Here is a 569,559-nt window from a genome sequence, read left to right as displayed (position 1 = left end):
AACGCACCGCCGCAGCACAGCAAATGGAAGCTATTAAGGAACTACCCAAATTCTTCCCCTGTTACATATAGCTGGTCATATGTGGGTATATTACACTCCCTGCCCCGAAAAAAGAGGAAAGAAAAAGATGAAACACCATACATGTGCTTGGTATTACACTTGGTATTTCACTGTGTATATTTGTTAGTAGAAACGCGAACCTACTCCTTTTAATTCATTTGAAAGAAATGTAGCTCATAGATGGACTATGCAACAAATATAGCTAACTAGCAATTTTAATTAGGCGCCGACTCTAAAATTGGTATCCAATATATAACTGTTATGTAAAATTATTTTTTGGTTTTGAGTGGTTTTTGAAGGCGGTTTAATTTTTTGTTAAAATTATTTTTATTATATAAAATAACAGCTCCAGCTTTGAGAGAACACTGGAAAATTTGCTGAGTATTATGTGACTGGCCCTAGATGTTATGTTTTTTTTCACTGCATCTGATGGAGTGGAGCGAATAGCGATAGTCTTATGTTCAGCCTTCCACTATAAAGATACCAGATAGGTTCTCCGCTTATGCATAGAAGGCAGCTATTTTAAAGTTTGTAACGCGCTGAAGTCATTGCTAATTTAAAATTCAAGGCGCAACTATAAGTATTCTTGAATTTTTCATAGTGTTAAGTACCAATTGGTATACCTAATCACCGCGGATAGTAATAGCCGAAATAACTCGATCTTTAAATATAAATAATAATTCTATACGCTGCGCCGTGTGGAGCCTCCGAATGCATCAGTCGCAACTACATTTGTTCCGTACGGTTTGGATGACGGTGAACGTAAGGGACAGTGTAATTTTCATAAGGATTTCATATGATACTGGCCAGTTCATCTATATATATAAATGACTCCCTATTTCCCTTGGTCCCGCCATCACGCGTGAACGGCTGGACCGATTTCACTATTTTTTGTTGTTGTTGTGTTTATTGTCAGGAGAAGGTTCTTATGAAAGAAAAAAATCAAAAATTTGCGCGGAAAATTAGAAACTTTAAGAAAACTTAACGAAAATATTAATTTTATATAACTGTTAATTATTTGAAATAACTGCCAGCGATTGACAGAATACGCGCTGCAAATTCATAGTTAAAACGGGACGTCTGTCGGGTCAGCTAGTTTAATATAAATTTATGAAATGATTGATTAGTACCTATCAACAGAATGTTTTATAGCGGAATTGAGGCGGTGAACTGTATTGTGTACGTATGCTGCAATACTTGCAAATCGGTCAGAAATGTTTTTGTTTTTTATTTCTTACTGGTGCTAAGGTTATTTATAAATTGAATACCAATCAATTTAATAATGAAGGCAGATTATAATAAGGTAATTACGGTAGGATACGTTTTTTTTTATTTGACCTCTTATCGAGTCTGAAATGATTACTCTTTATGTCAAATTAATGAATTGGTGGAGTACTTATGCCATCAACATATATATTTTAAATTAATGTTATTTTATAAAATCATAAATAATACATATTTATATCGATGGTATGCTTATATATATACTTATATATATTATTTGACTTTTTATACTCATTAGAAATTGTATTAAAAATATGTAATTGAATCCGATTTTTTGACTCCCCTAATACAGTGCACGAGTTTTTCACTCATGTCCTTTATAGTGGTATACCCGGAGTATAATTTAGAGAGAAGGAAAAATATTCGTTTCTGTGTTTTTTATTTCACAAATAATAAAAACGAGGTGTTATTAATTTCATTAAATTTTTGCGTATCATTTACAGAGCTGTACTTATCTTTTGAGAATTAAACAGTCGATACGAGATATTACTTATATTTTTTCTGTTTTTTTTTTTATTACGTGAATCGTACGAAAATTTTACTGCGGTGGCTCAAATTAAAAATATAAGCAATAGCTACTTATGAATAATATTGTTTTCTAATGGTTAGTAAAATAATTGATAAAATAGGTTCCCTGGTTTCTTTTTATTAGAAACAATCTTTTATATGATTTGATTTTGAATAATTCCTCTTTAGGTATAATAACCCGAAACCCTACAAAAGAAATTAATGATTGAACTATATCTGTATTACGGCAAATTTGAATTGTCTACATATATGTATATACTTGAAGACACAATTTTTTTTTTGGTTTATATATAGTAAACGCATTCTTCAACAGAACACGGAATTACGTACAACGTATTCCCGAAATTATGTTGGGAGCCAAATTTTTGCACTGAATTAGAGACAAATTTGAGGTGCCATAAAATAAGAACTACTTCTATAAACAACGAAAAGTAGTGTTCTAAATTCATCTCATAATAATAGTCTATCGAATAAAACAGTTTCCATTCTTATCACCTTTCTACTTTTTCTGAAAATCATCCTCAAAGTAAAATATGCCTTAATATATCGTAATATGGTACTACTTGTTGTCGAGTAAGTAAGTATAGTCATCGTATGTGTCGAGATTTTCCCGCGCCGACGCACCTTACGGCTAGGGTTGCCAACGTTTTTTGCCAAAAAAAAAGTTTTTGAAAGAAAAAAAAAATATTTTACAAATTTAGGTTTTTATTGTCCTAAACTCATATTTATGTGTGCTTTTAGCACACGCTAACAATTTTTTGTTACGCTTTAAAACTCCCAAAGCTAGTTTTACATCTAAAATTAGATTTAAATAAATAAATAGCTTGTATTTTATTTAATTGTTATCAACATAATATCTACTACGATCTATTAAACCTAATAGTATGGATAAATAGTTCAGTACTTACTTATCCAATTATGAGGTATAAATATAGCACATATTCACTCTAAATGATTCGTTTTACATATCACAGTAAAGATTAGAAATAAAGTATTTCCGCATACTTTATTTTTATACAAAAGTATAAAGTATAATTATTATCGAAAATAAAATAGGATACGTTATTTAGAAAGTATGGTTGGCAACCCTACTTACGGCCAATGTCATTGAACCTTAGAGTTAGTGTCATGTGATTAAAACAACCAATGGGATACTGTCTCTACAGAAAACAAAAATATAAGAAATAAACAAATTTTCTAAATGAAGCTATAATTAAATTTACTCATATTATTTTTATACCGTAATATGCACAAGACATAAACAAAATAAAAAAGGTAAATAATACAGCATTAGAGTTATAACGCAAAACCCTGCATCGCGCTATTGACATTTTTCTTGCGCGCAGTATATATACAGAACGCGAAGTAAGTGCGTCGTCCTCCTCTGGGTTTTCATCATCTACTGACCCTTGCCGCGGACTACCCGTGACCTGTGTTCCTGTTGGTCTCGGACGCCTTATCTTACATTATTCATAAAACACCTATTTACTCTCTTGGATAATCAGTTCGGCGTCCGTGACGCTTCAGCGATCACCCGTCATCGGGAGGTTGTTGTCGTGGCGAGTATAGAGTGGCCCCGTTCCCGCTGGAGCGCGGGCCCGCTGCAGTCCTGTGTCGAGAAGGCGTGTTTGTTAGTACCAGGCGGATGCATCATCATCGCGTTGGTCTACAGTCGCACTCGCGACTTACAGGCTTGCAAGCGCGTTGGGAGACGAAGAAACCCAGGGGAGGCAGGCCACACTAATAAATCCAAAAAGCGCCACCCCATTCCCTGTGAAAAAGGGACACAATGATATTCCTAGCTTCTTCAAGTTAGGAGTATCATTGTTTTTGTTGGAAATATTTTTTTGATATACTTACTTAGTAAGTAACAGGGAATTCCGAATAGTAAACCCAATAACATTAAATAGATTGGAAATAGTTTTATTATCAATATTTAGCCAAGAGCTCTTAATGTTATGCATTTTAAATTTAAGGCTTTACTATCCACAAAACGATGTGCTTCCCGTGTATTTCGAAGCTATCTTAAATTTAATACATATAGAGTAAAATTCAACATCGTATTTCTACAATATCTTATCTTTACTTGGGTTGTTTAAATTTTTCGTAATGTGGATATTGTTTCATTAATATGTGTTAAATGCACATATTTTAATTGTAACCAACGCTATTAGATTGACAATTCAATGAGGAATATTTTGCTTTATAAAATTTTCAAAAGGATCAAACATTTTGTTAATCTATGCATATTCTCGCAACTTATATACGCTGAAAACGTATGAAACGAATGCTTAAAGTCATTTGCTCGGGGCCTTAATGCCAGTGTAATTAAACTTTTTAAATTGTCCTAATTCGATGTTATGCATTTTGTATTACAAAGTCGCTAGTACCGTCTAAGAAGTAGTGAAAGGGGCATATCTTCTCTTCTGCCAGCTTGCCCGCGCAGCCGAATACTTAACGCCCGATGTCATCGGCTAGGATAGCGGCGCGTAACATGTAATCAGTCAGTTCAAGATGGTATTCTGGCTGTTTATTCTCCTGACCGACGCGCAAGTTCCATAATAATATATTTTTTTGTTTTTGTTTAGAGGCTATGAGTCCCTTAGGAGACTATGCTAACCCCATAGTTAAAATAGTACAAATCATTTTCACATAATTTACAAGTTTGTATATCAAAGAACAGCTGCATCATATTGAGGCTTTGAGAGAACACTTGGGAAAATTTGCTTGAAAATTATGAAACTGGCTCTAAATGTCATGTTTTTTTTTCACTGCACCTGATGGTACCTGTAGAACGAATAGAATGGCGACTGACGAGAGATGATTACCTCGCGACAGTCGACACAATTATGCCGGCTTGTTGGAACCGGATATATACAGGCTGATCCCTCACTATGGCGGGTTCTAACACCTTGTGTACGGTAGTCGCTATCCAGGCGGGTATAAAATATCTCCTACTACCAACAAATAGGTACCTTGTTAATTGCGATCCTAGTATTATTTCGTTTGGGATGGACACGCTTGACACATGGCATTGTTGCATTCGTTTAAACCTGCAAGTTGGATTTAAATATACCAACGAACCGGCGGAATCCGGATGGAGCCGTGGTTTGCGAGTTAGAGCTATTCGCTCGTGCGTACATTTTGAGCACGACTGACAACCGGTTGCTAACAATATTTGTAAATATGCATTGTAATTCACGGCTTTGAATATGCGCGTTAAATTCAGAAAAAGTAAATGCTTGAAAAAGTCTATTGCGCCGACCCTATATCGGAGTGGAAGGGACAAATGATCGGGCCAAAATAATTGTAACTGGGTTGTGCATCTTAAAAAATATTCAGTTACAGCTCGGAGTCAGGAAGCTGGCGGTGTGATACCCCTGTGCCTCCGAGAGCACGCAAAGCCGTTGGTCCATTGCCTGATCTCTCTCCAGTCATGTCGGATTGCCGTCTCACCGAACTATGAGTGTAAAGGAACAGGGGAGTGCACCTGTGTATTGCGCACACACTTGTGGATTATAATGTTTCCTGCGTACCTGGCTGATGATGCGTGGCCGAAATTCGGCTAGGGAGGAATAATGAATCATTGTTTCTTAAGTTTATATTCTGGGCATTTGAACTGTGGCGTAACTGACATGGCGGATGAATTTGTGGTGTAATCTTTTTTTTATATGTGGGCCTACTAAGGTTATTAACATTAGTACCTTTTTATGTCTTCGATGCTGTTGACGATAAAAAAAATTTCCATCCTCAAGAGATGAGAATAAAGAAAGAGACTTACCTATTTGCGACTTATCTAAGGTCGCAAATGGTAATTATACAAGTTGGGCCCCCATTTTCTTATGCAAGAGTCAGGATTGATAGAAACCGGCACAGTTTCGTCCTGTCGTGTTCCACGGTGTTATACTTAGTAGGTTTCTTATGTCTACGCGAATGTTAGATATTGAAATTAAACAATTTTACAGATTTCATCGCGGTTGCTTATATTATAATTTTCTCCTGAGGTTTCGAGAGTTTACAGTCTTCATGGTCACGGGGCGGACTGATATAATTATCACAAGGATTATTCATTGTGAAGCAAAAATCATACATATGAGACAGTCGCACACAGACACTGGTGGTAGGCCTCTCATATTATCCCGCCTTGTGGATTAGGGGCGTTTGGAGAATTCCACCACGGTATCCCCTGCCTGTAGTAAGACGTGACTAATAGGGGCCATCGGGCGGTTTTCGGCTGGCGGCTGGGGGCCGTCCGCCCTTAGTGTACGTTGAGCACATCTCGCACATTGTGATGACCCCCGAGATGGACGGCAGCGTGGAAGGCCACATGCTGCCGTTGACGCCGAGAGCGTCCTTCGGCTACGCGGGGGCTTCTGTGTGTAGTCACTGATGTGTTCCGATTATCCCGGGAAAAAATAAAGCGAAACTTTTATTCCCGAAACCCTTTTTAACGCGGGCAGAGCCGCGAGCATGAGCTTTGGAACACACTTTATTTTTTATACGCGTGTTTAGACCAATAAACTACACTCCAGGTATTGAGTAATGCAACCTAATTATAAAACACTGCTTCGGTGGTATAATTGTTTTCCGTGCGCGGTACGACTACCGCTTTGATGTTTCTCGTTCGAATCAGGTAGTGGTATTGTTTTTTCGATCAGTATTAGTCTGAAATTTGTGCCTGATATGGCGATAGGCTCACCTCTCACATCATTGGACTAGGGCCGTAGCTAGACTTGAATTTAAGGTAGGGCAGCTATGGTTATAGCTAGGGCGGAAGTAAAAATGTTACTAGATCTGATCTGGTCAGTCGATTTTTAATTTTCTTGACTTGTGAACATGAATGCGTCAGGGTAATACTTACGTAATTGTTAGGGTAATATTCAGAGTGTAACAAAATTCCCTTAAATCTCGGAAGGGGGTTATTCCACCCATCAATACAAACAGATCTTACTATGAGACCAAGTTCCAAATCGTGAAATAAAAAACCCACTGCTCCATATATTTTTAATTGAGGAGTTATGTCAACTAATCCCTCCTAGCCGAATTTCGGCCACGGCGGCCAATCTCAACGGCGATTAGCCAGGTACGCAGGAGATATTATAGTGCACAAGTGTGTGCATAATACACAGGTGCACTCTCTGTTCCTTCACTCTCATAGTTCGGTGAGACGGCAATCCGACATGACCGGAGAGAGATCAGGCGCAGGACCAACGGCTTTACGTGGCACGGGGGTATCACACCGCCAACTTCCTAACTCCGAGCTGTGACTGAGTAATTTTTAAGATGGAAAAACTCAGTCACAATTATTTTGGTCTGACCCGGGATTCGAACCCAGGACCTCAGCGCGGCAGTCATACTTGTACCGTGTACACTTACAACTACGCCACCGAGGCAATAGTCAATAATAAGAAGTTATGTATAATTTAGTTGATTATTAAGGTAGGTCCCCCTGCATGGGACGGAACACAGATGGGTAAAAGTAGGTGCATGGTTGCTCCTCCGCCTACCCGTTCGAGATTAAAGGCGTGATGTGTGTTGTTGAATCACAATGGTTACAATGTTCAGCGAACTGAGTAAAAAAATGCTTGCTTATTAGTCAGTTGTACAAATAGGCAATAAGAGGCCTTTAAGTTTCTTAAATAAAGTAAAAAATAATCATGGCCCATGAGGGGATCGAACCCGCGACCTTCGCGTTATTAGCACGACGCTCTAACCAACTGAGCTAATGGGCCGGTTGTTTGCCGTATCGAAATTATACTACCAATTATATTATAATTAAAATGTTTAATATTAAAAGTATTTAAATAAATTATAATAATATTGATGGAACATACATATTTTGTGAATCGTAGTTTATTTCACTTAAGTTATTGTTAGTTAATAAGACTTAACAGCAAATAATTTTGACATTTCATAATAGATGGCGCTAGTGGGAATGATGTTGATTTATAGGAAGATATAAATTATGGATAATAATATTTTCTTAATCAAAGGTAATTATAAAATGATGTATTTGTTAGGTATTGCACAGCATATATGGTTAAAAAATAACCACATTTATGTTCCACCATAATTCTTTATACTTTTAAATATGGAAGTCATCGCAAATTTTTACTTTTTAATACAACTACGAAAAATGTGTTTGGCACTGTCAGGTGTAGCTGATACACGTAATAAAGATCTTTTAACACTGTTGCTTGGCGGTAGAAATAGACGAACCATTGGTATTTGGTAGAAACAAAGGGCGTAACTACCACATCAGCAGTATCTGTGTTACGAGACCCCTGAAATTTAGAGTCCTCTCGGCCTTAAATAAGCGGGCGCCCAAACGTTGGGATTGCTCTGAAGGGCCATAAAAATGACATCGGGCCCCAGTATGGCAAGCTATGTTAATGGTAGATACACCGTACAATCCACTATCTAGATACTAGATTAGCTCTCGCGCTCTATCGTAGTAACACGCTGAGGTCATTGCTAATGTAAAAACTCAAGGCGCAACTATAATTACTCTTGAATCTATATCTTTACTATTATATAAAGCTGAAGAGTTTGTTTGTTTGTTTGTTTGAACGCGCTAATCTCAGGAACTACCAGTCCAAACTGAAAAATTCTTTTTGCGTTGGATAGCCCTTTGTTCGTGGAGTGCTATAGGCTATATATCATCACGCTATACCCAATAGGAGCGGAGCAGTAATGGCTAATCTCAGGAACTACCGGTCTAAACTGAATTTTTTTTTTTTCGTTGGATACCCCTTTGTTCGTGGAGTGCTATAGGCAATATATCATCACGCTATACCCAATAGGAGCGGAGCAGTAATGGCTAATCTCAGGAACTACCGATTCGAAGTGAAAAAATATTTTTGTGTTGAATAGCCCTTTATTTGTGGAGTGCTCAAAGTTATATATCATCACGCTATGACCAATAGGAGCGAAGCAGTAATGGCTAATCTCAGGAACTACCGGTTTGAACTAAAAAAATATTTTTGTGTTGGATAGCCCTTTGTTCCTGGAGTGCTATAGGCTATATATCATCACGCTATGACCAATAGGAGCGGAGCAGTAATGAAACATGTTGCAAAAACGGGGAAAAATTATTAGTTTTGAGAGCTTCCGTTGCGTGCGCTGCGTAAACGGTTAAAGTTATGCAACAATGATGTATGACGGAATGTTCCTCTTAAAAAGTTCTAAAAAATATATTATAAAACAAAATCCCCCGCTGCATCTGTCTGCCTGAACGTGTTAAACTCAAAAACTACCCAACGTATTAAGATGAAATTTGGTATGGAGACAGTTTGAGACCCTGGGAAGAACATAAGCTCCCGGGAAACTACTACTTTTATAACGGAAAACTTTAGCCTGAAAAACATTATAACGCGGGCGGAGCCGCACGCAAAAGCTAGTTTTTTATATTGGTGGTATGTCTGATCACCGCGGATAGTAATGGTTGCTTATTATGACAGTTTTTGTACATATGCATCGTTACTCGATATACCTTTCTTTTAATAACTACATTTGTTTTGCTTAGGAGGGACAGGTTTTACATACATAAAAGTCTCATTAGAACTGTAAAATTACACAGGGATTGAATTAGTCTATGTGTTTACCAAACACATGATCTATGTGCCATATTTTATCAATATCTCTTCTATATTTTTAGGTGGACTGCCTCGATGGCGTAGTTGTACTGCATGCGCGGTACGGCAGTGCTCTCAGGTCCTGGGTTTTTACTTCCGCCTTAGCTGTAACCACAGCTGCCCTACCTTAAATTCAAGTCTAGCTACAGCCTTGTGTGTGTGTTTTAGGTGATTGGGTAACATACATCTTATAATCTTTTTATATTATTCGGTCCGAATTGTATACGGTACAGCTGTTCCAGGAGGCAAGTTTCGGAGTTCTGTCTAAACATGACCTATGACAATGACTATTTTTGTAACCAAGCAAAAATGGATAAGCACTCTTGATTTCCAGATTGAGGGGCATTATAGCCAGTTTTACGCGACAAAGGATTTATTTAGTCTTAAATTTTTGATATTCGTGACCATTTATACACGGATTGATTGCTGATCTACCAATGGTAAGTGATCTACTTTGTATAATACACTATTTACAATTCCTGCTCATAAATAGTAAGTCTGATCCCACAAATGCGAACTTCATTTATTAGTGTATAATACATGATTATATGGCTGTGTACTACTTTGCGAAACCGGCTCACATTCCAGCAGAGGAAACAACCATGACTCACTCTGTATACAAATAATATTAAATACCACACATTGTTCGCGCCTTTGTCGATGACCACATTTGTTTTGAAGTCCTAATACGGCTTATTGAACGAAATTAAACCAAGTTAATTTAGCTCGCTAGCCTTTTATTGTATGCATTACCTCGTAACGATAGCATCTACTATTTTGTTTCTATATAGTTGTCGAGTGTCCTGTCAACGCATTTATCGGGGCTTCCCCGCACCTCAGAACAAGCCCCGCACCGACGCGTCTTCCGGCCTCTGAAATAACCCGCTAGAGTGCGTCATGTGATTAAAACAACCAATGGGATACTGTTTCTACAGAAAACGAAAATGTAAGAAATTAACCAATTTTCTAAATGAAACTATAATTAAATTTACTTATATTATTTCTATACCATGATAAGCATAGTATATAAACAAAATTAAAGAGTTAAATCATAAAGCATTCGAGTTATAACGCAAAACCCTGCATCGCGCTATTGACATTTTTCTTGCGCGCAGTATATATACAGAACGCGAAGTAAGTGTATCGTCCTCCTCTGGGTTTCCTTCAGCTACTGACCCCTCGTCGCGGACTGCCCGTGACCTGTGATCCTGATGGTCTCGGACGCCTTCAAACATTATTTGTATAACACCTATTTACTCTCTCTTGGGTAAACAGTTCGGCGTCCGTGACGCTTCAGCGATCGCCCGTCACCGGGAGGTTGTTGTCGTGGCGAGTAATGGCCCCGCTCCTGGTGGAGCACGGGCCAGCTGGCAGCCCTGTGTCGAGACGCATGTAGCAGTATACCACGCTGCATCACCGCGTTGGGGCACAGTCGCACTCGACCTACAGGACTACAGCGCGTTGGGAGACGAAGAAACCCAGGGGAGGCGCCACACAAACAAACAAAACAAACAAAGCGCCTCCCTATAAAATTCTCTGCATAAGAGAGAACAATGATATTCCTAGCTTCTTCAAGTTAGGAGTATCATTGTTTTTATTGGTAATTATTTGATGAAATATTGAAGTGACAGCGATTTCCGAATAGTAAACTGAATAACATTAAAAAATGTTTATCGTTCTAAGATTAGAAAATAGCTTTTATATTTAGCAAACAGTTCTTAATGTTTTATCTTTTAAATAAAGTTTTGTGCGCTATGGTAAAAATCGACCTTTATACCCTTATTCTTTACAGAATGAATTGTATAATACAATAAATTGTACAAAGGATAATATTAGTAATATTGGTCTTAATCTTTATCTTTGAAACATCTTAATTATTGTAATTGGCAATCACTTGTATAGTAAAAACCGCTGTTTTACTACATCTGAATAAATGCTAGGCTTCAAATATTTTACGCCTTGATACTTTTACGACCAAATACATAGGATATAAAGTAGTAACGCTGATGTCTAACGTCTGATATTATAACTAGCAGTGGGGAAGACAGAAATTTTTCGAAAGGTAACCCGACACAATATACTAATATATATAAATGTAATACGCAAATCGTTGTAATGATAATTAGATTTTACATAAATTACGAAAGGGAAGCCGGCAGGAATCGATTATATGGACCCTTAGCCACTGATAACTATGGCGTAAAAGACTGAAACATCTCAAAATTAAAATCAAATGTTAAATATATCAAACGTATTTGAATTGTCGATGTCTTGCAATGAGACTTGGAAGTAGTACGTTGTGATCTCCATTATTATGTTGTTTGACGCTATCAGATCTTAGCGTGACTCCAGCATTGTGGCCAAACGGCTGTGCTCCGAGACAAATTATTACAATCTAATGAGCACTGAGCATTGCTGTCCAAAAATATAGCAACTGGATTATATTGAAACAGATCTTTAGATTTTTAAAAGTGTAAGTCAGATAACAAATCAATGAATATATCTAAGCTACATTGTATGTCAGAAAACTCTTTACGCCGCTGAAGCCGCGACTAAAGCTGGTTTGTCGTAAAACAAATTACACTTAAATACAGAGAATATTAGATAGCATTTCCTTCATACTCTTAGGGGATAATGTGAAAAAGTGGGTAATTGTAAGATACCGTTCTATATTATGAAACACGTTGAATTCATTCACAACTTGCGAAATGTAAACAGCTCTGGCCTCGGCATTGCGGCGGTCCGCGGGATCGATACAGCCTCGCGAATGTCAAGTTGAACTGCGGGACGTGGGCCGGGAGGGGGCCGGGGAGGTTACTGGCGCAGGGGGACGCCGCTGACGTCATCACTCCCACGCGCCACCCTGTACCACCCGCTGCACGTCGCTTCACTGGCTATTTATAAAGTTTAAAACCTGCTGGTTATTACTACATCGTGGCTCTCTGGTGAAAGTCAATGTGTGTGGACGCATTGTCCATATCTACCACCGAAAGCTAAGAAGGCCTTGTTCTGTTCAGGTTTGAACTTTGTAGTTAGTTTAACAGTGACGAAGAATGAAATTTTTCGAAAAGTAACCAGTCACTACATAAGTATAAGTAACATAAATGCAGTCTGTAAATCGTTCTAATGATAATTCGATTTTACATAAATACCAAAGGGAAGCCGGTAGGTATCGGGTTATGAACCCTTGACCACTGCAGTATAATCAATGAGTATAAAAGTTTGACAAGTATAATGTTGCAGGATGCCGAGCGTTCATGTCATGCAATATAATTCGAAGTATCCGGCTGTATTGTTACTGTAGGACGCTATGGAATTTTCTATCAAGCGAGTTTGCCACTCTAGGTATAAGAAATTTGCTGCCTGATCGAGACAGTTTCCAATAATTTCCAGAATATAACGAGGGAATAATAATACTAGTATTTCGACATTGCGTTAATAAATGAAACCGCATACTCGTCTTACCATCTTTCAATGTACCAAATATCATACATGAATAAAGAATATTTCCAATTATACTTTTCTGATTTTTTGATCAATTTGTAGCTTAGTATACGTCTTGTTCGTCAGTGTATTTGTGATTGAAATTGTTTAGGATGTTAATTACAAGAAGATAAGTATGTGGTGTGGAATGGTTTTGGTGTGTTCGGTACGCGGTCTAGGAGTCATTCTAAAGTGCTGATGAAGACCACCGTGCAGTTGTTAGTGGGTAAAGGTCCGACATAACCCGCCTGCCTGGCATGTGCACGCTGGGGATCCAAGAGGATTTTCCCCATGAAATAAAAAGGCTGAGTGCATATGCACTAGTCTGCCAATACTGGCAGACTTCACTTGCCTTATGTAGAATTCTTAGAATGTAGGTCAGAAAATTGACTAAGAATATATTAACGAAGTATTGCACATCTGATGGTAAGCGAAGTCCAGATAGAGTGTCGACTGACGATAGATGATTATCCCTCGCCAGTCGATACAATTATGCCGGCCTGTTTGAAACCGATTGTACACAGGCTAAAGATTCAATGTGAGTGGACGAGGGTATTGTAGCACCTTAGAAAACAAAACGCCACACACCGGGAATGAACCCAGAACTATAATTTCACAGCATGCTTCTACGAGAACAATGAGACGGCAGGCCGTGTCATCCGTAAATATCCCTTTGTTTCATTTTAGCATCAGCTTCCTCTAGTCTAGAAATTTCGCGCATTTTCATTTCATCCTAGGGTTTTGGTGCAAGTGACGGGATTTGTTCTATGTTTTAATATTTACTACAAGGTCAACGGCGAGGGAGATTTTAAGGGAGAAGTCAATGATCTATGCTCATCGATATATTGCGGGCTTCATTTGGGTTATAATTAGGTGCAGTAAACAAACGAGTGAACAGGGTGTTTTACTTAATTACTATACCTAACTTATAAGTATCTATATTAAACGTTATACCTTTAGCTGCTTTGGTCTACCCACCTGAAACTACCATGCTATCAATCTTGTTACTTTATATGATGATCTTTCTTTTGTTTGCTTTTCTACTCCTTGAGTCCATTATTAAAAGATTTTAGTACCAAATCGTGAATATCTCGTGACATGGTACATGGTTATCGACCAAGGGAGGCATGAATGGCGCGCTGACGTCACGCGCCGGGCCGGCGGGGGTGACTGCGTGGGCGTGGGGGTGTGCGGGGATGGAGAGGGCGGTAGAGGGTGCGGTGCGCGGGCGCGAGGGTGCGGAGCGTGCAGCCTTGAACTTCATTGATTGATCCGTGCACTTGAACTGCAGTATGGCGCAGTTCAAGTTTATGAAGCTGGAAATATCCATGCGCGTGTATTCCAGATATTTTGGTGATATTTAGATTAAAAGGAGGGTTGGGGGATGGTTTTTATAGCTCGGTGGGTGTCTGAATGTTTCGAGACGATGTCTTTAGATCTTTGTTGATCTAGTAACATTGATTCTTGAACACAATTCCAGTGTGATTGTGGGTGGCATTGTTGGCACGGATTACAGCGTCAAGAGAGTGACTTCTCGGTTTGACAATCCATTGAAATAGTTGCTAAGCTGATATGATTTTTTATGCCTAAGAAAATACGGCGGTCTTATCCGCCCATTCATAACCAATTATTATCTATGCGGGGATGCTTAATCGTCTGCGTGACGTCATTAGGCCTTTACTCTTATAACCAAACAACTGCCTATTAGCTTTAATCATGGCTAGAAATCGAAAGAAAACAATTTGTGCTATCATACTAGCTGCTACTGTAATAGTGTTGAACGACTAGTGTCTCTAAATAGGCGCGGCAAAAGCCTGATTGACCTGATGGTAAGTGGTAAGTGTAGTAATGTCTTGACAGTGTTGCCTGACGAGATATAGTTTTCTGGCAGAAGCTGGCCTGTAAGACCAATATAGAAGTTGAGCCCGGAACGCGACACACCTACGTGAGCTACTGTGGGGGTTTTCCACCATAACGGTGGTTGCTGGATACGAATATTCTACCACCAGCAAGTTGCCACCCTTGAACTTAGTTTATAATATGAAGGTTACGATTGCTTATAATTGACACATTATCTATAATCTATAGTAATATTATGAAGAGGAAAAGTGAGTTAGTTTGTAAGTTTGTACGGCCTAACTACTAAATCGACTTTTGAATTTTTTTCATTAATAGGATGCTCCATTAGTCCTGAGTGCTAAAAGCTCCTTTTATCCCGGGAAAATGTAAAACGGAAGTTTTATCGCACGCGGGCAGAGCCGCAGGCGAAAGCTTGTTTCTTATATTTATAGATTATAATGTCTAATGTCCAAATTAAATACTTTCCGTTCAAGATATTGATTTTGTCCGTAACTCCGTCGCGTCAATTGGCGATCCCGCGGGAACTCTTCATGTTTAGGAAGGGTCTCTTACGTCAGTAGCCGGTGTAATATCTAACACCGCTGGTACAAATTAGATTAATTACTAAAGGCCTTACTAATAAGGATTGTATATGTCTGTGATAGTTATACTGTTTTAGTTTTGGTTATAATGTTTTGTCTCGTTTCCTCTGACATTAAATGTCATTCGAGAAAGCGGGACGAAACACTATATACTAGAACAGACGTATAGGGAATTAGTGAGGCAGTTATGATCTTTACAGCAAATGTGATATCCATGAATCTAAATCCTTGAATTTTGTAGTTTGAAATTTTTTTATACAGAAAATATTTCTTTTTAATTACCTTAACGGCAACCCAAACAATTTTAACATAACCTAATTTAAGCTAAAGTAACACAGTTTAGTTTTTGATCTATAACTCGCATTATACGCTTGTCTGCAATTGACGTCACGGCGTTAATAAAGCAAAATATTAGGATATCGGTCGGTTAAATCCAGGTCGGAGTCAACCACCACAGTGTAGGGCGAGTGTTTTTATGGGTCTCGATCAGCTGACCTCCTTTGTTATAAATGGAGGCAGCCATTCTTCATTCCATGACTTCTAAGACCAATTGCTATAGATTCGAATCTCATAAGCACACACCTTTGACTTTTGTGTATTCTTTGTGAATTATCGCTTGAACGGTGAAGGAAAACATTGTGAGGAATCCTGCATACCTGAGAAGTTCTCAATTGAAATTTTGAGGGTATGTGAAGTCTACCAATCCGCACTAGGTCAGCGAAGTGGACTAAGGCCTTATCCCTCTTAGTAATAGAGGCTCGTGCCCAGCAGTAGGACAGTATATAAAACAGGGCTGATATTATTATTATGTAATTAATTCTTAATAAAATTATGTTTAGGGAATGAAAAAATTGAATATATATAATCTTTTGTATTTATGAAACTGAATAAATATATTTTTTTATCTATACGGCTATGAAAGCTGTCCTTCGATTAGAACGCCTGTAATTGCAAAGAGACGGATTTGCCTCCGTAGACGGAATAGGGCCCTCTGCCTTAGTTAAGTTTCAATTGTGTTCAGGGACGGAAAGGTTACCCTTAAAGATATAATCCAGGTTTTTATTGGGTTAAGTTAAAACTGTTATTAATTTGTTAGGTTTTATTTATGTAATAAGAAGTTATTTCATTGACATTATTATAAGATGGTATTTATTTTGTTTTTCTACGCCATCTGGCAGAATGTATTAGAACTTATAAATTATACCTATGTGTATACAGGTATATTTAATGTAAATAAAATATTCTGTTTTCAACAAACACTGATGTTAGCTAGTTTACACTAGAGTCCTTAAGGTCGATATTTGCCTCAAAAATGTACTCTTCAAATCATTTGGATTGATCAACAATATTAAATGATTAATTATTACTAGTATAAAAGTTAATATGTAAAGAGGTAAATAATTGAAGAGATTATTAAAGAAATCGGTTAACACTTAAAATTTTATTTATGAATACATATTCGATTGTATTAGTTGGTACTCCTAACGTATTTGTTTACGCAAAGTTGTAGAGACATCGCTGTAGGATATTTTTCTGGAGTAGGAATGTGTTGTGAGCTCTCGCTCTGGTGTGCAGTCTTATAGAAAGTTGGCGTAAAATAACAACTATTATTTTGTTTTTTTTATGCAATGTTGAGTGATATCCTCAGAAGCCAAACACATTCTGAAACCCCATTACTTTTAAGCTGATATTTATGATTATTCTTGTATAGTGGATGCTTTTACGTAACATCAGTGTTGCGTGATCAGATGTAATATTTAAATAGTATGAAGACTGTAATTTGTATGTGCTTTGACTGTTCCTTTTCCCTCTCCTGTTGCGGTCATCCACTGTCTAACCTGTCTTGTCCATTGTCCATAACACTAATAATTATAATAAATACAACGCTATTTAAAAGGTTTTTGATTACCAAGTCCAATAACCTTATGCATATTTACTAGCCTATATAATTAATTAGGTAACATGTGGTTATTTGTAATAAAACACTGGCAGCTCGATCAAATATGTATTGTGTCACATATGCGTACGCGCCGCTCCTTATGATTTTGGTAAATTATTGATAACTTGTTACTGGTGAAAACAGTTTGTCATACGGAATTACTATTAGCAAGGTACTAGGAAAACTGTAACAAACAAGATGACGATAGGCACACCTGACGTGAAAATCATTTTCCATTCACAGCCGGTCACTCGCGCCACGCTGTCTACCCATTTATCACTCAAAAATACGAGTTTAACGTCATGACACGTTTATTAATAACGCCTGTATTTTTACCCTTCACCGACGTCTTATGACGCCGCGCCGTCATCCGTGTCGCGCTACGTCAGTCGCGTCACACGACGTCATGAGGAAATAGAACAGTTTTTGTCATATTTTTTTTTTATTATGTGGTTTCTGTGCTGTCAATTCACGAAAATACGAGAAACTTCTTTTCGTTTGCAATTCTATAAATACTTATCGTAGTTAAGATATATTTTATTTCTGTTTGAACGCGTTTCTGGTGATGCCAATACTATTCTGTAAATTCTTTCACTAATAAGGAAGCTACATGATCCTTGAGAAGTTTAAGCTATTTATTCAAGAAAAATGTATTCGTCGACGATATCTCAAACAGAATTTTGTATTAAGTGTAGTCTAGGTTTTAGTATTAGGCAGTAATGATATAATCTATTAGAGCAGTTTCAATGTATTAATTTAACTCTGGTGGTAGGATATATTTTATATCCGCCCGGATAGCAACCACTGTACCCAAGGTGTTTAAACCCGCCATAGTGGCCCACGTGTGTCGCGTTCCGGGATCAGCCTGTGTATATCCGGTTGCATCAGGCCGGCATAATTATGTCGACTGTAGATATTCTATTGGAGTGAGGGATTTTCTTGATAAAATTGACTACGAAAAACAGTAACATGATTCGAACTTTGAATCATACAGCGTTCCTCACCTTGACATTAATGTTATGTTTATTTATAAAAAAAAAAAGTATTATTGACTAATAAACCTCATAATAAACAGCTAAAACAGTGACGGTAGAAAATAAATTGCACCCTAATGTAATCTTAAGTAGTATTAGGAAAAGACTGAAATTCAACTAAGAGGAATAAATCAATCAATACCTACCTATGTTAAAACTGTGTTCATTGCCTTTGTTTGCCTACGGAAAGTTCCAGCGTAGATTACATACAAATATCTAGTCATTTTTATTGCTTTTCCTTCGACTCAAATATTTTACGAGATAAGATAGGTTATTTTAGAACAACATTGTGCTCGTGTTTGTTTAAATTGTTGTTTCAGAGATATTATGAAATTATGCATGCAATATCAGCCCTGTATACATACTTATTTATTAAATAAATATACTCAATGTTGAGGACTGGCTTCTATTATTAAGAGTTTATGGGTTAGTTTGTCATGCTTAGTGCGGGTTGCATACTTCATATACGTTACTTACTTCGGAAAGTCAGAGATCTTAGATTTGAACCTGTGTCATTCTGCTCAGAAATATGTCACACCTCCAATAGACTGTTATTGGTGTATGCATATGAATTCTGTTTTGCAATAGGTGGGCAGAGGCATTACTAAATTATTCTAAATGTTTAATGTCATTTTATATGATAAGCATGAACTTATTGACTATCAGTAAATAAATACTGTATCAAAAAAACCATATTTCTACAATGGCTAGTCCATAACTGGTTTTCCGTCACCTCGCATTTATAATTTACAGTAAAACCACATTAAATTCGATAGAGAAGTTTGTTCCGGGAACTTTTTGTTGTTATAATTTGCATCAATGAATTCTGGGGGTCGAATGCCGGAAATGTATCAGATACAATAATATTTTTATTTATCAAATTTGCAGGTCTATGCAAAATTACAACGTATTTACAATATATAGTATGCTGAGCCATGATAAGTCAATAGGTATGTATGTACAAAGTAATTTAGTCCGTTTATCGAAGGCTACGGAAGGAAAATAACCAAGATAATGTGCAGTGGCGCATGCGCACGGCCGCCGCGTCACGTAGCACGCACCCACACCCTGACACGGCAGCCCTTCATTAGCTAATTACTTAGTAGTCACGGAGCTGTTAACAATAGTGTCGACGCTATATGTCCCTTATCTGAATGATGAAATCATCTAGTGTAATAAGTATGTTTTTTTTTTAATAGTAATACTATTTTGTTTATGGAATGCTTCGGTGGCGTATACGACCACTGCTCTGAGATGCCGGGTAGAATGTCGGTTTTTTCGTTAAATATCAGTTCTGGAGTTTAAAATATGTGCTCGATATGGCGATAGTCTTCCCTCCTATTACATTGTAAGACAGAGAATACATACCGCGATATTATATGCTAAAACCTTCCCTGAAAAATATACATTTCAATAGCGAAAACCCGATCCAAATCGGATTTGTACTTATTGAGAAAATCGCGGACATACATACGTATTTACATGATCTAATACAGGTCTCCTTTTTTGAAATTTGGTTAAAAAAGGACTACTTTTAATGGCAGGCTTGACATTCAGACATAACACGCGTAAGACAATGACGCCCAATCGCCGCGTCGGCGTCACCGTCGCTGTCACTGACGTGGCGTTGACGCGTAAGAGTGACGCTACAAAAATATGTCTGACTAAATAGGAATATGGGTAAATAATTTATTCGTCCGGGAATATCGGCGCGACGGTATTTTATAAGGCATTGACCGTTAGCATGTTATGTAGGAGATCTAGTTCATTTAACACACGCTTAATGTATGGATGGAAGTTAGTAACCTTTTTTTTTAATGGCAATAAGTCTTGATATTGTCTATCAGTGGCGGCCCTAAACGACGCATGACTCCGAGCGGAGCAAAAAAAAATTTTACACGAGAGTCAATAATTATTATAACTAATATCTTCGATACAAATTTTGGGCCTGTAGGCACTATTTGACAAGGACTTGTTCTTTAAAAAAAAAATCTAGGTAGATATTGTAACTTTGAATTTTCGGACCAAAACCTCAGTTCACCTCATGACCATGAAGGCTGAAAAGTCTTCGAAACGTCGGGAGAAAATTATAATATAAAAACCGCAATAAAATCCGAAAAATAGTTTTATTGTAATGTCTAACATTCGCGTATACATAAGATATTTTTTTAATAAGCTTGCATTATAATTATATGCAAAATGGTCAACGGTAGAATGTATTACAATAAAAAATATGTTATGAAAATTCGCCTTACATCGTTAAATTATGACTTATGACTCAATAAGTACAGTCTAGACTAGAAAAAAAAGTAGGGTTGCAAATTGTTATTCCATACAGTGCCTTTTGACCCCAAGGGTAAGAGTACAAACATGATATCACTAAAAACAATGTTCCTTATCGCATGACAAAGACGCTCCCACAGTAAATGTTATCAGCTATAAAGATTATCGTTTATTATCGGGATTTTGTGCTAGGTTCGATTTCTAGGTCAAGCAAAACTTCATGTGAACTTTTCTGCTCGTAATCATGACTTTTTCGGATTTTTTTTTTATACGTCCACGATAAGTGTCCCTACTACACCTGATGGTAAGTGGAATGGGGTCCAATAGAATGTCGACTGGCGAGAGATGATTACTCCTCGGCAGTTGACACAGTTATGCCGGCGTCTACCTGGTAGACTTCAGTTACAAATAGATAAAAAAATACAATGCGTGCGATTATAATGAGGTGAAAAGAAGCGAAAAATTAAAAAAGAAGGTAAAAGAACTTGAAAATATTTAAGAAATAATAAAATCTTTATTGGTCATTGTCTCTGGACCAGATGGCTGAAAGTAACAGGTACACACAGCAGTACAGGGATTGATGGTATATTTAATTAGTAAGTATACATAAAATTAAAGAAAATATACTTAAAATAGGATCTTGGCGGCATTATATAACTAGTGTACTGAGGGTTTCAAGTCTCAGGTAATAAGTATTGAGGTTTTCTGTTTAGTATCAACTTAGGATAGGCTTCCCGACAATGGGCTTCATCATGGGACGGAAACGACATGCCGAAATGTGGCTGCATTAAGATTACGTAAACACTAAAGGAGATGGGGGTCCATAGTTTGCTTATTTTCGATGACATGACTGGATTCTGGACAGTGATTACGTCAACAATATTTATTTAATAAAAAAAAATAAAGTACAGTTTTTTTAAACATTATACCTATTTATGCTTATGTAAGCGTGGGAGAGGGAGTAAGACTTTTAGGAAGGAAGGATTAGTTTAGACAAGAGTACGAAGGGGGGGGGGGGGTTGAGGTTAAAAATAGAAAAAATACGCTTACGTAATACTTCAACGACCGATACTTTAACGACTTTGCGTACCTCTTGGAAGAGAAGTTAGGAGTGTGTTTTTGAAAGATATGGAATGACGGCTGATCTTAAACCAAAAGCAAGACCAGCATCGACCTGAAATAATTGTGAACCAGGGCACGAGAATAACAAACGATATCGCATAGATTAATCATCATGGCGGCATAATCCATCTGTCATTACGTCACAACGGATGTGAAGATATCACGCGAGCAGGGCGTGGTGTGCCTCAATATTTGTTTGCTTTAAAATCAGCTGTTTTTATCTAAAGCCATTAATTGGTGTTCTAGAGAATTCGACGCAATGATCAGTTCAGAATTATATTGTTAAGTCATTCAAAATTTTATTAAAAATTACTTGATTATTTTAATATTTAATTTTGAATGAAATGTTTTTAGTTTACATTTCAGCTTTGAGAAGATCTCTATAAGAATTTTGAGGGTATCTGAAGTCTACCAATCCGAGCTAGGCCAGCGTGGTGGACTAAGGCTTAATCCCTCTCAGTAGTAGGAGGCCTGTGCCCAGCAGTGGGACAGTGCATAATCCAGGGCTTATATTATTATTATATATATGTTCCCTAACATTATAGTCACATCCTTTCAATACAAAAAATATATTTTTGTCGGACACGTTCCAAGCACGGTCATAACATGTAATGGTGTAATTGAAAGATTCCTTTAAACTTTGACGTCGGTTTAAAGGAATGGTTGGGTTTTCTTGAAAATCACCTTGTTTTAAGCTGCACAGCAATATAATTAGTCATTCGTATTTTAAATATTTGTGTATGATAATTTAAATGCCATCTGATTAGAAGCATGCATTTGTTTCGTGATTCAAGCAACATAGTAGCGATAAAATGTTGGCGCGTCATATAATCTTGAGTACATTGCACAGTACAGCAAAACATTGCGCTTTGAATATCGTAAAAACGAAAGTAGTAAATATTGCAATATCATTTTCTTAGTCGTAATCTAACTGTAAGCGACTTGGGTATGACATACTCTGTTACCTGCGGCGGCGTCGTGTGACGGGTCGGCCACTTCCCTGCGGCATGGTTGGAGAGGCCGATGGCTGGCACATGCGTCATACTCGTGAATGGGTGCTGCAAATGTGGATTGTTCTGCCGATTTCGTTTACTATTTCTAAGTACTAAGGGTATGATAAGTATTATATTTTATGATTCCTGCGAGGATTCTGCACTCGTAAGGAAAAAATATTTTTTTTCCCTGTATCATGTACTGTATTTTAAAATGATTTTGGGAAAGATCAACATCAGAGTTTCTTGTCCGTTCTTCTCTGGTGAGAATTGCTTTCCGAACTGGCAATAGAGTTAATATTGACGGAATCTAAGTAATGTATAACTTTTCACAGGTTTAAATAAATTATTTCATTTCATTACACTGCCAATAGTTAATGTTATCAAAATGTTATAAGTTCGTATTTACTTTTCCCAAACTATCAAGCTGTCAGCATACGTGCGCTCCCGTCTTATGACATGACGTCCTTCAAGAAGAGCATGAAGAAGCAATTAGTAGACCGAAATAATTGTGATGACCGTCAAGAGATACTTTCGCCTCTTGCTCTCTTAGGATCCCCCGGCTAAGCAACTGCAGGGACCTGGTGGAAAGTTAGGAGGGATATCTGGGGAAAGAAATTTGGGGGAAGGAGAAGGACCCCGCTTATAATGGGAAGAGGAGAGAAGGCTAGGAAATTCGCGAGGCCTCATGGGCGTCAATGTGAATGGGTGACTATGAGGTATATACACTTAACTGTGTGAAAGTCTATTGCCGGTTGACAACCTTGGGCTTCACTTGATTTATCATCAGGTACAGTGAAGTCATTTTACTAACTGCCTCATAAAAAATAAACTTTGGTACCTCTGTTTTAAGCTGTGGTGTTCTACAATTTGCGTGTTTCTCGAAGAATATAGCAGCCAAGGGACATTAAAACAAGATCTCTCTTTGACGGGCAAACGCAGTATAGAGTCGAAGTGTAAATGGGTGTGGTACATAGCATTAAGCGAGCGACGTCCCCTTATCATTTTTTACGTTCGTCACTAACTATTACCAGCTATTTCAGTTCTACGACTTCCTCTAGAATGTGGCCTAACATATTATTGCCTTCTGTTTCAGGACTACGGCCTCCTTTAAAATGTGGGATAATAAACGCGACACGATCGTCTCTGTCGTGTTTTATGTGGCGTTCATGGAGGACTAGTCCTTTATAAATATCATTGACAGAATTGTAACATGCTGCTTCCTTTTTTTAATTTCGTTTTATAGCTGAAGTGTGTCTAGGCAAGTATTTGACTGCGTCTGCGCAATTAGCAGCCTTAGGCTTTACAGCATTATGGCGAGTTGATGGCGTGCAATGTTTTTTTATAAGGGTTTTATTTTACAACCTATATTTGATATTGTTTACGACCTGATATTGACATTGGAAAATAAACCTTTTTTCTTTTTTCGAAAGCTGGTATTTATCCGTACCCTTCTAACATTACGGTGTCTTACGGAATGTACTGACGGTTTAGTTATATCTAAAGGTGTAGGCAGTGGTGTTATTCCTACACCTACCTTTGACTGAGATTACTTTCCATCTTAAGATGTGATTGGGGTGACCTTATCGTCATATCGAGCATATATGATCATTAAAATGCAATAAGCAAATAGAATTTTAACTTGTTAAAAATATGTTTGTCTCTGAATAACATTGAGAAAAATAGCGGATAAATTTAATACGTTATCGATAGCAAAGTGGGACACAGTTTATAAATAATTCAATGCCGCTAATGATCTTAAATATCCAAATTGTCGCACGTGACATCAGTGCGTACTTTGAAGTTAGATATTATGTTATTCCCATAAATAATAACATAACTATTAATATTAGCTCTGTATTATATACTGTCCACTGCTAGCTACAGTCTTCCTCTACTACTGAGAAGGGTTTACGCTTTTAGTCTACCATGCTGGCCTAGTGCGGATTGACTTCACATACTCTCAAAATTATTATAGAGAACTTCTCAGGTATGTAGGTTAGTTTAGGGTGTTTTCCTTCACCGTTAAAGCAAGCGATAATTCACAAAGAATACACATAACTTTAGAGAAGTCAGAGGTGTGTGCCTTTGGATTTTGGACCTGCGTCTTCGTCTCGGCAGTCCGTTCTACTTCCAGTACTATCGCCACTTTTATTCACGTGCTTTCATCCAACACTAATCTGGAGAGATTTTTTTTTAATGGCACTGTACTGCGGTCTTCGCCCTGGGACGTAAGATGTGTCATAATGCCCAGGAAGCTGGCCACAATTCTTCAAACGCGAACACAACAGTGCGTGCAATATGTATGTCGTTCCGGATCAAAATGCATATCAGTATAATTACTAAGCATTGAGATAGTTGTATTGTTCACAAATAATGACGCACCGTTTAGCGAGCGAATTGTTATCTTTTAAAAGCTTTTTACCAAAAAATTAAACCAGTAAAAAATATAATTTACAAAATATAATTTAACATTAATTTCTTGACCCATAGCCGGCATACCACGCACAGCGGCCCGACCTATTACGGACTAAGTGCGAAAAAGAAACCCCTCAATATAGAACATTCATTTCTTCCTTCGAATTTCTACCACGGTGGCCAATATCAACGGAGATTAGCCTGCGCAGGAGATATTATAGTGCGCAAGTGTGCGCAATACACAGGTGCACTCTCTGTTCCTTCACTCTCACAGACCAGTGGGACAGACACAGTGAGACGGGAACTGGCATGAACAGGCGCAGGAGCAACGGTTTACGTGCTTAATTTAAAATTACTTACATATATACTGCTTATCAATTTTGGTGTCAGTGACTAATTGAAATCACACATTGTTTTCGTATTTGGTCATGCATTTATCTAACTTAGGTACTCATTTTAATTATAGACTGTATTAAATGATATCAGCCCGGCGACTGAAGTTATGCACAATTAATGACAGAAGGCACACCGTTATTACATAGGTCCTAAAACAAACAATGCTTTATTCCCGAAGGGGTAGGCAGAGGTGCAACCAACACAACCACTTTTTGCCATGATGTGCAAGAGAGCGAGCCTACAGCTGTAGTGTGTGTACTTAGTATATAAGTTATGTAATGTATAGTATTAAGTTTGTATTATAAGGGCAGTCAAATAGAGCCTAAAACCATCAACACGTCTCAACAATATATTCATCCTCCATTATACTACCGCCACATCAGCCACAAATTCCAGATTCCAGACCCAATATCGCTTTACTAAACCGAGGTTTCGAACGGGACCTCAGAGCGAGTTTGTGGCGCTGTATACCACCTAATATGAACGAAATTAAGAAAAAGGGAAAAATATAAACCATATTTATTTAACGCTAAAACATAATTTCTAATTATAAAATACGAATTCCATTTTTCCTGCTATCGGCCGACCTTCACAACACAATAGGAATGAACCTATAGATTGTCCAGTGTTAGTCACTATTTCACAATGGTTTGGCATTATTCAGCATTCTTTGTTCACACAGGGAACTTTGTTGACATCATTATAGATGTGATTGTGGAATGCATGTTTTGTAATGTATTTCGATAGTAATCGGGTAAAATTTAAATTGAGTGAGCCGCGTGAATAAGCCCGGCTGGTCACAGGTTGAGTATAGTTGCTCTAGACAAATCTTGGGAAGACCAGAAAGTGTATAAAGAATGCTGAGTACTATCCTTCATTAACACCCACAGTGCTAAGTCTTGGGCTACCAGTCTTACTCATTTTATTATTATAATAATATTAGCACTGTTATATACTGTCCCACTGTAGGGCACGGGCCTCCTACTACTGAGAGGGATTAGGCCTTAGTCCACCATGCTGGCCTAGTACGGATTGGTAGACTTCACACACCCTCGAAATTCCTATAGAGAACTTCTCAGGTATGCAGGTTTTCTCACGATGTTTTCCTTCGTTAAAGAAAGTGATAATTCACGAAGAATACACACATAATTTTAGAAAAATCAGAGTTGTGTGCCTTTGCGTTTTGAACCTGCGGACGTTCGTCTTGGCAGTCCGTTCCACAACCAACTAGGCAATCACTGCTTTTATTATTATATTTACATAAATATTTTCATACACATTGAAACTCACTTAACACACAAACAGAGGTCTTGTATACATCTGTGTTTTATATTTATTTTAATAAAAGACGTTAGTCCATCACGCTGTCCTAATGCGGATTAGCAGAATCTGCTGATATTCGTCTCGGCAGTCCATTCCACTTCCAACTAGGCTATCGCCGCTTATCCGAAGCGGTAGAATTTTTCTTATTTTCCGTGAAATTCATGAATGACGTAGGCACGGCTGTTACCCTTTGGATTTCGGCGCGACCCCCGACCCCAATACGTCTGATGTATCCATTTATATCCTTCGTGACTTTATTTATATACTCCTGTGCTAGATTCTGAGGGATATTGAATATTATCTTATTGATGACCCAATGTATATGGGTTAATGGATGTTATTTCGAAACTATATTGCAAAAAACTCGTGCGAGTTAAGTAATACTATATTATTATTTAAGGAGATCGAGGTATAGAATAAAATATAAAGTATTTTGCATTGATTTTTGATATTCCACGTTGGATTGAGTAACCATCGCATGAGCACAAAATGTTTGTATGACAATCTTAATGTCCGCTCTATAGTCAGAACTCTTTGTAGAAACAGAAGCAGAAACGGATGTGAAGTAATGTGCAGAACTTCCGCGGTTTCGTGAACAGAGATCTGTGCATTACTAATAAGTAGATATCACAGCATGAGATGATTCACCATCTCGTTTGGTGATCTATATTATAGTGGCGAAGGGTGTTTTCTGAAAGAGAATCCTTCACAACATATAAGAACTAATATGCAAATGTGCGTCTGCAGATCGTATTAATGATAATTAGATTTAATATAAATTACGAGAGGAAGCCTGAAGGAAGCTAATGGACCCTTCGCAACTAATACTTTAAAACAATATAAGGCAACTTTGTTCTAGAAAAACAATCTTATTTGCATGAATGTAGGTGAACTGGTGAATTCCATAATTCGATACATAAAGTGGGTATTTCAAGCGCCACTCAGATATCTCCTTGAGCTCATTACATAAGGATACTGCAATAACATATCGAAATTATGATAAACGGATACTCAAACGCCCCCACGTTATGCTAACAAGGATTTGTAGCGCTAAATGGTTATATTTGGTTAGAGCGCTTAAAATCTGGGTAAGTACGTTTTCGCACAAGGATTTTCTACTCCGGTATTTTTAAATTGTTGATTTATTAATTTGTTTTTGCATTATAGAATGATAATATGTGTTAATATTAAAATTAAACAAAATCCGGTGAACCTTCTAAATAAACAGTCATTGACGTTCGCGGTACAGGTCTTCAGCCTAGTGTAAATATTGCGAGTAAATAATTCACGAATGGTATAATAATATATATTTAGTTTTAGTCATATTATTCATGTAATTGTTTTTGTAATATTTGTGGCAAAAAAAAATATGATTAACATAGAGATGAAACAAAAGTTATTGAAACGAAAACTCTAAAATACAACTTAATTTAAAAATATCCACCATTGTAAATTTATGAATAAAATTTTTCGTGGAAAATTCGTGTAAAATCGAGACTGGATCGGCAGCATAAGTTTTATTCGATGCCCAGAATAAACCAATTAAAGTAAATCATTTGTAAGCATATCAAGAAAACTTTGTTCTGATTGGTCAATTTTCGAAAAGGATTGGAAAAATGGTTGGGATCATTCATTCAAATACGGTTTGGAATAAGTTTGCATGGTTATTGTATTTTAATATAGTAGGAATTATATATTTGCTGTTCGGTTCCAAAAATCTTTCTTACCACACTCGGGAAGGAACTTCCCCTATGATATTCCGCAGGCGCATCTCATACTTTCTTCGAATGAGGCTTACCTAAAGTGGTTTACTGTAGGCAGCGGCTTGGTAGTGTCCACGGTGTTACAGAAACTCGTAAGCAATGGTGACCACTTACCATCAGGTGGTTGGATAAATATATTGAAATACACAATTGTTTTTAAAAAATAATAATAATAAGCGCTATCGGAAGTGAAATTAAGTTGATATTTAAAATTATCTTGTCCACATTGGGTTAGTGGGGTCTCGGGTCTTGACGCGCGACCTCTGATACCAGACACTATAAATATTATGTTTGCTTTTTACTAATCGCGTTATACGGGAAAAACTAGCACGCAATGCGAATACAAAATATGTTTGGAACTATTTAGGAGAAATGATGAAAAAATTTTTTTTTCAAATGTAATTTTTGTTGGAAAAAATGTTGACAAACATTTTGTCCTTGTAAAGGCGGAAAGAAAATAATATGCTGAGCTGACTGGCGATCTTCACTAGTTGGAGAGGCACTACAAGCAGAAGAAGAAAAAAATGTAAGAAATATAATAAAAGTGGAGGTCGCTGACCGTCAATGCGTTTTTACATACTTTCGAAAAATTTGTAGGATGTTTTGAGATATGCAGATTTTAGCGTTGTTTTCCTTCACTATTAAAACAAGCAACAGTTAAGAAACATTTCAAAAACTTAGAAGTCAGGAAGGCGGGTTTTTGGGAGTTTGGGTACAATAACGATGCTGTTGGTAAGATATATTTATTTTCGCCAGTATAGCGCCTACCGTACACAAGGTGTTGAAACCCGCCATAGTGGCCCACGTAAATTTGTCGCGTTTCGGGATCAGCCTGTGTATATCCGGTTCTAACAGGCCGACATAATTATGTCGATTGTCGAGGGGAATCATCTCTCGTCAGTCGACAGTCTATAGGAGTCCACTTCACTTACCATCAAGTGCAGAAGGATTATTTTGTCCTGTCCGTATAGAAAAAAATAGCAACAGATAACACAATCGATTTGCCTATATTTCCTTCAGCATAATCCATGGTATATACTTATATGCTCAGCACAATGTTTTGTTACATCATTACCGTGCAACACTTGATGTAACATTGTATTATATCCCTTATCTCGCATTTCTTAGGTATCTTTTTGTCCATAGCTTTGTTCTATCTTATCTAAGTCCGCATGAGAAATAATTGATAAATGTGCAAGTGACAATGTGTTGTTCAAAACATGTAATAACATTTGAGATTAAACAGCTTTGATGAAACGTTTGATGAAAAAAAATAGGACGTTACCGATAACTTTTATAAGTTCACGTAATATGTCTTTGAGTTTCAAATTATTTTCCTTCGTGGGAGATTCTGATTTCGATTTTTCGATCGAACAGTATTTAGTCTAGGTTTTGTCACTGCCCGGTGTTATAAAGTGCGTGCCACTGCTGATCCTGGCTTACAGGAGTTGTAGTGGTGGGTGTGAGGGCGGAAAAGTCTTTTATATCTAAATTTGTTGAGGGCCCTTCAGAGCAGTACGAAATTTTGGGCGCCTGCTTAATTTAATGAAGTTATGGGCCAAGTGGGGCCCCTTGGGAGTCCCATATCACTGATACGGCAACGGCGACAAAAAACGGCGGCTTCATCGGGTAGTCATCGCTTAGGTAGTTAGTGAAAGGCTGGTAGGTTAGCTAGGTTAGGGCTTTTATTGTCTTCACCGGTGAGGATCGCGACACGTTTCTCCCTTATTGTTTATTTAAAATTAAATATATACATAATTTTATTTCTTCATTCCTGCCAGCCCGAACTGGCTTCTTAGTTTACTATATTTTTCATTTATTCTATTTTCGATATAAATAGTCTTTGTTTATATAAGCTAATTTAATTAAGTAATAATTAATTTTTTTCATGTACCTTGACTTATCATAAGTGCAACTATGTTTGCCTACGTGATGAATAAAGCATTTTATTTATTTATTTATTTTACGGCTGTTATAGCGGTAGCTCCTGGTGCGAGTGCAAGATAATCAAAGGATTTTAAACCTTACGGATATCTTAAGATTGGCCCCCTGATGTCCCCTTGGAGCAATATTTTAGTATCGTTTACGTTAGCGAGGTCGCCGGGGAGCGTAGGGGCACGAACCCTGATATCGAACTAGTCTGATCTAGAGTTTAAATGCGTTTGCATGGGCGTGGTGTATTTTGCTATTGATGCGATTTACGATTTTCTTGCTTTGACGTTTAAATTGTTTAGTAGTTTGCCATTCATTATTGTAATTCATGGTGGGAAGGCAGTTGCGATATAGACGATGTAGAGCTGGTATGGTAAATTTGTGTAGTCTTGCTGGTGTTTTTATGGTTAATCGGTGTACTTTTATTAGGGACGTATTAATATGGCAGTGTATAATAAAATATTCATAGAATTTGGTTTTGTTTAGGTTATTGTTGTTTAATAATGTAGGTCAACCGTACATACTAGAGAGAGATAATTTATATTTTTATCCATCTTTTACTCATTTAATGCTTATAAATGGTTTAGAACATATTTTACCATAATTTGTGGCAGTGATTTCGTGCGTCATTGCTTTGAATATTTTTGTGGAAATAGTCAAGTAACAGTTTAAAAAAAAAACATATTAAGATGTATATAAAGTGTATTTTTTTTATGAAAAAAAATAAAAAGAAAAAGACGTAGTGGCCCATGAGGGGATCGAACCCGCGACCTTCGCGTTATTAGCACGACGCTCTAACCAACTGAGCTAATGGGCCGATATCTGCTCACTCAAAATTGGTGTCTAGCTCCTTTAAATTACATTGTTTTTATTATTTACTTAAAAAAAAGTTCCTATAAACTATAAAATATAGACTCAGAAAATTCCATTGATATGCATTCTTAGTCATTATAACTTGTAGGTATTTCTGAACATTTTTCTACGATAAGTAGCACGTGGGACAAGTCACGTATACAATATTCGTAATATTCAGAAGGGCTGATACCAGGAGACATTTCTTTGTATGCCAGGCTCTTCATCTAACTGTTTTATTTGCAATATTTTTTTAAAAACGAAGTACATAATATTAGTAAGTATTTGAGTTAAAATTCCGCTGGTTCCGTCTCTCAATCCCTATGATAATTTGGTCTTGTCTCTCGACTGGGAGCGTGGCGTCTCCTGTAATCCGGCTGCTCGGAGGTCAGGTTCGGAGGATGGTTTGAGGTCGAGACCCACTGGTGTTGCATGACCCATGTAGACTGGACGTCCACACTAAGTCTATATTAATATGGACTTCCCGGAGGAGTCTGGGAAGTACAGGTTTAGTAAAGAGGGGCACAGCGGGCCAGGGGGGAGACCCAGCAGCCAAAAGTCCCCGTATCGGGCAGTAGTGGGATAGCGGCCGGTAGTGGGCTTGTAGCATCAGCCCGACCGATAGAATCAGAACCGTTCCTTTTGCTGTTTTCATCTACTAATTTTCAACGTTTTTTTAAATATAATATGGATTGCTAGTTTCTTACAAGTTTAGACAAAGCCGTTCTGTACCTTTTGCTCCTACAGTTGTCAGCGGATTTTCTATTTATGAGATTTAAGCTTAAAAAAAAAATTAAACAGTATCACATCTTCGACGTTCAGAATTTAAATAATTATGATCGAATTGACCAATGTAATAAAAAATGTTTTTTTTTTTTTTTTTTTTCATAAATCGAGGTATTTCGTAATGAAGATAAACTGAGTCAGTTACTGTTAAATCAGTGTATCTAAGCATATTGAACCTGGATCCGATTAGATATGGCAGTCTCGGGAGCATTGATGGGGACATTCCCCTTATTTCTATTCTTCTTAGATTTTTAAGCTGCAAATAAGTTTTCGGACAGTAATGGGCAGTAATTGGTTTCTTAAATAATTGGCTATACATAATTTAAATATAAGAATTGTCTTAAAATTATCCATAAGGTCATAATTTGATGATAGTTTCTTCATAAAGAGGGACTTCTAGGAAGGTATTGTTTATGTGTGACGTAACACAAGTATATTATAGCTCATAATTACTATGAATCACAAGTACCCAACGCTAGGCTAATGGCCGCAGTACTTAAACCTTTCATTATCATCATTACAGCCGGGAATCGTCCACTGCTGGACATAGGCCTCCACCATTGAGCGCCACAGAGACCAGTTCTGGGCCGCCCTCATCCGTCGGACTCCGGCGACCCTCACCAGGTCGTCGGTCCATAGACTTAAACCTTTACAATCATAGAAATCCTACATTGTATAGATATACCATCACATACCAATCATATACCAAGCCTGCAACATTAAAAAGAAAGACTCATGTTATGGCTACAATCACGCGCTGACGGCGAGGTGCGCGCGTGCTAGGTTATCAGATAGGGGATTAATTCGTTTATACGTCACCAATGTTTAGGGTTGGCTTATCTTGTTCACACGTGGTGAGTATCACGCGATAGATCCGGGCTATTGAGTTTTCGGCAGAGGTTATGTTATTATAGTGGTTGAAAGTTCGGCAATTTTCTCTAACGGTTTCTTTGGTAGGCGATAGATGTCATTTTGTGTGATTTATTTATGAAAGATGTCTCTTTATACGATTTGCTTGTAAGTTAGAAAGTTTTTGTTGCATTTGACTACAATGCTACCAAGGTTTCAGTCAAGAACAATGCCAAAAGCTGAAGCAATTAAATAGCAATGAAGCTAATTGCGAAGAAAGCTAATTTCCAATTATCACTGTACTATATTATTTTTATGCCGATTTATTTATGAAAGATAGTAGTACATTGTTCGGCAATACGGTTATAAAGCGAAGAACTGACGTATCATTTAATTACACGTATTTTACACGCAGTAGGTATGAAGTCTTTTTGTTTGTATCACACTGTATCCGGGAGTACGCACGTAAACAAAATAAAACTTATCGAGAATTATTGAGTGCCAGAAATCCGAAATACGTAGATGTTTTTGTAGAAATACCTTATTTAAAACGTGAAAAATAAATATAAACATGTATTTATTCAATTACCTTTATTAGAATTGAACAAGTTTTATGAATAATGAGGCGTTGTTGGCGGTTTTGCCCGCGTGAACTTCCCGCCGCAATAATCGCCGAGTTAACAGTGACTTGACGATCGAATGGAGTGATGTAACGATCCATTGCACCATGTACAAGATGAGAGCGCCATCTATGTGAAAAATCTAAATACGAATTCAATTAACTCCCGAAGAAGTGAAATATCGGGATAAAAAGTAGCCTATGTGTTAATCCAACGCATAGTTCATCCGTGTGTCAAATTTCATTCAGATTCGTTCTTCTTCTTCATTTACATTTATAAAAACATTTTGCACAAGCTTTCGCATTTACAATATTGTAAGATTCATACACATTGTTCTTGTTTCTTGATTATGACACATTGGTTTTATATCTAAAGGAAAAAAATATACGGAATCAAATCTGCGACTCTACATTTTCTTAGAAAGCTCTTCCGACATTCATACTTGTGTATACAGTGTAATAAATAAATACTTAATATATTTTCAATTACCAAATAAGAGGTATATTTGGCTAATTAACGTCTATTACATATATCATTGATTCGCAGACTTACATTACAACTAGAACCTCCGGAATTCATTAATTTTATTTTGTAACTTGCCGCAGAAAAACTATAAAGTACCTTTACTTTATAGAAAAATAAAATCTCATAAATCTTTATTTAAAAATATTACTATATTTTATATACTCTCAAAACAAACTCCGTTAGTGTGAACGTTTCCCACGCTTAGACTTTGCGTTCCATACAAATAACATGTAAAGAAAACTGATAATATTTCATAAGATTGCACGAATTGTACCGAACGAGTTAGGTAAGTGATAACAATATACATATACAAATATGGCTCCGTGACCCCCGGCGCAGGCGCAGACGTGTTATCTACGTTGACACTTGCCGTCTTACACCGGGTGGCATTTGCGTAAGCGCTTTATCAATAACCACTGTAGCATGAGCTCTACGTTTACGAATAAAGCGTAGAAGACTAGTTCTCCAGTGTTTGGTAGTTTTATCAGTGAAATAGGTAACGTGGGGGCTCAGCGGTTCCCCCGCGATCAGTCGACGGCGGATCGTCGTCGACTACGGACCTCTCTAGGGAGGATTTTTAAATTTTCTATATAATTTTAATATGAAAAATTTGAAATTATATTCGTACAGTCGATACATAGTACAACTATCTTGTTTATTTGATTGATCTTTTCTTTGTAGTAAAAATCACTCATTCATTCCTTACCTAGTAGAGGTGGGAGGGGTATACATAAACATTCATTCATAAAGTCATTCAAAACCTACAATTGTTTTGAAAATAAATAATAATAAATCTTTGCTAGACATTCCGCGCCACATTTCGTAAACAAACCAAATGGTAATCAGTGTTAATTATTTGCGATATAACAAACAACGCAATATGTACAATCTAAATATTCCTACAGTTTGTCGGAAAGGCATTTAGACATGAAAATTGCAGAGATGCAGTCACTCCCCAGGCAATACACTTTGAGTAAATTTTACTTGCTTGAGTACCGCTCCATTAAAATTTTAGATTGCATATTATATTATATCTAATCCCTCTCAGTAGTAGAGGAGGCCTGTGCCCAGCAGTGGGACAGTATATAATACAATACAGGGCTGATGATGATTATATTATGAATATTTCCACACATTTTTAAGAAAATCTCTAGTTCCTAAATTAGTATAAAGCAGCTCTACTTGACTGGGATAGAGTCTCAATTAAAACAACATTTTTTGAACACGTATGATTATTTATGATATAATACTATACTGGGTGTATCTCAACCATCATTCCTTGGACCCAAGCTAGCCCCTACTTGCAAGTAGTATATAGTTAGTCAACATATAGTGTAGCTAGTCGTGGTTCAATTCCAAGTTATGCGAAATTTGGGGAAGCCTTTCTTCATTATTGTGTTGTTTATAAGTTATTAAACTAATGAAATTTCAAATATATATTTAGTAATATGTCATTTTTATATGTAGATAGTAGATGTATTATGAATTTAGAATAGATAGTTTCAAAAAATTCAGTTGCCGCGCCGTTTGGTTAAAAGCACCATTTTAAACTAGAGAAAATTATTCTTGAACTATACCAGGATCGTTCCATCACTAATATCGTGGTCAAGTTTTACTTTGACATCAGACTTTTCTAAAAGCAAAGCTATGTAAACATAAGTTAGGTATGCTTACCTTACACGTATGAATATGCAAAGATATAATAATCCACTGACTAAATGTTGCATATTTATCACATTCTGCATAAAACAGAAAAATATATTCGTCATTATTTCCAGAAAATTCTACATATCATTACCATTTATCGTTAATTCCCTCCTGTTTGCTTTTAATCATGCAACCATGTAATCTCTCATATTGTTGCCTAGGTTATTGTAACCGTAGTTCATTACTCATAATTGGCGATAAAACAAATTTACCAAAACCAAAATACGGCATTGCCACCGGTGCTCAAGACGCCATTGCAAATTAAACCGCATTCCATTTGCACAATGCATCAGTTTCGCGGGAAATGGCGCTGGCAAGAAATTTTGATAGCGAAAAAAGTTTATTTTCGTCGCTTTATCACGCTGTACTCTAATTAACGTTTACTACTTACAGATAAAAACGGAAAGCGCTCTCAACTCACTGTACACATAGTTACAATTCTGATAACTGATTAATAACAGAAAACAATAAAATGAACACGACGTAAATATGTGGGAACATTGTAATTCAACATGGCCGTTATCTGAGCAAAACAAAGCCACGCTGTGAGCGCGTGGCGGTCGCACGACTCCATTTTAAATATAGCACTCGCGCTGAAATGTACAACCACTACAAGATGAACTACTGCGTCCTTCTCACTACTTACTTTGTAGGTAGTTAAGGCGATTTTGTGTTAAAACAGAGGTTCAAATGTATATTGGTCGATTTAAAGTTCTTTAGCGCCTCGCCTTCGTTGAAGGAGTACCACGCCCTGCTGATGTGTCCGATGCGTCTTGCGTTCCAAATTTGAAATTCTTGGCAATGTTTTTAAGGTTTTAATGTTTTTTTTCTTTATCTCTGTCTTTTTGTTTCATTTAGCCAGTGTTAATATAAATGTAAACAAAAGGTTTTTTTATCTTCTAACGAACCGTAGATATTAAATGTATATTAATGGCGTAGGCTTTGTAAATAAATAAATTACATGTCTAATCAAAGAACATAGGTTTAGTCGTCGGTATTTGTAAAGTTATTTAATATTACCTTTGGATTTATTAAATGTTATTCATTTTAAACAACCATAATTTTACTGCGCATTAAACAGTTTCTAGAATTAAAATAAATGAGTTAGTCATACACGCATGTATAAAATTTGATACTGTTGCGGAGCGAGATTAATAAAACATGAACTTACCGATATTCTACATAATATTAAAATGAGTTTCCATTTAAGTATTTTTTTTGATACAATATAAGTACGTTGGGAGTTGAGACATACTATGCACCATTTCGTCTTAAAATTTTATTTTTGAGTTCGATAAATTTTGATATAGGAGTCAATTTTCATGTTTTTTTGTGATGTATGCATAGATTACCGGGCTGATATTATATGCATATTTTTTAAAAGTATTACAAATTTGAAACTACACAGACATAATCAAACAAACGTTAACAAAATACAGATTTTGTTTGTTTTTTTCGTAATTAAACCTTTTTTTCCGGTGTGGGCGTGGCATCAAATCAAGTTCGCGTGTCTGCGTAGGTGATTTGATTATTTGTTAAAATTGAAGAATGTGATAGGTCAATTGAATTTAAATTTCGTATTTTATGATGATTTTGTAAAATTCCTTTTTAGATTTTTTACAGATTTGAATTCTTTTTGTTATAATTACGATGTCTGTTATGAAAATTATCTGCAATTTTTTTCGTGTATTCTACAAGAATGTAACTTTAATATAATCAGTTTCGTGCACTTATTATGTTTTTGTCTTTGTATTTCAGGTTAACTGGTAGAGATTGCATTTGGAACTGAGTTTGCCTTTGAACAAAGGTCGATATATGGATATATAAATTTTATATCTAAGTATGACATAGTGTATGGTATCAATACAACGAGTAAGTAGATAGTTTTCCCAAAGAGGGTCGTCAGCAATGATTGTCATTTATATTATTTTACGCGATAGGCTGTTTATCGGGGATGATCTAAGACGATTCCGCCAGTAATCGAAGTTGTTTTACTGCCTAAAATCATAACTAAAAGTATTTATCATTCTCTTTTAATAGTTACGTATCACCGGATCGGAACGTGTTAACTTTGGACGTTGTGAGGAAATGGCGCGAGAATCTCATTAGCAACGAGTCAACACATAAAAAAATCTTGCAGGAATAAGACCTTGAAAAGGACTACTTAGATTTCATTTTTGGCCTTGGAGAAAGCCAGGAACTGTGGTATAAATGCACCCTATGTTTAATACGCCATTTTGCGGAGTTTCCCGCGAAAAAATAAAAATGGCGGCAAAACTTATTGCGTCTAATCTTAAGCAAGGTCGAGGTCAGGTTATGACGTCGTAATATTTAATAAAGACATACATATATCGATACTATTTAAATTAAAAGCAAGATATATACTTGTCAAAATCTTTAGACTTTTATGTAACGACAAAAAAATCGTATTAACAATTTATATTAGTTCAGAAAATTTCCCTCTAATTTAATGAGATATAATTTTTTTATTAAAACATTCATAGACACATAATAATATTTTCGTAGTGAGATTTTGAGTTTTTGAACATTTAAAAAAGATCTCAGACCCGTTGTGCCAAGAAATCCTGTAAAGAACAACACGGTCTAGCCAGTGAAAGTTTTGTATGAAAAAGTTCTAGTTCGAAAATTACCCTCAAATTTAAGCTTTATGAGATTTTAAATATAAAGTATTGCAGTTGTTGATAGTGTTACATAGCAGCACTATTACTGATCTGAAATGTAAATGATTTTTTATTTACTCCAAAAGGTACAGCATAACCTTGAGCAAGTTAACATGATCGATCGCAATGAATCACGATATTTATCCTGCAAATTGATCCGCTAACGCAAACCAGAAAAAACCGGTTCTCTCTCCATTCAATGCGAAGTACAATTATCATATTTTACACCATAATGTAATAATTAGATAGGTAATGTTTTCACTATACGGCCTACATTTATAATTAAAATTCATAATCATATCACCAACTTAAAGTGGACACTAATCTACTTCAGGTGAAAAGGAATGAGCGTGTCAAAATAAAAAAAAGAATACAGGAAAGTGACAGTATTATAAATCCGACATAACCAAAGGCATAACAATGGTTCAGTGAATTATCCGTTTTATTGAAAATGCGCAGTTGATTTGTAAATGTTTACCGCGGCGCAGTTGCTAGTTAGATGGTAGGTCATTAACAAAAGAGCAGGGGTGTAGTTGCGGCTGTATTAGCGGTATCAATGATACAGGGCTCCTAAGCTTTAGGTACTTAGACTATAGCCACGTTTAACTCAAGCGGGTGTCTAAAAGTGCGCACTGTCTTGAAGGGCTCTCAAATTTTTATTTGGGATTCCTGTGTGCCAAACTACCCCAATGCAAATGAGGTGGATTGATTAATGGTTATAGGCGAACCCCGTGTGAATTAGCTTTATTTAATTTATTATTTGGATTACCGGTGATCTAATAGAAACTTTTAAACTCCATTGAAACTCTTAACAATTTTAATACTAAAGTATAGTGTCTGTGTTCTGTAAACGAAATTTTTGCGTTAAACTTAAGGTTTTTTTAAATATTCGATTCAATACACAGGTTATGTTGAGTTGGTTGCGGAATAAAAGTTTCATAGTTTCAATAGTTAATAGTAAAGAGGAAAATTGGCTAGAGCTACAATGTTATTGTCTCGACAATCTGGAAACACGATTCTGAGAATTCTTTGTTCTTAATGTAAGGAGGAAATTATCCGATCTATGCTAATTTTTACTCACTACCAATTGTTCCACGAAATTGGGAACTTATTAGGATGCAATGAAAACAAAAATCCTTGTTTATTAATATTAACGTAATGTTTTTTTTATGATAAATATGGTTATGTGCGATTTTTTTGTCATTGTTATAAATATTTACGCTAAAATATTGACTCATACAAATATTTGCACACATATTTGTGGCCATTAAACCACAAATTAAGTAGAGTCAATACCGATGCGCCAATGTGTCGTGAAACTCGGCAGTTGATTTCTTAAAAGTACAGTCAAGGCCGCAGTTGCTAAACCAAAAACGTTATTGCATCAATTTGTTACCACGGGCGTGGATGGTAGCGGTGAGCACGCGAGCGGGCTCGATCGGTGGGCGCGCCGCCGCCATACCACCATCACGCAGCAGTCGCGTGCGCGTGACGTCAGCGCGCGTCATCGCACTCACCGCACGCCGTCAACAACAAACCCAACACTAACCAAAAAACAACTCTAACACCAAAACATAGCGTTTAGTTACAAACGCACGCGCACAGTGCACCGTACTGTAGTTTTCCGTTCACTTTGCGTAATGCGAGAAACGTTTAGGACCGTGTTTTCGGCCAGCATTCGAACACGGTTACGTCACACGAAAAAGTTTAGAATCACTTTTGCGAAACGTGCAAAGCTGATGAGTAATCCCACGCGTAAATAAGGCATTGTTTATACAGGAACAAAAACTCGTGTGTAAACGACGTTCTATTATTATCATAATGTAAACAGTGCGCGCTATCTTGTTAAGCGGAGGGTATAAAATCGGTGTGCACGATCGCTCCACGCCCAGTGCGGATCGCGCGGGCACAGACGCAACAACACTACCAATTAGCATGACTCGAATGACAAATTTATTGCAAAAAACTGACTCAGCCGTGAATCACTCGGCAATAGAATCACGGGATACCCCTGTTCGGTGATCGATCAAATTAATTACAACGTAAACACGTTTGACGAATTACCTTTGCTATTTGATGTATATGATGTCTGATTGTCTAGGTTTCCTGTAGACAAACAACAGACATGAAAGGCCGCGCTTTCTATGTAGGTCAGGGATGTACTTATGTAAATTATTTAATTGTTATTGCATTGTTATGGTGATGGCTGACGTCCAACGCGGCGCGTGCGCAACGCATCCCTGTCGTTAACAATTCTACAAATAAAAATACCGTCTACGGATACCTTATCAAGGGATGTTGGTGCATGCCGCAGAATTGATTCATTTACGTCAAATGGTCTTGCAATTTAAATGGTCCGGACAGCGTAAAGTCAAGGCTGAAACTGCTATAAAAGCCTATAGTAAGATTTGTGTAGTCTAGCAAAATATAAAAACAATACGAGGTTTCTCATGACCTCACTTACACATATAACTTACTTTGTTACAGGAACAATGTCGCTGTTTACACTATCACCTGATGTCCACCTCCTTTCCGGGTATAAACATCCGCACTATCTATGGTACCGAGAAGTAAGTAGTACCGAGAACACTGCTGGACATAATAAGACTTAACACCCCATGCCTCATGATGGCGAGCGCAGTGGAATACAATACTTTGTAATTCAAGGTGTTGAATGGTGTTTCTAATGTTTATGGGCGGTCGTATCGCTTACCATCAGGCGAAAGGCAAGCTCGTCTCGTCATTCAAAGCAATAAAAAAAAAGAGCTGATCGTGATATCACTATCACCATCTGAAAACCAACGTAAAACTTGCCATGTTGCAGCCTTTTAAGTTGAGATGAGCCACTGCGGACTCACATAACTGATCAATACCTACAATACATACTGCCATACATTATAGGTTAGACATTACATATATGCCAGACATTATGTTAGGCTTTTAATGGTTAATTACTAGAATAAGGTAGGTATAATATTTATGTTTAGCGTGAATTATGGTAATAAAAGTATTTCTTTCATCACTGCTACTCTCATACTCGCTCACAATGCAATAGTTTAGGGGGATGAATATGCTTCCTAATTCCAAAGTCAGCGAACTCAGGTTTGTTCAAATGGACAAAGACATTTATAATTAATCAGCTTTATAATTAAATCCACGTACATTATTCATTATAACCGAAATAATTCAAGAGGTCAATTCAAAGTGAACACAATTAGCTATTAGAATATTAATTAACTAAGTAAGACGTAGTATAGCTATTCCGTCTCGAATCGCTGTTTAAATTCTTTGCGCGTCGAAATTAATAAAACATGATTGTATATACATTGTTTTTCCATCATTACCCTGGACACAAGTAGGTATAATTATAAGGTATATTTTTAGCGTAGTGGAACGGAATAAAAGTAAACACATCATGCCTTAGGTAAGCAGAGATGCAACAAGGCGGTGACTTTTCGTTATGTTTTCCGTCCCATGATGCTTTAGCGAATTTATTGATATATCGGGCACAAGTTCCTGACTGTGGAGTAATATTGAGCAGAAAAATCCAATATCAGAAGCCGGGATGTAAACCCGGGACCTCATTCTTGTATTGCGCACGTAATAAGACTACACCACCAAGCCAGGTAGCGGATACACATATACACACACGCCTTTCATTCCTGAAGGGATGGGTAGGAAATTAATTGATACATCCACTTTTCGCCGTGCGTATTCCATCCTATAATGTGATAGATGGCGAGTCTATCGCCATATCGGGCATAAATCCCAGAAACTAAACTATTCCTTTCGTTTAAAACCGTCAACTGTCAAACACATCCTATAGCGACGTGTAGCTATGATATATGAAGTTTTTGTTTTTTTCGTCACCGGTTTGCAGGGTCACTAGATGCTAAGTGTACATTGTAATCATGCACAAATTCAAAATGTTTATAAAGAAATAGCTATCAAAAAAGGAAGGAGGATGTTTGGGCCTTACTTAACCTAACAAAATTTCTTGTTAAATACAGTATTAATGTACATCGGATGTTTACCATCAATAATGTTTAGTAAAGTATGTAACACGCGCGCTACAGCTCGCCTTGAATCGAAGGTCTCGAGTTCGGTTCTCGTGTTGTCACGAATAAACGCTAGTTTTATAGCTTCTTCCGCATCAAATTTACACTTTATTATTACAAAAATAACAGTATTAACTAATGATCAATGTTTTTCTATCTAAGACAGGTTTCGAGTTCAATTCCAGATAAATTTTTTTTAAGGTCATCGGCCAAAATTAAAACCTAGCTCTAAATGCCATTGACCTATCTCTAAAACCTGTTGACTTGTCACCTTGATGTCCTCGTTATAACAAGTGCAATAGGAATTGACTTCAAAGGCAGATGTTGGAATATTAACTACAAGAATTTCCTGTATAGGCATTTGATTGAGATCTGCTTGAGCTACTCATGAAATGGTAGAGTTGTGCCGATTTATAACGGCCGGCAAAATTATATCGACTGGTGAGAGACAGTCTCTCGTCAGTTGACACTATCTGGTGCATAGTTACTCAGCCCTGCTCGTGTAAATAACATGAAGAGTCTGGATCAGCCGGGGAGGTAACTTTGTATTACCAAAAACCAATTTTAAATGGACTAAATTTAGGTTCAATTTTTTATGCAACTTGAATGTATGACCCTCCTAACCGAATTTCGGACACGGTGGACACACCAACGGAGATCAGACAGGTACGCAGGAGATATTATAGTGCACCAGTGTGTGTGAAATACACAGGTGCACTCTCTCTTCCTTCACTCTCATAGTCCGGTGAGACGGCAATCCGACATGACCGGAGAGAGATCAGGCGTAGGACCAACGGCTTTCCGAGGCACGGAGGTATCACACTGCCAACTTCCTGCGTGCTACTATCTATCCCTGAAAAGCTTTTTCAAGCGGGCGGAACCGAAGGTATAAGCTAGTTTAGTGTAAACATGAATAACTACTATTTTAATACATAGATAGTGATGCATTCGCCACAACTACTGAATGTAATCTACGTGGGTATAAAGTGCAACCTTATCACCTACATAATTAAGATTGTTTTAACAAGGTAAAAAAATATTCCACGTTGTTTGTGATTATCTTGTTTGTATATTACGCAATACTATGCTTCATCATTTATGTATTGAATGATTTGCGTGATGTCAACCTGTGAAATGGTAACGCAATAAACATGTAAAAAGGCATTTTGAATCTTTTATATAGGACAGTAAACAACAAAGTTAAATAACAAGGTCGAGCCATCTCGATAACTAGAAAACCATATTCCTCCCTATTAACCCCACATCTACACTATTATATAAAGCTCAGAGTTTGTTTATACGCGCTAATTTCAGGAAGTAATGGTTCGAATTGAAAAAATCTTTTAGTGTTGGATAGTACATTTATCGAGGAAGGCTATAGGTTATGTAACATCACGCTTTGATCAACAGGAGCGGTGCATCAGTGAAAAATGTTGCAAAAACGGGGAAGTTTTAGTCCTTTCAGAGCATCCTTTGCGTGCGCTGCCTAAACGGCTAAAGTTATGCAACAAAAATGTATAACGGAATTGTTCTAAGAAAAAAGTAAAAAAAAAAATATATTATAAACAAAGTCCACCGCCGCATCTGTTTGCCTGTCTGAACGTGATAAACTCAAAAACTACCCAACGAATTTTGATAGAAGATAGTATAGAAATAGTTTGACACCCTGCGAAGGATAGAGACTACTGTATATCCCGGGACTTTAATTCCGAAAAACTGCTTCACATGGGCGAAGCCGCGAGCAAAAGCTAGTTACATACTATATATACAATATATTATCTTGTATACCACGATTAATAACGGTTATACATCTATTACTTTGATAATATAAATGCCTGTGCAGGTGTCTAAACAAAACGAACACCTGTTAATGTGAACGCACTTTATTGAGAATGCAATTTGAGAATAAACAACGAAAGAAAATTTCAAAATGTTAACGTATAAGCATGGTTTTGACTTAAATTTCGCAAAATAGGTCAGAAGAATATCACAAGGAATGAATCTGATGACTTGAAGGACGTAAAATATTTAATGGTCTATATAATATGTTGTTGATAGTTCTTTCTACTGATGGCAGTCTTGATAGGTGTTATGGCTTTTCCTTAAATTAACCATAGATTTGTTGTTACCTTTCCCATGGTCTAGGAATTTGCCATATGACCTAAAACCTCCTCTTTCACAGGAGTAAGCGTATTCTGGAGTGGAGACCGCGTCTTGGCAAACGTAGCGTGGGACACCCTCTTGCCACTTGGCAGAATGACTTACACAAGAGGGCTGGTATCGACTGGATGCAAAAAGCATACCGGGCTCTATGGCTTACCTTCGGAGAGGCCTTTGTCCAGCAGTGAACTGCAACGGGATGTTGATGATAGTGACCTAAAACCTTTTAGAATTCCTAAGTATTTCTTCGCTTTAATTGTAATAGTATATTTATTAGGTCAAAAGACGTAAGACGTATGGCAGACTCGTTAGTTCCTTTGCCTGCTTTCTGATATAAAAATAGATTGTAATAAACCGTTGCACTCGGATTAACAAGCATTCAAAGGCACGCCATAATTATATAATTAATATTCATAGTTAATTAGCTTAATCAGTCGCATAGCTTTACATGGAGATTTTCTATAAATATTTATTTTTAACGGTACTAATTAATAAATTACCGCTATGCATAACAATTTTTGTTGCATAAAAACAAATAAATATTTATCGTAAATAACATTGTGTAAAGTTTAAACAACATACTTCATACGTCAATAGTTTGTTTTTTAATTTTCCACTGACTATCAAAACACGTTATACGGCTACAAATCCTACCTAAAGTTCCAATCAACAAAGTTCGGTTGAAAGGTAAGAACCCTGTAAATTTACCCAGTCTTGACGTCATTCATGGACAGTCTTATCATTTGTGTCCTTGATATCAGAAAAAGGTTGTCGGCTCCACAACATCTAGACCTGAGAAAATTTACAAACATTTTTGTCGGTGCGATGAATATGAGTGCCTTGAGGTTCAACTATACGGCTGATATTTTGGCATTTCTATACCATGGTAGCACACATTTTTTTTTCTAGTGTCTTCCGTGAAATAAACTAGTCGTCAAGAGATCACAGACACCAGGACTATAGGAAATATTGATTGAGCGCCTTGAGATTCAACTATACGGCTGATATTTTGGCATTTCTATACCATGGTAGCACACATTTTTTTTTCTAGTGTCTTCCGTGAAATAAACTAGTCGTCAAGAGATCACAGACACCAGGACTATAGGAAATATTGATTGAGCGCCTTGAGGTTCAACTATACGGCTGATATTTTGGAATTTCTATACCATGGTAGCACTAGTTATTTCTTTTCTAGTGTTTTCCGTGAAATAAACTAGTCGTCGAGAGACACAGACACCAGGACTATAGGAAATATTGATCTGCAAATATTTCTTTCGGATATAAGTATTGCATGAAGAAGGTTTATTTTCTTGATACCTAGGTTATAAGAATTCTCTTTAACTTGTTTCACAATGAGTAAGTTTTTATCGTCGAATATAGTGCGACAAAATACAACAGTCAAGTTCCCAAATAAAAGGCAAAGAAAGAACGCGTTCATCATTGACTGTCTTATATGTTAAGGTCCTAAATCAGAGGTACCCAATTTTTTTTTTTTCATAAACCACTTTCAAAATTTTACTGGCTCCCGTGGACCCGTTGCAGCTAAATTTGTACCATTTTACCCAGAATATTTTTTTACATGTAACAGTCCCTAAGCTTTTCAAAATATTATCTGCCTACATTGATTGGTGAAGTTAAGCCAACATTTTAGTTCCTCTCTATCAAAACCAGATAATTATTCGTGGACCCCCGCTTACGAATTGTTAACCCCTATTTTTGGTTACGCCAACGTAGACCTTTCGAGTCTCCCTCGAATCCCTGGAGGTCTACCTGGACCACTTTGGGATTTAATGCCCTAAATCATAGCAAATGCTGATCCACTAATGTTTCGGTTGTATTATACAATACTTTGTTTGAAGCTGTGGATTAGATCTATCTGTAGACTTATCGAATAGTAGAGGTATAGTTGACGTAACGATGGTATAAGCTAGCTCATTAACTGTGGGTGCGCAGCGACGCGTGGTGAATGCACAAACCGGTTTCTACTTTTGATGCTCCGACTCACGTGTCCCTTGTTCTGCGCGTTTTTATTATTACTAGCGGTTTTTCTGCATATAGGAATACAAGAATACAGTGTGTATTTAAAAATTGACAGAATCCAATGGTAGAGTCCCTCTGTGGACTTATAAAATGCCTTCAATATGAGAGGGGTGTTATGCAAACTGGTAGTACAGAAAACTGACTTAAATTGAGAAAAAAAAGTGTGATATGGAGCTCAGAAATCTCTATTCCTTTTTCGAGGCATGATATTTCCATTGTAATTTTGATTGTTTAGATGATTTAACAAGCGTCTACTCTTTTATTTATGCAAAAAAAACAGTATTTTTTAAGTGCAGTTCTACAAAACAGATTACTTAGATTGCCTTTGTAGCGTAGTTGTACCGTAGAGCGGTACTATCGCACTGAGGTTTGGGTTCGAATCCCGGATCGAGCAAAGTTATATTGTGTTTTTGTATTCAGTATTAGCCCGGAGTCTGGAATTGTGTCTATAAATCGTAATAGGCATTCCCTCTAATATATGCGTGTTTCACCTCTGCCTACCTCTAAAAGTGGAATACGGCATGATGCTATGTATGTGACTGCCTAGGTGGCGTAGTTATACTGCATGCGCGGTACGGCAGCGCTCTGAGGTCCTGGGTTCGAATCCCGGGGCGGGCAAAGTGATATTAGGGTTTTTCTGCTCAGTATCAGCCCGGAGTCTGGAATTTGTGCCCGATATGGCGATAGGCTCGCCCCCTATCACATCATGGGACGGAACACACTTGGCGAATAGTGGGAGCCCTGGTTGCGCCTCTGCATACCCCTTCGGGGATAAAATGCGTGATGTTGTGTGTGTGTGTGTGTGTTATGTATTTACTTATAAGCCGTATCAGTAAATGTATTTACAAAACTGTGTAAGGCGTATAAATTCACAGGGTAATCGAATATCTTGACAACACCTAACCGGATCGGAGTATTTATCAGTTCATTCTTATCACTGTATCTCGCAAATATCACCAAATTGACATATCGATAATAAAATTGGATTATGTTAAACCAGCCTTCTGTCCACGTTTGCATTACATTGTATTTTGCTTGTGAAGTCATATAATATATCATAGTTATGGTCTCAGCTCTGCCTGGCTTAACATCCATATAATAATATCAATCATTATATACGGGCCTCCTCTACTACCGAGAGGGATTAGGCCTCAGTCAACCACCAGACCTATTGCAGATTTGTAGACTTCACACACTCTCAAAATTCTTATAGAGAACGTCTCAGGTATGCAGGTTTCCAAACGATGTTTTCCTTCACCGTTAAAGCAAGCCATAATTCACAAAGAACACATATCATTGTGTACCCTTGGGCTTTGAACCTGTAGATATTCGTCTCGGCCCTCTGTTCCACACCTAACTAAGCTATCGTCGCTTATTACTTTTCCGGATTAACAACTGTGATCGGGTTAAAAAATTATACTATATGCGAAAGATCTTTATGTAAAATTACCTTTATGATGGCCTTATGTATGCCATATAGTCGTCGAAACAAAGAGATTACGTTTAGATAGTTTAAACATTATGAAAATTAATAGGGTACACTTCTGTTCGATTACGCACATTATTTCATGTCACACCAGAATACGAAGTAGCTGGATTTCAGAAAAATATCACCATAAATGGTTGATAATAAGTAATTCTGTTAAAAATGTGAAAAAATAGCTAGAATGGTGGCAACGCGCTGTCAATTTCAAGATTCCTCTAACACTGGCATTTTACAGCGATAGCACTGTATCCACTCATCATACCACCACACTGGTTAGTTAACTTAGTTTTAATAACAGTCATTTCATATACGGCCACTTTGATTAATATTTCTACGCATTATGTAGAGTCGAAACGTATCGTGGTGGTAAACATCTTCGTAACGCAATTAAATATAATTACCATCAGGTGCAGTTCGTGCCTTTATTCAAATGCTGTAAACTAGTCAGTAAACAAGAATATCTCATAGTAATGAGTGCGTAGTGTATGCGCGCGCGCACCGCTGACGACAGCTGCGCACGCATCGACCGCGTGGCGACTGCGGCTAGGGCTGCTACATATTATTAGTACCTACAGCGGGTTGCCAGGCCGAAGTCGGCTTGTCAAGGTGATTAAATTGTTCTTAATTTAAATTATCTGGTTATCAAAACAGCCAGTGTTTCGTAAAGTGATTTACAGCTATGTAATACAAGAAAGAAGGAATGATGCGGCATTTTTTATTTTTAAAATCTTGGCTTAAATTTAAGATGATATTTACAAGTATAGTCTAGAAAGTTCTATCGATGAATATAACGTATGGCTTAGAGCTTAACAGTACAAACGCCTTTCGATACGGATTCTCACGAACTCTTTTGAAACAAGGCCGTCGACCTACCGCAAAATTCACTACACGCGTGTACGGGTGTGGCACTCGGCAAATTCGCTAACACCCCGGCCAAGGTGAAAGAACTTCGTTGGGTTTTGGTTCATGCAAATCGTAGTGTCGATTTTATATACAGCGAAACGAATGCTTGTTATTTTTGTTAGCATATAAATATTAGTTACATTTTCGCGCTTTGTAGTTAAATTTTAATATTAAATATGTAAGTAGTCGTGGCTAATCGGCAGATTTGATAGCTAGTTAGCTCGTGGGTGCAAAAAAGCTCGCGGAATTCCCTGCAAACGCCAGCCTTATTCTAGGTTGGACTAAGATGTTCTTCCTCTAGCCTCTATCTACGCTCATGGCAGTCTAATGAGGAGTAGAGATCGAGGTATAATTCGCGTTTTAATTGACATCAACTTCAGTGTTTATAACTGTTACGTACATACATATCCTAACTATAGTATGAAATATACAAAGGAATTCAGCAGCAAAACCCATCTCGTCCTATTTTCGCCGTCGCTCATAATTGCCCCTGCCATCAGGGCATCCGCATTTCCCGGCGTCTGCTAACATTGTGTGTCGGCGGGCGCGGCGGTGACGACAGCGTAGCACGCGCCGACCGCGTGGCGGCTTCACACCCACCGACCGCCGACATCGGCCGCCGACATTCATTGCCGACACACCGACCAACGTCCGACAGACGGGTTGCCAACTGCGCTTCTAATAATAATTAAGCCGGATCGCAGTTTCTAGAGCAGTGTTGTCAGCATTATTATTGGACTTTTTTTAAATACACGTACACACTAATTGCTGATTTTCATAAGAATTTCGAAGGTATGTGAAGTCTTTCAACCTCTAAAATCCTAAGTCTAAATTTAATTGTATGGCCCGTGCCTAATTTAATACAGGGCTGAATTTGTTTAGAAGGTGCTAAAAAATACATAACTGTTGACCGCAGAGCATTGTTTGCAACCATCGTCCGTAAAGAAGAGGTATTCGGTTCAAGTTTAAAGTTTGAATCTCTGGTGTTACCTTTATCATTAATTTAACAAAAGACGGAGCGGTAAAGATGCTAAATCATTAAGTATATTGTTGGCGCGCTAACGGTATTTTTAGAACTTATTCAAAATTTATAAAACACAAAGAAAAATTTAAACATAGTATTTCTACAATGTGTTAGCGTCTTTTTTGGTGGTTTAAAACATTTTTATAATGTAAAAAATGAAAATGCCACAAATTTTTCCATTCTGTGCATGTTCTTCTTAAGTACGCATAATTTTACTTTACAACCAAAATTATTCGATAAACAATTTAATAAGGATTATTTAGGAGTTTAAAATGTTTTAATTTTCAAAATTTCGCGCCAAAATTAAACAGCTAACGCCATAACTTTAGCTGTATAGAGATAGTTAGTAAGGGAGAGAGGGATTGATTACATATGTTCAGTACTTTATAGCAGCGTTTCGAAAGTCAAAACCTAATTTGACTATTAAAATTGCCAGTGAAAAGGCTAACCCCCTTATTCATAGACGTTTTTTTATCTAAGGACGGAGTAAAGCTGTGATAACATGTCTGTTTCTCAGTGCTGACGGCATGGCTGCTTTCGCAGTGCGTAGACATAGAGCCGTTGTGATTGGCTAATATTAAGATACAACAATATTAGCCTATGAATAAGGGGATAAGTCTAATAGTCACCCTTACAGCGGAACCTTAGTAGGCTTCCATTAATATCCTCGAGTATTGAACTCGAAAAAAAAATTACAAATACTCATTTACATTGCAAATAGAATATGAAAATAGGTGTAATAGATAAATAGGTGTGGCTCTACCAGTCGCAAACTTGTTCATGCAGCGCAGAACACAAATGAACAACACGGTGAATCATCGGCCGCACTCACTTGCCTATTGAGTGGCTAGATAAGAGTTCGATCTTAAAAACTGTTTAATATGCCTATGAAGCAGCGATAGCCTAGTTGGGTGTGAAACGGACTGCCGAGACGAATGTGCGTAGGTTCAAATCCCAAGGGCTCACACCTATGACTTTTCTAAAATTATGTGTGTATTCTTTGTGAATTATCGCTTGCTTTAACGGTGAAGGTAAACATTGTGAGGATATCTGCATATAAGAAATTCTCTATAGGAATTTTTGAGGGTGTGTGAAGTCTACCAATCCGCACCAGGCCAGCGTGGTGGTCTAAGGCCTAATCCCACTCAGTAGTAGAGGAGGCCCGTGCCCGGCAGTGGGACAGTGTATTATATAGGGCTGATATTATTATGCATATGAGTTTCCATAAAAATCTGGTTTATCATTGGTCTAGCGGCAACGACGGGCATCTGTAGACTGTCGGCTGGTAGGTCCTGAGTTCCAATCTTAGATCAAATTATGTTGGGCTTTTAATGCTATTTGCCTCACCTTGGATTTTTCAGAGTTGATGTCATGCAAATAACTGATTGTAAATTTAAACGTGCAGATTGTGATCTCGGTCTTTGTTATTGGTCTTATCTTCTCTCTTTGTTGTGGCTCGAATCGCCAGCTTTGGAGAATCAAGAACAATCTTTCCAAGATCAAGTGCATATAATATTTCAACTCACAAATTCCAGTTGGCAACATTCCCGGAGGCACGTGGCGATTCGATTTATATCCACGTGTCTTCCTTTGTTGCGAAGCCAAAATGTCATCTGGTTTATGTAATAATTGCAAAGATATTGCATTTATTTTCACCAACTGTTCTTTAATTTAAGGCGAATTCTGACAATCCACACAAGAGACATTCCATCCAGATCATGAACCCAGGGCAGTACTTTTCCAAAATATTTGGCTCTGGAGCGGCGTAATATTTTAGGTCTAACCTTGTGCACTTGATGGTAAGATATTTGCAAAAATATAGGTCCTTCGGTCTATACCGTGAATGCTGCAGGTTGGCTGGACAGAATTACAATGAGATTAATTTCGCAAGTCATAGGGTGAATAAACATATAACCTAACAGTTTAGAATCACTCACAGGAACACGTAAATACTCCGCAAATTCCTGCAAAATGTAGAACAAACGTGTCTACCCATCCCATGGCGACAGGAAAATGATTCAACCATGAGTCATTTACGATTGCACGGGTAAGCGAGTGCACGTTTAAACGAGAATCAACCCCTGCCCACTGCGTAAGCGATAAATTCACGTCATTATATTTGCAATCGCTATAATGTAGTCATTTGAAAATAATAGTCAGTCGGAGTAATAGAGAACAATCGTATATAGACAAATTGCTGTCGCGTTTGCTATATTAAGTGAGATTTTTAAAGATTTTATTCCTTTTCTTATGCCAACTAGTGCACTTTTCACCGTATGTACTCCCATGATGTGATAGTTGGCGACTCTAAACGCCTTCTGACTAAAAATCCCTTAGACTACAAAATTACATTTTGCCCCGAAAAAGGGACAAATCCCTCAAAATGAAATTGCTTCTAAGGCTAGTAGAGCGTCTGTTCTGGTTTCTTCTTTGTTTATTGGTGACGATATCTTTACAACAGGTGTCTCCTTGTTTCTCCGTCTGTGCAAAGATAATAAGTAAGTTAAATATTACTCATAAAGTGACAATATATTAGTCAAAATATGGTAAAGATATGACTGTACCAAATGAGCATTAATTAACCGATAACATCATAATTTGCATTTGCCCTTGTAGAAATTTGCATGTTTTGCATTGTCGTAATGGTGCATCATTCATTTATTCTCGGAATAGCTAGAGTTGCTATACAGTTTTTATTGTGTGGCTTCATCACGTTGGCTAAGTGAAGTTTTTGAAGGACATTTGGTATTTCTAGGCATGAGACTTAAGATCTAATTTAGAAGGATGAGGTTAGTGTAGTGCTTTGCCGTACTTGATAATTCAATACTGAATAGATTACATATTATCATACCCACACACTCACGCCTTTTGTCACCGAAGAGGTACGCAGAGGCGTAACTGGTGGATATTCCGTCCTATGATAAGGGGAAAGCCAATCGTTAAAAAACAAATTCCAGTTTGGATACTGAGTAAAAAAACCCAATATTTGCCCGACCCGGAGATCGAACCCGAGACCTGAGCATTGCAGTAGTACTGTAACAACTACGCTACCTACGTAGTAAGTATCCTAAAACCCTTCAAATGGAACACGAAGCTTCCACATTGATATTTAGTGACAAAATAGTTATTGCAGTCTACCCAGAGTACTCTCAAGAGATCTATCTAGTGCCTATTATACCATCAACGTGGCTAGTAGATCATGATGCCAGCACGAGCTTCAGCCCACGTACATTCATTTGCACCTAAACTGACGTCATCGTTGTAATAAATTATGCAAGGATTGATTTACCGCTTGTTTTGAGGAGTGTTTCCTGCTCGGTAACTCTGGATTAGACGTGGTTTTCGTCCGCTTCTTTAGTGTGGAGTGGAAGGTAGTGGGTTCGATTTCCATGATAGATTGCGTTGGTCTTTTTTCTAAGTTTAATTACTGACATCGGAAGTATCACAGATGCTTCTTATTATAAGGCGTCAAATCGACTCCATTGCACCTGATGGTAGGTATGGTGCTGTCTACATAACGTATGGAATGACAAGGATGATTATCCTTTGCCAGTCGACATAATTATGCCGGCCTGTTTGTTTGCGGATATACACAGGCTGATCCCTGAACGCGACACTAACGAGGGATAACTATGACGGATTTTACACCTTTTGTTCGGTGATGAACACAAATATCCTATCACAAAAATCATGTGAGACATCTGGTCGTAAAACAGCTCCTAAGCTCTGACCCATAAGACCTGGTTTACCTATTTATATATAAATGATTGCTGAATTTATTTATAACTCATAAATCGAACGTCGACAAGCTATGGCTTTGCCGTTGCGGACACTGAAAAATTTCGATAACGAGATATCTGTTACAAACGAAAATAAATATGACATACACTCCAGTATTAATACTCCGTCGTGTTTGCATGACGTTAGTATCCAGTAGATGAGTCGAATCTATGTTTATAAGGCGCAGCGCAAACGATCAGTTGTTTCGGACAATAAAAATGCTATATCGGCTTTATTTTGTTTTCATATAAAATATGGTGATCTATTGACTTTGTTAAATTGTATTCGTAATCTCAGCAGCTTGTTACCGCCATTTTGTGTCGTCTGCGCGGCATCTTATTTTTATAAATAGAGATGACTGATATATACATAGAGCGCAATACCGGTGTCTGTTATATCGTTCGTTCAAGACAAAACGGCTAATCCGATTTTAATGCTGCTTTCACCATTTTTAATTTGAATGAATCTTTAGTAAAGAATATAATATAGGTTCTTGGAATAAGATCCGTCCGGATAATGACCATCGTACACAATGTGTATAGCCCTGCATAATGGCATTGTTATAGATTAAAATTACGTAAATCATAGGCAAAATAGATCTATGTGTTAATAGACATAAACTATTATTTAGGTCCGATTGAAGCTATATTTATTTTCTGATGGTAAGTGGAGTGCGGTCCCATAGAATATCGACTGACGAGAGATGATTACCCCTCGACAGTCGATACAATTATGCCGGCCTGTTGGAACCGAATATACACAGGCGGCTCCTGGAACGTAACACTTGTGTGAGCCACTATGGCGGGTTTTAATACCTTGGGTACGGTGGTTGCTATCCGGGCGAATATAAAATATATCCTACCATCAGCAAAAATACTTAATATTAATTACTTAATTACATTGTAATTAAGTTATTACGGTGTGATTAAGTTATTAACTTAGCGTTAATAAATGTTGATTACATTAAACACTTATCACTCAGCGATGATACGCGTTCGAGATTTAATCCGAATCACCAATATTATTGTAAGATTAAAAATTATAAACCTCAATCTTTAATACCTTAAATAAATAATCCGCAAGCGACATTATTTATTGTAATTATTTATTTTATTTCGATGTTTATTTAAATAAATAATTGCGAATCTTTATTAGTTATTGGACAGATTGATTCTATCCTGAGTACATTTGTTTACATTTGACGTATTTTCAAGCCTTTGTTCTAACGTTGGTTAGTATGATAATTTATCGCATCCTGGCATTGCAATTGTTGCCTCGCGCTGCCTGACCGGTGTTTTATTTTTGTTGAAACATGTGGCATGCGCCACTTGCTTGATAATTTTAAATAAACTTCTGTATGTGGCATTGTTTTGATCACGGTTTCCACAATTTTGGCCATTTTAGTGCATAAATACACGGATATATAAGAAAAACAGGTCATGGATATGATTATCATATTTTAACAAATTACGGTCGATAAATATTGTATGTAAATTATTTGAGGTGTCAAATCCTTTGGAATTGTGTGTTTGATTTGTTTATTTATTTAAAATATTATGACAATCGTTGCCATGTTTGGAGTGGTTTTTGGATGATCTTCCTTCCACGGAAAAACCCTAAATGTTACATTGTTATGAATATTTATTTAAAGGTTTAGTGTAACGAACGCTGAATAGAAATCTATTACAAGTTGAGTAAATGGAAAATTCTTACTTCTCATTGACTCACGACCGTTTGTAAATATTTTGCAATTGCTTCTATTACGGGATTGTTACCAATCAAAACAGATCGTTGGCTTAGTAATTCTTAATTGAAATCGGCAAGGTCGTGAGATAAATTTACACGAATGCAATCAGAGCACCCAATTTTCACCTAGTGTGCTTCGTCCACACCGTTGGACTTCCACCTGCAAGGTTGACAGACGACTCGATAAAAGTAGCAGGAACACGTTGGATGCAGGCCGCTTCCGACAGGTCCGTCTGGAAATCTTTGGGAGGCCTATGTTCAGCAGTGGACTTTATGTGGCTGATGATGATGATGATTTGCTTCGTACCATAAAATGATATCTATCAACATATCGAGCACAAAAAATACCGGGCTGATGTTATTATAAAAAAAAAATATATCACTTTACCCGGTATTCGAACCCAGGAGCTCAAAGCGATGGTCGCACCTCGAACACAACACAACTACGCTATCAAGGCAGTGCAGCACGTCATCCCACTATTCTTATTACCTGAAGTTCAGCAAATGACCGGTGACGCCACTCGCCACGCGGGAGGCGTATGCTCGGGAATATGACGTGGCAGTTTTTATCCTCCTTCCTCTGACGGTGAATCACTTGTGGTTTTGGGATTTAGTAAGGCGACCCCGATTTTTCATATTGTAACTATTGGACATAATGAGATTTAACATTTCATATCTCAGGACATCGAGCACAGTGGAATACCAAATAATACTTTGTAATTCAAGGTGTTGGATGGTGTTTCTACTATTTATGGTCGGTCGTATCGCTTACCATCAGGCGAACGGCAAGCTGGTCTCGTCATTCAAAACAATAAATAATAATAATAACATTAATTATGCTAGTGAGTCTTTTCTCGAAATAAAAGTACTTATCATACAAATTTTACGTATAATTGAGGCAATATCTTATTCAGTTAGTCTATTTTTTGTACAAATTTCATTAAAATTCATTCTGTTCATGCGTCATTGACAATATTACCAAGCATCTCTTTTACAATGTTAGTTAAGTAGGATATTATGTCGAGAAATGGCAAGTTTATTTTCTATATATAATAATAATATCAGCCCTGTGTTATATACTTGCCCACTGCTGCGCACGGGCCTCCTCTACTACTGAGTAGGCCTTAGTTCACCACGCTGGCCTAGTGCGGGTTGGTAGACATCACACACCTTCGAAATTCCTATAGAGAACTTCTCATAATGTGCAGGTTTCCTTACGTTGTTTTCCTTCATCGTTAAAGCGAACGATAAATTCACAAAGAATAGACACATGATTTTTAGAAAAGTCAGAGGTGTGTGCCCTTGGGATTTGAACCTGTGGACATTCGTCTTGGCAGTCCGTTCCACACCCAAATAGGCTATGAAGAGAGTTTGCATGTAATATTTTACTACAGCTTCCAGTAAACTATAACAACCGCTAATTACGCATTGGTATTAACAATAAACAAATCAAAATAACTCATCTGTGAAATAAACTTTATCCTGGATCCATTTTCCCTATGGATTTCACAGTAGCGATTACGTTCGTTTATTGGATTCGGCGATTAATCGATTCTAATCGATCATAATCAATAGCGATTTATCGATTTCCCCGTTTAATTGGAATCATTTGCATATTATTTGATTTTGTAGGTATTCCATTATAATTATCGCAACGGAAATGTTCAAATCAGGCTCATTAGTAAAGATAAGATAGATATTGGAGTTACTTTTTTTATAATAGACACGATCAGTCTTACTTATAAACTTGTTTTAGCGTTAAGAGGTGGTTAAGAATTGCTTAATTAAATAATTGTCAAAAACATCACCGGTTCCTAGTTTAAACCTTATTAAGAGGCAAGATGGCGGGTGACTTACAGCTGATCGAGTAAATTTGTGTCTTAACTAAGCATAGCTTTGTGAATTTTTTATAAGTAAGACTGATTATCTTGCAGCCAATTTTAATAACCGATCTCAATCGTTGCCTTTAAATCGATTTATAAATTGGACCAATCAGAATCGAAATATTAATATATTATTATATTTTTACCCTTCTTTAAGCATATTGTCCGTGCGGAGGAGTTCGACATTTGTGATAATTTAAGTTCATACAGAGAAGAGGTGCAGGAATCTAAAACTAGACGACAACTAGAAAAATTAGTTCCACTAGCTTAGATTTCTTATTTTAATTGGTTAATTCATAGAATCTCTGATTATCGATTGGGATCTTCACTTGCAATGGGATTTGGTTATTTTGTTAAATATTAACAAGCATTATTGTATACGACACTACGTCTAAGGTTCCTATTGCTTTATCTATTTCTTAATACTTTCTACCAGGGATCCAGCAATGTATGGAGTTTGTATCTTTCACTTCTTCGGTAACTAAATCATTTCCTTCCATAATTATTAATATTGTTGAAAGCGTACGTACTTGATTGATGTAGTCAGTACTTCTCTTTCTATTAATATGTTATTTGCAAGCGTCATTGTGAGCAAGAGTTTCCTTTAAAGGTAACGAGGATTTTCCGTTTGTTATGTAATGACATAACAGACGGAAAATCCAATTAACCAATGGGTCAACAAACGTCAAAGTACAGGTGAATCTTTTTGGTTATTTGCTTATTCTAATATGTACACGTGTATATACTGTCAAGGGAATAAGAAATGCCGCAACAAGGGAATCTGCCGTACACAGGACTTATTGCTGTCCATAATATAATTTGGGATCATATGTATATCGTCATTATATTAGAATAATAAAAGCCTCACTACTGAGGGTCCAGGCCTTAGTTTACGATGCCGGCCTAGCGCGGGTTGACGCACTTTTCATATCTTCGAAATTCTAAAATAATTTTTATATAGGCGCAGTTCAAGTATTACATAAGCACTAAGGGGGTTGTGGTTGTGGTGGGGGGTGGTTGAGGGGGGGATTATGGTTTTGACATTTTTTTTTAATTATTAAATGAATTGGTTATTTCATTCTTTTACCTGCCTATGCTAACGAAAGCCTTAACTATACTTACGTAAAAATGGTAAAAAATTTTTACGTACTTGAACGGTCCGGTACGTTGGGTCCTTGATGATGTTTTCTTTCAACGAGGAAGCAATAATTAATTATCCATAGACATGTAACTTCGAAACGTCAGATGTGTGCCTTGGGTTTTGAAGCTGTGGACATGAAACCGTAGGTTGCTCTTTGACGGCCGAAACTTCCAGTCTACGCGGCAGTAGCGAAGGCCCCATAGAACTCGATTTCTGCCGACTTCGCTTTTATAATGTTAAGCAACCTATCAAAATAAATTAAATTTTAATAAATAAATTATTCATATACCATAGAGCGGCGATAGCCTAGTTGGGTGTGGAACGGACTGCCGAGACGAATGTCCGCAGGTTCAAATCCCAAGGGCACACACCTCCGACTTTTCTAAAAAAATCATGTGTGTATTCTTTGTGAATTTATCGTTCGCTTTAACGGTGAAGGAAAACATCGTCAGGAAACCTGCACATCCGAGAAGTTCTCTATAGGAATTTCGAAAGTGTGTGAAGTCTACCAATCCGCACTAGGCCAGCGTGGTGGACTAAGGCCTAATCCCTCTCAGTAGTAGAGGAGGCCCGTGCTCAGCAGTGGGCAAGTATATAATACAGGGCTGATATAATTATTATTATTATTATACCATAGTGGGTAAAAATCTAAAAATATATAGTATCAGTTTCTTTTTTCATGTCGGCTTCCCGGAAAATTTCAACCATCGCCACTGCTACACGGTATCTAAAGAGACTTTTAAATGTGATAGACCTAACACTTATTTCCTTGGTATCTTCATCATTTTCATTATCATTATTTTGTGTGTACAAACAAAATCCTACTCTATATTATACTGATTAAATAAGTCAAACAAAAACTTTTCGTACAAGATTGTTACCTAAATCTCTTCAATCAGATTGAATTTCAATTACAATAGTTTGTAAGAATCGTTTGCGGAAAATAGTAATGCCATTAAATAGAATTTGTTTTGGACAACAGCTTGAATATCTAGACTATTGTAACGGACAAAAAAACAACTTGACTGACAAAAAGTAATGGAGTTGTCTTTCTTTACAAATTGAAATAGACGTGTTTGTCAGTTTGAAACACAGGAATTTTCCTAAGCTCATTTTATTGCGTAAATTTTAAAAAATATTTGTCGACGAATCACACAAACTGCTGAACCGATTTTAACGAAATTTTTGTTAAGGGGAGAGCTTTTTATGGAATAATTTGGATTTGAATGTGGATTTTAGAATAATTTATTTTGTCTTAGAAGACTGTCATATATGGAAGATAATTTAACGCCTAAGAGCCAAAGTTAGTGGAGTATATTTTTGAAATTAGCCCTTAGCTTTAGACCAGTAGGCCCTGGGTTCGAATCCCTTGATGCTCGATGTATTCTTATTATAAGTGTCGATTTGAGTAGAATCGAAATGATTTAACTTTGTGGTCGATGCTTAAGCTTGGGGTGCTACGTCGCGATGACACTGACTCGACATTCAATGAGGCGCGTCTAGTGTACATTAAGGGCGCCTTGATATTAGCTGCGCTGCAGCCGCACTGCATCCACGCGGCTAATTTGAAGGCGCCCTAAGATTCTACGGCAGCGAATGCAAACTTATATTAGTTCATCCGACTAAATGAATAATGGGTAGGTATTTTTTAGGTCCCAACTATATTTTTGTTGGTATACATTCTTAATTACTATTAATAATAATAAATAATAATATCAGCCCTGTATTATATACTTGCCTACTGCTGAGCACGGGCCTCCTCTACTACTGAGAGGGATTAGGCCTTAGTCCACCACGCTGGCCTAGTCCGGATTGGTAGACTTCACACACCCTCGAAATTCCTATAGAGAACTTCTCAGGTATGAAGGTTTCCTCACGATGTTTTCCTTCACCGTTAAAGCAAGCGATAATTCACAAAGAATACACACATATTTTTTTAGAATAATCAGAGTTGTGTGCCCTTGGGATTTGAACCTGCGGACATTCGTCTCGGCAGACCGTTCCACAACCAACTAGGCTATCGCCGCTTTTTTTTAAATTACTATTGGCGTGCCCAAATAATATTATTTCGTGCCAACAACAGCACGCGTGCCAATACTTCACCATCTCTGGTAAACGGCAAGGCGCCACACAGACGCTGCCAACTTATTTCACGAGAGACACAAAGCACGAGAACAAGCTGTCCACATGTTATTTTTATGCTATTATGAAACTGACAGTTACTTTAACTAATGACTAAACTAATCAGGGCTGATTAGACGTCTGCGTGGCGCCTACGACTACAGCCAGGGTTCATCAAGTAAGGTTTTATTAGTTCTTTCGTTCTAGATTATTAAGTGCCTATTATTTCATAATATACTAAATATAGTTTTGCTGTCGATAGGTGTGTTGTCCGCAACAATGTAATTGTAATTTGGGTTGCGTAGTGCGTACGGACTGCGATCGCCGGCAGTCTCGGGTTCGATGAAGTGACATTGAGTTCTGCTCAGCCATACTGATCAGCCCGTAGTTTGGTAAGTGGCAATAAGCCTCCTAGTTTCATTAGCAGTAGCGAAGGGAAAATCTTCCGTAAGGGGTCCCGCCACATCATAAAGGCATAAATGCAATTTGCAAATCGTTCTTATAATAATTAGATTATCCATAAACTCCGATAGCAAGCCTTTGTAATTCAAGGTGTTGGATGGTTTTTACTGTTTATGGGCGGTCGTATCGCTCACCATCAGGCGAACGGCAAGCTTGTCTCGTCATTCAAAGCTATAAAAAACCTCGTTCAATAATACACATACTACTGTCCTAAAGAACCACACCTACGTTACATGTAGGGTACGTATTTGTTTTGCTAGTTCCAAAGTCTACACGTGACCGTTCTATATCTGCGCTCCCTATATATAAACCGGCTCGTACTAAACGTGTTTGTTTTGATATCAGAGTTCATCGGTTTGTGGGAAATAACTAAAAATAGATTTCAGGTGGAGATCTATACGGCTGTGAGCAGATTTACTAGGATAGATAAATTTTGAAATAAAATTACTTAAATGATAGTTAAATAATTGTATATATATATATATATATATATCAATCTAGGTAGTATGGCAAAACAAGTGGGATGTATACACAAGTGTTTTATCCCGTAGGAGTAGGCAGAGGCGCAACTGGTGCACCTATCCGCCGCGTGTATTCTGTCCATCATAAGATGCCTATCACAATATCGGGCACTAATTCCAGACTCCAAGCTGGTACTGAGTAAAATAACCCAATATCACTGACCGACCCGGAGATCCGACCCGAGACCCCGTCAGTCGTACCATAACAACTACGCCTACGCAACTATGACGCAGTATGTGGGAACGTGTTTTTAATATAATGGACGACAAGACGAACAGGAGCTCGTCTGATAGTTAATTTCATTCCCATCAGTATATAATATAAACAGGACTTAGAAGATAAAGAACTGCATTCAGTACACTGAGACAGTAAAAATCTATATCCAAAAAACATGACCTACAAAGTATTTTACCAATGAAATACGTCACACAAGTCACAGTCAAATTACATTTCAAGGGTCTACCGTAAAAACCATTATAAAATGAGCTATGTTTACAAGAAATAACTTAAACTTCCAATGTCTTCGGATACTCACGACTGTGTCACCATTACTCATGCGCAGTGTCACGTTCACCTGCGACTTCCTTTTGAGGATCCATCGCGTCATGCGTGATTCATTTTTTTTTAAATTGCAGGCAACTCATGTGCATACTGACCTCACAAAACATGTCATGTGTCATGTAACAAATGATTATAACATAGTTTAAAACTTCTCAATGACGAGACGAAGATATTCATTTGACAGTAAGCGGCGACTGCCCATAAACAGGAAACATAAAAAATTACAAAAAACGAATAAAAACATATATATAATTGTAAAATGTAGATATGGTAACTTTGACTTTTCGGACGATCAACACCTCAGTCCGTCCCGTGATAATCAAGGCTCCGAATCCGAAAATTAGTGTTTGATATCAACCTAAGCTAGTTTAATTTAGTTACAAAATTACGAGTAAATAGATATCTTTACATAGTTCGCGGCCCGTTCACAAGTATGAAAAGATAGCTATGCGAGCTAAGGTAAAGTAACTTACCATAGCTTTTAGTCTGCAACCGGTGAAGGTTCTTCAAACTGGAACCCAACAATGCTTCGACGTTGCTTGTCAACTGAAACATGTGGTACTCTCAAAACTCATATACAAGATGCCTGAAATATTGTAGACATATTTTACACTGTAACTTTACAACATCCCTCATATATCCCGAATACAATTCAGGAATGCATCACATCCTACCGAGATTAATTTATTCCCGAAACCAGGTAAGATTTCTGTGTTGTGAGACCGTGAGTGTGAGGAGACACGTGTCTTCTATCACGTGGTCTTCCACTGAGTAGCGTGATATGCAATAAAAAGTAAGTTACAGATCAAAGGGCACCTATGCAGCGTATGCTACGCGTGATTAGAGGTGGAGACCACGGCACGACCTCGTATTATGTTGCACGTGTGGGAAGGTGACTTCCCACCCCCCTAGGGTAGCGTAGGGATGGTCGCACAGCAAATGGAAAATATAGGTATATATATTTACATACTGATTAATTATATTTTTTGTTTAAAGCGGATATACACAGGCTGATCCCGGAACGCGACACACTTTCGTCGGCCACTATGGCGTGTTTATCACCTTATGTATGTCGCTATTACGGATACAAAATATATCCTACCACCAGCAAATATCACCCTTGACGTCAAACATCACGGAACATAATAGACGACTTCTAAACCGCTTCAACATTTAGACAGTAAATAACATAGCCAGTCTTATAAACTTAGCCAAATCCATTCTGGAAAGCGTAATCACGCCGAGACAATTCAGCTATTTTTGCAACATGCGATCCCGAAGGCCTCGAAGAAGCCCAAGACGTTTCATTTAGTATCTCGATACAGTGTGTAGAGTTAGGAAATTAACCGATGCCCGCCCGGATGATGCTAAAATCCTGAGACTGCAATGGACAGAAACACCAACATAACCGTTCCATTCCTTACCTTTGTAAGCTGTAGGTTTAATGCATTAGGTAAAAATTATAAGCATAATGTAACATTTCATGATTTTTGAGAGTGTTTTGCGAGCATATCAATGAACTGCTCTAAACAACAATAAAAAAACTAATTGATTTTTTTTTCTTCTTTGTATCAAGTACTGTATGTATACCTTAAACAGATTTTGAAAAGAGCAATACCGGTTACTTGCCCGTCTCCAGAGAACTGTTTTCCGTACTGGTTGTAGAGTTAATATTGACGGAATCTAAATAATGTATAACATTTTACGGGTTCAAATAAATTATATAATTTAATCGAAAAAAATCATAAATATATTTCTAACCTTAAATATATTGACGAAAATCGCATCCATATAGACACAAGCTGACGTAAGGAATTTTCTCAATTCCACGTCACCTGACGCCGGCGATACCAAACCATATAAAGACAATAGATGAATTGTGTTTCTTGCGTAAAACGTCACATGCGTGTTCTATACCTGCCAAATATGCGTGTCACTTGACCGCGAAGGTAACGTCACCGATCACGCACTGAGGATTGGCACTCCACTAGAACAGCGAGTGACTAAATCTTGCTCATTCGCTAGTGGGAAAGTTTTACACAGACACAGAGACAGAGAGGGAGTAAGAGAGTGAGTTGGAAACACTTTTCGGCATTGTATCCCATGACGTGATTGAAGGCTGTTTTATAATAACTTGACTTATCAAGACAGTTGTCAACTGAACCTTAGTTCAGTTGACAACTGTCTTATTTATAAATTATTCTAATTTACTGTAAACTTTCTTTCTTTCCCTTTTTAAAACTTAAATGAGATATTAATATTTCAAGTCTTTTTACCTATTCCTTTTTTAATAATATTTCAGATAGTCTATAATATAAAATCATTACCTTAAATACTACATCTATGCAGTCAGACGATGAGGATAAGTAAGAGATGAGTAGGGAGGAAAAGATGTCCTGTTGAAATAATATACAAATGAACAGACAGAATATTTATTAAATTAAAATGCCTCGGCTGTCTTCGTTTGTTTTTTTATTTATACCATGCTGTGTAATGACAAGGTTCAGTTGATAATTTATTTAATTATAATTTATTGTAATCTACCATAAACTAAATACTAAAGACGCGAGTTTATATATATTTGTATTATTTAAGAAGTTAATGCATACTCAATGGATTTGAATGTTTCGCACACATTTAGATAAAGTTCCGTGTTGTTATTATTTATTTATTTATTACGGGAAACGAAATTACTTTGGCTAATCTCTATTTCTTTCCTTCAGGACCGCAATGGTCATTCTCCTGGTATACTTAGTTCTTTAAATATTTTTTGACCACATAACATCAAGTGACCCATATATCCGTTCCCGGTTTGTGCTGTAAAAAGCCTTGAACAATATATTTTTCAAAAATACGCGAATTTTGTGAATGAGTATTACAAAGCTGCAAACGATGTTTGTTCAAACATTGGATAGAATGGTTTGTTTCAGTGTTTGAAACCGAGGTACTGAGGCCACTGAACTTTGCTTCGACAACGTTTCTAATGAGTTTTTATTTTCGTTTTGTTATTTTAGTTGTACTCCTATTGCTATTTATTACTGAGTAATATTTTTTTAAGTTGTAAAAATAATTGTACATTTCCTAAATAGTGAGTAATGTACGGCAAAATTTCAATATATCCTGTTTTACGTCATTTTACAAGCATATGACGTAATACAACTTCTAATGTAAACAATAACATTTTCAAATCGTTTCATTTAATCAGTATCGTGTTTTGCTTTGTGAAATCCAAATATGACGTTACGAATACAGCTGAATAGTTATTTGCTGATTAATAAAGTTAATGAGGCAATTAAATATGAGTAAGCTTTGATGAATAAGTTTAAATTAATTGTATATACCAAAATTGAAGTGTTCGGATATTCTGCAGAACGTATTTTTGTAAAGAGGTTTTCCTCCTAAACAAATGCGGACAAGTTTTTTCTAACACCTTGTCTTTGACAATGAACTTGAGTTAACTTTTGAATTCTTACACTGAGAGTTACATTGTAAAGTTTAGAAAAATGTACCATACTGGTAATACGAACATGGTTGTCCGTAAAATGTTCAGCAAACCAGTTTTTGGAATTTAATTTCTATTCAGTTCAAAGGACACCATTAATAGTTAATAATTATTACATTATTAAGTTTAATTATAATAATAAATTTATCATGTTGGTAGCAAGCGCGGTCATGCAGTATATTTCAGACATTTTGATGTTTTATTTATAAAGTATGGTTTTCATTTTATTTTTGCATAATTTTTTAGTACTAGCGACTTTAAAAATAAATAAAAAGAGTGCGGATATTATAGAGGCAAAAGTCTGGTTCAACCATCAAACCATCAGTCTATTAACTAGATTGGATAAGATAGCTCTGGTCATACTGGGACCATATTTTGACAAGCTAGTAGTGACAAGGCAGGTAAAACTGGTCTTGCGCCTGATCTCTCTCCGGTCATGTCGGATTGCCGTCTCACCGGATTATGAGAGTGAAGGAACAGAGAGTGCACCTGTGTATTGCACACACACTTGTGCACTATAACGCTCTTTTCATAAAATAATGACCTAAGTATTCCAAAATTGTTAATTAGTGGCAATCGTCACAGAAACAAATTTGTGTTTGCGCCCTTTTTTTAAGTTGCTATAAAATTTAACTTATTAAAGATAGGTCAAAAATGAAACATATAGCATGAAAAAAAGAAAAAAAAGGTAGTTTTTAGACGATTCCCACAAATTAACAATTTTGAAATAGGTCATTATTTCATTAAGAGAGTGATAATATCTCCTGCGTACCTGGCTGATCTCCATTGAGATTGGCTGAAATCCGGCTAGGAGGGTTTCTTCATTCAGTGACAAGGCTTATGTTGTATTATTATGTATTTTATTTATTTAATTATTTATAAACCCACACTCCAACTTCTCTGTAGAAATAATTTCACTCTATGCTTGTCTGGAGGAGATCGCTGTTAGCGATAAGACCGCCTATTGTTGCACCAGTTGTAGTTAATTTGTTTATAGGTTTTTTTTCTTTTATTATCTATCTATTTAGAATTATCTATCTATTTAACGATCAGGCGACAGGCACGACCCTAGCGAGTTACGAAGATCTAAAATAATACCTACGTAAAACACGTTAGTCTGATGTAATAAAGCCAAACGTTTATCAATGTTCGAATTCGGCCGCGTCACGTCACTAACCACGAATGCGCGGCGTGCCCGCGTCGTGCCGCTCACGTGGGCTAGTGATGTGTTTCGCGTACGTTTCGTTTTCGCAACCCGCATTGTCGTATTTCGGTCTAAGGGTCGTTGGTTTATGTAAGGTTAGGTAATGTTTCGGTTACGTTTGAATTTCGAATTACCGTTAGTAAGAACTTAAGGCGTTTTTTTCTAACGGTTTCACTGCTTTTAATCGTTTACAAGTATTGGCAGCTATATGTGTAGTTTTTTTTTCTTCATGTCTTAATATAAGTAGTTGAACGAATTCGAAATTTTAAAAGACTTCTACACAACTTTCTTATTTTTTTTTTATCTAAAATAAAGTAAACCTTTTGAAGTTGTTTTTTGTAAAGAAAGAACAATTGTTAATAGGGACACAAAAGTTTAAATGCAATTTTAAATTGTGCAGCTACGTTTGCGGTTAATTATATAAAGGGCTTAAAAAAGCCCACACTTTCGGTTTGCAATACGACATTTTCAATAATTCCATCACTAAGTTCACTTTAAAATTGCATTCACTTGCAAGTTATGCCTGTTTTATCTGATTGCACTAACGAAGGCGAGCTATGTTTAAAATGGAAGGATTTTATTGTTATAGAAAGAAAAGAAAGAAAAAAAAATGTGTTTTAATTACACTGAGACTTGAATGAATACAAGATTTATTTAGAACATTCACGCCTTTTATCCCCGAAAGGTAGGCAGAGGAACTGGTGCACCCACTTTCAGCCCAGCGTATTCTGTCCCATGATGTGAAAGGGGCGAGTCTATTGTTACATAGCTTTTTTTCAATTCGTTTCGAAATCTAAATATTATGGTTACATAAAAGTCTACTTTGTCAGAATTGTGGCGGTCAAATGTATGACCGTAGTCACGAGGAATTCATTTCATCGCATATTTTACCAATTTATTAGTAAGTGTAAGTGAAAGATTTGTCAGTTGGCAACAATCGAATTCGAGTTGATACTGTCATATACGAAACAGTGCATTAGGATCTCTTTGATATGCTTATGAGACTGGCTGGCACAGATATTCAAATATAGAATACGTGTAAAAACATTAAAAAACAATAAAACCTTCATTAACCATGTTGGACTGACGCGCTCGCAGATATAAAAAAATAGATTCATTATTTGAAATAAATTAGATTTTATAAAAACTTACTGGTAGGTGTAGGGACACGGTCAGCAGGTTTGAATATAGAACACGAAAAAAATATATCCGAAAGACAGGCACAATGTAGTCCACCTGGCTGGGTTTTACGGGAGCATTTATTTCTGGTGCCAACTAATTCTACTTAAAGTAAAGAAAAAACTAGGGCTTAGAGGTTTAGACACTACCTTGTGATGTGTTATGTTTTTGATATATATTATAACTATTATGTAGAGTAAATGTAGTTTTCACAATAACTTACATAGTGAAAAAAGGAATAAATTACCGTTTAGGGATTTTACACTCTCGAAAGTTAAATATTCTAGTCGAGTTTCAACTTATTGTTTTTCAATTTATGATTGCAGTGATGTATTTCTCTTTGGTTATTTTTTATTATGCATGACGTCATTTTCGTACATAATAAAAATCCCACACTCATCGATTTTAGGTTATTTAAAACTTTAATTTTCTAGAATTGGAAATTACATGTTCCTCAACCGCAGAATAATTTGCATAAAGACTGCAAAATGCAAAAATTCGAATGTCGTTTAATGCACACAAGGACTGTGTTTTCATTTTGTAGAGAACAAACGTGTTAATTTATTCTTTTGTTTCGGAAAATACGCTATTCAGTTTGAATTTACTTTAAGATAGAGGTCTAATTTGGCAAAGATGTTATTTAATATTTTAGTGGAGCGGTGGTGCGGCGCGCTATCAGTGATACCCGCGGCAGTCGTTATCAGCGCGGGCGGCGCGGCGGCGCGGAGGCTCGCTGCCGCGGTCAGCCAGTCGCGCCTCGCCTCCGCCGCCGGCCTCGCAGCCCGGCCCGCCCGCTTCTCACCCTCGCGCCGGCTCGACAGCCACCACTCATCATTCACCAGCGCACCACACGCCGGAGACAGAGCCAGTGCAGTGACGTGACAGTGATAGTGACAGTGAAACAAGCGTGTTGTAAAAAACAAATTTATTTTGTGGAAGCTTAACATTACGATAACATAAGTCTTAAAACTATACTACTTAAGTAGTTTGATAGGACAGTCTTAACAATGAGTGAGTTTACATCTAAACGATCTGAGATCAGGATCACAGTTAGTGCGCCGGCTGAGCGGCCTGGGTGAGCTGCGCGACGTGCGCGGCCTGGTGCGGCAGCGGCAGCGGCGAGGGCAGCAGCCGCAGCACCGGCGGCGGCGCGCTGCGCTCCTTCGCGTGGCGTTTCACGTGCTTGGCGAGGTGGTCGGAGCGCATGAATCGTCTGTTGCACACGCGGCACCCGAACTTCTTCTCGCCGGTGTGCGTGCGCTTGTGTCGCGACAGCTCGTCCGAGCGCGAGAATCGCCGCTCGCAGCCGGGCCAAGCGCATTTGAATGGACGCTCGCCTGTGTGGGTGCGCGCGTGCGCCTTCAGGTGTGATGACTTGAAGTAGTTCTTGCCACAGCCCGGATACGAGCACTCGTAGAGCCGACGGCGCGCCGCGGGCGCCGGCGCCACCAGCCACAGCGCTGTTGTCGGGAGCAGCGTACCGGGGACTATGACGGCCGAGGGAGGCCGCGGCGCCAGAGGCACCCAGCCGGGCGTCGTCGCTGGGGAGCACGACTGAGGCACCCTCTGTTCTTCCCGGACGTCAGGTTTTGGTTGACACTCAGGGTGCGGTGAGGGCACCCGAGCCTCTTCCACTTTAGGAGGAGGACTAGGGGGTTCAGGTGCCAGCACAGGTGTTACCACCTGCTGCGTTTGTGCCAGCGACTGGTTCGCCATGTACTTGGCTTGTGAGTAACTGTGGCCGCGGTTCATTTTAAACTTGAGGGTCTTGAGAATGTTCATGGAATCAGCGGGCGGCGGTGGTAAAGGTTCTGGACTGCAGGTGCCGTCCTTGTGCGCGCGCATGATCACCGAGGGCCGGCAGCAGGGCTCGGGCGGCGGCGTGGTGAGCAGCAGCCGCGCCAGCTCACAGCGCGATCGCTTGCACATCTCTTCCTCGCCCTCGGAGTCGCTCGGCTGCGGTGTGAGCGGCGCCACGAGCGCCACCGGGACCATGGGCGGCGCCAGCGACGAGTCGCGCGCCCGCTTCACCGCGGCCTTCTTCAACGGCAACTCCACCTGCGAGACAATGACAAAACACATCTTAGTGAACGCTCGGTAAGCTGAGCGGCGGAGCGGCGCCCCGGAGCGGCGAGCACGCGCGCGCTGCGTGATCGCGCCGGCCGGGGCCGTGCCGCGCCCGACGCGGCTGTCTCATACTTTCGATTGCACAAATGGCACTGAAACCATTTTAGTCGGGCCCGGACGGGCTCCGGGACTTCAGAAAAAAAATTTGGACAAGAATAAGCTTTCGGAAAAATGGTTAATTTTCCAAAACACTCACTTTGTTCTCCATCAACGGAGGCGTTGACGGCGGCGAGAGGGGTCCGCAAACTTCGAGTAGAGTGGACATTCTGATCAGATTGAGAACATACAACGCTATAAAACTTTCTTTTTTAATTCACAAAACTTGCGTGCGTCGGCCGAGTCGTTCCGGTTCCGCGAGCCGTGCGGTTCGGTCTACGAGCGGCGGACGAATAAACCGCTCCGCGGTGTTTCGAGGTACGAGGCACGGACGGTTGCGGCGGGCGCGAGACGCGCGCGGGACGGGTCGCCAATGGGAGCGGGCGGCGCGGCCGCGACGGCCAATGGGCGTGCAGTGATCACGCAACGCGCGCGTGCCGCCGCGTGCTCTTCACGTGCACGCCGAGTGACGGCGTGCGGCGCGGCTGTGCGCGGGCGAGGTCGCGCGCGTGACGTCACCGGCGCGCCCCCGCGTGACGTGGCGCGGAGCGGGCGCGGGCGCGACAAGGTCGCCGCTTGCCGCTTGCACCTCGCCACACCGCGCCGCACCGCCGGCCGCTAGCGCCGCAATCAATGACATTCGTCTGCATCTAGCTTTACTATTTTGACAGTTGGCGGTCGTCGACCTGATGGCCGGTGTGGGCGCGGTGGCCGCGTGGTGGCGAAAGTCGGGGCTCCATGCACCGAGTCGACGAGTCACGGCACTCGGTTGCGACCAGTGACCGCTAAACACTACGTCGGTTGTATGTTGTGTTGTTCGGTTGCGGAACATCTGCTATTGTTTTGCAAATTTTCGCGTCTTCTTTATAGGTATCACATAAATGCAATACGCAATTACACACTGATTCTATTTAACATAATACATAACTGATGCATCATACAACATGTATAATACAATATGATGATCACTGTCGATTGACCCCAGCCTCAAGTACGCACATACAGGAAACCGCTTGATATCAATACACATTAGTCAACAAGCCGGATTGCGCCGGACTGCGCGCAGAGCATGCTAATTACAGAAGTACATAATCTAATTATAGGCGAGGTCATTTAATTTCACAAGCCGATTGTTCAGAAAGATTACTAATTCTTCCGTATTATGATATAGTTTTATATAGGAAATTACCTACAAATGAACATCTTCTATGAATGACAATCATCTAGCGACATTTGTCTGTCATTTGCAGGTAAGTGGTCACCATCATCTATAAACTCCTATATAAAGGGATCGTGAAAGCTCACAGGAGGCGCAAGAAACCCAAGGAGAAGGAGTCTACATGACTTACAATATACTAAACATGACTAATATCGAAAAATAATGAACATAACACTGTTTACTCTTAACTTAAAACGAATTTATTGCTTGTTATAGATATTGCTAATAAAAAAAACTTGTTTTTCTTCCGACTTACAGCGAACCTGGGACTACGTGATCGACATTCTACAACGAAGCGACCATTACAACAAAAGTAACGGTAGCCTCGAGCAAAAAACTTTGTAGTAGACTTTGTGTGTTTTGTATGAGAATGTGTGTGTGCCTGCGCAGACGCATCGAGTGTGGCGTTGTGAAAGTGATTCACGCGCCCGCTGCGTGATCAGGGATTAAGATATAAAAGATGGCGGGGACACGATCGGTAGCAGGGTCAGTGCTTACTGCGTATTATGGATGACCCACTTTAACGTTTTCGCCACCTGTTGACCTTCAGAAACGATTTAGGTCTACAAGGGGAAGTTTAATTGAGTCTTGTACAGTGTTCTTGTGTGAGACGTTATCCACCAACTGCATTTTATGGGTATTATAATTGATAGAGGCTATAATGCTTAAAAAAAATTTTTTTTCAGGTGGTGTATTTTTAACGTAAAACTTGTTTTTTGTATGTCGTTCCAAGATGGCTGACCTTCTCTTCGTTACTTTATTTTTATAATAAAAAAATGCAAAACGTAATTCAGTTATTTGTTATTGTAAAAATGTAACCCAAACAAACCTATTTGCGGATGCAAAATATTATTTATGTAACATGATAAGTCATAGAGTTTTATGTTAATTACTAATGATAATAATATACAAAAGTATTTTATGTAGATTAACTTTATCTTCCGTATGTGGAGTGAAATATAATTATAACAAAAATATACATTTTTATGTATTGACAGTTAAATAAAATTTTAGCTATTATTAATATAAAATAAAGAGGAGAATTATTTGTATAAAATATGATAAAAACAGCTTAATTTATGTAAATAAACAAAAGTTGGAATTTGTTTAACTATAAAGTTGACTGTACAGTGTACACCAGTTAGATATCTGCATATCACAATTTTACTTTTTATATCAGAAAAATAAAAACTATTTTACGGATTTTATCGCGATTTTCATAATATAATTTCTCCCGACGTTTTGAAGACTGCAGCTTCATGGTCACGGGGTGGACTGAGGTGTCGGTCATCCTAAAAGTCAAAGTTACAATATCTACCTAGATTTTACAATTATACATTTTTTTTTATTTTAGCTGTTGGTGGCCATACGCAGAACGAGCTCACGGTGTCTTGAAGTCCGTAAAATAGTTTTATTTTAACATCTAACATTCGCGTAAACAAAAGAAATAATTTCGTATATCAGTTATTAAATAGGAAACTAGACGCCAGTATCTTATCGCTTGGACCGTGCCGGCCCGCGTGCGCGCGTGTGTGCGTGTTGTTTGGGAAACACGCGTGTAAACGAAAATCCTTGACGCGATGACGTCACCGAGATTAGCTGCCCACCGCCGTGAGTCAGATTCCCACGTTGATAACTCGTTTCAGTTTGTTTAGAAAATCAAGTTTTGAGGATTCCCCGCGATTTTGTTATGTCGTTTGTCACTCCTGGGTGACGTCAGAGTAGTCAGATGGCTGTAGTCATTTCCTAACTCACACACATACCTTTTATTTCCAAAGAGAAAGATAGAGTTCCTAACAGTGCACCCAATTTTCTTTCTATTATAGACTATCGGAGACAAATACTAAATTGGTTGACGGAAAACCTACTACTCCACTCCACTACTAAACCCGTAACATCAGCTCAGCAGTCGTACACCACTGAAGCAGACATATTGCATAGTAAGTTAACATTGGTGTGGAATTATGACGTCACTTGTTACCTTTGCGTACGTGCGTGGTCGCAGCGTTTTTCCACGTTATTCTAGATTCCAATGTTTTATTCGCCAGTTACCAGATTTTTCCAGAATAACAAAAATAGTAATGCGAGTGTTAATTGTACAATAATATTATTGCATGTTACAGTCAGACATAACAATTAACAAATTCACTTATTAACATTGCGTCAAAATGACAGTTATAAGTGAGTAAGTACAAACACACACACACACACATCATGAATTTATCCCCGAAGAGGTACTTATGCAGAGGTGCAACCAAGGCACCCACTTTTCGCCAAGTGTGGTCCATGCCACGATGTGATAGGTGGCGAGCCTATCGCCATATCGGGCACAAATTCCAGACACCGGGCTGTTACAGAGCAGCAAAATCCAAATATTACTGCCCGACACGGGATTCGAACCCAGGACCTGAGAGCAATGCCGTACCGTGCATGCAATACAACTACGCCACCGACGCAGTAGTGAGTAAATAAATAGAGGATTTTTTGACTTTTTTACCTATACGATATACGAAATAGAGCCACGTGACTGGCCCTTATTTGTAGCCCGCGGCAAATTAACATTTCTCGAACAATACGGTTAATAATAAAAGATAATCAGAAGTTAGTGGAAATACCCCAATTCGATAATAAATGGAATCGATTGGACGATAGTCCGTAAGTTCAAACCGAAGGCATAAATCACACATTTCTAAGATTTTCGATATACGGGCGTTTTCTTTGTAAATGATCGCTTGTTTTAACGGTGAATAAAAATGTGGCGAAGAAATATCTATACCTAAGTATTTTGCATATAGGACCAGAATTTCGGGAAAACACACCTAATTTTCATGTAAGCAACAATTATTCTGCAAGACCTCTTGGTCGATACCAAAAGTTGGATTTGAAAAATAATTTGATTTGATAATTTTTATTTATTATGGACAATCAAAAAGCTACTATACCTGCATAATGATTACTATTAGGAGTGCGAGGTCGTAGGCGATGGCCCACATTGCCCACGCTTTACGCCGCTTCTGTTGCAGAAAAAGGTAATAATAAGTCTGCTAACAATGCTAATACTAACTATAACAATCTAAAGTCTGCTAACCCGCATAGAGCAGCGTGATCGACTGCTTTTATTATAGACCAAGGCCCGTGGCCAGCAATCGGACATCATTACAGGAATGGTAATATTATAAATAACGCAACGTATGTACCTATTAGAAATAAATTTAGCAATATTATTGGTAAGAAATTCTGTTTATATTATCTTAGTGCAGATGAATAGGTATGGTATCGCCATCTATTATATTTTTTTGGTATTATTCGGATATTATTATGATCAACCATGCGCTGCGTTTGGCGGCTAGGTTATTTTATTATACCCAAATTCTACCTAAAGTGCATAATATTTATTATAATTTACGAATATTTCTTTTTACTGATAGTTAAAAAACTGCTTTAATAATATAAACTTTTTCCTTTATTAATTTCCTACCAAAATAATAAGATGTTAATCTAAATAAGAGGGTGAAAATTATTAATGTCAATCTCGATTATTAAATAGTGGTTTATTACTTTGAAATCCTGGGTAGTATTATTAATTTATTTACATTTTAACTTTTTTCGTAAAATAAGCAATACACGTTTTAGCGCCCTCTATCGATATAAGTAAGTAGTGATACCTACATAGTGATGTTACATACTTACGTGTTACTAATGCCATCTATTTTTAAATTATAGAAACTAAATTGTTTGGTAGAATCGCATTTACTTGGTAAATAAAATAAAAAGATGGCGCTAAAAGTTCTCATTTTGTCAAGAAGCTTGCGTTTTGTAGTACATCCACCAGTCCTCTTGTACGAGGAATATTCTGTGGGTCATGCATTTGGATGGTTAGTTTTTCTAGAGGAAACTAGGAATAAAAGCTTCATATATGTGATTAGTGAGCTTGTTTAATGACATAAATGGTTGCCCAAGGGCTCAATGAAATAAATTAATTTATAGGACAGAATTTAAGCAAAGTAGGAATTTTGTTGATATAAAATTAGGATGATCGGTTTTGATTTTTCTATTTACTCAAATTATCTAACAATAAAAAATCAGCCCTAAGCATGGACGTAGCTAGAGTCATTTTCTGGAGCGGGTCAATGTGCTAAACTAAAAGTATGAAATAACTTCTGTGCTCGAGCAGATTTTAAAATTTCTTTCATTTTAAAATTTGTAGTTATAGCAGGCTGCTTCAAAATCGCCCTCCCTCTATTTATTTTTAGCGAAATAATTGGGAATTTATACAAGTTATAATTTACGCTTAGGGAAATGCGTCAAAAATTAGCTACTCTTGGAAGTAAATAATTACGAGCTCACTAGATGTCGCATGAAGTAGAGTGGGCAGATCATAAACCGTTACTACGATTTTATCCGTCATAGTAAAGTTCTATTCAACTAAGAAATTTGAAGTATTAATTTGTCTATACTTATATATACCTTGGGGCCAAACCGGCGGCAAAAATAATTATTATTTATTGTACACAATCAAAAGATAAAACAAAAAAGTACCTTTCATTGCCCTACCCTTAGAGGGCGTTAATGCGTTTGATTTTTATAACATAGTGTATATCAATATTTTATACCATTTAATAACTTTGTTCATCAGTCGGTTCACTATTATATATGATAGATTTTGCACGCGGCCTGCGTGGAAAATTTTTCCCGGAATGTAAAGTAGCCTATAGCAATCACGATTAATGTAGCTTCTTATGAGTGAAAGATTTTTTTTATGTATGTTCAGTAGATCCAGAGATTAGTCTCTACAAACTTTTCCTTTTTATAGTATACATTAAGCTGTCGACTTTATTGCTGAGGGCTAGGTAGAGTCATCAGTAGAGTATCCAAACTCCACACTCATATCCACTGATTATTATATTATTACTCTCCATCTTATGGCGCGATAACATGGGCCTATCGCTAATGGTTATATCGCCCAAAAATACTAATCCTGGCCAAAGATTTCTCGGACCAGAAACCTTTTAAATTATATTTAGTTGAATGGAAAGGAACCTGTGCCTCACAAGTGTCTATGTATCGTTCCAACGACACAAAAGGGGTAAATAAAACTCACTTGTATGTTTTAAAATACTGTTCTATCAGCTGTTTCTCAGATCTATTTTGTGTTAGTGGGTCCAGCAGACATGAGCTCACGACAGACCGATCTTAGGTAAATTACCTTTTATCTTTTAGGTCTCTACAACAGCGCCACCTATTCGGTCTTAAATTATCCTACGTTTCAAGCTGGAACTAACTAAACTCTCAAATTGACAACTCTTAGCTAAATTATCGTATGTGGAAAAATAACTATATTCAATTTTTTAGCGTTTTGTTGTTAGGTATTGTTTACTACCAAATCCATTTAAGTCAAAAGATAAACGAAAAAAAACTTTAATTGATAATCTTTATTTACTATTTTTTTAACGGGTTTGGTAGTAAACAGTATCTAGATAATGAAACGGTAAAAGAGGGAATATCGCTTTTTAGCAGATACGATACTTTACTTAGGAGCCATCGAAATATTTTTTATTGAAATGGGAGGTGATTTTGGAGAGCGTGTACGAAAAATATTATCATACAAAAATATCACCCAAATTGAGTTGTCAAAATTATTCTTTGGTACAAATCTTGTGCTGATAATTAAGAACATAATAAAAACAGTTTAGTCTAATAGGTCGAGTTGTTCTCAAGTGACGCACTTACATACATGTGGCAACTGACTTTTATAGAGGGAGCTAGCTACGTATCAAATAGCGGAAACTCGCCCCCTCCAACACCCAATTTGTTAAAAATTATTTTACTTAAGATATTCTCGATTGTGACACATATATTGTAAACTAGCGACCCGCCCCGGCTTCGCACGGGTGCAATGCTGATACTAAATGCACTACAGAATAACTGTGAACGTTGTATATAAAAACATAACGGCCCGCTCTGGCTTCGCACGGGTATAACATAACAAAATAACAGTATTTCTCCAATATTTAATGGATGTTATTATACATATAAACCTTCCTCTTGAATCATTCTATCTACTAAAAAAAAACCGCATCAAAATCCGTTGCGTAGTTTTAAAGATTTAAGCATACAAAGGGACATAGGGACAGAGAAAGCGACTTTGTTTTACAGTATGTAGTGATTAATAAATATATATATAAAAAAACAGATTTTTATTTATATTAAAAGGCGATTAATAATTATAATTGGTTTGCAACTTGTTTTATCGATAAACAACATCGATATCGACACCAAAATATTGTACGCGGGGTTGTCGATGGCCGTGGCATTTGCATCACTAGTTTTGCATTGAGTAAGGTTAGTGCAAGGCCTTGTGTAAATAAATTAAGTAATAAAAGTCTAGCTTCAACATTTACAATTATAATTTATAAATAAAGGCTACGCCATTTTGATTTCGTAATGTTTTTTATTGAACCTCTGCACGTTATCCATCATTGTATTTAAATCATTTCTTTAATCGATATTACTCTATTTTGTTAACTTTATTTATTGCCTCGGAGAATATTTTTGTTAATTAGCATTTTTATTTTTCGACTCTACCATTTAATAGTACAAAACAGGCATTGTATTTTTCTCTGACATTAGTGCATACTAGATATTAAAGATATATTACCCTCCGCGTTAGAAGGAAGATAATGATTTTCAAAAGTATTTATACAGTCAAAAGTTTAAAAGCGATTTGAATTTTGAATTTGTTCAGCTCTTTTTGTGACTGACTACATATTATGTTTTTGGCGCTCGATATTAATTACTCGGTGTGATGGGTTTATAATATAAATATATATATATTGAGATTTCATTTTGTCCTATTTATGGAGGTAATGTCATCTTTAGCCACACTAATTCAATATAACATCTTTAACTAAACTGCACCCGATCTTGAACTTTTTCGTAGCGGGGCAAAATCTGGAAAATGTGTTTCATTTTTAGTACTAATTTTCAGTTTTTTCGCTGCTCCACCCTGAAAAGCCTCACTCGGGATAAAAGGCAGGGTACGTCCTTATGTTTCAAGCTTACTCAGCACTAAAAAAAGAAAAAAAAATTCAACCCACCTATGTTTTTACCTTTGTCATCATTAGCATTTCCCGCCCTGCGGAAAATAATTCATGTGTTTACTGAACGTCTCAGAAGTCAAAGTCGCGTTAATGATAAGTTGTGTATTCGGCTGCCAAGTTTGAATTTGCTGCCCGGGGCAAGGGCCCCGAATAGCCCCCCCTTCTCTAAATCCAGGGCTGTAAATAAAAAAGAGAAAGTAGTAGCATGTTCCCTTGCTCTATTCTCTACCCTATTCATAATAAACAAAATATAAAGTCTTCGATAGTCCTGTAATAGCTATAATGCCCTTAACCAAACAACATTGGTTGCACTCCACTGATCACAAATTGACGAAGCACTGACAGTTGTGAAGTTTGTTTCTAGACGGACTCGAGCACGCAAGAGAACAATTTATTTTTTTATTCTGACTTACTGACGTTATTGCTAATTATAATCGGAAGGAACTTTTTCTAAATGTTGTAGATCAGTATCTCCGAAACAATGAGTCGCGAGGGAATATTGGGTAGGTCCTGAGAAATAGGACTAGGTTAAAAATCGGCTACTGGTAGATGAATAAACAATTAAAATTCTCAATGAAACATCACTCCTTGTTATTAAGTATTAATTACTTTAAGACAAGCAAGAGATGTATTCAGAATTGGGAAGTTTTATGTGTGTCGCAGTCCAGTCATATATATAGTCCAGGAACCACTGTTATATATATAGAGCGTTGGCACCGAAATTTATTACTAGGTTTCGCTCGCAACTTCGCCCTGAAAAACCTCACCTGGGATAAAAGTTCCAATATGTTTTTTTATTGCTTTGAATGATGAGACGCGCTTCCGTTCGTCTGATGGCAAGCAATGCGACCGCCCATAAAAAGTATATACTTACCATCAATACCTAGAATTACAAAGTATTGTTTAGTTTTCCACTGTGCTCGACATCCTGAGAAATGGGGTGTTAAGTCTTATTGTGTCCAGTAGTTACACTGGCTACAATTTCTTTTAAATCGGAACACAGCAGTGACTACACACTGTTTGGCGGCAGCAATAGACATTGCAATGGTACCTACCCAAACGGACTCTCACATATGAGAGACTACCACCAGTATAGTACTTAGGATAAAGTGCAGCGTATATCGTTATGTGTCAAGCTTACTTAGTATTCAATTTCATCAGAATCAGTTGGATGGTTTGGACTAAATGCAGCACGCCAACAAAGTTTTAGAAAACTTTTTGTAATGATTTTAGCAGCCTATGTATATATGATGCTTCGATAGTGTATTTGTATTACAGTACGATTGCAATGCTGAGGTCTTGGGTTCGATCCCCGGGTCGGGCAGTGATAATTACTAGTCAGTATCAGCCTGGAGTCTATTATGACCGATATGCCGACAGGGTTTCCCCCTATCACATCATGGGATGGAATACACAAGACGTAAAGAGGGTGCTCCAGTTGCGCCTCTCTCCACCCCTTCGGGGATAAAAGGCGTGAGTGTGTATGTATTTCATGTCTAACTCTATCGTCTCTACTAGAGGTTGATTTTTTTTATACGAGCGCGGCTATATGACTTCATTGCACCTGACGGTAAATGGAGTAGGGTCTAACAGGATATCGACTGACGAGAGATGATTACCCATTGGCAGTCGATACAATTATGCCGGATTGTGTTTCGCATTTGACGTTTTGGCGCCCCATAGCACCTAGAGCGACTGATGCAATTACTCTTCATGGATTAGCTCTACATGTTCCTTGGGTTTAGTGGCCGTCAGTGGCGAAGAGTGAAATTTCCCGAAAGAAAACCCAACACAACATATAGGTACTAATATGCATAAATTCAGCTTGATTCTAATGATAATTAGATTTAACATAAATTACGAAATAGAAGCCGGCATAAATTGGGTTATATAGTCCCTTCGTCAAAGGTGTCCGTCACGCTTCAGCGATCAGTGTCGCTTCGTTGGGTCCTCGCAATGAGAAGGAAGCTACTGGCCTACACCAGGACCCACCAAGATCACAATTCTCAATATTGTTGTTGCTCGAGTGGACCCTGGTGTTGGCCAACAGATTCTCATGTCGAGCCGTGGCTGTAGTGAGGGGACAGCGCTCGGAAACAGAACTGCAGCGCTGTTTCTTCATGGCATTTGTATTCTTATGTAATACAGACTCGTCTTGTCCTAACTACGCGATGATTGTTATAACAACGCGATAAATTCAATATTTTTTGGTACATAAAGTAATTTTCGATAATTATAATTATATTATTAAAATTTTGAACAGTTTGTGGGTTAGATCTTTCTCGTATAACGGTGTTCGATTGGAATAAAAATGTTTATAACCTGTACTAGATTTTGTTTGCATTTTCGTCCGTGTGATAAAGATTTTCCGGGATAAAGTTTTCCGGAATAATAAGTCCGATATATATTTGCTCAGCCAATTGTAAATATATATTGGGGACCAAAGGCGTGATCATATTATTTTATCATTGTATGTGAAGTGTTTAAATCACAACACAACTGCACATTCATGTCATTTATCCCCGAAGGAATAGGCAGAGACATAATTGGTCTACCTATTTTCCGTCGTGTGTATTCCGTCCCATAACATGATAGAGGCGAGACTATCGCCATATCGGGCATTAAATTTCAAACTCCGGGCTGATACTTCGTAGAAAAAACCAATATCAATTTTCCCGAATCGGATCGAACCCAAGATTTTAGCACTGCAGTCATAACGTAACACTACGCAACCAAGGCACTCTACAACACGACTGCGTTAGCGACTATTGACTAAACCCATAACTATTTTTCATTTAAAAACGCACTTTCTCTCAGAACTCTTCTTGAAATCACTTTTCATATGTGTTGTCATCATTGTCGGAATATGATTCTTTCCTTATAGTATTAGTGTACTTGTCAAATAGTTACTATAATGATTTCTTATGTTTACGCGAATGTTAGACATTGAAATAAAAAAAAAAAATCCGGATTTCATCGCTGTTTTTTGTAATTTTTTCCCGTAATTTCGAAGACTGCAACCTTCATGATGACGGGCGGCCTGAGGTGTTAGTCGTCCGAAAAGTCAAAGTTACAATATTTACCTATATTACAATTATTAGACTGCCTCGGTGGCGTAGTTGTATTGCACGTCCGGTACAATAGCGCTCTGAGGTCCAGGGTTCGAATCCCGGGTCGGGCAAAGTGATATTTGGGTTTTTCTGCTCAGTATCAGCCCGGAGTCAGGAATTTGTGCCCGATATGGCGATAGGCTCGCCCCCTATCACATCATGGGACGGAACATACTTGGCGAAAAGTGGGTGCCCTAGTTGCGCCTCTGCATACCCCTTCGGGGATAAAATGCGTGATGTTATGTATGTATGTATGTATGTACAATTATAAAATGTATAAATAATATTTAAATATATAATAAAATATGGAGGCGTTGGTAATATTAATTGTCCACTTCCCTTCACAGAACAGCGGAAGACAAAATAATGAACTAAGGAGACGTTTTAATCTCAATAGAGACATTTAGAACAACAAAAGCCAGATGTAAAGCACTACGGATAAAAATTAAAAACATTATCAGAAGAGATATTATTTGATTCCAATAGTAAGCTAGGCAGAACGCCGGAAAGCACGGAAATTCCGTCTAGTCTCTACAAGGTTCATGTAGTATACAACCCCAGATGTTATTTGCATACTGTTTAACATGACGTTGCGGTCATCATGCCAAGCAGTGGCGAAGAGTGAAAATTTTAAAAAGGTAACCCGACGCAAAAAAAATGTCATAGTTTTTATTTTATTTTAGTTAACATATCGCGGCCAATTTGACAGAAACAAAAACTAAGACAATCATAAATAAACCTCAAAGTGAAGCCGGTAGGAATCGAGTTGTATGGATGCTTCGTCACTGATGCCGAGACTCCACTCCTAAAAGACGTGATAAGTAGATTGTTCATATTCGTAACTAGGTGCATACATGGGAGTAAGATAGGTAGAGGCAGGAAGAAAAATACAACCAAAATAGTTAATTATAAGGAAGATTGTGAACTTGGTCAGTAGTAGGGTATACCCTATCCCACCACGGAATACAAGGCTTGTTTTCACAGACTTGTTATCACAGCATTACTCCGTCCTTAGATAAAAACGTAAGGGGGTTGGAATAAGGCTTTTATTGAATGCTATTGACGAAGGGTGAAATCTCCGAAAGGGAACACGTCACAACATATAAGTACCATTGATATGCATAAAAGTGGTCTGCATATCGTTCAAAGATAATTAGATTTTATATAAATTATGAAAGGGAAGCCGGTAGGAATCTGGTTCCCTACTATAAATACTGAAAGACGTTATTAAATACTTTTAATAGTTAATTTTCGCAGAATCAATAGGAATTGCATTTAGGGCGCCTGACCCTACGCTAATGTACAGTTGGATTATAATCGTTCTCAAAATCTTCTGTTTATTATTTCATATAATATTATAATTATAAATAGCTAAAAATATATAAATTTATATACATATTACTTATTCTGTTTACATTTGAATTTTAAATTTGGAATACTCATAAATACATAAATAAAATCACCCAACACCTTATATACTAAAAGACGATAAAGCAGAAGCTACGACAACTCTTACTACGGCTACGCGCTACGGCGAGGGGGCGTTGCCAGGCCGGCCCTCGGCGGCGGCGACTGGCACCGCACCGCCTCCGTGCCAACTGGCAGGCCAGCGCGCCAGTCTTGTCTCGGACGTCGAGCGCGTCGGATGCCGCCCGCTGCCCGCCGCTCGGCACATTCGCGAACAACTTTGGTATCACGTGTTTATTGTGTGTGTGTGACATGGTGCGCACAGGTGCCGTCTAGGACATGTCGCGAAGGAAGCAGAGCAATCCTAAACCATTGAAACGTGAGTTGTTATATGTAATGTTTACCGCCGGTTTCTAATGTTTGGTTGTAAACAATTTTTGACGAAGTTTGCAATAGATTAATGATAAGTTAACATCTTAATGTTTTTAAATTGTTATCTTGTCATTTGCAATGTTCTGTTTGGATTTATGTAGGAATTGGCTTATAAGTACTGTAGTTGTAATTACGGTCTCAATTAAGATAAATATGTGATATTGTTATTGATAAATAATTGTCATATTTGACAATTGTTATTTACTTGACTTATACCTAATATAACAGAGTGAATTATTGTAAATTGTATTACTATAAAATTGTTGTAGGATTAACTTTCAAATACTTAAATGTAATAAACTGTCATTATTTTGTTTCTATCAAACTATTTTACCTTATAAAAAGACTTACAAAATAATGATTAGTTTAACGCTGTTTAATATAATTTATTACTAAGGCTAAAACGGTTAAACCGATGAATCATCATTAAAACAAACAACAAATTAAACGCTGATTTCAAACATTATAACTTTGTTTGCAAATATTTTGTTCTGAAGTTATATTATTAGAAAACTATTTTTAATGCGTACAACGGAAATCTATAATGATTATAATATTGTACATAAAATATTCGTAAAAATAAAAGTTATATCTAGTCGCATTACATAAAAAACAAAATCTTGGGACTCTTCCGAAGCGTAGAGCGATAAAGTTTTCCAGAGTCGAAAAATCAGGTGATAACAACCATTCGAATATATAGATCCGAGCTATAAACGTATTATGTCTGCAAGAATGATTCGGCTTGATTACCTGGATTCTTAAGCAAGCAGTATAACTTCAATCTTTTCAATTATGAAGTTAGAGTCTACTGCGTTCTAGTGGCTAAAGGTGAAATTTTCCGAAAGGCAAACCTAACACAACATATAGATACTTATGCATAAATGCTGCAAATCGTTTTGAGAATAATTGGGTTCTACATAAAGTGAAGCCGGTAGTAATCGGGTCATATTGCACCCTTCACCACTCCTGCTCGTCATCCTGAGACATGATATGTTAAGCCTCATTGAACAATTATTACGTTAGCAATAATGCCCCTAAACTAGTACACAACAGCCCATGACAGGGAAGGGTCCATATTACACGATTCCTATCGGCTTCTCTTTCTTAATTCATGTAAAATGTAATTTATTAGAACGATTTGTAAACTGCCTTTATGCATATTAGTACCTATATTATTTTGTCAGGTTCTCTTTCAGAAACCTTTATCCTTCATCAATAAACTTTTTTAAATTTAATTATGATGTGTTAATGCAATATTGGCATCAGTTTTATAAGCTTTACATACAATAAAAATATAACAGGCCGATGATACATTATAGGTATTAAGGAAAACCTAACATGGTCGGTCTTTATTTGAGCAACAGATTACGGAAGTAAAACATGTTTTCAGAATTTTTGTCTGTCTGTGTTTGTACACGCATCACGCAAAAACTATAGCATGGAATTGAATGCAGTTATCACTGATGTATTGCTGGAGTTCTAACTTAAAATATAGGCTCCATTTTATTCCAGACAAATATAAAGCAGGATTTTTATCCCGGAAAAACATTTCCACGCGGTCTAGGCTTGAGCCAAGCTTAGTATACAAGTAGAACAATACAAGTAGAATTTAAGCGTATATATCTGTGAATTATTCTTACGAAACATAAACGTGGAGATACGTTTAATTTTTCTCTGTTCCGGTTAATCAAAACGGTTGAACTAGTTTGAACATGACTTTTACAAGCAAATGTCTCATAAAGTCATTTCGAATAGATGTGATCCCGCAAAATGTTAAGAGCCTTTAGAATCTAATTGGAATCATGTTGTTTTGTATAATAAATTATTTAATAGTTAGTAAGGAAACAAATTAAATACTTGGATTCAAGCTGGTATTATCCTTAAAGGCAAAATTTTATTTTAGGCCATTTGTTGTATTCCTAGACTTTTTTTTTAATCTTATTTTATATAATTATATGTTAGAAAGTATTCCATAGGTTATTTGTTATTATTTCAAGTCGTATTTTGTATAATGAAACTATCTAAAAATATAGAGTTGAAAACCTGATTTGCTACAAGATTTTTTACAATAGGCCCATTTAGCAAAATTACTTCACACAAGATTTAATTATTTTAAATTAAATTTAGTACGCACTTTCGTCCGCGTGTAAGGTTTTCCGGTATATATATATTTCCGGTATCAAGTTATACATATTGTTTTAATTACCTTCATTTAATACAAACATATTAAAACATGCGCGGAGAATCGACTACCTGCATATAGATAAATTCTTATTTCGAAGCGTTCTTGTATTTATAGAATCACAGTATATTTAATTGAAATAATTTATTAAACCCAATATTTATCATCATCAGCCCGTTGGAGTCCACTGAGACATAGACTCTACCAAAGTACGCCACAGAGTCCGGTCTGCCGCTTTATGCATCCAGCCACTGCCAGCTCTCTTGTGTAAGTAGTCCCGCCATCTGGCCAAAGGGCGTCACACGCAACGTGTTCCAGTACGCGGTCTCCACTCCAGTACAGGTTTACTCGAGCGAAGAAGGTTTATTTATTAGGTTTTCCAGCAAACTTAACACTACGATTACAATAAGTTAAATATAATAACTTATAGCTATAATGTAAGCAAGTTAGGAAAACTCAACATGTATATAATTTAATCTAAGTTACTTAAAAGCAGCAAATTAAACACAATATAATTTGGAGACGTTCTCGCAATAAGTTAACCTGTGCCGGACTATATAAATCTTGCAGTGAAGTTTAGTAGATCTTATGGCAAATTCCTAACCCATGGGAAACGTAACAGAAAATCTATGGTTAATTTAAGGTAGTGTTGAACCAATCGAGACTTTTTTTGGGGACAAAAACTCTATCTCTACCACTACTTGGGGATGAGTGGAACGGTTATGTTGATGTCACCGGTCTTACGACCCAATGTCTCAAAAACTACATTTGCCAAGACGTGGTCTCCACTTCAGAACACGCTTATCATTATTTATTCAACTAAAAATATTATGTGTAATTTATTTAGGTTCTGAATTGTTCTAAACTTGACAATTTGAACAGCGATTACTAAATATCGAAAGTACATTCATCAGCCCTGTCACAAAACTGTAACATTTTCCTTAAGTAGTTTTTGGGACACATTAATCCTTTCTCTCTAAGGCAACCGAACCATCGGTGGCAAAATGTGAAATTTTCCCAAAGTGAACCCGACATAAAATATAGGTACTAATACTAATTTTACTAAGTTTAGCCCACTGTGCTATAAACACTAATAATTTATTTGTAAATAATATATATTTTAATAGTTTGCTTACATATATTATAAAAGAGAAGCCGGTAGGAATTTGGTTATATGGACCTTTCGCCACTGCTATACATAGTTTTGAATTATGGAAGGAATTACATATACATTTGACATTATTTATTTATTAAGCACTTCATATACAAATATATACAGGCGGACTTAATGCCATATGTATTTTCTACCAGCCAACCTTAGGGTGGATAAATATTTATTTATATTTATCTAAATCTCGTTAACCTTACTTCTTACTAATCTTCCTTTTACTAATATAATGCGAAACTTTATGAAAATATTTGTATGTTTGTTAACGCCGAAACAACTGAGCAGATTTGGATAAAATTTTGCGTACGGATAGCTCACTTCCTGGATTAACATAAAATGTTCATAGTTGTATAAGTAATTTTAATTATTATTTAGAAATAATAATAATTATTCTTATACATTGTTTTGACGTATCATAAGTGCAACTTTGTTCGCCTACATGATAAATAAAGTATTTTATTTTAACAGAGACCAATTTTTATCCCGGTAATTACTTCCATAGGAAAAAGAGGATATATTCAATCACATTATTAAATAGATGGCTCTGTTGTTAGTGTTTTAGGGACTTTTGTAGCGGGAGAGGCGTTTCCCGCGGGCACAGCCGCCATTAACACTTAGTACTTATATCATTTATATATGTATAAACTGATGGGAATTTATATCTTAAACTTTTAAAAATAGTAATAAAATCCGGATTACAGACTTCAATATCGTTTTGCCGTCGGATAATATTTCTCTTAAACTATATAAATCTAGCAAAATACCAGCGTTATTTATATATTATATATTTATTATTACATTCTATATATATAAAGAGTATATAGCATACTTAATACTATATGCAGGTTTACTTTCCCAGTCAACATAAGGGTGAAACAAAGATAAAAATAGTAGTTGCATATTATCACTTGAAAAAGAAAAACACATTATTATAGATATACTATTATATGAATATTATTTTTTGTAATATAACATAGATATTGGAGCCTAGGTATATTGAATAAATAAAATACGATTTGTAATAATTGCTAGTTATAGTGAAAGCGACAGTTACAAGAGAAGAAGTAATTTTGACAGACCATAGTGTAGCATGTTATTTGGTTTCACAAGATTTATGTCTACATTCTAATATATGTATTCTAGTTTCTAGCTAATGGTGTTATATGCCTATAAATAAATGCAGGCCTTTTTGCCACTTCTTTTTTAGGCGTACGCTAATTCTTGAAAGTGTAAGTCTATAATCACCCCCCTCCCCCCTCTTTTCCTATAACTTTTAATGGAAATTTTTCCGATATTTTCGAAACTGCCTTTGGGGAAACTGCGTGCACAAAAAAAAGTCCTGTATATATGTAATAACAGGAGTGCTTTGCTTATAACTTTTGAGCATATGACAGTTTCGGAAAGACCTGAAGAAAATTTATGTGTTATAATAATTGTTTGTATATGAGAGACCCTGAGAGGTTGGGCAGTCTGATTGCAGCTCGTACTGTCCCTTCTCAACTTTATTTTTAACATTATGTTTGTACTCTTTGCATTCTGCCTTTGCTTGTAATTGTATGTGCAACGTATACTAGTGTGTATGTTATATTATAATATTTTCTAAAATATTTAAAGAAGAAACAATGATTTTTATTGGTACAATAAAAGTATAACATGTACTATGAACGGAGAGAAAGACAAAATATATAAAGAAATGTAACACAATTATGTGCCATTGTGCCAATAATGGGAACAGCTCCTTGCTGCAGTCCCAGCTTGACTGATTCTGCAGCGCTGATTTTCAATAAGTAGAGGTGACGTACGGACACTCAGTTAATGTTTGAAAATTATGCTGCCGTGCTAAGCTCAAAAGCGGTATTTCAAAAAATCAAAATCTTGATTTTTATGTCGTCAGATAGCTTAAAGAAATACAATGAACCTAAATAACGGTATCTTGTTTAGAACTTGTTCAAAAAAACCTTAAAAGAGTTTCTTTATCTCAGTTTAACATACAAAACTATATTTACAAACCATGGATTATCACGAAATAAGGTTTCCCCGACATACCGCTTTAGCGCTTAGCAGTATAAGCAATACTAAATAAAGGAAATCGAAGTGTTTCGTTTAGGACCCGACTTGTCATCCGTTGCGCTGGAAAGGCTGTGAAATGATTGTTATTTTAGTATTTTTGAATGTTTTAAAGAAAGCATTTTGAGCTATTTATAATAGCCCTTGTATAGTGGCGAAGGGTGAAATTTGCCGTACGGGAATCTGACACAAGATAATATAGGTACTTATATGCATAAATGCGGTGTTCAAATCATTCTAATGATAATTAGATTTTACAGAAATTACGAAAGAAAAGTCGACTGAAATCGGGTTTGGACTCTTCGACAATAGAGCTGTATATATTGACTCATTGGACACGAGCCTTTACTACTGAGAGAATTGAACTAGTAACCAAATTACATTAATAAAGTCAGAAACAACAATTTATAGGTATTTTTACGTGTTAGAAATAATGTTTGACGTCCGAAATAAGGCTTTTAACTTAGACATTTTAAATTTAATTAAGCAACTTAACTTCTTATTTATAACCTCTTTCAAATCCGTTTCTTTTCTATAAAGTCAAAATTCTGTAGGTATAATTAATCTTTTTTAACATGTGCAAATTAATGCTAGTTGATTTTAGGAAACCATTTAAATTTTAAACCTGTAGGCCGTTTTATTTTTTATAAATAAGCTGAGAAAACAGGTATGGTAATAGGAAAGTTATTATACAAAAGCCTACCCGTGTCAAATAGTTATTTCCATGTATATATGTAGGTAGGTACTACCCTTTGTTTGTGACTATGCTAGATGATAATTAAGCATAATGTATTCACATGAATAATTATTGAAAAGTGTGTTCTCGAGTGTAGACCTCGTCTTGGCAAAATAGTTTTTTCTACAGAGGCAGGCTTGATAGGTATGACGACCTTAAATTGACCATAGATTTTCTGTTGCGTTTCCCATGGGTTACGAATTTGCCATAAGATCTTCTAAACTTCACTGCAAGATTTATATAGTCCGGCACAGGTTAACTTATTGCGAGAACGTCTCCAAATTGTATTGCGTTTAATTTGCTGCTCTAAAGTTGAGTTTTCCTAACTTGAGCTTACATTATAGCTATAAGTTATAATATTTAAATGATTGTAATCGTAGTATTAAGTCTGCTGGAAAACCTAATAAATAAATAAATAAACCTCCTCCTCCGCTGGAGTAAGCATGATCGGGATTGGAGACCGCGTCTTGGCAAACGTAGCGTGGGACACCCTCTGGCTAGATGGCGGGAAGAATTAACCAAGAGGGTCGGCAGCCACTGCATGCATAAAGCAGCAGAGCGAATCTGTGGCGTATCTTTGGAGATTCCTATGTTCAGCAGTGGACTGAAACGGGTTAATGATGATGATGTTAAATGATTACTTCTGACTTAAAGTGTAGTCTGTAGTCATCAATGTGTCTTAGAACTATCTCTTGCTAAAGTCGTTTAGAACGCCTTGAAAATTAGAGGAGATATACAGACGGACCAGCGTTTGTATTAATTATTATCGTGGCCTCATAGATTTCAGAAGTATTATTAAAAAACAAATTATAACCATTGTATTTGACATTCTCTACAAATCACTTCATTTGTTTATGATACAGCTGAGAGTCATACATATGTATTTAATTAGAACTTAGAATCTTTATCGATTAAATTCAAATAAAATTTATAGGCATTTTGACCGGTTCCAATTTTTTAATATAATTAATTATTACCTTCTAATCATGACAAAAGTAGTGTCCCTCGTTGAATAAACAGAGACTCTAACTTAAGTAGGAAACCTACATACTTACTTCAAATTTTTGTGAATAAAAAAAATACGTAAAAAATTCACCCAAAAAAATGTCCCACGGGTGAAAGACAAACTCCTAAATAGTTTCAATAGCAGTTGCCCAGCTGTGGGATAGTATTTAATACGAGGCTAAAATAACCTCTAAAACCTGAAGGTAACGATAATTATATTTACAATTTTTTATGTTTATAAAATGGAATCAAAGTGCACACGGGTTCATTAAACTCGTATCTTCTTAATGTATTCTGATTGTTTACTTATCAACGAGCGTGATAATTGTGAAGAATGTCCAATCAACTATTACTAAATGTATTTATTCAGTTGTTTTAAATGTGATTTTTTAGCAATCTTTTTGGTTTGAAGGTTTATGATTTGTAGAGTTGTGTATAGTTGGAAAAAAACATGAGAATAGGCGAGGTAAGGTAGGAAGAAAGGTCGACGGTTATTCAAATTATGATGATAATTAATGTTAAATTTTATATTATTTGCCTCGCATTAATATTTTACACCAATTAATCAAATCTGTGACATTCTCAAAATAATGATTTGACGCGTGTTGGACCATTAACCGATTGACAGAAAACCTACTTCTCGACCAGTCCTAACTTCTCAGCAGGAGTGGATCTCATACTTTAGGTATCAGAGGATTTGAATAGTGTGTTATCGGCGCTTGCGTAACTGGGGCTAGGGTTATGATTAAAAAACATTTTAAAAGTATGAGGGTAAATGTGTAGGGATAGATTCAAATGGACATATGAGACGATGAATTCTTTTAACAAGGATAAAAAAAAATTCAAGCCTATTTACCCATATTTAAACTACGTCAACTTTGGCTTCCTAGATCTCATTTTTTTAACCTGACGTTAAACCACATCGCCATCTTATCAATGAGTCAGCTGCCGTTTTTAATTAAAATGACAATTATAAAATTTCGAGAACTGGGAGGAAAACCAGCATCCATGATAATTGGCCGGCTGCGTCAATAGACCACGAGTGATAAGATTCCTGTTATTTTTATGTTCTTTTTCCTGGCAACCGCACCTGATGTTAATTGCAGGAAGCGAGAAGACCACGTCATATCCCTCTACGGCATATGTCGGCTTGAAGACTAATTATAGCGTATTTTGCCTGCGGATCCGGTGACGGGAAAGTATTTCCGGAATAAGTAGCCTGTAGCACTCAGAAATAATGTAGCTTCCTATTAATAATAATATAATAATATCAGCCCTGTATTAAATACTGTCCGACTGTTGGGCACGGGCCTCCTCTACTACTGAGAGAGATTAGGCCTTAGTCCACCACGCTGGCCTAGTGCAGGTAGACTTCACACATCTTCGAAAATTCCTATAGAGAATTTCTCAGATTTGCAGGTTTCCTCACGATGTTTTCCTTCACCGTTAAAGCAAGCTATAATTCACAAAGAATACACACATAATTATTTTTTTGAGGTGTGTGCCCTTGGGATTTGAACCGGCGGACATTCGTCTCGGCAGTCCAATCCACAACCAACTAGGCTGTCGCCGCTTCTGGCTTTCTATTCTTCCTATTAGTGGAAAAAAATCAAAATCGGTTATGTAGTTCCTGAGATTATCGCGTTCAAACAAATAAACTCTTCAGCTTTATATATTAGTACAGAAAAGGATAAAATTTGATATTGTAGACAGCAGTGGTGAAAGATGAAATTTTCAAAGGGAACTCGACACAACAAATAGATACTACTATGCATGAATATGCATGAGGTCTGCAAATCGTTCTGATGATAATTATATAGATTCTATATGAAGGGAAGCCGGTAGGAATGGGACTTTATTGACCCTACGCTTCTGGTAGACAGAGACGAGATTTGAAGAAAGAAGAAAGAAAGAAAAGAAATTTATTTTGCAACAACAAGTTACATACACATAACAAACAAGCAAAACAGACAAAAAAACTTAAATCTATGTTGTCACAAGAAAAGCAATAAAAATATGCTGACAGTGAAGCCAGCGCTGATCTAAGTAAGAATTTTAAATTCTTTCTGAAAATATGTATGTATCAAGACGTTCTTTATTTAGTAACTAAGTAGATATGTCGGAGAATAACGATGATCAAACTCATGTTTACCTTTGCGTGTGATATCGGGTCACTCGATAACATTCAAACAACGCGATATAACTTTCCATTGTTATAATTAGTTTATTTCTTTCTTCTGACGTCAGCCCGTATCTTGTACCTGGGAATCTATTCTGTTTGGAACTGAATATATACAAGAGAACGCGTCATACTATTGATTTTATAATTTGCGTACGGTGGTCGTTATCCGGTCGGATTTAAATGGTTCCTTCCTAGCCGAGTCTTGGTCACAACGGCCAATCTTAATGGAGCAAGTATGCAGGAGATATTATAGTTCATAAATGTGTACGCAATACACAGGTGCACTCTCTGTTCCTTCATTCTCATAATCCGGTTAGACGGCAGTTCTACCGGAGAGAGATCAGGCGCAGGACCAACAGCTTTAGGTTCTTTCCGAGGGAGTATCACTTCAACTTCCTGACTCCGAGTTGCGACTGAGTAATTTTTAAGATGAAAAAACCCAGTCAATTATTTTTGTCCAGGATTTAACCCCAGAATCTAAGTGCAATAGTCACACTCGTATTATATACAATTATATCTACGCCACCGAAGCAGTTGTACAAATATGTTACTAACAATAATTCTGCATGCGTAACGTGTTGCGTCGACCTGCCGTTAAGTGTTTTTCGAATACACATTGCGTATATTTAGTAATACGATAAGCATTAGTTATTCAATATAACATTGAGTGCTGACCGGGCTCTGGCCAGCGGTAATGGAGTGATAGCGAGCTTGTGTAGAATCCGTATCTGATACAATAGAGTATTTTGTGTTTCTTATTATATTAAGGTGTTATTGAGCGAAATTTGGGTTTAGAGAATTTATTTACTCATTAAAGATCATGTTTATTTACAATGGATGTTAGTAAATTAAAGTTACTTGAAAACTATGGTTAGTTCAATCAATCTTTAAATACGTTTAAAATATTTCTTCCGTCACAAATATTCTTAACCTTGTGTTAAATATGTATTGATTTATTTCCTTTATATTCTTTATAAGACTATTGTACAGTTACGCACCGTCAAACATTATATTTTTCGTAATATTTACGGTAGTTAATTATATTTTTCTATTAGATTTCCCTTGAAAATTTTTATTGGAATTATAATAAAAGCAAATAAGTATAGATTACCCAATAAGCATCTTAACCGTAGCCACACCATTCAAAATTAAAAATTACAATTCTAGAGTTCTCGCATCTTTTCCATTATTAAACAAATCATAATCGGATCCATTAAACAATTTAATACTATAATCAGATTAAAATAAAGTTGAAATCTTAAAACAATTTTTACTTCATCCTTTAAATAATACGCATAAACAATCAAATCGGGGAACTGACAAAACGCCCAATAATTCTCAATGACAGGTGAATCCATTCAGAGTCATATAAAGTATTCAAAAGCGTGCACCTGATCTAGAGTTATGCTAGCGGCGAGATCAAAGCATTGTGTGTACGCAAATTGTGCGTACAGATGTAAGGAGAGACAGTATGACACTGTCGGGTATGAATGGAAAAAACTTTAACAGTAAATAAGGTTCAGCCTTGATTTTGCAATTTGAATATTAATGCTATTTGGTGAAATGGTTTATCAAAAAGTATAGACAGATAAGTTTTCAGTACGCACATTCGCATAATAATAATATTAGCCGTATATATACTGTATAACTTTGGTGGAGGCCCATGTTCAGCAGTGGGCACCCTACAGCTGATGATGATGATATACTGTCTCATTGCTGGGCACAGGCCTCCTCTTATACTGAGAGGGGACAGGCCTTATTCCACGCTGGTTTAGTGCGGATTGGCAGACTTTAAATACCCTCAAAAATATTAAAAAGAACTTCTCAGGTATGCATGTTAACTGACGATTTTATGCTGGTTCAACTTATTATAGTTAACTTCTCAGGTATGCTGATTTTGTGTGATGTTATGCTGGTTTCACACGGCTGATATTATATATCATATTATTACGGTCAAGACTGTTATAGGTAGGTGACCATTTAGCATAATGTGATGTAGTGTAAATCATGAAGTTTTAAGAGCCTTTTCCTTAATCTTTTCTTGCATAAACACGTCTTTACTGGAATGTTGGAACATGTTTGTAAAGCCATCGGGAATAATAAGGAAAATAATTGTTTTCTTCTAAGAGGAACATTGTTGTACCTTTCGCTGTATTCAAGCGTTTATATTTAGGAAACTTCTAGAAAGTGCAAACGTTAAATGCTGGTTACGTATAGAAGATTCCTTTGGTGTTGTGTATTTTTTTAATCACCTAACTGGCTATGTTTTTGGGACAATTTGCCAACGTCAAGTAAAGCGGATACACAATAACTTCTTGGCATACACATATAGAAAAAAAATCAGGTGTTGTGTATGATAATGTCCCATTCACATCCGGTGACAGTCGGTCGAAAAATTTGCATGACTCACACCACACACACGCATACGTTATAGTTATTTGATTCTAATTGCCATGTGCTAAACAAGACGAGTTAAAAGTATGGTATTTAACAAACACATTCACGCCTAGTATCCTTGAAAGGATGGGCAGTGGCGCAACTACCCACTTTTTCTCTATATATTCCAACCTATGCTACGAAGCAAGATTATTTAATGGTATTAGGTAAAAAAATAAAATATTTTATTATATCTGTACGTTCAATACTGTGCACGTTGTATCTGCGCCGGCGCATCTCGGACGCGGCCATTGTCGGCAAATTATGCTTTCCGCAGCATTCGCCCTTCCGTAACATTGTTCAAGCAAAGATGATTAGTTAACGTCTAGTATCAGCCGTATTGCGAATGGCTTATTAAAATACCATATCTACGATAAAGCCTTGGGAACCACGTTTTAATGGCAAAAGATCATCCGATGGAATGTGAGTGCCTAGCAACTGTGATTTAGCCGCTTGCGTCATCAGTCATCATTCATTGGTATTACAAATGATTGACGAGACGAGCTAGTGGCTGTTTAAACACTTTTTTTTTAAACTTGCATAACAATGTGACTCCACTGGATTTGATGGTGTTGAGTGGGGTCCAATAGAATGTCGACTGACGAGAGATGATTACCCGTCGTCAGTCGATACAATTATGCCGGCCTGTAGGAACCGGGTATACACAGCCTGATCCCGGAACGTGACACATTTACGTGGGCCACTATGGCGAGTTTTAACACCTTGTTTACGGTGGTCGCTATCTGGGCGGATATAAAATATAACCTACCACCAGCAATCCATAACATCTCCATAAGATCGACAATCTATTTTGACCCTAATCCACCTACCATCGGCAGTGGGGTCACATTGTAGTGTCAGTATAACAAAAAAGGGAGTCCGTAGGTCAGGGATAATGTCAAGAAGTAATCTCACGGGACTTACCTGCGTATCCCGAACTCAACCACAACGATGTATCACGGCTGCGTATGTAATGACGCACGAATTCTACTGAGTTTTAATTACCGAGAAATCTATCAAAAGCGAACAATCAAGGAAAACTTTATTTCCATGAAATGTCTTATGGTGACCCAAATTTTAGCTACACTCGATCACTTCGTTTGAGACTTTCCGGAAATGAAAATGATGACATTGAATCATGGATTTTAATTATTTTGTTTCCTATGACAAGCAAAATGATTGGCGAAAATATATTGTTTCTTAATAATTGGTGTAAAAAGATATTGTCTTTATAAGTTATTTTGTTTTTTTATCATGCTATAGTACGTCTCTGCTTACCCCTTTGCACCTAAAATCATGTGTACGCATGTTTAAATTCCATTTCAATAATTAATAAAACTAATGACCTTATTACTACGTCTCAATTTGCATGTCATGTGCAACCTCAAACGGGCGGTTAAATAATCTGTTGAATTGTTATTAAATTTTTCCATGGGAACTTTGGTGAGGACATTAGCGCTTGCGCTCTTAATCTATTTTTTCACTAGCAAGATCTTGCAGCAATATATTGCGCAATACATGCGTTTACTAGTAATGATATTACAATAATTCTATACACATGTGACTCACCGCAATTCCTGTAAGCACGTCATGATTCCTAAGAAGGTTGTACACTCGTATTGAAATTAAAAATTTATTTATAAGCTATATTGCGAACTGCTCTAAATAGCAATAAAAAACTTTTTTTTTTCCTGTGAACATGTACTGTATACATTAAACTGATTTTGAAAAGTGCAACGCTAGAGTTTCTTGCCCGTTTTTCTCTGGCGAGAACTGCTTTCCGAACTGTTGGTAGAGTTAGTATTGACGGAATCTAAATAATGTATATTGTACAGGTTCAAATAAAATATTTAATTTAGAAGCAGAAATCACGCTTATACGATAAAAAAGGCTTGCAGAAAGTAACTTCTGCAAACAGTGTCTCCATGTAGGCACAAGTGTGACCGTCCGTTTTTTCCGTTTTCTTGTTAAGTTGGTTTTTGGAAGTGTGGGGGAACAGAAAGGAACCTTCTTAGGATGGGCGGAGGGGAGATGGCCAGGAAATGATCGCCAGCCCTGATAGACCTCAATGTGTAGTTACAAACATGAGGTATACACACTGGACTGTGTGATTAAAGCCACGGCAAATGTCCAAGTATTGGCGTGCATTCGTTGTGGAGACAGAGAGCACAAAAACTGCATCGGTAGGGCAATGCAGAACATTGAAGCGGTTTGTTTTCCAAACTGTTAAACGCCCGTGCGCGCGTACTCTAAATTTACAATGACTCTAACTAGTCTGGTTATGCGCAATATTTCTCACTATCATAATTCATAAGCAACTCGTTTATTTCAGATCAAATGCTGATAAACATATCGTTAGTGCGTTCTAAAAATTACTGCATATTTATCAATTAATTATCAATGGTTTTGTAACCGCGTTTCTACAATCGTATTGATATATCAGTGAGTATTAGGCGCCGCGCAGATGTTGAGTCCTGATGCCTAAAAAACACGACCAAATTAAAAAGTACACAAATTGGACAATGGCTATAGGACTTCATAATCCACCCTTCATGGATATTGGGGTTCACCCCACACAGAACCCTCCATTCCCACGGTGGACGCGTGTCTCGAGTTTCGAAGGGTCGTAGAATGGGATGGTTCGGTGTCAGCAGGGTCACTTAAGGGTATAAATATTTTATTCCCTTTAAGTGTTTTACGTTTGTGGGAACAATATTCTTTGGAGGTCTAAACTCGATAGGTCACCACAATTTTGCTTTTTTTTGTAGAGGAGTTTTTTTGTCTTATAATTACAAATGTTTACTAAGTACTCTTGGTAGGGACCAGGGAATATAAAAATATAATATTATTGTGTCATAACCTCATACAGTTTCAACTTATTTATAAATTAATATTAAAATTACTACAGTTTTACTAGTAGTCAGCTACAAAAATAGTTGAACAAATACAGAATTTCAAATCGACATTAAACTTTTGTGTAATTATCAACGATTCATTTTTCTTAACTAAATGAAACTAATAAAGGTTTACGGTATTTAAGATAAAGAAAAATAAATATTTCAATTAAAGTCAATTTGTGCAAGTGTTTTGCAGTTTTGAATTCTTTCAACTATTTTTATGGTCGACTGTATAACTGAAGTTTGAATACAACATAATATATCATCTTTGTCACCATTACACTCAATCTCTATAGAGAATTTCTCAGGTATGTAGGTTTCTTCAAGATGTTTTCCTTAACCGTTAAATCACGCGATAATTCACAAAAAATACACACATAATTTTAGAAAAGTCACAGAAGTATGTCCTTGATTTGAACCTGCGGTCATCTCGGCAGTCCGCTCCACACCCAACTAAGCTATCGCCGCTCTTTATTTGTATCCTTGTATTATTCCCGTCAAGTTTAAAGGAAGTTCATATTGACCGGTTCAATGGCTTGTTTGTCAGATGGACTGATTATTGAGTGTATTAATAGTATGGTTTGAGGAAATATAGCGTTAATTGGACGGATCGAATGTTTTTGTTAGCGATTATTATCGAATTGAAGCATTTGTACGTGTTTGTACGATCATGTATCCCTGGTAGAGGACTTCACAGATCACATTTGGTTTTTATGTATGTTACTGAGGTTTATTTGAACACACTAATCTAAGGAACTACTGAACATATTTTGAATATTTTTCACTAATAGGAAGCTACATTAGTTCTGAGTGTTATAGAGTACTTTTTATCCCGGAAAAAACTTTCTCACGCGGGCGGAGCCGAACGAAAATGATAGTTAATTATAAGATAAAATGATAAGTTTGATGGCAAGACGCGCTCCTTTTCAGTAGTATTCTAACTTCAGTTATAAAGTGTTATAATTGTATATATTATACTATATATTCTAATTGAATTTACGTAATTAATTTCACGTTTAATGAGACCATATTACTTCATAGAGAAATACATCCCTCAGATTTGTTGATGTTATATTTATATTTACATATATTCGCCTGGATAGCGACCACTGTACACAAGGTGTTAAAACCCGTCATAGTGGCCCACGCAATTGTGTTGCGTTCCGGGATCAGCTTTTGTATATCGAGTTCTAACAGGCCGGCATAATTATGTCGACTGCCGAAGAGTAATCATCTTCCTTCAGTCGACATTCATTGGACCCTATAAAAAAGATTTGATTTTAATACATTTTAATTAGCTTGTATTTTACAAAATTTTGTACTTTTAGTACTTACACTCTAATCAAGATCTTAAGTACTAAATATTCTGTTAATTTGTCTCCATTATTAGTCACCTTCGGTTGTATTCGTCCTATTATTTATGGATGTTTGTTGGTAACGGTGACCACCTCCAACAATAAATACATACAACAAATAACATAGTGTTATAATAGTTATATTTAATAACGTTTATCGTGCATTACACGCAGTTTGAGATAACATCAAGATTGGTAACTCAACTATAAATAAGCTCTCAAACACTGAGATACCGATCGGATGTTTTTATAATAGCTTCAAGTGTTTTGGAGTTCCTTGGGTGTAAGATTTGTTGGATACCAAATTTTACAAGCTAGCCAGATGGATGATCTTTAAATATTGGAACTATGATGATATATGAATCCGTCTTATACATCTTAGCAGTGGCGAAAAGTGAAATTTTCCCAAAGGGAATCCGACAACATATAGGTACTTATATGCATGAATACTGTCTGCAAATCGTTCTAATGATAATTAAATTCTACATAAATTCTTTATAAAGGGAAGGCGACAGGTATCGAGTTATATGGACCCATGGCAACTGCATCTTAGTTATTATAATATGTACAGACACTCACGCCTTTTCTCCTCAGGGGTAGGCAAAGGCGCAACTAGTGTATCGACTTTGTGCCGTGCGTATTCTAAATATGTGATACAGAGCGAGTTTTCTGTCATATCGGGCACAAATTCCAGACTCCGCGCTGATACTGAGTAGTCAAACTCAATGCTAGTTTGTCCGACTTGAGGATCGAACCTGAGACAGTACTGCAGTCGTGTCGTGCGTTTTGAATATTAACACTATTGTAGCCAGTGTAACTATTTGACATAATAAGACTTAACATCTCATGCCTCAAGATGGCGAGCGCAGTAAAATACCAAACAATTCTGTAATTCAAGGTGTTGAATGGAGTATCTACTGTTTATGAGGCGTATATACAGTAGATCAGGCGAACGGCAAGCTCGCCTAATCCTAAGCGTCATTCAAAGCAATAAAAAAATCACATAATTTTGATGTTAGTTTCCTTATCTTTACTTACATCCTTACTATACATAAGTTTAATTTAGTTTCAGTAATCCTTACTTAGTGTAAGATACATTCGTTTAATTTTTTAAGGGGGGAACGGGGAGAGTAGGGAGGGGGCGAGTGGCGCTTACATCCTGGTGTACAATACATAATCATTAAATTATAAACGTGGTTTTAAAATGTAATCGCCTAACGAAATTCCTTATCAGATATGCATTTTAAGCAAGTCAGTGATAGCGTTATCGATGGATTAAAATCGCTGGCCATGCGATGCCGATAGCGATCTAGAGATAGCGTTCGATAACTGTACGAAACAAGTGTAGTGACTACTGGCTACTGAGCGTACGCGCGACAAAATAGATTTTTATTTATCATGTTGGTCATTATAATTCGTTTTTTAGTTAAGGTTATAGCTTAAGGTCCATTTTTCATACATTTTGTTTCACCTTTAATCTGGGTAACTAAACAAGTATTGACAAGTAAAGAATTTAAATTCACGTCTAGTTAGTGATTAGTTCTCGCATGGATATTTCGGCCTTTAAAATTTAATACGACGAAATTTTAAAGGCCGAAATATCCATGCATATTAATTATTTTTACGTTTTTCTTTCAACTGCGAGAACTAATCACTAACTAGACGTGAATTTAAATTCTTTACTTGTCAATACTTGTTTAGTTACCCAGATTAAAGGTGAAACAAAATGTATGAAAAATGGACCTTAAGCTATAACCTTAAGGTGAAGATATATATGTTTTTTTTTGCTTTGAATGACGATAAGAGTTGGTTAGTTTCTTGTTAAAACACAATTTAAGATAATAAAATGTCTTTTTCTTATACAATGTTACTTTTTGCAAAATCTGTTCTGTTTTTTTTTTTATTTTATAAAAAAATGGTGTATTTAGATAATATACTTAATATTAATGGGTTTAATTTTTCGTCTAAAGCAAACATTTTTTTTTTTCGAAAACCCAGAGAAGTCGTATCGCCCTGATACAAAAACTATGACTAACTTAGCCAGCGGGTGTACACCGCGTAATCCATACAAAACAACATACATCCATGTAATTTGATCTATATCGAGTCCATAATCGCAGGTGAGCCGGGGATTTGTCGATAACCGCTTGATCGATCGAGCCTAGATAAAGATTTTTATCGATATAAGATTTATAATTTGTCAGCGGACTAGTCTAGGAATGTTTTACGATCGAGATGAAGGAATTGTTTCGTTTTAAATTTAGAAGATAATGATTTGGGGCGATTGTTAATAGTATTTATTACTAAAACCGTTACAATTTTGAATTTCGAACACTTGAACTTTTCGCGTTTTATTCCTGATTTAGATACTTGCCGAAAACAGACAAATTCTCACGAACATGATTGAGTAGGTAAACATCTTATTCGGGTGTATTCGTTACTCGTAATTGATCATAATATATTCGTACACGAATTATTCGCCGATAGTCTAAATGAGGCATTACGCATTCACAAAATTGTACTGTGCAAAATTCTTTCCTTAATTTGTTACCTGAATAAAATAGGAGTGTCTAAGAATCTCAATACTTATCTTGATACCTATGGATGTAGACGCAATTTTGCAAACCCAGTCCTCAAATCAACACTTATGGTATTTTTTTACCAAAATCATAATGACATTTTAGGTTAAACACACAACACGCATTTATCCCTGAAGCGGTATGCAAAGGCGCAACCAGTGGCACTTTTCACCAAGCTTGTCCCGTCCCATGATAAGGGGCGAGTCTATCGCCACATCGGGCACAAATCCTCCGTACAAATACTGATCAATAAATCCAAATATCACTTTACCCAGGATTCGAACCCATGACCTCAGAGCGCTGCCGCACCACGCAGTACTAAGCCACCGAGGCAGTCATTTTAGGTTAAAAATCTGTAAATAACTCAAACCCAAGATCAGGTGGTGTTTCTCATTCTAAAAAGTGGAAAAAGTCCAGCGTACATGTTCATCCCACGTCACAAGCGGTAGTCGCAGCACATAAATCCTCAAATGATAACATCGCACTGTTTATCAATACGTACATATAAATAACCATATCAAGACGATCTGGTTACACAATACCGGGATCGATTTAATTGGAAAGGAAAATGATATTTTTTGAGGATATCAAGCGTAGGAATATCTATTTGATCACGAATGTTTTTTAAGTATTACCATGCACTTTAAGGTTTAGTATTGCCTAGATTTAAAAAGAACTCTTGTCAGGGTAAAATGTATCTTGAATTTGAAGCCTTAAAAGGACTTGAAAGGACGCCAAATTACATTACAAATTAATAATAATACAAGTGGCGAAGAGTTACATTTTTAAAAAGGAAACCAAAGCATCAAATTTTTGGCTCAGATCGCGGTCAATTTGAAAACAAAAATTAAGACAGCGTATTACTCTTATACTATTATTATTGTTATAGCCCAGTATTTTCTTAATTTATAATTGACTTATTAAATATTTTGTATCACCCTAAACCTAAAAGGGAAGCGGAAAGGAATCGGATTAATAGACGCTTCGCCATTGATACATACTTACACACTCACGCTCTTATCCTATAGGGGTAGGTAGAGGCTATTAAGCACTACATACTATATATCATGTTATATCTGTACTACTCCCTTGTATTTAATCATGGCTGCATAAACAGTTGTAACCTATTCTTCATCTATAGTTTTATTTATCTCATTGGACTATATTCATAATTAAAAGTAATCATAATTTAACACTAAATATAGCAAACAAGCCGAAATTTTCCCAAAACAAATTAAAGTAACACAAAAATGTTGTAGATATGCTAACATCGGTAGCGATTTGCGTTCGATAGCCGATAGCTATCGTTATCACGATTGGCCTGACATAAATCGTGCAAATATACACATTACATATGTCTTGTTGATAGCGCATATCACTTTTACAATGGCGCCCACTTCAAATTATCGAAATTACCTCAAATATTATCTGTTGATACTGATCTACGATACTTTGGTTTGCGTCGTGTTACTTTAGTGTATAATTGAAATCAGCGATTGCGAGGGAAGACTGCAATGTTTCGATTCTCACTATGATTTTTTTGAATTGTACATTTTATCATCAATTCAAGAATTTCAAAAATTGCGCGACTAGTAATCTGTTTCTTACTAAATGCAATCATTGGAGCCATAATGCACGATCATTATCAATACAATTATAAGATATAGAAACAGAAAACATTGCACTGTAGTCTATTGCTTAAGATATTAATATACCATTGGTATGGCCTAGTATTATAGTATGGGCATGTGCTCGCGGCCTCTTCTGCAAAAAAAAAATCCCACTGCATTTTTTTTAAAAACATGTACGACATCTCTTAAAAATACAGATTAAATTATTGCTATTTGTTTTCCTTTTTTTTCAACCTTGAGGCTTCGAACTAGTGTCCGACTAATTTATTTTCTGTAACGGTATGTAATGGATACGATGCAAGTTCTAAACGTAGTGCGCTTCCTAACTCAGTTGTATTAACCGATATTGTGTAAGTGCTATGGTTTGTAAATAAATAATAAAAATCATTTTTTCTTATGGGGGTAAATAACTGGGATAGAAACCTATGTATTAATCCAGGACATGGTTGTTTAACGAATAAATTATCATTATAAATTATTCTAATCAAACGTGCAAATATACAAAAAAAATCACCAACTTTCCTACTACCAATATTAGATAGATAAGAAGTAAGATTATTTGAACACATCATTATATTGACAATATCCTCTTCAACCTGAAAATAGAGATTAGATACTGCTGGACAGCAGAAATAAGCAAGCCACCGGCACCCAGACAATTTGAGGATTCTAAACTCTACCATATAAACAAAAGCTACAAATCAGAAGCTATGACGTTGTTTCCAATTTCTAACCAAATTACTAATAACAATCAATTTAAAATTATCTTTAACAGACTGATAACGATGTAAACTGCATCTAGATCCATTTGGCAACAAAGCCACCAGATTCTACGATCATCTAGCCGTGAGAAATTTATTATCTATGCCGTTCATCCTACCCGCCATTACTCCAGATACAGCACGAGAATTAGTTTAACGGAGTCTGATCACGCTGCTAATAGTTCTTTTGTTTATCTGCTAAATACATGGTGTAGTTGATTGTATGGAAAAAGTAGTCGTAATTGATTCCGTATTTAGGCAAATATTTGTGAATATTGGCTTCTCTGATGGGGCAAAGTTGCATTACTTTCGCATATCAACTAAAAGAGAAAATAGTTTATGTATTTATTGGCTATCCTTTGATCTTTAACAATATTAGTTATGGTATGCTACATTATTGTTAACCGACTTCTATAAAAGGAGAAGGTTTTCAAATCATGTGATTGTTGTATATAGTTTTAGGTTTTAATTCACACGCTAGTTGCGGGTTAGAGTTCCCCAGAAACTATCATTTACCCTCTAATGGGTTTGGGCCCTTACCAAGCCCCTCTGCCTTGTGTAAACTAAGCAATCTTTAAGTCTTATTTTATGTATTTTGGGTTAATCGGGAAGCTTCCAGCTAATTTTACAAAACAAGACCGTTAAATAACTCCGTCCGTTAAATTATATGTCAATAAAGCTTCCACACGTAGAGTTATTAAAACAATGTAAATAAAACGCACACAATATCTCAATAAACACAAATATTTTAAACATAAGAAATAACAGATTCATTAGGTTTTATCTTATCAATGGACAACAGGATCCATTACGAGAAATATCAGCCGCTTATCAACCAGAGATGAGAGTCGACTAACGAATCGGCACGACGTTTAAATGACGTAAATTATAAATTTATGTTTAATTGTGGCGGACGATAAATTTGTAACACTTAGTGGTCACGTGATACGGGTTGATGCAAGTATGTGTGGTATCGATTTTAAAGATTTGGTTTAGTTAAGGTGTATCACGGTTATTTTGATAAATAACAGTCTTATTATGTTTTAAGTTTATATTTAATAAAATCAACCACGGACACCAATGGTCCAATCCAAAAAGGGCCTCCAGGGGCAAAGGGGAGGGGAGAGCTGCCTCTTTTTAAAACGTCAGCCGTCACACTTGACAGCTGACACTTCTGTCAATTGCAGGACCACAGACTCAACAATGCTACAAAAGGAACTGTTTGGAAGGTGGAAAAGTATTGGACCAGTTTAGGCGAGAATTTGCTACCTTTGCCACATAATCTATTGACAATTATATGGTAAAGGTCACTACTACCTGACACTTTTTTTGCTTAATGATTTTATGATATTCGATTTTATTTTCACACAGTAAGATTGTTTTTACAAAGATTGTGTTTACCCGTTGGGGTGTTGGAGGGGGGCGAGGTTCTACTATTTGATACGTAGCTCCCTTACTACATGAGATTCATAGAGAGACTTACAAGAACATTGAAATTAAACTAATTTTCCGGATTCTATCGCGGTAAGTATTTTATTTTTCTCCCGACGTTTCGAAGACTTCGCAGTCAGTTCAATGTCTAACATTCGCGTAAACATAAGAAGACTTACAAGAAATTTTCATTTATTTATGTGTATTAAATAATTCATATATAATAGGTTAGAGTTTAAAGTATATTGGTAAACCTAAATCTTTCGACTAAGTATGGTACTGCTGCTTTGTAAGAAGGCATCGGAGACCTGATAACCAGTGTGTTATCAACCCAGCCTGCTCTATCGATTCTTGCTTACTTAACCAAGTTGCGATGGGATTACAACTTTACCTATCATTATTTCATAAGTGTGAAACATGTCCCGGAGTTGTTAGTCATCCTGTTTAAAGTCAAAACAAACATCACGCGTTCATCCCTTACGGGGTAGGAAGAGGTGCAACTAGGGTAGTGACTTTTCGCCATGTATGTTCCTTCCCATTATAGGGGGTGAGCCTACTACCATATAGGTAACAAAAAAACGAATATGCCTTTGCTCCAACCGGGATTCGAACCCTATCTAAATCATAACATTTTCTTAATAATAATATTATAAGATGTTTAATAAATATACTAATATTTTTGATGAGTTCATGTCTCGCGCCCAATGATTAATTGATTCAACAAAGTAATCGTTATTTACTTCAACACAGATAAAAATGGCAGTTAATGACTCCTGTGTTTATTGATTGTAATTTCTAGAAATAGATTTCAAAATGGAACTGCATAAATAGTTTCAAAATAAATATATCGATTATAAAAACAAAGACATTTAAACGAAGAATGTCGTTGACAAAAAAAAAACAAAATAAAAAGTAAACACTCATATCAAAAATGTCCGTTATACCCTACGATTTATCTTACGCCGATAATTTTTACTTTTACAGGTGGTTTTAAACTACCCGCACTTAGTCAATAGATAGGTTTTAAATAAAACCCTTAAGAAACCTAACCAAATATTGCACCACCCGTAGCGTGTAATAACTAATAATGAGATAAGGTTGATAACAATTGTGCAAAGTTAATGCAACACATTGCTTTGTCTCGACACTGAGCGATACTGCGGCCCGCGATACGACACGCACTCGCTTTTGCATGATTTGAGTAGCTTTGTTACTTTACCAATGGGAAGGTTTTACCATTAATATTTCGGTGAAAATAAGTTTGAGACGGGACTTTGGTGAATATATTTATGTCAAAAGATCTTAATCATTAAGTAATATAGAAAGCAATACGTAACATAAAAAGAAATAAAAAAAATAAATACAGATAAAAAAGAGTCACAAATTCAAATTAATAAAAAGAAAAAATCAGTGTTTTAAATAAGAACTTCAACGAAGTGATAAATTTTTAATTTAGAATACATATAAAAATAAATGTCATTTTTATTTTTTGTTTAACGTTAATAGGAGGCGCTGTATAGTATAAGCATTGACTCTGTATTCGAAGCTTGATAATGATAACTTACTTGGTTTATATTAAAACAGCTTAATATAAATAGTAATAATATCACCTATAATTTCCAATTATAACCGACTACTATTAGAGGTATAATGATACGATTTTTCTAATGTCTCCACATCTTAAGGAGACTTAGCGGTATTATATTTTATAAATAATCCTAAATTTATTAATAATAGGTAATTTATTTACCTTTGAACACACTGAGTACGATTTCATCACAATACAACATTAAGTAGATATCATCTGATCTATTTATCAGAGTTCAAACATTATCGCTCGGTTATGAAAACTGTGATAGTAATATGAATTTGCTACAAGTTATGTGACATGCCCTTAATGGATGGTGACCATTACGAGGTTATCGATGGTAATCAGCTGGCCATCATAGTATTAGTTTATATCTCATTGCTTGTCCGCAAGCGTATTTGAATTTGATGAAATTCTTTATTCAAAATTCAAAAGCGTTCGAATTAGTTTTGAACGTTAATAAGTCCAGCGTCCACTAGGCTTGTCGAGTCGAATAGAATCGTCTTGTTAGTCTTAATTTATTGTCAAACTGCATTAAGAATGCACTGTGGCATGCAAAATTTGCTGGTGGTAGGATATATTGTATATCCGCCCCGATAGCGACCATCGTACACAAAGTGTTTAAACCCGCCATAGTGGCCCACGTAAGTGTGTCGCGCTCCGAGATCAACCTGTGTATATCCGGTTCCAACAGGCCGGCATAATTGTGTCGACTAACGAAGAGTAATCATCTCACGTCAGTGGATATTCTACTGGACAGAACTTCACTTACCATCAGATGCATAGGGGCCACTTTGTCTTGCTCGTATAAAAAATATAGAAACAGCGCATATAAGATAATTGCGGCTTCGATTCTAGTCCAGTCGACGCAACACCTTATAACAATTGTGTGAGACTGACGATCTAAACCTGTATAAATAAAAAAAAAAAAATTCTACATTAAAACCGTTGTCATAGACAGTTTTTTATGCACATATTTATATTATGTACTTATAAGTTAACGTCAATCGTTAAATATAAAGTGTTTATTATCACGTTTGTGATAATGCTCAGAAGCAACGAGAAAGTTGATAATTAGGTTTGCAAGAGTATCATTGTCGCTGTTTTGTTACCGGGGGTAAAAATTTACACGTAATCTTGAGAATACGAAGAATTATCGCTAGATCATAATTCTAATAATTATGAATCAGATTGATTTATCTTTATATATTCTTTGTGACATCATAGAGATGTTTTTAATATTTTTATTAAGGTCATATTGAGACCTCAAGCTAACTGCTATTTGTGTTTCAATCCGATCCAAAAACCGGCAGCTTTTCAGCTTTTTATTAACATTGTTTTCGTTTTATTATTTCAAAAGGTGAAAAAAAGTTTCTTATTAAAAAATAATTCAAAAGGTGATAGCAAAAAGCTGTTTCATTTTTGAAAAAAAAATATCAATGTTTAATTTAGATTTCAGTAAAAAAAATATCTCTAGCTTCCTCTCATTTTGAATATTTTAGTCGTATTTGCCACTTATTAGACCGTCATGCCAGCTCATTACAGTATTAGAGAATTTAAATTAATTACTTTTCAATTTGGGTTCCGTTGACAATATTTGGGATAAGTATTTGCGGATATGATACAAGTGATCTGATTTCCACGGTTCTGAACTCATGTCACGGATAGAAAACTTATCAAAGCATTGGAATATCCAAGATTAGTAAATCCTTGCCAAATATTTGATAATTGAGTGGGTTTTACAATTAAAAATATTTTTCCGTAACATTAATATCAGGTCCAGTTATACAGATTACACAAATAGAACGTTACAATTGGACGAGCGTTGACACAGCAGATGGTATGTTATCGCGGACCGATAAGGTCGCGGATGCTGCGCGATAAAACTACCCGATACGGAGCGAGGGGGACGGAGTTGGGCGGACTACAGGTGGGCTGGACTCTCGGATAAACTAAAGTTGCAGAAGCTAATGAATAACATTTAGAGTTGTTAAAAGGATGTGTCGTAACCTTGGTGGATTATTTGCAATTTATTATTGAAATCTGTAAAATGCTGAATATTATTCAGATTCAGCAAAAAATGTATTCTATTACCAGTTCAGAAGTTCCACCAAAACGATTATAATAATCTAGAATTAGATTAGTATAATCAGAATGTTTTATATTGATGTAACGCAACATAGTTTTAACGAAACATCATGATTTAACTTTACCATATAACATAGTGATCATGTGTAAATTAACATTTATTTAAATATTCATACCAGAATATATTTAGACCCTTTTAAAAATTTTAAGTTAAACTTTAAAGCGACATTCCTAAATATTTTTTATTATGACTACTAATATTCTAATTTGTGATGTGATTTTGAACCCCTACCGACTGTCTGGGCACGCGCCTGCGCGCAACAAACTCATTATTTTATATTTTTTAATTCGTTACTAGTTGATAAGAGACGGAGATAGCGTTATCAACGAGGCAGAGGGAGAAAGGTAGAGCGTGATGGCCGCATGCTATCAACGCTACAGATTATCAGCGTATGAAAGTTGTTGACTTGACCCTTTATACTTAGAATTGTCTAATAATACATTGATAGGTTAGTTTGTAAATAACTCGTTGCTGTCAGGTGGATTTTAGTTAACGTTATCAAGTACTTGTTTGAATTATTCTTCATGGTACAAACCTTTAGGTTTATATAGATTTGACCTATTGATTACTAAATATATACTATAAATCGACAGTGTTCTTTAAGCCTAAAGTTTTTATTATATTTTTGTGTAACATATTTTCGACTTAGATATTCCGCACTCTTATAAAATAATGACCTATTCCAAAATTGTTAATTTGTGGGAATTGTCAAAAAAACTCATTTCTGTTTTGCAACCTTTTTTAAAGTTGTTATAAAATTGAACTTGTTAAAGATAAGTCAAAAATGGAAAATAAAAAAGGAGGCAGATAGAAATTAGTTTTTTGACGATTCCCACAAATTATCAATATTGGAAGAAGTCATTATTTAAGAGAGCGATTTACTGACCACACATGGCCTTCTCTGTTAATAATAAAAAACATTGTCTTAATCTCATATTGCAGTATGTACTAAATCGTGTTGTGATACGGGAGGTTATGCCTTGTTCTTGTAAAGGAATTAGCGTGTCTAGTTCCAAAGGTTAGCAACGCATCCTCAGCTCTTTTAGACTCAATCAGTTTATCTATAACTAGCTTTTGCCCGCGGCTCCGCCCGCGTTATAAAGTTTTTCAGGCTAAAGTTTTCCATTATAAAAGTAGTAGTTTCCCGGGAGCCTATGTTCTTCCCAGGGTCTCAAATTGTCTCCATACCAAATTTCATCTTAATGCGTTGGGTAGTTTTTGAGTTTAACACGTTTAGGCAGACGGATGCAGCGGGGGACTTTGTTTTATAATATATTTTTTAGAACTTTTTAACAGGAACAATCCCGTCATACATCATTGTTGCATAACTTTAACCGTTTACGCAGCGCACGCAACGGACGCTCTCAAAACTAATAAATTGTCCCCTTTTTTGCAACATGTTTCATTACTGCTCCGCTCCTATTGATCATAGCGTGATGACATATAACTAAGAGCACTCCACATACAAAGGGCTATCCAACGCAAAAATATTTGTTCAATTTGGACCGGTAGTTCCTGAGATTAGCTTTTACTGCTCCGCTCTTATTGGGTATAGCGTGATGATATATAACCTATAGCGCTCCACGAACAAAGGGCTATCCAACGCAAAAATATTTGTTCAATTTGGACCGGTAGTTCCTGAGATTAGCTTTTACTGCTCCGCTCTTATTAGGTATAGCGTGATGATATATAACCTATAGCGCTCCACGAACAAAGGGCTATCCAACGCAAAAATATTTTTTCAATTTGGACCGGTAGTTCCTGAGATTAGCTTTTACTGCTCCACTCCTATTGGGTATAGCGTGATGATATATAGCCCATAGCGCTCCACGAACAAAGGGCTATCCAACGCAAAAAGATTTTTTCAGTTTGGGCCGGTAGTTCCTTAGATTAGCCATTACTGCTCCGCTCCTAATGGGTATAGCGTGATGATATATAGCCTATAGTACTCCACGAACAAAGGGCTATCCAACGTAAAAAGAATTTTTCAGTTTGGACCGGTAGTTCCTGAGATTAGCGCGTTCAAACAAACAAACAAACAAACTCTTCAGCTTTATATAATAGTATAGATTTGACAGGAAAACTGTCATCAACATCCAAGATGGCGCTTGTATTTTATTTATTTTAGGAAACTTACAATTAGCACAGCAAAAAATGGTAAATAAATAATACAACATTTTAGAAGCATAATCGGGAAAATAAGTTAAGTTAATATAACTTAGTTTAATTTACATCAAAAAATACATTGCACAGTTATTTTTTCAATTTAGCATTTGTATTTAAAATAATTTCAAAATGGCGTTGAATAAACAATATTGTTCGGATAACATCATGTTGTTACTTTTCGAGATCATTTTTAGTTGTCTTATGTAATTCGAAGACACAACTATTTATAAACGTAAATAAGGAGTTAACCGCCATACTGTTGATAATTAACTCTAATAAATCTACGTAAAATTCTCGGATTTGTGGACGACGGCGTGGGTGCGTATTTCCGTTGAACCACGGTTATACGTCATGTTTCAAAGCGATTCTCTGTTAACTATAATCTGTCATATTTTTTTTATTGTTTTGAATGACGAAACGACCTTCCCGTTTGCCTGATTGTAAGCTATAGGACTGTCCATAAACAGTAAACACTTTCCAACACCTTGAATTACAAAGTATTGTTTGGTATTCCACTGCGCTGGTCATCCTGAGACATGAGATGTTAAGTCTTAGTATGTCCAGTAGATACACTGACTACAATGTTCTTTAAACCGGAACACAACAGTGACTACACACTGCAGATTGGCGGCAGAGACATTGCTGTAGTACCTATCCAAGCGGACTCTCACATATGAGAGGCATACCATCAGTAATTGATTGCTTGGCTCTCTTTAAAGAAGACGAGGTTTATTGTATACTACCGTCATTATTTAACCGTTTTTAAGCTATTCAAATTCTATAATTAATTCCTGTATCAAACCAAAGCTGCGTAAACGTCTAGTTATTTGAGCATATATAAAAATATTTTTCAATTTTTCCTACCAAGAATAACCAAGAATATCATTCAATTTTGATAGAATCCACAAACTTATACAAAATTTAACGTAACAGTCAAAAATCTTTTTACGAAATAAAACGAAACTTACCCATGGACACGGGCCCAGACTCTCAACTCGATGCTATCAGCTCTCCCATTACCGACCGTGATTAAACAATGGCGTTGCAATCGAAAAAATAATTCGGCCAATTTGTCCGCCGGTCGCAGCGGACGGTTGACTGATGCGCGCCCAATTTATCTGCCAGATAGAGATGGCCGATTGTTAACTGCTCCTCTAACGTAATTAGTGGCTATTTGTTTTGGCAGGGTTATCGCTTTATCGAACTTCGGACAATGGGGAAAGGCGTTTTGAATTCGATTACGTTTTTGGTGATTTTTCTTATGTAAATTAGTTTAATGTGGTTATTGTGCACTTTGGTTTGAATGTTTGTTAGTTTAAAAGGTATTTACATTCTTAGGACAATTTTAAATTCAACAATTCTACACAATCAGTTTGATACAATGCTGCGCGAAGTAAGCATTCGATGCTCATTTAAAATAAGAACATTCAAGATGGCGGTTATATTTCAAAATAATTTCAAAATGGCGTTTGAAATTAATATTGCACAAAGGATTAAGTATTGCAAAGTAATCAGTACTTTGGTACCCGTTGCAGGGACCACCCGTGTGTTACTGAGAAAGAGTGAAGTTGCATACCTTTGAACGAACCAATAATAATAACACGTTATCAGATTACACTCCGATTGATAACCATTATGAAACGTATAACAATGTTTGTAAAGAGAATAGAACGATTTAATTTTTTTATTCCATTTGAATTCTTTAAATTCGATTCGATTTTTAGTTTTAATGCATGAATACTAGATGGCGCTAATTGATGTGTACTTCATAAACTTTATGTTGAAAATTCCTTTTTAATTGCTATAATAGTATTTTTTTTAAAGGAAACGAGCCAAATGTATATTTTCTTACTGTAAATATAAACAAGTCACAAAATAACACGCACTTAATACAAGTCCTAGCGTTGTGACGAGCCGTTTGCTGGTACTTCACACGTCCAAAATAAATAAGCATATCATTTTTGTTGCAACAACTTGTTCCTTGCCTTGTAACCTAATCACCTGTTCCATCTTAAACCCTACCATTGTTTCTTAACTCTTTCCGTTGGAAAATAAACCGTATCCCCATAAAACAGAGTGGTTTATGGCTATTAAAGTGTTTTCTTCTCTCGACCTGTGGCCCGCGATCCATTTCATCTCCTCGGAGCATAAACTACGAACAGTCGTCAATTGTTAACAACCTCTCGATTCCCGCGAAACCTTATCGATTGTGTCGTTTATTTTGTACTAGTCTAGACGCGGTTTGTACTGCGCTGGCGCAGGATTAGCGATTGTTTTGAAACATTCCTTCTAATTATACGTTTTTATTTTATTAATTAACGTTTATTTCTGTTTATTAATATGGTAGTTTGATATTTGAAAATCCATTAAAAATTCAAATTAGGAGCGATTTGTCACTACGAGATGGCAATTTTTTTTTAATAAAGTTCGTAAAAATAATTGTACCTACTTTGCATATTTTTCTTCCTATCTACCTATTCACGTGGTCGCCATGATTATAATAATTGTAACAACTGGCTTAGACTCCTGAGATTGTGGTTTCATTCCTACCAAAATTGAAATAACTAAAGAACAATTTTTTATACCAATGTTTTAACTTTCGACATAGCTTTAAATTAATCTAGACAAAATCAGTTTTGTATTTGATTGCGTTATTGTCAAATGCAATTGATTCGACGCGTTGCGCTAAGATAGATAAATAAAGTTTATTATATTTTATATTTGACTGCCTCGGTGGCGTAGTTGTATTGCACGTCCGGTACAATAGCGCTCTGAGGTCCTGGGTTCGAATCCCGGGTCGGGCAAAGTGATATTTGGGTTTTTCTGCTCAGTATCAGCCCGGAGTCTGGAATTTGTGCCCGATATGGCGATAGGCTCGCCCCCTATCACATCATGGGACGGAACATACTTGGCGAAAAGCGGGTGCCCTAGTTGCGACTCTGCATACCCCTTCGGGGATAAAATGCGTGATGTTATGTATTATGTTATGTATTATATTTATTATATAAAACAATTAAAAAATCTTTATCTTCGCGGCCGTGAACTATCTATCGACTTATAAATTGATATTTTATTCTTTTAGATATTATACTTTGATTGATTACGAAATTAATTTTCGATAGAGAATATTTAAGTTTTATTTTTAGACGAAATGTAATAGCTTACTTATTGTTAATCCTTTGTCGAATGAGAGTTAATCTAGAAATCTGCCAAATATCATTAAAATACGTTCAGTAATTTTTACTTTAATTTTAACAGACATTCTACACACATTTTTTTAATATAAGTCGTCCCCAATCTCCGCGTCAGCGACTTCTGCCAATGTTGGAGTGTACAAAAAAAAATACTGCAAAAAATGCAAGACAAGCGAAGGAGAGATGTAAATTTTTGCTCAAACACCTTTGGACAATACAACAGTTAATAAAGTTAATATCGAATGGTATTTATTATACGTCAAACAGCAGCAGTAACTCTTAATTCAGTATTGTAGATCCACGGTACTCCAGCGGGATTGTCAGTGACAATATTAGATAGGTCTTCGAACGTCCATTAGTTATTGGGCGTAGTGTCACACATGTTTTTTTTTTCGCGGAGAAAGTGTCTTATTGCTTCCGCTAGCTTACGTAGGGGGTTACTTTGGGTCCAACGTGACGTACCCGACGTTGAGCATTAAAACGTTTGCAAACTGCTACTACCCATCGTGATGTCCCCGAAGAAAATATAGTGTGGTGTGTATACTTAGTATACAAGTCATGGAATGTATAGTATTATGAGTGCAGTCTAAAGAACCTGAAACCATCAACAAATATATAATCCTTCCATTACATAACGACCCTGCTAAAGTGATTTACTATATCGACTTCAATACCATTTTAAACTATAGTTTGATTAGGTACATTATTCAAGATAAGATTGGTATTTCCTTTGTTTGTTCTTTAAATTGGGAATATCTTATCCCTGTTTGTTACTTTATAAACAAATTGATAAACTCTATGTTAGATGATATAGTGATGAAATTCGATTGTAGTCAGGGTATTTATACGTGAAATAAGGAATTACGTTTAGATTTAGTTGTCCGAATGTTATACCTACTTTCCTATTATTGAAGTAATTAGAAGGTATTCTAAGAGATGGTGTTTATCCGAATGACTATACAGATGGTGGAAAATCTGTTATAGTTACTTATCTTGTCGCGTTACTGGAGCAGTTAATAAACTAATAGAAGTCAGAAATAATTCTTAATACTTTCCAAAGGCGAGGGTCACATTGTAATGGACTACATTGCATTTAAAAAGGACATAATCTTGTCAACTGCCAATGAGCAATGCATCAATAATTTCGACTTAATATTTTTTATACGGCCATGCTAAAATAAACCCACTGCATCTCATGGTAAGTAGAATGGCATATAAGCTAGTCACATAAATACACAAGTCTTCTTACAAAATGTTCTATCTATTCTTCTTATTCTTCTAATTATACAACTCCTGCCTATCCTTCCATTAGAATGATTTCATTGCGAGTTAAGACTAGTGCTTCTAAAGACTACAAAAGTTTCTATCTACGTAAATACATAATATACAACTCTTCCCTATTCTTTAAATTGATTAATTTCATTGCCGGTTAAGACTAATTAGTGCTTCCCTTCCTTGTTGAGCTTCACCACTCAGTGTCAAAAAATGCGTGCCACTGCTGATCCTGGCTTACAGGAGTTCCAGCAGTGAGTGTGAGGATGGCATAGTCCCGTAATAGATTTTAAAGTTAGGAACTGAAGGATCATTTTTACCTACACGCATGGTGTTTTGTTTTGACAGCCGCGGTTGCCGGCTGTGATTACGATACTATGTAGAGCGGTTAGATCCAGAGATAGGGCAAGTTCAGGGCTGTCGCGTTCAGACAGCAAAGGAGCAAAGGGAATGTTGGTTTTTTTTACAAGAATAAATTAAGGCTGTAGAATTTGCTTCCCTTAGTTTATAGAAGAGCGTGTGAGGTGTTAAGACAGGTTTAATTGTTTTGTATGGTTAAAGAGTTAAAGTGTGCGCAATTATTTTGTTTTGCTTAGATGTTTATATGTCGGGTTAAGCTATTTTTTATAATGTATGTAGTTTAATTATCTTTATATTATAAAATGATCTAATATCAAAATAATCAGACACAACAAAATTCAGTCCATGACAAAAAATCTGTCTATAATTCTAATTTCAAATTCTCTATTCAAACACATTCATTGGCGGTCCTTAAGGCCCGTGTGTCACGCCATCACAACGTCCAAGCATGTAGAGGTTTTTTGTGTGTCTCCGTTAATGTTCCGATCTGTAGATAAGATAAGCACAATGTTTTAGTTTAATTGTACGCTGGCCCGTGTTATACAACCTATTATGCATTATTTACAAACTGACAGTACGTAATTGTTGGCTACTTGTGTGTATTGGTGATGTAAGAGATTACGAACCGTTTTAGGATCTCGTTTAGATAGCGTTAGGATCTTGTTAATGTTAAATAGTTCTTGTTTTGGTCTAAGCGAGTTGAACGCATTTTATATTTGTTGCGTGGAGGAGTGACGTTTGGAAACGTTTTGGGAATTCGTTTACTTGAAATATGTTGCGTGTTAAATAAAAAATTGGGAATGTTCGGTTTAAAATACTAAATTTATGTGTTAATTATTTATATATTTTGAGAATACTTAAGCGATTGCAATTGCTTGTTACGTCTTTAGTCAATTTTGTCCTTAGATCAAGTTTATCAAATATGTTTGCAATAATACTTTGGTCAAAGTCAATAGTTTTATATATCTACGTTGTATGCATGGGCATTGGCATTACATACATTGGATGACCCACTTGTTACTAACCTTCGGCTGCAGAAATAGACAAACAACTCTACATTTATTCTAAAAATGGTAAATGTTTCTAAAGCGCCGGCAAAAACTAAACGAGTTATTTGAAGTTAAGTAAAATACGCCTAGAAACACACATAAAATAAAATCATATGTTGCAAGCCTTAGAGGGAAGAAATAGGAATTGGGAAAAAAGCTTGAGTCTCAGAAACTTCATACTAATGTACACTAATGTTTAACTCATGTCTCAAGATGGCAAGCGCTGTGGAATACCAAACAATACTTTGTAATTCAAGGTGTTAAATGTTTCTACTGATTATGGGCGGTCGTATCGCTTACCATAACGTGAACGGCAAGCTCGTCTCGTCATTCATAGCGATTAAAAAAAAAACTTTAACCATATGGATGAGTTAACTCTGCAAAACTATTTTCTTTTTAAATTAATTTTAAAAATAGTAATTTCTAATAAGTAATAAAATCCCAAACTAAGGAGATAAAGCTAAAACAATTGCAAATGAAATCAACCGTCGACACAGCTAACCTCGCCCGTGTGTGGATCTAAACGCGATTGTTAACGTTAATCTGCGCCTACGCACCATTGTTCTCGTTCGCTCGCCGTTTTGTACAGATAACGCATCTCGCTTGTAAACTAATACGATAAGGTACTTTATATGGTAGGGGATATTGTGAGCTGATTTTGGTTAATCTTAGTATATGCTAGTTTATACTAGGTATGACGGTTTTGTAAAGTTTCGATTGGGTAATGCTTCATTTAGTTCTGACTAAGAGCCTGTTGAAAAGATTTAGCGTTGTATATTTTAAACCAAGAAGTGTATTGCATTGTCACGGATTGTTGAGTTGTATAAAAAATATATATTTTGGGATGTTTTATAACTTTATCAAGAAAAAAAGGAAAGAAAAGAAAAATTGTTTATTTGTGACAATAAAGTAAAAACAATAAAAAAAAAATGAATACTTTAATTTAAAGTTGTCACAAAACGTCTCTAATCATTACATGCTGGCATTAGAAGCAACACTGATCTCAAATAATGATGTAAGTTGAATAAACTAAAAGCTTCTATCAAAGAATCGATTTGCATACAACAATATCACTAACAAAATAAATCCAACTGAGTCGTTCGTCATTTTTTGTTCTAAGCAATACGTCTTGCTAATCAACGCCATCTATCGGTGCGGGTAGTCACTGCGAATGAATGACCTTTTGTATAACTTTTGACACCCCGCGTATAGATAACAATCTTCATTGTCAGACATTATAAATAAATGTATCTTTTATCGTACATTATATCCATCAACTGCCACAATTTACTTCTGCAATGTTCGTAACACGTCACGCCATTTCCGAACGTTGTCAAAATTCGATTTTAATCTGTGAAAATTATCGAATAATCGACGCTACGGTTGCGCGAGCGGCGGATGCCGTGACAAACTTATATTTAAAAATGGAATCTGTATTCTAGATTCAATTTAGCTCTTATGTCTCTGGCATAGAGTAGCACATAATTTTGACAGTAGAAAAATGGCATCATTCAGTCTGTTTGTCATAATAACAGTGACCTGTCATAATGTGACATTTTTAGAGATGTTATCACACCATTAAATGGCCGTTCGATTGTACCGGTGATAGCGATGTTTTATTTATACAGTGAATAGTTTTTAGTGGACAATAGCTAAGTGGTTTTTAATCTATGGTCTTGTGTCTATCGTTTTTATAGTCTGTGGCTGTAAGAGATGGCTCGAAACCTTATGTGAGATTAAATTTTTATCATGGTTTTTCGAATGTACCTACATTAGAATTTTATCTGTTACAAATAAATATTATTTGAATAAAACACGTATAATGATACGTGTTTTACATAATTTTCAATCTCTGAATTTACATTTATACGATATCATTTAATTACGAATAACATCAGATGTTAAGTAGTACATGGATTTATGTAACCTCTTATGTTATCGATATTAAATAACTAGTCTGTCTCTTTCTTTTCACATCATGTAACTTGAGAGTGAAAGAGGAAACACTAGGTTACTCAAGAAATACAAATATTTGAAAATATATATTTGTAAAAACTATAGTTCTCTTAGAACTATTAATTCTTAAACTTGATCAACTATTCTTTATAAAATTGAGTATTGGGAGCATGTTACAATTGATTATGAAAAAAATATCGATTATAAACTTGTTTCGGTTGATAATTACAAGAATCAAACTAATAATATTACAAAGAAATTAACCAGCAGTAATACGTTGATTTTTTATATGTTAGGTGTTTTAAGGCTACATACATTATTTTTATTTAAAATAATTATTTCAATTCGAATTATTTTATTTATTAAATTGATAACTTATATAGAGCCTCACTATTTTAGCATTAATATTCAAGACAGTCTTTTGTTACGGGAACCAAAAAACCAAGCCGTCCAAATCACCCAATGATTTACTTCTAAGAATAATCTATCGATATGTTTGATCTTGCCGGCCTATAATTAATATTTTACGATATCAATATATCGTAAAATGGTCGAAAGTTGTTCGAATTGTTACTCTATGTAAAAATAACTACCGCCTTACTTAGAAATTATATGAATGTTATGTAACTAATATTGTAAATGAGAAAGTTTTTGAAAGTGTTTGGATGTTTGTTAGAAGTAAACGCTGAAACAACTGAATAGATTTGAATGAAATTTGGTACACATATAGATACTATCTTGAATTAACACATAGTATTTATCCCGCTCCTATGAAAAATAGCGGAAGTTTTAATCTGAATTTTAAATAGATGGCGCTAGCGTTGTAGTGTTTTATGGATTTTGTAACAGGAAAGGGTTTTCACACGAGCGTAGCCGCAAGCAAAATCTAGTATAATATTATTTTTTATAGGGTTTTCGTACAATATAGAGCAAAGGCGAAGCGTCCATATAAGCCGATTACTACCATCTTCCCTTTTAGGTTTATTTCCGTTTTTCTTAGTTTTTGTTTTCTGTATAATTGGCCCTGATATGTTGAATAATTTTACTTTCCTCGGGTTACCTTTTAAACATATCATCGTTCGCTACTGATAGTACCATTTAATTCAAGAGCTAAGAAGAGAAAAACTTATGCAATAATTAAATTTAGATGAAGATGTATGATTAAGAAGCTGTTACGGGAAATTTCTTGTATGCTTGCCTACATCTGTGTAGATCTGTTTATCCTTTTATGCCGTCATTAAGAGCGAATAGAGAGGGCTAGGATCCCCTTGGGCTAGGTCCAGGACCCAGGTGGATGACTAATTAAAATTGTTAAACATAATGTTTTGATTTATTTTTTGTCACATTATAAACAGTTTTATTTCATTAATTTCATATAATGCTTTAATTGACAGCAAACGCATTATTCGGGAACGAACATCGAGAATTTTTAATCACGTCTATGTGACCCCCCCCTCTCCCTCTAGCGCCAAAGCTAGATCTACCTTTAGCTGTCATACAGTGACAATAACATCATATTAAGGTTTGAAGGGTATAGGCATTGTAAATAGGTACTGGCCAAAGACATAATATATTGGGTTATATCACTCAAAAGAACTACAGTATAAACTATTTTTAAAGCGTTGTGTACATTGTCCACGAGAAACATTTGCGTTTACGTGACGCCTTAATATGACTATTAAAATGGCGAGTATAGGACAAATTCGTTCCTCGCGACATCAATATGAAAAATTACACCCGCACGCACACACACTTACACACACATATTAAAACACTAAAATTTACATAAGCAATACAAAATCTAGTAGTTGTATAAAATAAAGTAAAAAGTAATAATAATATGTACATGCATATAACAAACACCTATTATAACTAATTAATTATATAGTTTCTCCCTCTCTTGAAACTTTGCCCGACAGGGTCCACTATTATGTCACGTGTATTAAAATATAATGTCTATTGTATAAAATGATTGTGGAGTGCAATAAACTTTGAATTTGAATTTGAAATGAAATTCAAAATTTCAAAATAAGGAAAACGCACTATTGCCACCATAAATTAAAATCCCAATCATCACATAACGTTACAAAATAGGTTTAATTGAATTCCTCTGCGGCTTTCCTTCCTTGTTCATCAATGGAATTCTGAACTTTTGGAAAATTTACAATAACATGCATTCATTCATTAATGTGTCATGCGTAACGCATTGGTCTAGAGTGGTTCCTAACTTTTTCAATATTGATACCCCTGTGATGTGTGATGATGTATGTGTGATCTATGTGGAAAACTAAATTTACCCTTCAAAATGTTATCAAAACCAAACAAATACAATCTTTATAAATCATAAATTGCACAGCTGCCTTTCAATTCGTCAACTCTGTTACTTTTTTTTAAAATCCTATGATTATGTTCTGCACAATTGAATACAATTCGTCAGCTGTTTTACTTCTTTTTTTTAAAGATCCTATGGTTATGTTCTTTGTTACCTCTGTGAAATAGCTGATTTACTCCCGAGTGGATAATTACCCAGGTTAGGAACCTAGTGTATAGAGCCTTCTACAGATTGGATTGACATCATATTAACGATCCTGAGCCAGTAAAATCCTTGTTGCAATATTAAAAAGGTAGAAGTGACCCTGAGACAGTCAAATGAGAGAAAAAAGACAGAGAAATATTAGGAATAACCACTTCTAAAAATCTTTAACTAGAAATTGTTTAATACCGCAACGGGAAGGATGAAAACAAAACTCAATTTCGCGTCTAACTGTACGTCCGTAATGATTGTATCTCGCCGCAAACATTCGATGAGGCAGGTATGTTCGAGAACAAAAGTGTTGGAATGCCAACAAAATGAGTATTAAGACAATTACCTGTTGGCAAATGTGGCCGATACCGACCGTCCGCAATCTGCCCATCGGTAATTTGGTAATAAAATGAAAATACGCTGCCACCTTATCTACAATCCGCTCTATATAAATATCCTTTACTATATAAACATTCAGGCACCGACGACGAAAAGGCGCAACGGACAGAGAAAGCTCCAAGGGAATGTATTTCTTAAAGGCATTTCTATAAACTGCGTGCGCGTCAGCAAACTCCTCAAGCAGCAACAAACATGCATACACAATAAAGTTTATATTTCTTTGATTTATCATTACACGCGTCTGCGAGGTTTCGCGGATTCGTGCCGATTTCGCGTGGCTGCAAATTTAATTTTGTATTAATAAGTTTCTATATTTATTACACCGTAATGTGGACTTTATATGCGTTGTATTAAAGGGTATAATTGGGTGGTGTGTGCTTGGTGTTGCAAGGCATGTATCTTGATAAGTGCGCTTGTTTCATCGCTGATGATGCGAGTGCCGATACAGCGCCCCGCCCATGCTTTTTTCGTGGTTTCTTCTAAGTAACAATGGGGTGATCTGCTGACTAAATAACAAGAGATGCATCGCAACATGTGCTGGGAACAATGTTCGATACTTTATTTTGTTGCTGACGGCTCGTCTTGATATCCTCACGTGGATTATGGCTGATAACATGAATTGAGTTTTTCAATATATTGTTTGTAAGGCGTTTTGATTTTTGAGAGTTTATCATCATTGCGTTAATACAGTTTAGAATATTGGTTTCTACTAAATATAACTTTGCTTATTGTGTTCATTTTATTCTTATTGGGATTCCTTTTGAGTTTATTAAACTTAGATGAAGTTAATAATGCATTTTGTTAACTTTTATAAAAAAATAAATTAACGTTTTTTACGAAATTAATCGTGGTTTATTATTTTATAATTTTCTTCCGACATTTCGAAGACTTTGCAGCCTTTGTGGTCACGGGGGGACTTTTATAAAAAATCAGACTTATTGTGGTTTAGGAAACATAGGTAGTATTTAACTACCTTCTAGATTCTTAACAGTTGTGGATTTCCGCAGAAGCCTACCCATTCTCTTACGTCTTTAGACATTGTATTTATACTACAACTTATTACCATCAGGTGCAGTAGACACGATAAAGAAATAAATTATATGTACTATGAAACGGCCAATTAATTCCATTTTTCCTCATGATTAATTAAAAATAACGCCATCTGTTATTCATTTCGCAAACGTTCCGTTTAAAATAAGAACTGAACCGTATCAATAAGGAAACATACCGATTTATTTATCGATATTTGTAATATTGTACAGAATTTTCCTCTAAATTTGTTTTATTATACTTTGCAAATTAATGACATCCCAGTTTTCCTGTATGAGAGGTGTTGTTTGTAGGGAATCTTGATTCATTCGTTATAGGAAAATGTATATATTCTGAGCGGAGTATGTAACGGAGTTTACCATTTCAGTGTCATTTTTCTGAAGGTTTTCCTTGAGTTATGAACTGGTGATGTGTGTCATATACTTCGTAGGATTGCCTGCAACTTATTTTATCTCTAAAAATGCAATTTTACAGGAGAGCGATTTAAAAATACATTTTATTTAAAATTTCTCTCTTTTTTATTCGAATAATAATAATATCACCCTTGTTTATATCGGAGGAACTATGTAGCAACTGATGTATAAAGCATTCCTTAATTGTTCAATTTGTGCGGTTTCATTCGCAAAAATCGACGTGAAGTTTTTAAGTTTAGTAAATTCAAAGATTAGGTAATTTTTTATATTGTTTTCTAAATGCTTTCAATATAATTTAGTTTCTTCTTGCGGTTATATAGAAGCTTCTCTCTTAATTTTCAAAATTGAAATATTTTTGCTTCAAATTATGTTTTTATTTGGAAAAAAGCATAATGTTTTATATTTCTAACTACAAGACACGGTTAGAGAAATAATTAACATTAAAGCCAGGCATCACATCAGGCATAAAGTCTTGAATTAAAATGAAAAAAAAAAAAAAATTGATGGAAAAATAAACCACTATGATTTATTCTCACAAGGTCTTGTTTTTTTAATTAAATTTTGTTCGATTAATAGAGTTAAATAAAGTAGAGTTAGATAGTTAAATAGAGTTAGCATATTATTTGATATATAATTAATTTTAACCTCCAACCCCAAGTACCTATACCTTACAATATTTTCCTTTTTGTTTTAATTTCCAAAGTATGTTCGCGTGTTTAGATCACATAACGACCTGAGATTTCCACCGAAGCGATAATTAAACCGCGTGCGCCTGCGCAGATCCTTGTTTAAATTTAAGCATGATATCTTAGATCTTTAGGTCTGGGATGATTTTTTTCTGACCTTTGCGACGCAACTTGCCCGATTTCCTGGAGGAGTATTATGTTAGTTTATATTTATAGTTAATATTGCTTTCAAAGTAAATGAAATGATTATAATTTTGTATAATTATACTATTGGTTTTAAAAAAGAAGCATCTATAAATCATACACAATTATGACTCATTATTTGGTTTGTAGTTGTTGAAACTATGTAGAACTTGAAATCCATCGCACCCAGAATTGAAAAAAAATCATATCATCTATTTGTGTGTACACGGAACCAGCGGCCCTACATTCCACAACCGGCTCTTTGTGTTGTGCTATGGATTCTGTCTCGACTGAAACATCAAATGAGGATTATTATGTCACCCAAAATGTTTTTTGAACTAAAACTCAGTACATACCGCTGCTTGATAGTAGATGACTTTATAAAAGTTATTTAAAGTCAATATACCTGTTAGTAGTTAATACCTGACTGCCTCGGTGGCGTAGTTGTACTGCATGCGCGGTACGGCAGCGCTCTGAGGTCCTGGGTTCGAATCCCGGGTCGGGCAAAGTGATAATTGAGTTTTTCTGCTCAGTATCAGCCCGGAGTCTGGATTTGTGCCGATATGGCGATAGGCTCGCCCCCTATCACATCATGGGACGGAACACACTTGGCAAAAAGTGGGTGCCCTGGTTGCATCTCTGCATACCCCTTCGGGGATAAAATGCGTGATGGTGTGTGTGTGTGTGTAGTTAATACATAAACAGATCCTTCTACAGTAAGGCTATTTGAAAGCTGATGTGTCTTATTTTAGACATGTGAAATAAGTTGTATCAGGCAGATTTGTATGCTATCCAATTTTGTACCTTGAAAATCCGGCTCAGCCAGAACGAACTACCTATATTATAAAACAAATTGGATAACAATATAGCTTTACTAGTTTTGGATAGTGAGGTAAATGAAGGTTTACTAATCCTACACGCTTTAACATCATGGACGACAAAAGCTTTCTAGGTATAATAGTAACGACAAATTATATGAAAAAAAAGTGTTAAGAAAAAGTGTTTACGGCAGTACGCTAGCCGGTCTGATGTCAGACATCATATGCTACAGGGTCACAGGCGTGGAGGCGTGGCGAGACCCCACCTACAACGATCTCCTCACAACTGGTTTTGAAGTATGGCGAACTTGATTTCTTGATACAGCGCCATCTGTTATCGATTTCGGGAATAGGAGTTGTGGTTTTGCTGATACTTTGGTTTTTGTTGGTTAGATTAGAGGTGTGTTATTGTTTTTTTTTTTAATGACGGCCGTAGGGACACGGTGCATTTAATTATATTGACGTCATCAAAATATTATAAATAATATATTTCTATTACGTTTCTGTTAATAAAATTGGTAAAGGCGCACAAATAACGTTTGCTGGTTCTAATTAAAAACCATGGAGGTTAATTATATGAATTCAAATTAGAAAAGATTTCCTACCAGCAATACCTAATAACTTTTATATTTACACTTAATGTATTGTATATTATTAAAATCTCTTTGAAAACTTATCTTTAATTTGTGTACTAAATTAAAAGTTTAAAAAATATAGAACTTGAATTACTTTTCAACTATGTAAACAAAAAACTGAAGAATCAATCAATGTTAAAGCAGCCTCAAAAACTTTAACAAATGTTTCTCCTTACATACATAGATACATAATATCACGCCTCTATTCCATAGGGGTAGGCAGAGACTATGGAATGCCACTTTGCACGATTCTGGCATACTTCTCGCGCTTCCTCTTTTATCAATCTCTACATGCATTCCCGCTGGTAAAGGGTACCTTTGACCTGGCCTTTACTAAGAATGTCAGATATCTGACATTCGAAGGTTCGGTGCTGTCGACCCCTACCGGCTCTTCCATCCACATTCACCTTATAAATTTGTCAGTCTCCTATCATCCATCCTCTACAAATGCCTAAACCTCCTTAGCATACCCTTCTCAATTCCCTTTGTCTGTTCCGCCTTAACCTAACATTTATTGCATAAAAAAGAATAAAAAAAAAATTACCCACATTCAACCCTAAAATACAAAATCAATTTCCGCTATTAAAATTGTTAAGTTGATCGTCGTGATCCGTATTACCATTGATCAACGCCGGTTTCCATTTGTAAGACAAACAAATTAACGCCCGCCGACGGGTTGTCGCGTCGCGGAGACCTTATTAAGAAATAAATTGGGCGGGAACTGTAGGGTTGGCACGAACATTTTTACGTTATGCAGAATTCGTTGCATTTTATGAATATTTTTGAGTGTTGTGTTTCACTTAACGTTTTTTAAGTATGTTGTGTTTTAAGTAATTTTATTATAAGTAGAGTTTAAGTCAGAAACCATGAGAAACCTCTAAGCTTCGTTAATAGGTTATGTATTTTTCTAACTCTATAACTTATTACTACTAATATCAATTTCTTAGGTATTATCTTATTACAAGTGTAAAAGGCGAAGGTTTTCATCGAATCTGGCCTATCATTCATGGCCTACTTCTGTTTGGACCTACTTTAGTTTGTACTTAGTAGAAAGTATGACATATATCTACGAAATACTTGAAACCTCTGTCTTTAAATCTATATTAATAATAGCCGATCTAAATCCTCCATCCTTATCCCAATAATTTAATTCGCGACTAAACATTTTTATTTGCGGAGGCATCCTTGCGCGGCGCGTGGCACGGGCGTTCCCGGACCCGCGGCATCGCATATAAATTACGGATTTACAGCATAATGTTTCATTTTTCAGTCGGCTAATGCTCCCGATTGACGCTCTGTCAACTAAAGAGCTGATGGAATCGATTTTATTTTTAAATTGCTTTACATCGACTAACCTTGCTGTCGGATTGATTAATCGTTTTGAATGTCTTACAAATTCTTATTTATCTACGGTTTATTTTTTGACATCTGAGGCAGTGTCATACTTTTAAGGTGTTTCTGTCTGTGGTATCATAGTTCGCTTCAGTGTGGAATAAAATGATTTTTCGGAGTTCTGGAAAAAATTGGTTAAGACTTTAAGACTCATTCTGAGTACATCGGACCAACAGCTAAAAAAATATGTATAACTGTAAATTGTGCGTAGATATATTGTAGATATTGTAACTTTGACTTTTCGGTCGACCAACCTCAGCCCCCCCCGTGACTATGAAGGCTGTAATCTTGGAAACGTCGGGAAAGAATTATAATAAAAACCGCGTTAAAATACGAAATGTAGTTTCATTTCAATGTCTATACGCGTGAACATACGAAATCATTACCGGCTCCGTTTTTTTAAGGTATTTATACGTTTTTTTTTATAGCAAAAAGACCTTCCCTATCGTGTTTTAAAAGACAGTGGCTGCAGTGCTGGCTCATTCGCTGCATTTCAATAAACTGGGCCTACCTTAAGATACATTCGTTTGTTAATAATCATGGTTTGAACATACGTTTTCGACTGCAATTTAGATACTAACTATAATTATATGCTTTGAAAATGTCCTATATAAATAATACATTTCTTTTAAAAGATATATACCTCCATTGACGCATATTCTATTACCTCTGATTATAGGTGGTTTTGATTGTCTTTATGTCTTATATAAGTAAATAATATATTTTTGAATAAAATTTGTTAAAACCAGATTTATAACATATAACAAATGTAATCATACGAGTTATTATATAAACCATTATCGTATATTCTCGAATGTTATCTAAAGTGATAATTAATGTAAATTACCAATCCATTTTAGTTTCATTTAATTTATTTAATGAAATATCTCAAGGTAAAATGTACTGTGGCACGATTTTTATATCACTTCTGTTAAGTCATCGTCTTCTGTTTAAAATTCGTCGATGACGTTTGGCGCGCGATTTGTAAACATGGCGTCACATCCGGTGAGGCCGCGGCGGAAATTCGACCTCCTCCCTCCTGAGAGGGCTCGAGGCACACGTCCTCACAAGTCGAATTCGCTTTCAAATATTGTTTGGGATGTTTCATTATAAGGGATGTTTTGTGATTCATTTTTTTATTGGTTGAGTTTTATTTTTAAAGTTTACTTGTAACCTAACTGTTGTAACGTAACTAACGTAGCTATTGCGAAACTACATAATATTACATTTCGTATCTGACTGGATCTGAGCATTAATTATATGGCGGGATGAGCCGGTACTCTTGCAATAACATAGGCCAGCATTATTCTGGCGATCATCGAGAGACAGAAGTCTCCTGTCAGTATTACCTATATTTGGACATAACATAATAAGGAGCAATGTAGTAATAATTTTGCCTTTCCATAATTTAAAAACTTACAAAATGTTCTAGAATTATTTCGCATGAAGGTTTTACTACAAATTTTATTATTTTAAATCCCTTCATCCTAATTTCGTGAAGCGAGTACATTCCCCGAAAACAGCGTAATAAGAATAAAAAAATATAATTAAGTTAATTGGAAAGAGCGCGTCTATAATTCTTACCTTAATGTTCTCGCAATTTTTGTTAATGTCCCACTCAAGGGCAGGAATAAAAACTCTGTAATTAAAAATAGATTTTTTTGCTAACGACTTGGATTTTTTACAGGAAATGATCTTGAGAATTATTTCTTCCCGACTGTACATTTTTTGACTATGGCATTACATTTGTTTTTTATAGTAGGTACAAATTGTTATCACAAATTCGATTTTATTTAAAAAAATGAATTTAGAATTGTTATGATTCCTTTTGTTAATACAAATATTTTATTTTTTACAGGTAAGTTCACCGATTTCTATTATTCTCAAACTGTCTCTGTAAGTATATTCTAAATTTAAATGTATTAATTCTTATAAATACAGTAAGTCAAATTTAATTTAATTCGATTTGACAAGTTTTTCTTCGTTATTCTAAATAATTAAATGCTAATGTTTTATTTATTTTTATTTTGGCACTCTTAAAGACGTCGGTAATAAATAAAAAGCGAAGTTTTATTGGTTAGAAATCATTTTTATTACCGAATAATAGAGCATATTATTGTATAACATGCATATCTAGAACATAAATAATCGAACACTATGATATTAAATAAATTAAATAATACTTATATGAATAATAAAAAATAATGTTTCTCTTACTATTCTTATACTTAAGAATAATATAAATACGGAAGTTATTTATGTTTGGATGTTGGTTAGACGTAAAAGCAGAAACAACTAAATGGATTTGAATGAAATTTGTCATAGACCAAGACGAATGTCCGCAGGTTGAAAACCTTTTCTAAAATGATGTGTGTATGTTGTAAATTATCGCTTGTTTTGACAACGGAGGAAACATCATCACAAAACCTGCGTACCTTGGAATTCTATAAGAATTTTGAGCGGATGTGAAGTCTACCAATCCGCACTAGGCCAGCGTGGTGGACTAAGGCCTATTCCCTCTCAGTAGTAGAGGAGGCCCGTGCCTAGCGACAGTATATAATACAGGGCTGATATTATTATACTTCTCAGTAGTAGAGGAGGTCCTAACAATGAGACATATAAAACAGAGCTTATATATTAATATAATAATTTAATTTAATTAAAACAATGCTTACTAAGAACTCGCAAGCCGAACTCCACAACACAAGAACATAAAACACTAACAGAAGGTATTCAATATTACCAATGAGCGAATCGCAAACTTTTTAATCTATACACAATTGAAATGCACCACATTATGTACTGTGCGGCGAGTCGAACAATTGTTAAGCTTGTTTAGTCGCGTTTACGTACAAATGGGGTATCTGTTGCATTGTTGTATTGTGCACGCGTGGAACTTTCAGGAATATGCTTTTTCTGTTACTTTTTGACTTTTTAATTATTTGTGTTTTGTGTGGTGTCTCGTAGTCGTATTGGTTTTTATTTGTTGACTAGCTGACAGACGTTGTGCCGTCTTAATTATGAATTTGCAGCGCGCATTCTGTCAATCGCTGACAGTTATTTCAAACAACAGACAGTTACGTAAAAATGATATTTTCGTTGTTTTTTTAAATTTTCTAATTTTCCGCGCAATGTTTTGATTTTTTTCTTTCATAAGAACCTTCTGACAATAACAAACACAACAAAAATAAAATAGTGAAATCGGTCCAGCCGATAGGGATTCTTTTTTTTATATAGATAATTTTTCCATGTATCTCACGCTCTGCCGAGCTGTCCACACGTCGCTAATCGTTTTAGTATGCCGCGCGCGTCCTTGTTAATTTCCGAAACGCGGGTACAAGAGGGGAGGGTGCGGGGCGGCGGGAGGCTATGATGAGATGAATGGTACACTCTGACAGGCGGATTTTGTTTTGTGATTTATACTGTCTTGAGTTTGGCTGAAAAATAGTGATGTATTTCGACATAAGAAAATTTAAGATAACTTGACGAAAATATTATTTTTATATAACTGTCAATTGTTTGAAATAACTGTCAGCGATTGACAGAATGCGCGCTGCAAATTCTTAGTTAAGACGGGACAACGTCTGTCGGGTCAACCAGTAGAAAATAAAAGGCATCTATCTCGCATGTACGCTGGTTGAATGTTGTTCCTTTTTCAAATGTGACTCGTTTTCGTTTCATGGAATTTCAAAACACTATTCTAAAAAAGTTTCAATGCAAAAATGAATATTAAAAATTAAACTAGGTTTATTAGCTATAATTTTCAGGACAGTGTTCGGACTACTCCCGGTAGGCAACGGCTTGGCTGTGCCTCTGGCATTGCTTTAGTCCATGGGTAGCGGGCCGATTGCTCATTTGCCTACAACAATAAAAAAAACACTGACCCGAATCCTGCGCACCAGGGATGTACACTTTTCGCATAATCGCGTAAAAGCAATCAGTGCGCAGCAAACATGTTCATTGTTCAAGGCGCTGCAGTATCCGATATCATCATTATATGTATAAAAATAACAATAAAGTGATAATATTAAAGACAAAAAAGTTATATCTTATCGCAGCGTAAAACCCATTTTGAAGTCTAATTAAGGAAAAAAATTACATATTAAGAATCAATTTTAGAAATCATAATGTGAAAAAAAAGCAAAAAAGGGTAAGATCAATTAAATCTCTCATTTGTATGAGGGGAAACGTCAATGCTTCAAAAGTTTTGCGTGGAAATAAAACACTATTGGGATTTCCATCCGATATCTAATCGGAAGCTCATCACCTGAGACGCGAAACTAGTGGTTTAGTCTCCCTGTTTCATTGTCAAGGAGGAAGTTCACAATTAGAAATGTATTTTTATAACAATACAAATATTATTTCTTTGATATGTAATTTTCAATTCCTAAACGGCGATAGCCTAGTGGAACGTACTACCGAGACGAATGTCCGTAGGTTCAAAACCCAAGGATACGCACTGACTTATCTAAAGTTATGTGTGTATACTTTGTGAATTATCGCTTGCTTTAATGGTGACAGAAAACATCGTGAGGAAACCTTCATACCTGAAATTCTCCAAGATTTTTTTTGAGTAGGTATGTGAAGTCTGCCAATCCGCACTAGGCCAGCGTAGTGGGCTAAGGTCTAATCCCTCTCTATAGTGGAGGCCGGTTCCCACCAGAGGGACAGTATATAATACAGAGCTGATATTATTGGACCGACGATCTTGTGAGGGTCTCCGGAGTCCGATGGATGAGGGCGGCCCAGAACTGGTCCCTGTGGCGCTCAATGAGGGAGGCCTATGTGCAGCAGTGGACGATTCCCGGCTGAAATGATGATATTATTACATTTATTACATTATTATATACGTAATTTCCATAAACTTTCACCAAGAAGGTGTTGTTAAAAAGCCGGTGGTGTGTCGATAGCGTCCCGATCGCGGTGCCTTATCGGCCGTGTCACATTGTTCGGTATCGCCGCGCACTTTCGCCTGATACGCAGGGCTGTCGGACCTCACAAGTCCTGGAAAACCAATCCATAAATATTAGATACGACTGCATCGGTAGCGTAGTTGTACTGCATGCGTAATACGGCAGCACTGAGGTCCTGGGTTCGAATCCCGGATCGGCCAAAGTAATATTTGAGTTTTTTCTGCTTAGTGACAATCCGGAGTCTGGCAGTCCCGATATGGCAATAGGCTTGCCTCCTATCACATCATGGGATGGAACACACTTGGAGAAAAGTGAGTGAAAACACACTTGGTGCCCTGGTTGGGCTCTGCTTACCCCTTAGGTGATAAATACGTAATGTGTGTTTATGTATTGGATATTTTTTATAAGAAAAGCCATTGTCTTTTTGTTAATGATAATTATATTTGGCTAGGTAAGCCAAATAGTTTAAATAGTGGGTATATTGCATTGACTTTAAATTAGTTAGCGATGTAAGACGATATGCAGATGGAAGAAGATTTAGAGAGAATATTGTAATTATATTAGGAAAATTAAAACACTTTAGCATAAAATTAATGGACGCTATTTAGTCTACGAAGGCATATCCGTCTTTTTGCAATAACGAGCTTTCTAATCGACGGACAGCTTTGATATCCGTATAGGTAAATAGGGGATATGTGACTCTCTTATCTACATGGCTATTGGAGCTATCCTCCAAACAAAACGCCAGCAATTGCAAAAGACAAATTCGCCCCTACAGACGTAATAGGGCCCTTGACCTTAACAAATATTATATTGCGTTATAAGTTGTTGAAAACATAAAAGAATTTTCTGGAAACAAGATCGTTACTTCTACCTTTCCCGCACCATTAAGTTGTACAACAACTTGTTAGTACAGTCCATCCTCTTTGCAATATAATCTTTAAGACAAGATAAAGAATCCTTTAACGAGCATGACATTACTATGACAACCTCTATCTTGCAGTATAATGAATGCAAGCCAGGGTTCACCTTCCTATTCAGATGCTTGCAGTTCGCCATATTTAACGCCTTTAACCAAATCCGAAATAAAAATCCGAAAAATAGTTTAATTTTAATGTCCTTAACCAGTTCAAACCAGCCTTTGTCGGATTGTTCCGGAACGTATCCTAAGTTCAGTTTAGTTTTGTCTAATACACATTTGCAACCGACAATTCTATCGATAAGTCCCTGGCGCGGTGTTGACAGCGTCAAATGGTCAAATTACTCTTCAGGCTTCAGTCACTTTTTCACCTTTTCTATACTAAAGAGTTTTTTATTAGTTTGAACGCACTAATCTCAGTAATTATTAAACCGATCTTAGTTTTTTCCCTAATTGGAAGCTATGTTATTTCTGAGTGCTATAGGCTACTTATTTATTATCTTGAGAAAATATTGATAGTGCAAAACACAGGCAGAGCCGCAGCAAAAGCTAGTGGTATAGAACTATGCAAGACAGCTGACTCACAAACCGCCTAATTGATTAGCTCTATGCACAAAGAACTGCGGTCTGGATACATAACTATAGCACTTTAAATGTATTGTTTACTCCGACGTGGCTGTACTGGTAGGTAAAAAACCCGCTCGCCCTTTATATTTATTTAACACTTTATGCTTTACCTTGTGCCCGCGGCGCTGTTCGAGTGAAAAAGTTTTGCCTGAATAAATAGGTACCTAAGACAAACAGTAGCTTCTATTAGTGAAAGAATTAAAAAAATCTGTTCAATAGTTTCAGTGTTGGTTTAGTTTTTGCTCGTGGTGTGTCCGAGTGAAAACGTTTTGGCAGGATAATTAATTACCCGAGACAATAAGAAGCTTTCCAGTAGTGAAAGAATTTTGAAAATCGGTTCAGTAGTTTCAGATATTAGACATTACAAACTAACAAACAAATTTAAAAACTTTTCCTCTTTATAATTTTAGTAAGGATATTATGTACAGGTGGATTTAATAGAGTTTTCTCTGCCAATCTACAATTGGATTCAGAGATGATACATTATAAAGTCATAAAGAATCTTATCCCCTTTCTTAGACGTGCACGACAAAGTCACCCCACTACACCTGATGGTAAGTGGAGTGGGGTCCAAAAGAACGTCGACTGACGAGAGATGATTACCCCTCGACAGTCGACACTATTATGCCGGCCTGTTAAAACCGGATACACAGGCTGATCTCGGAACGCGACACACAATAGGCCACTATGGTGGGTTTTAACACCTTTGTACGGTGGTCGCTATCCGGGCCGGATATAAAATATATCCTATGAGCAAAAGCATGGACTTAGTACCAAAGACCTACCTTCAGCCATTGACGTATATTCTAAAGACACGAACGTCCATATAAACTATTAGTTCTGAACTAAAATGGCAACCAAAACGCCACTGTTAATACCTATTTATTCACTTGAACAACAAATAATTTAACTAATATTTAATCAGCCAGGTTTCCACTTAAACTCGAGTTCTTATATTATGAGCGCCACTTTGTACATAACCACACGACAATGTTGAAATCAAACTAAAGTCAGGTGTACGGATTGCAGTACAGCTGAGTCGATTGTTCGGAACGTAAGATCTAGTACGTACTACAAACATATCGATGCCTTCAGCCAATTTTTTTTCTCTCTTTGGCAAGGCGCTTCAGCCAATATTATCTAGTCGGTTAAATCATCCCCACAGCCCTGCAGCGATGCAACTTGCAGCCGATAGTACATTGTCCTCGATAAACTTGTTGTTCGTTGATAAAGTGAAAGTAGTTATCGCCAGTCGCACTTATTTGTAAATATAAGACGTTAATTAAACCGAGATACGGCGGGGTGACCTTTATCTGATGCGCTTTTGAGTTCATTTTGTGCAACTGTGACAGGTTGTTATCGACGGTTGTTAACAGCCATTTTTCAATAGACGATCCCAATCTCAATCTTCGATCCGATTCGGGTTCAATCAATCAAAATGACTTATTGTAAACGTCAAAAATAAGTTTGATTGGTCCGTTTTTGAGATAGATTGAGAAAAGATCGGGTTCGTTTATTGAAAATTGTGGTAACAGGAGTAATAATGACAATCATAATTAACTGCAAAATGCATTGTAAGGTCAATTTAAGAATCCGGTTCCTAATAAGGCTCATTATTCATGCCTTGAGTATTGTTTTATGTTGTAATAAAAAACGTTGTTTTATTATTAGATTTGATAATATGCAATTACATTGTAATTTAATCAAAGGCATATATTTATTTATATTTTTCATGAAAATATTTTATTAAGATTTTAAAATTAGGCGGTCCGTCAAAGGTACCGTTACCTTACTTTACTGTCATGTGTCATTATGACGTCCATTCAATTAAAAGTTCATTAAGTCCTTTAATTGTGACTATTATAGCCTTTACTTACTGCTTGACATCAGCAATAGACAAAGCTTTGGTAATTACCCAAACCGACTTTGATACACATATGTCACATTAATTATTCATAAAACATTGAAACTGAAATGAAAAACACTTATAAGGACCCTATCCGTTACTAAAAAAAATATTCATAAATAATTTAATAATAAATATATTCTATTCTGCCTACACCTCAAGCATGCGTGAGCTTATGCAAATGTATGAATATAATCGGTGACACAACACAGACGAATATCAACATACAATTCTCGGAATCATACAGATAGCGACCACCACATTAATCAATCTGTATCGGCTTTTTGCTCGAAGGCATTTTTTATTGCTAGATCGTATTCATGTTTGTTTCTTGATATTAACAATGGACTGGCTGATATAACTATGCTTTAATAATACTATATTGTACTATGAGACGTAACGAGCAGGGTCGATTGGATATTGTGTTACTAAATGAATTCATCTTTATATATAAAAATGAATCCCTGTTTCCCTTGGTCACGACATCACGCGTGAACGGTTGGACCGATTTCACTAATTTTTTTTTGTTGTATTTGTTTTTGTCAGAAGAAGGTTCTTATGAAAGAAAAAAATCAAAAAATTGCGCGGAAAATTAGAAAATTTAAGAAAACTTAGTAAAAATATTAATTTTATATAACTGTCAATTATTTGAAATAACTGTCAGCAATTGACAGAAACTAGTAAAATATAAATTACAAGGCTTTGTGATATTTTTACACAAATTCAATTCTATAAAATCACATGATTCTAAAACTTTTTCAGTATAAATAAATAATCTCGAGAGAAATAAAGGAGTCCAAAGTGATTTGATTCATCTCTGTCTACTATATAAGATGATCGCGAGCTTATTTAAGCATGTTAAGGCTTTTATGCATGTGATAAGTGTAGTATGAATAAATAAAGCTGTGGGTTAAGGTCAGATATCCGTGTTTATACCGAAACATGCTTTTAAAATAAATCTTGATAACTAACTTAACACATAAAAAGTTATCTACGATAAGTAAATTACAACTTAAAAGCTTATTTCTAAATTAAGTGTTTCTATAGGTCAAAATTAAAATATACCTAGGTCATTCAATAATTCTGAATCTAGTTTTAGTGTATAGATTAATTAATATTAAAAAATTGGGTTCGTTGTTTGTCAATTTAGGTTGTATGTTAATATGCGTACTTATGTCCGCTTTAACGAAGACCTTATTAACCGTTTATTGGCACTTATAAAATATCCCGCTAAAAGACATAAGTGCGTATTTACAAAATAATCACTCAACGAAAGTAGGCCGAAACGATTACTGACAAACAAATTAATAATAAAAAAGCGTTACCTCAATAATTATTTAAAAATCGAACGCCGACAAAATTAAAAATCGAATCCACAGCCGATAAATTACCGAAATAATAATCTTCCGACGAGAGGTGGTCGTTACTGAGTGTAAAAATTGTTAATCTACCGTCGCCATCAGTTAAGGCGGGGAATGAGTGTAATGGCGAATAAATCAGGCCCTATCAATGTAACGCCGAGTGTCAATAGCTTTGAGGTGGGCCACCGAGATAGCATAGGGGAGATATGACCTTTTTTTACGAAATCTCGAATTTCCGTGTCCGAACCAAGACCGATGAATTCTGTTTTGACATATTAAGGAATTAAGGAGAGATAAGTATTTGGATTAAAAATTATCAATATTATTTTAGCAATAAGATGTAGATACAGCATTTTTATTGCAGGCGGCTTTCAAAAACGCCGCATTTCGCACACATCGATAACTTGTTATTATAACATAATACAATATATGCGTGAAAGTAGTAGAGCATGTCATCATTTTCATTTACATCATATATGGAACATTCGTTAGATGACAAACTTCAATAGATGCCAACACTGTACTAAAGCCGATTGTCCTTATAGCGTGCCACTAGAAGACTGTTTATAACGCATCTAAAATTAATGAGAATTACTGTAGTTGCATTACCCCTCTCAGTAGTAGAGGAGGGCCGAGCCCAGCAGTGGGACAGAATATAATTCAAGGTTGATATTATTATTATATTATATATTATCATATATGAAATTCGTGTGCAGTTTTTTTTAAATAAATTTTACTGATTACGAAATTGTCTTGTCGAATTTATTGTCATTTTACCAATCAAATGTTAAATTAGAAATAAATTCTATTTTTCTTAACCGAAGTAGGCATAATGCCTGTAAAACTATTTTTGATTTCATTGACATTTGCTTAGTATAATTTAACAGATAGAATCATTATAAATGCAAAATTAAAGCCTAAATCCAATTAACGTATAATGTCTTGCTTAAGTTAACATGTTTCGACTTAATTCCATACTTGAAACCTTACATAACATGTTTTTGATAGTTATTGATTTAAAATTGCAAATTATAAAAAACACCTCAATGTATCATTTACATTAAACATGAACATACGTGTAACCGTCATAATTTAACCGAAATGTTAATTTCGTAGGACACGTTTAGGCGTATCTACGTTACTCTAATGGTGTGAGTCCATTATCGAGTGCCGATGGATCGGATAAAGATCATAATTTGCAATAAATATGAGGTGTCAGCGGGCGGCGAACGGTTGCTGTAACAGTTGCGCTGTTGCAGACTGTGATTTAAATTTATTTGAAGATTTTTGATTTCATTTTATCATAAGGTAAAAAGAGCGACGGTAGCCTAGTTGGGTGTGGAGCGGATTGCCGCCGGTCAAATCTCAAGGCACACACCTCTAAAGTTTTCTAAATTATGTGTGTATTCTTTGTGAATTATCGCTTGCTTTAACGGTCAAGGAAATCATCGCGTGCAACCTAAAAAGTTCTCTATAAGAATTTTGAGGGTCTGTGTAGAATACAAATCCGTAATAGGCCAGCGTGGCCTATTACGGATACGGTCTAATCCCTCTTAAAAGTAGTGGAGGCCCGTGCTCAATGGAGAGATGGTATATAATACTGGACTGGTATTATTATTATAATCGTAAGATATTGTTTGTCTATTAGATTTTCGGAACTGCCATTTCATTTAATATACTTGAGTTCAAAGTAGAAAAGATAGTTGCTAATTGACTGTCCGTACTGGAACACAACAGCGCATACGCACTGCAGCTTGGCGGTAGAAATAGACATTGCGGTGGTACCTACCAGATCGCCACTCGCATACGAAAGGCTTAACACCTATTAAGACACACGTGAAAATGTTAATATTCTATAAATAATTATAATATTTTTTACATTATCTAGCGCCTCCCTATCCATATACTTGTTTAATATAGTCTAATGTTATTTTAATTAATATTATGTACCATATATTTAGGTGTTTGTATGTATTAAATTTATTTTATATTAAATTTAGTTTTTATTTTAAGCTTGCGTAAGCGCTAGAGAATCCACCAAAGATATCACAACCGCTCAACAACATAGCCGTAGGAAATTGGTCCGAATATTTTAGATGATAAGAAAGCAGAGTATTGCCGCCTGTCGAGAAAGCCGAAGGTTTGGTAAAATCATATGTACTTGCATACTGACTCCTGATAAGTTGTCCACCCCACACATAAATTCTCAATCAGCCTGGATTATTAAAGAAAGCCTCCAGCACCCCTAAAAGAGGGAGTTATCAATCATTTTGAGACACTGATCTAGCAAATATCGATGTCAAACATTATCTTAGCACGAAAGTTTACAGTATGCCTTTGTGTTCTGTTGAAGAATCGAATCCACTAGAATATTAAGTATTGCATACTTAAATTCCATACGAGGCGGTAATTCGAATTTTGAATGGTGTTCCATTAGGCGAGTGATGGGACTAACTTCACTCACTAACGATTTGCACGTCTCGTTGCTAAGTTCATAAAATATTCCATTTTTAAATATCGAAACACTTTGATCTTACATGTTAGTTTTATCTATAATGTTTCGGTGAGATAAAACACTAGATAAATACAAATTAATTCGAATTTTAAAATAGTAATAAATAACGTGCAGAAATCACTTAGCACATTTCAAATCAGACAAGATTACGAAATGAAACGAGATATGGGAACCATTATTTATAATTATAATTTTAAATGTACAATCTAGATTTTTATTACTTAATTTATTTACACGAGGCCTTGCACTAACCTTACCCAATGCAAAACTAGTGATGCAAATGTCGCAGCCATCGACAACCGCGCACACAACATTGTGGTGTCGATATCGATGTGCGTACTTTATCGATAAAACGATTTGCGCACCGAGATAAATGGTTATCGGCTTTTAGAGAATGTTGGGTCAAGGAATGCATAGCGTAAAGATAGGATACTTCTTTGAAGTTTATATACGTATCCATTTTAAATACTATACCGTTTTATAAAGCATCAAAAAGTTTCGCGTAAAAAGGAAAGTTATTTAAACTTTTTTGAACGCGATAATATTGAGAATATCTGTTTCAGTTTTGGAAGTTATTTTATTAATATAAATCTACTTTGTGATTTTTATTTAGAAAGGTTGAGCTTTTACGCGGTGGAGATACAAGATGTTATAACTATTATCGTGCTGTTAAATTCATTATGCTATTTTAAATCATGATCTGTTTTAAGGAAGGAAATAAACTAAATCAGTGTTAGATACAAAACATATACACAATGTCCATTATACATTTTTATATATGTATTATTATTCCTTATGTTATTAGGTATATACAGTTATTTATACAATGGGATGTTTGTGCATTGTTGTGCTGAAATACTCTGAATAACGATTATCACGCGCTCCTAAAAAAGTAAATTAATTAAATTATGTTATTATTAAGCATTTTAATATTATAAAGGCGAAAGGAAATTTATTATATCGTGCTTGGGCAGTATTTCCGAGCAGGCTTTCGGCCTCCTAACTCCCTAAGGTGTTATGCGAATAGTTGATGCATTTTAGAATATTTTTTTTACGGTGGTCGTGACTTTAAGCCAATTAGACGAAGCGCAGACGCAGTCAACTTATCAGTTATCGCTGTGAGACACTAACTCTATTACGGATCTATGAGACTTAAAATTTTTGCTTCGCCTAATATTGGTTTCATACAAGTGTAGTTTCTTATCTACTAGTTGACAGTCGCACAATGCTTAGTAATTACATGGCTATAATCGTTTAAACTCCTTGAGCAGCTTATGTAGACACGTGTTTCACTTAATAATGTTCTGATACAAAAATATTAAATGTCACCCATTTCGCCAACTACAAGCAGATGTAACCCGTTATCATCTATACGCGTCTGGGACATCAATAATAATAAAATTTGTCCCTTCCCGCAGTTACTAATAGTTCGCCCATCGTACAAGACTATTTGCAATTCCACCTGTAAGACCGGTCCAACGTTTTCCAATCAACGTCGTATTCTATAGATATTTATTGTAAAATGGAAATATTATCGATAACATCGCGCGTCACTATTTCTTTTTTTCATACAAGTGTTTCTGGTGTTTTACATTTGTACTGACTGTACGTTAACTTGTATTATTTTAATTTAATCGTGTTCCTAGAATGTTTGTCAGTGAGTTAACTTGCTTTTTCTCGTGGCTACGGTGGCGTGCAAGTGCTATTCCGGGAGAAAATTTAGCTTAAATTATTCCCTAAAAGATAATACTTAAAATTCGCGTTAAAATTTGTTCGGATTTTAAATTTGCAATGACACATTGTAATTTTAGATAGAGATATGATTTTTAGATCTTATTAGTTATTATCCTTATTAATTCCAATAATATACAGCCAGCACCACACATCTTTTGAAGAATTTTGCAGTTAGAACTGTAATTAGGAGAGAGTTCTTCGCGACAAGTTTCGCGGAGCAAGTCTTGTCTGTCGACGTTGAAGAAAATTTCCATTGTATTTACACGCGGCATTTTATATGTCCTTTCAAAAAAGCAAGTCAAAAAACTTGCCCGCCGAATATTCGTCGTTCGGGGTGTGACCGAACGTTCGTTACAACTCTAGAAGTTTAATTAGCAACTACCTAATTCTTGGATATTTTTTTGCACACGACCCAAGAATACAACTCCATTAATGATTTGTCACTAAAACTAGTCTTATCAGCATTAAGCCATAAAAAGGCCTATTGCTAAGAAAACTAAGATAAACCGATTTTCAAATGATTTACCGTGTTTAATATTTATAAAAATTCGTTAGTTTTACATAATAATCTTGTTGTGATGTTATACACTGTGTCCAATTTGTATTGGAAATCAATTAGTAGATACATCTGTAATTTGATGAGTTACGTGATTGTTAAAAACATTTATAAATAGATTAAAAAATCAAATATATTCATTATGGATCCAGACTTTGTTATTCACGATACCTATACATATTATTTTTATAAGTTATACGAAAAAAAAATCTCTTAATATATGATTTACTGGTGGTACGTCGCTCATATGTGAAAGTCCGCCTAGGTAGGTAGGTCTATTTCTGCCATCAGGCAGTAGTGTGTAGTCACTGTTGTGTTCCGGTTTGAAGGATATTGTAGCCAGTGTAACTATTGGTCATAATAAGACTTAACATCTCACGTCTCAGGATGGCGCAGTGGAATACCAAACAATACTATGTAATTCAAGGTGTTGAGTGTTTCTACTGTTTATGGGCGGTCGTATCGCTTACCATCAGGCGAACGGAAAGCTCGTCTCGTCATTCAAAGCAATAAACAAATCCGACTATCGAAGCTTTCCTTCGAATAGAAACCCCGTTATTGCAAACAGATTTGTCCCTATAGATGGAATAGGGCATGGCCCTTTAAAATATAAAGCATTTTTTTACATACAATACAATAATAGTATTACAAAAAGCGGAAATAGCCTAGTTGGTTGTGAAACGGACTGCCGAGACGAATGTCCGCAGGTTCAAATACCCAAGGCACACCTTCTGACTTTTCTAAAAAAATATGTCTGTATTCTTTGTAAATTATCGCTTGCTTTAACGGTGAAGGAAAACATCGCGAGGAAACCTGCATACCTGAGAAGTTCTCATAGGAATTTCGAAGGTGTGTGAAGTCTACCAACCCGCACTGGGCCAGCGTGGTGGACTAAGGTCTAATCAGTAGTAGAGGAGGCCCGTGCTCCACAGTAAGACAGTATATAATACAGGGCTGTTATTATTATTACCAAAATGTAACTTTAAACTATAGTAACTGAACGAGAGTTGTGTAAAATTTTCAACACGTCACAAATCTAATCTGCATGTGTTAACGATGCAACTAGCAAGTGTTACAATAGTTATGGCAACTTTGTAATCTGCGATGCCGCCAAGATAAGTCACGTGGCGTTGCTAAAACTACGCACCGCACATTACTGATTCAGATAAGGCTTGCTTGGCTCGGGTTATGTGTAATTCCGCGCGGATTTTTGTCACAAAATGTCAATAAGTAAGGATAGAAATCATTTTGTAAAAAGTATGATGTAGTCAACAGCTTAAGTACTTTTCTGAAAAATCTTTTGTTTTTTCTTACGTTTCAAATAACATATTCTCTATTAGATTTTGTAAGAAATTAAAAGTTTACATGTTCTTACTGAAATGAAATAATTTATTTGAACCTGTAAAATATTAATACATTATTTAGATTCCGTCAATATAAACTCTACCACCAGTTCAGAAAGCAGTTCTCACTAGAGAAGAACAGGCAAGAAACTCTGGTGTTGTTCAAAATCAGTTTAAAGTATAAACTACAGTACATGATACACAGAAAAAAGAAAAATTACAATTGTTTTCTTTTTATTGCTGTTTAGAGCAGTTCATTTATATGATCGTAAAATAGGTAATAAACGAACTATAACTAAATAAGAATTAATGTTATATCGTGGCCGTTAATTAGTAATTCCTTGTTTAAAAACGTGGAGAATTACAATCAATCGTAATTAAAGTACTGGTCAGTTTTCTATTATTTGAAAATGGAACACTTTTATTATTTGAACTGTCGAAGACTCACGTCGTGTCTATGCCTTTTTCTGGATGATATAAAAATGGAAGGTCGATATAAAACAAAGTAAACCAATATAATAAACTATCATACTCTATTTAGCATCGATTGACTGACCACGTATGGCTTAATTCGGTGTCTGGAAAGCGGAAAATTCTGTACACCAGTGACGAAGAATGATTTTTAAAAAAGGAACCCGACATATTAGTACTAAAATGCTATGCAGTGTGCGAATCGTTCTATTGATATATTCTACATAGTTTTATAAAAAGGAAAGACGGTAGGAATCGAGTTATATGGACCCTTTGCCACTGCTGTACACGATTTCTTTATACATGGTCATTTTGACTGCGTTATTGAATCGAAACCCGTACTTATCTTGTAAATAAAAAAAATTAAGTAAGTTTGTAATAAAATATCAATAAAAAGGATTTTTATTTTACGCGATCTAGTGTTACTATTATCACTTTAAGAACATTGCGTTACTAAATTGAGCCCCGTACTTATCTAGAAGATGTAAAATAAAAAAAATGTAAATAAGTTTAAAATAAATAATTCAATAAGAAGGATTTCTATTTTACACGCTCTAGTGTTACTACTATCTCTCTAAGAGAATACGTCACAGCGGCAACATCACAATCAAAAATACAATCATGCACACCATATGTCAAATTACTAAATCTTAAAAATATTAGGCTTGGCGGCAGAAACAGACATTGCGGGTACCTACCCAGGCGGACTGTCAAATATGAGAGACCTACCACCAGTAAGTTAATAGTAGTAGTTTCCTTAAACTATCATAACTAATAAGTATTGCTATAGCATTTATTTTCAATAAAATCCAAACGACGCGCAAAACACATCCGAAAATTCCGTAAAACGATCACAACTCCATTATCTATTACCAGACAATTACACCGATCGCAGATCTCCAACTCTGTGATACACTAGCCCCAGTGTGACCCCCCACGACCCCCGGCCCGACCCCCCGCCGGCCCCCCGGCCCCCGGCGTTATCAACGATTCGCGCGCCATTAACCCCCGCGATACAGTCCACACTTCATGTAGAGTACGCACTAACTTTGATGTTATTGATAAAACAGGTGGGATTCAGGTGGTTGTAGGTATTGGGGGGTTTGGATTGAGTGAAATGGTTTTGGAAGGTTTGGAATTGGAAATTTAAGGTTAATGGCGATGTAATTATTGTAAGTTTTAAATTGTAAAATTATAACAAAGGTCTTCATTTATTTGAGCTTTTTATTGTGCATATAAACGGTAGAGGAAAAATAAATAAAATACTAATATATAAAGCCCAAGAGATTGTTTGTTTGAACGCACTAATTTAAGGAACTACTGAACCGATTTTAGAAATTTGTATGTAAATAGGGAGAGCCTTAACATGATTTCTCAAATTGTTTTCCACAGCTATAAATTATTTTTATACAAACAGTCTTATCTAATTAATATTAGTACGTATTTTGAAATTTAGATTTCATGAGCCAAGTGATAAAAACTCACCGCGCATATGTGGTTAAGTTTAACTTTATGCAATACTTCCCCATAACAATAAGACAGCTACGAAACACCTTAGTATTTCTCTAGCTAAAATTACAACACTATTTTGATGTTCAATTAGCTTCGCGTACACAAAAACATACAAGTCCAATAACACTTTACAATACATTTAAGTAGGTATGCGAGTGGTCCGTTCCATCAATGCTTATCCGCTATCAGCTATCCACGGTACATTGTATCACATTTTCATAAGATATTCATTTAGCGAGCGTTTTGCTCGACCCCTCTGCACGGCGCGTTTCCATTGCATATCCGCGATTGACGGATGGCGGATATTTTTTCGGATATTCGGATATAGTCACTTTATCTATTGATAGTGTTGACATTTTTAATAATTTATTGGAGGTAATTCGAATATCAGTCGGAACGTGCTTTTTTATTTAGAATTATTGGAAGAAGTTATAATGACTAATGGGTTGAGATGGTGTGGCCAGCGCTGGTGGTCGCCAGGTGCGAGTTTCCATAGTTTTTATATTATGTTCGGATATTGCAATAACTTTATACAATATGCTAGTCCACTCGACATTTTATATATTTAATAAGTAGATAATGTTATCCAAAGTGGTAAAGTAGAATTATCAAACCTGTTTAAAATGAATACTTCAATAATATCTTGAACAAAGAAACTTCGGGATTTTTAAGCAATTTCAACGCATATCCAAAGGGCACAATACCCTTTAATGCTGACACACTTTTTTTAATTTTTGAAACAATTTGGCTTAATTTTTTTTTATTCGAGCATGTCAATTTGACCCACTGCACCTGATGATATGTGGAGTGGGGTCCCATAGCATGTCGACTGATGAGGGATGATTATTGATTACCCCTCGGCAGTCGACACAATAGGGTAACCGGACTCATTTTTGTTTTTTACTATTATCAAATATTTACATAATATAAATTATATCTCAGAAGGAATTATTAAAATCCGGTAAAAAATCAACAAGTTATAGGTCTTTGAATTTCGGTGGAAGGGGTAATTAACAAGAAACAGAAAAGAGACGAAATACCCACATGTGACGTCATCGGGAATTAAGACGCGTGCGAAAGAAAGAGATGAAGCGATATCCCCACATCGCGCCCACTTCTGCATATTACAATATTTTAAATATGAATTACTCGCTCATTTTTTAACCAATTTTTATGCAGTTTTCGCAGGAGTGCTTCTTTTTCGTATTATTAACCATTACATATAGAATAATGTACAAAATCAAGCATAGACCGGTCCCCTATTATGCCGGCCTGTTGGACCCGGATATACACAGAGGAAATGAATATAATATATCTAAGGATTTTACAACGATTTTAAAACTACAAAGTATTAAGTGCAAAGATCTTTTGCCGTGAGTTTAGGTAAGGTGGACGCGCTGGCTAAAAGCGATAGCCGCCATTGTTCCGCCGGGATCCGAGCCGGATCGCGCTAAATTATTTATCCTTTTTCTCGCGGGACCCACGGGCCCCGGGTGACGCGATCGCTTTCGTGTCACACAGGCCCGGATTGTCTAAGGTTTTTCATTTATTGAAATGTGTTTTATTTGTGTAGTCGTATTAGGAAATTCTTATCATTTTTAATATAAATATAATATTATATTATCAAAGGCAAATATATACCTACTCAATGATAGCGTTTATAACATCGCGTTTTGGGTTGAACAACATTCTTTCACCAACCATAATTTTTTGCAAGCTGACATTTAATTAACCTGTAGTGACTGACGCTACAATATGGCTATCATGAATCATTAAATCAATCATCTAAAGTAAATAATTAATGAAAACATAAATCCTCTACTCACTGAATCCGTGTCTCATCCCTCTATCACATTACCTGGTACAAGAAATATTTTATCCGAGATTACGTGTGAAAAGGGCCGCAGATTGATCATGTGCGCGCGTGACGTTATCGCGCGGCTGATGGGCGGGCGACCGGCGGGAAAATACACGCGCGGTTTTAAACACGCTGTGTGTGTACTGTTAATAAAGTTGAACGAGAAGGGTATTGGTTTAATGAATACGAAATTTAAGGGTGTTATTTGTTAGAAACAATCCGCCTTATGTTTTAAAATTTTAAAAACAATTTATTCATGTCCCGCTTTGTGGAATTAAATATTTCTATCGTAGAGAAAAACAAAACGGTCTTTGCTCACGTCCTTACGCCAAACAGCGTATTAAAACAAGACGATAAAGCCAACCTTCCACACAAGCCCAATCATCCAACATAGAAATGAGTTGTTCGAAAGACGTTCAGTTTAGAACGGTATCAGCGATGTAGATGGCGGTCGTTAGTCGAACGAGCGCGGCCGAGTGCCCGCCAAATTGCGCGTGACGATAACAGCCGCCGGTATATCGCACCTCCGAACACGGAACTTTTTAAATTCGCTCAAAGGCTTTGAATTTCGAACTGTATGCCGTATGGTTTCAATCTCACTGTTTTAAAATTGGAATCATAATAATAATTTAAAAAATCAAATAGAGGTTTGAATTTCGAACTGAGTAGTTTCAACGGTTATGTTTTAAAATTGGAATTCGAATTAGTTATAAAATATTTTTTTATTGTTATCGTTTTTAAGTATGTCATAATAGAAGCGTATAAACTAATTGGCGAGAAGACAGGTCTGTTCTATTTTGTGTTCCAATTGCTAGTATCTCTGCATTGTCTTTTTCTAAACATGTTTGTAAGCCCTATTCTTAGTCAGTGTTAATTCGGCATTTAAAGCCAGTCGTGGCGATTTCCATCTGTCCTGACAGATATGGTTCTTTATTACATAAATCGTTATACATATCTTCTAATGCGACAAAATGATTAAAATCATTTTATTCTCAAATAAGATCTGGAGGTGTATGAAAGAAAATATTGGACGAGTCTAGCACTATGACTCAAACCAAACTCCAACCAATACCAACATTTGGTCAAACAATCAAACTCTCGAACGCGTGAACAAGAAAAAGTGAACAATTACCAGATAAAGTGTAGTCGTAAACCGAGGAAGGTACGGCTTAGGTGTTTCATTTTGTGGCCAATTGACTGTGAGTGAGGATAAGCCGGCACTTTGGCTTTTAACTGGCACTTTCGCTCTTTGTGAATCTGTTTAAATAGAATATATTGTACGTTCTGTTAGTACGTCTTGGTTTTACGAAGATGTTGTGTGACTTCGATAGCTAAATGCTATAAATTATTCATCACGAAGGCAACTCAAAAATATGTGTACCAATGTATGTATGTATGTATGTATGTTCTATATAGGAATTTTAAAGGTTAACTCTACCATTAGGCCAGCGTGGTGGACTAAGGCCTAATCCCTCTCAGTAATAGAGGCCCGTGCCCAGCAGTGGGACAGTAAATAAAGGGCTGATATTATTATTTACACAAGTGTGCACAGGCACACTATAACAGTATAGAGATAGACTCACTTATCATACCATGGGACGGAAAACACAGATGAAAAATGGCATGGTTGCACCTCTGCCTACCCACTCGGTAGTAAAGGCGTGATGTGGGAGTGAAATCTGATGTCCTATTTCAGGTATTGTATTCACAACTTCCACTATCACTCGTAAGCCTAAAAGCCTACATTATTCCACAAATTTTCTTAAAAGTACACAATGCATACATATATCAAATTTTCGTATCTACAGTTATCGCGCGGTGACAATCAAGGAAAAGGGGTGTCGGGCGGCGGGTGGGGGGTCGACCCCCCTCTTGCAGCGCGTAGATAAGGGGCAAAAGTGAGAATGATCTGTCGAGGGGCCGTTTATAATGTACTGTTTGTTTGTGAACGATGTGAGCGAATTTGTAAAGAAATGTATGTTATTTTATTAACATAGACTGAGTTTCATATTCAAGTCAGAAACCAAGTTTATTTTAATGAATAAAACATATTGATTATATGGAAAATCATAAACGAGTGATAGAAGGCGACCGTCTACCGCCAACTAAAATGTATGTTATTTTATTAATATAGGTTGAGTTTCATATTGAAGTGAGAAACCAAGTTCATTTTAATGACAAAAATATATTATATGGCATATCATAGAGTGATACAAGCCGATCCATCTAAACTAAGCAAATTCAGCTTAGCTCGCATTGAGCCAGTTCATCATACATGTGCGTCTACCGCAAACTATGCCACTTGTATAAAAATGCTCAACTATGCGAGCTAAGCTAACTTAGTTTAGTTGGCGGTGGACGATCTTCATGATAGCACTGACTCTCGTGACAGATTTATTTATTTAGTTATTTACACTTTATATACCTACAGAGAATCATTTAGGCTGACTTAATGCCAAAGGTATTTTCTATCAGTAGACCTTAAGGTGGTGCAGAGATAAACAAGGTAGGTATTATATAACATATTCGAAAATAACATTTCAAATCATCAATGAGTAATATTTTTGATTAATTGTGTTCAATCCAAAAACACACAACATTTTATCCCTTTTATATGAAAGGAAGTATTTAATGCAACCGAAGTCACATCTCCGCTTCCATAACAGGAATACAGCTGAGCTAGTATAAATATCGTAATTTAAAAAATATACACTCATTAAGAGCCAAGGCAATAAAAGCATAATGCCACAATTAAAACCTTCAACACAAAAACACATGTAAACGGAATTGAAATATCTTTTAAAGATCATTTACAATTTCGTTAATTAAAAATATCCATTGTCATAAAAGGAATGCAAGATAATTTTGCGGAAGATTAACAAATGTCGAAGTAATGAAATGATCTTACAACTGTAAGATAAGAAATATGGTGTAGCTATAATTAAGTAGCTATAGTAATGTAGCTTTAATGCGAGCAATATGCGATAAGGTACATAGTTACATTTTATAAAAATGTTGTGGTTCTGCACTTTATGTAAAACAAAATCCTTGCAGATTGAAATTGATTTCGTAATTCGAATAATTACAAATTTTAAACTTCGAACAAGAAACACCGTTTTCAATAAACAAAAAAAAATCACGTTTTTTTATCGCAAATTAAAACTATCCCTGTATTTCTTATGTCGTTCGTGATAGTTTAAGACATTGCGGTGTAAAACGGAACGTTTAATATAGCGTTGTAAATCTATAAAACCTTTAATACCTTTCCCTTTTTTCCTTCACAACGTAACGTAACACATGTAAACGTTAAACCAATCGAGAAAAAAAAATTAAAATCAACTGATATTTATCCACAAATTGCTCCGTAACTTCTCTTTAACCGCTGACGAACGATTTCAGACACTACATCTCTCGTATAAGGTCGAATATCGCCCGTTGTAGCGCTCCAGCCTGTTGCTTTGGCGGATATTGCCCGCTCTATCACCTCCCAAGCGCCCTGTGCCGGGAATTACCTTGTAATTCGGCAAATTACCCACCAGTTCTTTGTGTAATTAAATACTTTTCTTTCGTGAATTTCGGTGTTTAATGTTATCGATTGTGGAGTTGTGTAGAGAGCGGTTTTAATAATTTAAATATAAATTGACTCGATTTTTAAAACCTTTGGCAAGCAAGTAGCTGATAGTAGAATAAAAATTTAAAAAAATAAAAAGACAGGAGTAGGTGATACAGCTTAATCAAAACTAATACTCCTTGTTCAGAGGATCACGAGCCTCAGCAATGAGGAAAACGAGGAAGAGGAGCTGATAGTAGGCTAGTGCCTGCCTTGCACTTGGCTAAATCATAACACTTACTCCAAGCCCAATAATTGTTAAGAAGATCATATCTGTGATTTTACTACTGCTTGATAAAAATAGTAATTTCTGGTATAAATATTTCTTATGTTAACGCGAATGACACTAAAATAAACCTATTTTCCAAATTTTATCACGGTTTTTATATTATTATTTTCTCCCGACGTTTCGAAGACTTTGCAGCCTTCATGGTCACGAGGACTGGCATCTTTCACAGAGATCAAAAACTGGTGATTGCGACAGAAATATACCAAGAAGCATACAGATTCCTATCACCTAACAAACACATGTTCAAAACATCCTCGCACTTAAGTCCTCGTAAAATGATAGTAATTTTATTGCTTCTGTATTATCATCAGCTCTCAGACGCATGATACTATCTTTTTAATTAATATCCTGGACAAACAAAATGGCGGCAAAAATATCGCGTTCCCGCAACCCTTGTCACTGTGACACACCTGGAAATTAGCATAAACATATCTGGGAAGGCGTGTTTCCTGAATCAACATTGGAGATTGATTCTAAATATTTTTTAAATCTAGTAGGAATATGTTTTAGATTATGGTAGGTTGTAGTGGCGAAGGATCTATATAACTCGATTTCTGTCGAATTCCCTTTATGTAGGATTTATGTAGAATCTAATTATCATTAGAACAATTTGCAGACCGCATTTATATTAGTGCATATGGTCTTTCGGAAAATTTCACCTTTTGCCACTGATACGCTGGCTTCATGTTTGCGTATCTAAAAGTGTATAGATCTCACACCCGCGGAAGAAATGCCTCTGCATTCTGGAAATAATGTAGGAAATCTTGATGATACGGGCAGGCTTATATAACTATAGAAGTCAAATTCATATAACTTCTATAATCTACCGAGTACGTTCAGCGTTGAGAGAACATTGTTCTTCAAAATTCGGTAATGTGGAATCGGAATAACAATGGCGAAAACAAACGATGCAATGGTTCTTGATGATCTGTTGTTTAGATCGATTTTCCAGTAGGTGCACTGTAATCACTGCAGCACCAGAACAAAAAAAAAATTAGAAAGAAATATTAAGTTGAACCAGATTTTGTAAATGCTAATCGCGACACATTGTCACCACAAAGACTTGATAATCATGCAGGAAGCGATACCCAAGGGCGAACTATCAGAACACCACAAAGACATAGGGGCGAACATTTTAGCACACTTCCTTGTTTACCTCGATAAGTAATGAAGTTTCCGAACGATATGGGCGGTTTGCACTGCATACCTGGTTTTAAAAAATAAAATAATTTTGAATTTCGAACATAACTGCGTTGACTAGCGAGGGAAAATTTATCGTCAGTTGTTACTTTACGTACCTTTAGTGCAGCTATTTCCCAGAGTCCGTAAAAATCGAATTAATAACTCATACAGGAGGGCCCTAAATCATTTTACCACATGCATGATTAGAGTGATAGTGTCAATTCCATACGCAAATAACTTTAAGACTGGAGGATGACAACGGTAATTTGAATTATATTTTTCTAAACCAAATATTCCGTAACTTTGAACAGCTTAGCTTAGTCTAGACATTAAGTTGTCTTAGATTTGAATTTGGCTAGACGACAGTTACCGCTGGGATTCAGACCTGTTATCATTGCGGGTTTGTTGAAGTTATTATCTATTGTATCCAATATGATGTAAATTAACAGTCTTATAAACTTATTTTAGCGTTAAGAATAGCTTAAATAGCTGCCAAACATCACCGGTTCCAAGTTTAAACCTAATTAAGGTGGTAGCTCAAGGTCCATTTTCATACATTTTGTTTCGGCTTTAATCTGGGTAACTAAACAAGTATTGGATATTTCTGCCTTTAAAATTTCGTCATATTAAATTTTAAAGGCCGAAATATCCATGATTATTAATTATTTTTACATTTTTCTTTCAACTGCGAGAACTAATCACTAACTAGACGTGAATTTAAATTCTTTACTTGCCAATACTTGTTTAGTTACCCAGATTAAAGCCGAAACAAAATGTATGAAAATGGACCTTGAGCTACCACCTTAAGAGGCAAGATGGTGGTTTTGACTTACAGCTGATCGAGTAAATTTGTATCTAAGCATAGTTTTGCGAAATTTTTATAAGTAAGCCTGATTGAGTCCAAATTTACATACAAATGAAATCCGACCCTCTCTTATTTTTACATTACAGTATGAGGTAATGCAATTTGCAACCTACTCAGGTCGACCAGGTTATTGACAAATTTGTAAACTATCAGTTAAAGAGAGGAGCATCCTCGTATAGCAGCTGTGAGAACTACTTTTCTATACTGACTTGGCAAACTCCACTGCACCTCATGGTAAGTAGACTGGCATCTAAATAGAGCATGGACTGCCGAAATATGAGTATCCTTGCCTCATCTCTACAATTATACTGACCTCTTTGAAACTTTAATAAAAACTGACTGAAATATGCTTTACATACATTACGTGGTTATGCTATCAATTCCAAATAATCCATTACAAATCTAACACAAAACAACTCTTTTCGACACTAAAAGACAATTAAAAACCTTCACGAAAGGTCCTTCGAGCGCGATCTTTATGTTTTTGTGTGTGTGAGACGCTAGTGTGGGTGCGGCGGGCGTCGCGCCCCGATAACGATGTATTAGCACATTCCGCCAGGGAGAGCCACTGTATTCGTTCTTATCCGGTACGTCAGGTTACACCCCTAGTGATGGCCTACATATCGATACTTTCGTGTAAACATCGACTCGTTTAATCAGCTAGATAATGTGTTTTGCGCAATTATGGTGTTTTGAGAAAGTTTTAAAGTTGATCGAAATATATTATTAAGCTCATAATGTGATAATGTATGATACTTTGAATACGCGGTATCGTGTTTGATTTGCAGAACCTTGGTATAAAATTATTTAAACAGAGATTTATTTTCCTTTTAATATAATTTCCTTCAAAATGGGCAAATCAATTTGACTTGATAATTTAATTTATGATTTCCGCGTAGAGAAATATTAACAAAAAATCTTTGAATATTTTCGCTGTTTTCAATATTGATTGTGACATTTATGGACGAACTGACACGTGTAATATATAGTTTTAAATGTCATGTCATCGAAAAACCGACGCTTTTATTCACATTTAATTAATAAGTTCCATAAAATAACAATAAAAACATTATTATGCTTTTATTGATCACAATTTATGTGTTTTATATACAATATTTTATCTGACTGTAATGTTGCTAACCTGATGCGAAATTTTGTCGAAGTAAAATGGCATCTAGCGAGTGACGTATATCTCTCAATGTTTGCCATATTTACGCCGGTCAGAGTGATATAAAAATAGTTAAAATCTATTTAATACATTTCTTATCCTGGACTAACAAGCAAATAAAGCTATCACTCTTGTCTGTCATGATGTGATCATCATGACAGACAGACAGACAGACAGTCATCGGGTAAGTAGTAGTAATTTTAAATCAATCAAACCTCAACCTGCTATGACACACATTCGTCAAACCAACTACCATCTTTTCTAATCATAAGATTATTATCGATAACTCCGTTAATGTCGCATCCCTATCACAGAAGGGGTGGGACGCTTGGCGCTGCGAGATAGCGCCGATAACATCTCCGTTTGCCGCTGCTGATAGCACGAATAATAATCATTTTATTATCGCAACCACCTAGCTCCACGAGGCTGCCATTAATCATATATTTATACATAGATGTTTTAGTAAAAGGATTATTCGGAGAAATATAGTACTAGCTTTTGCTCGCGGCTTCGTCAGTGAAGTAGTTTTCCGGGATACATTTTTTTCGACTTACTTGATATGTATAGTTATATTATGACCTTACACAAAATCATTATAAATTGTAGCCTATGTGTTATTCTGATGCATAACCAATATTACTGTAAAGTTTTATCCGAATCCGTTCAGTACTTTTTCGTGAAAGAGGAACAAACATACATACATACTTACATACGTACATACATCCATCCTCACAAACTTTCGCATTTATAATATTAGTAGGATGTAACAGTAGCGAAAGTTGAAATTTTCCGAAGGAGAATTCGACACAACATAAATAGGTACTAATATGCACAAAAGCGATCAGCAAATCGTTGAAATAATAATTAGATTCTACATAAAGGAAAGCCGGCAGGAATTGGGTTATATGGACACTTCACCACTGGTATGTAAAATTGTCATGTCACGTTTTATTTTTTTGTACTAATGTGTGAAGCAAGTCGCTTGACTGATGGAAAGTGACACGATCGCCCTTTAATAGTAATACTAACCGATACTAAAAATAAGTTAATAAGTGTGATAAAGTTGCATATAAAATTCTGTGATGTATATTAAATTATGAATACCTCTGTAGGTTCTTATATTTACGTGAATGTTAGACATTCTGCGTAGAAGGGACCGTTAACAGTTTTTTTTTTAAATTGCGTATAATGTAGATATTATAACTTTGACTTTTCGCATAACCAACACCACAGTCCGCCCTGCGACTGTGAAGGCTGCAGTGTTTAAAACGTTAGGAAACTTTATATTAAAAAAAAACCGCGATAAAATCCGAAAAATGGTTAATATCTCTGTAGGTATAAAATGCATAGTATATTATCTATTTAGATAATTGAATATTTTATAAATAACGCTATATCCATTATATTAATAATATAAAGTATGTTTTATAATCATTTCTGTTTAGTCACTTGTGTATTCATCTATCCTCACATAACCAATAGAAGAATTTAAATCGCATTCTTTTTTCAAATAAAAAAAAATATTCCAAGCAACAGAATATTTATTTTGTGAAACATAATTCAACTAAAGACGTAGGTTACTTAATACAAAAAAGATACCAACAATAAAAATGCTTCTATTCTAAAATCATACAAAATACAAACAAAGTGACCGTCAAAAATGATTCCCGCGCGGCTTACCGCCTGGGGTGGCCGGGCGGGAGGGGCCACCTTATCTCCTACTCGCAGATTGAATATATTCCATGTACGAGCTCGTGCGAGATCGGGGAGTTCTTGTGATTTTAAACAAGTGTTTTCCTAGATGTGTTTTGTTTGTTACTTATATTATAGCTAATTCAGAAGCTAATGGACGTCATACCTATCTACTTAACTCTTCTAAAAAGTAACTATAATTCTTACCGAACGAAACGAAAATCAAAAGATTCGGAATATTTTAATTGATCGTTTTACTGGTAGTAGGTGCCTTATATGTGAGAGTCCACCTGGGTAGGTACCACCGCAATGTTTATTTCTGCCGTAAAGCAGCAGTGTATAGTCACTGTTGTGTTCCGGTTTGAAGGACATGGTAGCCATTGTACTATCAGGCGAAAGGCAAGCTCGTCTCGTCATTCAAAGAAATAAAATTGGCTTTACGCTTGTCAGTCGCCGCTTGAGTCTGAAAGTTGGCGGTGTGATACCGCCGTGCCACGGAAAGCACGTAAAGCCGTTGGTCCTGCGCCTGATCTCTCTCCGGTCATGTCGGATTGCCGTCTCACCGAACTATGAGGGTCAAGGAACAGAGAGTGCACCTGTGTATTGCACACACTTGTGCACTATAATATCTCCTGCGTACCTGGCTGATCTCCGTTGAAATTGGCCGCTGTGGCCGTATTACTATGAGGGATTCATATTCTTTTGCATCACTCCAGTATATGTCCCCTAAATAATCCAGTTCCTGGAGAATCATATTAGAAGAACAAATAATGCTAAGATTCACGAGGACCATTCCAAACCACCTTATTTGTGCCTCAAGTTTACCTAAAACGTAATTAAAACAAGAACTGAAGTCAATTAACACGGCTTATCACCGCAGCGCAGTCAGTTCGATGCCGGCACGGTATCACTCACTGATAGCTATTCAAAACAGCTCTACAACCGCGATAATGTATACGCTAATTATTAGACGATAAAGTTGTTTTAAATGAGTAACTAATGTTATAGTTTGCCGAAGATATTGAAGTATGGTTAGTTATAGATCGGACATGACCAAATTTGTGCGGTATTATTAAATCTGGTAATCGTTGTCTTATGTGAAATTGTAGTCTCACAGCGTCCTTAGACATGAATGTAAATATATATACAGAAAGTATGCTAATATGCCCATTAAAAGCGTTGACATAACGATATGGAAAAACGAAGTATTATACATTGGTGTTTTGCTATTTCCCGGTTGATTTTGTAACTATGCCTCTGAGGCCCTGAGTTCGACCCAAAGTGGGTCCTAATTTCTCGATTTTAAAACAAAATAATTGCGTCTTTTAACTGCAGCACAGAGCTAGTTACGACATCTTTTGATACATTACTTTAAATTGTAGCTTACGAAATGATTTAGTTATAAAGTATTTGGACAAAACACATTACCCTTTAAAACTTCAATAAAGCCGGTATCAGGTCGTATCTGGCCGCCGTCCTATTCTGGCCTGCACTGGGATAGGGGAAACCGGGTAGGGTTGGCTATCATATATTTTTCCATGGGTTATTTTTGTTTACTGCCTCGGTGGCGTAGTTGTACTGCATGCGCGGTACGACAGCGCTCTGAGGTCCTGGGTTCGAATCCCGGGTCGGGCAAAGTGATATTTGGGTTTTTCTGCTTAGTATCAGCCCGGAGTCTGAAATTTGTGCCCGATATGGCGATAGGCTCGCCCCCTATCACATCATGGGACGGAACACACTTGGCGAAAAGTGGGTGCCATGGTTGCGCCTCTGCATACCCCTTCGGGGATAAAATGCGTGATGTTGTATGTTATTTTTGTTTAATGTTCGTTTTTTTATTAGAAGATTGGGTTTTTGTCAAAAGTTACTGACAGAAATTTAGTAAATACTATTATACTATTTAGTAAATAAATTACTATTCTTAGTATAAGTTACATAAATAAACAGTAATATGAGAGCGCAGCAAAGGCCACAAGCAAGACTAGAGAGTACCCAGTCTTCGAGTTAAATATGCTTGTCCAGTTTTTACAGTGCCCGAAATCAGCTAGGAAGGCATCATCATTAATTTTTATATCAAATACTTAATAAAAATATTTAAAGTTTCTGATGTATTAAAGACGTAAATTATAACATTACAATTGCAAGTTTTTAAATTAAGTGCACAAACTTTTATCACATTACGAATATTTTCTAGAAACTTTACATGTTTTGAATCTTATAAGTTTTAGCGAGAACGTTGACTTTTAATTTTGATTACATACCTAATATATTTAAATAAATGGCAGTGTATTCTACAATAAACGAAGTTATTTGCTTTCTGTTTTATATTTTGTTACTTGCGATAACAAAAGTGTGAAGAATATATTATAAGATTCAGTATAATTAGTGACGTCACACTCTATACTTAATAGTGCACACACCGCTTTTACAAGAAAGAGACCGAATATATACTCTATCTTTCTTTAATGATTAGATTTTCCTTATTATATATCGGAAGTAACTTACAAAAAATCATACATAATGAACTAACATCTTAACATCTATCATGCTTATTTTGAACAATATACTAATAACATAAAATATTCACCATCTGGTGGTAGGTCTTTCATATGTGAAAGTCCCCCTAGGTAAATACCATCGCAATGTCTATTCCTGCCGCCTAGCAGCAGTGAATAGTCAATGTTGTGTTCCGGTTTGAAGGACATTGTAGCTAGTGTAACTGGACATAATAAGACTTAACATCTCATGTCTCAGGATGGCGAGCGCAGTGAAACAATATTTTGTAATTCAAATTGTTGGATGGTAAATCTATTGTTTATGGTCGGTCGTATAGCCATCAGGCAAACGGCAAGCTCCTCCCGTCCTTCAAAGAAATATAAAAAAAATACAGTACCATGATAAAAATGATATAAAAACACAGCAGCGACAACCCTAGACCGCGGGTAGATTGGTGAAAAACGTGAAAAGTGACCAAGATAAGCGGAGTTTTGGCGCGGCCGCGGCGATAGCGGCGCCTGAGGCCCGCCTGGTCTTGTTTCACAAACTGCACTGCACTGCATGCGTGTATTTATCACTGCGTCTCTTATCTATATTTATACGGCTTATCTGGAAGTTAGTGCGAAGTTATTGGCTGTTTAGAGGTAGTTTTTATATGGGCACAGCCTGATGGTAAGTTGAGTGGTGTCTAATAGAACAGACTGACGAGAGATGATTACCCCTCGGCAGTCGATATTATTATGCCGGCCTGTTGGATATACATAAGTTGATCCCGGAACGCGGCACACGTGGGCTATTGTGGTGGGTTTTAACACCTTGTGTTGGGACCGGATATACACAGGCTGCTCCCAGAATGCGACACACGTGGGCCACTATGGCGGGTTTTGACATTTGGGTACGGTGGTCGCTATCCAGGCGGATATATAATATATCCTACCACCAGTAAAGTGACGGCATAAATTGAAAATATATAGAAAACAAGAAAAATGTATGGAAATGACATATCGTAGCGATAAGTCACATACTAAAAGCCAATGAATAGATAAGAAAAACTAATAAAATAGAATAAAAACGTTTGGAAATTGTTTAAGGTATGAACAAATATACAGTATTTGTTCACGCGTAGTGTATGTAATTATCTTAATTGGGACAATTTCCAGTATTCAGATTGGGCGTTCTATTGACATTTGAAACTAGTATAATAGCTTTAGCAACTCTGCTCGTGTGAAAGGTTATTCCCGTAATAAAAATAGCCTATAGCACTCAAGAGTAATGTATCTTCCTATTAGTAAAATAATCAAATAGGTTCAGAAGTTCCTGAGATTAGCGCGTTCAAACAAAATTATTTAGCTTTATATATTAGTATAGATATAATATTGATAGAGACGCTATTGCTTTCACGTCAAAAAACAAATTTCACAGTTTGTGTTTTTGACACAAGCATCTGCTAGATCGTAGCCACAACTTGAAATATGATTTAAACAAATACTGTTTCAAAGCGGAAATACAAAATATTTAGTATCTGGTTGTGACTTCTAAGAATCTTAAGCTCCCGTATTTTATTATTTCTCATTCAAAACAATTTCATAAACATTTAGCCGGGAAAACCGATCTTACTCTTCGGCAGCTCCAAAGTAAACTGTCGTATCTAAAAAAATAGTGATACTCCCTTATTTACCGTTTCGTTATGTAACAGTGGTGAAGGGTCCATATAACCCGATTCTTGCCGGCTTCCCTTTCGTAATTTATGTAAAATTTAATTATCATTAGAACGATTTCTAGACCGCATTTATGCATATTATTAGTACTTATTAGTTGTGTCGGGTTTCCTTTCGGAACAATTCTCCCTTCGCCACTGTTATGTAGGTACTGTTTACTACCAAAACCCAATAAAAAAAAGTTAGTAAATGCTTGTTAATAAAGTGTTTTTTCATTTATTATCTTTGGAATATAATGGGTTTGGCAGTAAACCGTACCTCGATAACGCAACGCTATAATATGAATGTCGCAATTTCCAGATACGATAGTTTACTTGGGATCCATCGTCTTTTATAATAAAAGCTATTAAATCAAATAAGCATAATTAATCAGCAGTTCATAAGTTCATGTGAGAAGTAGAAATTTCCAAGGGTCGGCAGGCTCCGGAACATGCGACAGAGCGTGTGTGCACGTCGCCTTAGATCCTTCGATAACTGTTATTTTGCATAATACTGCAGATTTTTTCAACAAACCACACGTATAAAGGCTTTGGTATACGCTAATGTGGTTATTGTTGGGCGTAAAGCGTGGGATGAGAGCGATTGTGTTGCTATAATTAATTTCTTTTTTTATTGAATTATATTGAATAATTATATATAAGCAATATTAAGAAACATAAATAAGTACTTATTTATATAGACGTTTGTATTGTTTTGTTTTGTGTTTTAACGCCAGTAATAAATACATCTTTCTAATATTTTATTGGATTAGAATAATGTAATGGAGGGTATTGTTCGTTTGATAGTAATTGCTACGAATACCTTTATAGTTACACCACTTAGAATTTTGACACACACACTTACGTCTTTTATCCCTGGGTAGCCAGAGGTGCACTCACAACCAACCATCCGCCGTATATATTTCGTCCAATGTGAAAGAGAGCGAGCATCACCATATCGTACTTAAATTCCAGACTCCGGATTGATACTGAATAGAAATAACTAATATAACTGCCCGACCCGGTGATCAAACCCGAGACCACCACTGCAATCATACCATAATACAAATACGATACAGTCAGAATTTCGAATTTAAAATAAATGTAAGCAGTTATGCTTTTTATTTCAACAATTTAGTCGCATTGTGACCTTAGTAATCGAATTTCATTGATTGGAATTTCCAAAAAATCGAAGAAATATTGTACTTTTACGTAGCTTTCTGCTAGCAGAAAAAGACCAACCTACCTATCTAAATCTTCGTAGAAAATACCCACCGTATAATAAAATATATTATTAATGGAATATGCAATTTCAAAAAGGGCACATGTCCGAAAATGTAAAAAATCCAGAAAATGGAAATATTCTAAAGTAGTGTAAAAAAAATATTTTTGGGTTAGAAATTGGGTTCAATTAGTAATAAAAAATTACGGAAATTTTGTTGTTATTTGCTATTATACACATTTCTCGAAAGATCTAGATATTATATTTATGAGCTGTGCCAATTTCGAAATTGCATATTCAATTAGTTATGAGGTTCCATGTTAATAAAAAAACAATTAAAATATCTCACTCTATTATACACTTTGTTAAAAATATTATTTTTCTAGTATAATTACAATAACCGCCCCATAAAAACCGTAGGGCATTATCATCCCTTAAATTTGACAGCACAGGGTGGTACTAATTACTTAATATGATTTTATGTAATGATAACATTATTATTTATGGCGTGATAGTTAATGGCGTTGATAATGTATTTTTTAATTTGATTGTCATTTTTGCCTTTTATATAAGCTACATTGTTTAAATATATGATATATAATTGTGATGCATTGCGTACCTCGAGAACTATGCCGGCCTAACTTAGTCCGTGACAATGCCAACTTCAGAAAGAAGATATTATCACTAGGACTTTTTATAGTCTCAATTCGGCCTAAGAAACAATATTAATATACAAATAATAATCCATAATATGTTTGTTCTAGTTCTATCGCTTCGATTTCAATAATATAACATGAAACCTAAAAAATATTATTTGCTGGGCAACCAACGTGTACCAATGTGGTTTCATCAAACATTTTAAATTTTCGCAAAGCACCTATTTTGACTTTATGACGATGACAATTAACCATCAAACGACTTTCTATTTACTAAAATCATTAACTAATAAGTACAATAAAATGAACAAAAAAATAACGTTGAAATAAAACTATTTTTGGAATTATATCGCGGTTTTTTACATTATAATTTTCTTCCGACGTTTCGAAGACTGCAGTCGCCATGGTCACAAGGGGGGACTGAGTTGTAGGTAGTACGAAATGTCAACGTTACTAATCCATCAAAATTATACAATTAAACAATTTTTTTATAATTATTTAGTGATGGTCCGATTAACGCAAAATCTCGCTCTGTGTCTCGAATATAAAAAAGCGCAACAGAATTCAAATTTTATTTTTTACATTCGTGTAAACATAAGTAAATATAAAAACTACCATGAACGCTTCAGCTTATCGCGTGTACCACACTATTAGGTCAATTGCAGGTCATGACCCACCATAATGATCGTAATGATATTATAATGTAATTTAATTTCGCTTTTTTTTTGTTTTTTGCAGGTAAGTAGGCCATTTGAAGTGATTATGCTTGAGGACATAAATGTAAGTTGTTTCATACTTAACATACATAACATCACACATTTTATCCCCGAAGGGGTATGCAGAGGCGCAACTAGGGCACCCACTTTTCGCCAAGTATGTTCCGTCCCATGATGTGATAGGGCGCGAGCCTATCGCCATATCGGGCACAAATTCCAGACTCCGGGCTGATACTGAGCAGAAAAACCCAAATATCACTTTGCCCGACCCGGGATTCGAACCCAGGACCTCAGAGCGCTATTGTACCGGACGTGCAATACAACTACGCCACCTAGGCAGTAGAGTGTAAGTTGTTATATGTAAATATTTGTAAAATGAATTTATTTTGCCGATTGAAAAACTCAAAAACATTGCCATATCGCTTGCTCATTACAAGGTCCTATGTTAATTATTAATTATGTCGGAAAATTTAGATTGGAATTTTTTATATTGGTAAAAATTCGAAGACGTTTCATTTTTCTTTAATTGTTTTGCGAAATTGTTGGAAATTTTCACTTAAAAGACTATTATATGTACATACAAATCAATTTGCATATCTATACTAATATATAAAGCTGAAGAGTTTGTTTGAACGTGCTAATCTCAGGAACTACTAAACAGATTTCTTTACTAATACGAAGCTACATTACTCATGGGTGCTACAGGCTGTTTTATGCGGGAATGACTTTGTCACGCGGCCCAAGCCGCAGGCAAAACTAGTCAAATATAGTATAGAAACTTGTAATAGAGTGCCTGCAATATTAAGCATGAAGTTTTCCAATTAAATGCTATTTTCCTGCATCTATTTCATTGTTCCAAACTCCCTAATGCTCTAAAATCTATAAGAAAAAAGGATTTTTTGTTTTTTCTTTAATTTCTTTGTTTGACGAGATGAGTTTGCCGTTCGCCTGATGGTAAGCAATACGACCGAAATAAACAGTAGAAACCTTCCAACACCTTGAACTAAGTATTGTTTGGTATTCCACTGCGCTCGCCATCCTAAGACATGAGATGTTAACTCTCATTATGCCCAGTAGTTACACTGGCTACAATGTCCTTTAAACCGGAACACAACAGTGACTATACACTGTAGCTTGGCGGCAGAAATAGACATTGCGGTGATACCTACCCAGGCGGGTTCTCGCATATAACCTACCACCAGTCGTATAGTGTTTTAGTAATTAACCAATCCGATTTTCCGTACAAGTTGTCTAAACTTTTCTTATGTCCTAAACTTAGTACTCAAATGGTCTAGGCCTAATATGACTAAACGTCTCCATGCTCTAAAGTCCCTAGTTATAGGATATGTGAGCACGATTGTGGAGGGCTGGGTGGGCAGGAGGGGGGCGGGGAAAGTTCACGTCCGCCTTTATCTCATCGGTTTGACGGATTCGTACCGAATGCGCCACGTATTCATATCTACGCAGATTACAGACGGGCAGAGACTGCCCGGATATATTATGAAGATTTAAAAAGAACAGATATTTTATGGCAGTATGTCATCAGACACATGAGAAGCGGTGATAGCCTAGTTGGTAGTGGAACGGATTGCCGAGACGAATGCCCGCAGGTTCAAAACCCAAGGGCACACTTTTGACTTTTCTGAAGTTGTGTGTATTCTTTGTGAATTATCGCTTGCTTTAATAGTGAAGAAAGGCATCGTGCGGAAACCTACATACATGAGCTCTGCATAATAATTTCGATGGTGTGTTAAATCTACCAACCCGCACTAGGCCAGCGTGGTAGACTACGGCCTACATCCTCTCAGTAGTAAGAAGTCCCGGGCCCAGCAGTTGAACAGTATAATACAGCACTAATATAAAATTAGAACATAACACTAGGAAATCTAAATCAAATATTTATACAGAAATATATTTTCATAGAAACCTCTATGTTAAACTAATCTGCGCTACCAAGATCCTGTCGGCTGGTTGCTGATAAGGCGGGCTATTTAATCACAGATAGCATCTGGGCGGGCGGTTATCGCCGCCGCCCGCCTTATCGCGCCCTTTATAAATTCTTATCCGCCTCAGACTGTTTCAAGGGCGCTTTTGATAAAATACATTATTCGGACGTTGAACTTATAAAAAATATTGAGTGGTTATTGTGTGTGGTTTTGGAAATGGTAGAGACGTTTTAGGCTAGTTATGTGAATGCTGTCCTAGCGGAATTCCAGCCAAGACAGCCAATCTCAAAGAAGATCAACCAGGTACGCAGTAGATGTTATAGTGCACAAGTTTGTGCAATACATAGGTGCACTCTCTGTTCCGTCACTCTCATAGTTCGGTGAGACGGCAATCCGACATGACCGGAGAGAGATCAGGCGCAGGACCAACGGCTTTACGTGCTTTCACGGCGCGGGGGTGTCATACCGCCATTTTCCTGACTTGAGCGACTACGTAATATTTAAGATGGATAAAGTCACTATTTTTTTTAGTCCGTTCCATAGGTCCTTGATTCGATTCTGGGTAAAGTAATTGAGTCCAGCGACTGAATATTGTCGTCCCTAACTTAGAACTTAGCTGAGGAAATGTAAATGTTATATCACTGTCTACCCTTGGAATGGGACAAGATATTGTGCTAAACAGAGCAGTGCTATTACACCCAGAGGAATTACCTTGCCAGTGTACAATAGTGAGGTGTATGTTGCTTAGTACAAAACAGGTCAGGTACTGGCTCCAGGGGAATTACCTTGCCAGTGTACAATAGTGAGGTGTATGTTGCTTAGTACAAAACAGGTCAGGTACTGGCTCCAGGGGAATTACCTTGCCAGTGTACAATAGTGAGGTGTATGTTGCTTAGTACAAAACAGGTCAGGTACTGGCTCCAGGGGAATTACCTTGCCAGTGTACAATAGTGAGGTGTATGTTGCTTAGTACAAAACAGGTCAGGTACTGGCTCCAGGGGGAATTACCTTGCCAGTGTACAATAGTGAGGTGTATGTTGCTTAGTACAAAACAGGTCAGGTACTGGCTCCAGGGGAATTACCTTGCCAGTGTACAATAGTGAGGTGTATGTTGCTTAGTACAAAACAGGTCAGGTACTGGCTCCAGGGGAATTACCTTGCCAGTGTACAATAGTGAGGTGTATGTTGCTTAGTACAAATCAGGTCAGGTACTGGCTCCAGGGGAATTACCTTGCCAGTGTACAATAGTGAGGTGTATGTTGCTTAGTACAAAACAGGTCAGGTACTGGCTCCAGGGGAATTACCTTGCCAGTGTACAATAGTGAGGTGTATGTTGCTTAGTACAAAACAGGTCAGGTACTGGCTCCAGGGGAATTACCTTGCCAGTGTACAATAGTGAGGTGTATGTTGCTTAGTACAAAACAGGTCAGGTACTGGCTCCAGGGGAATTACCTTGCCAGTGTACAATAGTGAGGTGTATGTTGCTTAGTACAAAACAGGTCAGGTACTGGCTCCAGGGGAATTACCTTGCCAGTGTACAATAGTGAGGTGTATGTTGCTTAGTACAAAACAGGTCAGGTACTGGCTCCAGGGGAATTACCTTGCCAGTGTACAATAGTGAGGTGTATGTTGCTTAGTACAAAACAGGTCAGGTACTGGCTCCAGGGGAATTACCTTGCCAGTGTACAATAGTGAGGTGTATGTTGCTTAGTACAAAACAGGTCAGGTACTGGCTCCAGGGGAATTACCTTGCCAGTGTACAATAGTGAGGTGTATGTTGCTTAGTACAAAACAGGTCAGGTACTGGCTCCAGGGGAATTACCTTGCCAGTGTACAATAGTGAGGTGTATGTTGCTTAGTACAAAACAGGTCAGGTACTGGCTCCAGGGGAATTACCTTGCCAGTGTACAATAGTGAGGTGTATGTTGCTTAGTACAAAACAGGTCAGGTACTGGCTCCAGGGGAATTACCTTGCCAGTGTACAATAGTGAGGTGTATGTTGCTTAGTACTAAAACAGGTCAGGTACTGGCTCCAGGGGAATTACCTTGCCAGTGTACAATAGTGAGGTGTATGATGCTAAGTACAAAACGAGTCAGGTATTAGGTCCAGGGGAATCACCATGCCAGGTTAAAATATATTGAAGTGTATGATGCTAAGTACAAAACAGGTCAGGTACTGGCTCCAGGGGAATTACCTTGCCAGTGTACAATAGTGAGGTGTATGTTGCTTAGTACAAAACAGGTCAGGTACTGGCTCCAGGGGAATTACCTTGCCAGTGTACAATAGTGAGGTGTATGATGCTAAGTACAAAACGAGTCAGGTATTAGGTCCAGGGGAATCACCATGCCAGGTTAAAATATATTGAAGTGTATGATGCTAAGTACAAAACAGGTCAAGTATTAGATTCAGGGGAAGTACTTTGCCAGAGTAAAATGTATTGGGATGCAGAGGCGTTCTAGTTTTATCTCCCGCAAGTATCTTATCGCAGTTTGACGTTCGCATTCACAACGCGGTTTAAATTATATTTAGATAAATTTTGAACTGAAATAGCTTACAAAATTGTAGCGAGTAATACATACAAGAATTAACCTGTGTATATCCAGTTCCAACAGGCCGGCATAATTGTATCAACTGTCAAGGGTAATCATCTCTCGTCAGTCGACATGTATTGGACCCCACTCCGCTTCTCATCAAGTAGGGTCACTTTAACGTGATCGCATGAAAAAAGATCGTGTTTCTATAATATTCGTATACATAGCCCTTAAAAACGTACATTTATGAGGTTTTTAAAATCTACCAGTTATAGAGACAAAACTAGGAGGAAAGCTTTTTGCTTTAAAGCCGTAAATATCTTAGTCTGGCTTATATTTTCCTTTAAATAAATATATAGGGCTCAAAACTTCGTCTGCAATATTAGTTATCATATCCATACTCTGAATCAGTGGGAATACATGAAAAGATTGATGAAGGTGGAGGAAGCGAGAGAAGTATGCCAGAATCGTGCAAAGTGGAAATCTATAGTCTCTGCCTACACCTGTGGGATAGAGGCGTGATACTATATATGCATGTATCATATTCATTTTAGTATCCTGTATTTTAAAACCTATATAATTTCCTGGAATATCCCTTAACACTGTCCAACCAACACAGACTCTGTCAAACACACATAGTCCTACAACTTAATTTTAAACGCAATATCAGTATAATAATAAATAATACGGTATCGGCCCCGCTAGGGCGGGCGGCGCGGCGGAGGGGAGGAGAGGGGGTGCGCTATCTCCGCCCGCCCTGCACTTTATCAGAGTCGTACAACTTCGCTGAGATCCTTATCATATCTTTTCATTTGACTTTGATGTATGCGCGCACCAGCGTCACGTGGCCCCCGGCACTCATTGTGTTTCGTTTAAATGAGATTTTTTAGGTGATGATGAGTACGGTACTTAGTCGAAGGAATTGTGAGACATGTGCTAGTTTAATGAAAAACTCACTTTTTTCTATTTAAAGTTTGTTTTAGACAATTTTTGATTGCTGAAATGAAGCTGCACGTTTAAATTTGAACTAGGTTGTATTTGTATAATTTTACCTGAGCTGGGAATCGAACCCGTTTACTGACGTTACTACTAGCCCGACAAGGCAATAATTTAATGGTAAGACTCTTGTATGCATGAAACATAAAGTGTATTGTATGATTACAAGCTTGATAATTTAGGCAGTATTTGAATAACTTTTAATTAAAATACGAATACATATTTGGTATTTTTATTTCAATTACTTCCATAATGTTTTTGTATTTGGTATTTCAAATAACAGACGGTAAGATATTTTGTAGTTAGTATTTCAAATACTTATGACTTCAAAATACTTTTAGCGATTTGTCTGTTCTTAGCATTCTGCAGAAAATAATTATTCATACCTCAGCAGGAGGCTGTTTAACAGATATTTAAATCTAGTGTTCATGAAAGGAAATCCTTATAATACTAATTAATAAGCCAGGTTAGACTAGTTCTACTCTAATTACATTATCTAACACCTGATGTGTTTTGTAATTTGTATTTTGTATTTTAAATAAAAATAATTAAATCATAGTATTTTGTAATTTAAATTTCAAATACAGGACTTAAAAATATTTTATACTTCGAATTTTAAATTCATACGAGATATTATTTTGTATTTTTTTATTCTGCATTTTAAATAATACACGAATAAAAACATTTCGTATTTCGTATTTTAAATACATGCGAAATAGTATTTTGTTATGTGTATTTTAATTACAGTTTAATTATTGTTACATTATTGGACAATCATACGACAATCAGACTAGCCCATCATATCCAGTAAGTATATAATACTAGATGTATGATTTTATCTCATATAACGCTGAGAAGTTTACCATGAGTTGTTGTTCGACCTTCGCGCTATCTGTCTGTTTGTCCGTCCTGAGCTATAAAACTGGATCTGGCGGTAACTCAGTGATACTGTGGCTATAACTTAGTATGAGGAGATTCTTGACCGATTTTATATCTGAGTCAATATAATTAATAATAATAATATAAGCCCTGTAATATATGCTGTCTCACTGTTGGGCACGGGCCTCCTCTACTCTCGGAGGAGAGAGAGGAGAGGAGAGTTATATATAAATAATTAATAATTACTAATAATGTTATCGAATCTATAATATTACATTGAAATATTACGAATTATACCTCTAAATAGACAACGCTTTGGGAAGATACACTAGACAGAGGAAAACCCATGACACGATGGGAAGACTGCCAGTCCAAATTACGTGCAAATATCACAAGACCGAAAAAAAATGAGACCGAGGTCTTTATCCAATAAAGGAGTGGTCTTCCAGAAAAGAAACCTAACAAAACTAACAATTAATTTAAGTTTTATAAGATAATCCTGTAATAATACAAGGAATAATAAGGTTTCTTTATTTTATATTTATTTATACCCCTAAACAGCTTTTTGTTGCTTCTTTGCTTCTGTTTGAAAAGCTTTAGAAATGTACAGTAGATTCGTCCTGAAAACTTTAGCAAGTCTCGAAAAGCTTCGCGTCGTCTGAACGTCTGAGGACTTCGAAATCACACTTACTGCGCAGTGACACACGAGCGCTTAGGTCAACAAGCTTTGTTCAATAAAAATTAATTACTGCCGAGCATATCAGCCAGTTTCCTGTTGATCCCGTCTGGCGATACCGAACACGTTAATTAGAATTATCGTAGACCAATTATTTATAAGTAGTTATCGCGACGCCATTGTTTTGTGTTGTGGTCGGTGACGTATCAGTGGGAGGACTAAGAATATGCGTTTAATATAATGAAAATGTACCTTATTTGATCGACGCCTACTTATCCCGGTACCAAATTGCTTTAAAACAACTTGAAAATTGTACTTAATTAACGTGGGATACGGTTTGTTTTATATTGATGTAAATAAGCGTTCGAAATTCAAATCTTGAAACAATGTATATTTTTATAAAATGTACTATATGACGCGTAGATTAAGAACATTTTTGAATAACTATTTTAAGGAATCTATTACAGGAAATACGGCTGCGTTAACTTCAAAATATGCTGTAGGTTTCTAGCTAATCAGTTGTTCCTTAACCACAATGATTGATAATTGTTTTCAAATATCAGTTTTAATACCAAATCGACTCATCCAGAATGTTCTTTGTTCTTAAACGTTATATTTTATTTTGGGTCAGTTAAAAATAACAACTGCATTAATGTAACAAAATTAATTTGCACAAAACGTACCGCATTAACAACCTGCAGTACAATCCAGTATAATATTATAATGAAATTACAGTCTTTACTGTAAACTCCTGATTAACATGGAAGCCTGTTAACGTCACGTGAGTTGCATTTTCATAATCAAATTATAAATCTAAGGCACGCGATTTGATGTTTCGAGTGGCCGTGTGTGACATAGTAAAATATTTTATTTGGGTAGCTTATGCATAAAATTGGGAAATAATTCGCGATAATTAGCACAAATTAATATGAATTTTAATAGAGAGAGGTGGCGTAGTTGTAATGCGTGTGCGGTATCGCTGAGGCTCGGATTCGAATCCCGGGTCAAAGTGGTCAGTTTTTCTGCTCAATATAATGTCTGGAATTTAAGCCACATATTATGGTGATATGTTTTGAGTGATGTGTGTACAAACGTAGAAATAGACAGAAAATAATATTAAAAACTGTTTTCCTCTAATGACCCCCATTGTTAGTGTTCTTCAATATCTATAATGTACAGACATCGGCTTGTTACATTATTATATGTAAATAGATTGCGTTCACCCTAACAAAAAATAATATAAGCCTTCCTTGCGATCCAGTGGTCGAAATTCGCCCCTATTAAATACATTTATAATACATATGCATAAATATTATTTTTCTACACTCTATATGAACTTTAGTCTAGCTAAAACTCACTGCGCGCGCAATATACTAAAAAAGAGTAAAAAATTTCTTCACGTTAGATTACTGCTTATTCCGTATTAGGAATACGAAGTTTTGGTAGAAGTGACGTTTACTCATTGACATGTAAACATGCAATGTCTAATTTAGTAATATGAAAAAGTGTTATTAAAAAAAAATCACGGTTCGTGCTATAGTTAACAATTAACACACTCTCAGAGGTGCTATGGCGGATCGACACGCGATCTCAATGTCTCGTTACGCTATTTCTGCCATATCCTACATAAATCAGCAAAAGAATAAAAACGCGCATATTCATATCTGTAATCAAAATCAAGACTCCGCAGATTCCATTAATGATACAGAGACAATTACTGAACAGTTTAAGTTTATATGCACGGACAAAAAGCGGTAGTGACGTCAGACGGTGCATGGCGAGATAAGCTGTGAAGGTTTCTAGATACCAAACATTTAAGATTACAGTGTAAATTTGCTGGTGGTAGGATATGTTTTACATCCACTAGGATAGCGAACACCGTACACAAGGTGTTAAAACCCGCCATAGTGGCCCACGTGAGTGTCGCGTTCAGCCTGTGTATATCAGGTTCCAACAGGCCGGCATAATTGTGTCGACTGTCAAGGGGTAATCATCTATCAGTCGACATTTTATTGAAGCCCACTCCACTTACCATTAGGTGTAGTAGGGACACGTTCGTACTCGTATATAAATTAAAATTCATTCATCAATAACGTTATACTTGTATACCTATATTTATACTTGTATATTAGTTAATCTTAATATTAAGGCAGGTATAACTGTGTCGACTGTCCACAAGTAATCATCTATCAGTCTAAATTTATTATTATTATTGGACCCTACTCTACTAATCATTAGGTGCAGAAATCACTCGTGCAATATCGTTCGACATCGCAGTTAGGTATATACAACTCGCCCTTACAAGTTGTACATAACGCGTATATAATTATTATTTATCCTTTTCAATAGATTAGTTATCTGCGGTTAACTGCGCATTGTTGTGTTCGTTATATCAATACAATGTCTGTACATTTATATAGATTATTTTTAATGTAGGTTTTGTTTTGCGAAGTAGTAAGACGAATCAGCCTTTGGAAATCCACTGCAATTGGCACTCCACTTACCATCAGGAGCGGTGGAGGCACTTTGCCATGCATAAAAAAATATAATACAATAAAATTACCCAATATTTACTGGTAGGTCTCTCATTTGAGAGTCCGCCTGGGTAAGTGCCACCGTAATGTCTATATCTATCGCCAAACAACAGTGTTTAATCACTGTTGTGTTCCGGTTTGAAAGGCATTGTAGCCAGTGTAATAACGTAATAAGACTTAACATATAATGTCTCAGAATGGCGAGCGCAGTGGAATACCAAACAATTCTTATAATTTAAGATGTTGGATGGTGTTTACTGTTTATGGGCGGTCATATTTCTCACCATCAGGCGAACGGCAAGCTCGTGTCGTCATTCAAAGCAACAAAAAAAAACTAAATTTTCTGCTACAAAATACCATAGTGTAACTGGCTGTTGTCACAAATTACACTCATAGTTTAACTGATATTTTCTAATACATCTATTTCATACAAAAAATAGCTGTCTAACAATGCCGAAGACTTCGTTTAACCCGTTTCCTGCCCTTCCCTTCCGTAACTTATTTAAAATATAATTACCATTAGAACGATTTTTAGACTACATTTATGCATATTATTTATCATTTATGCACTTTATATACATATGTATATCGGCGTACTTAATACCAAAGGCATTCTGTCTCAGTCAACCTAAGGGTGGTGTAGAGATAAATAAGATAGGTGCATCAAGGTTACTTGATATTTAAAGATACGAATAAACATACAGAAAGTAAATATAGTGAATACCTATATTAAATACGAACATATTGTTTTATTAGTATAACTATAAGGTGTGTCGGATTCCCTTGCGGAAACTTTCATAATGATTACTTATGTTTATACGAATGTTAGACATTAAAATTCAACTATTTCTCGGATTTTATCTCGGTTTTAATATTTTATTTTTTCTTCCGACGTTTCGAAGACTGCAGTCTTCATGGTCACAAGGGACTGAGGTGTTGTTCATCCACAAAGTCAGTTACAATATCTACATTTTATAATTATACAACTTTTTAGCTGTTGGTCTCATCTACGCAGAATGAGCTCACAGTGGAAATTTTTATACTTCGGCACTGCTAATCACAACTCTATCCAAAATATACGTTCGCATTCAACCCATCAATTGTGCGAGGCAGCGTTTTAACAAAATATATAGCCCATAAAAATGTTAATACCGTAATGCAACTGCACATTTCTTATGTATATGTGTAATTTGCCGCCGCTAAATCTAAAAATACGTTGTACTGTGTACGCCGCGAGTTGCGAGCGGAAGCGGTTATAATTGTGTTCAAAGCAGTGTTTGTGTACCTATTTTAAGTATCTTTAATTTTATGTATACTAATTATTTTATGAATTATCGCTTGCTTTAACGGTGAAGTAAAACTAAAAAATCGTGAGGAATCCTGTAAGTTCTCTATAATAATTTCGAGGGTATGCGAAGTCTACCAATCCGCACTAGGCCATTGTGGTAGACTAAGGCCTAATCCCTCTCATTGGTAGAGGAGGCCCGTGCTCACCAGTAGGACAGTATATAATACAGGGCTGATATTATATTATTATAATTATGTCCTCTATCACTGTGCTGCTGTGTGTACTTATTACTTTCTGCCATCTGGTCCAGAGACAATGGCTAAATAAAGATTTTTTCTTTCTTTCTTTAAGCATGTATGCAGCGAATCTGTCATCTATTATACATGGAAAGGAAAAAGCTTAAAATAAATAAGTCCGTTTAAACAATCAGTATTGTTTGGTATCTTTGATTGCTGTTATATGAATAGGTATTGTTTGTTCAAATTTTTCCTTCCTTGATTATTTAGAGTCGCATTGTGGCGCAGCATCAGTGACTTCAGCGCTTGAGTATTAAATTCCTACGTAGTTAACAATAAATATATTTACAAAAATGATCCTTTGTTAAATGATTTTTTGTTTCTAATTTTGTAGAAAAAATACCGCCGTAAAGAACTCGAAAGCCTTATAATTATATAGTAGAAAAATATTACTCATAAGTTTTTCAACGACAGCCAATAAGGTCTAAAGAATCATACATTATAAACATCAAAAAATCCAATATATATACTAACTCTGCTTGCCCTACATTGATTTGAAATTGGCAAAAACGCGATCTCCCCTAACTTGCACTGTACACTGTCCAGTCGAATGCAGTGTTCTCGAAAAAGGCCGTTAAGGAAATGGGACATGTAAATGAAGGTATTGGCGCGTAAACGATGCGATTTGGGAAAATTGCCTAATTACGATAATAATATTATAGAACGGAAATATTTCATTGAACACGAGTTGAAAGCAATCCAATTATTGTTTATATTATCAATTTAATTTAAGGCGATACCTCAAGGTCCATTTTCATACATTTTGTTTCGGCTTTAATCTGGGTAACTAAACAAGTATTGGCAAGTAAAGAATTTAAATTCACGTCTAGTTAGTGATTAGTTCTCGCAGTTGAAAGAAAAATGTAAAAATAATTAATAATCATGGATATTTCTGCCTTTAAAATTTCGTCATATTAAATTTTAAAGGCCGAAATATCCATGATTATTAATTATTTTACGTTTTCTTCAACTGCGAACTACCAACTAGACGTGAATTTAAATTCTTTACTTGCCAATACTTGTTTAGTTACCCAGATTAAAGCCGAAACAAAATGTATGAAAATGGACCTTGAGGTATCGCCTTAAAAATGGAACATTAAGAAGACTACTATATTACAATGTGTACTACTTTCCGCCGTACATATTCTGTCCCATGATATGATAGGGGCGAGTCTATCGCCATATCGGGCAAAAATTGAGCAGAAAAATCCAATATCATTTTTCCTTACCCGGGGTTCGAACCCAACACCTCAGCATCACAGTCGTACCTTAATACAACTACACCACCATAATCAGTAAAGTGTAGCTTTAATTCGTCAATATCTGTCCGAATTCAAAATTATTTATAACTCACAAAATACTTCAAACGTCATCAATATACAACTGAAACGCGAAATAATACCAGATATCGACATTTTCCTTCATATTCCTGCCATTTTTACGATAATCGCAACCGTAAATACTGTCCGTAATAAAATAGTTTTGAAGTTTAACATTTTAAAAACGGGTGAGCCATCGAAGGACCGTTGCCAAAACAGCGTGCGCTTTTGTTTATATGCCAAAAAAATGAGAAATGCATTTTTATGGTAATTTTAAAATCGTTTTATAGATGGCGATGGCGAAGCAGTGTAATGTTAAATTTAAAGTTGTTTATATAAGGCAATAGCCTAGTTGGTTGTGGAACGGACTGCTGAGACCAATGTCAGCAGGTTCAAAACCCAAGGGCACGCACCTCTGACTTTTCCAAAGTTATTCTTTGTGAATTATCGCTTGCTTTTAACGGTGAAGGATAGTATCGTGAGGAAACCTGCATTCCTGAGAAGTTCTCTATAGGAATTTTGAGGGTGTGTGAACTTTGCTAATCCACATTAGCCCAATGTGGTGGACTAAGGCCTTATCCCTCTCGATAGTAGAGGCGGCCCGTACCCAGCAGTATTCAAATTGAATAGCTATTGGTCTTATAGTATATATTTTGCGTCAATCTATGAGGCAATCAAGACTACAAATTCAAAAATGTTTTACCATAAAAAATATACTTACTGATCAACTATACATTTTCTTAACAACTTAATCCACCTCTAGAATGACGGGTCATTAACCACTATTATCACTCACCATCATGACCACCTAACAAAAACACAATCTCACAAACCCATCCCCAAACTAAAAACTTTTATGCCATCCGTACATTCCTCAGTAGATTTCCGCTATCACGTGCCATCGAGCGCGTAAAATACGAGCGCATTAATCTGCTGACTGTACAGTATCACTGCATCTGCTATCTTCACTCAGTTATCAGCCTAACGACCAGCAGCCTTATCAAACACGTGCTTCCAACCTTTTTCGTGCATTAAAAATGTTTAAGCTTTAAACTTGAGTGTTTTTCTGTTTTAGTTGCAATTATGTTGGATAGATGGCGTTAGTGCATGTATATGTTATGATTATGTATTTATTTTTGCTTATATGAGGTTGGTATTAATTTGTTTTGGGTCAGATACTGGAGTTGAGATTGTCGCTCACCAACATAATAGGCTTTAAATTATATTTACATACTGCCTTTGAAATTGTTAGGAGAAAGTTCGAAATATTATAGCCAGCTTTATAAGGCCTTTTTTAACCTTTAACTTAAGTAATTAAGAAGTAATAAACATACAATTTTGAAAAGATCAAGGTTTTCCTAGGATCTTGGTCTACGGCCATCGAGATATGCCCATTGTTTTCAGTTATATTTGACAGAAGTGGAAGTCGCTCGTATTTATTACCTATAAATTTTCGATTAAAACATTTTTCAAACCAAAACATACTACGATTACTTAGGGACAAAAATAGACACACCCGAAAAGACTCTCACAAACTACTCAACAAAACTATACAATTCGAGAAAAATATCTGGAAACCGGAATTTCGTGTACATTCAATTTGTACATATACAGGGTAATTTTGATATTGCATTAATAAATAAAACAAACTTATCATTTTGAAAATAACACTTTACCATAAGTTACTCGAACCGTATATATGAAAAATAAAAGAAAAATAGTTTTAAATAATATAATTACCAATAAAAAATTACACGCCCAAATGCCACTCCACTACTTTTAAGAAAATTTGTCGCAGCGTCATCACACTCAATCAGAAATACTCATTACGCACGCATTAACAAACACTTACGTTATATTTGCACAAAACTACAAAATAATCATAAAATTGTAATTTTGGAGAAAATATTTATAAATGATTTTTGGCATAATGTTAGCAGAACTGAATACTATTATATTCTATTTATTAACGCAATGTCTAATGACCCTGTATAGTATATAGAGCGTTAAAAGTTAGCACACCTTTAAAAGCACTTTATCTTATCTCAAGGAAAAGGAAATAAAGAACTACTTATGATATCAAAACGAAGCCTGTCGTATGCATTACACGTAACTTGTTTTAGCTAATCTACAAACGATATTGTCTGATACGGCGGCGCCGGCGCGTTGCCGAAAACTGCCGAGCGAAGGGTGACATTGTGTTCCTTTTTTGAATGGTGCTCAGGGGTTGGTTGAGTCATTTGGCGGTTATTTCTACGTTCGTATTTTTTTTTAAATTCTAAAATAATTTTAAGAATTGTTTTTATGTAATATCGATGTTTTTGTAATATAAATATTACATTGTAACAAACGATCAGAACGCACGAACAAATACCATTCATAAGTGTAAAAAATAATACGAACATCACCCGATACAGTCTGTTGAGATAAAGCCAATTTTGTATGTAATTCAAAGAAACGAGACAGAAAATTTTAATAAGATGACATGGTGTAACAGCATCCGATCACAATCGAACCACACTGCCCGGAGAACAATATTATCGTTGGAAAATAAAAAAGGTTATAACACAACTGTGAGTGTTTTACAATGGGCCAACAAATGAGCGCTACGAAGGTGGGCTCAGGGACGTAGCGAGGGGGAATGGGAGCGAACGGCACGGGGGATACGGGTCTTGTTCCATTGCCGTGATGTACTACGAGGTTCGTTATTATTTATTTAATGTTTGTGCTGCGTAATACATTGGCGTTATAAAATGATATTTTCTCTTAAAGACTGTATTTCTCAAAAATATCTTATTACACTTTATAATTATTAGATGACAAAGTTTACGTTTTTTTTTCATATAGATACATTATATCACTTTTAAATATAAATAGGCCGCGGGTTACCTTTAATTCCCATGGCTATCACTGGTTTCTGAAGTGAATTTTCTCACCAATATCCTTTCTAAATACGGCCCTATAAGAAGGCGTATATGAAAAAACTGGACTACCGGCGCAAGCGCAGACGGCCAGCGCACACGGGGGCGCATTTTTAACGAAAATATGTGTTGTACGAACATTTATTCCATGTATGAAACGATAACGAACTGTGAGAAAAATCATTTGGTAAAATGGCAGCCAATTTAGCAGTTTGTGAGCAGCTATGTGATTCAGTGATACGCATTTGTAATTTAATGTTTAGACCCTTCACAATGTAAAAAACCACGACACGTGAGTTCGTGTCGACTTATTGTGATTGGTCGAGAGACAAACATGTGACTCAAGCGTTGATCTTTCCACCAATAATAGTCATCATAATCCAACGACGCGCTACTTCGTGTCGTGTTTTTTATGCCACATTCTAAAGGAACTTAGTAGTTTTGATATTGTTTATGGGCAGTTGTGTAGCTAATCATGATATGACAGGTTTGCCGGTCTCATTATTGGTAAAAAAATATCTGATCTCTCTCCGGTCATGTCGGATTGCAGTCTCGCTGAATATTTCCATCTTAAAAATTACGTAGATGCCGCTCGAGTCAAAAGTTGCCGGTAAGATATTCCGTGCCTCGGAAAGCACGTAAAGCTGTTGGTCCTGCGCCTGATCGCTCTCCCATCATGTATTGCTGTCCCACCGGGTTATGAGAGTGGAGGAGCAAAGAGTGTACCTGTGTTTTGCGCGCACACATGTGCACTATCATATCTCCTGAGTACTTAACTGATCTTCGTTGAGATGGGCCGTCATGGCCGCATTTTGGCTAAGAAGGATTCATAAAAAAACTTAAAATATCAAATGTCCAGGAATCAAACATGAAACTGTCACCTCGCGTTTTTCTTTACATCAATTACCGTACAAAATATAGATCGTGAAATTTTACTTTAAATATAAACCTTGACAGTCCAATTTTTTATCCGCACCAAGGCTATTTTAATTGACCGTACATTGCTTCGCGTGTACGCTGCGTATTTATAACAGCAATAAACTGCAGTACACGCCGTTCAGTGGACACAAAACACATCGATAATACCGACCATTGTGCAGTAAACGCGATAACAAATAGCTCATTGTCTCAATTTTGTTACGTTAAACGGAAAATTCTATCGCACTTAGGATCTGAGTTAATTGTGTGGGTGTTTAAGGAAACTAATGTTTTCAATTCGGTTTAGTTCTAACTGTATCACGCGATGTAAAATATATCATTTTATGATTTACTACACTTTTCTCGAAGCATCGTTTGTGTGAAAGACGTTTCCGGAAATAAATCATTTTTTTACTAATATATAAAGCTGAAGAGTTTGTATGTTTATCGTAGAACGTTCTTCAGAAAGTGTGCACTAGTTTAGACTACAGCATTACTGACCAACTCGACGAAAATGATACTATTATTAGAATGAGAATATTCTTGTGAGAGTATTTGTGACACCTTTCGCTATAAAAACTGAGCGTTTAACAGACCGTGGCATTCATATAAGTCGGTTGGTTTGTATAATATTTGTGATAGTATTTCTGTAGTCATATATACATAGTATCACGTCTCTATCCCAGGGGTAGGTAGAGACTATCAATTGCCAATAGCACGATTCTGGCATCTCGCTTTCTCCTCCTTTATCAATATTTTCATGTATTCCCGCCGGTGCAGGATACTTTTGACCTGGCCTAAGAATGTTAGATATCTGACATTCGAATTACGGTGCGGTCGACCCGGTAGTCAGTGATATTTCTTTTTATTTTAACCCAAACCTCGTCAGTTCCTAATACTATAAAATAAACATGGGAGACTTGCTATTAAGTTTCAAATGATTACATTTCATAAAGGCTTGAATTCCCACAACATTTAACAAAACCAAATCTTAGATTCCCAAAATCGAACCCGGGACAATGCATCTGTAACACGATACACGAAACAAATGTGTTAAACAATTTTAACTTATAAACACGGGGCTCCATTGTTCTCTAGATTTGTATCGCGTCGTAGCGTGGTAGCTGTGACAAATGAACACTGCCAGCCCACCCAAATGCAGTGGACTGTGGTGAGAAGTGACTTGGTGTATTGCGCACGTGGTACTGCTCCTATGCGCTCCTGAGACTAAGGGTTTATATTCAATTCCTACCGGCTTTCCATGTAGACTTTAATTATCATTAGAACGATTTACAGGCTGCATTTATGTATTAGTGTCTTTATGTTGTGTCGGATTCCCTTTCAGGAAACTTTAGCTTTCGTCATTATTGCGCTCTCCAGTTTTATTTTTTATAACGAGCATGTTAAAATGATTGCACCTGATGGTACCCCCAATGCCAGATATATTGTCGAATGGCAACAGATGCCTATCTCATGCCATTCGACAATATCTATTGAAATGTTTCTTCCTACAGACTATAGAGAATTCTCTCTGGATTTTGGAAGGGCGCTCCGTGGTGATCCTTCTTAGTACGGACTATGAAGACATCTCTCAGTATTCTGGTTCCTGGACGGGCGCTTCGTAGTCTGCTCATTATTTAAAAAAAACTTGAAGATATACATATAAATTTACAAAGGTGACGTTATTGTTTAATGTTTTATTTTTGATACGACTGCGGCTAAGTGACTCCACTGCACCTGAAGGTAAGTGGAGTGGGGTTTAATAAAGTGTCGTCTGACGAGAGATGATTACTCCTCGGCAGTCGAAACAATTATGCCGGCCTGTTGGATATACACAGGCTGATCCCGGAACGAGACACACGTGGGCTACTGTGATGGGTTTTAACACCTTGTATACAGTGGGAGGATATAAAATATATCATACCACCAGCATTAATATATTTTGCAGTATACTGTAGCGTCATTTGAAAATGTTTGTGGTATTCTGATTGAAGCATAAGGCCGATTGACTGAGATTGTACCACTGTCTCTAAGACCATTTTATTGTTGCATTTTGTGTAAACCGTTAGAAGTAAAATTGGAAGTCTTCCTCCTAAACAATACTACAATCGCATCCTATAAAAGTAGGCAGTGGAACAAAAAAACAACTTTTCCTACTGTGTTCCACTCCATGCTTGCATAGGCGAGCTTATTGCTACATCGAGCATAAATTCCAGTTCATAATCTTATACTGAAAATAAAAACCCAACGTCACTTCCCGAACCAGAATTCGAACCTTCCCTTTTCTTCCTAGTTAAGGATATTTCATTTCCCTTACATGCTACGACATCTTTCCATTAATATAATCGTGCCAGTTCTGACAGAGGCGCACGCGCCGTTGTTGGTATCACTTTACTTCGGTATCAACGGTCACGCATCTACCGAGTATCGTCTGATACTTACACCATTTTTCTTCGCCGTAACAAAAGGTTTAATCGGCCGTATGTGTTCAGCTTTGATGTGGTTCAAGTTATGGGAAGAAGCGGTTTAGTTTATAATGTGATTGTGAATTAATTAAGTGGTATAATGTGTTGTGTTTGATGCTGTCTAAAAAATATGTCATTTTTCGGTTGTAAAAGGTGGTTATAACATTATGAAATAACTGCAGTTCTGCTTTTAAGTTTGTTTTTTAATATTTGCGCCACTACCCAGTTCCTTGGGGATAGAAGAGCTTACATATTTTTTTTACGTTTTTAAATTTACTTTATTACCATAATGTAATATAAGGACCACTTGAGTACACACTAAGATTTTATAGTTTACAAAGGAGGGTAGTAGTTTACAAACTTAATTGAAGTGCATTTTTTTTTTATTTCCTCACTTAAAATCAACCTCTACCGCCTATCACTAGAGCGTCGCGTAATCGCGTCACGGGCGGTAGCGGGCGACACGTCACCTACGCCCTCTATCGGGTGTTTAATGATTCACCCCGAGCGATTGCACCGCCCCTGATCCGCTACTGGAACTCCAATAACAATAATGCCAGCTTATAAAACCGCTTAAATAGTTCCGTCCTACGTTTGGTTCAATTTCAGTAAAATCAGTTTCATAGTTTTGTGTTTTGGTAACTAATTGACAGCGTTTGCGCGGTGCCTAAAGAGAGCTCACTGTGTTTTTTCTACAGTAGAGATAAAATAACGAACAGTCAAAAATATTATGTCATGTAATTAATTATCATCGGCAATAAACACTGCTATGAAATTATGAGGTATCTATTGCTTACCTTTAAAGCATGAATGACGTTCAAAAAGGATTCTATGAATGACAAAATGGATTAATTAAGTATTTAGTAAATGTCAGTAAAAAGTAATATTAATATTATCAAGTCTGTATAATATACTGTCCCAATGCTGGACACGGGTCTCTTTTAATACTGAGAAGAATAAGCCTAAGTCCACGTTGGCCTAGTGCCGGTTGGCAAACTTCACATACCCTCAAAATTCTTATACAGATCTTCTCAGGTCTGCAGGTTTCCTCACGATGTTTTCCCTCACTGTTAAGCAAGCGATAATTCACAAAGAATACACATGTTTTTAGAAAATTCAGAGGTGTGTGCCCTTGGGTTTTGAACCAGCGGACATTTGTCTCGGCAGTCTGTTCCAATTTCAAGTAGGCTATTGCCATTAATACCTATAAGAAGTAAATATCTGAAATTAAGTATTTAGCTGAGTTCAATAGAAGAAGCCGATAGCTTAATTCTTTCTTAAATTCTCTATGGACTCGAAAAGGAGAGGGGATACGCGAAGTAAGGTACGGTCCACTTCTGTTGATAGTAATCGAAGATCCCTAATACATCATTGTACCGGAAGCCGGAAGCGATGTTTCTTCGGTTTCGACGGTGGGTTCACTGTCGAATATGTTGGCTGTATCTACCTTATGTTGTTGGAATATAAGCCGTTATATTTTAAAACTTAACTACATCTATGACGTAGCTGTATTGTGTGCCCTACGACTAACGCTTTGAGGTCTAGGGTTCGAATCCTGAGTCGGACAAAGTGATATAATATCAGCTTGAAGTCTTGAATTTATATGGGTAAACGGGTGCACTATGGCACCTCCTCTTTCTGTGGGGATAAATGGCGTGAGTGTGTATTTGTAAATTATGTTAAAATAATTATAAATTAATTACTGGTAATATTGAACATTAAGTTAACTTGGCATCTTATGTTGAGACATCGTTCTAAGGACGAGAGCAACAAGTACCCCGCTCTGCTTTGTAATCCAAACTTCAGGTGGAATTAAATCTTAAGATACCCCGGGATCGTCCCGTACGCGCTGAAGAAAGCCATTGCTGGTTTTCCGTTGGTATTCCGGTATGGCGTGTACAGGGGTTTGGGACTTGATCCAATGCTCGCTCAGATGAAGCTATACTGCCGAGTGTCGACATTAGGTCGTAAGACTGGTGAAACCACCATAACTGTTTCATTCACCTTCCAAGTGACGGTAGCGATAACGCGTTTATTGCTCGCGAAAAAAGGTGGAATTAAGTTTATAGACAATCTCAATTGATCAGGAAACCAGCTCGGGAGTACTGCTATTCAGTTAAATTCATTTTAATATCAATGTATACTAGCCACAAACTGCATGAGTCAACTATAACACCAATTGAATAAAGATAGGGATAAATGCGAATTACAATAAACTTCAAACTTGATCGTTCAGGAAATAAAATAATTCAAAATAATCAAGTGAAAGTACAAGCTTATTGTCTTTATTTGCTTTGTTCGAACGAGTGATTCATAAACACCATTTTTAACCAAATTGTTTATGACTAATAGATTATTAGAATTCTACAGTTGGAACGTCTGTCGTATTTAGGTTCATATTAATGCCTAACTCGTGATCTGCCCCGACTTCTCATCATTCAGGACCTATGTCCTCTAGATGAGGCAGAGGACATACACATTGATAGTCCATTCTGCACGGCCTTGAGCTGCAAGCTTGATTTCGCTCCGAGACTTCCCAACATTTTTCGCTTCATCGATCACAATGCGTCGCCAGGTTTGTTTAGGACGGCCTAACTAACGCTTTTCTAGGAGATTCAACTCCATAGCCTATTTAGGAATATGGACTGCACATTTTCGGAGAGTGTGGGCAATCCATTTCCACTTGCAGCGCCTGATCTGCTGGTTGATAGGAGATTCATAGCAGAGTTCTTATTGTTGGTCGTTCAAGATTTTCTCAGGCCAGTGAATACCTAGGACTTGACGAAGGCGACGGTTTACAAATACCTGGGGCTGGTGTGATATGGCTTTGGTTACCTTCCACGTGTCAGCTTCGCATGGGCAGCACTATCTATAGCCAGTTTCCCACTGACTTCTGATGGTCTGATCGTTACAAAACTATATAGGAACACCCGCTGGGCTAATCTGAAGATTATCTAATATACAAGTATAAATATAGGTATACAAGTATAACGTTATTGATGAATGAATTTTAATTTTTATACGAGCGCGGAATCGTGTCCCTACTGCACCTGATTGTAAGTAGAGTAGGGTCCGATAGAATGTCGACTGATAAATGATTACCCCTTGACAGTCGACACAATTATGCCGGCCTGTTGGAACCTGATATACACAGGCTGATCCCGAAACGCGACACTCACGTGGGCCACTATGGCGGGTTTTAACACCTTGTGTACGGTGTTCGCTATCCTAGTGGATATAAAACATATCCTACCACCAGCAAATTTACACTGTAATCTTAAATGTTTGGTATCTAGAAACCTTCACAGCTTATCTCGCCATGCACCGTCTGACGTCACTACCGCTTTTGTCCGTGCATATAAACTTAAACTGTTCAGTAATTGTCTCTGTATCATTAATGGAATCTGCGGAGTCTTGATTTTGATTACAGATATGAATATGCGCGTTTTTATTCTTTTGCTGATTTATGTAGGATATGGCAGAAATAGCGTAACGGGAGATTGAGATCGCGTGTCGATCCGCCATAGCACCTCTGAGAATGTGTTAATTGTTAACTATAGCGCTAACCGTGAATTGTTTTATTGTTTTGTATGACGAGATGAGCTTGCCTTTCGCATAGTAGAGACGTGAAGATGAAAAACCTTACTAGAAACTACTGTCGTAGTGAGGAAATAACTAAGTAAAGACGTTTTTTGTTGAAATATTTCCAGTATTTGGCACACAGATAGACTAAATCCTGAATGACATAGTCGGCCTTTTATTTAGTTGGAATTCTGGAGAGGTCCTTTTTCCATAAGAAACCTTATTCCACTGATATTAAAATCCATTTCGCATTTAGGATATGGAACTGCTTGTAGAAGGTCCATGGTATTTTTTTAATAATGGACCCTGCAGTCTACCTGGGAAATCTGCGAATGAGATACTAAAATCCCATGGGTTAGCGACTGCAGGGACCTAGACGGTTGGGAATATGTGGGGAAGAGTAGTATAGCGGAAGGAAAAGTTCGTATGAACGAAGGGGAGAAGGAAGTAAACTGTTCGCAGGGCCCTTTTAGGCCTCAACGTGAATTTAGCAATCATGAGGAGGCGGAATTAATACTTTATTGTGTGCCTAGGGCCGCGACAATTGTCCTTCAGTGCATTCTGGGTGAAGACCAAGTGCAAAACAATTTCCTTGGAAGAGGAGGGGGGGGGGGTAGGTCCAAAGTTGACATAGTTGCAGTTTCATGGAATCCTCATCCAGTGAATAAAACTCGATCGGTTCGAGCAATTTCGCAAAAACTACACAAGGCGATCCGTTGTACTGATCGCTGATAGGGTTGTACCGACAGCAAAACAGAGATTGGACGAAATGGGCTATTGTCCCAATAAAATCAAAATCCCTTGAAATAAATGTACTTGATTTTGTTATAATGTTGATTTATAAAATATGTTATTGTTCTTTTTTGTTTTCCATATTTTAATTAAGATGATTTAATTAATATAAATTAACTTCAAATACCAACTACAAACAATACTCAAATAGTTCGCATAATAATTTAGTATCAAAAGAACGTTAATAATTAATCTCAAACACATCAACAGTATAATTTAAAATTAATTAAAAATACCACAACAACGAACATTAATCCACACATCCAAAAATCCATTCAAAAAACCCATACATTTTTTGTGCAAACGCTGACACACGAGCGTCCGTATCGCGCCATCTAATATTATTCTGGGAACGGCCTTAATAAGTCACTACAGAATGTTATCTATTCCATTTTATCAGAGCGTACGATAAAGATCTCAATCCAATTAGCTCCACAATGCAATATGGCCTGTCTGAGACGCAGTTATGACGGCCCGCACTACGTTTTCAGTTTTATATCGCTAGTGATGTGTTGGCCGAATTTGGGTTATGTGTGTTTTGAGGATATTTCGTTTGTATCGAATTTTGAACGAAACATTTCAAATGAAGGAGGAATCTCTATATTATTTAGTGAATAACTTTTATGCCCAGGAAGAGAGGATATTTCGTTTCTATCGAATTTTGAACGAAATATTTCAAATGAAGGAACAATCTCTATATGTATAATACCTGATGAAGTAATGAAGCTATGCTTTGTAATAAAAATGATCAGTGCAATGGTGCATGCATTCTGGATCAATTCCAATTAAAATGGGTGATCATTCCACCTGCACGCGGGATCAGAACTTGCGACCTCGGTCACTCCCGCGCATGCCAGCTCGCGTTTCACCGCACCCACAACGGCCACCGGCGCGCGGTAATTTGATCGGACGATTATCACGCTGCCGATCACACTTCGCCCAAATGTAGTAGAGATAGCAAAAAAATTGGACGAGTCAAAATGATAGAGATTATTGTATAGGAATTTAGTTCCTGTAATGTATTAAATGAAGAGAATAATTATATAAAATATTTTTTGTGGTTCAACAGTCCATAAAATCAGTGACACTGGGATAGAATATTAGCATAATCACTTTTGATACGACTACCTCGGTGGCATGATTGTAATTGTACACGTTACGAGTGCTACTACCTCGCCGAGGTTCTCGGTTCGAATCCCGGGCCGGGCGAATACTAATTGTGACTAGGTTTTCCATCTTAAAAGTTAGTCAGTTGTAGCCAGGAGTCAAGAAGTTGGTGTGTGAAGAGCCCGTGCCTCGTAAAGCATGTAAGCCGTTGGTCCTACGCCTGATCTCTCTCCGGTCGTGTCAGATAGCCGCCTCACAAGACTATGAGAGTGAAGGAATAGAGAGTGCACCTGTGTATTGCGCACACACTTATGCACTATAATATTGACTGCGTACTTGGCTGGCCTCCGTTCAGATTGGCCGCCGTCGCCAAAATTCCCGAGTCGAGACCGAGTACACCGCTCGCCAATTCACGCTGCATCTTAGCTAAAAACTTCACAACTAAGATCTACAAAGACTGTATGACATTACTCATGACGCCTTGAGACATTACCAGTCTTAGTTACCAAAAATTCGCAAGGCTATGCTTAGTTAAAACACAAATTTAGTCTATCAGCTGTAAGTCAAAAACCGCCATCTTGCCTCTCAGTTTTAAAATAAGAACCGGTGATGTTTTTGACAGCTATTTAAGCAATTTTTAACCACCTCTTAACACTAAAACAAGTTTATAAGTAAGACTGATTATGTCCTCTAATAAGTAATATGTTCATATAATGTAATAAAAATGCTTGCGCACTGCTCGGTGTATAGACAAAGCGATGTGACATATTGTGTTTATAGTCCCATACAAAAGTTTTACAAAGCATTTATAAAATCCGAGACATCCGCAAATACACACGGCAAATACAATTTTAATTACAAAGTTAATGACATCGATTTCCATATGCTGACTGTACCGACCCACCTGGTGGGGGTCGTGGGGGGTCGCGGGGGGTCCGCGGGCTCACCGATCCACTGATAACGTATCGATTGACCGGCTATCGCGGCGATCGCTTCGATGAAATGACGCCACCAACTATGCCAGTGTTATTAGATTTATTTTGCTTTGCATCAAAATATTATCGTTAGGTATCTTTGCGCACTGCGTACTTGTATTGTAGGTAAGTGATGAATTCAGAAATCTATAAAAAAGGGCTATGATTGCGATCTTTGTGGATCCAAAACGTATAATCATAATGTAATCTTGATCATTATGCTATATATGTATTTATTGTTATCCGTAGCTATATTTTAACTCTAATTGCCCTGTTGAAACAGAAATGAAGTCCTTAAAAATTCAAGATACCTTAGTAAAACTTCCTATAATATTTATTGCAGCTTTAAGAGAGTTGGGAAGAGCAAAGGTAACTTTACTCTTCCCAAACTATAACTTGTATTGTCTACACTTATGGCTTTCATTTTATCTACTAACTGAAATAAATGATTGAAAATCTTTTCCAACTAGATCAAAAATTTTCGCGAATGTTAGACATCGAAAATAAAACAAAATTTGTATAACTGTAACATGTAGGTAGATAACTTTGACTTTTCGGATGACCAACACCTCAGTTCGCCCCGTGACCACGAAGGCTGCAGTCTTCGCAACATCGGGAGAAAAATAAAATATAAAAAAAAACCACAAAAACGAATTTTAAAGCTACAATTATAAAAAAACACCGCAAAAAATATCAATTTCAAAGCTAAAATTAACAGCTTTAAGGATACAGAGAACTTGATTTTAACTTTTACCTTAAGAATACGGCTTTTCTGTCTCGCAGCACCTTTCCAAAGATAACACTAGAGCAGGAGTAATTTTTTCAAAATCCATTAAGACTATGTGAGGAATGTTGCTGATTAATTCTTTTATCAGTCCGGCGACGCGTTATCAATGCACGGTACGCGCTCGTCTGATTTATACATGTTGTTATCAGCGCGGATGGGATGCGGCGCCAGCGTGTGACCATATCGACGGCCAGTGAGTGATAGATAGACAGGACAGGCGGGTTACGCACTGTATTATACCTACGAGAATCTTTAATGGCTCCGTTTATGCCTAGTCTCAAACATCTAAATAAACGTGAGATTTTTTCCAACACGACAAAATGACTACCCCTCGACAGTCGACTAAATTATGCCGCGAGCACGGCAAGCTGATTACCACTCGGCAGTCGACACATGTCGGCCTGTTGGAACCGGATATACAAAAGCTGATTTCGGAACGCGACACATTTACTTAGGTAACTATGGCGGGTTTTAAAACCTTCTGCATAACTTGCGATAAACCTTTCTTTTTAAGAATGATTCAAGAAGCTACAAAACCATATTTAAACCAAATTGGCACGTTCTGATAGTAACAAACAAGATTTGAGAATATTTGCCGTCCTGGCGATATACCGGCTTGATAAATTCACTCCTAAAATGCTACTAACTCTATCCTAAGCATGCTGTATTTATATAATTCCTTAATACCCTTTGTGAATTAAGTAAAACAATTAAAAACATTAAGGTTCTCTAAGATGTTTCCTCAATAGAATGTGTAAACAGGAAATAAGTAAAATATTCGTCTCGATGTCGTAGGTAGCTATGTGGTCCAACAATGATGTGGACCACATAAAATTCATGACTGAAATCAAGTGCAAAGCATGGTGTTTAGCAACAAGAAGGAGAGGACAATGACTTCTTTGAAATGAATTCATTGCTTCTTCTTCAAAGACTTTATGGGTAAGAAAATAAGATATGTTGTTACTTACCTCGTATACTGTACTGAACTTATGTGTATTGGCAAGACACGAGATTTTGCATACTTTTTATTTCTAGCAAAAGTGTATGAACAACAAAAATTTATTGTAACTCCTTTTTAATACTATTTTTGTGAAACCTGCTTATTATTATAATAAAAAATAATAACAAAAAATCTACGGCTTATTAATTACATAGGTAATTAATAAACGAATAGTCATGACAACAGAAAAAGGTCTGAAATGAAGCATTTCATTTTATGCTTAATTTTGAAGTCGAGGAATAGAATCTACTAAACGACGGTTAATATTTATCGTTTTCAAGGATATAAAAGAGATATTTGGAACGACTTTTGATACTAAAAGGATTAAATAACCTCGAGGAATAGTGAACGCATTGGTTTTGTCAACACCTTCAGAAATACAGCTTTTACCCAAATCTAGCGTACTTTAGAATTTATTATAAACATTTGTTAAAATTCTAAAAACCTTTATATATACCACGAAGTACCTGCCATTACGAGTAATACAATCCGCCGGCGATCTGATAACAAAATAGAAATAATAAATAACTCCCAAATTACTAAACCACGATAAACAGATAACTGAGGTTACAAGGCCAGTTTTAATTATTAATTAAGTATTAAACCGTGTTACTTACATCCTTATGATCCTTCTAGATAATATAATTAAAATATTTAATTTTGTTAGTAGTTATATCATTCTATCAGGTGGATAGACATTGGCGGGGTAGGACAATTCTGCAAAATAGCTTTAATAAATGAATGCATCCTAGCGGAATTTCCAAGAAAAATCTAGTCATAATTTTTGCCCAACCCGAGATTCGAACTCATGATCTCAGCGCGTTAGTAGTACTCGTACCGCATATGCTTAACAAGTACGCCACCGAGTTAGTCAGGATTGGTAAAGTTTAATATAACCTATCATAAGTTTAGTATCATTCCTACTTTCGCTTTTTTCCTCGCTTACGTAGTATTTACTAATGTTAGTTACGCGATATTGCACCTTCCCCAACGATACGTCCGTGAAGGTATTTAATGCCTTCAGTTCAGTATTCAAAGTTACAAAAATAATATTGCTGAAATAGCAACTCGCCTTAAGATAAGTCACATGATCACCAATATAATAACACCGTCTTGAATTTTGAATTACAAATCACTGCGTGGGTATGCACTGGATTCAATGACCAATTACACTGATAATAATGTTGCTTAGTGACGGATATAGACGTTGTACCTAGGCATATACCTTTATCCAGACTGATGCTCGCGAAAAATGTACATAGTATTAAAAAAAAATACTTTATTTATCACGTAGGCGAACAAAGTTGCACTTATGATACGTCTAAACAATAATTATTATTTTTAAACAACTATTAAAATTAATTTTATAACTATGGACATTTTAAATTAGCGATAAAATTTATAGTAAAAACATGGTATCAAACCGAAGTAACCATTAAAAATTAAGATACATCCAAGTGTTCCAACAGAGAACAGCCCCATCTGCCCTGCACACTCTATGGCGTCCACAAAACAGGGATTTCTTTTATGAAACTGAAGTACTCATATCGGTAAGTGGCTAGATAGTATGGCGGACTGTTCCGACCGGCTCCCGTTTGTCGGCCCCAGAGTGTTTCAAATGATAACTAACTTAAAATCATCTTGAATATCATATGGAGGTTATAGTGTTAATCTGTTAATGTGCCCTATATAAATAAGAATGGTTTTACTATGTAATGGAACGTCATTAACATGTACTACAATAATCCATTGCTGCCTCGGTGGCGTAGTTGTATTGCATGTCCGGTACAATAGCGTGATGTTATGTATGTATGTATCTATGTATGTACAATAATCCATGGGCGCCATGAGGGAGGTACAAGGGGATGCAACTTTCCGGAACAAATCACAATAAAAATAACTGAATTACAATGGGAAATGTCGACCACAAAGGTTTTTTTATGGTTTAGCATAATATACAAATACCCGTGCGATTTTCATTTGAACAAAAAATAATTTTATTGATGTTATTTATGTACCTACTATAGTGTGTTTGCGGATGCACCTCCCTAATAATAAACTTGGCGGCGGCCATGCAATAATCTTTTCTAACTAAATTTCGGCCATGGTGGCCAATCTTAACAAAGTTCAGCCACGTACACCGGAGAAATAGTGCATAAGTGTGTGCGCAATACACAGGTGCACTCTCAGTTCCTTTACTCTCATAGTTCGGTGAGACGGCAATTCGACATGACCGAAGAGAGATCAGGCGCAAGACCAACGGCTTTACGTGCTTTCCGCAGCACTAGGGTATCACACCGCCAATTTCCCGTCTCTTAGCTGCGACTGAGTAACTTTAAGATGGGAAAACCCAGCCATAATTATTTTTGGCTCATCCGGGATTCGAAGTCAAGACCCAAGCGCGATAATCGTACTTGTACCACGTAGGACTAAGCCACCGAAGCAGTCAACCAATATACTACGATATACTATCTTTTACCCGCGGCTAGGTCTGTAAGTTAAAATCCAATTGCTTTAATATAAGGCCACTACAATACAAGCAAGCATGTTTCAAAAACAGTTTGATTTAATTTAAAATCTGGCTGTTTGTTTGACGTCAACCCCACTAATCCAATCCGCATTAATTTATAAAATATCTTATCATTATACGCATCATAAATCAAACACATTTAATTGATAAAGCATCAAGACTGAAATGAGTTATTTGCTAATAGGCTCATTGACTATGCATAATCAAAGAATAAAAATATTTTGTTCGCAAAAAACTCAATTGCTCATCACGCGAAATATCTCTGCAAAACGCAATACAAAAGTTATTAAGCGGAATGTACACTTAGTAGCGAAAAAAAGTTAATCGATGATAAAAGATAAGCAAACGTACGAAAAAATAATAGTTTTTATGTAAATGAGTGTTGCACACTGGCGATGCGGCCGAGATTGCCGGCAATCACGGCGGAGATCGCGCAGGGCTGCCAACGTACCGGGATATTCTAGAAATAACAAAAAAAAAACATTCTTAGTAATTTTCAACTCTATGTAACATTTATTCTTCTTCGTGTGCATGCCGTGGTGGCCTATAAATTGTAACAACATTTAAATTAAGACTATTATTAACTGATACACTCATTGCAAATTTTATTGTATGTCATGTTGGCGATCCTTAAATAAAAAAAATATACTAAATACTTGTGTCCGTCCGAGGTAATGTTTTGTCTATCTTTGCCTGATTTATTGTATTCGGCATTGATCGTTGTGGCTTACACAAATAACTACGATTATGCGATATACTTTATTATTCAGTTAGATTAAATAGTGTATATGGGCATAAGACTGTAATACTAGGTGACTAACTTGCCCAATAATTATTAGTCTTTAGTTAGTAAAAACGTTGAAACTCATAATTTTATCAATGCTTTTTAAATTTACGCACTTCGCACGCTTTCCGGATTATTTAAAAAGGTTGAATTGTTTTTATATTTGTACAGGGACATTTCGACATTGAGTTATTAAAGAAAGCACATACTGGTTTGTAACTTTGATAACAGTGTGTCAAAAATTATCCATAAATAAAGAATATTGTCACCAAAAGTCTCAGTTTTAATTTACTGTTTTTTATTATTTTGGAATATGAATATGTAGAGTGCGTGAGTTTATTTTTGAATGAAAGTGTGATGTAACGGCTGCAATTAATTCTCTTAGAGTAGGGCGGCATTGGAGCGTGTACAATATTTTTTTTTGTTATTGATATTAATTTTGTTCAAAACACACTTTTTATTTTACATCCACGGTTAGAGTTACTTATTGTAAATTGTTATTTTGCAGAAGATTAGTTTGCGGTTTCATTTATAAACGCGATGTCCAAATGCCACATCATAGAAAAGACATGCATAGTTTTACTATAATTAGGTAATTATTATTTCGATGTAATTTTTTAGATAATAATAACAGATTTAATCAATTAAGATACTCATCTAAGCATATAATTTATACCTATATAAGTTAATAATTTAGTTTGAATGCTATATTATATAACTATCCTACCTTTGGGCAAATATTATGCTTGTGAATAAAGAATTAACATTTATTAATATTGATAATCCTTAGGTATGTAGTTTACTTGTTATTAGTCTGACGAAATAGAGTAAGTAGATTCGGTTTTCGCAAATAGAATTGGCAAAAAGAGTATTGTGGTGTATTGAGATCATAAATGTTACCTTCTTTGGGTCACTATAAAGATTCTTTATTAGTACAAGATCTCTTAGAAAGTATAGTGTATTCCGACATTTTCATATTACTTCGGAATTTTATAATACCAGTCAATATTATAGAGTCCCACTGCTGGGATCAAGCTTCCTTCACTATTTAGGAAGTATCACCCTTACTCCAGCCTTATAAGAAATGAATTCCAGACATTCCATTTTTAAATCCCGTAAATGACAACCCTAATTTCTCGAGCCCTGTACAAGCACCTGCCCGGTATCTCGTGGATCACAACCTTGGCTGCTATCAGACGATCACCACCGAATCTCAACCGTTGTTAAGTGCGCACTTGCGCTCACTCACTTTGTTTCGTCTACACCCCTGGAGTTCAGTGTTTGTTATTGTTTTAGGTCCTTTTTGTAACTTAAAAGGAGAGGTTTTGTATGTATGTACCGTCATATATTTTTTATAACTAGAAATTTTGTCGAAGAAGAAAAATACCTCTTAAGAGTAACGATGTCAAAAATGTTTTCGTTTTTCTATAAATCTTTCAACGTCAGACATTTAGGTACTCCAGAGATATTAAGAGAAATTATCCTTAAGCAGAAGTCTGCCGATTAAAACAAAATACAATATGTAATAACACATATATTCACGCCTTTAAACCCCGAAGGGATAGGCTGAGGTGCAGCTTGCGCACCCACTTTCCGCAGTGTGTATTCTGTCCCATGATATGGGGCAATCAATCTAGATAATCGGACTTCGCCTCCCTCTGACATTATTTAAAGTCACTTAGACCATTACAATTGTTTTAAGTGAGTAATTTAAATACCTATTGTGAACTCATTCGAAAAAATAAAACCCATATCGGGCACAAATTCCAAACTCCGGGCTGATGCTGAAGAAAAACACAATATCACTCGCAATGTGAAACTGTAAGCGAATAACTGGTTACTTTAGATAAATGCTGAATATATCTAATGAGATATAAAATATATTTCGATCCACAACAAAGATACCTGGCACAAAGATATAGAACTAAGAACAAGTTTCATGCCCTTCGTGTTTCAAAGGTTATACAACAAGTTTAAATAATCTAAACAAAATATGAATAATATTTAATATGTCTGGAATTTTTGTACTTTTTATAATAAGTTGTGTTATTGTAAGTAGTTTTGAATGTATTCGTTTTATTTTTGCTAGTAGAGCAGAGATAAGTGTATAATAGTTTATAATATTTAAAACAGATAACGTTTTTGTCTATCACTGATTTTATGTCTAATTTTTACCTCAATCCTAGCGTCGATTAGCTCAATAGGCATGTAAGATTTTCGACTGGCTTTTTCTCTAAATGTGAACAAATGCAAACAGATACACGTCTTTCTTCGAAGGGGTAAGCCTGCGCAACAGGTGCAATCACTTTCCATGTGTATTCCGTCTAATGCTATGATAGGGTGCGAGTCTGTCGCTATATCGGGCACGAATTACAAACTCCGGACTGATACTTAGTAGAAAAAATCAAAATTACTGCTGAACCCGGGAATCGAACACGACACCTCAGCACTGCAATCGTGTCGTAAACGTCACCGAAGCGGTCGGAGTAACAAATTCCCAGATTTAAAATGGAGCCTTATGGCCTTTTAAATTTACCCTCATAACCAAGATAAACGTACTTCAGATAAATGTTAAAATATACTTAAATTTCTAAGAGAAGCTATAACGATGATGTTGACCATCATGCTGTGATAGAATATCTCTTATAGCAATTAAAGGTTTTCAAATCCAAGAGAAGTTGCATACTACCATGATAGCAGAAGTGAGAACACAATGGTATCGACTTCTTTAACGATTAACGAAGACGTGCTAGATCACATCGAATCAAAATCATAGACTGGAATTATATGCATAAAACATGTTAATTTATGTTTGTTTTCTGATTGCAGGTAAGTGCATATCTCAGATACATCTGCAGACGCAACAGCCAAGAACGGTTTGTGTACACAATTGTTAGAATTTGTATTTCGTTTTTGAACATCATCCAGTTTACATTATTTTGCATTATTCAAGTTATCATTGGCTGATGTTTCTTTGCTAATTATTGTAACGAAGCATCTAGAACTTTTTTTTATTTGAATGAAAAGACGAGGTTGTCGTTCGCCTGATGGTAAGCGATACGACCGCCCATCAACCGTAGAAACACCATCCAACACCTTGAATTACAAAGTATTGTTTGGTATTCCACTGCGCTCGTCATCGTAAGACATGAGATGGTACGTATGGACTAAATTTAAGCTATAAAGCTAGTGTACCCGTATTGATTTCAAATTGCATACTTCATTCCCTTCCTATGATACTTCTCTTTTAGAACATGAAATTCTACCTTAATAACAAAAGCATGAAGATTCAAAACAAGTTTAATTTAAAAAGAAATGTTATTAGTGGTTATAGCTCTGATAGCGATATGGTTAGTGTCGCTTATCATAAAATTGACAACTGCATCGAAATGTGTTCAGCCGCTTTGACGTAATCCGCGAGAGCATTAACAGCCTGTTTTGTAATTTAGATAAAAGCTTCAATGAATTTATATTTGTCGCATGTTTTCCAAAGGTTTTGCATTTCTTTAGTAAAATCTAGCCCCCTATTCATAGACGTTATTTATCTAAGGACGGAGCATTGCTGTGATAACAAGTCTGTTTCTCAGGCTTGCTTATCAGACAGTCAAATAGATTCAAGTTGTATCACAATATTAGCCAATCACAAAGGCCCTATGTCTACGCACTGCAAAGGTTACCATGCCATCAGCACTGAGAAACAGACTTGTTATCACAGCAATGCTCCGTCCTTAGATAAAAAACGTCTATGAATAAGGGGATAGATCTTTAACTAAACCATTTAAAATTCAAAGGCACTACTAGAGCTATTTTTTTCATTATAACGATAATCATGATCAGATGGAGAATGCTGGTCATACGAGGACCTCTTTCACTCAACATTTCATTACTTCCAGCCTTTGACTAATCGTATCATCGTTTTTATTGGGATCTGTGACCTCTTCCTCAATGCTAATTTGTAGGATTCGTCTGTTATCACTTCAATTATCCTTGTATGTTTTTGCTATTAAATTGTTTCTAGGCGGTTTTATTTACATCTACGTAAGGTCTTTTGTTGCTAAGCAGTTCTCTAACTCTGCAATATACATCCATCATATATAATTTATGATTCGTGACACTGACTCTCACTTTCCATAGGGTTTCAAAAGAAGTTAAGTGTTTCAGTCAGGAAAGAATAAATGCTGCTATTTAAAATTAAAGGTAAGTAAGTATTGTGAGCCTGCGTCTTTAGAGAGAAGGTAACGCGTTCTGCAACGATGCACCGGAAACGGAAAGGAGATTTGTTACCCTGATTGGTGAAAGATCTTATCATATCGACTTAATATAAATATTTAAATATACGCAGGGATTTCTTTAGTTGGACGCAATTATAGTAAACTAATTTATGTTACTTGTACTTACTTTATAAATATATGAATATACTGTCTGATCATAAGAATGTAAATTTAATTTAAAAATAAAATAATATTACAAAATTACGGTGCCACGGAGCATACAATCCAAATTTTCCTCTCAACCATAAATAAAAAAACTCTAAAAATATAAATTCGAAACGACCTTCCGCACAACAAACTCAAACGGGGTCACTATCAAAAATCGCCCGGCCAAAGATACCACGTTTTATGGCGTGCAGCTTTTTTTATTTGACATTTTATACAAGTTTATTCAAACAACGATATGATCTGCGACGCTATCTTTCAATGCAACGTTACCGCGAGCTCCGCTGATACCATCAGGGCAGCCATTGCTAGTTAAACCAAGTTGATAAGGGATCGGCGGGTGGCTGTGTGCGCAGCGGAGTCGTGTACTCTGTAGTAGTGGGGCGCCCGTCGGCCGGCCCAGTCACTTACTTTGCTCGGCAAAAGAATGACGGTTGGATTGAACGTTCGTGTTGTATAATACGCTTGTGTTCATGGAAGTGATGTTATTGTGGCTGAAGTACCTTAAGGAGTTGGAGACGGCGTGCGGCAGTGCGGTGCGCATGCCGCCAGGCGGCGCTGCCGGCGTCAAAACAATCGGTGAGTTGTTTATCTGCTGTTTGGATTACTTATGTCTACACCCGCGAAAGTGAAAAATTCAAATATGTTGACGTTTATAAAATCTGTTTTGGTTACAAAATATAGCGTTATTTATGATGCAATTGTTTGTAGAAAATAAGCAATAAAACGATTTTAAAATGAATGATATTGGACTACAGACTTTGGTGAAAATTTGTTATTATTTTACACAATGTAAACCTTGTTAAGACATAAAAAAATGAATTGGGTTAATTTGCTTCGTCTACTTATAATACCTTTTTCTGATAAACAAACAATACACTTAAAATTATTCTAATTACAATATAATTACTTGCTTTATATTTGTAGTGGAAAACATAATTTTTGTATTTTTTTTAAACATACTTATTAACATAAAGTTAAGTTTAGATTTAAGAAGCAATAAAGAAGTTAATTTTAGTGTAAAAATTGTTTTATTCATGGCAATGCTGTGTGTTACATTTCCGGAGAGACGAGAGGAAGATGGGGGAATTATGTCAGAAGGAAAACAATTTATATATTTTTACTTATTATCATATATTTTTATAAAATAACCAATAGTTATGTATTATTTGGAATCACGATCTTCTACGCAAATGTTGTACTAATTAATTTTTATTAAGGAAAGTTGGGGAGAAGGGGGTAATATATTTTAGGTCTATCTAGTCAACCAATATATTGCATCTATCGTTTATTGATTGGAATAAGGTTTAAAGTCGTATGTATTTTTATTTATTGTAGGTGGGGATGTGTGCATACATCTACATCAAAATGTTCCTTATGTCTGAGTGTTAAGGCTGAATTTTCTATACATCTTGAAATTGTTAAGTAAACAAACTACTTTAGATTCTATGTTACTAGGGGTCGTCCTGTAATGGAAATTCGACCATAAGTATAATTTAATATATCTGTAACATGTGTTATACATGGGTATCATTTTTCTGCACCTTTCTATACGAACTTTTATCATGCCAATTCTGACATTGCACGCGCATGCGCAATGTGCTTAAAAAATAATACAAAGTTTTTTCTTTACTTATTTATGATACCTACCTATATTATATTTTTATTTTCAATCAATACTACTTAAAACCATTACATACTTTTGTTACAATAGACTTGTATATAATATTATAATTTTCATAATTCACTTACTTTGATCTCAATATGAAGATATACATCTAAGATTTGAAGCCAGGACCAACCAGTCACAACGTTCTACCACTAAACCAAATGCACTTGAAATTAATCCTGATAAGAAATATTTATAAATGTTCAATAAGTATAATATGTTTAATGATTTCTTATATTTACGCGAATGTTACACATTAAAATTAAACTACTTTTCGGATTCTATCGCGGTTTTAATAATTTTAGTTTTCTCCCGACGTTTCGAAGACTTTGCAGCCTTCATGGTCACGGGGGGGACTGAGGTGTTGTTCATCCGCAAAGTCAAAGTTACAATAACTACCTACATTTTACAATTATACAACTTTTTAATTTTTTTAGCTGTTGGTGGTCCGATCTACGCAGAATGAGCTCACCGTATCTTGAAGTCATAACCGCGATAAAATCTGAAAAAATAGTGTAATTTTAATATAATATGGTTTTCGCAAGATCAAAATACTGTTACATCCTGTCAATGCAAATTCCATGACACACATCGCATTTCCTGATTTCATTTAACGGAATTATGTAGATGAATACTTATCTAAGAGAAATACGTGGAAAAGTAATTAAATGTTTGAGTTAGCAAATGCGGATAAGTAGCAAAGGGGTCATGACCCTAAAGATGTCCGTATGTAATTATTTTTATTTAAAACAATAATCTTTGGTTAAAACATATTTTTCACTTGAAAATAAGTGATTGTTAGATAGTAATTTCCGTTTAACAATAAAAACGCCTTCTTCAATCGTGGTTTTATTAGCCATGTTCAAAGATTATTGTTTTTAAGCAGTATTCAGATAGACCTCCACTTAAAATCAATCAAACAACTATTTTAGGTAGCTGACGTAGGCATCTTTGAGAAGAAAGGTGATTGTGAGAAGAGAAGTGATTTCTCTTGTGTCTAAATTTCTAAGTAGAGTTTATTTCTTCTGCTTCCAGCACTATTACAGATTACTACACCAGCAAAACTTTTACTTTATGTAGATAAATTTCTTTCTTATTCGACATTACGACTCATTAGAAACCAGTCTAAACAAGACAGTATACCTGTTATACAGGACTACAGTATATTGCATAACCTCAGCCAGAGCCGAACTGAAGGGAGACTGTGCTTTTCCAGAGAAAAGCCCAGTCTCCTTCTACAATTGAAAAAGGTAGCTTTGCATCAGCGCTGACCCGAACCACTCATATTTTCTTCCTTCAAAATTCTTCCTTCGTGAAGTTTTCTTTTAGGTATTAGGTAATAATTAACTATCAATAGACAACCTTAGAAATGTTTAAAGAAACCTCCAACTTAGCGCTCCGTCTTAGCGTCGCTTTTCCAGTAACAGTTAACATTGGAAATACCCCTCTTTACCGCCTCATCGGTACCAACCGGTAAATGTAATTATCAATAAATAAATAAGAATTCTCAGTATTCGCGATAAGAGCATCGTTAAGTATCCCCGGTTATATCTGAGACTGATGTAAATACAGGGCTTTTATTATCATCTAGATATTTTATCTTGGACAGTAAATAAATCAACGATTTGCTATCTGGAATTATCTAGATAAAATACGTAGGTATTTGTATATCTCTATAAGGGCTCTTTATTGATAAGAGTTGGTATATCTCTAATTTACCTAATGCTGATTCAGCGGATTCCAGGGCCATTTGAGGCAGAAGTATCCGTCAATGTCCTGCGCCGAATTGCTGGCATAAAGTTGATGAAAATCTTCGATCTAATTTTCTAGACATACCTCAGCATTTTGCATTTCTGCATTATGGTTGAAAATAGAGAAAATTTGTCTGCAGCATAGGTTCTTCCGTGCTATGATATGAAATGGAGCTTTATTGGTGAGTTTTGAGTAATTAACATTGACAATGATAATGACCGACATTTTATTGCCGCTTTCGTCTTGATTAAACAGGTGTAGACCACTAAATACTTTTTTCTATTAACATCTCAGTTTTTAACGTCTGAATGATACGTTGCGCATGCGCGTCTCATTCGATCACGTAATGTGATACGGGCATGGCAGCCTACAGAGCCCGCTATACTGCGTTTGACATTGACAGCTGCTGTCAAAATACCAACGGCGTTCGGTATTCAAATGTGACTTTCATTTGATATTCAAACTTTTTAATATGGATCATAATGTTTGTCCTACTGTATAAATTCTGAAATGAAAATGAGAATATTTACCCGACTTCCACAAAAGTGGTAGGTTTACAATTCCTATAATAATTACTACAAATTCAATCTATGTTATGTCAAAATAACGGCATGTGTAAAAACAGTATTATTTTCCCGCTAACACTGTATCAAAGTTCTATCGTGTTGGGTTGCGAGAAAACAGGTATTTAATAAAGGTCTAGGTAACCTAAGCCTGATTTGAACTGTGCCTTTATAAGATAACAAGGTCTTCATCGTTTATAAAACGAATTGTAACTTTATCCTCTATCCGTATTGGGGATAATGTTGTAAATTTAACTACGATTATCATGGAATATAATCTATCTTTCCTGGAATTTGTTCGTGAAAATGTTGACCATGATCCAGTAACTATGAATTTTCAAATCTACGTTCCACGCTACAGATCACATTTTTAATTGACAGCTTGATTAGTTTAAGGACTTATAGATCAAATTGCAGGTGGTATGGCATTCGTTGTTATGGTTATAATCCGCTTATGAAGTTCAATCTGGTTTGAAGGACCAATTTTTTACATTTGTTTTTACATATATGTACTAATATCGCTTTTTTATTGCTTTGAATGACGAGACGAGCTTGCCATTCGCCTGGTGATAAGTGATACGATCGCCTATAAACAGTAGAAATACGATCCAACCCCTTGAATTACAAAGTATTTTTTGGTATTTTACTGCGCTTGCCATCCTGAGACATGAGATGTTAAGTCTTATTATATCCAGTAATTACACTGGCTACAAAATGACGATAACATCATTTTGTAGCCAGTGTATTTTAGTATGTAGCCCCCATTACAGTTCTTGCTCGGGATTTCTCGGGAGGGAATATTCCCTCGTCAAAGAAATCCCGTATGCATATGCATAAAACTGTATTTTACAGTTTACGTATACGAACGTAGGCCAAAGTTTATATTGATTGCATGTTAAAGAAAGCCCAGAAGATTTTATCATGATAACGGTCGATAACAGTGTCGTTCGTAGAGATTCAATATTTGTGTTGATAACGTACAAAAATATGTAACATGAAACGGTAAACTAAGTGATATGTTATCTGTTATATCACTTTACAGTTATACAGATGTATTTACGATTCATTTCGAGTATTTACAATCATTTGCCGCGCAAATTGACAGCGGGTTTTTTTAAGTATTTTTGTTGTTATGTTTTTTAGAAAATATACATTTAAAACTTCTTATCGTAATGAATATGTATATGTTAATTTCAATCAGGTGTTTTTTTGTGTTTTTTACCATAACACGATTGTCTACTTCGTACAATGTTGTCAGTAAAAAATACTCAATTATATATGATAAACGTGACGCGAGCCCGAGTGAATGGGGACGGCCGACCGGCTCCCGATCCGACTGATAACGTGGGGGGCAGCGGCGTGGAGGGGGGAGGGTACGTTATCTCCGCCGAGATTTCACGTTCATTATCAACTGCTGTTTACTTGTGTGTGTTTGCGTTTGTGTCAACGCGGGGGGAGGTTTGACATTTGTATTCTCTTTTCAAAGTTGATTTCCAGCCAGTTTTAAATTTGACAAGTGGAAAGTGTTTTTTTTTTTTATACAGCCATGTTTTAGGCATTCAGTGTGCACCGGACTATGTTTCCATGTTAAGGATGTAGCCAGTGTTGTAACTAGGCATTTTAAGGTAGATTGCATAAAAAATTACAAAATTCAAATATAGAATTAAATTAATTTAGTAATAAAAAGCATTATATTTTACGCTGAGTTGGCAGTATAGGGTAAGATATTGTGATAGTACAATTAAAACCTTCACACAAAGTGAAGATGAATGTCAGATTTTTCTCACATTCCAGATACGAACAAAAGATGGAAGTATTACGCCTTAGAATGACTTACATAAATGTTCTAGGTTGGGTTAAGTTTAGACCTCTTAAATAATTATTTAATATTGTCCAATGATTCTTAGGTTTCATTCTGGAGTCTTTAAAAGTTATCTTAAGTAAATTATCAATAAGACGTAATTTTTGTGCTTTAATTTTTATAGAAAACAAAAACAATATGTGTATCATAAAATTACTAAAAGATATTCAGATTTAATAATAGAACCAAGATGGAGGCTACCAGAAAATTCTAACAGCATTTTATATTACAATTATATGTCAACCGATATAAAACCAATCTCCTTATCATTTCGGTGGATGTACGTTATACTTCCTTTGCGATAATTTCCGCCTGACGCCATTTTATTTTTAATTAACAATATACCTACTTATTTTATCGTTTTTAAAAGCCCGCCTTTTTACGCTTTTTTTATGTTAAGGTTGTTTGATTTCAACTTGAAGATAAAATCGGTTGAATTAAAATATAATGTGTATTTAATTATAACATTAATTGGGTCTCGATGTTATGTTTATCCTTAAAAGGAATGATTGGTGGAATTTGGGTTGACGACACTTCGTAAGGTACATGATGATTGGAATAATAAAAAATATTTCGCCACTGACGGACACAATAATGCTTGAGTTCACTGCTCGTACAAAAATCAGAAACATATTATTAGCATCTTACATTTCGCCTGGCTTTCTTAAATTGAGAATCCAATGGCGCAAATACGTTAGTTTATAAACATAAATACTTCTATTTAATAAACAACTTCCTTTATTAAGAAATAACATATTCCCCTATTGTCTAACAAACTAACATTTTAGTGAAATATTGTTATCGGAGCTGTGGATCGCGGCCGGGATCGAACCTCTTATCTCTGGATCTCCGCGCGCCGCGCTATCGCGATCTGCCGGATTTTTTGTGCGCGCCGTGCCGTGAAGTATGACGACCTGTGTAGTATAACTATAACAAACATTATGTATACATATTATAAAACAAAGTACCCAAAACCTGTTTGTCTGTATGTCATCGATTTTCTCAAAATTTACTGAACGGATTTTTACAAAAAGATAGAGCAATTCTTGAAGGTTTAGGTTAATAGTGCATTACGGTTTTATGTAAATTGATTGCAATATAAAGATTCCTGTTGATTAAGTGGCGTGGTTGTAAAAAATCTCGTGCGTCGGGATTTACGCGGGAAACTTAGTGACACATTGATTTCTACACGGGAAAAGCAGCGGGCATAGCTAGTAAGCAATATAAAAGGTAAATATGGCAAACAGCGAAAACCTAGCGACACGCCTCAGCTTCACATGAGTAGCAGAGTATATTTGCCAAACTTTTTTTCCATGGTACATAACATTGATCAATTATACTTATTCTTTCCTTCTGAATAACTCCGTCCATTGGCGAAAACTGTATGAAAGTCCGTTCGATGGTGTTTGAGTTTAACGCGTTGAAAAAGACAGACACAGCGAGGGGACATTGTTTTATAATATAAACAACATGGCTGAAGTGTTAAAAAGGTAAATAGATGTTTTTATATAAGTCTGACGAATGCACATAATGAAATGAAAGAAAAAGACAATAACCCGTGACGTCAACGCAATTAACGGTCGAGCGTGCGAGGAAGACAGCGATATTATGCGTATTATGCGTTCACTCTTCTGCTGCCAGTATTTGAATTTTTTTTCAGCGACTTATACAAATAAAATCAGAAATGAAACACGAAGAATCCCCTATTGTAGTTACGGAATAAAATAAATTGATTACAACCTATTTATAAAGTAAGTGCGTCAATCATTATCAAATTTGAGTCATTTGTTTGTTAAAAATGAAACAAATTATTTCATTGAATATGTATGAGCACGGGGAAATATCAAAACACAAATTATATCATGAAGAGGTAATTAACAGTAGGTAATATATTAATGAATAATTGTAATATAAATAATAATACTAAGTATGTACATGACGCAAATATATTTTGCTGCAATTAATGCAGGGCTGGCAGCAAGTTCAAAAAGCTAAGAACTGTAGAATAAAAAGTCTTATTTGATGACAAAATTAAAAAAAATACCTCTGCTAGCGTCATCCCTAGCTCTAAACAATCCCAATATTACCACACCTTCTGAAAACCAAACAAATGCTCCTCAGTCTAAACCATTACAAGGTAATTCTCCTATTCTGATTGATAATTCCACTACAATATCAAGCGACAAAAATACATTCATATCCAATAGAAATAGAGATTACCCACACAAACATCTAGATCTAATATGAGATCTAATACATGTAGTCATCACTTTGGTAGCTAGTGAAAGGCTGGTAGGTTAGCTAGGTTAGGGCTCATGTTCTCGCCGGTGAGGATCGCGACGCGTTATCCTTTTATTTCCCTCTATTTGCCAGCCCGAGCTGGTTACTTTGTTTTAAATATAAATTATATCCCTAATTTAACATGTTGTTTAGAAATAATTATTCCTATACATTGTTTAGACGTATCATAAGTGCAACTTACGCCTACGTGATGAATAAAGCATTGTTAATACTAATAATCCTTAGTAGTTTTATAACTGAAGCAGAAATAAAACCTTAGACAAGTCAGATACTTAGATCTAAACTGACCCACAAATACCGCATACTTGTACATCTCATTTGCCTGTCTAAACCTCGGATATGTTACGAAGTGTCGAAATACGGTACGCGGTGCGGTTATCATTCATCTGCCTGATAGCACTCGTCCGTATGATACTCGCTAAACATGCGTGCGGGTTTTTATCTTAAGCAAGTGTAGAAGTCTTGTCCAGCAGTGGGTCATTTTGATATTGCGTTACTAAATGAAACTACTTGTCTTTACCTCTGCTATGTGACAATATTCTTTAATGATTTTTTTTTCGAAAAAAAATCCAGTTTTTGTTTTCTGTTTTTTTTTTATAATTTTGTTTAGTTTAGTGCGAATATAGTGTGTTTCTGAGAATATTATAAAAACATGTTATAGTAGTGGCCTTAAAATTAATTATAATTAATTCATATGAATATTTATTTAGTTCTAAATTTATACTTTTTTATTTTACATCTACGGTTAGAATAACTTGTATAGTGTTTTCAAAAAGATATGTGTATGCTTTCATTGATAACGCAATGTCAAAATAAACTTGTATAAAATATTTTAATGGAATTTATTACTTAGTATATTTGTATCCGCCCGGATAATGACTACTGTACACAAAGTTTAAAATCCGCTAAAGTGACCCATATACGTAGCATTCCGATATCAGTCTCTGTACATTCGGTTTCGAGTAGGCCGGCATAATTATGTCGACTGGCGAGGGATAATTGTCTCTCATCAGTCGACACTCTATTCGGGCCCCATGTCACTTATCATCGGGTGAAGTGGGGTCACTTTGGCGTGACCATAAAAAGAAAAATATTAGCTACTAACAAATCTTGTGCTGCTGGCATGAGGAAATTACTTTATAGCCTTGATTTCTAAAACTTTTGTGTATTAGACTACTGACTACTTCATTTTATGGGGAATTTGGACCTGTAGCATCTTGCTTCATAGCTGACTCAAAACCCAATGCAGAGGTTATCACCTCAATGAGGATATTACAGAAGTGAGTGCTTCAGTCCCTCGGAAAAATCCCCATGAAGTCCTGTGCAAAATGATAACGACTTTAGTCACCATGAGAGATACCATCAACAGGGAATTACCATAACGTGTTGACATCATCAAATACTTCATAATACAATAAGTAAAACTGAGAAATACGTTAAGGTTATGTTACCTAAACTCCCTCCTAGTTTTGAACACTAAATCTAAAATATTAAATGTAATATGATTATATGCTACATTAAATCTATAAATATGTCTTTATTGACCCATGAAAAGTCAGGCTTAATTAGGGAATAGTCTGGTGCTTCCCATTGTCTTGCCAAAAACCAGGGAAGTTTGCCAGGCTGTTTTTGTGTGGTGTTTGACATTTCAAGATTTCAACCACCCCTTCTTCTCTCATTCCTATTCTTTTCCTTTATAATCCTTTCATTTGGCCAGCATTTACTACTTACTAAAACCTATTTCTAAATTATTATCGCACCCACGCTAGTCGTATGTCGTATTGTGGCGCGGTTCGCGTCGATTCACGCGCGGTGGGACGGTCCACTCACGCGCACTCTAATTGATTCGAGATCGGCGCGGGGCGGGGCTGCGAAAGGTCGCCGGTTCGATGCCTGCGCCGTCACGGATCAAGTGATGATATGGCTTTCAAAATACGCGTAGAGGTACGGCACCAGATAATGTTTCGATCTTGTTAGAGTTTTAATGCTATAATTAGATTTTCCTTGTATATTATAGGACAAGTTATTGACAATAATGAAAAATATGTACCTAATATATTATAGTATGTACAGTCAGCTACTAATGTATCTTTGTTTTAACATTTTGTAGAAAGTAAAAAGTAATTGCTTATTACAAAATATTCTATAAAGCAACATAGATTACATTAGCAACTTTACTTTCATCCAAACATACCTCACCAATTCCCGAAAACATTAAAATTGTCCAAACCAAAAATCAAGCCCAAATTCTCGCAACACACCGAACTAAAAATTCCACGAACATATTTTCATACAACGAAATCATTCCTCCCATCACACCGTCACGCTCGGGCCAACATTCCACTTCAGGATCGTAATCTGAGATGGAGAGCGGGCGCGCGATAAGAAATGCGGCGGCCGCATCGCGATAGCTAGAACCGAACGCTCGCTTCGGTGTGATAGGTGTTAATAATTACCGGCCAGTCTAAATTATCGCATTATCTAAGATTTAACGAGAATAGTTTATACTGGCTTGGGTTAGCTTGTTAGTGGTAACTGCTTCTAATTTTTAAATTATGCTGAAAAATAATTGTATAACTGCGTTATACCAGTGGTGGTAAGGTCTCTTCTCTTATAGGTTAGATTCCGCCTGGGTCTGCAATGTCTATTATTGCCGCCAAGCAGCAGTGTGTAGTCACTTCTCTCATAGGTAAGAGTCCTGGGTAGGTACCACCGCAATGTCTATTTCTGTCAAGCAGTAGTGTGTAGTCACTTGTATTCCTGTTTTAAGGACATTGTAGCCAGTGTAACTACAAGACATAATAAGACTTAACATCTCATATCTCAAAATGGCGAGCGCAGTGAAATAAGAAGCAATACTTTGTAATTCAAGGTGTTGGATGGAGTTTCTACTGTTTATGGGCGGCCGTATCGCTTACCATCAGGCAAGCTCGTCTCGTCATTCAACAAAAAATAAAACAATTCGTAATATAACAAAATATTTTTATTGATTTTTTTACAATACTTTTTGTGACATTTTTAGCCGTTATTCGTCATTTTCCATTCAAAAAACGAACTCATGCACCATCTCAAACATCAAACTCGACGGTCCAAGAGCATTCAAACCCCGTAGAGGGTGGGGGGGTGTTATCGGCCAATGTCGGATCGCGATGCGGCCCGCGATACGATCGGTGTGATAACCGCCCCGGCTGCACGCCTGTATCTTTTCAAAAAGGCTTTTTTGTCCGTAATCGGCTGCAAGGATCTAATTTTAATGACTTTTATAATAGATTTACGTGGGGTGAATGTTTATTTGTAGATTTTATGATGGATACGTGCTTTTGAAGGGTAGATAGGGGTAAAAAATTTAATTGTAGCGAGAGCGGAAAGTCGGATTTTTAAGACAGGCCGGCATAATTTTTGCGACCGCCGTAGGAGATATTATGGACTACATGTACATAATAAATGGTTCAATGAAATGTGGAAAATAAAAACATACACAATTATAAAATAAAACCAACATCATATCTATTTGCAAAAAAATCTTATAAAATTCTGGCGAAAATCGAACCCATACCGGTTTTAAAAACCACCAATTCATCAACGCATGATTTTTTAACAACCAACAATTCAGCTAACCTACATACAATAATGGTTTTTATCTAAGCACCGCATACGGGCGCTATCGGCCGATGTCGCGATAACGCTGGCCCCTATGTGCCCTGAAACATTAAAATTTAAGGGATGTATACAATATTATATAGGTAGACTACAATTATAAGAATTCTTCTGATTATGGTGACTGTAATACTTAAAATAATCTATGCTTAGGTTACTTAATTTCAGATTTGAAAAAGAATGTAGTGTTAAGGGAGATGTAGCCAAAGAAAGTGCCGGCCATAAACGACGCAAGACCCCGAGCGGAGTTGTTGAAAAAAAAGTTGGCTTTTAACAGTTTCGTCGGTAAGATCGTAAGACAAAGGTCCGTCAAGGTAACCATGCAAGGCCCCGAGCGGTTTCCCAGTTCGCCTCCAACTAAGGCCGCCTCTGCAGACTTTTCATATCATGGTCTCTCGTATGCTCTCAGTTTTGGTTACCACTACAATATTTTTAACTGCCAAGTATTGTGTAAGCTGTGTATTCTCGTTTGAAAGACAGTGTCTATGTATTGACTGGACATTTTTATACTTGACGTAATGGCATAGGATAGAAGTGTTTTATAATTCAAATAGATTGAAAATATTTCTGTGTATATTTAACAGTCTTGACTTACTCTCCATGAGTACAGTAAATTTTTGATTACGTTTTTTCTGCACTATGACGTCACAGTGATCTGATAATATCCTTTGGCAGCATGCTTTTTAATTTATCTTGATAATAACTCATGCTAAAATATCTTATTATACATCGATGAAATATTCTCAACGAAACATGTATTTCATGTCAATATCTATCTAGATATAAATTATTTAAAAATAATAATTATGTATTATTAATATAACTAGCTGACCCGACAGACGTTGTCCCGTCTTAAGTATGAATTTGCAGCGCGCATTCTGTCAATCGCTGAGTTATTTCAAACAATTTACAGTTATATAAAATTAATATTTTCGTCAAGTTTTCTTAAAACTTTTAATTTTCCGCGCAATTTTTTTATTTTTTTCTTTCATAAGAACCTTCTCCTGACAATAACAAACACAACAACAAAAAAATTGCGAAATCGGTCCATCCATTCACGCGTGATGGCGTGACCAAGGGATATATATATATATGGATATATTAAAACTAAAACTTACAATAGCGTCAAACGACAACCCCACAGAATTCGAATACTAACCGACCTTTAAAACAGATAGTGGAATGTTGCATTTTTATCGCTGGCTGATAATTTAGTTTTAATTAAGGGCACACGATACATTCGCGTACGTTATCAGTCGCCACGGAAGCGCCGCGCGACCTTATCGTTTGCAAACGGTTGTTAAATGGGGAATCAGTCTGTCAGGCTGGATTGGACGTTATTTTTTGACGGTTAGGGCGTAGAGTTGATATAGTGTTTGTCTATTTAAGTTTAACAAAGAATACATATAATGCACCCATCATATCTCCGAGGTTGTGATTAAATTAGAGAATTTATACATTAGTGTCATAACAGCCAGCTGGCTGTTACAAAGCGCTGGTAATTCTTTTGTCACCGGGTATACAGTTCTTAATAAATATTTACTCTTATAATAATAATGCTGTATTATATACTGCCCCACTGCTGGGCACGGGCCTCCTCTACTACTGAGAGGGATTAGGCCTTAGTCCACCACGCTGGCCCAGTGCGGATTGATAGACTTCACACACCTTCGAAATTCCTGTAGAGAACTTCTCAGATGTGCAGGTTTCCTCACGTTGTTTTCCTTCACCGTTAAAGCAAGGCATAGTTCACAAAGAATACAGACATAATTTTATATAATTCAGAGGTGTGTGCCCTTGGGATTTGAACCTGCAGACAATCGTCTCGGCAGTCCCTTTCAAACCCAACTAATCTATCTGTGCTTTTTTACTCTAGGCATGCTTAACATGCTATGTTTTCTTCAATAATGTTAGAATTGTTAAACATTCCACGCTGACACCAAACAAACAAAAGTCGAACATAAAAACGAAGAACATTCGCTCTTCAACGAAATAAATCTAGTGGAACATTTCTATTTTAACAAACAGAGCCATGACTGTACCCGAAAACGCACGTGGGCTGTGTACATTGGAATCTGCGATCTCTCAAAAGCGTTAACAAGCGAGAGACGCAGACAACGAGAGGCACTTTGTTCAGATTTCATCTAGCGCCAATTTGTACGCAAGTCCAGAGTGGATTTATTGGGCACGCGAGCGTCTAGGAAGTGCGGGGATGCGATGGTTTCTTGCCCATGGTTTATGGGTGTGGATTTTATTTAGGGTGTGTGTTTGTGATAAAATTGAGTAAGAAAAAATCGCATGATTTGCATTTTATCAATATTTTTTTAATGCGTATAATTTTTAAAATAATTAATTGTTGATAAGCTGTGTTTTAAATGATATAAAACGTTTTTAATTATCAATACTAATAATAAAAATAAGGTATATGTACAGTGTGTATGAATTTATATTTTGCGTAAAAAAAATTCCGCAAATACCAAACCCACCCCAATTTAAACCAACAAAACTCAAAAACTGTAAAATGATTCAATAATTCCCTTATTTTCTAAACCACGACCATTTGCCAATTAAAAGTGCCAAGTTTACACGCGGCACACTCACGCCTACCACGCTGAAATATAAACGTTAAGGCTGCGCAAGAGTCGATGTGTCTGCAGCGAGCTATCGCGCAACCGATCTCGGCGCAATATCATTATTGTGTTCCTATCCACCCACCAGTGTCGTCAATTCATCAGGTTTAATAACCATTGCTGGCTGCTGTCAGTGTGACAGGCGATGACATTAGCTGACGAGTTGATCGAATTATTTAAAACCTGTCATATGATTATTTGACTAAAGTTCAGTTTAGATCGTTTTTGGATATAGTACATACTTGAGCTTATCTACTAATAAATTTAATTTATAACTCAGTCAAAATCATTTAGGCTTTAGTCTTTTTTTTTAATTAACAGCATAAAAACTCCATAAAACCAATAATCATGGATGACTGGAAACTGCGAATTATCCAATAAAATACCCTTACAACATCAAGATAAAGTTTAAAATGTAAATGAGACATGTCCAAAAGAAATAAGATTATCTCACTATTAGGTATAAATTAAGGGAGGAGGAATGAAGCCCGTACAATTATATTGTCACGAAAGCTATGGTCGAATCCGAGACGCCGCGCAATCTGCCAGCCGATCGGCAGCGCGCACGCTCACGTGACAACTTCGTCTTTTTTCGTACAGCAATCGATAATGCAGTTTCTAATGAAGTAATTCCCAGCTCATTGGGCTATCTTGTTGCACGCGGTCTTTTAATTGGATATTTTATTGATTTATTATTTTTGACGTGTTGACATGAATTGTTTCATTGAAGTTTTCTTAAACTGCGTGGTTTTATTATGGATACTAACTGTTTAGCTTTACTTGTATATTTAAAGACATACCTCAAATCATTTTTTGATCTTTATACTTAATTACTAAGTTATGAAATTACATACACACCCGCATTTTATCCCTAGGTAGGCAGAGGAACTAATGCAAACTTTTCGCCGTGTGTATTCCGTCTGATGATGTGATGGAGGGCGAGCCTATCCCTATATCGGGCATAAATTTCATACTCCGAGGTTAATACTGAGTAAAAATCCTAATAACACTGTCCGACCCGGGAATCGAACTTGAGACCTCAGTAATAAGTTATACCGTAATACAACGCCACAACAGCAGTCATTGAAATTACATAAACGGAACGAATAAGTCTATGTTACTTCACATCAGTTTCGAAACACTTATATTAATATGAACATAAAATTGATATATTTCGAATGATTTTATGTAACTTGTTATGAATCTTAAATAATGTGTAATAAGTTATTTGTAAGATTTATGTTCAATTAATTTGTATAGTTACAATTTAAATGACCCATAAATTGCATTACAAAACAATTGGCGTCGCAGTACACAGCATAAGGTTTATTTGATCGTGTGAGTGCAGCCTAAGTATCAAGTATTTAAATGAAGTTAGAAATAGTGTGAAGTATTTTTTTTTTAATTTAAACATTTTCAGTCTTAGTTATAAAATTTTCGCAAAGCTATGGTTAGTTAAAACACAAATTTACTCGATCAGCTGTAAGTCAAAACCCGCCATCTTGCCTCTTAATAAACTAGAAAACCGGTTATGTTTTTGTCAGCTAATAAAGCAATTCTCAAACACCTTTTAACGCTAAAATAAGTTTAAAAGTAAAAAATAAATAAATTATGCTTTAATTTGTTCACGTGTTTTATTAAGAGTGCAATAAATAAACTAACATTTTTTTTTTCTTTAAGGAAAAGGACCTTAATGTGGGTAGGCATAAGTTGGGGAAATAATAGTTCGCTATCGCTCCCGGGCGTTCCCGGAATACAGACTTGCGTAGAATCAGTTAGTACTCAATATGTATGGTTTACCTACTATTTGTAATTAGGTAGTCTGATCGATGTAAGGTTAAAAGGGCCATTTTTTTGTTGTAGTGCAATAACATACTACGATTTTTTGTTAGTTCTATTAATATTCAATGTTATAATATGTAGTGATGATCTAACAGGATTTTCTTACCTGTAACAATTGGAACATTTAATTTGATATTTTATCCTAGAAGGCTGCCGTTATAATTAATTAAATATTATAATGTATAGTTTCATTGCTTACAATTACCCTGTCTCGCTCTAATTTGGGATCTGTGCTATACTTGCAAGCATGTTGCAAATAGGATTTGACTTAATTTTTACGATCGCCAGTTAGCATAATTTCAACCCCATCTAAAGGACCTAGTCTGAGTATAGCCTTATAAAAACCCACACAATATTGCCTGTCCTGGAATTCGAACAAGGGATCTTCCGATTCCCAACACATAGAAGCAACCACTAAGCTAAAAAGTTAAAATATTAATAAACACTATAAAAAAGATAATACATACAAATTAATCACTCAAACATTCAACAGTCCATTAATCGATATTAGCCCAACACTAACAATCGAATAAGCCCCGCACTAGCGTCGTGTAATCGATACGGCGCGCTCAACGGACGTGCTAACAACAATATTTTATTGTGTGCCAATTAAAATTATTCCCTTCCTATTTGATTGTGAGAAGTTTCATACTGAACCGTTCTGTCGATTCCGGCTTATTGAAAGATCTATGTGTTAACTGTTTCAAACTGTTTATTAAGTTTTGGGAAATTTAAACAGGCCTGGATAAAATATATTCTTCGAAATGATCGATTAACAGTTTAAAACAAATGTTTTAAATAATTTTGTACAGTTTTCGTGAAGCCAGTTTATCCCTGCTGTGTTTTTAAGCCGAAATGTAATAAAAACGAATTACTCCAAGAATAGAACCTGGTCCTACCTTAAAAGCTTTATGTGTATGATTCCTATAGTACCGTAGATGTTTGCGGGCGCTTTGTCTAAAGCTAAATGTTGCAAACAATTTTGATACTAATTAACACTACGCTAAGTGGATTTTTGTCAATTTCTGTTTCGACGCATTTTTTTTTCAAATCATAATAAAAATCACCTGATGGTTAATGATGTGGGGTCCAATAAAATGCCGACTCATTAGAGATGATTACGCTGCAACAGTCGACACAATTATGCCGGTCTGTTGGAACTGGATTTACACAGGCTGATCCCGGAACGCGGCATAAAATTATTAGCATCTATTTTGTTAATAAAACAATCAAGTGTTGTACTTTGGAAACCTTTTCCAAACTACCTTCAGATCACCACATCTAGGAAAGACTATATTTTCCTAAAGCATTAACTAACCAAAGGATAAAGATATTTCTAAAGACTATTTGTAACTTTACTACCAAAGGACCTTTCTAGTGCTCTTACTTAATATACTAATTATAACAAAAATTAACTTAAAATGGGTTTTTAATGTTGATTGACTTCGATTTAACGCTCGCTGCTCGTCGACTAACGACTGCATGCTGATAAAGGACCGATAATGCACCGATAACGCGCTGATAAGAGAGCTGATAAGACTCCAGATAAGGCAGTTCACGGGTAGCTTTGGTAAATGTAGCTTTTTGTACTTACAAGTGTGTTTATGTTAATAAAGACGGTATTGAAATTAAGTAAAACATTGCATTATTTAATTTGTAATCCATGTGAATGTGAAATTTGTGCAAAAAAGTGTCATTAAGTTGTATGATTTTCATGTAGTTACGTCAATTTATTTTACAGAAGTTTTATCCCTGATCCTGCTCAGAATGAAAACAGACAATGCAAAAAGCTTGAAGCATTGACATTGATAATGACCGTTGTGCCGACACACATACCCGACGTGGTGCAAAATTAAAACGGCATGAATCACGGGCCCTTTAATGAGTCCGCTCACACGGCCGGGTTCCGTTACCGATCCCAGATCGCATCGATCGTACGAATTGGCCAGTCGATGCGCGTGCGCACTGCCTTTTGCTGCGCCAACATTCGCGCGCACAAGAGTGCATACAACCAGCTACTGTTACACCGAATTGAATTTTAAACTTGTCTTTTAAGGTGCGTATTCCTTTGTTTAGAATAAGGTTGGTAGGTGGTTCGAAATTTAAATTCTAATTCCAACGGAATAGACTGTGGAGTCGGTTACAAATGCAGTTTGTTACGTCAGTCGATTCTGAACTTTATTTTTGAGTTCGAAGATTGCCAATTGATTGCTAACGCGTAAGACATGGCTACGTGTGTAAGGGTGTTTGTTGGCGCGAAAGCAGTCTGTATCGGGCATCCGTGTAGGCCCGGCTAGACGCGGTACAGACGGTCATGCCGCGGAATGCCAACTTTCTTTGCCTAATGTTATTCCATTGATGATGCAAGTACCATTCGGTATGTCTGTCTTTCCAACATTCAGTATTGATCTGTAGAAAATGTGGCCTTTGCATTACGTCTTAATGAGCACAAACACATTAATCATTTCTCACAGATGGAAAGTCCGCTATATCAGTACATTATTATCAATGTTTCCTCGTGCAAGTTGTTAAACTGTTTATTATAAACGAATAAGTAAGTTGTAATTTTTTCTAATCTTCGTGCAAGTTGTGCAACTCTTTCTTATAGACCAAGTATTTGTAAATTTTACTAAATAGTTATATAACGATATTTTATATTTGGCGATAAGTGACTGTAACTGAAATAAAAATAATGCCAAGAAATCCCGAATCCCTCAAAGCGTGACAAACAGTTCCCACGCGAATGCGAATCATATATTCACGCCCCTCGCCCCTCAGGGAGGGTTAGTGAGGGGATAGGTCAGATATTTCAATTCTCCGTCGGATATTGGCGAGTTTCGTGACGACGCATACATCTAGTGATCGTCTGTGTCCCGCCTTATCATTATATTGAAATCTGTGCAGCGAGCGGACCGTTTACGCGCGGATGTTGTGGTGTCCAAATATTAGATTTTATTGATTTATGGACGGTTTTGATATGGTTTTTAGGGAATTCAGCAGTTGGGAATTGAGGTCAAAGTACGCAATATCTTTTAGAAATATTCTTGGAGATATTAAAGGCACTTTTAAACTCTTGAATTTGTCTTTTTTTACTTTAAACAGATAGGTAAACTCTACTTTTAAAGAACAAGCCGAGGACGCTTCAATGGAGGAAAGGGACTCCGACAAATTAAACACCATTACACTCCAGATAATTAGTAACAAGTAAGAACAAACACATCCTTCAGCAGTACAAACACCTCCACTACATAAAACAGCGCTTATTCAATAACCTTACACAACGAACAAAGATAAACAGCAAATCTCCATATATGATAACGTAACGCATCGCTATGAATCACCGGTGATTCATCGATATCGATAACCCACACATCATTATGCACAATGTGCGAGGCTCGAACAATGATGCAATGTGAAAAAATGTTTCCGCATTAAAATCGAACTTATTGAATTGTAAGAATAAACAATCTTAGTCATGTAGATAAAGTAATGCCTGATGGTCACACACGTTACTTCTGTCCAGAAACGGCTAGAGGTTAAAGAGTAGAATTCTAAGAAACGTGGAAATAATATTCGGAGTTTGTTCTTTTGAATCCATTTATTTACAAACTGACATTTCTTTAAAACAAAAATGATATCAAGAAAAACGTACACCAGTACACTACATAAAGGTTTACTGATTACGAGCGATTATGGATCAGAGAAAAAATTCTTATTACTCGAAGATACGATACCTAGTTTTTAGAAGACATATCTCCAATAACACCACGGAAGTTGTATCCTCTAGCTACATTGTGATGATTCCAGGCCTTCTGGAATACGACTGCACTACAGATGTTAATATTGTAACAATAAAAGGGCAAGCCCTCTAGAATGCAACTGCGCTACAGTTGTTTATAAGAATGCTATTAAATTTAGAGAAGTCAATGAGAATGCAGAACTAAACAATGCACCATTTTCTTAAGATGTCTCCTTTAAATCAGCAACATTTATCGACTTCAATTATTGAAATGTGGAATAAGTATCTATAATCTTATTTTTTACATATATTTGGTTAAAATTTGCAAAACAAAAATGAAGAAGATATTACTAAAGATTTGTTACCTCAGAAATAAGTTAGAAATTAGTTACCTTAATAACTCAAAAACACTCCTAATGTAAAGCAAACCGTTCCACCTCCTATAACTTAGTCAATCTACATCGATATTCAAAACATTTTAAAAACTAACAGTCCAAACGATACAAATATCGCACGCAATCTCCCGTTTCATTTGAAATCTACATAAAAAGCAACGCAAAAATTCAATAACAGGCATCAAGTGAGTTGACAAGACGCGACGACATGGCCGCTCGCGCAATTTCCTATTCCGACCGGCCGTCCGTCACCCATATCGATATTTATTTTTCTAACCTCACACATAAATACTAGAACATGCTGTTTGATTCCTCATTTTGGTGTTTTAGCAATGATTAAGGTATTTGGAAAAAGGATTTCGGATGTTATTGGAATGTTAGTAAGTTTTATGTAACGCAAATATCTTAAGATAATGTTGAAGGAAATATATTACCTTTTAGGCTTATATCTACAAATAAATATGCACTTTGAGTATCAAATGAATTAATATCAGAATGAATTATAAAGTCGCAGATTCTGTTTTTAAAAATTCAGCCAATGCCATTGCGAAGACGGTAATTTCAAAGAATAAGAATGTAATGTTTCAAGTAAATATAACAAGATACGAATAATGAACTACAAAAGTAGTTTCCATTGAACGTATCCGTAAGAATATCAAAACCTTTCATACTACAATAAACACATGCAAACAAAAGATAAACAAGCAAATTGAATGAACAAATGAACTATCTAAGCGGATCTCCGCGTCACGCTCCGTGTAACTCCAAATTTCGCGCCAACAAACAAAGGAACGGTTCAAACGAATGAAAATGAACGAATGAACGAATAGATTGAAGTGAACAATATCTTATTTCGCAATAATCCCAGTGTGGATGCTGTACTAATTTCCTGAAACAGATGGGCACCCGTTGGCGCGTCCTTGTTATTTTCAACTTCAGTTTATACTGAACGATTGTTTTGAATATAAAATAGCTCGTGTTTATTTGTATTCGAAAGGGTTTTCGTTTTAATGGGATTTGTGAACTATGATGTCGGATAATGTATTATGATATTAACACTCTGTTAGCGGTTCATCTGTTTTATTTCAATGTTTGGTCGCGTTTGTAATGTTTCTGTCAATAACGTATTACTGATTATCCAAATGTCTCTCTGCTTTGAATTCTACTCTTTCCTATATTTTTCAAATGTTTAGTCTATTTCTTCCAAAAAATGACGGCTTTTCTAACCTATCGATGTAAACAATACATTTAATTTGCAATACACTTAACCTTAAAAACTGCAGCCATAGGCATATTCAACACAGACTGAGGCAGGATAAATGTAGTTCTTCTGGTCTTATTCTTGTATGTTATGAACCCAATTTTATTTATGAAAGTGCGAGCGCATTTTGAGCACACAACCCCGTCGAAATAATTGAAATTAATGGCAATTTTCATAACCTACCCACCTAATTAGTCCAGAAATATAATAGCTACATCTTGGCAAAAAGTGTCACCTGAACGATGTTACGTTTATTGGTTTTAGTTATCATATCACTGAACACCTGCATTACTATTACGTTTTGCTACATATTTCACAAGTCCATTGAATGCTGAAAATTAGATGCAGTGTTAACCTCCGCGGCAATCATTCATAATAATTCTGCTGTGCTGGCAGAATCAGCTGTTAAATTCCTAAGTGCAGAGAGCATACAGCTTTCAATCCTAAACCGATAAACAACAGTGGTTACTCTCTATTCCTTGGTTCCAGAAAATCACAAAGAAATAGTACATACTTCCCAAAATGGCCTATCGTATACAAAATAACAGGTACCTAGTAAGTTTTATATCGGATTCATAATTAACGAATGTAATAGATGATGGAATTAAAATATCCAGTACAAGTATAATTAATAATATATTTCGCATTAATTAATGTCATGTATGAAATTAATGAGCAAATTATGACAGGAAAATAAAACAAAGTCGATGACTGATGATTTCATTGCAGTATTCCGTGAAAACGATATTGTTTGCGTGTTAATGATGTAGTTTGAATTATATTTATTACACCATAGACTGGTAGACTAAAGTTTACTTAACCTTCTGGACCAAATTAGCTATTGCATTTATCTAAGAGTTGTGATTTCCTAAATTATGATTTAATTTCAATACTGTATAATTTAGGTTAGATTATCGATTTTGGTTTTACGGATGTCGTATGTGCGTCAATAATATATAGTTTACTAAGTACAATAGTCTTATAAATAAATTTATAATTAACCATGGTGCATAACACTCTACAGTATCATAACTTCACAATCTCATAACAAATACCTACTTATTCGCCGATGTACACCAAATTCGATTATAATCAATATAATTTAATAGATTTTTTAGAATGTAAAGAGAAGTCATCTATCGCTGATTATAAGCACAATAAATCCTGTACAAATTTAATTCTGATGGAATGCGATAGTTAATCACAAGATAAACATTAACAGTCTTATTTATAAACTTATTTAAGCGTTAAGAGGCGATTAAGAATTGCTTAAATGGCTGTCAAAAACATCAACGCTTTCCTAGTTTACTTAAACCTTATTAGAAGACAAGATGGCGTTGACTTACAGCTGATCGAGTAAATTTGTATTATAACTAAGCATAGATTGGCGAAATAATTTTGACAGTACTTGGCTGATTCCTTGATCGTAATCTATTACAAATTAAAAACCACGACATTGTTAATATCAGGTTGCGTAGAGGCATTATTTCTTGATCACAGGAACTTAAAGAGCATATCTTGGTTAGGTAAAAATAAGAATTCGTGTGGACTTCCTTTCAATTCCTTGATCGCAAGACAGTCGCGGGTCAATTTGTCGCGAACATTCGCAGCTAATAAAGAGGTGCAAGAAGTGGCAAGTTCTTTGTGCGAGCGGTGGATTTATCGCAGCCTCCTCCGGGCCGTTTCATTTCCTGCGCTCGCCTCTTGTCGAACTCCGGGCGTATGTGGGAAGAAGTAGCGTTTATAGAAAGGTTTGTAATATCTTGTGTTTGTTGTTTAAGTTTTAATTAAAAAGTAATAATTTTTCAATCACATGTTTTAAAGGAAAATAGTGATTTTTCACACTGCTAGGCGGCGGTCATTGACATGGCTGTGGTGACATGTCTGAGGCAGACGGACCTGCGTCTAATAACATCATCATCATTTTTATATTTTTCCTGTTTCTATACATTCCCTTCCCTTCCCCAGCTGATTACAGGCGGTAGAACCCAGCATCCCCCCTAGACTGTTGACAAGAATTAACAAAGGTGCGAAGAGTTGTGTCCCTGGGATCGCCAACCCGCTTGTTCAGCCTATGGATTAACCGTCCAATGAACACCTACTAACAGTAACATTTTAATATTATTTTTAAAATACTATTTAAGTCAGTTTCCAAAAACTTACATTACTTCAATCACCGAAGATCATTCACGTGCTCTTAAAAATATTTTTTTATATTACTTTGAGGCCATAAGATCGTATCGAATTGTATCGAAATAATTGTGTAGTGCGTTTTCGATATTTTCTTTTTGAATCTCACGTTCATACTCCCAAAAATAGATGGACAATTTAAAAATCTATAATAACAATTGTGGCACGCATTGTGAGGAGATTCCACACTTTGAATCCCTAACCACTAATAGCTTGGATTTTGAGCTTCGTCACTGGACGATATTTTTTTTTTTTTTTCGTATTTTATGCGCTTTGATATTTTTAGATATATTATACAAAAACGTTAAAACATTACTTTGAAAATAATGATTTCATACCATTGATGTTACAATACATTTTTTTTAACCGCTGTTCTCTTATAACTCGCACCACCCCCTCAACACTAGAACGCAAGAGGATAATCACATTGTTTCGCTTTTGATTCATTGCACTTTGGTGTCGTAAACTTTATATTTTATAATGCTTCTTGACTCAATAGGATATTTGTATTATTTACATTTATCATCTAGAATGGCGCGGCTTGTTATCCTAACGGCTTTAACTTAGCGCGATTGCTAAATGTCAATTAATTTAGTAGGCATTACGTTTTCACTTCCTTGGTCATTTTGGATTAGATAATTTAAAATTAGCGCGAAAGTTGTGAGTGTGCCTACTTATTGCCTTTTTTGTGTAATATAAATCTATTTGATTTGTTCAATAACAGCTGTATTGCATGTGTGGTATAATTTAATCTCTCGGGTCCCGGCTTCGAATGCCGGGTTGAGCGAAGAAATAATGGGTTTGTCTACTTTATATCACACGGAATTTGAAAATCGTAACCAAAATGGCATAGGCTCGCCCACTATGGACGGAAGACTCAAGACACATAACCAAAAGTGGGTGCTTGGGTTACACCTCTGCCTAGTCAGTCCAAGATATAGGCGTGATGTCCGTTTATTTGTTTTTATTATTTTAGGTTTTTAATTTTCTAAATATTTCCCCTGGTAAATAAAAGGTAAAATTAAGAATCGGTTGTTATAATGAAATTATAGAACATAAATAGATACTTTTGGAAAATTCGTAGAGTAACGTATTTCTATGGCAAAAGATTTATGTAGAGCACAATTGGAGCTGTCTTATAGACATATTGCTCTACAGCATGATGAGCCATGTCGGCTGGGGTAGGACAACTTACAAGAAAACGTGAAACATGTAAGATAAATAAGGTTTCTTAAAATATAAATGACCCCTTAACTCACCCTATATCTTATATCTTTCCTCAAAATCAATAAATATAATATGATTTTCTATCATTATGAGCTTTATTTAGTGTTCGAGATATTCAATCATCACATCATAAAAAATACTTCAATTTGATGCCTACTACATGAGGTGTCGTATAATAGTTATAATAAAAGTAATTACATATTTTGTATGAGATAGATAAATTGTATTAAACTATTTTTTTCTTTTCAGGTAAGTACGATTTACTTCTGTCATCATTTCCCTTCGTAGAATTATTGTGTGTAAGTGTTATTTGCGATTTTATTCCTTAGTCGATAACGCTTTAGGTTGTTATTAATTACAATCGTAATCAAACATCGATAAATATAACAAGGTATCGATTAGCCAACTTAATCGATTGCGTAACATTGAAAGTTCGATATTAGAGTTGAGCTCTCGCAATCGATTGTCGATAAACATTAAATGCTAGGATATTCCCACGGTGTTTCGGCATTAGTCTACAACCTAATTATTATCCTAGTTAACGAATAGAAAAATGAGAAATAAAATGTTGGTAAAGCAGTTTGTGTAACTAACGCTCTCAGTTAACACAAAATAGTTATTTTTAGCTATGTAATGTATTTTTGTACGCAATAAATACTATACAGAAAATCGACATTGTGATGTTTTATACAATATTTGAATCAATGGGCTATCGCTTTCAAGTGGATTATGAAAATGAAAAAGACCTTAGATAAAACCGTTATCATAAAATGTCATTAAATTTATAAAATATAGGCTGTACGCATCGAGTTCCTTAGCCATGACAACTTTAAAATTACATTCAAGTTCCGCTTACGGTACCGAATTGGAGTCAATAATTGTTCAATAAGCCTTTGAAGTGGCATTGGCGATCGGTCCGCGAAGGCAGATTAGCCGCGCTCAGCCCCTCAGCGCACCGCGTGATGATGCTTCATAGATGATATCGCCGCTTGCTCTTTCCACGGCGAGGCCCGCCCTTTCACGAGTGGTTATTGATACGGCGCCAAGTGGATGAAATCTTTCTGTGAAAGGAATTTTCGCTGACTTGAGCTGAGCAAGAATTGAAACGTTATTTACTTGATTTAGTTCCCGTTGCCGACGGTAGATGGCGCTGTTTGTAATTTATGAATTTTGTGATTCGAAATTCGAATGTTTCGTAGAGTCGTTAAACATTTTTAACTATCAATAATCTATAGCAAATTGTGATATAATTTGCAAGACAGCCAATATGTGGCTAATAATTTCGTGCACTAGCAGCAAGTCGTAACTTTATAGATATCTCCAGACTTCGAACCCTGTCCACCTCGCTAGATTAAACTCATGAAGCAACAGATTATGACAGTGTACCCATTATCTGTGTCAGAGAGTAGTTGAGTAAGTGCTGTACGTGGTATTGGCGGCCATTACTGGCGGTGATTCATGCCGACCCCCCGTGCGACCCCCGCGACCCCCCGGCGACCCCCCACCGCCTCGAACCGCAAGCTTTCTGAGATAAACGCACGTTAGCCGATATTGTCTCGGTAGATATATACGTAAATAAATTACTTGTATTTGCATAAATGTTTAGTTGTAATATTTACGATACGGTATAGGGTTAAGAAAAGTGCTTTAAAGCAATGCACCAATGTTTACGGACGGTTAGATACAGCCAGTGACCGGTTTCCCTTTTCTATTAAAAACTGAATTAACACATTTTCTGTGAGAGATCTTAACATTTACTATCAAATTACATGTAAATGTTGCCTTATTGAAATAGAATGTTAGGGATTCAGCAGCATGGCGGTGTTAACAAAATTGTTGATTAACAGTCGGATTACACTACACAGCAACAATAATTATTCAACGATTAATATTATTTGACATTTTAGTTTCAATATTTCTTTAGAGAAAACTTATATTATTGTATAACACTCATATCGTGTCTTTATCTGTCTAAGATACAATGAAAATATAACCATATTTCCCTACATATTAATGTTATTTTTAAATTTAATCTACGTTTATGGTCCTAAATAAATAAATCAGCCTTAAAATATAACTTTAACTCTACCAATTAAAGAAGAGGTTATTATCCAAAGCACGCTATCAAAAAACAATTTTAATTATTTAAAAAAAAAATTAATTATTATTTAACAATTTAAATCCAAACTTATGTAAATTAAATGTTTATGTATAACTTGATTTTTTTCTATTTGCCCTCACATCTAGAGTTGAATCAATGCAATTTTCCCGCACACTACAGAAGCAATTTAACTCAGTTTTTGTGAGCCTACTTAACATTAACTTCCTTTGGCATATTAAATCTAACTAGACAGTGTTTTAAGTAATTTTAGCTTGGAATGTTTGTTGACAATTTAATACAAAGATGGGCTTGTTCAGTGTCTTGCTGCTTGTGAGTGGAGATCTTTACATATCTGCTACAGTTATCTTGGACTTAGTCTAAGTCAACAGTTACAATTACATATACAAACAGATATAGAAAATCATGTATTTCACGCGGATTTTATTTAAAAAAATTGACATTAATTTAGTAGTATTTTTACAATGTTTATGATCTTAGTAGAAAGTTTAGGGTTAAGAACTTATGTGCATGGCGTGGTAATCTAAACCGATAATAATAAATTAGTTGGCAAGCGCCATATTACATCATGAGATGAAAATAAATTCCGATAACTGGTATCTATATCTAATTTGCAAATTTACCTTTTCGGAATACAAACGTAAGGTTATGTTGTTTGCGTCATTTAACGTTCAATCGATTTAGAAAAGGTGTTGAGAAGTGTCATACATCTGAGTACTGTGGGCGGGGGCAATTGCGGCCGTCGACTGCCCGAGGGCTTTTGTCTGCCGCATCTCAAACTATTCCCACTTTTGTACTACATCCTATTAAGATTTCAGCTTTAATTTCGTGCTGATTCTCTATTTAAAAGAGATTTCTATAAGTTAGTTTCAGAGACTGAATAAAAATTAATAATAAATAATGTGTTTAGTAAAAAAAAACAATACGTGAAAATTTATTTAACTGAAAAAATCAGACCCCAATCTTGATCGTTCATTAAGCATGAACGGAACGTGCTTAAAACAAAACGTCAAAGTGACAGCTCAAAACTACCGGTAAAAAAAATGTCGCCCGAAACAATCGACAAATTCTCGACCAAAACGGATCGGACATTTATTGTTCGCTATCGTAACATTCCACCTCTGTTGTTTATAACAGAAACGGCCAATTTGCTGGCGGAGACTTTTTATCGCCATTTTTGCCTATTTTTTCCTGCGGTACACGTCGGACAAAGGCGATATGACGGGACGTCGGTATCGGGCAGGCCACGACGAAAAACGAGGAGCTAGTAATCGAGCAATCGACTAAAAACAAGGAGCTCCCGCCGGCTCGGCCCGCCGGCCCGTCGGCCCACCGGCCCGTGACAATTGCATCTGCAATCAAACCCGACCGCCATGTTGGATTATTGCGCGCCGCCATATTTTGATTAAAATGTCTGTTTTATTTTATTCTCTGCCAATACAGAATACTCTTGTGCAATTTCTGTTTTTTTTTATAATGTTTATGTATTAATGCATATTTTATAACCATACAGTGTAGGTACTACAGAAGATCTGTTGTATTACACGCGATTACTGGATGACATCGGTTACCCGTTTGGAAAGAGTCAGGGACATTTAAAATAACGTAGTACAGCTTCCTTAGGATGTAGAGTCATAGTTGTCTAAAAGAAAAAAAAAAACTTCATGTTTGATAGCATATTTCCATATCGCAGAACCCTAAAACTTCTAATAGTTTTCTAAGCAAATACCTACACAACATTAAAAAGTAACCAATACATTTCTTGACGATATCATGTGTTTCTCGGAAGGTCCGCCGCACAATAGTGTTGCGCCTCGAAATATTCTTATTTTATCGAGTATCGCGCGCGCCCGTGTGGAAACCAGATAGTGATGGACCGTGGCTACACTCGATACGCGCCGTGTGCAAATCTATTCATATTTTTCAATTTTTCTCAAAGCTCACAGACAGGTGGGTTTTCTGAAGGTTTAGCCCGCTATTATGTTTTGGGTCGCGTTTGTACATTGGATAAAAGGGTTACAATATTGTGGAAGGCCAAGAATTCTTTCATTTTAAGGTTTACATTGAAAGCATTGTGGTAATATAAAGTTAAGAGATGAAATAAAACTAAGGAATACTTCTTGTACGTTGATACATCTAGATTATTTCAACAAAGCTACAATAAAAGCCAACAAATAAAGTAATTACGTTCAATCGCTCATAAAACTGAGAAGCAAGCGAGACACCGAACTGTCGTAAAGTTGGATTGAAATTCGCGAGCGCACGATCACCGCACGTCAATCATTGTGACAGTTTTTAAAAAAATCCATAATTCCGGAGGAGGCAATCGGGACGGGCACAAAGCGCTGCGAGTCGGCGACATGGATTCGTAAATTAAAATCTCGCGGCACACGCGTCTGTCTGGTGTCGCCGCGCGCCGGCGTTGCCACTCGATTTCAGGCTTGTTCTAAATATGTCAACAGTTCTTTGTTATCTGTTGGCTCGCGTGCGGAAATGAAACCCATCGGTATACGTGTGCATTATCGCATACCATATTATATTGGACGGGTTGAATTACCTGCCAATTTTATGCGAGGGCGCCTGTTGACGCGAGTTTTGACTGCTGATTTGCTTAGCTCGTTCAATTAATTAATTTTAATTGATTTGTAAATAATTATCTTTAGATAGCTCTCTGTCTACACCATATCCTTGCATCTAAATACATTCGATAGACGACTAGCAGTTCAATTACAAGCCTTCTGTTGCTTTGCAACCATGGCCTTTGAATTTGAAGATCCCGCTACCGGAAATTAACGAAGGCTAAATTGAATGTAATTGTAAACACACGCTCTTTGATTCTAAACTAATTCATGGAATTCTTGTCGTCCTTTGCGGTTTACCTGTTAGTAACTTACTATCTAACATTTTTTTTACGTTTGAAGGCCATTCACTTTGAATATGACAAGTAGAGAAAACAATTTATATGATTTGTTTCGTAAATTCCAAAGTATTTTTTATATCTAATTGAATGAACAAACGGTAGGTTTTTGGGTTGAAGAAAACCTTTTCATCTGGTCATTAAAATACTCATAGCTTTGATCAGTAACTCTAAATTTGCAGTATGCATCAGACGCTGAGATATGTCAAAAAAAACAGTCTTACAAATTATTTTGATTAGGAACTGATGTTACAGGTCATTTCAAAAGTTCACGTGTTCAGGTGTTTTCCGTTATTAAATAAGTGTATTAATCTTTGATCGATTCTATATTTGATTCCAAAGATATTATGTTAATGAAAGTAACATTTCTAATACCGGCACACATAATCTGATGTATAAAATCATTGATCATGATTAAGAGATATGATAATGTAAGTATTTGAGCATTAATGCATACTAATTGGGATAAGGAAAATCTTATGAAATATTACGGTATGTAGTCGCGACGGTCCATTATTCTAATTTTATGTTTTTACATACAACGGGACGAGGAACATTGGTGGTAGGATATATTTTGTATCCGCCCGGATAGCGACCACCGTACACAAGGTATTAAAACCCGCCATAGTGGCCCACGTAAGTGTCGCGTCTGGGATCAGCCTGTGTATATTCCAACAGACATAATTGTGTCGACTGTCGAGGGGTAATCATCTCTCGTCAGTTGACATTCTATTGGACCTCACTCCACTTACAATCAGGTGTAGGGGGGTCACTTAGCCGTGTATGTATGAAAGAAAATACACGCGATATTTAGCGTCTGGGCTAGACTTAATCGTTTAGGATACAATCTACAACTTTAAGTTATAAAACTCTGCACGGCACTGACATAAGTCTAAGTTACTAGCCGTTTAATGTTCTTATAACGCTTAATAATTAAAGCTATTAGATTGTCCTTTAAACTGAAACGCAATAGTGCACATTGCTATTTGGCGGGAGAAATAAATCATGTGGAAGACTAAAGAAGGACTCGTGGAAACGACAAACTTACCACCGAGTAACTAACATGAACATATCTGTAAAAATATTGAACTTTTCAAAACCATCAACTCAAAGACAATGTTAAACACCCGAACCGCACAATGCGGCAACATTAAAAAAAGTCGGACAAGGGAAGCTATTCAAAAACCGCTTCAATTTGAACTTTCACACGATAATTCACAGGCGAGTAAGAAAATTTCCATGAGTGACGTATCAGGGGGCGGCAGACATGTGATACCAGCTCAGGTGCCGCTCGTCAGCTAAGCCATTCTCATTCCGTGCAATGTTGAAAAAGTTTACGTCTGTCGTGCACGATAGCGGTGTTTGCGCGTCGACACTCGTTCGCTTCCTTGGGAGTTAATGGATTTGTGATATGTTTTTTTGAGTTCGTATGAGGGATTATTCAGGCTTTGTTTTGTTTTAAGCGTATTTAATATTGACTTAGAGGAATCTTCTAGAATACACAGCAATATAAAATAAATCGTTTAATAAAAGTATAACATGAGCAATGCCTACAAACAGAGTAATTTTAGTACCGTAAATCTGCCAACATTCGCATCCATATACAATAATATTGTGACATTAGTTTAAAAAAGTCTCCCGCGATGAGTAGTGAGCGCCAGTGGTTCGCCGCTTATCTGCAGCGGACAAAAGAATTTTTGACGGCTGAGCAAACATAATGGAGGCGCGCGGATCGCGATCAAAATCTCACGGCGGACAGGTGACGTGTTACGTACGATACATCGCTGTGAATAACGTCAACACAGTTTTTTGTGAATATATTTTGGAGGGGTACGTTGATGTGCCCACTGTGCGGTTCGTATCTTTGCCAATCACGGTGATGTCGCGGGAATTTATTGTTGAAATGGTTTCGTGAAGAGCTCGTTCGCTATGAATATTTTGAAAATATAGCAGTCTTATTTATTATATTTTGTTAAGTAATTGTATAACCTGTAGATTAACTTTATAATTTTAATAAATACTTTTAAATTTCCATATGTGCTATTTGCCATTATATATTCAGCTTGATATACCAACACCTTGTAAACGTGAGGAAGCACTGTAATGGGTTGTAAGATAAGGAATTCTGTAGGCACTACAGACATACAACATTTCAATTAATTTCTTATCAAATTAGTCCTAGTTCAGTCAGAATAAACTTTATCGCTATGTTAAACATTTTACTTTAAATTTGAAGTATATTAAAAAAATGTTATCACAAACTCGATTGGAAAGCGAATGAATTATTTACTCGACGTTTACATTTATTACTGTATCGAGGAACTAACGTCTACCCGTGAATTGGTTTGAGTTAGCAAATAGTTTTACATTTTTCTTGCTATTGACAATACAAATATATAATAATATATAGTAGGTATCTAATGTATCTGATCAAAATTTTATTGTTTTTGTGTAAAGCATTTAAAAAACGTAAAAATTAATGAAATATGTACAGGTAAGATACAAAAATGGGTTCAATAGTAGTGACAAATAGTAATTTCGAAGCCTATATTTTACTGCCCGTTTTCTTTTTTTATACGTGCACAATAAAGTTACCTATTAAATGTCGACAGACAATAGATGATTACCCCTCGGCAGTCGACACAATTATGACTGATTCCGGAACGCGAAACACTTACTTGGGCCGCTATGGTTCTTTTCTTAATTTAGTAATCGCGTGCATGGCAGATACTAAACATGTCCCGAAAGAATATTAAGTTGAATGCAGATATAATCGTCTAAAATTCTGAGCAGAGACAAATTTAATCGAAAAAACACAACGTTTTTGAAATAAATTAAACTATTTTGGGCCAACCGCCACAGTTTTGCAATATATTTGTACGTTCAGCGATAAAGCTTACGATATTAGGCATTATATCTATTAGTTTGACTTGTAACACCCGTTTTACACAGCTCTCGTTAGATAAGTGAACGCAACCTAATTGCAAATATCTGAATTATCTATGACGGGCAACAAATTTAGACTTAATCTAGTAATTTGAAAGTTTAAAGAGAAAAATTCTATATCTGTAGCTCATTTAGTTGATTATTTTTTGTGCCACGAACTCCGTTCGTTGGTTTTATTGTGTAATAATTATTTCAGCACATGTAACAAATGAGATAAATATACTATCACTGACTACATAAATACATACTATTTGGCTTCTATCTATAACATGGGAAAACAATGTTTATTTTTATAATTTTACTAGTTACTTGCTTATCAATGATTGAAATATCGAAATGATATCGCCACATTTAGGAAGTACAGAAATATATTTTGTTAGCTATCTTGAAAAATCCGAAAACTAAATCCTGACCTTGCTAACCATATCATCAAATCAGATATGCGATAAAGTTGATTTTTTTTTCCTATCCGTGATAATATCCGCATGTACAGATGTGTATCTTAATAAAATGTACACATACGTATAATAATTTTGATCGTTATCACGTTGTGTAATCCGCCGTGTCGGCCGATACAGGGGAATCGTAAAAATCGCGCTTGATTAAGTGTTTATCAGCGTCGTGATAAAGGCGCCGGTCGGACGCCAGTCAGTGCTCAACCACTTGCCGACACCACGCGGCTCTCGTGTTGTTTGGAAATGATTTTATTTGTAGGTAAATAAATAAATAAATAATTTTAATTTTTGTATAAAATATCTTTTCGAAACACTGTGCGCCGTGTTTATTTTTAAAGTGAATGCAAATAAATATTAGTTAATTTAAAGACATATTTGGTACTACAAAGTTTCTGCCGTAGGGTTGGTTTTCTTATCAAAGATGAAGACACGGCCGTAAGCTATGTATGTATGTTTATTATTTTTTTTAAATGTAGTAAGTATTACGACAGTAATATTGAACATTCGACTGTCAAATTGACAGTTTGGCTGCAGACGTGGCTATTTCTTTGCCTCCAATACGTTTTTCTTTGGATTTAATTGCGTCTCAGTAACTAGTCGGGAAATTAATTTTGTCCGAAATATTGATTATTGTGTCACTGTGCGTGCAAAATTGAAAAGTAGATTACAAAATGATTTAATCAAACCTATTTTAGTTATTAGAATACCTTATTTTTATATAAATAAGTTCAATATTTTTATTGTAATTCATATTATTTAGCTTAATGGATGTTTTTAAATTTTACATTATTTTTTAAATAAAGTAATTGTTTAAAGTAGCAGTATATTCGGTTTGCACCAGCGAATAAATGTGACAATGGAATTCCACCCTAAATCGCATCAACCCCAACATTACATAGTAAAATTCATGATCTCCAACAAATATATTATCTACTATTTACATTTTGACTTTTCTAATGGTTGCTATAGAGTACTAATATAAAATTCGGAGTCTATTCTCTCCTCCCATACCTAACTACCAACCCCTTAAAAAGTTATAACGTTGGATATTAAAAACACAATTCCAATCAACATAGGAATTTCGGCGCGAAAATTTTATATAGTGGTTTAATAAATATTTTATCCATTCTCACAGAAGGATCTACTCAAACCGACTTCCTTCTAACTCTATCCCATTCCAAAGTGGAGGTCGCAGTAACATGCTTTTAACTTATTTTTGACTTAGTTTTTATGGCACTGGCAAACGACTTTTACTGCTAAAAAGTTAAGATTAAAAAAATCATGGTCTGAGATGTATTATATGCGGTAACATATATTAAAAAATAAGTAACTAAGCCGTTTCTTGTTACCAAAAGGCAATTTGGCGTAATATTTTTTTATTGATCCATAATTTACGTTATTATTTACATAGAGTAAGTTGATTTATAACTAATGCTCTTACAGGTCAACAAGAGACTTAACGGCTCTCAATTGCCAGAACTATGCCGGTTATGGCTTATTGAACGTAGGTATCAATGTAATTTCGGAAATAGTCATCGAAGAACCTTCTTAAGCAGTATTTTCCCATGTTTACACTTTACAATGGTCACTTTATTAGGTACCTACCATATTAGGAACCTTCCCACTCCAACTTTAAATTCGATGTTTGGCTGAATGAATAATTCCTATTTACGAATTCTAATACTCGACGTAGAAAACATTATTTTTGGTTACAATTAATCTGAATGAGTACAAGCTAACGAAACTGGTAAGTCCGTATGTAATACATTTCAACATATGTTTGCTATCGATTATAAGTAATATTTATCGCTATCGGCCACTGTTAAATTGTTATTGTTATCTATTTGTAAAATACTACGGTAGCAATAGACACCCGTGTACGCTTATCAATGTGACATGCTTGTACAACGGTTTGACCCAATACGCCAATGTTGGTGTGTCAAGTTTGAAAATAGAACGTCAATTTTGGCCAGTGTTTTATAGTATATTTATGGTTATAAATTATTGATGAAGTGACGTCACTGTCCATGATGACGCACTATGAAGATAATATTATGTATCACTTTTTGATTATCGTTAGGATGACTGCCTGTTTTTCTGCATTTAGCAATTGACCTTAAAATAACTGGATTGAGTTAATGTTGCTATCCAGTTTTTATTCTGTGATCAAAATTATCTAATACAAGACAGTTTTCTTATAGCTGTTCATTGGCTTTTGGAAAAGATTAATTTTAGATTACATTTAATTACTTCGTACGTCGTTGTAGTTATCTAATATTCATAATTTCCTTTGTTTTACTATGTCCAACAAAATAAGCACAGATGATACTTAAAACTAAAAACAATTGTTCTTATGATATGGTCATAGACTCGCTCCCTATCACATAATTGGATGAAATACACATGGCGAAGAGTGTGAACTGGTTGGACCTCTCCCTACCCTTTCCGGAATACAAGGCGTGTTTCTTTATTCTTCTAACTCTATACCATTCCGAGGTAAAAAATAAATAAACTTAGTATTTTGAGCAGAACTTAAAATCTACTAATTCAAATGGTTTTAAAAAATTGTTTTTGAGTCAAAACGATTAATTGATATGTAAAACCTAATGACACCTACATTAACGTTACTTATACACTAAATAAAACGACTAACTCGATAAGTTAAAACTTAGATATTTAAAAAATTCGGAACCACTTCCATGCTACTTACGTCGTAACTTTATGTGAGTAATGTGTACCATCTTATGTTGTACTTAATTTTTAAAGGTGTAAATACGATCAACTTAACGTTAAATTATTATTAATAAACTACATCTGTTCTGTCTGTCTCGAACTCCCAACGCGACCTACCCGCCAACACGCAAACGTTGGCTCCAACCACCCGCAGCGCTGCAACTCGTCGATTTTCGCGTGTTGCGCGGCGATAAGGCGCGATTTCTTTCTTATCACACACACTCCCCTCCTCCACACGAGGCACTACCCCGTGCGTTATCAGCTCTGCGTAACGGCGTGTTTTGTTTTTCGATCGGCAAATAGTTGGCTGTGCAGATGGCGTTTTGCGAGCGCTGTTGATTTTTAAAAAGAAATTTTGAAGAATTTCTATTTGAAATAAGAATACATCGAATATTTAAGTCATTAATAAATTTAAAAATGTTTGATTAAAGACATCCAACCATGGCTGTATACACCTTAGTTCCATTGCCTACAAGAGCTAAAAAGACGACCTCGGTTCCTTTGCCCAATTGTAACTGATAAACCAAACAATTGATAATGGTAATGAACGATAAATGTTATCTTAATTAATTGCACGCAGTATCTTGTAATCTGATAACGTCTGTAATATAAATGTAATTTTAATAATCAAAGTACAATTATCATTTTGTCATTGCTTATGTAAGTGATATAGTGATAACTTGCTTTTTGTGTGTAACAGACTGATTTGAAGATACGGGTACGTTGAGTTTATTAATTTAGTCAAAAATAGTAGGTATATTTTTGAATATTTAAAAAGTTTTAATCTATTGTCTACTTAATATTGTAACAGTATTATGGACATTGGTCCGAATATCTTTCTTTAATAGATGGAAAGCCTTCTCCGTACATTGGAACACAACAGATGCGAAAGATTTTTTTTTTGTTTGATTGCTCGCGCTAATTTCTGAAATTACTGCTCAGATTCTGTTAAAATTTGTTGCCGCGCACATAGTTACTAAGCGTTACCCATCAACAAAAGTTCTAACAACAAATACAGTAGTTTTACGTAGAAATAAACCTTAAACTTTCAATATTTATGACATTAAGTCTTAAAACATGAAGGTGTCATATCTCAGCAATAACCAGACGCCCACAGAACATTGATGACCACAAAATTACCGTTAACGATCGAACCGCGATCCTCGATACGAATTTATTAATCGCTGTACACAAGATATTTGAAGATTGTTATGCGATAACCATATTTTATTAGATGTCGGATGATGGGAATTATACTCGATCTTTTAAAAGTTTGTAACAGAGCATTATTTGAATTTCGAACACTGGATATAAACTGCGCTGATGCAAACTACCATTTTCTTGTAATGCCATAGACAATCCAGTTTTGGACATTTTTGTTTTTACATTTATTTTGCGCCAATCGCTTTTTAGTCTTTCTTGGAACGGATTCACAGCGTATTTTTTTTTATTGATGATGAGACGATCTTGCTATTCGCCTGATGGTATGCCATACGACCACCCATAAACAGCAGAAATACCATGGCCAACACCTTGAATTACAAAGTATTGTTTGGTATTCTACTGCGCTCGCCATCCTGAAACATGAGATATTAGTCTTATTGTCCAGTAGTTACACTGGTTACAAAGTCCATCAAATCGGAACACAACAGTTATTACACCCTGCTGCTTGGCGGCAGAAATAGACATTGCGGTGGTACCTACCCAGGCGGACTCTCACATATGAGAGACCGACCACCAGTAACAACTGTTCTGCCAACAACTCGACTTACCTCACACACGTCTACTTGTCTATGGCTCGAAAATTAAAATCAAGAAGTAATCCAAAATGTTGATAAGAATCTTGACATCGAAGCAGAAACTATTAACAGTCAAGATCACCATATCAACGCTTCCGAACTATCAGCTTACTGAGATACAATCTTAATTCTCTATGGGCGACTACTTGAATATCAAATTTTTGATAATTATCAATTTCAATAACAAAATATACATTTTGACACATAAAACCGCGGGGAGTATGTCGTAAATTGAAATATGATTGATTTATTCTTTAGTATTTTAAATGCTATAGCATTAAGTATAGTATTTGGATGTATTTATTATTTTTATGTATTACTAGCCTTTGCTCGCGGCTTCGCCCGTGTGATGGAGTTTTCCGAGATTTTTTATTCCGACTTACTTGATATGTATCGTTATATTATGACCAAATTACATAAAAACATTATAAATTGTAGCCTATGTGTTATTCTGATGTATAACCAATATTACTGTAAAGTTTTATCCAAATCCGTTCAGTAGTTTTTTCGTGAACGAGGAACAAACATACATCCATACATCCATCCTCACAAACTTTAGCATTTATAATATTACTAGTCGGATAATAAATTATGATACTGAGTCTTCTAGTACACTATTACACTGCTAGCAACAAATCCCTTCTAATGACAGAGAATATCTTTCACAATTGTTAAATAATTCATCGTTTCAACTCAATGTTTCGTTAAATCAAAAGACAACTATCAATTATTAAAACATATAACTCAAAAGAATCAGAGCTGAGGATTTTATGAGATTGAAACATCGACCGGCGACCTCTGACTTGGAAGTCGCTTTCAACATCTACTAAGCTATTGCTGCTTACTATATTGCTTATTTAAAATTCCGAAGCATGTAAAATTTATAGTTATAACCTTTTATTTATATTTAAAGCACGATCACAAGAAAGATTTGAAAAATATGATAAGTAACAGGTAGCAAATTTCATAGGAATAAGACATTTGCATAATTAAATATGTTTCATTGGATGTCTATTTATAATCAAAATATTATATTTCTGGCAAAACTACAATATTTGGTTACATTTAGCTCCTGCAGAATTAATTACGTAACTTATTACTAATCAACGTCTTAATAATATCATATTTAAAAATTCTATCTGTATAAATTAATGTAATCAAGTGAAGTATGTTAATTTAACAATTATAACCATGTTTAGACAAAGAACACATACCGACGCAATAAATTATGGTATTTATAAATTGATACCGACGACATATTATAAATAATTATCGATTCGAAACATTTGTAACAAAGAGTACAGGCCACCCTAATTATATCTGTAATAATGTAATAAAATATACGATAACTAATCTAACTACTCGAATGAAATGCAAATGGCATTTGTAAGAGGCTTTCTAAACACAATCTGTCGGCCATCTTGTTTTGCCGCCATTACGAACTCGGATTCTTCAATATCGATTAGAAAAATCGATTTCCGAATAAGAAATTCGAAAAATACTTTCAATTATCGATTTGATCTACTCTCGTTAAACATCATTAGAGTCAACACTCCGATTTATTGTCGATCGATAACGCGTGTTGAATTATATTTGTTTTCCAAATCGAATTTGTAAACATTCGATAACACTTTTGTTCCTTTAAGCTATACATTTCATTGCTGCATCCTTATTACTTATTTTTCTTTTTTTATCAAAAGACAAAGTACCAAATTTTAATATGGTCATTAATTCTTCGTTATTCAAACTTTATGTACGATCTTTATTAAAAAGTATCAAATTCTGAATATCCATCTGTACAAGTTGCTATCTACATCATCTTCTAAAAAAAATTTGATCGTCTAAAGTATCACATTTCTTGTCACAAGTAGGATGCTGTGAAGTGGCGACGCGTGCGGCAACCCTAAACTATAGATAATTAATATCCTGGATATGCGGATAAAGTGTCCGACGCGTGGCGCTGTTGGTGTTTGGTTTATCGCGATAATGCAGACTTCAACCTTCCTATCTTCCGTGTACATTGTTCTAGTAAATTTTTCTATTCAATAGTTTATCATTCTGTCCATATTGCATCATGTAGTAGCGATAATAATAATATCAGCCCTGTATTATATACTTGCCCACTGCTGAGCACGAGCCTCCTCTACTACTGAGAGGGATTAGGCCTTAGTACACCACGCTGGCCTAGTGCGGATTGGTAGACTTCACACACCTTCAAAATTCCTATAGAGAACTTCTCAGATGTGAAATAGAAAAGTCAGAGGTGTGTGCCCTTGGGATTTGAACCTGCGGACATTCGTCTAGGCAGTCCGTTCCACACCCAACTAGGCTATCGCCGCTTTTTTCATGTAGCGATATATAGTACCAAATGTAGTTTATAGGTTCACTAATCTCCATTTCTAACTTCATATAATAATTTTTAAACATATGGATGAAAAAAAAACTTCATTTATACAAAATACATTATGCTTCACAACGCATTCTAATACATTTCTTTAAAGTAACATTAATGTATTGACACAACAAAATTTATTCGCACATTAATTCTTAATATTTCTTTTCAGGTAAGTGATACATGTTCCGATGTACGCCACATTAGTACGTAAGTACATCATTACGCGTAGGGCTGTCACAAATAATGTATTAAAGGAAACATTAGTCGAGTATAACTTCATCGAAACTCCACAAATATTCTTTCCGATTACCTGTCTATTGCGAAAAACATGGCCCTATTGTTTGGCTCTATATATAAGGAAATTTTAGAATAACTTCTCCAACCTTTTAGAAATTAAGGTATTCAGTTAAAGTACATTAGTACAATGTTAGTGAGGCACTCAGTCTTATGACAGACTCTGATCTCACAAGGCCAACCCACATCTTGTCGTCAGATAAAGCCCCCCATTCCCAGTCAGACAAATCTGCGCAATTACTTCCAGAGCTAATGACGCACCGATACCGCTGCGATGTCGGTACGATTTATAGTCGTCCCCCCGCGCGCGGCTTTACATATATTTTCATATTTTTCAGATAGCGAGTGAAAGGATTTCTCGCCTTTTCTGAAAGTTTTTTTCGTTGCTTAATTGGGTTTCTATGGTTAAGAATTGCAGGCGTGTGAAGGGTTAAATTGATACAGGGATTTTGCTGCATTTAATTAATTAATTCATCTTTTCTTTCGCATTTTTTTTCATGGTACTGAGAATTATTATAATAGAAATTCATAAAATAAATATCTATACTTAAAAAAAAAAAACTTTAATATTTAAGTTTGAGTAAATTTGGACTGCGTTTTTCAGACAGCGCTAATCTCCAATTATTTAAAAAACTTATAGTTCAGAATTAGCTATTTTTATGACGAAATTTACTGGACTAAGTTTGATTACACTTGTGACGAAGGATCCATACAATTCGATTTCTACCAGCTTCCCTTTCGTAATTTATATAGAATTTAATTATCATTACAACAATTTGCAAATCGCATTTAAGCATATTAGTACTTATATGTTGTGCCGAGTTCCCTTTTATAAAATATCACCCTTCACCACTACACAATAGGTACACAAATATATTTAAACATTAATTCCGACTTAGCGCAGCATATCCTCGGTCTACATTTCAAACCGTCCACATTCCAAAAAAACCTAATCTACAAAATCTAGAAAAAAATACGCGATGTCAGTCAAGCGAGCCAAACGCCGGGAGGCACAGGCAAGTTACTAAACTCCCGTTTAATGTATTAACCTCGTTTAAAACCCGGTGAGTTATCGCCGCACAATTTATCCGCGCCGCTCTACTCGGAACTCGAAAAAGCTAATGCAAAAAAGTTTAATAAAGTCACTTTGTCGAGACATACGCTCACTCTGATATGGCGATGGTTTTAAACTTACAAAGGTTTCGAAGGGCGTAATCTCAGCGTTGTTATATTTCAGAGGGATTTGAGAAGATACTTAATGCATACTTTAATAATATATTTAGTTTATTGATGGTAGATGGCAGCAAAAAGTTGCTGTGGTAATGGAATTTAGAGTCTTTAGCGAATGTCAATAAAGACAAAACAATTAAGCTAATCTGTTTTTAATTGAATCCAAATGTGTATTAAATTAAGGTGTAACTTATAACAAAGTTGCCGAGACTTACATGATAACACTAGTGTAGCCATAAATCATACGTAGATAAATCATAAATAGATTTAAGACCTGTAAAATCTAGGTCAAATCACTACCATTAGATTAACACATAAGTATTTACTAAGAAACATAATATAGATAGTTTAAAGATTGTAATCAACAAACTCAACAAAGAGCCCGCAGTCAATCCACAATCAAGTTCCCAGAGAGCAATTACCGAAGTTGTCGCACAGCGGCCGTGACAAATATTTAGTCTACTTTTACAAATACGTCGCCCGCGATTTTTTCGCTTTATCGCCCCGCCCCAGGGCCTGGCCCGAGTGCGGTTGATACACAATTTTTCAGTGCGATATAACCGCTATACCAAGTTGAGTCTTTAAAAGTTTATCGTTGAAAAGTTCGCGCACCTCGTCGTGTCGGATGATATATCGGACGGCATTAATCTTCGTTGCGTTGTTAAGCGTTAGTTAAACGTTGGGGTGACCCGACCTTTTTATGATTTGCGTATCTTTATGTAAGAGATTTTTAACCGTTGTGGGATTTTGTTTTTTTTTTTTGACGAAGGAAGAATTATAAACAGTCGTCTATATGAGCTTCTGAAGGAAATTATGTTAAAAAAATGTTTATAAATGAATGACGAAACTAAACGCTTCCTTGCCTTATAGTTTTTATTAACATAGAGTTGGATGATACTATACTGCATTCATCACTCTTAAACCTCAAACGTTAAACATAATTTTCATTACCCCCTTAATAGTACCCGTGCTTAGCAATGGGACTGTATAGGTATCTAACACAACAGCCCATTTTCTCAATACTCTTCCATATTTAAATTATAATCCACATCCTTAAAATTACAGTAAATCGATTGTTAAAACTACAGGGGGGTGATCGGACCCTGTCGATCATCGATAAATTCACAATATCCGCCGTCGAATCGGCCGTGGGTGTATCGCGACTCGATCTTAATTTACTACTTTGTTTTTAATTTTTATTACCAGATGACAGATGTGTTCGGTTGGAACTTCCTTTGCCTGTTTCGATGTTTAAAAAAAATCGAAAGGTCAACAATAAGTAAATAAAGTTCTATTGTAGAATCATTAATGAGAGAGTTGTTGAGTAACACAACATTAAAACAAACTAAGGACGAGTGCACACGACTGGCGATCGAAATACCCGACGAATTTCGGCATTCAAAGATAAGTATCGGTCTTGGTTTTTATTTATGGATGCTGTTAGATATTCGCTATCTAGCCGAATATAAATAAAGCGAATCTATAGTTTTATCTCGCGTATCTAGAGATTGGACGATACTGTTTTATTTATTCGACGACTGAGCCCGTACTCAACGCCCACATGACAGTAGTCGGGCATTGTCGAAAGAATATTCGTTGGTTAGAATTTATTATTAGCTAGCGACGGATGGCAGGCTAGTATTATTGATATGTTTTTGTCATTTGTTTTGCCATAACATATGAATTGGACGTAGATACGCAAAAAGAATTCAACCCAAAATATGGTCGAAAATAAGCCGAGTATGCCAAATTCAATAAGGTATATTGACTAAAACTAATTTGGCATGACATGCCATTGGCCATATTTTCGATTAGTAAAAACATTTTAGTCCAAATATAAAATACAATATCAATGAGCAAGAATACGATTTAAACTTCAATCTTCATTATCTCAAAAGTCTTATTTTGTGGGTTGGATCCATTTTGCACATCTACGTCCAATTGTAAAACTATAAAGTTATAGTTAAAAATATAAGGAAAACCGATGTAACTGCAAAAATTCCAACATAAAACGTATCAATAAAGTAGGTAAGGATTTTATATTATTTTCAGTTGTATGGACGTCGTAAATAAGTCCAGAATGTACCAGTATCTTACGGCTTGTACCAGAAACAAAGTTATTTACAGATAGGGATCTTAAATTAAATGATGCATAAATGGCAACATCAAGGTTATTGTGCAAAAGAATCACGACCATACGGCGAATAAGTACAACGTTTAAAGTGAAAAAACAACACACAAAATTAAAACAAGATATTAATCTCGAATGAAATCAAATTATTAATTAACAGTTAACACAAATGGCTAATAAAATCGCATTACGACGGACTAAAAAAGGAAACGTTCATTGAATGACCCATACAACTGGGCATAATGACGGAACGTCGCATTCTTGTGACCAGAGCTCGAACAAGAAAGTATCAAATATTACCCATCGGACACACCTGAAGCCAGACCGCTTGGCATGCATATGAAAAGGACAGATACTGCATCACAAAAATAATTCTATACACATTAAAAACGACACAAACTCTATGCCGAAACGAGAAGGCCGAAAGTCGCATCTACACCGCACTTAAAACGGCACATATTAAATTTGCAAAGATGTACAAGATAGCATCAATCCTTACGTTAGCAAGAAACACATTTCAAGGGAACATGGACGATGTTGGGGCCCGAAACGAAACAAAGCGTTGTGACAACCAGATAAGGATCGATTGGCTCGCGAAACGTCGCGCCAAAACGTACCGAACAAATTATCGATTCATAAAAACATCGATTTTAAAATATTGCCGCGCTTTTATCGCGTCATTGTTCCGTTGGCGGTAGGGTGGCCAGCTTCGTTAACATAAACTCGATACCGCTGATCCCATTTTAATTCGATCTTTTCGATCTCCCGCGTTCCTGTTTTGTGAACGGCAAAAATTATAATAAAACACGCTAACGCATCATATGTATTTGGGCATGGCCACGAGATATCGAATTAATTTCATATTTTTTGCTTGTGTGCATGTGAGTTTTACTTATGTTCGACTGGTCAATAACTCCGTCACTTGTCATGTTCTAATTGCATTATGAAATGATTTGATCCAATCACGCTATAGTTTCGAAGTGTTAAAAAGTTATTTTCATTTTGAAACAACAACAGTTTCCAAGTAAGCAAGTTTACATATGATTCTAATGTTAGAGACTAATAAATTTATGAAAATCATCAATTCGTTCCTTAAAGGACTCAACATACACAATTACTTTTGCGCAGTAAACGTTCATACTATGTAGATCACTACACACCGATGGATGGCCATACATATAATCAACATGTTTTATGCTATTTATAAAGCTTTTTTGACATAAATACGTCTTTCATTTCCGAATGTTGGCGCTGAACGCTTGGACACTTACTTAATCATAAAAGCTGGAAGGTACTATTGCCGTTCTACATAGCAAATGGGTCGCCCCCATAAATAGACGAAACTAATTAAATCAGATCCCATCTCAACAAATTATTAATCTAAATACAACACCAATTATTATGAAATAACTGTACAAATATCAGATCAGGTTTTAAACCTACACGCGTCAAAGAAACAAATATGATTGTATTACTAAAATTCGTTGTAACCTATCTTGAAGATTTAAAATATCTTGTAGTAGATATTCACGACACAGACGTGTGGAAGTCAGGAGTTACAGAATGACAGTGTAACTGCTGGGTGACAAATGCAAGTTTAGGGGTTGTTGTTTATAAATCTTGTTAACTAGTATAATTATTTAAACCAGTGGTTGTTCAATAGACGAAGTTTGGCCGTAGAATTTTATTTATTTGTAACACATATTACAACATACAATTTTTTTTCTCCACCCCTCTATATGACCTTTAATTATGCCAAATCATACTTCTCCGTGAAATGTGCTTAAAAGATGTACAAAGATTTTCTTTATATATTAACATAGAGATCGAATGTCCATGCGTTAATGCGAAAAAAAGTCGTACGGCAGCTCCTTTGACAAGCTCTTATAGTCAGGGCAGATAATGTAACATTGTTTTGGGTTGTATATTTTTATTAACAAGAACCTATTTAATACTGTATAACAGACATAAGTTACCAATATTTCATAAATAAAAATAACTTTTACCTCTACACAAAATAATCTCCCAAAATTATTTCTTATAGCTACAAGGATTTTCAGCCATGTGGGTACCCTGGCGTGCGCGCGCGCATCCCCTATCGCGCTCGTTCGTCATGCGATATCGCGACATCGCGTCCCCGGCGAGTCGAAACGCACCTTTATGTTGATCAGTGCTTACATACGCAAAAAAGTGATTTTATATTTGTTTTATTGCTTTATAAATGTTTTTATACGAATAAATAGGTAGTAAACGCTTTGATTTCTGTAGAAAACATGGCATTATGAAGAAATCATTGTCTGACTCTATTAGGGATGTTTGATTAGTCTTTGACTACCAAATCAATCAGATAATTTTATGTTGAAATTCAACCCAGGAAGCCCTTCTGCCCATGTTTTCGCTGCCACAAGATCAAGTAGACGACAAAGAAACACAATCTCAAGCCTCTAACTAATAAAATATTATACTATTAATTTTTTTAATATGTAGCCATTGCTATTAAAATTTATTATTGCTTTTAAGATTATTTACAATAGTAGGTAAGTTACAGTTTCCGCATAAACAGGGTTCTACGAATAGGTTTGGTATATTGACATTTTTATTGTTACTTTCCCAATATTGAGTTCCCGTCTTCCTGCATTAATTCTTCCAAAAAGTCACCATCACACTTACAAGTTACACACTTTTTTTACGTGAACGACGAAGTGACCCCACTACACCTGATGGTAAGTGGTGTATCCAATAGAAGGTCTACTGACAAGAGATGTTACCCTTCGACAGTCGATACTGTAGCGGTTGTATGCGACTGTACCGGTGTAGTTTACCAGTATGTGTAGAATATAAGTCAGTTGCGCTAGACTAAGGACACTCTTTGTACAACCGTTGAGTACAATAAACAAGTTATGTAACTCCGTGTTTCATTGAATGGTCACCTCCGCGTACTCCTTACAGTTTTTTATTATGCCGGATATACTCAGGCTGATCCCGGAACGCAACACACTTACGTAGGCCACTATGGTGGGTTTTAACACCTTGTGTACGGTGGTCGCTATCCGGACGCATATAAAATATATCCTACCACCAGCAAACCTCGTGAACCCATGCTCAAAGAAAGTGCTAATATAATAAATTTCTAGTCATTTTTCAGTAGTAAAGTATCACTTTCTCTTTTCCTTTATCATTACTTAGTTATATCACTCGCACTTGTATGTATTTATTGTGAAACACAAGATTTAGGTTATAATTGTGTTAAGAAACCTCATTTGTAGCATTAAGTTTGTATTATGATTGTAACCTGCTTTGTGTGTAAAAATAAAATAATAAAAAAAAAACAATAAAATAATACTAAAATGACGTCACGAAACATAAACATTGCCAATACCTGTTGCTCATTACACCAGCGTTCCTAATATACTCGCTATCTCCGCTCATTATATTTCAGTATTTTCCTACACTAAATTGTAACCTAGATTTTTCTAGGCCGGTAATGATACGTGGTTAGTTCACTAGGATTTCATTAACCAAAAACGTTCTTTGGTTTGTAGTGTGTGTACTTAGTATATAAGTCATGTAATGTATAGTATTAAGTAATAATGAGTGCAGTCTAATAAATAATCTAAAACCAACGCGTCTCAAGATATATTCCTCGTCTTTACAGGTTACTAGGCTCCAATTAGCGACAAACTGTATGATATTTGAATTTTCCATTAGATTAAATAGTGATTATGTTAGTCATAACAGTTTGACTGCCTCGGTGGCGTAGTTGTGTTATGGTGCGTGTGCAGTGAGGTCTCAGGTTCGACCTCCGGGTTAGGAAAGTGGATTTTTCTACTCACTTTCAACCCGAGGTATGGACTTTGTGCTCGGTATGGCGGAAGGCTCGCCCGCTATCACATCATGGGACGGAATACACATGGCGGAAAGTGGATGCACCAGTTGCGCCTCTGCCTACCACTTCGGGGATATATGGCGTGTGTATCAAAATAATTCATTTTGGTGCGACGAGTTTAGTAGAGTCCAGTGCCTTATATCAATTTCTGGAGACTCAATGTAAGAAGTGCACGATTTAGGAATCATACTTAAGACCTATCAATAAAACTACCAGTAAACCAAGAAGACAACATGTTGGCTATTATCAACAAAAAAAATAAAGACTACATGGTATTTTAGGTTCGTTCATATCTGAACACCTACGCTCAAGTAATTTCTCTATGCATTAAAACAGTGCCCTATTCAATGCACGCTAAACGACATCTTTTGATTGTACTCGGTTGTTGAACAAAGGGTCACTTCTAAGAAAGACAAATCAGCTGCGTCCAAAACTTGTGACAGTTGCACATACAATAACAGACCTTATTGTAATGTTGTACAGTTTAAAGTTGATTTTATGTGTTACAAATGGAAGGCTGTTACACAGTAGTGTAATTTGAAGCCGATAAATAAGTATTTAATTGATTCGGGCGTGTGTTTTTATGTTTGATGACTTATAGATTTGATAATAAAATACATTTTACAGTTATTTAATATCATAATGCTTTCTAAATAACTTGTTTATAACTTAATTTTTTTTTAGCGTAAAAAAATTTTGTTGCGTAAAGGTTTATAAAGTTTAATATCTTTTAACGTGCCTCTTGTTTAATAAAGAATCTTTTAATACGTGTATTTAGCATAATAATATTTAGTGTTGCTTCATTAATGTAGAATATTGTAAGGAATCGTGGCTTTATAGAGAAATAAATATATCAATATTAATTAAGTAGACACTCGTAGACTTTATAAATTATATTGTATAATAAAGCATATTTTTTTACATCTACCTTTATAATCAATACGACTAAGTCATATATGCTTGTTATACGATCATAACCTATAAATATTTATGAATTATCAACATGTTCCTGTAGAAGAATAAACACAAAAAACTTTTAACATTATTTTTTTATATTATTATTATATCTCTATAATTTACAACAATAACTTTAGAGATGTAGATATAATGATTTCTTATGTTTACGCAAATGTTAGACATTAAAATTAAACTACTTTTCGGATTTTATATTTTAGTTTTCTTCCGACGTTTCGAAGACTTTGTAGCCTTTATGGTGCTGATGAAGGCTGCAAAGTTCATAAATTTCCAAATACATAAAATCAAATAAAATAATGTATAATTATAGTTTCCACCCTTGCTCATGCCGATGTAACAGTCAGCCGTTATCATGGTATCACCGCGCGGGGTGGCCGAGCGTCGCGCGATCCTCAGCCGCGATTAAACGCGAGACGCGCGCGATATTTCGCGAAATGACACGACAATGTCGCGTCGTGGGTAGCTGTTTATTGTGCCGTGAATGGGACGCTTTATGTGCATGCAAATATCGAAATGTTTTAACTGTACCCTAGATGGTTTTAGTGTGCTTTCGATATTTCCTAGTTGTGAGTATTTTAATGCACTTTCTTAATTATAATATATCTAAATTTCATATAAATTTTCGGTTTTTATCGGCGTTATGACGGGCAGACATTAAGTAAACCCAAACATCAGATTTATATCGGTCTAATATGACATTATAGGCCTAGCAAAAATAAAACAACTAGGCACTCCATGTGTAAGCATCGTATATATTTTTCCGACCAAAATTTTACAGCCCAACTTAGGCTTCAAACCCTGACCTTATCATCTCGAGATAAACAGCACACGACCTAAATCGATCCCACACAAGGTCCACAAACGGAAGCCACCTGGCCAGTATTAGCTAATTCCCGATAGCGCAGTGGAGCGCGGCTAGATACCACGTCTCATTAGGCGCAGGTTCGGCTCCTGCGCTTAATTGTCGACGCCATGTCATCGGATTATGTTATCTAGATGCTTTGATCATTGGCTTGCTGTGCGGATTATTATTGGGATAAAGCCTGTGCAGGGCAGAGTCCGAGCAGTGGTGACTCCGTGTCAGAACGTATTGGGGACTGACAAGTTGTCAGTGACGCTGGAGTCATTGTGCGTCAGAAATTACACGGAGTTTAGGCTAGTAGTGATATAGGTTAGCTAATGGTTTAAAAGTGTAGATGACTATCAAAATTAATACAATTGTGCTTTATAATATGTCATGCCTTTTAGGGCTATCGCCTATAGGCAATTATTATCTAAATTGGTTGCCATTACCGAAATTATAACATAGATAAATTACAAAAATACTGTCATAATTGTTGCAAAGTATTCTAACCAAACTCGCTAGATGGCGCTGTTCGGCGGCGCGGCTGCGGGCGGTATCGCGGGCGCCCAGCGCGCGATACAGCGGCGTGTTCGCGCCAGATAACCGCATCTCTGCTCTGCGAATAAATCATATTTTAAAACGCTATTTTTAGTACATTTTTAACCTACATATCACACGCGCCTTTTAGTCAAGAGGTAGGCAGAGGAGCAACCTCTTTTTACCATGTGTTTCAGCCATTATTTTCGCCACTAGGCCAGCCTATCACGAAATCAGATCAACAATCAGATTTCATCTAAACTGGGCACGAATCTGTCACTTTATCCAACGCAAAATCGAACCAGAGACCTCATAAGTACATAACACGTGTTAAAAATGCCGTAGTTGTTAAAAACAATGTAATGGCGCTCGCAAGGCGGTATCTCGTCCGCCCAGCGCGAGATAGGGCGGCGTGCTCGCGAGAGATAACCGCATCTCCGCGAGGCTGCGAATAAATCATGTTTAAAACAATCTTTACTATATTTTTTACATAGTTTTTGATGTGTAACTAAACTTAAGAAGACTAAAATTGACAATTTATCATTGCTGAAGTGGAAATACGTGTCTACACGAATATATAAAACTGAAGAGTTTGTTTGTTTGCACGCGCTAATTTAAGGAACTATTGAATCGAATTTGATTTTTTTTCTAATAGGAAGCTATATTCCTTCTGAGAGCATACGCTACTTTTTAATCCGACATAACAACGTGAAGAGACACAGGCAAAAGGTAGTTTATAACAAAATTAAGACTCAAATACCCTTCAAACCTAAAGACAACTGTTTGTATAACCTAACAGCACAAAATATGATACTGTAACTTCACTTTTCATACAGACTCAACTGTGAAGAAATTATACACCAGCTGTCAAATAAGGAATCAACTGTCAAAGAAATCATACCTCAGCTCACCGAAATTGACAAAATTCTTAGCAAACCCAATATACTTGCCCCATCATGTACCTCCCAGTGGTCTCAGTCCAGAACCGGCGTCAGTGGGGGGCACGTCCGACGTCTGCACGTTATCAGCGACGATACGAGAGTGTGCGCCACTGATAACACCACTCTCCTGTATTTCAACCAGCTTGGCCCGCGGTCGAAGTTGGGAGAGACTGTTGACAATATAAGTTGAAAGTAATAGGGTAGTTGACGATTTTTTTAAATACATTTATCAAAAATGGATATCGAAAAATAAAAAGAATTTTCAAAATTCACACAATAGTAAATAAGTTATAAAGCTTTGAAATTTGGTTGAAAAAGAAGCTGTCAAATTACAATAATAGTGTAATGTGACGTCACCTAGTGTCACCGGCCATAATGCCGCGTGAGCGAGAAAAGGACAGCGCGATAATCCCACCACGCCCCTAATTTTGCCTATAATATTTTAAATATGAATAAATAAATTATTTTTCTTTTTCATATAAAATAATAGACAGACAGAGGTACAACTGATGCAGCCACTTTCCGCCGCTTGTATTCCATCGTACAATGTAAGGAGGCGAGCCTATCGCCATATCAGCTTCCTTTTATGTAGAAACTAATTATCATTACAAAGATTTACAGACCGTATCAATGCATATAAGTACCTATATATCAGGTTCCCTTATGAAAAATTTCACCTTTCACCACTATACTGATAGACTCCGCCACTCGCTCGTGCTTTACCCCACCTAGCTCCAAAGTGGGGTAATAAAACGATTTAGTGTCCACGTCTGAGCGTACGTGCATGAATCGTAAACTAACTGCCGTTACTGCTTCATTTGTTATCGTTCGGGGAACAATCACATCGCTGCTGACATAACAATTACAAATAATTCGGATATGATGAGGAATTTAGGGTTAAGGTTCATTTGGGCTCCGAAACTACCTATTAACGATAACGTTTATTGCCGGGCGGGCTGCAACAAAATAATTGTACTAAATTTTATAATTTAATAAAAAGAGTATTTCATAAATAACAGGTTATTTTATTTATCTAAGGATTAAATACTATATTACTAGTTATATTTACTAGTAGCTATTGCTCGCTGCTTCACCGGTATGAAAAAGTTTTTTGGATAAAAGTCCCGCATTGTATTTTCCTGATATAAAAAGTAATCTATAGGATTAAAAAGTAATGTAGCTTCCTATTACTGAAAAAGAAATCATAGTTCCTGAAATTAGCGCATTTAAACAGCCAAAGAAACTCTTCAGCTTTACATATTAGTATAGATAAATAGGACATGTTTAGACGCGCAAAATATTCCAAAATATGCAACAGTGAGCACACCGTAATTAACTCTAATTGCTATATTACATTCATTAAATTTAATACTTTCTTTAAATATTTTTCTACAGCAAGGATTCCATGTCCTAACTACCTATATAACTTGAATTGCCGTAAACCAATCCCTTGGCTAGGTCAGGGTCAATCCTGACCTTACCCAAAGCTTACAGAGAGTAAAGACCCTGGTAAATTAACGGCGCCTCTAGAATTTCTGGAGACAAAGAGCTTACAATAAATAATAAATTTCTTATATTGATTTCAACAGTAAATTAGACAATAAAATTAACATGACAAGCTCCTATAATGATAAAGAGTTAACAAAGCTGCGAGGGCATGCACACTTTTTATATGGAGGAATGGAATAAATCACCAGTAGAAGTCAGTCTTCTCATGGTTAAAATTGTAATCTAGAGCACCGTTTTTGTTTTTGTTTTATTGCTTTGAATAACAAGACGAGCTTGCCGTTCGCCTGATGGTAAGCGATACGACCGCCCATAAACATTAGAAACACCATTCAACACCTTGAATTACAAAGTATTGTTTGATATCCACTGCGCTCGCTATCCTGAGACGTAAGATATTAAGTCTTATTATGTCCATTAGTTACACTGGCTACAATAACCTTCAAACCAGAACACTACAGTGACTGCTGCTTGGCGGCAGAAATAGACATTGCGGTGGTCCCTACCCAGGCGGATTCTCACATATAAAAGACCTACCACAACTATTTTCAGAAACATCAAACTTATTGTATCTATTCTACCAAAAACCGGCATTAGTGGCCAAAATCGTCACTCCCTTGCCAGAATCATTCCCTCTCAACTTCCACAAAGGTTTTAAAACTGGCTCCGCAAACCCCAAACTTCCCAAGACAATTCCCTCTATTTTCATAGTTTAGAGTACATCATATCAATTCGGTCCAAACGGAATGGATTTTCATTTTACGACATATTTTATCAGCTGTGTGCGAGCGGCGGGCGTTATCGCGCGCGCACACCCCCGATATCACTAGTGTGGCTGTGAATGTGGTTTGTGGAGAGACTTGGAAGTGATTCGAAAAACGAATTTTAAGTTGACCGTGCAATGTTCAAAATGTCACGTTTTTCAGAACCCTATTAATAAGTACTCAGTTTCGCTCTGAAGTGCGATATCAGAAGGCGCTGTCAAGTTAAGGTCCGCATCTTAAGATAGCCCCTATTAAACCTATATTAATATCAGCCCAAATGACATTTTAAGTCACAATATGTGACTGATTTTGATAGCTGAGTTTTGTTTATATAACGCAGCTGAGCACAAGGTCTTTTATACCAGCTTAAGGATGTTTTATAAAACTGTTCAATCCATTAAATTTCGACTTGAGATTTTACTCAAAGGCGAGATTAATTTAATACGGCCCTAGTGATTGCAAATATTTTACTATATTTCTTAATCTATATTTTTAAACTTGTTATGATTTTAATTTAAATAAAAGAGAATATTATAACTATGAGTTTTAATTAAGAAATCGCTATAAAACTGTGTTTTTGGATATAACATACATTATATGAGTACCTTGCTTTAGGACAAGAAGGACCAATGCCTTGGGTCCCAATTCAAATATAATTCATTAGATTCTTGAAATTAAGACTTTGCAGCCTTCATGGTCCCCCCGTGACCATCAAGGCTGCAAAGTCTTCGAAACGTCGGGAGAAAAATAAAATATTAACCGCGATAGAATCCGAAAAATTAGTTTAATTTCTATGTCTAACATTCGCGTAAACATAAGAAATCATTAGATTCTTCCTCATTCTAGGTATATATCCCAGGGTTTCCTAATTCCCATCGTAGTTCTAGTATAGATTTATTATCCATGAGACTGTCCCACCAAAACTCGACGACATCTCCACCCTACTCCCGCAAGCGGCGGAGGTATCGGCACCCACACATTGTCTTCTCGCAACCACTATCACCTTACTTTTGTTTACTAAAACACAGCCTTCCAAATATACATTATTTTAAAAACAATTTCAGAACGGATAATGCACTTGGAGATAAGCCTTAGCGCTTTTAGAATAAGGTTCAAATTCCCTAATTATAGATGCATTATAAATTATTTCCACATCCTAATAAATAGTAAAGCATAAAGCATACAAAGTTTCAAAACGTCACAGAACATTTGAAAATCAGAAATGTTCTAAATTTAAATTTGAAAATCGAAACAAAACAATTATTAACGTCAACCGCAAAACAATAACTTATTTATAACATAACATCAAACTATCGCTGTAGCGAGCTTTTAAAACTTAAAGCGGGCTGGGCGGCAGTGATAACCGATACGCGGCTGTGCGCCGTCGATAAGGCAAGACAGTGCACCCGTTAGACGGGGGCCTGGGCCCCGGCCCTGCGCCGGCCCCTTATCGCGCCACTGCAGGCGTTATCAACAGTGCAGCCTTGTTGAATCATTTTTCCTATGGGACTGTAGACGGTTCCTAAAGTAAGTTATACAGTCAAAATCAGATCCGCAAAATAATTCATTTTCAATAACGGGAATAGATAACCTTATCAGTAGCTTTATCAAGATTTGATTAGAAGTTGCTTAGATATTATAATCAAATAAGTTCTACATTTCAAACGGAATACAGCACTCGACTTTTATACGTGTTTAATTTAATAAAGATTATCTTCTCACATTCAGACCTTAAGGCTTTTAGGGGCGTTCTTCACCCTTTACCTCATAAATAACCTTTCAACCCATATCGATTCAAAACCCACTTTACTATAAGCCAATAAAGTATAAATTCGTATATCATAAAATCTCGGGTTATGACATTTAGCGTTGATGTGTCAGATACCAATGGTGAGTGGCGCGAGGAAATTGAAGTTTTATCGCGATGGAAATAAAGTTGATTTTTGGTGTGTGCACATTATTGCAATAGATAAATGTTGCAATACAGATGTAAGCGAAGATGCTGACTTTAATAAGCAATTCATGACCGAATTTGATACGAGTGGTATCATTTACAATGAAATATAATGTGTTATATAAATGAGCATTGAGATACAATGTAATCAGATAGAGTCAATTTATCTAAAAAGTTGGTGTCAAATTGTAAAATGATCTAACACAAAAATTAAGTGATCATGAACCGTACAAATTAACTATTTTTATTTTTAAATACGGCAAACGAAACGCAACGAAAATTTGTAAAATGTACATATTTGGAACTTAGACTTTTCAGACGACCAAAGGCTCCAAAATCTTCAAAATGTCGGTAGAAAATTGAAATATAAAAAAAAATGCCTCTAAAGTGTTGACATATTAATCAAACAATTTTCAGGAATCACTTTCCTCGGATAAAAAAACCCAGTTATACTAACAAATGTGCGAGAAATAATACAAAGCTCGGTAAACTGTTGTTACAGTGTACAATAACAAAAAACACTAATAATTCTGTGTTTCAGTTTGCACGGGCGCCCCGGACTGTTTTAGGTTATCGTGGAACTAGTTCACTAGATGTGGTAGACTTGGATACGCTCAATTTTTGTGACAACTATTTATTCTTATTTCTAGACCATCCATAAAATCGACAATGAAAAAAACGGCAAATTTTAGAATAATCATCATTAACCACGTAAAGCGTATACAAACATACAGACAAACAAACATTAAAATAAATGTTGTTAGCTCTTATAAAAGACCCTCCATATATGTTTTTCTTCAGTATCTATTTATATAGACATCGACCTAGGATTTTATTATATTAATAAAAATATTTATTTCATGGATAATTTATTCATAACTTTGATTTAAATGATGTGTATTATGCCTTTTATTATAAATAAATTCAAACCATTTTCACACGTTCGCAATTTAAATTTTGATTCCATATTCAAAATTGTCTTCCTCTAATTCCAATTAGTCACGAAGTTTTCCTCGTTTACTTTACTTTTTTTATTAAATGACGAGACGAACCTGCATGATGGTAAGCGATATGTCTGCCCATAAACTCCTTGAATTACAAAGTATTGTTCGGTATTCCACTGCGCTTGCCATCCTGAGACATGAGATGTTAAGTCTTATGTCCAGTAGTTACAATGGCTACAGTATTCTTCAAACCGGAACACAACAGTGACTACACACTACTGCGTAAAGAAGATATACCCATGCGGATTCTCACATGTAAGACACCTATCACCAGTTATTATTTTAACCCCCTTATTCATAGACGTTTTTTATCTAAGGACGGAGTAAAGCTGTGATAATAAGTCTGTTTCTCAGTGCTAACGGCATGCCCATTGGGCTATGTGTAGCCATAAGACCGTTGTGATTGGCTCATATTGTTTTATCTCAATATTAGTCAATCATGACGGCCCTATGTCTATTAGCCCCTAGTATGTCTATAAGTTGAACAAAACAACGCTCGTTGTCACATCCGTAGCGCGTAGAGCTGCGGCGCTACGTGCCATATCTCGGTGGCTCCTCACGCGGCGCTAACGATTTATTTAGTAACGCATAACGACGTTTGTACAGCGAGCACCACACGTCACCGCGGTAGTTGCTCGTTTTTATCACAGTGATAACACGTGCCGGCCCGACTTTGTTTGCACTTGAGTTTGGGTTTTTTTTCGGCGTGGTTTTGTGAAGTTGTCACTTTATTGAAGGCTGGTTTGTGGGTGATTGGGTAGCTTTTAATGCGGTTAGTTTACAAAGCTAGTTGCTAGTAAGACATCGTGTAGTTTTAGAAATGGTTCTGCATAGGTTCCTTCAATACTATGCTATGATAATAATAAAGTTAAAAGTTCGTATCCTGATAAAACCTGAGCTTTGGAAGTATCTTCATTCTTAACAAGGGTACTGATTACTTCGATGATCAAGTTCATCCTATACAATATTCTTAGATAATGTTCGCCTCGTCCTATAAAGATTGCTGAAAAAGTAATTTATTACTCACTACATGTCTTTATCCTCGAAGAGGTGTCAGGGCACCCACTTTTTGGCTAGGCTTTCGTCCAATACACAAATTTCAGACTCCAGGATGGTCTTGAGTAGACAATATCATTTTATCACTGTCCTACCTGGAATTCGAATTCGATTCGTGATAATCTCTAAAGCGGTATCTCAATAAAAATCAAACTCTGGATTTTTATATCGTCAGGTAAGCTTAAAGAAATGTCCATCCAATGAACATACCTAAATAATGGTATCTTGTTTAGAACTTGTAAAAAAAATTTAAAAGTATTTCTCTACCTCAGTTTTACATACAAAACTATAAAACTATATTTACGAAACTTCGATTATCTCGAAATAAGGTTTCCCTGACATACCGCCTTTGCGCATAGCACGGCAGTATAGTGGTATCATAACGTGCCCGCAATACAACTACGACATCGAAGCAATATTCTTATAATTTTCAGTCGATTTCAAACCATCAATTCGTCTAAGCCTAAAATCCTAAACCAACTATCCCTAACGTGCCAGAAAATCCCCTAAATAAAAAGCATTAGCACATTTAGCGTAGAATTAAAAGCTTGTAGCCACTATCACCCTTCCGAGATAGCATCGTCCGCCCGCCCAGCCGGCCGCCCGCCCTGTCACTAATTGAATATATCGAGGTGTCCGTAGTCTCGTTGTAGCGTGTTAATGTAGTTTACAAAGAACTTAAATTGAATTATTGGATTTTGTATCTTTAGATATATAATTGAATTATTGGATTTTGTATCTTTAGATATGCAATATACAGTATGATTTAGTGTGTATCCAGATTTGTACAATTGTATCATTTTCGCTTGTCATTTGTTTTCAACAAACGACTTCAATCGCATTCGAACTATTTCAAAATAGACCAATCAGAACAAAGTTTTTTTGACACGTTTACAAATGAGTTATTTTGATTGGTGCATTCTCGGAATCGGATTGAAGATTGAGATTGGATCGGTTATTGAAAACGGCTGTTAGTAAATTATACTAGAATTAATACTAATAATACTCGTAATTTTTATCTACTCACATTTAAATAAATCTATTTAAATGTAAGTAGATTAGATTCGCTTCAACGTACTTTAAATATATTTATACATAAATTGGTTTAAAAATTATATTATTTTTATTATCTAAAGGCCAATAAAACAGATTTATTTTATTGTAACACGTCCATCAATACGTTTTCTGTTATATAAATAAATATATTACAATCTAAAACTAACATAAAAATACATAAAAATATGCCGAGAAAAGGTGGTGTTATCTACACGAGTAACATGTAGACGGGTGTGCGATAACACCGATCAACAAATTTACGGTCGCCAAACACTGCCCGGCCGGTTTGAAAGTTCGCGCCGCACAATGGCGGAGGAAGCTGCTGGCTCTAACGGCGTCGTTACGGCCGCTAACGCCCGTTAACGGCTGTTAACGTTCGTTATCTGCGATACAGGGCGGGCGGAAGGCCACCTGAGGCTAACACCGCCCGCCTTAATGCGTCCGCACTTATTTATTCTGCACTAAGGGGCTGATGTGTTTCCCTTGATGGTTATCAGGTTTTTTACCAGTTTAAAAAAGGGTTGAGTGTTATTTTTAACGGTATGTGACGATGTTGTGCGCAATTATAACGAACGTATAGGTTTCCGGGCGACGTTTTCCAATGCGGGTTTAAATGTGATGAGGGTGTTTGAATCCGTTATTTTTCTGTATTCATTTTAATGTTAATTATTATTTTTATTTCATTTAACATACAGGTTTTGTGATTGTGACCCAAGTTTATCATCTTATTATGTAATGCCAAAAACTTATCACCAAGTCCGAAATGACACATATATTTTCGAATCGAAAATCTGTCAACTGTTACATTCTTAAATTAATAAATACAGATCCCTGAACAAACACTCTAGTAACCACTAAACCAATGTATAAACCTATTATTCAAATTAGATACTATCAAGTTTTTTAAAGTTGCCAGCGTTATCGCATTCCACTATTTACTACTAAAATTCAACAACAATTCACCCAAATCTGAACTAAGTTAGTAACTCGGTATCTCGACGGTATATATCAAAGCGTCGTATCTTACGGTAGTGGAGCACAAAGTAAAACTTTTTGGAGTTGCACTGCATCGCATCGCGATATGTCGGCCACGGCGGGTATTGCCATATCGAGCTTGAAAAATTTACCACCGGCCGCCATATCTGGGGATCTGATGCGATGATAAAAGGGTAGTTTGGTAGGAAATGTGATATGTGATAGGATAGTAGCGGTGGAAACCGAGATTTAAATTTAGAACCTTTCGTTCTAAATTTAAATTTTAGCCTCATTTGGTAATTTACTGCGGCTATTTTCGCCACCCAATGAATTTATAAGTTTGTATTTTTAACTTATGTTTGTATTAATTTCTATAAACATTTTGTATTCTCATTTTATAAAAACATCATAAAATTAATACACCAATATATCTCCACTATCTACCAAATAGGAAATTATTAATAAATTGCCCGGTTGGCAACACTATCTGCAGATTTATATAAAATTTTAAAGTTACTGCATCGTAGAACATTTTTCACTCATCGATCGCGATAGCCGACTAACGGTGTGAGATTAGACCAACCACTCATCTTTGATACATGGCCTGAGTCTAGAAATTAAAGGCTAGATATAAACACTATGGGTTCGATGCCTTGTCGAATTTTTGACCTTGTAGCGTTGAGAGAAATATCGTAAACTCTATTTTTGTTTTTTTTTTTTATATAATTTTATTTGTGTATCTTTGAAATATCATATTTTTGGATCGTACTGGTTTGGTAATCTTCTGTATTTGGAAAGTAACTTAATATTCTTATTTTTGAGTAAAGGGTAAAATAGTAGATAAAACACTTTTTAGATTTAGGTAGGATATATATTATATCCGCCCGGATAGCGATCACCGTACACAAGGCGTTAAAACCCGCCATAGTGGTCCACGTAAGTGTCGCATTCCAAGATCAGCCAGTTTAAATCCAGTTCCAACAGGCCGGCATAATTATGTCGACTGCCGAGGGGTAATCATCTCTCGTCAGTCGACATACTATTAGACCTAACTCCACTTACCATCAGGTACAAAGGGGTCAATTATTTTCTTTTTTCAAAATGGAACTTACCAATTTGAACCCTAAAGAATTAATTACTAAAATTTCTCTCCTTAATTTTATACCTTATTCATATAGCTATACGGATTAATAGTTAATACCAAGTTACCTCAAACACCTAAGCAATCGTTTAACAGAGTATTGGTTTAGCGCTCACGCGTCATAATATGTGGCAATGGCGGAACAGCGTCCTATATTGCAAACAGTAGAGCATTCAAGACATCGCACGATACGTTTGGAGATACGGCAAAACTTCCTAAGATCCAATACGAACTACCAAAAGTTGTTCGGTATTGTTGTGGCTTAAGGTAAGCGAGGGAGCGGATATAGAAATGGTGACACAAATTTATTTTTATTTATAAAAAAATATATTCTTCTGGAGTTACATTTTATTTTAATGTAGTACAAACACGTTTGAAGGTTTTTAATAGTGTGCTACGCGTTTGTTATAGATCCGTTAATTATATTCCATGCTATATTAGGTATATTCAGTTCTGAATTATGTGAGAGCGTTTTTCCATTTAGAGATTTTTCCCAACCCAACCATTTTCAAAATAATTAAAGAACGCTGAAGATATTTACAAGATCATACAAAATAATGTGAAAGAAAAAATAAAAAAAATGTAATCGTTTTAAATTGATTCGACATATCTAAAAGGGATTATTTTCAATTAGCCTTGTTACCAGTGTATTATCTATATTTAAATTGACTTCTTCGCATAATATAAATAGTTGTTTAATGAGTATTCTGCCCTCTTGCCGCTTGCTCCTTAGCCCACACCTCAACACGTACAGTCGTTGCAACTAATACGGTTTAGATGCACTTCTAATTAAACATTTATGTTAGTTTGTGTATAATGTTTCGCGAATGTTGCGCCAATGTTGCGCAAACGCGAGATAAGATTGTTGCCGGTGGTTTGTTGCGTCGTTTACACGACAATTTGCTTTCATATTCGATGGTTACGTTTATCTGATACGACTGTGCTCTTAGACGATAGATGGCGCTGGTCTTGTTCTTAATTTGAATGTTTTATTTTTTTTTAATTTTAGGTTGTGATATGGTAAATAGAATAACGATTAATCGGTTACAATAGAGCTGGTTGAATAAATAAATACAGTAAATAAACAAAATATTAAAAGCTTTGTAACTGACCCAAATAGCATAGCCTTTGGAAAACATAACCATAACCTACCGGTGTCTATGATTTATTTCCAGATACAATTATCGCACAACAAATACGGCAAACAATTAAAACAATCCAACCTCACCACCTGGAAATCTTTTGTCTCGACTTACACGGAACACTCCCATAGCGCCGTCCCTTTCTCCAAACGACACCTATTAGGCGAGTGTTTACGAATACGTACAAAATAATTACACACACATTCCTCAATAACATAACACGGAGACGGTTATCTGACGCGATAGTGTGGCCGCAGCACACAGTGAAACATTAATTTTGTGCCCCCATCCGCCGTTATCTTAGGATAAGCTTAAAACATTCGGATAGCTGTGAGACAAATGAATCACTTTGCCATTATGGAATAGGAGGCGGGCACACGGTCCGACGCGGACAAACATTTTATTTTGGTGTAGGCCCTTTTTAGATAGTGGTTGCTATTATTGTTTTATGTTGAGTGTGGCTTTATGTTTCATATTCCTTTGCTTTACTATATAAAAAAGAATTATTCCTTTCAAAATTTTATTGGTTCGAATTTTAAATTTTTGATAATCATAGGCTAAATTATCTTGAGATAGCTGACTGCAAAAATTAAACAATGCTGCACTATAATAAAAAAATAAAGTTTAAAAATTGGAACATGTTCGAAAATTGAAAACCTTCAAAGGTAGAGACGTCAGTCGGTGTGAGCGGAACCTTAGAGCTTACACATAAGTGCCTATATAATATGTGAGATTGCGTCTCGACAGATAAGTGGGAGTGCTTTTATAGATAAGGACGGTCGTGCGCGGACGAAAATCAGCGTATGATTTAAGCCGCGGCGTGTGACGTCGCTTTATCGTGTGTAAAATTGTCAGACGGGCGTTTTTAAGTCCGCTGATATAGCCGCGATGTAGGTAAACTGGTTCTTTATTAAATATATCTGATTGTGAGGCGAGTACGTAAAGCGAGTTGTCAGCATCCACGTTGATTATGTGTTTTTTATGTGACGATATTTTATGGTTTCGTAATAGTCGCGCTAAAAGGTTTGTAAAGGTTCGCATAATCTTTACGAGAGTGATTTTATTAACGTTGATTACAAATTTTTCGACGTATTCGATTTCAATTTTTTTATATTTCCTGTTACATTTTGATGGTGTTCTCGGAATTGTCTATTACAACACTGCGGAGATCAAAATTGATTTGGGGTATGTATAACAGATTATAAATCTTAGAATGATCGCGATAGCGTATAAATTTTAGCTTCCAAGTAATTTATTATTGACTAATTCTCAAATAAATCACAGTAAAAATTCTAGATAATAATAATGACGTGCTCATAAACCAGTTGTTATTTTAATATCTTTTATTATGCAAAGTCTCTTTAACTGTGTCCTATAAAATCTTTTATAACTGGGACATTATATATTATTAAACCAAATGAACGCCCCGTTGAGCTAACAATTATATTCTAATTTCAAAAGTGGTACATAAAAAATATTGACTGTTACATTATAAAAAAATATTCTGTTCTTTCTTTCGATTTATGAAAATATAACAATAAAACTACGCAAGTAATCGATAGCAATGCATTCAATATAACATTGTTTAGGTATCTTCCTAGTTATTATTGCCAGCCACATCATCAGCCGACGTGACTGACAGTGCATAGGCATGCAGCATTCGATATTCAAAACACCGCACGTTCCATTTCATTCAGAATATTTTCTAATCTACAATCCACATCAAGACCAATACGTTCGATTGCATGCAGGATCAAAACATCAAACGCGAAACTCTTTGGAATCCTCATAGAGTCTATCTTCATTACGTTCCGTTTCCCCCAAAAAATGTATTTAAATGCGAGATGAGAGTGAGCGGTCAGGTGCGAGCGGAGTCAAAGGGCGGCTATCGGCCATGCATCACGGTGGGCGGGCGTTATCATCGCGCCGCACGCCACTCTAACATCTCGTTTATTTTAAATGAACTGCGAGTACGTACAAATACGGCTGTACAAATTTTGTGGTAAATGGCGGGGCGCCGCGTGGCTGTATGGTTTGTCTTTGCCTGATGATAATTTTGTCAAACTGTTTTAAGTATTGATTAGTGTTCTCTATTTTAAAAAGGGAAAGTGGCAATATTAAAGTTTAATTTGTTTTGTATTATCTCAAAAACGCCAATATACAAAAAAATATGATGTTATAGGTTCGTTATAGTCATACTTAAACCGTTAGGATGAAGTCAAACATCTTTAAAAGTCAAATAAACCAACATCCTGGCATATGAAATTTGAAAAGTTGCTATTAAATAAAAATCAAACCTTCTACACCCTAAATGGTAAAGAAGTAACGTTTTTAATTGCCGTCAATCTATATTTCGAATTAGACATATCATCAAATTATACAAAACCTTATGTAATTCATAAAAATAGCACTATCCTTGTTAAATTGAAGGAAACCGTATAACACCTAAACATTTTTTATTAAGTTTTTAACATTCAAGTCCTTAAACCGCCATTTTGACTATTTTCACCAACTACAAAAGTACGCTTGACCGTGCTATCAAATAGCTTGGACAGTGCTGTTAACCTAATCAAACGCAGACGCGACATTCACAGTTTGTAACGTCGACTGCAGTGATGAGAGCGTGACATTTTGCAGTCGAACACAACCGCAGTTAAATTTGTTCCTGACATTGGAAATTGTCTCACCTACGCCTGGTGGTAGTGTAGTCCTGTATAATATCAGCCCAATGGATTACTGTCCCACTGCTGGGCACGTGGCTTCCTCAACTATGGAGAGGGATTAGGCCTTAGTCCACCACGCTGGCCTAGTGCGGATTAGTAGACTTCACACATCCTCAAAATTCCTATAGAGAACTTCTCAGGTATGCAGGTTTCCTCACGATGTTTCCTTTCATCGTAAAAGCAAGCGAGAATTCACGAATAAAACACACATAATAGAAAGTCAGAGGTGTGTGTCCTTGGGATTTTAACCTGCGGACATTCGTCTCGGCAGTCCGTTCCACAGCCAAGTAGGCTGTCGCCGCTTCTAGTCCAGTATATATATTCCATCCCACGATGGGAATTGAAGCAAGCCGTCGTTACTAGGCGCACTCCCTAACTCCAGAATACGACAATATCATAAAGTGAACATGTTGAGAATAATACAAAATAGTTTCATTTCAATACATATTTGTTTATATATGTATAAGAATATGACCAGCATCTGATACTTAAAGCCGAACTCGGTACTTCCCAATATGATAAACTGTACAGCGCAGACGCGGCTGTCGGGTGTCCCGCACTGATAACGCGGCTGATGGATGCGCAGCATTGATAACAACCTTCATTATAACCCTCGGGTTTTATCTAGACCTACTGCACTGCCTGTGGTACCTACTGACATATAGTAGTATTATGATATTTAAAAATAATACGGTTTTATACAGGCCGGCATAATTGTGTCGACTGGCGAGGGGTTAACATTATAGGTTGCCATTCTATTTTGACCACACACCGCTTGTCATAAGGTGTACTGAGGTTACATTGCCGAGCACAAAAAGGGGAACTACAACACAGCCAGATTTAAATTTGCCAACTCTAAACTACAAAAAAATTTGACGATATTAATATTTGTTTAAAATTTCTTTTCATAATAGTCGAATAAAATTCAAAAAAATTATCAATCAATGCTTGGTCAAGTCTATGAAGGCTAAGAATTAAAAAATATTCTACCAATAAAACTTCGAAACAAGAATAACTCAAAAACCAAAGTATAAGTCATAACAACTTTTAAAACAAGAACGACCAATCCTTACATTTCTAAATCATAAATAAAATTCAATTTAATCCGTGCAAAACAAACACAGTGACAGTACATTGTATCTGGCCAGCCACCTGGGCGGGCGGTATCAGCGCCGCACAGATTCTCCCCTCCTCCCTACCATAATAACTTGGGACACACAGCGCTGCACTTTGACACTATATCCCATCTGTTTTTATTTTTCTATCGGACTGTTTTAGTTATTGTGGGGCGAAAAGATCTGATTATTTGAAAATGTTTGAATTTAGAATTCAATTAACTTATTAAATCATTTTAGAGGTAAAGCCTAGTTAGAAAGAAATCTTTTTTTATTATTGCTTTATGGTAAGCAATACGACCGCCCATAAACAGTAAACATCATCCAAGAACTTGAATTACATAGTATTGTTTGGTATTCCACTGCGCTCGCCAACCTGACACATGATACAAGTCTTATTATGTCCAGTAGTTACACTGGCTACAATGTCCTTTAAACTGGAACACAACAGTGACTAAACATTACTGCTTGGCAACACAAATAAACATTTCGGTGGTACCTACCCAGGCGGACTCTCACATATAAGACACCTACAACCAATAAATGCTATAAATTCCTATGGATATATCGCAATCTTCGTACCAAAACAAAACTTCACAAAAACATCTAAAGATCGACTAAACGTTTTATTTTTAACCCAAAAACAGGCCACAATCGAAACCATAAACCATTAAACCGAGCACCAATAATAAACCATAAAAATCCGCATAATATTTCAAATAAGAAATGACCCCATTCGTATTTAATCGGCATATTTAAGAGCAAATCTTATCGGATGCGGGGTATCGCATTAGCATTAAAAACGTAAGTTTTTATCGGTGCCAATAAACCGCCGGACAGTCCGGTATAAATAATAAATTGTGGACAATAACCCGACGTAATTAGGCAATAAATTCTTTAAGCAGATATGAAAGATGGAGGGAAGATCTGATTTGTTTTCGCTTTGCGCCGCACGCGTTTCCATTGCGCGCGATAGTTTCACGTCTTGACATACAGTCGTATTTATATGGGAATAAACCATTAAGTAGGTATCTTAGCAACCACAGTACTCACGTTCCATTTCAACTAGATAAATAGTTTGTACTAGTTAAATATGATGTACTAATTATGAATTATTTGTTTTGAGAGCTAAAATGCATAAAATATTTTTTATTACTCCAAGGCTTATTTTTAGCACTTGGGTAAATATTTAAACGAATAGTTTGTATGGAAAATACAAAAAGTAAATTTTCTGCGAATGGAATACTCTGCATAAAATGGAATGGTTTTGAGGGAACGCATCTGAAAAGGATTGTCAGCGATCTATCGTTGAAGGTAAGCAAGGATAGGCGAGTTAAGATATTGGCATACTGATAAGACACCAATCGAAAGATAGTCGGCAATCTAAGATAGATTTCAGTCTTAGATAGCAGACAAATTATTAATGTCGGGCGTTAGTGGATTGACATCGAAAATCCGATGATTAATAATGAGTATGTCGCTGCTTTTAGAGCAAAATATTAATTAAAATATTTTATGTCCCTTTTCAAATCGTAGATTGGATTTTATTAGTAGGTTAAAAAAATCTTCAATATTACAACAGGCGAGAGCTTTACAGAATAATGAGTCCGTGATTGGTCCAAAAGGATTCTTAACTCTACTAGATTATATTATCCAAATGTATAAACTTTTCTCACCATACAGATAATTAACTCAAGCAATCTCCACCACTGGCAAATCACAACAAAAACACCCGGCAATCCGTCAGACAATGGAGACGCGCCGCAAACTACTGATAAGGCCCACATTCAGTTTTATGTTTACCAGAGATAGCGGCAGCCGCGGATCGATTAACCGTCCGTGCGTTTGTATCCACTTACAAACGATTTACAGCGTCTGGTTTGAATCACGACTTTAAAGTGGTTAAAAATTGTGGTCAAGGTTTTGTGTATTGCGCCTTATCTGGGCTGTGTAGAGCTTGTAGACTGTGCCGAGCTTATGTCCCATTGTAGCCAATCGTCGCCTACAAATATGAAATATAATTGATATATAAAAGTAGTTAGCTACATAACCATGGTATAAATGAGCCGGTTCGACCAAAGCACTACTAACGTTTCAAAGTTGTTGCGTTTTATTAAATCATTAGCGTTTGCCTGTGACTGTGCCCGCGTGAAAAAGCTTTTTTCGGGATAAATGTACTATACAATTCAAGAGAAATGTACCTTCCTATTAGTGAAAAAAAAACAAAATCGGTTTAATAGTTCCTGAGATTAGCATGTCCAAACAAACTCTTCAGCTTTGTATATTAGTATAGTTCGTTAATCTTTCGCTAAGCTTTTCCATCGCAATGAAAATTTCTCATAAACAAGCTAACAGGTACAAAACGAATACCACAGTCCTCGCCCTGCAAAATGGCCACCCACGTGACGTAGATAGCTTTCAGCAAAGATGTCTCTTGGGTCATGTACTAGATTGTATGATAAAGCCTACACAAATCTAGGCATAGCGAAGGTATTACTTCTATTTGGCCACGCATCTTTTATTAGCCCGATTTGTTCCGAAAGTTTGCCGACCCATTCCAAAAAACATCTTATTTACGTATCTATAGAATTCTAATTGAATTAATAATGGTATTCATTTATACCTATAATACTAATGACATGCATTGGCCACTTTAAAAGTACGAAACGTCTATTTAAGAAGATAATGAGATAAACACAACGAGCCGTTGCATTGTATAGGCAAATTTAGCTACATAGGTCTGTCGAAGGGTAATCTCTCGCCAGTCGACATTCTTCTGGACCTCACACTACTTACCATCAGGTGCAGTGGGGTTTGCTGTGCTCGTATACAAAAAAAAAAACTTTTCGGCCAGAAGGTAAAATTTCAAATATGGTATGGTGTTTGAATATTTACCAACATCACCAAAAAGGTACCTCTCCAAGGCTTCGCGCGTTTTATTAGTTTTTAATACGTCTTATCTAAACCGATAAGTTATTCATTAGGACAGATTTATTGATTATTTTCGAAATATGCTTATTGGTGTAAAATTAAAATAGGAATATATTAAACTATAATTAGACAAACTACATTTGGGTTTCACGTGACGAAGTAATGTTATACAGGGCCACGTAGACCTTAAAATATATAGAACAAGAATCATAAAGTTACCTTATTTAAATGAATAAATAAATTGAATATTATCGTTAACTATATAGACTAAATACCAACACAAAATATATTATAATGCTACTTGTTTAAAATGCCTGAATTACATGTGCTGTTTGGCGGCAATGAGATATACAATTTTACGACATAGTCATCAATTAACGTCCTTCTTTCAGTCAAGAGTAATCTAATTGAAAACAATATCAATATTTTCTTAATACAAATGAATTTAAAACAAAAAAAGCAAGCTATTAGCGTATATTATGATATTTCGTTTGCTCACTATTACAAGGTTCAATGTTATATTTTTTACACGTATTGAACTACATATTATGTTAAATTTACATAATTTTAAATTTAATTACATTATAAATTAAGTATTTATATATATTTTTAGTATTAAACCCAATAACCCCGGAAGATACATTAAGGGATCAGGGCTTATTGTGTTTTCTACCAACATGAAACATTTAATCAAATTTTTCGACATAAATAAAAATTAACATAGGACCTTGTAATAATAAACCAGTTATTTATCACCCAACATTAACAATAGTACACAAACGCAGAAACTTGAGGACCAAGAAAGCCATATTTATACCAACGCTATTAGAAAACACTATCTTCACACACAACACAAAGCCCTATCTTAGCCAAAAACCCATACACAGTATTTGGTCGCCGTGCCGGGAAAGGAAAGGCCGCTGCATCGGGAGGGGATGGTGGGGACAAGATTCCGATCGCCTATTGGCCGATACAAGAGATTTATGTTCAGTATCGCGTCCTGTCTTAATTTACTACTCTCTGTTAGTACAGGTGAATGGCCACGAGTTTTTGTGCTAATTACTTCTCGGCTGTCGTATATTATGCCTGTATGGAGTTTGTAGGATTTCTTAAGTTAAATAAGTTTGAATTTTGATTGGTTATTTCATCCGTATGAAAACATTTATTTCACAATTTCTAAATTAACCCTCTAAATATGTTATCTGTTTAGATTCTATGCCTTATTTTTTTTAATAAATGATTTGTTACGTATACTTTCTCAATTTCAACTGCCGCCATAAATAAATAGTTCCTTGTTTAAACAATTCGAAATAAGATTTCCATTTTCAAATCCCATCAGTTGTGCCAACATACACAACTTGGAGCAAACAAGGAGTCGATATACCAAGACTCAGGCAGCCACCTTTGACAATACGTAGATGGTTATCGTGTTCGCCCACGTTGCTTTGTCAACGCGCGCTGCCTATGGCTCGGGCGGTTTGTTAGACTAAATTTTGTATAGCAAACCCCTTGCTTTTGGGCGAAGCTTTTGTGCTGCAAGCGAACGTCTCGTCTTTGCGAGAACGGACCTTGATTGAATATAGGATTTTGACGGTTAATTTAATTGCATATTCGCAGCAAAAAATTTAATATTCTGATAACATAAATTGTATCTTTGTTTTAGGACACCATGTATAAAAAATACATTACGATCAATTAACGAGATAGTGAGAAATATAACATTAAATATTTATAATCAGTGCCCTTTTTAACTGCGCATTAATTACTTTCCTGTTTTATTTATGTTCTCATAAAATTATCTAAGAAAAATCTACGAAATGGATCGCCGCCTAAACCTTGAAATCAATCGTATTCCGTAGTGTTTGTAAATACATAATTCATATTAACCTTTCGAATGGAACTTGTAAATTTAAAATGCTAATACTTTAAAATGTAACTTGGTAAGAAAAAACGATGTTAAAATTTAAAATAACTAATCACCGCAACTTTATCAATCTTACTGTTAAACAATACGATAAATACTAAAAAAACACAAAGAAACGCATTAAGAAACTCAAAAGTTTTTGAAAGTCGGAAAATTAAAAATGATACCTACGTTAAAGGTTTGATTCCATAACTTTAAAAATAAATAACGCATTCTATTTTTAAATTCATAAAGCAAGGGTAGCTTGTTCATTCTGCCACATAATACATGGAGCGTGTAAACGTCAGTTAATTTCATAAAAAGTGTTCAGTTGGCGGTTATCACGACACATAGAGGCGAGGCCGGGCGCGGCCGCTAGTTATCTGCGCGTGTACAATAAAAAGGGTCTAGTGGGCCTAGTGGACTCATTAGCATACTGCTGTGTTGTCATAAGATATTAGGGATGGGAATTGAGAATATGGAGCGCGAAATAGATTCAATAACCATCCTTATTGCTATGTAACTAAAGGTAATAATATCAGATGATAAAAATCACTTTTAGTTATATACTGTGAGGCTATCGGATAAAATTTAAACATCTCGGCAATATAGTTTTAGCTTAAGGTGTCCTGAAATAGGTGCGCCTTGGACATCACAACGGGCCGACATAATAACTATCGAGGGACGCAAACTGTTACACATTATATAAATATATCATAATATCAGTCCCATATTATATACTGTCCCACAGCTGACTTAGTCCACCACGCTGGCCTAGTGCAGATTGGTAGACTTCACACACCCCCAAAATTCCTGTAGAGAATTTCTCAGATATACAGGTTTCCTGAAAATGTTTACCTCCACCGTTAAAGCAAGCGATAATTTACAAAGAATACACACAACATTTAGAAAAGTCAAAGGTGTGTGCCCTTGGGATTTTGAAAGCACATATTCGTCTCAGCAGTCCGTTCCACAACCAACTATACTATAGCCACTTTTTAGACATAACTTAATTATGTCGTAACTACAATCCTCGGTCAAAATAAAAAATGGAGGAAAAAGCGCGAATATTTTAATCAGCACATCACTAGAAAGCATGACGTTATAAATTTTCTATTATACACAACTACAGTTGCGATTATAGTAATTGCAATCCAGTTAATTGTAAAGTGTTAACTAGATACTTCAGGACTTACAGATTTCAAGTAAATTTAATTTGACATTGATCGTGTTTTTTTTTTCTTTTTTCCCCTATCCAGGACAAGAGACATTTCTTGTTTTTTATTTTTTTTATCTTTTTCTTATTTTTTTTATTATCATTTATCGTGTTAAACTAATGTAGATAGTAAAGAAAAAAACTAAACTATGCTGAGATGTTTAAATTTTATCCGATAGCCTCAATTTAACTGCGGGTGATTTTTACTATATTAATACCTTTACCTACTTTGCAATAAGGATGGTTATTGAACTTATTTCGCGCTCCATATTCTCAATTCCCATCCCTAATATGACAACACAGCAGTATGCTAATGACTTTATTATCATTTGGGAGTATAGATTTCAGTGGCTTTTGTATTTGGTCGACTTATATGTCATGAATAGCATGTACTCAGAAGTTGTGAAAGAGCCCTTAGAATTGAAGCACCCTCATCATAGTACTGAGGATGAATTGGCTCATATCCTCGTGTAAGAAGAAGCCAATGGTTCGATCCCCACAATCTGTCTGATTAGCGATATTTCGGAACAATTTATGATGTCATTAGCCCCGCTTCTGATTCAAATGCAGCCTTCCGAATTGGTGTTAGTTTTTGTCAATTATAAAACAATTTTTTTTATATTGTATTTTAATTTATATTTTTATTGTTTAAGTCAAAATTCCTTTATCATTTTTTAGTTCTTATACGTCAAAAGAGTTAATGGAGATTTAATACTATGTGTTTGTTTTCAACATTATGTAAAGATGACTTAATAGTAAACTATGTCACGTACTCGATATGAGCGCGTCACGCGTGCAGTGCGTTGACACGGCAGCGTGTCGCGTGACGCGTGATAGCGTGATAATAGTGATAACTGCCTGTCGCACGCAACACGCGCAACCTTGCCTCTGCCGCGCTTCCTAGGTAAGTAAATTGTTTTGGGGGGGTTGGTGCATTTAAAAAGAAATGGCGACTTTCTGAAACAATACACACTTATATTTTACATAAATAAGAACGGTAGTAGATATTACAATTTAAACCCCATAACTGATATACATGAAAAGCTATCATATTGGCTCATTGACGCATCGCATGAAGTCAGTTGATGTCCTGTAAGAGCGCTTACATTATTCGGCCATACGAGAGTTCACAGTCCTAAATAAGCCACTACATCAGGGGCGAAAGGTAAAATTTTCCAAAAGGAAACCCGACACAACATATAATGATATGCATGAATGCTGTCTGAAAATCGTTCTAATAACAATTAGATTTTATATAAATTCTACATGAAGGAAAGCCAGGTTCGCTATTGCGCTACATTACATAGACAAAGCAATGAAAACGCAACAGGTCATATCTTAAACCACGCACAATCCGGCCATTCTCAATCATCGATGCAGGAAGCCAAACGCTCTGCAAATGTTAAGTATAAAATTGTTTTACCAAACTATTTTATACTTATTTATTACGAGTTTTAAACTTTTGCATATATGAAATGATCACGCATTACAACCATGCACGCCATCTGGCAGAATGTATCGGAACTTATAAATTACCATATTGTTTTGTACTTACATTGAATGTAAAAATATTATGATTTGAGAGATCATATTGATTTCTTATGTTTACGCGAATGTTAGACATTGAAATAATAAAGATCATATTGTTAGGAAGGTCTTTCAAATGTGATAGATCTAGGTATTATTAATTTACATCTATTTCTATTACATTATGCAAGCAGTATTAAGAGCACTGTCATTATGCAGTTAAAGTTTGTGGAATCGCATATTTATATTATTATATTTGACATTTAAAAGAAATAATAATGTCGTAAGAGGTCGCTGTATGCAGGTCGCTTACAATAAGGCGATCATATATCGATAGGAAGTGTTTGGGCTCCCCATGTTCAGCAGTGGACATCCTGATGATGATGATGATAGCTAACAATGTCTTAGGATGACGGGCACAAAGAACACCAAATTAAATATACTTAATATTTACTATACTTTGTATTGTGTTGCGCGTGCCAGTGCTAAATGGTTTTTGCATCTCGCAACTTTGTAAGAAATGCTATATTTAAAAATACATCTTTATTTCCCATGGTTTTGGCATAACTTGAGAACTACTTTTCCTATTTCATTCGTTTTTTTTTTTCAAGTTTTCCTTAAATTCGTGGAGGGTTTTTACGTTCAGAAAAATTAAGTAAATTTCGCATAAAATAAAAAATCTTAAACAACTTAACTATTACTATTTTAATTTAAGTTCGCGCGTTTGATGGATGTAAATTTAGCAAATAGCTTTTTTTTTTAATATTTTTGGACTGATATAATACATTATATATTATTCGTCCATACGTGTGTTTGCAACTGAAATCCTAAACCGTTGGACTGATTGTAATAAAATTTCTGAGTTCTCGGGTAGATCCTTGGATAGTTTCGATTCACAATTGGTCCCTGCAGGTGGCGCTGTACTCTTGTCCTAGGTTTTATCTCCTCAGGGCAGGACAACATACTTAGAATCAATTGAAAAATTAAAAAAAGATTTTTTAAAATAAATGAATACTGCCCATAACCAGCCAGTATATCGTTAAACTATAAATCGGATAGCGGCATTACCGCTATAACTAAGGCAGAATGTAGTGTTTCCTTCGTCGACATCGGTTTTTCTCAGCAGTAAAAACGATTTGACGGCACGCGTGTTGATAACGATCGCTCCTACTTCCGTGCCTACCTGTCCCTGCATTGTTAGAAGTAGATGTCGCTTTATTTATTACCTAAACTGAATTTTATTAGACATTTGTTGAGCAACACGTGGCGTGTTGATTTCAAAAAATACAATTATTGTTCTAATATATATTACTGTCTTTCATTGCAATATTAGCATGTGGCTGTATTATAAAAAAAAAAAACGTTTTTTTTATTGTTTTTCAATCAATATTCTAAACGTAATTTTTTTAAATTTCGAACTATAAAAAAATATTAATAATTTTTTTCCACACGTGTGAAAATCTTTTTTGCCATTTAATACCGTACCGTTCTTTAAAGTTCATACGTAAATTAATATACAAAAATCATATTACGCACAAAAACAATGCAACCGACTCTCGCATTTATAATATTACTAAAGATTTTAAAGTAATACTCGTATTTTTCTTGCAGGTAAGTTGACTGCATAAAGCCGATTCAAGACGTAAGGTATTGTATGGGCAGTGGACAGGAGGTAACGACCACAAATGCGTTTTAAATCCACAGCCAATACCCACATAATGTTACACTAATCTCACAAAACGACATTCAGCGGCGCATAATGTTACTCCACACACTTGGAATGAAACAGTAATGATGTAGAGCAGTATTGAATATTTGTTTTGATATTTTGTTTTTTTATTGCTTTGAATGACGAGATTAGCTTGCCGTTCGCCTGATGTTAAGCGATACGACCGCCCATAAACAGTAGAAACCATCCATCTTGAATTAGTAAGTATTGTTTGGTATTCCACTGCGCTCGCCATCCTGAGACATGAGATGTTAAGTCTTATTATCCAGTAGTTACACTGGCTACTATGTCCTTCAAACCGGAGTTCAACAGTGACTACACACTGCTGTTTGGCGGCAAATTTGGCAGAAACAGACACTGCGGTGGTACCTACCCAGGCGGACTGTCACATATGAGACACCTACCACCAGTACTAAAGTTTATGTTACAAAACGACTGTATAAAAAATCGCTACTAATATTTAAGGACTACACATAAAACTGGCTTGAACACAAGATTATTTTGAACTTTAAAAAAAACATTCTTCTATGCTTTAAATATTTGCATTTATTTATTTTTTATAGGATCATCAACATAATGTACATAAATACGAACAAATACACAAAACATAATAATCAATAGAGCTATATGTCATTACAATTAAAGATGACCACAGCATGCGAAGTTATGAACAACTTAAGAACAATATAAAAGGTATAATTTTAAACCGTCAAAGAAAAGTAGAATAAAATACGATAAAAAATATGAGTAACAAAACAGTAAAAAATTGAATTAAATAAAATAAAACAAAAATACAACAACTACAATTATACAATTTAGCTTAAAAAATAATCAATAAGTAATCAAACCATAAAATTAACCAATAGTCAATAAAGAATCAAATCAATAAAACATAAATAATCAATGAAATTAAATTAAAATTAGGTAATAAAATTATAATTATCATTTATTAGATATTGTGAAATACTTTGTGATCAGAGATTTACCTCCGATATCAACCGATATAATATAAAAACACGAGAAACAGACGTATAGCAATACAATCGAGAGGGGTTGGTCGCTGGTCGCACATCGGCGTCTGTCCGGTTATTGTGGTCGTATCATGGTCGCCGATCGCGACGACAGCTCCCAGCGGTGGTTATGATTGTATCTGTCAAAATTGCATACTTATTGAGTTGGGTATCAGAAAAAACTGCTGAATAAAGAACGTCTTTTTTTGTTAGTTAATATATAAATAAGTCTCTTCGTTCCTGAAGTTTGGGTTTGGAATTAAATTAATCATTCAATGACTGCCACGGTGGCTTAGTTATGTTACGACTGCAGGTGAGGTCACGGGTTCGATGCCCGGATCAGGCAGTGATATTTTTTTCGACTCTGTATTAGCCCGGAGTCTGGAATATGTGCCTGATATGGCTCCCACGCTCCTTATCATGGGATGGAATACACACAGCGCATAGTGAGTGCACCAATGGTACCTCTGTCTACTTCTTAGGGGATAAAAGGCGTGAGTCTATTTAATGATAGATAAATAGAATATAATAGTCCCTACATTCAACGATAAAGTTCTCATTCTATTTTTATATTTTTTATTGCAATTTAGAATTTAACAAATAAATACTATTACATACATACATAACATCACGCATTTTATCCCCGAAGGGGTATGCAGAGGCGCAACTAGGGCACCCACTTTTCGCCAAGTATGTTCCGTCCCATGATGTGATAGGGGGCGAGCCTATCGCCATATCGGGCACAAATTACAGACTCCGGGCTGATACTGAGCAGAAAAACCCAAATATCACTTTGCCCGACCCGGGATTCGAACCCAGGACCTCAGAGCGCTATTGTACCGGACATGCAGTACAACTACGCCTCCGAGGCAGTCAATTATTTAAAAATACAATTATTTAAAAAATCAACTAGTACACAATATTATTACAATTGAACCATAGTATACCACACCTAAAACATTCTCATTAGAGCTGTAAACTTTTAAAAAAGCTTATGATTAATTAAAGACCCCCTTTATATTATGTTCAGAGGCATAATTAAATTACCATATATTTATAAATGTTATAGTTTTTTTGTAACTACATTATAACTAACGCTAGGTCCGGTTAAAGTAAAATATCGTCCAACAAGTGACTAACCGTATTTCATATGGAAATATTGTCTATACCGATTGTATATTCTATGGAATATGCCAATTATCTTTTTATTTCTAATCGATAATAATATAGCTTTAAAAACTATTTTATATAGCCCACACACAAACATTTATCACTGTTTTTTTTAAATGCATCATTAAAATAAAAAGGTTATTAAAACTCGAATCTGATTTTCATGTTGACAACTTAATCTTATCGCGCGTTTTTTTCTATCGCCATTTTATTGTTATTTATTATGCTATGATTATTAAATTCACTATTTAGATTTATTATTAGGTCATTTTAGTCCGTATAGTCTAGAAAATAAGACATACGATATCTTAGAATATGTAGAATATGTATGCATTCGCTCACGCGCCCGCCATTTTAAATTCGACGCGGGTGTAACACTAATTGCTTCGAGAAATGTCGATGACATTTCAATAAGGGTTGTCAATACTATAATAAGAGCAATAAAAAAAATCGAACTAAAAATAAAATTCTATTAAAAAGTTATATCACCAAATTGCTCACTACGAAATAGGACTGTGTATTCGTTCACAGAAAAAGTTTAGAAATATTTTTAGAAACCTAATCCATACAAACATCAAAATAAATTACCCAATATTTTACAATAAAATCCTGCATTCGTCAACCCTGCATCAATCCTGTATTCACCACAGTACCTCCACTGGAAATTCGACTTTAAACCTTAGCTACTCGAATGATTTTCCAGAATCCAATGATATTCACGCTGCGAAGATTTATAAGGCAAGCCGTATAGACGCGCACTAAGATATTTATTGTAAAGAATGTCCAGCGCTGTTGGGAATTTGTTGGCTATTTGTTAACAAATGGGGACCAACCGACTTGTTACGTGAACCAAGTTCTAGCGTGCAACTGTTGCTGTAACAAATTTATTGGACTGGTGTCGTAGTAGCGAGTTGTAGGTTGAGATGTGGCTTCGGGTTCGATCTTCGTGTGTTAAATATTGGATTTTACTTGATGTTTTAGGGCGAAAATGTTCATTTTCAATATAAGATTTTAGTTCCAAATTAGGACTATTCTCAGGATATCTGAGTATATTTCGGTCCAAATTTACTTAGATATTGAAATTCTAAGTATGTAGATTGTCGTTGTATAATTCTTTCGTGTTAACCAAGTTATTTGGCTACTTCAAATCGTCAATTTACAAATAATATTATTAAAATTAAACTTTTTTTGAAACTGAATGCTTTATTTTTTTTATAAAGAAGAAACTTTTGTAGGTTTGTAGGGGATAATCTCTAGAACTACTGAACGGATTTAGAACATTCTTTCTCTAATAGGAAGCTACATTACTCCGGAGTGCTATAGTCTACTTACGGGATAATATCTGTCCTGGAAAACTTTTTAACGCGTCCAAATTCGCGAGGAAAAGCTAATGTTTAATAAATAGATATAATATATTTATACTTATAATGTATATAATTTAATAAAACTCTATTATTTCTGCTATAAGTAGATAAATCACAAAATTCGTTGCAGTTTTACTTTCAACTAACAGTTACGCAAGGTTTAAACACATTTCCGTTAGAAATCGAATTCCGAACACGCCATTTCAAAGATACCGCCACATCTGGACTATTGATCGTCGATTTACACTATCTTATTGCATTAGAATCAAACGCGATAGGCAGATAAAAAAACATCTTATGTACCGCACTATCCAAACATTTTCGTGCTAAGTGTTCTTGAAACTGCTTCAAGTATGTATTAAACGATAAGGAATACTTTCACTAAGGTTTCCAAGATTGCGAAGGTTCGTACCGCGGTTTGATTTCACTAAACTAGAACGTAGGTTTCCGAAGGCCTAGGTTCGTGTCACGAATTGATCCAATTTATGTTTTATACCTGCACTGCAAATTGACCCCAGTGATGGAAAGTGGAGTGGGGTCCAATGGAATGATGACTGACGAACGATGATTGCCGTCGACATAATTACGCCGGCCCCACTGATGGAAAGTGGAGTGGGGTCCAATGGAATGATGACTGACGAACGATGATTGCCGTCGACATAATTACGCCGGCCCCACTGATGGAAAGTGGAGTGGGGTCCAATGGAATGTCGAATGACGAACGATGATTGCCGACACAATTATGCCGGCATGGTCAAACCGGATATGCACAGGCTGATCCCGGAACGCAACACACTTACGTGGGCCACTATGGCCGGTTTTAACACCTCGTGTACAGTGGTCGCTATCCGGGCGGATATAAAATATATCCTACCACTAGCAATTTTTATACTAAACTGGCTATTATGTACTTTAAACACTAATTTGTGGAAGGTCAGCGTGTACCACAATTATACAATTATATTTATAATAAGCCTAGAGGGTAAATTACCACAGATTAACCGCCATTTTCAGTAAACGATCCCAATCTCCTTTTTCGATCTATCTCAAAAATGGACCAATCAGAACAAAGTTTTTTTTGACATTCTTACAAATGAGTTATTTTGATTAGTCCATTCTCGGGATTGGAATGAAGATTGAAATTGAGATCATTTATTGATATTAGGATTATTTTGTTACTAATGAATTTTCCTATCGACCTATCGTGACCATTGCCACATCCAATAAAGTATTTAGACTGCCTTACCATAGATATCGATAGTAATCTAAATAAACCCAAACTAAATATCTCGAACTTAACCAAGGTCAATTCTGTTCATATAATAGAAATCAAATATAAACACAAGTAAATTAATATCGGAGCATTAATCTAAATCGAAATCTAATAGATAACCTCGGAATCTAGAGCGGCCCACTGATACCAAGAAAAAATCACATCGATTCCATCCGGTGACATTATACTAAAATTATTTCTGTGTAAATACCAAAATTATTACTGGCACAAAAACGAAATATAGTTTATATTTAAAACTTTGTATGTAAAATATAAAAATATAATTGGCCAGTGCGAAGAGAACAAATTAAAGTGTACATTCTAAATTTAAAAAAATTTGAAATTTATTTAAAAACAATTCTTGATAAAATTTTTCAAGTGGGTTCGCGTCTGCTTCTCATAGTAAAAAAAATCAAATCAAAACACATTTAAAAATATATTTTGTGATTCAGAAACTGCGTAGCTTTCTAGTGAGAAGTATTTTTTTATTAAAAATTGTGATTTTTTTTCAATGATCCCGTAAATTTACTCCACAAAACAAACAAATTAACTAATATTATTTTGATAATATCAGTGTTTTAAACATATTCTTAATACTAGTTGTCAACAACAAAATACAATACTTTTCCCACATTTTAACTACTGCAGAACGAAGTCACATTGCAATTTGGTTTCTTTTAATAGGGATTTATTTCTTGTGGCCGGGCTCAAGGCCGTACTTGGTAGTTCCTTCGTGTGAAAGGAAACAAGGGTTGTGAGTTTTTAAAAGATAAAGAAAACACTATATAGTAAGCGGAAATTAAAATTTAATCTTTTGTGAATAACAGGATATCACTTTCTGCTCACCGTCTTTCTGTCTTTATTCTACGGAACGCAACAGGTTTAATACTAGTTTTATTTGATTTATATGTTTTATTACTTTAGCTCGTAGCTTCGCTCTCGTAGAGTCGTTTCTCAGTTTACCGGCGAAATTTGTCAATATATAAATAAATAACTTGGTAAGTATATCTATGGGCATCCGTCCATCCGAATTCATTCAACAATGCTCAAACATTCACCTCAAAACATTCGCAGTAACGCAGTTCTTATACTGTTTCTGACCAATCAAGCGGACTCGCATGCGTATACTAGTCAATGTGTGAATACTCCGCCGATAACCTCTGACCCATGTGCCGAATTACGAAAGGGAGCCGTATCTTATCTTATCGATTGCGTTATTTATCGGAGGATGCTGTCACAACGCGTTTGTCTGGACCGTCGACCTTACAGATAAAGTAATCTGTGACGGATTTGAATGTCGCTCTCTTCTCGATCGTGGTTGAGATTCAAGTATAGTACATAGTACTTTATAGACTTTCTTATTTATATAGGTCTTATGTCTGTCGATACAATTGGAAAATCGATAAATGATAGCTGAACTAAAAGATTCCTACTTATTCTAGAGGTCGTACAAAACATCACAATAAATATGGCGTTATAATCATTCAATACAAAACTCAGATCAGAAAATACCAACGTGAAAAAAAACAAGATTTATCTTGACATTGGCAACCCTATACACCGGAGTAAGAGTTAAACAGCGCCGCCATCGAGCATCGAGCGCACAATCGATTACAAATCGGCCCGATCGATTTACTCGATCCGACGGATTCCCGCGGAATGGCACAATATCCCGCTTGTATCTAGACGGGGCAAGCTAATGAGAGCGTGGAGTCGGTGCCATTGTTTACAGATACAATCGCGCCTTATCTATCTCGCTATGGGAAATTGTGAGTGTCTGTTTGTTTTTAATTTTGCTTGTATGCTCTTGCTTCTTCGCATTTATTGGTTGTCTTTTTTGAAGGATGAATGGTTTAATTTCCTTTGTACGTTTAAAAAACTTTGTTTCTGTTCTGTGTTCGTTGCATTTTATAGTTCTGTGCTTTAGTTGTTTTGAGTTTAAAATGAAGCGACTTGAAATGGATTTAATTTAATGATATGATATTATGACAAGTTTCTCACAATATTTTTAATTTTCCACATGCTAGAACCTATATTGCAGAGAGATAAGTATATCGGAGTTCCGATACTCGGTAATTTTTATGATACATTTAATTTTGGCAGTAACTACACAATGCAACAACTTGAAATATTTTCAATGGTTATCGACATTAATCAATGATATTTAAAGAGTAACAAATGTTTTGCCTTGAAAAAAACTCAACGAAAATTTGACTGCGTCATGTACGAAGTATACAAAATTTTATTGAGCCAAGTCGCGAGCATCCCTTAGTATACATTAACAGTAGCCGTGTTTTACTTATCTGGCATAGGGCTCATTGTTCCTTTGCTTTCGTCACCATATTGTTTTTGCATGTGATGTCAGATAGAGATCAGTGCGTGTTCACGATCCGAGATATTTTATAATTGTTCTTGTTGCCGATATGAGCTCCTTTACTTAATATCGTAATGGCATCTGCACTTGTTAAAAGGAATTAATTAGTAGCAGTAGCAATTGTATACAGCTTTTCTGTAGATAACAGTAGCTTAGGAAACTTATTCATACTGCCTTTAAATTTATTTAATAACATTTCTATATTTAAATTTTACGACGTTGATTTTAAATGGTATCGATTTGTTCTTTTTTCATTAGATTTTTATCGTTTATGTCGCAATATTGATAAAGAGGCAAACGTTAAACATTTTAAAATGATTATCTGATTTAATTTCTGTAAACATGCAAAATTTAGTGCAAAACCGGTACGGACGAATGTCCGTATAAAGCGTGGAACAAATTAGCGCATGTCGCGCGTACGTTGCGCGTCGCCGCGTCACGTGTGGCGTGGACGCGCGTCAATCGCGAGGTAACGAGCCTCATTGTATGCAAAGCAGACGGCATCGATGTATGGCAGATGTAGATCAAATTATTATCTAGAGGATTTTTGTAGTAAACTTAAAGTTTGGAAACTGTGTGAAGGCGGGATAGAAATGTGGTAATAGGTACGAATTTATTGAACTAGAAACATTCTGATAGGTACTAATTTGTCTGTAGAGATGAGATCAACATAAATGCATGCACAGAAAAATAGTTAACAAAGTTGATTAAAATTGTAAAACAAAAAAAACTTTAATAATAACTGAAATTATACCAAGGTATTGTTACTTTTAAAATTGCATTATGTTTTAATAACATATTGAAGTTATGACTTATAAAGTTACTTATAAAAGGTTTTAAGTTTAAAAAAAAAACATATTTCCTGCTTAAGAGATCATCATCGTAGAGGCTGTTAATTCTTTCGCTACATACTTACCTATCACAATCTTCAAATAGTGGGAAGACCGTTATCCTAATATAGAGAGATCATGACGTAATATAGCAAATGCAGTTAAACGTCCCATTATAGCACGAGCATCCTTTTCTAACGAGGACTTAGACCTTTCTTCCACCATGCTTTTAATTTAGACTGCTAAACTTTATATAGACTTTATCATTACCCACATGAATTCCATTGCTGAACATAACTCTTCCAAAAAAACAAATAGACGCGCCAAAAGCGGCTTGCATCCAGCGTGTTCCTAAGCTTCATATTGGCTTAAATTTTATTTGAATTTTTATTTATGTAGTTTACTGTTTAATTTTAAGTACTTGACAAAAATTGCCTACGTAACTTCCAAACGTCAGAGCATGCGCAAAACCGGAATGAACGAAAGACCGAATGACAATTTATTGTACTCCCTTAGACGATGCTTATAAAGATCATACACAAATAATATCGAAACAAAAGTCAAATGTTCGGGTGCAGAAATCTTATTACCAATTTTTCCCCAATCACCCGTATTATAAGTTCCATTGTACGGTCGCGATAGCCCGAGGCTTCGGCTCAAACTGATCCTTTCCTAAACCATCCCCGAAGCCCTGTAATCCGCGATGGCAATTTAAAATCAACTTTGCCCCGTTCATTTTTGTGTTCATAATCGCTCGCTCTACCATGAGTTATATGACGTTCCGTCATTAAGTGGGGTCGTATTTAACCGCGTATAAGCCTGGCAATTGACGTAGAATAGTAAGTCTTTTTTGTTTGGTTTAAGGTATAGTTTCGTATGGCAGCGACGTGAGGTTAGTTCGTTTGTAGTGTTGGGCGACTGGCGCTATCGGCATCACCTTAATGATGTCTCGATGTTGGATAGCCATTGTGTTGGATGTAAATTTGTAGCCGTCGGCGCGGGTAATGATGTGAGAACAAACTGAGATCCCGATAGCCAGATCTGGATCGCTTTCGGCCCACTGTACCAGGGATTGTATTCATCTTTCGGCGCAGCTCTCGGGCCGCGCTTGTGTACTTTTTTGAATATTGAATACGCATTGTTTTTCATGTTCTGTCTTGGGTATCATAAATGGCATTTATTTATAAACAGGTAGGCATGTCCCCGCCCTCGCGTTATACCTTCAAACGAGCTTGGAGGAGCTTTTGTACATCGGATATAAAGTTTCCTCTTACCAATATGCCAAACTACTATTGAAACAATAAAAATATAAGAGAATAAAAAATTATCCTTAACATTTTTAGAAAAAAACAAGATCATTATTAATTCGTGCTAAAACAAGGATACACACATCGATAACGCATTACGTTTACGCTTTCTACGTCTCTATGCGGCGCTTGCGCATTTCCTCATGAACATCGTGGTTACGCGTTATTCCAATGCTGGATACAGATACATTAATTACTAAGTATATGTTGTATTTAGCATGATTAATCAAATAAAGTTTTATTTTAATCAAATGCAAAATTATAAAGTTTCGTATATTTAAGACTAATCTCCGTATAAGTTAATGTCAAAAGCATAAATGATACTAAATTTTTAATTAATTTATGTATTCAATGCATCTATAACCTTTTGTTATTGCATCAGGCAAATGTGACAAGAAAAACATGCAAAATTCTATTCTTTTTTTTGCCATTTAACATCCCACGCCCAAACACTAAACAGGATATCTAAACTACTTCTCATCCCGTTATAATAAACATAAATTCATTATAACCCAAACCTTTTCACACAAGTCAAACAAAACGTTAGACCCAAAATGGCCGCCGCGAAAATGGCGCCATGATGACGTCATTAGCAAACAAGTTATCGCCACTATTTTGTCGAATAGACAAAATTTCCAGTCTTTCAACCGGTGTGACTGCGTGAAAGCGTTGTAAATGATGTTTTATAGGGAAACATGATAAATAATAAGCCCACTAAAATGAGCTTGATGAAAAAGGACGCGCGATACGGGCTATTAATTTTGGCGGGAAATTACGCCGCCATTTTCTAAAGGTAGTGATGTAAGTGTGTTAAATCGACCGATTTAGAAACAGGAATTAAGATATGCCATGGCTTCATTACATTTACGGTATTAGATTTTATCCTAACACTTTTGATGTTGGGCACTTTGTTTCGTGGACCTAAATTCTAAACGGTATTAAGACTTGGTAAATACCCCAAGGACAGATAAACAACAGCAACAGGTGGCTTCGACTCGAATTCACTACTTAAATTTAAGCAATAGATTTGCTAACTGGAATTTAAAAAAATCAGTATTTGAATTTAGAACTCCGTGACACAGAATTCAAAATACGAACGCAACGGACACAAACATAAAAATATTAAAGGACAATGTTTATCATCGAATCCATTTACTCACAAACATAAAATGCTAACAGCTGCATGACGAGGGTAATTTACGGCGTCCACGTATACACCATATAGGAATCCACAATTAAGTCACTTAACTACGACAACAAGCAATAACATCTTTATCTGAGTATCGATACTTTTTTCTTTTAAATCTTACGGGTACAATCTGGCGGAGCGTGGCGCCGGCCGATCTGTTTTATCGCCGTATTATCGAAGACTAATGCACCGCACCAGATATAGGCGGCATAAGAGCGGTGGCTGATAAAACTCCGTGTGGTCATGTTAAAAATAGTTTACACGCATAGTTTGAGCTAGGGCTATGGATTCATATTTGTATGAGTGTTTCTTGTTCTGTGATGATGTTTTATAAGGAATTTTCACCTTTCGAAATAATTGGAGACTGTTATCGTTGTTGACTAGTATTGGAAATGCTGGACAGTCTATTGACTTGAGAAGTCTTAGCCACACGTAGGTAATCTTCAGCTCGCTACACGGCACAGCACAGCAGTTCGTATTTTTTACATTTTCACCTTATTTTTTTCCGATCACAAAACTAATAAATTCCATTTTTTCATTTTTATTACGACGTACTAAATTTACGGGAACGAATGAATGATCAAAATCGCATCCTAAACCCCGACAAATCGATTGCACACCCCTAATTCGGACATATCGAATTCCAATCCCGAATTCCTTAATAGTGAGTTATCGAAGCAGGGATACATCTTCCTTATTTAAACAGTCATTACGAACTCTTTCGTTTATCGCCGGCCGGCCCGAGATGGCAATAATAAAAATTATCTATACAAATGGTCTGGGATTACTCGACGACATAAATTCGGCTCTCGCCCAATGAGCGCGAGTGGCGCCCAAGATAAAGGGGTCAACGATTTTTAGAAACGAACGTACCCCATTTTTTTCGCTAGTTTTTTAATGGGAACTGATGTGGTAGTCAATTTTGTGAGATTAATTTAATAGAGTTGTTTTAAATTCCAAATTTAATATTTGAAATTAGAACGCTTTGGTTTTAAATAGCGGGACCAAGGAATTGCTTTCAGCTTATTGATGACTATAGTCTGTAATTTGGCATTCAAAATAATATAATAAAAGTAAATTAATACATATCTATGCATCTGTCAACAAATGCAATATTTATGCCTGTATGCATAAATTATTCATCACGCGTCATTTTAACAACTATGTTATGAGCGGACAAATAGACAGGAAAGTTTCTTCCCTTTTAAATATGACGCGACAGCGTGAAACATGAACAAAATAACGTAATTATAATTGTTACTCTTGACGTCTGATTATCATGAACTAATTGTTTTAACATTTTACCATTTAAGTAATTTATATATTTGTTATTTATATATTACGTTACTCATTATAAACTATTATAAGGCGTTACCAAATTCTATTTGAAGGATACAAAAACTTTCGGATTTTTTTTATTATGATTATTCGACGATTATTACCACTCTTATTCCCATGACTAAATGAACAATATGAATATAAAATGGATTGTTTACATAATTTAAATACGCGCGTACGCAATGACATTTCATATATTTATTTTTCGTTATAAAAAAACTATAAATAACTCGATAAAAGTCAATCAGATACATATTAAACAGACAAGAACAAATATATAAGAATCTGATTATATACGAATCACACATATCTTGTAATCAAATAATATAAATGTACCATCGTTAAGATTTCGTTTCGTACTATCTTATCGATTTGTAATAATATTAAGACTTATTTCAATATTAAGCGATATTTTTGAATTTTAATCGGCCTTAAATAGGTTAATGTAAAGAAACATGTTTTTTGTGTTTGACTTGGTCATGTTAGGGATTGTGTGCGGAATTTAGATATAGCTCATCCCTATATATATTTTTATAGCGACTTTACTATATTTGACAGTCTATTATTTATGAGAACTCTGAGCGCCCTCGAAAGCGAATTAAAGACCGGCATAAACAATATGGAATATTTTTAGGTGTAATATATTTTTAGCAGTTTATTCTCTTTTTATTTTGCAATTAAGATTGAGGCGTAGATACATTATACACCATATATACCTATATATATCCATACTTTATTATACCGTGTAAAAATTCTCTTTCCTCCTCCTGTTTGCATTTTTAACCGAATCACAAACCTCTCATAGTTCCAAAAATGTTATTATATGATGTTAAATTAAGTAACGTTGGTAAAAACAAATGTTGTAGAGTTCCGATACAGACGCAAAACGGTAAAAAAGTCGCGGGCCGCGGTATCGGTCGCCGGCGACACTGCACCAGAGTTATTCGACAAAAATGCTAATTTTCAAATCTCAGCCAAGCTCGCCCGCCGCAATCGGTTCGCCACAGAGGTTTTTTTTAAGTATTAAATCTATATTTATCCGCCTTTTTAGGTTTCGGCTGTACATTATCGTCTGTCGGGTTATTTGGTTTTCTTTTCTGGGGGGAGGGAAGTCTCTATTTCAAGTGGTGGTTGATTTGTGTAAAAATATTATTAAAATATTGTTTTTTATGTTATGTAGAAATCTATCACTATTGTCTTGTAATAATTAGTGTATGTTCATTCGGGGCTGCAACTAATTTATATTCTAATAAGTAGCTTTTGTGCAAATTTTTAATAGTAACAATAAGTAACGTAAGCAACCATTTAGCTAAGGTCATATTTAATTTTAAACTCCAAACTACGTTGTCATTATAATAAGTTCTGTCATATTTGAAACCCTTAGAGTTGGTAAATATTTTTTAATTTAAGAAATATTTTTGTCTTAAAAGATTCTGGCATGACGCCATATTGAATTATAAGCTGTGGTCCATAGTGCCTGCAGCCAGCTGACCGCTGGCCGATGGCGACTTTAGCAGATAACCACACGGTTATCTATGCATTTCATAGATAAGATTATGGAATTTGATCATCGGTATAGATAACAGTTTGACCAAATGAACTAAATACCCATCGAAATACTTTCTAACGTGTACGGAATAACTTTGATAAAAGCGAAAGGTTTAATATGTAAAAGGAATAATTTGTGTGCCTCTATAATATATGTCAGTTAATAATATTATAATAGGCTTTTAAAAGCGAAATTTTGCATAAACGTATTCAATTTTACTGTTGGTAGGTTTTTCGTATGTGAGAGTCCTCCTGGGTAGGTACCACCGTCATGTTTATTTCTGTCGCCAAGCAGTAGTGTGTAGTCTGTTGTGTTCCGGTTTGAAGGATATTGTAGCCAGTGTAACTTCTAGGCATAATAAGACTTAACATCTTATGTCGCAGGATGGGAAGCGCAGTGGAATACCAAATAGTACTTTGTAATTCAAGTCGCTGCGTTCATCAGGCGAACGGTAAGCTCGTCTCGTCATTCAAAGCAATAAAAAAGTTACAAATAAAATAATGATTTTTATAGCAAGTCCAACATGCGTAAAATGGGTCACTTGGTGTTACCTATATTATCGTAGCTGCCATTAGATCTAACAATGCTAAAATAATCATAAATTGTCGACCTTAAAAATAAAGCATTCAGGTAAAGAGCAACTACTCTATTTTTGCTCTACCACTTTCAAATATCATTACTACATAACTATAATTTAAAAAAAAATAATTTTAATTGATATAATGACGCATCACGCAAGATCGACTATTCAATATTATATTATTATTGTTTCCGCTAGCAAATAATGGATTTTGTCTTTCGATGGTTTTCCTTTTGGTCGTCTCCACACGCCTTTGATGCTCAAATATTAATAATTAGCGAAACAAATTATTTTCTATTTTTACTAGTGGCTTTACCATCCCTAATATTTCTAGGTATGTAACGTATGTCCTGCATATTTAGACTATTAAATTAGGAGTTCTAAGATTATATAGAGAGGACATTGTGAAGTTTAACATACAATAATTTTGCGCTCTTGCAATGTTAATTCAATCTAATGTAAATACTTAATATTTTGTTCCACATCATGATTTACACGTTTTAATGCGTATATTTATAGATTATTTTGTAAATGTGTTATGTTTGTGTTAACATCTAAGCCCGCTATGATATTTAAAATAAGACGACTTATTACCAATGGAACACAAATTTGGTTCTAATGTCCAGTCTAGCTATATATATTGTTTAATATTAAATTAAATCAAAATTAGTTCGCCGTGTAACTGACACAATTTAAAATTAGAATAGATACATTTATCGATTTTATGTCACTAAACCAGTTGACTAACAAGTTTAGCGAGAAGTTTGCTCCTACATACGCGACGTTCGCCTGCTACTTCAACATCGTAAACTTAACCTCAATATAACAGGCTGTTCATTACTGGATATTCGATAATAATCGCGACATATTTCTTTAATTATATAATTTACATGAGGCTGAATACGTATCGTCCGCATCGGCGGCCGACGCTAGCAATTTGCAGATAGTGGTCGCTGATTTTTGATTCCACCTGAATTTATTAACGGTACTTGTATAATTTTAATTATTAAAAAAATAATGATGGGGTATATTATGATATATATTGAAATAAGTATTGACTTATACTGGCCGGGATAAAATTTTATTGAGGTTTCTTTTTAAAATATAAGGTCGCGTTCCGACGCAAAAAATACCGGTCACGAGGTCATATTTGCTAGGAGTCGATATTAAATAATTATCAAAAGATAGCAAAGATAGTTACTAACTTTAATGATATATTATATATAAACTTTGATTATTATGTTAAAAGAGACTGCATTAAATCATTTCCGATTTTAAATTCGATAATTTTGCAAATAAACATATTATACTGTCAATAATAACTCATGAATATAAAAAAGCAATATATAAAATAAATAAAACGTTATAATTTGTATTTTAATTTTTATTACCAGCATTTAGCAAGCAAGCAGCAGTAGAGCAGGGGCCGACAAACAAGATTTGATTCGAAGTTCTAAAGGCAGTGAGATTTCCATCCAGATGTTTGTGTTACCCGCACATATTTGCAACGTTAGATCATGTATTGCGTCACATCTATGTGTAGACAGAAAGTTGTAGTTGTTCCTGATATCTATGCTTTCATAGACATATCTCAACACGATTTAAAGCTGTTTTAATTTTCTACAATCATTTATAATAAATGATTATATTTTCCCAAAAAAAAAATGGAATTTATTGCAATATATTTGTTGAGCTAAAGCCACACTTGAGATTAATCTCCAGTCGATCATAACTTTTATTAGCGCTATACTGCGTCTGTTGCCACTTTGTGTTCAATCGATGCGTTCCCGCGGACGTTTCTCGTAAACGCATTTATGAGAAGTTGTAAAAAATATGTCGCGATAACAGAACAATTTATGCGATTTATTCATGAATTCGATTGACTTCTTTCAGTTTGTCGACACGGAGCCGGGCTCTAAGCGTCACTTGTGTTATGATGAGTGTCGATCGGTAAAAACTGTTTGTCCCTCATGAAAATTGTATGTTAGCGGCAGTGCGCGGTGTTGCATCGCTCCACGATCCATCAAAGGCTTGTTAACACTAGTCCGAGCCGCGGGCCGGGTCGCCTCATGTTTTTTTTTTCTAAAACCAGTCGGCAGTAGTGTTGGACGCCGGTTTTTGTGCCCCGATCGATTGTCGGTAGTAATTGGTATGGGAGTAGTCGATGTTAAACATGATGTTAGACGGCGAGCCGAGTTAATTATTTTCGAGTTGTAGGCGTTCGAGATGTTATCGCGCGTCGAGATTGGTAATACAAAAAGGAAATGGATCATTTTGTATGTAACAATGGTTTATTTGGTTTGAAAACTTTCGATTCGTTTGTTTTCACTATTAACGAATGATTGATTAGGACAAAGCACCGGTAATTATGAGGTGAGATTACGACGGGTCGTAGGGGGAAATCACGCGACCGTCGCGAATATCTCGCATCGGGATCGCTAAATGAGGCAATAAATTTAGCTTTTATTTTTCCCGTGGAACATATCGGGAATCTTTTGCGGAAGAGCGCTATCTTGTTCATCTCTTTCTGGGAATGTCGCCGGTTCCGCAAATCAAATTACGCATTTGTAATGCGAAATTCGAACAGCGCGCACGAATCAAAGAGCGCGTGCAGCGATCGTACGCGGCCGCGCTGCACCGCCGGCCACCGCTGTCCACCGCCATCCACCGCCATCGACATTTTAATATTCGATCTATAGCCGCGCGATGTTCTCGATTCGTATAATTAAAATCGAGATCGATCCGATTGGACGCCGGATTCCGTCACGTTATTCATCATAAGAACCGCCTACTTTTGACGCCTCCAGCAATGCGTGTACGCAACATTTGCTGTTTATTTATTGAGATTTATATCGCATTTATCTGTGATTCCGCGCCATGTTGCGGGCGGCCATGTTGACGGAACTATTAGCCTTATTGAATTCTCGTTTTGTTAATGAAGGCGCGCGAGTCGCGGCTGAGTGGCGGTCGGCGAGGGGCGCGGGACGGGGGTGTTATGAAATCCCATGTGTTTGCCGAAGTCGCGTCGGTGGGGGGCGCTCGTGAGCCCGTGCAACGTATCGTCGCGTTTTGCATAGATTTAAAAACTCGATAGTTATGCAAATGTCGCCGCTGCCGTGTTTACTTGTTTCTGAGTTACGGCGTGCCGAGGTAATAGACCCCAGCGCCTATCAGAATTAGACTTTTTAGAGAATTTGCGCTTTTTTGTTGTCGCGCGTTTGTGCGGTCGCGATAGCGGCTTGCATGTTCGCGGCACATAATCATATGGACTTGCTGTTTGAGGGATAAACAGTTATTTTATATGTATAATTAGCCACTGACGTTTCATATTTTATCTGATTTCGAATGTATAAATCGGTGCTACTAGTTTTGAATATTTTACGCATATTTTAATCAAGTTGTCACCCGTCCGAGTTGATGACTATATCAGGCGAGCAGAACATTCTTGGGTAAAATGACTGTTTCTTAATTATTTCAATTCATTGAGCCATGGCAGGGAGTGTGAGCTGTCTGTGAAGAGATTTTGTCCTTTAAATAACTATAATCGTTCGCAAAGGATTATAATTGATATCAGGAGGGTGGATTCTAAAAATCGGGACACAAACCATGAAACTTTTGTCCTTCTTGGCTTGAGTTCATATTAATTTAAAGATAATACAGGAATTTAATAGTACAACAACTATAAGCAGATAACAACGGATCTAATAAAGCCAATAAATTGTTTTTGATTCGCGCTTTGCAACACTCGTACGTTTATGATTTGAACCCACTTATACCATCGAAATGAAATTATTTTTCAGATTTTATCGCGCTTAATTATATTATAACTTTCTCTCGACTTTCCAAAAATTTCCAGCCTTTATGGGCACGGGGCGGACTGAGGTGTTGGTCGTCCGAAAAGTCAAAGAAACAATAACTACCCACATTTTACAATGGCCCACCACACGGCTAATACACTACCTTATAATCTATATCCAACAAAGCAATAGAAATCGGTGTATGAACGATACCTAAATGATACCTAAACAAAAGTAAGGACACAAATCAGCTACATTTAAATTTGTTTTACCTGTTTGTCTGTTTTGTTGTTTGTTTATTAGCGCACATATCCGAAACTACTGAACGTATTTTCATGCAGTTTTCATAGGTGGACAGAAACCTAAATATTTTACGCATACTATCCGCCCTCTAAAAGTGCCGCCCGGACCTACGCCATTGCCTCGCGTTTACGAAGTGGCGAACACAGTCAGTACTTATGTATTTACATAAACTATAATATATTTATCTTCTACCCTCTACTAATGCTCAAACAGACAACTTTCTTATTAAACACATACCTACTTTGGCTTATCCTATCGCTGCCATTAATGAAACAAACAAACGAACTTTCTTATTAAACTGTTTTGGCGTGATATGCGTGTGTTCAGCAAGGCAAAGGCGTGGCTAGAATTTACATAAACTGTTACTAATTACGTTATAATCACTTCGAAAATACAACTAATATTTTATATAGGTATGAATGAATCAATCCCTACTAAAATATTTCCGGTCTATCTCAACGGAGATCAGCAAGGTACACAGGAGATATTATAGTGCACAAGTGTGTGCGCAATACACAGGTGCACTCTCTGTTCCTTCACTCTCATAGTCTTGTGAGGCGGCTATCTGACACGACCGGAGAGAGATCAGGCGTAAGACTTTACGTGTTTCTTGCTTTACGTGTTTTATATACCTATAGGTACAAATCAGTACATAATCGACTATCTCTCGCAAATATTATCATCTTACTTAATCTTAATCATCGTAGAAACTAAATGCGGTTACATTGTTTCTAAGTCCCCTGGACTTTTCCATACTCATTATATTCCCCATCATATTCTTAATAATATTGATGCCAGGCTTAAAATACCTATCTATCTTACCACATGTACAATCAATCTTAAAAGTAGCTGAACAAATTCAACGCTTCAATTACTCTACTCACGTCAAGTATAATTGAAACATTTTATTTCCTTTGTGTAAAGTAAATTCATTCTATTTTATTTCTGTAAATTCTTTGTGGGAAGTAATGAACAACGCATTCTAATTTATATCTGTGATTAAAAAATGTTGGTAAGAAGGCAATTTGACCTGTTAAATTTGTTCACCTATAGGGGTAACTGTTCACCAGCACACTCCAAAACAAACCGCAAACTTAACCATTATAACATATCACACACACACACACACACACACACATACACCATGACGCATTTATCCCCGAAGGGGTATATGCAGAGGTGCAACCAGGGCACCCACTTTTCGCCAAATGTATTCCGTCCCATGATAGGGAGCGATCCTTTCGCCATATCGGACACAAATTCCAGACTCAGGGCTGATATTGAACAGAAAAACCTAAATATCATTTTTCCCGAGATTCCAACCCAGGACTTCAGAGCGCTGCCGTACCGCGCATGCAGTAGAACTACGCCACCGATGCAGTCATAACATATCTCACTATTACCTATTCCTTGACCGCCGTCCAGCCGGCTACCAAACACAAATTACTCCACTTTAATTTCCTTACAAAATTAGCATAAGCGATACAAACGACTATTTATCTTCATGCCATCAGTCATACAAAATAGTTCTTACAAATGCCGTAGGCGTTGTATGAAAAATGGTTCAATTTCCTTACTCGCTTATCAAAGAATCGTACTTATGCGTTTTGTGTAATTAAAAAGTACGTACAGTACGCAACGCCTTATGTGTGGAAATGATGTAGAAATACTTGGATGTGGTGTTGGAAAATTGATATATATTTGATTTTGGATATTTTTGACACTGCATTTGATGTAAAAAAATTATAGATAATTAGGTCTGTACTGCGTCTATTTTTGGGGTTTAGGTTGCTTTTTGTATTCGAAATTGGTCCATGTTTAACGCTTATTAATATTATCTCTTCAAATTAAGAAAGAACAAAAGCTGCATAAACTTTATCCACAAGAGAAATAAGCTATAATTTTCGACTCTATCGACTAAGTGACTACAAAGCCTTATACTTAATATCTCTAACTATCTCTCTTTAACAACAAGTACAATAATAAATTAAATACCCAATCCTAGACATCGCCATCACCTAAGATTTAAGATATCAACAATCAATCAGCGCCATCTATGAACGGAACACCGCATCCACTTCGCAGTCCACACTCGGTAACACCTTATGAATATTAAGCCAAACATCAATCATACTCGAAGAGGTTCAGATCCCGGGCGCGATACATGCGCCACTCGTTCTGAAGGGGTTGCTTTCATTTAGCCAACGCGACCTCAAGGAAGTGGGTTAATTAACTGTCTAATGAATACTATATGTGGTGTACCTACACAAGGGAGGCACTCAGGAGTGGTTTGGGGGGTTAAAACCCCTGCATTTGTATGCAAAGGATTTTTTGCATGACAATAATGGCATGAGGTAGACTTATTGTAGACATTTATTATTATTACTTACACATGTTTAATTATGTCTGTAATGGTCGTAATTTATGCAAATATATTTTACCACAGCTTCCATTACACTCAAGATCTCTCAGTAAATTCATGATAGAATGCTCGTTTAGACTATTACCATGAAGTGATGACGCCGATAATAATTCTACAATGTTTCCACTCCTCTGGTTTCAAGAAATGACAAATTATGAATTGTAAGCTCAGAGATTACAATTGCACTTACCACGGGTAATTTAAATTACAATTTATACAATCATAAGATTGGTAATAAGCAAAAACGGCCTTTGCTAAAATCCTTTAATGCCCCCCAATAACCCCTGAGTGCGGCCATGACTGCACGCGATATGGAAAAAGTATGTTACGAGAAATATCATTAATATACAGTCCTTGTATTTTATCTGGATTATTAAATATTGTTTACTATTTTATTTCATTGTGTTTACAGCCTATAAAGTATGGAGGATTAATGTGGGCTTTTTGTTTTAATGTATACCGCGTTTATTTTTGTTGTTTAATTGTTTTATCTGTAGGTATGTATAGTCCGTTCCTATACTTTATGTATCAAGCACGCAGCTGAGATGCAAGTTATAACATCATTAGACAAGATTATTTACAACCATAGCTGTATTTTGTCGACGTAGTATTAAGTTCAAATTATTTAAAGAGAAGTTTTCGAAGTTTGAGGTTTTCGAAGGTAATAACAAAATGCCTTTCACACTTTTATTGTTTTGAATGACGAGACAAGCTTGCCTTTCGCCTGATGGTAAGCGATACGACCGCCCATAAACAGCAGAAACACTTAACACCTTGAATTACAGAGTATTGTTTGGTATTCCACTGCGCTCGTCATCCTGAGACATGAGATGTTAAGTCTTATTACGTCCAGTTACACTACCTACAATGTTCATCAAACTGCAACACAACAGCGACTACACACTGCTGCTTGGCGGCAGAACTATTTCTGCCGCCAAGCAGCAGTGTAATATGTGAGAGTCCGCCTGGGTAAATATGATCGCAATGTCTATACATTGCGATCATATTTACCCAGGCGGACTCTCACATATTATGTATAATATACTTATCTCTATTTTTTTACCATTTATTTACTTAGACATTATTATAAACAACCTTTAAACAGAATAAGCTATGTTACACAGTGTTGTTTATCTTAAGATATCGTATGACTTAGTTGCATTCTTATGCAAAGTCCCGAGGCGTGCGCTATCAGCGTAAACACTATCTTTATATTACTGATTTTGAATATTTTACTACAATACTTATGACACGAAGCTTTGACATATACAAAAAATCTCCATATTTCTAAGATTAGCGACAAAATATATGGTTAAGACTAATAAGTAGAAAGGTTCGTACAAAAATTATTAACTATTATGCAGTTCATTTGTCAACAAAATGAATAGGGTTGTAGAAATCTAAACCGTTGGCATAATGTAAGTAAGTAACAATTTTTCTGTTGAAAAAAGTGGTAGAGACAAATGTGTCTACGGCAGGCATGGCGCACCTTTATTAGTCAACGTGTAATCTTTTATGAAAAGATTTTATTATTAATTTTATTAGTTGTACCCCTTTCATTTTATCGTAGCCCTGTGGTTGGCCATCCTTGATCTACAACATTAGAAGGTTGAAACGTTTGGGCCAGTACCAGTTTCATAGAAAACCAACAAGATGTGACAAATTTATTGTTGTTTCATATGGCGAGTGAGAAATCCAACCTCCACTCTTAAATCGTTATCCTTCCTCTTCTTTTTAATTTAGAAACTATTGATACTTCATTGGATCACATCGACTTGAGAAAACCCAGTAAGAAACTAAAATTTTTCACCTCTATTGTTTCATCACATTATTCACACTTATAAATAATTTTCTACCATGCATTTTTTCGCACTGGCAACACGCAATAGATATACGGGCCACGTTATTATCACGGCTCATACCGCGCACAGCTGTACGCCTTATCGCAGCGACGAAGACATCTAGATTTATTCATCATGAGCCAGTACGTGGACACTATAAGGAAATGTATATCTACTTACGCCGGTTTTTGCAGTTCGCTCGTAGATAACGCGATTTGTCGCTAAAATACCTTGGTGGTCTTCTTTTGTTTATTTTGTGGGTTTTGAATTGTTATTGGTTTAATTTTTTGGATGGATGTAATTAAGTCCCAGGCTGTAATCAGAATTCGGACAAATATAATTCATAAAGCTTTTTCATAAATATAGACGCCAATATTATTGAATTGAATACCTACTTACTCATACCATGCGACAGATATAAACTCAGCGTATCAAGGGTTTTCAAATTGCACTTTAGATGCCTGCTCTTTCAGTTACAGTCAGTGAGTTTATGTCATACCTTTTTGTTTGTCCATTACATCATCAATGAAGAATTTGTCATAACGATGCAACATTTTTGAATACCATTATCCCTCCTCGCATGTCAGCAGTATCTTACCAAATAACAATTGAATTTCAAACCAACACTCCGGCCCGTTCAAGCTTCAATAGACTCAAGCAAGCTCAAACACCACAAAACAGTGTTATGGAAACGAGCACTCAACCAGCAACGGCGAGCGTAACTCGATAGCTGTATCGAAGAGGCGATATGTTAATGCTCGTCCGATCGTGACGCACGACGCTCATCCTGCGGACACTTGGCGCTGATCACCGGCTTGATAGCTGTCCAGCGAATACTTTTTATATTCACTTACTGAGCGACGATTAGGATTTATACTGTCTTGTTGCTGATTGCTATCGTTGATCAAAAGATCAGGGATTGTGGTTCGATATATTTGCCTTCGAAGTCATCCTCATTGGCTGGACATCTGTGCTTTTATGCCTTTATTAAACAACATTAAATGTGTTAACGATTCTGAAAAAACATTAAGTGGGTTGGAAGTATAGTTTGTACGACATGCCCAAGGGCTCGCAACCTATCACGTCATGGGAAAGAAATGAGCTCAGCGCTTAGGTGTACTGGGTGTGCACCTGCCTACTTCTTGATACAGGTGTAGCTTATAGGAGCTTGATATGCCACGTATATGATTATGTAAATAAGGTAATGGTAAATAGATAGGTATTTGTTATCGTGTGTTATTTACAAATATAGCCCGGTACTACAACCCCTTGGATATAGAATAAATAACGCTTTACTATCCAGTACAAATCACGATGACGATTACATGAAATTGGCATCTAACAAAGCTATTCAACAAACATCACTATCAACACAATCAAACAACCGCTCCTTAAAACCACATCATATGCCTCTGTACACATCATCAATTCAAATAACAAACACGCACACTCTTATTAAACACCTATGATATTGTCGCCGATAACCATGCCCGCGTATGACAGATGGACGGTACAACATCTCCGTACAAATTCAAATAAATCAAGATGCCCACCGAGATAATCGCGCTAGACTGTGTCACTCAACTCTTTGTAACATTTTTTTTATCGTGGTAGCTTTTTTATTTCGAATCTGGCAACACCGCGCTAATGGCCATTATACGCAGTGACGCTAAGACGACAGAACAGATAGTTTTGTCTATGGTAAGATTAAAGAATGCGGTGAACTGTTACAGCCTACTGTGTAATGTTTGACGCTCGCGGCCATGTTTTTATTTTGATCTGTAGACAATATGTCAAAATATTTTTAAGAAGCTATTAATCAGGACTATTTGGATCCTTGGGAATGTAAATTACTCTTTGTTGATAATCAGATATCATAAAAGTGGATTATATAAAAAGTACTGTTTACAAATGCTTTACATTTTCAATTATAATTGAGCATCTAAGCATCTAAACTGGTTTCTTGTGACGGTGTTAGTCCAGAAATATCCCTAGATTAGTTAATCCCACATTCACGCATCTACAAAGCACATCTGGGCACTTTTATCTGCAATATCTAAGTCGCCGTGGACCCTTTCCTTCTCTGGTAGATAGGGCTCCACAGATTATCGCTTGACAACATTCCAACGAGCACTCGAGTCTTGCTCGATCACATCTAGAGTATATATCAGATTTATTACAAAAATATTCATATTAATAATGCATGAGTGGTTTATCTCGAACGTATCGATTTATAGTCAAGTTCTAGTTATAACTCGGTCACCTGACATTTTGGAAACCACAATGCATCTACTATAAATTATTTGTAATTCGATCATTAAGTAGGTACCAACTATAGCCGTAATAGAGCTGAATCAAACACGTTAACCGTATTTCAATAGGGAGACGTATAAAATATCTCAATAAAATTATATCTGATTTTTGATACAAGCTCTTTACATCCTCTAACTTATGTAAATTAGGTTTTATTAACATAGACATTGAATAAAAAAACGAAACAACTGATCACTGTTCAAAATACATAAACAACTGGGCATTGACGACGTCATAAAAGTAATAAAACCGTTGAACATGTGTTGTAATTGAATGTATTTGATGTGGTTGAACACCGGTGGTAGAGCGCCGGTCGCGCTGGCCGCGGTCGCCGCGCTGCTGTGATCGGTCACACGCGTCCACGCGTCACACTCACAGATCTCTATCGGAACGATTCTGACGCGTCTGATGCACGACTATTTTAATTGGGCTCCGATCTCTAATCTGATAACCGCTGAACAAGATGGCGCGTTTTGTTTTTCTCCATGTAGGCACGTGTTAACGCTCGCCGACAGCGTTACAACAAACATTGTAGCTACATTTTATGACACGCTAAAAGCTTTGAAATTCGTGAGCTCTTTGCAGTCGGACGCGAAACACGTCATCGGCGTAACAAGCTCATTGTTTTGCTCTTAGCGAAAACTATGCGGGCACCGGCTTTGAACAAATATGCATTTTGCATGTAAACCCTCTTGTGCAAAGCAATGACATGTTTATAAGACAAAGGGCAAAGATGAATATCGCCCTAACGAATCGACATTCAGTTTCGCAAGGCTGCATAAACGACACCGAGTCACGCCATCTATCTGATCGAACGTACAACACTCGGCGCGAACAATCACACCTCTTATAACTTATTTAGCGAATAACAGAAGCTGGAACGCGGGCGCGGGCAGCCGACTAACGAACGGCGATAAGCTCGCGAGTCGCGTTCGGTATGACGGTAACATTAAGCTGGCCGGTGGCAGATAGTGGCAGCATTAGCGGGCCAATCGCGCGTCAACGGGCAATCGTAATGACCAATCAGCGCGGGCGCACACTAGGATAGCGTGACCCGAACGCAATCCGATCCGAGCGGTATTCGTTACCGCGAGATGGCGGTCGGCGCGCGCCCGCACCAATCGTCGCGTCCATCTCTCTGTCGTGCTCATATAATGATCTTCACAGGGCCAACAGAATGAAGTTGAGCCCCTCATTAATTGGCGTTTTGAGTCGAGATCGTTGCGCGAAAGATAGGTTAATTCCTCGCTCGCTGGAGATCGTTGTCGCTCAAAAAAGGAAGGTGAGCGAACGTTTTCTGGAAATCAGATCCAATTACAACGGGGCCCGTTAAGTTTTTGTTCTGTTTGGCCGGGGGCCGGCTCACGATACTGACGGACGAGCCGCGTAATGACGGATCGACGGGCCGATGCATGCCCGGCTAATCTCGAGTGCATTTCTCGCATTTGTTGAAACTAGTGCCCCACCCACGCGGGCGCATTTACATAGCGCGAGCACGTCTCAATTAGGAGCGCTAATGTATGCCTCGACTCGCGGCACTCGATCTGAGTGACGTCGACAGATACAGGACGAAACGTGACGAGTGACGGCTATCGCGAGAAAACCGCTGCCGGCCCGCATCGCAGGGCTATTAACAACACTAATAGGAGCCGATACGGCATCCATTCTTTTTGTTTCCTCACTTTGCATATCCATTTACGACGGCCACTTTGAAACGCCTAACGATATCGTCTGTGTTTCCAGGTGAGGACGAGGAATGGGGAAACGAGAACGAGGCGATGCCGGGAGAACCTCGCACGCCGAGCTCGGGGGGCGAGCGGCCCGCATCCAGTGGCGGCGCATCGCCCGCGTCGGCGGGCTCGCCAGCCGCCTCGCCGCCCCGCCTGCGCCTCAACACCAGCCTCGCCACTGACCCTGCGCTGGCGCCACAAGCGACGGCACTCAAGTGTGAGCCGCCATCACCTTCGCCCCCGCCTCCACCAGCACCGCAGCCGCGAGACTACCTCGCGATGCCAGTAACCGCCTTCCCCGGGATTTTTGCTGCAAACACCGCACCGAGCTACATATGCAAGCCGTGTGGCATCAGATACTCGTCTCTTAGTACCTTGCAAGCGCATCAAGAACATTACTGCTCTAATAGGAAGCCTAAACCGCCAGAATCAACCGAAGCCGCAACAGATGCCACAGTAGACGAGTCAAGCGGTGACGCAAAAACTCCGCGCCCCGCCGGCAAACAATACGCGTGCACATTCTGCTCATACAGCGCTGACAAGAAAGTTAGTTTGAACCGTCACATGCGGATGCATTCGTCGTCGCCCGTAAGCAGCGGCACGCCGGCGCCCACGCCGACCTCCAACGGTGAGGTGGCCGAGAGCCCGCCGGCGCCGGACCGGTACTGCGCCGACTGTGACATCCGCTTCAGCTCGATAAAAACCTACCGAGCACACAAAGCTCACTATTGTAGCACGCGACAAGTGGTGAAACAAGCTTTGCAGGCCATCAGGTCCGGCTCCGCGACCTCAGGGTCCGCTCCGCCATCTCCAGGGGCTACACCTCCAGCACAAAACCAATACGCCTTAGCGCTACCCACCAATCCGATCTTGATTGTACCATACTCTTTACTACGAAGCGCCAGTACTCTCCCGGGAACAACGTTGCCGGACCCTGACACGCCGTGCTTCTTGCTGCCGAATGGCACGTTCCAACCACTGAGTCAAGCGTTACCAAATATCAATGCAGACGGGAAAGCACCGGAGGTTCTCAAGTCAGCAAACCGACCTAGGGAGCCGTCAAGAGATGGTGCAACCCCTTTAGATCTTAGTGTGCGTCGTTCTCCAGAATCTATGACGACTGACGAACATGAGAAAGAAAATAGGATGAGATCAGCAACTCCAGAGCAGATCGTTTGCGCTCCATCGCTGCCCGGCTCGCCAGGAACCCCGTCACCGTCGCGCCGGTCTTCGTCTCCGAGCGGCGAGAGCTCTCCAAAGCGACGCCGGCGAAATTCAAGAGACCCTACACCAAAACCGCCGAGTGTACCATCACCACCTGAAGAAAAGTTCACGCCAGTAGTTCCCCCTCCGATCATACCTCCAGCATTAGCGTTAAGACTCGCTTCCGAGCTGCCTGTGACTGCAGCGTCTCCCCAAGTGTTAGTCAAACAAGGCGTATCCAAATGCAAAGAGTGCAATATCGTGTTCTGCAGGTATGAGAACTACCGCGTACATAAAAGACATTACTGCTCCGCTGGTAGCGGGGAGGAGAGAGCGAGTCCCGCCCCTCCCGAACCGGGACCTCCGCCACAGTACCGTCAGCTCATCTGCCTCGCGTGCGGTATTCACTTTAGTTCACTGGACAACTTGACGACGCATCAGTCGTATTACTGCACCAAGCGGGAGACTCGATCGCCGAGGAACGTTCCGGAAGCTCCACGGCCGTCATCGGGATCGGAGGGCGGGTGGAAGTGCCCGTGCTGCGACGTGGTGTCGCCGACGGCCGCCGCGGCGCAGCGCCACATGGAGGCGCACGCCGGCGTTAAGGCGTTCCGTTGCACCATCTGCCGATATAGAGGGAACACCCTTCGCGGCATGCGCACGCACATTCGCATGCACTTCAATAACAAGAAACCCGTTGATTTACAGGTGAGGCAGCATTTTTACTTTTAAAGTTCAGAAATAACTAAATCGCGATTTTATATTTTGTGGCTCGATCTCTTTAGCAATTAGCATTAGAAGCAAAGTTATAAACTTTTAAAAATATTTTTCTCATTTTTTCCCACTTTCATTCCAGAAATGGACCTACCAAGAAATAATACACAAAGAAATTATACCAAACAAAGATAAATAGACGATGGTACTGAGAAAATAATTAGTAAACCACGATAAGATACATTTAACGAGCACGAGAATTATGCACACGAAACTCTAGATTCATCAGCCCACATTGATAACAAAAAAGAATCATAACAGAACCCTGTCAATTACAGGAAGAAACCTACATAGCCTGCGTGCTCGAGGATGACAGTCGGGAGACGACGTCCCCCAGCCCCGTGGTGGCGGGCGAGCGGGTGCACCGCTGCAGCAGCTGCGCGTACACGTCCACGTACCGCGGCAACGTCGTGCGCCACGCGCGCCTCGTGCACGCCGCCGACGAGCCCGACGACGAGCACACCTCGCCCGTGCCCGCGCTCGACATCAAGAAGGAGCCCGACGCCGAGCTCGACGAAACGCCGAACTATTGCAAATCCTGCGACATATCCTTCAAATACGTCAACACTTACAAGGCTCACAAGCAGTTTTACTGCACGGCGAATAACCAGGACGCCGCCGCCAACAATAACGTCCCGGCGCCCCCTCCCAGAGTCAGCGATACTCCTGTACTATGAATTTCGCGAAACGTGTTGACATCGATAACCAATATCAAAATCGAAATGTCATCGAATAGTAATAGTTGTCAAAATATCGACTCGTAACAAAACTGAATCTATTAACTTATCCAATATTGGACATATTGCTAGCGAATTAAAAGCTTAAGTTGCTTCAAGAATTCATCTTGATATTTAGATAAGTGTGTATCCTATCGTCTGTTTGGATTGAAACCGTGTGCAATAAATTTAATATTAAACTTGCATATCAATTGCAAATCGATGTTTTCTAAATTCATTCGAAATCGATTACTGTATATACAAATCTTGAAGTTTTTGTTACTGTTATGTAAAAATAGAAAAATGTTAACCTTTCTTGCATTAGTATACGTTAAGAATTACCAAAATGTAAATACATTGTAAAGATATTATTAAATTGTAACTAAATTTTATTACCATTTGTTTCTAAGTAATTGTTCTTTCTTTGTTGTTAATTTTTTTTAGTGTAGGACAATTCCATGCCAAGCAAGTAATGCTCATTGCTGTCGTAAACCGACCAGTGGTTTCTCCCATACTTTTTGGTACCTACAGGAAGCTGTAAGCTAATAATGTTATTATAATGAAATATCGAGGCTACTTTATTATTTCAAATATTATTTTCGCAAACAAAGAGGTGTCTGTTTCCGTTTTCCGTTATACCTACATTTGTAATAACAGACCTGTACTAAAGTTTATGTTAGATTAACAAAAAACGATCGCTTCTAAAATCATTTTTTCGCAGTACCACATAATTGTATTTCCCAAGTAATATTTGAGTGTTTAAAAAGTGAATACCATGTTTTGTCTATGCCAAAGCATTGCTAGAATAATCTTATTATGCATTTATAGGTATCTCACTAAATGTAACTTAGGTTAAGTGAAAACAAGACTTGTTCCGTAGTTATACATACGTACATGTATATTGTATTCGTTATTTGTGTTCGTCTATGGAAAAAGGAATGAGTCTCGAATTTGCATAGGTACAAACTAAATATGCTGATCTTCCATATCTTATGACGTAATCACTTCACACAGTTGTTGACAAAAGCATTTTCGGATTGTAAATTCTTTCAAAATTTTGAATTTATATGATCTGTTTAAGCCATGCATTATCTAACGTTTTTCTTCTACTTTTGTCAACAACTGTTTTAGATTAGACCTAAAAATCATGACATTAAAAAACAGAAATCAACGCAGCATCTGATGTTACGTGCCATAACTTTGTGTTCTCGAAAGGAAACATTGTAATTGTAAGAAGTCATCTCGAATAAAATTGTTCATTACGAAAAATATATAAATTATGCCTTAATTTTACTTAACAACTTATCATGGGTTCAAATTGTGATTTCAAAAACAGCCGTAACTATTTCCTTTTCGTTTGGAAATTTCCACGTGAAAAAAGTTTATATTTACAACATCTTATATCAAAAGACAAAACTCCTTTTAAAAGTAATTAAGTTTAAATTAATTATGTTAGCAAGAATAATGCTGTCACAAATTAACGAAAAAAATATAATGGAATATACAAACTTTATATTCATTTATTCGTAATAATAAATGCGTGCAATAACTTTTTCAAATCGATTAAACATTTTACCTTACAAATTCATTATAGGGCTGTTCAAAATTTGTGTATATTTTATAGATTATTTGTTGGTAGTTTTTTTGGATTTTTCATTACCAAGTACCACAATAAATTAAGGCATCATTTAAATAATTTTTACGATAAATTTAAATGTTCTAAAACAATTTCATAGCATATGAGTAAAGTGTTAAACATGTAATGGAACGAAACAAAATCAGTAACTGACTTAGGCGTATGTTGATATTGTAAAAATACCGCCAGACAATAAATTATTTATCACATATTAATGAACTTGTGCTGTTTTATTTCGTATTCCTTATGTAGGAAAAGTTAAATACGAATATACGGGATTGATAAAGGTAGGCAATAGCCATTGTCCTCGATTGCGTTTTGTTGAATGAATCATACAATCACTTTCGTATATAAAGGCCTTACTATTATATTTTTATGTTGATCTACCGACGAGTACGATCACGGCGCAGAGATCCTGGGTTCGAATCCCGGGTCGGACCAAAAATAATTGTGACTACGTTTCTCCATCTAAAAAAAAAACTCAGTCGCAAGTTAGGAAGTTCGAGGTGTGATACCGTTGGTTCTGTGTATCATCTTTTCCGATCATGTCGGATTGTCGTCTCACCGGACTATGAGAGTGAAGGAACAGAGAGTACAATTATGTATTGCGCACACATTTGTGCAGTATAATAATATAGATAGGCCGCCGTCAACAAAATTCGGCTAGGAAGGATTAATTCATTCCTTATGTTGATCACTTTATTTAGGCATTGGGTAAATATCTACATCAATCACCTACTATACCTCTAAAATAAAAAAATATGTAATAAGTACTATGTATTTATACATTATTTTGGTATCGAATTCTACGCCATCTATGTAAAAATTTGAGAACAAAAGTTTACAGCAACATTGCAGTTTGCTTAAAGCTCCTTCCCCCGAACTCCGTTTCAATTGACCTCTTCATTTGATACAAAGCATAAGAATTTCATAATTATTTTAGAGCTGTTCTCTTAGCCGAGATTCCTCCGCGACCTTACTAAGCTGCTACCGGCGTCTTCAACCCGGTTGATTCTGTCTGTTCCGACTTTCGATCAACCGCAGCATTCAACTACGTTGTACTAGAATAACTGCCGCGCTATACCGTCCCAATTCACCCCAGCATTCCATCATTACTTGTATATTTCTACGATTTTTCTATATATCATTATGGAAGCTATGTTTAGCAGCGGACTTCGATAGGGTGAGGATGATGATAACATAAGTGGTCCAAGCATCGCCCCGCACTGCGTGCCGGCAATCGGAAACAGCGTCCCCCTGGACACACTATTTCTAGCTTTATATTTATATACCACAACGTCACATCTAGTCGCATTGTCCTAGGTTCTAGAATATCATGGAATCCAAGAGGTTGCTATCCAAGAATAAACTTCCGAAACTCGACCGAAGGCGACGCAATTACTAATACAGAAACAGAGGTTCACGAATCGAGGGTTTGAAAAAATAAAGAAAATATTATTTTATTGAAAGAATACCGTTTAATAAGACAATTACTAAACATCTTGTATCAGTACAACACATAACTACTTTAAGGTAAACTGTGAATAATCACCTTAACTTAAAAAATTAAATGTCAATATTCTATTCAATAAAAAATGGGAAAGTAGACTGGCATTAAAAGATATACCATCTCTTGCCTCAGAGTGACGAGCGATGAGTAGACACCAACGCTCTCACACAGTGTTACTTTGTAATTAAAAGTTTCGTATGGTGTTGATACCATGTAACTCGCTCTTCTTGTCATTTAATTGCAATAAAAAATCACTATACTTATCAGGTGGAATTAGATCAGATAATAGAATGCACATTAATAAAATTTCATTTTAATATAAAATATTTTCTTATATTTAGAAACCAATAACTTATATTAACTCCAGATATACTCCTTCAAACCAGTTCAATCCGGACTGTACTCATCTGAAGAGCTATTGTATTGTTCCCTGAACTGGTCGGTATCTTCTTCCTGACCATAATAGAAACCATCATCGCTATCATCCTTGTATCCTAGTGACTCCTCATCTTTATCCTTGGCCCAGAGGATCAGGCCCCTGCCATCAGCCAGGTCAGGGTTTTCTTTCAGAACCCTAGCTCTATATTTTGCATAACCAGATCCGTATAGTTCGGAGTTGTGCATTTCGTTTGGATCCTCGTATATTTTATCTTCTCCCTCATCACTGGAGAGGTCTTCACCTGTAATATTAAGGTAATTAAATTATCGTATTCCTATGTTAGGAAACAATTGGTGTTGATTTTTATATTATAGTTTCCTTGGAATTTGACCCAGCAACTTCGGAAGGTAAGTCTTATATACAGAATCGGGGGGGACGAAATACGTATCAAACAGCGGAACCTTAAATTAAAAACTATTTTTTTGATTCTTTTGGGAAAAAAATATAAACAAAATAAAAAATTGTGTTCCTCATATTGTGCTTGCATTGAAAGACCAGGCAAATAATCATAATTATCTATTACTAGACTAATAAGCCCTAAGATATCTGCACAAACACATAACATACCAAGGTCTACCCTCTCCATGGCCCTGATCATGTCTTCCTCATCAATGCTGCTCGGCTCTGAATCAGGATAGTCATTTCGCCAATTATTCTCATCATTCGAGTCATCATCATCATCAGCTTCATCACCTGACGGTGTGTCTGTGCCATCACCATCAAATATGAGGTCTGTTTCTATGCTGAAATGTGAAAATGGACTTTAATATAAATTACTGCCATATTTGTACAAAATAGGGACATGAGCATTGACATATATACTTTATAGACACAAATGTCCATATTATAAACTATTTGTTTAAAATCGGAACTAAAATGGCAACCAAAACGTCACTTTTATAACCTAGTTATTCACTTGAACAACAAATAATTTTATTTATTGGACTAATATTTTTTATTCAAATCCAGGTTCATGATGGACATAGGTGAATTGTTGACATTTTATCCAGATGCATATTTAATAACTTTTCGTGAGAATAAAAATATGTTATGGAGATTTTCTTTTATTTCACATTGGTACAAAAGTTAGTATCATAAGGAATCAGATCATATAAGATCTCATGAGATTGACAAACAAACACATAATGCATCTCTGCATGTTTACAACAATTTTAATTGTCATAAAGAATGCCATTAACATAACGCATGTTACAAGTTTATCACTTTAATATCACTATTTTTTTCTCGTTTCTCATGATTGAAAACTATGTTTGTAAATGTAGGCGAATGCACGCTGTACGCTGTTATTTAAGTATGAATCTATGTTCTCTTTTATTTCCTATCGCTAATTTTATTTTATGCCGCTCCAGGTTTAGTCGATTGGATTCCATCTTATCCCATGTTAACGGTGATGTGCGTGCATTAGCTTATATAACTATTGTGACTATGTACAAGAAAGACTTGGAAAAAAAATACAAAAGAAGTACTGAACAATTGATGACAAAAAAGAAAGCCCAGAGTTTCTTTCTGCCTTTCTTCTTCGGGTAGTCATCACTTAGGTAGCCAGTGAAAGGCTGGTAGGTTAGCTAGGCTAGGGCTCATGTCCTCGCCGGTGAGGATCGCGACGCGTTACCCTTCTATTCCCCCTACTTGCCAGCCCAAGCTGGTTACTTCGGTTTGTACCTTGTCTTTTGTATAAACTTTATCCCTAATTTAAAATGTCCATAGTTATATAAGTAATTTTAATAGTTGTTTAGAAATAATAATTATTCTTATTCTTTGTTTTGACGTATCCTAAGTGCAACTTTGTTCGCCTACGTGATAAATAAAGTATTTTATTTTTTTTTATTTTTACTTGTAGAGAACAAGACCTCTTTAAGCAATAAAGTAAATCTATTGTCACCACCTGGCTGTCATAGACAACAAAGTCTTTGTAAGTACTGAAAGCAAATCTGTCATCACCACCTGGCAAAGCACATCTGATTCTATCAGGACAGTAGGTTTTAGTTACACAAAATATTAATCACAAAGTCAACTGCAACATCATCTACAACATGGTTGAGGAGGCCTATGGCTGACACAAATGTCATACTCGTGAATATAGAACTTGTGTTCTACTTAGTACTGAAGTATGGAAATTTGAAATTCATTATTACCTATTCTGTGAGTATATGCATGAACTGCTCTAAACAACAATAAATAAACAATCTTTATTCTATTCTCTGTATCATGTACTGTAGCTTATACCTCAAACTGATTTTGAAAACAGCAACACCAGAATTGCTTCTATGGTGAGAACTGCTTTCTGAATTGATGGTAGAGTTGATATTGACGGAAACCAAAATTTAAAATGTTTTATAAGTTCAAATAAATTATTTCAATTTAATTACTAACCTTACAAAGTTATCCACCTTAGAGATATCAAAGTCTTGTTTTATAGCTGTATACACATCATACGCATATTGTATACCATCATCTGTGTCATCAGACTTCTGGAGATCTACTAGATTGTACACATCCTCTCCATCTTCAACATCTTTTAACCCTCTCTTGCAATTCACGATTTCATAACGGCTCTTTGTGGCCACTTCTTTATGTTCCTTCCTTAATTTTTCTACAATATCTTTCACATTTGGCACCGTCTGGACTTTGACATCATTTTGTGGTACTAATTGTTTGATATGTGTGGTCTCCTGAAGGTGAAATAAAGTGGTTGAAAAATGAAAAATGAAAAAAAAATTACATATTTTTTATAGTAGTATTTTTTATAAGTTGACCTACTGATTACGAAGAATGATGGTAAATTCTATGGGATTCGAGCAAAATGTGGATCTGCAACAATGTATACTCTTGATGATGGCATCTTATCGCTTCGTCGAATGGATAGTATATTATACTAAAACTGACATTCATTGAACAATGACCCTATCTTAAGACTTCACAAATAAACACATAGTAGGTACGTTATTCCCATTTCAGTCTTATAAGGTAAATGTGGTGGTGATTAGCCTATCACATGGAACACCAATTCTAGACGCCGGAATCTCACATGGTTCTGTAATATATTTTTATATCCATTTACGTGCGGGGTCATGGGAAGTTATTAGTTTTACAACCTAACACATTCTGCCACTAGAACAAAATTATATTAGAATTAACTAAATCAGATAAATACTCCAAAATAGAGAAACGTTTGGTACCTGATTCTCAACGGTGCCTCTGAAAACGAATAGAGATGGTGATAATTCTTTAGCGTCTGTTTTGATCCGTTTACAAGTTATGACCAATGCATCTTGAGGATTATCTTCAAGTCTTCTTTTTACTCTTAAAACTGTAGGGGCAGACATTATTCGTAATTCGCAGAAATTAAAAATTAAAAACAACTCCACATCCGCGCGGTAATTGTACGAAACGAATGAATTGCGATTTGCGGTAAAATTACGAGTAAATGGAGTGAATGGCTTGGAATGGCGTATCTATTATGTGACACTTTGTGAAACTTGTTGCCAATTTATAAGAAAAACCTGAAGTACAGGAATTTCCTACCTACTAAATTTGAAAATTGTGGAAAGAACATTAGCCCGATGCAGCCATGAGATAGTTTTTTACATTTTGACCAAACAAATTAACTACATACTAGATGAACTTGACCAACAATATTAACGTCTTTAAAAGAAAAAAAACCTTTATACCGCCTTTAGTAAGGATATACTTATTAAAATGTAAGTAAATATGTGGGGATTAGTTTGTTCAAGGGAACGTTTACATTGGTATCACTACATTAGGGTTGTGTATTACTCATGCTGATAGGAGTGAATGAATAAATGCAAATATTTAAAACAATTTACTCGATTGAGCATGAGACGATTATTTTGTAAATGATATTAAAACAGCATAAAAAATGTATATCATTAATTAAGATATATTTCGTCGATCGTTTATAATTAATAAACTTATATGTTTAAAAGACATATAAAGTAGTTTAATATTTGTAGGACATTCAGAACAACATTATTTAATCGATATTTATTATTCCAGAAAGGATCGATATCCGACGCGACGCGTCGAGGGGACTGCTGCAGTGTTGCCAGAAGGTTACATTTCTTACATTTTTCGTTACTTTTGACCCCCTCGCGTAACATGTAAGTAATTTTTATATTTAAGGCAATTTTCGTAACTTTTGAGAACAACGAGATTTGTAATACAATTTTTTATTGTAAACAGATTACGAACGCATTTCTATTCAACGCCTCCAAATTGAACGCACCTAAAACTGGCGGGTCTAAAAAGTATTTCAATCCATATCACACTTAGAGGTGGCTCGCCATGACAAAATGAAACGTATCTTGCATAAATTAAAACTTGATTTTGCTTGAGTGTGCGCACGCGCGCACATTACCTACTTCGCGAGTCCCCGCGGTTTCGTAGCTACAGAAATGCTTGCCCAAAAACGCGTAAATTAAAAACAAAACAATAATGTAACTTTTGCAGCAAAAATGTAACATTTCAGGAAACGAAATGTAACTTACGACTCAAGGGCCCTGGCAACACTGGACTGCTGTCTCTTATAGAAATTGCGTTGTCCACAGTGTTGCTAGAAGGTTACATTTCTTACATTTTTCGTTACTTTTGACTCCCTCGCGTAACATGTAAGTAATTTTTATATTTAAGGCAATTTTCGTAACTTTTGAGAACAACGATATTTGTAATACAACTTTTTTATTGTTAACAGTTTACGAACGCATTTCTATTCAACGCACCTAATACTGGCGGGTCTAAAAATTATTTACCCAAAAACGCGTAAATTGAAAAAAAAAAAAACAATAATGTAACTTTTGCAGCAAAAATGTAACATTTCAGGAAACGAAACGTAACTTACGACTCAAGGGCCCTGGCAACACTGGTTGTCCATTCGTGGACATCACTATCAGGTTAACAAAAGCAGGACAAAGTAGGTTTCCGTTCATTTTTTTATCTTATTTATTTTTCAAAACATTTATTTATTTCAATCTATTTCTTGGAAATGTGCATGTATAATTATTTTCAATTTGTGTAATTGTGTAATTTATGAAACAATTTTTAACAGTGAACACAATGGCGTCTGATGATAACTGGAGGACGCAGGGATTCCGCCAGAGTGTGGTTTCCAAAATGTAAGTCGTTTACATCCTTCCAATTAACAACATTCTAATGGCAAAACACTAAGAAAACAGGGTGCCTTAAGCCAAATATAAAGATACCTTTGAATTTTGGGCAGTTTCAACAACTTTCATATCTTGAGTTTTAAGTAATAGGTCTATTTCTCAACTAAAGTCTCTATTACTTTGAAGGCACACTCGTTCTATCATATTAGAAGTCTTTATGAATGTTACCGTAAACCCTTCTTATAATATTTTTTGAACATTACAATCCAACTATTCCTCATTTCCAGAGAGGAGGTGATCCAGCGTTCAGGCATGCATGTGGCGCGGAACAGCAGCGAGATGGAGAACCACGTCTTCACTAAGGCCAAGACCAGGGAGGAGTACATGAACATGGTCGCCAAGCTCATCCTGCATGTTAGAGAAATGTGTAAGTCCTTTGCTAGGTAACAGTTGACTGGACCACAATTGTATAGTGAAATCACTTTCCATGGTATAAGAAATACAGCTTAATTCCTGGGGGCATAAGTATTTTAATACTGGTGTTGTGCATAATGATTTCTTATATTTATGTGAATATTAGACATTGAATTGATTAAATGAATCATATAATTTTCTCCCAACATTTCGAAGATCGCAGCCTTGATGCTCACAAGGCAGATTGAAGATTATAAAAAAAAAATTGTTTCATGTGGTAGTCAGTATATTTCTATAGAAGGACTACTTGTTGAGACTAGTATATTGCTGTCTTGTACATAAAATGGCAAGAAGTGACAGCTTTAGCAAGCTGCCTCACTTTATTGCATCACATATTGTATGTTTTCCAAATGCATCTATGATTCATGTGTCCAAAATTATATATTTTCACAGCACAACCAAAACAGAACCAAGGTGCACCACAAATGCAAGGGCCAAATCAAAATCAACCAGGACCTAGTAACCAGGTGCAGAGCCAACCAGGGCCTTCATCACAGGGGCCTAGCAGTCAGGCCGGGCTTGCCCCTGATCCAATAAATGCACTACAGACCCTAGCCTCACAGGGGTCTAGGAACCAAATGATGAGTATGGGACCACAAGGCCAAATGCAGCAGCAAAGCGTCATGGCTGGTCAAATGGGAGGCATGCAAAGCCAAATGGGACAGCAGGGTCCAATCGTCTCCCAAGGTCCTCAAGCACAGACAGCAACAAACCTACTCCAGACTTTGAACCAAAGGCCACAAATGAATATGCAGATGCAGAATAAACTTGGTGGTGGTATGGGCATGGTGGGCAATCAAGGGCAGATGGGTGGTAACATGGGTATGGGGACAATGGGCAACCCCATGGGGAGTCAATTGCAGAACCAACTTGCAGGACCTGGCATGCAAGGCCAGATGATGCCAAACATGTCCATGCCAAATACCATGACAGTTCCAATGAGTGGAGCCACCACCATGGTGGGTCAAATGCCTTGCAATCAAGTGGGGATGGGCGGTCAAATGGCTCCTAATAATATGCAGGGGCAAATGCCCGGACAAATGGGTAAGTAATAAGTAATTAATGTTTTATTAAAACACATTCAGTAAAAATACAAAATCTATCCTCAAACATGGCCATATCAAGAAGGTGGCCTGCCACTGCAGAAGCCTCATTTGCTACTGAGAAGATTTAGGCCTATTAGTCCACCATGCTGGCCTAGTGCGGATTGGTAGACTTCACACACCATTGAAATTCGTATAGAGAACTTCTCAGGTACGCAGGTTTCCTCACAATGTTTTCCTTCACTGTTAAAGCAAGTGATAATTCACAAAGAATACACATATATTTTTTAGAATAGTCAGAGGTGTGTGCCTTTGGGATTTGAACCTGCAGACATTCATTTTGGCAGTCCGTTCCACAACCAACTAGGCTACCGACGCTTCTTGGATCAAATACATTGTAACTAATAAAGTATTGTTTCCAGTGGGCGGCATGGGCAATAACCAGATAGCACTGAACATGCTGCACATGCAGGGCCGTGTACAGAACAAGCAGGAGGTGGGCGGCATGCTGGGCGCTGGATACCCGCCGACGCGTGCGCCGCCGCCCAACCAGTTCCTGCGCCAGAGCCCTTCGCCCTCCGCTCCATCGCCGAATATGGGCGGGCCCAGTCCCGTGTCTATGGGTAGGTTATTTATTTATCTTTATTTATAAAACCTTGATTGACTATAATAGTTCTAAATCACAAAATGTCTTTATGCAGGATAAGGCGTCCCTTGTGTAGATTTTTTTAAACTGTTTTATTAATTACTCTATTACGCAGCTGTAATGGGCGGAACAATGCCTTCACCGATGGGTCTCGGTGGGATGCCGGGTTGCGGCGGGGTGGGAAGTCCTTCGCCATCCACACCCTCACATCTCGCGCACCACGTCACACCACAGCAGAGGTGAGTACAATTGATATTAGAATAATACATGATTTGGAAACGTTGGTCGTACAGCCTCGTTTATGGACATACTCATTTTAAAATTTCGTACGAGCGCAAACGTAATTACCGGCCGGTTATGTTCAACGTAAATGACGCTTACATTCGATATTGTACGCGTATTTACGAGTTCACAGGTGTATATATACTAGCTTGCACATGTATGTACACCCTTGCTCATTCGAGCTAAAAGGCTATACCTAGTTTTTATTTCAATGTCTAACATTCGCGTAAACATAAGAGATCATTAGACTATACCTACCCTAATCATCGTATTCACTCAGCAGAGGAGTAGGCATGGGCATGGTCGCGTCCCCATCTTCCTCGCTCAACACTCCGGTGGGGGCGGGGGTCGCGTCCCCCAGCGGCGAGGAGGCGGCCTACAGGGAGAAGGTCCGGCAGCTGTCCAAATACATCGAGCCTCTGCGCAGGATGGTGCATCGGATGGTCAGCGAAGGGGAGAGTGAGTACACTGACAATTGCTAAGCCTTATTTGTGCCCACCTCTGATAGAGTGTCTTGGTGGCGTAGTTGTTCTTCATGCGCAGTACGACAACGCTCTGAGGTCTAGGGTTAGAATCCCGGGTCGGGCAGTGATATTTAGATTTTCCTGCTCAGTATCAGCCCGCAGTCTGGAATTTGTGCCTGATATGGCGATAGACTCGCCCCCTATCACATCATGGGACGAAACACACTTGGCGAAAAGTGGGTGTCCTGGTTGCGCCTCTGCATACCCTTTCGGGGATAAATGCGTGATGTTGTGTGTGTGTGTGTCTGATAGAGAGGTGTGATGTTATGTTATACGCATATTGATTTTAGTATACCTATATTCGGTCCGGCATGAAGTTTTCCTTATGAAATTTTTATGCGAGAGAAGCCACTAGCCTATCTTGGTACTTATTTATATCGTCATTTTTTATAGCTATGTGTAATATATGTTATGTTATAGCGTGGCCTTAATTAAATATCAAGACAAAATGTGGAATCAATAAAAATCTTTTTAGATTAAATGGTATTTATCTAGTTGTTCAATTTGTTAACTTATCAAACATCTTATCATCACATAATATGAAAAACTGCTAGTTTAAACTGAATTATTTTACTCCGAAAGCTATCCATTCTTTGGCAAAGCTTATGTTCTTTTGCTTTTAAATTTTAAACTGGCTCCAAAAAAGGGAGACAATCAATTCAATGTGTACTTCTATTTTATGATTGATACCACAAAAGTCACATATTTATTAACCATTTTATTTCTTTTTATTTGAAAGAATATACTTCTAAATTGGTTCCAATTTGGTTTTAAAACTTAATAAACTAGAATAATTATGTCGCCCAAGAAAACAAAATCGCGAATTTAACTTTCTTGTGTCGTTTTTAGTTATGTTTTTGCCTTGGGTTTGGTAGAGTGTACTTCTTACAGATTTATACAAACAGCATAACGCCTTTTCCCCTATTCAGGGGAAGGCAGAGGCGTAACACCTCAGCGTGATTCTCCTACTACATGCGTAACACAACTACAATATCCAGAGAGTATATTTCTTACAAACACAGGATAAAGAGAAACAACAAACAAAAATAACATAACCCATATACTTGTTAACAATTTTGCAATCTGTGACTAATTAAAATGGCTAGTTAAGGTAGATAAATACATGAACAAATATACGAAAACAATGTTTAATTTTAATCATCCACTGCTCCACTCCAACATTGGTATTTACATTATAGGTAATTTAAATATTTTTTTAGTTTTTGTTGTGTTGCAATTTATTGTTTAAAGTAATAAAAAGCGCCGATAATAATATTTGAAGATAATTGTGAACTCACAGTTTATCGAATAATTAATTTTACTCATATAAAATTTGTGTCAGTTTTGTCTTCTCGAAAAACTGCAATATGTATCCGTCGTTTCCATTTTTCGAAACTCAGGCCACTATTGTGGGCCTACCACTAAAGTAATCCTGCCATTAGCTATCCAAACTTTGCCTTTCCGTTAAGTAGACACCACCCTCTCTTGTTTTAATTTCTTGAACCGCACGTTTATGAAAGAAGTCGCGGGGCAGTCTAGTATTTCAATACGTTTGGATAATCACATGTCTAGGTATGGGAATACCGTAATGCCCGTATCAGTGCAATTATTTTTAAACTTTATGACCACAATTAATTTATTATCGATGTGAACCGTGAACTTTGTAAGTGAAAACCCGAGTATTATTTTGATATTGTTGCTAGTTATATAGAAATTATATTATGCTTGGATGCACTAATGTAGGAGCAGAAAGGCGTTTAAACTAGCGAAACTAACATGTTAATAAAGTGTTATTTGAAATATTTGGAATGTAAGATTCACAGAATACAAATGATGGGATAGGGCAGGGATCGCGAACCTATGTTTTGTTTAAAACTGCGTCGATAAGAACGCATCGCCAACGATTTTGCGTTGCGTCTCGGCCTGCCTAGTGTATACGATCCATTATAAGTAACTTAACAGGCACATCACTAGCTGATATTAACTTATCGACACTATATAAACGAATATCGCTTGTTCACGCGATCATTCCAAGAGAAGATGCGTTATTACATCATCGCGCTAGTAGTGCTCAGCGTGGCTGCCTACGTCCAGCTAAGGCCGTCATGTTCCACCTGCAACCGCTCCAACATCCTCGACACAGCCATAGCGAAGATGGTCGCCATCGACACCGAGATCTACACTGTCCTTAAGCTGTTCAAGACATACGTACCGAAAGAGAAAGTCGGCAAAGACAGTTACAAATTGGAATACTATTTACCTCAGTTTTCGGGCAACTTTGAAGTAAGGATTAAACATCGATTGCTTGGTGTTATTGGACATGATCCGAAGGTGAACGAGTGTGACTACACTTACGTTGATATGAGGATATTGCCGGACTTTGTGGATACTCATGAGGGCGTGTGGCAGTTCTCCGGCGGTCACTTGACTATTGAGTGGCCTTACGCGTACAATTTGGAAGAGTCGGAGGGCGGATGCAGCTCTTCTATTGACGATACGCTTATTATCCTTAGAAGAGTGTATTAGTGTTATAATTTGATTTATGTAGTGTGGAATAAAATATGTTGGTATGTTGTTTTATTACTTTCACTATTTTGTCTTTAAGACGTTTTTTCTTTGAAGTACACTTTTAGTCAGACCGGCATAGTTTATGCAAGTTGGTCAATAATTAAGAACATTGATTATTGTTCAGAAATTTGTTACCGGTGATAGAAATAAATTGAGCTACTTTGTTTGTCACCGTTTGCTTTGCTACGGAATTGTAAAATTGATTACTATTGTCTACTTTTAAAGAGTTGTTATTATGGTCTGAATATTGATTTTTTAACTCTTTCTGATATATAATGTGTGGAAGAACTTACACAAGTGGCTATTTATTACCTAATTTGATAACCCGAGACGTACCGTTTCAGTTTAATTTTGCAATATGTCCCGTAGGCTATTAAAATATGCCAACAATATTGTTGGACTTTTCACAACACTAAGGGATCGTTTAATAACTTCTGAGTAAATGCTACTCGTGACATAAATATATAAGTCGACCGAATACAAAAGTCACTGACATCTATACTCCAAAACAAAATGAGTACTATCTACATTGGCTGTTTAATACGATAACCGTAAAATAAATTTATATTGTAACTTGTGAAATAGGATGACTTCTTGTGTTTACGCGAATGTTAGATATTGTAACTATTTTTCCGAATTTTATCGCGGTTTTTTATATTATAATTTTCCCTGACGTTTCGAAGACTTCGCAGCTTTTATAGTCACGGGAGGGACCGACGTGTTGGGCATCAAAAAAATAGTTACAATATCTGCCTGCATTTTATGATTATGCAAGATTTATAATTAATGTTTTTTCATAAAAAAAAATTCAGTCCTCCCTCGTGACCATGAAGGCTGCAGTCTTCGAAACGTGGGGAAAAAATTATAATATAAAAAATCGGATAAAATCCGGAAAAATTGTTTTGTGAAAAAAGTCTATGGGACCAATCTGAAGGTATACTCATTCGAATAAAAAAAGGAATTTTCCAAATCGGTTCATAAATGAGCGAGTTCTGAGGTAACAAATATACAAAAAAAACATTCACGTCGAATTGATAACCTCCCCCTTTTTTAGAAGTCGGTTAGAAAGAACGTAAATAATCGACTAGTCGATTTGTTAAAATGTATACTAGTAGAGGTTTGTAATCGTAATAAATTTCACAGATGTGGAAAAGTTGACGAAAATGAAAAACTTGCTCGACATTCTGTCGAACCCGAACAAACGGATCACGCTGGAGACCCTCATCAAGTGCGAGGTGGTGCTGGAGAAGTTGGACTTCAAGCGGAGCGAAGGCGTCGTCGTCGGACTGCCGGGAACTGGCAAGGTGAATAGAAATCTTCAAAATATTATAGTTGTAGAGGCCCGTGCTCAGCAGTGAAACAGTACATTTTACATCTTATTATTATTACTTACTATTGTAATACATGTGGCAGTTTGTAAAAATGTATGAATGTTTGTTAGAAGTAAACTCGCAAACCGCTGAACGATGTAATTTAAAAACACGTTAAGACGATGCCCTGGATTACCATATAGGTCACTTTATCCCGATAATTTAGTCCTGGAGTAAATACTTAAATTTTATAAATAGATGCCGCTGGTGTTGTACAGGTAGCGCTATTGATACTTACAGTAATTTAAGGACTTTTGTAGTGAAATAGACTTTTCACGCCGACGAAGCCGCGAGCAATAACTAGTATAATATAAAGCCCGGTTGTATTATTCATTTCGTCATATCATCATTGAATAATGACACGTGAGGAAATGAAGATGATATGATGTCTCTGCTTTTTTATAACTGTTTCGTTTATGGTATAAAATGAATAATATTACGTATAACCTAAACCCACTTGTGTTGTTTGTTTTTAAAAAATGTTGATATTGTATTTATCCCACTTTGGGAACTGAGAATGGATCTTGCCTATTAATGTATAGCCGGCAAGTCACTCACCGTTAAGGTTATCAGATAAATAATAAGTAATAAAATAAATTAAAATTTATAAATACTTGATCCTTAATAAGTATGGAGGTATAGTTTATTTTTTTACTATAATATAAATATTCAACTATTTCTTATTTTATATTTAAATTATTTACATTTTACTAGAGAAGTCTATTTATACGCGTATGTACAGCGTGTCCTAATTCGTGTTAAATGCACCCGTCTTCAATTTGTCCCGGTAAGGAAAGTAAGAAAGAATTGGATAAAACACTTTACCATCGATCTGCCCCGGACACAGAATGAAAGGCAAATCGATTCTCTGTGTAATGGTAAGTTTATCTTAAGACTTGTCCGTGTTGTACGTTATACAATGTATATTATGTATGGTACAGATGAGGCACGAGTCGTGAGCACACACGTGATTGGTCGATTCAAAGCGCCGATGTTTCGCGCGATTGGTTCCTCAGTTGATGCTCGTTGTCTATTGGCTGACATGTGTCATGCGGTTATATTTTCGTCCAATCTGTGCTGCCTTCTCGCACCCACCAATGTTCATCTGTGCTCACGACTTATGCCGTTTATAGTAGTAGTGGTAGATATTTCAGTCCCTGTTTATATCAACTTTTGTTGCTTTATTTACAGCTGTACTCCTTCCATTTTAACCTTATTACCGCTTGATTTGTTTTTATTTGTGTTTCAGAAACGAAGACGAATTAAATATCCCGCATAAAGAGATGACAGAAAATGGCATCAAATGTCTCGATATGTAAAATTATACGTGGCGTTTGTGCAGCCGAGAATTCTATACGCTACGAGGAAATAACTCATTGTTTTATTTAGCCCGACCAGAAAAGCTTTGCTGGTGGAATATATTTTGTATCCGCCCTGATAGCGACCACCGTACACAAGGTGTTAAAACTCGCCACAGTGGCCCACATAAGTGTGTCGCGTTCCGGGATCAGCCTGTGTATATTCGATTTCAACAGGCCGGCATAATTGTGTCGACTGTCGAGGGGTAATCATCTCTCGTCAGTCGACAATCTATTGGACCCCACTCCACTTAACATCAGGTGTAGTGAGTTAATTTTGCCTTACCCGCATAAAATAAAGAAAATTTCTTTTGATACTGTTTGTTGCCTTTGAAACGAAATACAAAAAGTGACGCACCCAAAGTCAGTATTTTATTTTTCTGGTCAGGCTATAATAGTTTTATTTAAGTATTTTATGTGATATCACTTTCATTCACAGCGATTGCAATGAAAGTACTATTTTTGTGATTTTAAGTGATAAATTTCCGTCTATTGTATAAATATGAAATAGATGCTTAATTATACGAAATACTCCTAAGTTAAATGTTGGGGATAATTTTTTACAGTTTTTTTTATTGTAATGTAATTTAATTTTTGTAGAAATAAAAATTACTAACATATATCTAGTTATACATAGTCTTTCAGTAAATGTTTATATAATTTTTTACAAAGGATTTTCCTTAGGAAATAATAAATATTATTTAATAATATGGCTGTTATTATTTACTCCTGATTATTTTCGCTCGCGTGTAAACCCTTCCCTACTACAAAAGTCCCTAAAACATTGACACTAGCACCATCAAATTAAAGAACTACTTAATGCTTGACATGTTAGCCGGCTAACATGACAGTTACATGATATTACGCGTGTCACGGAAATATAACCTTATTATTTATTACATAATAAGGTTATTTTTCCGCGACACGCGTAATGTCATGCAGCTGTCATGTTAGCCGGCTAACATTGCAATCATTCCGACGGCAAATGGGTTAAAGACATCCATTATTTCTCATGAGAGCATATAACCGAGATAAAAATGAGTATACGTTAATCCAGGGCATGGTCTACTCTTGTGCCAAATTATATCCAATCCGTTATTTGTTTACATACAAACATTTTTACAAATTTTCGCATTTATAATATTAGTAAGTAAGATAAGATTAAGTATGTATTCTAAATGTATTAACGATTTTTATTAAAATTATTTGGCACATAATTTTACTTATTCAATTTATATTAGACTGAGTACTTAATATAATTTTATTTATCAAGATGCCAAATTGACTTGCTAATACATAAAAATGATATAATCATTACTTTGTGATCAGGATATGGTGAGAAAAAAAATTCTTATTAAAAGTAAGATTCATCAACTTGGTGGTTAATATTGCAACGGCTAAGTACAATGCTAGTTAGTCAAATGTTTGATACATATAGGTAGAAATAAATGTGTGTTATTGCAGGAGCAAATATTCAACCCGTTGCTAGAGGTGGTGAACAACTGTCTGCAGTCGCCTTTGGCTAACCACACGCTCAAACGCACCTTCGGTTCAACCCTGGACGCTCTCAACGGACCAGAGATCAAGTAACATATATGATATTAGCATTTTAAATCAGAGTGGCAGATCTATTGAAGTTAGATTTGGTTGTATTGTGGAGTCATATAAAATCGCCCAAATTCTTTGCTATTAGAAAATTTAAAATAATGTTTATGAGTTAAGCAAATATAAAAGGTCTTCTTTGTTTTATGAACAGAAATCTGCCGCCACCCCAAAAGATAGCCAAAGTGGAAGAGCCTGAGATGGAAATTCCGGACGTATTGCAGGGTGAAATAGCTAGACTCGACTCTAGGTTTAAGGTAATTTTGACTTTGATTGAATGTGTTTTTTTGTAAAATAATATTTGTTGCGTGATGCAATGTGTTTTGTGGCGCGTCAGGTGTCGCTGGAGCCGATGCAGCTGACGGGCGGGCCGGGCGGGCCGGGCGGGGGCGGCGGCTCGGGCGCCATCTCGCTGACGGCGTCGCTGGACGACGCGCGGCTGCCGTGCGTGCCGGCCGTGCACGTGTCGGTGCCGCGCGGCTACCCCGCGCCCGCGCCCGGCGCCGCGCCCGCGCGCCTGCGCCCGCGCCCGCACCACCACGCCGCCTCCGCCTTCCTGCAGCGCGTCGAGCAGGCCATGGACGCAAGATGCGCCAGGTACACACACACACACGTACGCACGCGCGCGCACACACACACACACACACGCGCACGCACGCACGCACACACGCGCACACGCACAAAAGCTTGCTAATATCAATATTCAATACACATTTAGTTCCGCCCTAACATCGATATCGATAGTTTATCGTGATAAAGGGTATTTGAAATTATAGATACTATTCGGTATCTTTACACATGTTGCACATGACGTAAAATCCATCATGGTAGCTACAAATTCCCTTTGACTTTGATAGATCTAGTGTAATATTTTATTGTGTTTTGTTGTTTACATAATTACAACATTGTGTTGATACATAATTCTCATTTAGTTTTCTTCTACAGATTACCTAAAAACTGTTCGGTGGGCCAGCTGCTGGACGCGTGGGAGATGAGCGTGCGGCAGGCGTGTGCGCCGACGCCGGTGCCGTACCGGCCGTGTCGCGCTTTAGGACTCTAAGATATTTGTGACGAAACTTATTCGTAAATGGTTGAACGTAGGCCGCATATAACGAGGTATGGTCAGCAAGAAAGACATAAAAAAATCTCGATAAATTTGGTTTTTGCGGTGGATATGTTCAGAAAATGTTACACCTTTTTATGTACACAACAATAATTCAAATATATTCAACCGCTGATATTTTTTTCGAGGCGTCTCATCTAACACAATGAAAATGATAAATAGCAGAATTTTACAAAAAAAAACTATATTTTGTTTCATAAGAAACGGTTCAGCTACTTTTGTTGCTGACCGTACTTTTATTGGTTATGAAAAATATATTGTGTCTTTAATTTTAGTTTCGATAGCTATATTTGATTTTTAACGTCCAATGTATGTTATTTATTTGTAAGCATGTCGCAGTTAGATATTTTAATTTTAACAATAGGTGGGTTGATTGTATTATATTTAGTGTCAAGGCGGTTTTTTTACCAACTTATTTATGAGCAATTAAAAATGATACCATTTTATTGAATTTTTATGTGCCTTATGAAACTATATTGACGGTTGATATTGTAATTGACTGAGCGACATTTTATGTGACACGTACGTTTCATACATATTTAAAAACAGGATTTTTTTCTATGTTTTTTTAAAGTAGTTAATTTTTTTTATAAAATGTCGCTTCGGTCAGTTAGCCTTTAACTATCGATATAATTTTGTATTATATCATCACTTCACTGTTTCTCTAGCAACTTATTAGTCTGTTCGAATAATTAATAATTATGTGTAACTCAGTTTTACTGAACACTTGGCGGCTTTAGATTACAATTTATCCAAGAAGCCTATGAAATAAACTAGACATGTTAGACCGGTAATGAGATCAATGAAATTTTCTATTCTATTCGGAAACTTTTCCCTCAAAAAATACACGCATGATTATTTAATTTATTTTAATAATCGATCCCAATCTTAATCTTCAATTCAATCCCGAGAATGAACCAATCTAAACAACTCATTTGTAAGCATGTCAAAAAAAAATTCTGATTGGTCCGTTTTCGCCATGGATAGTAAAAGCGATTGCGATCGATGGTTGAAAACGGCGGATAAACTATCCAGTAATCCCGCTGTCAACAAACATACAAAGCAATACAACTGCCTTTATATTTTACACCTTACCCAATTTTATTTAAATTTTATGTAAAGATGTCAATATTTATGGCCTGAAGTTAGTCATAGGTGGCTCTGTGGTTTAGAGCGAGATTTAGATTAGCAAGAAAACTTAAGAAGTCAACTGCAAACGATTTGTACCGTGTATAGAACCGCAAGCTGATGTCTGCAAATTTTGAAGCTTGCGGGACTTGTGGCGGGTCGTATGTGTAGAGAATTATTGAACTGTTGCCGATAATGTTAGGGATGGGAGTTCTCGCGCAATACATTACTCTAAGAACTTGCTAGTCTGAACTTAGCTTCACGTACTAAAGAGAACTGGTGGCATACAGTCCCCATAAAATGTCTAAATTCAGACCGGTCATAAAGATTGACGTTGTTTGTATAATGTATTGTCTTGAATAAGGGATCCTCGTGGTTTTAAACATTTTAAATACAATGTTGATTTACAGGTGTGATAATAAATCTGTGATAATTTCGATACGAACTGAATTATTAATTAAAGATGTAATAGTGATTAATTTTCTAAATAATTTATAGAAGTCGCATGCGTTTAGATTCAGTCGATGCAAGAATGACCATATAATAACTCATAATATGATCTCTCACATAAAATAATGTGAGAGATCATAATACAAATACATTTTAACTGTAAAATAAATTAAGTCTGATAAAAAAAAATTAACTAACCAGACTTAATTTTTTTATTACCTTTTTTTAGTAATACATTTCTATTAGTATGTGCATTCTTGCGCAGGTTTTTTATCCATTGCCTATATTCATAACAGTTGGTTTTTGTTAGCTAACAAAATTATAGCGACTGGCAATTATCACCACTGACACTTAGAGGTCAATTAGCTATGTCACAAAAAATCATTCCACAAATGAAAAAATGTGGATAACACGATACAAACAGGGGTCCCTTTTGATATATTTTGTTAAGTGAAAGTGAAAGACAGCAATAAATTGTTTAAATAAATGATTAAACCTTTACTATTCTTTTATTACATACATGTTTAACATAAATATACAAAGGTGGGTAGTTTGAAAAATACATTAATGCATTCTGATTTTATTAATACAACTCTTGGACATCAATTTGAGGTTTAATTAGGTTATATTATTTTTATTTTGGCTTTTTTACGGTGTCTGTCCATTAACGTCAAGGCTATAAGATGTATGGTGCTAGTAAATAGAATGGTTACAAATTATGTGATTCTATTGGTTAATAAATTAGCTCAGCCTCGCACCATTTATTTGTTCTGATTTGATTGGTCAGAATATAATGAAACTTTAATGCGAAAACAAGATTTTCCTCAGAATGCAAATATACATGAAAAAAAATTGTAACTACTTATATCTATAGTATATTTAAATCGAAAGCGACTTCAAAAAACGTATTGCTTTCTGTTTTACTAGTCAGAAATCGGTTTGTGTTCAATGAAGTCGACAGGTGCAGCATCACAAGGAGAACTGGTAGAGCGGCGTGTGCGCGTGCGCAGGTGCGTGCGCGGGAGTGTGCGGCGGCGCGCGCGCGCACGCCGAGTGGCGCTGCGTGCTGCCGCAGCACGACCAGTGCCGCGTGCCCGGCCAGCCCGCGTGCCCGTGACCACAGCCTGCACATTAGCGAGGGTTACTGCACTACTCCGCACAAACTTACTTAACTCGGCTCTTATTAATAGAGCAAATGGTCTCGTGAGACAGATATAATTATTGTAAGTTTTGCAACTAGTGTTAATCTAGTAATCTAATCGTCCACTGCTGGACATAGGCCTCCCCCATTGGGCGCCATAGAAACAGGTTCTGAGCCGCCCTCATCCATCGGACTCCGGCGACCCTCTCCAGATCGTCGGTCGATCTAATGGGAGGCCTGGCTACGCTGCGTCTATTTCTTATAGTATTAAGTTTATTATTTACCCTTGTACCCGCCGGGCATGGTGGCGCCACAGCCGCAGACAGCGTCGCGCCGTCCCCCTGACGAGCAGAACGAGCAGCAGTGGAACTGCCCGCTGTGCGTCTTGCGCACGCGCGCTGCACACGGGAACGGGCTACCCTGCACAAGGAATACCATGTGGGTAGCTTTACTTTTGAACTGTACTTATTTGCAAAGTATCAAAAGCATTATATAACAAATAAAAATACCAGATTTGAATCAAGGAGCTATCAAGAAACAAACGTAAATATCCTTTAACGCTGTGGATATAACGTTATCTAAGTACTGATAGAAACGACTGCTGTAGTTTGATAATAGACTTTAACGAAACGAGAGTAAGAAGCGCGGTGACAAGTCGTGAGGTTCTTGTGATTGGTCAGTTTGATGTTAAACGCGCCGATGTCTCACCCGATTGGTTCCTCGACCAATACGTATTGCTTATTGGCTGATTATGCCATACAGCCACTATACTCCATCCAATTTCCTCGCCCTCAACACTGTTTATGTACTCACAACTTATGCCGTTTACTGTCTGCCTCAATCATGCAACCAAGTATAAGTTCGACTAATACGTGTCGTCTATTGCCTACTACAGGTAATCCATGCAATTCGCACACACACGAGCTCGCCCTCAACATTATTTATGTACATACATACATAACATCACGCATTTATCCCCGAAGGGGTATGCAGAGGCGCAACTAGGGCACCCACTTTTCGCCAAGTATGTTCCGTCCCATGATGTGATAGGGGGCGAGCCTATCGCCATATCGAGCACAAATTCCAGACTCCGGGCTGATACTGAGCAGAAAAACCCAAATATCACTTTGCCCGACCCGGGATTCGAACCCAGGACCTCAGAGCGCTATTGTACCGGACATTCAATACAACTACGCCACCGAGGCAGTCATGTGCTCATAACTAATGCCGTTTACTGTAACCGTGTAAGTATAAGAGTATACCTTGATGGGTTTGTTGTTGAGCGTGACGGCGAGCAGGTACGCGCCGGGCGAGTGCGGCGTGAAGGACACCGTGTAGGTGCCGTCGGCGCGGTCGCACACGCTCGCCGCCGCCGGCCGCGCCGACGAGTCCTGCCGTCTGAAGTACCCCGCCACCTGCTCGCAACATGTATGATATAGATCGCTGGATGTGGGTTTTTCTCGGGCCCTTCTGTAGGATAGAGTAAACGCGTAACGCGGCCGTGTCATGTTATCTTCGAGAAATATGCGTGGAATGGTATTCTGTAAGCCAAATTTCTATAGTCCTAAACATGATGCGTTGTGTTACGTGCTTGTTACGCACTGTTAAAATAACGTGCGGGATAGAGAATAAGGCCCCAGCACGGCTTGAGGCTGACGGTAAAAAAAACTCGGTCTTGTAGTAGCCTTTAATGAAACACTTGTTTACATAGAGACACGCGCTCCAATGTGTATTCCGTGTAGAAGTACCTTGTCGTAGACATTACTCGCGTCTAGAAGTTTTTGTCCATAGACATAACGAGTGGCGTTCGGATACGCCACAATAGCATCACGCTCTTTCCCTTTTCAGGGGTGGGCACAGTTATAAGACACTTACATTTTACCAGCTTTGTTCTATGGGGGACGGGCTTAATGCTATTTATCAAGCACATTTCCAGACTCCGAGCTGATAGTAAGTAGAAAACCCAATATCACTTTGCTCGACCCAGGATTCGAACCCACACAATACAATTACGGCCCGAGAAGTCAGTCGTATAATATCAGCCCTATAATATATATTGCGCACTGTTGGACGCGGGCTTCCTCTAGTACTAAGAGGATTTAGGTCTTAGTCCACCACGATAGCCTAATGCGGATTAGCAGACTTCACAATACACACATAACTTTGGTCAGGAGTGTGCCTTGGATTTTGAACCTGTAGACATTCATCTCGCAAACGGGTCCATTCCGAAATAGGTTGCTGTGAATTTCTTGACACATACTCAGTGCGTATATGAGGCAGTACAGAAAGTTACCTAATGTTGAGTATCATACAGCCATCACGGACTATATGTTAAGTTTCAAATGCATTTCATAAAATTATAGAAAATAATTTTATTTTAATCAATAATAGCATAACAGAAAGTTAATGACAGTGTGGCCGCATCTCGTCTTTTGACAGCATTATCTATGAAGATATCGGTGCCCAACCATGGTCAAGCTGGCTAGTTAAAGATTCTATCCTGCATTCGTTATCACTTACCTGTTCCCCTCCGCACCAGATCCTCTCCCCGCTGCTGTCACGCAGTTCCAATAAAGCTTCATGCTGACAGTCAACTCTCAAGTCTTGGAAACCTGAAAGAAAAAAAGTATATGTCTTAAAATAATGACAAAGAACTGCCAGTGATGAGCATGCAGGTGAAGTCACCTTAAGCAATGTAGTTTCATATACTTCACAGGTTTATGCGATTCAATTCCAGACAAAAGCCAGCAGGAATCGAAACGTTAGTCTATGGTCGCATTATCTCACCGTCAGTGGTTAGCGTGCAAGCGTCGGGGTCGGGCGCGGCGGTGAGCAGGCGGCCGACGAGCGTGTGGTCGTGCGGCGCGGGCGCGGTGGGCGCGAACCGCAGCTCGCAGCGCGGCGCCTCCGCCAGCGCGCGCAGCTCCGACACCGCCTCCAGCCGCCGCAGCACCGGCGCCGACAGCGACAGCAGCTCCTCTGCTTTCGCTTCCGAAAGCAACTGAGTACAAATTAACACTCCGGCTAGACCTCACTAAATACGCACCGTCGAATTACTATAAGTATTGAATATTATTACGACGAATTTTGTAACCCCTTTTGTACTCGGTTAAAGGCACAAGTTGGGATCGTCACAAAATGATCTTTAGTATAAACCTATGGATTAACGAATCAAATCTGACTCGAAGGACCAAAAATCTAAGTTTGAGTTTTGCGTCTTGCTAGAGTCAGTAAGCATTACCTCCTGTGCGAAGCTAACAGCATCTCTAGCTTGCTCAGCACGTCTTTGCAGCTCAGTATTGCTGGACTCGACGCGCTGCCGGTATCGCGCCCGTGCCCGCGCTGCCGCCGCCGCCAGCGTACGCGCGTGCGCCTCCACCGCGCGCCGGTACTGCTCGCGCCACAGCTGAATCTCGGCCTCCACTCGACCGGCTTGAGACTGGAAGACCGAAGATGTATTTATATTATAATATAGTTACATTTACTGCAAATACAGTATACAATAATTTTGAATGTACTTTTTATTTCCACCTGTCTTTATACCACCCTACCTTGGGCCAAGCACTTCTCAAACATTGATCAGATAGGACATGGCTTAGATTTTACTTTCAGCTGAACTTCAATCCCCTTGAAATTAATCAGATGCCGATCAATTCGTGTCAGTAAAATTCTCACAATTTTCGACATAGGATCTGAACCCATCACCGGATTCACAGCCGGCATGCACGGCCTCTTTACAACGAAACCGACATTATCATTTTGTACTACCAGTATCAAAGTACACTCACATCGAGCTCATACGCGTGCATGTTGAGCACGCGCGCGGCGCGCTCGACGTGCTCGGGCACGTGCGCGGCGCGCTCGCACGCGTCCCGCAGCAGCCGCGCGCGCTCCCCCGCCGCGCGCACCGCGCTCGACAGCGCGTGGCCCGAGTGCGATATCACGCAGCAGTCGCGGCACACCACCTGGACAACACGCTTCGGTACAGATCACTGAGGAATAGGAAACCTTAAGCACCACAGACCCTTGCTAAGATTCCTTTAGCACAACTAAAATCTTTCAACTTATTTTCTCGCGAAATTATCTGAATCATTATTTAACATCATGTACATGGTCAAGTGTCTACGAATCTAATCTAAGACTTAGGATTCCCAGATAACAGTCTAAGAAACGATTCAACTGTAAACTCTTCGGGAAAGTATTTTTGTTTGAAATTATTGGTCCTTCGAACCTGCTGACACGAAGCACAATACACGCTGAGTTCTGCGCGCGGGTGCTGGCTGCAGAACTTGACGGGCGGCGGCTCGAGTGGCTGCAGCGAATGCCGCGCCGTATTCTTTTGCCTGCCGTGAGCCTCGCCACAAGAAGAACACACGCTCACCAGACACTGCGCGCATTTGCTTTCCGCCTAAAATAGAAAATTATTTAATTGGTTAAACGGTATAAAATAATAGAATTTACACATATATGTGTAGACGAAGTCTACTTAAAGGACACTTACAGACAAATTTTTTTCGTTCTATTATTAGTCAAGTCCACCAGTAACTTTATTGCAAAAATATGGCACATAAGACACCTCTATTATTTTATTATGTCTATAGATTGTAGGTACGTCTCTAGTTAAAAAATGTGTGCATCAACGCTTATATCTTAACCGTGGCCGCAAACATCCCAAATTCTTTGTTCCCATTATAGACATTTGAACACAACAATCCCTAAAGCAAAACGTTAAATGTTCCATCACGTGGAACAGCCATTTGTAGCATACAACACGCTCCACTTGAAGTCCACGTGTTCTCGAAATAATTCACAACCATTTGTTACCGGCAGACGCGCGTTACGGTGATTATTTTCAGTATAATTAAGTTCTTCTGGGTCAAGGGTCGCATCCGTATCGGGAAAAGCGCATTGCCATCTCAACGGCAGCACTTAGGTATAATGCAGAGTGGAGTAAGCTCACAAATCAGTACCCATCCCTTACGAAGTCCAGAAAAACCAACTGGCATAATGAATCTCTCCTAGCCGAATTTCGTCTACTACAGCTAATTTTAACGGAGATCAACCAGTCAGTCAGGTACACAGGAGATATTATAGTGCACAAGTGTGTGTGCAATACACAGGTGCACTGTCTGTTCCTTCACTCTCATAGTCCGGTGAGACGGCAATTCGCCATGACCGGAGAGAGATCAGGCGCAGGATCGGCTATACATGCTTTCAAAGGCACATGAATATCACTGTCATCGACGCCGAGCTATATATACCTTAAGTAATTTTTAAGATGGACAAATCCGACCTGGTATTTGAAACCCAACACCTCAGCGCGGTAGCCCTACTCGTACAGCACGTGCATTACAACTACGCCATCAAGGCAGTCAAAATATAGTGCCAGTTTTAGCATAGCGCCCTGGACCGTTATTTGACACGTCTTTTTCAGCGACCCGTATTCGGTTACAATTATATTTCCATTTAAATATACTACTTTAGAAATTATCCGATTTAAAATTTAATCTGTGTAATGGAATTTTTGAGGCCACTATCTTAGGGTCTTGACGTTCGCGGCATATATTTCATAATCTTACCCTATTATCGCTGTTGCAAAGATCGCATAGGACCCGCAGGCTGTCGTCTTGCGCGGCGGCCATTTTCCTTAATAACACGTAGTTCAGAGGGAGAGCTGATATCCCTCCGAGCGGTAAGGGTGTCTCGTAGTTGCATGTCGGGCAGACGAGAAATTGCACACTTTTGCCTGATATCTGGAAATTAAAAATTATCAACAGCCTGGTAAAGTTAGAAGTTGAAGTCATCTCCAAATTTAACTTTCGAAATTTATCTATCTGTCTTTAAAAGTCGAGTCCCGTAATCTAAAGTATGTTTGTGTAGGTATAAGAAGCTTGTTTATTTCTGACGCCAAGTAACAGTATGCAATCACAGATGAATGACATTTTGAAGAACAGAATGAAACGGATTATATAATGACTCAGGATAAGCGCTCGTTATGCAATGCAGTTTCTTGCAGTAGGTCATTTTTTAACTAGAATGATGTCAGTATGCTACTAAATTTTATATAATCTTCTGTCATTTGCTTTAAAAATTAATTTACTTACTTATATAACAAAATATTCTCTATAATTAAAACTTAGTAAATATGTTTCCATTTGACTTACTCTTCTAGTAAAGATGCCATATTTCTGAGGTTTTTGCTCCAAACTGCCTTCGGAGCCGGAATGTCGGAGGTCGCTCTCGTAGCCGGACCCCGCGGAACCCGCGCCGGACCCGGACCTCGAGTCACTTGCCTCTAACTGAATGGAACCTGTAATATTTGTAAAACGTAAGTAGAGATCGATGGACTACTGTCGATGCTATGAGGCCGGAAAACAACTGGAGCCCACATCAAACCAATTGAAATATCCCTCAAGTTCTAGCAAGTGGCGTGGTTATATTGCAATATGACTACCATGTCTCGGGTTTGAACTCCGTGCCGAGCAGTAGAAACAATGCTCAGTATCAGCCAAAGTCAGGAATTTGTACCCGATGATGACCCGATATGATGATACCCCCTGTCTCAACATCAACATGCAACGGAATTGGTAAAAATGTCGAAATGTGGGCGCACTAGTTGGGCGTCTTGGTAGAGGGGGTGGTACCCCCCTTTTCTTTTTGTCGCTGGAATATGTTATCACCGCAACAACTTAGGTGTGCATGGAACGGTTATGTTGATTTCACCGACGGTCCAATGTCGACCCTCGGGAGTATAGCATTATTTGAGCAATCCTTGAACCTAATACCCAAGTGTATGTAGTTACATTGTACACCCTTCACCGCCAAGTAACCAAAACCCGCGGTGATCTTTATCGGCGCATACAAGACGGTTCCTACGTGGTCTCAACGAAGCCCCAATTTAATATACTTGGAAACTGAAATATCCTATTTTTCTAGACTTCCAAATTTATATGGGACGAATAAATATGAATCCTTTAGTCCTTGAATAAAACCAAATGACAGATTGCGGCGAAATAAGTTAGTTCGTAGCAACAATCCCACTACATAACGAAAACACGACGCGAATTTATTTTCGTTTGGGCGGAAGAGTCGCCCAGTTCTATCCGACGTGAAAACTTGACCTTCGGAGTTATGAATCATGTTACTAATATTATTTAAGTGTTTATGAGTTGTAACGCTGGCTTTTACCATCATTTTGCTTTTAATGTAGCGCTGCGCATTACTAGCGCTGGCGGGTTTTAATGAGAGATAATGCCGATGTACAATCAAATCAATTTCTGGGTACATTAGTCTCCTTGAAGAGAAATTTGTTATTTTTTCGGTGATCTAAATGACCGCAACAAGCTCAACAAATAGGTACTGCATGTCGTTTTGAGTGATATATTGGATGATGAGCGCAGTACCTGTATAGTATGGAGCAGACTGCAGAACCTATTTATTAGTCACTAGTGATTGCTCGCGGCTTGGCCCGCATGATATATTTTCCCGGGACAAAAGTAGTCTATAGAAGGAGTAATGTTGCTTCCTATTCGTGAAATTTATCAAAGTCGGTTTAATAGTTCTTGAGATAAGCGCGTTCAAACATACTCTTCAGCTTTTTGTATGGCACTGCGGCTTCTATGAAGTCTTGATGCTATAAGCCGAATGACTTACTCGTATCGTCATTCAGCTATGTAAATAAAATGTTGGAAATAAAGTATTAATCTGGAAAATCTCCTAATAAATATGTTTCTATGATTTTCCAACTAGAGAGCAATTTTATTATTTATTTCGTAAAATTAAACAGAAAGTATCCACTACACTAATCAAAACAATGTACACAGAGATGTTCCATTTTTGAAACTATCAAAAGAATATTTCATTCTTCGTTCCTTTTCACTCAATAAAATTAATAAACCAAACATCAACTTCAAAGAAATTAAACCAGACCGCAGAGTATATATTTCAAAACGAATAAAAATGTGTATAATAACAGTGATTGTTTATTTCGTATCTGTTTTATGTTGCGATTGTTATGGTTACGGTGTAGTAACGTGAATAAAAAGCGCTTGGCGGAAATATTGAAGGCTCTGACTCATATTGTTAGTGATAGGCATCTTCCATATTAGTGCGCAGTTATACACAGTGACAGTTTTTCATACAGCCAACATGTTCCATTTTTTAAATCTTTATATTTGCAAGGCTTCAATCTTGAGGGATTAGGACTTACATAATTTAAAATTCTAACTAGGAACGATTTAAAAATTGCATCACTAGCGCTCTAAATATCTTCTCTTCTTAATTTCAAACCCATATCATTTGCTTGTGCAGTGAATTAGTGTTTTGTCGGTAATTTAAGTACATTTTCGACTTTCGTAATATCATGACTAGTATGTAAACAGAAAACTATAAACGGAAACCTATCATCATCTGTCAATCTGAACAAACTCAATCGAGCAGATGTTCTGAAAGATTTGATTCCACGACGATCATTAGAGTTGACCGTACGTCAGCCGCGCCGGGGTGGCTCGTTATTTATATCCAACACATTAGACGGTTCCGGTGTTTTACTTCGCATTATTAACTGTGATGCGTTTGTTTGGGCTGTTTGTTAGCCTTTCAAGTATGTACTCTTATCACCAATGATGGACATAATAAGTTCATATCTTTTGTCATTATGAGGAAACCAAACTTGAAGATGAAAAATGAAGTTGTACCTACTTGCGCAATAGAGACGTTATTGACTTGGTTTTATCGTACTTAAAATCCTCCAGACCTAAACAAACACCCTAATCGATAACATACGGCTTTGGCATTTAACTCTAACCGGCATTGAGCCAGCATGACAGTTTAAGGAAGTATGTTCCCAACTTCAAACTATTAGATATAAATTGCTAGACTTCTATATTTTTTAAAGCTTCTATGTTTCTAAATAACTAATCTGCTTATTTTTAAATTAAGCTGGTATTTACTAATCTGCCTGTGATTTCTTATTGGTTGCGTATGTAAAACGACAAGTATGAAATATAACAAACCAATATCAATTTCAATTAAATTGAACGATACAAACTGTATCCATTATCGTGTTATATGTAGGTCACAGTCGCGATGATCTGTTGTAAGGCTTCCACTTGGCTTCTTCATCTATCGAGGTTATTTTAAAACATTGGGCTTGTCTTTGGATAGGCTTTGTAGACACAAGTAACTAGGTATATGATATATCACTTATTTTGAAAATGTTACTGAAAGCTGAAACGGAAATGGTCTAGCTTTAATTTGTATTCTCTTGGCAAAATCATTATGGGAATTAAAAAATAAAACTCATGTAGTTTAAGGCTGACCATAAATGTAAGATGACCAGTCTTCCCTCCTGTGTTAAAATAAGTCGACAAATTCTGGAGTTTCTGATCACGTAAATAAGGCAAATCTTAAATTTCGAAATGTGCCAGTGCCAAAACTGCCTCTCAATGCATGCTTTGCAATCGCATTTTCAGTTATGTTGCTACAGTATTTAGGGACAGATACATAGCTCCTACCATCAGGTGAACTCATTTGCCTTATTTAAGATAAACACCACCCAAAGCATCTCGAACTAGTTTAAATAATAATAAAACGAGTGTGACCACCCTCTCAAAGTTTCTACCAAAAACCTATTATCTGGTAAAAGCTAAGAAAACAGACAAAGCCGCAGACGTAAGACTATAAACGTTTATAGCGCAGATGTGAGGTACTTAGTAGGCCAATGTAGTAAAATTTAACGTCGAATTGAAAACCATTTTATAGAGCCCACTTTATAACAGTTTCTGATAATCTCTGTATGTATCAGAGAGGTCATTCAACACTGGGTATTGCACAAACGATCTGTTGTTTTCAGTAAGAGTGCATTTAATGGATTGAGTAAAGTATTGATAAAGTGTGGTTATTGAGACGTTATGGCTGCGGTGAAGCCAGTTTTGGATGGAGTGTAGATTTGACTGGGCTACCATTGTCTCAGAGATTGCTTAAATTGTTTCTTTGTCACATTTTATGTGCGCAGCCATTTCACCTGAGTGTTCTGTGAGATTCTGTACAACTCCGGTCGAGCTGGCCCCTTCATGCTGTAAAGTAACGGGCATCTAAGGTAGTCCAGTCTTGTAAAACTACAACTAGATATGTAAAATTTTGTAAACTAAAAGCTAAGTTAAGGATTAAAGGAAAACATTGCATCCCCAATTTCTCTGGCACTCTGGGTGTTCCTGAACGTGGAGGCCCATAGTATCAGTTGTACATGCTAAATATATAAATAACAATAACAGTAAATTACGACCATAATTGTACAGCGAGTAAATAAACAAGGTTATAGAGTGTAGGACATTTGATCCAGAAAAAAAAAAAGATTTTGAGGTCTACTAAATGTATATGGGTTTAAAAATAAAACAATTAAGTTTACAAATTACGAACAACACGCACCTGCATCAACTTCGCTCCACACCTCCGCCTCGCCTTCCTGGTGCATCCCCTGGAGGCATCTCGTACAAAAACTGTGCAGACACGCCAAAAGCCGAGGCTCTACCAGTTCTTTCCTGCATATCCCACAGTTCCATTCTTTCAGGTGGCTTTTTCTCCGGCTTGCTTCGAAGTATGCTGACGTCCTAGGTGCGATCGCCAATGACTGGCTGAGTGGCCTTTGTGCCTTTGCATGCAACGGACTATTACCCGCACTAATCGAGGATGGCTCCAGAGATTTCCTCTTGTCCTGTTTCTTCCTCGAGAAGCTTCCGAAAATATACAGAATACGATCCACTTCCATAATCAAATTTTTTTTTCTGTTTTATCCCAGCATTATTAACCTTATTTTATTATTGCCAGTATTTTTTTATTATTTTGCAGTTTATCAATTCTGTTTTAACTAAGTATTTTTTTATATGTATTTAGACTGTAACACTCTTTGTAACAATAATTAATTATCTATTCTATTATCATTATTTGTCACTAAGTATTATTAATAACATAAGATTAATTGTATACTACCTATTGTATAACATTTTCCGCGGTGCCGTATGAAGGGCGCGACTAAAATAACCGTGTACGCGCACGGACCGACGATCTTAGACTGATTGTATATGAACAATGTAACATGGGAGATTCCCCTTCGAAATAAATATTTAGGTATTAGTTTTGTATTACTTTTTTTACAGAGCGACCAAGGTACGAATGATCTCATGTACCAAATTAACAAAACACTTTTCAAAGGCACAATTTATTTGGATATTTCAACTTTATTATCATATCTAAGCTTATTCTAATTTAAATTTTAATCAAAATATGAATTTATCTCAAAATTGATCCACTGACTCTACAAGCTATTACTTGAGTGTCGTCATTTTTTTTTAAATTATCTTTCACAGCTCAATGCATTATCTATGCCTTTCGCTACCGAGATCTAATTATTATATTTAGTACATTCTATTTTTATCTGAATCGTCAGCGACCAAATTATCGATACAACATCGTATAAATGTAGGTATCTACCGTATGAAATAAGTGTATAGTAACATTTAAAGAGTAGTAGGTTACATTATATATACCTTCTTCCTAAATTCAAGCAATGATCTACGATTAGAAAGATTTATTGTTATATTTAACTGCAAAAACATTTAATTTCATAATGAACTTCCCTGTGTTATTCGAAGTCTTTATCAGGGACAATTTTAAATCCCGAAAGATAAATAAAGCGGGAACTATGAATAATTACTTTTGTAATTTTTATCAACATGAAAATTTTAATTTTAATGTTTTCAACATAAGTAATTAATATAGGACCTTGTAATAATGAGTCAGCGTTTTGATTCCATTTTTAGTTTTCGTACTTATCCTATAAAATTGTAGTTTACGATTTTATGAGTATTATGATTTTTGGTTGTTTGTTTTTGTGACTGTATTTTTGAAAACGTATTGCTCATGTTTCACTAATGTTAGTTGTGAGCGCTTTGAACCACGTAGTGATTATATTCTTTATATTTTTTATTACGGCTCATTGAAAATGTACAAAAATATTGAAATAACTAAAATTCAAAAATAAATAAATTCCGTCTGTGACCATGAAGGCTGCAACGACTTCGAAACGCCGGGAGAAAATTGTAATATAAAAAAAACGATAAAATCCGAAAACTTAATACTTTTATTTTGATAAATAAATAAAATTAAGTTTAGTGGGTTTAAAAAACAAAGGATAAGCGCAACTCTACCTAAAGTTGACATCACCTTATAGATTTAACAACTCATAATTTATAACTACAGGAGAGAGAAGAGAGACAATTATTTCTACTGGAATGAAAGTAGACCTACTAGGTTTGGAATCCACCCCATTTCACCAAATTTCAAACCATATCGTACATATGTAACCAAGCTTTAAAAATAATACCATCGCGGCACTTCGTCTAATCATGTGTGATGCACGTCCCATTTGATTTCCTACGTTTAAGGGACACGCGACAATATTTTACGAGCTCTATTCTCGTCCCTACAGTAAAGCCATCGCTCATTTCCGTGATGAATCTCTGTCATTGAGTTTCAACCCTATTTATTAATTTATCCGTGGAGTAGTGGTTTGCGGCTTGACGTCCTAGTCCCTCGATTCGGGTTATTTATTTATACATAAGTATATCATAACGCCATATCTAACAGTTAATACTAATGCGATGTTATAAACTAATCTTAACAATTGGTTTCAATACATCTATGATCCATTTCTGTGAGATTTGAGTAGTTTGAAAAGCTTTGGCAACGAATGAAGTGCAAAAATTGCAGTAATGACACTTTGGGAACTGTGAAACAAATACGTTATAACTTATAACAATGCAAGTAAGACTACGTGGATAGACTAAAATTGGTTCGCAATCATTATACAAGAGCAATAATCATAGAATCGTTATTTTTATTCAAAGTGGCAGGTCGTAATGTGGATGAAGCAACTGGGTCAATCATTATGGAAGGGTGTTGTTTACATTCCAACACTATTTTTGTTTTGTTTTCAGGTCGCAAAGTTTTGATTTATTGGTAAAACGTGAAATACAACGAAAAGCACTAAGTCGAGAATATAGTCCTTTTCAAATGTAAAAGGATATTATTATATGGTATTTAAGAAAAACTAATGTTTTGTTTTTTTTTTTGTAAGGTACTCTGACTAAGAACAACAATGATTAAAGTTTTTAAACATCGTAAGTAAAGAAACATGAGCCCTACCAAACAAAACTTTTTTTAAGTCTCATATTTCAAAAACCTAATTTTATAACTTGAATACTAAGATTTACTTCTGTTATTGATTAATATATTCTAGTACCAATGTTAAAGACTGAAACAAGGAACGGAAGTGCGGTTGTAAACATTGGTTATTTCTTGATGCATTCGTTTTAAGTGCGTTCAAGTGTTCCCCGAGTATTTAAAGATCGTTTGTAGTCTGAATGATTATTATTTTATAGCTACACAGATCAACAATTCATAAAACAGCTCTAAGGGAAAATTAAATAAAAATAAGAGCTGTTACGAGGATTAAAGTGTAAATATAATATTATAATATTAAATTAAACATTAATGACATCAAAATAATTTTGAAAATATAAGTTTAAGTTGTATAGTACATAGTTAAAATATTAATAAAAAATACAATATATATTAATGAAAGAAATAAAAATAGGCTCATTACTAGGTAAATATGGAAAGCTAAATATAGATAGATAGCTAAATATGGAAGTGGGTAATTCAATTCCTCCAAAAATACATATATTTACCACAAATGGGACATTGTAATTGAAGTCTAAAAAATGTTTAACTACAACGACATTATTCCGGAATTGTGTAAATGGAACGCGATGCGGCCCACATTTGGCGGGAAAACTAATGTCAGCGCTATTTCCGCGCTCGCGAGTGCGCGGTACCGCGTGCGATCGGAAACTGGGATTACGCTCCAAAGGCTTCATACAAATACTGTATCCATTTCCGGTGAGTGATTTGCCGAATTATTCGCAGCATACAAGTTAAGTACGTATTGTGTAAAATCTGATCGAGCTGTAGATTATTTTAACGAGCTAATTCATGTCCACTGACCTCTCATTTACCTAAAAAAACTTATAGGAATTTGTCATTCTGAATACGAATCAAGGATATACTTATTGTATACGAGTTGTGTGGTATATTATGACTAAACGGATAACTTGTGTAGATGGTATGAGTTTCGATTATGATCTAGTATTCTAGTCTCAACTATTCCTCGGGTTTAGTTAAAAAGCATGACGTAGCAGCTGAGAGCCGGCTCTGATCTCTTACTGCATTTCTTCTATATTATGCCATATGTTAACAAATGTTTATAGATATGCGAGACACTATAATATATTAAGTCCCACAATGTTCTCTCTAACTACTATGTCCATCAAACCAACTGCTTGCAAAAAGCTGCATGACGGCAAAAATAGACATACATAAATACCCAGATGGACTCTCGAATATAAGAGATTAACCATCTGGTAAGAAGGTGAGTATAACTCCATGAATCATGTTATAACATTTAGTCATGTTTGTTTATTCAGTCTAGAAGTTGTGTTGAAAAACTCCGTAACGGTTCACAGGTATATAAATTTAATTAGTGCCACCCACCGTGGCGTATTGATTATTCTGTTCGGTCGCCGTGTATTTTCAATCTATTTATTTGTACTGACGCGTTACACAATGATTTTATCCACGTCCGAAACGAATTGTTTATACACGGTAAAAATATCCTGGTTCTGCCTATCTATCTACCCATTTTTTTACTTGCTCTATCCACTGCTTTTGTGGTGTAAAACCTGAGAAATTTTTTTGTTATTTGATCCAAATTAGGGCCGTTGCATCAACAAATCTATCCCAAAACTTATTATGCATTTAAAAAAAATGGCTTTAGACTGAAGAGAAGTGCACTCCGTTATATGATGTGATAGGTAGCCAGCTTTTTACCATATCGGGCATAAATTCCAGATTCCGGGCTAATAGTCAGCAGCAAGACCCAATTACACTTTACCCGAGGTGGTGATTTAAGACTCCTCCCTAAACAAACGGCACTGAGCAATGCGTTCCATACTTAGCAGCGCGCAAGTTACAAGCGAAAATATGAAAAGATTTCCGAATAAGTAATTCCTTTAAAAAAACAAATTGAGGTCTCTTTCAAAATTTTAAACTACAAATAAAGTATGTATTAAATTTATTAAAATACCTATTTAATAGGGTTGGTTGCAAATTAAAATTATGTATACATTTTAGGAGGAGCGTTAAGGACTCGGCTTGGCGGTTTTTTGCTATTTTACCATCGCTCTAGGCGGCTCAATGCAGGGTCGTTAGGCACGGTGAACCCAACATAATAAGTTGGGCAGTAGATAGTAATAAGACATTTTCTCCGCGAGTCCGATTAAAAGTGTGCCTTCATTAAATCAAGACGGTACAATTCTAGCAACCTTCAAGTAACCTCCTTTCTCGATTGATCTGAAAGCAGCAGGCTGTGCACGGGAAGTGTCACGTTTGATATCCATGTTGGACAATTGTGTGGGTTTATCTAATACTATATAAATAGATACCCGACACTTGTTTAGTCCTCCGACAAAAATTCAAAGTTAGATGGTCACAAAAAACATAATATCGTAAGATGCAGCTTATATATGAATTAAAAAGTAATTATTATCAAATATTTCAAATTAGTTCAACATTAGATCACCAGATATTCATTTATAATCAAGCACTAAATTGCAATAGTATTTTTAGTACAGTCTAATTTTATAGATACTCTGAATAAATTTTAAATTCTTGGCTTATCTGCCAAGCACTCCTAAGCTAGATGAATGAGGCTTAAAATAGGATTACGATATCATTATAATATCCCAATATCATAGATTTATAATATTAGATTAGCAATACATAAAACACCTAAAATATAAAAGATCTGAGAAAACAAAACGCAATATTTGGTTGTCAATGTCAAACTATGATACTGTATGACATTTAATTGTATTCCAGTATCAAGTGGAATGTTGGTAATTTTAACTTCAATGTGCATTCTATCTTGCTTATACTTGGAGAATCAAACGAAGCAACTTTGAATAAGAAGATATTTGACAGTTTGAAATTGCAATCTGTTAGGACTCTGGAGCATATCATGGTTGCAATCGAGCGTCAAATTATTGTTCTTTTCTATGTGTCCCAAATAATGTTTATTTATAATAAACTCTCGTTAAATATGTCAGTGCTCAATACCGCGTGAAGTGGCGCGAACGGTCCGCGTACCGATATGTTCAACGCAAATAAAATATGTCTGTTTTCGTGTTTATGCGTGATTGTTATTATTGTTTTATATTTTCAATCGCAAATCGCTCGGTTAGAGGAAAACTATCATAAACTAGGTATTAAATCAAACCTTTTATGCTGTTCAAGTAGTAATTTCCGTAAATTATATGTGAAATGATTTTAATTACAGAGTTTAGATTAGTCCAGTCACATACAGAATCTCGTCAATTTCCGCCCAGGGTGGTGGAAAAGAGTGACGATGACACTGTCGTGATATACAATAGAGTGCCCAAGACGGGCTCGACGAGTTTTGTGGGTGTAGCATACGACCTGTGCAAGAGAAACAACTTCAAAGTGCTCCACATCAACATCACAGCTAATAGACACATTATGTCGTTGAACAACCAGTATAAGTTCGCGCAGAATGTTACAAAATGGCATGAGGTCAAGCCGGCTCTTTACCATGGTCATATGGCCTTTCTTAACTTCGAGAGGTGAGTGAATGATGAATCATTAACTTGTAATGTATGCTTGCTAAACAAAATATTCTTTTATATATTCATACATAGATACAAACATGTTAAGTAATTTAATGAAGGAATGGTGAACCTAAGTTTGACCTAGAACCAAACTTGAACTTAAGTTATTACTTTAGGTAATGAGGAGAAACTCACATAATTTGCCCAACATGGCATCTTAATGACAAATAACATATTTTTTTTTGTATAGGTGTGGTATATATGGAATTTGTGATTAGCATAAGCAGTTAGTGTTATTAGATTGTTGATGTTAATACCATTTCAACTGAAAATATTAATAAATTTTATTTTACATAACTTTATTTGCCAATTATCTGTTAAACCTGTTGTAAGTACTTACTTAATTGTAAAATAATTATATGTTTTACACAACTTTTTCATTTAAAATAATTTTGTTCAAAGTTGACAACGATATTTATGACTAAGTGGTTAGGAAAGTAATTAAAAAACTTTCTAAAAAGTAATATACAAATTAAACTGATAGAATGATCATAGTACATTTTAATGTTGCTAAGAGCACATTATATCATATCAGTGATACAAGGTGCAATTTTTCTAAAGGGGACCCAGCACAACATATAGGTACTAATATGCATGAAAGCTGTCTACATATTTTTCTAATGATAATTAGATTCTACATTAATGAAAGCCAGTAGGAATTGGGTTATATGGACCCTTTGCCACTGTATCACATATTTCTCTTCCTACATCATATCAACTGTGCTCCTAGCATATGCTGATGTTCATGGGTGAAGATGACCTCTGATCATCAGCTGGGTTGTAAGCTTGTCTGTCTCTAGAGGTTGGGTGACTGACCACCAATCATCAGGTGGGTCAATGACTTGTCAAACTTCAGAGGTGAAAAATAAATTTATCCCATGATTGTTTATCACCAAATAGATCTAACACATCTGATATGCTATTTATTGATATATTGTTACAGATTGGGCACAACTTCAAAACCTATATTCATAAACCTCATAAGGAAACCTCTAGACAGACTTGTGTCATATTATTATTTCTTACGATATGGAGATAATTACAGGCCACATTTGGTACGGAAGAAACATGGGGACAAAATGGTAAGACATTACATATTACCGATATAAAAAAAAAATCACATATTTATGTCTTAGGGGGTAGGTAGCGGTATAACCAGGGTAACCAATTATCATTAAGTGTGTTCCATCCCATGACCTTGTAGGGATGATTCTATCGCTGTACGGGGCTCAAATTGTAGACTCAGAATCATCCTTAAATATAAAACAAAGTCCGCCACTACATCTATCCATTTGACCATGATAAACACAAAAACTACCAAGGGGATTTTATTAAAATTTGATATGGAAATATTTTTACACCCTGAGCAGGACACAAGCCACTATTTATCTCGGGACTATATATAGTATGACTTTTATCCTAGGATATTTCTATCACGCCAGTAAAACTGCAAGCAAGAGCTAATATTGACATGAGTTATAAAATGATTTGGTTAAGAAACATGACAAGAATTAATGTAATTGTTTTTTTGTAAAAAACAAGTTTGTATTAATGTGAATGTGGTTTCTTATGTTCAGTTAGAAATTTAACATTGCAATTGTACTTAAATGTAAATGACATTGCGCACACACCACTTGAGATTTTTGGATATTTATTTATTAAAATCTGCTAAATACTAGAGTGATACAAACTGATACACATATCTTAAAGCCAATAAGGGATTTATATATTTACACAGTTAAATAACAAGCGGTAAAAAATGACATAGTATTTTTAGAGAATGTGTGTGTGTGTGTGTGTTTATTGAAAATTTAGTCATAGTGTGTATAACTGTAGTAAATAAATAATGAATTTAAATTTATTTTTATATTTATAGGCAAGTGTTGTGCTTACCATTGAAAGAGTGACATGCTTGTCTCATTTCTTAGTAGTTTAGGTACATTTTTCAATAACATTTCCAGCAACGAATCTTAATTTGTTTACACTGTTATCAACTTTATAGCTATAGACATTACAATAAAATTATTCAATATATTTAAGTCTGGCCTTTCATATCGGCCCTAAACGACCTATGAAATACGTATCATACATTGGCTATTATTTTAAACTAATATTGACCGCAAATGGCCCGGTAAATTGGAATAAGCTAGTCCCTTCCTACATATCCAACAAACATGGCAAAATACATGTCTTACAACTTTTAAACGGTAAAAAGGCGGGAAGTTACACACAATATTTATTGACAGTTAGTGTATACATTAAACAGTATTCCGGGAATTATCGAGCGCCAAATTGCATCTAATAATGTAGTCACGTCTCGTACATAACGGCATGAGACCGCATGCCGGCCTTGCATGTTATTTGCACATATGATGTCACAGTGCGGCCGGCCGCCCGGGCCCTTGGGTAACCGCATGCTCAATGAATTGCGATAAGCCGTTGACGCACACTGATCACTTATAATATTGAAAAAAGTGTTCTAAGTTACGTGCCATACAGTGCATTTTCGTGGAACATTCGGTATAAATTTTGCATTCGAAATTCAAATCAAGATTGAATAATGTTTATTTTTCTCCATGTCACACCGTTTTTTCAATGGTTATTCCATTCTGTAACTTATCACTGAAAAAAGTTATCTAAGTAACGTGGCATACAGTGCATTTTTCGTGGAAAATTGGATATGAATTTTGTATTCCAAATTCAAATCAAAATTGAATAATGTTTATCTTTCTACATGTCACACCGTTTTTTCAAAAGTTAATCCATTATGTAGCGGTTTAGGGCCCATATTCCGATGACACCTGTAAGGCTGATCGCACATTACCGACTTTATATTTTTTTCTTATGAACGATAAGTGGAATAACGACCAAGGTCCTTAAATAAAGACAAAAAAAAATGGAATTTATCCAATATCAGAGAATATGATATATACTATATTCCGTGAACTGGTACAGATATGCAAAATACAGACACATTGTCTACCGTTTATCAAGATTAGTGACTCATAAGGGTTAGGGCGCTGCGCATATCTTTTTTTAGATACGTTTTTGAACTGGCTCAGAGATAAATTCGATGGAACTTGATATAATATCAGAAAAATCATTAAAAAGAAATGCTTAAAATAGAACCTTTAATAGTTTTTTATTTTTGTTGCATGTATCAGTGCCTAGGGGGGAGCGGGGAGGGGCGTGACTATTATTTTTTTAATTACTTTTTTTTTCTTGCCCGGGCCCTGGGAGGCAATCGCTATGGATGGACAAAAATCCACGTTGCACCACTAATTTTTAGGATAAAATGAGGCTGGAGTATTCTTATAAAATGAAAGCCTGTCTATAGTCTATAATATTAAATCTATACTAATATAAAGAGGCAAAGTTTGCGTATTTGTAACTTTGTAGGGGCTAATCTCTCTACTGAACCGATTTCGATAAAATTTCGTATAGTGATAGTTTCAGATCCTGGGAAGGACACAGGCTATTTTATATATCCCGGGAAAATATATTTATCTTGAAATTATTTTTCGTGCGGGTGGTGATTCTAGCAAAATCTAGTAAAAAAACTTTATTAACTCGTGACAAACGTGACTAAAGTTTTATGTAATTAAATAATGTATGATAACATAATTAAAACTTAAACATACAAATTGCCAGGCGATACGAGATATCACTAATCACAACCACGAGACATGATAACAAGATCCGTCTCAGTTTATTGATCTTGTGAAATATGTGAATTTATTTAATCTGATGACTTGTGTAAAAATAATATACATCGAAATAATAAACTCCAAAGTAGTTCTTCTTGTATTTGTTTGGGTCGGCGCATGAGGCTGTGGGTAGCTTATTTGTATCCACCTAGATAGCGACCACTGTACACAAGGTGTTAAAACACGCCATAGTGGCCCATGTGTGTCGCGTTCTGTGATCAGCCTGTGTATATTCGGTTCCAACAGGCCGGCATAATTGTGTCGACTGTCGAGGGGTAATCATCTCTTGTCAGTCGACATTCGATTGAACCCACTACACTTACCATTAGGTGCAGTGGGTCATGTTGTCATGCTTGTATAAAAAGTAAAAAACACACCTTCCAAAGGATATTTTATAGTCTGATTATAATTAAGGCGATACCTCAAGGTCCATTTTCATACATTTTGTTTCGGCTTTAATCTGGGTAACTAAACAAGTATTGGGTAAATAAACAAATTTAATATGACGAAATTTTAAAGGCAGAAATATCCATGATTATTAATTATTTTTACGTTTTTCTTCAACTGCGAGAACTAATCACTAACTAGACGTGAATTTAAATTCTTTACTTGCCAATACTTGTTTAGTTACCCAGATTAAAGCCGAAACAAAATGTATGAAAATGGACCTTGAGGTATCGCCTTAAACAGATTACGTTATGAACGTACTTTAGGGACCTTTCAAGCTTGAAAACCTTTTCACACAGACCAAGCCGCGAGTAACGCCTAATGTAATAAATGTTCATACGATATCTGACCATCAGGTGCAGTGGCGTACATTGCTATACTCGTATTAAAAAACCTTCCATGGGATTTTTTAAAGTCTGATTATTAAATAGATGACGTTATGAATGTGCTTTAGGGTATTTAATAGCTTGAAAACCTTTTCACATAGACCAAGCGAGCAACAGCTAGTCAAATAAATGTTAATTTTATTTACGGATGTCCAATCGAGTTGGCAAATCCTCGATTCAAACAGTTGCTAGTGCGTTACATATTAAAGTAATTATTGTAAACATCTGCACATTATCGCTGGGTTACTGAGAATTATTAACGTGTTTGATCAGAACATTAAAGTAGGTCACTAATGTACACGTTTCGGCCAATGCGAAGTATTAATGAGACCCCAGGTCAATTCTAACGAAGTTAAGGTTATCGAATAATGTAATTAAATTGCGGGCGTAGTTTAAAAAGTATAATCACAACAACCAGGATGTCGTAGATCTTTTCCTGTTGCCAGTACTATATCCAATACGTGGTCATTCGCACGCAACATTCATGTCTTAATTAGGTATAAGAAAAGGAAAAAATACCTATTAATTTCTGAAATAAGTACCAAACCATATTACAAAGATATCTTTGGCTCATTATTATAGCGTTCTATTATATATTTTGATGTGTAAATTTAATTTATATATCACATGATTGTAAGTCTTTTACAGAGAAAATTTACAAAAATCGCGAAAGATAAATAAAGAGGGAACCATGTATTGTTTTTAAAACGTTCACTAACAAGGTTTTTATGTCATTTTTGCTACACAAGTAAATTTAACATAGGGCCTTGATTACATGCATCTCTTCCTTACGAATTACCTCCTGTAGTACCTTTCGACTGGTGCGTAGAGTGTGGATCTTAGACAAATAAACAATTGTTAAGGATTCTTTGTAAAATTGCTCGTGTTTTGATCAGACGTTCGACGAGTGTGTGGAGAAGGGCCAGCCGGACTGCGACCCGAGCAACATGTGGCTGCAGGTGCCTTTCTTCTGCGGACACGCTGCTGACTGCTGGTGAGTTAGAACAAGGTTTAATTTATAATGATACCTTATGTTTACGCGAATGTTAGACATTAAAATTTTACTATTTTTTTCGATTTTATCGGGGTTTTTATATTTTAATTTTCTCCCGGCGTTTCGAAGACTGCAGCCTCCGTGGTCACGGGGTGGAGTAAGGTGTTGGTATGAAAAGTCAAAATTACATGAACCTACATTTTACAATTATAATATAATATTAAAACTGCAATAATATCCGAAAAAAGTTTTATTTAAAAGTCTAACATTCGCGTAAACATAAAAAAATATAATAAATTTCGTTGTCCTTATCACAAAATATTTCCTTACTTTGCTACGTCGATTTGATTATCGAAGAGTACATTGAATCGTAGTTGGCTGAACGCCCAGTATGCAAGCGTTCCGTTGCGAACAATTACAGATTTACGACAGCCACTAATCCTTTAAGAGATCGGCTCAAACATTTTCAATCAATCAGCCTGTCTCCATCCACTGCTGAACGCAGGACTCCCCAAGTGAGCTCCAACCATCTCGATGTTGATCAGCCCACATCCATCAGCTACTCGACGCCTTATCCAAGTCATCAGTCCATCGTGCAGAAAACAAACATTTTACTAATCTATAAATCTAAAGTAGTTCAGATTAGCAAGAAATTTGACGTGATAACAATAACGGAAAACTTCTGGCAAAGGTAAAACGGTTCTGGCAACTTCTCATGATGATTCACGCCGGTTCTGATCAGGTCGACGGTTTGCCAGTTGGTTAGGTTAGGTTCGAAGATGGTGAGATCTCAGATTTCTAATCCAATTATTGCTCAATCGGTTCGATATATTTTAGGATTATTCCGTGCTTATATTTTCCAGCGTTTACCTTTGAACACTGTCTAAAAAAATATTTATTTATTTATTTGGTAAGCATGTGTATATAGCAGCTATACAGTTGGTGCGCATGTGTCATAACAATAGTTTCTGGGATTTGATTCCAATCAGCAACAACACGATTGGTCATAAAATACTTCATTGGATTTCTTTTAGAAAGTTTTAGGGTGTCCTCATAAAAAAAATGATATTTCTTTTAATATTGATGTAGTTTTCAATAAACAAATTACACCTTTTTCTTTTGCAGGAAACCAGGCAACCAGTGGGCATTAGAGCAAGCGAAACATAATCTAGTCAATCACTATTTAGTAGTGGGGGTGACAGAGGAGATGCTAGACTTCATAACAGTGTTAGAAGCGACGCTGCCGAGGTTTTTCAGAGGCGCCACTGAATACTACCTTAGCAGTAACAAATCCCACCTCAGACAGACGAGTTCAAAAATAGACCCAACACAGAAAACTGTTGACAAAATACAACAATCTGTGGTCTGGAAAATGGAGAATGAACTTTACGAGTTCGCGCTCGAGCAATTCAAGTTCGTAAAAAGAAAACTTCTAGTGAAAGAAGCTAATAATGTAGCGCAAATATACTTCTACGAGAAGATACGGCCTAAATGAGGTGGAGTGACTCTATTATGTGAGTGGTACGGTTGTTTTTGTTTTGGCAAAACATTCCATAATTGGTGAATACGGTGAGTGAAATTGACCGGTAGATATTAGTTAGATATTTATATATCTAGATATTTGTTGATCTGGTAGTTTATTTAGACGAAGATAATGGAGAATGAAACTTATGTTGTTAATTAGTAGAATCGTTCGAGCATCACACATCGCGTGATACATACGGAATGTTGATCACATGTCCATCAGCACAACGAACCGAGATTAGTAAATATATGACATATATAAGGCCCATGCTATATTTCGACGTAATTTACGTTGCAGATATTCAGTCACAAATCATTTCATACGAAAAGTGTACGTTGAAATTTAAATTTGAAATTAGAATTTAGTAATTCCATTATTTGAAATATTAACATTAGGAAACATCGGAGTCGTTATATTGGAATGCCTATAATTTCTTTATTACTGTTTTAAAACGGAATATGTGCGACGTAAATTACGTTCAGTTCCGTCATAATGTATTTCAAGGGACTGTTACGAAGCGCGATATCGGGACCACCTTCAAATTAATTTTAATGTGCGACTTTCAACCTTATTGTAACGAACAAAAGTTTGCGAGTACTTAAAATATAAGCATTCAAATAATGATATAAATATGTATGACATCATATTCCTTATGTTTTCCTCACATCTTACAAACACATATACATTTTAATTTAATGTTTCCTGTTTGGTTTTTAGTTCATACATTCGTTTAGGCCATTTATGGTTAATTGTACAAATTCTGTACTAGTTTAATTGTATAGCTTTTATCAATTGTTAATTCGTAACCTTTTGAATTAGGTAATAGTATACAGTGACGTCATGTTACATGATTCGTATGAACAAATATTTTTGATTACGCAACACTTGTTTTTATTGACGGTACTTTTGTTTTCTAAAGCCCGGTGCACATTGCATCGCGTAATACCATCATTCATGTATTTTTTTTTTATTTTTGTTTTTTTATGACAATTGTACATTTTATGTATGCGAATTTCAAGTTGGGTTTCATGTTATTGTGTGGGCGTTAGGGTTAAATTTGGTCGCAATTCCGGATAGTAAGTCAATATCAACCCGCTATAAAAATATTATGAATGAAACGTTTTCATATATTAATAAAATTGTTTTAAGGAAAATAAATTAACATCATGTTTTATATCACAATGATAGGTAATTAATATTAAAATTGTTCACTACTTATGCGATTTTTAAGTAGTATTTTTTTTTTCACCATCTAATAATTTATTTGAGACGTAACGAATGGTTCTTTAAAAGACATTATTTTTGGTACTAATTTTGTATTGTTTGGCCAGGTTGCCAGTTTTGGTCTTTTTTTTAACTCTATACTTTCGTAGCTTGAGAATAGACTATAGTTAAATGTTATTTATAAGTGGTTTCAGCGCCTCAAAAAAATAATTATAGCCTGACCAGGAAACTAAAAGACTTGGTTGAGGGCGCCACTGTCGCGTTTTCATTTCAAAGTTGACATTGCCAGTACAAGAAATTAGTTTCATACATCAACACATGGTGAGGTTTTTTATTCTCCTGGTCAGGCTAAACTGTAATGGCATATGAGTATCTCGAACTTCTACTTAAATCACCTTGTTATTTAAATTACCAGTTATATACTTCAGATAAAGTAAAATACTCGTACTAGAAGTACAGATATTTTTTTATGTCTCAGCGAACGTTGAAAATAATTTCGAACTTTTAATGCTCATGTTTGTTACTTAAAACGAAACCACAAACTGTTATAGTTTTAGTTGAACTCTACGAGATAACTTTCAGATTTTATTCCGTGTATTGTTATATTTTTCAAAATTGACGAAGTGCCTGAACCAGTAGAAACACGACACGATAGTTGATGTCGTTTAATTTTGACGTTTGTGATTGGTCGAGATAACAATGCGTGAGTCACGTGTTAGTCTCTCGACCAATCACAATCGAACGAGAGGTCGTGTCGTGCTGTTTTTGCCACGTTGTAATGGAGCTGGTCTTTGTTTAATGATTTCTTATGTTTACGCGAATGTTACACATTTAAATAGAACTAAAAATAAAATCCGTAAAAGATTTCTATTTCAATGGTCTTCGTATGTTTGATTTTTTCCACGATATCATATTTAAAATGATTTTATTTTTTATTTTAATTTTTATTAACATGAAGATCATATAGAATGAAAGTGCATAACATGTGCTGTAAACTATATTTCTGTATGACGATAGGGCCTAATTTCTGTCATTTTGTCACTCTACATTATAACTAAACCAGTACAAAATAAAATCTAGAAGATATCCGTTTTATAAAATATCGACAATACACGGTCTAATATTTAAAAATTGATATTATTCAATTTTGGCGTGATTTTAAGGAACTCACAATTTATTACTTAATTTACTTGTTCTGGCTGTTCACATCTCACGGACACAATGTGTATGTTTTTTTAGTGCGTTACCCACTAGTAGCGAATGATCATAACCCGATTCTTGCCGGCATATCATACATTATTTAAAACCTAATTATCATTAGAACGATTTGCAGACCGCATTTATGTATATAATTATTAGCACCTTTAAGTTCTGTCGGGTTCCCTTTAGAAGATGTTTTCCGATTGAAGAAATTTTCCGGTCGAGATTAGCATCTTTTATTTTAAGAGTAAATATCGTCATTTTTTGTGTATTGGCGATCTCGTGGTACGTGAGATGTGAACAAACCTATAATAACTTAATAAAAATGTGATATTTTTAAGTCCATCCAACGACTTGTTGACTCAATAACTTATATGTTTACGTTATGTTTAATTTGTGTAATATTTTTTTATGTGTTTAATTAGTTCGTTAGCGGCCATGTATGGTTCATTTTTAGTAAATTAATTAAATGTTTCATTTAAGAAGTCATCAAAATAATTGAAAAATTGGGCTATGGGTAAAATTTTGATACTCTTATATCTAGCAGAGTACTGAGAAAAATGTATATACTACTGCCTAAATCATAATACTTAACCCATTTAAATTCTCTTCTCGATAATAAATAATGTTTGGTTTAAAACACGGCAAATCCTATTAAATTTGTTGATTTGAAGAAGAGATCAATATTTTTAAAATTGTAAATATAATGTTAATTAAACTGATATGTTAAACAAACATGTATTTTACGATATAGCTGGACTACTATTACAAGGTTCTATGTTATATTTGATGTGCAAAATGAATAATATGTCCGCTTTCTTAATAAAATATTGACCTATTCCAAAATTCGAATTCGGTTCGAATCCCGGGTCGGGCAAAGTGATATTTGGGTTTTTCTGCTCAGTATCAGCCCGGAGTCTGGAATTTGTGCCCGATATGGCGATAGGCTCGCCCCCTATCACATCATGGGACGGAACATACTTGGCGAAAAGTGGGTGCCCTAGTTGCGCCTCTGCATACCCCTTCGGGGATAAAATGCGTGATGTTATGTATATATGTCTAAAAACTAATTTCTGCTGGTGACCTTTATTTTTTCTTTCTTTTTTATGCTATAGGTTTCATTTTTGACCTATCTTTATAAGTTAAATTTTATAGCAACTTAAAGGTCGCAAACAGCAATTCGTTTCTTTGACGATTCCCACAAATTAACAATTTTGGAATAGGTCATTATTTTATTAAGAGAGCGATGAATCACATCGCCCTTAGAATTAAAGTGACCTATCACAAAGTTTATTGATTTTCTGATTTTGTTAAAAATGACCTTCCAAAGGATACACCATAATCATATGACGACAAAAATATTATAGAATATAATCCGAGATTCTTACTTTGGAATACCGCTCAGTGTATAGGTACTGCCTTTTATATTGTTTTCAGATCTTTTTTACTTGTTTCCCACTAATCTATTTTTTTTTTTGAGTTAGGTTTCCTTATCTCTAAGGGTGCGAGTCATCATTCTATGTCTTTAAAAATATTAATCTCCAATAATTCCGAAAATTTAATTAAACGGGAACCATGAATTATTTTTTAATTTTTACCAATATAACCATTATCAAACAAAATTTTGCAATATAAGTAAAAACTATCATACCTTGTAATAGATATGATAATGTAAAATTGCAAATAATACTTTTTCTTCACTCGATATTATCATAATATTTTTTTTTGTTGACTATAAACGTAATTTAAGTCTGAAATTAGTCACTTCAACGGGGTGATATATTTTCTGTCGCCCTTTAGCCCTTGAAAAAACCAATGCCCCTTGTGACTAAGACCCGTTACATCAAGCGTTGAAAAAAATGGCGCCATATTTTACGAGTTTTGTAATAATTTTTTATTTGGGTTTTTTGTGTATGTGCCGTAAATAGGGCGACATTATCGATGATTTGATGCTCGTTATAGCAATAAGTAAGGCGTAAATTTTAAATGATTAATAATGAGCTACCATTTAACACTTTAAATATTGGTTTGAGCAATATTAGGTAGCGAAAATATATCACTATCTCTTTCCAACATTTGGATTGTAATGTCGGTGACGTCATATTCTATCATTTCCCTTTCAAAATTTAAATGCTATTTGGAACGAATTTTTACCCAATTTCTAATTTAGGTAACTAAACTATTTAAATAATGCGTAACATATCCAATTGATACCATTATTACCAATTATTGATTACCTAGGTCCCGTTTCCATGTGAATCACCGTTGTATTATTTATCGCTTCAAATCGTCGAATCACTTATTTTTTGTTTGCTATAATTTATGAAGCCAGTGTTTAGCTGTTTATTTATTAAAGGATAAACTTACTAGACATTGTATGATAATTTGTCTGTGTGACATTTGTATTGGCTGATCAAGGGTAAAATGGTAAATTTCAAGAGCTTGACTATGATACCTACCTATAATACGATAACATACTTGAATAAACGTTAATCAGTGTTTAAATGAAGATTTTGTCACTTTCTTAATTGAAATAGATACAGAGACAACATACTACTTTAATATCAGATTTTAATATTAATTTAAGAGAAATAAAAATATCTATAATGCTTAGCGTTAGTTTCCGACGGCTTTCATTCTTAACTTCAATCTTTATTCTTAAATTTTAATCCGATCCCTAAAATAATCGAATGAAAATAAGTCATTCGTAAATATTCTAATTGGCCCGTTTTCGCGATGGATTAAAAAAGCGATGAGGGTCAATTTCAATTCAATTCAATATTGTGATTTCATTGTTGACAGGCGATGATTTTGCCAATGTTAAAGTAGGAAAATTGAGCGTAAAATTTTGATAGGTCTAATATAGTCCGTGACTGTTGGACCGTGAATATAGCAACGGCATTACAAAATTGTCTAAATACGCTATGAATAAATTCCACAATAAATCGTGAAAAAAATATTCAAATGATTAAAAGTCCAAATATAAAATAAAAAATGCGGTACAAATCAGAGACAAATAAATTATAGAGAATATAAAAACCAATGTCAGAAATCATAAACGATTTTTTTTAATTATTGACCACTTTAATTAAAGGAAGTGGACTAAACTTGATATTAATTGGGCGACGCATGTCTGCAGAAAGTGATAGGTGTCGTTAATTGAAACTTTGATAAGTGAATAATTAATTAATAGGTATTGATTTGACAGCTTCAAGATATGACAATAGACCGCAGGTGGGATCCTCGCTCCTAGACAAAATGCTTGTTAAGGGTTGAAGTAACAAAGAAACTGTTGGAAAACATGGAAATTTAATTTAGGGGTCACTAGATCCCGACCCGAGATTTAGTAAACACTCAGTTTAATTCATTCATGGCCCAAATATTTGATTCTAACAAAATTTGACACAAGGATTCTAACAAAATTTTACACAAGGGAGTGATAAAACAATAGTTATTTAAACACTGATTTGTAACGTTTATTCTTAACGTAAGAGTAGTTTAAAGCATTTAATAGTTGTTAAGGGAAATGTTCTTCCATTTATGTTTAATGTTAGAGCCGATGTAAATATTCTTTTATATATTTTTTTTAAAGAATTAATTTTAAAAGTAAACTTTGTGGTCCGTGATTGAGACATATAATAGAAACATATAAAAACATATATCTTAGTACGAAACATACGATATCGCTCCGAATTTCAATAGATATATTAATCAAGCAATTTTTTGGACTGAGAGAAATTTACAAACGACCGCCATTTTGTGTGGATCTTCGCGGACACTTGTTGCTCATCAGAGTCGCATGTTGCAAGTTGCTTATCGCGATCGCGCACCACAAAGTTTACTTACGTATGTAATGAGTATTGCAATCCTTTGGGTTGTAAATCTTTTTATAACCCATTTATTTATTGGTCATTTTTATGATGACGTTTAGATAATAACTTTATATGTATATTGGTCGAAATTTAGATTAATAATATGCCTTGTGTACTCTAAATTATATCACACTTAGAAAATTTTAGATATAAGCGTAGACAGCAATTAGTTAGATGAAGCCTCTGGTAAGGACTGATATAAGTAATATTAATAATAATTTTGTAAATCCAGCAAAATGATTGCGAGTGATGAGTGACGTTGTATAGTTCGATTGTGCACTGCGCGAGATTTTGAGTGCAATTGAAAGCATAAAAAAAAATTCAAGTTCTAATCTGGAATCGATTCTATTTTGTTCTTTTTATTAATTAACACAAAGCTCATAGGGAGTTACGTAACTATATTTTTAGTTATAAATATTATTATGATTTTTATATCCGAAAATACTACTTCGTTTAAATGGTTTAAAAATTCAAACATTCATTAAAATTTGACGTTATTTATTTATGTTAATGAATCAGTAATGTGTAATGAATTTAGTACTTAATTTATTATTTAATATTATACCTCAATTTACTACAATTTAATTTGTAGAACCATGTGATTATCAGATAGGTGCGTGTTAATGATTTTTCAATTTAATACTGTTCGGAATCTCTCAACTTATTAATTTATCAATGGAACAATAAATATTGTTTAATATTTCTCCACATTTTTATTTGGTCCTTCCAGCCGGATTCCTTTTAAGTTATGTATTTACAACCTAATATTTTATTCGCATAAATATTTTATCCTTCCAGCCTGTTGTATGAAATGTTAAAATTAAAATATCCATCAAAACTAGAATAAAATATTGTAAAGTTGTTTTCTTTACAATGTCTGTGATTCTTATGTTTTATTTAAATGTATTATTGAATTGTATATAGAAACATACAATAATTACAAAAAAACGTGTTTTTCAAGTACAAATTAATATTTTAGTATGTGTTCGCTATAATATACGAGTAGACCTTCAGTTCGGCATCGTAACATAACAAATTCACTAATACCCTGCAATTGTGTCGCCGTTTATGACGGAACTGAAACTAATTTGTTAAGAACGTTTCAATAAACTATAAAGTGTAAGTGAATTTTGCCGTGACCCTAATGACTCGTTCCTTGTGCAAACATGGGGTCACGCGGATGTCTCGGGAGCTCTGCATTTGTATCGTAATTACTAACGCGGTTTCATTGAAGTGGGCTACTCTTTAATTATTCAATCGATCGTCCCTCTCGCTCCCACTTGTCAAAAATCAACAGCAAAGGTGAGACAAGATATGTTTTGGTAAGGTGTAAAGTGCCGCCGTGTCCAGTCGCGAACCAGCAGTGACACCGAGCGGTCGGCCCGCGATGCCAATTAGATTCACACCGCTAGCAGAAATGCTATCACGACGTCACAACTTTCGAATAAATAGAAAATATAATTTTGCATCGAAATTTTGAAAATGAGCTTAATGTTGTGCCGTAGAAGATTTTTATGTTTGATTTGTTTTCGATGTTCGTTTTCGAAGGTCACGTCCTTCAATCGATAGACTATTAATTGCCGCGTGTGATTGCCCGCGGAGGCAGACAACGGAACAGTCCGTTTTGGATGTGTGTTTAAGTGCCAATTAATAACTTAGTTTAATATTTTTTTATAAAAGACATTGGTGTTTAAGATTTAAAAGAAACTTTTAATTTAATCCGCATCTTCATGGAATATGGGCATCTGTTTAGACACTGGTTAGTGCTTGTTTATTTCTATGACGTTATGATGGCGCCCGACGTGTAACTCATAATAATTTGGAAAACTCACACATACTTTTAAAATTAATGTTCTGTTTGTTTTATGGAGCAAATAGTATACTAAAAGAATATTGCATAAACAAAACCAGTTTTATAGCTGCCTTTCTAATTCGTATTTAATATACAATTAAGACCTACCACGTTGGGCGCCAATATGAACTAAAATACTAAAAACAAATCTAGCGAATATTTCGCGGCTAAAGTTTGCGTGCCGGATTTCCAATGACGGAGGTAAACAAAACAGCTTTTGCGTAAACTATACGCGTATAAGCAAATGAAAACCCGAAATCTCGGCTAGAATGCTTTAGAATATGAATAAAATACTGTTATTTTAAAACCGGACTTAAATCTGTATTTAAGTCCAGTTTTAGTAACTTATTAATATCAGTGCAGTTTAAGTAGAAGTAAATTTACATGAGAGTCTATAGAGTAGGCGACAACTAGCTATTGCAGACACGAGAAGATAAGGGTTTGATTCCTGTATAGTATTATTATCAACGATTATTGGCATTTATATTTGTTTAGTAATTTTCTCCATCTTCTCCAAGATTAAATAATAAATATGGTGAGAAAATTGCGACCAAAACTAATTATTTTTTATTGCTCGAGTTTCCAAAAACGGCTGTAATTTATAAAAGTAGACACTATGGGTATTGTTTTTCAAGTGAATGTTAGAATAAAATATATTATTACTATGATATTAGTGACAGTTCAACTAAAATTATTGAAACAAATATAATATCGAAACATGAAAATAACTGATATACTTTGATTTTATTCTTTTCAAAAGTACAAAGCTTTCTGGTCGGACAGCCGCACAGAGCAGACCGGTCTTTAATTACTGATGAATGATGAAATTTATTGTACGTATTCCGTATTGGCAAATAAACAAAACAATCCTAATTTGAGATAAAATAAAAGTTCTAAATATAAATAATTCTAGTTGCGCTAAATCTGAGGTCCACATCTTTATCTTAACTAAGCCATTAATTATACAGCCAACTTTGCCGTTTTTATTAAAAAAATAAGAAGATATGTTTTAGACAGCTGTAGTTTTTATAAAATTCCGATCAAAGTAATTAGGATAGTTCTTTGCAAGACTAATAATACTTTAAGATAAGATTATATCTAGCAAGTTCTCTGAGCAGTATATTGCGCAAAAACATCCAGATACGTGTACACAATTAGCAATATTTCAAATATTGTACACACATACGAGTTTGCAGTGACTACGACACGTTCCAATCATTTGCAGATATGTAACTTTTGCAAGTTTCCTTGCTAATCTAAAAAAATGATTAAAATGAAAACAACACCAAACTAATTAATCAAGAAGAAACTAATATAACTGCTATGCATTTAGAACAAAACAATGAAGAGCTGGAGACTACCGGTGACGAGCAGAGCCGTAGCGCGAGCGCATGGCAGGGTCGCGCAACGCCGCCCGGCGCCGTCTTCCCCATGCAGAACTCCAGTCATGTCAAGTTCGAGCCGCCTAACGTGCCGGTCATATTCGTGCTGGGTAAGTGTTATGTCTGGGGAATAGAGCCTGTTATTGTACACACGCGAGGCAGTCATTCGAGCGCATCTGATTGGTGGAATGTCTAGACGCCTCTCTGGATCTATCTGAATACAGTGTGGAAAAATGATTATCACTCGCTAGTTGACAATTATGGTAGCTGGTTGAAAACATAGTTTCTAGTCTTTTAATTTGTTTGGAAAAATAGTTTATGTCTAGTCTTTTAATTTGTTTATGAGATTATTGTGTACGTAACAGTGGCGAAAGTTGACATTTTTCGAAAGGGAACCAGACATAACTTATAGGTACTAATATGCGTAAATGTTGTCTTCAAATCGTTCTAATGATACTTAGATCCTACATAAAGGGAAGCCGACAGGAATCGAGTTATATGGGCCCTTCGCCACTGATACGTAACATCATTATGAAGTCAGAGATGCTGCCATGAGAAAAAGTATATCGGAAGAAACGCTGCTGATTGGATAGCACCGGGCATATTTCAAATGCGACGGATTAGCGACCACTGTACACTTGGTGCAAACCCGCTATCTTTTCCGCAATAGTGGCTAGATCAGTCGCGAACCGATATCAGCCACACCTCTATAACATACGTCAGCAAAACTATGATGAGCATCTACGAATGTTCCACATTCGTCGGTTTTATATTTAATTGCAACACCAGTGTAGTCATTTTGCTTTGTCAAAATATGGCCTATTATTCATATTAATTTCATTGCATGTGTGATAATGGATGGAACTTCTTGACAGGAGGTCCAGGCAGCGGCAAGGTGACCCACTGTGACAATCTGATGCAGGAGAGGCGAGGGGTCGTCCACATCAACATGACAGACCTCTTGCAGCAGTACGCTATAGGGAATGGTAAGTTTATCAAGGTCTTAATATAAGATTATTGCGGGTTACGAATTAGCAAGGTTATATGATCTACGTTTGTAATTACTGAGGGTCTACTTCGAAAAACTAAATCCGTAGTTTCGGATGACGGATCGCACGTTTTCTTACTGCGATGTGTTACGGATCGACGATTGAATTGATTGAAATGACGGATTCGACGACAGATTCGATCGCTCCATCGCAATATTTCGGACATGGAATTAGTAAGCACTTATAGTTATATTTTTTAGAACCATCTGCGAAGATAAAGTTCTACTCCTTTCTCCTAAAATAAATACGGGGAATTGATTCTACTACTAAGTTAAGCTACAGAAGAGTGACGGATCCGAAATAATTTCGTAGTAGAGTTAAATTCGAAGTTCGTCGTTTCTTCGTTTCGGACCGACGTTTCGACGTTAATTTTTTAAAGTAGACCCTCTGATTAGTTACCGATAGTAAGCCGGAATAAAACATTTTATGTTATTTTTACTCCCGACGTTTCGAAGACTGCAGCCTGGTCGCGGGGCGGATTGGCAAAATAAATTTATCGCGATGAAATCCGTTAAGTAATTTTATTTCAGTGTCGGACATTCGCGTAAACAATAAAAACATTGTGATTTGAGTATAATAGTGTAGAAGACCAGGGTAAGTTCATCAGTATGTGGTACTTGAGTTGTTTATCGATCAACCGCCTCGCCTTCGAATCTGGAAAGATTGGATATGTGATGGAAATCACATACCAAATCCCATCCCATTACTTGCTGGTGGTAGGATATATTTTATATCCGCCCGGATAGCGACCACCGTACACAAGGTGTTAAAACCCACCATAGTGGCCCACGTAAGTTTCGCGTTCCGAGATCAGCTTGTGTATATTTGGTTCGAACGGACCGGCATCATTTTGCCGACTGTCGAAGGTCAATCAACTCTCGTCAGTCGACATTCTAGGAAACTTATCCGTGGCGGTATAAAAAAAAATGTGATTAAGGTGAAGAATAGCTTTCACTCCTACACTGACCAAACAGCCCCGGCATTATGACGTCTGCAATAAGTCCATAGGCAAAGAAAAATCTAAACATAAATCAAAGCGGGCAGCTGCAAACCATCCCATGCAATTTCCCCTTCAGTTTGTTTGTGAATGTAACGTGGTTCAAGTGCACGGCGAGGTGGGCCATCGATCGACCCCGCGCGACATTGCCCCTTAAATCCTTCATGATCACCCTGTTCACCATGAACAATATGGAATTGGATGAAGTCCGTTTAGGAATGAATATATCATATTGTATGAAGGGACGAGTAATTAGCTCGCCTGGTTAGCGCTTTGACTTCAGAGTAGCAAGCATGAAATCGGTTGGTTTATATTTCGTTCATTATATATAAGGACGAGCAGATAGCTCGCCTAATTAGCGCCACTTCAATATGGGAGGATTACCTATACATCACTGGCTATTGCAATGTGCTTGTGAATCTATCCGCCATTTTCAATAAAAAATCTCTATCGCTCTTTCCGATCTATCTTAAAAATGGACCAATGAGAATAGAGTTTATTGACATGCTTACAAATTAGTTATTTTGATTGGTTCATTCTCGGAATCAGATTGAAGATTGAGATTGGAATCGTTTATAGAAAAGGCCTGTAAAACTTTGATGTTAAACCTCACAGCATTATTACAGTCGCAATAGCTTTTGATCTCAGAGTAGTAGTATTTGCCATCTGCAATTAATTAACAGCAAAAATAGAAATGGCCGTGATCCCTATCCAAACTGAATCATCGAAGTATCCCAGATTCAAAGAGACAAAACACTAATAACCAAAAACCTTCTATTTAACTATTGTGTCCTTAGGTAATTAACTTTTATACTTGATCATTGTAACAGGCCCTTATGTTCTTCATTTATATTGCACGGTATAACTGAAATAGTCTCATTGCCAGGGCTGAATCGCGAGTAATTTTATTCCAATTTCATTGGAAGGGGCAAGGGCGCTTGTTTATGCGGTCGGCGGATGAATTGAATTAATTGCGATGAGTATGAAGTATGCACTGCGTTTTAAAACGTTCCATGTCTAACACTGACTTCTACTTTTAATCTAAAAGTAAAAGCTGAAAGATTTAGCACAACACAAACGTCATAGTTCAGACAAAAGTAACAGTAATCTTGATTGTAGCAGTCACTGAAGATATTAGCATGTATAAAATCAATAGCTTTAGGAAAGGAAAAACCGAAATAGCAATAATGTCTACATTAAAACACATTGTTACCACTATTATTACTAATTACTGGAGATTATGTGACTTAACATCTGATATCTTAAGAGTGCAATACTTCACAATCTCTTCTAATTTAAAGGTTTGTCGCCCTTAGAGAGCGTAATAATAACCACGACACGAAAGTCCATGTCGTTTAATTTTGATCATTGTGATTGGTAGGGAGACATACGCGCGAGTTACATGTTAGTCTCTAGACCAATCATAAGGAAACGATTTCTTTTAAGAGTCTATCAATTACCCCGAATAAATTAGGGGAAATGGTCATTGGTCGTCACCTGTGAACTCATGTAAATGATGTAAAAAAGACCCGTCTATATGTGAGTGTGGCATGGATAAGGGATTTGTTCCCCGTTACTGATCTTCTTTCTAGGACATGTTGGTTAATAGTAGGGTTGTGTGTGTTGTGTCAAATCAACCTATTTCGCACACGTTATTTTTAATATTAATAAATATCGATCAATATACACCCGACATTGGATAGTAAAACATCAATTAGTATATTCAACAACCGGCACGAAAGAACTATGAAATTGTCATACATGTGCTAGAAAGCTAGTAATAACCACTTATTACAATATAATTACGTTGCTATTTAATTTACAAGTCCTGGACATGGGAACTGACATATGCTAGCCCCCAAGGTTCTTCAAAACTGACTTCAAGAAACATGCCATTTGAAACGTTATTCTGACTGTCTTGAAGTTGATATTAGTGAAGCTAATAAAATTCTATTTATTCGTATTGGAAAGACGATTAATAATTTAGAGAATGAGGTGTTCTAACTATGCAGAATTTGTATTATTAATTGATCGATCGAAATTGAACTATTTCTAGAAAATTCTTGTGTTAGATCTGTCTTTGAAACGAAATCGGCAATTGGCATTACGTTGTCGTTTTTTTGTAGAAATCAAAATTGGTTTTGTTATTTCATCAAAACATAAAATGTGTAATACATTTTATGATACGATTGCTAGCGCTTGAAAAGGGTATAATTTTCCAAGTACTAGAAGGATAAAAGAACATTTTAAAAAACCAAATTTTCACTTCTTTCTCAAAGCAATTTGAACAGTTTCTATCCAAAATCCCAATTACATATATGTATGTTCGACTATATCTCCCTTGGTGGAATTTTTATATTGTCTTTTTTTCAAAAATAATGTATAAAACTACAGATAAAACCTTTAGAAAAATAAGCATTAAGCTCCTACATTCTTCGTAAATAATGACGTCTCCGTAATAAGTATACGAAACCATTAACTAACACGAGTCTGTTTTAGTTTTTCTAGAATGTTCTAATATTTTTCATTCGACAACGGTAAATTGGCACCACTGGACTGCACTATAAGCGGAGTGGACTTCAGATAGAATGCAGAATTGACAATAGATGGTTATTCCTCGCCAGTTACAATTATGCCGGCCTGTTTCAAACCCGGAACCCGACAGACTTGCATAGGGCCTTTATAACGCATTTTTTATTATCTTGCACGGTGTTCGCTATCCGAGCAAATTAAAGTGTCCTACCACCAGCTAAATATACATCTAGAAACTTCTAGTTTTGAATTTGTTTATTAGACATGCAAGACTTCGGCACGCTATCGAGTAAGACGGTGACAGAAGTTCTGATGCTGGAGATGAAGATGGCACCCACAGCCAAGACGTACCTGGTCTCCGGCTACCCTCGCTCCATGAGAGACGTCGCCGAGTACTCCGATAAGGTAAGGATGTCTTATTGTTTACGCATAAGTCATGTTTTTCAACCTATGAATACGGGGTCATTTTGACATTAGGTTATTAAATGAAACCAAATACTTATCTTCTTGAAAATAACACTACAATAAGTCACTCAAAAAAAGTAAAAAATAAGTGGCGATAGCCTAGTTGGGTGTGGAATGAACTGCCAAGACGAATGTCCGCAGATTCAAATCCCAAGGGCACACACCTCTGACTTTCTAAAAAATCATTCGTGTATTCTTTGTGAATTTATCGTTCGCTTTAACGGTGAAGGAAAACATCGTGAGGAAACCTGCACATCTGAGAAGTTCTCTATAGGAATTTCGAAGGTGTGTGAAGTCAACCAATCCACACTAGGCCAGCGTGGTAGACTAAGGCCTAATCCCTCTCATTAATAGAGGAGGCCCGTGCTCAGTAGTGGGCAAGTATATAATACAGGGCTGATATTATTATTATTATAAGTTACTCAACATAGATTTTAAAAAAAAAGTGAAAGTTTCGAACAAAATTAATATCAATCCTTCTCAGAAGTAGAGGTGGTCTGTGCCTAGCAGATGATGACAGGGCTGATAATATTATTAAAAAAGTAATTTTAATTTTACGCGCCTTAATGCCACTACTATTCTGAGAGAATTCGTCGCAGCGGCAACATCACACTTAAAGTCAAACACACTACGCAATTAGACAATTTAAAAATCCAAAATTTTAGAGTTTTTTATATTCCCATCAGGAACTTTATCCACGACCTCAGAAGTTAATACAAGTTACTCTGTTACTAAACCAATGATGGTCAACAAATAATCGATTTAGTATTTAGTCTTGTTTACCGAAAACCTTTACCGACTTTCGAAGTCTAGCCGGTGTCTTACTGCTCAATTTGATCGAACTAGTACGCGCTGACAAAAAGGATACATTCGTGTCAAGGTCTCACTTACTCGAATAATGTTAAGGCGATACCTCAAGGTCCATTTTCATACATTTTGTTTCACCTTTAATCTGGGTAACTAAACAAGTATTGGCAAGTAAAGAATTTAAATTCACGTCTAGTTAGTGATTAGTTCTCGCAGTTGAAAGAAAAACGTAAAAATAATTAATAATCATGGATATTTCGGCCTTTAAAATTTAATATGACGAAATTTAGGTTATGTTCATGACTTTACATGAGCCTGTCGTTAACAAACTTGCTGAAGAAATATTTGGTAACCGATTGGACAGTGACCATCAGACTATGACGAAACCCTAACTGGTTGAAAAGTGCGTGATGAATTCACCCAATTAGACACACCCATATTTTTTGTTATGCGTGCACCACAAAGTGACCCCACTGTATCTAATGGTAAGTGGAGTGGGATCCAATAGAATGTCGATTGACGAGAGATGATTACCCCTCGGCAGTCGACACAATTATGCCGGTTTGTTGAAAGATATACACAGGCTGATCCTGGAACGCGACACACTTACGTAGGCCTCTGTGGCGGGTTTCAACACCTTGAGTACGGTGGTCGTTGTCCAGGTGGATATAAAATTTATCCTAGCACCCAGCACCACGTTCATGCTTTTTATCCCCAATGTGATAGACGAACATACAACTAGTACATCCACTTTTCGCCGCGTGTATTCCGTCCCATACTGTGATAGGGGGCGAGTCTATCGCCATATCGGGCACGACTCCGGGCTGATACAGAGCAGGTAACGCAATACCACTTAGTTGAACCCGAGATTCAAATACAGGTGCGCCACCGAGGCAATTCCAACCACAATCAGACAAGCCGGCATAATACTGGCAATCATCTAGGTAAAGATATGATAGTTATTTTAGTATATTTAGAAATATTATTCAAGCTTCCATTTTCATCAAAATTCCTTTTAAATTTTAATGCAAGTAATCAGATCCGTTTGGTAATCTAGACTAAACCTGACTAAAACATAAAATTAAAACATGAGTTTGTTTCATTAAAGAATATGAAAATGAAGAGTCCATGGTGTGTGAAAACGTAAACTTTAAAAGCAGTAAACGTATAAATTTCTTTTAATCAATTGCACGTGTTTACGTAAACAAGTTTGACATTTTCTAAATGTAGTTGACCCGGTTTCAAAGTAATTAAATGGTCCACTCGCTCCCTTAGGAGTACTCTCTTTAATTGTATGCTATATATCGTCAAAGTGCTTCCATGATTATAATATGTAGCGTGGGTCATCTAGACACTCAATTGATGAAATCGCAAACTCATCAACAGCCCTTTTTTTTTTTTTGGTTTCGCGGAGAAAGTGCCTTATTACTACCGCCCAGCCTTCGTGGGGGGCGACTGAGCGGTTATGCTGGGGTAACCGTGCCTTACGGCCCGGCATTGAGCCGCCCGGATTTGATGGTGACCTTCGGGCGACCGCCGGGCCGAGTCCCTAGCCCTATATACAACTTAACCTATGCACGGCCTACCAGCTAAAACTCCGCGGTGGCCCTCTTCGGCGCATTAGGGACGGCTGCGGGCTTCCTCTGACGTTGAAGTGTCTAGCCTGCGACCGCAGCCGCCCCTGCGCGGTGCCGCCTTGCGGCCCGTCTCCTATGGGGGGGGGCTCAGAAGCCCCGCGCACCGAAGGACGCCCTCGGCGTCTACGGCAGCGTGAGGCCAACTACACACTGCCGTCCATCCCGGGGTCAACCGAAAAATGTGCAAAGGATGCACAGAAATGCACTAGGGCGGACAGCCCCCTGCTGCCCGCCGACGACCCCCTTCGTGGCCCCTATTAGTCGCCTCTTACGACAGGCAGGGGATACCGTGGTGGAATTCTCCAAACGCCCCCATTCCACAGGGCGGAAACTCATCAACAGCCCTAGCCTAACACCTAAGTTTAAGACGACCTCAAAAAATCCTCGACTTTGGAGGTAATCTGTATTCTAAGTTGAAAAAATCTCCTCGTCTCAACGTCACTCAACACTTTCCTTTTTGAAGGAAAGGAATCAACTGTCAAATTCAAGGTACCTCGCGACATACCTTAAGGAAGACTCGAAGAACGTTATTAGCTTTGTAAACAGTGTTAAAATCTGATAACTTTATTCTGATATTAATTCAAGTGTGGTAATAATGGATTTCCAACGGTTCCTGCAATACTTGTCCTATACTCCATACGAATATCCCGAACGGCGTTATTTAAGAGATGCAGAAAACTCGATGGAGTTTTACAATGACAATGAATTCCAAAGACGCTATCGTTTTAGGAAAAACAAAAGAAAGATCTATCGAGATCATTTTATTATCAATTATTTTGCGTCGAAGTGGTATGGGCTCTAACAACCTCACTGGAGGATCCTTAAGAATAGATCAAATTTTAACTAAGAATACCATTTTCAAGGATTCCTTGAATTCATTCTCAATGTAACCTCGATTGAAGGTTGAAGAATTTTCGAGGAAACGTCTTAGAATACGGGTGGCAGTATAAGGTGTGAGGGCGGGATAATCTCTGGGGCCTTGAAGAAGATGCTTCTACAATCGTTTACGGTAATCTATATATATAAAAATAAATCCCTATTTCCCTTGGTCACGCCATCACGCGTGAACGGCTGGACCGATTTCACTATTTTTTTTTGTTGTGTTTGTTATTGTCAGGAGAAGGTTCTTATGAAAGAAAAAAATCAAAAATGCGCGGAAAATTAGAAAATTGAAGAAAACTTAACAAAAATATTAATTTTATATAACTGTCAATTGTTTAAAATAACTGTCAACGATTGACAGGATGCGCGCTGCAAATTCATAGTTAAGACGAGACGATGTCTGTCGAGTCAGCTAGTAGATAATAATAGTAAGATCTATGGAAATTACATATCCTAGCGATATTTTTTGACAGAATAATGTGTCATTCTCATTTTTTTTTTGTTTTATTGTAACATTAATGATTGTAGAACAGCAACTTAGCTAATGCTCCTGGTGTCTTTATGAATGTATTATAAATCTATAACATTGGCTGTCGTCCTTGTATTTAAGGGTTCCAACTATCATAATTTATGACTAATTTCTACGTCATAAACAGTCCATGAGTCAGTCAGTAAGTCTTTACAACTTTGACTTCATACGAAATAGAATTAAAAATAAGTTTTGGTATTGTATCGCCATTGTTGCTTCTGCTAATAACCTTTGCACAAATCTTCGAAAAGGATTGATTTATTGCTATGTTTGTGGAAAAAGAGACAGTCTATGTCATCGTCTATATAAATAAACACCCAACAGGCACAAACCTAACCCGACATTGAGATGACGACGTAAATTAAACAGTTAAAAATTTAAAGGTTGGTATGGTTGCTACGGTATCCGCTTTACTCGCAGTGAAATCTGGTGAGGTCAAAATATTCGTCATCATTCCCTTTGCTGATGGATTTTATTGCCTCAGGAATACGATCAAGCCATCCGTCTGATCGTAGGCGGTATCCGACGCCGATTGACTGTAACAATACTAAAGTTGCTCTGCACTTAAATTAGACACTTAATCAAGCTAGATACAGTCTCCAGCTACAGTCTTTTTTGTACGTGTACGCGAAAGTGACCCCATTGCATCTGATGTAAGTGGAGTGGAGTGCAATAGAATGTCGACTGACGAGAGATGATTACCCCACGACAGTCAACATAATTATTCAGGGCTGTTGGAACTGAATACACAAATAATAGTAAATGTTTGTTTATCGTTTGAATATTAAATTGTCGAATTGTACCAAATGAAATGCATTAAGGTGTTTCCAGTAAACATGTGTCACTGGGAGCGAAGGTCGCACGGCACGTAAACATACGTGACTAGCCATTAAATGTGAAGTTATTAAAAAATCATACGTTATACAACTGCGTATCGAAAGTTCCAGAGTTCAGTACAAAATTATTGGGGACATTAAAGTTAATGGAGGATATTTTGTACGCTAGTTATACTTACGTTTTATTTTGAAGCGGTTCTGTGGTTGAGTGATTTTTTCTTTAAGAATATTTTGAGTCCTGGAATTTCCTTCGTATGTCTGGTCCTTGGGTTGGATAAAATAATATCTATTGGGTTTCTCTGCTTCTACTAAACTCCTGGAATCTGGAAATGTTCCTCGTAAACACCAATAGGCTCGCCCACTTAGCATCATATTCACATATTCATTATATACAATAACCTTACCAACTTGCCTGTATCAGAATTTGTCCGGGGCCCTTTAGAACAACATATCCAACTTTTGGCGGCATGTTTAGATTCAGTGTACGAGCTAAGAGGGACGTCTAAAGTGCTTCTGAACCTAACATAATTGGTGCAATAAGGGACTTCAGTGGGCGCCGGGAGGGGGATACAATTACCTACTTGTACCCCCAGTCTGCACCTGCGAAGCGCCCTCCTGCCCAGAAATAATTCACAAAAAATATGTCACTGACTAAATCTGCAACAATGAGAACTATCGACCACAGACGTTTTCTTTATGATAAAGCATTTTTCAAAAACCGGCGCGATTTGAATTTAAAAAAAACTTTATGATTTTATGTAGTATAGTGCGTAGATGCAGATGCAAACTAATCTTGGCGGCGCTCATGGGAACTGCCTAAAAAGGAGAAAGGCTATATATATGCTTGCCGTAGATCCAGACGATAACCGGTGTGATCCTGGTGAGCTGGCGGCAGCGGGTGCTGGAGCGGCAGATCGAGTACGGCGCGCGGCTCGGGCACGTGGTGCTCAGCCTCGCGCGCATGGAGCTCGCCAACTTCTACAAGAACGTGATGCCCGTCGCGGACTACTTCGACCAGACCAACATGCTGATAGCGGTAAGTTATACATGAAAGAGATTCTATGTGATTATGTGTTCTTTGAATATAGGAATAATTATAATAAGTCTCATGTTGCAAATATTTTTATAATCGTTATTGTTATATATTTTTATTATTACTTGAATGGCTTGAATGGCTCGGCGAAATTAAGGCAGGGTTTGAAAAAAAATCGTTGCTCTAAAGGGTGTTGCTGGCTAACATAAAGGTGTCTCAGAAGTCCAACATAAAAAAAACTGTAAGGTTATGAAAGAGACGTTAGCCAATTGCTTAGTTTTGGTATGTAAAGACCTGCGATTGTCTACATGATGTAACCGAATCGCTCGCCAGAATTATGTCGACATCTTTAAATGTTGACCCACCGTATCTACTATCTAGTCGCGAGCCATAGTTAATTTTAGATATGTCATGACTTACAGTAATGAGCAAAACAAGCCACAAAACCAGCTTTAGATTCTTGTGCGGGCAATCATGCTCAATAAAGCGTCCCATAGGACCGTCAGCCCCGGCAAGTTAAAGCCGGCACTGAGAAGCACAAACCTTTCTTTTAGTGGAATAAAATACTCCATAACATTAATAAACTAAACAATGTCGAAAGGCAAATCTACTACAATATAAACAAGCATTGAAATTAAAACATTAATATTATTAAATGCCAGATGTAAAATCATTCTAAAAATAATATACAATACAGAGACTAAAATAGATTAATCTCTGGACCACACAACGCGTCCGCACGTGAAACAATTATACGAATAGCTGCTCTTAGCATATTGTTTTTAAAAATAGGCATTCAAACAACTACCATAGGAGTGGTTTTCTTGGACCTTGTTTTCTGTCTAGAATAAAAATGGCATGAATGTCTCTGTGATTGGGTAATTAAATAAAATACGTTATAGGTCCAATCTACAAGCTTAAGCAAATAATAAAAAAGTATATTTATCAGTAATTTGCTGTACTCACCTACTAAATATGTGATTTAATTGTTATAATTATTTTATTGTGGTTTGCATATATTTTTTTTAATCAGCGCGGCCTCCAATAAGATAATACAGGAACTCAATATTTTGCCATAAAAAAAAATATATAAATTGAATGAAAAAAATCTTCAAAAAAAACATTTACATAATATGTACATTTAAAGGAAATTTTAAAACAGGTAAATAGGTACAAAATGGACGGTGTTGCTAATAATTATTGTATAAATTTAAAAGTTTTGCTTCGACCATAACAACTTATTTAAACAATAAATATTCTTCAGTACTCGTAATTAATGTACTTTGTTATACAAAGGCAATCACTTTAATGATTCTTATTTAAAGAACTTTGAAGCGCTTTAATAAGTTTGTAACAATTTGTATTTAAAGAATCGTTAAAAATCTCAAACACGTGCACCTTTCTAAATCATGATGTAAAACATACGACTTTCATCGATCTCATGATATCGTGTATGATTCAGACATTGGTATTTATATTTCGTCAACACTTACATCGGCCCATTAGCTCAGTTGGTTAGAGCGTCGTGCTAATAACGCGAAGGTCGCGGGTTCGATCCCCTCATGGGCCACGAAATTCTTTTTGTTTTTTTTTTTATATTATTATTAGTTTTTACGTTTAGCTTCGTGATAATATGGTAATAATATAGTTTTTTTTATCTTTATTGTAATCAAAAAAGGAAGATTTTTCTCATTCGCAGTTTACTTAATAGATGTAGATAAGTTATTATTCTAATCATGTACTTTAATCTAACAAAAATAAGTGTAACTCGCCTACGTTATTAATATTATATATTTTCAGATACATAATAATTATGTTTTACATTTTTGCACCACATTTACATATTAAAACCATGTTTGCAATAAATACCAAGATGATTTATGCTGTACTAATGAGAAATGCGTTCTTTTTATATGATTTATAAGGTTACTGTATGCCTCTCCCACCCGCGATTCCATTCGATTTTAATCTAAATAACACACGTTTATACCCCCGAGTTTCGACTTAAAAGATCGAACTACAAGTCAATACGACACGTTTACATTAAAATAGATATGGCTAGGTTTATTGTAATAACCGCGGCAAGAAATTATTGGTTTGTAGCGGCCAACGTTTGCATGTTTTATTAGAAAATTGTCGGTTGCGTGAGAATCCTGTGTACTTACAGCGAGCAGTCAACTGCAACTACAAGCGAGTGGAGTTAGTCATACAGGTCACAGAAGGATTTAAGGATAGGGGGCCCTATTCTGTCTTTTTGCAATTATAATATATATTAGCCCTGTATTATATACTGTCCCAGTGCTGGGCACGGGCTTCTTCTACTACTGAGAGGGACTAGGCCTTAGTCCACCACGCTGGTCTAGTGCGGATTGGTAGACTTCACACCCTCAAAATTTCTATAGAGTATATCTCAGGTTTGCAGGTTTCCTCACGATGTTTTTCTTCACCGCTAAAGCAAGAGATAATTTAAAAAGAATACACATATAACTTTAAAAAGTTAGAGATGTGTGCCCTTGGGTCTGTTCCATAACCAAATAGGCAATCGCAACTTTGGTAAGAAAGTCAAAAAACATTATTCCTGCCGTCGCTATGGAGACCGCGCACGCTGGCGCGCTGCTATTGCGAAGCGCGCTAACGCACGAACTAATTAGCACTTCATAAAATTTTGCAAGTGTGTTTAATTTCTGAAATGCTAAATATGATTTAGCATGCTAATTAATCCAACGCTACTGCACAGTTGTGGTTGGAATCCTGTGGGGTGTAAGGGAGTCTATCCACAGGTCGGCATTCACCATCTTCATCATCCTTTACGTAATATACAAGTGTTAATAAATAAATCTTCGTAATCTTGGGTCGTAGGACCAAGGATCTGACATGACCGCTCAGTCGCATCTGAGTCTAGGCGTTCGTGGTAATGCACTTTCTTTGCGATAGCAAAAAAAACGGTAAAGTGCGAGTTGGACTCACGGACTAATGGCTCCGTACAAACTTTAAAGGTAAATTTAAAAAAATTAAAACGCCTACAAAAAATCTACAGAACCAATCTGGAAGTATATTCTTTCAAATTATAAACGTATTTTCTAAATCGATTAATAAATGACGGAATTATGAGGTAACAACATTAAAAAAAAACGTACACGTCGAAGTGAGAACCTGCTCCTGTTTTGAATCTCAATAGTGTTTGTTTAGTGCTAAGAAGCCCTAAAAGTGTACCAAACCCCATTAAACCTGCATAAGAGACGAAACATAACTCCATATTAGTCAAAAATGTGTCCAACAATGGACCAGTATTCAAGACGATGTTATTTTAAGATCACAAATCCCTTTCAGTGGTAGAGGCCTAAACCCAGATCGAGACAGTATGATACATGACTCATAGAATATAATCGCGTCATTAGTGGCAGTGTATGCCAAAATGTCCCTACTGCACCTGACGGTAAGGAGAGTAGGGTCCAGATAATGTTGATTGATGGGAGATGTTTTTTTTAATAACGATTCAACAAAAGCGCGGGTTTATTTTCACACATCAAAATATTTTCACAAAGTTTGTGTTTTGACCGTTGGAGTGTTGAAGGAGGGCGAGGTTCCGCTATTTGATACGTAGTTCGCCCTCCTCCAGGACTGGAGATGGTTATCCCTCGCCAGTTGACACAATGTTGCCGGATTGACACCGGATATACACAAGCTGATCCCAACAAACATTAATGTGGGCCACTATGGTGAGTTTACATCTTGTGTACGGCGCGGCGGTTGCTATCCTCGCGATACAAATATCCTACCAACAACAAACAGGGTTCAATTCTGTGTTCTGATCACCACATTTCGATACCCTGGCAAAAAGTCTATGTGAGTATTTAAATTGGAAATAAACACCTCGACGTTGTAATTTGTGCCCAATATGGCGAAATTATAACCAGAATGAACTTGGCAAAAGCATCCTTGCCTACCCCTCTTGTAGTAAAAGGCGTGTGTATAATATTAAGAGTTAAGACCCTCTCAAGTCTTAAGCAGAGGAATTCAAAGTACGGTGAGACGGCGCGGCGTAATCGATGGCCATCAATAAAACACGCGTCGGTTTGTCGCGCTATCGATCTGTATCTACCGTGGCGGTCAACCGACAATGTCGCGTCATCACGGCCGAACGTAGGGTTGGCCCCACACGCTCTACACCATGTAGATAACCAGCGGCTGAGCTGTTGCATGACGCCCGGCGAACAAGTTACCCACGTGACTTAAAAAATAACTAAAGAGACTTCCGAAGATCATTTAAGAATTGAGTATGGTAACGCGTAAAATCATTTAGTTAATTGTCAATACTTTTTATTAAAATAAATTTATCGTTGAATTTTAGTTTTGAACTCTTGGAAAAATTAATGAATTTATGTTATGGCCCGTGGCTCTATGACATAGAGATCTTTGCGACCCGTATGAAAAAAAAGTTAAGTACGCTAAACGGATGATCTAGACTCCATTTTTTGTTACTTATTGATGAAAACTTAAATATTTTCTTACATACACGATAAAAACTGACTTACTAACAGAATATGTACAAGTAGGGAAGATTTTTTTTTTAAATATATGTATTTTAGAGTGGTATCTACGGTTTAGGAAGAACGTCGAACCTTGACTCAGCATCAAACATAAACAGTCTCAATGCTTGAACTGATTCCATAAAACAATTATTATTAAAAATCCTCAATTATTTAATTATACTATCTAAAATTGACAGCCCTAGCGACAATGTTATAAACGCAATTTTTGGGCGGAAGGGATGTATTGCATTACAGAATTACATGTCATTTGGGATGTGATCAATAATTATGTTCATTAATGCATTTGATCACGAGTGAGTCCCTTTAAATGGAGTAACATGGGTTAACTGATTTTACTATATTAAAAATAGTTTTAACTTAATAATAATATGATTCAAAATTGCTTGTAGAATACATTTAATTTTCACACACGCCTCTATCCCTGCAGAAGTAGATGCCACTGGTGCACCCATTTTCCGCCGTGCGTATTCCGTCCCAAGTGATAGGGAGCGAACACATCGCCATATCGAGCAAAAAAATTCCAGACTCTGGGCTGATACTAAGTAGAATATCCTAATATCACTCTCCCTGACTCGGGCACTGAACCCAAGACCTGAGCACTGCAGCATAATACAACTACGTCCGAGGCAGTACAATTAATTTCCATCTTTTATGAAACGATCATACATTCAAAAGTAAAAAAAAGTCAATAGACAGTGTTTATTAATTGATATCCATCAATACAATTTTGTGACCACACAAAACTTACAACTTTCAACCCTATTTCAACGAAATAGAGTATCACATCGATTTCAATTGGTAAAGGAAATTTTACCAATTACAAGCCGGTGACATTAATATTTGATGAATTCTAGAAGCTGTATGACAAACATCCTTGTTTACTGGACAAGTTAAACTGGTGGGTGAGTCATTCAATTCTGAAAATTGCAGTGATATATACCTAAATATATATTATCAATAATTGACATATTCAGTTAATTCGCTGGCGTAATTCTATGGGTTCGAATCCGGAAAGTGTTATTGGGTTTTTCTGCTCAGTATCAGCCGTGAGTCTGGAATTTGTATGGCGAAAGACTCCCCTACCTTGTTTGGGGAACATTATTATTTGTTATCAAAAAAACAGCATAGAAGTTGCCCAGGATCGCAATTTATGTCCAATATGGCTGCAGATTTTCATCAAAATTAGAGTCATAATGAACTCGAAGATAGCTCACACATTAGCTTATACTCCAGCAATACAAACACGATTATAAAAAATTAACTCCGTAGATTTATAATTCAAAATCGTGTGAACGCACAAGTGTTCAGCGGAGCGTGCAAGGTATCTAATACACGTGTAAACTTAGCCCGTCTTAGACAGGGCTGGTGGGTAGTTGTTTTTGTATCGAAGCCTGCAGTATATCGGGGGAACCAGCGAAAGGGATACTGCAATCCCCCGGCTTATCGACTGGAGGAAAGTTTGGAGGGGATATCTGGGGGAAGGAAAGGCAACCTCTAAAGATAGGTGGAGGGGAGAAGGCTAGGAATTGTTCGTGATCCTTCATAGACTTCAATGTCTTACAACCGAGAGGTATTGCTATGGAGGGAAGTGGACAATTAATATTTGCAACTCCTCCCTATCTTTCTATTTTATTAATTTCGTTGCGGGTTAATGACATATTAGTTTTCCCTGAAACTCGCCGAGCTTCACCACTCGGTGTCATAAAATGCACTGCTGATCCTGGCTTACAGGAGTTGTTATGGTGGGTGTGAGGGCGGGAAAGTCTCGAACCAAGAGGTATACATACGGCAATTGTTCCCTCCTGCACACCCGTACATTCAGTCTGGAAATTCGAGTTTAATACAATGGTTGCACATCTCAATATGTTTAAAATTAATAGCATTAAATTTCTTTGTGTAACGTAAACACACCCATTTGCATTGCGTCGCCGAACGACCCTGAGAAATAAACTTATTCAAACACTTAACAACATATCGACGTTTGACGAGGCAAATTGCCTATTTAATAACAGCCATACGAACATTGTACTGTGAGTAATGGTTAAATAAATAAAATGGCTCGGGGCGTACCGCGCGCGCCACTTTCAAGGAAGTGTTTATGAATTTTTAGTTACAGAACACTTGTACGACCCAGATAAATGTTTGATAGTTTGTGAGCTGGGAAACTATAGGCTGATGTTTTGCGCTGTTTATGCCTAGTTTGACAATAGGCATGAGTAAATTATTAACATCACACAGTTAACTGATTAATCAGGACATTTATATTTCCTTAAAAACCGTTGCCATATAAAAGATGAAGTTTAATTTAAGGTCAGTAGATTATGGTCATTTGCCAATTCTATTCCCAACTCTACACTACAATTGATTCAAGTGCCAAAGAGTCCGTTTTATTTTTCAACTAGGTACTTATGTAATATGATTTCAAAGCAACAGAAAAAATTATGGCCTCACTAATTTATTATTCGCCAGAATATTAATTATTATAAACAATACTAGCTTTTGCTCGCGGCTTCGCCCCCGTGAATGTGTTCTCCGATATAGAACTCCCGCTATATATTTTCCCGGGTTAAAAGGTAGCCTATAATCTTCCAAGGGTCTTAAACTATCTCTATACTAAATTTCATACAAATCCGATCAGTAGATTATGAGAAAATTGATAACATACTGACAGACAGAAAATTGGACTTTGTTTTATAATATGTATAAATTATTAATCATTAATATCCAATGCAGATCAATAAAAACACTTATCAAACTTGTTATAAAAACCCTGCGCTTTGTTTCACAATATGGGCCCGTGTATTTCAACAAGAAGTTACGGACATTAGAACGCATTTATGATTTACGAAATGCCCTGGATATGACGGTGTGCTGAGCCGACAATTAAATACTTGTCCAATTACAATTGAATTTTTTAAATGTCCCTCATAGTTATTACGAGCCAATTAGGCTCAGGTAATTGAATTATTTCGTGCCTTTGTCCTAAATAGTTGGGTCTTTGCTTTGTCATACGTCATTCTACTCGATATCTTGTTTAGTTTAGTAACTACTGATTAAGTATCTTCCCTCTCATAAAATACTTACTATTAAATAAATATTACTGTATTTAATATTATTAAAACTTACGCGAGACATATTAAATTAGTTTCGACCAGTTTCGACCTATTAATCGGTCGGCGATTCCGACTACTTTTTATACGTGAGTAAAACTGTGTTGTTTTGGACTAATTACTGTATTTATTTGGGATTTTATTTCACCATCATCTTTTTTCGCCCCAAGAGATGATAAAATTTTAAAAATGATATTAGGTAGAAAATTATTAAAGTTACAAACGATTCTAGACTTTAATATGTAAGTAGATCAATTCAATGTATAAGTTAGATATTAGAGATGATGTTCTCTTACTGCCATTTGCAATAAAAAATCCCATTCGCTTTTATCGATCTATCTCAAAAATTGACCTATCAGAATTTATTGACATGCTTACAAATGAGTTATTTTGATTGGATGATTATTGAAATCGGATTGAAGATTGAGATCGATAATTAAAATCGACTGTAAAAGTCCCCGATTAGACGACAGCTCCCAACTTAAGCTTCTGTCACACAGTCCACCCTACAACCAGCAAAAATATATTTTATATCCACCCGCCATAGAGGCCCACGTAAGTGTCACGTTCCGGCATCAGCCTGTGTATATCCAGATCCAGATCGGCATAATTGTTGCGACTGTTGAGGGGTAATCATGTCTCGTCAGCCCACATTCAATTGTACCCACTCCACTTGACATCAGGTGCAGTGGCGTCACTTTGGCGTATTCATAAAAAACAATTAAATAAGATTAACTATGTGCTTATCGGCGCGAACGTAAAATTCTTTCACTTGTAATGTAACTCCTACATTTTAACTAGCACTTTCAATGTAGACGATATATCGTTTTGTATGTTTATAAATGCACACACAAATAAATCTGTCTGTTGTACGTACTTTACTACAGCAATTTTATAAATGTGTGATTGATCTACATCTACCCTAATACTTTGGAAGGAACGATCATACAACCCATTCCTTTAGATACCGTCTAAGTTATTTACCGGTACAGAATATTTTATCGTTAAATAAACAGTATTCGTGTTGTACAATAAATGATCGGTTTTGACTTACCGTATGTGACCTAGGACAAAATAAATCAATTTCCAACAGCCGACTAAATGATTGACTGTTATAGTTTAAATGTCAAAAGTCATTAAACGGCAATCAACCCTGCAGCTTGCAAATGTGACGTCGGATTTTTTAATCGAACATAAAATTATACTAGTCTTTGAAGACATACAATTGAATGCAGTATTTAGTCTCTCGTTTGGTGGATGGTAACCATGCTTCTACATATTAACAGTGGCAATATGTCTCTAGAAATAGTTTTATTGTATGATCGGCACACGTACAAATTTTTAGTATTGGGTTCGAATCGTCAAGCAGTGATATAGGGGTTTCTGCTCAGGATGAGCCCGGATCTTGGAATTTGTGTCCGATATGGCAATAGGCTCGCCCTCTATCACTTCATGGAACAGAATGCGCAACAGTGGCGAAGGATGAAATTTTCTGAATAGCAACCCGATGTAACTTATACTAATAATATGCATAAATGCTGTCTGGAAACCGTTCTAATGATAATTAGATTTTACATAAGTTACGAAAGGGAAGCCGACAGGGTCGAGTCGACATCGAGTTATATGGACCCTTCGACACTGAAGCACACAGTGGAAAAGTTGGCCCACTGATTGCGTCTCTGTCCACCCTTTCGGGTATCATAGGGTGTTAGTGTGTGTGTGCTATACGGCCCAGAAACCCGCACGTTCCCAAATATCATGTATTGTTCGAAGTAATTTTGCTACGCTGTAGAAAACGTAATAAAACAAACTAATTTTCTTGATCGTTGCCAACTGTTTATAAAACCTGCTAAAGCTTAGCTCTATGATCTAAAGTAAGTCTTACTTCACAGACACAGATTCGATTTTTGTAAGACAAAGATGGATTTAAACCATATAATATTTAAGGAATAAACTATCAAATACTAGACTATGCAAACAGTCCTGACTTCACTATCGTAAATTATAGTAAGTGGGCGCTCTAGTATTCTATTTTCTGATAATGTTAATGTTAGAATTTTGAATCTATTAACTTCTGCCGATAATTAGTGAATAAATGTAAGAAACAATCCATGCAACAATATCAGTAATTATTAAAAAAGAACCTCTCCGCCTACAGGTAAATGGCGAACGGAATCCCGAAGAAGTATACAAGGATATCCGTTCAGCGGTTCTTCAGATTCTAGGCACAACGGAAGATCACTCCACGATGAATGGCCTGACAGGAGTAGGGGTGGGGGCTGGTGGCATCCCTGGTGAGATCGTGGGGGTGGAACCAGCGCCAGCAGTGGACGTGGAGAGGGAAGAGAGAGAAGAGATCTTAGAGGAAGATATATCGCCGGAGCCACTGCCTCATCCTGTGCCGATTCCGGTAGCTGTTCCCGTGCAAATGGAGCCAGAAAGGGTTGTTACACCGCAGGTTTGTGTTTCTTTTTACCCTTAAAGGAGCTTTGTCGTATGCTTACAACTGTCACTCCATACGTCTGCCTTGATTGGTACCTACTCATTTTCTTTCATACTACAGTTTTTTTTTAACAAAAGGATCGTAAGGTATATAGATTAATTTTAATATTACATTTAGTAATGACAGATGCAAAGAAAGGTTGAAAAAGTTTAATGATTCGGTGTTAAACGTAACGGTAAATAAGTACAGTCAGCGACAAAGGTAGCTGAACAAATTTCTAATTGAAAATTACTTCTAGGAGTAAACTTTATTTCAGATAAAGAAAATAGAACGTTTATTAGAAATTTTCAATGTGTTCACCTACTTCTATGGCTGACTGTACTTTAGTGTTTTCACATATTAGTAATATCAAGTCTATAAAACTCTTTATATTTCTACAAATACCAATATCAAGCGCCCTCGTCCACACTCAGTTATCGAAAAATCCAAGCGGCCTTTTTGTACTCTGACAGTTATTTGCAAACACCAAAACCATTGTTCCAATGTTTCTAAATTTGACCTTTCGCTTTCACAACAAAGATACCGCTCCAAGTCACCCTGATCTAATGAACGGGGTGACTACACGTAAAAATAACAAAGCCTATGGCAGGCAGTTTATCACGGCTGAATAGGAGGTCGCGCCTTGACCTGATCGCTTTTGGAAATGGGCCTTTTGGGTTTTTTTTTTATAGATTGCCTTTTTTATAGTCGATAAATATATAATTTTTCAAATTACTGTATTTTAATAGGCTATTTGACTTATTTTTATTTATTACTTTTATAAAATATGTACGTTGTATAAGTTCTAATCTAACAGAAGAAATCATTGAAATCTGGTGAAAAATATATAAGTTATAAGCCATGAAAATTGGATAGTATGGGTGAGTGTCATAAAACAGAAAGGAGACGAAATACTTGCTTGTGACGTCAGCGGGCATTACGATGTGTGCGAAAGAAAGGGATGGAACGATATCCCCACTCCATGCCCACTCCTGCACGTAGGAATATTTCGACGGTCCCTGACGGACCGTGGAATAAACATCGCTTGTTTAGTGTTAATTACCATGGCGATAAGCACTTCGATCCTTATTGTCTTAAATAAATGCAGTTCATTTTAATAAGGACCGTCGATTTTAAATTTGAATTACTGCCTCATTTCTTATCGAATTTGAATGCTGTTTTCCCAAAAGGATTTCCTTTTTTAATAAATTGCTGTAACATATAAAAAAATGCACAAAAACAAACATTGTCAAATACCCTATTAGTAATGAAATTTTAAGATTGTTTTTGTCGACTAAACTCTAAATAATATAACAAGACTGCCCCAATGGTATATAAAGACCATTTATAATACTGCTAAAAGTGCCTTACTGTATTTTTATTAGCAGAACGTCATGGGATTTTAGGAAGATTATTTTTTGTCGTCTAAACTCTATTATGATGGTATTTTCGGGCAAAATTCCAGACTGGGTCGATCCTCATCATATTATGAGACGGAAATACACATGGCAAAAAGTGGCTGCACTAGTTTCGCTTCTACCTATCCTTTCAGGGATAGAAGGGGTATGTGTCTAAATATGACATATTGTTTACCATGTTGTACCATGGAAAAATATTAGGAGTGAAAAATATGTATAGCCAGGCGCTTTCTTAAATCTCGTCGTTATTGTAAAGGGATATTTTATTGGGTGATTTGAAGAAACCTATGTTGTCTCCAGGCACAAGTGATCAGGGTTCAAGGAGCGGTCACCACATCCTCAATCCTTTGGGTGGTGGGCGGTCCGGGCAGTAACAAGGCGACTCTGTGCCAAAGAGCGGTGGCGCAGCGGCCCGGTTGGACGCATTTCAGGTAAAATATAGAAGAGAAGAATACTTCTGCATCTATATTACGAGTCCTATGGCATAGTGCTTTGGTTGTGCATTTAGCTTGATCTATATTTTTATAATCTTTTTGTAATTGTTTCAAAGTGACAATTGTTGGTAATCCAAATAAAGAAATAAAAATATTATAATATCCGTGATAAGAACTGTTAATATTTCTTACCCGCTATAAATATTTCACTTGGAAAAATGCCTCAACTTACTGTAAATGAAAGGGTTTGACCATAACTCACCGTCGAGTATGCTTGGGGTTCGGCAGAGACCACAAATAGGCTTGTAAACCACGTAGTTTATTTTATGTATTACCACTTACTCATTACTCTAAAGTTTCATAATTCTTTAGTACCTATTACTTTTACCCATCCCCAGCCTAGGCCAGCGTCTCCGAGCCCTCGCGGACTCTGGAGGCGGTCCGGCATCAGACGGGGCGCTGGCTCGCGCGGCCGTCAGCGGCGGGGAGCTCGCCAGCAAAGACCTGGTCTCCAAGCTGGTGAGGAACGCCATCACCGACGCCTCCAGGAGTGGACATGGACTGGTGCTGGATGGGTACCCGCGGGATTTGGAGCAGATGGACCAGTTTCAGACTGAGGTTAGTTGGTTTGGATTAAGAGTATTTATTTCAATTTGTATTTCGATAGCATCGATTTTATTTTAAGGGGTTATATTTTTAACGCTAACATTATTTACATTACATAAAATTACTTTTTTTATATAAAGAATTTCTTACTAAAGTTGCTTACACATATATAATGTAAGTTACGTAGAAAACTTATCAAAATATAAAAAAAAAATTATAGAAGTAATACTTAACCTACAAATCAATATACAATGCAATTGCGTAGACGCAGAATTTTTAAGACTCTCTAACTTATTCATAAGATAGTAATAATACAAAGGTAATAGAACAAATACAAATCGTTGCATATTCGTTCATAATATAAACACGTTTATACTTTTTTAGTTATAAATTTCCTTGTGATCTTTCAGTTCCATCTATCCCCGCGCATGGTCCTGCTGGACTGCTCGAAGCTGCAGCTGGGCCGCGGCCGGCGCGACGACTCGGTGGCCGCGTTCAGGAGACGGCTCGAGGTGTTCAGGGAACTCAGTCTGCCGATGCTGAAGACCTTGGACCAGGAGCACCGGCTGGTTATTGTGAGTCGGATGTATACAAATACATAGTAGGGTGAACCGGTTGATGAAACGAGCATAATTGTGGTGACTGTCGAGGGTTAATCATCTCTCATCAGTCGTCATTCTATTGGACCCCACTCCACTTACCATCAAGTGCAGAGGGTTCAATTTGCTATAACCCTATAAAAAAAATCCCATTCAAAAAGTGGAGGGACACGTTCAATCATCAATCAATCTCAAAAATTATTAAACCGATTTTGAATAGGTTTACTAATAGGAAGCTACATTACCCTTGAGTGCTGTAGGCTACTACTACTGCAAGCAAAATGTAATATATAAATAAATAAATAAACGAGTATAAGCTTGGCCATATGACCATCGAATATACTAACATACCACAGCGGAACAATACAGTGTCCATCTAACTCCAGCTGTATCGTTTCCAGGTGGACGGCGACACGGACTCGGTGGAGGTGCAGGCGGAGTTCACGCGCGTGCTGCTCGACGAGATGGAGAAGGCCGACGTCATCGCCAGGATCCCCAACGCGGACACCACGCGACCCAAACCCAGCCCCGCGCTGAGGAAAGGTACTGCACAGGTCTCACACTGTGTATACCATCATATATAATATCAGTCCTGTATTATATACTGTCCCACTGCTGGGCACGGGCCTCCACTACTGAGAGGGGTTAGGTCTTAATCCACCACGCTGGTCTACTGCGGGTAGGTAGACTTCACATACCCTCAAATTTCCTATAGAGAACATGAGAACTATCAGGTGTACAGATTTTCTCACGAAGTTTCCTTTCACCGTCAAAGCAAGTACATAGCTTTAGGAAAGTCAGAGATGCGTGCCTTGGGTTTTAAACTTGCGGTCATTCGTCTGGGCAGTCCGTTCCACACCCAACTAGGGTGTGGGTCTGTTTGTGTAAAATCAATTTTTCTTTTTCCATAGACATGTCAGCGATGCAGCAGTTCGCCCACGCGATGGCCCGCATGGGCAACGGGCACGCCAATGGGGCTGTGCGCAACGGCGCCCTGCCCAACGGACACGCCAACGGCACCATCGGCAACGGGTTCATCGGCATGCACACCAACAAGGTAATATTTTTGTGGTTGGACACAATAGGACTCTATTTCCACCTGCTGTTATCCAATGTGATAATACAACACACTTTTGGATGCTTTCTGTACTAAATTTTAGACAGAAAAAATAAAAACAATAGACCCACTTCGATGAAGGTGTATATATTTTAAATTTTAATTTCTCCTGGCTCGGATATTAAGATCACAAATCTTCCATTCCAGGTGAAGCCGCTAATGAACAACGTATCGAAAGTTCCGACGATCTCGCAAATGACCCACGACGACGTGAGACGCTTGTACGAACAGAGTTCGGGAGAGGTCACTATGAACACTCACATGTGAAACATTTAGAGATCGTGATTTAAAATAACGCCATCTATCGCAATTCTAGTATAACTAAAACGTTTAAAAAATGGGGAGAGTAGGGTTGATTGACCCATTATTATTCCCGTGCTCTTACTACAGTCAAATTGACTAATCTAGTTATAAAATATAACGAATAATTTGAAATGTGCCTAATACGTTAGACGTAAGAGTTTAAAAACTGAGAAACAAAATTTTTACTGTATATTAAAGTAATATTACACTAATAAATTAGAATAAAATCTATTCACATAGATATTATATGTACCGATATAGTTTATTTATATAAATTAACATTGATGATGATGTATGTATAAATTAATTATATACGTAATAATTTCAAAAAAAGAACACAATTTTGTTTTTAATTTTTTTTTATATGGGCTATGCACCTTTCGACCATTTTTAACCTCGTATAGTCACGTAGTGATATATTTTTATAAGATTTTAGTCAAATTACTACCGTAGGAAATATCTAGTCTATTTTTGTGTCTAGTCGACATTGAGAAACTCGCCCATAAACAACGAATACTATCTTTAATTATAAAAAAAAATCCCTGGAGTCACATAAAACTCTAACCTATACCGGTTGGACTAGATTGGAAAAAATTGTCACATAGTTTACAATAATTCAAATTCCAATCCAGAAAGATTAAATTATTTTAACGAATATTTATTTTAAAACTTTTTCGTGCAGTCCTTTTATCACAAAGTTGTGTTGTCCGTAGATATATAAAATTATTAGATTTATCGAAATGACGCACATGGATAATAAGTGCCTTAGAGTAAGATGTAATTTATATAGTAAATAATATTTACAATGTAGTGATATTATAATATCAGTAATTAGTATAATACATCATGTATAGTATGTAGTTAATATGATTCATATACTACGCAGTCATTTGACGTAATAGTTTTGTGCAGACCAGTATTTAATTACTTTGGAGTCCGAAGTTCGGATTTTTTATGAGATTTTATTTTATGCTTTGAATAGCGAGACGAGCTTGTCGTTCGCCTGATGGTAAGCGATAAAACCATCCATAAACAGTAGAAACACCATCCAACACCTTGAATTACAAAGTATTGTTGGATATTCCACTGCGCTCGCCATCATGAGACTAGAGATGTTAGTCTCCTTATGTCCAGTAGTTACACTGATACAAAGTCCTTCAAACCGGAACGCAACAGTGACTTCGCACTACGACTAGACATTGCGGTAGTACCTAACTAAGCGGACTCTCACATATGAGAGACCTACCACTAGTAACTAAATATTCTAGCTTTGTGTTGATTTTACCTCTTGACTAAAGTCTCCCAAAGGTCATATTGGATATCATCCAAATTTTCTTTACTGTTTTAAATACAAAGTACATATTTACTTGATTTTAAAAATGTAACTGAAAATTTATGACAGTTTAGATATTTGTTGAAAGTAAACTAAACCACTAGATGGTTTGAAATGGCATTGAATACAATATTTTATTTTTAATACACAAATAGACTAAATCTCCGTATGTACATTAAAATAAGAAGCATGAGGAATAGAGAATGGAACGTAATATTTGGACTTCTGGAAATCTCATTAACATATATTGAAAAATATTGAAAACAGAAGTAATCTGAAAGATTATATACGTCAAATGGCTATTGATCCTCGAATACATATGCTTTTAAAAGACCATACTTTTTTTTCAATTGATTCGCGTAAGGAATGCAATAATTAATCACATGCTGAACGGATAAGAGACGAAAGCAGCATGCTCTTATAATGATAAGCATGTGTATTCCAGGTATTATTTTTAGATGTATGTAGATTGTTACGCCCGTATGTATGTTTAGAGAAGTAAACACACGTCACAGGAAGATACACCCTATGCCTACTACGTAGAGTTTAAGATTGTAATTAATGTAATTGTGAAAATGTCGGTAATGTATATAAAACGTGTATAGATATTTAGATGTGTCCACAGGAATTTAATTGGTATCGTGATAGTCGACGTATGTATACTGTTAATAAGAAGCTGTTAAATGATTATGATCCCAATGAAGTATTTTTGGCGGCTTATAATCTTGTAAGATACTTAAACGACAATGGCTTTTGGGATGATTTAACAGAAAGCTGGAAACCGAACCTATCAGCTGACCAATGAAACCATATTATAAAAACATATCCGAACTAAAATGTAATGTCTAAGGTTTCTATCGGAACGGGATTTTTTTCAAGAACATTTAAAAATCGAATTGAACATTCAAATTCAAAATGCTTTGTAACGGCATATAGTGCATAACATCGTACAATGGGCATGTCTAAATAGTTATATTTAAGACTATTAAGCATGTATATACAGTGTAAACAATTTGACGGTACAGGGATATTAGTTTGGATTTGAGAAAGTAAAATTTAAATTCATTATTCTTAGGAGAGAAATAAATAAATATGCATATTAAAAATGTTGTAAACGTTTAAATAATTTTAATGAATAACAAAATAATATCTATAATACTCGGAAATGTGTTAACGTACAATGCTAAGAGAACGAATGGTATATGAATGAGATTATTTTGGTTTAAATAACATACAAACGTGTATATTTTTTAGGTTTCTACCTGATTTTTTTCTTATCTCGCAAAATGGAGATTCCTTATAACATTTTTATGTATTCAAAAATATTTCATGAAGTTTTATACATATTTTGCTTTTACATGAGATGATATAAATCCAAATTTCAAAAATGTCTATCGAATCTGGGAAGACTCGGTGTGCTCTTTATGTAACTAAAATTAATCTGTTAAAAATTGGCTTCTAAATTAAAATATAAGTCCCTTACATATAAATTATTCTTTAAAATAGTATACGTGAGATGCTTATATTATTTTAATGTACCAAGTCTGCCCAGTTTCCCCTTAAGTTTAAATTAAGAACAATAGTAAAATCCGTCAAATTTCAAAAAAGTGACAGCATCTTCCAAAAAAATCGAAAACGAGTCTATTGAGTTTTAAACATTGACAATATATATTTACATCACGTTCAAATGTTAGTTTAGCGCCGCATCCCTAGTTATAATTAAGTATATCACGTAGTTACTATCACTATACAGAGGCCAATTTAGAATTAGACAAACTAGATGGAATAGATAAAGACTATATTACAATGATTTTTCACTTACGTGCACGTAATTTTGTATTAAAATCTAAATTTATAAAAAAAAATATCCGGACTAAATTGTTACTAAAATATTAATGTTTATTTTTTAATCTTAGTTTGTTTTTTTAAGTATTGTCTCCGTTTTGTTACTGCTATATAAACTAAAATTATATATTATTTCTCATATTTGTATTGATTAATAAATTTTACTAAATGTATATTTTTGTTCAACAATAAATAAAGAATATCTTTTTGGGCAAATTACATCATTCATTATTATAGTACCAAATGTTTTCTTACAGCCAAATCTTGATTCTTCTCAAGGAACTATAGTTAAAAGAAAATGTGATAGTTCAATCCATTTTACAGATTTTACAATATTATAATAACAAAGTGGTAAAAACAACAAATAAAAATGTGCAATAAGTATGTTGCACTAATACATTGTTGTATATTGTGTTTTTGTTAGCCTTATCGTTCTGGAACAAAACAATTTAGTTTTCAGCGCCTTTCTACGATAAGATATAAGTAATATCAGTAGATATTGTAATGATCTGACGTAGTTACTACCTCAGACAATGCAGAAAATATTTGAATCCATATTATAATAATTACCTACTAAAATGATTACTGAACAAATAAGAATAATAAAATAATAATAAATGATTACGACGAATAGTCAAACCTTCTTCGGGGTCGGTTTAAAAAACGAGCTTAACCTAGTAGCCCCTTAAGTTATACCCAATAGAGAAGTTAATTGAAAGTGTTTTTAGGAATTTTAGGTAAACTAGAATAAGTATACTTAATGATCATTTAACTAATATCTATAATAAAGCGATCACCATTTCGATCAATGTAATATAGTAAAAAAATTATAATCATCTCTTCTCAAGAATGCATCGTTATTCTTGGCATGTAAAATGTGCAGATAGATCACGAAATGCGCAAAACTCGCCAATAACAATAGCCAAAAGGCCAACGTTTCTAGGTTAGGGCGGCTCTACTGCCTGAAGCCGCTTCCCGCCCATAGTGAGTTTTCCCGCGCAACTGAGGTCGATTATCGGCTGTTTGGCACAATTTCCATGGCCTTGACCGAGCACGGAACCGCAGTTGGTCCGCATTGCTCGTGCACGGAGGACGTATCGCGTGTTCTAATTTTAAATCCTTTGGATTGTACGCGCTTCACGTAAAAAATGGTATGTTGAAATTACATAAATATTACTTTTTATTATTCATGAATACTGACGTGTAAGGTAAAGAAGGACATCTTTATTTATGTTAAATAAACATAAGAAATTCCTTGTTTTCATAATTTTTCAATAAGAGTAGTGTTACGTCACAATCAGTCGAGAATAGAATGGTACGAGATTTTTTTTCAGTAAAAATAGAATGAATCGGTGGTCGGTTATCCAATAGTTATAGTAAACAAAAGCAATATAATATAGGTACGTGTACTTTAAATTTCTGTTTACTTGAGTATTACGATACAATATATTTTTTTCTAGTTCGTGTCATATTTGTTTCTGAAATTATAAATCAGAATTATCAACAAAGTGCAACGAACTCTCTAATCACGATCCCCGAAGTATCTTTTACTAATATCTATTCTAGCGATGTTTTGTCTGGAAATAGAATTTAATTTCCAAGTGACTTCATTATGAAAGAAGCGTCTGCGGTATTTTAATATCTTTGTCTCTTTAGAAGCCTTGACATGAATAAAAAATATTTTAGGAATATTCTATTAACTTTATTATTCTTTTAAATGTTACCTAACACATTGTAAATCAGGCGTCAGTTATCGAAAGAAGTTTTAGCTTTTAATTTTGTAAACAACAATAGACAGAAGAAACTCTTTAATTCCTCAAAGGGTTTTGAGAATTACAAAGTAATTAAGATATTTTTGACAGCCTTCATGGCGCAGGAAAATCGAATTGAAGAAGACCGTTTGCTCACCGGGCCGATTTTTTTTAGTATTCAGTATCCACATTATTATTATTTCTGCGTATTTTATCACTAAAACTTTCTTATAGTTCTTTCCTTACTTCAATTATAATATTTTATTTTGGATCGGGATATGTATTAGACTGTTCGTTATTATGTATTTGCAATTATTTCTCCCCTGTCTTGTATTAACACATGTTTCTTTTTCAAAATCTCTATTTACTTTGGCATCCGTTTCTTTAAACCCTATGAATTACACGTTTAAAATCTGGAGATTTTTAAGCTTTCTCACTTTATACAACACAAAACAATTTAAGAGAATTTAAATTGTGTTTCCTAGTTTTAAGGTCGAATTTTAAAGCTCATTTCTTTTCATTACACAGAGATTGCTCTGCCAACGATTGTCATAAATTGATGTCAGGTGACACTTGATAACGTGGTTGTTTAACGAGCCCTAGGGACTAGTATGCCATCTTTCTCCAATGTAGCATACCTTAGCGATAAACCTGGAAAGTAATCTTTCCATTACTAGGGCTATCAATACAAGATCATTTTGACATTGCGTTACTAAATTAAACCACATACCCGTCTTCACATTTGCTGACATTGTGCCAAATATCATCCATTAATAACGAATATTTTCACCAAAAATCCTGGTTTTAGTTTTTTTTTTTTGATAATTTTCTAGTTTAATGCGAATATGGTGTGTGCGTGAGTGTATATCTGACTGAAAGTATGATGCCTCTGTGACGAATTATCTTAGAGTGGTAGTAATGGCATTAGTAGTAGTAGTAGTAAGGCGCGTAGGGCTCAAGAAAATTATTATAAAGTTTTATTTTTAAGTAGATAAGTATGTGGGGTCATTTAGTAACGCAATGTTAAAATGACCCTGTATATTCTAAAATGACAGCAGTCAAGAAAAACAACTTTGTGATTCATAAGTAAACAAAATTTCTTGATAATTGGTGTTATCTCGAATTCGTATTAAGGCTTTAATCATTTCAAAACATTCCTTTCTACACGTTGTAAAAGACAGTATATAATCTCTAATGACATCGGATAATCGACAGTGTAATTAGCAATACGGATTATACTTCTAGGTATGAATTATCCTATTTGATAAGATAAAGGGGCATTGAAATCGGAACGCATAGTGATAACGAATAAGTGATAATTATGCAATACGCGCGCATATTATACAATGCAACATCACGGTACATAAAAAACATTGCAATATGCGCATTAAATAATAAGTGATATAGATCTTTATTTGTTTATAATTACGACATGCAGTAATTGTAACATTAGTTATAATTAGTCCCAATCTAAGTATATAATAATACACATTCTAAAGTTTGCGCATGCGTTAAAAACAGCAACACCAATATATTAACTTATATAAACCAACAGAATGTATTTTTTTACGAAATAAAAAAAGCATGTACATTAAATTTAAATTGGTTTATTAATTAAAGATTTAATTATAACAGACCATTTGAACACGTTAAATTGTATAACAGATACGTGTTTCAATATTGAAAGTGACGCATCAACGAAAACAATTCGCCTGACCAACGACTTAATATATTGCTAAAAATATACCGAGCCTGGCAACACATATTATAATGGATTTTTTTCCGCTAAGTTAAAATTTATCGAAAGTAAGTTGTCTTGTAACAAATTATATAATATGAGTCCAGTATTATATACTGTCCCATTGTTGGGCACGGGCCTCCTCTACTACTGAGATGGATTAGACCTTAGTCCACTACGCTGGTCCAGTGCGGATTGGTAGACTTCACACACCCTCGAAAATTCCTATAGAGAATTTCTGAGGTATGCAGGTTTCCTCACGATGTGTTCCTTCAGCGTTAAAGCAAGCGATTATTGGGATTTGAACCTGCGGACATTTGTCTCGGCAGTCCGTTCCACAACCAACTAGGGTATCGCCGCTATTATAACAGATTATATTTTATATTTATATTTAAATAAAGGTAGATTAAGTAGGTCATACGGTGAATAAGTATTACTTTGCATTAAGTTTTCCTTCCCTGAACGTAGGGAATTCGGGACATCCCAAAACTGGCTAGCTGTAGCAAACTTCACTCGATTGCCTCGTAGAGCGTGAATTCCCCATCAAGCAATTCTGTCAAGCGGTTTTAATTCGCCCGCGTGGATTTCGGACTTCAAAAATGGAGCCGGTCGCGAACGTTCGAGAATGTTCGTTTTACGAAGCTACTCGCTAGGTGATTCGCTAGCCTCTAGGTGCCAAGCAAGCCGCCTGCCTGTGCGTTCGCGACTTTATATATATATACAAAAATAATCCTTATAGCATGATTCAGTATTCACGCATTATGGCTTATTATTAGCGTATTTCATGTATAACTTTGGTGTTTCTATACCGATTTCTATGATTCTTTTTTATGGAATATTTAATAATGTTAACTTTTTTTAATTAGGGATGACTGAGAGTGTTATAAACGTAAGAGTAGACAAATATAATGAGAAAGCTTCGAACTGCTAAGCTATCGGGAGTTACACGTGTTATTGTGAGTCAACCATAAAAGATAGACATATGTTGTCGTGGGATATATTTTACATAATTTTAAGGAGAACATTTCCGTCATACATGATTTCTGCGTAGCTTTAACCATTAAGGTTGCACACGCGACGGAAGATTAAAAAATGGAGTAACTTCTCCCGTTTTCCCAACATTTCCCTTCACTGCTCTGCTCCTATTAATTGTAGCGTGATGAAAAGTATAATATAACCAGCACAGGAGTATGACAAATAATTGTACCAAGTTTCGTTAAAATCCGTCGAGTAGTTTTTGTTTCTATAACGGTTATACAGACAGACAGACAAAAATTTTACTAATTGCATTTTTGGCATCAGTATCGATCCCTAATCACCCCCTGATAGTTATTTTGGAAATATATTTCATGTACAGAATTGACCTCTCTACAGATTTATTATAAGTATAGAAGATAGATTATAGTGCGCAAGTATGTGCGCAATACACAGGTGCACTCTCTGTTAGATGAGACCTCAATCCAACATGACCGGAGAGAGATCAGTCGCAGTACCAACGGCTTTACTTACTTTCCGAGGCACGGGGATATCACACCGCCAACTTCCCGCCTCCGAGCTGCGACTTAGTAATTTTAAATATGGAAAAACCCAGTCACAATTATTTCTGAATCCACCCGGGACTCAAACCCAGAACCTCAGCGCGGTAGTCGTTTCGTACCGTGTACGCATTACAACTACGCCACTAAGGCAGTCAAAATGCATGGCGAAGCGTATACTATATAAACAAATACGTCAAAATTGTTTGCGTCCATAAATCAGTCGTTACGCACATATGAAAATTGCCGAAACCCAAGTGCACCTTAGCAATAGTCCATAATTCTATCAGTCAATAATGACGTAAACACAGACCAGAGGCGCTACAGTCTTGTATAACGCTTTCTCCAAAATAAATCCAGTGGCAACCTGTTTACCGTCGGGAGCGAACGTTGTGCCAACTGGCTCACGTCAGAGACAGCATCGTTCAGTTCTGGGCATGAAAACCTTGCATGGTTGCGCAAAATTTCGGTGCGTTCTTGTGTTTGTGTGCGCGTGGTTGGAGGCGGTTCGGTTCGCGGTCGAGTACTTTTTCGAGGTAACTTGTGATGTAAAATGTGATGGACAAACGAATTGAAAGTCTATCAGATGGATTAGTATAGACGTCGACTACTAATTTGCTTGGTTTTAATTCGGAGAAGACTAAAATGTAATGCCTTATACTTAGACAATTTGTAAATTATCTAAGGCCTTATAGGGTTGAATTTTGTCTTACAACCTTACCATTATCCTGTGGCTGAAATATGGGCGTTAACTTATATGGTTTTTCTCCTCCCTTTAAACATCCTGTTAAATCTCTATATGAAAGACGTTTTTAAAATCTTCTACATTATTTTACCACATTATCAAATATAATAACTTCCTATAACCAATTATAAAACTCCTAGATAAAAACCACATTAAAATTGTCTCATGTAGAATTAATATTTATGAGTTGAAAATCGCTACACGGTAACTGACTCTACCATCAATCCTTCTTCTTTTATATCAACAAACACATTTTCTACAAAACATCATTAACAATGTCTAAAATGTAATGAGCAATGCGACAAAGCATGGTTGATTTGGCGAGCGGGACAAGGGCGCCGTCACGTGCAGGAAACCTCGCCCGGTGTCAATGTGACGAGATGGAAATAGCACCCGCCAAGCTGGTGAGAGGGTGCGTGTACGCAAATACGCAAATACTTCCTGGTGTGAAAATTATACTTGTTATAATTGTCTGCCTCGGCGGCGTAGTTGTACTGCATGCGCGGTCTTGCGCTCAAATCCCGGGTGGGGCAAAGAGATATTGGTGTTTTCTGGTCCGGATTCTGGAATTTGTACCCGATATGATGATATGCTCGCCTCCTATCACATCATGGGACAGAAAACACTTGGCGAAAAGTGGGTGCCCTGATCGCGGCTCTACACACCCCTTCGGGGAAATATGCGTGATAATGTGTATGTGTATGCAGTTATAATTACTGAGCATATTACTCGGAACACGATTCTGATGCATTTCTATACAATAATATAGCTTTTATATAAAACTTGGTCTACGTGATGAAGTTCACGCAAATCATTTCTACAGTACGCTAGTATCGCTCTTAAACTGTTTTGTCAGCGGTGTCTATAGGCCTTGATATTTCAATGATATTAGCATCTAACGAATTTCCTACACGAATCAGCACAGTACAATAGCAAATAACTAGAATTAATAAACACCGTGTTAGTGTAATTTTTATTCAGGGTTAAGTTAAAACTAAATTTGCCGATATTTACTTTGCATTTTAATCATCAATATTAATTTTATTGTCCCTTGCATGGTATTTACTAGTGATTGTTCTCGCCATATTGAACTATCTCCGATAATAGATATTTTTAAGGCACAGGTAACAAATCACAAAACATTCAGTATGACCAAACCTTTACCGCTCTAACTATATGAATTCGAACATCATACTGACGTCATTAGATCTATTTATTATTAAACTAGTCTCAATACTATCATGCGGTGGTACACTGAACTCGGATATTTTTGCAAGATAGAAGGTAGTCATGAAATGGGTACGTGAAAGCGTACGTGCCAATATTTCGGGATAATGGACACTGACAAACGAATAAAAGCTAGTAGTAAGGTTGGAAATTCGTAACATTCTATGTTCATTTTAAGTGGTTCATGTATTAAATTCAGTACACACTATTTGAGATAAAATTCGCGTCAATCGGCATTCCAAATACGACCTTACATAAATCCGTAAAAATACTGAAATATACATGTTTACAAATCTCATTGTATCCGTAGCAAGTCAAAAACCTTTGTTTAGCGCGACAATCGATCCACCGCAGCGTAAGTACTCATTTTGTTTCAATCAATAATGCGTCAAGCCATTGCAATTCTACATAATTACATAATTATAACGGAGCAAGTATTATAGCTTATTCTTTGAACAATGAATGTTCAACAAAAGAGTAACGAAGATAGGTAAATAAGAGAGCTGAGTGGAACGTATAAGCAAAACACAGTCCATGAAAATCCACTGTAGGCACCAGAGTCGTAAACAGCGTTGTTGACCTTTAGAAAGGACGAGACAAATTGGGAAGGGGGACGGCATTTATCGAGTCCCCGGCCATATTCGAAATGGAGACTACGATTGTAGAATGAAGATCAAATACTACCATATATATTTTTAAAGAAAACTAACCACTACACCAGAATTAATCTTGTCTATCCATGACGCAAGAACTGATGACATAAAAAAATGACGACATACAAACCTGCACTAAACCTGCACTGCCTGCAATAAACACAGATTAGACAATTACTCCAAAACTTTGGTGGAAATGCAGAAGATGGTTCTCTTGTGAAAAAAGTTTTACAAAGATTTACGTGACTGACGTCATATTTTGAATTTACTGCTGTAAACCGCATTGCAGATTGCTGAAACGATGAATATTAAAATACAGTATCGATTGGAGGCTTCGCATATTTATGCATCGGCTATAAACCACAAGCAATCATAAAACGAACTGCCTTTATAGAGGAAGTTCAATGTAAAGCCGTGACTGGACATGGTCGTTAAAATAACTCTCTCTAGCCCTGATCAATTCTTCAGTTGGCTGAGTAATAACTAATTTGAGACAGTGTTTTACGCCTGGTCTATAAGGCAATAGGCACCAACAACAGCACGAAGGACATTTGTCGTAAATATGCTTAAAGCTCTTTTGTAGATACAAGCATATAAAGCTACACGACTTTGCGTGTAATATAACCATAATGATGTCACTATTATTTATACGCAAAGACCGTTTTTTGTGTCAAAACTTTTTAAATCATGTCAGTTTGATTGACAATGCGTCAAAATTTCGTTACCGGTGAACAAAATGATTTTGAAATAGAATTTATTTTCGATGGAGGACAAACTGTGCCACCCGTGCGAACAGCCCAAGATTGACAAACTGCCGGGGTGTCCGCTGCAATGCCGATCGCCGAAATGCAAAGCTTATCAGAGGGTCAGATACACTTTGTGTTTATTTGTATGTTGTCGACCACGTAGCACAAGTGAAGTCATGCTCGAGTGACTAGTGCTATCCAATTACACTTGTTCATTTTGTTTTATGAAGGTCAATATTTATTTAATTATATACTTATGAGATGTGCTTGGGCAGATTGGACCAAGATATGACTTAAATAATAGCAGAATCGGTCCTATTTTGTTTTCAAACACAGTTAATCATGTTTACTACATAGTTCAGACCTAAAATTCCATGCGTTTCCGTAACACTAATCTTTCTTGATATGAATGTTATGTATTTTTGTTAATATTGACTACTTCATCGAGAATATCAAACTCTTCAATGTTTATAACATTATCCTTCGGTTTTCCATTTTATAGTCTTTTTCCATTGACTTCAATTTTCAATTGACAGCAGTTAAATTCATCGGGAAATGGACCCTGTTTGTAACTCAGGGGTGTAGTAAAAACTGTATTTGTCAATTTTTTTTAATAAATATTATATCAGGCACCAATCGACACATCGAAGAAGCCCATCGTGTGGGTGCTGGGCGGTCCCGGATCTGGCAAGGGCACGCAATGCGAGAAGATCATCGCCAAGTACGGGTTCACCCATTTGTCCACCGGCGACCTGCTGCGGGCGGAGGTCAAAAGCGGCTCCGAGAGGGCCAAGTGCCTTACTGCTATTATGGAGCGGGGTGAGTAAGAAATAGTTACTTCTTTGAATATAGTTAAGTCTAACGTCAGTATAAATAAATGATTTTAATCCATATCTTTGGATTGACTGATAGACTGATGGACCAGTAAGAATAAAGTTTGATCGCAACACAGGTGAATACATCGATATATATGTACTACATACTGAGTACTATTTACGCTTGGTTTGTTTAAGGGATCGACCTGGAAGTAGATAATTTGATTATTTGTTAATGCCGAAGTAATACATAGACATGAAACGGATTGATTGTGAAGGTGGCAAGCCTACCATTAACTTTCAACCCACAGAAATATACTTATAATAGCATAACTTAACATTCGTGAAGAAAATCGTAAGAAAAATTCACAGGTAATACCTTTGTAACTAAAATAATAAAGTATCCTCAATTTTATAAAACAATATTCCCAATTCCAGGTGAGCTGGTCCCCAACGAGATAGTGCTGGACCTACTGAAGGAGGCGATGCTGGCGCGCGCCGAGGAGGCGAAAGGTTTCCTTATCGACGGATACCCGCGCGAGAAGTCGCAGGGCATCGCCTTCGAGCAGGCCATCGCTCCTGTTACTGTGAGTAATTTTACTTCTTGAACTAAAGTTGGTTAAGATCACAGGCTGAAGAGCCACGCATTCCAAGCTTCGAAACACGTATCCGAAATAAACCGCTATGATAAAATTTTAACCATTAGTACGAGAGCTATCCGGCTGGGTACAAAGACTACCTTCCGAGTTCTCACTAATCATATTATAGGACAGCATAATTCTAGCAACCATCAAGGGATGCAACGCCTCTCATCGATCGTATTCAGACAAAATTGTACTTATAACACGGGCCAACACATTGCCAGAAAAAAGAAACAAAAATATCTTAAAATGCCGGAAGCCCAGATCTATTTTTCTATTCCTCCACTTTGAGTTATGAACAGCTAAACATCTAGGCCGGAATTTGACCTCCATTTACACTCCTGTTATAAAGTCGCCAGATTTCGTTAAGCAAAATCTTGATATTGTAATAATAATCTAAATTTAGTTTCCGCTCTGAACAATTCAGAATTATCTGATCTTATTTTCAGTGCCAAATGTTTGATTGTGAATTGTGCAAATATTTTAACATCACGTGCTTTATTCAAGGCTCTACTATTACATCCACGAAATATTGTAGATGAAATTTTTACTTTTTAAAATACTGTTATCCACAATTTATAAATGTACGGAAATCCTAATATCATTTAGTATCTTTTAAATACGGAATTTCAGCATTAAAATGATTGTTATAAAAATAATATTTTATTAAATTACTTGCATGCAATTGCACTAAGCAACTAGTAAGCAGAACATTATTCTTTAACCGCAGTAATGGATAATAATATATCGCTACTAGTTGTAGTAGTACACGCGGAAAACAAGCCGTATCTAACAGCTTGGTTTGGTAATCTTTAGGGGTGGCCTGAGTCCAGCTGTGGCTTTTAAACGCTGAAGATGATGATGATAGTGGTTCTCATCATCCGGACACTTGGACAATATTACCAATCCTATATAAAATACTGACAGCAGACTTGCTGGGAATGGTGCTCCTCTACAGCTTATTACTGAGATGATGAAACAATAGATATCTCGTAATAATTTAGGAACAATTCGATAATTCCAGGTGATAATCTACTTCGAGGCGTCATCAGAGACGCTCACGAAGCGCCTGCTGGGCCGCGCGGCGAGCTCGGGCCGCGCTGACGACAACGAAGACACCATCAAACTGCGGCTGAAGACCTTCATCGACAACAACGAGCTGGTGCTAGCGCAATACCCTGAGAAACTGAGGAGGGTGAGAACATACTTCTAATGGAAAATAGCTAGTAACCTTCTAATTCCACCTGGCATAAACCAGCTCGTACCACATTAGTACCTACATTGTCTTCTTTGAAACATTGTTTTTTTCCAACTTTTTAGCATAATTACATTGCAGTAAGATATTGACTTTCCACAACCAGTCATTATCCTATCGCTTTGTCCTTAGGGAGCAGGGGAACGGGAACTAGCGCTTACGAAAGCCTCGCGCGGTCTCTAGTCTGGTATTTTTTGTACACTGATTTGTACACCAAAACATTTGCTTGCGATTTGTTTTTAAATAGGGTTCTATTTCTCCTGTTTGGTTAAGTCCATTACTAGTCCAACGTCAACCCCCTTTGTTCATATGTTATTCCTCAGTCTACCCCCGAAAAGATAAAAAGGCGTGATGCTATTTAATTTGGTTTTCGTTCCAGATAAACGCGGAGCGCTCCGTGGACGAAATCTTCGCGGACGTGCAGGCGATCCTGGACCCCATCGTGGCCTAAACAATTGCATGCACAAATTATTATTTTTCTACACCGATCTGTACATATTATCCATAATTTATACGCAATGTTATTACAGTTTATTTTACGAGTTTTATTTTTGTGTTTCATAGTTTTAACTTGTAGATTGTAAACCTAGTATATCTTTGAAGCAGTCTCGTACAAGTACTCACCATTCAATTCTTATTAAAATTTTCCGATGGCCTAATACAGGTTAGGAGTAATTTCTCCATGAACTGTGTCATGCCTCAAGTCTTATCAAAAATCTATTATACTCGATCTTTTAAAAATAGTATCAAAAGAAACATTCAAATATTTTATTACGATCTTATATCTAAGAAAACAATGTATTCTTAAACCATACAATCTTGCTTAGAACAAATTAAAAACTCCTAGTTGGCTAATTAGAAGCATTAGCTAAGGTCTGACAGCAGGCCTCGGGAAGAGCGCTTGTTCCTGTTCCTTCTCTCTCTGGCGCACCGCCACCGCCGTCTCCACCAGGAGGTACAGGCACTTGAACTGATCCCGGTCTCTCCCCTCCGCGCTCGGCACCACCTGGAGTTATAGGACTCCGTTAAGAACCAAAAACATCATAGAAATTTCAAATTTAAAAATTTCAAACCCAACTGCAGGTGATGCCGGTATTAAAACGTTAATGAAAAACAACATACTTTTAAAATTTTATTCGCAAACAAACGACTAAAACAAAACGTTCATTCTGTTACAAAAATGATCAGAAAATACAGTTTTAACACCGACCTCTCCAACATTCAATTTACAGTGAAAATCTTACGAACTAAAAGCTGCAATAAAACAAAATGGGCAAGTTAAAAGTAACATAATCTAAGTATTATAAGTCATCAAAACTGTCGGTGTCAATGACATATCGGACAGGAATCATCAGTGCTATTAGTTTGGCATTTCCAATAAAATCAGGCACTGGAAGTGATTGGAAAAATGCCAGTCTCTCAACAATCAAATGTGGTTCACATTAGGATCCCAATAAAGGTCATATTGGCAATCTAACCATAGAAAGCAAGATGATAATGCCGCCGAATCTAAGAGTTGGTACGACACCACATATCGGTTGTGGCGACCTCGAGCTCGACGGCGACGGGCGGCGGCGGCGGCGGCGCCAGCGGCGGCGGGCTCACCTGCATGCGGCGCGGGCGCGGCACCTGCGTCGCCGGCACCGGCTGCAGCGAGTGCCACGTGCTCCCATCCGACGACACCACAGACTGCTCCGCCTCCTCCGTCGTGTTCACCGTTACTACTGACGCCGTGCTGGGTGGAAACGGGTTGTTGAGTTACGAGTTGATAATGTGATTTGGCGTAGTTTGAAAATGGAGATTAAATTAATCGCTAGGGAAGGAGATATTGTCAAACAGCAATGGTTTTGAGCTTAAAATTTCCCTGTTACATCATACAGAAGACTAAAGATCAGCAGAACAGTAAAAGATATAGAGGTTCGTATGCAAAGCAGCTTTGGCTAATAACACAAAACAGATGAAAACTAACTCCCTGGTAGCCGGGTGCAGGTCGTGGTCCTCCGGGCCGTATCTGATGACGGACTGCCACACAGAGGGGTCGTACTTGACCTCCTCCTCGCTGACGGCGCTGGAGTACCCCTCTTCACCGTCGCCGAGCTCGTCTCCGTCGCTGCGGTACACCAGCAGCCCGTCGCCGTAGTCGTGGCGGACCTCCACGCCGTTCTATTATACAAGTCGTACGTAAAATGAATGTGATAATAGCAAAACACTTTTGGCATGAGCATGCCGCCAAAATAATTTACACATATTATTTTACTAATTTTTGTAACAAACCTCAACAACAATCCCGTCCCACGATGTGACAGTAACATTCCCGGCTCCCATGCCCATGCCCGAAGTAGAGGCGGCAGAAAGCCGCACCATGGGCCCCACGCCCGTCACGGCGCCGAGCTGTTTGCGGCCCCGGCGCGATATCGTATAGTGCAGAGGGTCGTGCCCCTCGCGCCGGATCATCTCGGGCAGGATGCGCCGCCGAGCGTTTATGAACCAATTGCACACCTGGCAAATTGATTTCAATACGATTGAACTTTGAACCCAAGTTTTGGTTGAATATTCCATTAGGCGTAGCATAAACGCAGTTGTCGAGGAACACGACTTTTATGTGAAAGTGGGAGTTTGCTTCGGCGACATTCACGCCACGCCTAGTGAAGTAGAAAAAACATACGTCAAGGGTAAATACCAACCTGCAAAACAGTCAAATTCGCCTCCTGGCTCAGCGCGAGCTTCTCCGCATCGCTAGGGTACGCATTATACCGATGATCATACAGCCACCGCTTCAATATCTTGACCGAATGCTTCGGCAGATTCCCGCGCCGTTTCCGCACAGAGCCTACGATCACCGCCTGCGGTGGCGGCGGGTGGCGAATGTGCGGATGCATCATCGGATGCGGTTGGTGCGGATGCGGCATGTGCGGATGCGGGTACGGGTGCGGCAGCGGCTGCGGCAGTGCCTGCCGGGCCGTCTCCGTGTCCCAGTCAGTGCCACTCTCGTTTTCATCGGTTGAGGATGTGGAGGGGAAACGATCACGCGCTGCCAATCAATGAACGAACAGTTTTAGTGTTAAAATTATTGTTAAAAGTCATAAAAGACTACGAACCTCGAAGAATGATAAATACAGAGAGGAGAGTTGGTTTACTTAATGTCGTTTTAAAACAATTTGTGAAACATTTTTCGCGTATGAATTCATGTATGAATATGCCATTTAGCGATAACTTGTGTACCTTGTTTTCTCATGTTTTTAATAAAATTGGTACCTAAAAATAATTACCTACTTAATGTTTTGATTATAGACATGGATAGTTTATTTTTAAAAACGGTTCGATTAACAAACTTAACATATTATAGAAATTTGCTTGAATAAGGACTCCAACAACGGACTCATCAGTCATCAAAGATCACGAATATTTTTTCTAATTCTTTTGCTCCTTTTCTTATGGAACATTGTTCTAGACTTCGGTTTTTGCAGTACTCACGCAATTTGATTTTCATAACGTTGATCACTGATTTCCGCAGTCTGGTGGATAACTGAGTGTCTGCAAAGCAAATTTCCCGCCGAATACGTCAACGCCACCGTCAAACTAGACTTATATGCTATTTCTATTCATTAGTCTCAAAAAATCTTAAAAGAAAGCAAAATTTTCATATGCACTTTTAAGAGATGGTAATAGTTTCACGTCGATTCGAGCAATGATTTTTATTTTGGTGTTTTTATTTCAAAAATCGATGCGGAATTCGTGACAATTGACAACGACGTGTGTCGTTTGTCATTTTGATTAAATTTTTGAAATTTGGAAAAAAAGAATATTTTCGCAAGCCAGTTGATTCTACGCGAACTACTAAAAAGGTTGTAGGTATATTATAGACAGAATTCAACCTTTTTTTAAAAAATGAGGCAAACAAACAAGAGGGGGCCTATGTTTCGGGATCTCTCACTAAATAAACAAAAGTGGAGCAGGATACCTCTCTAACTATAGCAAAAGAGCAACAGGATGGCACTTCAGATTGGTTTTCCCCATACTTAATATCTCGTACTTATTACTCTAGTCGAGATATTATGTGGAAAATATATCAAGAGTGTAGTTCTTCGACTTACTTCCTTTTCATTTTGTATTATTTAGAAATTAGTAAAATAACTGCCTTTACAGATATAATATTATATTTAAAATATGCGAAAACAAGTAACATTTACTATCAAAAATTAAAAAACAAATTACGCTAAAAATCACTTGTCGTCGACGACGATTTCTGTTTTGGGCTCTTCCGTAGCTGATACGGGGCATGTGGGTGCTGGGTTCGCTGCTAGAGCGACTACTGGGGCGGAGGCCGCTGACATTGGCTTGGATTCCGCGGAGTCAGCCCGCTTCAGACCTTTCTCTATCGTGTCTGACAGTATCTCCTTGAGGGTCGATGCTAACGCCTTAGGATTGCCTGTGCTATCCAACTGAAACAATCGTGTTGACAAACAACTGAGAGAATAATGAAAATATACTCAGTTGCAGAGATATTGTCAAAATGAAAAAAATCTACGCTTACCTAATATTTGTTTACCAAAATGCAATACAACGTCAATCATTTTAAAAACAATAACATTATAAATGAGTACGTAAGATACTATTGGGAAGAAATGCCTTCATTCTTTATCAATTTTCCACATTTGCCTTCTCGTAATGAGCCATTCGAATCATTATAAGTTAACAATTCTTACCGTCACAACATGTCCACCGAATCGTTTGTGAATGTTTTTGACTTTGTGCGCCGCCTCCCTCACTATCTGACGCGCTGCGTTGATCTCCGACTCTGGCCTTCCAAGTTCGGACAGTTTGTTCTGCAACCGCGTCGCTGCTACCTATAAAAAATGAAAATAAATTTACAAGTTTTTCAACGCTGCAGTAAAACAATCGTGATTATGATCAAGTGTTATAACCGTCTCCGTCTACACTACGTGGAAAATCCGACATCTTAATTATTCGAAAGATCAGTTAGGTGAAACACAGCTTGTCATTACAATTCGAAACACCAAGACACGCCGTTACTGGATATGGTGTACTTAACAACTGATTCCCCAATAAAAAACACCGTACAATATCAAGTACGGTGAGCAGAAAACCCCAAAGTGATATTTGGGGTTTTCTGCTCAGTATCAGCCCGGAGTCTGGAATTTGTGCCCGATATGGCGATAGGCCCGCCCCCTATCACATCATGGGACGGAACATACTTGGCGAAAAGTGGGTGCCCTAGTTGCGCCTCTGCATACCCCTTCGGGGATAAAATGCGTGATGTTATGTATGTATGTTATGTACAATATCAAAGTTGATATGTGATGTCACATGGCGAAAAGCGCAGTATCTATCTGATAATGTACAGCAATGCCGTGCTGTACTTTATCAGATAGACTTTACTACCATATACATACCTTCGGGCATAGGCGTAGTAGCTTGGGGGGAAGGCAAGGTTGGGTGGCACCTACGCTAGACAGGTCTTTGTCCATCCAAGAAAAAGCGTCGCACTTATATATCGATCTTTTACTTTTTGCATATGAAATCGGAGAGCTTCATTTTACACCTACCTGCTCCTTTACTAAATTCTTTAGCTACGTCAATGCCTACGTGCTAGTAATTTAACAATTAACACCACTAACCTCATTATCAACTTCGAGGGCGACGACTTTTTCAGGCCATTTCACCTGTCTGTTAAACATATTAGACATACGAGGGTTCTTCGGGAACCCAACCAAAATGAACCCTGTCGCTTCCTGCTGCAACAGCATAGCTTCCTTTATTAGATCTACGGTCAGTTGCTGAAAGAAAACGTAAGATTGAAGTATTTTCTGTATAAGTTGTACGAAACTGATCCTTGAAATTTATTTTAAAAAAGTGTCGCAATTAATTTGACGCATCAGTAATTATAAGATTTTAAACTAGCATCGAAAAGTGCAATCGTTATTTCTGTAGCACCTATTTGAAGATTGCCGAGATGCCACACTAATTTGGCTGAAGACGAAGAAAACTATGGTATCATCGGTTGAGCTACCTAATCGGTGTTATCTGCAGGTCCCTCTCTTACTCCAATTATTCTTCTACCGTTCTGTGTAATACTCTCGTAGGACACTTACTTCTGGAATATCGTCTTGGGCCTGTAGTTTATCAGAAATTAGACGCCCTCTGGGGGTATCCTTCAGTGCCTCCTCTCTCACAAGCTCCCCTGGCCTGATCATGGTGTAGCCAGTGATGTTGGAGATGGTCTGCGCCACCGTTTGGTTGCCAGCGCCCGGCACACCGTTCACAAATATAACTGGCAGGTCTCGAATGGGCGTCATGTCATATGCCATGTCATCCTATGGGATTTATTGGCAATGATAAATATTATGAACAGAAAGGAGTTTGCGTGGTAAACTGTAAGCGAAATGTGCCTGTGATATATTTTTGCCAACCCCTAAATAGGGGGAGGCGTGATGCTATGAATGTGTACTTCATAAAAATGTGTTAACAGATTCGTGCTTAAAATTTTGAAGAATACAAACTATTTATTCATATCTCATCGTAAATAAGACGCATTGTACCACAGAACACATTATGCTATAGTCCATGGAGAAGCCCTGCATGAGGCTTTGGCGGCGCGGCATGCTCTGTGGCTTACCTATACCGTGGTTTTCGGATTACTACGCACACAAAACGTTTCCGAGATATCTTGTTGCACTAATATAGCTGCGCAAACCATCCCTGCACGATGCTACATTACGGAGCCGTCTGTATACAAAGGGGCTACAGATGCCTATGAACTCTAATGGATGCCGTTATCATCTACGACAGTGGGAACCACCGATATTATCATCGACCTCAAGCCAAACCTACTTTACATCAAGACATCAGTTAACTCTCATCAAACTAAACTTACCTCATCATACGATTTGGAAAAGAAACAACCCATTTTCTCACCGATTACACTAACCACAAGTGTTTTATAACAATAAATATTAGTTTTTCCCAACAAAACCAGTGCGGTAAAATGACATTTCCAAATGATTGACACTTGTTTGAACGTGCTCATAGATTTTGTGACGGATTTTGAAAAACAGACAGTGTTATTGTCAAGAACCTGTGGGCTTTGATGACAGTACGACATGGCATGATATTTTATTTCGATTAAATCTCAGATTATACCCTATTTAGAAAAAATAAAATCTATAGCATAATGTGGTAGAAACACACTATCTACAGCGTGAGTTGGCTGGTATTACCGGGATAATCTCCGAATATCTCATTTCATCGGGCCAATGAGATATCCGAAAGCCTCAACACACTCCTCTGTTCCATAATCTCCCTTTTCTTCCATGCTATTGACGCGTCCCCATTACCATTTCTGATATTGTATGTGTTTTGAGGTTTATACTCAATAGAAATCACAGCTGGCCCCGCGTTTGTATTCATGCCTAAACTATAAATACAAAAACTAATTTATTTATCGGCTTGTATCCTGCAGTCCGCTACTAGTACTTTAGGAATAGGATCCTCTTCTGTGTAATTGTCGCTAAGGAGTGTTGTGGTTTTAGATTACATTGTAGATCTAATGGCAGTCGTGTTTGTATAGCGACAGAAAAGACGGACATCTTTAGTCATTAAAAAATAGCTTTTGCCATATTATTAAGGTAACAGGAGAGAAAAGTAGGTAGGCACGAACAAAAACGTAACCGAAAAAGGTGCATAATTACATTACTTTCCTAGTTTAGAGTTGCATTTCATCCGAAATCCACCTGTAATGATGTTCATAATATTGTACGGGACCATAAGGTACTTAGTAGTAGTTTTAATACCTAGCGGAACATTTACGTGATAACTTCCGACATTAATGTATCATGAGCTGTCGCGTATGAATAGGCTGCGTTAGAAATTAGAATTCATCCGAGCATTCTAATGTGTCGACGAATTGTGACTACGCTTATGACATACGTTTTCCTAACATACTCAAAAAAAATAACATAGGAAGATAGGTACTTAGATACCGAAAATTTTAATAGTTAATAATTAACAGAAATTATTAATAAAAATCATAAAAAAAAATTACTACGCAATCAAAATGCTTTTCATGTTATTTTTAATAACAAACTCAGCATTAATAACTGGATACGAAGACTGCTTCAACAACAAACCCCTGAAGTACCATCTCATCGAGAAGTGTCACAGATCCAAATTGGGAATAGCGGCGTATGCAAATTTCACTTCTATAACAGGGTGCCAGAGACTTGGATTGGAGAAGAGAGGTCTGGCGATTAATTTCAGTCCCCCTGAGGCACGGGAAGATGACATGGATCAATACACGTGTGAAGTACTAAGATGTGCGGAGTCTGAAGGTGGTTCTTCACTGGTTAATGACACCAGATTTGATTATTATAGCTTATATGCAAGGCCTATACGTGAGTTTTTTTTTATAATCATGTCTTTTACTTAGTTTTTGTTGGTACCTACCTACTTATGTGAATGTGTAATAAAAAATCTTGTTCAGAATATAAGTAATAGGTTAGGTTTCCTGTTTTCACAGATTTTTAAACTTATTACCTATAAATTGGAATATTTTTATGCTACCTGTCCAATCTGCAAAATAATATGAATATAATACCAATGCAGCTTCTACAAAATACAAAATAATTGATTTTAACATATCTATTTTAGCGATTGAAAACGCGACTTGCGTGCCAGCGACTGGAATGTTCCACTTACTACCCAATTTACTGAACTACACGGAGGCGGCTCGCGAGTGTATGAACCTCTCTGGTAACTTGGCAGACATCATCACGGAGCAGAGGACTGAGGCGCTGGCGCAGGTGTTAGCCAACGCTAGTGTTAATGAAGCCTTTGTGGGAATGACCAGACATAATACAAGTGTTTTTAGAAGCGATAATGGTAAGATTTGTTTATTAGTCGTGGATACCAAGTAGGTACTTCAACTCCTTAAAGTTTAAGTTTTCGACACGCTGCGCTAAATAATATTTTTATATTTGTTTTATAATGTTTAATGTTATTGTGGAGGTATTTAGAAGAAGTCTAATATCAACAGTTTCAAAGAGAAATATTAAATTTGCTTGTTGAAACCTAAATTTAATTATATTCAGGCTTATTTTTAAACGTATTACGTAATGGATTTATGGTGCAGCCATTTGTTTATTGTTGAATAATATGTTCGTGCAGTGACAGCCTGTGAGTAAACCAGTACTGCAGCAATTAAGTACTTATTGTTTCAGGTAACAAATATATATGTATGGTGTAAGTTGAGTTAGTTGTCAAAATAAATAAATTAATTTTTTCTAACCATTAAACTACAATAGAGATTACCATCGCTACCAAATAACACAATTAATTTTAAAGGTAACTCCTTGGACTGCACGACATACCGCGCCTGGGCTCCTGGTCACCCTTGGAGAAACTTCTATGAGTATGACTGTATGCTGATCACCCGACAAAAGACTTGGAAGACCACGCCCTGCAGTAGTCGACGTCGAGCGCTTTGCGAACTCGTACCAAATGGGCCTTATAAAAGAGGATCCATATTTCTTTCAAGAAATCGAACTGGTAAATCAATAACATCGTTGTCTCAAATGGCATAATATTTAAAGAATGAAGGGTGAGCATAAAATACTGTGAAGTTTGGGTTCGATTCCTAATTCAAACTGAACTTTGAGTAAGTTTACTATTACATACTAGTTCTAGGTATTTTCAGACACATCGATTTTCTATGCTATATAAATCGACCCGCAATGTTTATTATAAAAAGATGTATTTTTTTCAGAAACACTAACACAGAAAAATTCTACGGAAATAAGCACTGCTATGGCGCTGTTCAAATGAATCAATAATATCGAGAAAATACTTTTAAATGCTAGATATTTGACTAAATACTTTTTATCCACATTTTTGTACGTGTTAGGTCTTATTTGTAGCAAAACTCACCCACACACAATAACCTATGGCCTACGCCTGTAGGTAGTAAACACTCATTATAATATATCTTAGCAATATTTCTAAATAAAACAAATGTAAAAATTATTATCATGACCTATGTGTTTACCGCATTATAATATATATTAAGTAAGTATATAACTTTGAAAGATATACCTAAATGCCAATGCCGATTATGAAGTTTCCTTCACAGGTCCGTTGAAGGGTGGAACCTGAGTGCGAAGCTTATCCAAATACCCCACGCTACACGTTCAGCCGATGATAGCCGATCTTACCCAGTCTTAAAACTTTTTAATAAATTGTTGACTAAGAAGAATTTCAAATGATTCGACTGATGGTCATAGAGTATATACTTATATAGTTTTGCGGCAGTATCACTATTGTGGTTTATCACTATTATGTAGGTGAGGGGGGCTACCCTATTTGATACGTCTGTCCCCCCACCCCCAAAGTTAATACTATTCAAATAAGTTGATGGTGAGTTCGAGTTAGTTAGGATTATAGATTTTGTGATACTGCCGTTGATTAGAAAAAGGGTGTCATGAGGGCGAGCAGCGTCCGCTATTGGATACGTTGCCCACTCGCCCCGTCTGTTTTCGATATATTTTCAGGAATCAGGAATAAATGAAAACACCTACAATACTCTGGCATAATAAAAAAAGGTTGTTAGGAGGCGCCAGTGCCGCGAGCGGTGCTCGGCCCCCCCTAAGACATTGTGCCCGTGTGCAGCGCATACCCTGCACAATAGGTAAAGCCGCCTCTGCTAGGCATTTTAACATTGCCTTGATTAATTTAATAAATAATGATAATTTAAATCCATCATAAAAGTTGCGTTTTATTAGAAAGGGAAGTAATTTTCTCACATTATTTTTATTATGACTGCAATTTACCACTTACATTATTCTCAGGGCAAAACTATGCATTAATAAAACGTAATTCATCAATCTCCATGACATTTGACAGCGACAGTTCTTCGTCCGTCGCCCCTTGCACGGGGTCATAATTCGCGTTAGTTTTTAAAATTGTGTTGAATAATCCGTGTTTTTATTGTTTATTTAATTTTAATCATATTCTTTTGAATTAAAAATGGGTCAAGGTAAAAGCCAGTTTTCGGAGGACGAACTCCAGGATTATGAGGTAATATTAACATTAAGCGGGCTAGATATTTTTTGTTAGTAATTACTATGACCTGTTTTGGCCGTGTGACTAATCCACACTTTTTTTCATAGGATCTCACGTATTTCACAAAGAAGGAAGTATTGTAGTAAGTACATTTTTTTCTTCTATATATATACTTATATATTATTATAACGTATCAAAAATCGCCCTTTATACATAAATACACCGCAATTTAATCGCAAATAGACATGCTGTAGCGTTCGTATAAATGGTTTCTTTTTTTACTTTTTAAAATAACGAAATATCACTTCTTGTGGACATACAAGTTTTTCTCTGCTTGAGTGCTTTTATTTTTATTATACTCATTCATGCTTCTGTTACTGTTTCCATTTATGATTACGGTATTTTAATATTAAGGGTGACTTAATTAAAAATTAATCATCATATCTATAATGCCATCATAATAAACTCTGAAGGTCACTAAGTTCTGTTTTAGAAAGAGAATATAAAAAAATATTAAATACGAATCAAAATTAAAATTTGTTTACCAAAACATAGGGATAGATTTGCTAAGCACATTTAAATCCTGTGACTCCTGAAATAGTCCTAACTGTATCTCGGGAGCCAGAGTATTGCTACAAACATTTAGCAGTTAATTGCCAAAAAAGAAGAAACAAACTGTATTAGTCAAAGCTAATAAAGAGACAAACGTAAAAAGAAAATAAACCATAGGTACAATAATTGTTTTCCTGCCTACCTATTTGAGGGTAATCATCATTTCAGCCGGGAATCGTCCACCGCTGGACATAAGTCTCCCCTATTTAGCGCCATAGGGACCGGTTCTGGGCCGCCCTCATCCATCCGATGAGGGTAAAGATATGAATTAATTCCATTGTGCAGACCTACACACTTTGTTACTGTTATCAGTTGACCTATGTTATCAATGGTAGCCTAGTAGGTTGATGCCCTTTCACTATTGTGCATGTGATAATTATACAATGTTGTGTTTATAAAAGGAGGCAAAACTTAAACATTATTAGCCATAATTCACAGAATTGGTTTTATTAAGTGATAATATAAAGGTAGCCTATAAACTTGAAAGTTGATAATAATCATCAAAATAAATTATGAATGTTAGATATTACTAAGGCCTTTTGGCCTTATGACACTTACACTAAATATTTGGGTTGTACACCAATATTTAAATCAATATTGGGTTTAAATACTCGAATAAATTTGCCATTGATCTCTCTCTCATGATAATCTTACACATAATACTAAATTGGCAAAAATTCTATTCCTTGATGATAATATTGGCCCTGTATGTTTGTAAAGTATTAATTTATTATTAAAACCAACTAGGCGTTTATCTTCTCCATTGTTCTCTAGTATGAACTGGCAGACATCACATGCTATTAAAATTGATTTGTCCTGGACTATTCTTTCATGTAGTGTTTCTTAATTAACACATTAAATTATGCTTATCTTTTTGTAAACAGCGCACATCAAAAATTCAAAGCCCTGGCCCCCGAGAAGGTGGGACACAATAAAAATGCCAAGTTACCAATGGCCAAGATCTTGCAGTATCCAGAGTTAAGGGTCAATCCATTCAGGGATAGGATATGCAAGGTGTTCAGCTCTAGTAATGATGGAGACTGCACCTTCGAAGACTTTCTGGACATGATGTCGGTGTTTAGTGAAATGGCACCAAAGGCTGTGAAGGCAGAACATGCTTTTAGGATATTTGGTAAGAAAAGATAATTTATTTTTTACAGGTAGGTCCTAGATTTATAGTTTGTAAACTTTTTAATTGTTATGTTTGTTGGTACAAGTATAGCGTGCTACGTATACGCCCCTGTCAATGAGCTAATAAATTTGTGTGCTATGAATTAGTGTTTGTTTCACTTGTGACCTGTATTGCACACCTAACAATAATTAAATAGGTTATTTTACTTAGCTCGACTTTAACAATTATTCTATACGAAATGGTAAATAATAACATAAGAAGCTTTTTGTGATAACAGTAGTAAAATTTGTTAAAAACAGGATAGCACCTCATATTTAACATATTGTAATGTGCAAAAATGAATGCATAATGGGGTAATCATTTCACGTATTTCTTACGCGCGCATCATAATTCCCATTGATGTCACAAAGATATTATTGAGTGCCTTACGATCGTAAATAATGAATTATTTTGTCACGGATTTAGGCTTATGACATGTACAACCATATTTTTACTATGCTTTACAAACCAATTTTCAGATTTTGATGGGGACGATATGATCGGCGTGTCGGACTTGAGAGAGGTCATCGAAAGGCTGTGCGGGCCGGATCACAAGCTGACCGACTCGGAGATACAGCAGTTGGTGCAGAATGTACTGGAGGAGGCTGATCTTGATGATGATGGTGCACTGTCCTTTGCGGAGTTTGAGCATATCATCGATAAGAGCTCGGATTTTTGTCAGTGAGTATGCTTTAAGGAATGATTGTTTCATGTTTTACATAGTTTGTTTCTTTGGGTATCAGTTATAATTGTGTGTAATATTTGTTATGCAAGTTGAAATTATTTAAAAATCAAATAGATAATAGATCTAACGATTAAAATCTTTTTGATGTAATCAGGATTAGAGTAAAAATATGTATTGATAAAAGTATTGTATTCCATACTTGATTAATTTATTATAATTTAACTGAGAGTAGATTCGGAATTCATATGTTAATATTTTTTTACAGTTCCTTCAGAATAAGACTTTAAACGAAAAAACACGGAGATGCAGCACATAATAGAATAAGTACACAACATTATAGTCACAAAGTAACTATTAGCATAATAGATTATTTATATTTTACATGATAATTAGCTATGTATACTAAAAAAGAAGCTCAGACGCACAAATATTATGTATTTACATGTATTCATTGTGATTCTTGTTAACAATAAGCAGATGGAAGATAGAAAGTACCAGATATTAAGAATTGAATATCAACCATTTAATCCAAGAAAGGTTGTCAATAATGGCTATGTAGCCATAACTCTGATGGTCCATATAAAACCACAATAGGCAGTTATACATTTGGACCGCAATGTTCCAAAATCTGATGAGTGGTATCGATGTCTCACATAAAAGAATACTAAGAATACTCAATGGATTGTAAGCTGATTATCAAGTTTATAAAATACTAATGTCTACAATAGTCTGATCGAAACAGTATTATAAGTTGTGTGTTAACATATACTTTATAACCAAAAGAAATGATGTAAAATTGTAACTCAAATTAGTAACTAGTAATCTCAAATGGGATATGCATGTTTTTGTACGTAGAGGTAATGTTGCCTGGTCGAACTGCAGAGTCGAAACGGAGGCGAATAGTGAATAATGTAGGCAACTTGCACATAAGAATCAGTACTGACATTCTATTATGTTCACATTTATGTATTTTTTTTTTCATATTAAACTTATTATGTAAGGCCTAATTGCCTAAGGCTATTAGTAAAACTGGGGTGGATTAATGTCGCTTATGAACTACAAAATTCGCTGTAATAACATAATAGAACATTATAGCAAATGTCTATACTTACTACAATAAAGGCAAAGTAGATTGCGCCCGCGCAGCGACTACGTTTCGACTCTACATCTCTTATCATCCAGCCCTAGACTAATATTTGTACACTAGGCATAATTTTAAACCTATCAATGTTTTTTACGAGGCTGGAACTCTCAAATCTATTCTTAAGAGAATAGTCATGTATGAATCTAGATATTGTATATTTAATATTATTTTAATAGAATTTTATCACATGTATTACTTTAACGAATCATGAATATTATAATCAGAGGACCCTATTCCGCCTTTTCGCGCTTACGAGCGCTGTAATCGAAGGACACCATTGATAGCCGTATAGGTAAATAGGGGATGTTTTTGACTCTAACCTAAATAGCTATCAAAGTTATCCTTTAATTAAAACACCCCTCATTATAAATAGACGGATAAGCCCACGTAGACGGAATAGGGCCCCCTGACTATAGTTATATATTTGAGCTCGAATATAGCTATCTGGAGGGGTAGTTTGTCTATAAGTACATAAGATAATGAATTGTTATATTTACAGAAATCATTGCAAGAGTAGCAGTTGCATACTATAATAGAGTATTTGAGTAATTTATGTTCTATTACGGTACGATCGTAGTGCTGAGGTCTCGAGTTCGATCCCAGAGAAGTGATATTGGGTTCTTCTACTCAGTATCAGCCTAGAGTCTGATATTTGTGTCCGATATGGCAATATCCCATCATGGGACGGAATAGGCACGACGAGAATTTGGTGCAACAGTTGCGCATCTGCCTACCTTTTCGGGGATACAACGCGTGAGTGTATGTGTGTATAAAATCTAACAGAAAGATTTATTAAAATTCATTAAAAAATCAGCACCGTTTAAGACAAAGTTTCACTAGAAAAGAATGGAAAAGAATGAGATGGTGCGATATACCCATTACGCCCATAATGTGGAGGACATTTCAATATTGGAAATATGAATCACTGCCGCATTTCTTAATGCAGTTTTCACAAAAGGGCTTCTTTTTTATAGCCTGCATAATTAGATATAATACACAAAATCAAATATAGGAAAATTCGCTATTAAAGACTTCTAGATTATGCTCACAGACTGACAAAAGTATCCTAAATTACCTATATCCCACAAATAGTCAATGCTATCCCACTATATAGCTATGAAAACACATTACATGTGATAATTTATAAGTAGAAGGTAGATACATAAGTTGTGATTTCATGTAATGCATTTAGTCTTCCTTTTTTACACTCATGTAAATGTAAATCTTTTTGAATTTCTATTTATTTTATTTGTATGTTGTGACATTTTAAATGTGGAACGTAATGAGCCAAAACTGCGCATTAATTTCTTTCACAAACATATCGCGCTCTTAATAAAATAATGACTTATTTCAAAATTGTTAATTTGTGGTAGTCTTCGGAAAACTACCTTTTTATGGAAGTTGCTATAAAATTGAGCTTAATAAAGATAGGTAAAAAATCAAACCTATAGCATCAAAAAAAAGGGGAAAGAACTAAAAGGTCGCAAACAGAAATTGGTTGTTTGACGATTCCTACAAATTGGCAATTTTGGAATGGGTCATTATTTTATTAAGAGTTATAGTCGGGGTGGGTCAGCTTGAATAAGAGTCTATTTATTACAGCGTAAACTTTAATGCACTTAACAATTAACACTTTTACATAAGTACACTCGCGCGCCATGGACTACGTGACTCTCTCGGTGGCGCGCAGGCTCACCATTAGTCGGGGGAAGATGTCACGTGCGGCGCCTGGATACACCTTGTTTCGGATACTCGCCGTTACGAGGTGTATCGTGCAGGCAACGTACCGCGACCTATACGGACGGGGAGTCTGCTACTAGTCACCGCTATAGAGTGTGATATATATTTTATATAAATAAACTTAGGAAGACCGTATTAGCCATATTTTGTGCGAAAATACGCCTGCACAACACTTGTTAAAAAATTGATTCTTATTTTCCAAGGTTTGGGCAAATAAACTGGGTGCTTTAGTTTACGACGAGGTTTTACAGTCGGCGATGAACTTGGGCTCACCCTGTCTCTGCACCCAAGCGCCAATCTCGGGACATGAAACTTAGTATTAGTTGAAATCAAAGATAAAGGAAAGATACACCCATGTGTATATTTACTATATATATGGGTGATGCATAAGTGTATCAAGAATAACTAATTTTATTGTTTATAATTATGATGAATTTTCTTTTTATATATTTTTTACATTGTGATCTCAATATATTTTATTGTACTTGTTAATATTATGTTGTAAACCTTGCCTCAATGCTTTCCACATTGAAATAAAATTAGGTGAATTTTATTAATTGCCAAATCTTTTAGTAAATTTTTCAATCAATGTTTATTTTTTATTTACCTATCCTTAAAATAATTTAATAGTTTGTTATATTTTTTTATATCTTACTAGTATGTTTGTGACACAACCCTTAGGACAGCTTTCCTAAATGAAAAATTAGGAAACTTTTCCAGAATGATTTTAAGTTTAACCAAGACCTTTGTCTATGCAAATTTAGTCCATCTTTTTATATGGTGATTCAGTATTCACTTGATTATTTGCTGTCTATACATACAATCATGGGTTTAACCAGTCATTGTATAGGGCAGGACCATGTTTTAAAGAAAAAAAATTACTTCTGTTTAATCGCTTAGGAAGCTAGTGAAAGGCTGGTAGTTTAGCTAAGATAAGGCTTTTATTATCCTTACCGGTGAGGATCGCGACACTTTCCTCCCATTATGTTTATTAAGATTTACATATCATTTTATTTCTTCTTTGCCGCCAGCCCGAGCTGGCTTCTTTGTTTACTTTATAATCTTTCATTTATTTTATGTGCAATGTAAATTATCTTTGGATTATATAAGTTACTTTATTTAAGTAATAATTAAATATTTTTATGTTTCTTGACTTATCATAAGTACAACAAATATGGGATGATTAAAGCATTTTATTTTACTGCGATATTATTTTTGTAGTTTTAAATATAAATAATAGTGCCTCAAAATGCTGTAAAGCAAAGACATCCCGGCTCCTCTTTATATATGAAATAATTAGTTTAATAATTCTGTGCCAATGTGTCAAGAAATACAAAGTTCATATCATGTTTTGTTTTAGTAACTCACACATTAATCCAAAATATATTAATAGATTACACATATTTTATCAAAAGTTTCACAAGTAATATATGACATCATTAAAGTAAATACACAATTTGGTAAGTATAAAAATATTTATTAACTTATTGGTGTACAGCCCAAATAAAGGTACACATAAAAAAATTTGCTTAGTTCTCTAAGTGGTTAGCAGATCAGTTCTGTAAATAGCCTGGCAGTTTCATTCTCATGAATATCCAGGTTGTGAAGAAAGAAACTAGGATACACAAGAATGCTACTGAGATCAATAAGATCCTGTTCAACTTAGGAGTGGAAGGGTTGTGTGTGCGGTCCAGGATGATGAACCCTAGTCCGCCCAGCGAGAACAGGAAGCTCGATGCCAATCCCTCCATGATATACTGGCCGTTGACCCGGTTCGGCATAAACGCTACTGGCCTGCTGTGACCGTGCTCGTCTGTTGTCGATCCGACGCTTGGCGGCTCAACTATCACGTCATATATAATGCCTATAACAATAAAAAAAAAATGTTAATCAATCCGACACATTCCGATTAGAATATCATTGGAAATTATCGAAAACAAGAAACTAACCTCCCGTCACCAAAAAGTACGATAACAGCACCAATGAGAAAGTTGTCATTGCGGACGGCGCTTGAAGCCATGTCGGCTTTTTGATTTTAATATTAGGAATTTCAAGTACTGTGAACGGTAGGGCGAATAGAGCCTCCATTTTTAATATTAAATATTCAAAACGAGCGAAAATTTATCTGAAATTGCCTGTTGACGTCGATGACAGTTGTATACAATGTTGCCATTCAAATTTCTTATTTGAATTTAAAAAGTCAATTTCTTATTTACATTTTATATATAAGAAAAAGTAGAATACAAATTGCAAGTTGATATTGCAATTATCCAGTATAATTATCTAATTATGATCTATTTTATAAAATAATATGTAAAGATATTATTTATGTTGCTATATCACAATATACCTTACAGCTGAGATTGTACACGCTTCATTTCACTCTATATTTACAATAAAAATAATTTACGTTTTTCGATAAACTACAAATTATTTTATTTTTAACTTAAGTATTATATATTAATAAATACACTTTGATATCCAAATCTTATAATTAGCTACGCAATTTAAAAGCGGTGGATTTTGTAACTGCGAGACAACAAGATTTCCAAATTGAAAGTATCAAAAAATATATTATAGTTCATTCGAAAATGGAACGTGAAAAAAAATCACACCAATGAAAATTTAGCAGTTGTCCTAACTGTTTTACTTCCATTGGTTAAAATATAAGTGTCCATCAATATGTTGAATTTCAACCAATCACAAAACAAAGAGTTGTTTGTTGCTTCCTAACGAAAAAATTGGCAGATGTCAAATTACACGATTCGATTTTAGTAAAATTATTGAAAAGTTTGCTCCTGCATTTTTAACATTTGTGGGCAGCTAGCCATTTTATCGTTATTAAATTCACACGTTAAAATGTACTTATCGTGCTAGTTTTATGTGACAATTTTAGTATCCATTGAATAATATCGTTAATCGGTGGCGTTGTGAAAAAATGTGTTAAAACTCGCAAAATGGTATGGACTGTGGACATATCACTCATTTTACGATGAAGGGTGGGTTGTGTATCATTTACACGTCTTTGTTGACAATTTCCGTGCTGTCCAGGTGAGTAGCCGAGGGTTTTTTGTCGACTTCATTACATAAACATTGATCGTGCGACATTTCAAAGAAACATTGATTGATTTCAGTTGTGCGCTGTTCCTTTTGGTGGTTTCCGAGGCTCTCAATGCTGAGGGTAGTGTCGGGAAGGACGTTGACCTCTCAGGGCTTCATAACGTCAGTAACAAAGGTGCTAGTATTAGCGATAACGATGTTAGTGCGGAGGAAGCTGGAAGTCTCAGTGCTGGTGATGCAGCGCCGGTCGAGGAGTCGAAGTCTAGTGATGATCAAGAGATGACGTTTACCGAACCGCTGTCATTGAACTCTGTAACAACTGATGGGTGAGTGCAGACATTTTGTTTTGTTTATTGTCTGAGGAGTGAAAGTGAATGGTGCACTTACATCTTCTTATTGGCCTTCAGAGCTATTCTGGTCATGAGGCAATTTTGGTTTATTTTTACAAAGCAGTGGGTTTGTTGATGCTTGATGATAATTTAAAATGCCAGTTGGTGTGATACAGTTTTGTAACTTTGTTCTTTTTATTGTGTGAAGTCTACTTGGTTGGAATCAAGTTGTGTTTAAGATTTCTGTGTATAAATTTTAATTTACAAACTGATGTCTATATAATATGGGAGTGACTAAATTACTATGTTACAAATTTAATTGAATATTTAATAGGTAGACTTTAGACTGCATTAAGTTTTATTTAGCAAATACTTTTAAATATTAATAACTTTCTCATATAAAAACAAATTATGTTTTGAAAGCATATTTTGTCACAACTAATGTTATAATGAAAAATGGCAAAATATCTCTTATATTTTATTGAATTCTTGAGGACAAGAAAATGTATTTTAATATAAAGGTATATAAAAAATGTTTAATTTACAATAACATATTTATGTACTCATGTTAATTAAAAACAATAACGCAATAATACAAGAAATACACTAAAATGTACAATTTTGTATTAAATTGATTAACTTAACTTTGACCTGAATTTATAATTGTTGGGTAACCTAGATAGATTATATCTTAAACACTGCCCCAGAAACAAATAAAACTTAACATATTGCATTAGAAACAATTAAATTTAAAGTAATTCATTTATGAGACAGACAAAGGTTTAATTTCCATTACCATCTTAGAAAAACAATGAATCTTACAAAGATATGTTTAAACAGAGTCAAGTATGGCAAATGTTTATAAGTTTTACTTACTTAGCTGTTACCTCACATGCATTATCATATAATTGTTATGTGTCTTTTTGAAATGGAAAATGTTTTGTTTAAAATAGTATTTGTATGAAGTTTGGATGCAGTATATTACCATATCAATTATACTAATATTAATTAAAAGTTCAATATAACACAATGAAGGTCACATATGATAAATGATTCTATAATTACATCCTGTGTTATCTATTCTCTGATATATGTTATATGCATTATATTCGTGATGTCATCGATTTTTTACCATTCTATGATAAAAAAACATATGCCCATATTTTTTTAATGACTACATAACAAAGGCCCGTAATAACTGTCGCCAGATGTCTCGCGGCATCATGCCGTTGCGAATGTATGCCATTAGAAAAAAACCGTAGTATATCCGTTATTGTCAGCTGAGCCGATGCCGCGTGGCCTGTGGCGCTAAAATAACATGCCATGTGACGTCATAAAGTAGGCGTGTCGACGAGCCCGCGCGGCGTGGCGGTCATCTCGACAGCTAGGGATGAGTTATAGCAAATAACGGAAGATAATCGAATTCGAAGTAAATTCAAATTTGGAATTTATGCATGTGTAAGAGGTAAAGTAAGGCAAATTCGTCCCACATACGTAACCTAAGCCAGCGTATTACCCAAATAACAGCTAGAATTTTTTATTTTACATGAGATTTTGTGGATAAGGAAAATTATATAAATGGTACGCTACATAATCTCACGTTTCATACGATAAGTATATTTTTATCATTTGTTTTTTATTATAAAGTGATATGTCTAGATCTCGCCTGATACATACGAAATTAGTCTTTACAGACTCATTTGATAGATAGAGATGAGTTATTGGAATAATAAATTCGATAATCGAATGTTTACGACTTGGATTTTCAATTTGATTTATAATCTTGACGTAATGACTCATTTGAGATTTTTATACCGATCGTGATATTACGTGGTCCAATCACGATGAAAGTGGCTTGTGGATCTATTATAGCATTATTTGATAACTATTTCGTTATCAATTAATCGATTGTGTTCGAATAATTATAGTATCGTTTGACAAACAACATGTAAGTAGGTAACATGATCGGTCTCTGTCAACCTTCGTACTGTGCGGAATGTTTGAATAGTTTCGGCTGCCGACAGTTTTAGCTTCCTGTTGCCGAGGACGCGAATAGACAATGCGCCGTAAATAAAAATATGTGGACCGTGGAGTGTAGTTTATGTTATTTAAATTATACTTTAGTTGTTTTAAATTATTAATTAACAATTAACTTATACTTGAGACATTTAACTGTATCTTATGCTCAACAACAATGGCGAAAATTGAATTTTTCCGAAGAGGAACCTGACACAACATATTATAGATATTAATGTGCATGTATGCGGTCTGCTAATCGCTCTGATGATAAGTAGATTCTACAGAAATTCTACATAAAGGGAAGTCGTCAGTGTTAAATAGACCCTTCGCTATTGTTCGAGACACTGCTGGCGTTATATATTGTTAAATAACATTATTGTAATCTATACTATGATATAAAGCTTGTTTGAGTAAACGCGCTAATCTCAGGGAACTACTGGTTCAAAAGCCCATTTATCGAGGAGGCTATAAGCTATATAACACCAAGCTATGACTAATAGAAGCAGAGCATCAAAGAAAAATGTTGTAAAAAGTAATGAAGTTAATTCGCCCTTTATCTAACCTCATTGTTTTGACATAAAGGTTACCCGAATCATAATGATTGTAATCGTTTGAAAATCGATAATTTGTTCGCTTGAAGGCTTTCGTTTAACTAAAAGCCAAGGTCACTACACAATCGGTCCAAATGCGAGATGAAGTAGCTTAGTTACTAGTTTATGTTTTGTTGTGTTTTTTTTTTACTTTTTGTGGGCAGCCTTGGGGCCAAACTGCTCTTGTTTTGTACAATATATAATAATATCAGCGCTGTATTATATATCGTCCCAGTGTTGGGCGCGGGCCTCCCCTACTACTGGCTACACATTACGTGAGTAAAACCGTGTTGTTTTCGACTAATCGAGGCGAAATGTTATTTAGTAATAGCAAAAAGTTCGTATCACTAAACATACGTAAGATCAGAATCCAAAACGACGTGATGACTGTCCAAGTGGACATCATTAGAAGCGATTGCTATTCTAAATTTGTGAATGCTATGACGATAATGTCTTTTGGTAGACAACGTGGCGTAATATTTGCGATTACATACAATGTGGGTTGCTTCAAGCAGATTGTAAAAGGTAAAGTAAGAAGGAAATGTTTGCGATCTATTTAGAATTTCGTTGCTTTGTCATTGGTTTGCAATATCGGAACACGTAACAATTTGTGACTCAGTGAACAAAATGCTGCTTTTAAAATATTAAGGTTCACAAAAGGATTTGAGAGATTTGTTTGTTAAACATTTTATGAACAAGCCTTCGTATGCGTAGGTGGGTCATCTGAAGAATTATAATAAAGTAAAATCTTTAACAATATTTGATCGTTCGTTTTTTCCCAAAAGGCAGTAATTTCTATATTGCTAAGTTATTAGATATAACATAAAAGCTACAGACAATTTTTTACCAACGTTTCACAAGACCGTAAAATCGATATTAGAAATCATACTTTGAATAATCGATACGTTTAATGTACTTTCAATATTTTTATAATAATCGCCAGCGTAAAATCGATATTACTATGGTAATATAATAGTTTAGCCTTTTTGCTTTACTCGTAAGTTTTTTGTCGGTTTATCGTCGAGAGTAAATAGAAATCGAAAGTATGACTAACTCTGACATCATTCAACTTACTGTAATTTGTGTGGGAGTGCTACTAAAATAATTTAGGTAATGTAGGTAGGTTAGCTAGGTTAGGGCTTTTATCGTCCTCACCGGTGTGGATCGCGACGTGTTCCTCCCTTTTATCTTTTTTAAGATTATTTCTTCTTTCCTGCCAGCCCGAGTTGGCTTCTTTATTTACATCTTAGACTTTAATTTATTTTATGTCCAATAAAAATTGTCTTTAGTTTATATAAGCTAATTTAATTAAGTAATGATTAAATATTCTCATGTACCTTGACTTATCATAAGTGCAACTATGTTCGCCTACGTGATGAATAATGCATTTTATTTTATTTCAATGTAGGCTATACAACAGTGTCGAAGGGTCCATATAAACCTGCTGGCTTCTCTTTCATAAATGACGTAAAATCTAATTATCATCAGATAGATTTGCAGATCGTATTTATGCATATTAGTACGTATATGTTTGTAGGGTTCCCGTTCAGAAAATTTTAGCTTTCGCCACGGCTCTGCAATGTTTAAATAAAGCTTATAGTATAATGGTTATAAATACCAAAAAAAAAAATAGAAAATGTCGGGATGTTTGTTAGAAGTAAACGTGGAGACAGCTAAACGGATTTGGATGATATTTGGCACGAGGGTAGATCATGTGCTGGTTCAACACATAGGATACTCTTTATTCCAGACATTCGCTCCCGTGAGAAATACTTAATGGATTTTCACACTCTTTTTTTAAATACATAGCTCCAGTGTTGTTTTACGGAATTTTGTAGTGGGAAAGGTGTTGCAATACCTAGTACATATAGTTTTATAATGATGATAAATTGATGTTTATGGTCATTTTTGATCACTTATCGTCAAGGTATCGATTTGTTTGCTCCTTTGACTTTCTGTACAAAACAAATCTAGTTCAGAGGCTGAACTTTACCTATCAGACGAGCGTCACGGTTTCGTCTTTACCTAAATAAAAAAGTATATCGTTAACCAGTAAGGATCAGTACACGCTTTATTATACACTCCACCGTTCACACGTATATAAGAGTTCGTTACTCTAAATATCTATATGTTAATTAACATCAGTAATGAATAAGCTGTTCCACTTACGTTCTTCAAACAATGTCGGAATTTAATTAGTCCGCCCCGAACGTTTACCCCACGTTTGGCTGATAAATGACGCGGCCTTTGCCTTGTCTGTAGAATTTAAAACAATTTTAACTCTACTATCAGTTGAAAACATACTGGCTGGTTGTTATACCGTTCTGTCAATATTTTTTAAAAATAAATCTGATAACGTTGTTTTATATTTGCATAAGAGTATAATATTGTCGTAGTAATCGATATAGCAGTAAGTCAGAAAAGGCGGTTTTGTTCTATTACATGGTTATATAGATTATCTTATCGTTCTTACTGCTGTTAATCAAACAAGAAAATGCATTTTTTATAATTGTCTATTTCTGCCGCCAAGCAGCATTGTGTACTTACTGTTGTGTTCCGGTTTGAAAGACATTGTGGCCATTGTAATTACTGAACATAATGAGACTTAAGGCGATACCTCAAGGTCCATTTTCATACATTTTGTTTCGGCTTTAATCTGGGTAACTAAACAAGTATTGGCAAGTAAAGAATTTAAATTCACGTCTAGTTAGTGATTAGTTCTCGCAGTTGAAGAAAAACGTAAAATAATTAATAATCATGGATATTTCGGCCTTTAAAATTTAATATGACGAAATTTTAAAGGCAGAAATATCCATGATTATTAATTATTTTACGTTTTTCTTCAACTGCGAGAACTAAGCACTAACTAGACGTGAATTTAAATTCTTTACTTGCCAATACTTGTTTAGTTACCCAGATTAAAGCCGAAACAAAATGTATGAAAATGGACCTTGAGGTATCGCCTTAACATCTCATGTCTCAGGATGGCGAGCGCAGCGGAATACCAAACAATACTTTGTAATTCAAGTTGTTGGATGGTGTTTCAACTGTTTATGGGCAGTCGTATCGCTTACTATCAGGCGAACGGCAAGCTCGTCTCGTCATTCAAAGCAATAAAAAAAATAATAAGTTACGTAGATGTATGAAACGTATATAGAAAGAAAGTTCGGTGAACTTGCATTCCAAATCAGTAACTAAAAGCTTGGCCGCTTTTGTCTTACTGCCCTTACGATTACCACGGCAGACTATTATCAGCTTAGTTACATTATCTTACTCCTGGATTCATGCCTAAGTACTAATGTTATGTATTAGGCCCTGTAATATACCACGATAGCCGGCTGGTGGCAAAATATAGGCTGTCAGATTAGAAAAAAATGTTTTTGTAATTCATATGAAGAATTTTTGGGCATGATTACTCACTTTGTTACTTTTCACCGATATATATTATTTATTTTTATTTGGAAAACATTTTTTACGTTTTTTTATTATGTGTATTAAAATATAAAGGCATATAGATATATGACTGCCTCGGTGGCGTAGTTGTATTGCACGTCCGGTACAATAGCGCTCTGAGGTCCTGGGTTCGAATCCCGGGTCGGGCAAAGTGATATTTGGGTTTTTCTGCTCAGTATCAGCCCGGAGTCTGGAATTTGTGCCCGATATGGCGATAGGCTCGCCCCCTATCACATCATGGGACGGAACATAGTTGGCGAAAAGTGGGTGCCCTAGTTGCGCCTCTGCATACCCCTTCGGGGATAAAATGCGTGATGTTATGTATGTATTATGTATATAGATATATTAACGTATAAAAATACCCCCTAATGCCGAAGCTCAAGGCCAAACCACCGGTGGTTAGGTAATCAATATAACGAATCTCCTCTCAAGCAATGAAATATTAATGATGAAATATACATACATTGTTTTAAAATCTTTGAGACGTGTATTCGGTTCGAAAACCGGCGATCTTCGTTCTTGACAGTATGTTTCCGCTGCTTCAGCCGTCATATCAGGCTAGGCCTCAATTCTGAAATTGAGTTATCTTCCATTAACCATTGATAAAGTTAAAATTTTATCAGCACAATAAATATTATCTGGATGTCCTTTAACAGGTTATGGAATTAACGCAAGCGTACATAATAAGTACATGGAATTCAGAAGTAGCATATGTGTCCTTAGAAGTATACATGCATTGTGAATTTGATGAAACTTAATATATCAAGTTGGAGAGTGAACGCGCTAATCTCAGGCACCACTGAAATCACTCATTAGCAATAAAGCGTTTTATCCCGCGAATAAAAAAGGTACCACTAGAGCGATTTTGTTTTTTTTTTTTTCACTAATAGGAAGCTACATTACTCCTGAATGCTATGGGCTGCTTTTTATACAGAAAAAGCTTTTTAAAATATTTTAGAATAACTGACTTATAAATCTGGCAATGCATAAGCTCTTAAGCCATTAGTAAAACTTATCTCATTACTGTATCAGTCTTGAAACGTTTATCATATTGTTTAACCATTAACCTATTACTTAACGGGAGTAGACAGGCGCCTCCGATGCGATAATGAATAGCTATTACTGTTTGTCTGTTATTGTTTTTATAAATGCGCGACAGTGCATTGCAACGTCACAGCCGATTTCGCAATGTTATCTAAACGAACAGGTGTGCTGTGTACAGTGCGATCAACTTATCTCTAATATTATCGGGTGCAAATAATGTGACGTTGCTTTCCGCATTCACAAATCGATGAAGTTATCTTGTGGCATGACCAAACATAATTTCTCATGTTTGGATGACAGATATCGCTTGTTCTCTACTAGCCTCTGCTATAAAATTGCACTAATTAACATAATCTATATAATATATAAAAATGAATCCATGTTTCCCTTGGTCACGCCATCACGTGTGAACGCCGATTTTTGTTGTGTTTGTTATTGTCAGGTGAAGGTTCTTATGAAAGAAAAAATTAAAAAAAATCCGCGGAAAATTAGAAAATTTAAGAAAACTTAACGACAATATTAATTTTACATAACAGTCAGTGGTTTGAAATAACTGCCAGCGAACGACAGAATGGGCGCGTGCATACATAGTTAATACAGGACAACGTCTGTCGGGTTTGCTTGTAATTTTATATTTATCATCGATATAAATTGTAAAACTAAAGCAATTAAACATAATGATTAGAAAACATGTTTCATAAAAAAGTTAATACTTGATACTTACATGACGTCTGTTTTGTACTAATTATTGAGAAGAACTATTCAAAGAGTAATTATGTTATATTGTTTTATCGCGTTGACATTAATGGTTTCTGTCTATAAATGAAAAGTCAGTGGTACTGAACCAAGTCATATTATTACATCAACTTACTAACTTTACCATCGATATATTATATGTACTACGTACTACACTTGGCGTTCCAAACATTGACTGTGTTCAACTGATTTGAACTGCAATCCATTCAAACTGACTTTATTATTGTCAATTTTGACAGCTTGTGGTTGTATACGGAGTGGCGCTCATGATATAAGAAGTCGAGTCTAAGTGTAAACTTAGATTTGGATAAGAAATATTAGTCAAATAAATAAATAATTGTTGTTCAAGTGAATAAATAGGTTATAACAGTGACGTTTTGATTGCCATTTTAGTTCAGATTTTGAACAAATAGTTTATATGGACGTTCGTGTTTATAGAATATATGTCAAGAACTTAACTAACTAACCTAACTATGATGTCTACTAATTCGCAACGCACTGCGAGATTTTTGTCTTCGTCAATATTAACAGCTGACTTGAAGCTGGGGGTATCGCTTTCGTTTTCAGAGATTAAAGGACTATTTAAAGCGGTAGAGGAACTAATTTCAGGACTAAAAACTTTGATCGTGCCTGTAAAGTGTTTATTTTTGCAATGACATAATATGTTTATGCTAATCGTGACAATGCGCAGTTAGCCACGACTTATGGTGACAATTCAATGCCATCAGTCATTTGATGTATGATTATACATCATATTTATTCCAGTATTTACGTTGATATTAATCTTATTATGGCCGAGACTTCTAATATAGGACAAATAGACCCCACTCATTTCACAGCATAACTAATACACCAGTACACATGACACTATATTGTAATATGTCACATGTCATAACCGTTGTTATTTTGGCAATGTTACTGCCGAGGTTGCGTTTACGTCGCCGTGAATGATAACCGTTATATCGTTAATAATAGCAGATAATTCTGGAACGGGTGCTCGGCCAAATGACGCGTACTCGTATTGTTGTTACAGTTAGGTAACGTTTTGTAAGGAGTTATTTATAGCTGTTAGTTAAATTATTTTAGTAATGTTTTGTGGTAATTTTGATTCGACCTACGGGCAGATTTCTTCTAGTTTATTAGATGTTTTTGGTGTTAATTCAGAGGTATTCGTAAATTTATGCGTACAGTATATAAATTCTGTTTTTTTTTTACTTTAAGGTGGTAGCTCAAGGTCCATTTTCATACATTTTGTTTCGGCTTTAATCTGGGTAACTAAACAAGTATTGGCAAGTAAAGAATTTAAATTCACGTCTAGTTAGTGATTAGTTCTCGCAGTTGAAAGAAAAATGTAAAAATAATTAATAATCATGGATATTTCTGCCTTTAAAATTTCGTCATATTAAATTTTAAAGGCCGAAATATCCATGATTAAAGCCGAAACAAAATGTATGAAAATGGACCTTGAGCTACCACCTTAAATGTTTTCGTTGGCGATGTTAATGTATTGTAATATTTAGAAACAGGTTTACTTAGGATAAGAATTAGTTCAATTTTATTTTTTATTTAGAATATTACAATCCTACGTTACTTGTGCGTGTCCCCAACTTAGATGCAAACCTTTTAACATAAAGTTTGCACAAATAATTCAACAATTACGTTTCGCAAGTTGTCGCCAGTATGACAAAATTTTATTGTGTAATATGGCCTCATTGGTCCAATTGTAACTTGCGTAGGTTGTTAAACTAATACGTATTGAATTCGATCCTCAAAGAGAAGCTCGGTACTACGTTAAACCTTACCAGAAAAAACTTGGTCACAAAACAACTAGCATTTTTTAAATCTTTACAGTGTTAGCTTGTATTTTTCATGCAGGCCGAAGAACGTAATGGCACGAGACTACGTTTCAACACGATAGCCAGAATTATGCCGGCTTGTATTACTGAATTTCAGACAGCTGAGCTCACAATGGTACTATTGAGTTTACTACGGCCAGTTGACATTGACCTTTCATGCGAAAGCGACCCAACTATAGCTAATTCTAACATTGACGTATCATGTGCAAGTAATGATGTATTCAAACCAGTGCGAACAAAAAATACAACCATTAATTGTCTTGTACGCGTAGTTTATGCAATTGTCCCAATTGTGACAATTTCGAGTGTTCAGAGTGCGCGTTTTTATGACATACTAGCTTTTTCTCGCGGCTTATATACATCCATCCTCATAACCTTTCTCATTTTTTAATATTAACAGGATTCTCCTACCTACCTCTATATTGTATCATTGATTTCGTCGCCAAATCCTATACAGGTGTTATAAAAATTTCGCCTTCATATTTCGATAATAGTTATGCCATATCAGTCGGAACACGCCCATCCCACACAGATCTCTCCCGATCCCGGAACACGTGATCCAGTTCTGGACCGGTGCTGGCAGCATCCAGTTTTGAAAGTGGCCGACGCCCCGGCCGATATGCCGTTGTCCCTTTCCGCACATTGTAAAAGGTATTGCTTGTGGGTTGTCGCAATCGGCCGTTCAACTGTCTAGTCTGGTGCGTTACCTGTGGAAGTTTGCGTGATGTTTCGAGTTGTGTTCGAGTTTCGATCGAGTTGGGGTCATGATGAGGTTTAAACCTATAGTGGAAACTTGATGAATCTAATTGTAGTAAGGCGTTCTTATAATGGAAAATTCGTATATTTGAACGTATGAAGCATAACTTTTTTTTATTCATGATGTGAAATGTTATAAATAATTTTTGCTGCCGCATACGCCCGCGTTAAAGACCATTCCCGGAATCAAGAGTATGTATGTATGAAGGTAACGTAGCTTTCTATTAGTAAAAGAATTTTCAAAATCAGTTAAGTAGTTTTTGTGTTACATACAAAGCTTCATCTTCTTGCAGGTCACGGTTGAAAATCCGGATAATCGAACCTCCACGGCAAATCCGTAATTTTTCTAACACCAAACTAGAGGTCTATATAATTAAGGTTATTTACCTCAAATTTTATAGCAACCCTCGTCTCGACAGGACAAATCCGGTGTAAACCGGCACGGATGGTAACCGCACTCTATTTAGAATGAAATGGAGTTGCTAAGTTAGCAATTGTCATTGACAGTGAAGATAACCTATGTTGAAATATATTGTAATTATGTAAAAAAATGATCACGTTTAACAAGTAATGTCAGCAACAAAACTAGCTGAATAAATTTGAAACTTTAAAATTCTTCCACTCATTAACTTTAATCAAAAAGTTATTTTATCTGTATCGAAAAAAAGAAAAAAAATTGCAGTTTCTTATAGTGAAAAAAAAACTATCGTTGATAATAACACAAAAGTTAAAGGGCGATTTGAAATTTTTATTTGTTCAGATATTTTTGTTGCTGACTGTACAAACATTATCTCTCGTGTTATTACATAGTTTTCGGTGAAGCGTCCCGGTGACCGCTGTATGGTTCAGGTTATTATAATGTAAGTCCATTATCATTGTTAATTATAATGTAATTAGTATATTCATACATAGTATCACGCCTCTATCTCATAAAGGTAGTCAGAGACTATGGATTTCCACTTTGCACGATTCTGTCGTACTTCTCTCGCTTTCTCCATCTTCATATTTTTTTTCATTTAAAGTAGTGTTTTTTGTTATTATTGAACTAGAAGTATGTACGTTCGTGTATCCAGTATATAAATCACATTGGAGACAAAAGATAGCGTGATTTTTTTTTTTGTCTCCATCATGTACTATGGAGACAAAAAAAAATCACGCTTATTACAATTATTAGGCTGAATTTCTCGGTATCGTAAATCCAAAATGCAATAGGTTTATAGTTTGTTAGGCACCGAGGTGTCTAACATTAGTGCGCTGGATTGCGTGAAAATAGAAACCAGTGATTAGATTTAAAAATCAAAGCTTTATTGAATCAGCCAAGTTTACAAAGTAAAACTCGAATAACGCGGCGGCGTTCACACTATCTTGAATTCTTGACTATCTTGAATTCTTGACTATCTTGAATTCTTGACTATCTTGAATTCTTGACTATCTTGAATTCTTCACTATCTTGAATTCTTGAGTTTTCCTTTTCCTTTTCTGAACTTGTTGTCTTGTCGGCGATCTCGAACTAACTGCGCTGGTCGGGGTGAATCCGCTCATTTATATCGAGCTCTTGAGTCCCGCACCTCGGAGTCGGAGCGCTGCATGCGTGGGCGCGGCTCGGCCAATCAGAGCGCGCGGGCGGCGCCTTCACGTAGGCGGCGTGTGTGAGCGAGACGGAAGATGTTTCTCTCTCGCTCCGTGTGTGTGTGGTCGAGACGGAAGATGTTGCCCTCTCTCTTCTTGTGTGTGTGGTCGAGACGGAAGACATTTCCCTCTCTCTTGTTTTCTTCGCCTGCGTATATCGGTCACCCTGCATTTTTAATTTTTGCTGAATGTTTTTTAATCATCCTGCACATAGTTTATGAAGCAAAATAATATACCAATATTATTTATTTATACCTCTTTCCTTATATTATTTTGTCTTGGTAAATACAAGTAGTTCTTAGAGCACTACCGCTCGGTTTCAAGTCTGAGATGCTACTCCCATTTCCAATCAATATAATATAGATTACAAGGTGGGAGTCGTTTTAACTTTTTCATTTGATGCACTGTTGTTAACCAAGCAGTTTGCAAGCAGCGTAGGGCAAGGTAGCTAAAATGATAGCATGGCGTTGTAGGTCTTTTATCAAAATTTGCTCATTTCTATTTATTAACTTAAGGATAGGTTGCATAAACCACGTGAACACAATGACGAAATCCAAATTTAATGAATCAATAGACCTGGGGCCTTATTCTCTATCCCGCACGTTATTTTGACAGTGCGTAACAAGCACGTAACACAACGCATCATGTTTAGGACTATAGAAATTAGACTTACAGAATACCATTCCATGCACATTTCTCAAAGATAACATGACACAGCCGCGTTACGCGTTTACACTATCATACAGAATAAGGGCCCTGGTACGTTTATAATAATCAGACAGACGTATAGTTGCAAACGACGAGCTAAGACTTACGCGTGGGTAGGACGCTACCCACGCCGCACTGAATATGGGAACTGTGGCAAATATTGTGGGTAGTTGTTTGCAAAACGCGTTGTGGACTCGGGGGTTGGCTAGTAGGATATATTTTATATTCGCTCGGATAGCGACCACCGTACACTAGGTGTTAAAACCCGCCATAGTGAACCATGTAAGTGTGTTAATTTGAGGTTTCTGTATTTAGTTGTTGGCCTATGGATAAACATTTGGGTATAACACAGTGCAATTGTCCTCCCTTAATTAGAAGCGAAGTAAATACATAATATAATATGAGGTATAGAGAGCTAGGCATAGGTAGTTGTACCAATCTACATCTTGCATCTGGTGTATCTTTCTAGAACTATTTGAGTCTTGTAGCCTATTCGTTTTATCCTGGAAGTCCAAACCCTCAAAACATGAGAAATTAAGTTGTCTCAACCGGGGCATGTCTACAGGAACATATTACTGTTTTAAGTATTGTCTACAGGAAACTATAGAAGCATATGCCTTTAATAGTTCAAAATCTTTACGCGAATCCGGTTCGAAGGACCAATTTTTCTAAGTCCCCCCTTAAAATAAAAATATATTTAATCATATAAAACTGTCGCTTAATAGTGTCAACATAAGATGCGTAACAAATCACATTAATCATACAACTTAAAACATATAATGAATGAGTAACGAACAATACATGCATGCCAAGACGTCTGTTACTCAATAAGCTTGTAATGGGTGCACGTAACTCGGCGATCGTCATTCAAATCGTTTGTAAATATTGGTACAAATTGGGCACACAGGCCCATTACCGTCGGTTTACTGTACACACAGTAAACGGCATTTGGCACGCGAGATTTGGCGTTTGGAACGCTGAAACATTTGAGCCTTAAATGATACGAGAAAGTAATATAATTTTTGCTAATACGCTGTATGTAATACCGTATTTAATATAAGGAAAATTCGTGATGACGTAAAGTTTTGTTATCTTGTGCATAAAAAGTTAGAAATTACTTAAGATAATTTTGTCGTAAACAAATTAGGAACAATATTTCTGTAATTAGCGTATTTATCGATATCTCGACCTTCTCCGAGGGACATTAAGAGGTTAATTGTCAGATGTATTGATGATTATGCGTAAATGTTTAAAACGGAGCGTGTCGGCCGCGTCTTTTGGACGCTGCGTTTAAATAAACGCACGCATAGATGATATTCGATCTCTGAAGTACAGTAATTAATGTTATTATTATAGATCAGTTATTGTGTAACTAAGACTGTTATTAAGGCATTGTGTAACCTTCGAGTATGATTTGATTGATGGGTGTGTTCCGCGTAATGGATATGAAGGGTCCGATACTCGTTATGAAAGTTTTTTAATAATTTCCAAAGCAATTATCTACAACATTTTGTTTAGGAAATTAAATTGATCTCTTTCTATTTTTATATTGCTTTGAATGGCGAGACGAGCTTTCCGTTCGCTTGATGGTAAGCGATACGACCGCCCATAGACAGTAGAAACACCATCCAACACCTTATTACAAAGTGTTGTTTGGCATTCCACTGCGCTCGCCATTCTGATACGTGAGGTGTTAAGTCTTATTATAACCAGTAGTTACACTTGCTACAATTTTCTTCAAACCGGAACACAACAGTGACTATACACTGCTGCTTGGCGACAGAAATAGACATTGCGGTGGTACCTACCCAGGCGGACTCTCACATATGAGAGACCTACCACCGGTTACTACCTATTTACCCGACTACGGCGAAGCAGCGAAGGGTTATGTTTTAACACCCTATGTATGAATCCATTTTGTGTTCCTCTCTACCGTCTCTGCTGCTTTTACTGAACCAATTTTGACGAATGAGGCATCGATCGTGTTTATCGTGCGATCGTGTTTGTTATACGTTATATATTTTTCCAGAATTTTTATTTATTATAATTAGAATGTTCTGTGTTCACACTAATTATGAAACTAAGATGAATGCAGGCAATGTGACTTAGTAGAAGCTTTTAAATAAGCTATTACGCCAAATACAGAGATACATAATAGTAAACGTTTTTTAACTACGAAATATTTTTTTAAGAAGCGGACCGTTTATTCCTTAACCAAGTATGGCTTCCTGCGTAATGCAAATTTTTATTAATCACATTTCAGTTCCTAGTTTCTACATAAACCAGCACTGTCGGGTTCCCACACGTCGCACCGTAACAGGACACCGGTACAATCTCACGGTAGTCAATGGTCATCTTCATCCATCACGCTGTCATCACCTGTACCTGTTCGATTAATCTTCGAATACGTTAGAAAATGAAATTAAATCGAATTCACATGGTAACCCCGCGGAATCCGATTAGCAGCCTTCATTCGAGCCCGCCTGGTGTCCGATAGAGGGAAAGTGATAAATTTAACATTGTTCAAACTAACGCAAGTTTTTGCCATTGCTACATAGTTGCATTCCGTGCGAGTTTGAAAGGGAAACTCATCTTATGCCATTTGTGTAAGTTGCAAATTTGCATGGCAACTTTGCTTAGCAAATAGATTTTCATGGTTTTCAGTATGATGACCTTTTGGTAGTGTGATGGAATTTGTTAGTAAAGTGGTTGTTCAGTGGGTTTTTATTGAGAATATTAGGGTAATTTTGGAACAGTGTATTTTGTGAAGAATTTGATTTGATATAAACTGCTTCAGAATTACAATACCTTAAGGTTATAGCTTAAGGTCCATTTTTCATATATTAAATAAATTTAATACGACGAAATTTTAAAGGCCGAAATATCCATGCATATTAATTATTTTTACGTTTTTCTTTCAATTGCGAGAACTAATCACTAACTAGACGTGAATTTAAATTCTTTACTTGTCAATACTTGTTTAGTTACCCAGATTAAAGGTCAAACAAAATGTATGAAAAATGGACCTTAAGCTATAACCTTAACGTCAATTTTATTTATTCGATTTAAAGGTAGTTGGGTCTTATACCTACGGTAGTTGATCGCACCTGCTAACAAAATTCTTTAATAATTCCGTTTCATGTTTTTTGATGGTTTGATCCCCGCAATTTTTTTTGTTTTTCCTTTTTTTACACGGTACGTCAACCTAACTTCTTTGGCCCTGATGGTAGGCAGAGTGGGGTCCAGGTGGTTGACGAGAGTCGATCATCTCTCATTAGTCGACACAATTATGCCGTCCAGTTTAGAATCAGAAATACACAGATTGTTGGCTATTTTTTGGATATAGAGATAGAATGGGTAATAAAATAATAAGGATCATGATCGGTACACAGGTTATAAATTGTACAATTAAGTATATGCAGTATATAATATATATATATATGTACGTATTTAAGTTGAAGTTGATTTTATAGACCCCAGTCTTAATACTTAACGACGTTCAATTAACATCGCGTACACTTGGCAAGTTAATGTATATTATTAGTTATAATCGTAAAGTTTTACAGTATTTTCACTACTCTAGTGGAACAATCACGTTTTAATGAGCCATTTAATACTATAGAGATGTTGTTATTTATTTTAAGAAATCGATTATCGGATCGGGTTAATGAAGATTGGTAACTCGATTAATCGAGTCATTCATGTTGGTTTTAACTGTTATTTTTGATATACTTACTTAAATTAGTCTTTGTAATTTGGTTTTCGGAAGTTTCTTTTTCTCTTTATCCTTTACCAATCAGTTAGATTTTGAGCACTGAGCGGAAATTGAGTCTAGTAAAAAAAATCGAAACGGAGGTCCGCTAATTTTATTACAGGTGCAGTATACATATATTTAATGCATCATTGATTGCTTTGAATCGATTTAAATCGATTTTCCCAATCGATGTTTTAGATTAATCGATCACAAATCATCGTGGTTAGTGCTAAACTACCAATGAGAGCTGTCGCAAGCCGTGCAATAATCTGTCCACTACGTTATGTTTTACAGAACGAATACATTATATACGATTGTGGCGGGGAAAGCGATCCACTTGTCAGATGTACGGCTGTACGGCACAGCTGCCGTTGCTTGGATTGTGGAAAAGAGCGGGAATTTTACAGCGGCGACATCTGGCGTGCAAATTGATTGCTTATGAAATCTGTTTGCGGTAACTTGATTGCAAAGATTAATTGAAAATCGTTTTTCCTTGTATGTAAAACAATTTTATATGAACAATTTAATATTTAAAACTAAAAAATATTGCGGTGGTTTTCTCCAAATTAGTAGTATAAACATTTGGATTCTTGCTACTTAATCTAGACATAGATGATAGTAGTTTAGATTAAAATTTTATAGACAGTCTGCTTTTTAATGTAATTCCTTATGTCCTCATGGTAGAGAGACTACTTAATTTCAATGGCAATTACCGGGAAACAGTCATTAACTCACAAACAAACATTAAATACACAACCTACATGAAATATAATAGGGCAAACTCAATTTTACATTCACAGTTTTACGGTTATAATTTTAATAAACACTTACACCGACTGCCGCTAAATAAATTGAAAATTGAAATGTATTCATAAATTGCACTGGTAATATTAAATATTCCATCAGGCTTCGACTAGAGATATATTGACATAGGCATTTATTAATAAGCAACATTGGAACTTATGGAAAGTTGCGACTCTGCGGCTGTGTTTAATCATTTAACAATACCTGTCCGGCACTTGTTGGCCATTTCTCGTATCGGACACGATTTTGAAAGTGAAACGGACGTGTTTACGATAATAAATCTCTCTAAGTGTTACGGTTCTCAATATTTTTCTTGGTTTGTTGCCAAATCCTCGTGTGTTGGTGGTAGGTCTCTCATATGTGAGAGTCCGCATGGGTAGGTACCACCGCAATGTCTATTTCTGCCGCCAAGCAGCAGTGTATAGTCAGTGTTGTGTTCCGGTTTGAAGGACATTGTAGCCAGTGTAACTACTGGACATAATAAGACTTAACATCTCTTGTCTCAGGATGGCGAGTGCAGTGGAATATCAAAGAATATTTCGTAATTCATGGTGTTGGATGGAGTTTCTACTGTTTATGAGCGGTCTTATAGCTTACCATCAGACGAATGGGAAGCTCGTCCCGTCATTCACAGCAAAAAAAATATATAACCCATTAATAGCAGAATCTGTTCATAGATTTCTACTTATTTTAGAAACGTATAATGTTACGAATTTTCGGGCTTAACTGATTGTCTGATTTTGACAATATTTGGTATGTTTATAGTTTGAAGTCTGGGGATAGATATACGTCAGTTATGATCGTGAAAATGGCTCAAGCGGTTGGAGTTTGAAACAAAGCTAGCGTATGAATATGTTTTTAGTATACACTGATTATATGTATTATCGAAATTATAGCGTGTTTAAATATACACACGTACGCTCATTCATGGATCAAACCCGGGACTCGTCGTTTCACAGTCGGCTCATATCCCATCCACAGAAGTTGTCGATTGTTTTGCACTACTGCGTGGAATGAGTAGAGGTATAAATTGGATCGCGTCGATCGACTAATAAATGTTGTATCATTAGAATCACTTTAATGCCGTGAGTGGGCAGCCAGGCTGTCTGCAAACAGTATTAATGAATGGACTCATTATCAGACTTACCGTGGCTTGAGTTGACGAGGGCACGGCAGTACGATACAGCATTTTTTAATTTTATATTCGAGATGATATTGCTTTAAAACTAAACCCTTAATGGAATAGTGCTAAATATATTCTGAAGTAATCAATAGCTTAGTCAGTCAGTAAAAAATATGTTCGGTATTTAATTTTGAACTAAAATAGTAAAGGTGCGTGACTCTAGAATTGAGAACCGCTGCCCCAACAGTAGGCAGTGTTAAGGTGAATTTTCAAGTGCCCACACAAATCAGACCTCTGTAAAAACTCTAATTAGGTGACATTTCTACAAAAGGGTTTTATTGGGTGCGGTTAAGGCGCGACGCAGACGGTAAAACGTATCAATATTGCGTTGATTATTGAATGATTTCATTCGACCAATTTAATATTTATGAATTGAATTGCGTTTTGCATTGATGGATCGTTTTATTGGTAATACAAATTGTGGTTATACTTCGTCGATATTTTCTTATTGATGTACTTAGAAACAATAATTTTACGGTTACAATGCTGATGTCCGGGAGCTATCGATAAGAGAACTTATTACACGAGATTTTATGAGCTTACTGACATTGTTTCAATTCTTGATTTTATGAGATTTGATTATTGTGTTGCCAGATGAGTTGAAGCTGGGGACACGCCTGATACTTATTTGAGTCTTATTTTGTTAAACTGGCTATAGTTCGTATAATCTGGCAAAATCCTGGCGCTCTTTAAAAATGCTATGTCTTACTGGTCAATATCATCACTACAGCTATGAAAATTTGTAGAAGCTCAAAATAAAATAGATCTTGTATTTTTCAATTACGATATGTTAACTGTACTTTTGTTGTTTAATTTTTTTTTAAATGTGTATATTGTTTCATTAGTTTCATAAAGAAAATGTTATTCAAATTGTTGATTCTGCACATTTCCTCCGAAAGAACACATTATATTATTAATTTGCAACTGTCACTATTCGATAGAAAATTGAATAAGGAAGATTTTGGTAGTTATATTTAAAAAGACCTAAAAGTTTTTTAAGGAAATTTTTCGTAAATCTTTGGATATTCCCGCCCGTAATTGTGCGCCGTAGGTAAAGAATGAATGCTAGAGGAAGTTAGCTCGGGGTCAGGACCTTAAAATTTTGTTTTAAACCAAAGTGTAGGTCAATGTGTGCTTTGTAAAACTCATCGGATACAAAATGTCACGCACATAATTTAATAATTTTATGTATGTACCTTAAGTTCTTCTCCATTATCCATCACTATTAGTTTATTGAGTAAACATTTCCACTATTAAACGCATTGAATTAGCGCTCAATCGGTTGCAAACATCGCCCGGGTGGTCTCTAATGCATGCAGGCCTACTAAGCACTCGGATTAAAATAAATGATTCGCTGCGCAGCTTTTACCAGCCGCGTAAACCAAAAGCCCCCCAGAGAAATGGGCCTTTCTCCGCCGCCCACACATTTCGCTGACAAATGCGTCTAAATAACATCGCCAGTACGTAAGTAGAGCGAGCGGTGTTCGCCTAGCGTCCATTGATGTGCGTTCGAAATCTCATTATTATCCTGTTTGTTTATGGTGTTTGGATTATGAATGTGTTTTGGGTTTCCGAACGGTCTTTGATTATGTGATATTGTGGGGCAATGTTTCTGTATTGTTATTTCGTCTTATAAGCGGGTTTCGTTGATGTCAATGCCAGTGGATTTTATCACCATGCAAGAATGTTAGCTCTCATAAGAACCCATCTAGATAGATTGTATTCAATTCGCACTGCATAAATACTATATCTTTTATTAAAGTATTTGAAATAACATTTGTTACAAATTTGCGCTGTTACACCGGTTATAATTGTTCACTAAAATCTGCTTCAATTAATAAACGCGAGTTATTTCGTTCTTCAATCAACAATCATGACGCGTTAACATGTTTCAAATATACATCTGCGCATTCCCTGAGAGTTTTCTTAGATGATTCATTACCACTCCTTATGTAAATATATCAAATACCTTGGGACCTAAATCTCGCAGAAGTTCGATCGGTATCTAGATCTAACCAAGTTATCCAGTTTTAGCATGGCATTACCGTTTTGATTGATGCCTTCGTTGATTTCTTGTGAGCGTTAGATTTTCTGATGTCGATATTTCTTATATTTTGATTAACGATTTGACAAAGCCGGGGCTGATGGTTTAACGTGTTTAATATTTTAACTATGCGGTCATAGTGACGGCTTAGGGTTGTTAATTATCGGTAAAGACAGTTTTATTCATGGATTGTTTGTCAACAAGGAATATAATAATATTAGAATAATACTGGTGGTAGGTCTCTAATATTTGAGAGTCCGCCTGGGTCTGCTGCTTGGCAGCAGGAATGTCTATTCCTGCCGCCAAGCAGCAGTGTGTAGCTATGATTGTGTTCCGGTTTGAAGGATATTTTATCCAGTGTAACTACTGCATATAATAGGATAAGTCCTAGATGTTAAGACATCTCATGTCTTAGGATGGCGAGCGCAATGGAATACAAAACAATACTTACAAGGTGTTGGATGGTGTTTCTGCTGTTTATGGGCGTATCGTTTGACATCAGGCGAACGGCAAGCTCGTCTCCCACTAAGGCAATAAAAAATATATATACTTATATATATTTACTATGCGCCTGAGTTGCTGAAGACGCCTATATGATACTGTTATAATTAATAACAATTGTATTTCTATAGTTATCGTAGCGATAGTTAGAACATCTGAGTTTTTAATCGTAGTGTGATTATCGCAAGCTCAAATTAACCTACAGTCGATAGTAAAAGAACTAATTTTGAAAACACACAATCTCAGTGCACATGCAATATGAAATCACGTGGAAACGTGATGTTCTGATGAAATCTCACGTACGTTTGATACAGAGTGTTAGTTACGTGTCATGTGAATAATAACGTCACGCTATGCCCTTTTGAGGGTATTTGGTGTAAAGGTTCGGGTATGATTATAGCGAATGTAAAGGGCGGTGTAGTTCATGGTATGTACTGATTTCATTGCCCTGGGAATTTATATTGAAAAACGATGAGATGGGGCAAGGACTATGGATATAAGGGTCTCAATTCCGACGATAGATTATATCGATCGTTGCCAAGCTAATTGACTTAGTGACATGTTTTTTTTTCGAAACATTAAAACTAGTTTAAAAAAACGAAGAAAAATGTGCCGTATCATAATATGAATAAAACTTAACGGCGCTTGTCAATCAGCCTGCCAACAGTCGATATTATATCTTAATGTATTTCGACCGCTCAACGTCTTCCTCTCAAGCTTCTAAATATAAGGAATTTCTTTCCTCGGCAGCGAGAGTCAAAGTACCATATTAGTTCTTCAGCAGTTGGCTACAGCTCCCACTTATCTAAAAAAACTAACTATAAAAATAGTCTTGCATTATTTTTGTACGTGTTCGAAATAAACGCACGGCTGTCGTATATATTACAGCTGTTAATAAGATCCGACTGTTTCAGTGCTATTTTTAAGATAATTTGAAATGTTTATGGAGAAAATGTGTGAACATTCTTTGGATATGAGTTATGTTAAGTGCATTATTTTGTGATTGATATGGTTATTTAATGTTGACTAATATATAATCTAATTTATTTTCTTTTTATTTAAGGAGTCCATTTCCGTCCTTCTGCTTTCACCGGTGTTTATGATATGAATATTATGAAATTGTTGTCTAAACGTAGATTTATTATGTTTTAGTTATTTTCCTTACGAAATATGTTTTCTTAAACATTCGGACTTTATCTTTTAAAGGCTAGAAGTAATGTATTTACATCGAGGCTATGATCGGACTATTATGTGGTAGGGAGCAAGGTGTAATTGCCCCTGGAGTAGGGGCGAAACTACTGCCGTATCAGCCGTATTAGTGATAAAGGGCCCCTGATCTTTAAGGGCTCTTGGCTCATAGTTATATCAAACTAAATGGGCGGCTAAAAATTCGCACCGTCTTAAAGGGCCCCCAAAAAATTTTGATACAGGGCCCCTCTATTGCAAGCTACGCTACTGCCCTAGAGTTTAGACTAAGTAATTTGGTTTTTATCGAGCTGTTGTTTTGTAAACAATTAAATCTAGGTCTTCTGTGAATAACAACAAAATAATCTCATATCAAATGAACTCTGCCAAACATGCCAATAAATTAACTGATCTTAGTGGAGTATCAAGTAGATGATCGACCTCTTTTTTAAATACATTGTTAATGTGAAGTGTTTGCGCATAAATAAACAACCATTTGCTTTGGATACTAATTTATTACTGACTGATGTTAGTTGCGTATCGGCATGACAGTGACAGCTAGTTTTTTTAATAGTTTGCACTCAGGCTGTGAGTGTCATACATATCATTCCTCCACGCTTAATTTGGACACCTGGTAATCAGACATTATATAATATAAATCTATTTTTACAAGGAGAACATACTTACAAAAATACATACACATATAAATTCCACTTATTTCTAGGATATAATATCTTATTCTAATTCAATACAATATTATTGTTTTCTAAATTTATTAAAAGAACTTTTTATAATCTACGATTTTTCTATTGCGTTTCTGGCGTGTCGGAGTGAGCGAAGGTACTGGTACATCTGTGTCAGCGACGTCACGGCACACATTGGTGCTGGTATCACACACAGGTGATCGATCAATCCGACTCTCGTCCACCCCTCCCACAAAATGTCCAGTCGCATTTTCATCTACATTACGTTCAGTATTTGGAGGCAATAGCACATCATTAGGTTCTGCTTCAGATACAGTGACTGACGACTGGCTGACTGGTGCTAAAGGCTGGGCCACAATTGGTAATTTATCTAAAGTTGGAACAGATGGTAATGAAGGAACCTGATGAGACACATTAGGCATATCTTCAAGTTGCCTATTTTTGCCTTTATATCGCATTATCTGGTCAACATGCCTAATGCAGTTCACATTTAATTCATAGATTAAGATTTTGTACATCCTATTTCCTATCTTCTCCTTAATAATACCTAACTTCCATGTTTCATTCCGCGCACTGTACCAGCGGGTCCATACCATGGTACCAATTTCGAAACATCTTTTCCCGGGCATGACTATTGTTTGACCAATATTATTAGGATCGGTAGGTAAAATTAAGTCCAGACGGGAACGTAATTTCCTACCGAACACTAGTTGTGCTGGCGTTTGGCCGGTAGTACAATGCACGGTATTTCTATAACAAAATAAATATTGCAATAACTTTTGCTGTGTCTGGTGTGTGGGTACATTTTCTTTTATAATGCATTTTAACATTTTTTTACAATTTCGTACCGAATTTTCGGCAAGACCATTACTTGGTGGATGGTATATAGGGGTCGTTATGTATTGAATGCCATTAAAATTGCAAAATTGCTTAAATTCGGCCGAATTAATTTTTACGTCATTGTCGGATACCAGCGACTCTGGCAACCCAAAATTCGAAAAAAATGCCTTTAAAGTATCAATCAGCGCACTTGTGGACGTACCGTTACGCATATATATACAATCTAACCATTTAGAATATGCATCTACAAGCACCAAGTATACCTTCTGCCCTATTGTCATGTAGTCGATATGCAAGCGTTGCCAGGCGCGGACAGCAGCCGGCCATGGCGCGGGGCGCCATGGGCGGGGCCCTTGGCGGCGCTGACCGCACACTCACGCAGGTCTCGCACGAGCCTATCCAACGCTCTATATCTTTGTCGATAGATGGCCACCACATCCTACTCCGAGCATTGCTTTTTGTTTTAACGATTCCTAAATGGCTTTCGTGTAATTCTTGTAACATCTTATCTCTCAATGACGACGGTATAACCATTCTGTGTCCCCTAAATAAACACTCATTTTCGACTTGTAAGTCCGATTTACATTGAAAGTATGGCAATATCGATGCACATTTTATTTTACGCGGCCAACCATGTTTCATGTATTTAATTACCGTTTTTAACGTTCTATCACGTTCAGTCATTTGTACAACCTCACTAAAAGTTACGGCCGGCGTTGACGCATCGAGAAACTTAAGCGCATAATAGGTATCTATATCACTATCTACACTATCCGCCGCTGCGCCTTTTAACGGAGCGCGTGAGAAATAATCGGCCACTTGGTTGTTATGGCAAGGAACATATTGCACTATATAATTATAGGCAGACAGAATTATTGCATATCTCTGTAGTCTCAACGCGGTCGTTACGGGTATGCCTGTCTTAGTATTAAAAATTGACACTAAGGGCCTATGATCAGTTTTTAAAATAAATGGATCTGCACGACCATACAAATATTGATGGAAACGCTTAACCCCAAAAATTATAGCTGTTGCTTCTTTCTGAATCTGGCTATAATTTCGTTCACTAGTGCTGAGCGAGCGAGACGCATAAGCCAGCGGTCGCTCGATGCCCGCATCGTCGCGCTGTGATAGCACAGCCCCTAGACCATATGGTCCTGCATCCACTGCCACAAGTAATTGGGCAGTAGGTTCGAAATGAGCGAGGACGCGCTCCGATGCTAATTCGCGCCGAACTGCCGCCATACAACAGCGCTGCCTCTCCCCCCACTGCCAATGTGTTTCACTACGTAATAATTCATGTAACGGACTTAGCATAGATGATGCATTAGGAATGAAATTCCTATAATAATTTACCATCCCCAAAAATCTTTTAACCTCTGTTACGTTAGTCGGTTCTGGGGCATTCAATATAGCCTGTGTTTTATTCGGACATGTTTTTATACCTTTTTTACTAATAACATAACCTAAATATGTGACACTGTCTTTGAAAAATTCGCATTTATTCTTCTCAAGACGCAAACCGGCATCGCGGAGCCTACCTAAGACTTCACTGAGTCTTTTCAGGTGAGTAACTTTATCATGCCCGGTAATACATACATCGTCGAGCCAAATACTGATTCCATCTATTCCTGAAAGAAGAGTTTCCATAGACTTTTGAAAAATTGCAGGCGCATTTGCCAAACCGTATACTAACCTAGTATATTTATATAGTCCCTTATGAGTGTTGATCGTGGTGAGTTCCTGACACGATTCATCTAACATATACTGATTGTAAGCGTTTTTTAAATCTATTTTACTATATTGCTCACCACCCCCAATGTTAGCGAACACCTCTTCGATTCTAGGCAGAGGGTATTTTTCTATGATAAGGTCATTATTGAGCGTAATTGAATAGTCACCAGCGATTTTGACTTGACCATTAGATTTAAGTACGGGCACTATAGGTGTTGCGTATTGTGAATGATTTATGGGAACTAATATGGCTAAGCCTACCAATCTGTTTAATTCACTCTCAACTCTTTCTCTTAGGGCAAAAGGTACAGTGCGTGCTTTAAAAAACTTTGGGGTCACGTTATCCTTCAGTTGCAGATTCACTTTGAATTTATTAAAAGCACCCAATTCATCACGCCACAGGTCCGAAAACTTATCTAATAATTTATGCAAATCTGTATCGAAGGTAAGTGAATGAATACTAGTGGTGATAAATAAATTAAAGGCTAACATAAAATCCCTCCCTAGTAATGGTGGTCCGCCATTATCAATCACAAATATTTTTATGGACTTTTGTTTTTTATTAAATATGGCATTAATAATAAAATAGCCCAAGGGAGTAATTTTATGTCCATTATATAGGCACATTTTAGTATGACTAGGTTCTAGTACATAGTTAGAAAACTTTTCTTTATACAGTTTATCTGAAATTACACAACTGCCAGAACCCGTGTCTAATTCCATAGTGAGGTTTTGATTACCCAAAATGAGATCAATTTTAATAGGTTTATCAGTGACGTACCTTATATTAAAATTTTCGCATTCATCACAAAATGACGTGGTCGGATCATCTAGACCTTGACTATTATCTACGTGGAAAACGCAAGACTTCTTATCACGATTACACACTTTTTTTAAATGTCCTTTTTCACCACACTTTGAACACTTGTAACTTTTGTACCGGCACCTATCACTTGGATGATTTTTTAAACCACACACGGAACAACGCGACGAGTTCGCAGAAATTGTACCGATCGCGCCCGTCGGCCGTGTTTCACCGCGGCCATGTTGTTGGTGAATTTTCACCTTATAAATCGGCTCCTCTTTGTTTGGTACTGTTTCGCTAGTGCCCATCATAACTTTCGCCTCTTTAGCGCAAGCGGCTTGCTCTGCCAATTCAATCGCCCTTGCCAATGTCAACGTGGAAGCGTTCTGCTCGAACAACTTGTCCCGTTCAGGCCCCGAACCCAGACCAAGGACAAAACGATCCCTTAGGTTCGTTTCTAGAGCGGTACCAAATTCGCAATAACTTGCGAGTCCTCTAATTCGCGCCACCCATTCTCCTAACGATTCGCCTGGATTTCTATTTGCTCCAAAAAATTTTGCTTTATCTGCAAAGGAGCATTGTTTCGGTTTAAAATGGCTGTCGAGTAATAATATCAGGTCCAAAAACTTGAGCGAATCCAATTCCTTAGGGTAAGCCAAGTTTCGTAGCAAACGATATGTCTCGTCGGTGAGGTAAGTGAGCAGGATTCCACTTTTGTTTTCCTCTTTTACTTCATTTATTTTCAAAAACTGTGTCAATTTTCCTTTAAATATCTGCCATTCGCCTGTTTTGTGATCGAAATTAGATAAATTTCCGATATAAGACATTTTGCTTTGATTTCTTTATATCGTGGGTAGTCGTTGTACCTCGTCGCCAATGAAGTGTTTGCGCATAAATAAACAACCATTTGCTTTGGATACTAATTTATTACTGACTGACGTTAGCTGCGTATCGGCATGACAGTGACAGCTAGTTTTTTTAATAGTTTGCACTCAGGCTGTGAGTGTCATACATATCATAATGTCTTTCTTAACTTAACAATTTCGTCAGTTTGGTATTCGAAGAAAATCATTTACAAAACATGGTTTTAATTTATTTAACTTTTAAAACATAATTAACGACTATTTGTTTTGCTTTAAAGCAATAATTTTGCTGGCATAGAGACGTTAACAAAATTTTATTTATAACATTATCTTATAAAGTTTATTGGTACGTAATTAAAACGCAGTTATGTCCTTTCATTCTCCAGTTTCGTCCCTATTCTTATAATTTATGAATATAGTATTTACAGTTGGGTTTTACGAGTTTCCACGGCGGACGTGAGGTTTAAAGGGAATTTATATTATTGTCCCGTACACTATAATGGTTTTAATATGGCGGAATGGCGCGAATGTGCCGATCGTGATTAGTTTATTTGCCTCGTCTAATGTTTAGTATTGTCCAATACTTAATATTTAAAATATAGATTTTCTATTAATACATAATCTGAACGCTCGAAACTGTACTGATTAGGACAAGAGCATTTAATAAGCATAAATATTGACGGTTGACTGGTAGAGAATGCCTCCAGCATTAAGTCCGCCATTATACATTGATGTATAAGAAGTGTGAAAATTAATTAAATAAATATTAAAAAGAATTAATATTTCCTTGCACAGGAGAAGGAAGATTGAGACGAGTTACGAGCAAAATTTCAAATCGTTTGGTTGGAAATTGCTCGGCGATTAAGTATGCGTACTTAAAGTGCTACACAGGCGAAAAGGCTCGAACAAGCTCGCGTATTTACTCGAGCGTCTGTCACATTTAGTGTTTCCAACTGCCAAGACTTCCACAACACACTAAGTGCATGGCAGTTAGTGTATTTATCTTATTCTAATATGTTTATTATCAGTATTTAAAATAATATAATTACACAAAAATAAATATACGTTAATGGACGTATCCGTTAACGCATAGATAAACGTGTCGATACGTTACAGCTCCGTACGACGTATTATCACGTCCTACCGGATATTTTGGACAATTCTAATGGTTCGGATGATTTTAGAGCAGTTCGTTCTCTAATTAGGCAACAAAGTTGTTTATGTTCTATTTTTAACTTTATGATTTTAATTTGAATTCTTTTTGATATCTTTCGTAATTTATATTTATATTACAATTAGGTAGAGATTGTGACTTTGTTTGTAATTTGTAAGTTTATAGGGGCTAGTCTCAGGAACTATAAAACGATTTTTGAAAGTTCTATCGCCAATAGGAAAATACATTACTTTCGAGTGCTATTTTATACTGGGAAAATATTTATCACACACAGTTTACACGCGTGCGCAGCCGTGGGCAAAAGCGATACAACATAATCTCAGAACGTCTTGATGTTGCACACATCAACCGACTGAATTATAAACTTCCTATACCTCTGTATTACTTAAACAATGTCTTGTCGTATTAAGATTCCTATAGCGTTAGAAGAAGCTAGACGAAGCGATGTTTAACTATGACAGACGTAAACAACCTTTATTAATTGATTGGTTCGTAACCGAATTTCGGCAACGGCGGCCTGAGTGGAGATCAGCCATCACTCCCTTTTCTTGCACTGTCATAGTTCAGTGAGACGGCAATCCGACATGACCAGAGAGAGATCAGGCGCAGGACCAACGGCTTTTCGCGCTTTCCGAGACACGGAGGTATCACGCCGCCAACTTCTTGACTCCGAGCTGCGACTAAGTAATTTTTTTAAAACCGAACCCAGTCACAATTACTTTCGTCGAACCCGGGATTCGAACCCAGGACCTCAGCGCAGTAGTTTTACTTGTACTGTGTACAATTACAACTACGCCACCGAGACAATTTATTTATTATTAAGTTGGTAAGTCTAAAAGTTGCAATAAAACGCGCCCATATATATTGCGCGCCAATTAAAACACGAAATGTATGTATTTAATTATAGAAACAACTAGTGTTATGTACCGGCTGATATATGTCCGCTCCACGTTTCACTCTGAACTGAGTGAAAACCATTTTCACTTCGATTCTAGCTAATATAATAAACCGGACGCGATTCGTGTGTTTATTTCATTGCGGGTAGTTGGTAAACGATTAAAATTTAAATGGTCGTGTGTGTGTCAAGCAGTGTGCAAGCGCATTTACAGAGTAAAAGAGACGCTTGGTCTTAGAGATTGCCACGACTGGGGTCAAATATGCTTGTCATTTAAAATGTCCTCATTACGCTCAAAATTAACATGACATAATGAGTTAACTTCCGATTGTCATATAATATCAGTAGAATAGTATTTACAAAATGTAACTTAATCACCGTTACTATGATAGTCACGCAACACGAACGTTCGCGTCTCCACTCGTCAAATGCGATTATTCGGCTTTAATTGGCCGTCACGGTCCACACGATTATTGAAACTGATAGCTACCGTATAATCAACATATTCAAATCTCACAAACTTATTCCATAATAGCGTAAATTTCAAATTTATTGCAATCGATTATCTCCGAAAGATGTAAATTTTAAAGCAACTCTGCGTAAAGGTCAACTTTGTTTGTATTCAAAGAAAACATAAATACTCAAACATTAATAACACTTCAATCAAAATATACACATTTAACATCCAACTATGAGAGCGTAACTCACCAATTACTCGCAAACAACGGCCGCTAATAAATAACAATGATTGAACGCGATGCGGTGACAGTTGAAATCGCGTTAGTGTAGAGGAAACGAGCGAGTTTAATATCACACTGGCCGTATGAAACGGTGAAAACTGGTGGGTAACAACCGTCGGTGTAATGTCAGACGAGTTTGCTAATTGGTCGTGTAATTTTACTGTCGCATTCGAATATCGAACGCGTCGTAAAGCGAACTCATTTTGTTCGCACCTCGCAAATGATTCATAAATCACAGGAGAGAACGTGCGGTAGTGGTTATTTGTTATATGTAGGACTGGGTGATGATGTACCGTACATGCTCAGAAACTGTATTTACATTACACAATTGATGGCGTGTGCTGCGTTGATGGACAATAAATAAACATATTACTTTTGATTCCAAAAAAGTTTCTTTTAAAAAGGGCACGATCGCCAGTTGGGCTGACTGCCTGTAAAGAGTAGCAATGAACAAAATTACAAAATAATTAAAGTAAATATACAAATAAATTTTTTTTTTTAACCAAAATTGAACCTAAATATTTGATATTTCTTTCAATCAAATCATTCGATCTTACGAATGTGTCGAGACGGTGTTTTGAAAACACAATTAACAAAGTTTATTTGCAATGTTAAGTAGAAGCTTAGAATTCTGACGGTAATACAGACATTGATAGCTTTATTGTTACTGTCTTCAGACAGCCGGGAGACTGAAGCAATCTAGACACAATACAGGCAATTAACTAAAGGATGGTTTACAAACCGTAATGTATAGACTCGGACAATTCGCATAGTCTCAATCTGCTATAGAATGTTTGCATGACGTCATTAATTTGAAATTGTTGATGATTGTTTTGCACAAAAGCACCAATGACTGCTATTTTAGCTGCCATTTACAATCCGTACCCCATTCGCTTTGAATCCGTCGCGAAAATGAACCAATCAGATCAAAGTTTTTTTGACATCGACACATGACTTGTTGTGATTGGTTTATTTTTGGGATCAGACCGATGATTAAAAACGGGATCGCTTATTGAAAAAAATGTTTTTGTATTTACGCCACAAACTTTGAGTTCTCATGATAAAAATTATCAGAGATTGCTCCTAGCCCATCTGAGCTTGTTTTGATGTGCATGGTTTCTTTGTTATTTTTAATCTTTAGTTATCGGTTGATACGATATCGCCTACGGGTCGCCCGCTAATTATAATTAACGCAATTGTGAAAATAGATCAACAACTTCGTTTTATTCGCAGGTTCAATTCTAAGCTATCTTTTATCCATTTTACAGATTAATGGCCTATTCTAATAAACGATCCCAAACTTAAGTTTCAAACCGATTCAAATAATAAACCAACCACATTAAATAATTCATAAACATGTCAAAAAATCTTGATCCTCTGGTAATTTTTTGCCATCGATCGAAAAAAACAGCTACAGTTTAAACCAGTCTAAAAAGATCCTTGCAATTAAACGAACGTAACCGAGCACGATCTCTATCACGCGTCCCATCACGTTTGATGATCCGATGTGTGGTGATTTAATACCCGTAGTTGGTTACTTTCACGCAGGAAGCGTCTCTGCCAGCCCCCGCTCACTTGAGCTTTCCAAATTGTTTATATTTATTATATTATTGGAAAGTTCAATACGTAAATAATGTATCGTGTCATTGCTGGATCATTTGTTTGGCATGTTGGATATGAATAATTTGTACGATGGGGATTGATTTGCTTGTTGTAATAAAATACATTAGAAGTGATGGTTAGGCTGGAATAAATTAATGTATAAGCTTTTAGGTAGTGTAAATATTAACGTGGCAGTCAAGCTATGGTTGGTTTTTTAACAAGAATGGATTATCGACTATAGCATAGTTGGGCGTGGAACAGTCGAGATGAATGTCCGCAGGTTTAAAACCCAAGGGCATGCACCTCTGACTTTTCTAAAGTTATGTGAGTATTCTTTGTGAATTATCACTTGTTTTGGTGGTGAAGGAAAATATCGTGAAGAAATATGTATGTCTGATAAGTTTTTTATAAGAATTTGGAGGGTATGTAAAGTATGCCAATACGCACTAGGCCAGCGTGGTTGACTAAGGCCTATTCCCTCTCTGCTGTAGAGTAGGGTCGTGCCCATCAGTGGAACAGGGCGACATACAATACATAGCTAATGTTATATAAACGTGAATTGTACAATATTCGCTGAAAATAACTGAAACTTTATTTTGTTATTGTGTTTCTTGTGTTCAGTTATGATGCATGACGTCAATCGCTTTAAGGGTCACAATGCTTTGCGCAACAGCAGTACCTCTGCCATTAACGGTGTTCAAGAGCAGTGGTGATCATTTGTCATGAAGAGTTATAAGCATACTGATGATATACTAAGAATGCATTACCTATGCAGGTACTGCTCGACACAAAAATATTGTTCTTTTGTTCATATCTGAAGTATATTTAGTATTATATGCAGTAGCTAGTTCCAAAATTTCTCTACTCCTTTCTTCTAATTCTTTTCTTATCCCGTTTTGATAAGGCCTCAGTGCATCACTCTACAAGCAAGTCGCAAAAACTATTTGACTTCGTTTCTACGGTCAGTGATCTATCTTACATCAACCTCATCTCAGGCAAGATCTCTCCACGCACTGCATAAAATATCTATCAAGTGTTTAGTAGTGAAATCCTGACATTTTATAGTTAGTAAATATTTACCAAAGTCACTTGTAAGTTGGCATTGTTTGCGTGGGTTAGACTGCAATAGAGAATGTTAGTTCCATAATTTCCCATTTCATGAGATTTACTATGTCCACTTTGGTGTCGATCGATTTGGTGTAAAAATGCTTATATTAATACCTTACTTTAGTAGTAAAGTTCTCTTGATGAATGGTTATGGTCTAGGAATTGCTAAAACCGTTGTTTTCTTTGAGTTAGGAGATTACAAATATACCGGCGCGGCGATCTAAGCGCACTTAAAAATTGTCGGAATCAGTGTCGTTTAGTTAACTTAGAACTTTTATCTTTGTTCGAGGGTGGTGTAAACACATTCGTCAATAAATACGGACGTGGTTGTCAATTTTACAGACAATAATAAAATTAACTATTAAAATTAAAGCATTTAAATAAACGGGATGTACTTTTCGGAATTGCTCAGAAAATTCAGCATCATATGAAAACACTGACAAAAGGCTCCGACCAGACATTAGCTGATTGTAGAAATGAAAGAAAAAGAGCAGTATTTTACATAGCGTTTTGTATTAAACAGCTCATAGATATTTATGCGAAAAGCATTAATACTGTATCGGTGGCAACCCTTATCATAGCATATTATTATGTTCGGTACTAAACAAAAAGATATTTAAGTATCGATTGATTGAACTAACATGGACACACAAGGCGCTAATCACCTAACGATTGAAAAAACAGTGTTAATAACATCACTTTCAGCGTTAGGACAGTGGCATACCAGATATGAACTAGTGACATGCTGGAGGCAAAATCACGGTCTGTGTAACGATCAGAAGCATAACTGCTAATCGGCTGTACCATCTTAAGAGGTGGGTATCAGTGGCGAAGTGTCCACATAACCTGATTCTTGATGCTTCCCTTTTGTAAATTATGTAAAGTCTAATTAACATTGAAACGCTTTGCAGACCGCATTTATGCATGTTAGTAGTACTTTTATGTTGTATAGGGTTCCCTTTTAGAAAATGTCACCCTTCGATACTGGTGGGTATATTATGATGCTTAGGTTATGAAACGCGATGGACCATGGGAAGAAGAGATCTTGGCTTTTCCTTAAAGTTCGAAGTAGGCACAAGAACACAGTTTGTTAAAACAGTCTTCAACATTTCTATTCCGTCCTAAACATCTAGACAGTTTTCTGAACCTATTGTGACCTTTTTGGAGCAATGGGTATGGATTTATTGAACTAGGTCATCTCGAGACTTATGACTTCAACTTCCGATATGCACGCTACATCACACAAAAAATATAACACAGTGTGCCCTTACCCCGAGCAAGTAATTATCAGTGGCGCAATCATCGGCCTCAATCAATACACTTCCGAATCATTAATCATCATTAATTCCGCCACGAGATGCGCAGCCTCCCTGCTTTCACTCCCGCGTTCGCGCGTTCGTGTGTGCCCGTCATTTTTGTTACCGATTGTTTGAAAGCTATTAGCTAGATTTCCATCTCGTCATCTATCTGTTTTACTATTTTTGTCAGCTAAAGATAGATTAATGCTCTGAAAGATTGGGCAAGATTCGCCGATTGGTATCATTTGCATATTATCGTCGTAACCACGACCTAACTTATATAGATGTTATTTATTATTATTATGTATAAATTTTCTAGAATCGATAGCCACCTTATTACACACGCAAGACCTGTCAAAGATGGTAGTTGTAACAGCTCGTTTTTCGGCGAATCTTGGTATAAACAACAAGAATGGACATAATTATAGCAATCGTCGACGAACTTTTTAAAAGAAAGAAGTAATGAAAATATTTTTTATCCTTCTTTTAAGTAACACTGGTTGTCGTGACTTTTTTCAGCAATATAATATCGATTATGATATTACGTCTAATCACGTAATGCCATTTAATTCAGCGTAGACAAGACAAATCATTATTTTTTTTTCTGCCGTCTACGTCGTGAGAAAGTTTGTGATGTAATTTGTATTGAATGGCTTGCTGAATATAGGCGGTCTCTGACTGAATGATATACCTAGTCTTGCCATAAATATTGTAATAAAGAAAAAAGAAAATTGTTAACTGCAAATAACATTTATTACTTTTACAGTGTGTCAGTTTAATACATAAATATAAAACAATTAAAAATATAAAAAGCTTATTCGAAGTGGTCTCCATTGGCTGCAATACAGTCCTTTAAACGATGAGGCCAGTTATCAATAGAAGCACGCACTCTTTCCATGGGAAAATTCTTCACTGCCAATCGTATAGATTGTTTTAGGGACTCCAAATTATCATGGCGTTTAGAGCAAGCTGTACTCTCTAAAACTGACCACAAATCATAATCCAGCGGATTAAGATCGGGACTAGACGACGGCCAGTCTTCAGCTCTGATGAAGTCCGAAACGTTCGATTCCAACCAAGACTGCGTGGACCGAGCTTTATGACCCGGCGCCGAGTCTTGCTGGAAGGACCATACTTGGTTATTGAACATGGTGATGTTAAGGGGCTTAACTACCTTCTCAAGAATGGTATCTTGATACACTTGTGCCGATGTTTTGATACCTTTTTCACAAAAATATGGCTCAGTCACTCCTTCATAGCTAACACCCCACCAAACCATCACTGAAGTCGGATAATGTCCACGTTGCACTCTGTCGACTAATTGGGAAGCTTCCTTAGAGCTTTGAGCATAAATACGGTCATTTTGTTTGTTAAAATGTTGCTCAATTGTAAAAATTTTCTCATCCGTAAACAAAATTTTTCTGTGACCTCCCTTTGCGTACCGCTTCAGTAGTTGTTTCGATTTTACCACCCTATTCTTCTTTAAATTATCAGTTAAGAAATGGCCAGTGCGTCTCTTATAGGCTGCAAGTCCTAAGTCATCTTTTAAAATACGCGACATGGTTCTAGGTGCTATCTTCATTTCCCGAGATAAAATCTTTTGCTTTCGGACAGGATTTCTTCGAATTCTTTCCCTTACTGCTTTGACCACCTTTTTCGTACGAACACTACGTGGACGGCCAGATCTTTTCTGTCACAAACAGAGGAGGTCTCATTGTACCTATTAATAGCCCGGTACACAAACATTTTACTAATACCAAGTGTATGGAGAGTTTTAAAAATTGCATTTGGCTCCATACCTACTTTGTGTAATGCTATCACAGCGATTCGGTTCTCTTTATCACCCCACACCATTTTAATATCGCAAAATATTTTACAATGTATTGGCGCCAAAATGAGAAAACACAATGAACAATCGTATAAAAATGACAGATTCGAAATTCAAATGTAATATTTTTTTATAATTAAGTGTAACAGTATTTATGGCCAGACTAAGTATATCAAATATTATCTATTGTGCTTTTGGATATTTCGATTAGTATTTAGTATCGACTGTGGGATGTGTTTGGTGATAGTATACGTGATGAGGGCTCTAGAAGTTGGTGGAGTTTGAGATGATAAAAGAAAAATTAAGGATAAAGCAATAGTATACGTGATGATGGCTCTAGAAGTTGGTGGAGTTCGAGATGATACAAGAAAAATGGAGGATAAGGCAATAGTATACGTGATAAGGGCTCTAGAGGATGGTGGAGTTTGAGATGATACAAGAACTAGATGTAAATATGTCGTAGATGGTTAATTATATGCTCTGTGATTTTGTGTATTCTTTTTAGCAGTAAACAATATGATTAAGGATCCCGATGACTAAACAAGTCATCGGGATCCTTATGCCATACTACTTCGAAACAAATCATTAATTACATTTATTAATAAAAATAGTTTAGTGTAAAGCTCTGTAGAATTCGGCAGACTGCTTGATGCAGACAATGAAAGGGAGCAGAATAAAAGGCACTTTGAAATAGAGATTAATAATAAACCAGTAAAATAAATAATCCAAGAAATCACTCCTCAGAGCATTATGGTGATACAAGCACTGGTAATGGAGTGTTGTTATCCATTACGATATGATTGTTGTGGCGACGGGAGCCCGGATCGATAAAGGCTGGCCACGAGCCAATAACAGCCTCTTGTTGAAGTCGGCTATTCAGTGATAGCATTGTAAACAGTTTGGTGTGGAAGTTTCGTATGAAAAACTCGACATCACTTAAAGGTTTTCTGGAAATGGCTTCGGAAGTAGCTAAATCTTTTAATACTCAACGTTCTGTCAAAAAAATGATTATAAATTTTCAAGAGTTGAAAATCATTAATATGATGGCATTATGGGTACATAAAAAAGCCACAAAAACATTCAACATCGTTCATAATTCATCGGATACAGTAACAAACATTGTGGTTGAAGGAATTATTCATCTACTCGCAAAAACACGCAATGTTGCAACGCTTGGTAAAAACATACGCGAGGCTTTACATTCGTGATATCATACATTAACTCAGTCATGTAGTCGTGGACAGCTACATGAACACTAAATTTATGGAAGGAAAGTGTATTTTTTCTATGACGAGACGAGCAAATTGCTCGTCCGATGGTATGTATGAATGTCAATCAACTGCAGCACCAACTAACTTTATAGACAAATTTTGCTGCATTGCGTTTAATTTTAGCTCATTCTGGAAATCTTTCATACCGGAGTACAATAGTCTGACACACTACTGCTTGGTGGTAGAAAGAGACAAATTATTACAATCAAATACTATATTGATAAAGACGAAATTAAAGATATCACATTATTATATTACAAGCAGCGATAGCCTAGTTGAGAGTGGAACGGACTGCCGAGACTAATATCCACAGGTTCAAACCCAAGGGCACACACCTCTGACTTTTCTAAAGTTATATGTGTATTATTAGTGAATTATCGCTTGCTTTGACAGCGAAGAAAAACATCGTGAAGAAACCTGAACACCTGATAACTTCTCTATATGAAGTCTGCTAATCCGTACTAGCCTAGCGTGGTGGACTAAGGCCTAATCCTTCTCAGTAGCAGAAGAGGCCCGTGCTCAGCAGTGTAACAGTATATAATACAGGGCTGATACTATACTACTATAACAACCACTTTTTTCGATAAATGTCTCATTCTTAATCTTTGACCCGATCCCCGGAATAAACCAATCGAAAGTAGTCATTTCAAGTTCGAAAAAAAATATTCGAATTGGTTCATTTTTACGCTTGATCGAAAAAAGCGATCAAGATTGTTTATTGGAAACCATAAATCGTTTAATACAACGTTCTCCACTCTCCAGGTTTATCGTTTCGTACAAATAGAAATATGAAAATAATTTTCCTACGTAATTTATATTATTATCAACCTTATCGCTTTGTAGAATGTTAAAATGTATGTTTTTATTAATTAAGCCGTCTAGTACGAGATATGATAACGGAATCTTGCAACAACACAGTATCTGGCTCGGACCGCTACAAATGTAAACATGGCATTATTGTTACCTATATTGTTAACATATCAGACAAAGGTAATAACGTCTGGATATAAGTTTATTGTGTTTATGTAGCATGTAAGTAGAGTTGTATTTATTCAGATTTTAATATCACTACGGCCCAAAACACAAATTTTGACGGAGACTTGCGCTTGTATTGCGTCTTTAATTCCTATGTTGTTTATTCGTACTAAGCACCAATAGATTGTTATGAAAGTCACAACGTTCTTTATTTTCCCTAATTTGAAATTCTCCATTTACATTCAGATTTGGGAAGTTTTGGGAAGAAAGATTCAGAAGCTGCTATCGTCAAAGAAGCAGTTAATTTATTATGTAACTAAAACAATGATTAAACTGTAGCATGCCCAAACATCGCGTAAGAGATCGCGGCACGCGGCCAAAACAACACGCGTGCATCGCTAATGCCAATGCATTGCATAGGTGTTGAAAAATACGACAAATGTGAGTGGAATATAAATATGATGTGGCTGATATCGAAGTTGTTGAGATAAAGATTGATGCTGATGCTTTGTTTCGGCGCAGTTTGTATGTAAAAGTATTAATTTAAACTTCTTCGCATTTGCATCATCATTAGCCCGTTGCAGTCCTCTGCCGGACATAGGGCTCTTCCAAGGTACGTCACAGTGCCTGGTCTCTTTCTTTATGCATCCAGTCGCTGCCGGCCCTCTTGTGTAAGTCATCTGGCCAGAGGGCGTCCCAGGCTACGTTTGCTAAGACGCGGTCTCTACTCCACGCTTACTCCAGCGGTTATCTATTCTGCGACGTATGTGGCCAGCCCATTGCTTCTTCAAATTACTAATTTAAAATGATTAATTTGCGTTTTATTTCTTTCAAAGCGCGTCTGCTCGATTAAAAAAGCGTCGTGTGTAGGCTGTAATAAGATAAAAAATTCATCTATTTTAATTATGTTGGCGCCTTGGTAATTCTTGTATCATCAAAGTCAAACAAAAACTGGCATGTGGTCGCCGTAAACGTAATTACGTGTGCAAGTTACATTTTAATGTTATTCTTGCTAGATTGAGCAATGTATGTATAAACATTCATGAATTATTTATATTATAAAGTCGAAGTTTTTCATTGTCTGTTTGAGTACGTCAATAACTGAAACTATTAGTCTAATTGTAATGACTCTTTCTCCAATAGGAATAAGAGCGATGGTTGCAAGAATTATATAGAGCCTTAGCCTGTCTTATTTTGAATGACCTCGTAATGCGAAATGTTTGATCGTATATGTTATGAACTATTGTAGATAGATATAAGTTGAGGTAATACTCGTAAAACCCCAGTTTATGAGCATACGGTCAATGACATCGAAATGCATTGAGAAAGGTTTGACCATGAATGCTTACAAAAATATGGATAGTCTGTGGGTGGAATTGACTGTTATGAATGGAGAGATTTAAATTGAACGTTGTGATCAGAAAAGGAAAATATATTTTGGAGTAACGGTAATTAAATCTGAACAAAAGAGAAGAATACAGTTCCACGTAAAATTTTATTATAGAGAAGAAAGAAAGAAAAATATTTGATTAGTCACGGACACAACTGACACACAAAAGCATTAAAAAATCAAATACTATTATCTCAGCGTAACGCTCAGTTTGCAACATAGAGAAGAGAAGAGAAGGTATACGGAGACAATCTTCGTAGCAAGCAGTATGCTTCTGTCTGCTCACCGCACACCGTTCACATTTCTCCTTCACATAGAAACATAAACGTTCTCTCATCCGTAAAGGTGTGGATATGACGTTCGGTTATTAGTAGTATTTAAAGACAATTTTTCCCTCCACTCTGCTCTTCTCTTTAATGAAAGTCTTATAGATATATGCAATAGTAGAAGACCCTCTCTAATGTAGAAGAATACAATTTATTGTGCTAATAATAAAAATTATATATTAATGCGTCCTTACAGTAGAAGAATACAGTCGATTTCATTGTGTTATTAGGAGAAATTAAGGCGTTAATAATTTTTGTGTTTCGCTTTTCGCCTCGGTCAAAGCGAAAATGTTTACATTTCTTAAGCTTACACGCCCGCAATAACTTGTTACGATTCCTCTTTGTTACTGTATAATGTTTGCATGAATTGCGAGTGTTTGTCGCGAAATGTTTAAATAGAAGTAACAAAGAATCAGTGAGTGACTAACACACTTCTATCTTTGAACAAAGATAGTATTTTGAGTTTAACATTGCTTAGAATACTTTTGTTCTTTTTACATACTTCTCTGACATTGTACCATTAGTAACAGTGTATTAAACTAGCGTGCCAGGGTAAATAGAATATGTCTTGCATCCTCATCTTTGGTGAGGCGTCTTCTTCTCAATTCGTATCTGTCCTACCAATGTTATAAATTAAAAAAATGGGGCGATGTTTATTATAAGTTAACACAAACCGCAGATAGGGTTTGGATAGATGGAACAAAGATAGGCAATGTGTTTCTAAAAGAGTGACTAGGTTAAATAGAGAAGAATTTTCACGCGGGCCAAGACACAAACAACAGATAGTCCTGCAATATCTGTGAGCACGTGTATATTTTCACGTCGCCTTTCTTTTATATCCCAGATAATAAAAGCCACATCATGTATAGATAAATACGTTTCAAACATTCCCCTGCGCCGTTTATCTTATCTCCACTCTTTAAAACTCATCAATACATTGATAACGTCAATATCTAGATTAATTGCGACTGCGTATCTGAAATATTTTATTAATCTGTCATTTCAGTTAATATCTGAATACTGAATATCGATATGTCCTTGAAATTTTTTAATGGCATAGCAGCTCGCATGCCATGCCATATTGCCGCAGAGATATGTTCATGGAAATACGTATGGAGTTTTATGGTAGTCTATAGGTAGGTGAGCAGGCGGGTGAACATATGGTAAGTGAATAGTATCCTCAAGTCACGGGGTTATATCTAAAACTGCCAGAGAAATTCGAGCCGCTTTGCCGATCATCAAGCAAAGGGAGGCTAATAATTAAGTCAGGTCCTCTCTTTCTACCTATGTTTAACTGACCTCGATGCTTAAAAGGAATGATGATTACTGGATCTAGATTGTAGAATTGTATTGGACTTAATATTCTTCAAACTCTTCCAGTCTGCGATCTCTTATTGATAGGGGCAGTAATCAAAATTCATAAAAATATTTGTGTCATTCATGAGCTAAATTAAATGAGAACGCTTCCAATTCAATGGTCCCTTGCCAACATGAACTAAAATGATATCAAATCGCGTTATTCCCACACATAACCATCTCATTAACGCGCACAAATTAACAAGAGTAACGAGATATGGTGGTAAAATTAGCAAGTGCACTCAGTGACTCACAAAGGCTGAACACGAACGATAATTGTGACCGATCTAAACATACTGCGGTGTCTTTGTCCTCAAATACGAATGATCCTGTAGGAATGACTTGTTTCCCGGCCTGGTGTGCTGGATGTGTTAGTGAACCTAGGGCACACGTCCGATGTAGTGAGAAATTTTAATTTATTTTTTATTGCTTTGAATAATGAGACGAGCTTGCTGTTCGCGTCATGGTAAGCGATCCGACCTCCAATAAACAGTAGAAACACCATCAAGCACCTTGAATTACAAAGTATTGTTTGGTATTCCACTGCGCTGGTCATCCAGAGACATGAGATGTTAAGTCTTATGTCCTGTAGTTACACTGGATACAAATTTCTTCAAACTGGGGCGCAACAGTGACTACACACTGCTGCTTGGCGCCAGAAATAGACATTGCGGTGGTACCTACCAAGGCGGACTCTCACATATGAGATACCTACCACCAGTAATTATTTGCTTCACAAAACAAGATTTAGAGTACGGAAACTGCAATCTGAAGTATATAAGTTGTTGGGTATTTTTATCAATCTAAATTAAACTGAACATTTTCTTCTTCTTCGTTCTTTATGTTTTAGAACATAAATTGCATTTTGAAAGGGTAACTGAAAGAGACACGGAATACCCGAACGCCATCTAAGTTATAAAAAAAACTGGTGCAAACGCAATTAGGAATTAAATACTTACATAAAATTTTTAGGAAAGCATTATTATTTGTAAATCGATGTTGATTGATGATCAATTATGATTGTTTGTTACCAATCAAATAACATGTTCATAGTAAAAGCAATTAGAAATGTTAAGTGACACGCATAGTCTGGCTGGGCTCACCAAAACATGTGCTCTCTATGTCGTTTTAGATTCCACGCGGAATATTTGTGACGCACGAACCACGTCAATACATGACATATTAATAAAGTAAATAAATATCGATGCAATGGAATGCAATTGAATTTTCCTATTATTTTTATATTGTAATTAGTTATTGATATTTAGTATCTTTACAATTTCTATTGTATTTCCCTTTCTTATGTTTGATTGTTTATTGCGAAACCTGATTAAATCCACGCGGAATAGTTAATTTCTATCCAAGGTCCACGAGATTGAACTTAACATCGTCTGCACTATAGCGAGAACCTCCTTGCCCTAATTACGTATTGGTTGGTTTGTTTGAAACACCATGTCTATCATACAATGCAGGTGCCAAGTTTCGGCTATGCCAAAATGAATAACGCTAACACCACTGACACACTGTGTTGATGACCTTACAGCCTTAATTACGTGTATTAAGATGCGGAGGTCGTTGAACCGAAAACGTTACGGATTATTTATAGGACGGGGAAGTTGCTTTCGTGCGCCCGCGCATCTGTCGTTTACGTTCGAGTATTTTTTATGTCATTGTTTTTTTTGGTGTTTTTGTGCCGTATTTGGTTGGTAATTATGATTTGTTCCAAGGTTTGTTGGCATGCTGACTGAAGGGATATTGATTGTTTAAGGAAGTTATGTTAATGCACTTTGTCTTTTCTTAATTTTTAAGATGTTTATGTGAATGAATGAATCATAATTTAGGGTTTCATGTTATAGTTTACTTTTGTTACAAACGTTTTAAAAAACTTTAAACAAATTCAAGATATCCCAATATTGATAATTACAATTAATATGATTAAGTCACTTAACATATAAAAGTCACTATAGACATGCGTAATTTTCATTAAAAATATGACCTAATTAACGTTCGTTGGGTTTACTTTTGCGTAGATCTTATACGAAACAGCGAAAGTATTGTTGAAAGTAAAATCAAATAATGAAGCAATAACATTTTTATTTGTTTTACAATTACAGAAAAGTTCACGGCACCGGCTAATGCAGTCTCCAGACATTTTAATTGCATCATATTTGACTTTCACTCAATCATTCGTTCACTGTCTTTGAAGGTGTATGACAGGCGTGAAATATTAAGACCACTGAGTATTATATTAGAATAAAATTGTTTCTTCTCTATCTGATTCACATGTTACAGTTTTGTAATGTAACTAATTTGTATTTTATTTTAGTCGTGATTGTTTTGAAGAGGTATTGATTGTAATGGATGTTATTATGATCTGGGTTTTTGACTGATATTAATGGGAATTTAATGCGTATATTAAACTAGCTATAGTTTTTGTTCGCTTGAGTCTAAACTGTTTTTTAGGTTTCAATAATACATTAAGAAAAAGTCTTCTACAGCAGTTGAAGATTATTAATTAAATGCTGTGCTAATTATCGTATTGTATCTTTTTAATCAGTTTTAAAAAATATTCATTAATCTTCTCAATCTTCATTAAAATCATCATTATTTTTGTAATTCGCTGCAACCTCCATTCGACTTTTCGTTCATCGCGACTTTTACTTAATTCAAAACTAATAACCCATTGTACGTAGTTAATGATTAATATTCTTACATTATATAAAACTTTCACCAGGTTGCGATGTATATTTTCCTCTTACCTGTAATTCGTGATTCGGTGGGCTAAGCGCAGGCATTCTAGTACTGAAATAGCTTAGTTTCTTTCTTCAAAGATGCCGCTGTGCTTTCCGAGTTTGAATATAACAGCGGCATTCGATAACGAGTCGGATCGGCTGTTTAAACATTTCACATCGTTGTTGCTTCGATGGCGTTCAATCATGGTATTCACGAGCAGTAAATGTTCAGAAATGTGCCAATCTTGTATATTTTCTAAATTGTTAGATAGGTTCCACGAATTCGTAAGCGTCTCTGGTGTTGAAGCACTGTAGCGTTCCAGTTTAGTGAAGATAGGTTGGGCATTATGAGCCTTATCTAATTTCCGAAAATGAAGTGTTCAATGCGACGCATTTCTTTGGATTTTAATTCAAAGTCATTGCTACTGTATATGGGAAGTCGTAACTGACCGTTAAATGCTTTTTCCCTTACTCCTTCCTCCAATTGCCCTTAACCCGTTTGAATGTGGGGTTGGCGCAACAGTTTTTCAATGATGTTGTATCCATATGGTTTAATTTCTACTACTGTTAGCCCTATAGACGTCAATCCCTTCCTCATGGTCCTAACCTCTTGTCATACTGTAAGAAAATATATCGCGATCTGGAATATATACAGGGTGATTGTATAACGTATCTTCTCTGTAATAAGATCAAAAGTCACGTGCACATCGCCTCGTGTTATAGAACGTGCTGCGTTGTGTACAGATTCATGCAGATTTACATTGTGCGAGCTTCGGGATTAGTGTGTTTGGCGCGTTTGTTTTCTCTGCGTTTGAATGAAGTTGGCAGCGGTATTACCTCTACAGCCACGTTAGGCCTTGTCAGGTGGTTTGTTTAGGTGTCATTTTTGTTCTGATGAACATGAGTGAGTCTATTGCTAAATAAAAAGTATCAACTTTTTATTATAACTTTTTATTTTATAAAAAAGACGAGGTAATCAAAATTAGTGCTATAAATTACGAAATATTGAATTTCCTAATGTAGTTTCTCTTTATTAACAATAGAACTTGGCTCAAACGTCACGATTCCGACATTGTTGCATTACGATATGGTTTTAGTAGCAACTGATGGTTCATTGGAATTATTGAAAGGAACAACATAAATAATGGTACGTGAATATAATTCATTCGCTTTGACATTTATTGAAAGGAAAATGGAAGCGCATGAATACGAAATTTCCGAGCATTTACTGATTTGTTTGCGGTGTTTCCTTTAGATAGTTCTGTTGATGGTATGGCTTAGTGTCACTTCTAGTATTTGGTCTTCTGACAGTCTATATGGGTTGTGGACCTGGATGAAGAACTCAGGTTGAAATTTGGGGTCCGTGATAGCGTGTCAGTTTTTGGAACTTCGATACTAGATTATTTTTTCGATGAGTTTAAAATATTATGAATGATGATAAGGAATATGATAAAATGATGTGGAATAAATGAAAATCAAAAATAAGAGTTGATGGTAGTTGGTACCGTGTCATTTTTTAACCGTTTTTTTTATTCCTAGTGTGTAAATTGTTGATTTTCGCTAAATTAGAATAATGTCGATAATTCCACTCACAAAACAACGTGCTTGATTTTTAAACAGTGTTCCTCCGTAAGAAGTACCGCAGCAAACTGTTCGCATTCACGTACAATCTACATCTGACTCCATTTCACTCAACTTCACACGAACTTTAACATTTAAAGTCCACTGACCACGTTTTTATGTTAACTAAACAGAATGGAGTTTAAATCTAAGACCAACAATATTCCTTGCGTGATTGATCATTACTTTCAAAGGCAAACACTCAAAATCGCGTGCATAAACCAAATCCGCCTTGCACTAAAATAGAAGCATTATTAGAGTTTAATTTCAATGAAAGCTAGCGGCGCCCATGGTTCTATAACCCAACCCCTGGCTTGACTGTTGACTGATGACTGATGCCCCCGACAGACCTGAACACGCGTGATTGATGGCAGTTGTTACTGATACACGAAATTTTATATTTTTCTGTATATTTTCCTGCCTGTATTTTGATAGTGGTGATATAAATATCTTGTCTTGTTGTGGATTCTTTGTTATTTTTCCTTTAGGGATTTGAAGATTGTGAAAGAATTTGAAAGTATTTTGCCATGATTATTTTCATTCTCTTTGACTATTAGTTGTTTGCTTTCATGGAGCGTGTGTGGTGGCGCCGCATTGCAGATCATGTTATCTTAAGCATGAACCATACGGGCCAGCTGGGTTAGTTTCACAATGTCATCAATTAACTTTGTAGCTTTACTATCACGCGATATCCTGATGATGCGATTTCCGGAGACCTAACAAATGTCTTTGTTTATCGCACAAAATAGTCCATTCCGGCTCTTTATAGATGAAGCATTTTTTTCTGGCTGTGATGATCACTCAGCATCAAATGACCCTAGAAATACACTCAAAATATCGGAACTTGTAAGTCTTTTGATACAAAATTATGATCCTCAACACATTAGTTATTCCATAATGAGGACGGTGTATAAATATTTCATACGCTCCGAGGTAAACGTAATGTAATTACAGTTCGTATTTTCACGTGAAAATGTTATTTTTCTCGTTAAAATACGCCGAATATAAAACCGCGAAGATCTTTCGTGATGTTTTGACAGCGCTCGAGTGCATGACATGCATAAATTATGCTAAAAATGTTGCGTTAAGTACCTTATGTAAACCAATACTGAAGTGACGCAGCTTCGGTTGTTGTGTGGAATACCGAAGGATAATGAACATTCCTTATAAAGACTGTTGGTTGATCGGAAGTTAAACAACTCGCTGACTTTGTTTTCAACCTGTTTTTTTTTTATAGCCTAAGCCGGCAAAGGAGCAGGTGGAATATAAATGATCTCCAGATAGCTCATAATTTATATCTCATTTACAGTACGAAACGCAACAACATGGTGTCACATTATATCGGTTTTATTGTGTAGTAGCAGTATTACTCCCGGCCCAACTGGCCCTTACAGTAGCCAAATGTGTCCCATAACTAGGCTTACCCCCTTTTCTCTCTGTCTTCAGTCGGCCCCTCATTACTGAGGATCGTTATCCCGTCCAAGGTCATTTAGTAGTCTTCTCCACGAGACGCGATCTTCGGCTTGGTGCATCGCTATGCTCAATGGCATATTCAAGGAGTTAGCGACCTGGTCCGACCAGCGCCTCGGATTACGCCCTCTTGGTCGCTTGCCTTCGAGCTTGCCGGTGAGCACCAACTTCTCCAAGTTGTCTGGTTTCCGTCGCGCTATATGTCCAAAATATTTTAAAATACGACTCAGACAGACGGAGGTTAGCCTCTGTTGACGTTCCAGCTTGAGCTCTCTTAAGATGGATTCATTTGTTCGATGAGCTGTCCATGAAATGTTTAAAATTTTTAAAATTTTTAAACCCCCTTTAGTACTTTTAAAATTTTCGTCCTTTTGTGTGTCGATGGTTATTTAAATTTTTTATTTAATTTTCATTTTGATTTATTTAAATGACTAGTATCTCTAGCACGCGGCTTCGATCATCAGCTGTCTATCATGGCATATCATCATCCATGATACTTTGCCAATTTCAATCAAAATTATAGCTATTGTGTGAGAATTCAGTTAAGACTAACACCTCTCGTTTCTACACACGATCAATGTTCTCTGTTGGATATCCATTATTTATTGTAACATTATTGCTTACAATCACATTGTTAACTAAACAGTCTAGTGTAAAAACAATATTATATGTATTTAAATGATATGATTTATTTTAATCAACTCCATAATATTAATTACGATGTTATCTCGGGGCAAACACTGTTTTTGGAATTTCCATTTTCATTATATAGGTATATTACGGGGGGAATATTTTGAATTTGTAGTCATTAGTGTTCATGATAAACATTGTGGTATTAATTTTATAATATACTGGCTTTTGCTTGCGCCTTCGCCCGCGTGGAGCACTTTTCCGGGATAAAAAGTCCTGCTATATATTTTCCCGGGATAAAAAGTTGCCCATAATGACCTTCCCAGGGTCTTAAACTCTCACAATACCAAATTTCATAAAAATTCGGGTAGATTTTGAGAATATCGATATTATACAGACAGATAGAAAATGGGACTTTGTTTTATAGTATGTATAGACGTTTGACTAGGTACTAATAAAAAATTACAAGACGGATGAAAAATATTAGATAATTTATGCAATATGTTGATTTCTATCTTCAATGGCTCAATATTGATGTAAAACTCAACACCTAAAAATCACAATGCAATGTAATTTGCAAATATTTATCAGAATGTTGATATTAGGTAACTCTCAGTAGTGTGGTGTTTAACAAGCAAACTATTATTCAGATTGCATCAAAATTACCACCTACAGTTCAAACAATTACTTCACTCTGTACATTGCAATGCGCAAGCGCACTCCATGTTTTGTATTTCCGTTTTGATTAATTAAAGTATGAGTTTAATCAGCAATTATGATAGCCTTGTACTAATTACTTACTTTTTTAAGGTCCAATTTTTCAATTGTCAGATAAAAACTATCCATCAAATAAATAAAACCCTAACTTAATCATTAAAAGTGAGAGAAATAGACAACTCAATACATACACTAGTAATTTCTAATACGTTTGTGTTGTACTTTATCCTATTAATAAGTTTGATCCTTGAAAAATCAGCTCTAAGAGGAATAAAGTTCAGATATACAATATTACTCACGATGATTTTATTCATCTTTAAAGCGGGTTAAAGGTTAACTATTAATACATACATAACCGCGTAAAGTCAGAGGTGCGTGACGCGTGCCCCGTCACTGAACCATAGACCTTCGTCTACTCTCCAGACGTTTCAATTACTAGATTATCGCTGCTTATTGAAAATTACATGCAGCGCTTAAATCTCTACCACTGACTTCAACAAGGTTCGTTTTATTTTTAAAACTTTCATACTAATTGCGTCTTCTAATGTGGAAGGAATAAGAACATATCTAATACATTCAATCGAATGGATTGTGTGATGATTTTGAGTGATGCTCAAACTGCTGAAATATTCAGAACTGTACAACGTGACTTGTTAGTAGAGCCTCTTGCAGTCACATAAGTCGAGGTGGTCGACAGCTCCAGTTAGCCAGCGGGCCGTGGAAAAAGGCCGGGACGCCAGACCTGATTTAGGCACCGTTGTTTGAAGTGCGGTGTATTATTTTGACGGTAAATTCTTACGATGTTGCTAACCTTTTCAATAGGAACGTAGTAACCGACATTACGCACTTTTTACTAGAAAATCTGTTTTCTTTTGAGTTTTAAAATTATTTGTGGTATGACAGAGCGGTATTTTCATAGGATGGTTTTGTCTGTACTAAAATATACTGGATTTTTTTTACTTAAAGCAATAAATAGAAAAGCCAACTAACTCAAATTCTTCTGCACCCCAACCTTGAATGATGGTATATAAAAGAATAAGGATTGATTCTCCTAACATATTGCTAACAGGAAATCCCATAGGCAACGAGCAGTAAAATAATAAGCTGACACGAGCGGTCATCAGCTCCGAGTTGCAACCACGGCGATAAAACAAACACGCTCGGCATCATGATCGAGACGTTTGCCTGGGGAAAGTGCATATCGTACGTTATAATCTAACTGATATTATTAATAGTGTGGAATGATGGTGAACCGTCTGTGTGTTTCGATATTATTAAATGTAATGGGTTATAATTATCTCATGTTGCTAATACGTTTGCTAATTTAAATCTTTTTGAATAATTATAAAGTGATATCGTTTGGCATTACAAGATTAATGGCTACTTATGTGTATTATTGACGGCCGGTGGCCGGCCCTTACAGAAGTTATGATCAAACTGTAATTTTGCTGATTTCTTTTTGTAATATAGGAAGAAACTTTCATTCAATGTGAATCCACTTGCAATTCCCTCACTTTGCAATTATAAACGTTATTTTATATCAACTCAAATTGACAATAAAATCCGAGCAGATCGAAACCGAACCGCTTGTCTAATATAAATCGAAAGTGCAGTCATTTTGAAGCTAATATTGCATTAGCCCGAGGTCACGACCGCTGCTTACGTAAACCATTGTTTCACAGTAATTAAGCTTGTACGCTACGGCCGCCGCTCCGTACAGCCCCCCGTATAAAGAAATGCACGTCCTCAACTCCAGATATATGATTCATAATTAAGTTTAGGTGGCATTTACTTTCGACTGTGCAATCGTGGTGGGCACTTGCGTGACTCACGACAGGTATTGCCCTGGGAGCGGTTGAACTGTGCACCTCTGATGGTGCAATGGGAAGTGTTTGTGTACTTTCTAGCGAAACATGCACGTAACATTAGGACGAAACGATTTTGAATTGCCTAGTGTTAACTCGATTGTTGTTTGGGTTGAGATTATTATGTTGGCAAATGAGCGTGTCGCCTGGTGATAAGTGAGCATATTGATCTATGGATACCTATCTGGAGAATTGATTAAGTTGGGTTGTTGAGATTGAGGAATAATGGAAAGAGAGGTAAGGTTTCTGATGTTTGACTGTACAAAACGTAAGAGGAAACTGCCACTAAACGGTTTCCTATTTGTCCTTTGCAATAACAATAGTGAACAGGACATCATTGAGAATTCTTTTGCACTGGTCGGGCTCATTTCATCTTTAAACTACATAAAAATATATGAAGTTTTTCTCTATTTCTTTTCCAGGTTTCCCTATATTTTATCCTCATCGATTCCAGCCAGCATTCCACATAAATATTTTGTCTGCGCACGCGCATGTCATAGTGTAATTTGTTCGCCGTGTAAACTTACAGCCTCGGCATGCCTGTAACACTTCGTGCCGGTGTGCCAGCTTTTGACGTAACCACGTTATTATGTATAGTATGATTTAACTTCAAACCCTGATTGCGTTTGGAAATCATTGTCGATTATAAAATTTGCACAGTTAAGGAGGTTTATGAGTACCCAGCTTGCATATACTTCAAAATACAAATACTTAAAAAATATTGCATGATTAATATTTTTTCCGTGTTTCAAAAGGCAAATGTTAACGATTTTTACATAATTTTACATAATAGATTTTGATCTCAAATATTCAACTAAATATTTTCATAATATTAAACCTTTAGAATTACAATGATGCAAGTGCAAAAAACCGTTAAATTGACTTTATAATTCACAACATTTAAAAAGTGACAAAGTATCAAATGCAACATCGACTTTCGGTAACTACAGTAAGAGTTTGGCGTAATACTATTATAAGTCTAAAAAGCTCCTGATGGCAGACATAGCTTGAGCCAACGATTTAAAAACTGCGTAAAAATGTGCGCCACTCGAGCAGCATATAAATAAAGCCACATCCGCCCTAGATGCACATCCGGTCGGATGCACCTCGTAACGTCCCACATATAGATATCTATTATGTGTTAATAGTTTTTGAAAATAATTCGTTTCCTGGTTCGTGGCTCGGTCGAGGTTATTTTTGAATGAATCAAAATAGAACGAGAAGAGATTGTTACCTTTTTAGGGGAATATTTTGTTTCTAATAGATCTAACAGAAGAGGGAAAATGTGCTTTTTAGTAAGTCGTGTTTTGAAACCTCTGAGAGCAAACGACAACCCACCTTATGATCTGGGCCCTTATTCTGTATGATAGTGTAAGCGCGTAACGCGGCCGTGTCATGTTATCTTCGAGAAATGTGCGTGGAATGGTATTCTGTAAGCCAAATTTCTATAGTCCTAAACATGACGCGTTGTGTTGCGTGCTTGTTACGCACTGTCAAAATAACGTGTGAGATAGAGAATAAGGGCCCAGAGGTGTCTTGCTAATGTCAGATTCCACTTTCTTTTCTTTGTTAACAGCCTTGATTGTTTTGGTATCAAGGATGTTTGCGAGAAGTGGATATCACTTAAAAATAAGTAACCAACTTATTAGTTTGTCGCCCTACGAAATATTATCTCTCGATAGTAGCTCCGTCCATGTTAACGCTCAATCTCGGAATTAAATTAGCCAACAGCACTCATTGGTAGCTTACTATGTGGGAAACAATTTTCAAGTAGTGTTACTATTGCTAATGGTAGAATATATTGTATATCCGCCCGGATAGCGACCACCGTACACATGGTTATACAGTTGGTCGCGTTCCGGTACCAGCCTCTGTATGTCCGGTTCCAACAGGCCGGCATAATTGTGTTTACTACCGAAGGGTAATCATTTCTCGTCAGTCGATATTCTATTGGACTACACTCTACATATCATCAGATGCATTGGGGTCACTTTGCCGCAATAGTATAAAAACAAAAATATTCATTATAAAAAAAACTCAAGTTTATATTATTATAAAGTCCGTTATGCCTTATTAGGCAGCAGACGGAAACATGATGAACTTCAAGAACTATATGACTTAGATTAAGCAAGCTGTCTTTCAGTTATTCAGAGAGCCTCCTGGACAATTACCTAGTTCAATATATTAGTTCTATTAACCACTTCGCTTGTCTTGAAGGTCATTGGTAGTTGCTTTCACGTCGAACGTAACGTATTGAATAATCAATGTTAAGAATTTTAATCGCGCGCCGCGCCCTTTATTGAATCCAATCATGTGTCGTTGAACTCTAATACCAGTCCATTGAGTTATTTAATAAGTCTTTTCTATGGAGAGGGTTTAGTTTATGGTAGGTAGAAATCTATAATAAATCTAGAGTTTGTTTGTTCGTTCAAACAAACGTGGAAGTCTCAATAACTACTGAACTGATTTTGAAAATTTATTGACTAGTAGAAAGCTACAATATTTTTAAATAGCTTTAAAGTAAATTGAAATAATCTGAAAATTACGTTTTTTTTTACCTATATCTCTAATAAATCTAGAGTTTGTTTGTTCGTTCAAACAAACGTGGACGTCTCAATAACTACTGAACTGATTTTGAAAATTTATTGACTAGTAGAAAGCTACAATATTTTTAAATAGCTTTAAAGTAAATTGAAATAATCTGAAAATTACGTTTTTTACCTATATCTCTAATAAATCTAGAGTTTGTTTGTTCGTTCAAACAAACGTGGACGTCTCAATAACTACTGAACTGATTTTGAAAATTTATTGACTAGTAGAAAGCTACAATATTTTTAAATAGCTTTAAAGTAAATTGAAATAATCTGAAAATTACGTTTTTTTTTCTATATACCTATATTCTGCTCCCAATTACACTCCGTCATTCTGTTAAAACTACATACATGAAAATTCGTTCAGTAGTTCCGAAGATGTTCGCTGACGAAAAAACAGAAAGACAGAGACAAAAAGGTATTCTATAAATCGTTGATTCGTGTTCTATTAATCGCCTTTGTCCATCCTTTATTTTTATGACTTTTCTTTCTAAATACAGACATACCGGGCTATATTGCTTTATTGTATCTATAGATTACTTAGTTTCATCGTTGTTAATAAAAATCACAATTGACGTAAACTGAATAACGTCACTGTTGCTATCTGCTTAACATCAAATAAATTGGATTAAATTGTTTCCACTTGCCCATGAATGGTATTGAAAAGTCAGTAATTAAAAGCGTATTGTAATCCATAGTTATATTTGAGTAAATATTTACATGATAAAGATTTGGTAAAGTTTACTATTACACTTTAGTGAGCATTTGTAAAATTTTTATTTAATAATCTATAAGTACGTATTATAAAACAAAGTCTTTTTTTCTGTCTGCCTGTATGTTATAGATTTTACAGAACGGATTTTTATGAAGTTTGGTATGGAAATTTTCTATCCCGGGGAAATATATAGCCGGACTATCCCGGTAAAACTCCTTCACGCGAGCGAAGCCGCGAACGAAATTTTGTTAAGGTATATAAAAGAATACAGCCATGGAAAACAATAGAAATACTTAATAATATCTTAGATTAGACTCGAAACCATGTGTTCTAAGTTGATTCCGAAACATATACCATTGTGGCTAATAAAAGTTCAAATCAATGTTATAAATATCGAAATCGAAATTTTCAAGTAGTTGGTATCGTGTTATTTAATTTAACTAATGTTATAACTTTTATTATGTATTAGTTAATTAGGCAGTAGAAATAGCAACTTATTAGCCCAGTAATTAGCATTGACCGCGACAGTATTATTTTAACACTTTATACAAGCTGCCTTTGTTATCTATCTTCATCGTTAAAGCGAGCAATGTTTCATTAAATAAATAATCGAATGAAAATCTTTTCATTCGTTTACCTTCTTGATAATGTATTCATTTCAGTGTATGACCAATTGTCCGAAATGACATAGCTGTTGACACGAATTAAACTTTGTATATTTGCGGATGATGCAAGAGTTGCTAGTTAAAGGAAAATAGTTGGTTAAACATGCCAATTCCATACACATATTAAATGAAATAATTTTTGAACCCATTAAATGTAAAAAAATATTAAGCCTCCGACAATTTCCTATACGGAGTACAGACTATGGCAGGCAGGGCTACGATCAATAACTAGTTTAGAAATATTTTCAAATATGAACCATCCGTTCCTAAACCACCATTAGTTATTCCATTAATTTCAAAATTAATAAATACCGTATCGCAATTTTTCGATAGAAACTATTTCTATAACTAATTGCATTTGTTCGAATCTAACGCGTAGCTATGTTAAACTGTGTAGTCACCTATACATGATAACAGCCATATTTTAGCTAAGGAATATACATAATAGCACGCATACATGAAAGCATGTTTGTATCGAACTATATAAAATATTAGGCAAAAATGCAGAACTTATTCTAGTGGTTTTATTTGTATTTAAGTACACTATTATTATATGGGATTCCCTCTGGCCAGATGGCGGGACGACTTACACAGGAGGTCCGGCAGCGACTGGATGCACAAAGCAGCAGACCGGGCTCTGTGGCGTACCTTGGGAGGGGCCTATGCCTAGCAGTAGACTGCAACGGGCTGATGATGATGATGACGTTCTTAAGAGACATAGTAATAATTTTTCGTCCTACAAGACTATATACTTATTAGTTTTATAAATGGCGGATATCTTAAAATTTGTTTACGTACAAATATTAGGTTTTAAAGAATATCAAATCAAACGTGTAGTATGTAACACTTAGTAGCAAAGTGGCTAATGTTTCCTTGACGATATAAAATTAGTGTTTGGTTATTTCAAACCGTATGTAAAAGTGAAGCGCCGTTTTAGTAATAAACATTTAAAACCACTGATTATTCTTATCATAAAGTAGCAAACAGGGCTCTATGGCGTACCTTGGGAGAGGCCTATGTCCAGTGGACTGTACAGGCTTATGATAATGACTATTATCCTTATCAGTGTTTTGTCTTTAAATTATATAACTTATGGAATAAGAGACAAAAGGAACAAACCAGTGATAAGTTAAATCACTGATTATTCACACTTATTGCTAGGAAAAATTGTTAAACATTCAAGTGTTATATCGACGATATGTGACGCAATCTTCCTCTAATTACGCAATGACACGTGAACATGTATGAATTCTGATAACCGATGCCTCGTAAGAGAACACTTTAATGTTTTACAAATGGTTTGAAGCAACCCGCACTTCAAAATATGGCCAGTTATGGCGTGTTAAAATTTACACGTTTATGTTAATTAATGATTTAAACGCATGCGCGTATGTAAATTTTTCCTTTTTTTTTATTATTTTTCACGTATTTTAATGGCAACTGAGAAAATTTGGTGTTCTTTGAAATTTTGCTAAGTCTCTGTGTATTTCGTATAATAATAATAATATAAATATCAGCCCTGTATTATATACTTGCCCACTGCTGAGCACAGGCCTCCTCTACTACTAAGAGGGATTAGGCCTTAGTCCACCACGCTGGCCTAGTGCGGATTGGTAGACTTCACACACCTTCGAAATTCCTATAGAGAACTTCTCAGATGTGCAGGTTTCCTCACGATGTTTTCCTTTACCGTTAAAGCGAACGATAAATTCACAAAGAATACACACATGATTTTAGAAAAGTCAGAGGTGTGTGCCCTTGGGATTTGAACCTGCGGACATTCGTCTTCGCAGTCCGTTCCACACCCAACTAGGCTATCGCCGTACTTCGTATACACTACGTGATTGTATAATCTTGTATCACATCAGTTCTCAGCACGACTGCCATAAACTACATTTTTATTGTATTGAAACACGCTATCTTGTTATCGTTGTGATGTAGAAGAAGTCTCGATCTTTGTAATTACATTGAAACCATTAGACCGTCTATGAACATTAACAGTCATTACAAAGATCTTGTGATTAACATATTTAAAATTGCATTGTCACGCGATGTGTTTTGTTCGGTCTGACAACCAGTGAATGTTGCGAGCGCGAATGAAGGGGCGTATCACATTGATTCGTTATTGTTTATGGCTTAAGACACATTAAGAAAGTAATCATGAAATACTTGTGTGATATATTTACGAGATATGACATATTTGCATGACATTGTGTGCTTGTTCTGTGTAGATCGGACCAACAAGAGTTAAAAATAATAAAAATAAAAATGTATAGTTGTAAAATGTAGGTAGATATTGTAAGTTTGACTTTTCTGATGACCAAATCCGCAGTCCGCCCCGTGACTACGAAGGCTGCAAGGGTTTTGAAATGTAGGGAGAAAATTATAATATAAAAACCGCGATGAAATCTGTAAAGTACATTTATAACAATGGCGTAACATTCTCGTAAACATAGGAAATCATTAAAATTATTTGGTACACTTTACCTTATTAACTGTCCTTCTAAAAAATTCGTACTTTAGGGATGGATGCAGACTGGACCATTTTTTTAGTAATAAAGCTATAAATGCAAAGACTATTACTGAAATACATTTCAGTTTCAAAGTGAATATTGTTATTCTGTCCCCGGCCGAATTCTCATCCCTTAAAATTCTTCAGCGTACTCATAAATCCTTTGTGTGGGTGTTCATGGACGCTCGTGGTGATTACTAACCGTTATGTGAACTACTAAATATCTGTGCTAAAAGGTAAACTTCCCGCGAACAAGAATCTGTTGTGTCCCGATGTAAATCAGCGTATGTTGATCGGAAAATCAATGTTTAGGAATTTTCGTCTCTAACCACACGTTCAGTTAGTAAACACGCTCGCTTCAACTGAAAAATCTTGATTGATTAATATTGTTCAGCCTGGAAGTAGTTCCGAAAACAGATTTTTCAGGGCTAGCTTAATTCGTGATCGCATGAAGCATATGATCTTTTTTAAGATACTGATATGAAATAATTCAAGTGTAAACTTAATGAAACTCTAGAATTCTGCCAAGTTGCTTTTTTACTTTAATTGTAATGTAAAAGGAATTTGAAACATTTCAAGACATCAATAATGTTTTTGTATATTAACCGCACCTTTATTTATCTTTATTTTATTTTCATATTCTATACTATTCTTCGTCTACACTCTAACGTTAATTGTAAATAAAAATCTGAAACATGTTAACATCTGTCTTTTTTTGTATAGGTATTAACTGCACATTAAAATTAGCAATCGTATTTTTTTCATATTGCATATTCCATAGTATTCTTCGTCTACATTTTTGCCTGTTTCAATTATTGCTACCCTGTTAAGATTAAATATCTAGATAATTATTAAATTATAGCTAAGATCTGACATCAATCACCGCAGTGGGTGTGTAGATCTACTATTACTTTTCCTTGCCTTTTAACGCGGTAATTGTCTCTTTGATTTATATCGATCTCTGTGGCTTTGATAGTTAATTAATGACGTAATTAAACAGTCGAGTTGTAATTGTAAATTGCGGGTTAGCACCTGTCTAGTTTTCTAAGGTAAGGCTGAACTAATCGCACCCAGTTTGTAGTGTATCTGAGTAAAGGCCTTTCCAGGAAACCTGTGATTTTGGTGTCTTAGACTGAATTGGGCTAAGTGTGCTTAAATTTGGAATTTGGTTGGAATAGTTACGCAATAGTCATGATTATGGTCAAACATGGTCGGTCAGTGGAGGAAGTCAACCCAGAAAATTTTATGATGACTGGTGCCTTCTAAGACTTGTCGAAATTTACTAAGCACTGATATTACTAAAAGGCGGAATACCAAATGTCAAACCTTTAATTCTGGGTTATGCAGGGTTCATGCCCTGAATAAGATCCTATAGACACGAAATAAAAATAAGTTTAAAGACGTTACAAAGTCCGCAATGCGATTGTTTTAATGCATAGCGCCAAAAACTAATTTTCACGCATAAAACAAAAAGCGTGAAGCGCGTCACGTGCTATCGGTCAAAATGCTAAAACCTCGTGTGTCAATTTCCTGGCAGACTGCGAATTTCTCGTGCCCAACCTGTTTGCAAGGCTTGAAGAAAAAAAAACACAGCATTGAAATGTAAATAGCGTCCGTAATTCCGCGTGCTAGAGTTCAATGTTGAAAGCAACCATGTCGGGAAACCAATTTCGCTCTCGACAGCCGACGTAGTTGGCTCAGTAATAATTCAGTACGGCGCGTGACCGCTTGGCGGATGGACGTGTGTCGATTTACGAATCCGAACACGATTCCGCGATCGAGTAGCTATAAGTTTATATTTTCGAAAATCGAACGCCAACGTCGTCTATGAATTATCAAATGTGCCTAGTGTTAGACTTGTAATACAAAGTAATTTTCGCAGTGTTTTAGCTCTGTTGACTCGTGAGTTTTCATACGTCGTGGGAAAATCCTTTTACGTGTGTTTGGAAAACATCGATTGTGTATTGGCTGAAAACAATATTTCCTTTGCCTAATATTTTTTTAAATTTATGTATGTTCATATTTTTTATTTTAATGCACAATATTGTGGTAAGTTGCACGCGATAATAAGCGAGTAAACATTTCAGGCGCCAACAAGTTTACTATTCAAAGCTCTGTGCTAGAGAGTCTATAATTATAGAGCCGTCTGGATGTTAATAATTATTATATTGCTATGACTTAGTATGATATTAATTTACAACAAGGAAATAATCTTATTTTTGTAATGTGTTATTTTGATGAATATTGTATTTCGAGTACATCATTTTTTTGTCAATAGCCCTGAGACATCGACACACGATATTGCAAGTATCGTATTGTTATACACTATCAAATATCTGGTAAACAATCAGTTTGATAATTCCTTGCGACAACATGGATTCACCGTAATATTGAAATAAGGAATCGCTTAATGATTTCTTAAGTTTACACGAATGTTAGAATGGTCACGGGGGGACATGAAGGCTGCAAAGTCTTCGAAACGTCGGGAGAAAAGTAAAATATTAAAACCGCGATAAAATTCGTAAAATAGTTTAATTTAAAGGAATCGCTTAAGTTACAATCGACTACAATCCAGAATATACAGATCTAATTCAATATACAAGTCGTAGTTTCATATCTGATAATATATGACATGTATTGATGTGTTTTATTCGTCGCATGAATTCCGTGTGGAATCTAAAATGTCACGTATTTTGCTCATCAAATTATTATGGGTTCGCTCCGTTTCTAAAAATATTGTTTAAATTATAATTAGTAACACGAAGGCTTATGGGTTTTGTCAGGTAATTAACTAATGTGTCATTTATAGGTGAATATACTAATTAGTCGACGTAATATATAAATATGAAATTTATGAACTATTGGTAATGACAGTGTTTGGAACTGTTAAAAATATTTTCGCATAGTTTGAATTTGTAAAGTTTAAGAAGATTAGGTTATAGTACATCAAATTCTCCGCAAACTTTACCCCACTTTTGAGAAATGTTTAATACGTCAATTTACACTCTCCAAAAACTTTGGGTAATTTACTTTTTAAGTTCGATTGAAGTGATTTTTCTATAATCCGATTATCACCCGATATATTACTAAATTACATCTACAGAGTGTTTAAAATAATTAGCAATTTGCCATTAACCATGTTAATTACCGTTTATCTAGAATTATTAACAAAACGTCAATAAATCATGTATTGCATTCAATGACGCGGATGATAATGTCATCATTACGTGGTGTTGCGCGATTCGCGTTGATTTTATTTTACCCGTAACGTTAACTGCCTTGATGGCGTACTGCATGCGTGGTACGGCAGCGCTCTGAAGTCCTGGGTTCGAATTCCGAGTCGGGCAAAGAGATATTTGTGTTTTTCGGAGTTTGGAATTTGTGCCCGATATGTCGATAGGCTCGCCCCTATCACATCATGAGACGGAACACACTTGGCGAAAAGTGGGTGTCCTAGTTGCGCCTCTGCATATCCCTTCGTGGATAAATGCGTGATGTGTCTTTGTTTCGTTATTTGTATTGAATATGCGTATGGAAAAATAAACATTTGCGAACTAATGCGAGGCTTTCACCGGTAGATTTGTACGGTCTTTTTTACCCGATTAGAAAAGGAGGGTAATGGTAAAGAGGGTAATTCTTGTGCCCCTTGCAAGCGCGAGGCCTTGGGCGGTTACTCTGTTCGCCACCCCCTAAGCCACTGGGTAACATGCATAATATATATAGACTGCGGTGTAGGTAACATAGGCTTATATAGGACGCGAGTTCGATATTTGAACGGAACTTTTTGTTTTTGATCTGGTGATGTTTGTATTGGTCTAAATTATGAGACAATAGGTACGATGTTCAACATAGCACTTTTATACTATTGAGGGTTGAGGGTTATCTGTCTCTTTTGGCTGAATATTTTATTAATTAATAAAAATAATTACCTAATATTTTTTACTGGGAATGACAAATAAAATAATAAATTTACTACCAGATTTGCCATGACATCTTACTATATTATTACGAAATCGGTTTACGAGAACAGTGCATGAACAATCTTATAGGAAATTGACAAGTTCCTGTCATACTAAATTAGGCTTTACGGCTTCTAATATAACCATATACGGTGTGTTCATTTTTCCTCGAACGTTTACGGCGAGAGTTGATGCGTAATCAACTGTTACAGTTACTTATGATAATTTTGCGATTCTAATTATGGATCAAAACTTATGCACATAATTGATCCCGTACCTCCATACATATAGATGAATTTCATACATATGTATACAGAGTGCTGCAAAAAATACGTAAATAATATCGGCGGTTAGCAGACTAGTAGACTTAAGTGACTTTGAGTTTTATACATATTCAGAAACGGCACATTTTTCTCTGTGTTTTGAACCTATTCTAATTTTTTTGAAAATGGAATGTCGCTTATGTCATTTAGCCTTCCAACTATTGATATAAACTACATAGACTCGATTTGCAACTTACCTGTATAGTGTATAACAGGTAATGTTAGAAATTTCGGAAATGGTCTGTGTTTTTTTATGTAAATATAAAAAAGTGACGAAATAGATAAAATTGCTCTCGATAGAGTTGACTGTTTAATTTCGATTCTAAAATTGAATTTATGAAATACATGATAGATCAAAGTACACTAATGTTCAGAGTTTATCTGAAGTCTAACCCTTCGTATCCCTATACTTACGCAAGTAGTTATTTTAATGTCCACGAGTTGTGGGGATCAGTTCCCTACCGAGGAAATACTTGGTCATTTACAGATCTAAACTAAAAATAATTTTAATATACAGACTGTTGCAAAATTTCAAAAATAGATTTCTAAATTATTTATACTCACATTACTGAACCTTTTTTCTTATTATTACTGTATTGTACTTAATAAAATAGAATTCCTGTATTAAACCATTAGTGCAACATTAATGCTACCTCAATCCAAGTGCATTGCCATAGTGTTTGTGATCGACGGATTACGGCCGACTATTTGCTTAGCTTAGCGGTATTTGCGCCCACCGGATACCGACCGCCGTGCACGTGGCGAATAACTTGGCACAGTGACTCATTCCTGGCTCACGGGGGCAGTGTCCAAGCGCCAGTGTGGGTTGCGATTGGTATTTTTTAATCAGGGAAGAAGAAAGATTTATTATTAGGACAGTGATATTATAACGTCTATCTATATATATAAAAATGAATCCCTATTTCCCTTGTTCACGCCATCACGCGTGAACGGCTCGACCGATTTCACTATTTGTTTTTTTTTTGTGTTTGTTATTGTCAGGAGAAGGTTCTTATGAAAGAAAAAATGCAAAAGATTAAGAAAATATTATTTTTATATAACTGTCAATTGTTTGAAATAACTGTCAGCGATTGATAGAATGCGCGCTGCAAATTCATAGTAAGACGGGACAACGTCTGTCGAGTCAACTAGTGTAGAATAAAAGGAAAGAAAAACAAAATATATAAAGAAATGTATAATTATACGTATTGTGCCAACAATGGGAACAGCTCCTTGCTGTAGTATCAGCCTGATTGATGCTGTAGCGCTGATTTTCAAAGAGGGACCCAAGTGACGTATGGACAATAGTTGGCGGGCTAGGCAATAAAATATATTTAAGTAATTACGTAAAGGTAATAAGGATTAAAATTTTCAACAAAAACAAGACTATTAAAAATCATCACCTAACTCCTAGTCTTCTTGGTTTCTGAAGGTCTCTAGATAGCAACTTTCTCGATCTCGTCATATAAAAAAAGCAATGCCTTTCCAGTATTTACTTTTGGAATACGAACATTTGATAAATATTTCTAGAATAGTATACAGATCTATAATAGTCCGTTCACCTCCGAGTTAAGATATATCAATATAACATAATGGATGTTTACGAACTCTTCGCGTCCTCATTAGTATTCTTATTTGCCGTGATGTTTGAATTCAGAATTTTTAATACAATAAAAATATGTAAATATTTTCAGAGCAAACAAATTAAATATTTGAATATACAGTTGAAATATTTATTCATGAAAATTTATAAGCATTATTTTCTTGTAATTATTTATTCAGTATTATGAAAAAGAAAATGTTTGCGGTTAAATTCCGAAGTCGCAATACAATTCTGCCGGACTATTCTATAGACACGAACGTCCATGCAAACTATTTGTTCAAAATCTGAACTAAAATGGCCGCCAAAACATCACTGTTGTGACCTATTTATTCACTTAAACAACAAATAATTTACTTATTTGACTCATATTTTTTATTCACATTCAGGTTTACAATTAGATTCGAGTTCTTATATTATGAACGCCACGCCTTAAATAACCACACGCTGTCAATGTTGAAATCATACTTAAGTTAGGTGTACGGATTGCAGCACAGTTGAGTCGAACACAATGAGTGTACGGAATGCCAGATCTAGTACGCAGTACATGTGTATAGTTGTCTGTCTAGTTTGTTTGAAAAAGCAGTTTGGAAGTGGTATCGATGCCGGATAGGGTGATAGGCGCGCGCGCTTCTGTCACGTCCGACCGAAATAATTTTGCATACCGTACGTATTACACTAGTTACTGTTTTGCTTACCCCTTCTCGGATCCATGCGTGAGTTTCTAGTTATCATGTCTTAAAGCTATTTTCCTGACTACTACGTTCTCATGGATGTCCAAAAAAACCCATGGAGCTATATTTTTAAATTTCTCATGGCCATGTATTTTTAAATGGCCATTATGTATTCCTTCCTAAATAACCATTCGTATTAACTTATTTAACAAATATTACCATCCGTATCAATGATAATCTTATGTTCGCCGTTTGCGCACGTTTTCCGCGTTCAATTCAATTACGTTTGATAGCTCGAATAGCCTTAACGTAATGGGATATGTAGGCAGGCGCTTGATACCTGATCTGTGGGTATGTTCTTCCTCATGTAGGAATTAAACCTTGGCTTTATTGCTGGCAATTTGTGAATGCTCACTAGTATGGGAGGTTATTGATCTTACTGATAGGAAATTTATGACGTAAGATCAGTTCATTTGTTTCTCTTAGTTTTGATTTGAACAGGTTTTATGAAACACGTTTTGGGCAAATAAATAATGAAATAAGGATTGGCGGGTTATAAAATATGTCCTTTTTTACGATCACGACATAGTGTTACCCAGTACAACTGATAGTAAGTGGAATGGGGTCTGACGAGAGATGGTTACCCCTCGGCAGTCGACACGATTATGCCGGCCTGTTGGAACTGGACACAGGCTGATCCCGGAACACGACACATGTGGGCCACTATGGTTTGAGCTGTGTCTATAGTCCAACACATCTTGCCATCAAGTAGGTATATTTGACTGGTAGATAAATCGACCTCGGCTGATAGTAGGCCCCAGGACTGTATCATAAGCAACACCATCTGAATTATAAACCTATTTATGGTACTAAAGTATCCTTGTCATCATGAGTTGTTGAATACTTAGCGCTTATTTCACCACGACGTATAAGAAGGGCAAATACAAAAATCATCCTGCCAGTTATGTTTCCATATAAATAACAAACAAGCGTGTTCTATATCAAATTTATTTACATTCGCTGTCTGACACGGTTAACTGACGGATAATATTTACTTGAACATTGCGAATCAGGACCTTATTCTCATAGTCATAATGCCTATCGGTATATATGTAACTACAATGCCCATTTAATTGGTTCCCAGCAGCGTTTGTAGATTACTGTTCAGCACAAACACTAAATTATTTCCTTAACTCTTGTAGAGAACATGAAATATTTATAAGTTTGCATATTATACCTATATAGAGGATGCGTGCCATTGGATTTGAACCTGCGGACATTCGTCTCGGCAATGCTTTAAGCTCACAACTAGGCAATAGCTGCAATTGTATTATCGCTTCTTTAACAGTGAAGGAAAAAATCGTGAAAAAACTGCATACCTAAGAAGTTCTTCATAATAGTTTCGAAGGTATATGAAGTCTGCCAACCCGCACTAGGCTTCCGTGGTGGACTAAAGCCTAAACCCTTTCAATAGTAGAAGGGACATATGCTTAGCAGTGGGACAGTATATAATACAGTACTGACATATCTTGTTTTGACCTACATTTAAATATACATCCTGTAATAAGTAAACATATTGTGCCCTACGACGCGGCGTCTCTACGCGCTGATGGATATGACGTGCGAACTAAATTAGATGCAAACAAAACATTACGTAGTGCGCAGATGTGCACGCGCTTCTTGCTATCTTCACTTATTGAAAGTGAAAATGTAGGTGCAAAGTGCATCAGACTGCGGGCTATTTCCAACTTTATACGCCTGTTAGATCTGTAAATTCTGTTATAAGACGATCAAATACAAAAGTCTACTATGCTTCCAAATATATGGACTATCTATTTAGCTTTAGGTGAATTAAAAATTATTTTTTTCGGTGCCGTTGCTATTTGGAACACGCAATCAATAAACACCCTTTGTATTAATATACTTACGGTCGATTCCATAAACGATCGAAACAAACTTCTAATCTACACCGAAAATAGACCATTCAAAATAAAGCTTGCATGACATTCTTAAAAATAGTCTATTTTACGTTTATTCTTAACATTGATCCGAAGTCTGCTGTAGAAGTAATGATGTCTATTCTATTATACTTATGTCTACATATTATCACGTAAAGTCGTATGAGTCGGTGAGTGACCCTGAGTTTCCTTAAGTGGTTCTTAGACCTAACCTAGTCTCGTCGGTCAGTCACATCTGCGCATATTATGTAATACAATGTGGGTGTATACACTTTTGCATGATGTGCATATATGCTATACATGTTCATGCAAGTAGGCGTATACAAATATATACAGGTCGAAGATTTGTTCGGCTTATAGTGTGATTTAGGACGTGTCCATCACGCGATAATTCAACCCGAATAACTAAGACGGGTTTTATAATTCCTTGATGTGAGTAAATAAGTGTTGAGAGTAGGAGGCACTTCAAGAGATTAATTCAAATTATTTATTAGTACAGAAAACAAACTCGTGACCTCACGGCAGGTTCGTCACTACGCCACGAAGTCATCAATGCAATAGCATTCAAAATGCATAACAACTATATTTTGCTAAACCTTATCAATAGTTTATACAACTGAATGTAAACTCTAACCGAAGTTAATGCTGCGCTATATGACTCATAATGTTTTGGTAATGATTTCTGTGTTTATAATGATCGAATTTTCTGGAACGATAAAGTATTGAAACCTTAGGTTGTTTTTTTTTATTGCTTTGAATGACGAGAGCAGCGTGCCGTTCGCCTGATGGTAAGCAATACGACTGCCCATAATTAGTAAAAACACCATCGAACACCTTGAAATACAAAGTATTGTTTGGTATTCCACTGCGCTCGCCATCCTGAGACATGAGATGTTAAGTCTTATTATGTCCAGTAGTTGGCTGACACTGGCTACAATGTCCTTCAAACCGACACACTGGCTTTGTTGTGATTCTTGTTACGTATAACTCTTAACTTTTTTATTGTCTATATATCCATCTTAGTACCCTAGATATGCCAACGGCTTATTACAAAGACGCTAGACGTGATCGTTTCCCATTTAGGTTTCAATCTCGCTTCACGTCAGCCTGGGTTCACATTTTACGCTCCGCATCGCTCACAGCGTGGTGCGAACATGTTCCGGAAATTCTTCTTCTAACTACTTAGCTAATAACATAAGATAACGCCTTCTTAAATACGTATCGGTCGCAATTATGATGAAAGTACAAAAGAATTGTGAATTTCTTTTTCTCTATCAGATGTTCTCACGACAATTTCCTTTGCGGAACACATGTCTACGATAATGTACAAATATTTACATATCCAAACGTTTTATCATTTTTTTCTTCAAATCTAGTATGTTGTACATAATGCATTGTATTGTGTGTGTTAGATTTTTACATCGCGCCGCTCAGACTTTCGCTTCTAAAACGATACTGATACAATGAAGAATGTTTGTTTTCACCGTCGTTTCATGCTTGAATTGCGTTGTTTAGTTTTAAATATATTATTTATTTATTACATTTCATACATAACATGTAAAGACAGACTTAATGCCATAGGAATTCTCTCCCAGTCAACCTGTGGTGGTGCGGAGATAAAAACATGTAGGTGCACGTCTCTAAAAAGATATATATTTAAAATTTATCAATTGTCTTTTTACTACTTATAAACGTTATACTTATGTATGAAATCCGTGATTTATCGGCCATTATAGTCAGGATTCCGATCAAACTTTATCAATATCTCAACGCAAATACCGAAGTAATGACTCACTCTCCTTAAGCTAGGATACTAAGCACGAATCTTATGAAACAGCAGTAAAACAAGATTTGTCGCATTCACAAAAGAAATTGCGCGATCGCAAACGCACCGGTCTGTCGCGCTTATTGCGACAACGCGGTTAGTTTAAATTGATTGGACATTTATAAATTATCGATTTGAAATTCACACTTAAACGCAAACGGGACTCTTATTAAGTTAAAATTGACGTCGGCGGCCGCGGCGTGCTGCAAATCTGGATTTTCACTTAGAAAAGCCCATGATAACCAGTACGAGTGGCCCCGTTTGGTACACCGCGCCGGCGTTGTAGCGTCTCGCATGCACACGACCCGTGACGTCGCCGGGACGTGATAAAAGATAGAGGTATCTGTTTTGTTGGTGGTTGAAAATGTTCCCAATATACTCTCATTGATCTGGGGGCAGGTAAATATGCAAAAGTTTATAAGTTTGGCATTTGATTACAAAAATACATGAATTACAAACGATAACAATATGTCCAATATGGCGGTCAGTTCGCTAGTTCCGACACTAACCGCTCAGAATTATTAATGGTAAAGGCTTAGTTATCCCAGAATGACGGTGCATTTCGCTCAATATCTTAATGCCACAATCGATCCGAGCTTACAATACAGTAGAGGGTGTGTGGGCGGGACGGTAAGAGTTGTAACAATGCTGTACTTTGCACAATGCTAAGTCGGGCTTTCGACACTCACTATTGACTCAAGGACCAATTTATAAATGTCTTAATCAATCATATTTGAACTAATGATTAAATCAATCAAGTGCAGATTGCAATGACAGTTGCATTGAAACGATTGCACAGGAACAAAGAGATTATGATGATTGACACGGTTTTTAAATGTATGATTTACATATTAAACAGGTATATTTGCATTATCTTTTTAAATCAATTAGAACAAGTTCTATTGTATTACTTTGTTGCAATGAAACACGTATGTACTACATACTTAATTTCTATTACACATCGAAAAATAGGGTTCAGTATTAGGCAACTTTAATACAATTTACGATAGTTTTCAGTTCACTGGCATTATGAAGCTTATACGTTTCTGACAAGCATGAATGTTCCTTTGAACACAACGTTTAATTTTGTTGGTTTTCGATAAATTACTATAATTTTCTTTTAAGTAGTAATTTTATCACTTAAACATGTCGGCTGAGTGTGAACTGACCTCACTGAAAGAGCGCGTGCTATGCTAGCTTGCCTTATTTAATGCATTCAAATCGATCCTATCAGCACTTACGATGAATAATGAAGTGTTTAGCGTCTGTGGATGTATACAGGCCAACCTTAATATCCTTTTAGATTATGTTGTTACAGAGCATAGCGTATGTATTTATAACATAATATTTCAAGTTTTATTACGTTTTTTATATTGTGTACGCCAAAGTGACCTCACAGCACCTGATGGTACGCGGAGTGGGGTCGAAATACTGTCGATTTTCGAGAGGTGATTACTCCTGACTAGATGATAAAATTATATCACCCTGTTTGAAATAAGGTGACGGTGCATTTCTTGTGCAATAGGTAAAAGACGTGGTCATTACGAGTGTCATCAACTGCTTCAGGGAGACGAGAAGCGATGGCGGGACGTACCTACAGTGCTATGTATTTGTGGAATTTCTGCGGTTTCTGAGCAGTAGAACTTATTATCAAAATCTAATAAGTCTGGGTTAGTTACTCGCAGTATAAAAGAATATGTTTTCGAAAAATATTATTCCGCAACCCAGTGTCCATGATTTCATTTCCGAAATCCAACTACATCGAGTATTATGATATATTTTGTGTGTTTTTGATCATGATGATCATAGTTTCCGTATTTTCGTGAATTTAAAACGATGTGCTAAACTTGCATGAATATTAACATATTTAAATACGTGCGTCACTTGCACATAAATGACATGGTACACTAATAACGCGGTGATATGTCCCAAAAAAATCTAGAACTGTTTACATTGCATTCTTTGTATTCGTTTTTGTGAAAAAGAAGTTGCCAGGAATATTCTACGTTTTAGAATCTCTTTTACAAGTGGCACTTCAGGGTCGGTTTCGTTGGCCGCTTTGTCCAGGTTTTGAGTTGCTTATCCACTTATGTCTTTTTGTGTGTAATGTGTATGGGTTTTGTAAACGTATCAATATTTTACTGGTCTATTAACAGTTAAAGGTATTCCCAATGTTCCATGATTACATAGAAATTATGCATTGTAGTTTTAGTGTGATGGTTAGCCGAGGGCATGACGTGTAGTTGAGGTTAGTTTAAGTCCCAAAGAAGTCCATATCCATCATTAGCCTATATTATAGTCTATTGCTGGAAATAGTCTTCATCTAATACGCGCCATTTTATCCGGTCTTAGGCCTATCGCCTTACCCTTCATAAATCGTCACTCCACTTAGCTGGAGGGCGTTCTACACTACGCTTGCCAACTCGTGGGCTACACTCAAAAACCCATCAGTGATCGGTCCTTCGACAGATATGACCAGCCTACAGCAATTTTAGGTTACTATCCATACCTTCAATGTTTCAGCATAAAACTATTAATATTATGAAAATTATCTTTACAAACAGTGATTTTATGTGTTAAATCAGATGGAGAGTTGTGATAATATTAAATAAACAGTAAATTGTTAACAAATAACAATAGAATTGTGAATGTCATATTGAGGTGTAAATTAGTTGCAGTGTTATTTAACTAAATGTAAGCGCACAGTTGGATGGAAAGCGTAGCTTTGCATTACATTGTGAATATATTACCGTGAATAGATTAAAATACTGTCAAATACCTATCGTTTCTGTGTTAGTTGCAATAATTTATACCTAATTAGCATTTACTTTGCGAATGTTAGACTTAAGAGTTTAGCCTCGGTGGTTCTTAGTTCTGACTTCTAATTGCATAAAAGTAACTGTAAAACCATAAAAATATATAAAAAAAATATCTGTTATGATTTCTTAAAACTGCTTATCTTACGACCTTATTTATGCACGTATATAAAATAAATTGCATCCAATGCGATGCAATGCGCAGCGAAACGATAGTTTGATGTGCGCCAATCCTAAACCGATATAATGGGCGTAGCAAAACTAAAGGCAGACAATACTAGGTGTAAGAAACAAACGTTCCTATTAATACCAATGCACAGACGAACAAGCCAACATTGTTCTGTATGAAACTCAATAGCTCTGTTTCCCAGGCATTGTGTTCGCGCGTTTGAAACTGAACTTGTCTAGATTTTCTAGATATTGATTTTATGTTTGGGAATATAGATCTTGGTTTCGGGTGGTTATATTGACTGTCGTTGGGATTTGATTGGCTTCATAGGTCGTTTAGTGGTGTATACAGGCTGATAAATCGGATGTCAGGTTCAGTTACCAGGACAGGCAATTAAATTTTGTAACTTTATGTAAGAAAATGAGCAAGTTGCTTGCGATTCTACTGCTTTGGTATAAGAGTGTAAACCAAAGACTATTCCTACTGGTATTTTTTATAGTTTTGAGATTTCAAAATGCAATGAGGATTCGCGAAATTCATCGCAAATACCAAATTTATGATTACCAATAATAAATATATATAATGTAACCATATTTCAACGTGGCAGCCCTATGTGATCCATTTTAGAATAAGCTTATCTCAGCGTTTGTTCTGACAGCCCCGTTGATTGTGTTGTTTGTTCTTGTAAATTTTATATTATATTATAGAGTTATTTGGAGGGAACTAACTACCGCTTATCTTGATGCACCATCATGTGCAGAAAATTTAGATTATGCAGTCGTCTAGGACTACAAATTACAGTACTACTCGCGTAACGCATTTTTATCGCGGAATTCTTTGCATGGATTTAGGGCTGTCAACAGTTTCGAGGAATATATATTTTTTTTTTAGTATAAGTAATATTATTAAGTACAATACGGTGGTGTACGGAGTTTAGTCAGTACGTTCTGAACTTACGTAATCTCCAGTACATGCTTTTGCACCATACTCCCCAAATGATGACTATATCCATCAACCCTCGCTAATGTGATTTATAGTTCAAACCATGAACTAATTACCAGCATTGGGACATCAATTATACAAATAAATCTTGCGCATTGGAAACGTTGACTCCGTATCCATTTAAGGAAACATTTAATCTACATCAACGAGATCAGCACCGCAGCTGCGGCGAGCGGCGAGCGGGCAAAACCGCGGCCCGATACATACCCAGTTATAATTTCAAAGTGAAAATCCACGCGCTCAATGCACCGCCCACGGACGGCAGCGCGCCCTGCCTAGCCAGTATTCAGGCCACTAGAAAACCTTGATTGTCAGACTGTGGCCATTTTAGGTCCTAGTTGGAACGTTTATTTATAGATATCGTTTGCCGCGGCAAACATTTGTTTATCTCGGACAGTTGCCGCGCCGTTGGGAATTCGACAGACGCTGGCGCGGTCGGTTTCACAAATACCCCTGATCAATGTTGGCGTTGATGATGAAATATGCTGGACACAGTGTGATTTGTTCACCGATAGGCCTGCGCTGTTGGGCAGGCGAGGTATTTGTGTGGTTATTGGCCATTCGCGGAATGTCGTCTGTGTTGGTAAAATACACGAAGACTATATCAGATTTTTGAATGACTAAGCTTTTTATATAACCTATGTCTCGACCTTGACCTACTGCGCTTTGGCAATGAGTCGCGGATCGGTTATTCACCTTGTTATAAGTGTGTTGGAGTCGGTTAACGCTCTTATATTTTTATGTAATCAGTGTAAAGGTCATTTGGAATGTCTAAATCGTCTACTGCTGTTCTTCCGGAATCTCTTGGGAAGGAGGTGTTTATACTAAGCGACTATTTTGCATATAGTACTAATTGTACAAAAATTTGTCGGTGTAATATGTAAATACATATTTTAAGTATGTTGTGTGTTAAGAGTAAAATTGAGAATATGTGTTAAAACCAAAATAAATTAAATGAAGAGGATATCTTTTAAATTCTCTTTAGAAAACATAACATGATTTTTCATTTGTACGATTATAATCGACTTTTAAACTTAGGCTGTATGTGTTAGATGCAATTCTTCAATTAAACATACAAACGCGACCTTCTGTACCTACGCATTGGTATACGTAGGTACAGAAGGTTCTATGGTTAGAAGGATAACAGCAGGGAATCTAATTATTTAGGTCAGCATTCACTACGTGCCCAACGTGCTGTCAAGTCGGTGCTATCTAATTATTTAGTTTAACACGCCTCCATGTTTTACTTTCCATCGGCCACAGTCGTTAATTTTTTATCGTTCCTTGGAAACGTATGTGGTGAAGGCAGGCGTAGAGTACGCGAATAGTTTGTTTTATGATTTTGTCCGAGTTTCGCTTGATTGGTGCTAAATAATTTAGATATTTTAGCTAAGATTTTGTGTCTTAATGCGAGAATCGATCTATTCAGGCAGTCATATCCAGGTACTACTGCATTGTATGTCACCAAGCAGTAGTCTAAAAGTACTGTTCCGTTCTGAAGAACATTAAAGCCATCTAAGAGGTAATGTCTCAGTGCGCCGAACGTAGTACAGTATTCAATGCCTTCCATAGTTTTGATGTTGCTACTGCTATGGGCATCGTCACTTACTAACAAAAGTCGTTTCATCATTAGGGTGTAAAAAATATTGTAATAGACTTGATCGTATATTTCTTATACTAAGCAATTAACCTGATATACCTTATATATTGATAACAAATGCTCAATGAAATACAGAGCCATAAACATTTAAAATAGAAACCTTAGACCATTTCCCGCCGTGGAGGCTGGCGCGGCTCACAAACTTGCGAACATTGCCTCCAGACACGTATAAAGTATGCGCAACGACAATTACTGCGTTTAAACACCGCTCTATAGTAATTTATTAGCTCTGTCTACAAATTGTAAATTGGTTGTCCCAACAACGTTGTAATGACGATTGCTATTTGCAGACGTGGACCACCGTGTAGTGGGACGAGTTGGCGTCATAGTCATGCTCTGACCATGCAAAGGGATGATTAGGAATTACGGAAGAAAGGGAGTTGAGATCTCACTCTCTAAGCTTGTCGCGTTCAGGCCGGTATAGTTGTATCGAATGGCGAGGAGTGATCACTCTTCAGTTGACTCTCAATCTAGACGTTACTCCGCTTACCATTAGGCGCAGTGGGGGGTTTATTTACCGTATAGAAAAGGTCATAGCTAGATGTCACTCTACATTCATTTTTGTCCAAGACCATGGATAAGTCATACGTTGTATAATGATTTCTAATTTTTACGCGAATGTTAGACATTAAAATTAAACTATTTTTCGGAATTTGTGGCGGTTTTAATATTTTAGTTTTCTCCCGACGGTTTGAAGACTTTGCAGCCTTCGTGGACGAGGGGGGCACCCGCCGATAAAAAAAAAAATTTGTGGTCACACATTGTAACCACATATATGTACCGTAGATCCATCACTTTAAGATCTATTTTCTTTACTTAGAATCTAAATATTTCTTAATTATTACATCAAATTGTTGCATTAGCCAATGCCGTTAACAAATTGGCAATTTAAGTAATAGTAATTCGATAGTCATCTACACCACAACTTTAAAGCCGAAATAAATAGAACATTCATCATCTGCCAATTATTTTAGTAGTTTACGTTAAGAATAGTTAATTGCTTTGTGGTAATTAATTATGCTAGATCGAGACCAAGGTTCGTTTCTTAGAAGTTTGAGCACGAATTTTACAAATAGACTAATTTAACCGTGGTAATTAAGATCTACATTGTATATAGATATTGTAGGTGTTATCAGTTCATATACTACGAGATGGCAGTGGTGAATGATGAAATTTTTCAAAAGGTAACCCGAAGCAAAAATATGCCTTAGTTAACATATCAAGGCCAATTAAACGGAAAACAAAAACGAAGACAAACGTAAATGAACCTAAGAGGGAAGCCGGTAGGAATCGGGTTGTATGGACGGTTCGCTGCTGCTAGTGTATTAAGTGAAAACTTAATACACTAGTGCTGTACAGCAGTGGCGAAGGGTGAAATTTTCCAAAAGAGAACCCGACACAACAATAATATAAGTACTAATATATGCATAAATTCGGTTTGCAAATCGTTCTTATCATAATTAGATTTTACATAAATGACGAAAAGGAAGCCGGTAGGAATCGGGTTATATAGACCCTTCGCTACTGCTGTAGAGCATGACTGCCTCAATGGGGTAGTTGGATTACAATACAACTGCGGTGCTGAGATCTGGTACGAACCCCGGGTCGGGCAGTGATGGGTTTTTCTATTCGATATCAATATGGAGTCGAATTTTTTGGCTGTTGTGCGTTGCGGTCGCCCCCTATTACATTATGGGACGGTATTCACACGGCGGAAAGTGAGTGAAACAGTTGTGCCTCTGCCTGTCTCTTCGATGATGAAAGACGTAAGTGTGTGTGCTGTACAATATGATTTGGTATTTTTGCGTGAACACATGAGAAGTGAAAATATAAAATGTAGTACACCTACAAATATCATTAAAAATAAGTAGTCAATAACTCTGCACCATCTTTATTGTAGCGTTCTCCTTACCCTATACGTCATAAATAAGACTTAAAAAGGTTCTCCAACACTCAATTCACGTAGTCAACGACATTTTTAAGGATAATAAAGAAATCATATACTATTCATCATTTTCCCTAATCGTTTTCACACTTAACAAGTGAAAACACTAATAACGTGTGAAAGTTCGCAACACCGGTGTGATAGTGTTAAATTGATATGATGACAGATGCTGCACTCAGACCCTGGTTTTATCAAGTTGTCACTGACGTATATTCGCCACTTATCATCTCTGCAGGTGACTAAGCACTTAGCGTATTGATTTCCCACAACTTCGACCTGTGAATTGTGAGATTTGAGGGTATCTTATGTTTTTTTATGAATGTACTAGGCATGCGTGGCGATCGTCATCAAGTAAATGTAATGCTCGTTTCATAAAGCAAATACGTAATGTATTTTAAATATATTAATATATTGAGTAGCCTATTGCCATATAGAACTGGAATTCTAGCCCTGAAAGTCACAAAGTTTATTACCCCACTTTTAATTTGAATCGAATTGAAATGAAATGAAATGATTTATTTGGATGTGTAAAATGTTATACATTATTTTGATTCCGTCAATATTAACTCTACCACCAGTTCGGAAAGCAGTTTTCACCAGAGAAGAACGGGCAAGAAACTCTGGTGTTGCTCTTTTCAATCAAATTGACAAATAAAACAATTCAAATCAAACATAATCCAGTGGCGAAGGGTGAAATTTTCCGAAAGAGAACCTGACACAACATATTAGTAAATATTTATGCATGAACGCGGTCCACCAATCGTTCTAATGATAATTGAGAAAGGGAAGCCGATAGAAATCGGGTTACATGGACCCTTCGCCACTACTATGGTCACCTCATGTAGATACTCCCAGGTGTAATATGCTTAAAATTATTTGTCCTATATTTTTTTTTTTTCTAGTTATATTGACCTTAATTTCGCTTTCTCTGAGTGCGACTCAACACCTGACCGGTTTAGGTTTAGTACACGCCGCTGAGCGATGGGTGAAATGGGCACTCACCATCGATCTCATTGTAATTATTATGTCAAAAGCCGCCATTAAAACGTCAAGTGCCGCCGATTTGTATCGTTTATCGCTAAATTATGGATTTTTCTCTAACCATTTATGTTTAAAGAGGTTATTGCTTGCTCTTTTAAAATATCTTTAGTTGTAAATTTCTGAAGATATCGATAATTGCATACAATTATGTTCCTGATATAATACTATGCTCTACTTTTTAGTTGTTTCTAGATTCTTCTCTGTAATAATAACAAGGCCGTCGAACAGGGGATTCACCTTATAGTAAATGAAAATAATGATAAGTTAACTCCGACAAATACTGATAGAAAAATTTTAGCTGTCTTAACGATTTTGACTGTTAATATGTTAAGGCATTTTGCCAGTTTCATTCTTTGTGTGAAAACTCCAAATTATCGATTACTATAGTCTATATCTTTTGCTTTTATACAACTAAATGACAAGACGAGCAAGCGACTCGTCTGGAACAACCTACCACTACTACTACTACTACTACCACTCATGGACAGTAGAAGCAACTTGGAACGTCGCTCGAACTTTAAATCACAAAGAACTACGTGGCACAAGCGAACAAATTGACAGACTCAACTATTTTATGGTAAATTACTTATGAATTATAACTGCATGGTAGGCGCAGTTGTAATGAACTACGACTGCGGTGCTGAGGTTTCGGGTTTTGTTCCCAGGAGTCACTAGTTCTTTTTGCTCAATATTAGCCTGGAGTCCGAAGTGATGCCTGATATGACTACATGCTTGCACCCTGTAAGTGGTGAAGGGTCCATATAACATGATTTCTGCCGGCTTCCCTTTCGTAATTTATATCTAATTATCATCAGAACGATTTGAAGATCGGTATTACACATATTAGTACCTATATATTGATTGTATTGCGTTTCGAAAAATTTAATTCTGCGCCTCTGCACCCTATCATATCATTAAGACACTTGGCGAAAAGTGGGTATATTATCCCATTTACCAGCGGAATGTTTGCCGGCAAACATGACAGCTACATGACATTACGTGTGTCACGAGAATATAACATTATTTACTACATAATAAGGTTATTTTTCCGTGACACGCGTAATGTCATGTAGCTGTCATGTTTGCCGGCAAACATTCCGAGGCTAAATGGGTTAATTGCGCCCCTCTTAGCCTTTAGAAGCCGTAAGTGTGTGTATGTACGAAGATTTATAATCTCATGCCACTTCGAACCATATTCTAACTATTATTAGAAATTGAACAATATCGCTCTGTGCACAATTAATTGGTGTCCATGTTTGGGCGACACTTGCCGCGGCGCGTAACGCCCGAGCGCCGTCGGCACTGCACCGACTCTCGGCTCTGTGTAAACGTGTTGTTCCGTTGTCGTCGCCCACGGTGCGCGTGTTGTGGGCGGGTGTACTACCTGATTTAGTCGGACGGCTAAGGTTGCCACTAGTCTGGATGTTAGTCAGCTTGCAAGTTGTTTGGAGTCATGGGTAGTATCTAGTAGTTTGACTTTGCTGTTGCTAACGGATTCGCTTGTGCACGAGTTTCTTGCCCGTTCTTCTCTGGTGAAAACTGCTTTCCGAACTGGTGGTAGAGTTAATATTGACGGAATCTAAATAATGTATAACATTTTACAGATTCAAATAAATCATTTCATTTCATTTCACGAACCTTTTTAAATTTCCTACAATTGATATTATTTCTCTTTCTTTGAACCTCTGATACACCCCTACTGTATAAATTGTATGTTATATAGCTTCTATCCTCGCGTGTGCGCACTCAAGTTAACAGCAACAACCCTAAACGTGACCCAGTTCAGTGAGATTTCCACTTTGTCCCAAGCGGCCGACGCGACGTTCAGAGGCGTTCAATTATTTCCAGATTGATATACAGACCGAAAGGCAGCCGCTATTGATTTACAAACACCAGTGCGAATACAGTACAGTAGTGTTGATTAATTGCGAAATGGCCGGTTATCGGTGGTTGATTTATTATTTTAATTGATTGAATTTCTTCGTCTGTCTGTCTGTTTATGATGAGGGTGATTGCGGTGAGGTTGGCAGGTTTATGAGGATGCTCTAATAGATATTGTTGAGGTGTTTGATGTTCACGGTGTCCGTTATTGGAGATGTATACGTGCTTTTTTAATGGTGGCTTACAAGTAGAAATATTAATACAATTTAGTTGTTATAATTATGGGATTTGTTGAATAAACCAGTTAGATTGAGAAATGTTTTAGAAAATGTACCAAAGTAAATACGATATGACGGCATAAAACATACAACTGACAAAGTAAAATAGATTACACTTCTTTGTTGGAGATTCCTTATTTAAAAATGTTACGACGCTAACAGGCTTATTTTATGACTTTATTGAAGACTAGAATTTTAATAATTAACTTTAGCCGTATACTGAGTTTTTTTTTTTCGAAAAATTCGTATGGGAAAAATAAGCTGTTTTCCTACTTGAACTTAAACATAATCGAACTCAACTATAGATGTCCTTAGCATGCCGTGCAGAACAGTGAACAACTGTTAATAAGTACGTTTAAATTAATTGATACCTCATTATAGTTTATACTTGTGTATATCAAGATTGTCCTGTAACGGAGTGGACAGAGATACAAATCTATAGATACGAGATCGCCCGCTGTTACCGCTTGTGAACACTATTAATTCCTGTTCCCTTACATTGGAACTGTTTTAGTGCGATCTAGTGATAATTCGAAAATAGACCTTATCTCGAAAACGGTAGGGAACTAAATAGCATTTATTGCGATCTAATCAGAAATGTGGTTTTGAAAACTGTAATAACTGGTTTTTCAAGAGGATTAGATGATTTTAATTTCTATGTTTAATGCGATGCGAAATGCGATGAAAAATTTGCTCAAAATATCTAAAATAAGTAAAAACACGTTAATTTATTGTATAAATGTGAAATGTGTAAATAGCGATTCTTAAAAAAAGTTGATCGCATAACGATTTACTTTATACGTACGTAATTGATAAATTTTTCTTGAAAATAACTAGCTTCAAGCGAGACTCGCAGTAAAATATATGATTAATATCTAGTTTTACCTGTACCTAATTATTTGATCGATGTCTCTTGAAAATAACTACTTTCAATGAAACCTTGTAACTATTATACAGACTTTCTCTATTTGTAGTAGGAAGTCCAATTAACTTTAAGATTACTTGAAATATTATAAACCAAAAACCTACTATAATCTATAATTCCCTTCATTTCATTTGTGTGTCAATCTTTGCGTTGGTTCCACAAAAAATAACAAGCATTGCCTTTAGCCGCGAGTCGTGACGCCTAGAGACGTCCAGTGAAACGGGTTTCCGTGCTATGGCGTGAATTTGCATTTTTTCGCGACATTCCTCGGTATACGGGTCGTTCGATGCACGACTAACTCCAGTAATAATATTGATATAAAATGCGATGATAAAATGTCTTTAGTTATATGTATAAGCGACTTTATTTAAGTAATAATTAAATATTCTCATGTACCTTAACTTATCATAAGTGCAACTATGTTTGCCTGCGTGATGAATAAAGTATTTCATTTTATTTTAGGATAGCTAGATATCATCCACAAATAACGTTATTTATTGTAGCTTTACTTATTTTTCAAATGTCATCGCGTTTTTAGATCAGAGATAAATGAAAATATATGTATGTTATTTAAAATGGAGCGTTTCTTAAATTTTAGATTTGGAAATATATAAAAGAACTTTATGGTAAGTGGTTTTCGATGTGATTCCACATATAATAGTGTTTTAATGGAAAGTAGGATCGTTAAATAATGATAAACATTGATTTTCTGTCTGCGCTTTGTTACTTTCAATTGGCTACAATTGGCACTGATAAAATGATGGCGCAGTGATCAAGGTACTAAATTTAATATGCGTCATCCCTTTCAGTTGTCTGGTCCCCCATTAAGATTCCATTCTTTAGGGATAATGTTAGGCAGACGCTACCTAAATACATGCTTGATCCGACTAACCACCGTTTTACTAATAATCAAATAACTCTATTAGACTGTAATTAGTACCCAAACTTGATGTAATGAAGAGCTGAACACTGTCTCTCAAGATATAAGCTTGCCTAGTTTGAGAGGCAGGGTTAATTAATTATGTCAATCTACAAATATTAGATTCTTCTGCTATTGTAACAATGTGTTGTGAATCATTGTTTTTCTATTTTCATATGGTCCTGTACCTAATCATTAAGGAATAAATAAATAAACAATCGCAATCGCTTTTTACGATCCATCGCAAAATTTGACCAATCAGGACGAACTATGTTTTATCATTCTTACAAATGATACGAACAGTGGGTACCTTGGGTACACCTCTACCTAACTCTTTATGGAAAAAGGCGTGATGTGTGGTATCTGTATTTATCCTTATAAAAATATAACCACGCCGTGTTTAAAAACAAAACAAATCAATATAAATATAAAGCGCAGTAAAATTACATATATTAATATCGTATTGAAATAAAACAATTTTATCGATCGAAATGATAAGCCGCAATTAAATGCTTATCGTATTGCATTAACCTTTCTAAATGTTACTCAATGAAGGACGCGAATAACGGTCACACTTGTTTATATTTAATTACAATTAAATAAGACGTGATGTTTATTTATTATTATTTACCAAATTAACCAAAAGTACACTTTGCCTTGAATTAAAACAAATATCTCTTAGGTTGCAACATACTAATACGATTAAATTGAGATCATAGCATTGGCGAAGCGATCACACCTCGATTCCTACAGGCTTCCCTTTTAGGTTTTGGTTGATACTAGACACAATATTTAATAAGTAAATTATAAATTTACAAAATATTAGGTTGTGAACAATAATAATAGTTTAAGATTAATCCTTAAATTGAGATCATAGCATTGGCGATGCGTCCACACACCTAGATTCCTACCGGCTTCCCTTTTAGGTTTTGGTTGATACTAGACACAATATTTAATAGGTAAATTATAAATTTGCAAAATAACCTATGAACAATAATAATACTTTAAGTTCGCTGTCTTAGTTTTTGTTTTCCGTTAAGTTGATCGCGATATGTTAACTGATGCCAAAGTTTGAATCCTTGGGTTCCTTTTTGACAAATATCACCCTTCGCCACTGGATCTTAGGACAAAAACTACACCTCAGTCCCTACACTAGGCACGACCTGTATCTTAGACGACCGATTTACATACTTACCTAGAATAAAATCAATTTTGAAAGATTTATAAATTGTGATTAGAATCTTCATGTTATACTAATTTTGCTAACTAATTAAGCATTCTAAAGCTTGACACTAACATAACCTCTAAATACGGTTTAATATCAATACAATATTCGAACCCCAATTGATTGTACCGATTGAAGTTCAAAATCCACGAAACGATTCTTGCAATAACACCATGCACCGCGCCGTCCTAGAAAACTATTGTTATTTATGGCCGATCCTTCGGTAAACCGCTTGCGAACAGTCAGGCCATTGATCCCACGCAGCGAAAGCTACAGTACAGGCCTCATTGGCACTTGTACAGTGTTTAAGACCTACGCAGACGACCGATATCGGTCTGATAATTATCGTGGTATAACTTTTATTTGTTACTATAATGTTTTAAAGGAAATCGGAGTAGTCGTTTCGATTTTTATGTGAGAAAATTGTGTACGCAATGATAATAAGACACTATAAAATCTGAGACCGACTAAAATCGGTCGTTGCCGACGATAAATCGTAACCGACAAATATCGTAGGTTTATGTCGTAAAGCTAGATATTGCTGGATTCGGGCTAACTGTGCTAAATGGGACATAAATCTCGACGTACAGCCCTCACTGGCCATTGATTTTATTCATCGACTCGCGTTCCATGTTGAACCGTTTTGTATGGATATCGCGGTTGTAATGTCGGCCGCAATGGTTATTTTACGTCCGATATTTGCTTGTAAATACGGTTTAGTAGTTTTATATTAGGTTTAAAGTTGGTTCCGTCGTGTTGACCGATTTCGTGATTTTATTGGTATGGAAGGGTTATTTTGTTAAATAAATTGCATTTTGTAAGAGTTAAGGTTTGTTTGGCTTTTTAACCTCTATCAGTGAGTCTGTCATGGCTATTACCGCTAGCTAGGTCCCTAAATCTTCCATATCATAAAATGATGGTTGGACATTTCTCAGTTGTTGATAATTTATTTATTTCTAATTCCAAGTTGACCCAATTTAAAGTGACCCAAAAAACAATACCGACTTAAAAAGGAACCAGCAAAGTCAAATCATTAGTTCTTTTCAAATTTCCGCAATATTTTTTCTATCTTCTATTCAAAAAGTAACAGTTTCACCCTTTCAAACTGGCTGAATTTTTACAGTACAAATCTCAGGGAGTAGTTGTTGAAAGGCCTCCCCCAAACGAGGCGCACTCGACCCCGTTTCCTTCAGTTTTTACTTCGCCTGAAGCCATGTTGGGCTAAGCCTCGGCATACAAGTTGTTTGTGAACAAAGACTTGTGACGTGAAGAGTAATATTGGATGGAAATCGTAATGTATACAGTATTTTTCGATATTAAATATTATTTAGTACGTTAATATTATTTTTCATTGGTCCTGCGCCTGATAGATCTGGGGAGATGTCGGTTTGCCGTCTCACCGGACTATGAGACTTGAGAGTGAAGGAACAGAGAGTGCAACGGTGTATTGCGCATACACTTGTGCACTATAATATCTCCTGCGTACCTGGTTGATCTCCGTTGAGATTGGCCGCCGCGGCCGGAATTCGGCAGAGGGATTCATTCATTCATTATTTTTCAATGGAATTGTGATGATCTTTTAAGTACAAATCACAATAGTATTAAAATTTAATCCACGTTAAAATTATTTTATTCTGAAGAAATAGTTCAACTGCGACATTGACAAACAAACCTTGCATTTTGGATATATGATATTGCTAGGAACTTACCTTCCACAGCAGCAATCAGAACTGCTGGTACTGCAGCAAGGAGCTCAATGAAGGTTCCCATTATTAGCACAATAGGTATTACTGTGCTACATTTCTTAAAATATTTTGTTTTTCCTCTCCTTTTATTGTACATGTTATACTTTCTTTTAATTTAAACACATGTCCCAACTATTTCGCCTTTTTTTTTTCCTTTCTGTCATTAGACCAAGGAAGTGACGCTCCAATTCCTCAATCAACTTCCAACTAAAACCAACGCATTACTGGCAACATCTATAAATTGTCTCACCGACGAAATTGCGTCAACGAGAGGGAACTTCAATCTAACGCCATTCATGTCACGAACAAATTGACTCGGTATAAATAAAGCGTTCATGATGGGATGAAATGGAAAGTGGTGTGTGATTGACGTCGGCTTGAGGTCATTACGTATTGAGGTTCTGTAAGAGATTTGACGGGTTGATGTGTCGTTTTTGACCAAGTTTAAAATGGAGAAGCCCCGGGTCAGTTTTTTGGTGATTTAATATCTGGATGTAAAAGAAATGATAAGAGAGAGATAAGAAAATGAGGTACGATAAAAAATTATACAACGTACGTAATATTTTTGTAATTATAATTACATGACATAAAATCTTTTGCTTGCTGATAAGTGATGTTGTTTTTAGCTTCGCTCAATTAAGCCTCTGTTATCTACATTTATTTGCGGAAAATATCAGAGCTTTTCAAGATCGCACAATAGCACCGCGATTCCAGACCAAACTGTTTCTTCGGATAGAAAATTATTCATGAGCTGATATACAGCCGAACACTATAAATGATTTCAATTGCAATCTTTGTACAGTTCCGAGAATCTGAACTATTAAACAATATAAATCACCTGCAACCAAGTATAACAAACTTACTTCTGATTGGTAAATTTTCCAGATCGATCCGAAGGTAACGTTTGAGATCGTTTATTGAAACCGGCCGTTACCAGTAAAATACTTCTAGCAGAACATTTCGTTACTTAATTATTAAACTAGCACGAACGATAATGCATGTATTTTTATGCGCATATTTAACATATTCATGAAACCTGTTGGTATTGTTTGGTTGGCTATCGTGACACGTAAACTTTAGTAAATAAAACGCTTTCTAGATCTTTCCTAATTGCCTAAACGTTATATGGAACAGAATTTTAATTTTATTGACATGACCTTTAATACGAAAGCATTTAGGTGATTATTGATAAACCAGATTTGGACTCATCTAAAAGATTTTTTAAGGCGATACCTCAAGGTCCATTTTCATACATTTTGTTTCACCTTTAATCTGGGTAACTAAACAAGTATTGGCAAGTAAAGAATTTAAATTCACGTCTAGTTAGTGATTAGTTCTCGCAGTTGAAAGAAAAACGTAAAAATAATTAATAATCATGGATATTTCGGCCTTTAAAATTTAATATGACGAAATTTGAAATGTATGAAAATGGACCTTGAGGTATCGCCTTAAATACTGACATGGTATAAACCAGCGTACCTGAAAAGTTCTCTATAGGTATTTTAAATGTGTATGAAGTCTACCAATCCGCACTAGGCCAGCGTGGTGGACTAAGGCCGAGTACCTCTCATTAGTAAAGGAGGCCAGTGCCCTGCAGTGGGACAGTATATAATACAGGGCTGATATTATTATTATTACGGCATAATTACTTTTTCGAATGCTTGGTGTAATATGTTGTATCTCTAGATTCTCAAGTACTATGCCGGAGTCTTGACTGGAAAATGGTTGACTTCACAACTTGATCCATTGTACTATGAATTCATAAGACAAGTTTTTTATTGTGTCAGTCGAGTCAAGTAACATATTAGAATTGACACCACTAGCAATAACATTGAAATATTCTTAATAAGTATTAAAGTCGTACAAATAAATCGATATTTATCCACAATAAACAACCGAATGAAACAATAAACAGCGAAGTTTATAAGTACGTTGGGAGTTAACTGTACGGCGGTTAGTGATTGCGTGCTTTAATTACGATGCAAGGCTACTTAGTTATAGGGTTGGCGCTTAGGCAGGGGTGAAGAAACGAGTTATGCGACTATGGTTTTGTTTGTGGGAAGATATAATTATTCTGCAATAGTCCTTGAATGGGTAGCAGACACAAGAGGCTTACACCTGTGACTTTTTTAAAATTATGGATCTATATTTTGTGAATTATCACTTGCTTTGACGGCAAAGGAAAACATCGAGAAGAAACCTGCATACCTAAGAAGTTCTCTATTCGAATTTTGAGGGTTTGTGAAGTCTACCTATCCGCACCAGGTCTGCGTGGTTGACTAAGGCCTAACCCCTATCAGCAATAGATGAGGCCCGGGGTCAACAGTGGGACAGTATATAATACAGGGCTGATATTATTATCCTCTTCACTATAAAGCCTATTATCATGCAGAATGAAGACAAAATATCCAATGCCTCCAGACATTTCGCCAATCCTGTACACTGCACGATATAATTCGATACTGACCGCCCGAGGGCATTACCCAACGTAACGTGACTTCGGCGTGTGCACTCATGTGATGGTCTGGCTTTCGGGACACGGTTCTTTGTGTGTTACTTGCATTAGTTTTAACTAGGTCGAGTTGTGGAAATATGATTGTTTAAGCTTTGAATAAGTATTATTTTAATAACTCAATCAATTTTCACAAATTAATAATTGTTCTTTATGGTTTCTTATACAATTGAATTTTAGAACGAGTAAGTCTTTTGCGTCGCATGTCGTGTCGCTTACGGTCCGTCATCACTACGTAGTATAAAACAAAGTCGCTTTCTCTGTCCCTATGTCCCTTTGTATGCTTAAATCTTTAAAACTACGCAACGGATTTTGATGCGTTTTTTTTTTAATAGATACAGTGATTCAATAGGTAAGTTTATATGTATAATAACATCCATTAAATAGTGGAGAAATACTGTTATTTTGTTATGCTACACCCGTGCGAAGCCAGAGCGGGCCGCAATGTTTTTATATACAACGTTCACAGTTTTTCTGTAGTGTATTTAGTATGAGCATTGCACCCGTACGAAGCCGGGGCGGGTCGCTATTTGAGTTATAAAAAAATATATAGCAACCAATACTGCGCCACATAAACATTGCGGCGTAGTTTGTGAATTATAAAAAAAAAACTACATACACCATTTCCGTGTAATCATTACTATCACAATTGTAAAACACAGATCTCACTGTTAGATATGCTATCTGCAATGTAAATAGAATCACGGCGCTTATCATGCGAGTATATAACACGCTCGTAATTGTGAATTAGATGACGTCAGATGTTTGCACGGGAACGATTAATTTGTTCGTTAACCCGGCGCTGATAATGGAGGAGGATGGGCTTGCATGGCATATCGTGTGATATTTTTGCTTGCAGTGGTTGATTGTGGCTTTAAGATGTGTAAAGTTTAAACGGTGAGCATGAAATATTAAAAAAATCTGTGTAATTATTTAACCCGATGATACGTCCGTTAAAACGATTCTATCTTCGAATTTTTTTTTTTTATTTGATCCTTATGAAATGGCACAATCCTGCTATCTGCCAGAGACTAAAGCTACGTGCAGCTAAAACTTATTTTTTTTTTCAAGTTTATAATTTGTACTTTATGTATGTTTCGATTTAAGTAATAAAGAGTAAAAACTCTTTATTACTTAAATCCAAGTAAATATTATGTTATCTCACAAAATATAATCGAATATAGAGGACAATGACTCATCTTGTGTTTTGGAATAAAAATACGTTTTATCCCTAATTTATTGCTCTCTCTTACCCTGCTTGTTTTATACTTTTTGAACACACAATAACGCTAAAATCCCTATTCTATTATGAAGTAATAGTTTTAAAACACGAATCTAAACGTAAAACCTAAAAAAACACAATCGAATTATGCCACCTTGCTCTTTTCTTACCGTCACAATAACCATCTGTCCCCATCCTCCTATACACACTTGCATAACATTCACTTTACAATGTATTCTCATGACTGTGCCGTAATATACAAGCAACACGAGTATTGAGTGCGCGTGCGCAGCGACACGCGCCCACGTGCATGACAACTATGAAATACGCATCCTGAGAACATTACTCTGAGATTGTAATGGCAACGTACGTAAGTGCGGTTTCTGTAGGTAAAACGTGAGGTACTGGTACCTCTGAAAGGATAGGCAGAGAGGTAGCGATGGAATTATAATGTATTCACGGTTAGTCGAGCTTAATTTAATAAATTGTCGAGAGAGAAGCGATAATATGACTCTATCGTAATTTAGAGCTCTTATTTTTATTCCACCATGTAAAATTTTTAATACATGACCTTTTTTAATACAATATCAAAACCTACGATCATTGCCTCTAAAGATTACACAAAGTAGACTATAATTCATTCTATACTTAGTTCTAATTATAGTACATATATGTTTACTATATACGGACAAATCCCAAAGAATGCAGCACAGTTTCCTGTCTAGTATTTATCATACTTGATTTAGTTTTTACAACTGCAACTGACCTTGGAGGTGTAGATTATCGCACAAAGCGTCTATAAATGACCTTTCGCTCGTGCCCGTCGACCCGTGGCGACCTTTATCAGATCATGTGTGTGTTGGAGGTCGAGCCACGCTGGTTTATCATGCGTGATGACTTCTGTTTGCTTCGATGATCTAATTATCACGGTAGAGTATTAGGCCTATTGGTTTTAGCATTAGAACCTACAGAGAAGACATGACCAGGAAGAAAAACATTATCGTGTCTTGATAAAATAAGGAATTAATATCTTATACAATGTTTTAATGAAACTTAAAATTGTGTGACTGAAAGTGTGATAGTAGTGACCATAGGAGATGTAAAAAAAATACTTTCTAGAATATTTATTTTGTTTATATACATAAACTTTTTATTTTACATCAGATTTTCAAGAAGACAACTATGTTATTATGTCAGTTATTAATGCTATGTCAAAATAACCCTGTATGTGTAACAACCACGAGGCAACCAGTCTCATGTATATTAAACAAAAATTAAAAACGTACACGAATAAAAATACTAAACCCTTACTCGAAAGATACTCCAAGCTTATAGGTCATATAACAAAGGGACACTGTCACCCTTAGCAAGCGACAGCTGTTGCCACGTCGTAACAGACATCTTGTGCCCTCTATAGTCAACTGGTTAGTATTGTAGAGCGAGAGAAGAAATCGTTTTAATATTGTTTGATGAGCATGATGAATAATAATATTTGATTTAGAAATATTTATTCAAGTAGTCTGATTTGTTTACTAGAATTTTGCGTGAGTGATGAAAGTTGCCTTGACGTTCGTTCACGTGTCCTAACCTATTTTTAACCGACTTAAAAAAGGAGGAGGTTTTCAATTCAACGTGTATTTTTTTTTAAAGTTTCGGAAAAGTATTTTTTTTTTATTTGTAAGGATATGCTCCCAAATTGGTCCTATAGAAATATTTTAAAATCGGTGCAATAGTTCGATTTCTAAAAAGAAATAATTTTGTTTAAGGCACTAGTGTATTTCTCATTTACCACCTAAAGAAAGGAACCTTTTACGCTTATTGAACTATGCATAACCCTAGTATTATAATTTTCTTGTCAGATGTGTCGCAATCGTATAATCTCCGACACCACGCCGCTAAACACTGTGACATAACGCGATTCGAACCTGCGACCTTTAGTAAATCATGTCGATCTACGGGTTACGGGAAGTTGGGACCGGCTGCGCCGGCGCAGCGCGTGACACCGCAGTCTGATTATGTTATGTGATCACCCCGGAATCGAATCTACGCCGCCGGCGTTAATGTCCTTTTCCTGGATAAAATATAGCCAGTGTTAAAATCAGTCAACCTCAAGAAAGTCCCGTCAAAATCGGTTTAGCCGATTCTTTTTATTCTTACGGAAATGACTGCTAATATTTTGATAAATATACATTTTAAATGGAATGTTTATGTATTTGGAACGTGTGAACCATAATATGAGCTTAAGAATAAATATAATTTCGAAATGAAAAAAAAACTCATTTTGTTTATTTATATAAATTACAGATTCAATGTTAAGGTACCTAGCACCTCACTACAGCTTAGTCTACGCTCAAAAATGTGTCTCAAATCTGAATTATTTCGCTATCCCAGAAAATTTAATTTATCAAACATCCAAAATTGTTTTATCGAACATTAGATTCACAGATGAAATATCCAATATCCAATCTTATTATCGTTTAAATCATTTCGAACAGACGAAACGGGTCGGCGGTCGCATAAATATTTAACGGTTGGGGGATACGGCCCGGGGGGGGATAGGAGATCTATTTTCTGCACCGTTGGCTCATTATTGTCTATTGAATGGAACTGTGCCTGCTTTAAATAAGGATTTATCGATATTTGATGGTATTACGGTATCGAAGCCGCGGGCTGAACACGTATAGCTCAATACGTATTTATGACAAGATTCCACGCGGAATTGGAATGCATATGTAACGTCAAAACGGCCCAGCGAAAGATCAGCGCTGGTTTTTTATCAGCATATGCTGAGCTGGGTTCGCTTTTGTGACGAGCAAATAGATTTAAGTGTATTAAATTTGTAATTACCTATATTATGTACTAGCTTTTGCTCGCGGCTCCGCCCGCGCTATAAAGTTTTTCAGGCTAAAGTTTTCCGTTATAAAAATAGTAGTTTCCCGGGAGCCTATGTTCTTCCCAGGGTCTCAAACTGTCTCCATACCAAATTTCATCTTAATACGTTAGGTAGTTTTTGAGTTTAACACGTTAAGGCAGACAGATGCAGCGGGGAGCTTTGTTATATTATTTAGAACTTTTTAAGTGAAACAATCCCGTCATACATCATTGTTGCATAAATTTAACCGTTTACGCAGCGCAGGCAACGGAAGCTCTCAAAACTCATAATTTTCCCCGTTTTTGCAACATGTTTCATTACTGCTCCGCTCCTATTGGTTATAGCATGATGATATATAGCCTATAGCACTCCAGGAACAAAGGGCTATCCAACACAAAAAGATTTTTTCAGTTCAAACCGGTAGTTCCTGAGATTAGCCATTACTGCTCCGCTCCTATTGGTCATAGCGTGATGATATATAGCTTATAGCGGTCCACAAATAAAGGGCTCTCCAATACAAAACGATTTTTTTTAGTTGAAACCGGTAGTTTCTGAGATTAGCCATTACTGCTCCGCTCCTATTGGTCATAGCGTGATGATATATAACTTTGAGCACTCCACAAACAAAGGACTATTCAACACAAAAAATATTTTTTCAGTTCGAATCGGTAGTTCCTGAGATTAGCCATTACTGCTCCGCTCCTATTGAATATAGCGTGATGATATATAGCCTATAGCTCTCCACGAATAAAGGGCTATCCAACGCAAAAAGAATTTTTCAGTTTGGACCGGTAGTTCCTGAGATTAGCCATTACTGCCCCGCTCCTATTGGGTATAGCGTGATGATATATAGCCTATAGCACTCCACGAATAAAGGGCTATCCAACGCAAAAAGAATTTTTCAGTTTGGACCGGTAGTTCCTGAGATTAGCCATTACTGCCCCGCTCCTATTGGGTATAGCGTGATGATATATAGCCTATAGCACTCCACGAATAAAGGGCTATCCAACGCAAAAATAATTTTTCAGTTTGTACCGGTAGTTCCTGAGCTTAGCCATTACTGCCCCGCTCCTATTGGGTATAGCGTGATGATATATAGCCTATAGCACTCCACGAACAAAGGGCTATCCAACGCAAAAAGAATTTTTCAATTTGGACCGGTAGTTCCTGAGATTAGCGCGTTCAAACAAACAAACAAACAAACAAACAAACAAACAAACTCTTCAGCTTTATATAATAGTATAGATTTTGGCTTGTTACAAATAAATATTTTCTTTCTTATTCTTCTTCAATACATGTCATGCGTTTAGTCCATAAACTATTGTATAAAATTATATTGTCATAAGTTTGATGTTAATTGACACCTGATATATTCGGACATTATTACTACTGAAGTTATTTCTTAAAGAGACTCTCACGTCCTAGTCCTCAATGTAATTGAATTTTTATATAACATGCTACCTGAGAAGGTCTCTATAGGAATTTTAAGGGTGTATGAAGTATACCTACCCACAATAGGCCAGTGAGTTGGACTAAGGACTAAATGCCTCTCAGTAGTGGAGGCCCGTGCCCAGCAGTGAGACAGTATACAATACAGGGCTGATAGAAAAATCACGAAGTTAATGAAATCAAAATACACAAAACTAATAACTTGATACCCATAAATTGTCAGATATCGTGAAAAATTAAGAAATGACTACGGTTCATTGAATATCTTAATCCTTGGCGATTCCTTATTTCAAAACCACGGGGAATACACGCGCAGCGTACAGAGAATTACCGTCCATATTTGAATTTCTAAACTTGAATGAGAGACGCTTTTATTGCTTCAATACGTATCGGATACGAGGAATACGATAAGAATGAAGGTTTGATGGAATCTATTTACATTCATGTTTTTAGATCAATTTATAGCTTGCGGAATCATTTTCCTATTTACACGATTATTGGCGAAATTTAAACTATAATGTTATATATCCATTACCAAAACAAATATAACCAGTAAGTAAATGACATTCCAAAAAACATCAACATATAAGTGCAAAAATATAAATGTTCCAATTTCAATACCGTTAAATTATAATTTTGCTGTACCATTTCGATAAGACAAACGCATACAGAAAACGGCTGTGCAACTACATCTTCGGCTATTTCTCACAGCTTTCGAAACATAGCTTAGTTTGTACGCCCCATTTAGTGTTAGGTTTTGCACAATATCTCACATCTCCATACAGTTTAAGTGCCGGCTTGCCCAATAACCAAGTCTCGTAAAATGGATAGAAAGCAATAACAAATATAGAAATAACAAAAGGCAGACAAACAGCATCGACCCGCGACCCTTTCGCACATAAATTAATATATTCAATTATTTGCATGCAGTTCGGTGCGCGGAGCGATACCGCGCCCATTGAACTGCTGTTCATGTAATCTCGTGGCGGGCTGTGGGCTGTGGCGGCGTTGGCGCGGATTTGTGAGGATGGGGGATGATCCCCCGTCGCTTGAATATAAAAATAAATAAGTTATAGTACATGTTAATACCAATATAAATGCCTTCTTATGTTTACGCGAATTTTGGACATTGAAAACTATTAGCGGATGTTTCGCGGTTTTTTTTATTATTCTTTATCTCCTGACGTTTCGAAGACTTTGTGGCCTTCATGGAGTCTGTTAGTTAGTGGTGACCATTGAGGCTGGATAGTCTACGAAACGATGGCAGATAATAAAAATATAAATAACCGCGATAAAATATTTTTATTTCAATATTAATGCCTCAATCGGCGCAAATATTTTTGCCACAAATCCGTACTTAGGTAGATACATTTTTAGTACTTACTTTCATGTGCATCAATTTCAATGGTTTGTACTTGGAGTCCCTAATACAAGATTTAGCATAATATTTAAAATGCTTAATTAAAGTTATTTTAAAAAAACATATTACAAAAATAAGATTTTAGAAACAGAAATATAAGTTCCGAATAATAAGAATACAATTTACGCTCCATTAAACGTATCACATCACATACCCATATCTAGTCCTAATACTGTATTTAATTTACATTTCCCCGTATCGTGTGCCGACTGCGGCCCGCCCGTGTACAATCCGATGGCCTATTGAGATCGTCGTCTAAGCCCCGCTGGCCGTTTTCCAACACAATGCGCGGTGTTACGTGTATTTGATTAATTGGCGCGATACGACACCGTGTTTGATCACACCGTGTCACTGTGTTGTAAGTGTCGCCTGTTTCGGGACGTTGAATGCGGACTAATTGTTGTAGATTGGCGCTTGAATTGTTTTTAGTCGATTGTTTGAAGTGTTGGTTACAAACACACGTAAAGTTGAATAAGGGATATAGAAGAAACAATTAATCATGCTCGAACTGTTCTATAATTTAAAGCCGTTTTTAATTAACGATTTCGAGAATGAACCAATTAGAATAACTCTTTTGTAAGCGACAGAAATACTTTGTTCTGATTGGTCCATTTTTGAAATAGATCGAAATAACGATTGGAATTGTTTATTGAAAATGGCGGTTAGAGAAATTATGCAATTATCGACTAATGACGCGCGGTTAAATAATATAGGGTTCTAGTATTTTCCGATGCGCTTGCAGACAGTGTAAATAAACATTGTAGATAATAGTATATTATGAATGTAATTCACGTGGATATTTCTTTTCTAGACGAATCATAAAAATAATAAATTATGTGTTTGTTTATGTTTTATTATCATTTTTTATATAACCGAATGAGAACACAGACAGGTCACCCCCAAATTATTACTCATATATAATCGAAACCGGTTTGAAGTTTAAACAAAAAGGACATCGCGCACGGCTCGTGACACTTGTTACTCAAGTCTTAGAGTGGCTACTAATTATACTGGCTAGCGATTACAATGTCCTTCAAGTAGGAACAGGTGCTTGCACATTGCATGTATTCTGAAATGGTCCGAGCTGCGGTAATCTGTAGTTACCAAAACTGTCGCTTGCATATGACACCTACTATTTATTCTATACCTACACTGTGTCAGTGTCGAGTGTTCTTCTCTGTCGCATTTATAGTATCTATTGACCATTAGAACGATTTGTAGACCGCATTTATAAATATTTGTAGTACCTATAGTGGATGTCAGGTTTCCTTTCGGAAAATTCCACCCTCCGTCATTGTTGTCTGCATAAGTTGATTAAAATTTGCAAATTAATACAATTTATTAAATCGATATTTTCTGTACACTGTCTAGCTTTGAATGTTAAAATTTTTAGTTTCGCCACTCTTGACATTTAATTTTTTTATGCATCCGTCGATAAAGCGTCGTTTCTCGAACGAGTTCCTATCTCACGTCAAATAACATAATTCCCACTTTAGGATCAAAACGAATGGCATTGCAGACGTGAGAAACCTAAAAAGCATTCATCGTACTGAAAATTGTGTGAATTAAATAAGAATTGTACGTGAATGTTTTCAACGATTGGAAAGCCAATTTGAGTATGTGTCAAAACTTCGAAGTTAGTGAACAGTGAACTAGACACTATCTGTTTGTCGTGCCGCTGCGTGCCCGTGACGGTGCCGTGACGTTGTCGTGTCGCCGCAGACACGTGAGGGTCCTGTCGTGATAGGTGCATCGGTGCGTCGCCAATGCGCCGGCGGCGGTTGCAGGATGTCGCCGCCGCGGGCGCTGCTTGCGGCTCTGCTGATATGTCAACTGCTGTCCTACGGTGGCCACCAAGGACTCACCAAGATATTTTACACGTAAGAGACAAATGGCATTTTCGTTTATAAAGTCTGCATTTTGTATGCAATACTCGTGATTATGAAATAATTACTTGTTATTTTTGGTAATAACACGATGTTAAAGATAATAAAGATCATATTCGATCATAACTGTCTTCTGGTTACATTGTGGTTTTTCTTAGGAAAATGATATATCGATGAATCGATAAGTACAATCGATAGCAGAATGGGATTCATTTCGATCTTAGGAATTTTTCAATCGTGATAAATTTAGCAATTGTACATCATAGTAGGTAGCAATTGATTGAAATAAATGCCCACATACTGAGTGTGCCTTCAATTTGTTGAACTTAACCTCGGAATTCTTGGCAAAATCTGCTATGATGGTTAATTATGTATAATAGTTATTTAAAGTAGCTCTACCTCCCTTGCGTGGTTGTCGTTCAACCTTGTTCAGCTACAAACCTTCTGAGAGTATATTATTTAGTTTTATGGAAGTAGAAATAGACATTGTGGTGGTACCTACTCAGGCGGACTCTCACATATGAGAGACCTACCACCAGTAAACAGTAAATATGTCACTTTAGTTTATTGATTGAAGTTTCACACATCAAACCATATACTCAATACTCATTATGATCTACGCCCTGCACCGATGCCGTCTCACACAATGTTTGTAAACCGCTTTCACTGTATATACACGCAGAATGTAAATTGGTAAGTGCGAGAGAGATTTTGTTGCGAATCTATGTTAACATTGCTAAGTTTTGCGCCGAGATCGGTCCGCATTTTCACCGTATCTAGACTCTAGTAAGAGATACGACTGTACCAGTGCTAGAAAGTTGTTGGAACGATTTACTGCGACAGATTTCGGGGTTTTGTTGGCTGGTGCGGGTGTATTTACGCGTTTCGGGACGCTAAGAATTGTAATATGCGAAATAATGTAACAATTACACGTGGTATCGACCTCACACTAAGGTCTTATTATAAGATCACACAAATTATTGTAATGCAACATACGTTTGGGTTCATTACTAGTATTTACGATAAACTTAAATGATGTCCCACAAAACAAGAAGAAGAGAAGAACTACAAACAGACATACAAATCCTACCTTTTCATAATATCCCTGCACTGATTATGTAACACAAGATATGCTTAGCTGTCACACGAAATCTATAGCGGACCGGTTGCACTTTGAGAAGTTGCAATGTTCTATTTCTATGAAAATCATTTGCATATTATCTGTTTGAATATTAAATAATGATTGCAGAATACAGATGTTTGCATTGTCGCACCGGCTGCGATGAAAATGGTCCAACAACATACCGATGATTTTTATTGATATTACGTGCCGACTAATAAACGTAAACAATTTCTAGATAAACGAATGTTCTGTCTGGCCTAAAGATTATAGAATACGATTTATTTTTGTAAAGTAACGAGTAATTCAGTTTTAAAGCGTGTCTAAAGGGAAAAATTAAAAACTGCTCAGTATTTTTTAGAAAACTTAGACTATTTAAACTTCGCGCGAATGTGAATTTTAAAATATCAATTTAGCTCCCAAATTGTTTTTGAATAGTAATAAACGAAAAGCCGCAGTTCGAAATGAATTATAGCTAAGAAGTTTTTAGGGTTAGTTAGCAATAAATAAATATTTTTTAAATCACCACTTCTTATAAACAAATCACTAGTATTATGGTTTTGTAGTAAAAGACAAACCATAGAAGTACTTGAAGGGTCAGGGTACTATGAACCGAATGCTGATTGTTTCAATTGCCACCAATGCGGTCAATCATCATAAATTCGTTTTGAACAACACAATGTCGTATTGTTGTATTTTTATTACTGTAAAGTTATAAACTGTTTTGTTACAAAGCGCTAGCGTTTTAACCGATATTAGCATGATTAAATAGTTCATGTGTTTCTTGCAGTCATATATTTCAGTGATTGTATACAGACAAACGCTGGCGGTAGGAAACTGTAAAAGGGGCACAAATAAGCGGAATATTTCTTAATAATGTACCAACGAAATACACAGAATTAATACGGTTACAACACCGTCATATTACTGAAGTTTTCATTCATGGTATGGCGTGGAATCTTTCGATATTCCAACGAAAAACTGAACTTTAATGCTTCCTACCAGTATATTGATTATTTGTTTTAATGATCTTTTTAAAATGATTTGTGTATTATCATTAATTAAATTTCAAATTTCCGACATGATATAGAATGTATTAATATAAATCGTTTGCGGTTCCGAGCGAGGCCCGCATGCCATTGGTGCGTGTGTTATCTCGCCCGCGTTATGTCCGTCTGTATGTTGTAATATCTGGTTCAAGGCGTCCTGGCTCGAGGACTTGCACTATAGACGTTGCAGTGTTGTTACTCAGTTTAATGTTGCAATATTAAGACTTGGGTTTTTCTATTATTCCACACTTAAACAATTTTTTATATAGACTCTGGAACGAAAACGAAGGAAACAATAATACATTTTATTCCGATTTATTGATCAATAATGCTGCTAATATGTAACAAAAAGATGGTTCAATAGTTTTCAGATTTTCACTTGGTTGTATAGTTTTGATTGATTGGATCGAGGATGCCTCACCTGGGTTTCTCCGTCTCCTAATCGCTGCAGTCCTGTAGGTCGATTGTAGTTAAGGCCCAGGCGCTGTGATACAACGTGGTACCTTGCCACCTCGACACAGGGCTGCAGCCGGCCCGCGCTCCGTCGGGAGCTGGGCCGCCACTCGTCACACAACAACCTCCCGGTGACAGGCGATCGCTGAAGCGTCACGGACGCCGAACTGTTTACCCAAGAGAGAGTAAATAAGTTTTAAATGCATAATTGGTTATATAGTCATTAGGATGACGAGGCGTCCGTGACCAACAGGATCACGAGTCGCGGGACGCACCGCGACGATGGGTCAGTAGTTGAAGAAAACCCAGAGGAGGACAGTACATTCACTTCGCGCTCCGTATATATACTGCGCGCGAGAAAAATGTCTATAGCGCGATGCAGGGTTTTGCGTTATAACTCGAAAACCTCGCGACTTATTTCTCGTGTTATTATTATTATATCAAACATTTCACAATGTAGAAATGGTGTGAGAAAGTGAAATTACGGTTTCATTCAGCATTTTGATGTATTTTTGATATTTACGGTTTGGGAATCAACGCCTTTCATTGGTGGATTTCATCTCGTGACGTAATCGACTGACTATCGCGAGTGGCGCATGCCGTCGCCCGCGTCGGGGAAGTCCTGGCGAGTTTACTATGGGAAATATCGGTCGTGCCAACACAAACTAAACCTTAAGTCAAGCGCGTTAGATGTGTAATTTAAGAATTTATCCTGGTTAGTTACATATTATGATAATATTATACGTGGACGTATCCACGTCCAAAATTAATAATTTTTTAAACAAGAAGTATTCCGCTCGACTTTAATAACATGTTTCTTTTCTCAATTAACTTCTGTTAGCGACTCTACCCACTTGAGGCCTGTTCTCGAGATAAAATTTAGACTCATCAACGTTATACCTAATACTCGTACCAACATCATAATTAATTATTAGGTATAATCTTTTATCTACTCGAATGAACTGTTTCTATGAATTCCAGTGATTTAATCTAGTATTCAAACCCAGATTCTCCTAGCTCACAGCCCATATATTTACACTATTGTAAAACCAAAGGCAACATTTGTATGTACTAAAAAACAATTTAATAATTATTACAATTTGTCTTTCCAGGTTACCTGACACGGGGCAGCCTCCTGTGCTCATCTCGCTAGCAGATAACGCCAAACTGGATTTAAGGAACCCCGACGAGCTGCTTTACGTCAACGACTCGGACGAGCACAACGACACCAAGACGTACTCCGTCAGGGGCGGCGACGAGCCAGAGGAAGACGACGAGAAGACAGAAGAAGAAGAGAAAGAGAACACCGAGCCCCGGCTTGTCGTCAAAGCAAAACCCGTTCACGAGACCAGACTTATAGAAGATGCATTTCCATCGACCACTGCCGAGCCAGAGGTCGCAGAATCTCAACCCGACGAACAGAAGGAGCCAGAAATAGAGAACATTCCGGTGAAGCCAGAGACGCCGCAGGAGGACATACCCTCCTTTTCGGAGTGGGCACAGAAACAACTCGCCGAAGCCGAGAAAAAAGACACAGTACTGAATCACTCGAGTCAACCTAGTCATAGTAATACGAATTTTAGTAGTAAAAGCACAAAATTGCGATCGAAAAATTACGCGTCTCTGGCGTGCGGCGCCAAGATCGTGGCCGTCAACCCGGAGGCGGGCTCAGCCAGCTCCATACTGTCCCCGAACAGGGACGAGTACATGCTCAACACCTGCAACAGCCGCATCTGGTTCGTGGTCGAACTGTGCGAGGCGGTGCAGGCGCAGAAAATAGAAATAGCCAACTTTGAGTTGTTCTCTTCTACGCCTAAAGACATAGCCGTGTATTTCAGCGATCGTTTCCCGACTCGAGACTGGGCCAGTGTCGGCCAGTTCACTGCTCAAGACATGCGAGATGTCCAAAGTTTTGATTTATTTCCACATTTGTTTGGAAAATTTATTAAAGTTGAAATGCTATCGCATCACGGTTCGGAGCACTACTGCCCCATTTCCTTGTTCAAAGTGTACGGAACGTCAGAATTTGAAGTGTTGGAAAAAGAGAATTCCCAGCACGCTGCTCACATAGATGAAGATGAAGACGATGAAATAATAGACGTGCCCGACATCCCGGCAGTAGAGACGGAGCCCTCGAAGAATCTGTTCGGCTCCGCGCGAGACGCCGTCATGTCCATCATGAAGAAAGCGGCGCAAGCGTTAGTCAAAACGGAAGTTCCTAAGAACGTGTCGTGCGAACACAACGACACGTCTATAGACAAAGTGTACAAACGGTGTTGCTCTCCCAGCCATATTATTGTATGTGATAACTGCAGTGAGACGCTATACAATGAAGTGTACGAACTCATTAGCTGTAGCTCGGACAAGTTAGTTAGTTTAGTGCGTCAAGTGTTCCTCCGCGAGACGTTGAAGTGCACCGGCATCTGCCAACAGTTCGGTTTAGATTTTAAAAGTACAAAGACAATAGAGTTTAGTGATGAACGTGTCGCTTATATGAACGCCTTATTCCCGCAAAAGTATTTAGCCGCCTTGTGTAATATTTTAGCTATTAAAGAGAAAAAAGTCGTTTTAAACACCAGTTTCGAAACTGAAACCAATGTTACCACAAACATAACTATCGACGAATCACCGCAGACCGTGACGGGCGAGACTAATGCCGAACAAGAAATAAAACTCGCGCCCGATAAGGCGAACGGATCTGACGATAAAATTAATGAAACTGTTCAATCGGAAGACAAACCACTCATAGACATGATCGGGGAGGGCAGTACAATTTCTGTAGAAATGCCAAAGGAAGAGGGAGATAGTGGTGACGAGAAAAAAGAAGACACGCCTGTATCTGACGAGAAATTAGTTCAAGAACAACCAGAGATCACACCGGATGTACCCAAATCAGTAGAAACGAACGTTGAACAAGAAAAAGATGGCGCTTCAAAGACCGAAATCAAGAATGGCAAGCCAGACATTGCGGAGAGACCTAAAGAGAATGGTGGTGATGAAGTAACCGATCAGATAATGATAGATAACGACAGCTTCATGTCTGAATTGGACCAGATGGCGGTGGACCCGGTCCCGGCGGGGGCAGGGGTGCAGCCTTCGCAGAATCAGAACCAACAACAGAGCACATTGCAGAAGGAGTCCGTGTTCTTGCGGCTATCTAATAGAGTAAAGGTTGGTATACAACTGTCATACAGGGTCATTTTAACATTACATTAGTAAATAAAACCACATACTTATCTTCTTGAAAATAACTTTTACATTAAGATACCCGAATATTAGATGTAAATAAATGCAAGATACAAAAGAAAAGAACAATAAAGAGTATTTTAAACTGGAAAATGACCTAAATAAAACAAAGAGTAAAATTGGAATTTGGATCAAAATATTACATAACATACATACATAACATCACGCATTTTATCCCCGAAGGGGTACGCAGAGGCGCAACTAGGGCACCCACTTTTCGCCAAGTATGTTCCGTCCCATGATGTGATAGGGGGCGAGCCTATCGCCATATCGGGCACAAATTCCAGACTCCGGGTTGATACTGAGCAGAAAAACCCAAATATCACTTTGCCCGACCTGGGATTCGAATCCAGGACCTCAGAGCGCTATTGTACCGGACGTGCAACACAACTACGCCACCGAGGCAGTCAAATATTAGTTATTCATTAATGAATTTTTCCATAATGTTAGCAGATGTCAAGAAGAGTATGTGGTTACATGTATTATCGTAATGTCATAATGACACTATATTGTATAATTACCCGATTCATAAATTATTGCAATATACATCATACAGTACGAGTATACATTTATGCTGTGTTGCAAAAACAAAAGTTCCATTCTTTGCATACCTTGATTATTCCACCTCCATTACCGTGCAGGCGATGATGCCTCTGAAACAGTACATAAGCGGGTTCGAAGTCCGCCGTAAGACAAACTTCATTATTGGGTGTTGTGTATGTGCAAGATTGGAACTATGTATTACATTCTTTGACTAGTAAACATAATTATTATTAATAAAATGGCCATGACCAATATTTATAACAATAAATAAATAACGAGTATCAAAAATGAGGACTAAAACTGGTCTATAGGATTATTTTAATATTTTAGAAACCACCGTTAAGTTTAGATTTTAGAAACATGCACATAATTAACGGTGTTTTATATTTATATTTCCTTGTGCGTATTTTAATGGTTATTTTTTTATTTTCAGACACTAGAACGAAACATGTCTCTGTCGGGACAATATTTGGAAGAGCTGAGCAGGCGATACAAGAAACAAGTGGAGGAAATGCAAAAGACATTCGAGAAAACGGTGCAGCAGATGTCGGAGGAAAGGAAAAAGAGCAACGAGCGGGAACAGAAGTATCTGGAGCAGATGACGATCCTGCAGGAGCAAATGGGACAGATGGCGGCCGCGATACAAACTCTCATGGACGAGAGGGACAGCTGGTTTGGCAACATTAACTTCTTCAAATTTGTCGTGTTCCAAATGGTCATTGTGGCGGCCATATTCTATTACATCACAAAGAGACGGAGAATCGAGCCAATCATGGTGCCTGTACCCAAAAAGACAAGGAAAAAACAAGACAAGTTTAGAAGAAAATCAGTTGAAGGCGTAAGTGGTCACGCGACGCCCTCGGCCAAGAAAAGAAGGCCCAGCGAGGAAGCCTTGCAGATAGCGAGGCAATCTGCGGAGGAACACAGAGAGGACGATGAGGGTGAGTGGCAAGTCGCCAGAAAGAACAGGAGAAGAAAGACGTCAGTGATACACAGAGCTGCGGAGACGGAACAAAAAGACTGGTCGAGACAAGACAGTATTGTAAAACTGCAAGACAATCCCATACCGTTGGACGAAGAGGAATATATAGCTCCCGTGTCAGAGCCGAAAGAGTTCATTGAGACGGAAATAATCGAGCCGCCGAGGGCAGAACTGCCGAAAACGAACGGGTCCTTCTTCAACAATTTGAAAACGAAGACTATGAAGACGAGGAGATTGTCTTCGCCGGCGTTTTTGAGGACCCTGAGCAGACAGAGCAGTCGGAGCACGCCCAGTCCCGTCGTCAGGAATATTGAGCCGCTTTTCAACGGGAAGTTGGGCAAGAAGGCCGCTTCAGAGTCGCCTACTGGCAGCCTGTGGTCAGAGTCGACGGAAATCTCCCAAAACGGACAACAGGACAGCGACAGCGGCGGCGGCAAGAAGAAGAAAAGTCTCAAGAATATATTGAAAAAAGTGTTTTGAGGACAATCGTTTAGTGTTAAAAATATTTCCTAATCGCTTACTGACTAAGCGCGTTGCTATTGTAATTTATTTCATTGCGAATATTAATTGTACTGTTTAAATTATTGTATAAATGATATTGTTGTTTATGTGTAGACCTCATAGGTGCCAATTGTGATAAAATAGGGAGCCTAATGTTTGTTGTATGATTTGATTTAGTTTGCTTGTTAGTGTGCGTGTATGTGTGGAGGACAATAACGAAGCGGCAGCGAGTGCTAGTCTCGACGAGTGTTCGGTAACAAAGAAACGGCATTAAATGCATTCGTATTACTTAATGAGTTTCATTTTATATTCACTAATGCCGGCTGCAGACAGAAAACTAAGTTACGCTTGCCGCGGATGGTCTACAACCCGTAGAAATAAACAAGCAAATGATTGCTCAAATATAGAGTAAAAAATCTGAACAAAATTGAAAAAATTCATAATTCAATTACCGAATCAAACTAGACGAAGAAAAACATATAATTTTATTTACTCGCAATTACATACCAAACATACCGAAACATAATTCACACAAGTATTAACTGACAATGTAAATAAACATACTAACAGACAACAAATTATTCTTATAAATATATAAAAAAAATAGTTTTTTTTAGTAATATAAATTTAACAATGATGTTACATCAATTTTTAAATTGCATTTTGGTTTTAAATTTTAATACAAATTTCAATTTTTTCTAAGTACATATTCGTAGTTTACTTTTCTTCACTTTGTACAATTTCTTTTTATGACCTAGATCTTCTTTTTTATATGGCTTCCACCGCTTAATAATTTCATAAAACTTAAGTTAAAATACAAAATATTATAAAAGCTCTCTTAATTAATAAGAAGTGACATTAATCTAGAAAATTCTTAATAACAAGAACGAGAAACTTTTCGTCGATCCGACCCGAGGTTGTTTTGAACTCTACTATAACGCGATGGATAAGAGAGTGACGTGACAACACTGACACAGTGTGACTTGACGTGTGCCTCTGACGTAATGTGACGACGGTAGAGCAGACAAAATAGAATCAAAATGTTAATTAAATTTCAGTAAACTGTATCTCTTTAATTTTTATGACTACATTATGGTGTAGTCTCGTAATATAAAAAGGAAAAGTTTGTGAGTTTGTAGGTTTGTATGAGCTAACAGCTGGAACTACTGAACTGATTTTAAACACTCTTTCACTAATAGAAAGGTACCTTAATCTTGAGTATGTACTATAGGCTAATATAAAATATAATTTATTAATACATTAGGACCTTTTCCAGGATTCCAGATTAAAACACAATTACAAGTATAAAAAACAACTAAAAATTTGAATTACTCCATTGAATTTTGTTAGTATATTATTACCCTATAGTTATACTGTATAAAAAATGATATGAAAAATTACATTTCAAATATAAATCCCAATATATTACAAACCACTTTTGGCAGTTTCTAGAAATACTAAAATTTCTGCTATAAGTATTTGTTTATAATTAGGCAAAAATCGACATCTACACAAAGATGGCGAACAATTACATGAGAAACGAAAGGTCACACCTATTGTAATTCAGGCTTGAGCTATCCTTTATCCCGTTTCTATAAACCTAGACGTCCTATCGCCTCTACAGTCAGCTATCATTTTAAATATATCTAGATATCTAGCTTTTCTCTATCCGATTTTTATTTAAGTCTAATAGCTTTTTAACACTAGCAGGGAATCCTAAACCTTCTTCCACTTACATATACCATAGTGTATATATCTGTCTCCTCAAGATATAAAAGAAAATGCTAATCTTCAAGCAACTTAAGTATACGGCAAAACCAAATTAACGGTTAAGATCACTACCTTTGGTCTTAAAGCGAAAATGGGCCAATCATAGTAGTTCGTTGGTCATGCTAAGACTTACTTTGATTGGCTTATTCTGATCCGAAGTTAGCCATTAGTAGTTTATTGAAAACGACACTCTTCACTCAATACTACAACTCCATTTACGAAACAATAGTAACGGATTGCAAAAAGTCCTTCAAATCAACACACTTCACATCTACCAAGTTGTTCTCCCGCGCCATAGAGTTAAGACTTTTCACACACGTCTCAAACACTTCTATGTTGTAGACTTCATCGCTGTTGGTCGCGAACACTGCCTCGTTTATTTCTTCGAACAGTTTTACAGTGACTATGTGTTTGAAATGTCGCTTCAAAGTCTCTATTATCGACGCCTGCAGCTCTGTGTCGCGACATACTAAGTTGAGAATGAATTGACCTGGAAATAAGGATTATTATTAAAAATCTGGACATCTACTTGCCATGCAGTTACTTCAGACAGGTAGAAGCGTAACTGGTGCAATCACTTTTAGTCATGTGTATTCCGCCCCATAATGAGATAGGGGGTGAGCCTGTCACCAATCAGACACAAATTCCAGACTGATACTGAGATGAGACCAGGCTGATACTGAGTAGAAAGACCCAATATCACTTTTCCCGATTTGGGGATCGAACCCAAGACCTAACTCTGCAGTCGTACCATAATACAACTACGCCACCGAGACAGTCAATTCTTGTCTGATAAATGGCGGAACTTGCTAGATGCCATGGGTTACCTAACAGGTTTGGAGATATGGGGGTGTCTTATGTTCAACGGAGGATGTCTACTAGGCAAATATTCTATGGCAAACTTTTACTATAAAATAAAGATTAGGAGCAGCAAACGCAAGCTTTAAACGTTAGTAGATTTATTTTCATTGCATTATAAGCATAAATTTTGGGAACCTATCAGTGATGTGTATTCATTTTAGTAATTAAAAGCATAGATATTACCTTTATTAGAGAGCATGGTTTTCACATCTTCCAGCACATAGTCATCGAGGAACTGTTTGGGCGGACACGACAGCCCCAGCGTTCGGTCCTTGCTGTCCATATCGAACATTATCGCTTCGTAGTGGTTACCTGTAATTGAATACAATCAAAAAGTTTTAGTCTGTAGTCAAATTATTAATGGTAGTTCAGGCATGTACCGCTAGATGGCGGTATAATAAATGTAATTATCGTTGGAATTTTAAAGGGAATATACACTAACCCCCTCATTCATAGACATTATTTATCAAAGGATGAAGCAATGTTGTTATAACAAGTCTGTTTCCACGTTTATCTGACGGCTTGCTGTTTGTTCAGGTTTGTTTATCTGACAGCCAACTAGATTCGAGTTGATCTCAATATTAGCCAATCACAACAGCCATATGTATACGCACTGCGAAGGCTGCCATACCGTCAGCACTGAGAAACAGACTTGTTATCACAGGAATGCTCCGTCCTTAGATAAAAAACGTCTATGAATAAGAGGGTATATTAGTATATTATATTAATAGTAAAATGAATCTAATTTAAGTGAACTGGCTTTCCAAATTTTTCATTGAATGAGTCCAGAACTTACAAAATCAGTCACAGTACACAATCCTATACAGTTTGATGATATGATGTGTTGTTAGTTTACAAAGTTTTTAGATGCCAAATAACTCACCACTCCTCGCCTCTTCCTTCAAGAAATCCAGACCATCCTTGATCTGCACAACCAACCTATCATCGGTCTTCAGCTCGAAGAAACCTTTAGCGACCTCGAGCATGGCGGGGTCAAGGTCGACGGCGGTGACCTTGACATCGTCGTAACACTTCCTGAGGAACATGGCGAGGCTGCCGCCGCCCAGCCCCAGCAGCGCCACGTTGGACAGGCCAGGAACGCGGGACAGATGCACGCCCACACACATGAACGAGTGGTACAGGGATATGTGGCCGAAGTCCACCACTTGTTTGGTTTTGTTCTTCCTTTTTACTATGGATAAATAGTTATAGCCTAAATGCAGTAGTGAACTTAGTAATTATGATATATGTTTCTTAAATTGGTGAGGATCAGGATTCAATGGTCAGCTTGGGAAACGAAATGTGCGAGTTATGACAGTCGAAAAATACTTCAAGTGTCTTAGATATATTTTTTTTTCACCATATGCATTGCTCAGTTCAGCATTATCAGAGCCGAATATCCCTGGTGCATGGTTCATAGGGGGTTCTTAATTTTCCCCATTGTCAACACCAAGAGGTCCCTGCGAATGGGATACTGGTACCTCCTGGCTTAGCGAAATTGGGGACCCAGACGTTTGGATTGGATGCCGAGATCCTCGAAATATAGTAAAAGTTTATGTAGACAGTTTTTAACGATTTACCTCATGGAAGGGTCAGGCTTAAGAACAAACAAATTCTAAGGCGAAGTTTAGATTAGCAAGAGAACTTGTTTTATTTAAATATTGCTGCGAGAACTTGCAATTCCAAACATAGCTTAACACGCAAGATTTTTTTTATCCGTGCCCAGCAAAGTGACTCCACTGCATCTGATGGTAACAAAGGGAGTGGAGTCAAATAGCATGTCGACTGACCAGAGATGATTACCCCTCGACAGTCGACACAATTATGCCGGCCTGTTGGAACCGGATACACACAGGCTGATCTCGGAACGCGACACACATGGGCCACTATGGCGGGTTTCAACACCTTATGCACAGTAGTCGCTAACCGTGCATTAAATATATCCTACCACCAGCACACTTGTAAACTTGGTCAAAAGCAGCACCCACCAGTCTTAAGCTTGGCCTCGGACTGCACCAGGAACTGGTTGTCGAGGAACACGAGCCGGCGGTGCGTGGCGCCGTCCACGTCCACATCCTCCACCACGAACTCGCCCGACATCTTCGACGAGCCCGAGTGGATCTTCACGCGGCGGCCCACGTCACTGCCTAGCGACAGGAACGGGATCTGAAATGATAACCCAGGAAAATATACTTGCTATGTCTGGGTGAGGTGGCTGTATTACGACAGCTGCGAAGTTTTCAGGTTCGATTCTTGGGTCGGGTAAAATTGTATTAGTTTTCAACTCAGTATCAAGCTAGTCTGGAATTGTGCCCGGTAAACTAGTAGATAAGTTATTTAACACAAAGAAAATTTCCGACCATAAACACCCACAATTCCAAAAGTATAATAGACAACCTTGACAGAAAGTAACAAGTACTAATTAGGGAATAGACTGGCTTTCTGGATATTTCGAAATAAACATATAAATAATTAGAAAACAACACCCATCATAATTTGGGACGGAAAAATTCTGGAGTGGCGACCTCGAACCGGAAGACGCAGCGTAGGCAGGTCCCCCACGAGATGGACCGACGACCTGGTGAGGGTCGCCGGATTCCGATGGATGAGGGCGGCCCAGAACCTATCTATGCCGCTTAATAGGGGAGGCCTATGTCCAGCAGTGGGCGATTCCCGGCTGAAATGATGACCCATCATAATTAAATAGATAGCTTAATAAAGATCTGCTCTTACCTGCCCACTAAACCCATACGGTATGAGCATCTTGGCTGAATGCGCGAGTTCCTCCTTCACAGCGTCGAGACTGTCGAAGTGATGTCCTCGCCGCAGCACGGCCACCACGAGCCGCCCGAACCGCGCCGAGTCCTGCAGCTGTCGTCTGCCCGCCGGCGTGCCGAACAACCACTCGGCTTCTCTGCAATGGAGGATTTGTTGTTTGGAATATAAGTTCTGAGATGTAAATATAAGTCCGTTCGCCCGCTGCGTTATTAATTTATTTATTAAAAGGAACAATTTACAAAACATACATCGTAGCCTCGTTGATACAAGGTTTCAAACAAAGAGCTAAATGTTCCATTATTTAAAAGTTAGGTTAAAAATTTTAGTTTGAGAATTAAATGATAATGAAGCTGTAGTTGTTTGAGATATAGATCTACTACTACTTGCAGTTATTGTACTAGAACTGAAGCCAATAATTACTGCTCTTTATGAATCTCAAAATGATCAATACCAAGTGACGCGTACTTAGCAACAATTTCTATCTATCGCATATCAAGAAAGGTGAATCACGACTGTAAAGCTGCGCTCTCTACCCACTGCCTCTGGATCAACAGCGTTTATACATGAAAATAAACATTTCACGACCAGTTAACGACGCAATTAGTGCCACACACATATCATAAAATTAACCCAACAGCGATCTTTTACAACCTACACTATCATTAAATAGTATAATAATATCAGCCCTATATTTACTGTCCCACTGCTTGGCACGGGCCTCCTCTACTACTGAGAGAAGTAGGCCTTAGTCCACCACGCTGGCCGAATGCGGATTGGTAGACTTCACACACGAATAAGCACATAATTTTAGAAAACTCTGAGGTGTGTGCCCTTGGGATTTGAACCTGCAGACATTTAACTCGACAATCCGTTCCACAACCAACTAGACTATCGCCGCTACATTACTAAGTGTAAAAATAAATCGCGGACAGTGTCTAAACATGATCTGATATGTCACAGTGAGATGGATGCAAGGGGGCGCTATAAACGACAAGAATAAATCAGCACGGCATCACTCGTTAGCTATACGACAGTTCCAGTATGTTCTACAGTTTACATGTGATAAAAATAGATGACTTGATATTATACAACATTCGTTGACAAATGGGCGTTCCCAATTACTGGAAGCGTATAGCTGGCGTGAAGCGTTCCAGCATTTAAATTAGCAACTAAAACAGCTATAGGATCTTGTAGTTGTTTTCTTTTCAGTCTTAAGGGTTTAGTCATGGGTTAAGGAGGTAGAAGGGAGGATGCAATTGAACCATACAACGACACTGCCCATCCAAATATTTATGTTTATGTCTCGGGGAAGTTGTGATAATTAGAAAATACAAAATATTTTTTTTTTCTGGTGTTATCACGGTCCTTTATAAATATTCGCTTGGTTACTATGATTCCTCGACACTAATTAATTTAATAAAAAATAAATTAAAGGCGAAAAATATTCAAAATACATGTGTTATAACTTTGTTAATAAAAAGTAATAACATACCCCGAGTACACTATTGAATACACTTTATGTTTAGAGCGCGCACTACTACTTCCTTAAAATATTGATTTTAAAACATTGTAAGTAGCGACGATAGCCTAGTTGGGTGTGGAAGGGACTGCCAAAACGAATGTCCGCAGGTTCAAATCCCAAGGGCACACACCTCTGACTTTTCTAAAAAATCATGTGTGTAATACTCTTTGTGAATTTATCGTTCGCTTTAACGGTGAAGGAAAACATCGTGAGGAAACCTGCACATCTGAGAAGTTCTCTATAGGAATTTCGAAGGTGTGTGAAGTCTACCAATCCGCACTAGGCCAGCGTGGTGGACTAAGGCCTAATCCCTCTCAGTAGTACAGGAGTCCCGTGCTCAGCAGTGGGCAAGTATATACTACAGGGCTGATATTATTAAGTAGCGACGATATATTTTTATTAAAAAAATCACCTTTAGCTAATCCATAAACTGTAGGTATAAGTAAACAAAAAATCTGCGCGCGCATAAATTAAAGTAGGAGTAAGTCCTTAGGCCGCTAATCTCGCGGCGCCAATTATAATTAGCTAACACAATTGGTAACAGTATCTCTAGTGGTTTCTAGCAGTGGCGATTGGACCCTTTATCCCGATTCCTATCGGCTTCCCTTTATATAGAATCTAATTATCATTAGAACGATTTACAGACCGCATTTATGTATATTAGTACCAATATGTTGTGTTCTCTTTCGGAAAATTTCACCTTGCGTCACTGATTTCTACATTCAAAATGCTTTTGCAAAACGATGCGCCTTGCAAAAATTATGCTAAATTTAATGCTCTTAGATATAACGCATTCGCATAATTTTATTTGCGGAGAATTGTTTCATGACTATTTTTATACCTGCAGAGGATAACAAAGTTCGTACAAAAATAATTTAATCGTGTCCTTACTTCATGAACTTTATAAAATGTACAAATTAAATATCCCCATTCATTTAGCGATGAATGTCCATTTTTTTTTTGTAATAGGAGAACAATTTTATAATTTTTTTTTGTTTCTAATTATTTATGGTTGCCTAAAAAAGTCTTTTAAGAATAAAACATGATAAATGTCAATTTAAAATTTAATAATTAGTATCTAACAATTGCTTTATTTTTATTCTTTCTAATAAAAAATTTAAAAATATTTTTTATTATTTAATAAAAACTTACCTACTAACTTGAAACGCAAAAAGAACTCAAATTTCTTTTTATACAGTCTCACCACGAAGTAGATATCACAGATTACTATTTTTTCAAATCCAAGCGAACACCACACACACGGTTGGTTGCACTTCTGGACAAGTTTTGGATTGTTTTTCGACGGGAAAGGCGGGCGTGGTCACGTACGCGATATACCGGGCATACATCCAAACCCCACGCAATACATCGTGTGTTGAAAAAAGGGGCAATTAATATAAAATTTTTGACGTATGACAAAAAAAGTTATACATTTTTAGAAAATTGTCATACACGACTCCATTTTCTATATTAATTATATATTAGTAAAAAAAAGTGTAAATACGGCACCTCTTTTGCACTCGGCTTTCGAAAACGGCGCATTATCGAACACATAGATAACTTATTATTGTAACAAACTACAATATGACGCGGGAAAGTAGTTGAGTATCATTTTCATTAGTATCATATAGGACATTTTGGAAATTAGCTAGACGACAAACTTCAGTAGATGCTAACGGGATACTAAGGCCGATTCTGTTGATTAATTCAATTTTAGAGTGCTACTAGAACACTGTTTATAACGTATCTAAACCTTTTTATTAAATAATCATTGGTAGTAACAATAATTTATTAAATTACTAAAAGAATATACGGATTACCGTATCCAAAAATTTATAATTAAAAAAAATATCAAACAAGTTAGAAACGATATATTTTACATCTACTATCTACAAAAATCTACTAAAGTTAATGAATTTGAATTCCAAGTTCTCAAAACAAAAACCTTATAAGCGACCTAAAAAAAATTGTTTTAAAAATTCATTCATTGAAACTTACGTACTACGTGCCGAAAATAAACACGTCTACAAATAATGCGTAAACAAGCGAATTTTCTAGCAAACACAGATATCCTTCAGTTTTCACAACAAACATATCGAAATAACAGCCGCCTCTGTTTTGTTTACTCGCAGGCGTGGGATTAGGGACGCCACGCGTCACTGTTTTAGAGGATAAATGCATTATTGATAAATAATGAAATTTAACGGAAGTGTTGAATAATGATAAATTTAAAGGTCGGATAATGTTTTATGTAAACGTATTTTATATATAGTATATTTAAAGGTGTCTTCGTAAACATATATTGTTTCTTTTGATATCCGCCGAGTAGCGTTGTTGTCTTCCGTGTGTCAAAATATGTATTGAACAGTTCGTTTAGTGTAACAACTAATAAATGTATATTCAAGAAATCTTACTCAATTTTACTCAAATATAGTCATAACCCAACAGGTTATGGGCCCAGGCATCGTGGTAGATAATATTTTGGAGAAAAAGTTGAGTAAAGAGCAGAATTATTACGGAAGTAATTTGGCACATATTTTGTGGTGTACAAGAAACCTACAAAATGGAGGTCACGAACTCGATGAAAATTGAAAAGTTCGACGGCAGAAATTTCAAGCAATGGAAATTTCAAATTAAATGTGCATTAAGAGCAAAAGGGCTAAACATAGATTTGGCAAGACCCAAAGAAATCAGTTCGCAAGTGCAATGGGATAAGGATGATGGTATGGCCATGTTCATCTTGACATCATCGATGGATTTGAATCAGATATCACTTATAGAAAACTGCGAAACTGCAAAGGAAGTCATGAATAAACTAGAAGCTGTTTATGAGCAAAAATCTGAATATAATAAAATGGCAATTCATGAGAAGTTTTATCAGTATTCTTATTGTGCTAGTGATACTATGGCACAGCATGTCTCTAAGGTGGAAAATTTGGCGAAGCAACTGCGAGAAACGGGTGAGAAGATCAGTGATACGGCAGTAATGACAAAAATTTTGAGCACATTACCGCCAACATACCGTTCACTTAGACAAGCATGGATGTCGCTTGATCAAAGTAGGCAAACGGTACAAAATCTTACATCACGTTTAATAGACGAAGAAGCAAGCCTTGCTAATGAAACAGCAGCAACAGTCAATGAGACCGCATTAGTAGCCACAAAAAGGCATAACGGAGAAAGAAGTGGAGACTGCCAGAATAATTCAGTAAATATCCAAAGAAATGCAAATCATAGATTTATATGCTACAACTGTGGAAAAAGAGGTCATTTTGCAAGAGACTGTAAGAAGCCAAGGAGAACATTTAAAAATCAGGAGCCTTGTGATATGTTAGCATTGAGTGCGGAAAAATATTCTATATTTGAAGAAGGTGAAGAAGGTTGGATATTAGACAGCGGAGCATCTATGCATATGTCATTTAGACGAGACTATTTTTATGAACTAAATGAATGTCAAAACTATGACATTGACAAAGAAGTTACATTAGGGAATAAACAATGTATTAAAGTATGTGGTGAAGGTACTATTTTAGTAAATAAACTAGTGAAAGGAAAATGGGAACAATGTAAGCTAGAGAATGTCCTTTATGTGCCTGAGTTACGAAGAAATCTTTTTTCTGAAGGAGCTGTCACTAGGAAAGGTTATGTCATAATGAAAAATAGTAAAAAAGCAATAGTAATGAAAAATAACGTAGTTGTTATGTGTGCGCAATTAAAAGAAAACAATTTGTATGAATTGGAAATTAAAACAATTAAACAAGAAAACTGTAATTTTGTACAGACGGATATCAAAGTTTGGCATGAGAGATTGGGACATTTAAATAAAAAGGAGCTTCAAAATATGAGTAAAAGTGGAGCAATTCCAATCACTTTGACAGGGAACGAGGATTTTATTTGTGAAGCATGCCAATATGGCAAGCAGGCAAGATCCCCTTTCTTGAAGTCTACTAGAGGTCCAACACAACCTGGTGAAATTGTATATAGCGATGTATGTGGTCCTATGGAAGAACCTTCTGTGTCAGGTATGAAGTACTTTGTTTTATTTAAAGATGGAGCTACAAGTTACCGTCATGTTTACTTTTTAAAACATAAGAGTGAAGTATTTAAATACTTTGTTAAGTACAATGCAATTGTGCGGAATATGTTTCAGCGTGATGTGCACATCTTGCACACTGATAATGGATGTGAATATGTAAACCATGAATTTAAGTCATTTCTAGAAGGACATGGAATAATTCATGAGCGCACAGCCCCATATACCCCGCAACAAAATGGAAGGGCAGAAAGAGAGCTACGTACAATTATGGAAAGTGCAAGAAGTATGTTATATGCGAAAGACATTCCCTTGAACTTGTGGGCAGAAGCTGTCAACTGCGCAGTATATTTGTTGAACAGAAATACGTCAAGTCAAACCGGAAATGTCACACCCTTTGAACTATGGAATGGAATAAAACCTAACTATCAACATATACGAATTTTTGGTTCGATTGGATACGTACATCTACCAAAAGATAAGAAGAGTACGAAAATGTTATTAGTTGGTTATGAACGTGATAACTACCGAATGTACGATCAGAGTACAAGAAATGTTACGACTTCATGTGATGTGAAATTCGATGAATCAAGTATATCAGAGAAAAGACAATATTTTACCGAAGTGAAATTCAATGAAGAAGAGAATGAAAAAGAGCAGTTAAAAAGCAGTTTTGAAGACCAACAAAACATATCTCTAGAATCTTCTTCAGATGACAGTATGAAAAGCACTGAAGATACTGATGACACTTATTGTCCTCCAAGAGGTTGGAGTTTTCAGAAAGAAGAACAGAGAAATATCACATTACGCCCTCGACGTAATAAGATGGAAGTAAATTTGACTGAGTTTAAAATACCGAAAACATATGACGTAAAAGAAATAAAAAATAAAAGGAAGCAAGCTATAGACGAAGAGATTCAATCACATGTAGATAAGAAACAAGATGGATATATAAGCATAAGCCGAAAGCGGTACATGGAAACTTTAATAAATAAATTTAATTTGTCAGATGCTAAATGTTGCAGTACCCCTGAGGATGTAAATGTGCAATTATCAAAGAATACAAGTAATGTGTCTGTCAATTTCCCTTATAGAGAAGCAGTGGGAGCATTGTTATACTTAGCATCTGTATCGAGACCTAACGTAGAGTGTGTTGTAAATGTTGTTTGTAAATATGTTGATAATCCAAGTCAGTTACATGTGACTGCAATGAAGAGAATCTTGCGTTACTTAATTAAGACGAAAGTTCAAGTCAATTGGCGGATGTCTTGACGAAAGCTTTGCCTATAACTAAGTTTGTTTGTATTAGAGATAAGATGATGAAAAATACATAGATACCTATTTCCTTAAATAAGTGAAATACGAAGTTAATTAATATGTAGTGCTTAGTTATTGGATGTAATAGAAGTAGATTAATTATTAAGTTAGAAGTTAATGACACCTTATAAATTTAAGTGGGAGTGTTGAATAATGATAAATTTAAAGGTCGGATAATGTTTTATGTAAACGTATTTTATATATAGTATATTTAAAGGTGTCTTCGTAAACATATATTGTTTCTTTTGATATCCGCCGAGTAGCGTTGTTGTCTTCCGTGTGTCAAAATATGTATTGAACAGTTCGTTTAGTGTAACAACTAATAAATGTATATTCAAGAAATCTTACTCAATTTTACTCAAATATAGTCATAACCCAACAGGAAGGATAAAGCTGTATAAACCTCGATTCCCTCGCGGATAGATTATGACATAAAAGTTTAATTTGGACACTACCTAGTGTTGTATTCAAAATTTAGTTGTTCCTAGGACTCAAACAATTCGGTTGTATATTTGCATCTATATTGATTAATAAATTCAAACATAATTACGCAACTTGAAAATATAATTATTAAATGCATCACTCATCATGACCAACGGAATGGAACTTAAACCACTTTATTACATACTAGCTTTTGCTCGCGGCTCCGCCCGCGTTATAAAGTTTTTCAAGCTAAAGTTTTCCGTTATAAAAATAGTAGTTTCCCGGGAGCCTATGTTCTTCCCAGGGTCTCAAACTGTCTCCATACCAAATTTCATCTTAATACGTTGGGTAGTTTTTGAGTTTAACACGTAACAGACAGATGCAGCGGGGGACTTTTTTATATTATTTAGAACTTTTAAGTGAAACAATCCCGTCATACATCATTGTTGCATAACTTTAACCGTTTACGCAGCGCAGGCAACGGAAGCTCTCAAAACTCATAATTTTCCCCGTTTTTGCAACATGTTTCATTACTGCTCCGCTCCTATTGGTCATAGCGTGATGATATATAGCCTATAGCACTCCAGGAACAAAGGGCTATCCAACACAAAAAAGATTTTTTTCAGTTCAAACCGGTAGTTCCTGAGATTAGCCATTACTGCTCCGCTCTTATTGGTCATAGCGTGATGATATATAGCTTATAGCGGTCCACAAATAAAGGGCTATCCAACACAAAACGAATTTTTTGGTTGAAACCGGTAGTTCCTAAGATTAGCCATTACTGTTCCGCTCCTATTGGTCATAGCGTGATGATATATAACTTTGAGCACTCCACAAACAAAGGACTATTCAACACAAAAATATGTTTTCAGTTCGAATCGGTAGTTCCTGAGATTAGCCATTACTGCTCCGCTCCTATTGGGTATAGCGTGATGATATATAGCCTATAGCACTCCACGAACAAAGGGCTATCCAACGCAAAAATAATTTTTCAGTTTGGACCGGTAGTTCCTGAGATTAGCCATTACTGCCCCGCTCCTATTGGGTATAGCGTGATGATATATAGCCTATAGCACTCCACGAACAAAGGGCTATCCAACGCAAAAGAATTTTTCAGTTTGGACCGGTAGTTCCTGAGATTAGCCATTACTGCCCCGCTCCTATTGGGTATAGCGTGATGATATATAGCCTATAGCACTCCACGAACAAAGGGCTATCCAACGTAAAAAGAATTTTTCGGTTTGGACCGGTAGTTCCTGAGATTAGCGCGTTCAAACAAACAAACAAACAAACAAACTCTTCAGCTTTATATAATAGTATAGATAATATAAAACATTCCCATGAAAATATCAATCTTTTTTAGAAAATTCCAGACTATTAAATACTGGAATTGTCCGCCAAACACACAGACGTGTGGCGACTCACGTGGCGTTATTTATATCAGGTGCCAAACGATCTGCGCCTATTTGCGCTCCCTCCCCCTTCCTCCCCGCAACTGTGAGATGCCTTCAACCTGACACTGGCAATACATATATTACAGTATATCTAACAAGGTGTTGACTTTCTGGGGCCTTAGTCTCTATCCCGCACGTTATTTTAACAGTGCGTAACAAGCATGCAACACAACGCATCATGTTTAGGACTATAGAAATTTGGCTTACAGAATACCATTCCACGCACATTTCTCGAAGATAACATGACACGGCCGCGTTACGCGTTTACACTACCATACAGAATAAGGGCCCTGAAGTCATTAATTCCCGTTGAAAACAAGCAGATTGCTGGTGGCGAGTACAATTATTGATTACACGAGTTTTGTACGACCTTTGTATATCTACTCATAGTTTTGAACGGGCCGACATAATTGTGTCGACTGGCGAGGGTAATCATCTCTCGTTAGGGCCATTTTCTGGTTCCTACTCCGCTTACCATCAGATGCAATGGGGTCACTTTGTGGATGTATAAAAAATACATTAAGTAATGCATTATGGAGCTGCCAAATCTGACCGCAATATAATGTGATAGGATGCGACCTCTTGTTAGATAACATGGTTATTTAACTACACTGTACTTGCTATCATGTGCATTGCAATTATAAACGATCAAATCATGCGTAAAAAATAACCAATCATATAAAAATTTGTTTGACATGCTAACACATGACTTGTAATATCGGCTCTGTATTATATACTCTCCCATTGCTGGGCACGGGTCTTCTTTAATGCTGAGAGGGATTAGGACTCCACCACGCTGGCCTAATACATGACAGATAGATCACTTACTTTGACTTTATTCTCGGGATCTATCCGAAGATAGCAATCGGGATCATTTATAAATTTCGATCGTTAATTGTGCAGCGATAAACCAATACAATTCTATTTGACAAGCATAATGATTACAATTACACTTCATGTAAGACAATCATTTGTAGTCGTATATTCATCATTCGACTAATAGCCGCGCGTGATTTATTGGTGCAGCTATAACTGTCTTAGATTGTAGCGCGGTGGTGCAACGCGTTGGCATTAGAGCATGGTATTGCGGCTATAGCACATTGAGCGTGACACATTAAGGATTCTAGGCGGCAGGCGCTATGGACAAAAATAATAAATCGAATATTTAGTCACAATATATAGACACAAACGGCGATAGCCTAGTTGGTTGTGGAACGGACAGCCGAGACGAATGTCCGTGGGTTCAAATGCCAAAAGGCACACACCTCTGACTTTTCTAAAAAAATATGTGTGTATTCTTTGTGAATTTTCGCTTGGTTTAACGGTGAAGGAAAACATCGTGAGGAAACCTGCAAACCTGAGACTTACTCTATAGGGATTTCGAGGGTGTGTAAAGTCTAGTTCCACCAATCCGCATTAGGCCAGCGTGGTGGACTAAGGCCTTCTTCTCTCAGTAGTAGAGGAGGCCCGTGCCCAGCAGTGGGATAGCCCTGTATTATATAATACAGGGCTGATATTATAATATTATTTAATGATGTAGTGTAGGTTGTAAAAGATCGCTGTTGGGTTAATTTTATGATATGTGTGTGGCACCAATTGCGTCGTTAACTGGTCGTGAAATGTTTATTTTCATGTATAAACGCTGTTGATCCAGAGGCAGTGGGTAGAGAGCGCAGCTTTACAGTCGTGATTCAGCTTTCTTAATATGCGATAGATAGAAATTGTTGGTAAGTGCGCGTCACTTGGTATTGATCATTTTGAGATTCATAAAGAGCAGTAATTATTGGCTTCAGTTCTGGCACACACCTCTGACTTTTCTAAAAATTTATATGTGTATTCTTTATGAATTATCGCTTGCTTTAACGGTTAAGGAAAACATCGTGAGGAAACCTGCATACCTGGGAAGTTCTCTATAGAAATTTCAAGGATGTGTGAAGTCTACTAATCCGCACTAGGCCAGCGCGGTGCACTAAGGCCTAATCCCTCTCAGTAGTAGAGGAGGCCCGTGCCCAGCATTGGGACAGTATAGAATACAAGGCTGATTTTATTATATATATATAGACACAAGTTCCACATTAATCATTTTTGTTAAGTCGTAGTAGTAACTGAGGCGTCAAAAAAAAGGCTACGGCTAAGGTGAATGCCAGCATTCTCTGATAACTGGTCTGAGAGAGGAAGGGAAGGTAGGAACTTAAGAAGCTTCTTAGGGTGAGGAGTATGGATCAATATGAGTAAACTTTTAGGCCCGAAAGGTGTACTACCAGAGTATAATTATGCAATTACAAATAATTGCATAATTATACTCTGGTATAATATACATATACAATATACATAAGCAAGACACAAATGTCTTGCTTTGCATCTGTTGGGAAAACACGAATGAGTAAACTATATAGGATTCGAGCTACATATTTATTAGCGGACGTCTCCCCCTTCGACACTATCGCGAATCACAAGAAAAACTTACTTTTGTAAATAGTGATAAACTATAACTGTATTGCGAACTCATTTGGGGAAGAATTAAAAACAGTATATAGGTATAAATCTCCATCTATCCAAAAGCATTCTGAATAGGAGAGCGCCTTTTTTATTGCTTTGAATGACGAGATAAGCCTGCCATTCACCTGATGGTCAGCAATACAACTGTCCATAAACAGTAAAAACACCATCCTAAACCTTGAATTATAACATATTGTTTGGTATTCCACTGCGCTCGCCGTCCTGAGACATGAGATGTTAAGTCTTATTATGTCCAGTAGTTACACTGGCTATAATTTGCGATACAATGCGCTTATGCCCATGAAAACCTATTGACATATCAATGTTTGTTTTACTCACCTCCCCTGCGGCACTATAAAGACAGCATATTTGTTGATGATCTGCGAGTGCTTCTTATCGACGACATACAGTGTGTACCGCGGCGAGTCCTCACCGGGCAGCATCAGGTCCAGAGACACCTGGACATTTTATACTTTATTTAGCATTTACAATTATTATATAAAAACAAAATAATTGTGGTATATATATAGTACATAACTGATTGCGTAATTTGAGCATTTCAATTGACTTTACTGTAACATGAAAAAAAAATTGAACAATGTGATGTGGTATAATTGATGCTTAAAGATAATGCAGTTTAAATTGTAATGCATTTTTCTTATACAGCACGGCAGTTACCCCACTGCACTTGATGGTAAGTGAAGTGGGGTCCAATAATTTCAACTGAACAGATATCATTAACCCATGACAGTTGATAAAATTATGCCGGCCTGTTGGAACCATATATACACAGGCTGATCTTAGAATGTAACATAAAACATACTTACATAGACCACTATGGTGGGTTTTAATACCTTGTGTATGGTGGTTGCTATACAAGCAAATATGAAATATATTCTACCATCAGCAAATAACTACAGTATTTGTGAGACTGCTGTGCCAGTGGGATTTCTGTGCAATCTATATGCATAACATTGATTTCATTGTACCTGTAGTACTGCAGCAAATAAAATATTTCTACCTCATTTTCATCATCCAGATTAGTCTTAGCCAGTCCATTGGTGATGAATGCTGCATCCTGTGCTGACTTCACATGACTCTGCAACTCCTCAGGAGTCTGCAGCCTCACCATTTTATCTCCAGCCATACACACTTCCAAAATCTGTGAAACATAAAATTTTCATAATTCAATTTTGTTAAATAAGTATATAAAATAAAATTTATTACCTTTCTCAAATAATGTTTATCAGTTTACTTTTACATAAAAACCACAATAATCACTCATCTAATAGAATTTATATTATGATGAAAATTTCTTTAAATTTTATTTCAAGAATTTTTTTAATAAGCCCTTTAAACTCACCAATTGTGGCATAACTTTAAACTTAGTGGCCACAATCACAAACACCGGTAATGTTGCCCCATCTCCATCCTCAGCATTTTTCTGCTCTGCCTCATGGCACCGCACCACACGGAACATCCAGGACTTGTCACAGAATGTTGCCAATAATTTTGCAAGAATATGACTTTGTAGTAGCGACACACAAATAAACCGGCCTCCAAGCTTCAATACTCTTTTAATTTCCGAGAAATACTTGTCTATGATCGCGTTAGTTTCTTCTGTGTTATCTGGCATTATGGCATCCAGAGTACCTTTATCCAGTACCACATTGAACTCTTCATCTCCAAAGGTCATATTAGTCGCATCCATGCAAAGAAACTTCATATTCGCTCTCTGCGCGTTTATAGACTTCATCTGTTTGATGACGATCTCGGAAACGTCTATGTTTGTAATGTTCTGGTATCCGACATCATACAAATCAGCGCTGAGACTAGAATTACCACATCCGGTTACAAGTAATGTGTCTTTCGGCTTTATGTATTTATGGAGCTGACCGCATAGCTCTAAATACTCGCCGTACCTAAAAACATATTAAAGTAATGAAGTAAATATAACATTGATCAACCTAAATAGTGTGATTATTCCAACCATAACCTACCACTCAAAAGCCTTGTTACCACGTTTCTTGAAAAATTTATTCCAATAATCTTTTTCACTGAATTCTTTGTGGCTTTTAGGGAGAAGATTCATTTTGAAAATCAAGTAATTTCAATAATAAATACAAAAACGCGCACATGCACCGTTTGTTTTTGTGTCAAATTGACATTTAGAGCAGTTCTACCATCTTAATGTTGTTCCATTTTGTAGATTTTCATAAACAATAAAATTCATTTGTTGTTAATTCTATTTCGACATATCAACATCCTTAATACGTTTACATTTTAAATTTTTTTTATATTTTTTATATATTGTTCTAAAATATTTACATTTGAAAAATTATTATCTACATCGTGGGGTAAGTAATAAACAACATATACATCTCGGTTGTAAATGTTCAAATTTATCCCCTATATTTAAATATATAAATGATTTATAAACAATTTACACATGTTTATTTTTATTTTTATAGTAAATTATTAATTTATTTCGTCATTACTCATATATTTGGTAAGACTGTTTGATTTGGTTTCCTTAGTGTATTTCTGAGCGAGAAATTACGTAAAAAATATGGTGGAACGTGTTGTGGTGTGATTGTAGCGAATTTGTTTATTTTGCGTGTTATTACGATCTCATTTATAGTTTTCCATATTAAACCGTACTTAACGTTACAAAAACCACGATGGCCATCCTTTAGTCATGGGTTTTAGAGATTATCGCGAGTTAAAATCGTGGATACAACATCACTTTTTTGGAGTGTTTTCGAAGGGTAAAGAAAAACAATGAATAAAAGCAAACAGGACAAGTGGAAAGCTTTGGCTACAGTTAAATCATTTGATTTAGGTAAGCGATGCACATTTAAAAGTACTTTAAGTCAGCATGCACTTACCATTATTCAAGTATTGCTTACATTCTCTGTAGCCTTGGCTACTGCCTACTACTGTCGCCGTGGTGTAACGGTACCTTGTTACTTAATTAAAACAACCGTATAAACGTACAATTATGCTTTTTTAAAAAAGGTGACCTGTAAATATATCGTACCCATTATATTGACATTTTAATATTAATTATCAGATTATCACTAAGTACCTAATTATTTTGCACCTATTTATAAACGTTTGAATAAAAGTATGATGAAACTACACTTACTGTTGTAGAATATTTACGTAAAACACCACAAACTTTGCCTGTTGATAGTGATACCATCAGGTGACCCACTTCTAAGCTTGCTTTCCGCTTCATATATTACCATGTTTAATAGTTAATAATTTATGTAATTAAATATTTTAATATAACAATGTTAACTCCTGTACAGTAACTTGCTGTAAACATAATGTCAAAGATTGTTCTTGCTGTGCATTGTATATTTTTTACATACATACATAACATCACGCATTTATCCCCAAAGGGGTATGCAGAGACGCAACCAGGGCACCCACTTTTCGCGAAGTGATAGGGGGCGAGCTTATCGCCATATCGGGCACAGATTCCAGACTCAGGGCTGATACTGAGTAAAAAAAACCCAAATATCACTTTGCCCGACCCGGGACTCGAACCCTGGACCTCAGAGCGCTAATGTACCAGGCATGCAATACAACTACGCCACCGAGGCAGTCTATTTGTTTCAATATTTAAATGCAAATAAGCATGAATTTAATGTCATAACGGTGCATATACTAAAAAGACATTGAATATTACTTCAATTTTAAGCAATAACATGATTCTTATTTATATTTATTAATATTAGTGTGGCCATTTTGTACCTTTATCAAGGTACTCTATAATAGGTGGTTAAAATGTTCTGTGGTTTAATATATAACTAACAAACTTACATGTATGTTTTAGTAACCACAACTACTAGAATGTTCTTGTACATTTCACAGGAAAATGTAGTTTCTATTCCTTTCCAATAAAGTTTAGTTTCGGATGATACATTTTGATGAAAGTATGTTTTTAAACTGTGGTTGAAATGTGATAGTTAAAATATAATATTATCTTCTTTTGTATTCAATGTATGCATTACTTTTTTTGTCTCTGAGCTCATAATTGAATTATACTAAGGTTTAGTACTCAGTTGTAAGGTTTAGTGTCAAATCTTTTGTAAAAGTTGCTTGTATATTTTATTTGTTCTAAATCTTATAACCGGTCAAAGATTTAATATTTTGTGAGTGAAGACCCTGCCTCGTGGTTTCCGGTTCTAGGCTGCAGATATTAGGCAAGCTGTTTTTCCAATTGCTGAAAGTAGGGTAACATTTTATTAGAGGCCCAAGGCTGTTGGCCCATTCACTACCTCCTAAGACCACCACGATCTTCTATATAAACACCTTAATGATATCAAGTATAAAAATAACTTCATTGAAAGTGATAACAGTAGTTACTAATCATGATATGTCAATATTTTAAGTATTTTCAAGTATATTACATCATATTAAAAGAAACACTTTGATGATTTAATATTGTGTGTATGCTATTGCAAATGTTAAGCTGATTGATTGATGACTGAGGATTGATGCATGTATTGACACAAATGTTGTGGGTCCAAGGGCAATATCCAATATGCCTTTCTACTATTGTTAATTTAATAGAAAATAAAAAAATGGGAATGATATATAACAATAGATTTATGGATGGGATATGTCATTCTCATATTTTAATTTTTCAATGAGCATTAGTGATTGTACAAAGTCGTCTTGACCATGGCCTCAGATGTTGCATGCATCATCATGCATCTATCATAGTTTCTACTTATTAAATATATGTATACTTATTCTTTTAAGTTCTGATGTGGTATATATTTTTATAGGATCAAATACTTGTAGATAGACTATCTACAGTATAAAGAATATACAATTATATTATTATGTATAGCCTAATTAATATTTTTAAAATATTCTATTGAAGCAAGCAATTATTCCACAATAATCATAAAAATAGGACATCTTTTCTTTCCAGGGCCAACTCTGAACAGCAACCATGAATCAATCATCCAGCAGAGCATGCAACAGATTGACCTCATTAATGCCGCCGCCACCACACCCATCAGTCTCCTGGTACAGTCCCTGGTCAAACAACTTTGCACACTCCTCGAGAAAGACACCTTGAAGGCCAACCAGCTGTACAACACAATATGTGAGAAGCTACACAGCATGAAGTTGATAGATGACTCATACGCAATGGGCGAGTTTGAGGCAATGAGGAGTCAGTACCAACGAGCGTTGTACCAATTCGTGACAGTCGCAAGCGGAGCAGAAATCCCCATTACCTTACCAGCGACCTGGCCCATAACAGCCGGTTCAGGCCTCGAATGGTCCAGATACCATCGGGATTTCGAGGAGCTGTACTTCATAGCTGGCGGTGGGTTTGGAAGCGTCTTTAAAGCTCGACACCGGCTTGACGGTGTTGAATACGCAGTTAAAAAGGTTTTCATAAAGTCTGCCAATGTAAATTCAATCATGAACCATTTGGCCGAAGTGAAGACAATAGCAAGTCTCAATCATCCGAATATCGTTAATTATAAAGCGGCATGGTTGGAACCGATGATAGAATCAACTACGGTGAAAAAAGGCCATAAATTCCAAATGGATACTGACAGCGACGAGTTCTCCCTCGATTCCAAACTGATTTCATCAGCGCACCCGAATACGATAACGTCTTTCAAAACACACAACTCTAAAGAGTTGAAGAAGGAGAAAAGTATGTCAGATTTCAGTATTTCCTTCCAAAACTCAAATAGTTTCGAAGACCTTACAAACTCTGATGATGAATTAGAAGAATCCGACACAGACGATGATTCCAAAACACCAGAAGAGAACGCCATTTGTAATTTGTTCACTGGAGTGGAGTTCGAGAATTGCTCTCGTATAAATCTCAAATGGGCCACCTTGTACATCCAGATGACGTTTTGCCAACAAACGCTGAAGCAGTGGCTCGACGAGCGCAATAACCACATGATAACAAGAAACTCGGAAGACCTGACGCTGCCCTGTGATTCTCCTCTAGAACATCACGATTTCAACTATCCTGTTGCATTTACGCACATAGACTTACTGATAGACATGTTCACACAGTTAGTGAGGGGGCTCCATTATATTCATTCCCGTGGGATTATCCACCATGACATCAAGCCAAGTAATGTGTTCGTGGCACCGCATGAGGGAGGTCTTTTGGTACAGTTGGGTGATTTTGGCCTTGCCTGTCCGCTGCAGCAGTCGCATTCTGGATTGGTGCTTGGGACGCAGTTGTATGCTGCGCCTGAGCAGTTGGAAGGGCAGTGTAATCCTAAGGTAAGTTTATGTGACGAATAACTGAATGTATCAAGTCTTCGGGCTTTTTATACCAAATTAGTTGAAAATCTTTTCATTTGACGATTCATGAAAGCTTTAGTAGTATTTCGCATTCAGGTGTAACCTTATAACAAATAAACCTTTCACTAAAAAACATGCTGCCTTTATCTTGATTAAGATTTCAATAAATGATATAGTATATCAGAAGAAACCAGTAGGTATTATATTTTTTTCTTTCGATTTACGAATCGTAATACTAATGTTCCTAATTTACATTTTCCAGAGCGACATGTACAGCCTCGGGATAATACTTCTAGAGATGGTGGAGCCCTTCGTCACCAACATGGAGCGAGTAAAGACCATCACCGACCTTCGGAAGGGCCAGATTCCAGCACACCTCACTGCCAACTATCCCAAAGTAGCCCATATCATAGGAAAACTGGTCCAGCGAAGACCAGCTAAGAGACTAGATTGTGCCCAACTCTTAGAGGAATTGAAAAACTTAAAAGAAAACAAGGACGAGACCATCAGGTTGTTGAAGGAAGAATTGGTGGCGAAGGACGAAGAAATCGCAAAATTGAAGATGATGCTCGCGAAACTTAATTATAATTCCTAATGTGTGATTGTGTGTGAGATTGTAAGTTAATAATTAATTATAGTATTTTTTCTACTTTTTGTTTTATTTTTATACAGCACATGACATTGATTTTTAGGATAGAAAATTATATAGAACGATTTGTTGCTAGAAATAAATTATACTAAATAAAATTCTTCAGAATAACAATAAACGAAATCTACTGGATTATTTTTATATAACTAAATAAATAGACAAGCAAACTGGAAAAATGATAAGGGTTACCATTATACACGGTGTCAACACTAGATCATTGAATTACAAAGATCAATGCGAGGTTGAACCTGCGTTATTCAAATTACACTCTGTTAATAAGGTGGTGGAATAAAACACAAAACTGTAAAGATATAAAAGTTTATTTACAAAAAATACAAAAACGCATTCATAAATTATTATTTTATCCTAATTTATATTTACAGTCTTAAAAATAATCATGAATGAACGCGACCAAACGCAGTCGCCGTTCGTAAAGAATAAATGAATTCGTTCGTTTGAAAACATGAGCACCGGTAATATAAGAACAGGCACTAACAACTTCTTTTGCATTTTAGGGCTGATAAAATTCAAATTAAACATTACACTTTCTATAACTTACAATTTAGGCTTGTTTCCATAGATAAAATAACACGATTTCTAAAAGTATCACAAAGGATTTTTATTCTGGTAATAAAAAGACAGCCTTGCTTATAAATTCTTAACTATCAATCTTGTCCAATATCTTTACTTGACTCTTTTAAACTGTGTTTTAGCTTCTGTACTATTAAAACACTAATTTAAAACATATCAACGGGAAATGCATTACCTATATTTACAACACAATATTCACTTCTTGAGACCTAATTTTCTTGTGCCTGTTAATATACCCACGGTCAAGCTTCACTGAAGCCATAGATTATAGAATATTGTCGATAGCATGGATGACTCCGTTAGTGGCGGGAATGTTGTGAGTTATCACTTGAGCGTTATTCACCTTGATGCGACCTGGAACAACAAAATTATCTATCAATTAGTATATTCGTATTTGTGGATATTTTGTGGATATAAATGTTTATTCTTCAGTCTAGTATGCAGGCTGTCTCGTAAAAATCTCAAATGTCGCATGGAATAGAAACTTAAATAATATTTAATTTCCTATGTTTTTATATACGCAAACAAATTCTAAGTTAAACATCATACAGATCAGATAACGTATGTGTTTAGGTAGAACCAAGGTACTTAACTGCTGAGCACATGCCCCATTAAGATACTATTGTGAGGGTTTAGACCTAAGTCTACCAAGATGGCCTAGTACAGTTTGGCACACTTCACATACCTTCGAAATTGTTATGGAGAATTTTAAGATCTATAGATTTATCTATTATTTACAAAATAAGAATATCTCACCAGAGTTCTTTTGCAACGTGAGTGGTTTAGCGTCCTCCATGGAGTTCCGGAGCTGGTAGTACCTCATGCCGGCGCTGTACAGCGTGCCGGTGAGCACGTGTCGCGCCACCAGCGCCTTAGCCGCAGACTTCTCCGACAACTTCGTTACCTCGACTGGTGATAGTCGACCGAATGCTGCGTCCGTTGGCGCGAACACTGTGTAGGTTTTGCTCTCTGGAAATAATAAGATGGTGATGAACTCACTAGATGTCTGAACTGGGGTAAAGTTAGATTAGTTTTGAGCACCATTATTGTATATAAAGAGTTAACTGGTGATAAAACTGCACTAAACAAAATAGGAATTTGCCCTTATTTTCGTATTTAGTACATAAGAACTAATTTACATGCTTTAAGCCAGAGACAACCAAGGTTTTAAGTCGAGGACTCAAATATAACAAATAGAAACCGTTTATTAATTTTTCTTCCATCAAACTATCGGGCAATTGAGTTATTTTGTTAATTGCTAATGAAATTATACCTGCGAGAGTATCCGCGAAGCCGCTGGCCTGGATCGCCTTCAGGAATATGGTGAACCTTCGATCTCTATCGGCCTGCAGCGTCTGGACCAGATCCCCGACAGGCAGGGGGGAACATGACACGGTCTACTGCGTGTGCTATGCCCTGGAACAAGTGTGTTTTCTATGAGATCTTCAATACTACTAGGAAGAAGCAATTATAGAAAAGAATAACGTTGAAGATGATCATTATAATAAAAGTGCGTATAAAGACAATTATATTCCTTATTTATATGTGCTAAAATTAGCTGTAAAGTGGCTACAATAAATTGCTAACTAAAACCAAGTTCCTTCTGATTTTTTTTTCACGAATTAAGTTTTACCAACCTGAGGGATATGAATGTCCTTCTTATCGTCAAGGACCCTGGCTCCGTTGATGGTAGTGACGCGGACCTCGTTCCACTCCACGTCGTGCATATCATACTGGTTAACTCTTAGTTGTGTACCGGCCAGCGACACACCGGTCATCTCGTCTTGAAGAGATCCAATATCGAATGCACCTGGGATCACGTGGTGTAGAAGCAGCTGCAAGAAGAAGGTAATTTTTTTATGCTTTGACTGCAAGGGTCGTAGATCTTAACCGATGCCTTAAAAAATATACAGGGACAACAAAGTGACTAAATTGCACCTATTGATAAGTGGAGTGATGTCCAGATACCAGAGATTTATCCCTCGCCAGTTGACACAATTTTGCCGTCCTGTTCAAAATCCGAATGCATATCCCACACTGCTTTAATATAAATAGGTAAGTCGTATGCTGGAATATATGGATTCGTTCAAATATTGTTAGAGTTTCACTAGGTGTCAGCCATTGTCTGATCCTGTCATCAATCCACTGAGTGCTACAGTTATCATCGACACCTTATGCACTACTATTATTTTTAAAAGAATATGATAACTGGTGATTTTGTCAATATTTCATGACGAATGTATGGCAGTAGAGAGCTTTGTAATACCCACCTCTGGATGGTTGCTACTTTTTATTAATGGTCGCAGCACTTACCATCAGGCAATTTGTTTTTCATGTAATTATTTGTTTTAGACACATAAGTTAGTTGAACATAATGACTTATTTAATATGGAGTCATTTTATTCATCTAATCTGCGGTCAAAATATAAATTAAAGTTTTAAGCTTTCGAAAGTCTCGTTAATATTAAAATGAAAATAGTAAAACATAAATAAGTCGTAAAATGATTTTTACTTTCTAGAATATTAATCTGAATATTCAAATATGAGTTGAACATTGACCGGAAAAAGTAATGTAATCGTTATTAACCGAATAATATATTGTTTTACATTTCTACTTTTACTACGATTTAAATTTTAAATTTTTAGATCTCAAAGATATAAAACTCTTGCCAACTTACCCCGCTGAGCAATCTGGGGTTGTCACGGAACTTCTCCTCAGCCCTATCTGGTCCTCCAAGCTGCACCAGCAAGGTCCTGAAAGCCTTGTCAGTTGGAGCGAAGATAGTGTACGGGCCAGTCTCATTCAATATCGAGTCCAAACCTGACTGCTTCAGATATTTAGCCGTCGCGAACAAACCATTTTCTTTCAGGATCTCTACAAGACCTGGGTTCGCTTGCCTCGATGAACCTACATGGGGAGTGCTTTCTTCAAACGTTGGCAGAGAAGGTGGTATTGTGCTTGATCCTATGACAACTAGATCTTTTGGCGGTGGTCGATATGAGGGCGTGGTATTTATTGTAGACGAGAAGGTTGAACTTGAGTACGTGTTTCTTGGAGACTGACTTATGCTATTCCTGCCTGATGGCCTTTCGAAGATTGGAGTGCTGGATTTCGCAATATACCTCTCAGTGCTTGTTACAGCAACTGTTGAGGGGATGAAGGTCTGCGTCTGAGGAATTGTAGACCTCGTTGACTGTATTATGGGATTATGGTATACAGGAGTTGGGGTTGTTTGAATTATTGGATTTGTGTGACCACTAGTACCGTGGTGAGTGGTGGTTATGAAGTTTGAATAACTTGATGGTGGGTGTGATGATGCCGCAATATAATCTGTGGTCTCGGTTGATGGACTGACTGTAGTTGTGGTGAAAATGCTGTTGGAAATTTTCGTAGGTCCTGGCAATTGAATTTCACCCTTCTTTATCTTGTTCAAAATGTTTTCTACCTCTGGTCCTTCTTCTGTTTGTTGGCCATTAGCTTTAACACCTTTCACCTTATAAGAACCATCCTCTTGCTCTTCAAGAAACACAAAAGTGACCTTCTTTTTGTTTTGCAAATCGGTATGTATGTTGGAAACTTCTTCGAGTTTGCCGTTTTCTGCCTGTTTAACTAATTCAAAGTTGGCACCTGGAGGCAGTACCCCTTTGGTTAACTCTTCAAACGATACACGACTTTCCTTTTGTGCCTCTTGTGCGGCCTTCGCAATATGGGCCAAGTTTGGGCTCTCAGCTGTGATTGCTCCTTTGGGAATAAGATTGGGATTCGTAGTTCTGATTACTTCGAATTTTTGTCCGTTAAGATTGATTTCCCTTGAAGAAAAGTTTTTTCCGTTAAAATCTTCCGGGTTTTCAGCCAGAGCCACTTTGAGCTGTTTGAGAATGTCTGGTTTCTGTAAAAGTTCTGCGCTTTTGGCTCTTAAGTTATCATCGAAACCTTTAGTTTCACTTTCTTCCAAGAGGTTTTTGATATCATTATAAAGTTTTTGCTTATTTCTGTCTTGGGGTGGATGCCTAGTTTTCGTTTTAAGCCTAGGCGTGTACCTGCGGGTGGTAGGTGAAGGCGATGGCGGTGGTGGCGGTGGTGGTGGCGGAGCTGGCGTCGTAGTCGTAGTAGTGGTAGTGGTGGTAGTCGTTGTGGTAGTCGTCGGGTGCTCTCTTTCATACAGTTCGACAGCTTTCCTGAATAAATCCGTCTCATGCGGTAAGATCGGTCGGCGTTTCTCATAATTTCTATTCCCGTAGAAATCGTAGTTCTCTGTGGTAGTGTAGGACGGTACAGTTTTCGTTGCTTGTTTACTTATAAACTCCTCGTGCAGCTTTTGTACTTTTTCTTGTTGTTTCTGTTGTTGCTTCTCAACAAACTCTTGGTGCTTTTGAATAATACGAGCTCTCTCTTGTAGTTCCTTTAGCTTCTCCAAGTTCTCTTGTGATTGTTGTTCGAAAAGGCTCTGGATATGAGCTGCTTGATCGTTTGAGAAAACGGGTTGTTGGCCTAGAGATGGTTGGAATGGAAGCTGAGCATTATTTAAGTTTAAGTTTTGAGGAGCGTGGTTTTGAGGCGCCAAATTTTGAGGTGCCAAATTTTGGGGAGCCAGATTTTGCGGCGCTAGATTAGGAGCTGGTTGTATGGTTATTGGGTTTGGTTGACTGAATATTTGTTGATTTTGAGAAGTAGCTACCGTTGGCAAGAATGCACCAGAAGTTGGCCTCTGCTGACCGATGTTCACAGTCGGCTGAGCATTTTGGTTGAAAGACTGAGCATTTTGAGAGGCAGGAACATTTTGGTACGTCGGCAATGTAGGGACTGGTTGAGGTAAAATGTTCTGGGGCTGTGGAGGCAGCTGCCTTATATTCTGCTGCTGGTGTTGTTGTACATAGTTGATGGGATTAACACCTTGCCCTTGATATTGGAAATTATTTTGCAAAGGCAAGTTATTTTGAAGGCCGACATTGTTAGGAATGCTCTGGGTTGGAATGGGTTGCGCGGGGAGTATGTTGCTAAACTGGGGCACGTATGATTGTTGCACTTGGGGTTGCTGGTAGACCGACTGTTGGTACTGCACCGGTGGTGGAGGGCTGGTCAATAAATTGGATTGTTGTTGGAAATTCTGGAGTGGAGAATTCAGTCCGAATCTTGTTTGGTGCTCGTTAAATCCCTGATGTTGTATCGGTGCTGGTCTTCTTACTTCGAAATCATTTTCTATCTGGAAATAAAATTTATCTTTTATTGTACATATAAGTATTATTTTATTATAGGTTCTCTGAATCTATATGTCCAGATTTCGTATCCTAAAGTTAACTGATTCTTAATGACGGAAATTGATAAATGTGCATCGTATTGTTTTCTACAATACATACAATCTTGACAAGTTATAATAATTAATAAATAAATCGATTTTTATTAATAAATAAATCGATTTTTATTGAAATTAAACTATTGTTAGAATTTTATAGCGATTTTTAGATCATCTTTTTCTATCGACGTTCGATAAACAAATTTTTCATCATTGTTCATGGTCACGAGTAAGATCCGGAGGGGGTCATCGGTTTTCCTTCAAAATTGAAATATCACATAAATGAAAACCTCAATGAATTAGGTCCGGTTATCTCTGCAGATTACGGTTTGGTTGTTGGTTTTTGAAATCAAGTGCCGTGACAAAACTTTTTTATTTGGATGATACAGCTTAATAAAACATTTCTAACTGTGAAATGTGATTCAATGTGCCTTTGGTTCTGGTTTTTGTAATGCCCAACGTTAAGGCAAGATCTTGATCAAAGATTTTTATTGAGAGTAAACGACGTTCAACATATTACTACAACGTTGAAAAGGAGTATGTTATGATGCGTTATGTCTTTGAAGTGGCGATATTAATATTAATCAACTATCTTCATTGGGCTAGCATGTATTATGAAAATATAATAGGCCGGCAAAATTATGACGTTCGTTGACGGACGCAACGTACCAATCACCCGTGGTATCTTAATTCTTATTATTTGATGTAGGTACTATACTGTAGATATATTTTGCTTTACACTGTATTAATAATTTAGAAAACCTTGCAGTACTGTGGCGCGCATCGTAGATTTAACTTGTCAGCGCATAATAATGTTGCATTTGATAATGTTGCATATGATTTACGTTCATCAATAAATTGCGCGTCACTGTTCTTCATTTCGCCGTAGCATGTTTGTAATTTTGTCGTAATCGCTTGATTCAACCTGTCCATTCTATTTGATATTGCAATATTTCAAGGGGTTTGCTGTTTGCTTTAGCGAAAGAGACGTTAATATCTGTAAATTACCTACTTTGTGTTGTTACTTTATGTTTTATCAAGCGTTAAATTGCGACAGGTAATAAATTATTTATAATGCCACAAAATAAAACATCCATCGGAATTCTTGAGGAAAGAAATGTCGATTTCGTCATAATTCTTGAATTATGGGTTAATAGGTAATTATTTAATGCTTTGTATCCTTCTTATAATATTTGTAAGCTCATTTTTGAGATAAGTATACATCTATATATATAAATATAAATGTGTTTACGTGTATGGACTCCAAACAGCTGGGGCGATTTTAATGATTTTTTAGGTAATGTTCAAACCGATCCTGGGAAGTTTGTTAGCGGTTGGGCAACGAGAAGTCATTTGACTATAAGTAGATATTTAGGGTCTCTAGTATATATAGATAATATGTAAAGAGTAAAACCTTTTGTCCTCTCACAACTGTATGAAGACGCGAACGTCAATTGTTGATCCCAAACTTAACATTTTGCAATATTAGTTAAGCATTATGTCTCGTAAAATGTCATTGATTTCCTAATTTTATATTTATGGACATTACTATTGTCCAAAATGTCAAATTGAGTCATCGTAATTTTTTTTGTCATCAAACATAATCTTAAAAATATTGTTACGATCATTTCAAAACATTCATAAAGTTTAAATTTAAATATCATACAATAATTTTTATGACTTCATGTCCAGGGTAATGTGCTACGCCCAAACCAGCAGCTAGCATAATTCCGGCGATCTTTAATAAGAAGTACCTTTCATACATAAGTCGACTATCGACATTGCAAGAAGCGTCTTTGATTATTCGACATTAGGTTTTATTACTACTAATTAACGTCTTATCATGGCGTTCTGGTGCAGTCTTCATCAGGTTTTTCAATTATTTTTTTAATAACAACGCCTTTGAATTTTAATATATAATATTAGTTATGTGAAACAAAACGGTGATGGGTAAATGTAAGAAGTGAAAGACGTCATACCGCAGTGGGAGAAAGTAATTTCATGACCGGGTAACCTTGTGCACAATGATGCATAACGTTTAAATCTAGTGCATGCAAATTAGTACAGTATAATTTACTGGTGGTAGGATATATAATAAATATCCGCCCGGATATAAAATCCATCCGCCCGACTGTACACAAGGTATTAAAACCCACCACAGTGGCCCGCGTAAGCTGTCGAGTTCTAATGGAAGGACAGTTTTGAAAGCAGAAGGGGTAAAATAGAGACAAAATCCCTTTTTAATAAAATAGAGACAAAAAAACTCTAAATAAACCACTACACTAGCAGGTTTTTATCATGTAGGTATACATGAAATTGTTAATTATCCAGTTGATTGCAAAACACTACAGACTTCACACACAAGCAAATGTTTGAATAAAGATAATAGGTAAAAACATTGCGGTCATAAGCCGATAGTAATGCCAAATTATTATAAACGAAAATGATGTATCGGTTTGGCATTTAAAATTTGAATTGTGTAAATATAATGAAATTGCTTGGTCAGTGTTTATTATTGTGTTGATAAAACTCTTATTAAACTGATTTAGTGTTTGTCTATACTTCTATATTAAGATATGAAGCTGAAGAGTTTGTTTGAACGCCCTAATCTCGGGAATGAATAGTTCGAATTGAAAAAATATTTTAATATTGAATAGCCCGTTTATCGAGGCATATTATAGATTATATAACATACTGGTAAAACCAATAGAAGCGGAGCATCAATTAAAAATGTTGCAAAAACGGGGGAAAAATTATTTCTTTTGAGAGCTTTCGTTGCGTGCGCTGCGTAAACGGTTAAAGTTACGCAACAATCATGTATGACGAAATTGTTCTTCTTAAGAAGTGTTTAGAAAGACATTGTAAAACAAATTCTCCCGCTCCATCTGTCTGCCCGTCTGAAAGCGATAAGCTTAAAATCTACCCCACGGATTCGATGATAATTGGCATGGAGATAGTTTGAGACACTGGGAAAGACATAGGCTACATTCTATCCCGGGAAAATATATAGCGGGACTTTCATCCCCGAAATCTGTTTCACGTATCATATAATTCTTTAGGTTATTATTTATTTGCGACAAAACATATAATTATTGAGTTTTTGGCAAATAACACCAAAAAAGTTAGTATTACTACCAGTGCCTGGAAAGATGGATTTTCATGAAATTTAAATTTATATTCTACCTCACAAGGAAGTCTATTCGAACATGATACCAACGTCTAAGTAATTCGCTTCACTCATGCACGCTTATGTGTTTATGACTTCGATCATATGATTTAGAGGCTGTTCAAGTTTAATAAAAAAAAAGAACTACAATTCATAATGTAAGTATACCATAATTAATTTCAAGACCAATGCCGATGTATCATTCCAAATTTTAACAATATTTCTACATTATTATCTCTCTGTCCATTTCCGAATGCGTACAATAACTCGTATTAGAAAATATGCGAGTAATATATCACTAGCATACGTAACATGGCCGCCACCGTGCCGCATCAGTGCAACGAAAGCGCATTCCAACAGATGAACGCTCGCTGTTTCGCAACATCTCACAACTCTGTCATATGTGTTTAGTTTCTTTTTGTGTCCGTATGTTAGGTAATGTTAAGTTTGTGGCCTACAGGCGGATGGATTTTGATGGAACAATGTACACGCAGTTAGGCATTGTAGAGTATATATTTATTATCCGCCCGGATAGCTACCACCATATACGAGGTGTTAAAACCCACTACAGTGGCCCACGTAAGTGTGTCGCGTTCCGGGATTAGCCTGTGTATATCGTATCTTTGTATAATTGTGTCGACTGAGGGGTAATCATCTCTCGTCAGTCGCCATTCTATCGGACCCCACTCCACTGACCATCAGATGCAGTTGGGTTACATTGTCGTGCACGTACAACAAAAATCCAGCAATTTGGTGCAAAAGATTTTCTATCTATATAATATATTTTTCAGTGCTTTCTGTTCCGGTTTAAAGAACATTGTAGTGAATGTAATGAACGCGCAGTATTTCAGTCAAAATTAAAAAAATGACCTACGTGTTTCTATTACTAATTAGAAACAAAACTACCAATATGATTATATATTGTTATGGTTTTATTAGCTTATTGACTGGCATGGCGTTCAGTAGCACACGAGCGACTTGTTCGTCTTGAATCTAGTTCTATAGAATTGCCTAAAATCCATCGCAGACGACTTACCTACATTGAGTTACTATACTATACTGCCTATATTGAGTTCCTACATTATGTAGATTTATATACAAAAGAAATAAAACAACATTTACGTTTCTCTTTAATATATCGCCGATACATCATACCCAATTATACGCGAAAATACTCAAGTTAACTTGCGAAGCGATCATTCAGTGCGCGTTCAACTGATATAACAGTCCATCGACCCGTGACGACGTGAGGTGTGAACAAGGCGGGTAATATGCAAGCTGATAGCCATTCTCAGTTACAACGATTTACATTGCAAATCGTTTTGTTAGCATTACTAGTTGCGATCCTGTATGGAAAACAAATATTGCTGCTATATCGCGAGCTCAATTCGGCGATGTCCAGAACTTAAGGAACAATTGAATTAAAACTAGGTAAGGGTTTGAAACCTAACCTAATTTGTTCGTGTCATAAGGTTCAAATTTAATGAATATTCTACACAGTAAGTTAATTCAAATTAAGCTCTTAAACGCGTTACTGAGTAAATCTTAATGTCTTGTAGCTAGGGACATAGGTGTACTGGCACATTAGTAATGTAGCTTTTGATAATTAAAAATGTAACACTTCTCTCAAGCATGAGAACAATTATGCCTAGCCAGCTCGAAGGACCAAACATGCAAATAAGGTTATGTCGAAACGCACCCATAATGACACGCGTATCTGTCCCATCGTGGGAAACGTTGCACATCGACACACTCTCCCCGTGAGAATTTCAGATAAACACGTAGTTTTCATGAGAATATGCGGCCACTACGCGGAAGTATGATTTACTCTCGCAATAGTTAACGTTGTAGATTTAAAATAGCGATTGGCTTGACCGGTTAATCAACGTTTCGCTGTGAATTTCTTGCCTAATCAAGTAAGTACTTTTCTAGAAGAAAACATAATCTCGTTGGCTTTTAGCAAACGTACTTCTATGAATGAAATTTCTGCCAAAACGGAGGAACCGTTTCGGAAATTTATATTATTTAATTTAAGTAATGTTTATTTCTAAACTTTACCGTATTAAACAAACAGATTGCGTTTACTTGCAATGAGGTCTTCAAAAACCTATTTATTGAATTGTACATTATATTCATATTAAGGTTGTTATGTCCAGATTAATTGACTATCCAAAATGTGCTTGTTAAAATGCCTAACCGTCTCACTAGTACAGTGGCTTGCACATTTCTTCACCTCTATATATCCAGATAAATATGTATGTATCAAGCACTACATAGTGCTAGTTCTTTGTCATTAAACGTCCTTGAACAGCAAACCTACGCATAAATAAATAAATTAACTGCGCCGGAGGACACAGTTCATTGAATAATGCATGCAAGCGTCCGAATGAAAGCGAACTTTCGTAGTTTTGTGGAAACACACGTTTTGTTATTCAACCGGCGATCGTTACTCGTGGAATCCTTTAGAAAATGCATTTTGACAAGGTGAAAATTAATGTTAATTGGCTGTGAAAGTAAAGATTGTGTAATGCAGTCAAATTAGTCTTATAATTGTAATACAACGTAGACGCAGTTGGGTATGATGTGTAAAAGGAAAAAGTATTTCATAACTATTATACGAAGATAAAATAACTGTCTACAGCATTAGACGACATGCCTGCTTCGGAATGAATAGCGCTCATCTCCGCAGCGAAACAAATTTATTTGATCAGCAAATATCTGATTGGCGTTTGCGTGTCTGTCTTCGGTATAATACCCACAAAACAAGACTTCTATCTTGTTGTAGCAAGAGTTGTGCGTGACTGTTAAATATATTTACTTACATATTTGTCTTGGAATTTAAAATAAAGAAGAAATTAGAAAGGGAGCCAACATTAGAACAGAGAAAAAGACATGTGTATTTAAAAGAACTTATTTATATGTACTGTGTTAGTAATGGTATGACATTCTAGGCATTAACATCAATTAGGTACATTGTGAGGAAACCATTCAAAAATACTATAAATGTATAATTTTTTATATCTTACAGTAAATTCGGTTTGTTTTCATATTGTTACTTTATGTTTACAATATATTCTGATTCCGTACATAATGTATAAGATAAAAACCTCAGAATAAAAACAGCGGCAAAATGCAACGCCTTTTTCATAATTCCATCTACGTATAAAGGAAACTCGAATATACAGCCACTCATAAATTAAATACTTTTTACTATGTACAAACTTTTTACTGTGAGTCAGTAGCGTGGTCGATGACCTTTTAAAAGGAAGATATAACGAAACCGAAAGTTACACGCAGAACCGGTTGAACCCTGTCTCCGCGCAGTGATAGTGAAAGTCGTTTAACAATCATACAAACATAACCGTTAGGAGATGTGTATGTTATGCGGGTGGTAATTTTTTCTTTCTTTTTCTAACGTTTGTTTTGTTATATTCGATACAATGTTTATTGTTGGCTGTATGTTTAACTGCATGGCTGTAGGTAATGCTGTAGGCTGAATGTTTATTTTTTTTTAAAGGCTATCTTCGTAGCTCACTCCAATTGACGCTGGTAAATTTCAGAAGAGAAGTAATTTAGAAGTCAAAGAAGAGTAAAGATAATCCTACTGACTCTTTGCCCCCAAGAAAAAAGTATTTAAATATTACTTATTTGATAATTTCTTTATGTACAAATTTTATGACATTAAATCGATCTAAGTATTAAAAAAAATCTATCTTTAATAATATTAAACTATTAAACTTTACGTATATAATTCAGAACTATGATATATTTTATAATAATAACGCTTTAACCGTGTTGGGTTTGGAAATTCAAAATGAATAAGAAGGGCGCAACAACCGGAAGATTGTTCAACACTGGATCCCAGACTGAAATATACATTTGCATAAACGAATGGTGTCAACAGATATCATTTGTTCGCCGCATTTTGCATAAGAACATGTGTGAGAGTGCAAAAAGGAGGACATGTGAAATAACTACATTACTCTGTTATTAAGCTGGATTTAATGTGCAGTAGCTCTTTTAAGGTTATGGTAGGCTTCCTTAATGCGCAATTTATTATAAACATCCAAAATTTTAAAAAAATAATGGACACTGCCAATAAATTTTTAGCGCATTACAATCTTATGTTAATGCGAATGTTAGACATTAAAATTAAACTATTTTTTGGATTTTATCGCGGTTTTAATGTTTTAGTTTTTTCCCCATTTATAACTAAAACATTAAAACCGAAAAATAGTTTAATTTTAATGCATTACAAGTTATCAACTTGGAATTATTGGCCTCTTTTTAAAATAAAATAATTTATTTGACCCCTGTAAAATGTTAAAGATTAAGATTCCGTCAATATTACCTTTACTACCAGTTCGGAAAGCAGTTCTCACCAATTAAGACGGGCAAGAAACTTAGCTCTTTTCAAAATCAGTAAGGTATAAACTACAGCACATGATACATAGAAAAAAATACAATTGGTCTTTTCATTTGTTATTGAGTTGTCGTCGATGTTCATTCATATGCTCGCAAAATCTATACTTATAATAAATCTGTAGAGAGGTCAATTCTGTACATGAAATATATTTCAAAAATAACTATCAGGGGGTGATTAGGGATCGATACTGATGCCAAAAATGCAATTAGTAAAATTTTTGTCTGTCTGTCTGTCTGTCTATCTGTCTGTCTGTCTGTCTGTATAACCGTTATAGAAACAAAAACTACTCGACGGATTTTAACGAAACTTGGTACAATTATTTTTCATACTCCTGTGCTGGTTATAGTATACTTTTCATCACGCTACAATTAATAGGAGCAGAGCAGTGAAGGGAAATGTTGGGAAAACGGGAGAAGTTACTCCATTTTTTAAGCTTCCGTCGCGTGTGCAACCTTAATGGTTAAAGCTACATAGAAATCATGTATGACGGAAATGTTCTCCTTAAAATTATGTAAAAAATATCCCACGACAGCATATATCTATCTTTTATGGTTGACTCACAATAACACGTGTAACTCCCGATAGCTTAGCAGTTCGAAGCTTTCTCATTATATTTGTTTACTAATCTTAGGAACTATCGGTCCAAACTGAAAAATTCTTTTTGCGTTGGATAGCCCTTTATTTGTGGATTGCTATAGGCTATATATCATCACGCTATACCCAATAGGAGCGGAGCAGCAATGGCTAATCTCTGGAACTACCGGTCCAAACTGAAAAATTCTTTTTTGCGTTGGATAGCCCTTTGTTCGTGGAGTGCTCTAAGTTATATATCATCACGCTATGACCAATAGGAGCGGAGCAGTAATGGCTAATCTTAGGAACTACCAGTTTGAACTGAAAAATTCGTTTTGTGTTGGATAGCCCTTTATTTGTGGGGTGCTATAGGCTGTATATCATCACGCTATGACCAATAGGAGCGGAGCAGTAATGAAACATGTTACAAATACGGGGACAATTTATTAGTTTTGAGAGCTTCCGTTGCGTGCGCTGCGTAAACGGTTAAAGTTATGCAACAATGATGTATGTCGGGATTATTCCTCTTAAAAAGTTCTAAAAAATATATATTATAAAACAAAGTCCCCCGCTGCATCCGTTTGCCTGAACGTCTTAAACTCAAAAACTACCCAACGTATTAAGATAAAATTTGGTATGGAGACAGTTTGAAACCCTGGGAAGAACATAGGCTCCCGGGAAACTACTACTTTTATAATGGAAAACTTTAGCCTGAAAAACTTTATAACGCGGGCGGAGCCGCGAGCAAAAGCTAGTAGGTAATAAATTAATTTTCATTTCCTCTTCCAATAACTATGTACAAGATTTCAAAAATATTATCTTCCTAAGCGGTAGACATTACTATGATCTCTCGTTTTTTAACATCATTACACGACATCAATTATATCCTCATTGACCTACTCATAGCGTAGATACTTAGACTTTGAAACCAATTAGTTCTTAGGTTAGCCAGGTCAAGCCTTTAAAATTTATGAAAACGATATGACAAAAGTAGGTATATATTGCCCAGGATCAGACATTTTAACTGATTTATGCTCGTCAAACCGCATCAGGTCGCCGCAGTGGACTATGGCCTATCCTCTGTTTTCGAGGAGTTCCGCGCCCAACATTGGGTCAGTAAGTATATAAGTACAGAACTGGCCATCTCATTAGTAGAGAAGACCCGCGCCCAAAATCCTCGAATCAATGGTCAATAATATAAATTAAAGGACCGGTACCTTTCATTCATATTTTTCATTAAACTCGCTTCTTATTACATCATGCCAGTGAGTTCAATGAACCGAGCTATTGCACCTCTGCATACCCTTATGAGGATAATCATGGTGTTACACTACGTTACATTCCCTTAATCAATCTACCGTTAACATTATATAACTCAGAGATACCTTATTAACTCATGCAGTTAGCAATTTAAACTCATTTCAAAACAGTTGTAAAACGCATAAGGGATATATCGAATCCATTTAACTCAAGTTATGAAACCAAGATTGTTGCAAAATCGTAAAGGCTTGATTTTCAACGTAAGTTCTTTTATCACTGAATGAGACATCGAAAAGGTCTTTAAATAATGGAATCGCGGTCTCCGTAAAAACAGTGTCAATTAGGGTTCTTTCGCAAAAAGTGCCATTTCACGTGGCGTAAACGTTTCGTTTGTTTGTAGGACAATTATAATTACGTAAGATTAAATTTGTTTATTATAGAGGCTGAGTTTTTACAGCTTTGTTGCAATATTTTATAAATTCATCATAAAATAAACTGATAATATAAGCTTTGAGATACAAAGCTTTAGCACCGCATTGCGCTGATTGACTTCTGACATCTGGCTACAGCATCCTAAATCGGAAAACAATGCTCGCATACAGCTATCTAGCTGCATAAACAAACAACCCAACAAAACACGCAATAATACATTGGATTATAAAAATATGAGCTATATCTGAGAATGGAAAGCATTAACACCTGAGTAAATATTTTACCATTTTCTTCTCATGAACAGCACTTACATTGTTTTCCTTATAAATTTAATATGCAAAATCGCGAACTACAAAAGACAAAGTAAACACGCACAGCGTAACCATGGAAAACAATAGATTCTATAAAACATAGCAAAGAAAATGCCTCATAACTCATAACGCGTTTTTACCGGGCAAAGGTTGTGAGAGAAATTTGAATAACTAACATTGTAGACGCGCAGAACGGGTGAAAGCCAAGTGCCACACGCGAGAATAGCGCCTTATTAATGTAATAGATATTTCATAATAATTGGCATATATGTTTGGTGAAATTCTTAGCATTTGATGGACTGACTCACAGACAACATAAGGCCTAAACCGATTCATTTTTTGGATCACGAAGTTTGCTCAGTAAAATATAATAAAATTCCTAATACTGACCGATTCAAAGATAAGATGGTCCGAGTTCCTACAAGTGTTATAAACTCACCCGACGTCCAGTAAAGCGGGTGTCATACTGGCGATCATCGAGGAACGCAAAGCTACCGTTGATTGACATCATATTTAGTCTACTTCATATATTTATGCCAACATCAAAGTAAAACCAGGGATATACTAAACTTATTCGTGTCCGGAAACTACAGACATATTAGTACGTCAGTACCACATTGTTAACTTATCGAGTAAAATTCAACATAAATCGATTAACACATCACGCCAGCCAATATTACAGGTATCTAGATCAATTCATATCAAAAATACGGAAATGGAAGCAATTAGTAAATTCTAACAGGAACTTATAAGGAAAAGCACAATAAATAATAACGTGCATGATCCATTATGATTAACGACATCGCGTATGTCATGTCCATTACTGGGTAATGAGACTTAAAAAAAGAAATGGGGCGTTCGCAATAAACATTTAAATCTTTCATTTAATATTTTTAATAGTAATGTTTGTAAAAATGTTTGGATATTAAAAGTAAACGCAAAAACTATTAACATAGCTTTTGGCCATGCAAGAAGTAAAGTCAGTACCCTCTTAATTCCTAACACAAAAGTTTTATTATATTTTGGAGTTAAAATTGTATTTAATTTTTGTGTGTATTAACTTTCAAAGTGAACTAAGACGTAGGATCCACATCATCAAGTACAAAAACCCTTAATTACCTTTATGAATTACCTACTCATCCAGCGCCGTAACATTAGCCAACGATGTATAATTTTATGAGGACATAGACCGTGAATCGCTTGCGTTATTTTATGTAACGGATCATCGGCAATCACTTCGGGCTTAGATTATAAACATAGTAAAATATTGATGATTTTATTTCCTTGAAATAAATTGCTGCGATAGGACGCAAAGATTTTTAAGGACATACTCCTTGAAAAGCCCTAAAGTGTGACTTAGAAAACAGCATGTTTTCCTTTGTATGGTATGAAAAAATATCCAGTCCCAAAAAATGGATACCCCTGAGTCCCGAATATTGTAGGTCAATCTAGGGGAAACCAGTGCAAATGATGACCCACTTATCTAAAATTAATATGTTTAATTCAAAATTAAGTTGATTTTATTCAAATACTCTAAGACTCAAAATAGTGCTTCCGAAGGGCTAAACTATTTCTATTAATGCGTACCGAAGATTCATATTCAAATGTAGCCAACACAGAAATAAAAAAATAAATCTTGAAGGTCAGTATGTTAACTTTTATACCAATTTATTTTATATGATTAGCTTATTTATAGCTGTCTTTAACAATAAACACAAAGAACCTAAATACAGTAAGCCAATTACGAGCTACCAGAGATGGAAAACAAAATATTTTTGGAATATTAATTTATCATACATTGCACATGCTTGTAGCTAAGAAATTAACGATACACCACTTCCATCAAGAATGTTTATACTGCACGAAAGAACATTATCCATATTCGTTTCTGAGCCGCTCACGCATACTCTGCAAATTTCTAAAAACCCACCTAATTAACCTAGTGAGGGACTATAAAAGTGCGTGTACATTAGGTGATTCTTTTGTTACGTATTCAAGGTCCGTAGTAATCATTTAATTTCTTGTTCCGTGTGATTCTTTAAGCCTCATAACGTTGTGGGAAGGCCTATGTAATAAAAAAATTGGACGACAATTGTTAAATTTGTTATCATAACGAACGGAATCTCACAGCAGCTTTGAATGACTAATAAACGCATTGTTTTCGGAGATTTTTGTTTCTCTAATTGCTTAAATGGCATAATACTAGAAACGACGACGATAGCCTGAATTTCCGCAATTGGGATATTTTAATTTTGCCTGCATTCCACTGCCTATATTTGCAACTTATTTGAGAACTTTTTATGTAATTAAAATTTAATATTAAACTTTCAAATGTATTCAAGTAAAGAATCTTATTGATTTATTTTCTCTGCCCACATGAAAATGTGTACCTACAAAGTTTCTAATATTGTTTATAGTTTAAATAAAAAAGGTATGTTATAATTTTTATATATTCAACCAGGATTTGAAGTAAGTAGATTCATATCCAAGGGGATGTTTCTTTAGATTAGTAAATATATAATTGATTAAATTTATTAATTACCATTGTTTCCTTACTTCAAAACCGCATTCTAATTTTAAATTTAAATGTTTCAATTTCAGCCGTTACATCAAAGTTACCAGCCTAATTAATAAAACTCACCCTCGGTCCGGTGATGGCGCTCACCACATGCGCCAACAACACAATCTTCCACACGCCGCCTCTCATGCTGCTCAGATAAGGCAGAGTATCATCACAACACATCCACTGTCCAGCGCTAATCGGCGCCCACTTCTTTTTACCACTGGCAACACTCGCGGCACTCGAATTTTGAAAATGACAGCTGCAAATTGGCGGTTGCAAAATGGCGGACGCGCGCGTCGACGACTCTATGGGCAGTAGCGCGAGAGACGCGCTACGTTCGGTTTTACCACCCCTACTCCGATCGCCCCTACGTTGAGTTTCGAAAGGACTTCAGATGAGTATCGCTCGTCGGAGTTCCGTGCTATGTGGCAAAAGCCATTACAGAGATGGTTAAGGGCAAACCAGAGTATAAAGTTTATTTTAGAAGAATTTTATTAGTATAATAAGTACATACTCAAATGCTTTTTCAGGTCTTGCATAAATTTGTTTCGGAATTCGAATTTCTTCATCTAATTTAAAAAAAAAACAGTGAAAATAATCAAATTTAGCAGGGGTACTGCAAAGAGATGCTTAAATTATACGAAAAAATTATAAAACTAATGAATATTATTATTTTAGTACATAATTGCTCTTCAATCTTATAGCTAAAGTGTTTTTCCAGGTATTTTGGGTTATATAAATCCAAATGTACACTATTAAAACACTCTACATTCAACCCATACGGAACCCTCAAATACCACAGATATATTGACCGATATAGCACATATTTAATGTTAATTGTGGTACGTACATACTGAAACATGGGGCGTTGGTCATAGCATGCGGAAACATTCCGTATACAAACTTTATTGACAATTAAGTAATTAATATTCCATCGTCCCATATTTTAATGTCATGTGTGCTTTCGACATGATGTCGGCGCAATGCCTCAATATACTTTAAAATAATTGTTAATACGATGAGGTTATGAAATAATGTCAGCTATTAAACTTGTTGTTTTTTGATTATTCGTGTTTCGTAATGTACAGCGGATTATTTTTTCCGGGGTTTTATTCGCTTTATGTAATTAGTTATCCTTTTGTAGCGAATTGATATTTTTAATTTTACTTGATTATAAGGAGTTACAGGTTTCGAATTGTCTTTTTATTTTTAACTGACTGTATGGAACGGTTATTTAATTATAGCTATTCTCCATATTTTTACCGTACTGAGGTAGCGTCAACAATCGCTTTGACAAGTATTTAAAGAAAGATAAATAAAAGCCTGTAGATTCTGTTCCACAGGAAAGTAGCAGATGTGTTGAGACAGTCTGCTATAAAAAAACCAACAAATAAGATTAATTTAACATTTATTCGTATAATTTAGGAAACTATTTACAGTTCCCCTATTAAATAAATAAAAAAATGTTTTCACAGTAGGCAGCGGCTTGGCTGTGCCCTGCTCTGTGTGTGATGTGCTCTGCCAACATCCATGAGCAATGATATCCACTTACCATCAAGTGGGCTGTTAGCTCGTCTTCCTTCGGCAGCAATAAAAAAAAACTAATAATCCATTACCAATCATTGACGCAGATTTTTCAATAACAATGTGCGTAGTTACGACACCTCACGCTTCTAAACAGATGGCTCCGTTTGGCGGAAATCTTATGGTAAAATCATTAATCAGGCGAGATATCTGTATTTTGAAACCACGTTAACGCACCATGAACACAATGGCCGGTGCGGTTGTTAGCAAAATGTGCTAACCAGTGACGGATTTGGCGGGAAACCGTTTTGAAATGAGAATAAAAATACGTTTATAGTTTTTTTTTAAACTGCCAGTTTGTTAAAAAGAAATAATGACAGAATATACCGGGTAATATAAATAATCTCATAAATTGTAATCTAATTAAATATTTATTTTATTTATGTTCAAATGTATAGTTGTAATGAGTTACTGACCTGACTAGAATGCGTTGACAATTAGTATCAATTTTTCACGTCGCATGGCAATCTTATCAGCGTTTTGATGCTAATATAATTATTTGACAAATTATATATTTTTTTTACATCGCACGGCAATTCTTATCTCTTTAAACTAAATTGGTACTGTTTACACAGTATATATAGACAATAAAGTGAAATAACTGTAAGCTTCCATTATATATTCCAAATTCCACCCAGGCCAAACGAAAAGAATAGAAACATATCTGAAATCATCTAATTGATGTAGTGCAGTTTTACACCATTTAAACGCATCACAAATCGTGTTGCAATACGTTAGCTCCGTATAATACGTCAGATTCAAACCGATGAATTACTCCTATCCACGGAGGTTCCAATTAAACAATCATATCTTTTTTGCAATACTGGCTGGTGAAAAATATGATGAGGTTAATAAAAAAAGGATTTATTGTTTGGTATTTCTTTGTTTCATTACTCTGTGTTGTTTGCATGTTGGGCGTTTTATTTGATCATATCTTATTATGAAAAATATTATCTTCGAGTAGTTCCACTGTAGTGTTATTAACTAATATTTTTCTTTTTTAGAAACAACTGATAATTATAATGGTCAAACTGTTTCATGTAACATATTAAGAAATACTTCAAGAGTAATATTTAAAAAAAGTTTTTGTACCTGTAGGTTATCTTAAAAGGTAGGTAACTCTCAATATTATAATTGAGTTTTTCTTTTAACTGATCAAAAAGTTTGCGACACAAAATAAATACTCTTTGGTTAGTAGGCACCCTGGACAATTTTGTTGAGTATTCCTTTTAATGATCAATAAATTTATAACATAAAATTAAATCAAAATGAGAAATTGATCTAATTGAAGACATGCCATATATTTAGCTGGGCTGAAAATTATTTCATGTAACTGTAGTAATGTATTCTTAACATTCTCGAAACATTATAGCATGTGATTATTATGTAAACTAAATTATTGCAATTCATTTCATAACACAAGGTCATCAGTAAAATGCACTAACAATTTGTTAAAGTATTTTGTAATAAACACTTGAAAGGAACGAGAAACCTAGAAATAAGGATATTACGAAATAAGACTAAAATTAGATTTGTCCGTCTGATTATATAAAAGAGCATAATAAATTCAAGGTTACTGAGCAATTGGAGCAGGGTAAATATAATTTGAAAAAACAATATCTAAATGGACACTGTAGAGCAGGGGTGGCAAACTAGTGGCACGCGTGCCAGTGGTGACAAAATAATTCGGGCACGCGAATAATATGCTAAACAATAATATAGTTGGGTCATAAAAAAGTCGCTAAAAATGATAAAACTATCCCGTGACCATGAAGGCTGCAAAGTCTTCGAAACGTCAGGAGAAAATTAAAATGTAAAAACCGCAGTAAAAGCCAAAAAAATAGTTTACTTTTAATGTCTAACATTCGCGTAATTATAAGAAATCATTAGGATAAAATAGGTCCTAGATGGCATATTACATGCCATACTTATTTTATTTTGTTATTAATCATGACACGTTTAGTATTAAAGGTTTGCCATCCCTGCTGTAGAAGCTACATTTAAATCTACAACGGTTTTGGTAGGCGTGGCGTTTGCTATCAGCCAAACCGCTTCTCTGAATCATATTTAAAATATGAACATAAAGAATTTTCTAGTCATTGTTTAACTGTTTGAATACAAAGAATTGATAGACTTCCTTACTTAGCGGGTGGTAAGCCGGTAGCTAAGCAACGAGCCGCGAAATATTTGTTTTAGTTCTCGGTTTTTAGAGTTGAAAATCCTTCCTAGATTGATTTATAATAATATACAAACATTAATACCAGACCTGTATTAAACACTGCCTATTAATGAGAACTGGTCTCGTACTACTGAGAGGGTTTAAGCTTTAGTCCATCACGCTGGCCTCGTACGGGCTGATAGAGATTACTTCCCTTCGAAATTCTTATGGAGGATTCTTAGGTATATAGGCTTCCTCACGAGGTTTTCGTTCACCCTTAAATCGATACACACATCATTGCGAAAAGACAGAGGTGTGCACCTGGGGTTTTGAATCGTCGCCTCGCCAGTCCTCTACTAGGCTATCGTAAATCCGTCCATGAAAATCATTAATTTGATTAGAAATCACATAAAAAAATTAGTTATTGCATCATAAAAACTATTATTATTGTTATACATTCGCATATACATAAGAAATCATACTTATTGCATTATACTATTATATCACATACTATATGTACATTATATACACAGATATCTAAAGATGAGATTTCAAGCTACAATTTACCATCTTAACAAACCTTTGACCTACTTCAGTCATACCTTACATAACCCACAACAGAATACTAGATTACAGTTATTTTGTTATCTGTGCAACAACGCGTGACGACCCGTTAGCACCACAATAACCACTAAATAAAAATGAACCTATTTCAACACAAGCTATATTAAATGTTATAGTAAGTAGTTGAGTGTGGAACGGTCTGCCAAGACGAATGTCCGCAGGTTCAAATCTCAAGGGCACACACCTCTGACTTTTCTAAAAAATCATGTGTGTATTCTTTGTGAATTTATCGTTCGCTTTAACGGTGAAGGAAAACATCGTGAGGAAACCTGCACATCAAATGCAATTCAATGCAATCCGCACTAGGCCAGCGTGGTGGACTAAGGCTTAATCCCTCTCAGTAGTAGAGGAGGCCCGTGGTAGAGCCAGGATAGCGACCACCGTATGAGATGTGACGTCCGCCATAGCCCTCGTAAGTGGATTGCGTTTCTGGATTAGTTGGTGTATAATAGCATTTTTTATATACGAGATAGATAAAGTGATCCCACTGCGTCTGATGGTAAGTGGGGTCCAATAGAATGTTGACTGACGAGAGCTGATTATCCCTTGGCAGTCGACACAATTATGCCGATATAATATTATTATTTACTGGAGAAGGATAAATATCATGCCTATCGCCATTTCTCTAACCACTTCTATCTAAAGTCCTTCTAGATGGGTATTAGTTTTTATTTGCCGTCAAGGAGTAGTCTGGAAGCGCGGTTGTATCAAGGATATAAGTAAGCACTGAATATAATTAAGTGTTTAAATAAATATCTCCCGCATTTATTTTAATCAAAAACTCTAGACATTTTTCCTATTGCTTAAAGACAGAAATGGTGTTTAAGATTAAGAAAATTCTCTTATAATGCAGTAAAAAAAATAAAAATACAAGCAAACACAAAACTTTACATTAGTTAACCAAAACAATACCCATGAATAATAAAACCATTTCTACCCATCGATGTTGTGTTAATCTTGCGCAGGCGCATGACGAAATCGTATCCGCCTATGCTAATATATTCACGACGGCTTTCTTATGACGTGAGCAGACAAATACAGACCGACAATGAGATCGGAAGCGTATCGGTAAGAGATGATGATGTGCGCATATTTATAGACATATTTGTGATTTTACCTACTTTTAAATAATGAGAGGGTGTAATTTATAATTTAACAGAGCCTTAATATAAACAAGCACATTTGCCTACAACATGATTGTCAGTTAATTTGACTTTTATCATAATGTGGGGCCTCATGTGGGAAACTATTATTCCGATTGTTAAAATTATATCACAAATAAAAAGGTCTACATTACCAATAAGTGCTCTCATGATTTTCTGTATGAACGCCAATTCACGTATAGTATAGTGCAGTGATCTTTGCCAAGTCGATAAAAAGCAAATGTTTGGCGCCAAAAAATAACAGCTCTACATTTATTTTTGAAAAATACTCGTACTTATAAATGAATACCGCCTTTTTAAATCAAATTATATCAAACATCAAACTAAGTTTAGTACTCCACGCCTAGAAATACCTAGTCTTCACACGCTACTTTCGACATGAGCGACGAGTTACATAAGCTATGTCAAAGCACGGATCTGGCAAGTGGGACGATGACGCGGTTGTTTGCACGCTGCATCGGTTGCAAGTGTATTGATTTGGTATCAGATAACCTCCTTTTGAAGTAACAGTGCTGGAATGGTAGAACTATAGATGGCTGATCATCTATAAAAACGTCGGTCGGTTTAGATCGGTGTTTGTTAGAAATCTGGAAAAAGATTCTACCGCGTTAAAAAGTCGGAATGTTTTTTTGTTTGTTCGGACATGAAATTAATGTAAACTTTTTTGACTCTATTATAACATTTAGCATCGTATCCAATAATTGTATTTATACACCAAGCAAGGTCAAAGGGTACCGTGATGTCATCAGAAGAATTCATGTTCCATTGTCTCTTTAGAGTACAATGACCAAAATGATATTAAGAACGCCCAGTCTATCTTGCATCGAACATTCTAGACCGTCTTTCTTCGCCCCAGATTCCTCACCTCCATTCGAACCAGGAAACTGTAATCTTACATTTTTTTTTCAATTGCATTCAATGCATTTTATCGATCTAGATTTATTTAGAGCGGCGTTTGTCAATAATCCTCTGCACATACCGTCCAGTGAGTGGCGTGAGCGGTGATGCAAGTCAATTGTTACATCACACACATCTACAATGACAAGGGTCTGCAGCATGATATACGGAAGAGTGGTGGTGTATTTTTTGTTTGGTAATATTTTTACATCGACATTGCACCTGATATGAGCCAACTGGTGTCCATTTATGTCGACTGATGAGATATATCCGATCGCTAATCGACATAATTATGCCAGCCTGTATGAACCGGATAAACACGATCTAATTCTGGAACGTGACAAACTAATTTTTAGTAAATATACAGCAGACGGTACAATGCAGTCCACGTATAATGGCGATTAACGAAAAATATTCCCAGTGACAAAAAAGTATTATATTCAAATGATCAACTCAGTAGTTTTGAAATAATATTTAAAATTTCAAAAGGTTATTTACTCGAATGTATATATTCTTTAGTACATTTTGTTAAAGTATTGCCAAATATGCGACTCCATAAATTGCATAATGCCTTTTAGGATTTATTTTTGATGATTCTTGGTGGTGTTATCGTCAAAGTGTCAACTTATTTCTTCTTAATGTTGCCGTTAATAATAAACTATTATTGCTTTAACTTTTAACTATACACGACATTAATCAGCGTTTCAACTAATCATTAGATTATGTTTAGGTTATTTACTGAATACAAAGAAATATCTACTATTCATGTTTATTCAAATCCAAGATATTCATAGCTGTATGTTTTATTTCCGCTATTTATATATTCGCTTTCTTCAATATATTTCTAATATAACATATTATTTTTTATTGCTTTGTATGACGAGACGAACTGGCTTTTCGCCTGACGTGCTATACGACCGCCCAACAACATTAGAAACACCATCCAACAACTTAAATTACAAAGTATTGTTTGGTATTCCATTGCGCTTTTCCCTAAGACATGAGATGTTAAGTCTTATTATGTCCAGTAGTTACACTGTTCTACCTGGAGTATAATTCTACAAATAGTTACTTATTTTATTGCTTCAAAATAATATCATAGCGATCGCAATCTATAATCAAATCTTGACCCCATCATTGCTTGCTCATTCACCGCAGCTTTGCGATAGGTAATGAGGATTAAATTGATTTCCATGATGGTTTTCGTCACGATTGCTGGGGAATTTACAAAACTGTTGCTAAACGTAACAAATACTAGGTTTTGCCGCAAAAATTTATTAATACGTTTACCTTTTAGAGCATTTCAACCTTATTAATGTTGAA

At 36.3% G+C, this 569,559-nt stretch overlaps 19 protein-coding genes, 3 long non-coding RNA genes and 3 other non-coding genes across 37 annotated transcripts; 13 read left to right on the top strand and 12 right to left on the bottom strand.

The window, feature by feature from the left end:
• Positions 1–7,530: 7,530 nt before the first annotated feature.
• On the bottom strand, positions 7,531–7,604 carry Trnai-aau. The gene has a single exon. It is a non-coding gene; the product is annotated as a tRNA-Ile (tRNA).
• Positions 7,605–31,375: 23,771 nt separating this feature from the next.
• On the bottom strand, positions 31,376–31,449 carry Trnai-aau. Its single transcript has one exon. It is a non-coding gene; the product is annotated as a tRNA-Ile (tRNA).
• A 3,286-nt stretch (positions 31,450–34,735) lies between these two features.
• Positions 34,736–37,137, top strand: LOC119190346. The gene is made up of 2 exons (XR_005112863.1): positions 34,736–34,988; positions 36,365–37,137. It is a non-coding gene; the product is annotated as an uncharacterized LOC119190346 (long non-coding RNA).
• Positions 37,138–69,334: 32,197 nt separating this feature from the next.
• Positions 69,335–71,101, bottom strand: LOC115445984 (Krueppel-like factor 13). The gene is made up of 2 exons (XM_037442065.1): positions 70,748–71,101; positions 69,335–70,482 (listed from the first exon to the last, which is right to left on the bottom strand). The coding sequence occupies exons 1-2, from the start codon at positions 70,814–70,816 to the stop codon at positions 69,475–69,477; spliced, it is 1,077 nt and encodes a 358-aa protein (XP_037297962.1). The 5' UTR covers positions 70,817–71,101; the 3' UTR covers positions 69,335–69,474.
• Positions 70,412–72,655, top strand: LOC119190334. Its single transcript, XR_005112858.1, has 2 exons — positions 70,412–70,521; positions 71,319–72,655. It is a non-coding gene; the product is annotated as an uncharacterized LOC119190334 (long non-coding RNA).
• Positions 72,656–83,705: 11,050 nt separating this feature from the next.
• LOC115445980 (zinc finger protein ush) lies at positions 83,706–304,217 on the top strand. 6 transcript variants are annotated; one of them, XM_037442064.1, is made up of 4 exons: positions 198,601–198,827; positions 299,683–301,580; positions 301,729–301,791; positions 301,925–302,002. In XM_037442064.1, the coding sequence occupies exons 1-3, from the start codon at positions 198,722–198,724 to the stop codon at positions 301,783–301,785; spliced, it is 2,061 nt and encodes a 686-aa protein (XP_037297961.1). In that variant the 5' UTR covers positions 198,601–198,721; the 3' UTR covers positions 301,786–301,791; positions 301,925–302,002. The 6 variants fall into 6 exon arrangements, with proteins under 6 accessions (XP_030028371.1, XP_037297961.1, XP_030028376.1 ...); XM_030172511.2 differs by lacking the exons at positions 198,601–198,827; positions 301,729–301,791 and adding an exon at positions 83,706–83,862 and having other exon boundaries at positions 301,925–304,217; XM_030172516.2 differs by having other exon boundaries at positions 301,729–302,165.
• A 1,236-nt stretch (positions 304,218–305,453) lies between these two features.
• Positions 305,454–309,424, bottom strand: LOC115445983 (probable RNA polymerase II nuclear localization protein SLC7A6OS). Its single transcript, XM_030172518.2, has 4 exons — positions 309,148–309,424; positions 308,342–308,640; positions 306,515–306,690; positions 305,454–306,188 (listed from the first exon to the last, which is right to left on the bottom strand). The coding sequence occupies exons 1-4, from the start codon at positions 309,292–309,294 to the stop codon at positions 305,896–305,898; spliced, it is 915 nt and encodes a 304-aa protein (XP_030028378.1). The 5' UTR covers positions 309,295–309,424; the 3' UTR covers positions 305,454–305,895.
• A 1,382-nt stretch (positions 309,425–310,806) lies between these two features.
• On the top strand, positions 310,807–324,160 carry LOC115445971 (mediator of RNA polymerase II transcription subunit 15). 2 transcript variants are annotated; one of them, XM_030172497.2, is made up of 12 exons: positions 310,807–310,898; positions 311,034–311,100; positions 311,379–311,518; positions 311,959–312,609; positions 313,031–313,231; positions 313,370–313,493; positions 313,820–313,995; positions 317,772–317,932; positions 320,821–320,942; positions 321,113–321,215; positions 321,296–321,555; positions 321,904–324,160. In XM_030172497.2, coding segments are annotated over exons 1-12 (2,121 nt in total). In that variant the 5' UTR covers positions 310,807–310,897; the 3' UTR covers positions 322,019–324,160. The 2 variants fall into 2 exon arrangements, with proteins under 2 accessions (XP_030028357.2, XP_037297704.1); XM_037441807.1 differs by having other exon boundaries at positions 313,817–313,995.
• LOC115445972 lies at positions 315,777–316,630 on the top strand. Its single transcript, XM_030172498.2, has one exon. It carries the CDS (start codon positions 316,101–316,103, stop codon positions 316,584–316,586), a length of 486 nt encoding a protein of 161 aa, XP_030028358.1. The 5' UTR covers positions 315,777–316,100; the 3' UTR covers positions 316,587–316,630.
• LOC115445970 (tripartite motif-containing protein 45) lies at positions 324,148–335,669 on the bottom strand. The gene is made up of 11 exons (XM_030172496.2): positions 335,229–335,669; positions 330,965–331,110; positions 330,380–330,553; positions 329,032–329,208; positions 328,589–328,765; positions 328,042–328,239; positions 327,588–327,801; positions 327,321–327,412; positions 326,063–326,215; positions 325,085–325,220; positions 324,148–324,783 (listed from the first exon to the last, which is right to left on the bottom strand). Exons 1-11 carry the CDS (start codon positions 335,566–335,568, stop codon positions 324,629–324,631), a joined length of 1,962 nt encoding a protein of 653 aa, XP_030028356.1. The 5' UTR covers positions 335,569–335,669; the 3' UTR covers positions 324,148–324,628.
• Positions 335,670–340,925: 5,256 nt separating this feature from the next.
• On the top strand, positions 340,926–353,629 carry LOC115445974 (heparin sulfate O-sulfotransferase). Its single transcript, XM_037441867.1, has 5 exons — positions 340,926–341,179; positions 341,254–341,557; positions 342,546–342,684; positions 347,039–347,136; positions 348,262–353,629. Exons 1-5 carry the CDS (start codon positions 341,068–341,070, stop codon positions 348,629–348,631), a joined length of 1,023 nt encoding a protein of 340 aa, XP_037297764.1. The 5' UTR covers positions 340,926–341,067; the 3' UTR covers positions 348,632–353,629.
• Positions 353,630–355,942: 2,313 nt separating this feature from the next.
• On the top strand, positions 355,943–386,349 carry LOC115445985 (adenylate kinase isoenzyme 5). Its single transcript, XM_037441866.1, has 12 exons — positions 355,943–356,716; positions 358,143–358,301; positions 359,067–359,177; positions 363,032–363,174; positions 368,779–368,961; positions 378,780–379,079; positions 380,822–380,952; positions 381,354–381,573; positions 381,972–382,136; positions 382,562–382,703; positions 383,072–383,217; positions 383,425–386,349. Exons 1-12 carry the CDS (start codon positions 356,695–356,697, stop codon positions 383,542–383,544), a joined length of 1,842 nt encoding a protein of 613 aa, XP_037297763.1. The 5' UTR covers positions 355,943–356,694; the 3' UTR covers positions 383,545–386,349.
• Positions 370,455–370,528, top strand: Trnai-aau. The gene has a single exon. It is a non-coding gene; the product is annotated as a tRNA-Ile (tRNA).
• Positions 386,350–387,783: 1,434 nt separating the features above from the next.
• LOC115445979 (adenylate kinase isoenzyme 1) lies at positions 387,784–398,412 on the top strand. Of its 2 annotated transcripts, none has more exons than XM_030172508.2 (5): positions 387,784–387,909; positions 395,783–395,972; positions 396,407–396,555; positions 397,634–397,804; positions 398,244–398,412. In XM_030172508.2, the coding sequence occupies exons 1-5, from the start codon at positions 387,907–387,909 to the stop codon at positions 398,313–398,315; spliced, it is 585 nt and encodes a 194-aa protein (XP_030028368.1). In that variant the 5' UTR covers positions 387,784–387,906; the 3' UTR covers positions 398,316–398,412. The 2 variants fall into 2 exon arrangements, with proteins under 2 accessions (XP_030028368.1, XP_030028369.1); XM_030172509.2 differs by lacking the exon at positions 387,784–387,909 and adding an exon at positions 395,107–395,272.
• Positions 398,413–399,373: 961 nt separating this feature from the next.
• Positions 399,374–401,648, bottom strand: LOC115445978. The gene is made up of 5 exons (XM_030172507.2): positions 401,339–401,648; positions 400,549–400,895; positions 400,139–400,363; positions 399,834–400,027; positions 399,374–399,599 (listed from the first exon to the last, which is right to left on the bottom strand). The coding sequence occupies exons 1-5, from the start codon at positions 401,352–401,354 to the stop codon at positions 399,374–399,376; spliced, it is 1,008 nt and encodes a 335-aa protein (XP_030028367.1). The 5' UTR covers positions 401,355–401,648.
• A 355-nt stretch (positions 401,649–402,003) lies between these two features.
• On the bottom strand, positions 402,004–404,948 carry LOC115445986 (adenylate kinase isoenzyme 5). 2 transcript variants are annotated; one of them, XM_030172521.2, is made up of 5 exons: positions 404,760–404,948; positions 403,978–404,199; positions 403,504–403,662; positions 402,571–402,711; positions 402,004–402,306 (listed from the first exon to the last, which is right to left on the bottom strand). In XM_030172521.2, the coding sequence occupies exons 1-5, from the start codon at positions 404,910–404,912 to the stop codon at positions 402,088–402,090; spliced, it is 894 nt and encodes a 297-aa protein (XP_030028381.1). In that variant the 5' UTR covers positions 404,913–404,948; the 3' UTR covers positions 402,004–402,087. The 2 variants fall into 2 exon arrangements, with proteins under 2 accessions (XP_030028381.1, XP_030028382.1); XM_030172522.2 differs by lacking the exon at positions 404,760–404,948 and adding an exon at positions 404,502–404,518.
• Positions 404,949–405,074: 126 nt separating this feature from the next.
• LOC115445987 lies at positions 405,075–408,639 on the top strand. Its single transcript, XM_037441813.1, has 4 exons — positions 405,075–406,275; positions 406,532–406,762; positions 407,225–407,428; positions 407,646–408,639. Exons 1-4 carry the CDS (start codon positions 405,939–405,941, stop codon positions 407,702–407,704), a joined length of 831 nt encoding a protein of 276 aa, XP_037297710.1. The 5' UTR covers positions 405,075–405,938; the 3' UTR covers positions 407,705–408,639.
• Positions 408,640–408,784: 145 nt separating this feature from the next.
• On the top strand, positions 408,785–414,878 carry LOC115445969 (calcium and integrin-binding protein 1). The gene is made up of 5 exons (XM_030172495.2): positions 408,785–408,952; positions 409,045–409,079; positions 410,434–410,681; positions 411,200–411,401; positions 411,671–414,878. The coding sequence occupies exons 1-5, from the start codon at positions 408,902–408,904 to the stop codon at positions 411,690–411,692; spliced, it is 558 nt and encodes a 185-aa protein (XP_030028355.1). The 5' UTR covers positions 408,785–408,901; the 3' UTR covers positions 411,693–414,878.
• Positions 414,879–415,745: 867 nt separating this feature from the next.
• LOC115445968 (oligosaccharyltransferase complex subunit ostc-A) lies at positions 415,746–416,475 on the bottom strand. The gene is made up of 2 exons (XM_030172494.2): positions 416,239–416,475; positions 415,746–416,153 (listed from the first exon to the last, which is right to left on the bottom strand). Exons 1-2 carry the CDS (start codon positions 416,375–416,377, stop codon positions 415,843–415,845), a joined length of 450 nt encoding a protein of 149 aa, XP_030028354.1. The 5' UTR covers positions 416,378–416,475; the 3' UTR covers positions 415,746–415,842.
• Positions 416,476–417,029: 554 nt separating this feature from the next.
• On the top strand, positions 417,030–519,873 carry LOC115445965 (SUN domain-containing ossification factor). Of its 4 annotated transcripts, none has more exons than XM_030172489.2 (4): positions 417,030–417,340; positions 417,424–417,675; positions 515,426–517,484; positions 518,536–519,873. In XM_030172489.2, the coding sequence occupies exons 1-4, from the start codon at positions 417,252–417,254 to the stop codon at positions 519,562–519,564; spliced, it is 3,429 nt and encodes a 1,142-aa protein (XP_030028349.1). In that variant the 5' UTR covers positions 417,030–417,251; the 3' UTR covers positions 519,565–519,873. The 4 variants fall into 4 exon arrangements, with proteins under 4 accessions (XP_030028349.1, XP_037297709.1, XP_030028350.1 ...); XM_037441812.1 differs by lacking the exons at positions 417,030–417,340; positions 417,424–417,675 and adding exons at positions 476,085–476,287; positions 511,325–511,685; XM_030172490.2 differs by lacking the exons at positions 417,030–417,340; positions 417,424–417,675 and adding exons at positions 476,085–476,287; positions 511,302–511,685.
• LOC115454663 (uncharacterized protein K02A2.6) lies at positions 440,456–445,150 on the bottom strand. Its single transcript, XM_030183381.2, has one exon. It carries the CDS (start codon positions 444,868–444,870, stop codon positions 441,736–441,738), a length of 3,135 nt encoding a protein of 1,044 aa, XP_030039241.2. The 5' UTR covers positions 444,871–445,150; the 3' UTR covers positions 440,456–441,735.
• LOC115445967 lies at positions 456,044–463,198 on the bottom strand. The gene is made up of 2 exons (XR_003938870.2): positions 461,628–463,198; positions 456,044–456,667 (listed from the first exon to the last, which is right to left on the bottom strand). It is a non-coding gene; the product is annotated as an uncharacterized LOC115445967 (long non-coding RNA).
• A 182-nt stretch (positions 519,874–520,055) lies between the features above and the next one.
• Positions 520,056–538,334, bottom strand: LOC115445966 (eEF1A lysine and N-terminal methyltransferase homolog). Its single transcript, XM_030172493.2, has 9 exons — positions 538,243–538,334; positions 537,606–538,164; positions 537,264–537,404; positions 536,582–536,700; positions 524,950–525,130; positions 524,205–524,382; positions 523,100–523,408; positions 522,400–522,528; positions 520,056–521,845 (listed from the first exon to the last, which is right to left on the bottom strand). The coding sequence occupies exons 1-9, from the start codon at positions 538,332–538,334 to the stop codon at positions 521,571–521,573; spliced, it is 1,983 nt and encodes a 660-aa protein (XP_030028353.1). The 3' UTR covers positions 520,056–521,570.
• Positions 538,335–538,787: 453 nt separating this feature from the next.
• On the top strand, positions 538,788–543,196 carry LOC115445975 (eukaryotic translation initiation factor 2-alpha kinase 1). Of its 2 annotated transcripts, none has more exons than XM_030172501.2 (3): positions 538,788–539,084; positions 541,194–542,524; positions 542,808–543,196. In XM_030172501.2, exons 1-3 carry the CDS (start codon positions 539,024–539,026, stop codon positions 543,138–543,140), a joined length of 1,725 nt encoding a protein of 574 aa, XP_030028361.1. In that variant the 5' UTR covers positions 538,788–539,023; the 3' UTR covers positions 543,141–543,196. The 2 variants fall into 2 exon arrangements, with proteins under 2 accessions (XP_030028361.1, XP_030028360.1); XM_030172500.2 differs by having other exon boundaries at positions 538,794–539,084; positions 541,176–542,524.
• Positions 543,197–543,433: 237 nt separating this feature from the next.
• Positions 543,434–562,145, bottom strand: LOC115445982. The gene is given in 7 exon segments (XM_030172517.2): positions 543,434–544,139; positions 544,542–544,754; positions 545,059–545,167; positions 545,169–545,201; positions 545,423–545,620; positions 546,464–548,989; positions 561,889–562,145. Coding segments are annotated over 7 exon segments (3,270 nt in total). The 5' UTR covers positions 561,991–562,145; the 3' UTR covers positions 543,434–544,050.
• Between the last annotated feature and the right edge of the window lie 7,414 nt (positions 562,146–569,559).

The sequence above is a fragment of the Manduca sexta genome, chromosome 23, assembly GCF_014839805.1.
Source record: "Manduca sexta isolate Smith_Timp_Sample1 chromosome 23, JHU_Msex_v1.0, whole genome shotgun sequence".
NCBI classification, from domain to species: Eukaryota; Metazoa; Arthropoda; class Insecta; order Lepidoptera; family Sphingidae; genus Manduca; species Manduca sexta.
The sequence above is the reverse complement of the archived record's forward strand: the minus strand, read 5'-3'. Positions and strand labels throughout refer to the sequence as shown.

Bases quoted from the DNA above. Each gene is read 5' to 3' on its own strand.
- LOC115445975 (XM_030172500.2), top strand. From the start codon at position 539,024: ATGAATAAAAGCAAACAGGACAAGTGGAAAGCTTTGGCTACAGTTAAA. The intron at 539,085-541,175 runs GTAAGCGATGCA...TCATAAAAATAG, and splicing joins AGTTAAATCATTTGATTTAG to GACATCTTTTCTTTCCAGGG. The intron at 542,525-542,807 runs GTAAGTTTATGT...TACATTTTCCAG, and splicing joins AAGGGCAGTGTAATCCTAAG to AGCGACATGTACAGCCTCGG.
- LOC115445984 (XM_037442065.1), bottom strand. From the start codon at position 70,816: ATGTCCACTCTACTCGAAGTTTGCGGACCCCTCTCGCCGCCGTCAACG. The intron at 70,483-70,747 runs GTGAGTGTTTTG...ATTGTCTCGCAG, and splicing joins CTCCGTTGATGGAGAACAAA to GTGGAGTTGCCGTTGAAGAA.
- LOC115445980 (XM_030172510.2), top strand. From the start codon at position 198,722: ATGGAAGTGATGTTATTGTGGCTGAAGTACCTTAAGGAGTTGGAGACG. The intron at 198,828-299,682 runs GTGAGTTGTTTA...CTGTGTTTCCAG, and splicing joins TGCCGGCGTCAAAACAATCG to GTGAGGACGAGGAATGGGGA. The intron at 301,581-301,924 runs GTGAGGCAGCAT...TGTCAATTACAG, and splicing joins AGAAACCCGTTGATTTACAG to GAAGAAACCTACATAGCCTG.
- LOC115445972 (XM_030172498.2), top strand. From the start codon at position 316,101: ATGCGTTATTACATCATCGCGCTAGTAGTGCTCAGCGTGGCTGCCTAC.
- LOC115445965 (XM_030172489.2), top strand. From the start codon at position 417,252: ATGGACTGTGGACATATCACTCATTTTACGATGAAGGGTGGGTTGTGT. The intron at 417,676-515,425 runs GTGAGTGCAGAC...TTGTCTTTCCAG, and splicing joins AACTCTGTAACAACTGATGG to GTTACCTGACACGGGGCAGC. The intron at 517,485-518,535 runs GTTGGTATACAA...TTTTATTTTCAG, and splicing joins GGCTATCTAATAGAGTAAAG to ACACTAGAACGAAACATGTC.
- LOC115445987 (XM_037441813.1), top strand. From the start codon at position 405,939: ATGCTTTTCATGTTATTTTTAATAACAAACTCAGCATTAATAACTGGA. The intron at 406,276-406,531 runs GTGAGTTTTTTT...TATCTATTTTAG, and splicing joins CTTATATGCAAGGCCTATAC to CGATTGAAAACGCGACTTGC. The intron at 407,429-407,645 runs GTAAATCAATAA...TATTTTTTTCAG, and splicing joins TCTTTCAAGAAATCGAACTG to AAACACTAACACAGAAAAAT.
- LOC115445986 (XM_030172521.2), bottom strand. From the start codon at position 404,912: ATGAGCACGTTCAAACAAGTGTCAATCATTTGGAAATGTCATTTTACC. The intron at 403,663-403,977 runs GTAAGTGTCCTA...GTTTTCTTTCAG, and splicing joins CCCAAGACGATATTCCAGAA to CAACTGACCGTAGATCTAAT. The intron at 402,307-402,570 runs GTAAGAATTGTT...CGATTGTTTCAG, and splicing joins TCGGTGGACATGTTGTGACG to TTGGATAGCACAGGCAATCC.
- LOC115445969 (XM_030172495.2), top strand. From the start codon at position 408,902: ATGGGTCAAGGTAAAAGCCAGTTTTCGGAGGACGAACTCCAGGATTAT. The intron at 408,953-409,044 runs GTAATATTAACA...TTTTTTTCATAG, and splicing joins ACGAACTCCAGGATTATGAG to GATCTCACGTATTTCACAAA. The intron at 411,402-411,670 runs GTGAGTATGCTT...ATTTTTTTACAG, and splicing joins AAGAGCTCGGATTTTTGTCA to TTCCTTCAGAATAAGACTTT.
- LOC115445979 (XM_030172509.2), top strand. From the start codon at position 395,171: ATGGAGGACAAACTGTGCCACCCGTGCGAACAGCCCAAGATTGACAAA. The intron at 395,273-395,782 runs GTCAGATACACT...ATATTATATCAG, and splicing joins AATGCAAAGCTTATCAGAGG to GCACCAATCGACACATCGAA. The intron at 396,556-397,633 runs GTGAGTAATTTT...CGATAATTCCAG, and splicing joins AGGCCATCGCTCCTGTTACT to GTGATAATCTACTTCGAGGC.
- LOC115445971 (XM_037441807.1), top strand. The intron at 313,232-313,369 runs GTAGGTTATTTA...TCTATTACGCAG, and splicing joins GCCCAGTCCCGTGTCTATGG to CTGTAATGGGCGGAACAATG. The intron at 321,216-321,295 runs GTAATTTTGACT...GTGGCGCGTCAG, and splicing joins GACTCGACTCTAGGTTTAAG to GTGTCGCTGGAGCCGATGCA.
- LOC115445970 (XM_030172496.2), bottom strand. From the start codon at position 335,568: ATGGAAGTGGATCGTATTCTGTATATTTTCGGAAGCTTCTCGAGGAAG. The intron at 329,209-330,379 runs GTAAGATTATGA...TTTCTATTTTAG, and splicing joins TTTGCAACAGCGATAATAGG to GCGGAAAGCAAATGCGCGCA. The intron at 328,240-328,588 runs GTGAGTGTACTT...TCGGTCTTCCAG, and splicing joins TGCACGCGTATGAGCTCGAT to TCTCAAGCCGGTCGAGTGGA.
- LOC115445968 (XM_030172494.2), bottom strand. From the start codon at position 416,377: ATGGAGGCTCTATTCGCCCTACCGTTCACAGTACTTGAAATTCCTAAT. The intron at 416,154-416,238 runs GTTAGTTTCTTG...TTATTGTTATAG, and splicing joins GTACTTTTTGGTGACGGGAG to GCATTATATATGACGTGATA.
- LOC115445985 (XM_037441866.1), top strand. From the start codon at position 356,695: ATGGGCATCTGTTTAGACACTG. The intron at 359,178-363,031 runs GTAAGTTTATCA...TTTGTTTATTAG, and splicing joins GCAGTACGCTATAGGGAATG to ACATGCAAGACTTCGGCACG. The intron at 363,175-368,778 runs GTAAGGATGTCT...TGCTTGCCGTAG, and splicing joins TCGCCGAGTACTCCGATAAG to ATCCAGACGATAACCGGTGT.
- LOC115445974 (XM_037441867.1), top strand. From the start codon at position 341,068: ATGTTCAACGCAAATAAAATATGTCTGTTTTCGTGTTTATGCGTGATT. The intron at 341,180-341,253 runs GTATTAAATCAA...TTTTAATTACAG, and splicing joins GGAAAACTATCATAAACTAG to AGTTTAGATTAGTCCAGTCA. The intron at 341,558-342,545 runs GTGAGTGAATGA...ATATTGTTACAG, and splicing joins GCCTTTCTTAACTTCGAGAG to ATTGGGCACAACTTCAAAAC.
- LOC115454663 (XM_030183381.2), bottom strand. From the start codon at position 444,870: ATGTCTTATATCGGAAATTTATCTAATTTCGATCACAAAACAGGCGAA.
- LOC115445966 (XM_030172493.2), bottom strand. From the start codon at position 538,334: ATGAATCTTCTCCCTAAAAGCCACAAAGAATTCAGTGAAAAAGATTAT. The intron at 537,405-537,605 runs GTGAGTTTAAAG...TATGTTTCACAG, and splicing joins TTAAAGTTATGCCACAATTG to ATTTTGGAAGTGTGTATGGC. The intron at 522,529-523,099 runs GTGAGTTATTTG...ATTCAATTACAG, and splicing joins GAAGGAAGAGGCGAGGAGTG to GTAACCACTACGAAGCGATA.
- LOC115445983 (XM_030172518.2), bottom strand. From the start codon at position 309,294: ATGTCTGCCCCTACAGTTTTAAGAGTAAAAAGAAGACTTGAAGATAAT. The intron at 306,691-308,341 runs GTTAGTAATTAA...TTCACATTTCAG, and splicing joins AAGGTGGATAACTTTGTAAG to CATAGAAACAGACCTCATAT. The intron at 306,189-306,514 runs GTATGTTATGTG...TTAATATTACAG, and splicing joins CATGGAGAGGGTAGACCTTG to GTGAAGACCTCTCCAGTGAT.
- LOC115445978 (XM_030172507.2), bottom strand. The intron at 400,364-400,548 runs GTTGGTATTTAC...TCAATTTGCCAG, and splicing joins CGAATTTGACTGTTTTGCAG to GTGTGCAATTGGTTCATAAA. The intron at 400,028-400,138 runs GTTTGTTACAAA...CTTGTATAATAG, and splicing joins GGGACGGGATTGTTGTTGAG to AACGGCGTGGAGGTCCGCCA.